Source organism: Phacochoerus africanus, chromosome 3 (assembly GCF_016906955.1).
Source record: "Phacochoerus africanus isolate WHEZ1 chromosome 3, ROS_Pafr_v1, whole genome shotgun sequence".
Taxonomy (NCBI): domain Eukaryota; kingdom Metazoa; phylum Chordata; class Mammalia; order Artiodactyla; family Suidae; genus Phacochoerus; species Phacochoerus africanus.
In genome coordinates this window covers 103,494,122-103,911,038 of record NC_062546.1, presented here as the reverse complement: position 1 = coordinate 103,911,038, position 416,917 = coordinate 103,494,122, and the positions used below count along the sequence as shown (strand labels likewise).

Sequence of the window (416,917 nt, the reverse complement as noted above, 5' to 3'; positions counted from 1 at the left end):
AACTTATAATTTTAAAAGTTATTAAAAACAAAGTAATAAATATAACTCATCACTTACTATTTTTAGTATTTTATTTGTATCTATGCTCTTGAGGTTATTTATGTCTATTAGGTCTATTTATGTCAAGTCTCCATTATTGAAATACTATATAGTATCGTATATTTCTTCCCAACTTGTCATTCTATGCTATGATGTTGGAGGCTTGACATTGCCCAAAGTGGGTGTATTTACAACCACCAAATCAGCAAACGCTGCAAATCAGGGCATGATTCATGATTTTCTTAACTGTCTAGACCTATTCTGTGTAACAAAGTAGCTACTAGCAAAATGTGTTTTTGTTTTTAATTAAAATAAAAAAGAATGAAAAGTTTAGTTCCTTAGTTACAATAGCCACATTTCAATTGCTCAGTAGTCAGTGTGGTTAAGTGGCTTCTGTATTAAACAGCACAGATAAAGAATAGCTTTATTTTCATTTTCATTGTCACAGAAAGTTCTATTGGTAAGTGCTGGTTTATTTATGGAGTTTCAAAACTGTTCTTGGAAAAAGCCAGGTAGTAAATATTTTAGGCTTTGCAAGCCATGCAGCCTTCATCTCACTACTTAATTCTACTGTTATAGTTTGAAAGCAGTTATTAGACAAAGCATGAAAGGAGAGGTGTGGCTGTGTCCCAAAAAAACTTTATTTACAAAAATAAAGGGGGCCAACTGAATTTGACCTATATAGGTTATTTGCCAATCCTTGTTGTAAACTTAAGAAAATGATAGAGAAAATGTTTTTTTTTTACTTTTTTTATTACTCAAATGAATTTATCACATCTGTAGTCGTATAATGATCATAACAATCTGATTTCACAGGATTTCCATCCCACAGCCCAAGCACATCCCCCCACCCCCCAAACTGCCTCCTCCAGAGACCATAAGTTTTTCAATGTCTATGAGTCAGCATCTGTTATGCAAAGAAGTTCAGTCTGTCCTTTTCTCAGATTCCACATGTCAGTGAGAGCATTGGATGCTGGTGTCTCATTGTATGGCTGACTTCACTTAGCATGATAGTTTCTAGGTCCATCCATGTTGCTAAGAATGCCGGTATTTCATTCCTTTTAATGGCTGAGTAATATTCCATTGTGTATATGTACCACTTCTTCTTGATCCACTCCTCTGTTGATGGACATTTAGGTTGTTTCCATGTCTTGGCTATTGCATATAGCGCTGTAATGAACATCGGAGTACATGTGTCTTTGCAAGTCGTGGTTTTCTCTGGATAGATGCCCAGGAGTGGGATTGCTGGATCAAATGGTAGTTGAGAAAATGTTAATAATGCAATTCAACTGTAAAGTGGGTTGTGTCTATAGCATTACAATATAAATAGCACAAAAATTGAGGAACTCTGCTTCTAGTATTCAAAAACTATTTTCCAATGCTGCAAAGTAGTTTGTGAGATCAATGATGAAAAGGCCTTCATTGTTTTGCTTTTGACTCATTAACATAAATGAAAATATCAATCTGCATTAAAGCACTATGTTCATTTGTCTATTTCAATCATAAGTTGGTAAAAGTTATAAAAGAATTCGGTGAAAATCAATTAGCTGCATGGAATATAAGATATTATATTATTATATGTAAATTACATACAACAGAACCTTTATCTCAGCAAAATCCAGAATAGACGTGTGTGCATATGTATATGTACACATTGTTTTATTCAGAGTGTTGGTTGTTAAACATTCATTAGTTTACCACTAAAAGGTACTCAAATGTGTCTAAAAAGGTGATACTGGGTGCATTGCGATTCTTGGTGTTTCTAAAGCCATCAATCTATGTATCCATTGATTTTTCTTTCTTTCTATTTATCTATTACAGCCTTGAAAATGTGCCACTCATCTCCAGCTGTCAGAAGCATCAAAGACAGATGACCGTAGGTGCCATGCCCAGAATCCACCATCTCTGTGTCTTGCCAAAGCCATACCTCACGGTATGTCGATTTTCTCTCCGCAATTATTGTTTGACCTCAGCAAATAATTGTCTCCAGTTCATACTGAAATGTCCCAGTAGTATACAACTGGCCCATCAGATTGAAAGAAAAGTTTGTGACTATATTTTTTATTTTAAATGGAAGATGCTATTTGAACATATATTTGCATTGAATATTGGGAGGTAATAGAAACATAAGCAAAATTATTCTTATTTACTTTGACAGCCATGTGAGCTGCTACCTTAAGTTTATAATAGTTCCTCTTAAATAATGATAATGTTTTCAGTATTTATGTATTTGTTATCCATATCTGTCTTTGTATTTAAGTAAGATTTATCAAAGCTTTATAAAGAGCATCAAAGAAATATATATAATAGATTGACATAGTGCAACAGACTAAGCAGAGGCAAAACAAAGCAAGGTTCAGACTTCTGGTTCTGGAAAATATGCCTTAGACCATTTTGCTGTGAAAATAAGACAAGATGTTGTTGCTATGAATGGGAGTCTCGCATGAAGCAATTTGCTGAAAATATCTCAGAAGACTTTGGGCCATAAGACAAAGCTTTTTGTTCCAGGGATCACTGCCACATCTCATCTTTTAGCCACAATTTTAATCTTTTAGTGGGTCTGGGTTGAAGAGCACTTATTCATTTTCCGCATATTTTTAAAATGCTTAAGATCATAAACAAGTTCAAATCTAGCATTTATAAAATCTTGTTCAGTGCATGGCCAAATTTCCCTTCACTATGCTTGTAAAATTAAACCTTAGAGGATTTCTTCTGTTACAGTATTTCTATTCACTGCCATCTTGCCAAATGGAAAAAGAGAAAGAAAAGTCTCTGAATATATATTTATGAAACAATAAAACAATATATGTCACATTGTGCATTTCCAGATAACAAACTTATAAATTGCTTGATTTTATGGCCTAACATATTTTTCTAAGAAGCACAACAGTTTAAATTGGTAAAAAGTATGTCTTATTCTTTTGAATGTTGTTTTTCCATACTCCTACACTCCCTTGTCCCTATGCCATCCTCCAGACACCACAACTTTATTATAGTTTGGAGGATTTTTAGGGATGAAAGAGGAACAAGAAATCAGTGGATTCAAATTCTCTTTCTGGAGAAGTTAATATTGATGTTTTTGTTTTTGTTTTTTTCTCAAAAGAAGAGTGTGGGCAAATTAAGTCAGTTTGTTTTTGTTTTTGTTTTTACTTTTTTGGCTGCCCTGTGGCATATGGAGTTCCTGGGCCAGGAATCAGATCTGAGCTGCAGTTGCAACCTACACTGTAGCTGCAGCAATGCCAGCACTGCCGTTTTAACCCACTGTGCCGGGCAGAGGATCAAACCTGTGTCCTGGCACTGCAGTGGTGCCAGCAATCCCGTTTCACCACAATGGGAACTCCAATAAGTCATTCTTGAATGTCTCTTTAAGCAGGTCAGTGAATGCCTAATATTTGCTAATTTATTGCGTATCATTAAAAGTTTGAAAAATTCTCTGCTGACTCTCTGCTCCTCAGGTCTGTATCCCCAGTCTGTGCTGGTTCACTCTGCGCATCTTCCTTTCCTCTTTTCTCTCCCTCTCTCCACCCCTATCCTGAGAATCTTAGTGTTGCATAAGGAAAGATTAAATAGATTGGTATTCTTGACCTTCTGGAGTTTGTTTTCTCTCAGAGGAGACAGTGGTATGAATAAAAATGCCAGCTCTTTGGAAAGTCTCTGCCCTCCATTTGTATGGCTGTCTAGCTTCTGTACATCAGTCTCCCTCTCCATCCCCTGATTTGTTGAAGATTTTAGGTCCCAGTACAAAGTCTTCCCCTCTGATCCTGCTTCAGCAGGACTGGGCTAGAGGATGCCTGCATAGCTAGTAAAACATTATTTCTGTGTGTCTGTGAAGATAGTCCTGGAAAAAATGAGCATCTCATTCAGAAAACTAAATAAAGAAGATCCTCTCTCCCCAGTGTGGGTGGACATTTGTCTAATCCCTTGAGGGTCATCATACAGTAAAAGGCAGAGGAAGGGCAAATTTACTGTCCCTCCTTGAGCTGGGATGTCCATCTCTCCTGCCCTTGGATATTAGCATCCTGGTCCTCAAGACTTTGGACTCTGGGATGGACACCGTTGGTTCCCTCTTACTCTCAGGCCTTTGGGTTTGGACAGAAACCACCAGGTTTCCTGGACCTCCAGCTTACAAACAGCAGATCGTGGGGCTGATCAGCCTCCTTCGTCATGTGAGCTAATTCCTCATAAGACATCTTTTTCTATTAAGAAGACCCTACCTGAGAGCTCCCTCACCTCTTCCACCCCATGTGGACACGACAAGAAGATGGCCATGTAGGACCCCAGAAGCGTGCTGTCACTAGACACAGAATCTGCTGGCATCCTGATCGTGGACTCCCCAGCCTCCAGAACTGTAAGAAATAAATTTCCATTGTTTATCAGCCACCCAATATATGGTATTTTGTTATAGCAGCCGAAGGTGACTTATACATATCTTTGTTTCTATCACTCTTCCTAAGAACAATTCAACCCATTCTTTGCTGTCTGCACATAAGTATCTGAATGTCATTGGGGGGAAGAAATACCACACAATTAGACTAACTGATTTTCCTTTAATTTGTGACTGTAAACCTTACATAGACTCAAATGCAGTATTCCCTCCCAAGACCGTAAGCTTCCCTGGGTTACAGATGTCTTACATCAGTAATTATAGTCATCATTTCCTAGAACTTGATGGCTCACTATCCACCAGCCAGTGAGACCACAGTTATCCCCATTACTGTTCTGTTTTAAAGGAAGTTAAAGTTTGGTTTTTCTGCTGGCTCTGTCTTTGCTTGTTGACATTTAACTCATTTTACTTCTGGCTGGTTTTGTTGTATCAATACTTTGGCTGTAAATTTAATTCTTGACTTTGGTTTTTCTGTTTCCTCTCTTTTGGATGACGTTTAACTTGATAATCTACAGCAGCAGTTCTCAAGACCTAATGGCCTTGGTCTTTATATCCTTAGGAATTACTGAGAACCCCCAAAGAATGTGTGTATATGGGTTGTTTTTTATTGATATTTATGGCATTCAAAAGTAACACTGAGAATTAAAAATTTTAAAATAATTTATTTTAAAACAAACTAATGAACCCACTGAAGATTATCATAAATAACATATTTTCTATGAAAATAATTATATTTGCCAAAACAAGAAATTTAGTGAGAAGGGTAGCAGTGTTTAACATTTTGACGTCTCTCCAATGAATGGCTTAATAGAAAATGACTGTTGGTTTGGAGTTTCTGTTGTGGCTTAATGGTAACCAACCCAACTAGTTTCCATGAGCATGCAGGTTTGATCCCTGGCCTCACTCAGTGAGTTAAGGATCCAGCGTTGTTGTGGCTATGGTGTAGGCCAGCAGCTGTAGCTTCGATTCAACCCCTAGCCTGGGAACTTCCACAGGCTTTGGGGTGCAGCCCTAAAAACAAAAACAAAACAAAATAAAAGAAAATGACTGGATTCCCATGTCTACTTTTGCATAAAACCTCTGGAAAACTGTCATAAAAGAACAAGAGAGGAAAAAGGCAATAATGCCTTGGTATTTTCATGTGAAAATTTTGGAAAGGATTTCAGGAACCACAGGGGTCCTGGGTAATACTTTGAGTACCAGTGATGGACTCTGTAGACTTTTCCCACTGCAGCTCTCAACCCAACTCTTCAGCTTGATTCTAAGTGGTCCATCCAATTCCTGACTTTCCCAAATAGATGATCTCAAAAAACCAATACTCTGTGAACAGCATAGATTAAGGAAATCCCTTCATACCAGAAGGTCACTGGGCTGATTTTCACAGAGGTTGAGGGGCAGCACAGACTGCTTCCTGGTCTTTAGCCAGGCTTGTGAGGACAACAGCCACACGGAGAATAGGAGGGTTGCACAGCAAGGAAGGAAGGAAAACCAGGTAATAGCCTATACCTCCTGAGTGCCTTTTGGCATAAAAATGGAAGGCTCATGAAGGTGGGTTTGCAAAGTGTTACTCCTTTGGCTCTTCTCTGAGACTTTGAAGAAATGTCCTCATGTGGCTGCAGAGGGTGGTTCCATAGATTTCCATCTCTAGGAGGAATAGACCCTTATACTCTATGTGGCATGTGGTGACTCACCCAGTCATATCATAACCAGGTAAGACTGAGTAAATTGCCAGGTGGAGGAGTGGGTGGAGTGGAGCTCGAATTTGTACACAAACAATAGATAAAACTCAGACTCAGAGTAGAGCAGCGAAATGGGACTTGGGGAGCAAGGAACGCTGAAATTCAGAGAGGGGAGTGCTCCCTGGTGGTCTTGTAATCAGGACTCACTGCTCTCATGGCTGCAATGGGTTCAGTTCCAGGGCTGGAAACAGAATTCACTCAGTCCCAGGCAAACCAAGATGATTAGTGGAATTTATCACCAAGAACTAGAGAAGGTAACAAAACAGCACAGTGATTGCAAAGTCTTAGCATTTCAATTTAGCTTTTGGAAAACAAAAAGTAGAGGAGAGATTTAAGTCACATTTTGTTAAAATGGTATTGGATAATCAAGACCAGTTACTTTGAAGATGGACGATCTGTTCGTGTGGTTAGGCTGCCCTCTGGTGGTGATGTGCTCTCAACTGCAATCATTTGATATCAAGTGAGTTGGATTTTTTTTTTTGAAGATTTTTAAAAATTTTCTTTTCTATTCAGAATGAAATATGCTTCACATAAAGTTTCTCCTTTGATATTAACTATATGTAGGAAGTATTCTGTAACTATTCTGTAGATATGCTTCATGCCCCCTCCCGATGTAATCAGTGTGGGCAAAATCATGCCTTTGGCCCCTGTTTTTCTTAGTTATCAGTAGGGAGAACCTGTTTGACCCTGAAATCTTTAACAAGATAGATAATTTAAAATTGAGTCTCTTAAGCACTAGCTTCACATCTGGTGTGCCCTTGGCCTTGACATACTGTTCCCCCAGATTTCTATATGTGTTTCTCCTTTCCTTCCTTCAGATCTCTGATTAAATGTTACCTTATCAGACAGTCCTTCCTAACTACATTGTATAAATGGCAACTCTTTTTGTGATACTTTCTATTATCCTTAGCCTACTTTAGTCCTCTTTAGGCCAGTCAACCACACTTGAAATCCTTTTTTCTCTCCCTTTCTCTCTCTCTCATCTATCTATACATCCATCTACCACTTGTCCCACTAGAAAAAGTCAGGGACTTTGCCTGTATTAATTACTACTGTCTCTATAGCATCTCAGCTATGATGGTCATAGGTACCAGTAGGTGCACAGTATATATTACTTAATGGCTGAGTGAATGAATGGTCAGTTTTTAATTAGCCAATACCAATTCTCTGAAAGACATTGAGGAGCCAAACACAATGCACAAGTCCTTGCAAAGGAAAGTTTTCTTTAAAAGAACTCATGCTGCAGCTTATCTTTTCGCAACTAAACAGCCATGTTACCTAATTTCACAAAGTGGAAATAGAGTGGTAATGCTAGCCTCTGTCACTCATAGGCCTCTACAAGCCTGGCAAAACACTGGCTGTGAAGAAGGTCCAGGGACCTCCGACACCAGGCTATGTCAGAGTGATTATCCCAAATAGCCTTGGGCTGAGGATAAATTAGGTTGGGCAAGGAACCAGGAGACCAGGGCTGGCAAAGCTGCCTTAAGCTTCTAGATGACTGGACTAACCAAAGAAACAAACAGGCAAAGAGGATGGAAGGTGAATGGCAGGAAGGTTAGAAAGTGCTCACGTAGAATGCCAGGCCCCCTGTGGGTGTAGACAGATTAGAAACTCTTCTCTTTGTGTTGGCAGTTGTTTAGGGACCTACTAACTATGTAAACAAGGACAAGTGAAGTCTTGCTTCATTTTTCTCATCTTGAGATCAGGTTAGACAAATGGGACAATGCATGTAAAGTCACATGTAAGTATGTGGAAAGTGTCAACTATCTTGTTGGTGCACATAGCCGTGTACACAGCGTTATAAAGTAGGTCATGACATCCAAACTTTAAACACTGACCTATCCTGTGTGTACTTCACTGCACCATCTATATAAAATCTCTGCTTTAAACATTCCAGATGTTAACTAGTTCAGTCACAATCTTCTCTGATGTCTGTAAAACCCACTGACTTTTATTCTACAGCTTACACTTGGCTAGACAAAGGCTAGCATGGCAAAGACCGGTCACTGCACAGCTTTGGTGATGCTGCAAGATTCTTAAATTCTTCCTTCACTTATTAATTGGATAAGTAGCCCATATGCTTTGAAATGTAGGGACTTTATAATTTAACAGCCTCTCACTGAACTTTTTTTAAGGTAGTGTGACCTCTTCATTCTTAATATGTTGAAAACCAAAACACCATCATAGATTTTTTTTTCCTGCTTCATAATTCATAGGAATATTTATTACCATTTGGATGAAAATTCCCCTCATAGAAGTATTCTCCATAGCCCTCATTACCAATTATGCTGATTACTTAGTATTGTACTTACAAGAAAACTGCTTTTCATTCCATCAACATTTTATCATTTCTTTCTCTGCTCTGATCACAGTAACAAAATTTATCTATGGCTAAGGCTTTAGCCAAGAATCAGAAAGTAACTTTATAAATACTTCTGTGTTATCTAAAATTACAAAACAATTTTATTTTGAATCAGAAGACTACAGACCAACATTCAGAGCGTACTAATTCTGCATTGTGGGCAATTCTAACAGTTACTTAAACTATCAAACTTTAAGCTCATTTGAAGCACTCAGAAATGAGTAAGGCAGGAAGGATCTGTAAATCGGACATCATAAGGTAATAAAAATTCCAGGAACAAAACTTTCCATATTACTGTAGAGAAAAAGAAATAATAACTGTGGTTAGCCCTAAATCTATTTTTGAATCACACAGTGCCTTTTCGAGGTATTTTAAGCAGTGGTTGTTGAAACTCATGTTGATGGACCATGTGTCAGTTACCTTGGATGTTAGCTTAATTAGAAAATCGCACTTTCCAATAAGGATATGTAAATGAGGCAACATGTATTTCTTTCAGTAATTTCACTATTAATGAATAATTTCATTCTCCTTTCATTATACAAATTTGTACTTGTTATTATGTTTCATGGACATATTTTACCTCAGTTAATTGGAAAGTTCATTAGAAGCAATGATGAAGATCCTCCCTTTTTTTAGACTGTAACCAAGTCTCTGAATTTAACTTTATCTATAAACAGGAATTTTGTTAGTTATTTTTCCTTTGTACATCAAATTACATCTTAATTTCAGGGCAGTGAAAAATTCATCTCTCATTTATTCATTGAAATTAAATCAATATTAAAACTTTTTAATAACCTAACATAGTATTAGGCATGTATATTTTGCTCTTCAAAATATGTTCACTACATAGATTACTAATGGTGTCTTTATCATAGTCTAGCTAAATTGCCACTACACATATTAAAAAACCTACATAGGCTTATACAAATGGAGGGAACCATGCTACACATTTTCAATATTGACAAGGAATAAGGACTGTTTTTCTTGTTAACAGCCTTTGATTAAATAAGACTTAGCTAAAAATTTTTTGATGCTTAACTGAAAATATATCTAAGGAGATCATAACCAGTACTGCTTAATAAAAAAGATGAAAAGTAGTGTTTTAGATTTTTTTCCACGTCAACTTTCAGACTATAGGAAAGTTGAAAGAATATTGAAAAGAATTTCTAAGCCTTTTATCCAGATTTCCTAAATGTTAACATTTGCTACCTTTGTTTTGCTCTTTCCTTCTCAAATATGTTACACACATACACCTAGAGTTTAATCTTCTCTCTTTGTATATATTTTTCTTCATTTTTTTCAAAGTAAGTAGCAGACATGATGACTTTACTCTTTTTTTTCTTTTTTAGGTTTGCACCCACGGCATATGGAGTTTCCCAGGCTAGGAGTCGAATCGGAGCTACTGCTGCCAGCCTACACCACAGCCACAGCAATGCCAGATCCTTAACCCACTGAGCGAGGCCAGGAATTAAACCCACAACCTCATGGTTCCTAGTCGGATTCTTTTCTGCTGAGCCATGATGGGAGCTCCGACTTTACTCTTAAATATCTCAGTAAATATTTTAGTATTAAATGTTTTAGTATTTATACTGAAGTATAAATAAATGTTCCTGTATTTCAGTAAATGTTTCCTAAAAAACAAAGACATTCTCTTACTAACCGAAGCACAATTATCAAAATCAAAAAAGTAAGAGTTCCTGCTGTAGCACAGTGGATTAAGAATCCAACTGCAGCCTCTCAGGTCTCTACAGAGGCAGTTTCCATTGCCGTCCCGGCAGTGCAGTGGCTTAAAAGGTCCAGCATTGCCACAGCTGTGGCATAAGTTGCCTCTGTGGCTTGGATTCAGTCCCCGGCCCAAGAACTTGTATGTGCCATGGATGTGGCCATAAAAAACCCAGAAATGTAGTTATTGAAATCTAATCCACAGACATTGTTCGAACATTGCCAACTGTCCCAATAATATCCTTTATAGCAGAAGAAAGTCCTGGTCCACACTCCCCCACAACCCCGCCGTTGGTTGTTCTCTCTTCTTGGTCTGCTTTAGTCTGAACACTGCTCAGTCTGCCTTTGTTTTCATAACCTTGGTAGTTTTGGAGAATATAAGCCAGTCATTCTGAACTGTCCTTACACTTGCTTTTATGGGGTACAGCATGTGATGGGATTCAGCATATGCATTTTTAGCAGCAATATTGCTGAAGTCTATTTTCATTTGTGCTATTCCAAGAGATATTAACTTTGATCACTTCATACATAATGTTATATTTTTTGTTGTAATAAATGAACATATTATGGGAGATATTTTTGAGTAAGGAATATAAAATTCCTATTACTCATCAGACTTACTTTTATCCACTAGTTTTAGCATCTGCTAATGATTCTTTTGAAATAAATTATTACTACAATAGTTGCCAAATGGTGATTATCTAATTCTATCTAATATACCTAATAGTGTGGCTTTAATCAGAAATAAGATATATTCTATATTTGTTTTCATCTTTTCATAGTTTAATTATTTTCTTAATGGATCTGTATGTTCTTATGTTTTCCCTCACTGCTAGTTTTATCTAAGAGATCTGTGAAAATTGACTAGGTCATTTGGTAAAAGCTACTGGTTTTATAGTTTATTTCCTTCTTATAATTAGTAATTGTTTGCATTAGACATTTTATTTTAATAATCTTAAAAGTAATGATGCCATTTTAAGAGTGCAACTTTTTTATATGTAAAGGGATTCTCTAAAGAATATTTCTTGCTATCTTGGGGTTAGATTCCTTCTCTGGAGCTTAAATTTACCAGGCATGTGTCAATTTTGGTTTTTTAAAATTTTTTAATTATCATTTCCCCAATACAATTTTTTTCCTACTGTACAGCATGGTGACCCAGTTACACATACATGTATACATTCCTTTTTCTCACATTATCATGTTCCATCATAAGTGACTAGACATAGTTCCCAGTGCTACACAGCAGGATCTCATTGCTAATCCATTCTGAAAGCAATAGTTTGCATCTAATAACCCCAAGCTCCCAATCCATCCCACTCCCTCCCCCTCCCCCTATTATTTTCTTTGAAATGGCACTTAAAAAATTTACCAACCTGAATAGCTATAGACAAGACCCTGCTCCTCCTATACTAGGGATTCTCTCTCTCTCTCTCTATATATATATATACACATATATATGTACGTATGGACACACACACATATACGTATATGCACACACACATATACATATAGAATGAGGATATGAAGGGTGAAGATAATATTTGCCAAGCTATGAACATTAATCTCTAAGTTTATATACACTTTATCTCTGGATATTAAAATGTCATAATTGCTAAATTTTAGTGACCCAGTTAAGAGGAATGGAGAAGGTCTTCATCTTTCAAAAAATATGTAAATTGGAGTTCACATTGTGGTGCAGCGGAAACAACCCAACTATTATCCATGAGGATAGGGGTTTGATCCCTGGCTTTGCTCAGTGGGTTAAGGATCCGGCATTGCCCATGAGCTGTGGTGTAGGTTGCAGATGTGGCTAGGATCCTGAATTGCTGTGACTGTGGAGCAGGTCGGCAGTTGTAGCTCTGATTCAACCCCTAGCCCAGGAACTTCCATATGCTGTGGGTGTGGCCCTGAAAAGAAAAAAAAATTGTGTGTGTGTGTGTGTGTGTGTGTGTGTGTGTGTGTATGATAATACCAAGAAGAGATGAACATTATTTTGTGATAAAATTGGAAAAATTCTAGCATGGAGCTCTGGAGGGGTGTTTATTGGTGGTTTGCTGATAATCACCTAGAACCTCCATTTTATTATCAGCATTGTCATCAAACCATGCCTGATGCAGGCTCACTTTGGGATGTATAACTTGTTATTACAATAAATGTGTCCTTGATATTCGCTTGTTGGGATAATGGTTTAAATTAATAGCACCTTTTTTCCACCCTAACCCATCTTGACCTGCTTTCCTTATAGCTTAACCAGGTGTAGTTATATGTTCAGAGATGGGTATTTATAATACATAGTTTTCACAGATTAAGTATAGTTATTGCACATAAATGGAGGTTTTATTATAAACATTAAGAACTTTTCTAAAGAAGAACTTTTTCTAAGATCAAAAAACTTAAACATATGGAAATACAAGGATTTAAAATGTTCTGTTTTTATAATTATATTTAGAAACATTAAATAATCTTAGTATTAAGGTATACTATTCGCGGTGAAATAAACATGGCATATATAAATAAATTCACTGCTATTCTTCACTCAATGCAGTTTTTATTGAGACTGCAGCCAACAGATAAATAAGACATCTCTAATTCCAATTAGATGATTCATTATACATATGGAATCTATTTTCTTATATAAAATTATATTTTAAAGATCAATGGAGCAACAGAAAAATAATGATGATGAGAGGGCTCCATAGCTTCACAAATGTCTTTTGATCATTTTTTTGTTGTTGTTGCTGTAAGTAAGATGAACTAGCTTATGATTTGACCATTTTACTGCAGTCAGTACAAAGAATTGAATTATTTGTACAATGTTTCTTACACTAGAGTGATTTTTCATTTTCTGGAATGATAGCTCTCCAGGCTGTTTTCTAGCCAGAATCTAAATTGCTCAGGCACCTTTCTGTCTAATCCGATTCATGCTTGGCAACATTACACACCTGGCTGAGTCGTAGGGAACACACCTAAGGGGGGCAGTGAATCATAAGGAGAAGAGCCATGAGTTAGGAAGGAGAAACAAGAGTGCTTCCAGGTCCTGTAGGATGATAAACAGTAAAGTTCTTTGCGGTCTCTCCTTTTTCAGGCAGGTGATGACTCTGTGCTTCTGTGTATCGCTGCAACTTTCCTGCAGTGGGTAAAGGAGATATATGAGTATATGAGTTCCCTTTTGATGTGTAACCAATCACCCCAAAGTGTATTGGCTTAAAGCTACAGTGATTGACTCTTTCTCATAATTGCTTGGCTGGTGATTCTGCTCTCCAAGTGGGGTTGGCTCACTGAGTGTCTGCATTCATCTGGTAACCTCATTGAGTAGGGAGGTCCAAGTAGGGCTCTTTCATGTGTCTGGGGCTTCAGTGCTGGCCATGAGCAGGAACACCTCATTCTCTTCCCATTTACTGTCTAATTCCACGTGCCACCCCTTTCTATCAAGACATTCTGGACTATTTACCCAGAAGCTCAAGGATCTGAGGGCAAAAGTCATAGCTTTCAGGTCTGTTAAGAGCTACTCCCCAAACTGGTAGAGTGCCACTTCTGCTACATATATTGGGCAGGTCACATTCTACTGGGAAAGCCCAGCCCAATTCAAGGGGAGGGGACACTCCATCTCTTGATAGAATGAGTATCCTGTGCACACAAGGAGAGGAGGAATTGTTGGCAGTTCATTTTTGAGATGATCTGCAAGATAGGTATATTATTTTTAATGCTGCCAAGATTAATTTCTCCCATTTTTCAGTAATCATAGCCATTTTCCCTCAAGAAACCATTCTTCCTACTCTCAATCCAAATGCTTTGGGTGAAGTCCCATCCCCAACTCAAGTGTGAGGTATGGGACCTGAGCTTAGGTCATTCAGTGCATGGTGTTACCTTCACCACAGAGGTCAGGAGTGAAAATGTGACCTAATCAAAGTCGAGTGATCACAATAAAGTCTGTTTTCCTGGCCATTTTGGGCGAGGGTCTCATCTTCTTCTCTTGTGGTCTCTCAGCTAAAGATGATGCTAACTAGGGATGATAGAGGATTGTCACAGGATAGATTCAAGCAAGAAGTAGAGCCCTAAGCCAGATGACATGACTGAGTCCAGGAATCTGGCTTGCTGAAGGCCAGAAGGCCACCTTGGTCTTCTCCAGGTTGTGATGCATTTCATTTCTCTACATGCACAATGCCTTGACCGGAAGAGTTCCAGCTAGTTGAAACAGAAAGTTAAACTTGTCTATAATACCATTCCCTTCTTGGCTTTATAGCCCATATTTTAAATGCCTTGAAGCAAAGGGAGTGAGGAGAAAGAACTCCTCTGTGAGAAATACAAGGAGAGAATGAAGGCTTTTTCCAGTATTAGAGAGGATGTTTTTGTCAGTTTGAGCTTGGGAGTGGGCAGAGAAGAGATCAGTGGGGATCCGACCTTGCTGTGTCCCAGTCCCCAAGGAGGTGGCCAGGCCCCAGAAGAGGTGACAAGGGGGTGTATGATGTGAGGCAGGACCTCAGCTCCAATGCACTCATCCTCTTCAAAGAAAACATAGCCAAGAGTAGCATGGAAGCTGCAAAGCTGGCTGGGCTGCCTGCCATCCCTGTGGAGAATGGGCCAATGAGAGCCTGAAAACCTAACATGTTAAGACACAGGGATTCTGCAGTACCCTTGTGGTGAGAGGCCTTTGCACCTTCAAGGTTGAGTGGCCTGGCAGCCCAAGGGAGTTTTGATATAAGCTGATGTTGAATGAACTTTTAGAAAACAGAACAATGACTTTTTGGGGTACATTTGAATTTGTGGACTGAGATTTATGCTTGTTAAACACTAATAAAATGTATGAATTCAAGCAAATTAAGATTTATAGGCAGCAGTGTTCTATACACAAGCTGGAGGATGGGGGATCATGAAATCAAAATATCTTGTATGTCTATACTAACTGGAGATTGTATGTGCATATGTGTAAAATTTGAATTAAATTCAGAGCCCGCGAGTTTCTGCTATGGCACAATGGGATAGGCAGCATCTTGGGAGCACTGGGATGCAAGTTTGATACCAGCTGGCACAGTGGGTTGAGGATCCAGCATTGCCACAGCTGCGGCTCAGGTTGTGACTGTTGCTCAGATCTGATCCCTGGCTAGGGAACTCCATATGCCGCAGAGTGGTGGAAAAATAAAAAAAACAAACAAATAAATAAATAAGTAAATTCATTGCCTGTAGTTTAATAAAGACACAGACAATTAGAGCTGGAACTGCAGCACAGGCAGATGAGCTCATTGATGGGAGGACAGTCTGTGTTTGAAGCATTTAGACCATGTGCCTACTCAAGTCTCTAGGTCCTGGTGAGCCACTGAATCCAAGTTGGAAGATAAAGGCAGTAGATATTTACAGAGCAAAATAGGGGAGGAGATTGGGGTTTGGGGGCAAGGATTGTTTTAAGCATATTCAAAGTTTATTTTTCTGAGTGGAGAGAAAGCATGGCGAATTCTAGAAACCTGAATGGTGCTGTGCAGGATGAAAGTGAGGATCCCTACAGGAACGACAACCCCAGGATCAGGCTGGAGAGCTGTGCAGGGTGGCGGGGTCGGGGGAGTGGGGGTAGGGGGGTGTTGCCTGAGCTATGAGTCCCATCTATGCTGTTTAAGTGCTGGTCTTTCTTGAATGGTGAGGTAAAGGATTTTAAGCCAGGGACTTACATAATAGGATTTGCATTTTTAGGATGATAAATTTGGCTGCATAAAAGAGGATAAAGTGGGGGGGGGACAATTGTATGCTGTGAATGGGCTGGTCTCTGACAGTCCACTCCTGCTCTGAAATGCTCTTGTCACTTCTAGGCGGTTATTTCCTACCCTAGAAATGTTCTTCATCCAATTTACAGAATCAGAAACTGTGAGCCTCTTTGGTGGTCTCAGGACAAATAATTTCTTTCACTGTGCGGCCTTCACTGGTGTATTTGGGTCAATGGAGCTCTGCTAAGAAGGCCACTGATCAGCCCCACACAGATCTCTGAGTCATTTCAGGATCTGAGGCTCTGTCTGCTATTTGATAACTCCTCTGACTTTGCCTCCACATGTAGAAATTAATAGCATAATTGTAAATTAATAGTAAGAATATGCTGGGCTCAGAGTTGTTAGAAGGACTGACTGCATAGGTGATGTTTATGCAAAGGACCCAACACGGAATAGTCATTGCAGTCCATGATTATTATTATTATTTTTTTGTCTTTTGTCTTTTTAGGGCTGCAGCTGCAGCATATGGAGGTTCCCAGGCTAGGGGTCCAATCAGAGCTGTAGCTGCCAGCCTACACCACAGCCACAACAATGTGGGATCCAAGCTGTGTCTTTGACCTACACCACAGCTTACAGCAACGCCAGATTCCTAATCCACTGAGCAAGCCCAGGGATCCTCATGGATGCCAGTCAGGTTCATTAACAACTGAGCCATGATGGGAATTCCCATGATTATTATTGATAGTTGATCTGACCTTTCAGGTAGTCTCAACCTCGCAAGACTAGAATAGTCTCATGCAAATGTAACTCCTTGTCCTGATTACCTGGAGTAAATACATGAAAGGAACCAAAATAACTTTAAACCATATTTAGGTCTATCAGCACAAAAGATAGTATAACTCAAGTGTTGCAGTAAAAATATAATACCAGGCATTTCTAATGAATAAAGATTCTTGAAGTGCTTATCTTCATTAAAGAAATACATGAGGTGTGACTGTAGTGATGTAGCTTCAATGGGGCTTTGAAGGCTGGCTCCACATCACACGACAGTGAGCCTCCTTATTTTATAATTCACAGCAGGAATATTACAGCAAGATAGATGGGGGATGTCTGGTTCTTCTACATTAGGTGTAGATCTGATTTGAATTGCATTTTAAACACAGTAGTGTTTCCAATGTCCTGAAATGATTTATTATACTGCAGATATGTTTAATTCATTTTTTCCTGGGAATTTTCTGGGAATTATGAAAAATTTTTTTCTGAGATTTTCAAATCTCTTTTACCCTTATGATATCTAGAGTAAACTGAACAACATTTAAAACTCCCTTATTGGTGGAAAAAAAATTACATCTCATCTTCTTCTGGTAATTAGACCATTTTTCATAATAGATTGAAAGTAGGGTGTCTTAACTTTTCCCCATATCCTTTGGGGCATATAGAATGGCATATTGTTAAGTGAGCTTATTTTATATGCATTAGTTACATTTCATCTCACACAAATCTTTCTAACTTCTGCCTTTCACACTTTACTTTTACTATCTAAAGGGCCTCCATACTTTTTTATTTTTATTTATTTATTTTTTTATTACTCAAATGAATTTATCACATCTGTAGTTGTATAATGATCATAACAATCCAATTTCACAGGATTTCCATCCCTTAACCCAAGCACATCCCCCCACCCCCCAAATTATCTGCTCCAGAGACCATAAGTTTTTCAATGTCTGTGAGTCAGTATCTGTTCTGCAAAGAAGTTCAGTCTGTCCTTTTCTCAGATTCCACATGTCAGTGAGAGCATTGGATGTTGGTATCTCATTGTATGGCTGACTTCACTTACCATGATAATTTCTGGGTCCATCCATGTTGCTAAAAATGCCGGTATTTCGTTCCTTTTAATGGCTAATATTCCATTGTGTATATGTACCACATCTTCTTGATCCACTCCTCTGTCGATGGACATTTTGGTTGTTTCCATGTCTTGGCTATTGCATATAGCGCTGTAATGAACATCGGAATACATGTGTCTTTGCGAGTCATGGTTTTCTCTAGATAGAGGGCCAGGAGTGGGATTGCTGGATCAAATGGTAGTTCTATTTGTAGTTTTCTGAGGAATCTCCATACTGTTTTCCACAGTGGTTTCACCAATGTACAATCCCACCAACAGTGCCATAGGGTTCCTTTTTCTCCATACCCTCTCCAGCACTTCTTGTTTGTAGACTTTTGGATGATGGCCATTCTGGCTAGTGTAAGGTGGTACCTCAGAGTGGTTTTGATTTGCATTTCTCTAACAATGAGTGATGTTGAACATCTGTATGTCTTCTTTGGAGAACTATATATTTAGATCTTCTGCCCATTTTTTGATGGGGTTGTTTGTTTTTTTGGTATGGAGCTGCAGAAGGTGTTTATAAATTTTGAAGATTAATCCCTTGTCCGTTGATTCATTTGCAAAGATTTTCTCCCATTCTGTGGGTTGTCTTTTTCTTTTGTTTAGGGTTTCCTTTGCTGTGCAGAAACTTTTAAGTTTGATTAGATCCCATTTGTTTATTTTTGTTTTCATTGTCAGTACTCCAAGAGGTGGATCTGAGAAGATGTTGCTGTCGTCTATGTCAGAGAGTGTTTGGCCTATGGTTTCCTCTAAGAGTTTTATAGTGTCTGGTCTTATATCTAGGTCTTTCATCCATTTTGAGTATATTTTTGTATATGGTGTTAGGGAGTGTTCTAATTTCATTCTTTTCCATGTGGCTGTCCAGTTTTCCCGTACCACTTATTGAACAAGCTGTCCTTTCACCATTGTATATTCTTGCCTCCTTTGTCATAGATAAGTTGGCTGTATGTGCGTGGGTTGAATTCTGGGCTTTCTATCCTGTTTCACTGATCTATATTTCTGACTTTGTGCAGTACCAGATGGTTTTGATGGTTGTTGCTTTGTAGTATATTCTGAAGTCTGGGCACCTGATTCCTCTAGCTCAATTTTTCTTTTTGAGGATGTCTTTGGTATTCTGGGTCTTTTGTGCTTCCAAACAAACTTTAAAATATTTTGTTTGAGTTCAGTGAAAATGTCCTTGGTAATTTGATAGGGATTGCATTGAATCTGTATATTGCCTTAGGTAGTATAGTCATTTTGATAATATTAGCTCTTCCAATCCACGAGTATGGTATATCTTTCCATCTATTTGTGTTATCTTTGATTTCTTTCATCAGTGTCTTATAGTTTCCATAGTACAGGTCTTTTGTCTCTTTAGGTAGGTTTATTCCTAAGTATTTTATTCTTTCGGATGCTGTGGTAAACGGGATTGCTTCCCTAATTTCTCTTTCTGCTCTTTCATTGTTAGTGTATAGAAATGCCATTGATTTCTGTGTATTAATTTTGTATCCTGCGACTTTGCCAAATCCATGGATGAGCTCTAACAGTTTGCTGGTGGAGTCTTTAGGATTCCCTAGGTATAGTACCGTGTCATCTACAAATAGTGATAGTTTTACTTCTTCCTTTCCAATTTGGATTCCTTTTATTTCTTTTACTTCTCTGATCGCCGTGGCTAGGACTTCCAAAACCATGTTGAAGAATAGTGGCGAGAGCCAATATCCTTGTCTTGTGCCTGATCTTAGCGGGAATTCTTTCAGCTTTTCACCATTGAGAATGACGTTAGCTGTGGGTTTGTCATATGGCCTTTATCATGTTGAGGTATGTTCCCACTATGCCCACTTTCTGAAGGGTTTTTATCAGAAAAGGGTGTTGGATTCTGTCAAAGGCTTTTTCCGCATCTATTGAGAGGATCACATGGTTTTTATTCTTCAGTTTGTTAATGTGGTGTATCACACTGATGGATTTGCAGATATTGAAGAACCCTTGCATCCCTGGAATAAATCCCACTTGATCATGATGTACAATCCTCTTAATGTATTGATGGATGTGGTTTGCTAGTATTTTGTTGAGGATTTTTGCATGGATATTCATCAGTGAAATTGGCCTGTAGTTATCTTTTTTTGTGGTATCTTTGTCTGGTTTTGTTATCAGGGTGATGGTGGCCTCATAGAATGAGTTTAGGCATGTTCCTTCCTCTACAATTTTTTGAAATAGTTTCGGAAGGAGAGATGTTAGCTCTTTAAATATTTGATAGAATTTGCCTCTGAAGCCATCTGGTCTTGTACTTTTGTTTGTTGGAAGTTTTTTAATCACAGTTTCAATTTCAGTTCTTGTGATGGGTCCATTCATCTTTTCTATTTCATCTTGGTTTAGTCTTGGAATAGTGTACTTTTCTAAGAATTTGTCCATTTCTTCTAGGTTTTCCGTTTTATTGGTGTATAGTTGCACATAGTAGTCTCTTATGATCCTTTGTATTTCTGTGATGTCAGTTGTTACTTCTCCTTTTTCATTTCTAATTTTATTGATTTGAGTCCTCTCTCTTTTTTCTTGATAAGTCTGACTAAGGGTTTATCAACTTTGTGGATCTTCTCAAAGAACCAGCTTTTCATTTCATTGATCTTTTCTATTGTTTTCTTTGTTTCTATTTCATTGATTTCTGTTCTGATCTTTATGATTTCTTCCCTTCTGCTAACTTTAGGTCTTGTCTGTTCTCTCTCGAGCTGCTTTAGATGTAAAGTTAGGTTGTTTATTTGAGCTTTTTCTTGTTTCCTGAGGTGGGCTTGTATTGCTATAAACTTTCCTCTTAGAATGGCTTTTGCTGTATCCCATAGGTTTTGGAGTGTTGTATCTTCCTTGTCATTTGCTTCTAGGTATTTTTTAATTTTCTCTTTGATTTGTTCAGTGATCCATTGGTTGTTTAGTAGCATGTTGTTCAGTCTCCACGTGTTTGTGTTTTTTGCAGATTTTTTTCTTGTTGATTTCCAGTGGTATAGCATTGTGGTCAGAAAAGATGCTTGATATGACTTTAATTTTCTTATAGTTACTGAGGTTGGATTTGTAGCCCAGGATGTGATCAATCTTAGAGAATGTTCCATGTGCACTTGAGAAGAATGTGTATTCTGTTGCTTTTGGATGGAATGTCCTATAAATATCTGTTAAGTCCATCTGGTTTGATGCATCATTCAGGGCCTGTGTTTCCTTATTGATTTTCTGTCTGGTTGATCTGTCCATTGCTGTAAGTGGGCTGTTAAAGTCCCCCATTATGATTGTGTAATTGTCAATCTGTCCTTTTAAGGTTGTTAGCAGTTGCCTTATATATTGTGGTGAAGCTATGTTGGGTGCGTAGATATTTAAAATTGTTATACTTTCTTCTTGGATTGATCCTTTGATCATTATGTAATGACCTTCTTTGTCCCTTAAAATATTCTTCAATTTAAAGTCTATTTTGTCTGATATGAGTATTGCTACTCTAGCTTTCTTTTGATCCCCGTTTGTATGAAATAGTTTCTTCCATCCTCTCACTTTCAGTTGTATGTGTCCCTAGAAGTGAAGGCAGCATATATATGGATCTTGTTTTTGTATTCATTCAGCCAGTATACATCTTTTGGTTGGGGCATTTAGTCCGTTAACATTTAAGGTAATTATTGATATGTATGTTCTTATTGCCATTTTATTAATTGCTTTGGATTTGTTTTTGTTGCTCTTTTTTCGTTCCTTCTCTTGTTCTCTCCTCTTCTGGTTTGATGACTATCTTTAGTGTTGTGTTTGAGTTGATTTTTCTTTGTTTGTGTATCAATTGTAGATTTTTGGTTTGCAGTTATTCTGAAGTTTTGATATGAGTCTATATATATATACACGAGATTGTTTTAAGTTGTTGCTCTCTTAATTGCAAGTTCATCTCCCGTGTCCTGCATTTGTATCCACCTCTTCTCATGATTTCTGATTTTGGTGGTATAATTGTGCATGGATGATTTCATATCTTCACTGTATATATACATTTACTGGTGAGCCTTGTCATTTGTGGAATTTTTGTTTCCTGTTGCTGCCTTTTCTTATCTGCCTAGAGAAGTTCCTTTAGTATTTGTTGAAAGGCTGGTTTAGTATTGCTGAATTCTCTAAACTTTTGCTTATCTGTGAAGGTTTTGCTTTCTCCTTCAAATCTGAATGAGAACCTTACTGGGTAAAGTAATCTTGGTTGGAGGTTTTTTTCCTTTCATCACATTAAGTATATCATGCCACTCCCTTCTGGCCTGCAGATTTTCTGTTGAAAAATCTGCCAATAACCTTGTCAGGGTTCCCTTGTATGTTACTTGTTTCTTTTCCCTAGCTGCTTTCAAGATTTTCTCCTTGTCTTTAATTTTGGTCAGTTTGATTAATATGTGTCTCAGTGTATTCCCCCTTGGGTTTATTTTATATGGTACTCATTGTGCTTCCTGGATATGAGTAAGTGGTTCCTTCCCCATGTTAAGGAAGTTTTTGGTTATTGTCTCTTGGAATATTTTTTCTGTCCATTTCTCTCTCTCTTCTCCTTCTGGCACCCCTATAATACAGATGTTGGTGTGTTTAATGTTGTCCCAGAGTTCTCTGAGACTCTTCATTTGTTTTCAATCTTTTTTCTCTTTTCTGTTCCGCATTTGTAATTTCTACTAATCTGTCCTTCACCTCCCTTATTCGTTCTTCTTCCTCCTGTATTCTGCTGTTAGCTGCTTCTAGTGAATTTTTTATTTCAGTTATTGTATTTTGCATCTCTTCTTAAGTTTTATATCTTGTGTCTCTTTGCTCAATGTTTCCTGTAAGTTACCCATCTTTGCCTCCAGTTTATTTCCAATGCTTTGCATCATCTTCAGCATCAGCAGTCTAAAGTCTTTTTCCTGGAGGCTGAGAATCTCCTGATCACTTAGCTGATTTTCTGGGGTTTTTCCTTTCTCCCTCATCTGAGTTATACTTCTCTGTCTTTTCACTTGTATAGGTTTTTGGTGTGGTGACCTTTTTACAGATGATAGAGTTGTAGCCTCTCTTACTTCTGGTGTCTAACCCCCTTGTGGCTGAAGTCAGTATAGGGGCTTGCTGTAGGCTTCCTGATGGGAGGGGCTGATGCCTGCCCCCTGGTAGGTGGAGCCAATTCTAATCCCTCTGGTGGGTGTGGCTTAGTCTCTGGATGGGATTAGAGGCAGCTGTGTGCCTGAGGGGTCTTTAGGTAGCCTGTTTACTGAGGAGCAGGGCTGTGATCCCACCTGGATTGTTGTTTGCTGCCCTGGGGCTTCTCAATGGGGACTGACGGGTGGTGCCAGATTTTCCTAAAATGGCCACCTCCAGAGAAAGGCATGCTGCTGAATATTCCCAAGAGCTTTGCTTCCAGTATCCTTCCCTCACAACAAGCTAAATTCACCCTGTTTTCCCAGGATGTCCTCCAAGAACTGCAGTCAGGTTTGACCCAGATTCCTATGGAGACTTTGCTTTGCCCTGGGACCCAGTGCATGTGAAAGTCCATGTGTGCCTTTTAGGAATGGGGTCTCCGTTTCCCCCAGTGCTGTGGAGCTCCTGCACACAAGCCCCACTGGCCTTCAATGCCAGATGCTCCAGGGGCTCTTTCTCCCAGTGCCAGATCCCCACATGTGAGAGTTTGATGTGGGGCTCAGAACTCTCACTCCTGTAAGTGAGTCTCTGTGAACCAGTTAGTTTCCAGTCTGTGGGGCTTCCCACCTGGGAAGTATGGGGTTGTTTATGTCATGAAATCACCCCTCCTACCTCTTGATGTGGCCTCTTCTTTTTCTTCTGGAGTAGGGTATCTTTTCTAAGGTTTCCGGTCCATTTGGGTGGAGATTGCTCAGGTTTTAGGTGTGAATTTTGTTGTTTTTAGGAGAGAAGTTGAGCTCCAGTCCTTCTATTCTGCCATCTTAATCCCATCCGCCTCCATACTTTCTTAAACATTTTTTTGTGACTTTGAAAAATTGTGCTGGTTGTGCTTATTTATATAAGACATACATGTGATAATTTACAATGCACTATGTTACCTAACACTTTCAGATAAAATTACAGGTCGTGGTCATATTTACTGATTTTTCATTTAGATTCATGTCAAACCCTCTTAAAAATATTAAAAAAAATTTTTTTCTTCTAGCTAGGGAAGAAAGACACTAAGTTTGAAAAGGTTTTTTTAATTTTTTTTTTTCTGAGAACAATCAAAATGTACTAATGTTACCTATAAACATTTATTGGTCTTTCGCAGCTCTTTTTCTAAATTATTATCAATGAGTATAGCGCACATTTTCTCAACACCTCCAGTTTTAAAGGGGAATTGTCTCTCTTATTTAATTTTGTTCTGATGGAGCTATCAAATCTAAAACTTTATGCATGATGTTTTCTCTGTCCTTGGAGTGGTAGCAGACTGATGGATGGTTGTATGTAGAGCTCTTGACAAAAGTGAGCAGCCCACCAATGGTCACATGACCTCCAGCAGAGCCAATCAGATTCCTCCATAGACTGGAGACCAGCATCTAGAGTAAAGAAGCTCCTTTGCTAAGGCTTCTATGCTGGGAAAAGGTAGTCATGAAAGTGTGGGTGCCACCTCCCTATGACATGAAGAAAACAGAGACCCTTTCTGAGGGATTTTACATCTGAGAGGCACAAAGTTAGTACTTAGGGAGGAGGGGAAGTGTAATTGGTATCGAGATGTATTAAGACAATGTTACAAGAATGAATTGTTCTATAGAGAGAAAGGGATGAATGGATAATCCAGAAGAAACATCCATGTGAAATCCTAACCTCATAGGCACCTATCATACAAGATGCCCCTTACATTGTCATCAGTAGAGAAAGGTCCTCAGATGATGGTGAAAGGCATGCCTAGTGAGAGTCAGATGTTAGTGTTAAGTAGGTTACTGGCCAGAACCACCAGGCATCAGAGCATCACTAGGTTCAGTCTTCAGGCCTGTGTCTCTTTCTAGATGCTATGGAGTTAGTCCTCCATGATTTGAACATAGAGAGAGCTATCGATAGATAGGAATACACTATGGGCAGCCTGGAGTGTCTAGAGAAGGTGTGGAGAATTTGTGGAAACTGCTAGAGAGATGTGCTCAGAACCTGCAGGTCTGCCTGGAGTAGAGGCCTTGATGAGAACCATCACATGTGTGTTACCAGTTATGAGTGTCAGCAGGCTGAGGAGCAGTGGTTAGCATCACCCTTGAGCTATTGCATTGGTGGAATGGTAGCTGGGAGGAGGGTAAGGGAGTTGAAGATTTAACCCAAGTAGTGACAGTCTCCTGAATATCTTCAAAAGAACATCCTAAGCCTGACCTTTCCCAATAAATGAGGCGGGATAGATAAAGACAATTAAAATATGGGAATTCCTGCTGTGGCACAGTGGGTTAAGAATCTGACTGCAGCAGCTCAACTGACTTCCCTGACTTGTCTGTGCATCATTCCTTCCAATTAATATTATCTCTCACTTGGCCTGGTTTACTCTTTCTTTCTCCCCATTCCCTTTTTCACAACACAAGCAAAATAATCCTTTAAAAGTATAAATTAGCTCCATTCACCATACTACTTAATATACATTAAAATTTCCCCCTTGTGGTGAGCCTGATATGCAGACTCTCTACAAAGTCTTATTAATGTCTAATGTGGTGGGAGCCCTTGCTGTCTCTCTAGCCTTCATCATGACTCTCAACTCTCCATCCCTCCTTGCCTGACATACTGGTCCATGTCAATCTCTCAACAGGGTAAACTTTTTCCCTCCTGAGGTAGGTCTGAAGTGGGACCTGAAGTCTGCATTTCTGATAGGGACCACAGGTGATATGCATGCTACACTTATAGTTGCAAGGGTGGGTCTAGATTGACAACCAAAGCTTCAACTCACCCATCTGTTTACTCTATAGTTGATATCTATTGGTCAGCCACTTAGTTTTGCTAAAAGTGCTTAGTGTATAGACTACAAGGAGGAATGTGAGTGACAAAAAGAGAACAAAGCAGCCTAGTCAGAGAGTAATGCTCTGCTTGAGGTTTAACATGCTAATAACTCCAGGGAAAATGGATCTATTCAAAAGGATATGGTAGATGCAAACCATTGCATTTGGAACTGATAAGCAATGAGATCCTGCTGTATAGCACAGGGAATTATATCTAGTCACTTGTAATGGATCACGATGGAGGATAATGTGAAAAAAAGAATGTATATAAATATATAACTGGGTCACTTTGCTATACAGCAGAAATTGACAGAACATTATAAATCAACTATAATAATTTTTTTTAAAAAAAAGGATATGGATGAATAATTGATGTGGAGATGGTGGATTAGAACAGGGAGAAAAAGTTCTCTCAAGATGTAGGTCTTTGAACAGGTGGAGGAGAAATAAATGAGAACCAGTAAATGCGAACCTTTACATCAGACATAAATTATGGAAAATGCTAGTTACAATAATAGTATTAATAAAACATAGTTGCAATAAAACATTCACTGAACCTTTATACTATGCCATATATAATTTCTAGTAAGGTAAATATTGATTTCCATAACCTGCATAAACCAAAATCTCTTTGTATATCCACTCCTGCTTTTTATAGAGAGTAACAGGTTCTTGAAACCAAAAAGTGAGAAAACCACTGTAGATTAACCCTCATCCTGAGAGGTCCAACCTATGGCTTCATGGAAATCTACCTTCTGGAATTCCAGTCCCTATCAAGTCTCTGTCAGGACCTACATTTAGATCCTTCTATCTCAGGAAGCTGGTTTTTGGGGACTGAGGGATTTGACCAAAGTTACCTTTGGCTTTTTGTCTATTTTGCTTGTTATTCCATCTCACCCCCGACTCTTTTTTTCCCGTCTCACTTTATAAAACACTTTACTCTTTTTTATTTTTTATTTTCTCATTTTATGTTTTTTTTTGCATTTCTGTATTTTTCCTTTCATTTTTCCCTTTATTTTATTTTTCTTTACTCCCTTATTTTAATTTTCTAATTTTAAAATTCTTTTTGCTTTTTTATTTTCTTTTTCCTTTTCTCACTTTTTTTTTCTTGGCTGCACCCATGACATGTGGAAATTCTGGGGCATCACTTTTTCTTTATTCTTTTTTCTGTTTGGATGAGGTGATGAGGGTGAGCCACTTTCCTGATCCCCCTCCCCCCCATTCCAATGCTCATCTTCTCCAGAACTGCTCTCACAGACACACCCAGAACTAATGTTTAATCTGGGTATCCTGGGCCAGTCAAGTGGACACATAAACTTAATCATCATGTGGACTTCGGGCCTGGTTTTCTTTGGAGGTGATTTGGACTAGGCGTCTCACCACCTTTTACAAAGCTGAGAAGTCAGCCTGACATGTATGTTGCCTGGTCTCTCAGCCACCTTGGGGTGGGGGTCCATAGTGACGGCTGCTGTCTCCTCAAGAATGTCGGCCAGGTTGGCAGCGCAGCCTGACTGGGGGAGCGGGGTTGTGAAGATCATTAACAGGGTTCAGCAGAGGTGCACCAACCTCCAGAGATTTCCTCACCAAGTCCAAGCCACAAATGCCCTGAGTCCCCCACCTTGGGGAATTGCTAAGTGACTGAGATAGGACACCTTGCCCTTGCCATGCAATGAGCTAGTGGAGAGCTGTTCCATGACCTCCTGGCCCGAGGCAGCAAGAGCGAGCATGAGGCCTGAGGCGCTGCTGTGCAGTCCTGTCACCAAGTCGCTTGTCCCCCAGGACTGCTGTGGGCTGACTGTCTGTATCCCCCCAAATCAGGTGATGCTCTAAACCCCGAGTGGCAGTATTTGGAGGTGGAGCCCTTGGGAGGTGATTAGGTTTGGATGAAGTGATGAGGGTGAGGCCACATGATTGTAAGAGGAAGAGAGAGCAGATCTTCCTGTCCCTACCTTGTGAGGACAGAGAGGCAGCCATCTGCAAGCCAGGAGGAGAGCTCTCATGAGGAACGAGATCCTCTGGCACGTTGACCTTGGAGCTCCCAGCCTCCAAACTGTGAGAAATAAATGGCTGGCATTTATACCACTGTGTCGTTCCAGTAGCTCAAACTGGTTAGAGAGAGATTTAAAGCAGAAAACCTGGTTGTGGGTGCTGCCAATGCAGATATTGGACTTGGCAATGAATTCCCTTTGCAGGAAGCTGTGACTATGTCCCTTATGCTGCCCAGAACTCTTCCAAGGCTGAAGGGACCATGGTCCTGTGGTGGATTCCTGGAGCCTGGGAGTCAGCCTCTACAGGCCAGTAGGTTCCTGCCGCTTTATGGACAGAACTTCTGGGAGTTGGGGGAGTGGGCACTGAGCAGAATAGACAATATTCATGTGTCCATGGAGTGTGAAACCCACTCAAGAGATGCCTTATCCTCAACCCGAGCAAGAGAGGCACTTTAACAGAAATCATGAGGCTCCAGGGATGAACATGGACCATGAGGAGAAACTAAAGCTTTGCATTGAGCCACTTCCTGATCACAGGGGTTCCCCCGAGATCAAGAAATGATGTTCATGGATTATAAATGGGAAGGGATCCAGGACTCACTGATGGACCAGAAGTACAACAAAGTGATGACCACTTACCAGCTCTAGAACTACAAGAGATCCAAGTTGAGGAACATGCCATCACTCCAAAGTCCCCACCTTCAGCTGGTCACACAAACACCTGCTGGTAAGGCATTCCTGCCCCATCCTGCAAGGTATTCATAGGGTGCCTGTCAACCCAAAGCAGCAGAATTTTAGACAACCTTCATTCTTACCTTTAATTCTTACTTTCAGAAGCATCAGAGTAAAAGCAACTCAGAGAATCAGGCTGAGGAGGACCAGGAGGCAGGGTGGAGACCAGCACCTCTAAAGTGCCTTCCAGTCCCCTCTCCTGCCTGGAGGGGAAGACCACTACCCCCAGCACACCCCCCAGTGTGGCCCTGGGCCTCCACTCCATCCTCAACAGCAGTAGTCAACACCCAGACAGAACCATCTTCCCCCAGGAGGATCCTCCAAAAGACCCTCACTCCCTGGTGACAGCTGGGGCGGGGGCAGAACAAGTAGAATTTGCCGGATGCTGTGAGGTGTCACCCCAGGCCCTTCTTCAGGCGACATCCAGGGCTGGCAGGGGCCCCTGGGAAATTTTTTATCTTCCTCTGCAAACACTTGAGTTTCAAGTTGGCCAGAAAAAAAAAAGACATGAAGTTGAAAGCAGGCTGAAGTAGATCAAACATCATGTGGCAGGCAGCAGAGGTATGAAAGACAGTGACAAAATCAAGAAAGAGTGTCAGGAGGTCAAGTTATGCTCTTTGCCCTTCACATGGAACTTGAAGGTCATGAATTCCATGGACCCAAACAAGACAGGGCTGGAGATTAGCCAGGTGTGGACGAGAACAGCTGTGAGGGAGTAGAGCTAATAGTACCCGCTCTGTGCATGCATCGTATGCCTGACAAGAGGATGTAGGTGTGCAAACTGGCACAGGGTCTTCTCCATGGGGCTCAAATTCAGGGGACATCCAACACCTCCACAGCCTTCAAAAGCATCGTCTCCAAGATAACTGCTAAGCTTCAAAGATGGCCAAGAGCAGGCTGGGAACCAGAGGGGAGGCCAGGGTCCTAGACTCAGGCCCTACCTATGTGAAGTTTCAGACACTGTCTCCCTGGGGGGCACTTCTCCCTCCCCTGGGGGTCGTTCCCTTTTCTCCCATGTTTGTGGAAGAGGAGGGATGGCTCTATAGAAATAAACACACACACACATATAAGTATGTCGTGTGTGTGTGTGTGTGTGTGTATACTACAGTTACTTTATTGCTACAGCTGTCACAAGACACTTATCTACAACTTCCAAGGGAAGGCCCTGACTCCTTCAAAATTCTCTTGTGACCCAACTGAAAACAAAAACAAACCCAAACCCTTCAAGATAAACCAAAGCCTGGCGAGACTATCCTAGGAAAGGGACCCATTCCAGTGAATTGGAAAAGGGACTATATTTGGGGGCTGTGGGTTGGTTTTCTTGCTGGGAGCCAAGACTCGTGAGTAAGTTCCCTTCCTTATTACACCTGCCACGACCCAAGCTGAAATGGCCATCTCTTCCCTGGGTCTTTTTTGGCTCTCCATGTATGGGGGGCAAGTCTCAAACCTCACCTAGAAATTGCTGACATATTGAACCTGCACTCTGTTTCACCTGTGACTTCATAACTGCAAAGCTCAGAAGGAACTTCTCAGCCCTCATCTTGTTGGCTCTTCTGTGAAATCTCAACCAGTTGACTCTCCTTTCTTCTGGGTACGTTCCTCATAGGACTTTGTCTGCGTTCTTTCCCTAGACTGGGGTGGTTCTTCTGTCCTCCTAGTCCCAGACTCCTTGGCCCACAGCATCAGTGTTTATGTGTTCTGATTTCCCACCCATGGTGTTCTTCCCTTGCCATTCTGCATTCTCCCTAGGTGAAACCAGACCATGGCAATGTTGGAATGACATCTGACAGAGCCAAACAAATGCTCAGACAATGGCCTCCAAACTCTTTCAGTTTGTGATAGAATTGGGGGTAAAACTTCTCCACGCATCTTAGAATTTAGCTAAAGCCTCAATTTTGAGTTCAAAGGTTGATTCGAACTTTTGTATTCCAATAAAGAAGTGCTAGTCACATCCCCATAGGACTTGTGAAGATGTAGCCCAGGCAATGAGGTTGGAGACAAGAGAAGAGTGCGGAGGCCGTTGGAGGCAGAATCGTACGGATTGGTGGACAATTAAGTGAGAAAAATGAGAAAGCAGAAATACCAGAGAATTGGCATTATGAATAGAATATACTAATTGAGATGAGTTAATAGATACGTTTATTGAATTCCCATATAAAATTATGCAATTTGTTGAAGCTCAGGTGAGATAATACCTTTTCTATATTTGAGATGCAGCACACTGATGTCCATTTATATGGTCACTGTCAGATTTGTTGGCCTAAACATCAAAACTGTGATATATTTATAATCAGCCAAAAGAGAGACAGCATCATGACATTTGACTATTAGATGGAAGTATATAATGAGATATATCTTAAATTTATATAAATTTATACTTACACAATTTGTCAACAGCAGCAGAGGCAACAGTAACGATAGCATTTTTCCTTGTGTTTGATTATTTGTGTGAATTGGTTTAGTGGTTTATTTCTTTGTGGCTCAGTTTCCTTATCTGCAGAGCAGAAATAACAGTATTTCTCTCAAAAGTTTTTCGTGAGAAATGTGTATTACCATAAAGCCCTTAGAACAGTGCTAAACAGTAAATTGCACTTCATTAATGCTATAATTATTATTTTGTATTTCTGACTATGATGCAATTCCACTGGAAAAATAAGAATAGTTCTAATATTGAATTATAGTATCTTGAAGTAGAGCCTCAGGAAATAACTGGTAAGTTGTCTGTGGTGATCCAAATATTGGGCTTATGAATTAATCTCTCAAAATCCATCATTTATCTTTCTTGGACCAGTATATAAGTACTATGATTTGCTGAGATCACAGCTCATGTTAGTCGATTTCCAGAACTGTAATGCATTTCTGAATGGTATGTTGAATACTATAACTTCCATCAGCTACTTTCTTTCCCTTCCCTCAAGAACAACTTTCTATTTCCATTGAACTGAAATGTATTTACAGCATCCCTTCCAAGAGTGTGCCTCTTCCATTACATGAGAAATAGCTGTGCAAATGTTTCTGTGCCATTTTAATGATGTGCTCAGCATTTCTTCATGTTTTTCTGCCAATGTGCTCTTAATTATTTTTCATACCGTGTCTTCTCCATTAGCTAGCAATATTCCTCAGGGTCAGTAACCATGCACTTTATTTCATTCTTCCACTTGTTCATGGCACAGATTTGTAAACTTTAGGGTGTGTTCTGCATGAAAAAAAAAAAGCAGCTTAAGACACTTTGGGGACCAACTTACTGAAATAACTTCTCCACTTGGATCCTGAAAGAACTAGGGCAGTAACCCAAAGAATTATATAATTTTTTTTTTTTTTTTTTAGTTTGAAGGGACCTTCAAGATCACTTTTTCCAGAACTGACATTTTACAAATTAGGAAAGTGAGTCCCAGTGTATTAGTGGTTGAGCCAGGATCACAACCTATGCCTCTCAACTGGCAAGTCCAGTGCTTTTTCAGCAGTGTCTACTCTTCTTGGATTGTATCATTTATTTTCCAGTGACTTCTGTGTATTATGGGGTGTGTTGGGGGTGGGGGGCTTTTAGGACTTTACAGCCTTGCCAGATTAAGAACCATAGAACAAAGAGGACAGACATAAATTCCAGGGAGAATTTTCTTATCCCGTTGTCTTTATTAGTATCGTTACTAAGGGAAAAACTGGTGTAGCGAAAAACCAGAGATCTAAGAGGATGTAAAAATCATAGGATCAAACTCTTCTGAAAGAATCTTTCCTAGTCTCCGCGTTAGAGATCATTATCCGGCCTCCCGGGTCATCCGTGGGGCGCAGAGACCATGTGTGTGTAATGTGTCCTGAACGTATTCAAGACAGAAGCGTTTGCACGTGGCTCTCCTGGAAGTGAGCGGGCGGGGTGGGGGCCCAGGGGAGGCGGGAGGCGGGAGGCGTGAACCGCAAGCGGTGGCCAGTCTCCCAGGAGACAGGTGGAAGAGGGAGGGGTCTGCGAGGTTCCGGGAACCCGGAGAGCGGGCTCCGCTGGGAGGGGCGAGGCTGTCACTCGCCGAGGCGCGCGAAGCAGGAGACGCGTCCGGAGAACTTGGCGCAGCGCAGCGCCCGGCTGCTCGCGCTCCTGAGGGGACGCAGGGAAGGGGGACGCGGCAACATGGGTGAGTGTGAGGCGCGCGGGGCGCGGGGGACCCGCCCTCAGCGGCGGGTGTTGCGGACAGAACATGGGTGTCAGTCGGCCTCGGCTTGCATCCCTTCCCTCCTCCCCTGTCGGCCTCTGGACTTTTCCCGGGAGCGAGGCGGCGGGGCTGTGTGGCACCTGGAGGCGGGGGCGGGGCAGGACCCGGGGATTCCGCGCGCGGGTGGCGCGGGGGGAATGGAGAGATTCCGGTGGGATGGTGGCTGGTCCCACTCATTCCACGTTTCAATGTGCAGCTCAGGGAGCGAGTTGAGATCGGACTGGAGGAGTGGGAACTTGGTTCAACTTCCATTGGTACAGGTTTGCGTGTAGAAAGGCTCTGGGGCGGGGCGAGGTTGGGGATACTTTATGGTCCTTGCCTCCGCGAAGTGCCACAGTGGCGCAAAAGGTTTAACGGTAAGGCTGAAGGCTGATTCTTCCTCCTGCAGAGCTGGGCCAGGGGCTAGGTGGAAAGGGCGTCCCGGCTGGCCCAGGTCCCCGGGGCTGGGGTGCGCTCGTCTCCGCTCCGATCAAGTTTCCAGGAGTGCCCAGCTTAGGAGTTTAGCGGCGGCCGCCGGAAACAGACCCAGGAATGTGGTTGGGGTGGAGGGTGGCGGGACCGGGTGTGAAACTGTCAATCCACACGGAGCCCGAGGAGGTAGCGTCCGGAGAGGGGAGTTCGGAGAAGAGCGCGGAGGGGCGCCGGGAGGACTCGCTCGCCCTGAAGACGCGCTCTGGTTGTTCCCCAGCGTTCGGGGAGCACCCGGTAGCCTGCTTCCAGGCTTACTGATGAGCGATACACGGGCAGTCCCGACTTAGTCTTCAATGCCAGTGTTCTCATTTCTTCCCGTCCAAGTCCATTACGCCCTCCCCCGGCGGCCTCTCCCTTGTCCTTTGTTGTGAGGGATTTCTTCCAGAGTAAAGGAGGCCTTTGGGATTGACACGCTCTGGTGGAAATTCTTACGTTCCCACAGGCTCAAGGGTTAGGGGATGCCTTGACTGCTAATCAGTGGAGTTTATAGACCCTGGCCAACTTGGAAGAAAGTGAAAAAAAAAAAAAGAAAACTGAGGACATTTTTGCCTATGAATGTTTAATTGTGGTCAGGACATTCATAGTCTCTTGCATGACTCTGGAAGAGTTTTAGAAAGACCCATTTTTAGCGCCTTTGAATAAAATAGTGTTGCAAATGATTTACAGAATGAACTGTCTTTAAAAGTTTTCTGAAACAGAAGGAATATTCTCAAGTTAAAAAAGGAAAGATAAAACATTTTCCCAGGCATAGCAGAATGATTTTCAGGCCTGCTCCTTCCTTCCTTTCTTTCTTTTTCTTTCTTTCTTTTGTTGTACATGGGCATATAAATTCTTGTTAGAATAGTGCATAGAGGGAAAAAGCTCTCATAAGTGGAAAACTGAAATAATTGACTTATGTAATCTATTCACTTTACCAAAAGCATTATGAATGCTATTTGGATCCAAAATAAAATCTCCAGAAAGAATGACATTGTTTACCTTGTAACCTCAAGCTTGGGTGGACTGTATATCAAAGGGTAAGGTACTCATCATTTTGAAGTTAATTATCTAGCTTACATTTCCAAACTATAATGAAAAGAGTTGATGTTGGATTTTACTTCAGCACCCTTGGATAAATTACACATGATCCCAGGTTACAGGAAAGTTTTTTTTTCCTGGGTGATGAGGTGGAGGTCTTCTGATAATCCAGAGCTTGGTCTCTAACTTCTAAGGGTTCTCTAGGGAGTTCCCTTCATGGCTCAGCAGTTAATGAAGCTGACTAAAATCAGTGAGGATGTGGGTTCAATCCCTGGCCTCGCTCAGTGGATTAAGGATCCAGAGTTGCCTTCAGCTGTTGTGTAGGTCCCAGAGGAGGCGCAGATCTAGCGCTGCTGAGGCTGTGGCCTAGGCCGACAGCTGTAGCTCCATTGGACCCCTAACCTGGAAACTTCCGTATAGCAAGGGTGTAGCCCTAAAAAGCAAAAAAAGCAAAAAAAAAAAAAAAGTTCTCTATCCTACCCATAAACTTACAGATACCCGAAACTTACCTCTTCCTCCTGCTGCCAGGGATGGACTACATTTTCCTATTGTAGTTGAGGTCACTAAAAACTCCTATAGGTGCCTGACTGCTGGTAGGAGCAGGTAGAGGAAGCAGGTGAAAACCCAGAGGACACAGAAGTGGAGAAAAGAACAAATGGGTAGCAGTGGAGTTTGAGAGCATGAAGCCAGGACTTAGGACAGTGACCCAGACACTCGGTCCAGAAATAGGAAGAGCCAAGGAGCCCATGGGGACTGATGAAAGAAAGAAGGAAGGAAATCTGTCCAGAAACTGGAGAGAAAACATTTGGTCACTTAAGGTCATCTTTCTCCTCTTTGAATTTACTTGTGAAAAACACAGAAACTTCATTACTTAGCACTTCTTTTTTTTAGTGGTAGTAGGGGGTGAGGGTTTAGCATTAGAGTCCAGATTGCTAGGATAAAGGAGAAAAGACTATGCCAGCAAGCTGAATTCATCTTTTTCTGGTGTCATGACAACTGAAATTTATCAAAAGGAAGATGGGACACTGGGGTGAAAATAGCAATCAATTCTGGCTTGATTCAGAAGAAACCCGTACACCAGCATTGTGGAAGAATGAGAGTGATTGGTTAATCAAATATTCTGAATAATTGATAGTTATGTGTATAATGCACAAGACTGGTTCTCAAAAAAAGTTATTTGCAAAGTAGGCAAATTGAGATTTTGGCATCTCTTGCTTCCTCCTTTTCTTTTCTTTCCTTACTGATGCTTTCAGCTTATCTGGGTATGCAACAAGGCTTTCCCTTTACCCCCAAGCTTTATTCTCCAGAAAGAACATGATGAAATAGTTCATACTGAAAAAGGCAGGACTAACTCCTTGCTAAAATTTGTCTGCAAGTTTAACTTTAACCTGCAAGGTCTCTAATTGTGGAATTTCAGGCTTCAGTGTGAGAATATTTTAAATTTCTTCTCTAACCACATCACTTATTGTTCTTTGATTTAAAAAGTGATGTTGAACATTACTTAGTTCCACACCCATTGTAATGGAAAGTTTCATGGAGAGAGTGGTATTGAACCTGTTGGTATTTGGAGGGTGGTGAAGGGTTTTGGATGGAGAGAGATAGAATAATGTTCTAGGTAGAATAATGGACCCCCTTCTCTAAGAAGGAAGGAAGTGAACTGCAACCAGAGAGATTTAGAATTTATGTAATAGGAAGTAGGGAGTCATGGAATGCTTTTGAGCAGGGAAGAATTGTAATGAAATTAGTGTTTAAGGAAGATAATTTTAGCATTGTTGTTTAAGGTATAGGGTAAATTGGAGAGGATAGAACCAGTTGTCAGAGTAATCCTGGAATGCTGTGGTAAATGTCTCCTTCAATCACAGTGGAATATTGGCAGTAGTGGAAATGGAGAGAAAAAGATGGACGAAAGATATTTCTAAGGAAAAAAAATCTATAAAATTAGGAAACTGAGCAATAAAGAGGAGAATGAATAAGAGAGATTTTCTGGATATTTGAAGCCTTGAGGATTGGGAATATGTAGGTCCCTTGATAGAATATTCAAAGGATAAAACAGATGGTTTATTTTCAGGATGCTTTGACAGAAGATTAATATCATTTTTGAAATGTTAATTAAAAGGCGATGGCTAGACATCTAGACACAAATGTTAGTAGGTTGGAAACTTATAATGAGAAATTAATCAGAGCACAAAACAAGAAGAAAAATAAAGATTAGAGGGTTACCAGCCTTTGGTGAGAAGTAAACCCATGAATGAACCATCTGTTTGAAGGTGAAACTACAAGGCAAGCTGGTTGAGGGAAAGAGAAAAAGGATAAACACTGTTTGCAGGAGGAGAAACATCAACCGCATAATATGTATAAGTGCCCTAAAATTGGAACAGTGAGATGTGACATCTTTAACATTCAGTGTTAGATCTAGGAGTCCATGAATTTTGACAAGAGGAAAAAGTCGGACAAATATTTTGCTCTCATTTGGTTTCAGTAAAAAGGGACACAGTTAGGGATTTATAAAATTATTGGTAAGTTTAGCCCAAGAATAATGAGTCCTGGTATTTTCTTCAATGCATAGGTTTTTTTGTTTTTTTGCTGTTGTTGTTTTTGTTTTCTGCATTGTAGGTTTGTGTCTGCTGGGCCTTCAGGCATCTGAAGACTTGGTTAGCTGGTGGTCTGAAATAGCTCCCACGTATAGCCGACAGTTGATGCTGGCTGTTGGCTGGGAGTTCATTTGGGGCTGTCTCCAGGTGGCTTGGGCTTTTCACAGAATAGTGGCTAGGCTCTAAGAGGGCATCTTCCTAGAAAAGAGTTTCAGGAAAAAACCCAGGCAGAAGGGATTCTTATAACATGGGACATCTTAGGTCCCAGAGCATCACTTATGCTGTCTTCTGGTGGTCACAGAAATCATTCAAGATGGTAAGATTCAAGGGGAAGGCATTAGACCCCTCCCCTCCACACGAGGAACAGTGTGCTTGTTCATGGAGACAAGGAATCAAAGTGGCTGACTGCTTGATCTCATTCCTTTAAAAGAGATGCCTTTACATCTGCTTTCCCAAACCTGACATTATCAGGTTTGCAACTGATAATTTGATGTAAGTTTTTTGAAACACATATGATAAAGGGTCAAATTGTTAATTAGAACTATGGAGCAGTTTAGACAGTCACACTAAAGTTTCACAGCAAAACATTTGAGTATGGAAATCTATACCTGGGTAGAAATGTGTTAGTAGAATGCTGGCATCAGAGCTACTCAGCATAATTTCAAGTAAGATCAGCTAGTATTTCTTACTTTAATTTAAATTTGAAGTTTCTAAGGCTATTGTAAATTACTGCTTATTTTACTTAAATTTGAGTTTACGTCATAAATTAGAATGTAGGTCAATTAGCATAAATCCTTTATTCAATATCCTCTTGTCACAATAAACTAGTGAACTGTTTAGAAGCTTGCTTTGTTTTTCAAGAATGTGTTAACTGTACAAAATACATAATTTGAATTGATACAGTGACAGCTAAAAATAAGTGTGGTCTTATACTTATTTTTTGAAAGATATGTTTCTAAGTTAAATATGTAAGATTGAAATTATTAAAACCTCAAATGTAAATCTCACTTGATTATTTCTAACCATAAAGGGTCAGAACTGTCATTTATGATTACAAAAATATAGGCCTTTCTTCTAGAAAATCGAAAAACAAAAATTAGGGTAAATGAGATGGGTTGAAAGTCACAGACAGAATTAGTTTCAACCTAAAAACTTAGAGACCTTAAAAAAGAATTAGGCTCTGACTGTTTCAACCTGACTGATTTGAGGTCATTCTATTTTCAACTGTTTGATGAGAGATGAGGAAATGAGGATAATAATATGGAGCCACATGGCCTGTGCTCAGTACTCATGACATGGCAAGCAGACAAAATAACAAGAAATAAAGGCCTGCCCTATATAACCAGTGTAACTGGGATAATGCCTAAGGACTGCAGAGGTAGTATGACATGGACTTAAAACAGATTCTTCTGTAGTGTGTTGTGATAACCTGTCAAAATTGTCACTCACTACTTGCTCTGCAACGTATTAGATGTCCCCAAACCATATAATACTAGCAAAATAAATCTCTCTTGCAATTTCTGTAAGACTTCTTGTTCTAGAACCTCTAATTTTATTGTCTAACTAGAATAATTTAGGTAATATGTTAAATACTGATTTTGGGGTTACCCTACCAAGGTTCACATTAAGAAGGTTTGGTCTTGCGATGTGGACCTGCAGTTCAGACACGCAGTTCAGCCAGTGTGGAGGATGAAGTCTGGGAGAGGCTTTGAGCAGTAGCTCTTCCAGGAGCCCTCTGACCTCCATGGAGCTCGCTGGAGAGCCCTTTCAGCATTTTTCCTTTACTCGTGGCTTATTAAAACTGATTACAACTCTGTATAGCTGTGCTCTCCTTCCTTACCGGTCACTTCTTAGCCTTATGACGGGGTGATGCTCTCCATAGTTTGCTGAAACTCTTCCCTGAAAATTACTAGTGATTTCCAGCTGCATGGTGTCACATGTTACCCCGCCGAACCTATGTCTCTGTTATGGACATTCAGCTGTCCCCACCAACTGCCCTTCTAATGCTTCAGCCTCCCTCTGTGCAAGATGGAATTCCTCCTTCCAGATTTAACTGGTTCCCTCCTCTCCCTTCCTTTGCCCTCTTCTTCCTCTTTCTATCTCTTGATTACTCTGGGATGTACTTGGTCTTGTGTGGAGCTAATGGTGTCACGCTGCTTAACATCACACTGTTTTATCCTGTGTAGCTGCTTTCCACCAGCCTCTCACCTCCTCTAGCCTGGACATTAATGGTTACCTCCCCTCTTCTGTCTTCTCCTAAGTCACCCCCACATGATGATCAAAACACCCATTCAAGCTCACCTCTTATCATGCCATTTATCCTTTTCAACTTTATTTCCCATGTTATCTCTCATGCATTTTATTCCTTAACCAAAAGAAACTACAAACTCATTTCATCAGCTCACTCTTTGCCTTGAAACTTGAAGGCAAGAAGGACCCAGAAACCCTCCTGGAAACAGGTGAGGTGGAGTTAGTGTGACTTCAAGTAAGTCCAAGGAGGAGAGCACTTTGAGAATTGAGGGACCTATGGTGTTTGGTGCAACAGAAAGAAGGAGAGAGGAGTGACATTTCTTTTGTATCGATGGCTTTTTCATCAATACAAGCCTGTAGAAAATAAAGTATTTTTAATAAAGGAGTGAAGATACAGGCCTCTTCTCCTGGATCTGATTTCAAGGACTGAAAAGAAGAAAGAGGAAGGAGGGAAATAGAAGAAAGAGGAAGGAGCGAGAAAGAAAATTTGGGTGGATCCAAGGTCAAATGAAGATCTTTATCAGGTAGGAAAGAACTTCAAGAATTGCTTCATATTTTAAGAAAAGGAGAATTACCTTGGGGAGAGGAAACTGCAGATGACAGAAAATGACAGGATCCCCGAGCAACGTAGTACAACATGGTTAATCACGTGAACTACTAGGTACCACTTAAACAGTGTTTTTAAAGTAAAAAAGTCCATATATTTTGTCTCTGAAAATGTCTGATGGCATTTGAGGATTTTTTTTTTAAATAAAAGACTATGCTCCTTGATTGTCTTAAATTGTTATAACATGTCCAGTAAAGATGTTGTGATTTGTCTGTTTTGACAAACATGTTGTCTTTATTTTTCTTGAATTTTGTCTGTAGAAAATATTTATACCTTTATTACTAAGGATATATAGATAAGTATATGTTCTATATTGAAACGGTTCAATGAAGCCACATGGGGAAGCATAGTATAGTTAAATGTTCCTTGGACCAGAGATCCAGAGATGATGGTCCTTGTCATGGCTCTGTGTGTATAATCTGTGTTCATTTTTCCTCAAGTGTAAATGAAGGACTTGGATTAAGTGGCCTATAGGATTCCATTCAGTTCTCAATACCCATAAACTGATAAGTAAACAAGCACAAAAATAAATACAATATATGATGAGGATCATTTCATTGCATTGTTTCTCAGATGGCAAGCAGATCTGTCCTTCTTTCATTTTTTGTGGTTTCAACCCTAGACTTTCTAACAAAGAAAACTCTAGAGGCTTTCACCAGAAGATTTTGGTATTTTTCTTTCTTCATGGCTTTAAATATATTTTTATATTTATCAAGTGAGGATAAAGAAACAACTGACCCAAATCAAAATGCCAAACATACAGTATTTCCAGGAGTTATCTAAGTCTTCATTAGGCTACATTGTTCACTTAGAATTCGCTATATATCATTATGAATGTCATTAATAAATGAGGGAACTGGGTGATATATTTTAACATGCAGGTTTATATTCCTTGTGCTGGTAGGATCTTCAACTTCTGAAGTATAGGGCTGTATGTATGTATGTGTAAGGGGGGCCAAGGGTCTTGTTTCTGCATTTTCTTTGATTTGTCTAATTTTTATGTGTATAAGTATACAATAATGTCCTGTGGGGTTGTTATAATTAAAAATGAATCATCTTGCAAGTCTTGGAAATGTTTTTTTTTAACCATCAGCAGTGTTCTTTGCTGGTGAAGAATAGCACTGTGGTTGAACTCTAGTCCATGAGTCCCAAACAAACATTTTTTAAAAATGCTAGGGCATAAAGAAGGAGATGACATATGAGAACATAAAATAAAATATAAAAGTAAAATATAACTCACTACTAGCTTATTCCTTCTGGGTATAGTATTTTTGTATTTGGTATTTTATTAGAAAAAATATGTAAAAGAAGTACTGAAACAGAATTATATTTTCAAAAAATGCTGAAGACCAAATACACATTAATATACTTATTTTTGTAGACATTTTCTATTCTTGAGATAAGTCAACTATCTACTTCAGTCTAGATTTGAAGCACAGATTATGAACATTTGCTATTAATGAAGTTTTCTACAGTCCTGTTTCAGTTTTTCCATTAAAAGAACACAAATTCATGATGAGGTGCTGGCTATAAAAGATGCATGTGACAGTTATCCATTATTGTCACTGTTTTACATATCTTTCCTTCCTAAAGAAAGATTTCTAAAAAGAATACCATTTTGTTTGTTAATTATATATGAGAAAGAAAATTCAGGGTGATGAGTCTCTGGAGAAGAGCAATCCAGAGCAATCATTAATATAAGAGCACAGTTTGTAAGGAATTGGTTCCTAAGGTAAAAATAGAGGTCACTAGAAAAATTATTGTTATCAATTTGTTTCAATCATTTCACAGTGATTACCTTAATAAAATTCCCTTTACATAACATGATAAATACATCCTGTTTAAATAAATTGGGAGGCAAAATGACATTCAGCTCAAAGGAGGTAAAAAAAAAAAATACCAGCGACAACTCACATATCTCATTGCATCTTATAAAAATCATCGTTGTGGCAGAATCATTATACCTAAAGCCACCGACACTTCCACAGTAAAATGGTACATGTATTATATACCTGAAGTTACCAAAGAGTAGATCTTAAGCATTTTCACCACTAAAAAAGGTAACTCTGTGAGGTGATGGATGTGTTAATTAACTTGTTATCATTCACAAAATATACATATATCATCATATTGTATTATGTAAATATACTCACTTTTGCCAATTATATATCATTAAAGCTGAAAAAATTAAGAAGGTTAAAAACTAAACTTAAAAAAAGAGTACTTCTAAAAAAAGCAGCTTCTTAAATTTGTTTTAATATTTATTTGACCCAACAAATATTTCAACCACATGCCCACCCTTCTGCACATAATGACAGGGGCAGGTGCATAGTAACCATAATTTCTGCTCTAAAAAGATTTGGGTGTTAACTTGGAGCTACAAAGCTCACACACAAAGGAGCAGGTGCAAAGCCATGGAGGTGGGATGTGTGCTCTGGGACCCACCTGAATCTGCTTCCCCTCAAGCTCTTTGCCATGAAGGCTACTGATTCTTCCTCTTTCTGTGGCCTCTAGAATGGGATAGTCCCCCCCCTCCCCCGCAATAGAAGTCTGCCTCTTTGATGTTCTAGCTCTTTTTCTACTTCACTTTCTAAATGACCTCTGCAGTGGACTGACTTCCTGCTCACTCCCTTTCATTTATAGAATACTTTGTCAGCTCTTTTGTTCTCTTACTCTGTCCCCCAGACCTTACAAACATTTTCAGCCCTGTGAGCAACCCTTTCAAGATTAGTCATTTCTACCTCCACTCCCCTGCCTCAACCCTGGATGTCATAACTTACTTACCCTTGGGTTTTGTCATCAAGTGGGATTTGCCAAGTATGTAAATTAAAACTACTCAGGCTCGCAGGACCAGTAACACTGCACAACATCAGAGGGCATGCTCACATCGCACTACATGTACCCTAAGGCCTTCCCATCCTGCAGAACACATGGGTGGGTATGGTGCCCTGGCAGTTTACAAAGTCGGGTCTGCTAATCACAGCGGTTTATCCTTCAGTTCCCTCTCTCTGTTACTCTGAACCTTCTGATTGTCCTCCTAGAGCCCTGAGAACCTCCTCTGCTTTCCCTCTGCTCCAGGACATCATTATTTCCTTTCTATTCAGTCAAGGCTCAAGGCCCAGCCACTCTTTTTGCAAATATCCCTTGATCTTTTGTCCAAAAGAGTATGGATTATTGCAGCATAGATGGAAGGGCAGCTTCGTAGAAGGATTGAGAAAGTAGTTCTAATTCATGATCATGCAATTGTAGCATTTCAATTGGGGAGTGATGGGGGAATTAGCAGATTTTGTTACAGATGTAGCAGAAAGGAGGTAAATATGAGAGATAATGAGAGATAATGAAAAGAAAAACTATTTTTTTGTCTCAGAGTACCAACCAGAAGAAGTTAGTATTCTGATGAAAGAGAGAAAGGAACAGTCAAGAATGAGCACAAACAAACCGAAAATATTCACAAATCAGGCAATTGCCAATTAAACTTTTCATATCAAATCCCACATTATTAAGTAGGAAGATGATCTGGTATGACTTCAATCAACCCCAGGATTCAGGATTGCTGTATGAATCTACTTGTCCAGAGGGATGTTCTGTTACATCCTGCAGTTCATGTGGTCCTCCTGGGAAACTGTGCAAGAGGACAAACTTTCTGGATGAAGGAGTGTTTTGCTAAGATTATGCAGTTGACTTCACTCCCTATCTAAATACAGACCAGCTCTTTAGATCCAATTTTGCCATTGACTGCCAGGATATAATCAGAAATTTATTAAGTATAACTCAAAGATGAAAGGACATCCATTAATTTTAAATGAAATAATTTAAATTTAGCATATTTAATTACAGATTAAAACTTAATGGGCAATTATGCTATACAAACTAAGTTAAAAAATTAAAAATTGTTTTTTTTCTTTATTTTAATAATGATTTTTATTTTTTCCATTATAGCTGGTTTACAGTATTCTGTCATTTTTCTACTGTGATCCAGCAAGGTGACCCAGTCACACATACATGTATACATTCTATAGCTAGTCACTTATGATGGAGCATGATAATATGAGAAAAAAATTAAAATCTTGTAACTTTAGATGTCAGATAATGCAATACTGTGTTTTAATGACAAGATACCAATCATTTTTAATCCCTAATTATTTAGAATTATGCAGTTTTTCCCTTTTTATATTTTTAATACTTAATATGTATGATTTGAGATGGAAGGCAAAGAAGAAAGATTGTTTTTCTTAACACCTTTAATTTTAACATTCTTACCTGTAAGCTCTCCCTAATTCTGAGGCTCTCTTCTATTTCTTTTCTTTGTTGCAGCTCTATTTTTTTTCCTTTGCTAGCTTTTCCTTGGCTTTTAAAGTTACGGATGATGAATATTTGCAGAAGGCTGTTGTCCTTGGAGTTAAAAGACTCATTCGATTCTCTCCCATCTTTTGTGTAAGGGACTGACCCAAAGCAACATCATTAAAATAAAATGTTACAGAATTAAAACAAAGCATTCTGGATAGGTGAGTTTTTAAATGCTAATTGGATATCAGTCATTGTATCTTTTTGTTTTTCACTGAAGCTTAAATTAAGATGTGGTGCTACCTGCAGGTGAATTTCTAGATGCAGATGTGTGCAGGGAATAGCTCCCTGCTCTCCATTGCTAAATAGCACCGGTAGGCATGACCCCCAATCTTCCAGTTCCTGCAATGACTGCAGAAGCGAGGTGCAAGTAGCTTTTTGCTCTCAAGTCCCTCCAGTCTTGCTGTTTCATTGGTCATTGGCTTTCTTCTTCCCTCCCAGTGGCTGTCGCTCACTGTTTATTTATTGGGTGTTTAGTATGAGAAAACATCTAGCCTTTGATCACTGACAACAAATTAGAGCAATGAGGATGCCCATCACGGTACATTGGGTATAATCTTTGGCTGTTAGGCTCTTGGCTGGTTTGCTGCACTCTACTGTCCTGAAAGTTTGAGAAATCTGACTGCTTTGTTGGTTGTTGTTTTCCTATTCTCATTAATACATGCCAAACCTTTTGTCATGCATCTTTAGAACCCTGACAGCTTCTAGGTCAAATTTCAGTTTTGATCCCCTCATCTTTAGAAGTAACGCTAAGAACTAAAATAGCCGTTTCCTCCCAGTGATCGCAATGGATGCTGTTTAAGCTGCATGCTGGTTGTTGGAGTCATAGCAACAAGTCCTACTTACTATCTTTTTGGAATCTCAATTAAGTTTCTTTAGTTTTTGAATATAGAACTACAAAAAAAGTTTAATTTCCTAGGGAGAATGAATATGTGCTTTTCTTGGGTAACAAAATCATAGAGTTAATTAAGCATTCTTTTCTAAGGTTTATTTGTGAACTAAGCTAGAAATTATTTGCACTACTTTTTCTTTTCCTTTTTTTCTTCCAGTTTTCATAATTAGGCTTTCAGTGGAGTTAATCTTTTAATTTTAAAATGATTAATTGCCAGGTTGTTGGGTACCATTGCTTGGGTTACTAAAATAAACATACCCAGCAATAACAAGGAGCACTTCATTGGAGTTATTACAATGGCAACAAATACTCAAGTTTTCTTTTCAACAAAGACTCAGGGCATTTTGTAGTCAACAGTGTTATCTTCAGGGGAACTATAATTGTTTTATTTTTCTAGAGAAATGTAGATTTGGAAAGGGAATTAATTTTTGGTATTAAATTCTACTACCATATAAAATGAGAATAGAAAATTTTTTAATGTCATAATATTTGCAGTTTCTCCCTACGTAAAGACTCTTGGAGGCAGGATTATAAAGTATAGACTTATCCCAGATGGGTTACTGGTAGAAAAAAGTTTAGTTATATCATTTTACTTTTTAAATCAACTTAAATAGAATTTTATATTCTCCAGTTCATTAATTTTTAAGTGAAACTGAACAAATCAATCTTCCCTGGAAAATTCATGGCACTGTCTTTGCATTTCTTGATTTAGAGAAGCCACTTTTCAGTTCCTAGATTCACTGGTTTGAAAAGATGAAAATTGCCTAAGCTTCAGTTGTTGTATTTTATTTGTTATTTGTAGGCCCAATAATACCATGTACTACCTGGAGTTGTTGAGAAGAATAAATAGTGGATATATTAAAATGGTGTAGTAACATATCAGACTGAGAGAAAATACTCAAAACATATAAATACACATGGCTATGAAAGTAAATTTGTCTTACCAAGTCTTTAATCTTAATTTTTCTTTTTTAGTTTATCATACAGGAACCTGTAGATTTATAAGTATAAGATAAAGTTCAATCAAACCAATGCTTATTTTTCAAAAACAATGCACAGTGTTGTCATATGTTTTCCAGGAATAAACTGGCTAGCTGTGGCTTTTAGGGGTAGAATATATTATTAGGAATAAACTAGAATTAAGAGCGAAACACTGCTCAAAAGATGTTTAGGACAGTCAGTCTTAAAAATTAGAACTTGTAAAGTCTACCTGTATAATCCATTCATGAAACCAATTTTAAACTTGTTATTTGCCAGACGGCATAATCAGTGTTAGATATTGCCAGTACAAAGATGAGCAAAATGTGATACTTGATATAGTGATAAAACAACTAGACTTGTATAACAGATGCTGCAGTGGAAGTTTGTATGGTGTGTATGGGCAGAAGAGAGTAAATTTTTTCCTAAAATGTGATGAATTCTTAGAGACAGTCTAGGGCTGAGCCATAAAACTTGAAAATGACTTGGCTGACTCATGGATCAGGGTAAAGGCATTCTAGCAGAGGAGTAGTATGAATAAAGCTTTGAAGCGACAAAAGTATGAGCTGTTCAATGAGTTTTAAGTAGATCAGCTGGCTTGGGTGTGGAGATGTGGGTGGTGTGCATTGATCAAGAGAACCAAAGAGTTAAACAAGAGGCAGATCACGGGGTCTTGAAGACATAGTGAAAGTTGACATTTAATGTAGTAAACATGGGGAGTCACTGCTGGGTATTTAGTAAGGGGATAAGATACTTATATTTTATTTTATTAGGATTATTCTAACAGCATTGGAGATACAAAATATGATAAATGGGAGATTAGAAAAAACAGGAAAGAATAAGAAAATAATTTCTCAGAATAGAAGTAAAAATTTCAAACAAAAGACTAAATGATTTAATCTAAAAATATCCTAAAAATAATTATGTCCAAGTAATATTGGAATGGAAGGATGATTAAAGATTTGAAATTTAATTTTTAATGTTTAAAGGGAAAAAGCCATATGTTTATCTCATCAATAGATATATATTTAATAAAATTTAATATGAATTTATGGTAAGAAATGTAAGTTAGGGAGAGAATAGAACATTAATAATAGATCTAGGCTAATCCTACAGAAACCCACAAATATCATTATATTTAAGGGGCAAACAATAAAAGCATTCCCAAGACAGTTAATAACAGGACAGAGATGCTTACTCTCACTATTACTATTCAGCACTGTTTTGATGTCCTAACCAATGCAATCAGAAAAGAAAAATAAATTAAAGAGGAACAGTTGGAAAGAAGGTAAATTTGTTGTCACTCAGGATGTTACACTTGTCTCTATAGATTTAAGAGATGCTACAAATAATTAGAAATATCATCAAGGACACTTGGCATAAGGTCACCATATATAATCAAAGAGTATTACTGTATGTCAGTAACACCAAAACAAAGTTAATTAAAAATCCAATTAACAGTAACAAAAAATTCTGAAAATATCTTATAAATAAACATACCACAAAATATATGGGATTATAATGATGAGAAGGAAATATGAATATATGACAATATGATATATCATAGGTTAGTAACCGTGAACTGTCATTACCAGAAATATTCCAATTCCTTTTAAATTAATTTACATAGTTGCTGTAATTCCAGTAATACTCCCAAATAATTTTTCATGGAATTGACAAAGTAGTTCTAAAACTCTTTATGGGAAATTCGTATTCTAAAAATTGTTCATAAAATTCTAAAAAAGAAAAAGGAGGTGGGGATTAGGCCTTCCAAAATACCTAATTTTATTTGTTAAACTATGATAATTGTAACTGTGGTTTGAGCACTAAATAAACAGAGTAAACACAATAAAACAATATCTTTATGGGACTCAATAACAATACCAAAAACAGATTCAAATTTCTGTGTGTCCTTGAAGTATGCTAAGACAGGGATTGCTAATCATTGTAATATTATTCAGCAGATGCTAAGACAACTGGTTTGCGTATAGAAAATGAATAAATTATTTTAATGCCTCACATTATTTAATACCTCACTCCATACATGAAAATAAATTCTGTAAGTCTCAAATAAGAGGGATCTAATAATCTAATTGTGAAAAACCATCTTAAAATTATAAAGTTCATAGCATTAAAACAAAGTAATGAATATAACAAAACAGAAACAGACTCATACAGAGAATAATAGTGATTACCAGTGGTGGAGGGAAAAGGGGAGGAGCAAGATAGGGGTAGGAGACCGAGAGGTACAAATTATGTGTAAAATAAATAAGCTACAAGGATATATTGTACAGCATAGGGAATATAGTCAATAATTTATAAAAACTTTTGAATATAATTCATAAAAATCTTGATTTACTATGTTATGTATCTTAAAGTAATATAATATAAATCAACTAAACTTAAAGTTAAAAATAAGAAATAGAATCAAGATAGTCTATAATATTTGTAAACTTATACCTCAGGAAACTATGGTTAGTTTTTACATTATTGTGGCAGTCGTTTTTTGGTGGAGACTAAATTTTTCTTCAAACACTAAGTTCTTACTAAATTAATATTTGTTTTATTAAGAAGGCTAATAGTTGCCTGAAATGGAGGGGCAAATTTATTGGCAGCATTTGTAAAATATTTAGTGGATTTTTTTCTGTTAAGGATTCCAGATTTTCAACACAAATTATTTTGCCTTAAATTGGTAGTTTTAGGCTTTACATGAGCCATGATTAAATACATAAAATACTGGATTGAGACACCACCTTTACTATAATTAAATGTAAATTTAGCTCCATGGTCATTGGTGGTTCTCATCCCTCACTGTGCTTGAGAATTACTGGAGAGCTTTTAAAAACTAGTGATATTTGGCCCACCCATAGAAATAGTTTCAATTAATTCAGATTATAGCCCAGACACTGGTATTTTTAAAGCACTCAGTACTTGAATCCAAAATGTAGTCAAGTTTGAGAACACCCTTATTGACCATTAAGGTCTTTTAATTCTCTATCATTCATTATTTCTGGATAGAGTAATTGCTGTTTAAAAACAAAACAAAACAAAACCAAAAACCCTATGTCTATCTCAGTGGCTCAAACAATAAAAATTTATTTCTCCTTATGTCACAGCTCGGTGTGAGTGTGGAGAGGTTGTGGGGATGTCAGTGGGGAGAGTACCCCCCTTTTAATCTAGTAACATCTTCATCCTCTAAAGACCTCAGAACTTTTTGCTTGGTAAATAAGGGAAGAAAGAACAAGGAGGATCAGAGGGATGTCTTCTTTTAAGCCTTGAATTAGCAGATATATCCATATTACCTTAGCCAGATTCAAGTCTTGAGGTCTCCACTTAAGTTCAGGAAAGTCTGGGATTCTAGTCTTAATTGGTGCCTTGGGGGAAAGGAAACAGGGCTTGCTGAATAGGTGGCAACCTCTGCCTCTTCTCCTAGTCAGATATTATCTAAAACAGATTTTGATGAAGACAAGCGGATAAATATCCTAGAAGACAACATTAAATGATAGCTCATCAAAAACTGCTTTATTCCTTAAATTTTTGTTTGGTGTCTTGAAAAAAATAAGATTTAGATTTTATTTTTATATTTATTTTTAATCCTAGGATTTGGATTCAAGACTTTTGAAGCTGACAGCAGTGCTGGGAGGAACATACAGTCAGTATATAGAGAATTATGTAAACACTTAAAGTGCTTTAGGAATTCAGAAAGATTGAAAGGAAATCAAAGTCACATTTTATCATCCTTTGATTATCAACAATAACCTCTTAAGTAGGACTAGAAATTCTTCTTTTTTGGTATTAATGTCAGTCAATGCATTATTCATTAGATATTCATACAGATATTCAACTTGGTTTCATACACTTTTCTTTTTATTATTATTATTTTTAAAAATTTTATTGAGGTGTAGTTGATTAACAGTGTGTTAATTTCTGCTGTACAACAAAGTGATCCAGTTATACATATATTCTTTTTCGTATTCTTTTCCATTGTGGTTTATTACAAGATATTGAATATAGTTCTCTGTGCTGTTTATCCATACTGTATATAATAGTTTGCCTCTGCTAATCCGAAACTCACAATCCTTCCCTCCTCCACCCTTGGCAACCACAAGTCTGTTCTCTATATCTGTTTCTGTTTCATAGATACGTTGAGTTTTGTCATATTTTAGTTTCCACATATAAGTGATGTCTTAAGGTATTTGTCCTTCGCTTTCTGACTTACTTCCCTTAGTATGAGAATCTCTAGGTCCATTCATGATGCTGTAAATGACATTATTTTATTCTTTTTAATGTCTGAGGAATATTCCTATATATATATACTACATCTTTATCCATTAATCTGTCGATGGACATTTAGATTGTGTCAGTGTCTTGGCTGTTGTAAACAGTGCTGCTCTGAACATAGGGGTGCCTGTGTCTTTTTGAATTATAATTTTGTCTGGGTTTATGCCTGGGAGTAGAATTGCAGAATCATATGGAAATTCTATTTTTAGTGGTTTTTTTGTCTGTTTGTTTTTGTTTTTGTTTTGAAGAACCTCCATACTGTTCTCAGTAGAGGCTGTGCCAGTTTATACTCACACCAACAGTATAAGAGGGCTCCTTTTTCTCCACATCCTCTCCAGCATTTATTACTCGTGGACTTTTTAATGATGGCCATTTTGACTGGCACACACTTCCTTTTCAAACCTTTGTTGATAAAGGTTTGAGCAGTGTCATTGTAAACCTGCTCATATGGGAAAGAGAGAATTACTGAGATTGTCTCTAACATTTTATATGGACATTGTGTTGTATAAATGTAAGTTTTGAATCACAAGACTTTTTCTGTGGGGCTTCTATTTAAAGTAAGGTTAATTTCGTGCTGTTCTCAGATATTGGAAAGAATATAGTGTTTTAATTTACCAGGAATGTCTAGGTTCTTCCAACAGATATGAAGAGTAAGGTAAATTAAACTCCACATTCCAAGATGTTATTAAAGAACAATAAGAGTTTTATTCTCCTTTATTCTAAACTCAAGACATTGTAATGAGTTTCTTATTTTAATAGTGTTTGACAGCATGCTCAAGAGAGAATACTAAATAAAAAACTGCAAACACTTGGTTTTACATGGATGTTTTAACTACTGAGGGAACATTAAAAGTATGAAAATTATTCTTCAGTTTTTTATAGGAGTTTATTAGCAAATCAAAAATCAGAATATTATTTTATAGTCATGTCTAATACTAAAGTCTAACTTTGATGAATTGTTCTGTCTCAGATGTGATTAATTTTGATTACTAATTATTCAAGCTATTCTACAGTCTATTTCTTTGGTTTGTCTATTAGTCATTTATCCAGGGAATAAACTATTTTAGTAGTTAAAACTGATTTCAGTGGGTACATTAGTATATTAGCTTGCAGAATATTTAGATTTTTAGAGAACCAGATAGTCTTCAGTAGCTTAGTTATATAAATGTAAGTGCATTTCTTATATCAACTATATTAGGTAATGTAGGACTTCATATTTGTTTTATTTTTCCTGATTTATTCAATTCTGGTATTTGTTTTGTTTAAACTTAGGCACTTCTACTTGTTGGTTTTGCAGTTTGTGTAAGGTATTTGTATTCTTGGAGTTGCAGCTTCTATATATGATTGTTCTGCATTACTTGTAGGATCATATGATCAGAAGCAGCGGGTTTTCCATGAAAGCCTTGCCCCTGACTCATGGAAGGATTCAGTCCTTGGAGCCTACTACTGGCTCACCATTCATCTATAGCTACTACACAGTAAAGCCTCTATGAGAGTTGGCCCTTTCTGTTGTAAACCTTCACTTAAAAAGTACGCGTGGTGTGTGCACATGACTTTATGGATCACAGTGTCACACTATAAAGTTTGGTTTATTTAATTGCCTACAGTGAGCATAGGGACAGTTTTAACATAAGAAATGAGTTTGGGAGAGGACATATTTTAAACCACACACAGTAAGTTAAAAACTTTGAAGTAAAAAAAAAAAAAAAAAAACTGGTGAAAATCTTAGTGTAAATATCTTGAGATGATTTATTAAAATTGGATGACAATTCTGAATTAGAAGAAAATCTAAATCACTGACTCTTCCAATGTTTTTAAATCCTAGCACAAATGAGGGCTTCAAAGCAAGTGTTACCATGGTTTTGGAAAGAAACATCTATTTCTACCTCAATGGATGGATCAGAATCCTTTTAAATTACCTCAGCACCTTTTATATAGAAATTAATTTCATACAATTTTAGGATAGTTTGTTTTCCAGATAGACAACTAATAAAGTTTTGTGATTCTAATTACATTATCTTGATTAATAAGTATTTTTGTTGAATAAAAGTAAACGGTAACTTAGGATCAAATAATAAATTAACTGAATACAAATGATTAATGTTTTAGTATCCAGTGGAAGAGTTTACATATTTCTCAAGAGCTAGGTAGAAACTAATGAGAACTGAAATGCTGCAGGCACTAATACAGTGCCAAGGAGGTTGAATCGTATTGTTGTTGTCTGTCCATTCATTTACTCCCGAAGTAAATATTGATTGAATGCCCACTATGTATCTACTGTGTGCCAGGCACTCTGCTAGGTGCTGAAAATATAATGCTAATGGAAATAAGCATGGTCAGTGATATCACAGGTATTCATAAACTAACAGGGGAGAAGCACAAGTAGATAATTGCAAGTCAGGCATTGGCATTTGCCAGGATCCAGTAAAAAATAATGCTATTACACACCCAGGTTTGGACTGAAGACAAATCCTATGGCAGATGGAGCTCAAAATGTTAGCTCTTTTACTACTGAGAGTGATCTTGGAGAACAGGATTTTGGCTAGTTTCTCCAAGGGGGCCTTTTAGTACCTCCAATCCTAATGGGACAAACTTACTCAGGCACAAGCAGCATGGGCTGATGGTCCCCATCAGAGCCTGTCCCTCTGCTACTGTGTGGTATGAGTAGGAACTGGAGAATCATAGCCATGCATGAAGGCTGGACGTGGAGTTATGGGAGATTCTGGACTTTAGGGGACTCAGTGTAGTTCAGATTGGTATATAAAGGTAGCACCATTGCAGGTTTTAAACATGGCTGACAAGGACACTTTTTTTTTTTTTAATGTCATCTAGAAAGCATTGTGCAGGATGGATCTGAAAGGGACAAAACAAAATAAAGGATCTACTCAGCAGGCTGTTTTCATGCTAGAAGGTAGAGGGAATGCAATGTGAACAGGAGTAATAAGAGTTTGAGCAGGTAGGTTAGAAGACATTGGCTGTTTCATCATCCTAGCCTCTTCTTGGCCATCTCACCGCTCATTAGCACCTCCACCAAGGAATACAGAAGAGCTGAATCATACTTTCTTAATGTTCTTTCAGAACCTCCGATCTGGGGAATGAGTAATAATTTTTTTAATTGCAATTAATAGTCACAATGTGGTTGGGATTCACCGAAAATTTCATTTATCCATCTGTCCCAAGATCTCATTAGCATGTGTGATTGAGTCAGAAATGATTTTAATTATTTACTTGACCCTTTCAATTACCTCATGTTTTCCTGTGATAGTTTGTAAGCTTTCTGCATATTTTTAATTGCCACTTCAGTAAGATGCGTCTTGCTGAAAACAACAGGAACACAAGCAGCAAAACCCTGTTCCAAAGTTCTGAGACATTCATTTTGGGCCTAGAGGAAAAGTGAAATCTTTCTTGGATCTTGCTATTTTTTAAGAGTAAACTTTCATTAGATAGATTTTGTTGACGTTGGTTTTTGGTTTGAAGACCTGGATGTCTAAGAGATCAACAATCCCACTATTACCTCATCCTTGATCTAATTTTAGAAACTACTGTATCTACAGTGTTAGGTCCTCTTAATCTTGCCCTGTCATTTCTTTAGCCATCTGGCTCCAACTTTTTGAGATTGGAATGCGTTGTTAGGCATACATTTTGTCTTCACTAGCATAGCCTAGTATTGGTATCATTCATGGTCAGAGATGATAGTCATGTGATTGTCCATTCCTCTTGCTGTCACTCAGTGTGCATCCTGCTGTGCCCAGCACTGATTACTGCCCCCTGCACCAAGAGATAAGAATATATGATGAGGATAGATGTCAGTGCTCATGGGGAGTATTAACAGAGGTGTCTGCTGTCACGGCAGAGAGAAAGGAATGACACATTTTCCCTTCATTATCAAAGAAGGAAACTTTGGATAAGGTTTTGGAGGATGGAGAGGAGTGTGTCCGACCACAAACAAACAAACAAAAAGTGAGAATGAGCCAAGTAGAGGTATTAGCATATGTTAAAAAAAAAAAAAGCCCAGAAACAAATGGAAGTTTCTTCTGTCTTTATTTCCCACTGTGATATAGATAAATAGATAGATAGATAGACAGACAGACAGACAGACAGATCGATCCTGGCGCTGTTAAAGAATGTATGTGTGTATATATATATATATATATATATATATATATATATATATATATGACTGGGTCACTATGCTATACAACAGAAGTTGACACAACACTGTAACCCAACTATACTCTAATCTCTTATCTTTGGAGATCCTATCCCCAAACAGTTATTTTATAGCTTGAAGCTTGAGGCCCAGAAAAGGAGGAGGCTTGTGCAGGTATGTGACAGATCCAAGGCAGGCAGGATCTTCCCAGGCACCAGCCACTCTAACTACACTGCCCCACATCCCCAGTGAAGGGAGAAGCCTTTTTGCTGTTACCTTGGAGCCCACATTTTCTGTCTGGTTGGTGAGTCCTCAGGAAAGGTTCTGAGGCTATAAGCTAAGATCTTATGAGAACGAGGATGCTGGCAGGGTTGATGGAGGCCACGTTGTGTTTGAAATGTTCAGCAGCATCCTTGATCAGCAGTGTTCTCTCTTACACATTTGCCACTGGAGATAATTTCACATGGTGGCTTAGATATGGAGTGTCCAGAGAAGTGTTTGTAGAAGGTGACCTGTGTGGATGAAAATATGTCATGAAGGAGACGAAATTACAATGTGAGAGAGGTTTTGAATCTGAGATTCAGGTCTCCATAGACTCCTAATAACTGAAGGAAAGCTGTGAAGAAACAATTTGCGCACGCCTCTCAGATAAGCAAAGGGAATACAAAGACATCCATTCTACTCAAAAGATTTACATTTTCATAGCTACCAGTTCAACAATTGCAGGGCACCTGGATTATATTGAGTATCTACAATGCAACAGCTGTATTTCTTAAAATATATAAACATAGACCAGTCCTACTTTTTTATATTACAGAAGGTTTAAAGGAGATATTTTTTCATTTGCTTTTATCTGCCCAGGTAATAGAGATTACAAATTTATCTTCAACAAATCTCAAGTCATTTTAAAAACGATGTCCATAAACAGTTTTCAGTTTTTAAAGAAAATTCAAAAGGGTTATTGGTCAAGTAAAACAGTTTGCAAGTGAAAATATTCCTATTTTAAAATTTTATGTTCTGGAATTTTTTTGTTGTTTCTGTGAGTCTTGCTAGAAATAATTACTGACAAGAATTTAACCATCATGAGAGATTTTGCACTTTAATGCAAATAAAATGATTTTTGAACAAAATAGCTATATGTTTTTTTAGTATTAAGTAGTAAGATGTACTGGAATATTGTATTGTTTTTGAATATATTTCCAGCAAAAGAGAACTTAAAACAAAATTTCTAGTGCTTAGTCACTGCATCTAATACAAATCTAGAACATTTTGCTCTTTGAAAATAAATTTTAGAGCTTACCTAGGGTTCTTTGAGTGAACTGATGAATAAAGTATATTCAGAGAATCATAAGGTGCAGGGAAAGGAGAATGAATATTAGCCACATGGGAGAATTTAGGTCAGTTACACTGCATGTGACTCTTCTACTGGAAATATTTTTCAAGTAGGGAACAGTGTGGTCAGCTGCATGCCCCAGCAGTGTGGCCCCACTTGTCATGCCCAGGAAATAACTCTGTTTCCACCGCCCAAAGTCAGGAGAACCCATAACTGATTTCCCCAAGATAGAATTTTTATCTCTGTTTCTCTTTCTGAAACCAAAAAGCTACACATGATGCAAATTGTAGCCATACCATATTGCTGATTTCAACATCATCACCATCCTACTTTCATTTTTTTTTCCCCTGGAAAAATACATTCAATATTCTGTTTCAAAAACTTTGAAAAGTGAATGACAGCATCAGCCAGAGACTTCAAGATCATATTTTTCCTGTACCATCTCTTTTATCACCTTGCCCATTTGCTCTTTTTGCTTGGTTTTCTTCTTAGTTCCAGCCTGTTCTGCTTTCTCTCCCAAGACAAGAATATGGAGTATAGTTGGACAAAAGTATAAAGGGGAGAGAAGACAGATTTGGGGAGATATCTTTATGAATGTGTCAGGTCCTTTTGATATGGAGGAGATGAAGTTTTAAAATATAGTCACACATTATGTAGGCATATAAGCACCTACTTTATTTCCTTGTTTATTAAAGTCCAGCTTTGAAAATAAATGTGGCTCAAGAGTATAGGCTTATCTAGGTTTTAATCAGCTGTAACCTGAAGACAAGGACAGGCTCCTTTAGAAGGGCAGAGCAGGAGTTCCCACTGTGGCTCAGTGGTTAATGAATCCGACTAGGAACGATGAGGTTGTGGGTTTTATCCCTGGCCTTGCTCAGTGGGTTAAGGATCCGGCATTGCCGTGAGCTGTGGTGTAGGTTGCAGATGCGGCTCGGATATGGCGTTGCTGTGGTTCTGGTGTAGGCCAGCGGCTACAGCTTCGATTCGACCCCTAGCCTGGGAATCTCCATGTGCCGTGGGAGCAGCCCTGGAAATGGCAAAAAGACAAAAAAAAAAAAAAAAAAGGCAGAGCAGACCTCAGCACTGCCTGGAAGGGCAGGTCTCACAGGAGTTGGTAGCAGGGGTGGGCCAGTTTTGATCCAGGTTGCTGAGATATTAGGGCTCTGGAAAATTTAAACATGTTCTGTATTATCAAATTGGGCTAAAGATAAATGCCTGAAGGGGTTTGATGCTGCATAAGAGCAGGCTTTTTCCAACCTGTGGATTCTTCCTGGGGTCTTTGTCCTTGGCTTTCCTAGCCAAGGCTGTATTGTATTGGTGACTTTTGCTGAACCCCAGGAGTGCCCTGTGCTGGTCAGTGGCAGGATGTGACTTCAGGCACTGGCTGACTCTTTTGTCCTGCAGCCTGAGCTCTCCAGTGGAAAGCAGTGGGCCGTGTGTATCTGGTGATGCTGACACAGGGGGAGCACGGTGGAACCACCATTCGAAAGATGCATTCTTCCAACATTTACTCATTGGAATCAAGGGGGGATAAAGGACATAGAATCTTATTTTTCTTACAGTTGCTATTCCTATATAATATGACCTTTTATTTCAGCACAAAGGAGTTTGTTGTGGCTTTAAAGATAAGGCTTTCTTGGACTCCTTTCTCCTTTTTCTTTTTTCACTTGTGATGGTATTAATTGCCATAACCCTGCATATGACCCTTTCAGGCTAATTTGAATAAGGAAAGAAAGAAGCTTAGAATGAATTTGCATTTTTTTCAAAGAGGGAAGGAACCTTGTCCAACTCTTTTTGTATGTATTCCTTATAGCTCCTGGTTAATAAACATTTCTCAGTGGGTATACGTGTGAAAACACACACACACACACACACACATACATCCATAAACACATAAACCAACCAAAAACAATATTGCAGAGTCTGTTTTTTTTTTAACCAGTATTTTTTTCCTTCATTTTCCCTTATTTCTTTATGTTTTTCTTTTCCATTAACTCCTTATTGTATCTCTGAAAACTGCTCAGCTTCTGGTAGCCAAGTGGCCCACGTTGTCACTGCAACTAGGATATGACCTTCAACCTTTGGTTTCCTTCTCTGTTATAAAGCACAGGTCTGGTGTGTTTTTGTAAAAGCCCCTCAAAGCAGATTTCCAATGCAAACAGGCTTGTTTATCGAGAGGTGACAAAGTGCATGGACAAAATAGTTTTATTTCCAGAGAATTTGCCAAATCTTTTCTGGTAGGAAAAGTTTTCTTTGATGAAAAAGAAAAAAAGAAAAAAAAAAGGAGAAAGGAAGGGCACAGTGGAATATTTCAGTATCATTGTGTTTTAAAGAACAATAATATATGAAAGCTATTGCCGAATTGGCCTTGAAAGTAGAAATAATTTAATAGCTTTATTTTTCATCCTAATGATTACTCATCTTCAAAAAAATCATTCTATACTGTTCTGTGGCATTTATTTTTAAAATTAATATGCTTTTTTTTTTTAGTTTTAGGATTACAGAAAAATTTAGCAGAAAATAGAGTTCATAACCTACCTCTTATCCGTATGCCATATACATACACACACACACAATTTTCTGAAATTATTAACATTTTGCATTAGTGCAGTACATTTGTTACAGTTGATGAACCAATATTGATATATTATTATTAAAGTCCATGGTTTACATTAGAGTTCGTTCTTTGTGTTGTAAAGTCATTGGGTTGTCAAATGTATAATTTACCATTATGGTATCATACAGAATAGTATGTCCAATGTGCTCCTCTACTGTGCAAGTTCACTGTACTCCTCCCATTCATATCTCTCTCCATTCTCTTAGGCCCCTGGCAACCACAAATCTTTTTATTATCTCCACATTTTTTCCTTTTCCAAAATGTCATAATCATTGAAATCATTCAGTATATAGCCTAAAAGATGGGCTTCATTAACTTAATAATATGTATTTAAGAGAAAAATTCTTCCTTTTCTTTTCATGACTTGATAACTTGTTGCTTTTCTATGGTTGTATAATATTCCATTGTATGGGTATACCACTTTGTTATTTTTTTCACCTATTGAGGATGACCTTGGTTGCTTCCAGTTTTTGTAACTGTGAATGAAGCTGCCATAAATATTTGTGTGTAGGCTTTTGTGTGGTAATATATTTTCAGTTCCTTTGGGTAAATACCAAGGATTTTGATTGCTGGGTTATATGGTCTAAGAACAGTCATCTCTTGATATTCATTGGTTTCAGGATCCCCCCAAGTATATAAAAATCCCAAGATTCTCAAGTTCTTTATACAAAATGTCATAGTGTTTGCATATAATCTGTTCCCATCCTCTCATATACTTTAATTCATCTTTAGATTACTTATGGTACTAATGAAATGTAAATGCTTTATAATTAGTTGTCTGTGAACTGCACATTCAAGTTTGCATTTAGAAACTTTTTGGAATTTTTTTTGAATATTTTTGATCCAAGGTGGTTTGAATTCACAAATGCAGAAGCCATGGGTACGGAGGGCCAACTGTATGCTAATTTTGTAAGAAACTGTTAAGTTGTCTTCCAGAGTGCCTATATCATTTTGTATTTCCACCAGCAAGGAATGTTCCTCTGGAAATTTCTTCTTAAATAAGGTCTGAGACTTGTAGCTCTTTTCAGTAATACTCCCCTGCTGCCATCCAGGAGTCCTATTAATGTGGAGGTAAGGTCAGGGAAGAGAAGCATCTATTGTCCTCTGATTAGGTATTAGTCTTTAGTGAGCCTGGGCCCTGGCACTATGCTCTTTACCAGTGCCTCTGAGTTTCCAACATCACCTCTTAGGTGAGACTGTAACTCTGGACTGGGCTAGAATCGGGTATTTATTTCCCTTCTTCCAGGTCAGTTTAGCTTTGGTAAAATTTCTCTTGAGTACAGGCCTTAAGAAGAGGAGACTGCTTGGGATGTATTTCCAAAGGGCTAAACCCCACCCCCATTCTCCCCTGGAAGCACTCATGGGATTTTTTTTTTTCTTTGATCTCTCTGAGAACCAGGGCTCAGGGAAGTAGAGTTCACAGAACTGCAGGGGCCTACCTAAGACTGGCCTCCTGGAGTTTTCAATACTCAAACTCATCCACACTGAGCTTCCAACAATCCATCAGTTACACACAGTTCAGATTTTCTTACCCCAGCACTGGTGTCAGCAGGGTCTCTGCTTCTCTAAGTAGTGGTTGTCTCTATCTGCCTAATTATCTCTCCAATTTGGGGAGCAAAAATTTGTCCTGAGACTTCAGTTCCCATGAATCTGAGAAGAGTTGCTCATCTTCAGTTTTTTCAGCTCTTGTTAGAACAGAGGGATGACTTCTGAGCTCCTTCCAGAAATGGAAGTCTATTACATGGTGTTTTGACTTTTGTTGAATGAACATTCTTACCTAAAAAATAATCTGATGGTGATTTTTGCAAGTATTTTGGAAATTTGTCTTTCACATGAGTACTATTTCTCTCTCTCTCTCTTTCTTCCTTCCTTCCTTCCTTTCCACACTCACAGCATATGGAAGTTCCCAGGCCAGGGGTCAAATTGGAGCTGCAGCTGCCTGCTACACCACAGCCATAGCAACACGGGGTCTGAGCCAAGTTTTCAACCTACACTGCAGCTCATGGCAACGCTGGATCCTTTTACCCATTGACTGAGGCCAGGGATCGAACCTGCATCCTCATGGATACTAGTTGGGTTCTTAACCCACTGAGTCACAACAGGAACTCCCACATGCATGCTATTTCTAATAAAGGAGTTTGTGTGAACATAATAAGAGGTAGCCAAGTGATAGTGTTAGAAGCTGACAGTCCATCAGCTCAAAATGTGTTTTAATAGTGTCAATTATATTTAAAGAATATTTGGGTTGACAACACTTCAGAAATTAGCACACTGATTTGCCTATGCTTTGAAAGGCAGAAGTCAGAATTATTGCTTATAAGGTGTACATTCTTGGACATTAAACATTATGTGTGTGCCAGACTACATTATAGATCTTCCTTGACTCATGATGGGTTACATCGTGATAAACCCATTTATAAGTTGAAAATATCATACAATATACCCACCTTGTGGAATATAGTAATACATTAGCCTAAAGTTGGGCAAAGTCATCTCACACAAAGTCTGTTTTATAATAAAGTGTTGAACATCTCATGTAATTTATTGAATACTGTACTGAAAGTGAAAAGCAGCATGGTTGGGTCCAAAATGGTTGTAAATGCACCTGTTGTTCCTTCTCATGATCCTGTGGCTGCTGGGAGCTGAGGCTGCTGTGACTGCCCAGCATCAGAAGAGAGGAGCAGACCACGTATCTCTAGACTGAGAAAAGCTCAAAATTCTCAATTCAAAGTACTGTTTGTGCTGAATGTGTTTTACTTTCACACCATCTTAAGGTAAAAAAATCGCTTAAGTCTAACCATCACAAGTCAGTGACCAGCTATATTTATTTTTATCTCTAATTTTCAGTAGAAAAGTAGCTAATCTTACAATTAACTGTCATTTTTTCAAAATTCAGAAAACCTTGTAGTTAAAGTAATGTGAATTTTGTACATTCTAGTGTAGCAATGTTCTGGGATTGGTCATGGCATCACAGACTTATAATTTTTTTCAATTGACTATAGCATTTTTATTTATTTATTTTTTTGTTGTTGTTATTTCCCCAAGACAATTTCTTTCTATTGTACAGCATGGTGACCCAGTTACACATACATATATACATTTTTTTTCTCCCATTATCATGCTCCGTCATAAGCAACTAGACATAGTTCTCAGTGCTACACAGCAGGATCATAATTTGAAGGGATACTTAAAATCATTTAGTTTTTTTCACATACAACTCAAACCTAGGCATCTTATCTAAGGTCAAAAGCTAGTATATGGCATGACTTATATTAAACTTTATAATGTGATTTTCAGTTTTGGTCCTAAGACAGATTTGCATCGCCTTGTTCTTATATTGATTAGGAGACTGGAGTAGAGTAGAATTTATATTGATGATCCTGAGACCCTCAAATATTTCAAAACAGTAGCTGACTCATCATAAAATGGCTTAATTCTATGCCTTGAATTCTGTTCTACTTTTTAAATGTTTGTATTTCATCGTATTCAAATTATTTGAAAACTTAACCAAAGTTTGGTAACTTGCTTAAAAAGAAATCTTTAGTTAGAACACATTGATGCAAACCTGCGTGATCTAATAGGAGCTTATTTAAGAAAGTCAGTCAGAATATTTTTGGATTCCAAACTAGACTATTTGGTAACAGTTTTGTGGTATTCAACAAAGATGCTACTTAACCTCTTGATGCCTCAGTTTTCTTCTCTCTAAAATGGGATGTGGAATAGTTTCTATGTCATAGTATTATTATAAGAATTAAACAAATTAAATGTATACATTGCTTAGAACGATGGCAGTGGTTTCCTAGGTAATGTTAGTTATTATAATTAAAGAAGACAGAGAATCAGACTCTCAGGATTTGCACGTTTGGCTTTCTTCCATGTAAAATTCTTTCTAAAACCATCCTGGATGGATGATTGGCCATTTCTATGTTATCCCTAAAATGGTTCATTTCATTCACTAATTATGTATGGATATATGGAGGGCAATGAAGCAGGAATAAGTCCAATACAGTTTGATAATTGACTCTGCTGTCACACAGGGCAGCCAAGTGTAGTCTTAAAATGCCTTGCACATGACCTTGCTACAGTAGTGACTGACCAGCCCAACCCCCAGTTCCCCAGTTCTCCTAACATTCTAATGTTCATCTTTCCTGTTACTGTCTTTCTAGATAACTTTAAGTAAACTGGTGTACTTACAGCAGTCACTGTGTGTGTTGAGGATCATTTCTAGGTGCACGAGAGGTTATTAAATGGCAATCATGCAAGGATATCAAATCATGATGTGTGATGCTGGCTATACTGTGAGCTCTTGTCATGCACAGACCACTAAACTACACATTATAAAGATGGGGACATTGCTGTTTATGAACTCTGAATAGTTCCCCAGGATTTTCAGTCCACATCTATCCAGAACTTTTGAAAGTGGTTAATGCTATATTTGTTTTTATGTTTCATTTCCACATGTTGCAGAGTAGCCCTGTTTTCTGTCCCATTTCTTGACTTGATTTTGCAGGATTGTTTGTGTTCTTCCATCCACCACTCCCACCCTGCACTGCAACCATCCCATTCCACGATAGTAGTAAAGTGGAAGCATTTTTTTGAGCTGGAATTCCAAGCAAATGTGGTATGTATTTGGATACAAATTGCTTTTCATTCTTTTCCCTCATGTGCAGGCTTGTGCTATTATTAGGCCTCAGTACAAAGACCAAAAATCCTGGTCACTACAGATGAGAAGCAAAATGGATCAAAGCAGGTGTTTGTCCAGAGTGAAAGCCATAGTGATGCAGCAGTAAGAGGGGCAGCTGATACTCTGTAGGGTGAAACCAAAGAGGGTTCCTTTAGTGGAAACCAGGCCTCGTTTGGGGAACCCTAGACCTCTGGCAAAGCAGACAACACAGTTATGGGCAGATAATGCCACAGTCCATTTTAAGATATGATCTGGACTCAGGCTTTTAACAGACTGCTAATACATACTCAAAGAACTGGAGGCAGCGTTCTCTAGAGAGCTATGGAAACTTGTCTTTCTGGTAAGGAAAAAAAAAAAAGAAAAAAAACCAACATCTCTGTTTAGAACACAGTTACAGGCATTTTTTACATGTTGTCCTATCACTTAGCAAGTGAATTTGGAAATGGGGTTTGAAAGCTGCTTTATAGTTCTCACTGGCAGTGGCTTTGAAAATACATTTCAAATATAATTGCAGTTCCTACACCTGAAACCCAGTACTGCAGAGTCAAATGGTAAACTTGCCTCTGAATAAACAAAGGTTTCCTCAACTCTGTGGCATTCATTTCTTTAAGTGGCCATTATTTGAAAAGCACTTTGAAGGTGAATGGTGCTATTCAAGTATTTTGTTTGGACCAATGCACTTTGTACAGGAAATTAAAAAATACACAGTGATCTGATATTTAGAGTAGTGATGGGCCAGGATCACAAGTTAATACTGCTGTTCTCATAGTAGGCACAAACAAAAATAGGTAGTTTGAATACTTCATTTTTTTTTCTTAATGCAGATGGGCGCAGGACAAATAAATTGCTTTGGCTTTGCACAGAATTAATACATAGATTTAATCTACTGCTTTAAGTTTTATAAATCTGGAAAATTTATTTAACACCGGGTAACAGTTTTGTTTGTGATTTTTGTTTAACACCGGGTAACAGATTTGTTTGTGATCTTGTTCTCCTGCATTTTTAAAGGGGATGCTACTTGACCTTGATTTCAGTTTTCATGTGGCATTAGGGGGAAGCACTCTGGTGTGCAGAATTTGCTTTGGATTAGTTAGAGTTACTGTAAGCACGATCTGCCTCCTGTATTTCTGGTTACCCCAAGACTTAACTCCAAAAGGGATTCTGTGCTTTTATCCAAGCTTGTTTCAATATTTTGTTCAAAATTTCTTTCTACTTCAGACTGTGCAGTAGAAACTGTATAGAGATTTCTCTTCACCTTGGTGATTTTTATTCTAGTTTGTGAAATTCCTAACCTTTTTTTTCATACAAATAATCATAGACCAGACCTGCTAAACTGCTCTCCTCTTTGATCTGGTACTTTCTGCAGTATTTGCCTCATATCTTAGTGTCCTTCTAAAGGCCTTTGAGCTTCTTGTGTACAACACACCCATGCACACACATTTTCACATGACTCTTATGATTTATTTTTAAGTTTTGATTTTTAGGGCTGCACCTGAGGCATATGGAAGTTCTCAGGCTAGGGGTGGAATTGGACCTGCAGCTGCTAGCCTACACCACAGCCATAGCAACTTGGGATCCGAAGTTGGGAATCCGAATCTGTGACCTATACCACAGCTCATGGCAATGCCAGTTCCTTAACCCATTGAACAAGGCCAGGGATTGAACCCACATCCTCATGGGTATTAGTTGGGTTTGTTACCATTGAGCCACCAGGGGGACTCCATGACTCTTGGGATTTTTGAATCCTGCAGCTCTGCAAAAGATAGCAAAAGATATCTCCATCTTCCTTGCCTCTTTCCACCCCTGGACATTTCCTGTGGGTCCTTACGTAGTCAGCATGAAACAACTCTGACCCTCATGCCTGGCCCAAAGTACGTGATTATTGAGTAGCGTTGTCATTACGAATATCAGCATGATGGGGATGGCCCTTGAATCCTTGTGCTATTTTGGTTGGTGATCTTGTCCAGTCTTCTTGTTCCCACTATGCCACACGGTCTTTAGTTTGTTGTAAAAATTATTTCATTTGCGGTTTCAACCAGGCTATATATATAGGTTGTTTATAGGCCTTTATGGGGGTTATGTATTTCTTCTGAATACTTCTGTATCTTGTAGAATGTCAGATACATTAAGTATAAAGTCAGGGCTGATCTATGGATATTTTCAAATAAAATGAAAATAAGCTAATGTGTTTCCCTGAGGACAGGTGCCTTGTTTGTCTATAATATCTACCTTAGCACTTAGCTTATTGTGAAGCACAGGGTTTTTTCTCAATATGTTGTGTAGGTAGGGCTATGGGATGGAGAAGAACTAATGGAAATGAGAAGCTAGAGGCTGTAGTGATGGGTAGAGTGCATCTATTCAGCATGTTACACCTTCATTTGTCAGCCTCCTTTAAAGCCCAGTGGTTCAATTCCAGACATTTCAAAGCTGCATGCTCTGTAAGAGGTAGTATTTTTTGCAAGCCTTTGGGTAGAGGATTTTTTTTCCCATTTCCCCTTTTTTTTCTATGTTTATATGAACTATCATTAAATATTTTGATAGACATTATTGTAGTCTGGACCACTGAGTCATTTCCATTCATTTTCCCCACTAAAATATTGTGAATAGCCCCTACAGTATGTATACTAGCATACATGATTTGCTTTATTATCATATTTATAATAGAGAATAATAAATACTATCATCACATGGTTACTTGTACCAAATGGTCCTCATTGCCTCCCATCACCTCCATTTGATATGTATCTTGCTTTCATAAACTATGATTGGGATTAGAATTGCATTGCATTGCTTAGGAATATAGTACTTAGTTGAAATTAATACATAAACATTTAAAAATTAGAGACAGGGGATGAATTGATGGACCTTCCAGCCAAGCCAAATCAGTTGAACACTTCTGTGTACATATTAACTGGGGAATAGCTTGCTATCTCATGGAATCTCTGCTTAAGGAATCAAAAAATTTTATCTGGATAAGAAATAATTTAGGATCTGACAGTTAAATTATACAGCCTAATTATTTATTTAAAACATTGTTTAAGGAGTTCCCGTTGTGGCTCAGTGGTTAACGAATTTGACTAGGAACCATGAGATTAAGGGTTCAATCCCTGGCCTCGCTCAGCGGGTTAAGGATCCAGTGTTGCCTGAGCTGTGGTGTAGGTCATAGACGTGGCTTGGATCTGGCATTGCTGTGGCTGTGGTGTAGGCCCGTAGCTGTGGCTCTGATTTGACCCCTAGCCTAGAGACCTCCATATGCTGCGGGTGCAGCCCTGAAAAGCAAAAAAATAAAAAATTAAAAAATAAAACATTATTTAGAAAGCATTAGTATCTTACAGATACATAGATCTCTATCTATCTTTCTTTCTTTCTATCTATCGTCCTAAATGTAAACACAGAAACAGAAAGATGAGATTGAAAAGTGTGGGGGGAATCAAGGCAAAGGGAATTTAACCTAGAAATGAAGCGAGGCTGGGTGAAAGTCTTAATCAGAGTATATATATAATTAAACCCTATATTTCATATCCTAGTAGCCTATAAATGGTGTCTAATTTTTCTAACATCCAACAAAAAAGGGATGCGGTTACATGAACAACATAGCCCATAGGATAAAAACAAACCAGAACATGTATCTTCCTGGCATCTAAGGGAGACATTTGGCCAGTGGGTTCTCAAAGAACAGGAATCTGAAAAACTTGATGGCCAACATCCTCCACCAGATCCTTCTGATAATTCTGGTACAGTATTAGATTTTGTATAACTCTGGTCTACACAGGTTTTTGGCGCCCAGCCCCTGTAGTTCTGAGGCCCCAGTGGTGTGTGGTCAACGTTTACCAGAAGGTTCTTTGGTGAGGATGAGGGGAAACCTTTAGTTGAAGCATTTGTACATTTTCATGGTGTATTTATGCAAATGCTGATTTCAGCATTGAGGGAGAGTTGGAAAGACATCGGTAGTTGGACCCTGGATACTGCACCAGCCAGCCTCACCACTACTAGGTGGCACCATCATGGCTCCCCTCAAACCCTGGCTTCATCCCAAACTAGCTGTAGACTTTCAGGAATGGATGCTTCAGTCATCACACTGGTGGATTTAGGCTCTATTTGTACTTTTTTTCACTTAACCAGCTGTTGTTACAGTCAAGTTTCAGTGATTTTGACTTATGCTTCTCAGTAATTGCTTAGAAGGAAGTTATCCCTTAGCACTGGTTAAGAACAGAGTCCAATAACTTAACCATCTGGTGACCCAGAGATAGGCTGGATGCCCATAAATAGAACTGAGAACCCAGAAAATGACCTCTGCCTAGGAAATTCTACTTTCCTCTATTCTTATCAAGATACAGAGTAACTGATGACACATGAGCACTAGTTTTGTGCCAGGCACAGTTTTTATTGCTTTATGCATATTAGCTGGTTTTAGCACTGTCAGAATCCTGCAAGCTGAGCACGATTCTTATTATCCTCTTTACCACAAGGTAGAGCTAGTGAGCTGTGCCTTTGGGATTTGAACTCCAGTGGCCTGGTTCCATAAGTCTACCACATTTGAATTTTTGAAAACATATTTTGTATTTGCTATTGAATATTTGTTGAATGAAGCAGAGGACCTGAAAGTGAAATAGCTCTTCCTTGCAGTGAACTTAGTAGACTGTGCTCTCCCCTCTGAGCTCCAGGGGTGGGTGTGGTAAAAGTAAAGAAGTGGTCTCACTCTTGCTGGCCTGAGAAGCAGGGATGTCAGGTGTGGGTGTTGCTTGTCATGGATTAGCCCTGTGGTGAGAGCCCAGCCTCTCTTCTTTCAGGCGTCGGACAATTGTCTCTCCTTAGGATGCCTTCTAACAAAAGTTGTGGTTTGTCTTGGATGCCTAAGTGACAGAGAATGTTTTACCTGTGAGAGAACACTGTCTCTGATCCTCTTGACCTAAATGTGTACTTGGCTCTCCCAGATCCCTGCATTGCCTTCTCTGCACTGGTGGTGATTTATTTCAGTTCCTGATTATCTCTGAGTGTTACCACTTGCCTTGCTGTTTGCCATCAGACAGCTGAGGAAAGGCATTACTCTTACCCTGGTTAAGTCAAAAATGCCTAAAGTTCAAACTGTGTTTAAGATCCAAAGAAATAGAGGGATCTGAGGCACTGTGAGTGGTGGTGACAGGGATATAGTTAGGCTATAAGGGTGGAATGACATGTACAACCATAGATCCCAAATAGACTTACTGATCAAGCTGTCCTTGCTCTCAGTATGAATTGGAGTTCCTGTCATGGTGCAGTGGTCAACGGATCCGACTAGGAACCATGAGGTTGCGGGTTTGATCCCTGGCTTTACTCAGTGGGTTAAGGATCCGGCGTTGCCATGAGCTGTGGTGTAGGTTGCAGATACGGCTTGGATCCCATGTTGCTGTGGCTCAGGTGTAGGCGGGTGGCTACAGCTCCAATTAGACCACTAGCCTGGGACTCTCCATGTGCTGTGGGAGCGGCCCTAGATAAGGGGAAAAAAAAAGTATGAATGTATCACCTTCTTTAATGACTGAAGGAAGAACAGAAATGATGACTTCTGTCTCTCTTAAGAGGTGGCCACCTGACTCATCATCTCAGATTGACTAGTTTTAAGCCTCCTAGGTTTTACTTGGCTTTTTAGGTAATTTATAAATACTTCTGGGTATTTACCTGAAGAAAACAAAAGCCCAAATTGAAAAGATATATGCACCTCCATGTTTATTGCAGCAGTATTTATAGTAGCCCAGATATGGAAGCAACCTGAGTGCCCATCAAAAAATGAATAGATAGGAGTTCCCGTCGTGGTGTGGTGGTTAACGAATCCGACTAGGAACCATGAGGTTGCGGGTTTGGTCCCTGCCCTTGCTCAGTGGGTTAACGATCCGGCGTTGCCATGAGCTGTGGTGTAGGTTGCAGACGCAGCTCGGATTCAGCGTTGCTGTGGCTCTGGCGTAGGCCAGTGGCTACAGCTCCGATTCGACCCCTAGCCTGGGAACCTCCATATGCCATGGGAGCGGCCCAAAGAAATAGCAAAAAGACAAAAAAAAATGAATAGATAAAGAAGATTACATGTATATGTACATGTATATGCAGTGAAATATTACTCAGCCACAAGAAAGAACAAAATCTTGTCATTTGGGACAACGTGGATGAATCCAGAGGGTATTGTACTAAGTGAAATAAGTCAGAGAAGGATAAATACTGTGTGATTTCACTTATATGTGGAATCTAAAAATCAAAACAAACAAACAAAATGAAAACAGACTTATAGCTACAGAGAACAGATTGATGTTTGCCAGAGGAGAGGGGATAAATATTGGGTGAAGTAGATGAAGAGTATAAGAAGTACAAACTTCCAGTTCTAAAATAAATAAGCTATAGGGATTTGATGAACAGCAGAGGGCATATGGTCAATAATATTTTAATAACTCTGTGTGGGGACAGATAGTTACTAGAGTATCATAGTGATCATTTTGTAATGTATGCAGATGATGAATCAGTATACTGTGCACAAAAACTAACATAATATTGTATGTCAGCTATATTTTCATGTAAAAAATGAAATTTAAATGTAAATACCATCTTGTTAGTGAAGCTCTAGACCACACTGCCTCTCTGGGAGAAGTCAGGGTACATATTGGTTGAGAAGAAGGGCAAAGGACAGTTAATTGTACACTTTTCCGTCACCCAGCTTTTGCTGCTGCCAGTGTTTATCATGCCCGTGAAAAAAGATGATTTTAAACCAACTGGATTAACATTACTAACTCCCTTTAACAGTCATGTGGTAGTATACACCATACATTTGCTATGTGTCCTGTAGGCTTCAATGTTGTGTAGCATGTCATAATAAAGGAAGCAATAATACTGTATTAACTAAGGATAATGGCAGTTAAGGGAAACATGAATTAAATTTCTGCCATATTCCTGCTTCATAGGTACTTGGCTGCTCCTTTGTGGTTAGAAAGTTCTTTCTGCCCAACCCTTTGCACTGTGTACCTAAAGTGGATATAAATTTAGGTTTCTGAAAATGCTATTTCCTGAGCCATTTTCACATCTAGAGCACAAATTATTATTCTCTCAGAATACTTCTCTGTGGAAAATTGCCATGATACAACAGAGGTTCCAACACAGTATATTTATAGGCTTTTCAGCTGCAAAAACTATAGCATTCTGGGAACAGTTTGATATAGTATAAAATTTCTCTGCCCTTGATATCCTTCATTATTTGATGAAATTTAGGACTGTAACTGTTTAGAACACATGCTATATTCTATGATCAAAGTAGAACCTTCCCATTATTGAACTCTCAAGGGAGGGGATTTCTGTTTTCTTTGAGCATTGCACTGCAGCAGGAATGGACTCATTAGTGGAAAAGATGGGTCATTATCCACATTGTTGTGTGATTTCGTGGGCTCTGGGAAGGCACTTACATTCAACTTTTCACAAAATAGACACTCAAAAATATTTGCTTGCTAAATATTCCTAGTTTCATGTTGTTTGAATAGAAGAATCTTAAGTTTTTCTTTGAAAAATACCAAAAGAAAGCAGACCTGTAGTATCCTCAGTTCCTTGTCATAATGGGTAATTGGGAAAATAATTGAATAATACCTAAATAACACCTGCCTTTTGGGGCACCCTTTTTGTGGTCACTGCCTTGCCAAAATCATGGGAACCCACTATGTGATTCAGAACTTTGCTCCAGTATCCCAGCATCTGCTTTGCAGTATACATACAAAGAAACGTCCCCTAAGACTCCTTGAAGAAGGAATTGACTTTGTCCTAAAAAAGTAAGGTTGGTTTTTTTGGCTTTTTTTTTTTTGTCTTTTTAGGGCTGCACTTATGGCATATAGAAGTTACCAGGCTAGGGGTCAAATTGGAGCTGTAGCTGCTGGCCTACACCACAGCCACAGCAATAGCAAATCTGCGACCCACACCACAGCTCACAGCAATACCAGATCCTTAACCCACTCAGCAAGGCCAGGGATTGAACCTGCCTCCTCATGGATAATAGATTCATTACTGCTGGGCCATGACAGGAATTCCCTTAAAAAAGTTCTAACTCTGTAACATTTCAAACCTAAAAGATAGTTCTCAGAGTAACATATTTTTGACTCTTAAAAGGCATATTTTTGTCATTTAGCATTGATGTATTTGGTTGGCTTACCAGGGCCCTTTAATGTAATTATTAGTCAAGGTTTTGCAGAGAAAGAGAATAAATAGAATGTGTATGTATACAGAAGGAAATGGATTGTAAGAATTAACTCACATGATTATGGAGGCTGGTTAGTCCAAAATCTGCAGTGTGGGCTGACAGCCAGGAAGACCCAGGGGGGCCAATGGTACAGATAAAGTCAAACGCTGTTTATTGGAGGATTCCCTCTTGCTCAGGGAGGCCAGTCTTTTTGTTCTATTTAGACCATCAACTGATTGGATGAGGCCCACCAGCATGTTGGAGGGCAATCTGCTAAGTCAAAGCTCACAGTTAATTTTAGCCAAAATACCCTCCAAATTGATGCATAAAATTAACTATTACCAGTCCACTGTATGTACAGAAAGCAAATACCTTTGTATAATACACACACACACACACACACACACACACATGTTCACATCAAAGGAAAGAGGAAATATTCTTGACAACTACAATCCTTCTTCCTATATAACTGGTCATCTTGTAATAGCTGGTATTTATAATTGCTATATTCTACTACCCATTCTGTATTTCCTTTGCCTTCAGCAAGCACCTTGTGCTCATGGTTCTTTATCTTGTGAGGTGACCCAAACCTTCATTTCTGAAGGGTCTGGGCCAGGGGTAGTGGTATTTTTCCATTGACTTTTTCTTTTCTTTTTGACTGTGGTGTATAGTGGTATGATGCAGGGTCTCAGTTCTCAGACTGGGGATTAAACCCAGGCCGCAGTGATGAATGTGCTGAGTTCTAACTACTAGACCACTAGGAAACTTCCCTCCACTGACTTTTGTCACAGGGCATGGTACTAAACGAAGACATCCCAGGGAGCCTCCAGTGTTCCAGGTGTACTCCTTCTCACCTCTGTTGTGCAATTGCAGTCCACTGTCCCCTTAATCCATGCCAGTCACCCTGGCCAGCATGGTAACTCCCTTCTTTGCCAGTCCATTTAAGGCACAGGGAGTCCAAAATGACCAGGCAGCAGTTAGAGCCTCCAGTTCAATGCAGTTATTGTGTGTCTCCTTCTGGACATATTGCTCCCATCGGAACTACAACCTGTAGGCCAACAAAGCACAAGGTCACAGGGAAAGGAGGCAACAGTGTTGCTAGTGGATCCCTAGAGGTAGTAGTGAGTGGTGTCATTCCCATCTTTATTCCATGATTCCTGACTGTGAGAGGAACACTGTCTGTTGGACCCTGATTCAGAAGCCCTTGCTCCAGCCCTGCAGGATTTACCACCTGGCCAGCACTGTTACTGAACCTTCAGAAGACCACTGCACTGTTCTCTCAAGCTGGCTGCTTCAGGATGGTGGGGAACATGGTAAGACCTGTGAATTTCATGAGCACAGGCATAGTGCTGCATTTCATTTGCTCTGAAGTGAGTTCTTTTAACAGAAGCAGTGGTGTTTGGAATGCCAGGACAGTGAATAAGGCGTTTCCTAAGTCTCTGGATGGTAGTTTTGGCAGAAGGGTTGGACCCAAGAAGGTAAATCCATATCCAGAGTAGGTATTGAAAGAAGGACAAAACCCTCTCCCTGCCTGGATGGAAATGGTTTGTTGTATGCAACCTGCCACCAGGGGGCGAGTTGGCCCATGCCCCCAGGAATCAAGTCACATTGGGCGCTCGATGTTGGTCCCTGCTGCCCGCAGTTTGGACACTTTGCAGCTCCACAGTCAAGTCAGCCTTGGTGAGTGGAAGTCCATGTTACCGAGCCCACACATCACCTCCATCCCTGCCCTGTGGCCACTTTGGGCGATGACAAGGTAAGGGGACTGGGGAGAGAGGCTGACTGGTATCCACAGAACATGTCATTCCATCAGTAGGAATTACAGTCACGAGTGTCTTTAAATCTAATCAAACTATAAAGCCAATTCCAGAAAGCCCGGAACCAACTCAGAAGTGTTCTTTAGATTCTGTCCCTCTAGAAACACTCTCGGTATCACATCTGTATTAATCACAGTTCCCTGGAGAAACAGAAACTGTGGGATATGTGTACATAATAGAAGGTGATTTATTTTAAAGAATCTGTTCTTGTGATGATGGAGGCTGGCAGGTGGGAATCTGCAGTGTGTGCTGGGAGCCTGGAGACCCAGACAGCCCGTGGCACAATTGGAATCTGAGGTCCATCTAGAGAATTCCTTCTTGAGTGGGGAGGCTAGTTTCTTTGTTCTATTCAGACCTCCACTGATTGAAAGGAGACCATCTATGTAACAGAGGGCAGTCTGTTTACTGAATATTCACTGATTTAAATGTGAATGTCATCCAGAAGCACCTCCCAAGGTGACAAAATTAGTATAAATCAGTAGAATAAATGTGAGAAGCCTCACCTTATACAAAGCTACATAATTCTGGGATGGAATCAGGAATTTTTTTCCAAAAAATTGTTGCAATTCATTCATGTTTGCAATCAGCTACTATTTATTTATGTTTGCTTTTTAGGGCTGTACCTGAGTCATATGGAAGTTCCCAGGCTAGGGGTTGAGTCGGAGCTATAGCTGCTGGCCTACATCACAGCTCACAGCAACGTGGGATCTGAGCTGCATCTGCGACCTGCACCACAGCTCATGGAAATGTCGGATCCTTAACCCATTGATTGAGGCCAGGGATCAAACCCACATCCTCATGGATGCTAGTTGGATTTCTTTCCTCTGAGCCATGACGGGAACTCCTCAGCTATTACTTATTAACTGCATATTTGATAGGTGCTTTAAATAACTACCCTCTCATTGTTTCATCAATCTTCCAGTGCAGGTGGTGTGTGTGTGTATATATGTGTATGTATTTATTCAAGGGCACTGAAGCTTCAAGAGGTGAGCTGGACAGTCAGGAGTAGAATGAGGATGCAATCCAGAAATGTCAGGTGCAGAGACCAGAGCTCCTCGTCTGTCCACGACCTGATGATATGGAAATTATCGGTATCAATACCTATTTCTGCTGTTTGGCTTCTGTCTTTCATTACTGTAGTCAAAGGGCAAAGAATTCCTAGTGTATGATTCTTCCACTCCTTTGTCCTACTGAAAATTCTGGGCAGATATAATACTTATAAGGAAAATGGCCTTTTACAAGGGTTGGTTGCACAGATAGTCATCTAAGGAAGGTATTATTTTTTTGCCCTGTTTTGAGATTAGTAGGTGGAATGAAAGATGAAGTTTTTCAATCATTTATCAACTTTTCACCTATCAGAGTAGTAATCTAGCTTGTGGAGAGGAAAATGTCTTTTCTAAGGGCTTTTGTATTGGGAGGGGGCATTCACTGCAGCAGAAGCCTGAAATAATTTTTTAAAATATTTCTAAACATTGATAGGAAAGAAGAAAATCCCTTACAAATACCATATTTTGTTTTGTTTTGTTTTTTGTCTTTTCAGGGCCGCACCTGCGGCATGTGGAGATTCCCAGGCTAGGGGTCTAATCGGAGCTACAGCTGCCGGCCTACACCAGAGCCACAGCAACATGGGATCCGAGCTGCATCTGTGACTACACCACAGCTCACAGCAACACTGGATCCTTAACCCACTGAGCGACGCCAGGGATTGAACCTGCAACCTCATGGTTCCTAGATGGATTTGTTCCTGCTGCGCCACGACGGGAACTCCACAAATACCATATTGTTTTTAATTCAGTAGTACTCGGGCCACTGGTAGATAGTTCCATTTTGAGAGTTCAACTTTCTGACATGGCTAAATATTTTTGATACTTTGGAAATGAACATAGCTGAATTTATAATTGGTCATTTTTGCTATAAAAATAGGATTCTTGCTGGTAATCAGTCATTTAAGATGAGGGGAAAAAGGCATTTTAGACTATTGTGTGCCAGTTATAATAATATTTTTTTCTTAGAATTAAAGTGAGGACTATGTCCCCTCATCTCCCCGTCTGCCACCCATGTCAACACAGCACAAATTAGTTTGGCAGGCACCACCCAATCTGTTGACTGAAGCAGATTATCTTAGGTTTTTCTGAGAGTAAAATTATATCTAAAAGCTCTTCACAAGCTATTTTTTCTCTCCTAAAGCACATAGCAATGACCAGGAATTATTTTTCAATTTCTTTCTGTGAAGTTTTTTTTAAAACTGAATAGGGAAATTTATTTTTAATAGGTTGGTAAGATTTCATTTCATTTTAAAATTTATGTATTTTTTATTTGTGTGTAGTTGACTTACAATGCTGCGCTAGTTTCAGGTGTACAGCAAAGTGAATCACTTATAGGTTATCACAGAATATTTAGTAGATTTTGTGGTTGAACCTGGGATGTTTGCATTTTGTTGAAAGTTAGGAATAACTTTCAAGTATTAACAGTCTTGTTTTCATGTTTCAAAATTACCTCCTAGTTATATAGGAAATATTGTTGTATGCATGAAATTTTTTGTCTTAGGAATCAATGGCACTTGTAATTATATTTATAAAATCATTAAATAATGTGAATAAAAAATTGCATAAATATAAGCATTCATAAATCCCACTGGGGCTCTGTTAGACCCACAGATGATAATCACTTCGTTTATTTTATTTTATTTTTTTTTTGAATGATATAATTAGGTGTCTGTATTTGGATGGATGATAGATCTCTTAAAATATCACAATACCATAGAAAGCAATTATATTAACTTTGTCAAAGTGTATTGAATCTTTTCCCCTCCCATATTCATTATAAACTGAATTATTTTTCTTAATGGGGAACTCTGTGCTTTGAAGGTTTTGTGAGGGAGTTCTGACTTTTTTTCTTTACAAAATCATTTGTCACTCAGTAGTGTTTGTATATGATCTGATTACTAATACCTTTATCTCCTTTCATATGTGGATTTTAAACATTCACTGGAAATATGCTATGTGAGGTCACAGAGCTATAAGAACTTTTCCTCATTGATTTCATGAATTATCATCCAAAAAACTTACTGCAGAAGATCAGGTAATTTTAAAATAAACTGTTTGCAAAACCACCCCTTTGAGGAATGTACTAAATGTGCAGAATGAACAGATAGGATGAAGCCTATCAGTTCAATTTTATCTTCCTTGTGCACTTCAGATCAAAATGGTGAAGAACTCTGGAGGGTCAGCCAGAGAAGACATCCTTGTTTCTTTGCTGGTTCCAAGGAATCTTTACTAAGGTCAGCTCTTGATAAGAAGCAACAAGGAGTGCTAGGTACCACTTAGTCTAAGAGCACTTGGTCATTTAGCTTCTTAGATTAAACAAACAAACAAAAAAACCAGCTTGACCTTTTTTTTTCTTTTTGAAACACAAAATATGTGCCAGAAAGAGATAAGACTATTTTAAGATCAGATATGAAGTTTGTTACTTGAATTTTTAAAAACTGTCTCCCTTATTAAATCAGTAATTTATTTTTCATAGTAAATAAATTGAAATTATAGGAAAGCCCCCCCCCCAAATTGCTATCACTTATAATCACATCACTCATTGATAAGTGCTTTTAATATTTCTGGGTATGTCTTTTGAAAATATTTGATGCTATCTGGGTTTATATGAAACTTTGGGTTAGCTGTTCATCTTAGGAGCTGTTCCTTCATTCCTTTGTTGTATGGAAGAAGCTTAACTGAGGGGAAGAGGTGGCTGAATTCCTCTTCTCACCCTATCTGCACATGCAACCAAATGCAGCCTTCTTGGTAGAAAAGGAAATGTCTGGTCTTAGGAAATTATCACTTGTTCAAGGATCTTTAGTTAATTTCAACAATTGCCCTTTACTTACTTTAATAGCAATTGATGGGTGGTAATTATTATTATTATTAGTTGTAATATCAGTATTTTTATTTTACTGGATGGGGCATAGGTCCATAGCATAACTTTGTGGCAAATGTTTCAAGATTCCTGCAAAAGGAAGGGGTGGGGTTACAGTTATAATTCTCCTTTCTTCTAGTTAATTGTACCCATTTTCCTCTGTGGTTAACACATGTGATTTAGTTCTATATTTGAGTTATAATAATGCTTATATAAGAGTTGGTGGGATAATCAGAATTTCCTAGTTTAAATTTTATAAGGTCAAACAGTGTAGAGAAGGTGGAACAAGATGAAGTGTATTAGTCAGTTTGGGCTGCCATAACAAAATACCATAAACTGGGTGGCTTAAAAAATAGATATTTGGGGAGTTTCCTGGTGGTCTAGTGCTTGGGATTTGGTGCTTTCACTGCTGTGGCCCGGATTCAATCCCTGGTCTGGGAACTGAGATCTTGCATCAAGTTGCTGCTACACTCTATGGACAATCTATCTCCCCGCCCAGAAACACCCCAGATATTTATTTCTTGCAGTTCCTCAGATTGGAGGTCCAAGGTTAGGGCACCAACATATTAGCTTTCTTGGTGAGGCCCTTCTGACAACTCACAGATGGCGATCTTCTCCTTGTATCTTCACACGGCAAAGAGAAACATGTCATCTGTCTTCTGCTTCTTCCTCTGAGGGCACTCATCCATTCCTGAAGACTCCACCCTCAAGACCTAATCACCCTCCCAATGCCCCACCTTCCAAGCCCATCTCACTGGGGGTTAGGCTTGCAGCATAGGAATTTTGGCAGGGACACGGTCCATGACATGTGGATTTCATGATACTGGAGGAAGGATTACAAAGTCCTGTTCTTCATAGGGCTTATGAAACTGCAAGTAATATCCTTAGGTATCCTTACTGTTACTAATTTGGAAACAAGATGTGGCTTCAAAGAACCTGGTATCCTGTTGCTGGGGCTATATTGGCACATACTGCTATAGAGAAAAAGAGCTGAACGTCATTTGTTCACTCATTTTTATTACATTCAGTAACTATTTAAGCATCTACTATGTTTCCAAATATCTTGCTAAAAATCTAGAGTATGAGAAAATTGACACTGTAGAGGTCTCTGTTTCCCTTAAAAAAGTAGTAGGGAGACAGTATGGGGAAAAAAATACTTAGACCTCAGTCCTAATATTGATGGCACAACTAAAATCTTGAGTGTCATTGGTTAAATCATTTGCATTTTAAAATTTTAGTTGAGTGGTCATAAGCATTCATTTGGAGAAGCAAAGGAGGTCATGGATGTGAAAGCCTTTGGAGAATATTTATTATATCACAAGTGCTGATCATTATCAAGATTCTTTTGAAAATACATATGAGGTTTGTGAGAGGCTTTTATAATCCCTCATCATGAAGGCATCATTATTTTTGAGTTCTTCAAATTTAGGAAACAAATGAAGTTTTTAAATGACTTTCTTCAGTAGAAGTTTTCCCTCTAGTGGTTGCTGTAGAAATCACATGAGGCATTTCTAATGGTACATGTCCAAATGGAAAACAATCAAATTAAAAAGAATTGGGAAAAAAAAAAACAAAACAACAACCCTGATTTACTGAAAAGATGTTAGCTATTTTTTTTAAGGCTCTCCCTTTGGATTTTTTAAATTATATGACAATCAGCTTTTGAAAATGAAGAAGAAAATTCTTTGCTCCTTTTCTGGTATCCAATTGATTGGAAAGAAGACGATGGATAAGACATCTTTGGCTTGGAAGAAGTAATGAAGAAGGCAGCCCCTCCACCCCCCATATGCGTGGAGTACTTTCAGTACAGGTTCAGATGTGATTTTGTCTGCTCTCTTCAACTGTTTCCAGCACAGCAGTCATCTCCACTCTTGGCTTCCTCACAGGAAGTTGAACAGAAGTTCTGGGTGAGTAAGCATATTTGGTTTTTCTTATGGGCACCTTTTAAGAAATTATGCCAATAGGAAATAACCTTTTAATTTGTTGTGGAGATTGACACCTTTAAAACATCCACCCCCAAACACAGTCTACCAGGTCCGGCATTCTCCCCACTGCCCACCTTGCAGCCCTGCATCATCCTGTTCTGCTCTTTGTCTCCATGCTCTGATTGTGCTGTCATCTTATGTCTCTCAGATGCTACACGTTTGGCCTCACTATTCCCTGTTCTGGGGATGCTCTTCATCACATTGCTGGCACCTGTGACCTGAAACCTCACCTAATTTGAAAAGGTCTTCCTCGACCATCCTAACAAAGGAGGCTTTTGACAGTTCATCTTTGTCACACCACCCATTTATTTACTGCGGAGCTCTTCCCACAATCTAAATCACTGTGTAACTTATTTACTTCCTAACTTCCTGTCAGCCTTCCTCCCCCAGAGTGGAAGCCATAGGAGGTAGGAAACTTGTCTCTCTTATCCCAGAACCTAGAACAGTACTTCACACATGGCAGGTGCCTAATATGGGTTGATACAATGAGTCAATGAATGCAGAGTAACATTAACTCCTTGGTATGGATTGCTTAAAGCTTTATTGAAACATTAAATAGTCCTTGGTGCTCTATCTTAGTTGACACTCATTTTTCCGCCTTTGAAACAATTTAACTTCCTAAGTCACTTCACACTGAAATAAGGTTTGTAGTTTTCTATACAGAAGCTCTGTTCCAGAATCATGAATTTTAAACATGTGGGGAGAATGTTTAGTGAGTTTTTGTTGCGCTAAACAAGAACATGATGTTTTTATTTTAATATTTTTTTTTATTAAACTCAATTTGATTCTAACAGCTTATTTAGTGATCTTTAGTTTCTTATATCGTACAGTAAGAATTTTTTTTCATAAAGTTGTTTTTCTGACGTTCACGTTACTCCATCTCACTCCATCTTCTGTAAAGAGGTAATTACCACTTGCACTCATTCTCAGCTTCCTCAGAGTCTTTTCCAGCCTCAATGAATGATTTAAAAAAAACCCTGCTTCTTCTCAAATGGCTTATTTTTTAAAACTGTCATCAGTTTTGACTGAGGTTCACTTTCAAAACTGCTTTAAATACTTTAAATATACCTCCTATCCCTTTATGGTTTGAGAGTGAAAAATGTACACTGAAGGCTGAAGATTATAGGTCTGGGAGATGGGGCATCTGTATTGCTGTCGCCCAGCGGGCTCCCATGGGTGAGCCTCTGAGATCTGGTATTGGATGTGCCGATGGTGGCTGCCTTCTAATCATGCCTGTTCCCTCCTGACATAAGTGTGTCACCTCAAGCAATTAAGAAACAGGTGGTTTTGCTGTAAATTGGTAGCAAGCAGACTGACACCCCAAACTGAATTTCATACTTGAATTTTCTGCTCTATCACTGTCTGCATGCAGCCCCATGAACATAATGGTGATGTGTATAGGTTGTGATAGTATACTACCCTGGTGATATTTGTGTTTGCGTTTAAGAAGTGATATGTTTTAATCTATTGTCAGGGAACGATAGGAAGTAGAATAAAATTAATATGCATTTTATAGATAGTTCTGCTTATTACAAAGACTCTAAAAATAAACAGATGAAAAGCAGCTTATCATTGGCTTATTCAGCCTCTCTCTTTTTGCTCTTATGCTTTCCTGCTTTCGTTACCATAGTTACTAGTTTAATCATGATGCAAAGAAGCATTCCTAATTACAGTATATGCCAGCACAAAAATTAATTCTTTTCATATCGTAGGCCACACACAGTTTGTATGTAGCTTGTTTTTTTTGGCACTTTATTACCATATAGTCTGAAAAATCCATTTGTAAATCATTTTAAATCTGTTATTTTCTATTTGTTATTAAGATGAAAATGAGTCTCAAGTGGATTGATGTTAAAATAAATGATACAGAAGGTTTTTAAGAGATGAAGATTTGTTGCAGATGAGACATCATTAGTATTATCCCCAACATATTAATTAATAGCAATTAATACATATTTAACATCCTTTTCTGATCAGAATATATCACTAAAAGGATGCTCATCATTTAGAAACCAAAATTATTAGATTGTTATGAATAAGCAGTTGAGCCAGATACCGCTATTTGAGCATTCATATTCTTTTAGAAATGGATATCAAAATTTCCCTTTTGGAATTGTTAAAGGGTCTTGCAATTATGTAGTGTAAACCATTATTTCTTAATATGTGTCCAGCTCTTGTATACCAGGGACACCGGGGGATTTCTCTCCTGGAGGACTTAAATGATGGAATTAAATCTGGTTTCTTAGCTCCCCTTCCAGTAATCCTAATTGTGTCAGTCTAGTTATAGCAGATACCAAAAAAATGCTGAGTAGCAGTTTTAAAATATCAATGAAATATTATCAACAATAGAAAATTTAGAATATGATTGTGTTTATGTACATTTTTGTTGTGAATGTGAAAATGCTATTATTGTCATTCTTTATTAAATTGCATTGCCCTTCTTTTCTACCTTAGTAAAGTGTTTGATAAACCAAAAGGGCATTATGTTTTCTCACAAAATTACGATGTATTTTTTTCCCAAACCTAGAGGTAAATGTTTTTATTAGATTGTTCAAAAGTAATTTTTTAATGGGTTGTGGTTATGCTCCCAAATGTATTTGAAGCATATTTACATTGGTTGATATATATGTTTTCTAAATCAATCAACATACAGTGCTTCTGGTTCTAAAACCTCTTATGTGCTTCATAAATGCTGGATCACAAAGAGGGTTCAATTTCACTGATAAAACTGGTCACCATCACACAAAGTATGTTTCTGTTATAAAATTATCAAGGGACTAGTTCTCCATCATTGTTCTGACCTTGTTTGGCAATTTTTGCTGCTATGTTCCTACCTTAACTGGCATGAGATCTTTAAAGCATGTGTGCATCTTCTCAGAAATAACATATGGAGCCTGGAAGTAGGAACTGTGGTTCCATTCGTGTTTACAGGAAAACCTGGGACTGCCAAACTACAAATGGTTTTCTGCCTGTTAAGACTGAAGCAGATCAGTGTAAAATAAAAACATGAAAACATTTCTGCTACAAAGAATAGATTCTTGTTCTTGCTGCTTCTAATGTCATCATCCTCTAGTCCTAGGTCAAGATATGTATCCACTCATTGGTAGTTTATTACAAAGTAAACTTTAACTTCCAAGTGAATTGGTTTTCTGACTTGTTCTGGTGGACTTAATATTAGTTAATGGACACATATAATGAGTATATTATTTTATTAACTGCAATAGCTTTAAAATTAGTGCATTATTGAATTGCCAGTTAAACTGGTGAAGAGTGGCTTCTCTTTAATTGGGGAAGACATATTTATTGGCTTTTCACTTGGTATTTTTAACTTGCCTGGCAGCAAATGTAAATCAACTGGGAAAGCATAATTCTATTAAATGTAGCTGTACTGAATTCAGAGAGACAAAAATCTCTTAATTTGGATAACAGGTTTTCCAGCAGGAAGAATACAGATTATTAAATCATTCACAGTTCTAAATACTCTGGAAATGAAACTGTAGACATGATGAAGATTACTTTACAAGCTTATCATTTTTTCAAAGGATTATTTGTTCTTCTTTTAGGCTGCAGCAGCTGAGGGCCATTAGTTGCATTTTCTGGAACCACACTGGGTCTTCTTAGAATTAATTCTGAATTCTAACCATAATCCATATGTGACAGACATAATTTAGACTTCTCTGCAGTTACTGTCAGTTGGCAATCACAAACAGGGTTGACCATTTTAGGTATAAGCATTTTCAAAACAATTTTAATAAAAATTGAGAAAAATGTGCATATTAATAAATTAATTTTTTAAAGTAAAATGGTTTGAGAGTAAGCCTGAGGTATAAAAAGATCAACTCCAGGCTGTGTTATCCATTCACTTGGGGTCACTCACATCTATATAAATAATTGGTTAACAATTTTTAAATTAAATTGGTCGATTGAGAGTCACCATGTGGACCAAACCAATTACATTGTTTGAGTTCAGCTTGTGATCTAAGTAGCACTTTTCAATTTGAGTGTAGTTGTAGTTTTTCATTGTGAAAATTGTCCTATTCATTTAGTTTTTGGCTTTGTTCTGAACTCAGTGCTTTTGAACCATTTTCTGATTGATCATTTCCTTTAATTTTTCATTGAAATTAATTTTAAATGCAACACTTCAAAAATAACTTGCTTAAAAATGAAGTATATAAAATGTGACAGTCCCCTTCAGAGTCCCCTAGAACTTCCCTTCACTGTTTTGCTCTCCATTCCAAATGTAATCGCTGTTTTCAACATGCTTTCAGGTTTCTAAGTATTTATTCAGTGACTTGTTCATTCAATTATCCAACATTTTAAGTACTGTCATGCAGAGTGTCACATCCATTTGTATGGGTCAGGCGCATTCTATGTTTTATAACATGAATTGCGTCACACTATACAAGCCATTTTATAACTTGTCTTTTATTTTTTATTTTCAGTGTGTTTTTCCAGAGAGGAACACACAGACACAACTCATTTTCATTAAAGGCCACATTGACCGGTAGTAGGTATATAAAGTAATGTATTTTATGAAGGGGATTTGAGTTTATTCTTTTTTAAAATGTATTATTTACCAAAAATGCTGTAATGAAAAGTTCTCCCTTGACTGCAAGTCAGGATTTCTGTAAATTAGGCTTCTAAGAGTAGAATTTCTAAGTCCAAGAAGATGCACATTTATCATTTTGATATTTTGATAAATCGCCTCCTACCGCATTTATTTCCTTTTTTTTTTTTTGTCTTTTTGCCATTTCTTGGGCCGCTCCCACGGCATATGGAGGTTCCCAGGCTAGGGGTCGAATCGGAGCTGTAGCTGCCAGCCTACGCCAGAGCCACAACAACGCAGGATCCGAGCCGCGACCTACACCACAGCTCACGGCAACGCAGGATCGTTAACCCACTGAGCAAGGCCAGGGACCGAACCTGCAACCTCATGGTTCCTAGTCGGATTCGTTAACCACTGCGCCACGACAGGAACTCCCTATTTCCATTTTTAATTCCACTAAAAGTAGCTGATGGTTTTGTTGTTTTGTACTCTTGGCAGAGCTGGAAATCATCAGTTTTAAGTATAAGTATCTAATAAAAGATGTCTTTTAAATTTTTTTGTGGGTGAAATTGACCATCTTTTCACATATTACTAGGGATTCATATTTATTTTCTGTGATGTGTCTGTTCATATCCTTCTCTTATTTTACTAATTACTTGCTTGTCTTTTTGTCACATTGATAGTTCTAAATATACTGCTAATATTAACTCCTTCCCTAATACAATTTTGTAAGCACTTTCTTACAAGTGATATTTTCACTTTACAAAAATTACACATTTTTATGGTTTTAAATGATTTTTTTCCTATGTTGCGTCAGGTTTATATGTTAGGTTATATGTTAACCTAACATATGTTATATGTTAGGTTACAAGTTATATGTTAGGTTATCCTTCTACTATCATTAGATTTTGAAATTTCTTACATGTTTTTCTAGCTCTTTTATATATATTCTAACATTTAGTTTTGTATTTTATTAATGCATAAAATACCCCCAAGTGCCTGCTGGCAGCTGGGATCTGTGTCCTATGCTGGGTTACAGTGTGGAGATGGCTCCACATGAGCCTAGCTCTCCATGGGCTTTAGTGTTCTAAGAATAGGAATTGGATTTAATAAATGCAATTACAAATAAACATCAGTGCAGTGAAGGAGAGACATGCATGCTACTTTTTTTTTTATTCTGTTGGGAAATAGAAATGTAGAATTTTCTTTTTCTTTTTTTTTTTTTTAACCAAACATGCAGCCAATATTTTCTATTCAATTTATTGCATAGTATTTCATGGTCTAAGTCATGGTCACCGATTTTAAAATTTGAAAACATTGCTCTACATTTTGTTTTCTGAGGTACCTCCATATGTTTTCCATAGTAGTTGTACCAACAGTGTAGGAGGGTTCCCTTTTCTCCACACTCTCTCCAGCATTTGTTATTTGTGGGCTTGTTAATAGCCAAGACATGAAAACAACCTAAATGTCCACCAACAGATGAATGGATTGAAAAGATGTGGTATATATACACAATGGAATACTACTCAGCCATAAAAAGACCAAAGTAATGCCATTTGCAGCAACAGTGGCTGGAACTAGAGACTCTTATACTAAGTGAAATAAGTCAGAAAGAGAAAGGCAAATACCATATGATATCACTTATATGTGGAATCATATACAGCACAAGTGAACCTTTCCACAGAAAAGAAAATCATAGACTTGGAAAACAGACTTGTGGTTGCCAAGGGGTAGGGGGAGGGAGTGGGGTGGACTGGGAATATGGGGTTAATAGATGCAAACTATTTCCTTTGGAATGGATAAGCAATGAGATCCTACTCTATCACCATGGGGACTATATCTAATCACTTCTGATGGAGCATGATGGAGGATAATGTGAGAAAAAGAATGTGTGTAGGTATGTGAACTGGGTCACCTTGCCGTACAGTAGAAAATTGACAGAACACTGTAAACCAGCTATAATGGAAAAAATAAAAATCATTTAAAATACAAAAAGAAAAAAAAAACATTGCTCTATTGAAGGAGCTCGTTTCTGAACTTAATTTCATTAATCAATAATATCATTGTACTTATCAATAGATTATTTGGTCAGTCAAGCACATGCACTTTCCAAGATTAATTTTGGATTTCCTTGTTATGTTTTATAAAAGTTAAACTATTATAAAATTTTTACTGGGGCTTACTGATGTGCTAGATGAGTTGGGGAAGAACTAAGATTTTTATATTAATGAGTCTTTCAATTCTGAAATATGAATTTATTCGAGTCATGTTTTATTCCACATGTTCAGTATATTTCATGTTTTATGTTTGTCTTCATAAGTTATATAAGTATGTAAATATGTATATACATATATTTCTAGTTTATTAATATTTAAATGGAGATTTTAAAAAGTCTTCGTTTCTCTCAGTGAATATTTCTCTTCTTCTGGCAGTGGTTTTAGAAATCCAAGGCTTTATGGTGACAGCAGGGGAAAGGATATACACCTGGGAAGACTTTCTGTAAGATTGGAGGGTAACTTCTTTCCTGTACCTTAGAGACAGTGACTCTCGAGAGCTGTGATGAACAGCAGAAGTCAGTGGCTGGAAGGGATCCGCCACACAAGAGATCAGCCGAGTAGAGGTGGGGATAGACTCTTATGTAGCAGTACAGGGGGTGCATTAGTGCCATACTGCTGTGAGACCTCAGGGTAAAAGCACGTTCTGTACCTTCTTTACTCTACTTGTACTCCACTGTGTCAATGCCTGGCACAGTGCTTCACATAGAGGGTATTTCAGAAATCATATCTTTGTTGTTAAACTAATCAAGAAACCCATGTGGAATTAAATAGGACTAAGAGATTATCATTCCTTTTAAAAAGCAAACAGTTCTTAATATCCGCCTTGGAATTTTATGCATTGTTGTCTGTGACCTCTGAGCATGAGATGGGGATTTGAGCAATAACTTAATTTTGTCATTATTCCTTAAAAAATATATACAGAGGGTTAGCTAGTTTAGGCGACAGTCTGAAAAATGAGACTACGCTTTATGGCTGACATAGTCTTTGTGAAGAAGTTTGTTATACAATTTGTTAAATATGCCTGGAGACATAAATGATGGCCTCAAAATTATAAATGGAAAGAAAATAAATTAACCGTGATGGTTTTATTGCCTTGCTGTTATGTGAAGGAGTAACTGAAAGCATTTATAGAAAGGTAATTTCCTTTTTAGTACTTACTTTTATTGAGCTAGTTAATTTCAAACAAAACCCCATAAATTGTGGAGCCAAAAAAAAAAAAACACTGGTATTTGCCCTCCAACAATATACATTTTAGTGTTTGAACAGTATCTTCTGAAAATTTATTCAGAGAAATACAGTTTATGTAATTTCTCCTCCATCTTCAGATTTGGGTGATATTTTTGAACCTTTCAGTGATGACAGCTTCAAACTAACAATTTAAGTAAACAACTTAGTTTTTAACAAGTCAGTTCCTTATTTATTTGATCTATAGCAAAAATTTTGCAAATCTATGGTTTCCTAAATTCATGGCTACACCCCTTTTCTTCCTAGGTGTTAACTCATGAAAGTTTGGGAAGTACTAGCTAATGAAAGAAAAATACTGTAAAATTAAAAATCAGTTTTATGGAGGAAAAAATTGCCTATATTAATGAAATGCACCCATTTCGAGTGTGGCATGACTTCTGGAGAATGTCAAACCTGTGTAACCACCTCCAGCCCTCAGAAAGATCACTGTGTCCTCTGCTAGTCATTACCTATTCCCCTGCCCCCAAGCCATCACTGATCTGCCTTTGCCACTATAGATTAGTTCTGCCTGCCCTAGAATTTAATATAAATCAATGTAGCTTTCTGTACCTGGCTTCTTTCACTCAACATAAAGCTCTTGAGATTCAAACAAGTCATTGTGTATAATAAAAGTCCATTTCTTTTACATGCTGAATAGTGTCCCAGTGCATGGATTTATAGTTTACACTAACCTGTTGATAAACCTTTGGGTTTTTTTCCAGTTTGGAGCTACTATAAAAAAATTTCTAAGATGATTATGTGCAAGTCTTTGTGTGGACACACATTTCCATTTTTCTTCATTAACTGCCTAGGAGTATAATTGCTGGGTCATATGGCATATGTGTTTAACTTTGTAAGAAACTGCCAAACTGTTTTCCAAGGTTATGCCATTTTACATTCCCACCAGCCATGCATGAGACTTAGTGTGATTCCACATTTCCTAATAGCAGATATTGTCAGCCTTTCAATTTTAATCATTTAGATGATAGTAATTAGAATTTCTCTGAAAATTGGAAACAGGGAGACTCTTTTCATGGACTTATTGATCGTTTGTATGTATTATTTTTTGAAGTTTCCTATCATTTGCCCATTTTTAATGGAGTTGTTGAGTTGCTTGTAATTCATATTTTAATGAAATATTTTTTCCAATCTTCTACTTTTAACTCTCTTTCTTTATATTCAAGGTGTATGTATGTCTTACAGAGAGCATATAGCTGAGCGTTGCTTTTATATACATTTTATTTGCAGTGTGTAAAGTTTGAATATTATTACAATTGACAGTATAAATGGGTTTAAGTCTTTGTTATTTATTTTCCATATGTTTCATCTATTCTTTGTTCATTATTTAATATTTTCCTGTCTTCTTTTGAGTAGAGTATTTTTCCTATTCCTTTATCTTGTTTATCAACTGCATCTTCATATTTAGTTTTTACTAGTTGCTCTGTATTTCACAATTTGCACTTTGACTTATTGTGATATCTTAATATAATATATATATGTTCATGTGTAATGTAATAACCTTAAACAGTGTACCATTTCCTCTTTCCTTTCTTTGTATTATTTTTGTCATATACTTTACTTCTGTATATATTATAAACCCACAATTGTTTACTGTTATTTTTGTTTTAAAACAATTATCAAGAGGTGTTTTAAAGATGGGAAAATACCCTTAAGATATACTTACATATTTATCATTTCCAGTACTCTATAGTCTTTATGTAGACCTGGCTTCCATATGGTATCATTTTATTTTTGCTGAAGACTTCCCTTTACTGTTTTACTGTACTGCTCCTACTGTAAATAAATTTTCTAAGATTTTTTTTGTTTGAAAAAGTCTTTATTTCACTTTCATTCTTGAAGTGTCTGTTTCACCTTTATTTCTAAAGTCTTTATTTCACCTTTATTCTGAACCTAGAATTTGAGATTGACAGTTTTTTTGTTTCCAGCATTTTAAAAATTAGGCTCCATTGTTTCTGGAGTGCATAGTATCTGATGAGAAGTCTGAGATCTCATTTTTGTTCCTCTGCATGAAATGTGTTTCTTCTCAGGTTGTTTTGGAGGTTTTCTTTTTATCGTCTGCTTTCAACAATCTGATTATATGCCTTGGTGTAATTTTCTTTGTATTTATACATTTTGAGATTTGTTGTGTTTTCTGATTCAGTGGATTTAAAAATTTTATTAAATTGGGGAAATATTAGCCATTATTTCTTCAAAATATTTTTACTGTCTAACCACTCTCACTCTCTTTGCTTTCTCAGATTCCATGTACATGTAAATTAAACTGTCCCAGAAGTCACTGAAATTATGATTTATTTATTTTTTTAGTCTCTCTGTACTTGAGTTTTTATGGTTTCTATAGCTATGTTTTCAGCTCTTCATTTCTTCATAATAGATTGGGCTATTACATCTATCCAAGACACATTTTTAAAATACAGTGCTCTTCATTTCTAGAAGTTCCACTTGTTCCTTTTAAATCCTTCAGCATATTGATAATAGCTGGTGTAAGTTTTTGTTTGCTAATTCCATTGGCACTTATGACTTAGGGGTCTGTACTATTGACTGATTTTCCTTCTGGTTTACATTTTTAGAAATAGCTCACTGGATGTCAGAGGGTGTGAGTATTTGGATATAATGTCTTCCACTAAGAATGCTGAAGTTTGTTTTAGCAGGAAGTTAAGTTCCTTGCAGATCAGCCTGATCCTTCTGGCTTCTTACTTATAAAATTTGTTATAGCCTATTTACAACTGTCTTTACTTTAGGGCTAGTTAAGTCCTGATGCTGTGACAGGACCCTTCCGAAATGTCTACTGATTGCCTTGAGCCTCAGCTAGGATTGTCTACCATGGCTGGTTGAAATTCAAAAACTCTCAGCATATGTCTCCCTGCTTGTTATTCTATATAAAAAATAGTGATTTTTGAGCAAGCTGATTGCCTGGGCTCCATTCCCACCACTTTTCATGAACTTTTGCCCAAAGTATGTAATCCCTCTGCCTTAGCCTGTTTAGGCTGGTGTAACAAAATATCTCCAAGAAAGGTAGTGTATAAGCAACAAAAATTTATTTCTCACAGTTCTGGAGTCTGGAAGTCTGAGATCAAGGTGCCAGAATGGTTGTGTTTTGGTGAAGGCCATTTACTGAGTTGCAGACTGCTGACTTCTCACTGTGTCCTCACATGGTGAAAGGGTCCGAGAAGCTCTGTGAGGGCTCTTTTATAAGGGCATTGATCCCATCCGTGAAGGTGCCAACCTTTGTCACCTCCTCCAGGCCCCACTTCCTAATACCATCCCCTTGGGGGTTAGGATTTCAACAAATGACTTTGGGGGTACCCAACCATTCAGACCATAGCACTTTCTATGCTTCAGTTTCTTCACCTATAAAAATATCATGGTACCTACATCACAGGTTGTTTTAGGGATTAAATACATTAAGACATGTAAAGCACTTAGAATATATATGGCATTTTGTAAGTGCTCAGTAAGATTTTAAAACTCTTATCAAATTTTTATACTCTTAAATAGAAGATATTCAAAATATTATTGTACTTGTGTGTGTGTGTGTTTATATAGTGACTTGTGTATGTATTTATTGTATGTACTTGTTATTGAAACCTCAGGCATAGAACCTGGGTTGGGATGGAAAGGGGTTATAAACTACTAATTTAGGGTTGTCAGTTTACCTAATAAACTTTGAATTTCACATAACAACAATAATTGTATAGTGTAAGAGTATCTTAGATGTTGCATGGAACATAATTATAACAGAGAATCATTTGTTATTTATCTGCAGTTAACTTACCTAGGCATCTTGTATTTGATCTGGCATCCTTGATTGTTATCCATGAGCAGTAGAAGGTTAGAAGCAATCCTAACCTTTACCCCAACCTAAACTCAGCTTCAGTAGTGGTTCCATTAGACAATATTTATTCAGTATTTCTCTCTGCCTTGATGTCCTCCTCTGTAAAACTGGTACAAGAATAGATACTATTGCATAGGATGGTTGTGTAGATTAAGATGGGAGGAACAGGTGCTTAGAACTGTGCCCGTTTCAATCTAAGTGCTTGGTAAGTATTACCTAGGTTGATGACTGTAATAATGATCATTATACCAAGACAATGTGATTACTACCATTACTGTTTGTTTTCATTGCTGTTTTTGATGTTTTTAAAATTAGGTAGGATTTTTTGTTTCAAGAATCTGATTGACAGTTTAGCTAAGAAGAGCTAAATAGCAGCACAATCATGGATAATTGATTTATAAAATTCTGTGCCATGTATTGTTGACATCTCATATTTTGCACCATGTAGTTATTTATCAGAGTATCAACTGTTTTTAATAATACATCCTAGCAAAATTCTATAATATTAACTGAAAAGAAGATCTGTGTTTGGGAAGTAGTCATGTTGCCTTGACTGGTGTGTGGGAGGAGTGGAATGCCCATTTTATCTGCAGGAAAAGTGCCAGGATTCTTGATAGAAATTTTCAAATTATTTGAATAGCTTTTATTCTGAAGAATTCAAAGCAATTAAAATGAAGTTCAGTGTTAGAGATTCAGAAGAACCTCACCAAGCCAAAAAAAAAAAAAAGATTTTTAAAATTTAATTCGGAGTTGCCTGTAACTGTCTAAATTTAGCTTGTAAAATGCCTAAAATAAGCTTTATAGTACCCAGAACGTTCCTAAGGAAGATGGCTTCATGTTGAAACTTTTTTTCAAAAATAACAGAAGAAACATATATAAGTTTTTTTTTTTAAAGTTTAGGTTTATGTTGCTCCTCAGCAAACCTTCTCTTTAAAAGGAAGACTGTTTACATGGAGGTAATCTTCATGATGAACTAAATTGCTGTGGTACTTTTTTTGAAGCTACCAATGCTGTTTTTGATCAGAGGCCAAAAAAAAAGGCCCAGTTTTCACAGGATGCTTTTATTAGCTAGCGAAGGTTGCCTTAGTGGGGAGTGACTGAGTGTTGTCTCTGTGTTTGTGATGTGGACACTGTTCATTTCTGGAGCATGCACGGCAAGTCCAAAAAAAAAATCAAACAGCTATTGAGGGTTATTTGTGTTGAACTTGGAAAGAGGAAGGAAGTTGAGATTAAATGAGTTTTAGGTTTGCCTTTATCCGAAGGGAAATGTAGGTTTCTTGGGAACAGGCATGACACAGAAGTAAAACTCTTCATTTCAAGATACTGTTTGGCTCCAATTGCCCCAGGACAGGAGAGCATGTGTCCTGCCATGACGTGACATCTCCATTATATTCCACACTCAGTATTTCTGCTTCTGGAGGCATTAATCACATGCTTTATAATTTAATGGTTTCAGTACTTCTCTCTCTTGCTAAAGTGGAAGCACAAGATGTTAGTAGCCCAATTTTGTTTGTATTTACATCTGTTGGATTAACTAATACGGTGATTTATTCATGCCCAGGGCTCTATACACATTTTTTTTTTTTTTTTGAGAATGGATGGGTCATCATAGCTGGAAAAAAAAAGCAAAAAACCCAAAAAACTCTGTTTACACCCTAAATACTTCTGTACTCCAGATGTGTGAATTTTTCCTGCAACAAGCAATTCTGGCACTAGCTGCCTGGTGCTAATATAATACCCACAGTCACACTAGCCTCCCCACCCCCACCCTCATTATACATGCCCCATCAATAAGTGTGTTCTGGGGCAATTTTTAAAATGTGGAAGAGTAGTATTTTATTGTATTTTCATAATGAATTTATCTTCTTGTAGCCCTGAGTCCTACCACTGGGGACGAGCAGTGGACCTCTTGGAACAGGCCCTCTGCCTCTAAGGGTCCCTGGCTTCTTAAAGCAGGAACTCTGTGAAGTTTCATGATGAGATTTAGCTTTCAAAATATTTTGACTGAGATAGGAGACTTCAGGACTATAAAAATGTTCCTTTTTGTTTATGAAGGTATTCTAAATACAGAAAAAAAAATCATTGGTGTTCCAAAGTCGAAGCCCACTATTGCGCTCCTTGTCATAGAGCTGTCATCTTTGATTTTCATTAAGGCTATTGCTTTAATATTTTTGTTTATTTCTTTTACTTAATCACAGGTCTGAAACTATTGAGAACTAATGTATGCTTATTTATTCCACATAAGCCTTCGACTTCCAGCCCGGGGTGGCCTTGTTCATAATTTCCTCCTAAATTGGTCACCTTAAATTAAAGGAAGGGCTCTCGGAAAATGTGTATGAAGAGATGCACAATAAAATGTATTGGAAGACAACTCCATCCACCCAGATTAACCAAGGACATAACTAATTAATAATGATTAGAGTGCTTCCCTTAGAGCCTCATTATTTTATTTTGAGAGTTTGATATGAAATAGAAATTGCTATTCTAAACGGAAGTTCTTTGGTCCAGCTGCTCTATAAAAATGAGTATATTAAACTGTGATGAATCAGAGTTAAATATGCTCATTAATATTCTACCTCTTTTGCCTGTGATAACTCAAACAAGAACAAACCCTGACATTTTCAAGGCTGCCTTTCCTGGAGAGTTTCAGTTCTCTGGGCCAGCCAGGCTCCTCAGCTCCCATTGGACTGGGCAGTAAAATATCCTCCTTCTAAAATGACTCCTAAAGACATGCCTCTTTTGTGCCAGGCTATTCTGGAGGATGTTTTAATATTCATTCTGGGGTGGAGAAAGTGGTAGTGAAGTAGGGAATAAGGTCTCAATCTTCTAAACTTGTAATACTTCACGTGGACAAAGAGCTAAAGAGAAACAGCCCGATGATTTTTCCAGGCCATGGTTTATGTCACCGGAGCAAGAGTTTTCCAATATATGCATTTTTTTTTTTAGAATAACACCTATAAAACTGTAGTATTTCATTCCATTGATTCCAACATTCTTATCCCAAGTCATCATGATGTTGATGAGGAAGTTCATATCGTTAAAAGGCTTATTGTCGACATCTTGTCTTTGCAACATCTGGGTCTTCCCAAGCCTTCAGGATTCAGAAAGAAAGAATCTGCTCACTTCAGGACACTCATTATATGAAGCAAAGGGTAAATTGATGGAACAATGGGGAACTTCCATTTTCTGAGTCTGTCTTCTTTCTAACAATGACTGTTGTTTCATGTCCTCCTTAGAAAGGAGGACAATTTCCTAAGCTGAAATAACTCTCCCTCCACAAGCTAGTTAACCAAAAGGTAACAAGTAGGTAGAAATAAAGGTCCATTGGCATGAGATTAGAAATACCTTTTTTCCTAATTAGTGCTCTCTTAAGTATGGCTCTCTGTGAACAAAACATGTGGTACAGTTAATGAAAAATCACAAGAATAAAGCCTGGGAGGTCTGGATCTGATTGCTTCACTTTGGGTGGATCCATGGGCTTCTGTTTTCACTTTCAGGGTTTCACACATCTCTTCCAGCTGAAGGCTGTTGATTGTGTTCACCAGGTAGGGGCAAACCTTAGGGGTCTGTCTGGGCTGAGAGCAGAGTTCCCACAGGCTGTAGACTCTGCATCCCTTGCCTGGATTTGAGCTGTGGTTTATGAGCAGCATGGTGCTTCCAGAAATGATCAGACATTTCTCAATAAAAAGAATCACCCCCTCAAAGCCATCTCCTTCTGTTCCAATAGGCAATTTCAGGAGAGAAGCTCTACCTTTCTTGCATTGGCCTCCAGATTTTATCTTCTTTGCACCCTGTCAGTCAAAGCATTTTCCATTATGTATGCCCGGTAGGTGTAACTTGTAGATTCTATGCATATACCATTGCATTTATAAATATGTAGATGATGAGAATATTGGAATAATTTGAGATAAAGTCAACAATATTTTAAATATTTTGTGTACAGCATTAGACAGCTATTTGTTTTTACTAAAATATTATTGTAAATGATAATATTTTTATTGTAAGCAGTATGGCTAAATGAACTCCCGTATATGTGAATATGAGCTAAGGTAGTGATTAAAAGGTCTAGTTTTAAGTACAGTTTATTTTATTTCATCTATTTTTAAGTACAGTTTATTTTGTTAAATTGTTATTAAATTTATATCAGTACTCCTTCAGTTGGCATTCTTTGTAAACCCTAATATTTTGAATTATTAGTATCCTCTCTATAAATGCTGAGGTTCTCATAAACTCAGAGGAAATTTTGCTAAATGAAAAATATTCTTAAGTATAATATTTTAATATTATAAAATAATAAACATCATAGATCAGGTAGTTTCACAAACAATCTCTCTGTGCCTCAATCCAGAGTAATTTTTTTTTCTTTTTAGGACTGCACTCGCAGCATATGAAGGTTCCCAGGCTAGGGGTCTAATTGGAGCTACAGCTGCTGGCCTACACCACAGCCACAGCAACACCAGATCCAAGCCACGTCTGTGACCTACACTGCAGCTCTTGGCAATGCCAGATTCTTAACCCACTGAGCAAGGCCAGGGATTGAACCTGCAACCTCATGGTTCTTAGTTGGATTCATTTCTGCTGTGCCACGGACAGAAACGCCAGAGTAATTTTTTTAGACAAATATATAAAATAAAATTTGTCAAATAGGTTGATTCTTTTGAAGTTTTATCAAATTTAGATACCATGTAATTGTAGGTCATGTCAATTTTATTTTGATCTCATATGGAGTATAAAATTATCCAATAAAAACTAAGAGCTTTATTTAAAGATTTTTCCCACTAGCTAAACTACTCCTAAACACAGGGAATTTAAACATTAAATCTTGAAATCCACTTGATCTCTCATTGTCCAATTTGTTCAGTTCTTTCCTTGCTCCTATTTTTTTCTGTTCAAGTTTATTCTTAGTAATTGCAATTGACCCAAAGCTTCAAAAGCCAACATTTTTGGCACTCTCTTTACTGAATACCTTGAAAAAGCATTCAAAACTTAGGGAATTTGTTTATAAATGCACACAAATATGCACACACGTAACTTTTGTCAACTACGGCTGTTATTTTGATTAGTATAATGTTGAACTAGAAAGTAGATTGGATATAGTTAAGAATTACAATTCATCTTAACCAATTTCAAGTACATTTATTAGGAATACTGTTTTTTATTTAAAAGCTGTGCTCCCACAACGTTTTATATTCACATTATTACCATAGAAGCAATTTTTTTGTTAACCATGAACAAAAAATTTTAGCTAAAGTAGTATTTACCATATCGTTAAATTTTTCCATTTCAACAGAATGAGCTTCTAAAAGCTTTGTCTCAAATATATTAAATTAGATTTTAAAATGAAAATCATTCTGGGCATTAAATTTAACTGATTTTCATTTTTGTGCTTTTATTTGAAGCATTTATGGCACAGGATAATTTAACTGTGAAGTTCATTTGCTAAATGGAGACAACGTATTAATAGCTTTTCTTATGTGCACAAGAAAAACTTAGAATAAAATAATGCACAAAATTAATCTAGAAGTCAGGCATTTGATGTAATTGCTGTCATGTGATAAATACCTCTTCTGCAGCCTCTCATCTTGAATCATTCTGTTTCAGATACTGGCTTCTTAACCTATCTGAGGCCTTTTGAAAAGTTTTTTCTTTAGCAGATTTGTGTCTTCTGATTTTTATGTGGTCAGATGTATCACCATGATTCTCAGTGGACAAACATTTTGAAAAGTTATGCAATTTTCCTCAATTTCTTTGAGAAGTGGAAATTGATAGTTAGTATTTTCCTTAAACATGACCTTTAGAGCTAACTGATGACAGAATGGTTCATTGCAAAAGGAAGAGCTTTGCCAAAATAAGTTATATGAATAATTGTAGGTTTAATGACTCCACCACTGTTGAGACTTCTCTTGGTTTGTTCTCAAGAGGAACTGCTTAGACTCTATTTCCCAGGATCTGACCTACCACCTCCCATGTTCCTCTCCAGTCCCTCTGCCTGGTGGCCTGATAGCTCTGTTCCCCTTACAGTCCTTGTCCACAATGCATCTGGCTGGTACAGCAGCACATGGCCCAGGTGGCAGTGGCATCAGCAGCCCCCACCCCTGCATCTGTCCTTAACCCCTGGTGTCAGGTATGCTCCATTTTATCTTTGGAAACACTGCATGCTGTCTTTGTAAGGAGTATTTGGTAGTATTTCATTTGGAAAGGGTCAGCAGTAGAGACAGTGTCTAAAGAAGATACTAGTCTTCTTTGGATGGAACCATGTTTTAAAATGAGGGCGCTTTTTGCTCCTTAGCATCTCACATGAAAGGAGATGTCTGCTTAACCCATTTTAGCTCATTTGAATGCAATTCCTAATAATGACACTTTATTTGAAAAGAAAAATGCCAGGGCAAAAACCAGCGTAGGAGCACTGCAGGCACACCTAGATGGCCCCAGACACACTGGGGATTATGACCCTCTGCATCACCATGCTTGTCATCCTGTGGCATCAGGATGGCTGCTGCCCTGGTGGCCATGGATCTAGTTCAGAAGCAGCAAGTTGAGCAGGGAGTAGGCAGGGAGTCAAGGAAGCACCAGAAATGCCTTCCTCAGAACCTTCCTTATCCCCAGCAGACTTCTGCTTCTGTTTCCTCTGTTTCTGTGTCAGGTGTCTGCTCCCTTCTCACTGGTTCATGTGTGTTACTTTCTCAGGCATCTCATGGCCAGAACTCGGATGCTCTGGGCAGTGTTCTTCCCATTACGAGTTCCCAGCGCTCTCTTCCTTTGGAGTAAGATATTCTTCTAAAGAAAGAACATTCTCACATTATTAATTTCCTCAGTTGTATGGTATACATCAGTTATAGTAAATGTCAGTAACTATAAAGACTGCCTTTCACAATATATGTAAGATCTGTTTTACTCGATATTGCCAGAGATTCAGCACTTTTTCTGCAGGAAAGTATTTATTAATCAATGATGATATAGATAATGACAATATCTAGGAACTGATGCTATTATTATAATATCCTAGATGAATAAGAAATATGGACTGCATTGTTATTCAACAATATTGAGATATAGATGAACTCAAAAGTGCACTGATTAAATTATAAGACAATAGTATTTTGGTGGACAATGATGTGTTCCCATTTATAATTGCTAATTCAGTGTCCCTTTCCATCAAATAAATGAATAAAATAGGGTGAATGGGAATTTCCGTGGTGGCTCAGTGGAAATCCGACTAGTGTCCATGAGGACACAGGTTCTATCCCTGGTCTTGCTCAGTGGATTAAGGATCCGGTATTGTTGTGAGCTATGGTGTAGGTGGTACATGGGGCTCGGATCTGGCGTTGCTATGACTGTGGTGTGGCTACCGCTCTGATTCAACCCCTAGCCTGGGAACCTTCATATGCCACAGGTGTGGCCCTAAAAAGACAAAAAATAAATAAATAAAAATAAAAAATAAAATAGAGTGAATGAAAATTAAAAGATACAGTCTTAATCAATGAGATTCTATGTTACGTTGATTTAAAATTGCTAACAATTAGGGATTTTGCTTAAGGGTTTATAGCAATTATATTATGTAACTATTACTACAAATTTCAAATGAACTGATCTTTATCCAAACTAAGATTGGCTTCCAATAGAAAGGAAATCAGCTAAGCTAATTGCATCTACATAGAGATGTTAAAATTGGGCTCTCTGAATTTCTTTTCATGTTGCCATAATGGAAATGTTTTTATTTCTCCAATATCACATTTCTTCTTTTTAGTGTGGACTTCAGAGCCTTTGGGACTCTTTCCAGCTTTGCTTCAATATACAAAGACAAGGTATCCCAGGCCTGTATCTCATGATATTTGGAGGCTCTGAGATTATTATGGAGCTGAACCAATATCTGGCCAGAGAATCTGAAAGAAGTTTTCAGCATAAAGATATGGGGGTGGTTAAAAAAAATCCACTGTGGTGGGCTGATATTGAGGACTCAAGAAGAACACTGTGGGGTCTCAGCACACCTGAGTGTGATCATATACAAGACATTCCCTAAATACTACTATCAACCTGGGAAGGAAGTTGCCAGTAATTGAATGTCTGCTATATATTAGAAGTTTCACTTACATGGTTTCATGCAGTCTTCATATTAACCCTGAAAGATATGTATTAGTAGCTCTATTTTAAAGTTTAACATATTTTGGAGTTGCTGCTGTGGCACAGTAGGCTAAGGATCTGACTGAGGTGGCTCAGGTTGCTGCAGAGGTGCAGGTTCAATTCCTGGCCCAATGCAGTGGGTTAAGGATCCAGCATTACTGCAGCTCTGACACAGGTCACAGCTATGGCTGTAATTCGATTCCTGGTCTGGGATTGTCCATATGCCACAGGTATGGCTGAAAAAGAATAAAAATAAGTTAAAATCTATGTATTTTATCCCCACCTTGTATGAGTCATACACATATAGGTAGGGGAGCAGGGTTTGAACTCAGCTCTCTTGGGCTTCAGTGCTTGTGTTCAGTTACTGTGCAAACTGGGTCCTCTGCTGTTCACTTGAGGAGCAGATTTCCTCCTCATTCCACTTCTGGTCCCTGGATTATTGCTGGTGAGAAGTCAAATACTTGGCCAACCTGGGTGGACTTCCTGTACCAGCTTTATCAACCTATGTAATTTGAGTTATTTCTACTTGCTGTTTTGGGAAATATAGGGTACTCCACTTAGTAAATGTAAAATCCCTCTTCAAAAACAACACAAAACAAAGAATTAAGAAACCTAGTGTAGCAAACAAGATGACAGATTGTGATCAGATTTGAATATGTTCTCTAAAATCTTTCCCTTTCTAGTCTTTGAAAAAGGCGTTAAACTCACTGCCTACACCAAATTAGGTCCACATAGAACTTTTCTTAGGAATTCCTTGATGACTTAGTTATTTCATGGTCTTTAGCAGGTTATGGAATATTTAATCTTTGTTGTACCCGTGTTTCATTGGAAACAGTGGTCCTTGACTTTTTGGTGGGGTAAGGTCTGGACTTGATTGGAGAATATGATTCAAGTATTGAAATTCTCCTATCAACATGAACAAAAATATATTTTCAACCTGAGGCAGTTTACAGGTTTTGAAAGGTGTCCATGAACCCGTGTAATGCAGCTTAAAATCCCTATTACATTGCCTGACTAGTTAACCAAATGAATTTATAATCTATTTGGTCATTCCTTTCTTCTTCTTTTTTTTTTTAAGTAAAGAAATTAGTCATGGTTGTATATTATAAGTGTTCTTTTTAAAGGATGGCTTTAATTTAACTATGTTTATGATATAAAGTTAGCATCATCTGAATGGAATCTGTGCCTGCATATCTTGGATAATTTGCAGTTTATGTTTAAGCTTAAGATTTTTTTCCCCTAATACGTGGTTTTGCTATCTTATTGCATTTTCAGAGTAATTCCTTTATCTTTTACAACTCTTGCTTCAGCAATATTGCAGAATCCTTTGACATAACCAACTAGTGTGTCTCAACTAGGAAACAGACACTTATTTCAGAATTACCAATAATTTCCAACTTATCCCTAACTTACATTACCATCTTCTCCCAGGATACTCATGTGGCCCTTAGGAAGAATCTTCCTGGGGATATTGATGGAGATTGATGATTTTTGATGTAGTAGCTATGAAAAATTTTAGGTATTTCATGATAAACCATCAGAGTTATTTTGTTATAGAAGTGTGACAGAAATAATATTGTAATGCTGTGCAGCTGAATATATATTTATATATTTTTAAGCATGAATAAGCATGAGGCACTGCAAAAGGAAAGACTGTTTGACACTAAATGCCAACTGACAAAGCATAAAATGTGCATGCTAGATTGATCCATCCTAATCTGTTTTATTCAGATAACACGCTTTGAACCTCATTATTGAAACTACTGTACCCAAGACCCTCATATTGAATAGCAGAAATCTTTCCAAGAAATTCCTTTTCTCAGCTTTTTCCAAATTTCTTTGATTCTTTGCATTTGAAACAGATGCCTTTTGTAAAACTTTGCTGCTGTGCATTTTAGCAATAACCAATGATAACAAACCTGGCCTAAGGTAATGACCCCTCCTGGAGATCCTTACTGCTTCTACTGTGATAGTAATTGAAGGTAATCTCTTTTCACTAACTAAGGAACAGGGTCAACTACCCTTACCTAATAAAAGTTTGCCTTTTGAGTGCTCCAGTGAATTTGAAAAGAAAGGCACACTGAGTGCACAGGAAGCAAAGCCACATGTTGACATCTGTACTCATATCTGGGATTTACTGATTAGGCGTGGGATATAATTTTTGAATTAGATGATTTGAAAATTAGATGTGATTTTTTTAATAGATCAAAATTGAATTTGATAAATAATTTATTGCTAAAAAATGCTAACCATTACCTGGGCCTTCAGGCTTTGAACAAGCAGGCATATCTCACCTTATTGTGCTTTGCTTTCTTGCCTTCACAGATATTTGCATTTATAATAAGACCTGTTTAAGTTGTCATGAGCTATTTATTCCCTCTCTTTTGTTGTCTGTCTCTGGTGACAAATGGAGTTGCCTGTCAGAATAAACCAGAAAGTAAACTGGCTCAAGTACCACTGGGTTCAAACACACAAAACCCAATATAAGAGAAGCAATCTCTTATTACGTGATTTATAGCTAATTTACATGGACTGTTTCAAATATGTTTCTAGTTGATATGAAACAATGTTAGAGTGATAATTCCGTATGAAAATAGCCTTTTATTTTTTGGTTGAACTATTCTTCTTTGTAGGAATGTCTAGATTCCCCTTGTTGGAACAAACTGAAGCAGCTTTCCTACACAAATCCCTATGAGTGGTACAAACCATTTTGTCTTCAAAGTTTGTCTTTAAATCCAGTATCTTTTTGAAATTTTAATTTTTTCAATTATAGTTGATTTACAATGTTCTGTCAATTTCTGTTGTACAGCAAAGTAAATCAGGTATCTTTTCTTTCAAATGGTCTTTTTTTTTTGTAACTTTGGAAGACTTGAGGATTTTTATTCCATCTTTGGTCATTTTAGTTGATGTGTTCAAACTAAAGCTAGGGGAATAATCCCAGCCTTCTGAGCTCCATGGTACCACAGAGATCATCTAATAATTCTGTCTGGGAGATGCAGATACAGAGGACACAGGGATCCAGAAAACCTGGGTGTGTTCAAGGTCAGAGGGGTAACAAGTTAGACATGGCATCATTACTTTGTTTGTGTGGGAGGAGTTGGGGAGAAAGAATTTTCTTCTGTCATTCAAAGATTCAAATACCAGTTCTTTCAGCTGGTCTAGGAATTAAATAGACACAGGACAGATTTACAGGAGAAAATAAAATTTAATTTCATATCTGCAAGAACCCCACACAGAAATGTAAGGTGAGGTTAGATGCCCTCCTGAGCTGAGGAATGGGAAAGGGCTTGGGACTTCCAAGGACAGGAGGGTCCTTCACAGGATGGGAAGGAGGAGAGAAGATGTTGGGAAATGAGAACTATGCCCTGCCATGCAAGTGGGCCACCCAGATAAATTTTATCTCTGATAATAACTCTTATTCTAGGAAAGAACTTAAATTTAAATTCCTCAAATTCTTTTAAATAGCTAAGAAAGGAACAAAAGTTTCTCTGGAATTCATGGAACCTAAGTTGCTTTCATATCAAAATAATCCTCATGGTAAAGTAGAGGACCTCATTCTGAACCCCTTCAGGGGCAAATAAGGGTGGCATATGGGCATTCTCTAGTTTGATTAAAATTAATTGCATGTTAAAAATCATCACTAAACAAATGGAGTTTCAACTTGTGGTTTCATAAATGCGAAATTTATGGCCAAATAGTTATTTTGTTTCTATAGTCTTTTTTTCTCTATATTTTTTTCTGTTCTTAAATTTGGTCTCAACACTCACTGCTTCCTACTGACGTCATAAAGCCTTTCCTAGTCAACAGTTTGGATCTTTGAGGATGTCACTGCCTAGGCTTGAATACTGTGTAGATTTAGGGTTCATAAAATCTCAGAAAACATGGGTGTAGATGCAGGTTCACTTGAACTATGTCTAGAAGGTCTGCTGCTTCAAACAGATGATGTTTTGAGATCAGGTAATTTAGCAAAAGGCAAGGAGAAGCAAGGAACAAAGGGGATTTGGTCAGAATTGAGATGAGAAAGGAGCAAAAAATGAAAGGAAAGGCTCCTTAGGGGAACGTGTAGTCCTTTCAGGCATGAGTGTGCATGTGCTTAGATCTAGTCTGTTTGTGCTGCTCTAACAAAGTACCTTATGACGAGTGGCTTAGAAACAGCAGACACGAATTCCCCAAGTTTGGGAGGCTAGTAAATTGAAAATCACGGTGCTGGAAGACTGGGTGTCAGGTGAGGGCCCCCTTCTCCACTGGCAGCCATCACTCACTGCATCCTCCTGGGATGGAAGGGGCAGGGGTGTCTCTCTGATCAGAGCACTTATCCCGTACCTGAGGGCTCTGTCTTCATGACCTACCAAAAGCCCTATCCCCTGACACCATCGAGTTGCAGGGATAGGATTTCAGCATATGAATTGTGGAAGGAGACAGAGGATCAGCCATGCCCAAGTGAAATGGAAGTGAGGAAAACAAGAGGACAGAAGCAGCAGGTGCTCTGTAAGACAGACCAGGAAGAGCTGGGAGGCAGATCACTCCTGAAGTGCCCGCCGAGCCAGTTGGCTGTAGTGACTGGGAGCAAGCTGTGCCTGTGGGGATTAAGGAGAGATGCTGGTGCTTTAACCGAGATGGTTGCAGGTCACTTGTCCTTGCGGTGGATGATGGTTCTGCTCTGATTCTAAAAGTAATTTTTCAGATGGACAGAATATGGAGGACTATATTTACTGTTGACGATGTCATATATGCCCTTCCCTTGGATCTGTTGCAGTGGCTGAAAATGTTCCTAACATCTGTAGCTGAGATTTCCCAACTTAATTTGCTTCTCATCAGAGTAAATTTCCATCCAAGCCAGTGGCAGCATCTGTGCCTACAGCTCTGAGAAGGAAAAGATGTGTTTGATAGTCTCTCCACTCATTAAAATGACAAGGAATTGTGATAAGGCAAGCTAAGACTGGCTTTCAAAGAGTCTGAGTTGGGCTGCTGTCACGGAGGAGGAGGTGATAAGCAGATCTGCAAGCTCAGAAGCCATGCAAGGAAGAGAGCTGTGTTTTCGAATAGCACCATGGTTACGGTCTACAAAAATAATAAGAGAAGAGACACAGGAGAGCACAGGAGTTTGAAGATTTTTTTTTCTAAGATTGGTTTTTATCTACTTGTCTGATGAAATGAAAAGAGGCTGTGGTTTGCGTGTTCTTGACTAAATAAAACACCAAAAGCAAATTATAAATGTCTTTTAACTGCTCATTGCTAAACATTCAAGAATGTCTATGCTCTCTCTCCTGCCTCTAGACATCACGAATCTTCTGTCTAACAAATCATTGTGAACTATCAAGTCTTCCTCTGCTCTGACTGCTGATCTACAGTCAAAACGCAGTGACGACTTTGTATCTTTCACCCACTGCTTCTCAGACTTATTACCACTGATACAGGGACCGACTTGCTTGAATTCCAGTGCTTCCTGCATCCAGCTGTGGCCATTGATTCACTCATTGAATTTGATGGTGTTAGGCACAATAAGAGAGATGACTTAATGGGTCTTAAATGTTTACCGTTATTGAAACCTTCCTGCAATTTTCATTACCAAGAGAAGTCCCTGCTGAAATGTTTCTCTTTCTGCTTCCCAAGTGCTTCTTGTAAGCAAAGATACAAAGAAATGCAGTCCACACCAGCTGTTCCAGGCTAATTTAGAGAGAAATGAAGTGCTCATATTCAGTAAATCTCCACTAAAATGCTCTTCTTTTCTTAATGATGAAAAAATAAAAAGGACACTGCATTTTCACAATTTGATGTGAGCCTGACAGTTGACATTTTTCAAACATTAGCATTCTTATGTAATACGGAGACCAGTTTTTTTAGAAGATGTTTCCTTAATGTGAGAGGGATATATACTGAAGGGGATCAAAGCATGCTACACCCAAATAGGCCACTTTGGCATAAGGATTATTTTGAACTGAAGGCAACTAAAAAGCAACAGACAGAAAAGTTTTCCATCCTCTTCATTTGCCTAACAGCAGGGCATACATTTCCCTTTGGGCGAACCCAGACCCACTCTGCCTTTGATACCAGAGAGGGTGGAGTGAGATTAGCCCAGAGACTGCAAAGAGAGGAATCTGCATAACAGACCTTACTAAACAGCTCTTTCATTCATTTCCCCCCGGAATATTTATCTTCTCACAATACCACCCCTAAAAGCCTTGACTTTTTTTTGTCTTACCTCCACAATTTGTTTCTCTTTGTTAAAAGGATATATAAAGCCTTGGCATTAACTGCTTCTTTAGGTCTTCGATTTTTTGCTTTTGTTTTTCTATGAAGCCTCCATATCCATAACTAGTTCTCCGGTTAATCTTTTGTCAGTTTATTTTGCAGGGCCCTAGTCACAGAACACAGGGGGATAGAACAAAAGTGTTTCCTCTCCTACAGTGTCCATTTCTTTTAGTGAAATAAACTAGAAATGCCAGAATTTAATATTGATATGCCTTCTGAAGATGCTGAAAGTTTTTCTCATTATTTTTGGGTGATTAAATTCCAGCAAATATTTAATAGCACTTAATACAAAACATAAGACTAGGAAAAAAGCACCTAAGAATTAAATATTAAAATTTTTTTCATGAGTTATAGAAACTTTGCTCTCAGCAATAGGTCTTACCTTTTTCCAGTATATTCAACTTTAATGCTGAAATGTAGTCAACCACAAAGATTAAATGTTCACCATTTCAGGGTGACCAGTGTTGAGTGGCAAGGTTAGTGATCTGTGTTTGACTATTCAGGTCTTATTTCCTGCCTGAGCAGACCTTTTAAGTGGTATGAAAGCTTAAGATTTTGAAATTCATTTTCAACTACAGCTAAAAAAAATTCCTAAATTAGAAGAATGTATACTTAAATATTCTTTTTGCCTTTAGGGAAGGACAAATTTTCTCTCTACCCTTAATTAGGTTCTTTTGGCTGAACTAAGAATAAAATTGACAAGAGACAAATTAACAGGAGAAAAACAAGTTTAATTATGTACTTCTGAGGTTCCATGAGAATGTGAGGTTCCAGGACAAGTTAGGCAACTTGGAGCTTAGATGCCACAGGAGAGAAAGAGAAGGGGATTGGGGGTTGGGCTTCAAAGGGGAGGAAGACAATTCACATGGAGATGGAGATGTTTTGTGAACAAGTGTTTACTGGGCTCTGCAGAGACAGTGGGACACAGCACTCTGGTTTCCAGGACTGTCCAGTTACCCCCCTTCATCCAGCCCATATTCATTGTACATGTCTCTGGTGACTGTGCTCTTTATCTAAATTCTTTTAGGCAGTTAAGGGGGGGGGGGTGAAAAGAAAGAATTCCTGTGTCTTCTGTTTCTTAAAAATAATCAGCCCCAGGTAATCCTTATGCCAAAGAGACACATTAAGGGTGGCAAATTTTTATCCCTACATTGTTGCCTTTGAAATTTTTTCCTAAAAAGGAATATCTATCTATCTATCTGTATGTCTATTGTGTATATGTATGTCAGCGTATATGTATCCATTTGAATGTGCATATGTGTATATACATATACCTTGTTCAAAATCAAATACCTTTTATCTTATCCCAAATCTAAAAAGAGGAGTTCCCGTCATGGCTCAGTGGTTGACGAGTCCAACTAAAAACCATGGGGTTGCGGGTTCAGTCCCTGGCCTTGCTGAGTGGGTTGGGGATCCGGCGTTGCCATGAGCTGTGGTGTGGGTTGCAGACGCGGCTCGGATCCCGCATTGCTGTGGCTCTGGTGTAGGCCGGTGGCTACAGCTCCGATTCGACCCCTAGCCTGGGAACCATCATATGCCGTGGGAGCGGCCCAAGAAATGGCAAAAAGACCAAAAAATAAAAATAAAAATAAAAAGAGCTGGACCGGTGAAGCTGGATACTTTACTGAAAGCAAATATTTTAAATGAAGTTTTCTCTTTCTTTGTTTTCTTGATAATTGCTAGTGTTATCAGTAGCCTGCCATAAACTGACCGATGTGCTTTTGGGGGCAGAGTGTGTGTGTGTGTGTGTTGCCAATTAAGGACTCTGATTGTAAATAGTGTCTTTTGTGAAAAAGTAATTCAAAGAATGAATTTTTATTATGAATGATATTGAGGTAACACATAAATGTGACTATTATCTTCCCATAATTACATTTTTGAAGGTCATTGGAAAATTGAATGTCAATGGAAAACTTAGGCTAATAGTTTGTTAATCTCGAGAGTCTATGTCCCTTCCTTTATCCACTATACACAAAATAGGGAAGAAATAACTTTCTTGCTTTCTTTTATACTGTTTTATTTTGAGAAAAATATCCTCTTCCATGAATATTTCCACAGCAGAAGAGCCTTGTTTGACCTAACCCCAGTGCAATAATCAACATCTGGATTGGTGATACTGATAATATAGTATCATCTTACCCATGATCTGTATGTCCAGCTGGTCATTGTCCAAATTATGCCCTCTATAGCTAGTCTTCACCCACTCTTGGTCCTCCACTGCATTTGTTATTGTGTTTCTCTAATTTACTTTAACCTGAGTTTCTCTGCTTTTTTGTTTCTTTCAGTCTTGAGATTTTTGAAAAGTTCAAGCCAGTTATTTTATAGAATGTCCTTCAATTTGGGCTTGCCTGATGCTTCCTCAAGATTAAATTTGGGCTTTGCTCTTTCAGCTGGAATCCCACAGTTGCATCCTGTCATGTTCCCAGTGATCACATTGGGAGGCACGTGATTCGTTTGTTCTGGAACTGGTATAGTAACTTTGATCACTTGACTAAAGGTTCTCTAGTCAAGAGAATACCTTGACTGAGGTATTCTCTTTTCCCTTTGTGATTAATACATGATTTGTGGTGAGGAACTTTGAGATTATCTGTAGCTTCTGTTCCTCATGAAATTTTCACCCACTAATTTTAGTATCAATTGATGATTTTTAAACTTCGCTGTTTCTTCTATATGTATTACAGTGCTTACACTTTAAGAGAGATTATTTTTCCTATTTATCTGTTTATTCATTTATTTTATTTTATTCAGGAAGCTATAATCTATTTCCATAATCATTGATTTTGATGCTCAGATGACCTAGTCCTAGCGAGTGAGAGCCTAGGCTGGCTCCTGGGTCTTCTGGATATAATTCCATCATTATTGAAACACTTCTGTTATGTTTGATCACAAGGAGATATTCCAGTTCATTTTGTATTTTCTCTTCCTCAGCCTCAGGATCCACCATTTCTCTAAGAAGTCTTGGTTTTCTTTGGTGGAGGATGTTATTCAGCAACCAAGATCTGAATCGTAGATGTGTTTGTTGTTACTGAGGTGTTAATGCTTTTGGCTCTCTGGAAAACGTGTGCATATTTGTGTACATGTATGTCTATATCCCTCTATTGTAGTTTAGTTGTTACTTTTCTAGATCTTCACTTAAATGACATTATGATTATGGACTTTTGTGTCCAGCTTCCTTCACTCAGCAGAGAGGTTATTAGGGGCATTTAGGTTGTGCCCCGAAACCTAACATGCCAGTAATTTGCCCCTTTTTTGTTACAGAGAAGCATTCTTTCATGAACGTATTCCAGATTTTTATCCATCCTTCAGTAAATGGACATTTTATTTGCTTCTGGTTTTGGAATGCTATGAACAACAGTGCTCTATGCACACTCTTGTTCAAGTCTTTTTGTTGCCATTTATTTTCATTTCTACTGAGTAAATACCTAGAAGTAGAGCTGTTTTGTTGAGGTATATTTGATTTAAAAAAAAAAAAGCCTTTTAAGAAAATACCAAAGCTTTTTCTAAAATAGTTGCACCATATTAAGTTCCCATCTACAACTGAAAGTTCTGGAAGCTCCATATCCTAGCTAATATTTGCTTTTGTCATTCTTTTTACTCCTACCTATCCTAATAGATATAGTCCTATCTCATTTTGTATAGTTTTTATTTGCATTTCCCTGATTACTAATGATATTGAGCACTGTTTATGTATCTTTGCGAAATATCCCTTTTGCTCATTATAGAAATTGACAGTTTGTATTTATATTATCAAGTTTAGGAATATTTTATAGAGTCTTGATGCATGTTCTTTGTCTCTGGTTTTCCAGGGCTATAGAATACTCCAAGATAAAGCACATAAGTACCAAATTACATATTACACTTCTAAGTGCTTTAGGAGCCACTGAGCTATGGAGGAGAGAGGAAGAAGCAAGTAACATTTGCTGTGGGTGTTAACAAACATGTAACATATGATCATGACTGGAAGGTGATTAGGGTTTTGCCAAGTAAATAGAATGATAGTGTATATAAGGAAAGAAAGGTGTGCAACAACATAGAAAGGCAGTTCTGCAAGCACAGGGACTTGTCTGATGTTTATTATGGTCTCAAGTACCTAAGACAGTGCCTGGCAAACTAGTAGGTATTCAGTAGATATGTGTCAAAAATGAATCACTGAATCCTTGTACACTGAATCCATGCCATCTGCAGTGCTACAGCATAGAAGTACCATTATCTCATTTATTTATTTTGAAGGCTAACTTTAGTGGCATATGTTTAACTCATTACGGAAGGAAGAGATAAAAAATCAAGTCCAGAATCTTTTGGTGGCATTTAGTCATTCATTTTACACATATTTATTGAGGGCTGTTGTGTGCTTCATATAATTGGTGGGTTTAGTAGGGATGAGAAAGGCATGATCCCTGCTCTTAAGGGGCTCACAGTCTGGTTGGAGGAGGCAGAAAGAAAACCAGCCAACTATCTAATGCAATAATTACAGTGACAGATGTATCCCTGGGGGCTTGTGTTTGCAAGTCCATCTTTGGGCATTAGGAGCCTTTTGAGTTGCATTTCTGTGGGTATCAACTAGAAGAGCGAAACTGCACAGATGTTTCTATAGAGATCTCTCATGAAAACAAACAACCCCTGAGACTCAGCTTTGGGTCAACAGTAGGCAACTTGGAAATCACAGATGTATGAGGTCAAAAATAGAGGTAGAGGTGGTCAGAGAGAGCTGGGTACCAGGTCTTGGAGAACTTATAATTACACATGGAAGAGTGTGGGTTTTACCTAGTCATTATGAGGGACTACTGAAGTGATGTAGGGAGAGGAATGCTACGGGCAGATTTATAATTTAGACAGATCCCTTTTAAATGTGTGTGCAGGATGGGTTGAAAGAAGACAAGATTGATGTGATAAAAACCAATTGCATTAGCTGAAGACAGAAATGATTAAGGAAGCCAGAAGATTTCCACCGTGAAAATAAATAAAAGTGAATGATCACTTTTAAATTATCAAGATTCACTAACAAATTCAAATAAATAAATAATATCAAAGTTATCAAAATAACTTGGTATGATTCGGGTTTAAGATAGTTTTGCCTGCCTCTAATTATTCATGATTTAAAATTGAAAATAAATACTTAGAACTGTATTACTTTCCAACTTCAATAAAATATAATATTCAGTAAAATAGAATATAATATGATATTTCAGTAAAGTATAATGTCATTTGTCTAGCAAAAATAAAATGGATTCCAATTTAAGTACAGTCATTGCTCAGATTTAGTAGCTTGTCGAGAGAACCTCATTCTGCAATTCTGAAATCTGGGCTGATTTTATTCTTTAATCAAAGTAATTCATTTGACTCAATGCCTGTGTAGATAGACTTTAGAGATTCTAGATGAAAGGAAATGCAGAGTCTAATTCCTACATCTTTCTCTTGGGTCTCCAATTGCACGCCTCTCTGATCTTAAGTATCTTATATTTCAAAGAGGAGCTCCATGATATTTTTCCAGTTTAGGCAAGAAGCAGATTCATTAAAAAAAAATCCAGTGGTAGCAGGAAATGTTGCTCAGTATTTGAGCGTGGTTCTGCCCTGTGTTGTGCTGGGAATTCCTGGACCTTCCTGTCTCTGGACTCTTTACTCCAGGTTTCATCCTCACCGCTCCCAGGCTCAGTGTAGAGGAGAATCTGACCACTGTAGAAACCAGGGTGTTTATCTTCTTCTTTCTCAGCTCCAGGGACATCTCTCACAGCAGCTGCAGCATGTGCCATTTAAGTGCCTTGTGGATTTAGCTACTCCCACTGACCCTGGAAGTCAGGACCAGCACATCCTCCCTCCAGCTGAGGAACCACTTCAGCCTCCTCTTACTAACCTTGAGGGCATCTCATTATCCTCTGACTTCTCAGCTGTTCCATCCTCTAACCTGTGCTCTTTATTGATGTCTCTCAGCTAAGTCCTTACAGTGATTTTTGTTTTCCATGCTGAGCCCTGACTGATTCATGAGATAAACAAGTTCTTTAAGGGCTCGAGAACTAATCATCTTGAATTGAATATTTTCGGTAAATAGAATCATTATCACTGATACACTGTTCAGATGATGAAAGATGAAAGATGCCACTCCAGAGAAGAGGATTTCTGGGTGATACAAACACATACAAAAGAACCAAGAATCTTATCAAACTTCAACCTCCTTTCATTGACAAACAAAGACTTGGCCTTGAATAGTAAATATTGTGGCAAGTTGCTGTACTAAAGTATTTTTTTGTATTTCTCCTTGGATTCCCCTCTGCCCACACCCCCTGTCTGCTACCACCCCCAACCCAAGAAGATGGGCATGTCCTTTCGTGCTTATTACCTAACTGGGGTTTGCAAGGCAGGAAGCAGAAGTGGAGCAGTAGAAATCTTCCAAAGTCAACAGCACTTCAAATTCTGTTCACCTTCTTTAGCAGTTACGTCAGGCCATGACTGGGATAGAGCGAGGACAGGAGTGGGTGAGAAGGAGAAGCTGCAGAAGCCTTGGGGCTCAGAAGGAGCAGAGGTCTTTGGATCTCGGGGAGGTGGAGCTGGGGCTCCCATTCTGCTCCTGGTCACCCGCTCATGCAGAGTTCAGGATCTCTGAGGATTATCGTCTGGTGCATTTAGGAAGTATCAAAGGAAAACAGTATTCTAACTGTTAAAGGAAAAAATTATTCATAACACTTGTTAAATCACAGTGAGACAGACTTTATTCAAGGTGGGTTCTCTCTGGATTGGCGTGGGGACTGCAGCAGTGGGGTCTCACATTGGGAGAGACATTGGGCTCAGTTCTGAGTGGGGGTGGGGTTCATAGAAAAGGAGCAGGTGCAGGTCAGTGGATAGAAGATTCCCAAGAGAAAGCATCAGGGGTAAGGGGGAACTCTGAGTGAAGCAACCTAACAGGATTCGAGCTGTAGTTGCAACCTACACTGCAGCTGCAGCAGCACTGGATCCTTTAACCACTGTGCTGGGCTAGGGATTGAACCTGCATCCTGACACTACAGAGATACTACCAATCCACAATGCCACTGGAAGCTCTGCAAATCACATTGAATTTAATATTTTTAGTAAATAAAATCATATTTAATAGCTACCAGATGTTAATAGCAGATGTTAATAGCAAATTTGCCTAATAAGGTGGAAAAGGCCACAAATGGAGAGATTCAGGAACAAGAGAAGCCCAAACAGAATAAATAAGAATAAAATCAAATGCAAGCCAGATCAAAGACTTGGGGGTAAGAATTTATGCTAAGGTATGATTCTGAATAGTTATTTAAAAAGCTATTAAAACATGTCTTACTTTGAAGAAGTAATTGCAAAAAAAAAAAAACCCATTATACCTGTATGTGATAGATCAATGCCAATGTACTTAACAGAGTTTAGCAAATATTACAAATCCCATAAATAATAGTTTTAAAATTTTTTCTATATTATTAAGCCCCAGAAACAATTATTGAGAAAATGGCTATGTGCTACTGTTATATGAATAGGCTGGCCTGGAATTTTTAACCTATTTATAATATGTTTTTCATCAGTTTACTAGAGTAGGCAGATCTGACCTAAACTAAGGTTGAAACTGTGAAACCAGTGATGTTGGTGGTCATCTCCAACTATACTATAAGACATTTGGAAGGAATGTCATGCTCAAGAGAATGTGTTTAAAAAGAAAGAAAGTACCATGAATGTGTTGGAGAACAGGAAAAAGAACAGACCATGGTGGAAGGAAGATGTCAATGTACAGGAAGCCAGGAAGGAGGCTGATCTGAGTTGAGTCTGGAGAGACGGAGTAAGAGAGGGAAGTTTTTAAGTTTGCATATTAGGTATTGCATGTTTTTATTATCTTTTCAAATGAGTTCTTAACAGAAGCAATTTTATGTTTTAAAGACCTCTACCCAGTCACAAAAATATTGGCCATTGAATATCTGGAATTTTTTCATCTCTTTTCCTAAGGCATCTCACAAATGGTTATTTTATTTTATTCATACACCAAGTTCCTGTAGCATGAGCCATAAAATTCAATATTGTCTAGGATAAAACCCTGCCAGAGCTTAAGAACCTGAACCACAACCCACAGGTTCATTGAAATGACCAGGCAAGTGGTTAGAATCTGAGAATCAGACACCTTGAATCTTGGTCTGCCACCACTGCCCTCCAGTCCCTATCCCTGTGTCTCACTAAGTAGTGAAACAAAGCAGAATAAAAGGTCTATACCAAGGGGGATAAGGGTGGAAAAATGCATGTTGAGGCAGTGTTCCCAAGCCCTGAGAGTAGAGCACTGGTCAGGAGCAGGCTAGCCCATCCACAGTCACTAAGACTCCTAGGGCGTCCGCCGGCTGCCTGGCACGTGGAAGGGCCCAGGCTGATCACCAGAACACTCAGTTCTGCTCTGAGCCTCAGCATCAAAAACCACAGAAGGGAATCAACCACAACCTGAGTAAAACCTTTATTAAAAATGCCAGGCTGGGATGGCTTAGAAGAAAGATGGAATCTTTAATGATGTTTAATTAAAGGGCTCAGTTGATACTCACCTAGGAGCAGGAATGGTCAGCCAAAGATGGTTCTTGTGCATCCACTGTCATTGTTTAGGGAATTGCAGTTATATCTCTTACATATTTAATTTACGTAAGAGAGTATGAAGGAACCGTTGGGGTGAAGACCTGGTGCAGGAGAGGATGGGGCTGGGACACAGCTGTGGGGATTAAGACACGCTCAAGCCACTATGAAAAATTAATAGTTCTTCAGTGCCTCTTACAAAATGAGTCAAAAATATTTATTGAATAAATGAAAGAATGAAAAAAATTAATGAGAAGCAAAAATAAAGTATGACAGGATTTCTTGCCTGCAACCTGTTACTTTCTGTTACCAGCTAGGGTTCTTGGCCTCCTTATAGAAATTGATAAGAGACCAGACAAGAAAATTCAGGCAAGGCTTTATTGGGGCCTCTGCTGCAGCAAGGGGGGAAGTGAAAACAAGGAACAGTTTCCCTTACCTGCTTGCTTGCTCTCTGTGGGGAGGGTCAAGCTGGTTCTTTATATGGGGTGAGGGTAGGGGCAGGTCCACGGGTCCAGTCAGAGGGGTGGCTTAGGTGGTCTGCCTGTCCCCTTGGCGGTGTTGTGTAGAGGGGACATGCATAAGACCCTTCTTATGCTTCTGACTTTCTGCTTTTGCTCTTCAGAAGTGGCAGTTGTTCTTTTAGGTTTTTTTTTATCTTATTGTCCATATTTTGCCCCAACTGCCCATGCATACAGTTAATTTTAGTCCTTTATAGTTTTCTTGTATTTTGTTGCTGAAGGAGATATTTATCCAGATGCCAACATTGCAGACACCATAGCAAATGATCCCAGGTCCCAGCCTGTCTCACTTCCAGTAAGATTGTTCAAGAATATTTGTAAAATTGCACATGAATTATATGCTGAAAAATAGAGAGTTTGGAACATGTGAGAAGAGAGTAGAACAGAGTGAAGAGAGTATAAATGAATCTTGAGAACTGAGGAAAAATAGGGAAAGAAACAGTAGGTAGCACAATTTTTTCTAGATCTAAAAAAAAATTAAGATTGGTAAAATAAATTGAAATGAGGTAGTAAGAGAATACATTGAATTCCTATCCAAGATTTTAATTATTCAAATGCTGGATGCCTGTGCATCATCTCTCCTTGGGGAAGATTCATATTAACAAGATGCCATTTTGTTAACTTTATTCTTGTGTGGGAGGTGTAGTTTGCTTGAGTTACCAAAAGGTGGCAAAGTTACATGCTTGGTAGCTTTAAACCGTAGCAGGCTCCCCCAAGGAGTACTGGGATTCTGTTCAGTCTCAGTGGCAAAGCACACACAACGTGCAATGAAACAATGGGGGGAAAGCCACAGAGAAGCTTTCAGTCCTGCATGTTGGTCTCTGCTCTTGGCAACACCGCAGCATCACAGCTTGCAGTACTATGAATCATAGCCTTGCCTTTTCATTTTATTCTTTATTTAGTACTGTAATTATCTAAGTGAGCTTTGAAATTATGAGTCGGAGCTCCAGACTAGTCTCTGACTCTGCCATTCCCGTCTGAATATTGTTCAATACTTTATATTTATTAAAAAGAGAAAAGAGTAATTTTTAAGATGAAGTTCACTTTCTCACCACCTGCCCTTCCCCCTTATTCTCTCCCAAGGAATCACCACTGTCCTGAAATTAGAGCAATTTTCTTCTTTGTATGTATTAATTACTTACATGTGTCAGTGCCCACCACCATGACCACCAGGAACCTGCTTGTATTTGAATAAGTTGGGTATATTTCAGTGACGGAGAATCACATCATAGGGAAATGTGTGGCATCTCAGAATGTGTTAGAAAGGACTTAGAGATTTGGACTTGCATTAGGTGATTTGGGGTAGGATTTAAGGAAGAGGGGCTTTGCTCTGAGTTGTTTAATATTAGGAAACAGGAATAATTCTGTTACTGATTATCTTAATAAATCTGACCAGAAAGGAGGGAAGAATAGGATAAAACTAAAGCTGTAATTGGGAAGCCACTGTGTTAGCCAGAATAGGGAATGTTTGGTTAGTATTCCTGGTTTGTCTTTGTTCAATATGAATTCATAGTGGTCTTGCTTTTTAATTGTGATCCATAATGGTCGGGGTGTGGCCTTATCTGATGTTGATGTTCTGTGAAATTATTTATATTCAATAGAAGAATATAAAGGTCATGCGATATGAAACTCAAAGAGGTAAGTACCAGGCCAGTTCTTTGTTTATAATACCAGGTCCACTCACAGATGTCAAGGGCTGCTTTTTTCTGGTATCTATATACATATAGGTATATACATAATTTACGATATTATAATTTTGTTATTTTTTGTTTAAATCTTACACAGATGACATCATGCTGTGTGCACGATCCTTAGGAATTTGCTTCTTAAACTTCTCATTCTTGATGCATCCAGTTCCCTGCCTATAACTGGGTGTACAGTATCCCACTGTATGAAGAAGCCACATGGAATCATATTAGGTGGACAGTCAGTTTAATGATATGGGTTTGCTGTTATAATTCTTACAGTAATGCTATCAAAACATACATATAAATATCTTTTCATGCTTATGAGTTTCTCTAAGGTATTTATTCTAAAACAAGATTATCATTTCAGATGTACTAGGTATTGTCAAATTGGTCTCCGAAAATTTGTATACATTTGTATTTTGTCCTGTTGTATGAGTTTCTCTTTCCTAACATCTTTCAATAGCTCTTGTCGGCAAACTTAAAGTTTTCCCATCTTCTGGATGTGTAGTAGAATTTCATTTTAACATGCTTTTCTTTAATTATTAATGAGCCCGCATATTTTCTGTCCTTTTTCGACATTTGGTTTTCCATTTTTGTGTATGACTTATTAATATGATTTAGTCATTTTCCCATTGAATTTAGGTCTTTCATTTATTGATTTGTAATATTTTTACATATTTTGGACACTAATCATTTGTACAGTGACTTATCTATCTTTTCCCTTTTTTTTTTTTTTTTTTTGCTTTTCTAGGGTTGCCCCTCAACATACGAAAGTTCCCAGGCCAGGGGTCAAATCAGAGCTATAGCAATGTGGGATCCAAGCAGCGCAGCTCACGGCAACACCGGATCCCCCACCCACTAAGCAAGGGCAGGGATCGAACCTACATCCTCATGGATACTGGTCGGATTCTTTTCCACTGTGTTACAACGGGAACTCCCATCTTTTCCCTGTTTAATGATACTTCCATACTCAGGAGTTTTTAATTTTACTGTGATCAAAATTACTACTTTTCTCCTTTACAGTTTGTGTTATTCATTTCTTTCCTGATGGCATAAAATTAATCTCATTAATTTTCTTCTGGAAGTCTTGAAGTGTTATTTTTTATGCTAAATCCTTAGCATACCTGATGTGTGTATGGCGAGGTAGTTGGCGTAGGTGTCCATTTTCCTTTTTTAACCATTTGGTCAATCTGTTATTTAGCATTTCTTTCCCTGCTGATTGATTCCTAAGTCTAGTTTCCATATATACAAGGATCTATATTTGAACTCTATATTTTTCTTACGTTCTTAAATTTGTCAGTGGCAATGTCATCATGTTTTTGTTTTCCTTTCTTCTTCTAGTTCTTTAAAGCTACATTACCTATTTTGGGCTCTTTATGTTTCTAAATTATCTCAGATTCACCATGTTTTATTCTTGAGATGCCTTTGGGAATTACATATGAATTGCATTAGCTTATAGAATTATGGGGAAAATATCCACCTTTAAAAATTGAGATTTTTTAGGAGTTCCTGTCGTGGTTCAGCAGTTAACAAACCCAACTGTCATCCATGAGAACACGAGTTTGATCCATGGGTTAAGGATCTGGTTTGTCATGAACTGTGGTGTAGGTTGCAGATGCGGCTCAGGTCTTGCATTGCTGTGGCTGTGGCTTAGGCCGGCAGCTACAGCTGCGATTGGACCTCTGGCCTAGGAACCTCCATGTGCCACGGGTGCTGCCCTAAAAAAAAAAAAAAAAAAAAATTGAGACTTTTTTTATTACGTAACATGGTATAATACCTCTGTGTGTATTTCAGTAAGATTTTTCTCATGTTAAACCATACTTGTATTCAGATGTTAAGATATCTTTGAACTCTTCTTGGTTATTACATTATTATTTTCACATTTTCAATTAGTTTTTTTTTAATTTTTGTTCATAAATAAAATCCATCTTAAATTTTCCTTTTTGATGATGTCCTTATCTATTATTGGCATCCAGATTTATCTGGTATCATCACATTTAATTGCAAAGTTTGTTCTTTTTCTATTCTGCCAAACAATTTGTTTAAAATAGGAACTACCTTTCCATAAAGTTTTTGAGACTTTATTTAATACTGTCTGTCCCTCACACTTATTCAGTAGGTAGATTTTTTTAATTACTGATGCATTATATAAGTTATTATGATATTCAAGTTTGCTATTTCCTTTGAAACATCTAAAATGTCCATTTCATCAATATTTTTGAATATACCAATTGTTTCTAATGTTTCCTTGTTTGTTTGAAAAGGCTTATCACAGTTATATTCCATTCCATTTAAAACTGTCTCTGCCTTTTCTCTTTTGTTCTTTGTAAAACTCACCAGTGGTTTGTCAGTTGTATTAGAGTCCTCATTAAGTATGAGCTCTTCAGTGTCTGGTCTCCATCACCTAACGTCCTTGTGAGACTCTTACAGTTTGTTGTGTGTAATAGTAGTTCACTCATTCTCATTGCTGTAAAGTATTTCATTGTGTCATTTTACCACAATTTTTTCTGATATTTAATAGATATTTGTTTTTTTTTCAGGCTTTGAATACTATGAAAAGGACTACCTTGAATTTGAACACTTTTTATGTATCTGTTGCTGTGCATACACATATACATTTCTGAAAGGTGCATTCCTGAGGAGTTACATTGCTGAGTCAGATTTTAAGTATGTTCAGATTTAGTGCTTATTGTCAAAGAGTTTCTAATTTACACTGTTTCCAACACTGTATAAGACTTCCAGTTGCTCAGTATTCTCACCAGCACTTAGTTTTGCCTTTTTCATGTTACCATTTTGTCTCAAAGGATTTCCAAATTTGCAAACACATTTGAATGCAAAAGTAGATATTTTTGAGTATTGATATGTCAAAAGAATCACTTGATATGAAAAAAAAAATCTCTAACAACAAATGGTGCATCGGGTATACAGGTCAGATATCAGATTTATCGGAATTTTTAAGTGAGAGACTAACCTTTGCCATACTGTTTTTTTTTTTTCCTCCTATTTCTTGGTACATTTTGAAAATATCTGTGCTCAGTTTCCTAAAGCAGACTCTATGAAAGAATCATGGATATGGTTGTTTAAATGGTTCAAAATATATGTGTAAATAATCTGAATCATCACAAGTACATGGAATTGTTAAGAAGCAAAAGACAATGAATTCAATAATCTTGTGTTCTTTGCCAACACTTGCTGGTTGAGTCATGGAGGAAGAGCTTTACAAAATCTGCAGTTCTGTTAACTCCATTCAAGATTTCTTGAAATGAAAGCAATGCTTGCCAAATACTCAATAATCTGGGACAAAAATGGCAATGTGATTTACATTTTTCTCATCAATATCACATTGCATACACGTTAAGCTAAATTTGAGGCTCTAAAGAAGGGAGGAGCTCATTTTTAATGTAGCTAGATAGCAATGAAAATTTATTTTGAAATAGGAACTCTTCATAATACAGATCAATAATGATTTTATGCATCTTTCTAATAGGAATCAATGTGTAGAACATTTTAATTATTATCAACAGGATTATATGAATTTGCTATAAAGCCAGCAAGAAAAATTTGAGCAGTACTTTTTTGCTGTTTATAAAGTTAGAGCTGCTTTTCAATTCATACGCTATCTCTGAATTTGGTGTTAATGCTGAATTGACATGAAAGTTGCTTAATTTACTTATTTTGGACATACGTACTTTTGAAGTGTTGTTTGGAAATCGATAAGCTCTTGCTTTGCAGCCAAATCTATTATTCTAACAAAAATGAACAAGTTTTATTAATATTATTATAGAAATCAAAGGAAAATGATTTCTTGATACCCACTTCAGTTATTAGGAAACTTTTAAGTGTCTTTGGAATAACTTGGAAATGTGATTCTACTTTTCTTTTTGTAAATTCTTTGACATATAAACACAGATCAACTATATCTGGTAAAAATGTAGCATCTATATTAAGATGTGCAACAAGTATAAAAATACATAGTGGATTATGAAGACTTAGTAAAAAAATGTGAACTATCTTCTTAATGATTTTTCTATTGATTAGATTTGCATTGATAATTTTTGGATCTTTTGGATATCTGGTTGAATAAAATATATTATTAAAATTAATTGCCTCTTGGTTGTTCCCATTGTGGCTTAGTGGGTTAAGTACCCAACATAGTGGTCCATGAGGTTATGGGTTCAATCCCTGCCCTTGCTCGATAGGTTAAGGATCTGGAGGATCTGGCGTTGGTGCAACCTGTAGTATAGATCATAGATTCAGCTTGGATCCAGCATTGCTGTGACTGTGGTGTAGGTCTGCAGCTGCAGCTCCCGTTCGACCCCTAGACTGGGAACTTCCATATGCTGCAGGTGTGGCCTTAAAAAAAAAAGAAACAAAAATTAATTAACTCTCTTATTTTTATTTTTTAAAAATGTGGCTACCAGAAAATTTAAAGTTGTGTAATGGCTCACATTACATTTCTATTACACAGTGATAATCTACAGTAGTAGCTTAGAGGTGCATATTTTCAGAACATAAAATTCCAATCTAATATCCTGCAGAACAAATTGGATTATCTCCTGTTTTGATCCTGTGGGTTTCCATTGGCTTCAGGAAGTAATATAAGGTCCTTAAGATGGTACAGGTTCCATGGTTAGGCTCTGATGCCTGTTCCCAATGTGTCCTTCTCTTCCCCGCCTTGCACTTCCACATCCATTAAAAAATCAGTCTTTTAAATATCTTGGATCATGTCATGCAATTTCATGAGTTTTAAAAATTTACATAAATCGTTGACTGCTTGGTGAATTCCTACTAATTTTTCTAAGACCTTCATATTGTTTTTTTTCTTTTTGTTAAGTTCCTTGACTTCTCCATGGGGAAGGTTAATCTTCCTCTGTGTAAGTGTGTCTTCCTCATACGTTTGTCACTAACCTTTATCATAATATTTTTATTTCATACATCTGTTTCCCTACCAAGCTGTGAATTCCCTTTGGCCTTGTTCCTCACATTTTCTTATATATTTCTTATAGTGTGTCTGGCATAATACCTAGCTCATCTTATGTATATTAATATTTTTATTTTTTTTTAAATTTTTTTTAGGGTTGCACCCTTAGGATATGGGAGTTTCCAGGATAGGGGTCAAATCAGAGGTGCAGCTACCATCCTACACCACAGCCATAGCATGCTGGATCCAAGCTACATCTGTGACGTACACCACTGCTCGTGGCAACACCAGATCCTTTAACCCACTGAGCTCCAACCTGTGTCCTCATGGATACTAGTCAAGTTTGTTACCACTGAGCCACAATGGTAACTCCATATTAATATTTTTAAATTCATGGTGATGGAGGAAAACTTAAAACATCTGATTCTAAAGAGAGGATGAAATGGATAAAAGGAAAATGAAAAATTTCAAAGTTTATAAAAATGTTTTGCTGAATTTCTATGGCAATATTTTAGAATTTGTAAAAGAAAAATTTTAAATATTTGTCCAAACTCTGAGGGTAAATAATGTGAAAAAGGATGAGCTTTTCATTTCTTATTTAATGTGAATTACACAGTTATATAAATTCAATATTAATATTGAATCCTTATCATTTCTTTACTGACAGTGTTATTAACCATCCAGTAGCATAAAATAATTTCAGTGCTTGCTCATGCATTAAATTACTAGTTATGTCAGCTACCTTTAAATATTTTGATAAGTTCATAGCAGACCTCATGGAAAATATTACAAATTATGTCACTAAAAATAATAATAGGTATTATTAAAGAAGTATATTACCTTAGGCAAAATGGAAAATATGTATTCTTTTTGCCTTAACTGGAAATGGATTAAATGAGGAGGCATGGGGTTTCTCATTTTAATTGATTAAAATGATAATAAAATGATTACTAACAAATTAATGTTAAAATACTAAAAATATAATTATGCACCTGTAAGGATAAATATATATTTCTTTATAAATGTATAACAAACTATTAATCTAAAAAATTAGATACAATTTATTTAATCAACCTCTCCACTAAATATAACTCTTTTGACTCCAAATTATATGTTGATTGTTGCTTGACATAGTGGGTGTTTAGAAAAAGCTGTTTCAATATTATTAATTTTTTATCATTATTAATTTATTTTTTCAAACATTCAGTAATAAATAGCATTCCTTTTTAACCAAGAGGTATTTTTTCTTAAATAAATTTTACTGAGTACAGTTGACTGAGAAAGTTGTGTTAGTTTTAGGTGTACAGCAAAGTAAATCAGTTATACATATACAGATATCCATTCTTATTCAGATTATTTTCCCCTATAGATTATTACACAGTATTGAGTAGATTACCCTGTGCTATACAGCAGGTCCTTATTACCTATATACTTTATATATAGTAATGTGTATACATTAATCCCAACCCCCTAATTTATCCTTCCCACCCCACATTTCCCCTTTGGTAACCATGAATTCAATTTCAAAATCTTCAAGTCTGTTTCTATTTTGTAAGTTCTTTTGTATCATTTTTTGTTAGGTTCCACATATTAGTGATTGCTTATATTTTGTCTTTCTCTGTCTGACTTACTTCACTTAGTTTGATCATCTCTAGGTCCATCCATGTTGCTGCAAAAATAAAATAAATTTCTTATACATAACATTTAGCAGAAGAAAGCAAGCCATTTCCCCCACTACTTTGAAGTCCCCAAAATAACATTCCTGTCCCTTTTTCTGATAAGAGTATAGAGCACTACAGCTAGATTTCTGTCTGGCTACATCTGGAGTCACTTGTTTTGATTACCACATTTAAAAAGCTCTGATCTGTGGTCCCCGCCTCCTGTCCTGTAGCTGAAGCAGGAAGCAAACCTCTTCCGCACAGGAGAGCACGGTGACCTGTGCCTCACAGGTGCACACAGAGGAGGCTGCTGCCTTCCTCAGGGCAGATGGCACTTCCTGCTGGATGTGCTGTTTGCCATCCGCTGACTTTCATCTGCCTGATGGTGGTGAATCAACGTGTACGTCTCCTAACAGGGCTTCTAGAGCCTACAGATTTGGACCTTAAGGTATGCTCTGCTTGTGCAGAAGCCCAGCAAGACAGTGACACAGGTCCCTTTTACCTTTTATCCCTAAGCTGGAGTCTTACCATTTCAGGTCCTTCTCTTTTCTAACGATGGTTTGCAACCCCAGTGTACAGAACCAGGTGAGATTCAAACAGCAGATGAGGAGAGATGCAGGGTGGGGGAGAACTGAATTGTTCAGAGCAGCAGCAAAAGTTGTTATATGGATTGAATTCCATTCCTCTTCTCCATTCTTGGCATTTCATTTTGACTAATGCCAGAAGTGTTCCAACTTTCTTAAGAAAGTGTACCCTTTCTGGTCTGCTTAGTGTGATCTTAGGTGGCATTTGCAAATGTCTTAAATTGCGCATCCAACAGGACAGACTTAAAGGGAAGAATGTGGTTACCATGGTACTCAGAAAACAGCTTTCAGAGAGAAATATATCTCTCCCCAAACAGAAGTAAAAACTGAAAATAGATTGGCATGTTTTCTCCCCAGAAATTCAGGACTTAAAGTACAATATATGTCAGTGAAATGCAAAATGTAATTTTAGTCCTTAAAACGTCTTTGTTACTTGAAATCTAATCTCTTTAATGAATTTTCATTATGACGTTGGATATTGCATGAGTCACATTATTACTCCTGTAGCTTGTTCCGGTAAGAGAGTCAGGATCCTGGAAATCTGCTGGGAGGTACTTCATGAAACAGCTCATCTGAAACTCATGGGACCATCACCACACTCCTCCTAGGTGTCTTCCCACATAAATGCTATTTTTAGGTCTTTGTACCATATGGGAATCAAACTACATAGAGAAATCACAGCACAGATTCTGCAAGGCTTGGCTGGGTGAAAATTTTTGACAAGAACCTCAATTTACAGATGAGGAGAATAAAGAACAAAAAGAGTATAATGACTTAAATCTAGTCAAATAGGCTATTAGAAATAAAACCAGCCCTTTCTTGCATTTGCTGGTAGGTTGCTATTGCTTGTTTTATCATTACAAGACATCCAGGGTGAGTCCACTGTAGGGGAGTCATAGCTCTTAATGGCAGGATATCTGCTTTCGAGTCCACCCTTGAGAACCAATATGCTGTTTCTTTAAGGAACCTTAGGTTGATCTTGAATGATCATCCACTGCTTTTCTACAGATTGCTGAGCCTGGAACAATTCGCTGTGTTATAAATCATCTTGCTGTGTCTGGATATTTCTGCATTTTTATTTGGCAAACTAATGGTGTCTTTAGGGAACCAGTGTACAATGCTTTTACCAGTCACCAGCATCTTGTCTAACTTTTGGAGTATATCACATGATTTGTTATAAAAATTATAAAGCATAGAAAATAGTTATCATGTGGGTCATTATACTTGGCCATGATAAAACTGTAAGTTTATGTCTTTTAATTTTAACCAAGCTTCCAGTGTTACTGGTGATTCTTTTTCACCTTGAGTTGACTCTCTGTTAATTATCTCATGATCACAGTTACACATGCTTTCTTTCTTCCTTTAGTCTTCAACTCCTGTGCCAGTTACGTGTGTGTGGGTGTGTGTGTGTGTGTGTGTGTGGGTGGGTGTGTGTCAGAGGTGGGAGGGTAGTTGCAAGAAATAAAGCTGCTTGTGGATAATTTAAACCAAATGAAATTTACTGGCTGGATATCAAAAGCTCATGGAATTGCAGGAAGGCTGGAAAAACAGCTTTAGAGAGGACAAGGCCAAGGCAGCTTGGGGACTAGAAAGCAGGAGCTCTGAGAATGGTTGTTTGGCAGGAACATGTCAGGGCACAGATGCTGGGGAGTATATACTCCCACCCTTTCTCCAGTTTCGCATCAAGGTTCAAATCCCAGGAGTACATCTGGCCAAGGTTAGGACACATGTCTGCCTCTTGACTCTAGGGGGTGGTGAGAAGCAAGATCTGCCTCTTTGACCTTCTTAATTGGAAGCAGACACCTGGATTTCATGGTGCTGCACATCCACAAATGCTGGGCATGGCAGTGCCACAAAAGGAAATGGAAGTGCTATTAAGAAGCAGGAAAGAATACAGTGTAGGAAGCAACAATGGCTCAGTGATCCTGCATCTTTCTTTCTAATTCTTTGCAAGTGCCATGCTTCTGGATTAATTGAAAAGATTAATGCCCACTGAAGAAAGCCAAACAGATTTTCCTCTTCCCCCATTTCCATTTTATTTCAAAGCCAGGATCTTTGATTTTCAACCCCGTCTACCTTTTCTGGAAAATTCTGTTGTTCTTGACTTAAGGTACCATCAAATCTCTCCAATGTCTTGGGGAAAGTTTCAAATATAAGTCACCTCCAATAGCTCCTCTTTCCTTCTTCTGAAACTCTTTTCTGGAGTCACCAGAGACCTGACCCAGTGTCGCAGGTCTGTTACCCATCCTCACCCTCATTGGACACTGAACATAATTGACCACTTGTCTTTCCTTGAAAAATCTCTCCCTCTGGCTTTACCGTATTACATTCTATTTTAAAAATGTCTCTCGGAGTTCCTGTCATGGTTGAGTGGTTACCGAATCCAACCAGGAACCATGAGGTTGTGGGTTTGATCCCTGGCCTTGCTCAGTGCGTTAAGGATGTGGCCGTAAGCTGTGGTGTGGGTCGCAGACACAGCTCGGATCCCACGTTGCTGTGGCTGTGGTGTAGGACAGCAGCTACAGCTCTGATTAGACCCCTAGCCTGGGAACCTCCATGTGCCGCGGAAGTAGCCCTAGAAATGGAAAAAGACAAAAAAATAAAAATAAAAAATAAATAAATAAAAATAAGTAAAAATGTCTCTGATCTTTTGTTTTCTGTCTTTCTCCTAGAACATCTTGTTTCTCTAATAAGTTCTATGTGAGTGTTCATCAGGGGTACACCCTTAGGTTTGTCATCACTTCTATTTCTTCATTCCATAAGCTTTACTGACCAGCAGCAACAGGGAGATGCACTGCTCAGTGCAGCTACATTGTTTCTTGTATTTCACTACAGCTCTTTTCGGAAAGATGTCATTTTTTTCAGCTTTTTAGACTAGCTGTTCATGTATTTTACTCTAGTTTTCTATAGATTAACATTTTTTAGAGTTCTTGGGACTCTCATTACTTTTTATTCTACAACAGGTACTCAATAAATCCTTGCAAAATTAATGAATTACGTTAATACTATGGAAGTGAAAGTCTGTAGGAAAATGGAGTACAGTAGAGACAGATGTTAGATAAACATAAGTTAGGGCACCCTAAATTTTATAAATATAAACACAATTATTTACTGAGATTTTTAGTTTTCTTTCATTCTTTAACATTTTTTTGGTTTTTATACAAGTTTTAAAGGTTACTTTCCATTTATAGTTATTTCAAAATATTGGCTGTATTCCCTGTGTGTACATACATCCTTGAGCTTCTCTTACACCCAATAGTTTGTACCTTCCTTTCCCCCACCTCTATATTGCCCTTCCCCACTTCCCTCTCCTCACTCTACCTCTGATGTTCTCTACATCTGTTGGTCTGCTTCTTTTACGTTATATTCACTAATTCGTTGTATTTTTAGATTAGACATATGCGCAATATTGCAAAGTATTTATCTTTCTCTGTTTACTGAGCCTTTTGAATTATAAATATTTAGCTATGTTTCCATATTGAGAGTTCATCATAGAAAAGAAACTAAGGATGTCACATTTTGTTATCTCTTAAAAATTAAGGGTTCATTTTAGAAGAATTTAGGAAATAATGGAAGAATGTAAAATTTTTAACAAGAATTAAATGCTGGAGTTCCTGTCATAGTGCAGCAGAAACGAATCTGATTAGAAACCATGAGGTTGCAGGTTCGATCCCTGGCCTTGCTCAGTGGGTTAACGATCAGGCGTTGCTGTGAGCTGTGGTGTTGGTTGCAGACGTGGCTCGGATCTGGCGTTGCTGTGGCTCTGGCGTAGGCAGCTCCGATTGGACCCCTAACCTGGGAACCTCCATATGCCACAGGTGTGGCCCTAAAAAGGACAAAAAAGACAAAAAAAAAAGAATTAAATGCTTTTTTTGGGGGAAAAGTCAATAATTCATTGACAGTTATTAGTTGAGAAAAATCAGTGTTAATCTTTCAACTCTGAATTATTACAAGTAATTGCTTCATAATTTGTTCATGTTTTTATTAGAACACTTTAATTTTATTAGAATATTTTTTATTATTTTGGAAATTATAACAGAATAACAAAAAAGGTAGTGACTATATATATTTTCAACTGTAAACAGCCACTCATTATAGCAGATTGTGATTATGTTCTTAATTGTGATTTAAATAATATCTCATACAAAATGTTTATGGTGATCATTTTCTTTTTTTCTTTACTAATCAATTCGCATGCCTGTATATAAGTTTTCAATAGATATAAAATTACAAATGATAAAGCAACTTAATAAATAAAGTTTTTTCATTTTTAAAACTTTAATTGAAGTAGAGTTGATTTACCATGTGATAATATCTGTTATACAGTAAACTGATTCAGTTATGCACATACACACATCCATTCTTTTTCAGATTCTTTTTGCATATAGGTTATCACAGAATATTGGGTAGAGTTCCCTGTGCTTTACAGCAGGTCTCCGTTGGCCAGTCATTCCATATATCTCAGTGTGCATATGCCAATCCCGAACCGTCAATCCATCCCTCTCCACCACCTGTCCTCTTTGGTAACATAAGTTTGTTTTCAAAGTCTGTAAGTCTGTTTCTGTTCTGCAAATAAGTTCTTATGTGTCCTTTTTTTAAAGATTACACATATAAGTGATATCATATGATGCTCATCTTTCACTGTCTGACTTGACTTCACTTAGTATGATAATCTCTAAGTCCAACCATGTTCTTGAAAATGGCATTAAGATATGTTCTTAAGAAATATCTTAAAGTGACATTTAATTATGAGTATTAGGTAAATAGTTGTCTAGACAAAAAGACCTGCTGTTGTTAACTCACTGAGGAAGGCACAAACATTTCCCTTTCATCTGAAAAGGAGTATATTATGTGTGTGTGTGTGTGTGTGTATATAATTAAAATAGCTAAAACACAAACACATAAACATGCACGCATACACAGAACAAAAAATTTTTAAATATGCCTTCATATTATATACTTCTTCTTCCCTAAAATACCTTAAATAAGTTGATATCTATTTGTCCAGTAAACAGGCCATTTCTTTTTAGCATTTTATGAGGGTTAATTAGCATTAATTCTAAACCCAAAGGAATATAATTTAATCAATCCTAATAAGACTTGTTAGAGAGAACTCTGATGATCACATTTTGGTTTCACAGAAGTGTAAATTTTAGAATCTTATTTTCACAGGAAGGTTGGACCATCTGTCTACATGTTAATTTATTGCTTCAAATGCATTAACTTTTTTGCACCTTTTGTCACATAAATTTTGGCATTGTTTACTTATTAACCCTTGTATTCCTAAAATAGAAGTGAGGAACCTTAACTCTACATACTCAAATAATAAAGCAACTTTAAAGATAAGAATATTAACTAATACTGTGTTCACCGTGATAGAAGAAATTTACATGCTTCTTTTAATTCTCAAAGAAAGCCAAGTAGAGAGAGTTCTATTATATGAATTTTGGAAATGTTTTAGTCTTTCTCTTTGCCTCAGTTTTATATACTTTAATTTGTATGGCAATTCAGCCTACCAACTTTGTAGAAATATTTTAGTGCTTCCTGGGCAAAAACTAAGATATCTGATACCACAAAGAGAAAGAAATAAATTGAAGAAGCTATTATAACTTGCCAATAGAGATAATAAAATAGAAAGAAATAATGACCAGGGTGAAAAAGAGAAATATTCAGAGATGGGGGGAAAGGCAACCACTTCCATTAGTAAGATTAAGTTCTTTTGAAGATAAAAATTCTAACACTTTGATTAAAACTGTTTGTCCAAGGCAAAGGGAACATGATCAGGACAAATCACAAGGAAAGACTAGGGCAACACCAGAAAACTTGTTAATGAACAAACAAAGCAGAATGTATGGAGAAAAGGAAATGAATGGTTTTAAATATACTTCAAAAACAAGGTATTAACATCATTAAGATAATTAGTAATTATAATACATTTTTTGGACTTTTTTGGTCACAAATGTTTATGTCTTACATGTATTTCATCCTTAACAGCTTTTTTTCTTTAGTCTCCATTTTATAAATGAAGAAACTAGGGCTTTGAAAGACCAAGGCACTTGTTCGGAATCCAGGCTGGTATAAATTGGTTCATATCTGAGCTCTCTAACCATAGAGCTTGAGCTCATAGTCACTAGAGAAAAAAGGAGACAGAATATGCTGAAAGAGCAAGTTTTCATCATGGAAAAAAGTAATGGAAGCAAGGAGAGGTTAGGAGAGAAGAGAAATCATGTAGAGAAAACAGGACCCCTATGTATTTTTTAGAAGAGAAAATTTTCAGCATTTAGGCAGAATCATAGTCCATAAGGGGAACTGTGAGATTTATGCTGTAAAGTAAAAACTGAAGAATGTTTTAGTTGCATAAATTCATGACACATTTGTAAGCAATTAAAAAAGTTTCTCTAGGTTTATGGGACACTTTTCCTTTTCTGTTTGTTCTATACACAGAATCACATATTTTTATTGAAAAAGGAGTCTTTTGTAAGTCATTAACAGTAAGCTAGTAGGCCAATATTATATTAGGAAAAAAAGGGCAAGATATATTTTATTTCATTTATTTTTATAACAATGACTACAACTTGCAAAAATGCATAGAAAAAAGATAAGATGAAAGTACAATATGTCTTTGGCATTTATGGGTTTAAATATTGAGATTTTGACAAGTTGTAAGTGGCTCTGAAAATCTGTGAAATTTAGTCATTTGTTCTACTGTTAGGCATGGTTGTGTTTTGAAGTAAATCACTGGTGACAGAATAAGGTCTAAGGCCTGGAATTAGCATTTGGGAATGTAACAGTAAAATGTGAAACTAGAAGGATCCAGGGAATTGATGTAGACTAAGCCAAATCATCAGTAGTACAAATTATGGAGGTTGAGCTCAATTGACAGTCTTCTGAGGCCATGAATATAATGATGACAGAGGAAGATAAGAATGTCTTCCATGGGAGGTCCATCATTTATCAAAGAGGGATTTGACATTTACAAAGATTGGCACTGAATAGTAATGGGATGTACCAAGTAGACTGTGTTCTCAGCCATAAAGTAAGTCTCAGTGAATTTGAAGTGACTGAAATTATACATAGCATGTCTCTGACAACAAATTAAACTAGCAATCAACAACAAAAGATAATTGGAAAATCCTCAGAAATCTGGAAACTATTCAACCTGTTTCTGAATAACCGGTAACTTAAGGGGGGAAGTCATAGGAAAATTAGAAAATATTTGGATTTGAATGAAAAGAAAAACATATCATAGAAAAATTTGGGGATGCAGCTAAAGCCCTGCTCAGAGGGAACTTTTTAGTATTAACTGCATATATTAAGAGTGAATGAGGGAGTTCCTGTCATGGCGCAGCGGTTAACGAATCTGACTAGGAACCATAAGGTTGCGGGTTCGATCACTGCCCTTGCTCAGTGGGTTAACGATCCAGCATTGCCGTGAGCTGTGGTGTAGGTCGCAGACGCGGCTCGGATCCCGCGTTGCTGTGGCTCTGGCATAGGCTTGGCAGCTACAGCTCCGATTCGACCTCTAGCCTGGGAACCTCCATATGCCGCAGGAGCGGCCCAAGAAATGGCAAAAAGACAAAAAAAAAGTGAATGAAAAAAGATGAAATGTCCCAAATCAGTGACCTAAGTTTCACATTAAGAAATTAGGGAAAGAAGAGCAAAGTAACCCCAAAATAAATGGAAGAAAGGAAATAATAATAAGAGAAGAAATGAATAATATGGAAAACAAGAAATTAACAGACAAAAATAAATGAAACCCAAAGATGGTTGAGTAGACCCATAAAATCGATAAACCTCTAGCCAACATCTTAAGTAAAAAAAGAGAGAAGACACAAATGATCAATATCAGGAATGACAAAGTATATATCACTACAGAAACTATAGACATTGAAACAGCAATGAAGGAATACCATGAATATGAAGCCAATAAATTCAATAATTTAGATAAAAATTTTCAAATTCATTGAAAGAACTCAAGGAATTCAAAACACCAAGGTTCACCAAAGAGAAAAAAAAATGCAACTCAGTAGCCCTATTACTATAAAAGAAGTTTTTTTTTTTTTTTGGTCTTTTGTCTTTTTAGGGGGAAATTGAATTTTTAATTAAAAACCTTTCCACAAAGAAAATTCCAGGCTCAAATGACTTTACTGGTGAATTCTGCTGAACACTTATGGATGTTATAATGTCAGTTCCACACAAACTCTTTCAGAAAATAGGAGAGAAGTGCTCACAGCCTTATTTATACCATGAGACCATCAGTTTCCTGATACCAAAATCAGACAAGGACAATCCAAGAAAATAAAACTATAGACAAATATTCCTGAGGAGCATAATCAAAAATATTAACTAGATTTTAGTAAATTAAGTCTAACAATATATGAAAAGCATAATGCTTCATGACCATGTAAGTTTTATCCCAAGGAATTCATGGTTTAATATTTAAAAAATCAGATACTGTAACTTACCATGTTACAGATTTTAAAAAAAAGAACTAAAGGATCACATCAAGAGATATATAAAATGCATTGACAAAATTCCACAATCCAAGCATGACATTAACACATAGCAAACTATGATTGAAAAGGAACATTTATAAGCTCTTAGAGGGTAATTATGAAACACCTATGAGTAAGTTTAACAGTGTTGGAAGGTATAAGTTTAATGTATAATAGTTTTATTTTTTATTTTATTTCTGTATAACAAAAACAAAAGATGAAAGTAAAACAAACAAAAAATTTCCAATAATAGCAGCAGCACAAAATATGAAATATTTATGCATAAATTTGACAGAAGAAATCTAAGGGGACTAGGAGGAAGTTTTTTGCCATGGTGGCAGTCTTCTAGTTGCTATTTACATGGACGTATTCAATTTGTAAAAATTCATTGAACTTTACTTTTGCAACTGGTGTGTTTTTCTAGTATGGAATTTTTAATAAAAATTTTTAAAAGAAAATAAAGCCTCAGGCAAAAATAAATCTATTGAGATCATAAATGAGACAGGAATACAAAACTGTGCTTTGGATATGAACATTTAAAAATGTAAATATGTCATTTCTGCCTTGAATTAATCTACACACTTGTTTCAGTTACAAGTGGTGGTTTTATATTAACAGAGTTATTATAAGCGACATCTGAAAAAATAAACATGATATGTGTATCAAAACTTATGTTTTCTATTTTTGATAAAAATGCCTAATATTTGCATAAAATATATATTATTTATTGCTCTATTAAGTTATTCAGTCCATTTCTATTCTATATAAGATAACAAGGATTATCAATTTGGAAAACATACTAAAATGGTTATTATCAATAGTAAAAAAAAAAATGGAAGCATCTTTAAGTTCAACTCTACCAAATTGGACTGTGTATAAATGTTCATATAGTCACTGATCTCTGATTCAAGGGCTTTTAAAATGTTTTAGTTTGAGTTGAAATTATTGAACTCATTGTTTCTCTAAGTCATGTAAATGAGAATTAGAGGGCTAGTGGTATGGATAAATATCCATATAATTTTTATATATTTACATATGTGTATCTTTATCTTTAATTACATTCATCATTTATATGTGTATTTATCTTTTTATATTTTTCACTCTCTTTAAAAAAGTTCTAGGAGTTCCCGTCGTGGCGCAGTGGTTAATGAATCCGACTAGGAACCATGAGGTTGTGGGTTCGATCCTTGGCCTTGCTCAGTGGGTTAAGGATCTGGCGTTGCCATGAGCTGTGGTGTAGGTTGCAGACACGGCTTGGATCCAGCTTTGCTGTGGCTCTGGCGTAGGCTGGTGGCTATAGCTCTGATTAGACCCCTAGCCTGGGAACCTCCACATGCCACAGGAGTGGCCCTAGAAAAGGCAGAGACAAGAAAAAAAAAAGTTCTAATATTATATTTGTGATTTTAATTTATTCACAAAGGGTAATTTTGAAATATCCTTACATTTAAGGGAAATGCAATCACGTTAGGATATTCCATTTTATTACTGTTTAATATATGCATTTTTTTTTTTTTGGTCTTTTTGCCTTTCCTAGGGCCACTCTCGTGGCATATGGAGGTTCCCAGGATAGGGGTCGAATCGAAGCTATAGCCACCTGCCTACGCCAGAGCCATAGCAACTCGGGATCTGAGCCGCGTCTGCAACCTACACCACAGCTCACGGCAATGCCAGATCCTTAACCCACTGAGCAAGACCAGGGACCGAACCCGCAACCTCATGGTTCCTAGTCGGATTCGTTAACCACTGAGCCACAACAGGAACTCCTAATATATGCATTTTTATTATTATTATGTTTCTTTTATTTGTGCTTACATGGGTCTAAATTCAGTTAAGATTATATAAGATTAATAAATAAAATTGGTGTATTTCTCTGGATTAGAGTTTTTTGTTTCCACATAAATTAAATAAAATTTTCCTTAGAATTTCCCTCTTTCATATATAAAAAGTAACCCTGAGGTTTAATGTCCTTCTCAAATGGATTGAAATACTCATGGCCAACTAATAAGCCATCTGCTCAACATTGTTAAGTGACCATTAAAAAAAGGATATTTTCCTGACTTTCTTCCTACAGGCACTGCACAGAAGGAGTAGGTTTTGACGTGGTCATTGTTACTTAGGTTGCTCTGCTGGTTGAACATTGAAATGACTAATAGGAAATGATGAATCTATATAGATAGCACAGACTAAAATATATTTTCCCTCCAATCTCTGTGAATGGAGATTATAAAGAATTTTTTTCATGTCCCATTCTACACTCAGTAAATGAATGATTAATAGCCTTGTCTCTGTTATCTAGTATTCCAGTTTTGGAACTATTATAGCAATGTTTCCCACTTTAATATTTTCAATAGCTTTCCTTTTTAGGGACTGAGTTGTTGATATTCCAGTAGCCTAAGTAAGCATAATATCAGAATGGCCAGAGAAAACAGAGGTTGATAGTGCTTTAACTCTGGCATGGCTTGTATTGTCTCTTTCTTAAGCAACTTTCTCTCCCACAGCTGTTAAGGGATCAGGTTTGCCATGTTAATTTAAAAAATCCATTTAATATACTAATTATGAGAATTTGATATGATTAAATCAGATTCGGAAATATCAATGACTGTTAAGACATGAAAAATGTATGTGATGATCGTAATTCTTTAGGAATGATTTTCTTTTAATTTTAGAAGCATGTGCTTTGAAGGATGCCAATTCATACGAATGAGAACATTAGAATATATACTATTACTTCTCCCTCATCTCCTCAACTAAATCCTTAAGTCACAATCTTGCCATTGATTCTATGTGAGTTTGTAGACTAGCTTCATAGAGCTTCATACATATAACTTAATAAATGGAAAAGTGCATATTTGTACTTTTTAGGAAAGCTGTTATAATGTAATACAATCTCTTAGATAATAGATATCTTATGAGTAGGCTGAATTTAAGCTAATTATAAACAGAAAATTCATGATGCACTTTTTAAAATCTGAATAATGTAGTTAATTAAGGTAGTCTATATATAGCAGAAAACATTCTAGTCCCTCTTTAATATCCCTATAATTATTTAAAACATTATAAACCCTACAGAACAAGACAAACTCTTTAGTGGAATATCTTGAAATGGGACTTAGAGCGTGGAAATTAGGAAAGTAAAAATGTGGACAATGTCAAGAGTCTTTTAGATCCATTAGTAGAGTAACTTTATAGGATACATCATTGCCTCTGGTGTTTTACAACCAGCTTGGGAATAGCAGCCTTACAAAGCCATTTGGAAGAATAGGAAGCCTAGTTGGCCTATGATCAGCTAGAATAGTAAAACCAAAGGTATAGATTTCACCCAATAAAAGCTAGTCATTTTCTTAATGCTTGATGAAATTGCTTACACATAAAAAATTATACACAATTAATTGAAATTTACTTTAACATAATCAATTTCATTATTTTTGCTATAGCTCTTGTTCTCTTCTTTTTTCTTGCTTTAGACATAATTTTTCCCCTTTAGCATCTTTTTTGTCTTTTTTTTTAGGGCCGAAGCAGCGACATATGGAGGTTCCCAGCCTACACCACAGCCACAGCAATGAAGAATCTAGGCTGTGTCTGAGACCTACACCACAGCTCATGGCAATGCTAGATTCTTAACCCACTGAGTGAGACCAGGGATTGAACCTGAGTCCTCATGGATACTAGTCAGATTTGTTTCCACAGAACCATGACGAGAACTCCCCGCTTTGGTGTCTTTATGCAGAAGTATTAGGTTGTTTATTTCTTTGTTCTTTGTTAATATATGAATTTAATGCTATAAATCTCCCTCTAAATACTGCTTTCATTGTATCCTATGACTTTCCATAAATTCTAATTTCATTTGCGTCAAGATATTTTAAAATTTATCTTGAAACATCTTGACTCGTGTCTTTTAGGGGTACATTTCTTAACTTCCAAATGTTTGTGATTTTTCAACTATCTTTCTGATGTCTACTTTTTACATTAGAGCTCCTAAGATATTGCTCACGAGTTCCCGTTGTGGCTCAGCTGGTTAAGAACACGATGAGTATCCATGAGGATGTGGGTTTGATCCCTGGCCTCGCTTAGCAAGTTAAGGATCTGGCATTACCATGAGCTGTGGTGTAGGTCACAGACACGGCTCAGATCTGGAATTGCTGTGGCTGTGGTATAGACCGGCAGCTGCAGCTCCAATTTGACCCCTAGCCTGGGAAATTCCATATGCTGTGGGTGCTGCCCTAAAAAGAAAAGAAGATATTGCTCATGATTGTTTTAAATTCATGGAGACACATCATGGCTGGTTTTGTTTCTGGGCATCAAGCTCCCCGCAGTTTGGTGTTTGGTGGTAGACATAGGACATTCCACAGGAATCTGGGAGCTTGTTAGCTAGGTCTTTTCATTCTGAATCTGACAAGGAAGCGTGAGTCAAGTGGGACGGAAGTGGGGAGAAAGCTTTGTCTAAGTGCTGTTTCTCTGGATTCGTTGGGATCTTCCTCATGTAAGACACCTGGCTTTCTTCATGTGTGCTGTATAGCACACCTTGAGTTCTTTAATTTCCCTCAAATATTTGTTTGTGTTTGATTTTATTGCTCATATGTATCCCTAAAAATTTCATATTCTTTGATGTTATTTTTGAAATTGCAATTTCTGATTGTCATCTGCAGAGATACAGCTGCCTCCCCGACACCCCACACTCTAGTATATCCTTGAATAAACATGGTAAGAGCAAACATCCTTGCTATGTTCCTGATAATAGGTGGAAAGGATTCGGTGTTAGATCATTTACATATGATGTTAGATGTAGCTGTTTGGTAAATGACTTTTGTCAAGTTGAGAGAGTTTTTCTTTATTCCGAGTTTATATCCAGAATTGATGTTGCCTTCTTTCAAACCCTTTTTTTGTACATATTACAGAATTTAGACAGTTTGTGTTTAATGTGATTATTGACATAATTTGGTTTAAATCTATTATTTTACTAATTGTTTTCTGTTTATTCCTTCTGTCTTTCTTGCCCTTTCTCTTCCTTTTCTTTACACTGAATTTTTTCATGATTCTACTTTGTCTTTTCCATGCTTAATAATTTTGTTTTTATCTTGCTATATTAGTAGCTGTTTTGTGTTTATATTTTAGCTTATCATAATCTACCTTCAAGTGGCTTTTTGTACTTCTTCACATAAACTCTAATAACCTTGTAAGACTATGCTTTATTTCTCCCCTCAGTCTTTTACTGAGATGTATTGTACTGAATTGTATTATTCTTTTACATTTTACTTTTTTTACCTATATATGTCACGTTTTATATTGATATTATTTTTGTTTAACCAATCAATTATATTTTTTAAAATTTACATGCTAATTTTAGACTTACAGAAAAATCGAAAAGATATAGAATTCTCATATACTGCTTATATAACAATTTTCCTTGATTAATTTCCTTTTATATCAGTATGGCATATTTGTTAGAATTAATGAGCCACTACTGATACATTATCATTGATTAACGTCCATATATTATTCTGATTTCCTAAGTTTGTACATAGTGTCCTTTTTTTCTTTTCCAGGAAACCACATTGTTTTTGCCTATATATCAAATGTGTTTGTCTATATATTTTTGGTTCTTGAGCAATTCCTTATTTTCTAGCACTCTAAGATGCTCCAGGCTCATCCTGTATCTTTTCTGGCAGTTCTAGAATTGGCCATTTCTCCAAAGACTCTGGGTTCAATTTATTGGTGAGTAGAATCGTTATCATGTCCAGCTCTGTGTGTGATGGCCACTGCTCCTTCTCATCTTTTCAGGTGGTCTTTTCCTGACCTCTGGCAGTTTCCTCACACGTCTTTATTGACCGGTAGCCTGTTGGGTACTCAAGGAAGACCCTGAGTAGATCCCCAGAGTTCCCTGTTTGTTTAGCTCTCTCGTCTGTGAACTTCTAGGTGTCTGTGCCCTCAGCCCAGGGAGTTCAGCAGGCATTGTCTGGGCTTCCCTTCACTGCACACGAGATGAGCCCTGGACATTCTCTCAGGTGGTACCTGGGCAGTTACAGGGCTCACCTCATTTGTATCCCATCTCTCAGGGGGCTCTATCACTGCATGATGTCCTTTCCTTGAAAGCCATTGCTTCAGCTATTGTGTGCAGTCTTTTGTTGTCTCAGGTGTGAAGGGAAATCCAATCCTAGGTGTTCAATCTTGTCCTGAAGCAGTAGCCCCCGACTCATCATTCATTAGAACTTCCTCTCTCTCAGGTCCTAGGATTTCCACCTGTCTGAGCTCTTAATGGTATCAGGTTAATACAGTTCTTTATGAAAAGTAGGCTCTGATGTCATTCATCTTGAAGTACAGGAGGCATTTACCTTCTGCTAACTCATGCTGAACACATATTTCCAAAATATGTGGTTCTTATATAGTTCAAATTATGTCTTCAGAACTTTGTTTAGCATCATTTTCAGTTGACCTGGGCAAGTCAGAAATATGCTTCCTCTATGCTTTTTATCCTTTTTTCCTTTCATGGGAGTCCCTTTTTTTCCCCCAACCTTATTGGCTTAAATCCATTAACAGCTTGCTCTGAGTTTCAAGGAAACATGGGTATCTAGACTTCAAATTAACATGAACCAGTTATAAAATATATTGCAGACTCTGAGAGTGAAATAGTTAAGAGTGTTTAGGCTTACACCAATTGTTTAAAGCTAAGAAGGCTTAACATTTTTATTTTTGGTAACTGAGAGATATTAATATCATAATATCCTCACACAAAAGCACTGCTGAGAAATAAAGTTCTCAGAGAGTCATGTGAGTTCTCAAGTTGCCACAACGTACATTGGTTGGGTATTGTTTCCCTTAAAAAAAAAAAATTCCTTAGAACCTAACCCCTTACATAAAAGCATAGAATGACTCTACTGGTAATCTTATTATTTTTTGTAAAGAGCAGTGAAGATTTCCTTATTTTCTTACTTCTTGATCTCATTCTTTCTGAGGTTTTTGCAAAGCTAAAAAAAACAAACAAAAAAGGAACTTGTTTGATTTCCCAATTCTTGTCTGATTTGTGCTGCACTATTATTAAATACTTCCTTAAAATTGTGATAAGCTTCAGCTCAAGTTTTTAGTTAAGATCAGGTAAAAAGAGAAAAAGAAAAGCTTCTTTTGCTAATACTTTCTTGTAAACTTAGCTCCAGGGTTGTTGTTAGTAGTAGTAGTAGTAGTAGTATTAAATAATCCTTTTTGACAGGGTGCCCCAAAAGCCTCATTTCAGTAATATTTGAGAGTTTATTTGAAGTAATCACTATAAATATGTATTAGTTATTAAGGGTAGAAGTGGTAAATTAGTTTAAAAGCACTTTGAACAAAAGTGGTTTAAATTTTTTTCTTAAATTATAAATAATGGGGAAAACAAGCTAACTGTAGCACTCCGTACTTTTCTATAACCTGACTTTTTTAGGCTTCCTGTACCTTAGAGAAGTTGTTAGATCTGAGAAGAAATATGATGCCGACAATAACTGGATGGCCCATTTGGGTACAGTGTTAACAAAAGGAAAACAATGTTTATCAAGTTTTGATCCAGTCTCTTTGCTAGATCTTACATAATCTATCCTTTGTTTTAAACAAGGCTATATATCTTTTCTGATTTTCATCTTGCTGTAAGAATGTGAAATGTTTTATTTGATTAGTATTTCTGTGTTTTCATTAAAGCTTCAAGGTTTTTTCCTTCCTGCTTTTCTGAGAGAAAAAAAAAAAAAAAAAGACTGTCCTTTGTACATGTTAAAGGCAACAGAATATTAAACAAGTAGGAGAGAAATTTAAAGGTTATATAATTAGTGCTCTGAAATTATTTCCTACACTCCACTCTAAGTTTTACTTTTTAAAAAGCCTAAGTACATTTTCAAAGTTGGGCATAGAAACACTTATTATTAATATAAATTCTAAGAGGTTTCAGACTGGAAGGGTTTGGGATGAACATCCAGGGGATGTTTCAATTTTTCTTTGTCATCGATAATAAAAGTTCAAATTAGAGCAAGAATGAAGATGAGTCTGTTCCCTGAAAGAACACTTAAATTTTTAAAAACCGGTCTATATTTGGTCTCATTGCGTTTGCCTTTCCTACCCCTGTACTTTCCAGTGGTCCCCCTGTCTCGTCTCCATAATGATCCCTTCCTTCTTATCCATCTCTTATTACTACCTTTTAATAATATAGGTCTTCCAGCAAGTTTCTTTTGTCCATTATCTTTTCTCTCAATATTTCTCCTTCAGGTTCTTGTGCATTTCTACTTATTTATACATTCAGTCCAAACTGATTATCTTTTGTGTCCCAGGATTAATACCAAATGCTAAGAATATTGATTGTACTTCCTAGTCTCATCCCTTTATTTGACTTCTAATAAGATGACTAGAGGTCCCATTCCAATTATTATGAGAAGGTCAGCCCTCTCTCCTGGGAGCTTGCTTTGTTGTGATCCTTGTTTCTTATTTTAAATTCCTGTTGTCACTGATCTTTTAATACCCAGTCACTTCCTGAGGCTACCTTTCCCCCCCATATTGCTCCTCCCTGTGTGTGGCCACCATCCTCATTTTTTTGCTTGTTACAGCATGGCTGACACATGTCTGTTGCATGAAACATATTTTTACTGAAAGCTAAGGGATAATAGAGGAAAGATGATAGCTCAATAGAGAACATAAAATTGTTTACATTCGTTATTCAACTCTAAACCAAGCAAAACTATGGATGTGAATGAAATGTTCACAATGTGCAAACTGGACCTGCAAATTACAACTTGTTTGTGTCTTTTGCCACCTATAGGTGCAAAAAATTGTGTCATTCCTAATGGAGGGTCTCATTTCCTCCTCGTAGTTCAAGACCAGTGTATTCACGATCCCTGTTTTACACCAGATAGAGGACTGGATGCCTTTCCCTCTCCAGTGTAACCTGACTAGTATGCTGTCTTATCGCACAGAAAGAACATTTGTATATAGGTTGGAGACTGCATCCTCCAGAAAACACAAGGGCAGAGAGAAGGAGAAAATGGGCTGGAATAATACACTGCATCCTAGGAGGAATCATTCTCTTAAAAATAACTGTTGGAAGTGTAACAGGGAGAGAAAGAGCACCTATAAGTGGGGGATATTGTTTTACATATATTAAATGTAAATGTTGTTAGTATAAAAGCCAGCATTTCCAAAATCAAATTACTTCTCCCCAACTTATTTCTCCTCTTCCATTTCTAAATTTTATTTTTATTTATTTATTTTTTCTTTTTAAGGCTGCACCTTCGGCATATGGAGGTTCCCAGGCTAGGGGTCAAATTGGAGCTACAGCTGCCTGCCTACACCACAGCCACAGCAACTCAGGATCCAAGCCATGTCTGTGACCTACAACACAACTCATGGCAATGCCAGATCCTTAACTCACTGAACAAGGCCAGGGATCGAACTTGAAACCTCATGGTTCCTAGTCAAATTCGTCTCCCCTGCGCCATGACGAGAACTCCAGTTTCTAAATTTTTAGTCCTCAATCACCCACATCTGTTTCTCCTCTCTTTCTATCACCCTTATAGTCATATTTTTGCTTTTTGAACTTTTTGAATCTGTGTTCCTAAAAAAAGTTTCATCTTTTCTGAATTCCAAGTATTAGCCCCTTGCTATATAACTTAGTTTCTTTAAAAACAAATTTTTAGGAGTTCCCATTATGGCTCAGCAGGTTACAAACCTGACCAGTATCCATGAGGACTCTGGTTTGATCCCTGGCCTTGCTCAGTGGGTTAAGGATCCAGTGTTGCTGTGGCTGTGGTGTAGGCTGGCAGCTGCAAGTCTGATTGGACTCCTGGCATGGGAAATTCCATATGCCACAGGTGCAGCCCTTAAAAAAAAAAAAAGCAAAACAAATTAAATAACATAAAAATAAAAAATTTTTTATTGGAGTGTAGTTGATTTACAATATTGTTTTAGTTTTGGGTATACAGCAAAGTGAATCAGTTGTGTACTTATGTTTATTCCTTTTCATGTTCTTTTCAGTTATCACATGCTATTAAGTGGAGTTCCCTGTGCTATATAGTAGGTCCTTGTTAGTTATCTATTTTATAAATAATAATGTTTATATGTTAATCCCAAATTCCTAAGTTACCCTCCCCCCACTTTTCCCCTTTGGTGACCGTAAGTTTGATTTCAAGATCTGTGAATCTGTTTTCATTTTGTATATAAGTTCATTTGTATCACTTAAAAAGTTAGATTCCACATATGAGTGATATCATATTTTTGTCTTTCCCTGACTTCATTTAGTATGATCATCTCTAGGTCCATCCGTGTTGCTGCAAATGGCACTATTTCATTCTTTTTAATGGCTGAGTTTTATTCTTTTTAATGGCTGACTCACATAAGGATGAGTCACATTTTTTTTATCCATTCATTTGTCGATGGACATTTAGGTTGTTTCCATGCCTTGGCTATTGTAAATAGTGCTGCTATGAATATATGGTGCATGTAAATTTTTGAATTATAGTTTTTTTCCAGATATGTGCCCATGAGTGAGATTGCTAGATAGTATGGCAACTCTATATTTTAGTTTTTTGAGGAAACTCCATACCATTTTCCATAGCAGCTTCACCAAATTGCATTCCCACCAACAGTGTAGGAGGATTTCATTTTCCTCACACCCTCTCCAACATTTATTATTTGTAGTCCTTTTGATGGTAGCCATTCTGACTGGCATGAGTTGTCTTCTCTGGAGAAATGTCTATTTAGATCTTCTGCCCATTTTTTGATTGGGCTGTTTATTTTTTGACATAGAGCTACCTGTAAGGTTTGTATATTTTGGAGATTAATCTCTTGTTGGTCCCTTTGTTTGCAACCAGTGCTTTGTTTGTTTGTTTTTTCATTTTGTTTATGGTTTCCTTTACTGTGAAAAAGCTTTTAAGTTTAATTAAGTCTCATTTGTTTATTTTTTGTGTGGAAGCACAAAAGACCCCCAAATAGCCAAAGCAATCCAGAGAAAGAAAAACAGAGCTGGAAGAATCAGGACCCCTGACTTCAAACTATACTATAAAGCTACAGTATTAAAAGCCATATTGTACTGGCACAAAACCAGAACATAGTTCAGTTATACAGGATAGAAGGCCCGGAGATAAACCTATGCATCCATGGTCAAAACTAATCTATGACAAAGGAGGCAAGAAGATATAATGGAGAAAAGACAATCTCTTCAGTAAGTAGTGATGGGAAAACTGGACAGCTACATGTAAAAAAATGAAATTAGAACATCATCTAACACCATATACAAAAATAAACTCAGAATGGATTAAAGACCTACATGTAAGGCTGTATACATAACACTCTTAGAGGAAAACATACACTCCCTGACATAAATCACAGCAATATCTTTTTTGATCTACCTCCTAGAGTAGTGAAAACATAGTTTCTTGTGTCTTGTGCAGAGTACTGTAATAAACTTCTTACTGTCATGCCTCTATTCTGTCTCTTTTACAACATAAGATTCTTAAAGTAGATTGTAGACTCACACTGTTGATTAAAATCTTTCAAGCCTGTCTTTTTTCTCACTGAGTAAAGTTTTCATCTCTTGAGATCTTTGCTTCATTAGCATCTTAGATGATCTCTTGTGTTTTTGTAGAAGTAGATGAAGGAAGGTTGTAATTTTTCATTGATTTTTTTTCTCCATAATTGTCACTCCTTCCACATTCAACCAATCCCTTGTCTGAAAATGATAATATTATCAGTTGAATGACAGCAAAAAATCCAAAATTAAAATTGAGTAGCTTATTACTTTTCCTTATATGAATCTGAATTGTATATATTTATTTTCTTTGCTCCAAAATTATTGTAATAACACCTTAGTTTAAAAATAACAATAACAAAAATAACAATATTTATTGGGTTTTATATTTATTAGTTAATAGACAACAATATTTATTGTTGTGAACTAGAAACACATTGCCTAAAATTTCATATACATTATTTCCTGAAATTTTCAGAACATTCCTCTTTGGTAGGTAAATTATTCATATGCTCATTTTATATGTAAGGAAACTGAAACTAAACTAGTATATTTCCAAAAATACCACAGTTAGCACAAGGTAAGGCTAGATATGATATGATACCTGTTATGTCTGACTAATGTGTTCTCAGGAAGACTAATAAAAGCCCTTACCATAACTTATTTTGCCTCTTAATCTCCAGAATATGATATAACATATTTGATTTTAAAGGCTGTAAGACAGACAGTTTTAGAAACAAGAAGGAAGGTTTAAGAATTTCTAATTAAGAACTCATTCATCCGATTAAGGCATCAGTCTTAATTCATTGATTTTCAGAGGTAAAAATGGCAATGTATTCATGCAGGAAAAGGCTTTTCATTAAGGGCTGCTATCTTTGAAACTGGGAAGGCAAGACAACTATAAAACAAGCTGTCATCAAATATTATACATTACTGCAAATGCTCAAGAAAACACTGTTTCAGCACAAGGCTGCCTAGAATCAGTAGATTACAGCCTTGGTGTTTTGACAACTATTCAAGAAAGAGAGATAAGCACTTTCTTGCCAACAGACAACTAAAAAGAGCTAGGAATTGGGGAATAGGCAGAAGAGAAATGAAGATATGGTCTTGAGAGAGAATTAAAGAATGTATCATTTGCAGAAAACTGTTCTCAGAAAAGATACTTGATCTTCTTAAGGCAAGGAGTTTTTCTTAATGGGCTGTTATATATGTAGAAACCTTGTTTGTAGATCAAAAGAAAGGAGTGCCCTCCAGTGGGTCATTTCAAATGAAAATCTGTATTCCAGTGAAGTATCCTTGTGTTCATTTATTAGAATATATACTAGATAGAGTATTCTATTCCTTTTTCTCTATTAGGCCAACTAACTGCCTTGCACTTCTACACTGGGTTACCAGTTTGGTTTGGCACTATCTGCATTATCATATATGTGTGTGTGTGTGTGTGTGTGTGTGTGTGTATACATATACATATATATTCTAGTATGCTTTATACCAAAAAGAGAAATTCTTTGACTTCTGGCTTTTAATTACACAACTTATATTGGTAACAGAAATATTCAAAAACTGTTATTTGTTTTTGAACTCAAAATGGAGCTGTATTTTCTCACTGTCCACATGTGATGGAAGGGGTGAGGAAACTCTGGGCCTCTTTTATCAGGATGTTAATCCCAATCATTAGCACTACATCTTCATGATCTAATCACCTCCCAGAGACACCCCCCCAATACCATAACATTGGGGGTTAGGTTTCAACACATGAATTTGGGGGTGACACAACAAAATTTGATCCGTTGTGGGACTTCAATAAATATTTCATTTAGGAGTGGTGCTATGAATTTGAAGTCAGTTAGTATTTGGAAAAGTAAAGTGGAAAGAAGGCAGTCCAGGCCAAGAGAAGAACTTGAGCATGTTTGGAATGTATTTGGGAAACTGTTAATTATTTGATTTCTCCCTACTATTAAGTATAAGAAAGGGTGCAGTGCAGTATACATTTGGACAGGTAGCTTGGAGCCAGATGCATGAATTCAGTCATTTAAATGATGGAGCAAAACTAAAAGTGGTTTAGAGTAAGACTAATACAATAAAGATCCCTGTCGTGAGGATTGTCCTGACATTAGAAAGGGGAGCTTTTGAACCATAGAAATTGATTGGGGTATTATTGTAAGGAGCCAGATAAGGATTACTAAAAGTTTAAATTTTGGGAATAGAAAGGTTGAGATTATTACAGAAATGTCAAGGAAAAGAATTGGGAATTCCCGTTGTGGCACGGGGGAGACAAATCCGACTAGGAACCATGAGGTTGGGGGTTCAATCCCTGGCCTCTCTTAGTGGGTTGGGGATCTGGTGTTGCTGTGAGCTGTGGTGTAGGTTGAAGATGCAGCTTGGATCTGGCATTCCTGTGGTTGTGGTGCAGGCTGGCAGCAACAGCTCTGATTAGACCTCTAGCCTGGGAACCTTCATATGCCATGGGTGCAGCCCTAAAAAGACAAAAGACAAAAAAAAAAGAAAGAAAGAAATAAAGAAAGAAAGAAAGAAGGAAAGGAAAGAAGGAAAGAGAAAGGAAAAAGAATTACCACCGGACTGGATGAGGGAAAAGGAAAGGGTAATCTGAACTGGAACCTGCATATTTAGTTCCATGTTCTTTGATGAGAAGGGATTCAATGTAGTTTAACTCTCCCCGGGGTGAATATGTGTTCTAAGTAGAATGGTAACAATGTACATAGAGATGCTTACATTGTTACTAATCAGTGTATCATCTATTCAAGAATTTAAAATAATTTAATATTGGATTCCATTTCTGTTGGTAAAACATTGAAGTAAACTCTGGGAATGTCATTTTATTCCTGTAAGTCAAGTAATTACATTAGAAAGGAATAATGTGGTTCACTCTCTCCTCTGTAATAGGAATGTGTGTTAATTGTAATTAAAAACTCTTTGTTGGGAAGCCCTTGAAGATATAACCCTTTTTGTCATCTGCAGAGACCCACCATGAGATAAGAGCGTCATAAGGACACCCTCTTATTTTATGCATAACTAAGAAAGTGTTCTTAATTGACTTCTGTCACACACACAAATGTATGTTTCTTCCTCTCTCCCTCTCTCTCTCTCTCTTTTTTTTTGTATTGTTACTGAGTATAAAGGAATAATTCAAGATACCAGCAAGGTGATAGTTGACTTTAGACAAAGAAGAGGATTGATTGAAGATAGTACAAAGCCAGAACACTTGCAAATGTTAGATAATAAGAGGCTTTTCTCTAGCCAGACTATCTGGAAAAGATGAAAGAGTTTAAGATTATTTTAACCCATTCCTATCTTCATAAGAAATAGCAATGTGTAGAGAAAATTTTCTAAAATAAATTTAATAAAAAATAAATTTAAATAATAAAGAATAGACTCAATACTCTGAACCCAAGAGACACTAAAAAAGCTTGACAGTGATAGGAAAATCAGACATAAGTATTTAACAGAAAATTAAGAACTTAATGAATCCTTAGGGGGTTTTTTAGTGATTTAAATTTCTTCTTTTTAAAAAAATTTTTATTATAGTTGATTTACAGTGTTCTGTCAGTTTGCGCTATACAACAATCCTTAGTTAATTTAAGATAATTCAGCTCTTGCCCAAGCTATAAGACTTCCATAACCTCCATTTCCTGGTCTGAATGATCATGGGCAATCATGGCCCATGGCCACCAACATCTTCCCGAGGTCTAATAATATTGGGTTTTAAAGAATGTGAGGAAGCACAAACATGAAATTAGTTGATGGGTGAGAATGAACATCTGCAGTCTGTATAGAGAAAAGAAAATTGTTCTGTTGTTGAAAACTAAAATTGACAAATCAAGATAAGATGAAAATCAGGCTTAGAGACTGAAGGATATTTCACATTTTTGGTTTTTGAGAGGGAAAATGTTGCCATTTGAATATAAGTAATGTTGACGGAGGGTCAAGTGGGTTTGAGATTGCTCAACCTTGTGCCACAAGGAATTTGAGAGACTGCTCTGTCTTCTCTCTTCACCTTGGAGGTTCCCATGACCTCTGTGATGGAGGTGAGTCTTATTCAGAGAGAGATTTTAGATTGGTATGATCTTGTATTTGTCACATTAAAGAAAACTTATTCTGACACTTTTTCAAGTCTTTTGCAATAGGGGAGAGCAGTTGGGTTCAGCTTGGACTACAGCAAAGAGAATCTGCAGCCAAGGGGCAGAGTGAGAAGGTTGGTAGATGAAGTTACTTAAGAGGAGTGTAGAGGTAGGGGTATTCTTGCTAAAGTGGCCTAATTGAATTCTTACTAATGCGGCCCAAGGACTTATACATCAAAGGTGGGGCTGAGGAACTTGATCAGAATATCTATCTAGAAGGACGAAGCAGGACTCTTCCTAAAACAGGGCTGAGCAAGTGGGGACAGGGCCCACAGACCAAACTGGAGAGAGGGCTCAGTGGAGCCTGCTTAGAGCTTGATTGCCCTGAGATTCTTTGTTAGGCATGAATGTATTCAGTAGCCTTATTTTATGGATGAAATTGCTCTAAGCAAGGATCCCAACAAAAACTGGCTGTGTAATTTGTGGGTGCAAATTGAAAATGCAAAATGCAAATTTGTGTGACTTACTGGGTGCACCATGGAGCCGAGTAGAGGCTAGAGGGACAGATGCAGTTTGCAGAAAATCCTCCCTGAGTTTAGTCTCATAGACAATGTCAAGAAAATAGAAGAAAATAAGAAGATTAATGCAGAAAAGTCATCAAAACAAGGTGTATCTCCAGTCTCGACAACTCCTGCCTATCTGGATCAGAGAGTTGAGCCTGTCTTATCACAGGGACCTGCTGTGTTTGCAAAAGATGACCGCTAAATCCTATCGAATTTCTAGCATCATATCTTAAATAAATAAATAAATAAATAAAGGCCCAGTTTGAACACTAAAACTGACTTATTGGGAAGAACAGAAAAAAATTTGTTGGCACTATAGATTTTTATGATTAAGAGACCTCTTTAATTGGCATGAATTCCCCCTTCCCCTTTTTTTGGAAGAACATATTTCCTTCATTTTGATGTAATCACTATGCTAATTTAATGAATGCATTCTGTGCAGTTTTTTCTCATGTTTTCTTTAAATCTGTTTTTAAAATGACCTTCCAACTAAGCTACTAAGACATCAAAAATAAAAATAAGCTTCAGCTTATTCCCTTTTCTCCAGAATGCATCATGCCTGTCTGGAATTTGTACTATAAGATGTTCCCATTGGAAGAAAGTAGTTAAAGGATACACAAGAACTTTATTATTTCTGACAGCTGTATATGAATCTATGATTATCTCTTGAAACAGTAAGTTTAAATTAAAAAAAGAACAATGTCTAAACAGCAACAGTAGAGCATTAATCCAGATGCTAACTCTTCTGAGCTTGGGATCCTGTGTGACCCCACAGACTGCCTACCCATGAAGCTGACCTGGGTCCGCAACTTCTTGAGAGTAGAGTTTGCCAAAGCCCTGAACAAGTGTGTGTGTTGAAACGGAGACTGGCAGGTTTTAGTAGTTTTGTTAAAATCACTCAGCATTTCAATGATAGAATTAGGATTACAAAGGAGATAGTTCAACCCAGTAGGCCTTCCAGCTCAGCACCCTGTGCTCAGTAGGGGTCCAATTCCAGATTCACCTTTTAGCACTTTGTGTGACTGAAAACAAGAATGTGAAACTGAAAGAATGTGGAAAATTGTTAATTCTTCTCTGCTTTTAGGTGAAATAATTTTTATGCTCTGTGTTTTGTTACATGACTTTCATCTTGGAAATTCTGCATGTCATTTTTGGGCATACAGATATTTTTCCTAGAATTCATGAGTGTAGAGAGACTGACCTGTTTACTTTGAGGAGCTAGAGATTGAAAGTTTTCCAACTTAAGAATTGAGATCTGTTTACCTATTGATCCTGCAGTAATTTATCTGTACCAGCAGATCGTGTAAAGAATGGGCACATAGGTAATAATTTTGATAAACTTCTAATCAAAGACAGCAATTGTTGTTAAGTAATTAGCATTCTTATTTTAATTAAGTTAGCAAATATTGAAGATTAAGAATGTCCTCTTTTTTCTTTTTTCGCGTAAAATAGCTCACATTCTTTTTTTTTTTTTTTAAGGGTCATATCCGTGACATATGGAGGTTCCGAGGCTAGGGGGTTGAAATGGAGCTGCAGCTGCCAGCCTATGCCAGAGCCACAGCAACACCAGATCCAAGCTGCATCTGCGACCTACACCACAGCTTATGGCAATGCCAAATCCTTAAGCCACTGAGCAAGGTCAGGGATCGAACCTGCGTTCGATCAGATTGAATCTGCTAGTCAGATTGAATCAGATTCATTTCTGCTGAGCCACAATGGGAACTTCTTAACTCATACTCTTACTAAAGGATAATTAAATTGAACTGTGAAGACAGTTCTTAGTCTTTTAAAGTAAGTGTGGGATGTAACATAATAAAGAAAGAAAGCTAAGCATAGAAATATGAAGAACTATGTTATTCTTCTTATGGCCACTTAGCATGTAATACTTGTATCAAATATGTCACCAATGGAAAAAAAGTTGATAAAAGTATGTGCCATTTTTACTTTATGTTGGGTTTCTGTGTAGACCAAACTCAATCACATAATGCCTTTAAAATATATAATGTAATATATATACATATACACACATGCACACATGATTTTAAATTGTATAGTCTCTTACATAATTTATATTTATTTTTTCTTTTTATAGCTGCACCTGTGGCATTGCATATGGAAGTTCCCAGGCTAAGGGTTGAATTGGGGCTTCAGTTGATTGCCTGCACTACAGCCACAGCAATGACAGATCCAAGCTGCATCTGTGACTTAACACCACAGCTTGTGGCAACAAGGGATCCTTAACCCACTGAGCAAGGCCAGGGATTTGAACCCCATACTCATGGAGACAATGTTGGGTCCTTAACCCACTGAGCCACAATAGGAATTCCTCTCTCACATAATTTAATGCTAAATTTGCCTTTGGAGAACCTTATTAAATTTAGGAAACCTTGGAAACATTACCTTTTTCTAATATAAATTTTATTGCTGTAGAGTTGACTTATAAAGCCATGTTAGTTTCAAGTATACAGCAAAGTAAATCAATTATTCATATACATATATCCATTCCTTTATAGATTATTATACAATATTGAGTAGATTACCCTGCGCTATATAGTAGGTCATTGTAACCTATCCATTTTATATGTAGTAGTGTGCATATGTTAATCCAAACTCCCTAATTTATCCCTTCCACCCCCACATTTCCCCTTTGGTAACCATAAATTCAGTTTCAAAACCTTTAAGTCTGGGAAACATTATCTTAAAAAGGAATTCTGTACAAAATATTTTTACTACCTTAGGAGAGCAAAGCTATTTTCCAGAATTTTCTCAAGTGTTTTATATATGCAAAATCAAAAAGAACTAAACTCTATAATTTTCAGAAAAATTGAGTGGAAATGATCATGTATGACTCATAAAATATTTTTTGAATAAAAAATTATTTTATCTGTTTTATATTCATGAGCAAGCACTCTATGTTATCTAAAAGCAATATAGATTAACTGGATTTTTTAAAAAGATAAATTGTATGACAAATATGGAAACTACAAACCTTGTATTTTGTATGCAGTGTCAGTTTATATCTTGCATTTTATTTCTATATTTTCCAGAATCAGCAGACAATTCTCTGTGTATAACTATTGAGAACATTGGCTTTTTATTGCTGTTTTATAAAAAGGGCTAGCATGCTTTCATATGTTCATACATGATTATAATTTAGCACTTGTGTGAAAGATTATTCCTTTTCTTGAAAATATTTCAGGTGTTTGAATGTGTCTACAATGAAGCAGTGCAGAGGTATGCTGGCCCTTTAACACTCTGTTTCTGTTGTCATGGAAATAAGATTTTCAAGTAGGTTTATCAGCTGTGCTTTGCTTTTTATAGATTCCCTATCATTTTAAGTTGATTTTGGACAAATAAAAATAAAAACACCAATCTTTACCAACTTTCAATGTTGTCTCCAATAAGATTTCTTAAAAACCTAGGAGTGGGGGAGTGTTAGATTTTCCAGGAGTATACATTGCATATAAATGCTTAGCTCCTGGCTCTAAAAACTAAAATTTTCTTTAAAAAAAAAAAATTATGATGAAAAACAAAAAAGCAGGATCCATTTCCAATGCCAAGCTTTGAAAATGTTTATCACCTTCATGTTGTTAGTTGTAGAAGTACAATTTATATAGGAAAAATATTTGAAAGGTGAACAGAGTCCTGTAACTACTCATGTTATTGCTGTTTCTCCAAATTCCTAACCCAGGCCTCCATTCTTCTTCGTGGTCCAGCAGCCACTTACCTCTAGAATTCACCGCCATAGAGAGATTTGTTGGGGTTGAAGTTAGGTTCTTCATGAACTAGCTGTGTGATCTTGGCAATCTATCTCAGCTCTCTCTTCCTCAGTTTCTTTATCTGTAAAGTGAGAATAATAACAGATATATTATGACCAATTTTAAGAAATGTAGAATACTCACAATAATTTGGTCCTAATAAGGGCTCTATTAATGTTATACCTGCCATTACCTTGCACTATTCTCCATCATTCCTTATTCATTCTTCAAATGCATCAGTTCTTTTGCTGCCTAAAGACATTGACCTCTAGATTTATCATCAGGTTCTCCTTGACACATTGTTTTCCCCCTCACAATACCTGGTACATTACTTCCTTGCCACTTACAAAACTTGAAAACTATTTACGGATTTTATACCTAGTTTACTCTCCTTTCTTCACATTGTAAAAGGATTTGGTACATATTTATTGAAGTCATAAATCATCAAGAAAATTCATTTAAACTGCCCATATATTTTCCCACCTCCTAAATCAGGAAGTAGTATATATTTTAATGATAGAAATGATTTCTGAATTTCCTAAAGAGGCATTTTCTTATGTTTTGGATAATTTATCATGGGTCAGTTTCATTGATTATGAGAAAATCTCTTTTATACTGGAGTGAGTCATAGAAACAGCTCTTTTCTAATATCTATCACCAAATCTAACAAAATATTCTCCCTATTATACTGGAGATTATTGTTTCTTTCTTCTTGATGAATGAGCCTGAAGAACATCATTATCTTACATATATAGGAAATTTTATTGAGGTGAAATTTGCAACATCATCTATTTAAAAGTCTAGCTTTGGAAGGAGTCTATTAACTTTTGCTTTATCTTGAATAACACTAAGTGAAATAAGCTAGCAATATTAAGAGAAAAGAATTGTGCAAAATGGAGCCTCAAATAGCTGTTTCTTTTGATTTATTTATGAAGGCAGACCTAGAATCGTATAGAGCCACACCTTTCCCTTTACACACCCTTTACCTACATGAAGTTTTCCTCATGGCCAGGAGAGAATAATAGGTTGAGTGTGAATGTAATGTATTTACAAAGTTTAATTATATTTGTTTATTCTCAGTACTGTTTTCTTGGAGTAGATTACTGCTTCTGGTGCAGGGAACTAGCACTTCAGAGCAGGTGACAGAAAGAAAAGTTGCAACTTCTTTGTTTAGGGAAGTAACATTTTGTGTGAGTAAGGGTGCTTTTTATTTCTGTTTTTCCCAAGCAAATGGAAATATGAGTTTTCATTTCCAGAAATAAAAAACATCAGGAGAGGAACAGACTTCTGGGTAAGGCCTCAGATGAAGGGGAGTAGAAGCAGTGCAGTTTGGAAAGGTTGAGTGTGGGTCGCTGTGAAAAGCTGAGTGTCTGATAGACAGTTGGATCCAAGGGTTGACCTCAAAGAGGTTATATATACGACTGAAAAGGGAAACACACTTCACAAATGACAGCAACCGGAGTTCCTGTTGTGGCTCAGTGGTTAACAAATCCAACTAGGAACCATGAAGTTGTGGGTTCCATCCCTGGCCTCACTCAGTGGGTTAAGGAGCTGGTGTTGCCGTGAACTGTGGTGTAGGTCACAGATGTGGTTCAGATCCTGCATTGCTGTGGCTCTGGCTTAGGCTGGAGGCTACAGCTCCGATTGGACCCCTAGCCTGGGAACCTCCATATGTTGTGGGTGCAGCCCTAGAAAAGACAAAAAGATGAAAACAAACAAACAAATGACAGCAACCTTTGGGACAGGTTACAGATGAGTGTTTATCTGTAATTTCTGGTACTTGTCAAATCCAAACAATGAACCTTACTGGCTGAAGCTTGGATGACAAGAAGCTTCTTTCTTTTTTTTCTTTTGGCGACACACACGGCGTTTGGAAATTACTGGGCCAGGGATAGAATCTGAGGTATAGCTGCAACCTACACCACAGCTGCAGCAACTTTGGACCTCCAACCCACTGGGCCAGGACTGGAATCAAACCAGCATTGCCACAGAGACAAGCTTAATTAACCCACTGCACCATAGTAACATTCAATTGAAGTTATTCCATTTCTTTTACTTCTGTGAGAGAAATGGAATAACTTCAAATTGAATTGTAAATTCTCAAAAATATATTAGGAATTACTTTCCTGTTTTTCCATCTCAGCCCCTTTTCTTGGAAAACACAAGCAGAACTGATGACTCATGACGACAAATCATTGGAAGAGTGTGTGTGTGGATTAACCAACAGCAGCCAACAGCTCCCCTCTGCAAGGTGCTGTTCTGGGGCTTTGTGGAATCTAACAGTATGGAAATCTGGCTTTTGGTCTCTGAGGGCAGTTAATCCTCCAAGAGCAGGTTTTATTTCCAGAATTTGTCTCTGGACAAATTCTGTTCATAGGTTTAATAGCTGCTCTTTCCCTCTTGCATAATTTGGCATTTAGTGAAGTGAAGTGGAAAATGCATGGTAGAGGTTCCAAGCCTGGATAGAAAGACTGAAATAGATGCTGAAAGTGATGCCCAAGTGCTATATGTGACAGAGGAGCGGGATCACGGATTCTTACTGCCCCAAACAAGCTCCTCCTGCCCCTTTCAAGCGGTAGCAGTGCCCAGGCTGATAGCTGTGGTGTCCTCCTTAGCGCCTCTTTCTCACCACACCTTATTACCCTTGGACTGTATCTCTCCAACCCTGCCAGGCTCTGTGGGTTGCATCCACCCATCTCTCTCCTGGGTTACCTTGGTGGTTTTCTGAAAGGCCCCCAGTTCTGCTCATGCCTCCTGTGGTCTGTTCTCAAAATGGTAGCCTGGTGCATTGGTTTCCTATGGCTACTGTAGCAAATTACCACCACCTTGAAACAACACACATTGGTGATCTGAAAGTTCTTGTCAGAGGCCTGAAATGAGTTTCACTGGGCTACAGTCCTGCTGGCAGCCAAGGCAGTCCTTCTGGAGGTGTTAGGAGGGAATCTGTTCCTTTGCTTTGTCTGGTTTCTAGAGGTCCCTCGCATTTCCTGGCTCAGGGCCCCTTCCTTTGTCTTCACAGAAGTGTAATCTCTCTCTTTCTGTGTGTGTCTGTCCTCTCTCTCTTACCTCTGCCTCTGCTGCCGCATGGTCCCTGACTCTGCCCTTCCTGCCTTCCTCTTGTGGTTACTTTGGACCCACTCAGATAGTCCAGGATAATCTCTCCACCTCAGGACCCTAAGTTCATCACATCTGCAATACCCCTTTTGTTATGTGTCACACGTTCTCGAGATTATGGCAGGGCCACTCTTAGGGGAGCTAAACTATTATTCTTCTTACAGCACCTGGTGATCCTGTGGAAAGTAAATATCGTATTACTCCTCAGTTTAAAATCCTCTAAGAGCTCTAAACTCATTCTTAATAAAGGGAAAACTCTGCAGGGCCATACATGACACGCCCTGCCCCACTCTCTCTGACGTCACCTATGGTCTCCCTTTCACTCACTAGCCGAAGCCATGCTATTGTCCTTGCTGTCCATGGACATGTTCCAGCACATTCTTACTTCTCCTCTTGCCTAGAATCCTCCCAAACATGGACATGACTAGCTCTGCATGCTTTCAGGTCTTGACTTAGACTCATGTTCTCAATGCTGCCCTCTCTGGCCATCCAATCTAATAATTAAACACATTCCCCTGGAAATTTCATATTTCTTTTCTATTTTTTAAAATTTCATCTCCTTAGAACTTACTCCTATGTACTCTGCAGTCTAATTTATTTATTAATTTTTTTCTTCTTTGTCTCTTGACCTCTGTACCAAGAGGGTAGAGATTTTGTCTTTTTGGTTTACTCTTTACTTCCCATTGCCTAAAAGAATTACTGCCACATAGCAGACCTCAAAAGACAGTAGTAGAATGAAAGAATGAGCCAAAGGAATGAATTCTGAGGAGCAGAAGAAAGTGGAACCAAGCTCGATGTGTGAGGGGGCTTGATTGTGTGAGGAATGTGTTCCAGGTCAAGAGAGGGCTGTGAGTCTCCCCACAGGGGGCGTGAAGTGCTCAGGGAATATCCATGAGCCTGGTGTGACTGGAGTGTAATGTGGCAGAAACTGTTACCTCTTCACCAAAAATGATGTGCCCCCTTCAAAACATGGAGCTGTTGAGGGGAGGGGCTGCCTAGTTAGGGACTCCCTGTCTCAGTCCTGCTTACCAATGGTACACAGAGTCCAACATGGATGGAGCACTAGCCAATGGAATGTCAGCAGACCTGAGGACATCCCTTCCAGCCCAGACCCCTAAAAGTTTCCCCTGTTCTGCTCCCTTATGCTTCTCTCCCTTTCTGGCTTTTTGGGTGAGAGACAACTCCCTGCAAAAGAAAAGAAGCCCCACATTAAAGATAGCTGCACTGATGTCAACCTGAATCTCAGAATGACTGCTTGCAGGAGGATGGTTCTGCCGAACATCACAGCTAGCCAGTTCTGTAATGAAAGCAAGCAATAAGTTTCTGTTACACTGGAGTCATTTTACCTGTTTAACTTTGAGATATGTTACAATAATGAATATAATATGACATATAATACACACATAATGTAGGAATGGTAGTCTGTTGGTAAATAAATAATTTTGGAAATTTAGTAAAATTAAAAATAATTTCTTATAACAAAATCAGTAATTGTGGAAAAATTAGACAATATATATAATCAGAAGGAAGAGAAATAAATTCACAATCATACCCTATGTGTCTAGCTTCTGTTAATATCTTATATATCTAGGTATCTTTCTCTCATTGTTATGAGAATAAGATTACAACAGTAAATGGATGTCATAACATTTTCATATGTCAACACCTTTCTACTTGGTAAATGCTGGGCAATCCCTATTTTTCAGACATACCAAATATGACTTCGTAAGGTATTCAAAAGGAATTGAGTACACATACTAGGCATTAACATAGGTCCTGTGAGAGGGATTCTAGAAATAGGGAAGGGACAGCAACATACAAGACTGTACTTTTTAAATGTATTTTTCTATATCGCATTGCTCAGAAGCAACACTAAGATTTATCCCCAGATTTTTTGTTGGTATAGCATAAGTTCTGGAATCTTGTATTTTCTGAAAAGCTTCTCGGGAGATTCAGATACAAAGCCGAGTATGGAAGATAATCTCTTGTTCACCAAGACACCATATTCCTGTAGGAGGAATTAAGCTATTTCTGAGCAAGTTATACTGAAGTTAACAAAAGCAAGTCATTTCCATCATGTGATAAAATCTTTGTTTCCTAATCACTTAAATGGGTTGTTCCAGTCAAATATATTTTCATGTGTTATTATTTACATATTCACATGTTCCTTTGGAGAAACAGGACAGCAGTCATTTTCCAAGAAAAAGGGACATCAGAGACGTACTCCTAGTGTGTATTCCTGAGCTGCCAGGATTCAATAGTTTATAACAAGCACCCAAGAAAGCAAGGTATAGTTTACAGCACCATCTTCTCAGTGCCAGCACATGATGGGATCCCACAGTGAGGGCAGGTTCACTGTAGAGACAGAAAAGGGAAGGAAAAGCAGAGTGGTACATAGAAAGTGCCAGAACAGAGGAGAGAGCAGGTGCCTTGTGGGCAGTCATGGGGTTTCTGATGCCCTTTGGATGGAGCCTTCAGGTACATGAATGATGAAACTGACAAGTAATCAACCAAATGAACTTTGTGCTTCTTTATTCTTCCCCCTTGATGGAGGAAGTATATGCTGTAAAAGAGTCATGGGAATTTATCAGAAGAGGTGAGCTTTGTCTAATTACCACAGTGACGTTAATGATGATTCTTTTTTTTTTTTGTCTTTTTGCCTTTTCTAGGGCCACTCCCACGGCATATGGAGGTTCCCAGGCTAGGGGTCGAATTGGAGTTGTAACTGCCAGCCTGCGCCAGAGCCACAGCAACTAGGGATCTGAACCGCGTCTGCATTCTCCACCACAGCTCGTGGCAACGCCAGATCCTTAACCCACTGAGCGAGGCCAGGGATCAAACCCACAACCTTACGGTTCTTAGTCAGATTTTTTAACCCCTGAGCCACGACAGGAACTCCGATTCTAATATTTATTATCATTATTGCTTTTATGGTTCAGGTTCTCTCAGCTCTTGTCAGCATCAACTTATAAACAAGTTGGTTTTTCTTCCTTTTTTTAAGAAAAAAACTCTTGTTAAGGGAAAAGTGCACAGGTGAGAGAATGTGATAGTTTAATGCATTCCATTGAGCATTAGAAGTATAATGGAGACTCTGCGTACGTCCTCCAGCGTTGTGAGTTTTCACTACATTCAATACAGAACGAGTCATGACAGGAAAACAGTGTGAAGGTCAGAGATGCAGCCCTCATGGTAAAAATTCCAGCAGGCTGCCTCTTGGACCAGAAGGGACCATTTCTCCCTTCCTCAAGATTTTGTGACACTCTTCCCACCCCCCCCACCCCCAACAAACAAGCAAGCCAAGAATAAAACAAACTAAAATAAGCAGTTGAACAATTGAAGGAGATTCTGGAGCCTTTTGTCCCTTTGCTAGAGCGTGTACTCCTCTCCACCATTCTGGGCTGTGATCCAGGAGGCAGGCCTGGGGACTTTCTATGGGAGATTTCTCTTTGCTTTGTGAAACCAAGCCATCATTTTCAGATTAAAGGCCTGACAAATAAATATTGGAGAAAATGTGAACACATCTCTCTCTCAGTTGGGTGGTCAGAATCCACGTGGACAACACTCAGTGTGCACTGGCCTCTGAAGTTGCCTTGGTGTCAGCCTGTCATTTACCTCACACCATAGCTGCACAGAGCCCAGAACACTGGCTTTTTCCAAACAAGCCCACTTGGAGACTTGGCACTGCAGCATTTCTCTGGAAGGACCTGGGAGACTCCTAGCCTAGTTTCCTCACTTATCATTCAAGAAATCGTGGCCTAAATCTTAGGGGCCCAAGGAAGAGCTATTAGCAAGGCTGCTTCTCGCTGTGTTCTCACTCAGGCCTGGTAACTGTTTGTTGGTTTTCTGTACTGGGTGCTGCTGATTGGAGATGTCACTCAAAGTCATTTGTGGCTGGTGGTTAGGGAGAAAAGTTTAGATGGTCACAGTTTCTGCTGTGACTCATCAACTCTCAGAGCATGCTGCTTAAATTCTCTGTCCCTTACGTTCCTTATTTGTTAAATGGGAAAATAATATACCTTAATTTCTCTATTGGGAACAATGTGAAGCTGAATTTGACCTGACTAAAAATATTTCTCTGTTGGCATTTTCATACTTCACCTTACTCCAAAAAAAGATATCGGTTGGCGAAGAAGATTTCAGTGTTAGGGGTTGAAGATGGCTTTTATGAACTGGATTAGGGATGTGGTCAAGAGACTTAAAAATAAGACAGAACAAACAGACCAGCATTATGTTGAGTATCTGCAGTTCTCTCTCACACTGTTCTCCCAAAAGCAAACTGGAGCCAAAAGCCCAGGTTAGCAAAGATAAGCCATTGACTATGAGTAGAAGAAAAAGGGCAGCATACTGTCTAGGGCTCTGATTAAGCATGCATCCAGTTTGGGTCTTGACCTCCATGTGGATGTTACACTTGGCTTGCATGTACTCTGTTCTCATTTGCTTTGGTGTTAGATTCGCTGTTTGCTTAGTTGTCTCTGTGGTGCTGAGAACCTCCAAGTAAACTCATGTGTTGGTAGATGTTTCACTAAGTCCATTGCAGATGTTGCTTTTTCCTTGATTTTATTCTGGATGAAATGATCTACTCCATCCTCTCTCTGTCTCTGATGGTTTCTTGTTGATACCAGTCTAGCAGTGCTTGCCAACAACATGAGGCCATGTACCATGTATGTTACCCATCTTACTGATCTGGTTTGTGAGATTCTTAATCGGCTTTTTTTTTTTTTTAATGCTTTGCAGTTCCCACCATAATGCCTTGCACTGGGTATTTTCTTAGTACAGACTGCAATAATCTAACTTGGTATTGATTTCAATGCCATTCTCCAAGGGTCTGCAAGGATACACAGTCATGCTGTGGTTGGGAGTAGAGGCTGGGGGGGGTCCCCCTAGACCTGTTTTAGTTTCCATACTTTTTTTCCTACCTACTCTCAACTCTCTGCCCATATCATTGGCTCATATTCTTACTCATATGGGGTGTTTTTAGTTTTCTCCCTAGGAGTCTTTATCCATTATAATAGTTTTAATCAGAATTTCTTGCTGATGATATTTTTGCCTTTTGGTCAAAAGTCTGTCGAGACTAGACATTCACCATTGCCTGCCCAGCTCCTCTTATCTTCTAGCAACAGGATCTTTTCATGTTTTGGGGAAAATGGTTCTCCCAATAAATTTTCCCACATTTGGAATGACCCTCTCTTGTTGTTTGAAGGTATGAACTTCGAGGCTAGGTCCTGTTAACCATGTTCTTTCTGAGCCTGGGGGAAAAAACTCTGGAACAGAGATGATGGTGTCATATGACATAAATAGTAGAGGCTGGAAAACCTTTCTCATCTTTTTGGGTGCGGACAGGCATTCCTGTGACCAGACACTCCTCTGTCATGACTGGTCCACTTTGCAGATGTACACATGAAAATCCCTTTGGTTTAAGCTTGTAGGAGTTTACTCTACATCTCCTGCATCCAAAGAGCCTAGAATAATATATCAGATAAATATAAATAATTATGCTTTAATAAATAAAAGAGTTGGTATGATTTTTGAAAATGGGAAAAATAGTGATCAAGATGAAAAATCATCTTCTTTCCATCATCTAGTTAAAATCTACTAGAAAAATAAAATAACACCCAAGTTAATGTTTCCTTCCTATTGCTCCAGCTACTGTTGGTTCCTTCTGCCACGACGTAGATGTTAAGTTCTTGGAGGGCAGATACACTTAATTGCCATGTTGTTGGTCCCTTGTACAATTTCTGATGCATAATAAGAACTACATTAATAATTTTAAATTGAAGTAATATATTAATATTATTATTTATAATATGATAATATATTGTCCTGAAACAAAATGCTCAAAATAGCCAGGATATTTTTTAGATGTCCATTGCATTATGCATTATACTATTTTGTTTTATACTCCTTGTATTTATAAAGAAAAAGGCATTTCTCTTCCCTTTTAACTGTCAATTAATTCATAAAAGGGAAAAGTTACTCTCTTGTTTAGTAATTAACTTAATTATAATTTATTAATGTTTTTGGGGGGTTAGGGTTTAAAGCTCAACTTCTTGTGAGAGGATTAAAAAATATTTTTAGAGTCAGCCGGCCTCAGAATGATAGTTTTTTGTTTGTTTGCTTGCCTATTATTAAATGAATTGCTGGATTCTTTAAGAGATTAGAGGGCCCAGAATTTTAAGGAACAAACAAGAAAAGGAAACAGAATCGGCAGCCACAGGAAAGATGGGGGGCACTGAAGTGGACAATGAAGCATCAGTGAGGCACTCTCTGTGTAAGAAGTCATCTAGAACAAAGATCATAAACTGGCCCTTAAATTCCGAAATCAGCAGTGCCATCTGTAACTTTTGACAGCAATAGTAGGGCATTAAGGGAATGGAAATCAAATTGCAGGGGACCTTCTGCAGGGTAGAGAGAGGTGGGAGAAGCCTGTCCATTTGTCTAATTAAGGCTTGGATTTGCTTTGCAAAACAGAAAGATGTTATGAGCCCATCAATGGAATCTTTTCAATTTCACACTGAGGAATTTGTATTTGATTCAATGGGGCATTGGTCTATTCAAAATAAATTGTTCCCCACAGTCAGTCATAAAGTAATTTAGACTCTGGGAATGTAAGCCTTATGCTTTAAGCTTTTGTTTTTTTTTTGTTTTTTTTTTTAAAAAACCTGCCAGAGGAGGTAATGTTATAATAAATAGAGCAGCCACTCCAAAGCACCTTCAGTTTTAACTAATGATTTTTTCTTGTCCTTTCCTGGTATTCTTCAGGCTTAAATATGTAATCCATCAGATTCAGATATCACTTTGTTTCTATCTAGTGGATTTAATTTACCCAGAGTGTAGCTCTCCAGGGAGTCACAGTAATTAAATAAAGGGCATTTCTCTCAACCAGTCTGTTTTGGTAAAACTCACTCTAGCTTTAATGACTAGTTGACAATAAAAGGAAAAGTAGAAATAGATGGTATATTATTTCAAATTTAAAAATTTTTTGTGTAAGTTTTTAGGATAGATAAATAAGTGAAGCAGATGGAATCAGCATTTAGATTTCTTTAAGTTCAGCGGGTGAGTAAAGATCACCAAATTAAATATAAAGTTTTTCAGCCCACTTTTTTTCTTAGCCCAGTTAGCCAAGGACCTATATGGGGCTACAGCCAAAAATAAGTCAGAACATATAAGTCAACGAATCAGTAGAGAATACTGGAGATTGCATATGAAGCTGAAAAAAATATGATAAGGAAAATAAACACAGAACGGTGGTGTGCATCAGTTAGAAACATAATAGGAGCCCTCTGTTTTATGTTCACACTTGTTTCTTTAAAATGGATGGAAGAAGAGTTCCCGTCGTGGTGCAGCGGAAACGAATCTGACTAGGAACCATGAGGTTGCGGGTTCGATCCCTGCCCTTGCTCAGTGGGTTAAGGATCCGGCGTTGCCATGAGCTGTGATGTAGGTCTCAGACGTGGCTCGGATCTGGCGTTGCTGTGGCTCTGGCATAGGCTGTCGGCAACAGCTCTGATTAGACACCTAGCCTGCACAGGTGTGGCCCTAAAAATAAATAAATAAAAAATAAAATAAAATGGATGGAAGGGTATGGCCTCTGCAGACAGACTGCCGGCTTTGAATCTCATTCTGACACCCTGTGCCTCAGTTTTGATTTCTACAGAATGGGGATAATAGGGGTACCTACCTCATAGAGTTGTTGTGAAGAGTACATGTGAAAATACATGTCATGTTCTTAGAACAGGTCCTGGCACATCCCAAGGGCTCATCTGAGCATTAGCTCTTATTATTATTGCCATGACCATTGGCAGGCATTTTATTTGGTTTGGAAACTGTAGAACCACTCTGCAGAGAATGATTGCTGTCCTGAAACAACATAGTGACATCGTCACCTGGCTAATTTTTTCAACTTTAGGAATTTATAATGTTTTACAATGAGGCGAAAAGTGACTTATTGACTAAGCTCTGGACAGTTTATAATATGAAAAGCTCACATGTTCGCAGTTATTTCACTGTGGTTTATGAGTAGCCTATAGGTATTGTGCTTTCTACCTACCTGACAAGTTACAAGACAATTCTACCCTGTGGTCATTTGGTTCAGGCAGACCTCTGGGACAGGCAAGTACAGAATTGACTCAAGAATTGCTAACCCAGACCAATCCACCAGTCTTTCAAAGGGAATCTACTGACCCTTGAGAAAAATCAATGTACACTGTTTTAGGGAGAAAAAAAAGTCCTATGTATAGATACTCAGGATAACCTTATTTTTGTAAAGCAGATTACCTTATGACTCAAGACAATAATAGGTCATTTAAAACCTAGTACTTCATGGCCTGAGGCTTTCCTCTCATCTTTTCTAAGCAGTTTATGGGAGAGTAAATTGTTTGAACTGAGGTCACATTCGAGGTCAGGGAAAGGAGTCTAATATTTATGGAGTGCCAGCTGTGCCCATGCCAATATTTGTGCTGAATGCACTGGATCCAGAAAATCCCCGATGAATAGGCTTTCTTTTTCTTAGTTTACACATGAGAAACAGAACCGTGGAGAGGTCGAGGAGGATGCGCGGAGCTGGCTGGGCTGCCACTGGAAACTGATTGCTAAGCTGCGTCTTCCAATGCAGCCCACTAACTTCACAGAGCCCAGAGAATGGCCAAAGGGCTCCAACATGAGCAAAAATAATCCTGCCCTTTGTTCCCTAAGCCTTTGGAATAAATAACTAGTTGGTTTGCATCCACTAGAGCCTACTTCACAGGAGTAGTTCAGTTATAATGAAGGGCACAGGCTTAGGAACCAAACTACCTGGTCTCTCATCCCTTTGCCATTTATAAGCTGTTCCCTGGAGCAAGTTCTGTAAAATGGGCATAGCGATCATGTGTGCCTCAGGGGATTATTGTGAAGAGTCTTGAGTAAAAGTATGGACAAAATTCTATAAGAACTGCGCCTGGCACATCATAAACCCTAAGTGTTTTGAGTTGTTCTGAATTGTATCAGATGGACAAATGTGCTCTATCAAGTTTCTAGGGTATTGTAATATTTTTCTTCCCATTTAATTATAACGGTGGCTATATTATTTTTTAACAATGGTTATAATTATACCATTTTTGTACAGCATTTGATATCTTTGGAAGAACTTTTTTATTTGTTTTCTTCTGGAGGCTTCTTTCCCTCATCTGCTAAATGGCTTTAATTAATCACACCAATCTTATGAAGATTTTGGAGATATAAAATAAGATGATGTATATGAAACACTTAGCACAGTACCTGGTACTTGGTGCAGTCACCCTGGGAAGACTGCAGGGCAAATATTACTACATTCATTTTGTATTTGAGGAAATGGAGATAGAGCATCCTTGCCTAAAATCATAGAGCGGGTGTCGGTACATTTAGTACATAGGCGAGTGCCCGACAGAGTGCCTGTTAATAAAGAAGTAAATCACCATTACAACTCATTTTTCCCCAAAGGCTCTATATTTTATTGTATTGCCTAATGTGGCGTATTTGGACATGGAGGTTGTGAGTTCATTAATACAAATCTCAGTAAGCTTTATTTTTTGAGGCAAGAGAAACTTATTTTTGTTGACTTACAAAAGGTGTTTTAGATTTTACTGCACAAATTGGACATTTTTGCATCCTCTCCTCTCTAGACAATCCAGAGATAGCTGCTTGTTACCACTTTCTTCTATGACCCAGTTTTGTGAACTACTTCAGTTTTATGTATGTCAAGATTTACCTCTTTTTAGTGAATGTAATCAAAAGTCAACCTAATGTTGAAACTACTTCATTAACAACTCAGAAATGCTAAGTGGCCACCAGGCCATTATATTTAAAAAGCCGTGATTTATAATGGAAAGTGTGATAGCCTTGAAGTCAGGCAGAACTTGTGCCTCAGTCCTGAGTCTAACACAGGGCACAGACACACACACAGAACAAATGTATTTAAGGTAACATTTTAAGGTTTTATAAGTCTCAGTAAACAGGTTGATGGCAAATGGTTTTTGAGATTGAATGCAACAAGCCACTTTTTAAAAAACTACAGCTTTGATTTCAACCTGACCTAAAAATATTCCACTTAAAATGTTATGTTGCATCACATCCAAACACTTACAAAAGATCCAATTTATACCGAAAACATAACATTTATGACCACTGCTGATTGTTCAAGCTTTTTTATTGTTTTCCTTCCTAATAAATAATAAAATTCTATTGATGACCATTTGATACTAGAGGTTTTTATTTTTTAATTTTTAATTTTTTAAATGTTCAGCGATTTTTTTTCCATTATAGCTGGCTTACAGTGTTCTGTCAATTTCTACTGTACAGCAAAGTGACCCAGTCATGCATACATATATATATTCTTTTTCTCACATTATCTTCCATCACAAGTGACTAGATATAGTTCTCAGTGCTGTACAGCAGGATCTTATTGCTTATCCATTCCAAAGGCAATAGTTTGCATCTGTTAACCCCAGATTCCTTGTCCATCTTACTCCCTCCTTCTCCCCCTCCCCCTTGGCAACCACAAGTCTATTCTCCAAGTCCATGAGTTTCTTTTCTGTGGAAAGTTTCATTTGAGCCATACATTAGATTCTAGATATAAGTGATGTCATGTGGTATTTGTCTTTCTCTTTCTGACCTACTTCACTTAGTATGAGTATCTCTAGTTCCATCCATTTTGCTGCAAATGGCATTATTTTGTTCTTTTATTATGACTAAGTAGTATTCCATTGTGTATATATACCACATCTTCTTAATCCATTCATCTGTCAATGGACATTTGGGTTGTTTCCATGTCTTGGCTATTGTGGATAGTGCTGAAATAAACATATGGGTGTACGTGACTTTTTCAAGGAAAGTTTTTTCTGGATATATGCCCAAGAGTGGGATTGCTGGGTCATATGGTAGTTCTATATTTAGTTTCCTGAGTTACCTCCATACTGTTTTCCATAGTGGTTGCACCATACTAGAGATTTTTAGATGTGTATTTATGATTATGGCCGTGGGTAATATTCAAGAACCTCTTATATCAGCAGCATAAGCTAAGGACTTTCTCAAATACTATTTAGCATATTACACAGATTTATTTTCACCATTGCACATATCAGAACCTGAAATGATTTTTTAAATGTATTTGTGATTTAGCTTATCTTCCTTTCCTAGAGTGTAAATGCCATGAGAACAGGGGACTAGTATGTGTTTCCATTGAACTTGCCCCAGAAGTTAGATTTGAATATAGAGGAAGATACACACTCAATAGATAGTCAGTGAATTAATGAATGAAAAGACTTTCTCTGGGCAAGATTCCCTTGAGCATCCTCTGTTTTACGATAATGTCTTTTATAAATTTAAATTCATTTAAAATTTACAGTGCAAAATATCTTGACAATTATGTATGTCTACACAGCATATGCAGTGAGAGACACCCAGAAAAGTACTTAGAAATTTATGGCATTCTACTCACTTAGCTACAGATGTTAAGACTGTTAAACAAGGACAACTTTTAGGTATTTTTTATATCACTTATTTTTATGACTTGATTAGTAAATACTTCTTCACTTTTTGTTTATGGAGGCATTTATTTATTTATTTATCTAATGTATTTATTTTTCCTCTGTACAGCATGGGGACCAAGATACACTTACATGTATATATTTTTTTTCCACCCTTCGTTCTGTTACAATATAAGTATCTAGACATAGTTCTCAATGCTGCTCAGCAGAATCTCCTTGTAAATCCATTCCAAGTTTTATCTGATAACCCCAAGCTCCCGGTCCCTCCCACTCCCTCCCTCTCCCGCCAGGCGGCCACAAGTCTGTTCTCCAGGTCCATGATTTTCTTTTCTGTGGAAATGTTCATTTGTGCTGTATATTAGATTCCAGTTATAAGTGAAATCATATGGTATTTGTCTTTGTCTTTCTGACTTATTTCACTCAGTATGAGAGTCTTTAGTTCTGCCCATGTTGCTATAAATGGTATTATGTCATTCCTTTTTAATGGCTGAGTAGTATTCAGTTGTATATATATATACCACATCTTCCTAATCCAATCATCTATTGATGGACATTTAAGTTGTTTCCATATCTTGGCTATTGTGAATAGTGCCTCAATGAACATGCGGGTGCATGTGTCTGTGCAAAAGCTTTTCAGTTTGATGAGGTCCCATTGGTTTATTTTTGCTCTTATTTCTGTTGCTTTGGGAGACTGACCTGAGAAAATATTCATGAGGTTGATGTCAGAGAGTGTTTTGCCTATGTTTTCTTCTAGGAGTTTGATGGTGTCCTGTCGTATATTTAAGTCTTTCAGCCATTTGGAGTTTATTTTTGTGCATGGTGTGAGGGTGTGTTCTAATTTCATTGCTTTGCATGCAGCTGTCCAGGTTCCCCAGCAATGCTTGCTGAATAGACTTTCTTTTTCCCATTTGATGTTCTTGCCTCCCTTGTCAAAGATGAATTGACCATAGGTATCAGGGTTTATTTCCGGGTTCTCTATTCTGTTCCATTGGTCTGTCTGTCTGTTTTGATACCAGTACTGCACTGTTTTGATGACTGTGGCTTTGTAGTATTTCTTGAAGTCTGGGAGAGTTATGCCTCCTGCCTGGTTTTTGTTTCTCAGGATTGCTTTGGCGATTCTGGGTCTTTTGTGGCTCCATATAAATGTTTGGATTGTTTGTTCTAGTTCTGTGAAAAATGTCCTGGGGAATTTGATAGGGATTGCATTGAATCTGTAGATTGCTTTGGGTAGTACGGCCATTTTTCCAATATTGATTTTCCCAACCCTGGAACATGGAATATCTTTCCATTTCTTTCCATCTTCTTTGATTTCTTTGATTAAAGTTTTATAGTTCTCGGCATATAGGTCCTTTACCTCCTTGGTCAGGTGTATTCCGAGGTATTTGATTTTGTGAGGTGCAATTTTAAAAGGTATCGTATTTTTGTATTCCTTTTCTAATATTTCATTGCTGGTCTAATATTTCATTGCTGGTATATTTCAATGCAACTGACTTCTGAATATTAATCTTATAGCCTGCTACTTTGCTGAATATATTAATCAGTTCAAGTAGTTTTGGGGTTGAGTCCTTAGGGTTTTCTATGTATAGTATCATGTCATCTGCATACAGTGACAGTTTTATCTCTTCTCTTCCTATATGGATGCCTTTTATTTCTTTGGTTTGTCTAATTGCTGTGGCTAGGCCTTCCAAAACTATGTTGAAGAGCAGTGATGAGAGTGGGCATCCCTGTCTTGTTCCAGATTTGAGTGAGAAGGCTTTCAGTTTTTCCCCATTGAGTATTATATTTGCTGTGGGTTTGTCATAAATGGCTTTGATTATGTTCAGGAATGTTCCCTCTATACCCACTTTGGCGAGAGTCTTGATCATGAATGGATGTTGGACTTTGTCAAATGTTTTTTCTGCATCTATTGAGATGATCATGTGGTTTTTGACTTTTCTTTTGTTAATGTGGTGTATAACGTTGATTGATTTGTATATGTTGAACCATCCTTGTGAACCTGGGATGAACCCTACCTGGTCATGGTGTATGATTTTTTTGATATATTGTTGAATTCGGTTGGCTAAGATTTTGTTGAGAATTTTTGTGTCTATATTCATCAAAGATATTGGCTGATAGCTTTCTTTTTTGGTGGTATCTTTGTCTGGTTTTGGAATTAGGGTGATGGTGGCTTCATAGAATGTCTTTGGGAGTATTCCTTCTTCTTCAACCTTTTGAAAAAGTTTAAGGAGGATGGGCACTAGATCCTCTTAAATATTTGGTAGAATTCACCTGTGAAGCTATCTGGTCCTGAACTTTTATTTGTAGGGAGTGTTTTTATGACTTCTTCAATTTCACTTCTAGTGATTGGTCTGTTCAGTTGTTCTGTTTCTTCTTGATTCAGTTTTGGCAGGCTGTAAGATTCTAGAAAATTGTCCATTTCTTCCAGATTGTCAAATTTGTTGGCATATGGTTGTTCATAGTATTCTCTTATGCTTTTTTGTATTTCTGCAGAATCCATTGCGATTTCTCCTTTTTCATTTCTAATTTTATTTGAGTTTTTTCTCTCCTCTTCTTAGTGAGTCTAGCCAGGGGTTTGTCAATTTTGTTAACCTTTTCAAAGAACCAGCTCTTGGTTTTATTAATTTTCTCTATTGTTTCTTGAATCTCTCTTTTATTGATTTCTTCTTTGATCTTTATAATTTTGTTCCTTCTGCTGACTTTAGGACTTTTTTGTTCTTCTTTTTCTAATTCATTTAGATGGAAGGTTAAGTTGTCAATTTGAGGTCTTTCTTCTTTTTTGAGAAAGGCCTGTATTGCTATAAATTTCCCTCTGAGCACTGCTTTCGCAGCATCCCATAGATTTTGAGAGGTTGTGTCTTCATTATCATTTGTCTCGAGGTAATTTTTAATTTCTTTCTTGTTTTCCTCATTGACCCATTGGTTTTTTGGTAGCATGTTGTTTAGTCTCCATGTAGTAGGTTTGTTCTCATTTTTTCTCCTGTGGTTGATTTCTAGTTTCATGCCATTGTGGTCAGAGAAGATACTTGAAATCATTTCTATGCTTCTAAATTTGTTAAGGTTAGCTTTGTGTCCCAATATGTGGTCGATTCTTGAGAATGTTCCATGAGCATTTGAGAAGAATGTGTATTCTGCTTTTTTTGGATGTAGGGTCCTGAAGATATCAATGAAGTCTAACTTTTCTATTGTTTCCTTTAGGATCTCTGTTGCTTTATTGGTTTTCTGTCTAGAGGATCTGTCCATTGATGTGAGGGGGGTATTAAGGTCTCCTACTATGATTGTATTCCCATCAATTTCTCCCTTTATGTCTGTTAATATTTGTTGTATGTATCTGGGGGCTCCTGTATTTGGGGCATATATGTTGACGATAGTAACATCCTCTCCTTGGATGGATCCCCTAATCATTAAATAGTGTCCTTCTTTGTCTTTCTTTATGTCTTTTGTTTTAAAGTCAATTTTGTCTGATATGAGTATTGCAACTCCTGCTTTTCTGTCATGTCTATTGGCATGAAATATTTTTTCCCACCCCTTCACTTTCTTTTTTTTTTGTCTTTTGTCTTTTTTGTTGTTGTTGTTGTTGCTATTTCTTGGGCCGCTCCCACGGCATATGGAGGTTCCCAGGCTAGGGGTTGAATCGGAGCTGCAGCCACCGGCCTACGCCAGAGCCACGGCAACTCGGGATCCGAGCCGCGTCTGCAACCTACACCACAGCTCACGGCAACGCCGGATCGTTAACCCACTGAGCAAGGGCAGGGACCGAACCCGCAACCTCATGGTTCCTGGTCGGATTCGTTAACCACTGCGCCACGACGGGAACTCCACCCCTTCACTTTCAATCTATATGTGTTGTTTATGGAGTCATTTCAAGAAATGAAAACAATGAAATTATGAGAGATTTTATATTCAAATTCTGCTTATTCATAGCTATTGAACTTGTACAAGCTACCTTCTCTAAGTCTCAGTCTTAGGACCTATACATTGGGAACACCACTTATTTTCAGGATTTCCAAGATTTAGTAAGATAAAAATGTGAACAGCATACAGTGGGTGCTCACAAGTATTTGTTAAATGTTATTGAATAAGAAGGGTTAAACGTGGTACCTGGGAAGCTGGTCACTTCAAAGCAGGTCTGTCCTCAGTCTTACTTCCTGAGGTAAGAAGTTAGGTGAGGGAGGAGCTCCCACTGTGGCTCAGCAGGTTAAAAACCCACCCCTGTCTCTGTGAGGATATGGTTTTTGTCCCTGACCTGGCTTAGTGGGTTAAGGATCCAGTGTTGCCCTAAGTTGCAGCCTTGGTCACAGCTGCAGCTATGATTCGACCCCTGGCCCAGGAACTCCCATCTGCCGCAGGTGCAGCAGTAAAGAGAAAAATAAAAAGAAGGTGAGTGAGAAAAAAAAAAAACTTTTGGTTCCTATTCTCCATGACAGGCTAGGAAAATGCATATTGAAATAGCACCCATATTAAAATGTTAAATAGGAAAAAAATGTATGAAACTTGGCAAATTTGTGTTGTAGACAGATGATATTGAACCTCAGGCAATGAATGGCGGGAGGAAATAAATTAGTCTTCCCTTGATATTTGCAATGTCAGACCCAGGAGACAGCTTTGCATTCTATCTAGGACAACTGCAGTGAGGTGCTGAATGGTCAGGCCACTTAAGATGGCTATTCTCTTCCTCTCCATACATCCTCTACCTGACCAGTGCCTACCTCACTTATACCCTAGCACATGACTGATGTTCCTATGTACTTGCACCAGGCCGTGGCTATTGATAGCTTATCAAAGGGGTGGTGAGGGGCCTGCCCCTCTGCTGGTTTCCCTGGAAACTAATGAGCCAGTGTGTCATAATTCCTTCTATAACTGGCAATGTCCCTTTCTCCTGGAGAGCAAAGACTGCTGCCACGTCCTGCCCACCTCACACAATGAGGGGGGTGTTGCTCCGGGACCTTGCTTCAAATGTGTAAGGTCTCCCATCCATTAAACCATGGACATCTCTGTTGCTGACTCTGGGATCTTTCTTCACTCTTGAAGCTGCCTAGGCACAGGGCCTTGTAGAGCAGCTGGTGCTCTGGGTGACTTGAGCATTTTTCAGAAAACCATAAAGGACAGTTGCAGATGGATAGATTGTGTGACTTTTGCACAGACTGGGATCAAGGGGTGTTCTCCAGGGTTAATTTAACCTAATACTGTGCACATGGAACAATGGAACTTTTGGGATGTGATGGACTTATGTTGTTTGAGGGCTTGGCTCTGTCTGTCTTCCTGGAGCCAAGGTCTGTCATGTGAATTGTCCCTATGTCATGGCCAGTACAACTTTCTTGGGAAGGTGTTTTCTGGCTGTTTCTGGTGCTTGAAGAACTTGGGTGTATTTGTCTCTTGTTAATTAATGAAGAGTAGATCACAATCAAAGTCCTCTTGCTCAAGACTAATAATGCCCAAATATCTTCAGGTGTCCAACTCACCAAAAAGGAACAAGCCATAACACGGTACACCCCTTTTAGAATGAGGAAAGAAAGTGCCTTATATCTTAATCACTTACTGGCAGAAACCCGTGACTCATGACCTGTATCATAAGTTCCAATGCACTTGGAGAGAGCATTTTGAAAAAAAATTGTCAATCTGTGACTCGTTTCCTCTTATGACATGGAGAAGAATGTGTAGGTTCCCTGAGGTGATCTCTGGAAATGTAAGAACAGACTCTGCTATATTTTTTTCATCCATGAAAGGACTAGCAATCTAATGTACAACCACAAAGACCAGAGTGCTTATAATAAAGCTGGAGAAACAGGAATCTGATTTCCCCTCATCATTTCTCTCTGCACCACTTTGTGTAATCAGCTTTTTCAAAGGATTTTTCCCATCATCTGTGTCTGCAGGAACATTCAAAGCAAGATTTAAAATCAGTATTTCAAAACTCAGAACTTATGACAAGCTTTGCAAGTGTTATGTTTGCCTCCCTTGCTCTGTCATTCTCTCTCTGTCCCTGTCTCTCTCTATTCTTATTTATTTGTTTTTATACGCTTTCCATTTGTAACATCCAATGTGATATGTATGGTTAGGCTTAACTGAGATTTCTAAATTTTTGACCTTTAATTCAAATGAATGGAGCAAAAAAACACAAACATCCTTCCGCTAAGGTCTACCTTATGTCTTTTGTCATTAAAGTAACACTAAGCCTTTACTCAAAAATGAAGAGATGCTAACATGATGATGCCTTATGACTGTGTTCGGTGCTGAATGACTTAACTTTTTGTGGGGGGTTAGATTAGAATTAGAAAGATCAAAATTCAAATCCCAGTTCCTTCATTCACCAGCTGTGTCACCTGCAGAAAGTTGCTGAACCTTTGAAAGCCTTGATTTTGGTTTAAAATAAATACTTATAATTGATTCTTCCTATTTTGAAAGGGTAATTTGGTCTCAAGAGTGTTCTGCTTGAAGTTTCTGGTCTGCCCTTAGCATACCCAGTGCTTCTGGCAATAGCACACTCCCTTAGTAAAGGAGACAGGGGGCACGATGAGTGATTTTTCCACTTGCCTCTTTACCATCTGCTTTGTGAAATATCTCTGTTATCATTCAATCATCAACTCCTCAGCCACAGCATTCGTTATATTTGAATATGATGTGTAGCTCCTGGAATTATTGTGAATGATGTTCATACTCCAGAATACTTTGTGCAAGTTGCTAAACATAAAGCATGTTTTAAGCCTTTGGATTTTTTTCATTATTCATCATTCATGCATGCATGCATTCAACAAATATGTGGAAAGCTTACTATGGTTCATCTTGTGGGAGGTAGAGAGCCCCTGGCTTGATGGGGCTTGCAGGCTGCAGGCCGGTGGAGAAGATAGAAATAAAATGCAAATGCTGGGGAGTAGCTAGTATGACCTGCCTTGTCCATACTAAAGGTTTATTCTGTGGGTCAGGGAAGGTTTGCCAGGGAACAGTTTGTTTAAGCTGAGATCTGATAAGTGAATAGATCCAGCTTTCTAGGTGTAGAGGGGAAAGCGTCTCAGGCAGAAGGAACAGCATTTAAAAATGGACAGTTCTGAGAAATGAGAAGGGATGAGTGCATAGAGGACACTGGTTGGAGGGGAATGGGGGCGCGGTGGTCAGGCTGGAGGGGAGGTGCCTGTGTGCCTGCCATTTTCCCAACCAGTCTCAAGAGGTTGAACTTTATCCTAAGAACATTGGCAAACCCTCCACTAGTGGTAAACAGGGCCATGGCACTGACAAAATGGCAGGCTCAATGGACTCTGAAAACACATCGACAGAGTCTGGAGGGCCAGTCTGTGTGTGAAAGAGCCTGTAATTTCTGAAGGTAACTTCTTGGGGAAAACATAACAGTTTCTCATCTTCTCCTTGTTCAGACTCCAGACCTGGGGCATGGGACAGGGCTCAGGAGTCTCTGCCTCTCCAGTTAATGTAACTAAGAAAACTAAGGACCCAGACTCAGAACTGGATTTTCCAGCCCAGGGTTCCTGGACATCTTGTCTCATACACCCTCTCCCCCAGTGTGGCCAGATGCTAATCCCTTACAAGTCATCAGGGAGAATAGCTCTCCTTATAAGCACATTTTTTTTTTAACTGTGCCTACAGTGTGGGAAAGTTCCCAGGTCAAGGTTCAAAAGTCAGGGTTCAAACTCATGCTACAGCAGTAACCCAAGCCATAGCAATAACAATACCAGATTCTTAGCTGCTAGGCCACCAGGGAACTCGGCCCTTAAGAGCTTTTGAGTATTGTTTCAACCCTCTAGAAAATCTTTCCCTTCTCCCCTTTTCCACCCCCACCCTTGTTCCCAGAGTATATCACCTCCTTTGTGTATCAGCTTGGATCAACCTGACCCTCTAGAAGAGCAGGAAAACTTACCGGACTATCAAAACTAAGTAACGGGTAGGTATGCTTGTGTTAGGCTCATGTTGCAGCCTGGGTATCACTTGTCATGTAGCATTGGATTTCTGACCTGTCTTGAGCTCTTGGCTGTGAGCATCATTCAGGCAGGGAGTTGTCCTTAGTATCCGTCCTGGCTACAGCAAGTTCCTGTGTGTGTAAGAATGCTAAATAAATATTTGTACATTTAAAGAATGAAAGGAAGCAGGGGTAATGGAACTTCAGTTTAATAAGACTTGTGAAGACTGTGGTCATTCTGTGGATTGACTATGTACATTATAAAACTCCAAAGAATGTTATGCTCCTTTTATTATATACTTAAAACTTCAAGTGCTTGTGGTGGTTTTGATTTTCATTAAGAGATTTTTATGGTAGTCAGTTTCTGACTTCCAGCTTAAGCCAGCTGTTGACATTTTTTTCTGTGTCTGAATATGGGAAGAAACTAACCAAGATGTTTCATTTTTTTTTTAAATAATGATTTTTATTCATTCTTGAGATAGTGTTAGAGCTATACCTAAAGCATTTGATGGGAGAAAAAGCAGTTTCCTTTTGTTCGTCTTTTTTTTTTTTTTTTTAATTTTAGGGCCTTGCCTAAGGCATATGGAGGTTCCCAGGCTAGGGGTTGAATTGGAGCTATAGCCGCTGGCCTATGCGACAGCCACAGTAACACCAAATCCGAGCCGTGTCTATAACCTACACCATAGCTCGTGGCAACACCAGATCCTTAAACCACTGAGCAAGACCAGGGATCCAACCTGCGTCTTCATGGATACTAGTCAGATTCATTTCCGCTGAGCCACAACAGGAACTCTGAAAAAGCAGTTTCTAAACAGTGCTATGCCTGGCCTGTGTACTATACTTGGTTGGGATAGTCATATATCCACATGTCCTTTTTTCCACATGTCTGACACAAGAGCCTTGAACACCTTTCCCCATTTTTTTCAGTTGATACTATATTTGGAACCATCAGCCTCTTGTTTAATCTGTAACCCTGTTTATTTGACTATACTTTGAACATTGTATCACAAAGACGACTGACATATAATAGAGGGATATGGAGATATTTTCTTGGTTTATATAACAAGATGTTTACAAAGATCAAGTGAAGTGTTAAAGAACCAGTTAGCTCCAAATTAAGGTGAATTAAGAGAGAAGAGAAGGACTCACAGTGGGTTTAGAGTTTGACTTTTTAAATTTTTTATTGAGGTCATTGATTTATAGTATTACGTAGGTTTAATGTTGCTACCTTATATTTCTACTTCCGTATACACTACTGTGTGCTCACCACCAGAAATTTCTTTTCCATCTGTCATCAAGCAGTTGATCCCCTTTGCCCATTTTGCCCTCCCTTCCCCTTCTCCTCCTCTCTGCTTCCCCTCTGGTACCCACTGTTCCCTTCTGTGTATCCACGTGTTTGTTTTTGTGTGGTTTGGCTTGTTCTTTCATTTTCTTTTTTTATTTGTTTGTTTAGTTCTTATATTCCATATATGAGTGAAATTATACAGTGTTTATCTTTCTCCACCCAACTTATTTCATGTAGCTTAATACCCTCAAGGTCCATTAAAAAATGGCAAGATCTCATCTTTTTTTATGGCCAAGTACTAGTCCACTAAATATGTATATCACATCTTCTTCTTCTGCTCACCCATTGGTGGGCACTTAGGTTCTTCACATATCTTGGCTACTGTAAATTAAGCTATGAGGAATGTAGGGGTGGGTGTAGCTTTTTGAACTAGTGTTTTTTTGTCCTTCAGATAAATACTTAGAAATGGAATTGCTTGGATCACATGGTTTCTGGCTCTGCTGTAAAGTTTCCAGAAGGAAAGGAGTTATAGTAACTTTTCCGTTCATCTTGCCCAATGAGTACTTTTTAAATTTCCTTTTCATTTCTCCGTCACTCTTTCCCTTGGGGCACCTGGTGGGACAGAGCTGTGAACTGAGGCTGGTTTGTGGAGGTACTGACGACACTTTAATGGGGTAATGTGGTCAGGACAAGTGACCTCCAGCTTCAGAGCTTTACACGAGGACTTGCTGATGTGGGATCTAAGACTTACTTGGTTGTTTCCTGGCCCAGCCTCCCCAACATAAAATGGGAGGGAGGAAAGAACACTCCTCCTCATTGTTTTGCAAGTAGGTTCATGCATGGAACCTGTTTGTAGATTGTAAGTGCTTCAAACACTTAAAGTGGCTTTATTCCTTCTGTCGCTATTACTCCTCATGATTTGTTTCACTGATGGTTCCTGTGGTATGAAATGAATAGAGAATCTTCGTGAGAAGTAATGCTCCATGCTGACTGGACTATATGCCATGTTCTGCCAGCCTGGGGAACGGTGGCTACAGAGATGCTGCCAAGATTCAGCTCCTTGGTTTCTCTCATGTCTTCCTTCTTTCAATCCCTGCCCTGAGCAAGTGGCTCTCTCACGAACCCTTGAATACAGATTGAAATGTATCCAGAGGGATAAGTTTTTTATTTATTTGAATTATATTTACCTTTGGGTTCAGGTCGTTTGACCAGAGAAAATAAATAGCAGGTGAGTGTAGAAGGGAAAAAGCTAAACATTCTTTGATGAAAGATCAAAAGAAATAAAGTGGAATGTTGTAGGACACTTGCCTTTTCTCTCAATAGTTGCTTTTGTGATGGTTTTGAGGGTGTGGTGCTTTGGAACGTGCTGCTGACCCACTTTTTAAAAATGCATGTGGAGTATAAGTGATAATGCAGGAAACATACACTGTAGGTGGTGAGGATGTGAATTATTTTTCATTAAAGGTGAGGGATTACAGTTGTGTGTGCGTGTGCACATGAGTGTGTGTTTCTCTGTGCGCCTGCTTATTTAGAGATGGAGACAGAGACTGATCCTCCTTCCTTTATCTTCCAGGCAATGTTTATTTCCCCTCGAAAGAGCTACTGTTTATTTTCTGACTATACCTTTTGTGAAGTATTGAGGCTCTGGGATCATGTCCTATCCCTCAGCAGGCTGAAGTACAAATGCTATATTATTGCCAGACTGCAGCGTTGTGATTTGCATTCCAAATCAGACTGCAGAATCCCATATTAAATCCCTTATCCTCTTGTTTCTTATCTCGAATTTGTTCCTCCTCCTGCCCCAATAAAGACCCTTGAGACAATTCTCTTTCAAGAGATTCCCATTTAAAGTCAGCAGTTGCCCTGGGTAAAGATCCTGACACTGTCTTAGAAAGACAGCCAAAAATTTCAGGGTTTTTCCTCCCTTTCCTTTAAGAGCCTCGTGGCACTGAAGTAAAATTATGACTTAAAACATATCTTTCAGGCTTCAAGGTTGGTACTCATTTTGTCTTTGAAAACCACAATTCTCTATCTTTTTAAATCTGAGAGATGTGAGCTTCCAAATCCTCAATCTGTGATAACCTTTTACAGATAAACCCTGAAACTGCATAATTGCCTTCCTTCTCAGCACTTTTAAATCAAATTAACCAGCTACTTGGGCAGGAGAGCAAAGGAAAACGCAGTTTTGCAAGGATCAGGCTGCAGCATCAAGAATCTGGGCTTTCCCACTCTGGTGGCAGAGAGGGGGACTTGGGGGCTGGTGGTCTGCTTCCTGTCTCGAGGACACCCCTCCATCTGTTCCCAGCTCAGCCCGGTTCCAATTTAAAGCCCAGATTTCAATACAACCCTCAATTTCTTTTCCCCATTTGAAATGCAAAGCAAGCCTTGTGACTCTTAGAGCCTCCGCCGCTGGGATTCGGACCAAATTTCCCCCCAAAAGTCTTGGGCTCTGTGCTTGAATACCTGCTTACAGTGGTACACAATGAGCAGCTTTGAGGAGAAAAATTGATAATCTTCACGGAAGAGTAATTTGAATGAAATTGCACTTGACAGCCCGTCTCCAAGCAAACAAGAGGCGCGAGGGAGCCTGAACTAAGCTCCCAGGACTTACCCACGCCACTGCTGGGGGAGCTTCCCAGGGAGGAAAACAAAACAAAACAAAACAAAAAAACCTCTCATTTTTCCTACATCTAATTGAGCTTTTGATTAATTCCGTGTACCAGCTTCTCCTGAAGAAAGGTAGCCATGGAAGAGAACATGGAAGAGGGACAGACTCAGAAAGGTACTGTGCTGGAAAGCGTTTATTGTAACCAAGTAATTATTTTGCAGTTTCCGTGTTTGCTTTAGACACTTGCCAGGAAGGGTAATGAATGTTTCTCTTAGAAGGCGTTTTTTTGTTTCCCCTTTCCTCTGTCCACCACTTGCAGTAATGTCTGGCGTGAGTGTTGTCACTATTTGCAAATCTTTCAGATATAAGTGGCCAGAGGCACAGTTGAGTATTAGTGATAAGAGCATTGTGATATTGTTGTAAGCCATTCCTTAGACCTGTCTTTGTTAATCTTCATTTATTTCATGTTTTCACACTAGTCAAGCTGGGTCAAGGGGATTACTGGTGTGAGCCACAAATGCAATACTGGGAGCTGGTTATGGTTAAAAATCTGGTGTTGTAACCATTGCCAATACCTTTGCATGGACGTTGGATAGAACAAAGACCGAGAGTATTTATTATATTTTCTGTGGTGCACCATTTTAAAAACTCCTTCTTTCTCTGCATGGATGCAGTTAGTTTTAATAGAGATGGATGGAGCAAAGGTTCATACATTTTCAAAGTGTACTGTGACGTTAAGGTTTTCATTTCTATAGAGCTGATTGTCATCCACCTCTGAGTAATAAATGTCAAGGATATTTTCTGATGTGTTTTCTAAGCCTGTTAGGTATATGTGGCTGTGTAAGTAAAGGTGGAATTGTCATTTTTTTATAGGTTGAAAATGGCCAAATATTGTCCATTTTAAATGATTCAAACACTCTAGAATTTGTGTGTGTGTCAAGTGGTAGCTCTGGAGGGAGCTGCAGCTTTCACCCCAGAATTGGCAGCGTTTTTTCTCATGTCTGTTCAAGGCTTATGTAATGTTATAGAAAATGCTCTTGTGTTCTTAGGATGGAAATAGTAACCCAGGTAATACTACTTAAAGGTAATATTTAAGAGTAGTATGGAAAAGATTCAGCCATCAAATTTGATTTCAAATGTATATAAATGCATTATTTTAGAAAACTATATTTTACATAATAAAATAGGTTGGAAGCATAGTTTTTCATTATTTTGAACCATTCAGCTTTGCTGGGTCTTTTATCACACACACACCTACACACACTCATATATACATATATATATATGAGACCAGTGACATTAAATAAATTAAGATTTTTATATAAGCAATAGAGGAAGACAATAGATAAACCAGTGCCCAAATTTTAGATAGTGGCACACTTGATAATGATACTCCATAACAGAAATACAATAATCTACATAGGTATAATATAATGGATCTTTTTTTTAATTAAAAAAGCCCCTCAACCACCTTTATTTTAGGAGCAAATAGCTAAGTGGTCATCGACGATATGAGACGGCAAATTTTCACGATAATTTTCATCCTTGAAAGGCATCTCAGTTGACTATTTTATTTTAGGAATAAAATATTTTAATATCTTTTTTTAGCACCTAAGAAGATTGATTTTTGGCCAGTCAACCTGTTTAAGGAAATATAAGCTCATCATTTTAACTAGAGAAATGATATTCATTTCACTAAATAAAAACATGAGATAAATCATGGACTGTGGTAACAGGTTGACTCTGTCTGATTATGCCTTGGTAGGTGCAGGAACCAAGAAAAATAATGTAATTAGTTGTGATTTTTTTTTTCTCCAGTAACACTGAAAATCTTTCCTTCATTGGGGTTGGGGTAGCGGTGATGTCATGATCATCTCTACCTGTTCCAGTGGGTTCTTTTTATCAGAGATGTGCATACTCTGATGATAAGGAACAGCAGTGGAAAACAATTTTTTTGAAATTAAAAGTTGTATAATGAAAGATATAGAAAGATATATAAGTAATTTACCTGTGATTAGGCCTCTTGTTTTTTTTCTTAAAGAGATTTAATTTTCTTCATTCCTGATCTATTCCTTTCAACTATGCCTATCACACCTTTTCTATGTAAGAATGTTGTTAGAAAGTTATATCTGAATGTAAATGATGCCCTCTCTAGTTGTGCAGGGGCAGGAAGCAATGTGATGGGATCTAAATTCATGGAGCTACTGGGCAAGCAGGCAAAATCATTAGAGATTTTTTCAAGAGTTTAGGTGGACGCATTTACAGATCCATCCACTTAAAGGAAGGCATACTTTGCATTAACCCTTATCCTATTTTCTTTAAATTGCATAGGATTTTCTTAAATAATAATTCCGCTATAACAGAATTCTCTCTCATTTAAAAGATGCTCTCCTGTTCCTGCTTACAACTTAAATCTATCTTTCCCTATTACAGACTTAAAGGACTTAAATTCATGTCAGTATTTACTCATGTCACCTGTCAGATTCAAGTAGCCTATAAAATGGAAGCCAGTGTTTTTATAAACATATTTGAAAAAAAGATAGTAGAGTTGATATTTAAGGACTTAAAAATCTTCTGTAAGAAATATATTTTTCTTCAAAATGAGATCTCCCCCATTTACTCTGTAAAAGGCAATTGAAAGCAGCCCTATAACATTTATGCTAATTTAACTATTTGTGTTCAGCTTGGGAGAGAGGATAGTAACAATGAGGGTGACTTCATCAGCTGTTCTGCTCAGTGAGCCTGGGCCTTGGTGTGGAACTGAAATGGGGGTTCATGTTGACCACCCTCCCAAAAGGGGGGTATCTCTTTGTGTTGAGTGGGAGTCTAGTGTTTTTAGGAAACAGGATTTTTGTAAAACATGCCCTCTCAATGAAAGTAAATCACTTTATCTTGTGTTCAACCCAATGCAGCCGTGTTCTGGTATTGGAGAAAAAAGAAAAAAAAAGAATGGAAGAAAAGAGACTGTTTTGACCTTGGTCCTTTGGTACAGCCGTGATAACCCAGCATCACTGTCATGAAAAATTGAGATACATTGTCACCAAATCCAGCAACAGGGGCTTCAGTTACTGTAGAGAGTTGAGCAAAGGGCATGAAAAGATTTTTTTTACAAAGATTTAAAAGGTATACATTTATGACTTATAGATATGTAGCTATGTCTTGAACTTTTGCCCAATCCTACGGGAAGAGATGTAAATGATTTGAGGCCATCTGATCATTAGTAAATTAGTGAATGTGTGTTCATATGGCCAGTCAAGTGGGTGGCCATGACTTTGTGGATAACCTCAATGAACACACTACTGAATTAGGAGAGATCATATTAAGAAAGGTTCTAATCACTGATGAATCAATAATCATTGATAACATTATAGAGAGATAAAAAGAAAATACCAATGAACAGGAAGAGCTAGCAAGTTGGAATCTTCATAGATTGGCTGAACTGTTCCAAATGGCAAAAAACCTGATTGATTTAACTTCTGAACAGGAACATCAATGAAACGAAGCCTCAAAATTACCCTTTAGGTACCAGAAGTGTTTGATCAACTCAAAAGATAACAGCCTCGAGGTGGTTACTTATGTGTTTTCCTCGCATAATTAATTGGCAGCATATGGATCTACGCTGTCAACTTCTCAAGGTGAACAGAGTCCACCACTGATTTCCTCTGAGAATCAATCCTTGGTGATCCTCAAGACCTGGGTCAGTGGAGGACATAGAAGATGAAATTTGGAGTGAACAGCCCAGCTTCATCATCTCAGCCCCCATCACATGGCCACTGTTTAATGTTCCTCATTCATCCTAAGGCCATCACCACTAACTTATGTGTCATGTCATCATCTCCTTCACTTATTAAAACCAGCAAGAATATCTCAGTGAAAGAACAGTACACAGATCTATTTCCCCCTGTTCAGTTGCAATGTCTTTCTCATATTGAGCAATACTGTACAATTCTGTTTGACACATCTGCTCATAATTATATACTTTACATTCCACATTTATACACATGTATCACTATAATGGATACACACATATCACAAAAGCATATATCATATTTATGAGCTGAAAAAATCGTGTCAATTTCTTTTAAATAAAAAATTTGCCTTGCAAGATAACTTTGGAGTCTATCCCTTCCTTAGGCAGACATCATCCCTGAAGAGGAGACACCGCTGTCATCAGTGAGAGAAGAGGTTGCTTTGGCTCTGGGATACTAGATGATATTGGTCAACCTAAATTACCCTGTGATTTCAGTGCCAGACAGTGGCCTAGGGACTTTACATAAATTAACTCATTGACTCTTGACGATGACCCTTGGTAGTGCTAATATTGAGAAAACTCAAAATCAAATAGGTTAATTAACTTGACCAAAGTCCTGTAGTAGTGAGTAGTATAGCCGGGGTTCAATATGGTCAGACAGAGGCCAGGGTCTGACTTTCAACTACACTCTGCACTGCATTCGAGGTCAGTGTGGCCTGCCTGCCACACCCACTTCCAGGTGACTCTGCTTCAGCCATGCACTTTGACTGCACTTGTCAGCTGGACTCCATAGAGCAGGGCTTTTTAACCAGATGTGGACAGCTTCGTCAAGGGCAACCAATTCCCTGGTGATCCTGCAATCCATGACCTGTAAATCTGGACTCTGAAAAGGTGGTGCTTTCTTGAGGTTGTGAGATGATTCTTGGTGTGTTCTAAGGGTCTCTTTACCCCTCCATGTATCTGTAGTGTTTTGCTACTCATCTCTCAGATAATCTGAGTAAGCCTCTGTTCTTTGCAATCACAAAACCTCTAAATAAAGCAAATGTTCAGATACTTTTAGGAATCTGATATAGACTAAATGTGAAGAAATTGCCCTTAAGTTTAACCTGCTAGGTGGCAACTGAACCAAACATATATTTACTGCATACTTAAATGTCAACTTGTCAACTCCTCTTTAAAACCCATCCTAGGTGATTCTGAATTTTTTTCTCACCAATATTTTACTTTTATAATTTGAATAATTAGTTTACCCTAAAACCTACTAGTAAGCATTGGTAGTAAAATATTTTGAGAATTATTGCAAGAGAAATTAAGAACCCAAATGAGTTAGCATCTGCTTTATTATTAGAATTAGAATGTGTAATACTATTCCATTTTGAAACCCATAGTCCAGTAGCTGGAGAAATAACAACAATATCCAAAACCTTCAAACAGTCCTGAAAATGAAAGAATTAATTAGCCTCCTTTTACATTTTGGATGTCAGCTTCTTATAGACCCATGAAAATGGAAATTTGTCATTTGTCTAGTTCCAATTGGATAAACTTCATCTCAACAGACATTGTCAGGTACCATCTCAGCATTTGGGCAACAAAACTAGAAGAAGCTTAGAGATTCAGATTTTTGTAAAGCACTTGGGAAAACTCCATCCTCTCATTGGACGTATGTGCCTTTACTATTGTTTGTTGCACTTTAAGAAATTAACTCCATTTTGTTATCAAATATAGAAGACACCTGTCAGTGGGGAAAATTAGGTATACTTTTCATAAAATTTAGCGATTTTCCCAGAATGTCTGCATTGCCCTGGTTATTATGACTTACGTAGTTTAGATTTAAAGTTTTAGAATACTGCCATCTTATATTTCCATTGGATCCGTTGCTAGTTATGTTTTTTATAACTGTGGTGCTGTTTGTCTCTGTGACCCAAATGCTTGATAACCTAAGTTCCACCATCTTGTTAGGATAAAGTATATTTGTCAGTTTTTTCTTTGTTTGTTTTTGTTTTTTTAGCCATATCATTGGAATGAGAATATTCACCTTTTAAAATGTAAGTTCTTGATATAGTTTCTTCATTAACTCCTTGAGCAGAAACTGAATTTTAAACATTTAAGGAAACTGAGAAGAATGGTACTGTGGACTGAGATGCTGATACAGAATGTATGCAGAGTGATAACTTCAAAATAGTTCTTAGGAAGTAATTATTCTTTAATCTCAAAGGCAATGGCACATGTGGGAATCATAGAAATCAGAGGATGAATTCTAGTTTGTTAATTTTGGCCTCCATCTTCCTCTACCCATAAGCTCTACCCCTCTGCCCCTGTGCAAAATATTTGATAATTTTCTTTTTCATACACTGAAGGCAGACTGCCTGGCTTAATTTCAAAATCCTTTGGATAACATTCATACTAACAGGTGGCACAGCTGTGGATTAGCTGACATTATACAAATAATTCACATTTTCCCATGTGATCTCTATTCAAATTGTGACCATTGTCTTAGATATCCTTAATCTGAAAGAAACTTCCTTTGCTGTTCTGTGAAAATACAAGGAAAGGAAAACAGAAGATAACTGATTGTTTCTCTCAACTTGTGAGTGGGAAATTTAATTTTGGTCACAGATGAAAGTCTATTTTATTGGGGTCTGTTTATAGAGTTTGCTGGGGAATTAAGTTACAATATGAGAAAATCCAAGATCAGAAAAAAAAGGAAGGGGGCCTGTTGGCTTTTAAGTTATGTGTGTTCTTAAAGTATTAAGTCCATCAACATGTCAGAACATTACTGCTGGGTATAACCAGAAGGATTTCCAAAAGAGAGAAATTAGTTTTGGCACACTGTTTAAATTGCTTAATGTTTTCGGACTTAAATTTCTATTATATGAGAAACAATAATCTTTTAGTACATTTACCCCTACAAAAGAAAAGGTGGAATCGATCCTAAGAATGATTTTAGGAATATAAATCGTATTGTTCACATTGCCTCATACCATGGAGCATGCGTGCTTTTACTTTATCCTCAAGTAAAGCTGAGGCAATCAAAAATTTTGTTTATTGTCATTTTCCACAATGGCAATAATAGAAATTTCAATAGAGGTTTTGGCAATTGTTTTCCTTTTTAATGCAATTTTTCTCTATTAGAAAGGTCCTTTGATGAATTAGTTACTCTTTCTTAACATAAAATGTAGAAGAAAACCTTTATAATTGTTTATATTCTTTTATTGTTATTTGATGAAAAAAAATTCTAGTAATCAAAGAAATGGTCCATGATCAAATCCCTTTTTATGAAAACTTAGCCATTTTTTTTGTATCTTTGAGACATTTCTTCACATGTCCTGTGTCAGTGGATATATATTTTCATTTGTAATAATCTGTACCACATCAGTTTTGCACTTCAGTATAATGATTGCACACCTGAAACATAGCTAGCTGCCCTACTAACATGATTCATTTTTCATGGAAAAATACTATAATAGCTAATATTCAATAATCAAGGCACTGTCCTTAGCATTTCATATTGAGTATCCAATGTCAAAAAGTATATGTTAACATTAATAATAAAACCATATAGGTTATAGTTTTCTTGTCAAATTTCAAAGGTTCTTTGATTTTATGGACACTATTTAGTCAATGACTATTTAGTTCAACTCTTGAGGAAACTGGAATAAAACCTTATACAAATATCCAGAGAATAAAGAGAATTTTAACTTAATGAAATGAGATAGTGTTCATTTCAAAGGAAAAAAATTTTCTAGTCAGAAAAATCATTTTTTTCTATAGTAACAGCATTCAAATATAAATTTTGAATTTTAGACTGGAAATTTCTTTTTCAGTGTTAGTAAAGAGTTTTATATATTTTTGTAAAATATTTCTCAGTATTTTGCAACTAGAATCAGTTATTAAAAAGATAGGATTGAGCACTGTTTGAACAATGGAACTCTTAAATATGACGTTGGATATGGTTTGTCCATTAAAACCAATCATCTTAGGCTTTGAGAAGTTCCGAAGGTCTTAAGTAGAGCTCATATATTATTAAACACAGATTCACTTAATACTTTAGAAATTTTATTATAATTTTTCAACAAGTTTAAAAAAAATCTCATCCTTTTACAGTAAAGATGACTTTGAAGGCTACTCATACAATAGCTGAACTTAAAACATTTTAAATCTCTTTACTCTACCATCCAAAATAGAAAGTTGTAATTAATTTGTAAGGTCGGAAATTCAAAAACCATATACTGGGATTCTCTCCATAAACCTTAACCATGTAGAACAGTCAGAGATTTTTGTAGTCAGCTCTCACACTGAGTGGTCAATTAACTTGTGGGTTTCCAGATCAGATAGCTTTTGCTACAACCCTGGTTCTTATCCTCTGCCATAACTCAATTTTCTGTATAACTTCATCTGTATAACTTCATCTGTACTATTCAATCTTAGCTTTCTCAAGACTTTTTTTTTTTTTGAGAATTAGTTTTCTCTACCATTATCTTTGGGTTTGGTGGGTTCGGTGTGAGTGTTAGATGAAATAGTGAATTGGTGAACATGCCTCTTGTAGAATCTGCACTCCACAGCACCCTGACACATCCTAACCATTTACGCAATAACCAAGCAACTTCTGAGATAGAAAGCCAAGATTGCAAAGTAAAGAATGCTAGAGTTTATCACTTTTTTGAATTGTTATAACAGGTATTTTCTAAATGTTGGTTTAGCATTTAACAAATAACATCTCATTATTTTTTAATATAAAGCCAATACCCTTTCTCCCTTTAAAAGTACAAATGTCTTAAGGCTACACATTTTATCTTTTGTTCTTAAACTTAATCTATAAAATCTCAGTCATGTCTTGTGATGATGATGATGATAATGATGATGATGGAGAATAGGAGGAGAGAAAGAGAAGGAGGAGGGTGAGGAGGAAAAAGGAAAAGATGTGGTCAACCATACAGGTTAAAGGAAGGAAGAAACACTTTGTAAATAAAGGTAAACCTTACAGAGCAGCTAAACCTACCTTGGGAAAATGCTGCCATGATTCCATTTTATGCCATTAGATTTGAATTTTAAAAAATTTTTTATCTTTTGACCTGAAGTAATTTAGTAGTTTGATAGCAACCTTCATGAAAATGAATATAGACTTTAGTTTTATTATGAAAGAACCCACGTATTATTCACATTCCAATTTTAGTAATTATGTGAAATATATTGAACTGTCAAGTTGAGCAGATGGTTACTGAAACTTCAGAAGTTATGTCTTAGAACACTTTATAAGATGCTGAGAAGTAAATGTAACCTAATGGTTTATACATTTGCTGACACTAGGCTCACTATGTTCTTTAGTGTTGATCCAAGAGAAAATTGCAAGAAAAAAAATAACAGTTTTGAATTATAAGAGGACAACTTAATAAGATGAGGTCTTCCTGAGGCTCTATCTAGTCAATTTTCAAGATCATAAATTCAAAAACTAGCATGTCAATAAAGAACAAAATTTCCTTTTACCTTCATTTATGCTCAGTTTTTATGGTATTATTAGTATGTGGTCTGTACCAGTTGCCCAATATTGTGGTTGTGAACAAGGTACCTTCTGAAGGCAGAGAATCTAAGCTCTAGTCAGTGGTATGTGAGGAGTATTTCCACCCAACATTTGAATCTTTATCTTTCTTCTTGCAGTTTGGTATACTAATTTTTTTTAGTATATTATATCTGATTTATACTTGGAATAAACATGATCCATTGTCTGGTGAAATCGAGAGAGAGTTCTTCCTAACGCCTCAAGTTTTGCATGTTTTACAAGCCAACTATTATAGCGAGGCCAAAAAGGAAAATCTTGGGAAAAAATACTTCTGTGTATTTATTTATATGTTCTTTCTATATAGTGATTCATTGAAACCCTAGATAAAACCTTAATCATCAGAGGTGACAAACATCTATTGCTGACATTGATGTCTACAGCACCAAGGAATGAGGGGCTCTGCTAATATATGGCATATATGATTCTTTTGTAATGATTTTTGTGATATCATCAGTATATCAAATGTGGCTACCATTTTAATATGAATACTAAAAATATTTTTACCTGTAGTTTCTGGTGAGATGGAAGGAAAATTCGCCTCACATTTGCAGTTATATCATCATTGTAGTATCTGGCCTCAACTCTAGAATTTCATTTATTCTTTCAAACTCTGCAGTGATGCAAAAGAAACTTCAATACAGCTTTATGGTTTTGAACTCTCTTCAGGGAGCTGGATTCCTCATGCCTCTGTCCCACCAAGCATTGCTCATTTTTTAAAATATTAAAAATACAAAATGTATTTTTTCATTTAATACACTCTATTAAAAAACTAAATCCACTGGCCACTCCATTCCATCTGTATCAGTTTCTTGGCACATCTCCTCCTATTTATGGACATATATTCATGTAGCTTCAGCATTTAAGTATTAAAAGAATTATTTTTAATTGTCTCCTGGATGATTTGTGACTTAGTTGACTATATTATAGATGTACTGAGGTTGAACCATGCCAAATTTTTAGGCAATTTGTTCTACAAAAATGGCACTTCAATACATCTATACTGTCAGAGTGCTGCCTTGAATGAAACATTTTAATGTATTCATCATTCCTCTGCAGAAAACCGAAAAATTATACAGCATATGATTGATTTGCATGTCATATTTACATGAGCGTATAGTAAACAAATAATTTTTATCCAAAATCTTTGTGAGCTCATTAATTGTGATATTTTACCTTTATAGCAAAAACTGGCAAAGTGTTTGGAACCTTGATTATGTGATGAACTCACATGTAATAACAAAGCTAACTTTTCTCATGTTTGATTATGACTTTGGTACTTTGGGTCTTGTTCAGCTGTAGTGTCTATAATTTACTCTGCCTGCCCCAGAGTAGATGACATGTCCTTTCTCTGGCGAGTGTTATGTCTGCTTTGTGTTTTCTTAGATACATTAACACTCCAAAGATTATTTTCCATGCTTGTGACATGACTCAACAGAACCTCATCACCCACGAGCTGAGGCCTTTCTGTCCTGGGTGGTTCTTTTTTATATCATCTACATTTACAAGGCTGTTTGTGCCCTTGAGGGACAAAGAATTATGCACCATTTCAATATTGAATGTAACTCAGATTCAGAGATAATAATTGAATTCCCATGATCTCTGGCTATTTTGAAGTTTTATTGTGCAAGAAACAGGAGATTCAATGAAAGGGTCTTACAGTCTATGTTTTAGAAACATAATAGAGCAAAAACTTATGCTTTGGGTATGCACTAATGCAGGACAGCACTGGATAACAATGGAATGCACTTTACATTATGTAGATGCAGTATTTTATCTGTTAATTTTTAAGTATGGGTGTGAGAAGAAGCGGGAATGGATGGGAAAGAATTGGATGCCTCTGATCCTACTATAGAATGAACTAAATTGTTTTAGACCACTTCTGGCCCAGAGGATGGAGAATTCTATCTCTAAGTTGGATGATTTCCAGTCAGTTCAATCAATATAAAAATCATGTTATGAAACTGGACTTACATACACGTACATAGTTGGCATACATTAAGTAAAGCAATGTATTTCTCTAACCCAGGTTTTAGTACATGTATAATTTTATTTTTGTTAGATTTTGTATATTCTTTTTAGCTAATTATGTTTCCATTTTGTAAATTCTGAAATACAATTCCTCTTCAATCTCTGTGACAGTGTTCATTCATCCACCACAAGTTATGCAATTACTGAAATCATTTAATGACTTCTTGAACACTTGGAAATCCATACAGTTGGCTTTTTTTGTTTTTTAGTTTTTTCTTTTCTTTTTTTTGTTTGATTTTTAGGGCTGCACTTGCAGCATGTAGAGATTCCCAGGCTAGGGGTCTAATTGGAGCTGCAGCTGCCAGCCTACACCACAGCCACAGTAAAGCTGGATCTGAGCTGAGTCTGCGACCTACTCTCCAGCTCATGGCAATGCCAGATCCTCAACCCACTGAACGAGGCCAGAGATTGAACCCTCAACCTCATGGTTCCTAGTGGGATTCGTTTCTGCTGCATCACAAAGGGAACTCCCATACAATTGTTTTTTTAAAAAGTTTGTACTCTCAGGATGATATTATTTGAAACAAATTTTTTTAAAATTTCTTTAAAATTTATAATAAAAAAAAATCCATCCCACTTAAGAGACCATAACATGTTGAATGAAAAAAACTGAACTTGAAAATATATTTGAATCCTATCCTTATGAAAAGGATTTTGCATTGTGCCTTTTGACTGAGACTTGTTTGTATGCTTTTGGAAATACATTCTATTTCTAGGGGACAACTAGACATTTTTTGGAGGTGTCTATTGTACCCCTGCCCATGTCCTCTCTCACTATATTATTTAAATTTTTACTTTTGTATGTAAAAATGTCTACTTATCTCTGTGCCCTATATGCTTTTACTTTGTTGCACTAGTATCAGTCTTTATTATAAGTTGAGGTTCCAAAGTTGTTTTTAATGGATTCTTAATTTGTGGAAATCCCCAGTAATTCTTAGGGTGAGAGGGGACCATTAAGGACCGTAAGCTTGATGTCTATTGCTTTGGAAGAAGTCACTGAATGCTCCTGCTTAGAGATGACAGTGGTGCAGAGTCAAAAATTAAAGGAATATGTTTGGGCCAAGACAGAAATTATTTGTGTTTCAGAAGAGAGCTGATGCCTATAAGAATCTAGAGAAAAGAGCTGACTAGAGCTTCCTAGGAGCTGAAGAAAAAGAAGTGTGAGCTGTGCCTAAGGTCCCCAGGGGCCAGCAGCAAATAGCCTGGTAGAGCTATTTAGAGGGCATGGTAGAATGTTGTTTCCCATTTTGCAAAATGAGAAAAGAAAAAGAGAGAGAGACAGAGATGTTACTACGTATCAGGCCATTGAAATCTTTGAACTCTCTGCTCATAAGTAGCCTCTGGCGATGATTTCCAATTTCCTTCATTTTCTTTTATGTGAAATACAGCTGAGGATTTGCCAGACAAAAATGGAATACCTCTTTTGGAACAGTGTAACAATTGCATTTTATATTTCCCCTGATAAAATTGCTTTCTCGAGGAAATCCACTGATTGTTAATCCACTGTGCTCCTCCAGTTTTCATTCCATAACCATAAAGCTTCTGTCTTGCTCGTTTGATGTTAACAGCACTAAAAGAAAATGTTTATCCACACTGTGCAACTAGATTATAAATGTCATAAACAGAGCTTTACTCACTTTAAAATGGTGAATTGAACATTATTAGAGAACGTTTGGTGTAAAGATAATCTCAGTATCAAGTTTGAACAACTGAGCTTCCTTAAAAGTTATTAAATGATACGCAGCAGTGTACGGGGGAGATGAGGTAATGATTTTGCCTTAAGCGATGAGAAATTAATAACTTGTAAGAAAAGAATGATGATTAACTGTACTTTGCAATGAATATGCTATTTTTGTGCCTTTGGGTTGATTTGTCTTTGTAAGTTACAGAAATGTGGCTGTACCGTATTCTGAGTAGTTATCAGTCTTTAGTTTACTTGACGTTCACCTGTTTTCAGGTGTGTTAAAACATAGGTTGATGCCCCTCCTTCCCTCCACTCAAGTTTCTGATTTAGTAAGTCTGAGGAGGGATCCCAAGCATCTGCATTTCCAGCACTTTTCCAAATGATGCTATACTTTATACTTACTAATCCTGGGCCCACTTGGAGAACCATGGGTCTAGTACATTATTGCCACTGCCTCATGGTGAATTTCCCAACTGAGATTAATTATATATATATTTACATTATATATATTTATATTTATATACACGCATATATAGTACACACACATATATATGCATACATACACACATATGTATATATCCAAATAAAGATATTATGAATTTGAATCCAAAAACCTGAGAGAAAAACATAGAAATGGCAGTCATTTAAAATAAGAACTTCTTGGAGTTCCCGTTGTGGCGCAGTGGTTAAAGAATCCGACTAGGATGCGGGTTCAATCCCTGGTCTTGCTCAGTGGGTTGAGGATCCGACATTGCCGTGAACTGTGGTGTAGGTCACAGACGCAGCTTGGATCCCGTGTTGCTGTGGCTCTGGTGTAGGCTGGTGTCTACAGCTCCAATTGGACCCCAAGCCTGGGAATCTCCATGTGCCGCGGGAGCAGCCCTAGAAAAGGCAAAAAAACAAAAAATAATAATAATAATAATAAAAATAAAATAAAATAAGAACTTCTGGGGTAATAACTCAAAATTTTTGCTTTTGAAAATCAAAAGGATTTTTGAAATCCATGATCCTGTGCATAAATTCTTGATTACTTCAAAAAGTTTTGTGAAATATGCAATGATATATACAGCCCTCTACCTGGATTATTCAGTAGCTATAGGAGAAAAGTATAATCATGGGATGATGGGGGACATTGATTGAGATGATGCACTTACTGAAAAGCTAATGTGGGAGTACCCATTGTGGCTCATTGGGTTAAGGACTTATGTTGTCTCCATGAGGATGTGAGTTCTGTCCCTGGCTAGATCAGTGGGTTCAAGATCTGGTGATGCCACAAGCTGAGTGTAGGTCACAGATGTGGCTTGGATCCAGTGTTGCTGTGGCTATGATGCAGGCTAGCAGCTGCAGTTACCCCTAGCCTGGTAACTTCCATATGCCAAAGGAGCAGCCATAAAAAGAAAAAGTACTAATTCATGTGCCAGTAAAACAGTTATCATGTATTCAGTATACAGAGGAGTTCAGTTATTTCAGGGGAGGGGGATTGATTCCATGTCATGCCTGACTGCCATGAACTGTTGCTGGTATTAATACCATTGTCGATCTCACAGCTAATTGACAAATATTATAAATAAAGACATTTTATGTCAGAAATCTTGAACGATCTAATGAAGACCAGCTCTAAACTTAGTGGAAATAGTTGGTCATCACTATTGATAAATAGCTGGTTATGACAAAGATCACAAGGCATCTTTTATTCGCAAAATAAATGGAAGGAAAAAATGTAACTGTCGAGGTCTCAGTTATTACCATGTACTCTAGAGTTATTTCTTTGGTTTTTTTGCATTCCCCTGTTAAATATAAATAATTATGTAGAAGAAAGTAAATAAATAATTGTCAGTTTTTTACACATTGCCATGAAATAACTCAATTAACTCAATTAACTGGAGAAAAGAATGCTTAAGCATCTGAGGTAATTGTTTTACTATAAGAGATGCAGACATTGGCTTAACACACATGAAAACATAGTTCAGGTCTAGAAATTCTTGAAATTATTGTTTTGGATCAGATCAACTTTCAGGGTGAATTCAGAATGCTCTGGGGAAGGAAATACCTATGGGAACTTATTACATGTTAATTAGCTTAAAATCAAAGCACCAAACAGCTTGTGTAGATGCAAGAGCTTGAAGACTGTCTTCTATCACCCCTACCCCAGGGATTATAACTCTTTTCTTCCAGAACTCACAGGTGTAAATATCATGGCTAAATTATGATCTGCTTCTGATAGACACAACATCAAAGATTTTGTTAATGCTACAGAATGGGGCAAATGGCTTATGTTCTACCTCTTATGTTTTTATAATGAAAAACCCTCAACTGCTAGAAGGAAGATGGTGGAAATAACCAAAACCATCCAGATATGTATTTGAATCCTAACTCTTCTATGTACTGGCCTTATTTGGGGTCCTTAGCTTCTGATCTAGAGGCCTAGTTTTATCATCCATAAAATAGGAAAAAATAATATCTCTATTCTGGGATTGACACATTATTAAATGAGAAAATATTTGTAAATCACCTAAATGATTGACACCTCTTGGTAAATTGTAGATGATCAAAATGGATTTTTATTACTCTTTTTCTTTTAGAACATGCTACTATTTCCATTTCATTAAGTTTTTTTATGAATTTTATTACATTTATAGTTGTACAATGATCATCACAACCCAATTTTATAGCATTTCCATCCCAAATCCCTAGCCCATCTCCCCATCCCCCATCCTGTCTCATTTGGAGACCATAAGTTTTTCAAAGTCTGTGAGTCAGTATCTGTTCTGAAAAGAAGTTCATTGTGTCCTTTTTTAGATTCCACATGTAAGTGATAGCATATGTTGTTGGTGTCTCGCTGCCTGACTGACCTCACTTAGCATGATAATTTCTAGGCCCATCCATGTTTCTGCAAATGCTGTTATTTCTTTCCTTTTAATGGCTGAGTAATATTCCATTGTGTATATGTGCCACATCTTTATCCACTTGTCTGTTGATGGACATTTAGGTTGTTTCCATGTCTTGGCTATTGTATGTAGTGCTACAGTGAACACTGGAGTACATGTATCTTTTCAATCTTGGTTTTCTCTGGATAGATACCCAGGAGTGGGATTGCTGAATCAAATGGTAGTTCTAGTTTTAGTTTTCTGAGGAATCTCCATACTGTTTTCCACAGTGGTTGCACCAACTTACATTTCCGCCAACAGTGTCATAGTGTTCCCTTTTCTCCACACCCTCTCCAGCACTTATTGTTTATAGACTTTTTCTGATTGCCACTTTGGCTGGTATGAGGTGGTACCTCATAGTGGTTTTGATTTGCATTTCTCTACTAATCAGTGACATGGAACATTTTTTCATGTGTTTTTTGGCCAACTGTATGTCTTCTTTGAAGAATTGTCTGTTTAGATCTTCTGCCCATTTTTTGATGGGGTTGTTTGTTTTTTTGGTATTGAGCTGCAGGAAGTGTTTATAAATTTTGGAGATTAGGAGTTCCCATTGTTGCAGCGGAAACAAATCTGACTAGGAACCATGAGGTTGTGGGTTCCATCCCTGGCCTCACTCAGTGGGTTAAGGATCCGGCATCGCTGTGAGCTGTGTTGTAAGTTGTAGACGCAGCTCAGATCTGGCATTGCTGTGGATTTGGCATAGGCCGGCAGCTGTAGCTCCGATTAGACCCCTAGCCTGGGAACCTCCGTATGCCGTGGGTGCTTCCCTAAAAAGACAAAACAAAACAAAACCGTGGGTGCTGCCCTAAAAAGACAAAACAAAACAAAACCATGGGTGCTGCCCTAAAAAGACAAAACAAAACAAAACCAAACCGAAAAATAAATAAATAAATTTTGGAGATTACTCCTTGTCAGTCGCTTCATTTGCAAATATTTTCTCCCATTCTGTGGGTTGTCTTTTTCTTTTGTTTAGGGTTTACTTTGCTGTGCAGAAACCTTTAAGTTTAGTTAAGTCCCATTTGTTTATTTTTGTTTTTATTGTCATTACCCTAGGAGGTGGAACTGAGAAGGTATTGCTGTGGTTTATGTCAGCGAGTGTCTGGCCTATGTTTTCCCCTAAGAGTTTTAGAGTTTCTAGTCTTATATTTAGGTCTTTAATCCACTTTAAGTTTATTTTTGTGTATGGTGTTAGGAAGTATTCTAATTTCATTCTTTTACATATAGCTGTCCAGTTTTCCCAGCATCACTAATTGAAGGGGCTGTCTTTTCTCCATTGTATATTCTTGCCTCCTTTGTCATAGATTAGTTGGCTGTAGGTATGTGGGTTTAATTCTGGGCTTTCTATCCTATTCCACTGATCTATATTTCTGTCGTTCCAGTACCATATGGTTTTGATGACTGTAGTTTTGTAGTATAGTCTGAAATCAGGGAGCCTGATTCTTCCAGCTCCATTTTTCTTTCTCAGGATGGTTTTGGCTATTCTGGGTCTTTTGTGCTTCCAAACAAACTTTAAAATATTTTTTTCTAGTTCTGTGAAAAATGTCCTTGGTAATTTGATAGGGATTGCATTGAATCTGTAGATTGCTTTGGGTAGTATAGTCATTTTGATAATACTGATTCTTCCAATCCAAGAACATGGTATATCTTTCCATCTATTTGTGCCATCTTTGATTTCTTTCATCAGTGTCTTATAGTTTTCAGAGTACAGGTCTTTTGTCTCTTTAGGTAGATTTATTCCTAAGTATTTTATTCTTTTTGATACAATGGTAAATGGGATTTCCCTAATTTCTCTTTCTGATCTTTCATTATTAGCATAAAGAGATGTGGTCAATTTCTGTGTATTTATTTTGTATCCTGCAACTTTACCAAATTCATTGATGAGCTCTAACAGTTTTTTGGTAGCATCTTTAGGATTTTCTAGGTATAGTATCATATCATCTGCAAATAGTGATGGTTTTACTTCTTCCTTTCCAATGTGGATTCCTTTTATTTCTTTTTCTTCTCAATTGCCGTGGCTAGGACTTCCAAAACTATGTTGAATCATAGTGGCGAGAGTGAACATCCTTGTCTTATTCCTATCTCAGTGGGAATTCTTTCAGCTTTTTATCATTGATAATGATATTAGCTCTGGCTTTGTCATATATGACCTTTATTATGTTGAGATAGGTTCCCTCTATGTCCACTTTCTGAAGGGTTTTTTATCAGAAATGGGTGTTGGATTTTGTCAAAGGCCTTTTCTGCATCTATTGAGAGGATCGCACGGTTTTTATTCTTCAGTTAATGTGGCATATCACACTGATTGATTTGCAGATATTAAAGAATCCTTGCATCCCTGGGATAAATCCCACTTGATCATGATGTACAATCCTTTTAATGTATTGTTGGATGCGGTTTGCTAGTGTTTTGTTGAGGATTTTTGCATCTATGTTCATCAGTGAAATTGACCTGTAATTTTCTTTTTGTTATATTGCATTATGTTATATGGCCTCCTTGTCCATGCTAAAAAAAAAAATCTCAAATATGCAAATTTTTTGATTCTATATAGATAATTATTTTAGAATGAGTATGTGCCAACCACTCTCTTAAATGTCACTTAACAAGGCAGACTAGATTATGGAGCTTTTGATGTGGACGTCAAGACAGATTATCTAAAACAACATCCATACATAAATAACATAAGGGGAGTGCTTATGAGAAAAACAGAGTGATACATTAGAAAGTGACAGGATTGTAATCATGCTGTTGGCCCTGGCTGCAGTTTCATGTGGAGGCTCAACTGCAAATGGAAGCACATTTGCTCAGTAGCTCACATGCCCTCTTGCTGTCAGGCTTCTTTCTGACCACAAGGTTGCCTCATGACGTGATAGCTGGCTTCTTCTGAACAAAGAATATAAAATAGATGGTAAGAGAGCAGGGAAGATGAGCACTACGGTGTTTTATAATGTAACCTTGGAAACAGTATTCCATCACTTTTGCTGTATTCATTAGCAGCAAGTCAATAAATGTAGCCAGTAAATGAAGGAATGAATGGATGAGTGAATATAGCCCTTACTCAAGTGGAGGAGATTCAGAAAGGCATAAATGTTATGAGGCAGGGATCATCGAGCACCATCTAAGAGGCTGCCTCCATAGGTGCTGCCTCAAATGCAACAAGTCCAAAATGAAATGGGTCAATTCACTTCTAAATCTACTCTGCATCCTCTGTTATCATCTATCACTTCTGTCACCACTCATATGTGGTATGTTCAAAACCTGAAAGCCGAGGGGTCATCAGTAATGCCTTCCACATTTTCATCTATGTCTAATTGGTCACCATATGCTTCTAGCTCTCATCTTCATTTCAGCTGTAGCCTTGAGATTCTTAATTAGTTCTTCCTTAAGCTATTGCAGTTGTCTTCATGATGCTTCTCTTCATCTAATCTGTACCTGCTGTAGTTATTTTTCTCAAACTAAATATATTCATGACTTCTTCAGCTTAAAGCCTTCAATTATGTTCACTCTCTGCAAGATTAAATTCATTACCCTTATTTTGGCATATCAGACCCTTTACAATATGGGCAAGGTGAATTATCTGGCTCTATTTTGTGATTTCATCCTTCACACAATGTAGAAATTCCTATTCTTAGCATGGCATGCCCTCTTATGATGTGTCCTGGCCTATCCTGATTTCCTTCTTTACCCTCTTTCTCACCTGCTAATTTCATTCACCATTCAAACCATAGATCAACCAGCTCTGATCATAGCTTTCCCAGACTCCTACATTTATCATAAGCCATGTAGTTCTTTAAGGTCCAGTAAATTTCTGTAATGTCACTCAGCTCATTGAGTTATGCTTCCCACACTTCCCTTTTAAAGTCAAAGAATACATCAACATAGATAAGTTTCTAAAATATAATTTTAAATGAAAACCATATTTAAAACCAGCAAATATATTGTTTATATGCACATACATGTAACACATGAACACATACATTTTGTATTTGGAATGTCCCATAATTAAGAAAATTAAAAAGTAAAGACATCAATACAGTAACAAGTAACATGTACAAGTACTGCATGTGCTTTTGTCATTGATTCTGATTTTTCCCTTGAAATAGGCATATTTTAAAAATATTTGTATTAAGTATAAATTTTTAATGATAGTGTTTTCAAAAGAAAACTCAATAATTGCAAGTTAAATTCCAAGGCAGTCTTCTATTGTATTTTAAAACAAAAATGAATGAAGCAGAATGGAATTTAATACCCTCAATTTTATTAATATTCATCAATTATCATTATTAACTACTGTATTCTAAGTAAACTTGTTGCTATTTTTAAAAGATAATGCCATCTCCAACTTTATAGTCTATTTTTATAAGAAAAGATGTATTTCTCAAGTGCATTAAAACTAAATGTATTATATGAGCAGTAAAAAGGCTATATAATAAGATCGCCTCTAATTTTTGGTAATTTTCTTGCTTTGATTATTTCTTAGTCTGATTTTTTTATTTTTAAGTGTGCATTTAAGAGTGGTTACCAAATATCCCATGTAAAATTCAGGAATAAGGAAAAAATTGGTACAATCTCTCTGAGCTTAATGCTTCCCCACAAGTTTGACTGGGCTTTTTATTGGCAATTATAACCCAGTACAGACCCAGAAGAAATAAATGCTGTATGATACCACCACTAAACACAGGGATTTAAAGTGCACACATGAGCTTTGAAATCTTAAATGTAACTTGAAGACTAAAATGGATTTTTACAATAAGATTAAATTATTCACCCAGGGTCAAGGTTATACTGTAAGGAAAACAAATACAATCATTTATTTGTAGCATTGTTGCCTCCCTTAATAAATTCTTTTGTCTCTATGCTAACCTACTGAAGACTTCTTAGGTTGTGCAAAAGACTCCTTGGATTATATAATTAATAACTAAATATGATCAGAGGCTCTGGTCTCAAGGCATTCATTTGATTAAAATATATGCTTCCCATAAAGATGTTTATTAATATATTAAAATGTTTTCAAAGGTGCAGAGGGACAAAAATATGGTAATTTTCAGAAAGATAATAAAAATCTCAAACTTTTGGAAAATAATTTTTTCTTATGGAAGTATGTGTATGTGAGTGTGTGAGTACAATACAAATGTAAATATTTCTTCTGTGTGTTTTAGACTAGTCCTTCCATTGTAATATAATCATTCTCTAAGTCGTCTCTTTTCAGTAGGAGATAATTGATGCCCTTCTCTTTTCCACAGATCAAGATGCTTGCAATCAATTCCTGAATTCAGTTTTACACAAGTTAGTCTTTTATAAATTAGTTTTTCTTTACATATCAGAGCATTTATAACAGCACATCCAAGAACTTCACACATTCACATGGAGTGGTAAAGTGAGCTCCAAATTCTGTGGCTGTCACTAGTTGAATGGGTGGCACATGGCAAACCATTTAACCTCTGTGACCTTAATTTTCCTATCTGCAGTTTTAAGGAAATGCGCTAGAATTCCATATCTGTGCTTCTATGAGTTTTAGACATGCTCTTTACCTAGTATTTTCAAAGGTAATATAAGAACATTGTTACATTTTTGTCACCTTACTAGAGCTAGAATATGTTTCCTACTCACACACTTTATCTTCTTATAAAATAAGCTCATTTGTCTTCTGATGTTACATATAGAATAAACTCATCTGAGTGTTAATATTCTGTTAGCTCACTATTAGATCCAATGCATAGAATAATTATATTAAAGTCTAATTTCTCATCCAAAACACACAGAAGTGTTTGACAGAAAATAGGAACATTCGTATTTTAATAATTTATTCTCTATCTTCCTTTTTCTTTCTCTCTCAGATACAGATAGACACATAAGTATATAACGAAAGCAAATTATCGTAAATATAAAGAAATAGTCAATTGAAGGGAAAAGATATTTCATATGTTAAATATCTAAAGGATCAGTCTAAACATTTCTTTTAAACCACGGCTAGCATTTGTGCTGGCTCTCTTTTCTTCTGCAAGAAGGAACAACATATCTTTTTTTATTTTGTAATTAATAAGTGAATTCATGTTGCAAAGTCCTCCAGTTATTAGCATTTGTTATTCTTGCCTTTGAAGTGAAGATTTCCTTAAACAATAGTTAACAGGACTATAGAACTTAACCCATGCCTTCATAAATTTTCATTTTGTGGAACAGAATTGAGATATTTTTGCTATTTGGTGATTTCCTATTTGGAGAATATGGTATCTTTGCACTGTAAATACCAAAAGGCCTTTGTTTTTGTAGTAAAAGAGAAGCCGAATATTAACTTCAGGCATTTTTTGAATAGAAAATAAACTCATAAAGGCAATAGCCAAGGTAAAAGATGAAAAGTAATATACTTGTAATACTTAATAGCATTCTGATTATTTAAAAAAATGATGACAGTCTTATTGCAAACATCTCCATAGTTCAGACTCAGGAAATAAATCTTATTACTGTGTTAGTCCCTTTATTTTGCTGGTGAATTTGTTGACAGATAGTAATTAGGTCACTCTATTGAAATGCCTCATGCAAGCTCAGAATTCTCTGTGTTGGTTGGCATGACAACCATAGTGGTCGATTAAACATGCTCAGAAATTGAGAAACTGTGCTCCTCAGATGTTAACTAGTCAGGGAAGAGAGCACTATCCAGAGGGTGCCAAAATGGACAGAGACATCTAAGAATTGCCTTGGGTGTGCTACACCACCACATTTGTTTATATGGTGTTGTTAAGATAAACTTACAATAGGTACGAAAAGCTAGGTGTTTAAAAATTCACTTAGATGATTACCAAATATATTTTAAATTTTGCATGGATTTTAAAAAGAAAAGGCTTAAATCGCCTTAAAATATCAAGTTCTCTTTTTAGAGGACATGCTTATTATTCTTCAAAAAAAATATAATTGCTATAAATGATCATTTCTACCTAGCTCTTTCCCTTTTATGCCACTCCGTGAAGCACATGGCAGATGACATATACAGATGGCATAGGTTGGCACTGCCTTTGCTGGCCAGTATTGCCATAGCCAAATTTAGGGACCAGGGAGATGGTGAAAGGATAAATCATTAACAAGACAGAGCATTAGACAAAGATGGATGGTGTGGCCCAGTATCTTTTTTTTTTTTTTTCCTGTTTTTCCACTCCACCCTCTTTGGCTTATACATAACTACTAACCTGAGACATTTGGAGGTAGTCAATGAAAGGAAGTTGTTATGCTCATAGGACACTTCATATTTTTTGCTCTATTTTTTTTACTTCTAATACCTCAGACAGCATTTGGGGAGGAAGAGAAGGGATCGCCTATGTAGCAAGGTTTTTAAAAAATTAGTTTGCTCTTATCTGGCTAATAAAATCATAAAAACAAGATAAAATGGACATCACACATTTAAATGTCTCTGTAACTCAGTTTAGACAGTCAATATGTGAGTAAAGGAGATGGCATATTTTACTTGGATTCTTTTTTTTTAATTAGTATGCCAGTATTAAAATTGAAGTATAGATGTTTTGATTAATCAATAAAAAAATTAAAATATCAACTCAAAAAAGAAATAATTCTAAATAGGCCAAGATCATTCCAAAACTCTATGGTTGAAATAAATTTTTAAAAATTGAGTATCCATTAAAACATTTTTGAGAGGATGAGATATTATAGATCATCTTCATTCTCCAAGAGGAAATTAACTGTATAGGATTAGGGAACTAATTAGTGGTAGAACTAGGCCTAAAACCTTGCTGACCTCATTCAGATGCAGCCTCTTTTTATAGCAACTGTGATGCCCGCTAATCTGCCACCATCCATCCTGTGGCCAAACGTGCTAACTTCCTGGTTGCATGAGATGTCCATTTGGTGCAAGTGAAACCAACACTGTTTTATTTTAAAATTCCTAATTTTCTTTCTCTGTCATTATTCCTTTTCTGGAGCTGTGGGCTCTAATTTATTATTTCACATGTCAGTTTTTGCTTCTTTTGCATTTTGAGAGAGCCATATTAATATTTTCACTATATTTCCATGTCTGAATTAGTCAAAAAGAATTATTGAAGGATTGACAGGGTTAAATATTTACCTGTCATTTACTGGTATTTAAATATTAACTCTGAAAAATAAAAATCAACTTTTGAAATTACCCTGATAGATACAACACTTGTGTTAAATTTTCTTTTTCTGTCATGAAAGTGATTAATAATAAAATCTATCTTCAGTTTGTCTTAGAGCTGGCTCTCTCATTAAATTTTCTAGTTTGGAAGTTAAATGTTTTGTTTTTCTTGTATTATCGTCATGATATTTGATTAAAGCTTTTGAAGTATTGGGACTCAAAATGTTACGTTTTTTTAAAAAAACCAGTGATCTCTATGTTTCTGTTATAGTTCTGTTATTTTTTGTAAACAAATATGAACTGAATATATTTTAACCAATTTAAAGATATTTCTTTGAGGAAAAAAAATGGCTACTTTCCTTGATTTCAGGATTGAAAATACATGTCTCTTGCCTTTCCTTTTGTTTTCTCGGACATATCAGTTAAAAATCTTTGTTTATATTCTCCTTTGTTCTTTTCAGTCTGTGCTCAGACCTTCTCATTTTCCTTCCTTTTTAAAGTCTCTCCTGTCTTGTTCTTCCCTTTCACATCAGTACCCCTCCCCCTTCTAGTTGCTTTGACTAGATCAGCACACATTAATGAGCATCTTTTAAAAGAACAAAAAGAGTGGGTAGAAGAGGAGGGTGAAATGGAAAAGTGATGGACAGGAAAGTAGAAGCTGAAATGAAAGATGAAAAGAGCATGAATAGAAAAAAATGACAGGGAAAAGGATAGCACAGAGGTCAGGATTGTTACTTTGGCGGGTTAAAACTTCATAACTTATATTTCTATTTTTTTCATCCTTTATTGGATGGATTATTCATTAATTGGTCACTTAGTAAACATGTAATGAATACCTATGTTTTGCCTGCTCTAATTGAATTGCTCGGGGTGTAGCAGTTAAAACATACACACACAAAGACACAAAGTCCTAGTCTTCCTGGAGCCTGTATCTAGTGGATACATACTCAGTTTAAAAAATAGAGCTTAAATAGTGCTTGTTTAAAAATATCTGTCTTCAGAAGTAAGAGCAAAAGGAAAGGGTTTTTTGCAGAAAATTGTGTCTTGCACAGATTAAATTTGTTTGAATGTGAAGAATGATGTCCAGTAAGCTGTTTGAGGCATGTGTTCAGGATTTGGGAGACAAATCTGCATTGAAATTCTGTGCTTCTCAGTTATCAAGTATGTAATCATTGATGGCAGCAGTACTGATTAAATCAACCTACAGATGTTTGTACACCTAGAAGGCACCCAGAATGAAGATTTAAAAAAAACATTGTAGAAAGAAGCTGAGAATAGGAAAGGGAATGTTAAGTTGCCAGAACAGATGCATTGTGTCTTTGAAGGAAGGCAAAGCGAGGTCACCAAGGAAGAAGTAGTCAGAGGGATCAGATGACCTGTGAGATAAATTCAAGGGTAACTTGGTGAGTACAGTGTAGGTCAAGCCTTTGAGTAAACCTTTTCTACCGTATTTCTCTATAGCCCATACCACATTCAGTGTACTATTAAAGTTTTAAAATATATTTTAATACCCGTATAGCACATCCTCTGAGAAGGATGTTATCATTTTTTTTTTTGTTCATGTGCTATTTGATCTTTGATGTGGTAGAGATGTGAATAAGCATTTATGTGAAGAGCAAAGAATCCAAATAATTGGAGAACTAGAAAAGAAAAGAAAAAAGGAGGGAGGGCAGTTGTGAGAGGTGCTGAAATCCAGAGTGTAGCTGGAAAGGTTAGTAAACACTTTGAAAGATGACCACAGATTTTTCCCTTCATCCCTTTAAATAATAAAGTTGAGTTTTATTTCTTGAATACAAAGCAGGAAGAAGTATCTGTCTCATATTTCGCATGTTTGGTCTTACACATTCCAGTTGTGAAATTCCTTTGAAGCAGTGGTGAAGTGAGCCTGGAATTGGCGTGGGATGGATGGGAGGATAGGGGATTCCAGCTTCAGGAGACAGAGGCCACACCAGGATAAGGCCTGTCCGTTAAAAGGATTCAATTGAGGAGTTCCTGTCGTAGCTCAGTGGTTAACGAATCCGACTAGGAACCGTGAGGTTTCGGGTTTGATCCCTGGCCTTGCTCAGTGGGTTAAGGATCTGGCATTGCAGTGAGCTGTGGTGTAGGTCACAGATATGCCTAGGATTGGGCATTGCTATGGCTGTGGTGTAGGCTGGCGGCTGCAGCTCCGATTAGATCCCTAGCCTGGGAACCTCCATATGCTGTGGGAGCAGCCCCAGAAAAGGAAAAAAAAAAAAACCAAAACAGAAAAGGATTCAACTGAGTCATGGGAATGATGTGAGGGAAAACTGATAAGAGACGTGGTGCCTCTTGGCCAAAGAAATACCTAGCATGTTTATCTGTTAAATAGCTAGCTTGATAATAATAGTCCAGGAGTTCCCTTTGTGGCTAAGCAGAAATGAATCTGACTAGAAACCACGAGGCTGTGGGTTCGATCCCTGGCCTCACTCAGTGGGTTAAAGATCTGGCATTGCCATGAGCTGTGGTGTAGGCACAGACTCGGCTCGGATCCTACGTTGCTGTGGCTGTGGTGTGGGCTGGTAGCTGTAGCTCTGATTAGACCCCAGATCACTGTATTTTCATTTGAAAATTTAAAACATCCATTGGTATCCTGTGAGTTTGCTCAGCACTGTGAGGGGCCTTGGATCACAGGTAGGGAACCTTATGTTGATGCTGTGCTTTCTCTCATCTTTCTTCTTTCTGTGTCAGAACATATATTCCACCCTATCAGAATTGCTTGTGTGATTTTACTCTCCTTCTTGCTGGACTGAGTCTGCAAATTACATGAGGAGAGGACCGTGTCCACCATGTTGATCTAGTTCCTAGTTGTATCCTTTCCAGCCAGCATGAGTTTGTGGCAGGTCTTCCATAACTAGCTCTTAAATTAGTCCAAATTATCAGTGGGATAATAATATACAGTGCTAATATTATCTGCATTATTTTCAAACTCTAAGTTAATTTCTGACATATATCTTTTAGTGGAGTCATCCTAAAGTTCTAGTGAAATCTGTTGATGATATCTGAGCAGAATAAATCCAAGTGTTAAAAAAAAGAAATCACTTTTTTTTTTCTTAGTTCTGAATAAGAGAAGATGAATTGATGAATAGCCAGCTGGGGTATACTTTTAAGGGAATTATATTAAATAGGAGAATAGTAACTATAACAATAGTTAAAATTCACATAAGGCCCCCTGACACATTCAACTCTCTAAATGGCTGTAGGAAGCACAATGCATAACAAACCATCCACCAAGTTAGTGGTTTAAGACAATATTAATTTTTTTCTCTCTCACAGTCATATGGGGGGTCTGATTTGTAGTATTAATTTTTTTCTCTCTCACAGTCATGTGGGGGGTCTGATTTGTAGTATTGGCTGCAACATACTCTTGGACCTCTGCAGTCCTGTGGGAGTCTCGACTGGGCTGGAGTGCCCAAGAGGGCTCAGTTGATGTTGACTGTTGGTCTTGAGTTTAACTGAGCCTCTGCACCAATATGTCTATGTGTGGCCTCTACATGTGGCTTGGACGTTTCAGGATATGGCAGCTGGATTCTGAAAGGGAGCTTCCCAAAGGCAAGTGCTCTTAGAGATCCAGGCAACAATGACAAGGATTCTGATGATCTAGTCTCAGAAATCCAAGAATTTTTTCCTCTGCTACATCATATTTGTAAAGACAAGTCACCAAAGCTCACCCAGATTCAAGGGGAAGGAATTGAGATTCCACTTTTCAAGGTCAGAGGCAGCATGCACAAAAAGAAAGGGAATGAATCAACCATCGTTGACTATCTACCACATGTAGGTGCAATTATCTTTTGTATTTTAGAAGTAAGGAGATCAGTCTCTTGGAGAGGTTGGTTAACTTAGATTCATAGCTGATAAATGCAACAGTCCTTAGATTCATAGCTGATAAATGCAACAGTCAGGACTCCAACTCAGGAATTTGCTCTCAGAGTCTCTGCTCTTAGTTATAACCTTGTTACTGCTCCACCTCTAGCAGCGCTGTTCATTCTCATATGTGATTACAGACACACAGAGTACACATTCAGTATATTTACAGGTCATGATGGTAATGATGATAATGGCTATAGTCATATAATACTTTGTTTTTGCGTAGTTTATTAAAATTCACATTGATTATTATTTTTATGCAGGGAATGCGTTTTCTTCAGTAGTTTAATTTTGATGTAATTTTAAATTTACAAAAGTGTTACAAAGATAGTGAAGAAAGTTCCAGTATGACTTCACTCAGCTTCCCTGATGCATTTATCCATTTAACCATGACACATTTATCAAAACTTAGAAATTAACATTGATACAATACAATCTAACTACCAGCAAACTTTATTTGGATTTTTGAATGTTATTCGCAGTGGTCATTTAGTGTTCCTGGATCCAAGCCATCATCCTAAGTTGCATTTAGTGCTGTCTCCTTAGTTTCTTCCAATGGGTGAATGTTTCTGTCTTTCCTTGTTTTACGTGACCTTGATGTTTTTGAACAGTACTGGTCAAGTATTTGGAAAATGTCTCTCCTGTTGTGTTTGCCTGATGTTTTCTTATGATTGGCCTGGTGATGGATTTTGAGGAAGAAAACCATAGAGTTGGCATTATTGGTGTACAAAGTGGTGCTATTGGTCACTTGGCTATGGTCCTATACTGTCTACCACTTCCCTTTCTATGCTGTTTGGTTAGAAATGAGTCCTTAAGTCCATCACATCCTTAAGGAGCTCACTCCACTTAGGCTCCCCCTCCTGGGAAAAATGCTGTCCAAAAATGTGTGAACGTGTTAAAACCATCTGACAAACATTAAGAAATATTTCAGGGAGTTCCCATCGTGGCACAGTGGAAACGAATCTGACTAGTATCCATGAGGTTGTGGGTTCTATCTCTGGCTCACTCAGTGGGTTAAGGATCTGGTGTTGCCGTGAGCTGTGGTGTAGGTCACAGACACAGCTCGGATCTGGCGTTGCTGTGGCATAGGCTGGCAGCTACAACTCCAATTCAACCTCTAGCCTGGGAACCTCCATATGCTGCGGGTGTGGCCCTAAAAAGACAAAAAGACAAAAAAAGAAAAAGAAAATTTCAGGGAGATCCTATGAAGCTATGCAGATTGCATTCCACTCATGGAATAAATGTATGCCTCTCTAGAATAATCCTGGTTTTTCTCCTCAGATTTGAACTTTGAGTCACAAACTGAATTCTTATAATGATTTAACATTTTTGTCTCTCAGTGCTATGATATAATGTGATAAACTGGAGGACCATAATATAGTAAACATAATTCTTATCAACCTATATAATTCCTAATATAATCTGCTTACCAGTTAAAATATATTTAAGTGTATAATTCACAAAATTTATCCATACCATGTGTTTCATTTACTAGCTCTACCTTAATGATCAAAATACGCCTTCATCTTATGTAATTATAGCAAAGCGTAATTTGGCACAAAAAATATTTGGCTTTTATATTGTGTTTTAATACGTTGTTCATTGTTTTATGCATTAATTAAGTCTTCTTCCTGTGTTATTAAATTTATTTTTTGTAAACATCAAATTTCTGAATTTATGTAATATTGAAGTCAATGAAATTTTAAAATTTTGATGAAAATATAGAAATATACAACACCAATAATAATTCACAATTGTTCAATTTCCTTATTAATTCCTCAAAAAAATTTTACTGATGAAATTGATATGACCTACTCTAAACCAAATTCTACTTTGAGTAAGGTTTCTTTCTCTTTTTTTTTGAAATTTTATTGCAGTGTAGTTGGTTTACAATGTTGTGTCAATTTCTGCTGTACAACAAAGTGACCCAGTGATACATATATATTATTTTTCATTATAGTTTATTATAGGATATTGAATATCATTCTCTGTGCTATATAGTAGACCTCATTGTTTATCCATTCTGTATATATTAGTTTGCATCTGGGAAGGATCAAGAGTTTGGGATTAGCAGAGTAAGGTTTCTTATGCAGATAAAAGTGGGGTTGTCAAAGTAGTACCTGGTTATTTAATAATTTTTGTTTATGTTTTCCATTTGTTTTACATTACCATTACAGCAGAGGAAGGAAACGAAAACATTACTGTGAGGAGACAAAGTTAATTCAAAGCAGTTCTCATTTAATAAGTAAAAAAGGGCACAAGCAAATTTAGTAAATTATTTTTAAATTAGGAAAGTTTTGAAAATAATTTAGAATTAGTATTACCTTTTTGAGTTTTGTTTCACTGTTGATTGTAATTTAGGACAGGATATTTTTTCAACGCTATTATAGATATTGGCACTACCAGTTATGCACCAATTCTACCCAATGTATTCAGAACAAAATAATTGTATATTTTAGAATGATAATCATTGAACCTTCCTTTCTGAATATACCTAGTATTTTAGTAGTTCAAAGGATAAGACCATATCCTAAAAGAAGACAGAAGAATAATAATTATTTTCACTACCTACTTTTGAAAATTATTTATTAATCAACTCTATCCCTTATAGTATATGCAAATAATGTAATTATACTGTTGATGAGATATAAGCTATTACATTGTATAATATAATTTTTACAACTTACCTATGATTTCCATAATTGCAAAATTTGGGGATAATAAAGTACTATTTCTTGTTTGGCTTGTTCTTCAGCTGGTTAATCAAAGTTAATGAATTTATGTAGTCTGGAGAGTATAACTGCACTTGAGTTGTATTATTTGCTAAGTTGTTTAGCAAAGGATCATCAAGAACACAACTATAAACAACACAACGATAAAGCATTATTTCCATCTCCAAAGAACATGTGCTTTAGTAGGGGAGAGGGCATAAACGTGAACTTGTACTTCATAAGGAGATGATTTCCCTGATGTCCTTTTATTTGGGATTTCACGGAGTTTCCATGTCAAGGTTATGTTTTTTTGTGATCCTTTAAAGATGGTTAAGATTTTGAGAGGTGAAAATGATTGAGATGATATTCCATAAAGAGAAGTAGTCTTAACAAAAGCTCAGGGTGGATAAGGAAAATGAATTTTGAGAAACTCAAAATATCTTCTTTGTTGTTCCAAGGTATATAGAAGAATGGTCTGTGAAACAAAATTGAGGCTAGATGATGGGGCAATTTTAGCCTCTAAATGGTGGTATTTGGTAATAAAAATGATGATGTTTATTATACCTGGCATTTCTTGAGCCTTCCTGTTTTCCAGGCCTTGCAACAATCCACGGAGATAAATGCCACCATTATTACTGTTTTAGAGTTGAGGTTTCAATGTGTCATTACTTGTCCCTTTGCTCAAGTTCATTGCAGGGCACAACCTTTGAATCTTCATAAAGGTGGGAGTCATATTGTAAAGCCATGATTTTCAAAAGAAGGACCAGAAGTGTATGTGGAGAGGAGACCAGAGGTCAGCGAGGAAGCGGTCACAGCTATCTACATATCTGTTTTAGAATCAAAAGGTTAACATTAGTGGAATGGTATGGATGTGATGACATGGACAAACACTGGCTAACAGCACTGGCGGAACTTGGCTGACCAATTTGACGTAGAGAGAATCAGAAAAAGGACCAAATCATGAGATGGTTTTGATCTTTAGGAACCAAGATGATTACAGGCTTATCAGTGTCATTTGAAAAGTGAGCTTAATTTTAGGCAGGGAATTGCAGAGGACCTGTATGTTCCCCACCTTCCATCCCTCCCTTCCTCTTCTTGGGGCATTTAAAACTAACTGCTTCTGTTTTTTGCTGCCACTTGAATTTCTAATAGAACAGAGTATGTGTTTTTATGATCTTATTTTCCACTATGGGTGTTGAGTAGTGTCATTAAAACTAAACAAATTAATGTGAGGGTTGTCATTTTTATTCATTTTTTTTTGTTACTGTGCCAGAGGCTCTTTGCTTCCTTTAGAGACTGTTTTTGTACAACTCTGATTGATTTGGTGTTGCTGGTGATGCACTGTGTTTGTCATTTCCTGTGCCTCTGACCACCTGACCCTTCCAGTTGATTGACCATATACATATTAAGGTCCCTAAATTCCTCCTCCCCAGGCTGGTCTTTTGTGCATGTGTTATCACTTAATCTGACTAGTCTGAGTAGTTAGAACTGAAGCTGTGGCTTAGTCCTACTGTAGAAAGGTAGTCATCAATAAATGGCCTATCATAAATGGTGACTACAAATTCACTTATTTTGGAAGTGGGGAACACATTGGGGATTGATTGGGAAATGGTTTTCTCTTCTCTAAAGCTTTGTAGAGTCCATGTTTTCAGTATTATTCTGAAAACATTAGCTAATTTGCATTGAAGAAAGATTATCATAAACTTAAAGACCATTTTCAAAGTAAATTTTATTCTTATTGAGAAATACTAATTTATGAAGCAAAAACCAGAACAAATAAGTAAATAAGCATAGGTTTGAATATGCATGGATTGAATGTGACACTTTTATGTAGACTTTGTTATTTAATCCTCACTGTACATGCATGACAGCTGTTCACTCATTCAGCACATGTTTGTTGAATGCCTGAGCCAGACCCCTGGGGTGGGCAAGAGTGACAGAAAGCTGTGCTCTTGCACTTGTCCTTCCTTTCACAGAGTAAGAACCTGAAGCTCCTGCAGGTAATCTGTCAAAAATTAAAGCAGGGATTAAAATACGGTTTTTTCCCTGACGTCATATGTTCTTTCCACTGAACATAGTGTTACTCTAAGTTGTTGTATGTGATTACAGTTTTGTTTTTCAAAATGAATGCAAATGTATTGTCTTATTTGAAAGAAGTCATTCTTTTCATAATTTTTTTTTTTGCTATTTCTTGGGCCGCTCCCACAGCATATGGAGGTTCCCAGGCTAGGGGTCGAATCGGAACTGTAGCCACCAGCCAACGCCAGAGCCACAGCAACACAGGATCCGAGCTGTGTCTGCAACCTACACCACAGCTCACGGCAACGCCGGATCCTTAACCCACTGAGCAAGGGCAGGGACCGAACCCTTAACCTCATGGTTCCTAGTCGGATTCGTTAACCACTGCGCCACGACAGGAACTCCCTTTTCATAATTTTGAACCTACGTAGTTTTCCTCTTTTTTCCTCTTAATGATTTGACTCTCATATTTCCTTACTAAGAATATATGTAGTACAGCTTTCTAGGTCATATAATCACATCACTGCCAGACTGGAGTATTTGTTGCCAAATTGGGGGATGGTGGGGGGAGGAACTACAGGTTATCCATTTTTATTCTATGCAATAGAAAAGTCTTTTAAATGTGTTAATAAGTATTTAGTGTTTGTGTCTAGAGATGTGTGGAATGGATTGTCCCCGATTTAGCCTGTGATGGTGGTTTATCTTCTTGAGGGCCAGGAAAGCTGAGGAGCTGTGTGGAAACAGTACTTCAGGGCCAAGGCACATTCATATTGCTCCATGTAAAACCCACACAGAACCACACTGGGAACCACTGGAATGCTATCCAATATCCAAAGCTCCACTGTGGAATATACTGGGTTTTTGGAAAGAATGATATAGATGTGTATGGAGAGCCTTGGAAGAATGCTCAGTTTACATTCCAAAACCCAAACAAAATAGAAATCGTTCATCATAGGCATGACAGCTCTAAAATATGTTTATGGTAAGGGAATATTTTCAGAGACGTACAGATCCAATAGTCAGCAGTGATTTTGTCAAGCTTGGTAAGATTAAACCAGCAACATCATGATAAACAACGCTGTTCCCAGGGATAAAAACCAGAGTGGGTTTTGGTGTGAAATTGCCCTCCCATCATTTTCACCAGCATTTATGAGAATTTGATACCTTACTCATAACTTCCTTTTGTTGGAATATCATTTTTAAGACAGATTTTACCCAATTACTAACTAATATTATATACCAAATTTTTAAATAAAGAATTAGTGAATTTTATTCCAATCCTATAATTAATGTAATAATATTTACGCTAAAATGATATGCATAATTATATAGTAATATGTACCATTAATATATAGCAATTATATTATTGATCATTTATATATTATAATTATATTAATGTCTTTATTATATATAATTACACCATATTTCATATATATAGGGATATATATTAATCATGCAGAAGAATAATTAAGTAATAATGTCATGTTAAATGGAAAAATAAACTGAGGACTCTTTAATAAGGAAATCCCTGTGGTGCTTGATTTTCACCTACTCTACAGAGTTTTCTTTGTTAACATCTTAAAATATTCCACTGGAAGCTCAGTAGATAGAGAATATTGGATAAATGTCAATGACAGATCCAAAACTTGAATTTTAAGTATTACCCCAAGGCCCTTATGATCAATGTAATATTTGTAGCCTAGATGAAATGCTTCACCATTATTTTAGGATAATTTCCCCAGGAAACAGTGATCCCATAAGAAAAGAGAACACTGGTGGGCCTGCCCTACCAATCCTCTGATTATGCTCTGACATTTATGAACAAGGGTTAGAGTTGGGGTTGGGAAGCATTGAAAAGCGAGCAGGTAAGATGCAAATCTTTGCTCCATTCTTCCCCATTCAGTGAAGTAAATCAGATAAATAAATAAATGCTGAAGAAAGTCATTTACATGACTGCTGCTCTATAAATACAGAATGGATTAACTCAAGATATTCTTTTAAATGTCATACTGTCCCTTTGTGGGTAGTTCCAGTTGATATGTAAAATGTGTAAAGCAAAGATAATTGTTATGGTGTAATATGAAGAACTTAAAAAATAAATTTTTTTGTTACTTATTCTTTAATTTCCCTACATCAGAATAAGATCTGTTTTTCTCTAAGAAAATTCCTATGGACTTCATCATCTATAGGTAATATATTGGACACATTATTGAATTTTAGTATCACTGAAGCAAAGACTTAAGATAACAGTTTAATGCATTTATTTATGCTAATTTAATGTACTGCTAGAAAATTATGTTTAAGATTTGCAATATTTTGATGTTTTCTGATTAAAAATGGACTTTGTTACTATTTATAAAATATATAGTCTAACCCTGTAACTTATAAGTGGATATAACACACTTACTTATAGTCTTATAGAGAAAATTTATAACTTTTTGTACCAAGTTAATAAGAAAGAGAATGTCACCTCTCATAATTACATGCTACTTAGAGAAATAACTTCTTCATGTGTGGGTAAGTGGATTAAAAATATATTCTTTGTGTTATTTATTGAATTCCAACTATATGATAGGGACTAAGATATGTAATTTTATTAATTATATATTCAGTGTTAGATAAAATTGCACTTATTCGCAAAGACTCTGAAAGCCTGGCTGCTGTTTTTCTTAAAGACCAAAAAAAACTATGATCTTCATCACCTCTAGCAAATGTATTAGACCAGTTTTTAATATGGTCTCAGAGTTAGCAATTGCTACAAGTGTAATTCAAACCCAAGTCTGTTTACCTCCAAAGACTATTTTTCCATAACAGCAGCTGGCCTCATAGCTTGCATTCACTTATCCTCTGCCCTGTCAGGATCCTCTCTCACCCATACATCCATAAATGTTTGGAAACTCTACAATTAAATTGGGAATTTATAAGTGTGTTATTAAATACATACATAGTCTTTGTTTCTGTGTTTGGGGGAAGAGTAGAATTTCTCTGTAGGGCTTGCTGTTAGAATTTTGAGCTGGGTGCATAGGCTTGGGAAACATGGGGTTTGGAGACTTAATCACTATTTGAGTCATTGTCCCAATGCACACACTCTTATTTTCCCTTGGTTCCCAGGACTTCCACTTGTTTTACATTCCTGTTCATATATGAGGTTTCAAAAACTGTGGTGGGGGAGTTCCCGTCGTGTCGCAGTGGTTAACAAATCTGACTAGGAACCATGAGGTTGCGGGTTCGATCTCTGCCCTTGCTCAGTGGGTTAACAATCCGGCGTTGCCGTGAGCTGTTATGTAGGTTGCAGACTCGGCTCGGATCCTGCGTTGCTGTGGCTCTGGCGTTGGCCAGATTCGACCCCTAGCCTGGGAACCTCCATATGCCTCAGGAGCGGCCCTCAAAAGGCAAAAAGACAAAAAAAAAAAAGTGGTGGGGATGCACACATAATATGTAAGGGTAGCATTAAAAACTCACCTTTAATAGAGAAAATAAAAATTTTGTTAGAAATGAATGTACAATGAAACAAAATATTATTTAGGTAGAGATTTCTTACTCCACCTATTCATGAAATTGATTTCCCAGGGCAACTTCTTAGTCTCGCTAAACCAAGACATAAGTCTTCTTGCTTAGTCTTATTGTCATGCTTCCAAGATCAATGTTTGAATATATTAGAGACTAAATTAAAAGATGCTCAGAGATCCCTTACACACCTGACTTTTTTGGCAGCAGCTCAAGTTTTGACATCATGAATCAGCACAGTTTGCTCTTTCAGAGCCTAGGTTTCTGTTGCTCCTTTCAGATTCACATCATAGCTGGCTAGGTCTTTGTTTGGAAGCCAAGTAGAAAGATACATTTGCTCTTACTGTCAGTTACATGAAAAAGGCACATTACCCTAATTCTCCATAGAATTTACATATAAATTGACTTAACACAGGGGGTCAGTCAGTTCAAAAAGGGACACTTTTAGGATAGACACTTAGTATACTGGTTAGTATAATATTGAATTGAAATTTTCATCTAAGGAAGTTTTATCAAGGTTCTTGCCATAGATCTCCTTTTGAAAAAGCCTTTTTCATTAATGTTATTGCTTTTATTATCCCTTTAAAAAATCTCCTGTTTCAACTTCTTGCCATTTTTATGATAATTCTCACATCACAAGTTTATAGTGATGCTAGGCATATTGTGTCCCTGGTTTTTCATAATCTGAAAATTTCTTCAAATTTAGCATCAAAAGATTAGTGTCTCTTGATATTTTTACTTTTTTCACAAGCTTTCTTCTTTCACATTTTAGTCCAATATCAGTGTACACAGAATAAAATATAATCCTTTCTGTGCTTTCATCCCAAAGGGTCAACTTACAGATTTAGAACCTAGACTTTCACATTGTGATCCAAGATGGTAGGAAAAAAGAGCTCTATTTTCATGAAGCTTTAATTGGCTTTTCTGAAGATTGTAGGTTATGCTTGGGAATGTATTTCACACGTGACTTGCTTTATCATAATTTGTATACTTTTTTAATCATCAAAAATGTTCCTGATTTCTTTTAACTTAATTGTTTCGCATTTCACCGACAGTCCTTTCCATGTCCTTTGAAAGGCAATGAACGCATTTGGGAGGCAAGCAGTCATATTTGTCCTCTGCTCTGTCTTAAGTTTTTCCACTTTGAAAATACAAGTTTGAAATACAAAGTAGTTGGTAGTAGATAGTAGAGGATAGAAAATTACTAGCAGGCTAAAATAACATTTGGGTTAATGGAAAAATCTAGAGATTTGAATAAATTTTGAATAAAATTCTAAACATCAGATATCCTGATGTTCTTTTTTGCAGCCATGACTTTGGAGAAATGCCATTATAGGAATATTCTTTGTTTTGCACTGATTGAGCAGGAATCTTAGAAACAGAGAAAACACTGTCTTTTCTCATTTCTATGTTTTAGTGCCTACAAAATATTTGGGATCCTCTTCAGTTGTGTGCTTTATTCATGATTGGGTCTAAATTCCTCAACTTTTTGAAATGTTGTGAGTATGTATAATGTTATATTTGACATAGAGCTGTTTCTCTCAAGTGCAAATATTTTGGTGATACTAATTTTATATGTCCTTGCAGAGTTCTAGACCAACTGTAAATACCTTGAAAGGTTTTAGCCTAATATCTAAACTGATATGAGTGTGAGTCTTCTCAGCCATAGTAGATTTTACACACTCACATGCAAGACAGACAAGAAAAATGTTAGCACTACATAAATCTGCTCACTTTGTATCCTGATTTTATTTTACATCCACTTTGAAATATGGCTTGTTCACAGTTTGGGGATCATCAGGTTAACTTAGAAATAAAAACTATTTTATGACTTTCTTAATTAAAACAATGAATAAAAGTCAACCGGTAATTAAATGTTTGAAAATATCACTTTAAATATATCACCGGTTTTATAAATTCAGAAATAGAAAATAACTGTATTTTATATATCTTTTTTTGGTGATTTGTCAGTTATTTCCTCTTAAAATGCCCTTTATGACACTGTCACTATTATAACTTGAGATTTTTTTTATTTATTATAGTTTGATGATCCATTGTTGAAATAGACAATTATTCTTTGCTCTGTTGTTCAGTTGCTACAAGGATCTTATCATTTATGATACTCTTCATTGTATAAAATATTTGTGAAGTTCACTTATGTCTTGAATTATTGCATCTAAAAAACTCAATGCCTGATTGCTTTCACTTTCTCTTTGGAACTTACATATCGTTGATTCATGCCAAAATACAAAATTTTAGTTTTTTAAAGTTAATTAGACTTCATTATTGACTTTATTATTTGACTCTTTTAATATTCCCAGTTCATAAACATTTATTTCAAACACTTGAGTATTAGTTTTATAGATTTGGTGGGGAGGGGAAAGTAATGATATATTGTTTGAAACATTTAGGCTTTATATGCAAAAATGAATATTTATTAATACTTTTAATTATGACCAGGGTGAATTATACTAGATTCTGTGTTATTAACACAATGGTTAATTGAGGACCTTCTCAGGGATTATTGGTACAGTAGAGGAGAGAAACAAAAGATAGCCTCAAATACAAATTTCTTCCTCACTTATCTTCATGCCCACTAATGGGGTCATACTTTTGCTAAAAAAAAAATAAATTAAAAACAGTAGTACTGACAGAACCAGGTCCACAAAACTTGATTGTCCTTAACGGACATTATACAACTGAGATTTTCGGTTTTGCTGATGAACTTCAAGCCATGTTGGGAACAAATGTGATAGAAGTGGGTTTCATTACTTTGATATGTGGATTAAAGAAAAAAAAAGGGAATTTTGTTTACTCCTTTTCAGTTAATTTATGTTAAAGGATTTATTTTCAAATGTATTTATGAAATGGTATATCATTTTGGTTTTAACATTTAGAATGTTAAATTTTTACCTTTCTATTTTTAAAGATAAAGCCTTTTCTTAAGATTTCAATGCACTGAAATGAAAGCACAGGCAAGCCTTTTGTCTGGAGATAACCACTGCTTTTACAGTAGCCATTGCTGTGTTTCTATGGAAACTGCAGGACTCTGAGGTATAGAGGTTTTCATCCAACAATGCACAGTGATAACCAATCAGAGTTTCTTTCCCTGTTCAATTCATTAACAGATAATTGTGGTTTCAGTTGTTTTATATGGAATCCAAAAACCATTCCATTAATTTTTTTCCCCAAGTGTCATCACCTGCATATGGCATTTTGTATCAAATTAGTATAATTTAGGATTAATGTTACTATGATTTAAAAAGATAATTGGATAAATACTAAATCAATTTTTGCCTTGAGAGTTGACCTTTTTGTTTCAGATAAAAATAGTGTTTTAACTCTGAATGTTAAGATTTTGTTTCTTTTCTAATTTGCAACCAGTCAATGCCAAACAGGTTCCCTATTTTCTGTATTTATTGTGAGGATGCAATATTGAATCTGGTAATAACTTCAGGACAGGGCATTTGTTCTCTGTAAGGCTTTGAGTATATGAGAATAGAGGTTTTTTTCAATGACCCTGAATGGCAAATGCTAATCTTATCCTTTGACATGGTGCCATTATGGTAGTGATTCATAAGCCTTGAATGTAGAAAATTGATCTCTCGAAATCCCATTCAACTGTTTTTCAATATGTAAGACTGCTGGTAAACATTGGTTTATGTGAGCTGATGGAGACTGTCCATGAGGATGTGTGGAATCTCCCCAGAAGGATGAGGACCTTTGAATGAAGATGTACAAACATAAGGGTATTGGTTGATTAAATAATCATACAAAGGGTTTTAGTATGCTGATTTATTCCAGTGACCTGGTCAAGACCTACGGTGAATTATTGACCAAGAGAGTTCAGAGGAAATTCAAGATGCATCTATCTATAAGCACATTACTTTATAGTAATTGGGCTTTCCCTGGTTCCTGAATGCTAGATAATTATGTTTTCTCCTCTGTAGTGAATATTTTTCTTTATCTTGCTCTTTCTTCCCTTTTCAGTATCTAGCAGTAGGAAAGGAAGATGGATGCTAATCCCAAGATAACGTGAGAAATGAGATTGGAGTCTGTTCTGTGTGATTTCTCCTCCATTTATCTCTAACTTTTGTTTTCCATCTTCCCTCTTTTGCTCAGAGGGAGTGGATAGAAGCCAGTTAGGAGGACCTGAGGCTCAAAACTCAGCACAATAGTAGGAAGGCAAGTTGGCCAGTCTAAACAGGGGTGATTTGGTTTGGAATAGGCTGAAGTTTCCTCTTCTGCAGTCTCCTGGTGGCATTTCTGGATGAAAGGCTGGTGACAGGATGCAAAGGAACATTTGCCAATGATACACCGTTGTAAGCACACAACAGTCTTCTCTCACGTTGCTTTTCATTCTTCCTACCCCCAGGGCTTTAGCCTTTCCTCAAGCTTTTATTTCAACCAAAGCCTCTTTTAAAGTGGCTTTTGCTCAGCATTCATCCCTCTCTTCCCAATTAAAACCTGGCATTTACCATGGTAAGTACAGGAGCAGAGTCCTACTTGAAGCTGCAGATAATAAGTTGTGATTGACAGATATGCTGACCCCATGCGAAGGGGGCTGCATCTGCAGCCCCAGGAAGGTGCATGGAAATGTTCATGAGTAAGATAGGCTTTCCCTTCCTCTTGGGATTGACCCGGGAAGATCAACAAACAAAACATGTACAGAACAGAAAAAATAATACAAGAGGAGATTCCTAGTGATTCACAGGAGGACAAGAGAATCTGAAATCAGTCTGGTGCCCTCGCAGTAAAAACAAATGCTGATGAGTGGTAATAAACAAAACGAACTTAAAATTTTAAAGCAAAAATGTAAAGTTTTCACTGACGTTTTGGGTCAGTGGACTTGATTACTTGTAGAAAGGGAACACCATTCCATTTATTCAGAAGAGTAAGGGCAGGGATCTTGTTTGTCTTGTGCACTGTTATACATCCCTTTCCCGGCTCCATGACCAGTACGCAATAGCAGTAAAAAACATTTTTCATTTAATGGGTAAACATGATTTACCTATTTGTAGTCACAGTATCATCACAGTCATTGTGTTTTATTTATTTGTGTTTATAATTTGCTTTTTCCATCCTTTCGTTCTCCTCTATGTTTTATAAATATCAGCTACTGTCTTTATGAAAATTCATAAAACCAAAAGGGAAAGCATTTAAGGCACTGAAAGACCTTAAGGAATGAGAGTGACAAAAATAAATTTGAACTTATGGAAGATGATATATATATTGTTGTGGGGTTGAGAATGAACAGGAATGAGAAGCAGACTTTTGGAGACTGTAGCCATAATCAGGTGAAAAAGGTTAGAATAGATAAAACGGTTCTTAAAATACGCACATATACAAACACACACACACCTGAGAACAAATAAATATACATTACATATTCATGAAAGGTAACCTCCAGTTATATATCTAGATAAAATCTATGTATTTTCACATTTTTGACTTTTCGTTTTTCAGAAGTGAAGGTGGCATTTCTCAAGAGGAATGACTGAGGGATGTGCTATGGATGAAGTCACTTTGGGAGAAATCAGGTTATTATGGATGATAATTTTGGGGAAAGATCTGTAGAAATTAAAAATGGTGCACATAACTGTGTGAATGCTATGACCTAGGAACCAGCGGAAAGCAAGGCTTAAAGCTGCAGCACCAGAGACTTCAGCATGAGCTCGTGGAGGAGGTGGGAAGGAGCAGGACTTGGCAGGGATGGCAAAACCCAGTCTTGAGAGACAGGACCCACACTGGAAAATCTAAGAGAGGAAGGTTTTCCCAGCAGCAATATAGCCCATGTAAAATCCGAAGAAAGAGAGTTAAAAGTCATTCAATATGACGAGAGTATTGAGGGTAAAGAAGAAAGTTTGAGAGATGAGGCTGGATAGCTAAGCCAGTGCCCAATGAGAGTGGAATGGAAAGCCATTCTAAGAAGCTTGAAATTCATGCTGAGGCCCGAAAAGACTCTTAGCAAATTTTTCATAGCATAAGTGATATGTTAAAGTTAGCATTTTGAAAATGTCACTCTGGAAAAGAGAGATGAGATTAAAGAGCTAGGAGATTAAAGGCCAGCAAGACTGGCAGCCATAGGGCTGTTACAAGGATCTGGTTCACAATACCTAAAAGTCAAGATAATAGGCCAAAGGTGCTAAAGTATTATAGTGTTTACCATTCTAGTCTTCTTCTTGATATTCTAGCGGAATTCACTTAGAAATAAAATTCAGCCATTTGCTGAGACTGCTAATCTATTGAAACTATGTGAGATTTTTCTTAACTTTTAATATATGAATTTAATATTTTCTGGATATTAACTTTACTACTGGGAAAGAAGCTAAAGATATAAAATATCACAGAATGAACTAATTAGCAGGCAAGTTTAGCACTGTGGTCCATGGCTGGGCCCTCTCTGGATCCAGTGACAAGGTGTGAAATAGGATAAGGGAATATATAAATTATTTAGCACATGGTGGACCCTCAAGTGCTGTCTTGGCCCCTCTTATATCTAAAAGTTGACCCACATGCAGCCCGGGGCTTCCCAGACCTGACTGAGGACACATTCTGGGCTGTTTGAGTGACCAACCATAAACCTTCAGGAGGTAGACAGAGAGAAGCACTTGGGAAGAAACAGCCATTCATTTGTAACCATGAACTTATCTTTGTCTTTATATGTCTGTTGGTGTCTTATTTGCTGGCCTGTGTCATCATTCTCTGTCAGCTTCAAAGTCAGATTGGCCTTTATGTTTAACTCAAATAAATACCCCAGGAAGTGTTTTTGTGCATTATCCCATTTAACTCTATAAAATAAGGAGAATTATACCCATCTTTGAGATGAGGCTTGGAAAGATTATGTGGTTTATCCAGGTTCATATCTCTACTCATGTGAATACTTTCATTGGAAAGTCCAAGTTTAAACCTAAGATTTTAGAAAATAAGATAATACACAATCCCAGTTAGCAAACTACCTTTCAGTTAACATTCTATTATTTCTGAATATAATGAATATTTCTAAAAACTACCCTTCGAATAGTACCTTCCTTTTTTCTTCTGCATTTGTACATCCCTGTCTGTATTTACCTCTAAATATTTATGTCCAAAAAGAGAAAAGATGACCACACATTTAAACTGAACTTTTGTAATAAATGTATAGTATACTGTATAATAAAAATTAAAAATCCACAAACTACCTTTATTGCATCACAAATCAGGTTTGTAGGCAATGGATCATTTTTTTCCTTTTCTTTTTTAAACCTTCACTCTATCTTCTTCCTCTTCTTTGAGTTTGGTCAATGTATAGAACTAAATTTTTTTTGTTTCTTTTTTTTTCCTATTTGCTCTGGAAACTCCTAAATCCCCAAGAAATGTAATAATAGCCACTTGGCTGTCCCAACAGGCTGCCTTTTTTTCCTATATTTGCAATATATGATCTAAGGCATCTATAGAATTTATATATCCTTCCAAGAGACAAAATCTGGAAAACACAATCTGTTTAATCTGCGACACAAAACTGATATGATACTTCCTTTCTAGAATACTTTGTATCCTTTTATAAAACATTCACAGTCTAAAAATAGAGTCATTTTTAAAAACACTTTTAAAGCATTTCATGTCATTTCTTAATCAGGTAGAAGCTTTTTATTAGAATTATGCTTGTCAAATTGAGCACCATCATGTTGTAATCAAGCAGTAATTCAAAATCAGATGATAATTAAAATAGAAATTCTTTCACTTTCTAGATAAACATGAAGCATACTGTTGTTTTTAGTGGAAGTTTCTACTTAGCTTTTTTTTTTTCTTACCTTGGTTGAAGGGTTGAATATAAAAATACTGCTCCTTTTGGAAAATGCCAAACCAAATGCTGTAACCCTTAAGCTCCTGACAAATGTGATATCCACTTGAATCTCCCAAGCAGACTCCCCATTTTGTCCATGTCTGTAGTCTGTGGCATCTTAGACATTGCCTATAGGTTGCTATTTCCTCCCAGTGGTAGAAACCTAGAGCCTTTGAATGTTCTAGTGTGAACCATTCACTCTATTATCAGTAATACACCTCTGAATTTGTGGGTCCAAGTCTGATAAATATACCTCAGCAAACTAACTTTGTAGCTAGTCCATGTAAAGCACAAGATAGAAAATCACAAAACTCCTCAAGTGTGTTACTCAATGGCTGAAGCCATTACTACGGCCCCATGTTTGACTTGATGGTGCACAGTATGAAAAATCTCCTATAAGGAAAGAAATGAACAAATATAAAAAATAGTTTCTTGGAGAAAATACATTTTCTAAAATGAGCTAGTTTTCTAGTTTGTGAGACCAGACAGTGAATGGGTAAAGGGTCTTTTGAGCTTTTAACGGTGAAGCAGCCCAGTCAGGGGTTTCTGGTTTGGGCAAAGGCCTGCTGTACGTGGCACACACACATTTTCTCTGGCCAGATTCCAAGTAGTTTTCGAGTACAGAGGAGTCCTCTTCCTGTCCCCCACAGGAGAGTCACTTCAACACAACATATGTAGCTCCCTGCTGCCAACCAGGGGGCAGGTTTTGAATCTTGGCTTTCAAAAAGCTGTTCCATCTGTAGCTCTGGATCATGTCTATAAATTCTCTAACTTCTTTTAAAAGAGTGGTTATGTATCTTCAGGAGAACTGATGTGCCTGCTGAATATTTAAACAGTTCGGAGAGATTTTATTTCAAGAAGCTGTGTTAAGCTCATTCATTATCGAAAGGAAAAAAAAGGAAGGGCCATATTTACCTTTGACAGCCTGTCCCCTTCATGCCCTGAAAGAGGATGGCAGAAAGCCACTGGTTTGGTCCATTATCTATGGAAAAAGCTTGTGATGAGAGGGGCACATTCAGGTGAAAAGAGTGAGTGGACACACTGCTATTTTATTTTATTTTTTTTTGTCTTTTTTGCTATTTCTTGGGCTGCTCCCGCGGCATATGGAGGTTCCCAGGCTAGGGGTTTAATCGGAGCTGTAGCCACCAGCCTATGCCAGAGCCACAGCAACGCAGGATCCGAGCCGCATCTGCAACCTACACCACAGCTCACGGCAACACCAGATCGTTAACCCACTGAGCAAGGGCAGGGACCGAACCCTTAACCTCATGGTTCCTAGTCGGATTCGTTAACCACTGCGCCACGACGGGAACTCCCACGCTGCTATTTTAATGCACCACTGGAAATCTTAATGGGAGGTGAGGACTGTATCATTGATAGTGTATTAGATGAATTTGAGCATATTAAACTTATGAATTAACATCTTAAAGAAGATCCAGTACAACTGAGTGGAAAAAAAAGAAAGAAAAGAAAAAATGATAAATGAAGCTAGTGACCAAAATTCAATGGATTAGTGTAGATTGAAATGGCTGTAATTAAAATCACTTATGTAGGAGTTCCCGTCGTGGCGCAGTGGTTAACGAATCTGACTAGCAACCATGAGGTTGCGGGTTCTATCCCTGGCCTTGCTCAGTGGGTTAACGATCTGGCATTGTCATGAGCTGTGGTGTAGGTCACAGACGAGGCTTGGATCCCGCATTGCTGTGGCTCTGGAGTAGGCTGGTGGCTACAGCTCCAATTAGACCCCTAGCCTGGGAACCTCCATATGCCGAGGGAGCGGCCCAAGAAATAGCAAAAAGACAAAATAAATAAATAAATAAAATCACTCATGTAATTTGAATCAACATCCCTTCAGATTTTTTTCTCCTGGCAGAGGCTTATTTTACCAAACACTGTTTTTCTAACAAAATTTGACCTGCTACTCTTCAGAATCATTATCTTGGCAAGGATTTTATTTTCTTCATCTATAAATCGATTAAAAGGAGTAAAACCAAGTTAATGAAAACATTATCCCTCATTTCTAACACTTCTTGAAACATCTAAATTCAGTGACCTATTTTAGAGACCAAAGAATAACATGTACTTAACAAATTTATGATTATTTTACTTAAAAAAAGGGATATTTTTCTTCTCACTGTAAAAAGCCTCAACAAGTTTACAGTCTACCGTGGGAATGGGAAATTAAACAAATAAACAGCCAAATTAAATGTATAATAATAAACCACATTAAGTGCTAAGAAAAAAAAATAAGTTCATTTCAAAGGAAAAGCATTGTGACAGTCTAATTTTGATTGGGGGAGCTGAAAGATGGTTTGGAGAATATGATGGATGAGTACAGACTAAAAGATGATTAGGAAGTTTTTAGATGAAGAGTGAGTTGGTGACAGCAAAGGAATTAAATCAGCATTTGGGAAGGTTCTAGAACAGTGTGGTGCAGGGAAGACCCTGACAAAAGCCTGGAGCTGATAGGGCATAACAACGAAGGAGGATCATGCTGTTAGATGAACTTGTGGAGCAAGTTAGAGTCCAGAGAATGGAGACTTACAGGTTGTATTGAGAGTTGGGATTTATTTTAGGGGTAACAGAACATTTCCAAAGGGTTTAAAGCAAGGGGGTGATGTACTTTGTTTAAATTCTAAAGAGAGTCCCTCCAGTCTCGTTGGTGAAGAATAAATTTGAGATGGTCAAGGCAACAGAGAATAGCCCAGATAAAAGGTGATGGTAACTCCATCTAGTTAATGGCAGTGGAAATAAAGAAAAAGGGAAGAGTTCAAGCCATTTTTCTTATGGACTATACTGGTTTTGGAGGTGGAATTTACATTGATAATGAGAGATAAGAGTGTGCTACCAGGCCTTGGACTTGAGTCAGTAGGTAAATAGAGTTGCCACTTCACAGAAATGGAGAAGATCAAAGACAATTCTGTGTGGAGATGGAGATAATTCAGATATACTAAGTTGGAAATCTATACAAGATAATCAGATGATAAATCAAGTAGGTTCTTGGCTATTAATCCTGCCATTTTATTATATCCTTGAAAATGAACACGTTCCATTCTTAATGAAGGTATGTATGTTATCTTTGGTATGTGAAGGATGAGTGCTTTAATTTAAAAAAAAGAAGTTTCCTTTTTAAAGAAAAAAAATTTTCCTGAAATCCTATATCTTGTTTTCTTAGTATTTGAAAAAGAAACATTTTGCATGATATTTTTATATTCTATAAAAGCAAACAAAGCTATCTGCTAAAATAATAGCCAAAGGGTGAAAACAACCCAAATGTCCTTGGCCTCTTAAATGAACAAACAAAATGTGATATATTCGTACAATGAAATAATATGCAGCCATAAAAAAGGAATCTAGAACTGACACATTATGCCATGGATGAATCTTGAAAAATGATGCTAAGTGAAAGAAGCCAGACACAAAAGGAGACATATTGTTTGGTTTTACTTATGTGAAATAAATGGCAAATCCACAGAGAGAGAAAGCAGATGAGTCATTGCCAGATCCTGGGGGTAAAAAGGAATGAGCTATTGCTTAATGGGTATGCGGGTCCTTTAGGGATTGTGAAAATTTTCTGGAACTCTATACGGTGATGGTTGCAAAACATGTATATACTAAATACATAGAATGCTGTACTTTAAAATATTTTAAATGGTAACTTTTATGTTTATGCATTTTACCGCAGTCATAAAGGGATTGAATAAAATAGTTATTGACTAAAACAGCATTTCCCAAATCATGCTCCACAAGACTGCATCAAAAATATTTACTGGAGAATAATTCTAATACTAACTATAGAACTTCACGTGGATATTGATTATATTTTATTAAAATCAGTAGTAGCATAAGATTTTTAATTTTTTAATTTATTTTTTATTTTTAGGGCCACACCCTCACTCTCAGCATATTAGAACTACAGCTGCTGACCTATACCACAGCCACAGCAATGCCAGATCCTAAACCCACTGACCAAATCCAGGGGATACTGAGAGAGGATCCTAAGCCCAGTGAGCAAGGCCTCATGGATACTAGTCAGGTTCTTAATCCACTGAGCCACTATGGGAACACCATGAGACTTTTTAAATTAAAAAATTTCTATTGGAGAAGAAACAAGCAAAGGAAGCTGTTTCATTTGAGATATAGAAGACTGTTTAGGAAAAAGACTACCTGTTTTCTGAGATCAATTTCTATAAGAAATCCATGTTATTAAAGTTTATCACTGAGACATGTAGAATGTTCTGTTTCACACTGTGAAGTAGTTTATAATTAAGTAGTCTAGGGTTATTCAACATCATTACATTTTATTCCCTAGATAAAGTACATTTAATGAGGCCACACTGCAAATGTTAAAAATTTGACACACCATTAGGTACAAAGCAAAATTAAGTTTCATTGGTCATTGAGTAAGTCATGCTATATATAAAACCTAAAAATTTTAGTAATATTAGTCAAAATAACATGATTATTAAAAATAGCATCTTTAAAAGAAAAAATACTCAGTGGCAATCACAAGAAGGAAACTGATTTCATATGAGTCAATTGATGATCATCCAGAGGGAAAGATTCCTTTAAAAAAATACATTTTTGGAAGTAGAGACAGCTCTAAAATTTCAAAAATATTGCAAAATATATTGTAAGGCATTGGATTGTTTATGAAAGCAATTGTAGCACCTCCCAGAATCTAAATGCCCTTTTCTTAGAGTTTCTCTGCTTCCAACATTGATTCCTATTCATGTCAATATTTTATATTGTGTCATAGAAAACAACCATCAAAATGGATTTTTTTCATGTTTTCCATACTCTTGACATTTTCCCCATCATTTTTTAACAGATTTATTGAGATATAATTCACATATATTGCATTCTCCCATTTAAATTTACATTTCATTGGGTTTTAGTATATAGGCAGAGTTTTGAAAGCATCACCACAATCTAATTTTAGAAGCTTTGCATTACCCAAGAAAGGATCTTCCTACTCATTAGCAGTTCCTACCCACCTCCCCTCCCACTCTCCCTGCCTTAGGGAACCACTAGTCAATCTTCTTTCTATCTCTGTAGATGGGCAGCTCTGCTTGAGAGTGGAAATCCATTCTGTTTTTACTTCTGGTGTTCTTAGTATTTGAAATAAGGTCTTACCCTGGAGGTTGTGGGGGAGGAAGAAGCAATCATCTGCACCTGTCCTTGAGACCCTCCTACTTATTTCTGGCCACTTGCAGGGATGTTCATATGTTCTCTTTTTGTTTTCCCAGCTCGAGTTCTTTCCCCACAATCCTTTTGTTTTGTTTTTTCAATCTAGCAGTTTTTTATTATATGCATGAATAACGTTTTATCTACCCAGAAATGTGTGCCTAGATTTAGACATTGAAATCCTTTATTACATTATAGTCTTACTAATGTACTGTATTGATTTCAATCAGAGTTTTAAGTATATTCTATAATAGAATAATCAATAAAAGAGTAGCAAATTGGCACAAAAAATAGTGACCTTTACTCCCATGCCTTCAACACTTGATATACAGGGAATGTTAGCACTGCTGTAAATGTTTTTGAGTGAGCGAATGAAAGATGAATGAGTGAGTAAATAAAAATATGGCAAACTGATGGTAAATGGGCAAAATAGCATATATTATTAACACCAGCTCTAGCTGCTCCTGGCTGTATTTCTTTTCCAGTGTTTCTAATATTAAAGCGGTATCTAGGCGCTCAATTGAGAACTCAGCAAATAAAGTGCAGTGGGTGTCAGGTGAACCTAGGGCGTGTGAGGGAATTCAGAGCACACTGAGGGGACACTTAGACGTGAGGAGCCTATGATCTCTTTCAATGTCTTTAAATGATCTTTGAATGACATTTAAAGCTTATTATTTGACAGCTAAGAAATTATTGATGTTTTTCACCACAATGATAGATGACAAATGTTAATTTAGATTTCATAATTTTATCTTTAATTTTCTGCTAGGAGAGGGAACATATTATTCTGCTGAGTTATACTCATTTAAAAATTATCATATATTATTAAGAGTTAAATTATAAATTTACAAATGATTTAATCCAGAGTTTGAAATCAGTTCCCTATTTAACTATCCAAAGTAGATATAAAGGTTGAATAAAAGTGCATAATTTTTTGCGGGTCAGTGTCTATCTGAAATACTGGTAGAAGGATCTTGAATTTTAATACAAATACAACATTGAATTATAACACCAATCATCATTTCTTTCATTCAGCATATGTTTATGGAGATCATATTGTCTGCAGCAGCATAGTGGTTGAAATCATGGGCTCTAAAGTCAGCTCCATGATTTTAGTTTCTAAGGAAATTCAGTGTGGTTCTTACCTGCTGACTTTTAGAATACGTCTGCACTTCTTTACATGAGAGTCTGTCAGCAAATTCAGAATGACAATTACACCTTCCTCATAAGTTTTTATGACGATCAAAGGAAGAAAAAGGCCTTATATGGGACTCTAGTATAAAATAAGCTTTTCATATCTTTAACTCTTATTCTTATGTCTTTGATCTTCCATCACTGCTGTTTACATTTCAGGCCTATCCAGATGAGCATTTCCTATTTTAAAAGTACTGTTTTTCTATTTTTTATTCCCAAAGCAAGTCCTTGATAGTTATCTCTGTCACTATCTGATTATCTAGCTATCTATCTATCTACATTTGTTCAATGACTGAATAATTCACTACTTCTGGAGCAGTAGTTTTATAAAAATTTCCTAAGTATTCAATATATGTATACAAAGAATATATATTCTTTTCCTATCATTTTCCTTTAATATATAATCTGCATTTAAATCTTGATTTTAATCTTAAAGCTTTTAATATATTCATCATCCTCAGAGTCTTTTGAATATATTTTTGTAAAATACCTTAGAATTCTAAAATGTGAAAAGGTGTAAGAGATAATCTCCTAAGGAATGGTTGGCTGTTTGTGATTTTCTCAGATGCCTTCTTATAAGTCTGTCCATTTTGAGTATCATCAGCCTACTTCCCAATAACCATTTCTTGGGAATTACTTCGGAACTGTCAAAAGTTAAAAAAAATGTATATACACATGCGTCAATTTGATTTGAGCAGAAAGTGTTTTAGATTTAGGTGAAAAAAGGAAATTCTTATATTCTTTGTGGTAATATTACAAAGAATAAAATTCCTTACTTCTGAAAGAGAAAACTGTTTTCTTCCTTCATCAGAATAAAATTCCTCATTTTTTAAAGATACTAAATTTTGTATAACAAAGTAATGCACAATCATGGCCGACATCAAAGGATTTTGGAACATACAAGACAAAAAGCCCATTTTAGCCCTTCCCAAAACCCAAGACTTATTTCAGGATAGCAATTATTAATAGATTCATGCATGTCTATAAATTTTTAATTCAAATACAAGGTATCAGTTTATACTCATAATCTGTCAGTAAGTAAACTGAATTGTTCTTTCAAGTTGCATTGGTAGACTGCCAGGAAAGTTTTAAAGTCCTTTTCAAGAAAGAGGAAGAGAGCCTCAAAATTCACAACAGAAAGTATTTAGCCAGCCATCTTCAAAGGGGAGAAATCAGGCATAGAAAGCGAGCATTTTACACTTTTTATTTTTAAAAGTTAGTTTAATCATCTTCATCGTTTATCTTTAAGGCTCAGTTGTCTTGAAGGATTCTCTTTGTGTAAATAAGATCATTATCTTGTCTTTTCATCTTGCATTCCTTTAACTTCTGTTTTGTTTGGTTCCATGTATCAGTCACAAAAATCACTTCCTTTTCTGAAGGAAATCATCAACATAAAGCAGATAACGCCTTACAGAAAATCCATATAGCCACAGCCATCAAATGACTGCACATTTTCTTCAGACACTAACAGGGAGACCCATGAGCCCTGAAAGGCCTTCAGAATCATTCACACCCTGAATGTACTGGAATGTGTTGGGTGCTTAATAGTTGTGACTGAACATAGGCACTAAAGATCGAATTTTGCACCTTGTTTTTATCGTATAATAGTTTATTGTGTGTCATACGTTAATAACAAAACCCAGTCCTTACTGTCAAGGAGTGTAGAGTTCTGTGATTTTTGTGACTTTGATTTGATTATAAATGGAAGAGATGGACTGTCTTATATAAATTCACATGGGTTTGGAAATAAAGCGTGATGTCCCAGTAGCTTTTAAAGAACCTCATAGAAAGCCAACTGCCTCTTGCACACTGGAGGTGAAGGGAACATTCTGTGTGTGGAGCTTTTGCATTTCCTGCCATGCCCCAGTAGAGGACTGAGCAATGTGCTCATTATCTTGCATTTACTTTTATATTCCAGGACTGTCACACTGTGACAACCCCAGGAGCAGTCACCAAGAAACATTCCTTGTTTCTGTAAATCTAAAGATGTTTTCTCTGTGTTCCTTTTAGCATCTACAGAAATGGTCATCTCTAGATTTAACTTCCTATTTACTCCCCAGTGGCTCAACAAATGGCCTCTGCCAGCTTCTCCAAAGTAACAGTCCACATTTGTGCAGTGGTATACAGTTAGAGAGATAGTTCACATATGTAATCATGAGCTTAGAATTAAACTGGTGAGGCCAGCAGATTTGACTGATTTTAGCCACACTGAAGACTTTTTTTTTCATACAATTGGTTAGTCTGTACTGATTTCTCAAAAATTGTTATTCATTGTGAGAAAAATGTTATTGAAGAGAAAGTAAAGTGTCTCTTTTTTCCTATGTCTTTTCCTGATGTTTCCAGGTTTTAAAAAGGGAATGAGGTGAATAAATGAGGCAAAGAAGAGAAAATAATATTTGTTTTTATGTCTCAGGCTCATGCTGGGTGTTTTATTTTATTTTATTTTTTATAATTTTTTTATTTTCCCACTGTACAGCAAGGGGGTCAGGTTATCCTTACATGTATACATTACAATTACATTTTTTCCCCCACCCTTTGTTCTGTTGCAACATGAGTATCTAGACAAAGTTCTCAATGCTACTCAGCAGGATCTCCTTGTAAATCTATTCTAAGTTGTGTCTGATAAGCCCAAGCTCCCCATCCCTCCCACTCCCTCCCATCAGGCAGCCACAAGTCTCTTCTCCAAGTCCATGATTTTCTTTTCTGAGGAGATGTTCATTTGTGCTGGATATTAGATTCCAGTTATAAGTGATATCATATGGTATTTGCCTTTGTCTTTCTGGCTCATTTCACTCAGGATGAGATTCTCTAGCTCCATCCATGTTGCTGCAAATGGCATTATGTCCTTCTTTTTTATGGCTGAGTAGTATTCCATTGTGTATATATACCACCTCTTCTGAATCCAATCATCTGTCGATGGCCATTTGGGTTGTTTCCATGTCCTGGCTATTGTGAATAGTGCTGCAATGAACATGCGGGTGCACGTGTCTCTTTTAAGTAGAGTTTTGTCCGGATAGATGGCCAAGAGTGGGATTGTGGGGTCATATGGAAGTTCTATGGATAGATTTCTAAGGTATCTCCAAACTGTTCTCCATAGTGGCTGTACCAGTTTCCATTCCCACCAACAGTGTAGGAGGGTTCCCTTTTCTCCACACCCCCTCCAGCACTTGTTATTTGTGGATTTATTAATGATGGCCATTCTGACTGGTGTGAGGTGGTATCTCATGGTAGTTTTGATTTGCATTTCTCTTATAACCAGCGATGTTGAGCATTTTTTCATGTGCTTGTTGGCCATCTGTATATCTTCTTTGGAGAAATGTCTATTCAGGTCTTTTGCCCATTTTTCCATTGCTTGATTGGCTTTTTTGCTGTTGGGTTGTGTAAGTTGTTTATATATTCTAGAGATTAAGCCCTTGTCGGTTGCATCATTTGAAACTATTTTCTCCCATTCTGTAAGTTATTTTTTGATCTCAGACGGTCTTTCTGAGTAGGGCTGCCCTGGGTGTTTTAAAATAAGCAATGTGGGGAGTTCACCTCATGGCTCAGGGGTGATGGATCTGACCAATATCCATGAGGTTGTGGGTTCGATCCCTGGCCTCGCTCAGTGGGTTAAGGATACGGTGTTGTGGTGTAGATCGCAGATGCAGCTTGAATCCAGTGTCACTGTTGCCGTAGTGTAGTAGCTGGGAACTTCCATATGCTTCGGGTGCAGCCCTAAAAAGCTGAAAAATAAAAATAAAATAAGTGATATGTATTATAAGCTCACAGGGGGTAGCTCTTGGATATCATCCTGGTCTGACAGTTTGCAAAGATTAGTGTGTTGCCTCAGGTCCCTGCATGCCCAGAAGTGAGGGTAGCCACCATTAGGCAGGCCTTCCCCCCTCCTCCCACATAGACCACACTGTCCGTTTTCCCCATGCTTTTGCTCTTGTTCGAAATGGAAGATTTTATCATGTATTTGCAACTGTATAATTGAAATTATATTATTGTAATTAGCTTATAACAATATTGTGCCTTTAATCCACTTATCATTCTATTCCTTGATAATCTGTTCCAACCTCCATAACCTGTAGATTTTTATTTTTATTTTTGTTTTGTGAGTGCTGTTTTTTTTTTTTTTGTTAAGACAATCAGATTCTCTTCCTTCCTTTTGGAACAGGGCAGCGCCTTCTTATTGTTCTGTGGTAATGTTTTCCTACAAGCTTACATGGTTTCTCTTAGATAATTATCTTAGTACACATCTTTTCATAAATTTGAAATGTAGGTATATAAGCCAATTTGTCCGGTCTCTGATTGTGTACATGATAGACTGTTACCTTCCTTACTAAGAAATACTGTTTTTGTTGAGGAATTAGTATATAATTCATTTTGGACCTTATACTTGTTAGAAGGACAGGAAAAAACTATGTATATTTTCTACTTCTGTAATTGATCTGCAGAGCCTACCCTACATGAGTTATTTATTGATGAATAACAAAGCTTAGCAGCATTTAAAAAAATAAATAAATAAAATAGACATTGTTTCATATCCTGCTGTTCCTGTGGGCCAGGAGTTTGGGAGTAGCTTGGTGGGACGGTTCTGAATCAGGCTCTTTCAATAGAGGGAATCAAATGTCAGTGGAGTCTGTAGTCATATGAAGGTCGGATGGACTGGAGGATCCACTTCTTAGGTGATTCACTCACTGCTACTGCCAAGTGGGTGCTGGCTGTTGGCAGGGAGCCTCAGTTCTTTTCCGTTTGTGCTTTTCAAAAGGATTGCTTATGCATCTTCAGGGCTTGACAGCTTCTCTCAGAGTGATTGAAGCTTCAATGCCCTTTAAAAACTGGCCACAGAAGTGACACAGTGTCACTTCTGTCTTACCCTTTGGTTACACAGATAAGACCTAACACAATGTGGAAAGAATTCCTTAAAGGCATTAATACCCAAAGTATCTCAGAGGTTGGCTAGTACACACCCTAGAAATAAGCCTCCATTATATTTCCTTAAACCTACTGATTGTCCCATATTTGCCTTCATTATTTTGCTATTGTTTCTTTGTAAAATAAATAATCTTCAAAGTTGCTGTCTGTACTTACTGCAGTTTACTTTGGGAGGCCAGTGTCTTATCAAAGGAGCAGTTTATTTTATTTGCTCTTTTAGTCCTTATCAAGCAGGGTGTCTTTCAAGACCAACTCAACAGTGCATAACTATAATAATGGCATTATTATTTAGGATAGTTCTTCCACTGTAAACAGATGTTCCATAAATTCATTTATCTAGCTCTGAGCCTTTTTTGCCTCTTAGATATCTGTGCTTTTGTATCCCGGAGACAACTTAAATATATGTTTGGCTATGTTTTTCTTTCTACTGGCTCCACATTTTATCCCATCAGATTCCCATATTCCAGTTGCACAAGCCAAACATTTTCAGTTATTTGAAATTCTTTTCTTTAAAATCAAGATGCAGCCAGTCACAGTGTTTTAAGGAACCTACTTTCTCAATATCTTTTAAGATTGCCCTGTGTTCCCCATCCTCATTATTATAACTCAAATCCTGTCATCTCTTGACTGGACTATGTCATTAATCTCCTAAATATTCACAAATCCATCCATCAGAATTCTTGCCAAGCATCTTTCAATGACTCCTCATTACTTTATAACATACACTCTGTTCTTTAACTCTTATTTCTCCCTTCATCATCACATCTAAGTTTTATACCTTCTAGATCATAGGAGACCCTAATCACCTGAATAACCTGAACTTCTTCAGACATCAGTCCCTAGCTTCTGTAGTGACTTAGCTCCTGAAGCCTCTTCTCCTGTTACTGCCTCCCACCTAAAGAACACCAGCTCATCTTTCAAGGCTTAGCACAAAGAATACCCCTTCTAGGAAGGTTTTCCTTAGTCTCACCTTATTACTGACTCTTCCCTGTCTTTAGTTTTCTCTCTTGATAGCCTGGAAACTGATTGATGTCAAGGATTATGACTAATTCTTTCCAACTCTCCTGAGCTCATTGTAGTGACTGATAACAGAAAAGTCATCACGTAAAATGCTAACGAATGAACACAGAACTTCATTCATATGACCTGGTAGATGGATTTCTAGACTCCTTGACTCATTCAGGAGTGCCACAGAATCACCTACCATAAAATTGGTTGTTTGTGTTGATGGTGTTTTCAAGAAATTGTTTGTTTGTTTGCTTTCTTCATAGGGCCGCATGTGCAGCATATGAAAATTCCCAGGCTAGGGGCTGAATTAGAACTGCAACTGCCAACCTACTCCATAGCCAGAGAAATGCAGGATCTGAGCTGAGTCTGAAACCTGCATCACAGCTCACAAAAACAATGGATCCTTAATCCCCTGAGTAAGGCCAGGGATTGAACGCATATCCTCATGGATACTAGTCAGATTCGTTACTGCTGAGCCACAAGGGGAACTCCAAAAAATTGTGTATTGGTCTTGCAGAGAAGTACTGCTAACATTTGATTGGAAAATACCTATATGTATAATTTTATGTAGAAGCAATTCAGAGTTTTTTTATTGCCAGATTGAACCTAAGAAAAATATGACCATTTAGGAGGTTGTTAATTTAGACATGAGGGTGCAAAAAGTTTGCTAGAAGATAATGAAAAATTAGAATTTAAATGCCAAAGAGAAGAATATCTTATTTGGTGAAGGGAATAGGAAAATTGGGACCTTGCGTAAGATAGTTTATAAAGGTAAAAACAAACTGTTTCAGGGTTTATTAATTCAGTTAAAATTGTTCCTTAGTGAGATTTCCTTTTAAAATGACATTCCTATTTTTATCTCTGAAACATAATTACCTCCGGTCTATTTCACTTTGATATTTTTCATTTGAAACCTGAGGTAAAAATTTTCTCTGTTCATATGTGAATTTTAGAAACTCAACTGTGCTGGTTTGTTCATAATTGCCCTTTAATCATTTTAACGTCTTTTCCTAATAAAAATAAAACATCACTGGATATTATTTTAAGCATATGTAGAAATGGATTATATGTTAAAATTGATCTCTCTTTTATGTTAAGAATAGCTGAAGGATCCTGACATAAAATATCAAATGTTAATGATGTTGGAAATATCTGGGATGGTTTCATGTAGCATGACAGAGGGATAAGGTTGTAGATCTAACTCTGAAAGTGAGTTGATGTCTGTGGGTTTTAACTTTGTGTCCCATAAGGAAAATGTAGATGCCACATTTCAGTCCATAGGAACACTGGGGGAATTGATTAAATGATACTTTCCCAAACTGGAGAACATTCTGTCTTTAGCACATTGCCAATCATGAAGCTTGCTTTTCTAACCATTGGACTGGCGGGCAGCATTCACTCCATACAGATGGAACCTTAACACAGCCTCGTGGAGTAAGCTGTTTCCTTGCCTCACAGTCTAGGTGAGGTACCCAGATCCCTTTTAAACAAATATATATTAGGAAGGGAGATGCTGCAGAATACAGGTTATGAAACAGGAAGAGATCTTAGTACCTTATTTTCATGTAAGACAGATATAAGCAATAGAAGGAGATAGAAACAATGGCTTTCTTTCTTAATTATAGTGGGTCAAAAGTGGATTTTCCTAGCAGTTGAGGGCTGGAAACTAACCTTCCAGCTCTTGGGACACATGTCTTCTTCCTGGATGCCTTTGGCCCAATCCTTCCTTCTTAGAGCCAACTTTGTTAGAGCCTTGGGAAGGATCACCCTGTTATCCTTGAGGACAGGAGGGCCAAGTGTGATTATGTTTGGAAAACAAGTTAGATATTAGTCAGGCAAACAAGGGAGATTCCAAATGGTGAGGACATGGGATTGTAAATCAGCTTATCTGAATCGGGACTGTTCAGTATCCTGTTCACTGAAGGGTTTAGATTCTGAGAAGGCCAAAAACACCAAGGAGCTTCACAAAGGGCAGGGGTTTGATAACATTTGCATTTTAAGCCATCATCCTATATTGGTTAGAAAGGAGCAATCTATCAAGAAATGGGGAGGAAGAAAGTGGTGTTCCTGAGCAAGGCATGATATACATTGGCTGACAGTGCTGGCAGAGAGGCAGAGCAAATGAAAAAGCATCACTAGGTAGAACAGACTGAATGTGGTATGTGGGAGCATTTGAAGAAAGGGAATTGTAAAGATCCAGCAACTCTGAGGCATAACATTTAAGGTTTTCAAAAGATACTCTTAATTACCATCTAATCTTGGAAACGTTTTATGTTTTAGACCAAATATTATCTGGCATAGGTTTAGGAATATAAAAATAAAGTCACTGGAAAAAAAAATGAATATATAAAGGGCCTATGCTCCAAGTTGTAGCATGTTTCTGCTATGTCTGTTTTGAGCATCAGAAGCTTGATTCTAATTATAGCGAGTTTCATATTTCAGAAACTTACCTGTAAGAATATACATTACATATTTGCCTTAGATTTTGATTTTAACTCTTGTCTTTCAAGAAACCACATGAAGTTGATTGAGAACAATTGAGTTTATAGTATTGTCTGACTTATATAGGTTACTGCTTAAGAAGATGTACATAAGAAATTAACAAAATTGGAGGTCCCGTCTTGGCACAGAGGAAACAAATCCAACTAGGAACCTTAAGGTTGCGGGTTCGATCCCTGGCTTCTCTCAATGGGTTAAGGATCCGGCATTGCTATGAGCTATGGTGTAGGTCTCAGACTTGGGTCGGATCTGGCATTGCTGTGGCTCTGGCATGGCTGGCAGTAACAGCTCTGATTGGGCCCCTAGCCTTGGAACCTCCATGGGCCATGGGTGAGCCCTAAAAAGACAAAAGACAAAAAAAAAAGAAATTAACAAAATAACTTCTAATATTTTCTCAGTAAAGAATTAATAAAATCCCTAGTCAAAGATGGTTGCAGAAAGTGTTTCTGTGATGGTCCTGTTTAGATCCTCTTCCTTATTTTTCATAGTGGTTCCCCCATCAGATTCTAATTTCCTCTCTTTTTTTTTTTTCAATCTCTATCTTATACCTGAATGAATGCTTTTGGAAGGGAAGCTGATGTTGATGTTTACATTAATTACATGGAAATTTCAGCCTGTCTCTCTGGAACAGCTCAAAATGTACACTTTTGGCTCAGCAGATGATGAATCCATTCCCCTTTCTTTAGTCCTCCTTCTGTTTCTGCTGTCCTAACAAGACCCCTAGTCACCTCTCATTTGGGCTATTAAAACTGACACCTGATTTCTTTGCCTCAGGTCTTGTCCCATCTTAAATCCACCATCCACAAGGTAATCAGTGCAGCCTCTCTCAAGTGTAAAATCTGACTATGTCACTCTCTGAATAAATAAAACTCACACTGGTTAGCATGAAGAAGCCCTTCCTGCCCTGCCCCACCCCGCCCCACCCCCACCCCCAGGACTCACATCTTCTCCAGCTTCAGATTACATCTTTCCTTACTTTGCATCCAGTGCACACCTTGATTATATGGACAGTAATGGAATTTGTTTCCATGTACCATGATGTTTCTTATATAATTTGTGTAGTTGGTCATACATTGCTCTCTGGCAGGCAGCATCTCATCTTCCTTTCCTTGAATAACTCTCATGTGTCATAGAATAACAATAATGCAGGCACCCCTACTTTAAGAGGACTTTGGGGACTACACAATCACACCACTTGGAGGGAAGATTCTGCAGTCTCCCTACCAAGTACCCTAGGTCCTCTGAGGCAGGAACTCCTCTTATTCATCGTAGTACTTCTAGTACCTAGTTCAGTGCTTGGCACATAATAGGCAACAAATGTCTGTTGAACTGAATCATATTGAGCTCATGTTTTGCTCTTGGTCATTCCCTAATTTGCACATTAAACATGCCCAGTACAATGACAGCTGCAGGTGACTCACAGTATAGAGGAATTGACCCAAGGAAACACTTTTCATATGCCTAATTTTTCAATGAAAATCATTACCTGACTAATGAATAATTGTCCTGGGTCCCTAAGATAAAATCTCAAGTGATGCTCTTTCAGAGGTAGACACAAGGTATGCCAGGATAACATATTCAGCACATGAAGATTTTGTGTATGTGGTAAAGAATCTGGTGTTTTGTGCCTTTTTGATTTTTTCATCAAAATACTCTCATGGGTGATTAATTTCTTATCCTCGACCTTGTAGTGTGAGCAGTAGATCAGACAGAAAGAAAAAGCTCTTTTGGCTTTACTTTAGAGAAAAGGAATAGTGAAAGAGAAACTGAGGTTCTGGCAAAATTTCTTATTTTTCTGTTTTTTCTTTTCATTATGCTGAACAGTTTAGATTTCTCAGTAGTAAAATTATACAATCGTGGATTTGTGGTCTTACTTGAAAACTTATGTGATTGTGACCATACATTCTCTGTAGCAGAGATTTAGTGCATACCAAAGGTTTTGAGATATGCCCTCTTTTCATTATTATTTATTTCAAAATTCACTCTAATTTTTAAAATGTCTCCTTCGATCCATGGGTTATTTGGAAATATATTGCTTAAATTTGACATTTTTGGAAACTTTCCCTAGTTTTTATTTGTAATATTTCCACATTGGTGGGAGAATACAATATGTATCAGACTTTTTGACATTTGATGAAACTTACTTTATTGCTTACTCTGTGGCCTATTTTGGTAAGTGTTCTTTTGCATATGATAAGAATGTGTATATCTTACAGCTAGTAGTTGTGCTATTTAAATATGTATCAGTTTGGTTAGTTTGTTAATCATTTTGTTTATCTCTTGTGTACTAGTCTTGGCTTTTTACTCTATTGTTCATTCAGTTACTAACTGCCTGCCGAACTCTTCAATTATGATTTTGTACTTGTTTATTTCTCCTTTTAATTCTGTTAATTACTACCTTCAGGGTTTGATGCTGTTTAATTAGGTATCTAGAAATTTAGAATTATTTTGCATTCCCTTTGAATTAAATCTTTAATATGTGAAATGTCCCTCCTTATCTTCAGTAATAACTATCGCCTTAACATGTATTTTGTCTGATTATCAGGAATGTCATTTGACTTTTTTTGTTTAGTATTTGCATGTTATACCTTTTTTTCTGCCCTTTCATTTTTCATCTTTCTATGTCCTTGTATTTAAAAGTTTTTTAAAATTGTAAGCAACATATTTTCTTTTCTGACCTTTGTCTTCTTTAGTTCATTTACATTTATTTGAATTAATAATGTATTTATGACCAGATCTACCATTTTACTTTTTTCTTCTGTTTGTTTTTACTTCTATTTGTTCATTCTTTTCTCCTTTTACAATATATTAATCATATTTTAAAATTTCTTATTAGTGTGTTAATATTAATTGCTTCTTAAAATTCTCTTATTGGTTCCCCTAGAAATTACAACTTGTATTCTTAAATTGAGTTAACCTTAAATAAAGCATAGACAGATTTTCAGACTTTTTACTCCATTTTGTTTCTACTTACCTTATCCCTTTTATTGACATTCCACTTAAAAGTACTTGTATTTGGAGTCACATACTTCTTTTAAAAGTGAGTTAGTATTTGTTTAGATTGACCCCAAAATTTAGCCTTTCTGATACTCTTCCTTTCCCTCTGTCTGTCTTGCATCATTTTCCTTCTATATTTTTATGTCTCTAAAAAGAAAAAAAAGGCTCTAGTTTGTTTTCCTTTTTTCTACTTTTGTTTCTGAAAAATATTTTCCTTTTCCACTTTAACTCTTTAGATCATGTCTTTGGCATCCATCATTCATGTTGTGAAATTAGCAAATTTTGTCTTTTCTTGACTCACTTTTCTCCAGGATCTTGGCCCCACACAGCATAGCTGCTTTGATTACTTTTGGAGGCTTTCACACACCTGCTTTTGTGTTAATTTGTTTTTAATTATTTTTTTAATAGTTATTTCCCCAATACAATTTTTTTTCTACTGTACAGTGTGGTGACCCAGTTACACATACATGTAAATATTCTATTTTCGCACATTATCCTGCTCCATCATAAGTGACTAGACATAGTTCCCAGTGCTACACAGCAGGATCTCTTAGCTAATCCATCCCAAAGGCAATGGTTTGTATCTGTTAACCCAAGCTCCTCACCCACCCCACTCCTTCCCCTTTCCCCTTGGCAGCCACAAGTCTATTCTCCAAGTCCATGATTTTCTTTTCTGTGGAAAGGTTCATTTGTGCCTTATATTAGGTTCCAGATATAAGTGATATATGGTATTTGCCCTTCTCTTTCTGACTTACTTCACTTACAATGAGAGTCTCTAGTTCCATCCATGTTGCTGCAAATGGCATTATGTCATTCTTTTTTATGGCTGAGTAGTATTCCATTGTGTATATATACCACCTCTTCCGAATCCAATCATCTGTCTATGGATGTTTGGGTTGTTTCCAGCTCTTAGCTATTGTGAATAGAGCTGCAATGAACATGCGGGTGCATGTGTCTTTTTCAAGAAAACTTTTGTCCAGATATATGCCCAAGAGTAGGATTGCTGGGTCATTTGGTAGTTCTGTGTATAGATTTCTAAGATATCTCCATACTGATCTCCATAGTGGTTGTACCAGCATACATTCCCACCAACAGTGCAGGAGGGTTCCCTTTTCTCCACACCCCCTCCAGCATTTGTTATTTGTGGACTTACTAATGATGGCCATTCTGACTGGTGTGAGGAGGTATCTCATGGTAGTTTTGATTTGCATTTCTCTCATAATCAGTGATGTTGAGCATTTTTTCATGTGCTTGTTGGCCATCTGTATATCTTCCTTGGAGAACAGTCTATTCAGGTCTTTTGCCCATTTTTCCATTGGGCGATTGGCTTTTTTGCTGTTGAGTTGTATACATTGCTTGTATATTCTAGAGATTAAGCCCTTGTCCATTGCATCATTTGAAACTATTTTCTCCCATTCTGTAAGTTGTCTTTTTGTTTTCTTTTTGGTTTCCTTTGCTGTGCAAAAGCTTGTCAGTTTGATTAGGGCCCATGGGTTTATTTTTGCTTTTATTATTAATTTTTATATTTATCCAGCTTTCCTATTGTTTTATCTTCTTGGAAGATTATTCTCAGAAACAGATTTTGTAGCTGGAAGTGAATATCCAATAGTTCAGTCTTAAATGAACATTATTTTAAATGTCTATGTGTGTATTCATTCCTGAATAATGAATTTGTGAACATAACTATTCAATACAAAGAGGATCAGATAATGTAGAGAAAAGTAGACAGCATAATCCAGTTTTGGGAAATGAATATTTAAAAAGTCACTGATAAACCAGTGTATTATTGATGTATTCTGTATATCTGTATATGTTTCATAAATGCTTCTAGGTATTTAATTTACATTTTAAGCAAGGGAGATATTGTGGAAATCCATAATACAATAGAACGTTTAAAACCACATTGAAACAGACCAACTCACCCTGAAGGAGTAGAGGGAATTATTTTGTATTGTGTATGTACAAGGTTCAGACATCAGAACACACATCCTGCCTCATTTCATGAAAAGAGTAAAGCACAGGCCAAGGATATTTTGAGATTTTTTTGTACTTATTTGAGTAACTACTCTCTCAATTTAGCCTTAGTTCAGGGGAAACGTTTGTGCATGTTTTTCATGCACATATTTTATGTTCAAAAACTATTCAGAATATATTTCTTAATAAAATAATGACTATAAAGACTATGTTATGAGCTGGTTCCATGGAGCGCATGTGGCTTTAGTGAGGATGTTTACTTCTTGCCTCTAACTCTCTCTGATTCTTACTTTTCCTTCTGTAAATACCATATCCTGATTCTCAGTTACTGTTGATTGTCAAGACCCATCATTAACTTACAGCTTTTTAGGGAGAAAAAATGAAGGAGTTTTGCTTTGAATCATACAGTAATTGTAATAATCATACAAAAAATGAAGGAGTTTTGCTTTGAATCATACAATACAGAACATTAAACATTAAAATGTAAGATAGACTCATGAATTTTAGTAGTTATGGAATATATTTGTGCCAACTAAATGCTGGTTACCATTCTAAGCAGTGAAGAGAGGCAGATGAAGGAGACATTTTAGGTTGAAAGAGTCCGAAACCTAGGTTAGGCACTAGCAGTGCACCCTGTGATTATAACAATCTGGTAAGTCCATTACTTGGTATGTCTGAGTGTCACAGGGGAGCCTGGTAGAAGATGAGGCTAGTCATATCCTGATAATGAAGGGTCCTGCATTTCATGTGGAGAAAGTTAGGGATGGCTTTAATTAGCAATTGTATGCACAGATGCATACTTCAAAAGCTAAGAATGATGGCCCTGGGGAAAACAGATTGGGAGAAAACCAGAAGTTTCCTGTTTTAAAGTAATGCAGAAAATTCTTAAGAGTCTGAACTAAGATGGTAATGATGAAGAAGGAAACTAGAACTAGTTTACAGATTGAATAGGAAATTCAAATAGACAGAAGCCCAGTGACTGACCATGGGGAGAGGAGATGCAAAGAGACAAAGGGAAATTTCTCATGTTTCTAATGTGTGCTTTTTTGTTTCTAAATTGAGTGGTGTTGAGCCCTATCTGATTTTACAAGGCAATGCAAAGACAATTTATCTCTGATCACGCTGAGTTTAAGATGCCTGCGGATATGTTGGAGAAGCAATTAGTTCTGATTCTTAGGAGACCATTTAAACTACAGAGAGAAATTTGATTCTCATGAAGAGGTAATTTCCAAAATTGTGATAGCAGACTTGATCACGGAGGAAAAGGATGTAGCATGGAAAGATAACAGACTCCTGGAAACCAGCAACATTTATAACATGGGACAGAAAAGAGATTCAGGAAAGGTGGAAGCAGGGAACTGGAGAGAATGGAGAACTGGGAAGGAAGGGTGTTAACGAAGACAGGTAAAGAGAGATCTTCAAGAGAGCAAAGCTAGTGATTCCAGACACTGTTGAAATCTTCAAGTGAGAGAACCGAAAAGTTTTACTTAAATCTGGAATGTAAGTCACTGGTTGTGGCCTCTTGAGAGCCATTTCAATAGAAAGATCAGGTGACCTCAAACTGCAGAGTCAGAATTATAAAGTCGAATTTGAGGACTGGAGAAGAAGGGTAGTAGAGTAATGAGTGATATTTCAATAGTGTTGGAGAATGGCTCAGATTGTCAGTGTCAGAAAGTGAGACACATGAACATGGGGAGCTCTCAACAAGGCTCTTTACTTCTGCAGATGAGTGTGGGGACTCAAAAAGCACGCTTGAAGAAGAAAAGAACCTCTCTATTTATCCCTAACGCAGGTGGTATACCTATTCCCTTCCCATTGGTCAGGTCAGGGCGCACACTCTTCTTGGTTGGCTAATTGAAACAAACTGTTGCTGGGAGAAGAGGGAAAGAGGAGGGGGTCACAGGAGGATGTCTCAGCCGAAACCAGAACAAAATGGAGTAACCAAGATTTCCTTTGATACTATTCTCACAATAGTATTTATGAAGCCGTTGCACTCCCGAACATTATAACTGAGATAAACTTATAGCTTATAAGTCTCTACACATATATCTGCCCATACTTTCATTCCCTTCATACTTTCCTATTTGCTGGTGACATTTAGAGGCCCGCTTCTAAAATGCCTTCCATCAGTTTCTGTCGTGCTACTTAAAATGCCACCTTTCAGCTTATTTTGGGAGCCCTTTACATGTGACAGTTTTTGAAAGAAACGTGAACGTGAAATAAACTCTTCTCAAATCTAAAATAATAAAATCAATTATAATAAAATAAAAATGAGACATGTTTTTCTAATCTAACAGCTGCTTATCCCTCTGCATAGATATGTACATGAAGCAAAATTCATCCACCTTCAAAATGTATCCAGAGCTCAAATGAAGTCACTACTGAAGTGTATTAATTTCCTTTTTTTCTATCTAGAGGTTCATAGGGAAATTTTTCAAGAAAACAAAATTAGAGATTTTTTGCTGCAATAACACTTGCTGGTCGTTGACACTAGTTTCCACAAATGGATTCATTTTAATGGCCTTAACTGAAATTTCTACATTATTTAAATTCTATCCATAATTTGCATGTAATGCTGATTCTTGACAAATATAAATAAAAGTGTCCTCCAAAAAGTGTGTAGTGGCAAAGTGTCTTAAGATTCATCTCCCCATGTACATTATTTTTATTGGACTAGTGAGTTAAGTGGAATTTCTACCTTAAATTAAATGTATTACCCAACAGAATATGGCTCCAGCAGCCATTTTGCAGTTTTTGAGTGTTTGTTTAGATTGAGTGAATCATAGTGTTTGATATGGTAACGTAAGTTTATTAACCTGTTCCTTCCTAACTCCCTAAAATTTAACTAAATTAACCAAAAAGCAAAATAAACCCTGTTGTTTATAGAGACAACGTTTTCTGTATATTTATCTTAGCAAGCTATTGATTAAATATTTACTACTTTTGAGGTTTTTTTTATGTACTTCATTTTATATATTCTATTTTCTGTAATTTTTTATATAATTCTCAGATTGGTTTGAGGAATAAAATGATGAGTAACAAAACCCTTTTTTACAGAAAAAATATGAATAGTTCAATAATTTCTAAAAATTCACTTCTTCATACTTAAAGCTGGATTAGCATGTTAAAAGGAACGTCTTAAGAAATTATGGTCTGACACACTGGGAGAAGCCTAGTGACTCAGGCTTCTGATGATTCATCAAAGTATTTTTAAATTGGTTTTCTACCAGACAATTTAATATTATAGGATCATTTAATATTAATGATCATTAATTAATATTAATATGTTATAGGATTATTTACTTATAAAAATGTGACTCATAATGATATTCATTAAGAAAAAAAGTCTCTATGTTTTCAGAACAGCATAGCCATTCTACCAATCTTCGCATTTCATACAGGGTTTCCCCTATGCATATAGTTAGTACCTTTCCATAACACTTGGTTCTTAATTATTATTGGTTCTCACATTGGGAATTGCCAGAATTAAACTACAGGTATTGGTGATATGGAAGCTTAGAGAAAATATTTGTTTTTAGGAATAGACGATATTTGTGTCTGTGTGTATAGAAAGTAAGAACAGATTATTGTTCCTGAGACTTTTTGAAAGAAATTGCTGTTCATTGAAATTTAAAATATTTAATATTTTGTTAATGATATTTAATAAAATATTTATTATCCTATTTATTATTATTAATAATTGAGTTAGAATTTCCTTGGCGAAAATATGTATGCCAGTTGACTAATGACATGACATGAAATTTTGGGAGAAGAATGAGGTAAACAGGAGACATACCAGTTTTGAGGTTCAGGCAAAGAGCTTAGAATAATTAGGAACTTATACTGTCAAATGAAAACTAAAATAAAATATCTTCTATTCAACACCTTGTCAGCCACAGCTGTAGTTTTCTTTAATGCTTGCTTTAGTCTTATACCAGATGCTCTTTAGTTTCTTAGAGCAAGATATGACCACCTCCACAAATTATGTCAGTTTTGTAGTTAATTTTTTTTTTATGAAAGCAAAGGCTACTAGGCTTCATAAATAAGCCATGAGTTTTTAAAATTAAGGTTTTAAAAATCAATCTGATACCCATCCTACCTATAACTTTGTATATCTAAAACAAATAGCAGATGGTGTGTGGGGAGGGTAGGGGTGTAGAATACATCTGAAATGAAAATTCACGAAATTTCTTTGACTTAATAAGTTATCCACATAATAAATTATTTACAGTATGAAGACACTGCTCCGTTTTCAATTCAGAATTGTGCTTAAAACTCATCTCTGCATTTTATTTATCAAAGTATTTATGCAGTACTTGTCTAGGGTAGAAAAAAATTTAAAAATTTCTCAGATACACTGAACCCTCTGTCTTCTCATTTCTTTTGGCCCAAGTCTGCCATTTTCACTCTCTCCTGGTAAACATCTTTGGAGACACTGCAGAGTACAGGAGAGCTGAGGCTTGTGCTTGCTGATTCAGTGCCTGAATTTCGCTTGTCTGGGCATGGTTTAAAGAAAAGATAGATTTTCTCAAGTCGGTGATGCCAGCAAAAGCAAGATGGTAGACCTGGCCAGAAGACATTGACGTTTGCAGGAGTTGTCAGTGGTTGAAGGTGGTGACCAACAGGTGATTTGGGATGTGAGAGCATCAGAGCCATGAGCACCTCCAGCTCACACCAGGTTCCTCAAATGATGGTTGCCCACAGGAGCTACAAGTCATGTTACTCACTTAGAGTCCGTCAAAATTCAAGGTGGTTTCAGAGGTCTGGACTTGTGGCCTCTCTTCTTCTAAATAGGAACAGAAATACTAGCCTTCACCCCTGTTACACCAGCAACATTGAATCACATATTTGTGCCATTATTCAGATTCTTTCATTATATTTTAATTGGCTTTAAAATTCCTTTAACTTTTTAAACGCCTTGCCTTAAACATGTCCTCTTCTTTGAATTTCCTGTGGGTTGACTTCATAAACATATTTGAAAGTGATTTTTTCTGTTATATAGCAGAATTTTCACAAAACAAGAAACCTGGCAGTAAAGAAACAAAACATGTTCACTGTGCTGAAGATTTTAAAACAAAAGATCGAAAGCTTGTTGTTAAAGTAATTGGAATAGTAACTGAACTCTGAATAAAGAATAATATTCCCAATAAAATATTCAGCAATCACTTTGTAGAACTCGTTATTAAGAAACATAGAAATTAGGAGTTCCCGTCGTGGCGCAGTGGTTAACGAATCCGACTAGGAACCATGAGGTTGCAGGTTCGGTCCCTGGCCTTGCTCAGTGGGTTAACGATCCGGCGTTGCCGTGAGCTGTGGTGTAGGTTGCAGACACGGTTCGGATCCCGCGTTGCTGTGGCTCTGGCGTAGGCCGGTGGCTACAGCTCCGATTCGACCCCAGCCTGGGAACCTCCATATGCCGCAGGAGCGGCCCAAAGAAATAGCAAAAAGACCAAAAAAAAAAAAAAAAAAAAAACATAGAAATTAATGACACCTATTTTTAGCATTCTTGTAGATGCAGCATCACTTCAAACTTAGATGCTAGAGGTGAATTTATTTAGTCTTTTCCAGTGCCTCTCCCCACCCTAGAACAAAAACAATGGAAGCAGCGTTTGGACTTATTTCCTAAATAATGTAATACCTGGAATTTAGATTTCTGTGTTCACTCTTCCATAGATAAATTCTGCTTTCTGACATGCATTAAATTTGCATAATGGTTGAATAAAAGGCTACTTTGTATTATTTTTCACTTGATTGTGAATGTCGTGTACCTTCTCAAAGAGGTACAATACAGATTCAGTTTAAAATAAAAAATGCGGAATGATACTTGAGCTTAAATACTGAGAATTTGCTCAGATTAAATGTTCATTCATTCATTCACTTAATAAAAAGTTTCAGACAAACATATAAATATTAAAGATATTCAAGAAGGACTGATGTTTGCCTTCAAGTAGTTTAGGTTCCCTGAGCATGACAGACCAGCATGGGTATGGGTTCCAGCCCTTGCTCTGAGGGCTCTGAGACTGTGGACAAGCTACTTAAGGTTCTTATGGCCATTTTAAATTTGCTTCCTAAAAAAAAAGTGGATGGTAGGTGAAATAGGAGTTAAATTTGACAATCCGTGACAATCTCGCTAACATTTAATGCTCAGTTTTTTTCATGAGCACCATTTTTGATGAGCCTTCCTAAATATCTTTAGAATGGTAATGAATGGGTATGTATAAGTGGGTAGGTGATGTGTTTATGTAACTCCGTGTCTGTGCACACAAACCACTTTAAGTATCAAGTATCTGTTAGGTACCACAATTGAATTCTCCTAAAGAGTTGAAAATAGCTTTCATGTGTTTTCTGTAGGACAGTTCTTGTCTTGTCTTTTGTATGCAAAGTAGTTATTTTGAGCAGCCATTTTACAGTTGTGAGGGGATAGATAAGTACAATAATAATCATTCTTGTTTGCATTTGGCCTTACACAAATTTCAAGGTAATGTCTATTTATAATACAGGTATGCAAATTTGGGGATTAATATTAATGCAGAAGGAGGATAAATTAGTTATTTTTTTCTTTTTTATGTATTATTTTTATTTTTTCCATTATAGTTGATTTACATTGTTCTATAAATTTCTACTGTACAACAAAGTGACCCAGTCATACATAGATGTATATTCTTTTTCTTACATTATTCTCCATCATGTTCCATCACAAGTGACTAGATATAATTCCCTGTGCTATACAGCAGGATGTCCTTGCTTATCCACTCCAAATGCAATAGTTTATATCTATTAACCCCAAACTCCCAGTCCATCCCACTCTCTCCCCCTCCCTCTTGGGAACCACAAGTCCCTTCTCCAAGTCTGTGAGTTTCCTTTTTGTGGAAAGGTTTATTTGTGCTGTATATTAGATGACAGATATGTGATATCATGTGGTATTTATGTTTCTCTTTCTGACTTACTTCACTTAGTATGAGAGTCTCTAGTTCCAACCATGTTGCTGCAAATGGCATGATGTCATTCTTTTTTATGGCTGAGTAGTATTCCATTGTGTATATACACCACATCTTCTTAATCCATTCATCTGTCAGTGGACATTTAGGTTGTTCCCATGTCTTGGCTATTGTGAATAGTGCTGCAATGAACTTTCAGATGCATGTATCTTTAGTTATTTTTTCATTGAGTGACAGTTGTCAATTTATTCTGGCTGATATACCTTGTGAAAGGCTAATTGCCTGTTTTGTTTGGTTGTAATGTTTTATTTTTATGACATATGACATTTCCTTTTATATTGGGATGGCAAGTGCTAGTATAATATATTCATCATAAGTTAATAATCTTCTTATAAATACAGAGTTTACAGTGTACATTAACATACAGAAATGCCAATAGAAATAAGACAACACTAAGGTGACAGCTAAAGGTGGTATAATTTATTCACTTGATTGCTAATATATAGAAGTTAAAGAGTTAATTACTTTGTAGTATAATAGAAATTCAGTATAATTTTAAAAACTGTACTATACATATTTCAATATCACAGATTTGAGTATATTAAAAATTAAAAATTTAGTTATCTATTAGAAATCAAGATTTGGGCTTAAAATTTTATATTTTATTCCTCTTATTGTTACATTTTTTAGAGGCTAATTATTCAGTAGCTAATCATTAAAGGGATCAGCTAATCCCATCAATAAATAATGACGCTTTCTTTGTATACCTTACTTTTGGATGAAATGATACTGGTAAACACAAAGTACTAAAAATACATGTAAAACTGAACTTCGAAATCCATATTAAATATGAAATGGAAAGTTCTTATAAAAGAGCTTCATTTAAATTTTATATACTTTTCAAGCATCAGTCATCCATGGAGTAATTTAAAGCGGTCCCAACAGCTATTAATTTCTACAAGCCTCCCTTGAATGCTACCAAACATATATAATCACATTTATTCAATGTTTCCTGTATGCTATGGCAAGTTCAGTGCTAAAGACTTTCATTTATCAAGTTAGTCCCTCATGTAGCAACTTTTAAATTAAGTAGGCTTTCACTATATGTGGAGGGGATAAACAACAAAGCCCTACTGAGTAGCATAGAGAAATATATTCAATGTCCTATGATAAACCATGATGGAAAAGGATATTAAAAAGTGTATACATATTATAATAAATCAATTTGCTGTATAATAGAAATTAACACAGCATTGTAAATCAACTATATCTCAATAAAAAAGAAAAGGGGGATAAAAGATAAGTAGAATTACCAACAAGAGTAATTTTGTTACAAAGACCTATAAGTGCTCTTCCAAATATCAATATAATCACTCAAATGATAAGACAATAGGAAAGAAATATCTCAAAAGAACTCATATCTCAAGTTTAATTTTCATTTTGCATGTTTTGAACAGTAGACCTGTCCCTTCCGTTTACTTGTTTTGTGACATTGGACAAACAGCTTTTTTTTTCTTTTAAATAAAATAAGAACTTAATCAAACCAAAAAGATTAAGTAAGCTTTCTTCCTACGCCCAGTATCGCAAAGGCCTGGTGACCTGGCCTGGGTCCAAAACCAATCAGGCCCTTTCTTGTAGGTTATACCCTTCCTCCTTCTTCTCCTCCTAGAGGGCAGAGAAAAATCTTTCCATTTAAACTTATCCAGACTAGAATGTCATCATTGACTTAAAAGTGACAAACTTCCAAGTTGTTTTCAAATCCTACAAAATAAGGTGTTTCTCCAAATAAAATTTTGGATTTGTATTTTATAGGGAAAAAATGCCGCTTTCCTGATCATCCGTGATTACCTATTTCTAGCTGGCCTCATCAACTATTGCAGAGGTTAACACCAGTTACCAATGGCAGAGGCCATAAACGGATTAGTTTGGAAAGACTGGCATAGCTGAGAATATGATGTGAAAACACTGCCTTTTTACCAGGTAGTCAGGTTCCTGAAGATGGAAGCAAGTCTGATGTTTGTATTCCCAACACCTCATATCCTCCCAGACTCATTCTCTCCCAAACTCTAGACTCATCTATGTAATGGCCCACTTGACGTCTCCACATGGATATCTCATAGAAACACAAATTCAAAGGTGTCTGAAGTGTAACTCAGTATTTTCTGAAGCCTGTCCCACCATTGATCATAGATTTTTCCATCTCAGCTGATGGCAAATGCACCCTTATCTTTGCTCAAAGTCAAATCCTTGAGGGTCATCTCGAAATCTCCTATTTCCCTTGCATCCTTTCAGCCATTCCATAAAGAAATATTATACACTTTCCAAATGCATCCAGATCTGACCTCTCCATGCCACTACCACCTGTTTCAAGTCACCTTCATCTCAACAAAGTAGCCAGAGCAATCCTTTGAAAAGGACAGATTATGTATCATTTTCTTTAGATTCCACATATCATATGATGTTTGTCCTTCTCTTTCTGACTTACTTCACTTAGTATAATAATCTCTAGATCCACCCATGTTGCTGCAAATGGCATTACTTCATTCTTTTTATGACTGAGTAATATTCTACTGAAACAGACTCATAGACTTTGAAAACAGAGGGGACAGGTGAGGGCAGGGGGACAGATGGACCAGGGTTTGGGATTGGCACATGCACACTGAGGTATATGGAATGATTGGACAACGGGGACCTGCTGTTTAGCACAGGGAACTGTACTCAATATTTTTTGATAACCTATATAGAAAGGAATCTGAGAGAGAATGTGTATGTATACACGTATAACAATCAGTTCACTATACAGCAGAAATTATCACAATATTGTAAATCAATTATACTTCATCAATACTTAAAAGTATTTTAAAAAGTAAAATAAAAGATTATGTGAATACCTTCCATTCTGTCCCCATTTCATGCAAAGTGAGTACAAGTCTTCTAGTAATGGCTTCAAGGTCACTGACCACCTGCCCTGTCACTCCTCTGGCCTCATGTCCTACAACTCTTCCTTCATACTCGTAGGTCCAGCGACAGTGGCCATCTTGCTCTTCCTTAAACTACTTAAGGCATTGCTGGAGCTGCCTCCTCTGCTGTGGACCTTCTTCCCCAAATACACACACAACTAACTCTCCCACTCTCATCATGCCTGCTCCACCCCTTCTTTGTGCCATTGCTCTTGTCACATTTTAACCTATGTCATGGTTTTTTAATCATGTTTTCTTGGTTACTGTTTATTATCTCCTTGCCACACTCCAGGCTATATGGTCCATGGGGATAGTCCCCCCGATGTAATCCAAATGATTAGGAAAATGCCACTTCATCAGTATTTGTTAAATAAGTCAAAGACTATTAGGTGATTTTCATTTGGGGCATTTGCAGCATCATCCCAGTTAGACCTTTCAGAGAGCAATGTCAGTGATAACTTGAGGATATTTAGTGGATGTGGTTAAAAATAGTCAACAGAAGACTTTTCTAGTTTGCTCTAGGCATTCTCAGGTGTAGGAAAGTAGGTTGAATTCTACATAGTTTCCTCCCTGGAAAACATTATCTCAGGCTACCTGCCAGGATGGGTTTCCTCAGAGGCTCAGTTAAAATGTCAGCTTCTCTAAAAACCCTCCTTTGCCTTCCATCATCTGTTAGATTTAACTGTTCCTTTTTGTGAAGCAAGTACTGCTAGGGGAGAGCAGTGAACAAAGGAGATAAAGATCCCTGCTTCACTCGACTTACATGTGGTGGAAGGAAACAGACAAGAGACGAAGAAGTAGACAATTAAAAATAAATTCCAGAAAGTTAAAAAATGATTAAGAATGGAAGGAGAGGAGTTCCTGTCGTGGCCCAGCGGAAACGAATCGGACTAGGAACCATGAGGTTGCAGGTTCCATCTCTGGCCTCACTCAGTGGGTTAAGGATCCAGCGTTGCCGTGAGCTGTGGTGTGGGTCACAGATGCAGCTGGGATCTGGCGTTGCTGTGACTCTGGCTTAGGCCAGCAGCTACAGCTCTGATTAGACCCCTGGCCTAGGAATCTCCATATGCCGCTGGTGCAGCCCTAAAAAGACAAAAAGGCACACGTGCGCGCGCGCGCGCGCGCGCGCGCGCACGCACACACACACACACACACACACACACACACACACGACTGGAAGGAGGATAAGCTGTTCCGAGAGTCAGGAATTTGATGATTTTAGTTGGGAGGAGGTGTCAGGGACAGTCCCACTGAGCAGATCACGTTTGAATAATAGCCTGAGGAATGTAAGGAATAAGCAGGTAGAAATTGGGGATTGCATTGTGGAATTTGGGCTACAGAGGAACACCAGGTGAAAAGGCATGGCGGGGGTGGGATCTGATGCCTTGTGGGCCAGGTGGGCTGAAGCTACATGAGTGGCAGGATGCGGACAGAGAGACTATAGGGGAAGTGATCAGGTCTGTTGTTTCTATGTTAGTCTTGCTGAATTAGAAACATCTTGAAAATAGGATAAAGTCTTAGACAAAACTAAGTAGTCAGCACACACCAGATGCCCAGTAAATGCCGTTTGATATTGACTAAAACTTTTCTCCATGCTTTACTGCTCTTGTCTGAAAATTTAAAAATCAAGAAAGCATTTGCAATAAATATGCTTTTAACAGGCACATATTTCATCAGCTATTAAAATATTCTTTTATTTAAAATATGGTGCAAATGAACTGATCTACAAAACAGAAACAGACTCACAGACATAGAGAACAGACTTCTAGTTGCCAAGGGGGAGTGGGATGGACTGGGAGTTTGAGGTTGGTAAATGCAAATTATTACATTTAGAATGGATAAGCAATGAGGTCCTACTATATAGCACAGGGAACTATATCCAGTATCTTGGGATAGACCGTGATGGAAAAATAATATAAGAAAGGGAATGTATATATACTTTTACAACAGAAATTGGTACAACATTGTAAATCAAGTATAGTCTAATAATTTTTTGTTTAAATTCTTTTAAAATTGTACTTTCTCTGTTCATATTTATAGAAAAAAATGCAAAAGGAACTAATATGCCTTCAGCCAAATATAAATAGTAGTAAAGCTTTTTAATTTCCTGAAGTCAGTTTCTGGAGTGTCATTTTAATTAATATTTCTTGTAACTATTTTTTCATATAGAGCTAAGTATTTGGTAATAGTTTTAAGGAAAAGACACTTTTATTTTAGGGAAAGTCTTTTGACCCTAAAATCCATGAATGTCAGAACTGTCTCTTAACAAAAACAGCATGCAAATGTATCTTATGATTGTAGTAATTTGCATATTTTTGCTTGTTTTTATTTTTATTTCTGCTAGTCTACAACTGTCTTTTAAAAAGTGGTTTTAAACAAGTATGCTGGTAAGCATACTTGCTAAAATAAATCTGAAGGCTATGTTTTGCTAGAATTTTTCAGCTGGTAAATTTAGCTGTTTGGGAATATTATTTAAGAGTTTATTTTATTTTATCTTGGTCTCTTTTTGTCCTTTTTTAGGGCCGTGCTCGGAGTATATGGAGGTTCCCAGGCTAGGGGTCAAATCAGAGCTACAGCTGCTGGCCTACTCCAGAGCGACAGCAATGCCAGATCCGAGCTGTGTCTGTGACCTATACCACAGCTCTCGGCAACACCAGATCCTTAACCCACTGAGCAAGGCCAGGGATCGTACCCGCAACCTCATGGTTCCTGGTTGCATTTGTTTCCGCTGCACCACGACAGGAACTCCTAAGATTTTATTTTTATTTCAACAACCTAAATCCACTTCTTTAGAGAAAAAATTATCTTCTTTATTAGAGCATTTTAACTATTTTTAAAGAGAAATTAAAAAAAAAAAACAAACCTTGGTATTGTTTTTGCTATTTGGTGCACCAGGAGACAATCATTTAGTAGCAAGTGGGTCATACTATGAAAAGAAGCAGGGTGGAGCCCAGGTTTCAACAACCCTAAGTTGGTTTATCCACATTTGATAAGATGCCTTCTTCTAAGAGTCCTTTCTATAAGAAAGCATTCTTTAAGTCTCAGGGACCTCTTGGGTGAAATCTGCCAGATTGAGTTGAAAAAGAAAATGTGATTGCTTTTACAGTTTTATGCAGATCTGTGTTTTTAATTTTTTTAATTACAGTTGATTTAGTGTTCTGTCAATTTTCACTATACAGCAAAGTGACCTAATTATACTTTTATATACATTCTTTTTTTTCACACTGTCCTCCATCATGTTCCATCACAAGTGATTAGATACAGTTCTCCGTGCTATACAGCAGGATCTCATTGCTTATCCATTCCAAATCCACATATCTACTTTTAAATGAGCCTATTTATTTTCCAGACCCATTTGTGCTCTCAGATTCATAAATAGTTCTGATGGTTATTTGTAATTTTAGCCCATGATGTGAATTCTTTGGGTTTACAATTTTTATATATGAAAGACTTACAGTGGTATCATATGTGCATTCATTACCTTTACAGGTTGATGAATGCATTTGTCCAAGAAGGACAAATTTGACTAAGAATGAGCCACATAGTAACAGTACTTAGGAATAACAACTTCTTGTTTCCCAAATCAGACATAATTAAGGACCAAATCTGAATATAACTAGAGTCAATTTTCTCTTTATCTGACCTTGAAAATCTTAAGCTTCTAAAATCTAGGCCCAATTGGTTTTGGTTTTCCTGTTTAACCCCTACATTCACTCTTCACACTGTAAGTTTTTGGAAAATTTTTCCAGAAAGAATAAATGTAGCTATTAATTCTAGGTTTTAGAAATTCAAAATATGCTGAAACCATGGAAAAATCCAAAAGGATGTATTTTGAAAACAATTTACTATGGGTCGGGCTAAGTGACCTATATAAAATATAGGATAAAAAGCATTGTTCTGAACAAAAGTAAATACTGTTTCATGGCATTTTTAAAGTAAGTATCCAGTAATTGCTTTTTGGCTTATTGGAAAGCATATGTAGTATGAAAAATTCTTATAAATAAGTCATTCTCAAAGGTGTAATCTAGCTCCAGAAAGAAACATTTTGGCTGTCAAGAAGTTGAGCTTCCAAATACAGACACAGAATAAGAAATAATTTACCTAATGTAAATATTGAAACATTATTTTAGAATAAGGAACTGACTATATTTGAAATAATTTAATGTAAGTTGAGGAACGTTGAATACTAGCAAAGAAGATTGACAATGATGTATAAAACAGAAGACAATGGCACATTTTTGAATAGGGAAATCCACCAATTGAAAGTGATGAAGCATATTAATTGATGACTGTCTGGATGTATATTAGAAAGAAAAAAAAAAAAACAACTAGAGGCAAGGGAACAGAACCGACTTCTGAACCATAAATCTAGGTACAGATTGAAGAATTACAAATTACAATAACAGCATTGGAAACTTCAAGGAAATGTTGAATTAAAGAAAAATATATTTGGTATAAAGATAACATAGGCAGGAGTTCCTTGTGGCACAGTGGGTGAAGAATCTGGAATTGTCACTGCAGCAGCTCAGTCCCTACTGAGGCAGGGTTCAATCCCTGGCCTGGGAACTTCCACATGCTGCGGGTGTGGCCCCCAAAAAAACCAAAACAAGGAGTTCTGGTTGTGGCTCAGTGGGTAAAGAACCCAACGTAGTGTCCATGAGGATGCGGGTTTGGTCCCTGGCCTCGCTCAGTGGGCTAAGGATCTGATGTTGCTGTGAGCCATGGCACAAGCAGGTCACAGGTGTGGCTTGAATTCTGCATTGTGTGGTGGTGGTGTAGGCTGGCAGCTGCAGCTCCAATGGCACAGGGCATAGCCAAAAAGAATATAATAATAATAATAATAACAACAACAACACAGGCAACCAAAGAGAGGAAAAAAAAATATTTTTTTGTACTGGCTGTTGCACCAGCCTCTAACACTTTTCCCTCAAATATCCACCTGGCTTTTTCCTCTACTTCCTCTTCTCTGTTCAAGTGTTATTTTTACAGGGCAGTCAATCTGTTTTATCTAAAACTCTGATGGTCCCCATTCTTTGGTCTTTTTTTCCCTATAGTAATCATTGCCTTTATATTTCTAGTGTACTATTTAAATATGATATTTGTATGCTCCTAGAAAGTAAGTACCATAAGTTCTTTCCTTCTTGGTTCATCTCCACCACCTAGGACAGTACCTGTACTTGCACACTACATTTTTTTTTGGGGGGGGGCACTCCCACAGCATATAGAGGTTCCCAGGCTAGGGGTTTAATCAGAGCTACAGCTGCCAGCCTATGGCTTACGCCAGAGCCACAGCAACGCGGGATCCAAGCCATGTCTGCGACCTACACCACAGCTCATGGCAACGCCAGATTCTTAACCCACTGAGCAAGGCCAGGGATAGAACCCACGACCTCATGGTTACTAGTGGGATTCGTTAACCACTGAGCCATGACGGGAACTCCCATATTTTTTGATCAAATAAAAAGTCATGAACATCAGATTAATCTCATAGCTATTAAAGTGAAACTAGGAGTCTTAACCAATAAATGCCATGTAGATGAAATATAAATTCTTAGAAACATAATTGCATGAATTTTTACTGTCATTGTAAGCTTGTCATTATAATATATTTAATAAAAGCAAATGTTTATTTGCCCTTCATAATAATGAGAAATGACAGAACACAGAGAAAAGGAACTGAGCCTTTGTCTATAAGTGGCACAGATTTGCATATGAACATAAGAAAATACAGGCATGAAACTTCATGGGCACATTTGCAAGACCAACAAAATACATGGAAACCCCAAGCAGAATGAGCAGGCTGCAAGCAGAAAAGCTGAACTTTTATATTTAACTTGGCACTCTTCCATAATCTTTGCAAATCACAAACCATGCACCTCAAATTGTCTTAGCTATATTTTCATATATAATAAAAGATCAGGCTAAATATATGTGAAGAGGGACAAGGCATCAGAAATAATAAAGCAGAACGTGGTGGAAACTAATAGACTGGGCTTAAAATTCTAAGCCAGCCACTTACTAGGGGTGTGGGTTTACACCAGTTCCTTGACCATTCCGAAACAGAGCACTTGTCTTTTCTTATATAAAACACCCACCTCTGAGGCTGTTTTTATAAACATGAGATGTAAGTGACAATAAAATTTATCTTCCACTTCAGGATACTTTTGAGAATAAAAGAGGCAAGAGAGCTCTTGATAATTAAGCCTGGACAACAAGCAATAATTGGGATCAGTCTGAATAAACTGAGTCTGACCAGAGAAACTAGGATACAGGGTCGTCCCGATTAAATGAGACTATGCAGCTGGAAAAATCTGGCATCAATCAAGTTCAAAAAGTATTTGTTTTAAAAAACACTCAAATTACATGTTACAATTAGTATATATTGATTGCCTAATTTTCAGTAGGCCACTTAATTTTCAAATGCTATATGTGTGTGTGTGAGTGTATATATATATATATATATATATATATATATACACACATATTATATATATACACATACACATATACAAATATATTATATACATACATACTATATACATATATATTTTTATATGTATATATACTTTTTTTTTCTTAAGCTGATCCATCTAATTTGAAGTAGTGAGGGATTTTGGAAGATTTACATTAGTTTCAGTAAATGACCTATTTATGTTAAGGCAGATAAGAAACATTCCATCCTGTATTTTAAAAATCTGTAGAAATAAAGAATCCTTTGACATGAAACTATTACCTTTATGTAACTAACTCAAGACTTAATGCTCCCATATAAGGTTGCTTTGTAGTAGCTGATACCAGGAGAGCTTACTGTTGTCTCTGTATAATACTCCTCAACATAACTGGAGGCTCTCATTAGCTTGTCAAAATATTATGAAATATATTTTTCTTGAAATATTATGAAATAATACTGGGATTTACATTTATATAGGAAATTGAATTTTGAAGAGATTTCCCATCTATTAAGCCAACGGTTACCAAGAATTTCTATGTTATTATCTGTATTTTATAACCTGAGAAACTCAGCCATGAGATATGAATTGAATTACCCCAGGCTTCAAACTGCAGGAGCAGAGCTAAGTTATAAGCCAGATTTACTAAGTGTCAGATCCATGTTAGATTCAGGAACTGTAATGATGAGTAAAACTGACATGCTACTTCCCTCTTAAAGCTCTTCCCCAGACATATAAAGATGTAGAAAGAAGTATAACATCACCTCTTTATGAAAAATATGCTGCTTGTGAAAAACACAAAAACATGGAGAAATCAAGCTATCTAAATAGTTCAAGCTATTTTTAAAATAAATTCAATTATCCTTCGTCTTCACGGTTGTTTTACCTATGTGGGGAGAAATCTCTCTTAATTGGAGATTTAACCATCTTAACAGCTTTCCTCCATGCAGCAAATCAGCATATGCTTCTTGGTTTGCTCACCTGATATCTGATATTTAAACTCATTCATTCTATCTCTGAGAGACCAGGAGAAGACTAGGATACAAAGATCAGGATACAAAGGCCCAGGTTAAAGACTAAATCTTACATCTGCATTGTTTCTTAGCCTGACTGCATGTTTAAGAGCAGTGGGTACATAGGACACAATTTTGCTTAAAAAGTAACTTTAAAATATCTCTAAAATGCTAGTTTAATTCCAATTTGAGAAGTAATTTAATTTAGATTAAAATGTTGTCACTCTTTATAATAGTATTAATGGCATTCTTATTTAACCTTTCATCTAAATTCCTATACCATGCGCCAAGTTGGATGTCATTTTTTTTTTGTCTTTTTGCTATTTCTTTGGGCCGCTCCTTCGGCATATGGAGGTTCCCAGGCTAGGGGTCGAATCGGAGCTGTAGCCACTGGCCTACGCCAGAGCCACAGCAACACGGGATCCGAGCCGCGTCTGTGACCTACACCACAGCTCACGGCAACGCCGGATCGTTAACCCACTGAGCAAGGGCAGGGACTGAACCCACAACCTCATGGTTCCTAGTCGGATTCATTATCCACTGCGCCACGACGGGAACTCCTGGATGTCAAAATTTTTTAAATTGATCTTGATTTATCATCTGCTTTAAATTGACTTCCTTTATTCCAAGCTAGAAAAATTAGCATATTTTGACAGAGTGAGCATCACATCAGTCAAAGATAAGGTCCAAGAGGTAACAGGTATTGAAATTATGAAGGCTTTCAACCCTCATTAGCACTTTGACTGTTACTCTGAGTCTACGGGAAGCCATCCAAGGGATTTAAGAAGAGGGATCCTGCTTTTTTCCCCTTTCTTTGCACTTTTTATTGTAGAGCTCTTCCAGATTTATGGTCCTAATTTTGGCATCCAATTTCAGAGCACTTTTTTTTTTTTCCTGAACCAACTTTTTAGCAGAATCATTCAGGCTGCTCTCTTGAGAACAAAAATAAGTTATCGTAACTAATATTAATGCTTTACAGAGTGCTTTTTAGACTCTCTAATTATTCACTCGGCAGGTATTTGAGCCTCTGGTCTGTGCCAGGCTTTGTGCCGGTCACTGAATACACAACATAGAGCAAAAATCTGTTGTCCTTTACCCTTGTGCAGAGCGACAGTACTTTAAGAGTCGATCATGGAGTTCCTGTCATGGCTCAGAGGTTAACAAATCCAACTAGGAACCATGAGGTTTCGGGTTCAATCTCTGGCCTTGCTCAATAGGTTAAGGATCCGGTGTTGCCGTGAGCTGTGGTGTAGGTCACAGATGTGGCTCGGATCCTTTGTTGCTGTGACTCTGGCATAGGCCGGTGGCTACAGCTCCAATTGGACCCCTAGCCTGGGAACCTGCATATGCCACAGGTTCGGCCCTAGAAAAAGACAAATAGATAAAAAAAAGATAGAGAGAGTCAATCATGTGCTTGAGGCCACATTCTTAAGTGAAATGGCTTTGTCAAGAAGATCGAGGAAAGTTGTCTCATGAAGTAAGCATCAAGTGGAGAGATCATATGAGGTATAGAAGTTAAGTAGGTGAAAATGAAGGTGCAGTGTGTGTATATGTGTGTGTGTGTGTGAGAGAGAGAGAGAGAGAGAGAGAGAGAGAGAATTCCAGACCTTGGGGCAGTATATGTATGTTCAGGTCCTATGGCATAGAACCTATGTTCAGGAATCCAATATTGGCTGCAGTAAGAGATAAAGATCCCACTAGGCAGGGGCAGAGAATGAAGAGTTTTGAAAGCCAGAGTTTGTTCTTGTTCAAAGATCAGGAACATTATAAGTTTCTCTAGGATATAAACCATTCATGTATTATGAAGCAGAGAAAGGACATAAAATTTATATTCAGACAAAGTATTATGATTGAGATGAGTAATGGAGATACAGCAAGACCCATTAAGAGCACTTTCATAAGAAAGGAGATAGCAGGAAGGACTGTCAGGATTTAGAAGAGAAAGGAAGAAGTAGGAGGAGGAGATGCTAGAGAGGCGGGAAGAAAACAAGAACCCAGACAACTGTGGGTCACGTAGCCCAAGTAAAAGCAGTGTTGAGAAAGAGGGAGAGGTGGTCAAGTTGGGTGATAAGGGAGTCCTATACATTGCTGAACAGAGGAGACAGAGGGACATTGTTTCAGTGTAGCGATGGATCAGGAGGCCACATTGGAGGGGTGGTTTGTAGAGTGATATAGAAATGACATGAAGAGGCAAATCTGTAAGAGGCAATCAGAAGCCATTTCTCTATGAAAGGGAAAAGGAAACTAGGACAGCAGCCACATGCTAACTGCCAGGATATGTGAAAATAAGGGAGAGCTTTTTAACGTTTTATTTTCAAACTGAAAAAAAAAAATTTAAGACTCTTTGGAAGCCAGTGGGAAAATCCTGGGGAAGAAAAGTTGAATATGCATGAAAAAATTAATTGATCATATAAGAATCCATAGATATCAGAGGGAGAGGACTGGTACAGAGCTCTTCTCACTTGTCACTAGTGAGGGGTTTTCTCTTCTGAAATAGGAGGAAATTAGAGCAGAGTACAGTGAAGGCCTAGGCAGATCTGCATGATTGCCATCAGGGAGAAGAGAGCATTTTTATCGATAGTATTCCCTAGAGGTGTGTCATCCAAACTAGGACACTTTGAGGAATGAATGTATGCAGTATTGATAATTAAACTGGGATTGTTTTGGCAACTGGAATTTATGGTCACTATCTTAGGTCGAGCTCCCCTAGAAACTGCCCCCAGTACAGAGATTTGAAGTTTATTATTATATTTCAAATGTGAAGGAAATAGCACTAGAAGAGTGGAAAACTGAGGCAGCTAATAAGGTGAGAAAAGAAGGAGACTGATAAAGCAGATGTTATCAAGACAGGTGTCACCTCAAACAGGTGGGACCTCATCCAGCTGGGGAAACATTAGGAGCCGAAACTCTCTTTCCTAGGGTGCAGTATCTCTAGGATTAGCTCACCCTAGGAGAGAGACTGGGATTGTATACTCAGCTCCTGTCCATCGTTGGATGAAGTTTGTTCTTAGGTTGCCATTTCCCTATGCTTGCCCAACTGGCAGACAAAGCATTTGTGGGACTGATGACTCCTTTGGGGAGAGAAATGCAGATTCTCTAGATGGGAAGTTGCACTATCATGCAGCTAAGTGGAGACGCTACATGGAAAGTTATCAACAGCTCTCGCAGTTTTAAGTTAAGCACAAGTCCAAGGGAGCTCTTGAGGCTTAGGAGATGGATGGGAGTTGGAAGGAGCATAGAGAAAATATGAACAATGATGCCCCAAAAAACACAGTTATTACTACTGTGGGTCCTGAAGGTCTCTACTTCACGATGAGAAAAGTTCTAGCGGTGGTTGAGATGGCAGTGATGGTGGTCTTAATTTCATCTTTATCCACATTGGGCAGATAGAACTGATACTATGACAAAGTAAATATGTAGTAAGTCACAAGAGCCACAAATAAAAACCCTGGAAAACAGAATCAGGCACTCTGGCTTCACATGCTCTCTCTTCTTTTCAAAATAGTACCTGCCAAGATCAGTGAGGTTTTTCAATGTGTTTGATTTCATTTGATTGGTGATAGATCATTTTTGGTTTGTGTTTTTAATGAAAAACATTGTTCTCTTAGATTTTCACAGAAAAATGACTGTAATCCATTTGCATGGGCTCACATATTTTATGTTTAACTCTATCCGATGGTCTTTCTAAATACTTACCTACAATTTAGTATTATAATATTCCTCTGGTGATTAATAACAATAAATCAATGAAATGAGTGTGCAGTTGCTCCATTGTTATGAGAAGTATGTAAGAAATGAGATCTTTTAAAATTTTTTTAAATATTTTTGAGACATTTTCTATTAGGAGGTTTTTGTAATTGTGTAATGATGTTAATGGAAGAAATGAGTGGCTAGCTGGAGACAAGAAGGCAGTATATCATGGGGGGATGGTTCTCTAATCAACTATTAGACACAGATCCATAGGAAACCAGGCTACATTTGCTGGCATTTTTCCCCATAGACCTTAATGGTACTCTGGCAATTGAGTTATTCAATGAAAAAGACCAGAAATTGCCCTATTTCTTATCTTTCTCATAGATTTGTAACCAAAAGTTTATGATATCAATTAACTACAGGCAAGATAACTTTGTTCTTCCCTGTCTTTCTTTCTCCATTAACTTTAATGAGTTTTTTCCCTTTTTCACTTACAACTTTAGAAGATTATTGGCTCTTCCTCATCTCTTAGGTTGTAGATTTTCCAATATGAGGAAACTAACTGCCTTGGTAGCAGTTTGTTTTTATGTCCGCTAGATTTCTTTATGGAAGTCTAGTACTGCTTCTGGTTTTGTAAATAAATAATTCTCTAAGAGTATATGTCCCAGATTTCAAACAAATTATTTGTCAGTGATACTGATGGAATAATGCCATTCTGTACTATTTTCATTTCCTTCAGTAAAATGTAGTATAGAATTTCTGCAATGTATCCATTTTCTATTTAAGCTTTTTTTCTTTTGAGTACTAAAACTTGAAAGTTAATGGGAAGATTTTTTTTCGTACAGAAAATTAAAGTAACATTTTTGCATTCTTATTCTTGTTCTTTCTTACTCTTCTGCATTTTATTTTGTAATAATACTTTGGAATTTCATTCCATATTGGCTGCATAGGATGAAATGTGAGAATTTGCACAGAACATATCATTGCATCAGAGAACCACATAAGCCATTAAATGTGAACATATTCACTGAGTGTGATTAGATTCAAAAATTCACATTACAGGAGTTCCCGTTGTGGCACAGCCGAAATGAATCCGACTACGAACCGTGAGGTTGTGGGTTCGGTCCCTGGCCTCACTCAGTGGGTTAAGGATCCAGCATTGCCGTGAGCTGTGGTGTAGGTCACAGATGCAGCTCAGATCTGCTGTGGCTCTGGTATAGGCCAGCAGCAACAGCTCTGATTAGACCCCTAGCCTGGGCACCTCCATATGCTGTAGGTGTGACCCTAAAAAGACCAAAAAAAAAAAAAATACACATTACAGACAAATATCACTGCCATGTGTAGAGTGATTATTATTGGGTGGAATTATCAGGGGAATAAGTTTTATTGTTTTGAATTTTTTTCATTCCGGTCAAATTCAGAAATTAAGGAAAAAGACAGGCCTCCACAGAAAAGGAAGAGAGTGGTTGATAAACTTGCCAACCGAGAGGGTGGTACTCAGAAGCTCAGACTTACCAAGTGTGTCATGGTTTTCAACCTCATTTTTGCTTTAAAAGAAGTTTCCCTATTTTAAAGTAATTACTAAAAATCTAATGAAACCAAGATTTAACTATTTGAATGAAAGTCTTTAATAAGTATTAAGAAAAAACAATTACTTCAGGGTTTTGCTAATACATTAGGATTTCTTGGTCAGTAACCATTCATTGTATTATATGTAAAAATGGACATTCATTGTATTATCAATATTCATTATTACAGTGTGAGTGGATCTTGCAAAGTGGCAGAACAGGTACAATTATAAAGCTTAAGTATTCAGCATTTTAAATATATATGTTAGAGTTTACCCTCCATTATAAAACAAAGTTTCATTTTATAGTACTTTTAAAGTAAAGTAACATACTATATTATTTCTTGTATTTTTTAAAAGGACTATCAAATGTTTATAAAGTAAGAGAATTTACTACAGTAACACAGTTCCAGACTTACTCTTTTTTTTGGCCATGTCTGCAGCATATGGAAGTTTCTAGGCCAGGGGTTGACTGAACCTGCACCACAGCAGAGAGCCAAGCCGCTGCAGTGACAAAGCCAGATTCTTAACCCACTAAGCCCAGGGAACTCCCCAAACTCTACTCTTTCAAAACCTCTAAAGTTCAAAACGTTATACTTCATTATAATATTACATACTTCCTATATAGAATCTGGTAGGTGAACCAGTGGCAAAAATGGACCATGGTTGCCTCATCATCACCCCTCATCCTCCTGAAAGCCTCCTTGAGAAAGGGAGATGCAAGGAAACACTGGTACTTCTTGAAGAGCAGTCATGGACAGAAGTGAAGGGCAAGCCATAGTCTGTCCTCTAGAGGCATTTTCTCCCCATGCTCCCCGAGTGTGGCGATGGGCCTGCGAAACCCCTTCTTGTCACTTGATATTCAGTCATAACCGGTTAAAGCTTAAAAAAAAGCCTCTCTTTCTCCCTGAGTCCAGAATACATTGCTTATGATCTCCTGGGCATTGGAGGAAGAAAACCCAGGCCTCTGAATTTTTAAAAAGATTGTTAAAGCAGAAAGGGACCACAGAGACCATTCAGTCACTGGATCATTTAACAATGAAGTAAGGTTAAGAGTCCTGCCCTGTGACATCATAAAAGCTGCTCGTAGTAGAAACACTTAGCAGCCAGGTCACTGGCTCGTTGCTCAAGGCTCTTTGCCATTGAATCTTAAATAGCACTTGTCTGGACTACCATATAATAATTTGGAACATATGTTTAAAATTCATTGTCCTAGATAGTAAATATGTCTGTACCGTTTTCTAGGTAAACCATGCAGTATTTATGGCTACAATACAAGCAGACTTCTTATTTTGATGTGTTTCTTTTTTAAGCTGTTAGGAGAAATATCCCAGAAAGTGAGATGAATGATAGCTAAGCCTCAGGCTTCTATTTCTTGAATTATCTGCCATATTAATTAGGTTGCTGGCTGCAGCCATTGGAAAATGATGTCTTTATGCATGGACTCTATTGCTAAATTTAAGTCTCCAGCTAATGTTAGTTTTACTTTCTGGGAGTTTGTAAGAACTTCTGTGATATTGAAGAAAACCGGGATCCAGTCACATGACTGCACATTCTTTTCTTTCTGTTTATGTAATATAATACGTAGTACAGCTTTTAATATGGGGTTATCATTTATCTTTATGGCTAAGGATTTGATTTTTTTTAATTTTTTTTTATTTCCCCAATATTATTATTATTTTTTCTACTGTACAGCATGGCAACCCAGTTACACATACATGTATACATTCTTTTTTCTCACATTATCATGCTCCATCACAAGTGACCAGACATAGTTCCCAGTGCTACACAGAAGGATTTCATTGCTGATCCATTGCAAAGGCAATAGTCTGCATCTGTTAACCCCAAGTTCCCAATCCATCCCACGCCCTCCTCCTCCCCCTCAGCAACCACAAGTCTCTTCTCCAAGACCATGAGTTTCTTTTCTGTGGAAAGGTTCACTTGTGCCATATATTAGATTCCAGACATAAGCGATATCATGTATTTATCTTTCTCTTTCTGACTTACTTCACTCAGTAAATTTTAATTTGTATTTTGACTAGGAATGTATTTTAAACATAGTTTTGTTTTGGGTTTTTTTTTTGTCTTTTTGCTATTTCTTTGGGCCGCTCCCACGGCATATGGAGGTTCCCAGGCTAGGGGTCGAATCGGAGCTGTAGCCACTGGCCTACGCCAGAGCCACAGCAACGCAGGATCTGAGCCGCGTCTGCAACCTACACCACAGCTCACGGCAACGCCGGATCGTTAACCCACTGAGCAAGGGCAGGGACCGAACCCGCAACCTCATGGTTCCTGGTCGGATTTGTTAACCACTGCGCCACGACGGGAACTCCTAAACATAGTTTTTATTGTGGAATAGAAGTATGTTATTTCCAAATACATGTGCACATAGGATATTGGATATAAACTCTATTTTTTAAACAACTTCTCTTTGTTATTTCCCTGTTGACTGTACATTCTTGGTTTTACTTGGCAGTCATAAGCCTAAGCTTTCATGTGTATAAAAGAGAATATTCCCTCAACAAATGTTATTTAAGGACCAACTGTGTATGAGTTTACATGCCAGTGGAGATAAGTAGTAGGCAATACAGCTAAGGATGCTGTGTCATGGTGGAAGGTTATGTGGAGATAAGAAAAAGCAGGAGCAGGGTCACAGGAATCTTCAGTGTATATCTGTGATGAATGTGGGGAAAGCAGGATACAGTCTCTAAATATGTATACACACATCCATTCTCTTTCAGATTCTTTGATATAGGTTATCACAGAATATTGAGTGGAGTCCCCTGTGCTATATAGCAGGTCCCCAATGATCATCCATTCCATATAAAACAGTGTGCTCATGCCAATCCCAGACTCCCAACATGAATGTTGTCATATGTGTTGGATAAATATAATCCTTTCATTCATCTAAATTTGATCATATATACCTGTTGAAAACTGCCTGAAGTGTCAACAGTTTTTAATCACGAATGCAGAATACTGTCCTCCATATTTTAATGCCAAGCAATGTATTTATTTAGTAAGCAGAGACTAATGATTATCCAACTTAGACTTTCCAATAATTTGAGAAAAACATTAGGCTAATGAGTTTATATAGCAGCTTTAAGGGAAATAAAGCCAATTCTATGCCACATACAATCCACCAATGGAGTGGGTTTTTTTACATTACATTTTGCTTTTTTAAAAATAGAAAAAGCCAAACAATAGATAAGTTTAAGTGACTACTACATATTGAAAAAAAAGCAGAACTATAACATTTCTGCTGCAACTTTCTTCAGGGTCTTTCCATCATACCTCAGTAGTGACCAATCCTGGCCAAACACAGAAATTACTGCTTTTCTTTACACTGTGAAATATGCTTCTATGATTTCCTTGAGTTAAGCTTCATCTTTTGTTTCTATTGCTGTGACTCTCATTTATTTTTCCAATATGATTTGAGTGGACAACAACAATATATTGAAGGTAAAGTTGATTTATCCTTCCTGTACATAGGTAACTAAAACAAGGAAAAAAAAAAACAGAGATAAAAAATAAGTCCTAGGAATTACTTATTCTATGTTTGCTGTGTTCATGGTAAAAATTGTATGAAATCCTGGATGTGTAAAGATATATAAATTCTAGTTCCTAATCTCAGAAGCTGATTGTCAGCTCACATGCCAACTGCAGATATACCCAAGTGTAGAGAAGTGTAGAGTATGTACTAGAGATTATAAAAATTTGTTTTACTTAATCTGTCTGCCTTTCCAGTTTTTCATGGAGATGCTTCTGTTACTATTGCAGCAATTCTTAGTTTAACTTCACAGCCACTCGAGGTGACTGGCAGGAACTGAAAATGAGCTTTGTGTGTATTCATAAAATTCTGGGGATTAGTAACATGAAATAAAAAGGTTTATGTGAAGTGCATGTTTTCATACATACGCTGAGCTCTGTTAAAGATGTGCCCTGTGGTGAGCAGAATACAAAAACAGCTGAAAGGCATCTTCTGCTATAACATGTTCACAGACTGCTTTGTAGTCCTCTTATCTCTCTCAAAACCTTTATTTTTTAACTGTCCCTATGGAGGAGTCATATGGGATGTCATCAAAGAAGCAAAGGACATGAAATAAATGCAGTATGGAACAAATTAGTCGCAAGTGAAAATCGCTTAATTGAGAGAGTGCATCTATATTTTCTATCACACTGCTGATTCAGATTATAATAGAAGCAGTGAAATGGCAGCTCCTGCTTGGATCAAACAAAATCAACATTTCCTCTCCAACATTTAAAAAGATTTACTAGAGATTTTGAACTTAGACTTCCCTGGCCTTTAGGGGTCAGAGCAAATAGCATTAACTCCTCTGATGAGAGAGTGAGGTGGACAGAGAGAAAAGAAAAGAAAAATATTGTTTTGTTGATTTAAAAAATATGTTTTAGCTTTTTAACATCTCTGGTACTTGAGAAAAGATAGTGCTTGCAGACATGACATTTCTACTTTGAAATGCTGCCATTTTGCCTATTTCCAAATATACATTAAACAATTCAGATGCTTTTAACAGTAATTCAAGACTATAGAAGAGATTTTTTTTCCTCCTAGCAAATTATAACTGTTTGTGGCTAATTGTGAAAAAAAAAAAAACAAAACTGATTGTGAGACCAATTGTGAGAAAATATACTCGTTTTGAAAAGTCTGCTAGTATTCGTGGTATAACATCTTAATGTGATTATGAGGAGATGATTTGCTTTGTTCTCTATTCCATATGTACTTTGATGTAAGAAACTGTATTTTAGAATATTCCTATCACTTTGATGTTTCAGGTTATGACTTTACATTTTGCTTAATACCAAATTTTTGTGTACTGTAGGAACTATAAAATAGAAAATTTTAACATCTACCTTTCTGAAAAAAAGTATTTTAAAATTTAGAATAAATGTATAAATTATAAAATATGAGATTGCACTAAAAACATATTATTATATTTTGGAGTTCCTACTGTGGCCCAGTGGGATAAGGATCAGACATTGCTGAAGCTGCAGTGTAGATCACATCTGTGGCTTGGATTCAATCTGTGGCCCTAGGAACTTCCATATGCCATGGGTGTGACCAAAAAAATATCATATAATTTAAAGGTGGAGCAATGCATTTTTTATTTTTTAACCAATTTAAACGAAATTGTGTAAATGTTATTCTTTTCTCAAGATTAGGTTTAAAAATTCCCTTATTCTTTTGTTATTTTTAAAGTAATAGTATAATGAAGCATAGATCAAGGTAATATTTGTTACTGAACTAAATTATGTGTAAAGTAATAATTCAGATGCTTCCCTTGAAAGCCTGATAAATCCATTGTAAGAATGAACTTTTATTGCATGTAATCACCAATTTAATTTAAAAAAATCCACAGAATATCTGGCATAATAGCAATAAGCAAGCTATTGCTGTTATCGCTGTTATTATTTTGATTCTAAAAATATTTCTCAGTGACCATAGAGATAAAAAGCATCTTAAGGTACTTGATCCTAAATCCAAACTGCTATACCTAATTAGCGTATGATACTGTATAATGAGTATCTTAATCCCAGCTTTTTCTTCTACAAAATTAAAATAATATATTATAGGAAGGCTTGTTAATTAACTCCCCAGCAAACCTGCATAAACTCTTTACCAGTTACTTCAAAAGAAAAATAAGCTGATTTTTTTAAAAAAGGTATGGTCCAAAAAAAAAAAGAACAGGAAAAATAATGTTGTAACCAAATATTCAAATATTTGTTCCCCAAGTTTCTCTTTCTTGGTTCCAAAGTAGGAAATTTTAATGATTCTGACAATTGTCTGTAGGATAGACATGGTGAAAAGTTTGAGGCTAATAACCTCTTTTTGACCTGCCCCAGTTGGTTGTTGGGACAAATGTTCCAATTAATTCATTTGTTCAACAAGTATGAATTGAGTATCTCCCCTGTGCCAGATACTGTTTAGGAATTAGGCATACAAAATGAACAAAACACAGAAATTTTTGACCTTATAGTTTTTTCATTTTGGAGAAGAGAGTCAATGAACAAAGTCAATGAGTTAGATAAAAATATATCAGATGTTTATGAGTGTCTTGGAGAAAAACAAAGCTATCCTTGGGATAGAATTTTCAGTTTTAAACTGGATGACCTTGTGGCAGATTGAAGACAGGCTGCAAATTCTTTACCACCCTGCCTGTCCAGGCTTGGAGTCAATTTCCCAACACCCAGGAATCTGGGCTGCCTGTGCTGACTTTGACAGCAGGATGTAGACCCTTTCTGGACTCAGCAATTAAGAAGACTGGAAATGCTTACTTACTTGCTCTTGGAGTGCCTGCTTTGATCAAAGCCATCCACTACAGCTCACCGTGCTGTGCGACAACTTAAATAGCCACTGGGAGAAGCCACTGGGAGTGAATATTCCTTGGAAGCCTTTCGCTGTTGCAGGCATGCCAGCTGAGATGCTTCACCACACCTGCAAGTGGAGGAACCTTCTTGGACAACCAGCCCAACCAAGCTTTCAGATGACTCCAGACCCCATTCATCTTTTGGCTGAAATAGAATGACTGCAAGTGAAAACTGTTCATGGAAATATGAGAAATTATATATTTTTTTCTTTTTACAGCCACACTGGCAGCATATGAAAGTTCCTGGGCTAGGGGATCAAATCAGAGCTGCAGCTGCTAGCCTAAGCCACAGCCACAGTAAAGCCAGATCCAAGCCAAGTCTGTGACCTACACTGCAGCTTATGGCAATGCCAGATCCAATGCCAGAGGGAGGCCAGGGATCAAACCTGCTTCCTTGTGGATACTGTGTCGGGTTCTTAACCAGCTGAGCCACATGGGAACTCCAATTTTTGTTTTAAGCTTATACATCTTTGGGATGGCTTATTAGGCAGCAACAGATAATCCAACAAAGGAACAAATGGCATTCTGAACATAGGCCTAAATGTTGTGAGGATGCAGCCATACTGATATTGATGTTCATTTGTTCATTCATTACAGAAGATGAGGGTTTTCACTGGATCTCTGAACATCATCTGAGCAAGCCAGATGTGTTCTGCAAGAACCTCACAAGTGTCTGGCACTCAGAGCAGTTTTGAGGCTCCACTTTTTTTCTTCCAGGGATTGTTCTTACTGCAGTTCAGAAACCTGTCTCTGCCTGACTGTTCCCTCACTATCAGGGCTTATTTATCACAGTCAGAAGAGTGTTGTTCTAATCATTACCGAAACAATTAACTTTCTGACTTTGGGAAATTAGTTTAATTAATCAAAACATTCTGGCTAAGTCAAGTTGACCAGTACAGAATGTTCTGTAATTAGTGAAATATATATATATTTTTAAACTCTGAGTTGTAAATATTAATATAACATTTTCCATAGTAAAAACACATTTAAAAAAAAAATGTCATTATTCTTCTGGAAAATTCACAATACACAGACTTTCCCATACTTTTCAATACCAGCCCTCAATAATCATCTGAGAAATCGCATATCTGTTATTATAGCCTCATCATAGGGTTACTGTGGAAACCACACCCATCTATACATGAAATGTCTTGGCACTGTTTCTGATGCATTGAAACTGTTCAACAAATTCTTATTGGTGTCATTTAGTTATAAACTGCATCCTCTGTTCAATTTTGTTCAGAATTCTTAGAGTAAATCCTTTTTAATTCCTGGATTACATAAATATCTGGTTTATCAACTAATTTTAAACTGTTAGACATTTAATATGATTTTATATAATACTGCATGGTTTCCATATGCCGTTACATCTGTACATCAGAATCAGCTGACGTACTTGATCAAAACCACAAAGTTTTCAACAGAGAGGATCCTAGGATCTATTTTTGACCAAAACCCTGGTGATTTTAGTACCCAACCACAAACTTAGGAGGGTATAAAAATAATATCTCCAAACTCTTGCATATTCTTTTCCTTTTCCAAGATGTTCTTTTTAAAATTAGGAACTGATTGTTTAAGCACAGGATTGTAGTAATAACTAAAATATTTAGCATTAAAAGCCTGTTATTTGAGTTTTTCTTGACAATGCTACTTTGTCCCTAACTATTCAGATGTTTGCCTTAACTCTGTATTTTGTTCCCTAGACATGTTTTTAAATAAAATGTTAATAAAATGTCGCTAGTATTGGTGATCATTTGAGCTACATTCTAGGATGTTTTAAAACTGTAGATGGGCATGTCATTAATCAAAGGGTTAGTATTAGAAATTATGTTTGCTATAAACTGTACAGTGTAAAGAGTTATTTAAAAGCACAGTTTTGAACTATTATCTTACTGCTCATTTTTCTATCATGCTATATTTTACACCAAGGGCATTTTTCTCCCATTCTTTGAATAATTTTGAAATTTAAGTGCACAGCCACTCTTTCTGGTTTGTTGATGTATACGGTGATGCTTGCTGTCCTGACATCACAACATCACAACAATACTGTATATTCAGATAGAGTATTTTTGGAAAAATTTTTGAGCAAGTGCTGGAAATTTCTAATTTTATTTTCCACCAGTATGTAGGCTTATTTCTCACTACTGTGAGGTAGAGATCATATTTTTTGTCCCTCCTGTAGACTCAGCATGTAGAACTAGTAGGTGCTTAAAAAAAATTCATTGTATATTGATTTAGTGATTCCATGCATGTGCTGCTAGCCAAGGCATCAAACAAAGGAAGGAGCATGTGAAATAAACTTTGTACCATCAAGTCTTAATTTAATGGTGACCATTTCTATCCAAAGGAACTGATTCATTGTATAATAGGATAAGAGAACACAGACTGACTTCATGCCACTAACATTTCCACAGACACTTATGATTCTAAGGCCAAATTGAATTGTTACAAGTTTTCAGGAAGGCCCTCTGCAAAATCATCTGCTTGCATTTTAGCAGATAATGTCCCATTTCCTTTGTCTGAGGATGGCTTTGTTGAAGACATTATCTAGGACCCCAGTCACTTTAACTGGAAGAACCACACACCCAACCCCAGGCCTCTAGTCTTGGCCTGGGCAAGGCTGGAGAGAGCAGTAGGTATGGGGGTGGGGGGTGGGGTACAAGGACTGCAGAAAAGAAACCAGTCCATAAAGAAAAATCCTATCCATCTGGACATGCATGCTTGTGGATTCTAGGGGATAGTTTTATAGAACTTGATAATTTGCTAATCTTCATTTTCTCTGCTTTCTTGATGGACATCATTATATTTGGATGTGGAAGTTAGACTTCCTCATCTGATTTTCTAAATTGCTTATCTCTTCTCTCCAAGTCCATCTTCATCCTTTTGTTCTACTTTAACATAGATTTTGTAGATTTCCTGTTCTTTGTCTTTTAGCCCTTCCTTTAAATTTTAAACTTCTGCTATCATATTTTTATTGAATGAGACCTTTTAACTCTTTTTTGCTGTTACCTATTTTTAGCACCTACTCTTATTTCAAGAATACAATGTGTTTTATTCTATTATGGAGGAATATAGGAATATATATGGGGGAAGAGAGGGCACCCATTTGAACTCTCATCATCTGCCTGCTTTCTCTCATTTCTGGAGCTCTTTTTGTGTTTATTTATTTTTATTTCCCTCTTTCAAGTTGGAAGTGTTCCTCAAATACCTGGTGATCTTTTGTTGTCCCTTTGTAATTAAGAGTGAACTCCCAGCAGTTTGGTAGACTAAATAACATGCAAAACTTTACTTTTGTAAAACAAAATGTGGAATTAACATATGTGTGTCTCAAATACACACATTTAAAATGTAGATATAATTAAAATATATTTACTTACATATGCATACATTGAGAGAGCAAGCAGAATCCTCAGAAGCCAAGAGTAGAGTAAATGAGAAGTTCAGAAGATAAGCAAGGTAGCTTTGGAGCTAAAAACAGGCTGTAGGATCACTTGGATGTTCCAAGTCCCCTTGGCTTTACATGTGGTGTCCTGGGAGCAGAGATTAGGAAACAGACAGAATCAACTTGATACACACAGTACAAAACCCAAGGCTCTGAAAGGGAAGCTGAACCAGGAAAATAAAATGAAATAATAATTAAAAAAAAAACCCATAGAATAGCAATAATGATAAGATTTCTGTCTATAACAGAAAAAAAATTACCTGTTCTTTACCTTGGATGGGTTGACTGGGGAAACTGTCTCCTCAGAATCTTATAACCTCAAACCATCTCTCCTTTGAGTTTGTGACTTTAATTTCTGCTAGAGTCTCAAAAACTCATCTAAATTTTAATGTAAAATAAATTACCATAAATTCCAAAAGATTGCTATCTTATAGACCATTTTTTCTAACAGCAATGCAGTTGATAAAAACACAAAACACATCGAAAAATAGAAAAACCTCATAAATTTGGAAATTAAAAAAAACCAAAGAAAACAGGTATATAAATAATGTTTCAGAAGCAAATCACAATAGGTGTTAGAGACTTTTTACAACTGAACAATACAGAAAAAATTACAAATTAAAACTTGTGAAATTCGCTCAACCAAAATTAGAAGGGAAATTGATCTCCTTAAATGTTTATATTAGAAAAGAAGAAAGAATGAAACTTAATGAACTCAGCGTTCATTTCAAGACAAATGGGTAGCAAAAGCATCCATTTGCTATCCATTATATATAGCAAAATACACCAACAGAAAGTTAAAGCAAAATAAATAATTTAAGAACAGAAACTAAGAAAACATAATGTAAACATGCAAAATAAGTTCTTCTACAAGAATAATAATATTGAAAAGCCATTGCCATTACTATTACCACTGCCATTAGGGCTATTGGCTAAGTGTTTATGTTCCCTCTCTTTCACAAACATGGTAAAATTGCGCTTTCTGTCTGTGTGATTGAGGGGGAAGCATGTGACTTTCTGGCCAATAGACAGGAAATAGAAATAGCACATATCACTGCAGCATGAGTTTTTATCAGAGTGAGACTTTGCTGATATTTTTAATCCTAACATGATGACTGGCAGTGTTTAAAACAGTGTTCTCTTCATCAGCCTGAGTTTCAGAATGGCCAGAGAGCCCCACTACTAACCTAGGCTGGAAATATTATCGCCTGATTAAAAAATAAAATGTGATGTTTTAAGTCATTGATTTTTTTTTGTAGCAAATATAGAGCATAAAACATGTTATTCTGACTTGTACACTTTAAGAAGAGAGAAACAGAGAAAGAAGAAGAGACAGAGGGGTGGGGGGCAGAGAGGAAGAGAGGGAAGAAAATGAAATCATCAAGGACAAGGAAAGGAAATACATGCAGATGGTGAATAAGTTAAAAATAATAAAAAAGTTAAACTTCATCCTAAGTTTTAAATCTTGCACTAAGTTTTCAGATGCCTACAAAAGTGAACTTAGCAAAAGACTTCAGAAGAAATAGAAAACTTGATTCGTTCTACAGTCATTGGCAAATTAGATCAGGAGTTAAACTTCTTCCCACAAAGTACACAGCTGGTCTGGGTGATTTTACAGGCTGGTTCTACCAAATGTTTATTGTGCTGCTAAACATAATATGAACAACCCCAAGGTGTCAAAAAAGGAGGCTACCTTACACGTCTAATGTAAACTTGATTCCAAAACAAGAAAGCAAAAGCGAGATGTCAGTCACATTCATTAATGTGGACATCCCTGTCTTTACAGGACATTTTTAATCTCATCATCTCATCTTTTGTTCTTTTGTTTCAACCTCAGTCTATTTACCACCACTGACTTCGTAGGTTTTCCTTGGATACTCTAGATATACACCTGCCTCAGGACATTAGCATGTCCTTTTCCTCTTTGTGAACCCTCTGCTCCCAGCTAGCCTCATGCATGGCCCCTTTACCTCCTTCGTCTCAATTATTCTTTTTAAAAAATGTCATTCCCTGAATTATTCCCATTTCCCTCCCCTCTTCCATGTTTTGCTTTTCTTTGCACTTTTCACATTCTCACATATACTACTTCTGTATCTTGTTTATTGTCTGTTTCTCATCTCTAGAATAAGAATAGAGATTTTTGTTTATTTGACTTACTTCCACAGCTCCAGCAATTAGCTATGTGCCTGGCACCTGGTGAGAGCCCAGTAAGTATTTGTGAATTCATACATACAAAAGTATTGAACAAAATGTTAGCATGACAAATTCAGCAATGTATTAAAAAATACAGGATGACTCAGTTGGATTTTTCTCAGGAATGCAAGTTTAGTTTAAAATTGAAAAAACTATTGAAATAGCAGATTAAAAAAATGAAATTATTTCAACAGATGGGGAAAAGCCTATTACAAAATTCAAAATTGAAGAGACCTTCTTTAACCAATAAACCAACAGGGAGCATCACACTTAATGGTAAAACAACAGAGTAAAGTCAAGAAAAAGATCAGTAAAAAGGTATACATAATGAATAGAAAGAGATAAAGCTCAAATTTTTCACAGATGGGATGATTATCAACACAAACTCAAAATAGTTCACAGAATCAAAAGAGTTTAGAGAGTCGAAAAAATAATTTTGCAAAATTTCTAGATATAAAATCAATGTAAAAATACCAATTAGAATCCTAATAAGGTAAATTGTGGAATCAGACAAGCTATTTTTAAAATGTACATGTTAATGTAATAGGGCAGTGAAAAGCATGAAACAGGTAAGGAAGCTGAGCAAGTTGGGGGAATTTTCTTCACCACCAAGGCAAACTCCATGGCCTGGGAATAGAACAACAGACAACATACCGATGGACAGAATAGATGGCCCACAAACAGACTCAGACCTCTGTGGATACTTAGGACAGAAGTGATACTGTGAGTCGATAGAAGAAGAATCAGCTCCTTGATCAGTGGTACTGGGGAAAATTTATCAGTGAATAAATTGTCTGTCTCTTGTCAATCTCTTTTCCAGGATCCATCCTTGTGTTGGCCTCTCTTCTCAGTTGTCTGTCTCTCTTGCTCTTTTTCTTGATGAATTAGGGTCTTTTCCCTTTATTTATTTTGGTTCACTTTGTGGAGTGAGCAAAGGCAAAAGCTTGTGTTTACTTCACAACATTTAAATGAAACCACATTAATCATATATCTCATTTTAAAAAAAAAAGATTTAGGCTATCTTGAGCTTCCATTTTCTTTGAAAATTTTGGACAAGTGCTACTATTTCATAGTGTGTTGATTCCTTTTGTTTTCATGGGAAAGTAAAAGCATAGTGTTCATTCATTTGAGAGCATGCAAGTGGGAACTAGATATGAGAAATGCTTTTTTGCAGGTCTGTAGAATATAAATTTGGGGTTTGATATTTCAACCATCAGCTCTCTTTGAGAATCAAAAGCCTTACTCTCATCATATCTAATATTGAAAATGTTTCCTGTGTGAAGGAATCTTTATTGTTTTTAATAGAGTTTTCTCAAGAAAGGTATTTTCTCCATTGTCATCCTTCCACTGACTTACGCTTTCACTGATATTCATTTAATATCCGGATTTCTCATTTGAGGTGAAGAAAAAACCTGGTGATGGGTGGCAGCAGAATCCTCAGCCTTAAAAGATGATTGTTGGGAGCGTATTCTGGGCCCAGGAGCATGGTTACTATGGTGACTGTGCGGCTCTGCCAAGGCTGTTTCTCACTGTGGGAGGAAAGAAGGTCCCCTGCCAGCAGCTACGTGGGATTCTGGCAGCTGGAGAAAATTCTGCAACGGCACACTGCTTCCCCAGATGGGAGCTCTGAGAGGCGTCTTTAAAATCCAGTAGGCAATTCAGTGCAAGAGTGGGGGCAATTAGGATCCAGCCATTACCAGGGCAAAGTGGGCTTGATGAGATACTACAAGTTTCTTGTTTTGAGTAAAAGTCCTACAGAGGCTCAGGACAGAAATGGAAAGATTCTAGGCTGACCTGGCCGTCATGGAGGTGTAGAGGAATTTGTACTTATCCATAGGGGTGCTATAATTCTGAGAGATTTCAGTGACAGCATTTAAATAGAAAGTTAAAGAAACATTTCTATTTAACTTAGAGATCTTAAACTCATTCGGAAATGCCTTATACTCAAATATTTCAGTTTGGGTTTACGCCGAATTGAAATTTATCTCATTTTTTTTTTCTAAATTTAAAAGTCAATCCTCTGGAGTTCCCGTCGTGGCTCAGTGGTTAACGAATCCGACTAGGAACCATGAGGTTGTGGGTTCAATCCCTGGCCTCACTCAGTGGGTTAAGGATCCGGCGTTGCCCTGAGCTATGGTGTAGATTGCAGACGCGGCTCAGATCCCGAGTTGCTGTGGCTCTGGTGTAGGCCGGCGGCTACAGCTCTGATTCGACCCCTAGCCTGGGAAACTCCATATGCCTCAGGAGCGGCCCAAGAAATGGCAAAAAGACCAAAAAAAAAAAAAGTCAATCCTCAGTTAAAGCTTTATTTAGTGTGACAGACTATGACACGAATAGCATCCCCTCCCATGCGAATATATAGTCTAGGTAACTAGGCTTGCTTACCTGGAGGCTAGATTGGTCCATCTAAATCATAATGGAGAATATGTGAAATAAATAGAGACTGACTTGAATTAGTAACAGAATTAATTGGAAGTCTTCTATGGCAGTTTGGTGACCATCAGTGGGCTTACCACTTCATTTGCTTCTAAGCCATTCTCATTCTGATGTTGTCTCTACTCTATTAAAAGCTTTAGGTGTAGGATCCAGCAAAAGTAATTCCTATCTATGAATTTGGTGTTTGGACTCTTTTCTGTATATTTGGCTTCCACTCCTATGGGGTTTCATTGAAATACTGTAATCTGGTTTTGACACCTCAAGGTCTGCAGTAGAAATCCCATACACTTAGATGCTTCAAGAATAATGATATCACTTATGTGTGGAACCTAAAATATGGCAAAATGATCCTATCTACAAAACAAAAACAAGTCATGGACATGGAGAGCAGACTTGTGTTTGCCAGGGGAGAGGGGGAGAGGGGGAGAAGGAAGGAATGCGATGGACTGGGAGTTTGGGGTTGGTGGATGCAAACTATCACATTTAGAATGGATGGATAAGCAAGATGTGTGTATAACACAGGGAACTATATCCAATCTCTTGGGATAGAACATGATGGAAGTTAATATGAGAAAAAGAATGTGTATATATGTATGACTGGGTCACTTTTCTGTACAGCAGAAATTGAAGGAACATTGTAAATCCGCTATACTTTAATTTTAAAAAAATTTAAAGAAAAAAATAATAGGAAGAGAAATCAAAAGGAATGGAATCTGGGATAATGCGCTATTTGGGTCGCTTGTCAGAATTAGGTCTAACTCTTCTTGGATTGATACCAAATTTTATTTTTTTTATTTGCAAATGATCTGTAAGATGCAAATTTTACAACATGAGACAGAGACCAGTCCAAAGATTTTTCTGTTACCTTGTTCATCTCTACTCAAAACTCTGTTCAATGACATTCAGATACTATACACACTGGTCTCGTCCATCTGCCAGTGAAATTTCTTCCTATCACATGACGTGTCAAGCTGTTCTAACCTTTTCTCCTTCCCCACATTGTGTGTGTGTGTGTGTGATATTGTGTGTGTGTGTGTGTGTGTATTGGGGGAGGAGTGTTCAGAGAATGATTCTATCTGTAAAATCAAGAGCTATGCAGTGGGGAGGTGTTCAGGCTTCTTTTTTTAACCTCTCCTGGGACAGGCGAGATGATCCTTAATTCTCTTAGTAAAGCTAGTTCAGTGATCAGTATTAGAGCAGCAGACTAGCCCACCCTCTGCATATAAAGGTACTTCATGCAGCAACTTGGCAATCACCACATGTTTCAGATGTTGCTGTAAACATCTACGCATCATAAATAAAATGAACACACATCTTCTTATGATTTAATTGGGTGCAATAAATAACAGTCCATTTTCCAATATCATTTGTTATGTGTTGAAGAAAGGAAAAGTCAATTATGTGGAGAGTTTTTTAGAAGGTTCAGTATTACAAAAGGGAATCCGATCAAGAATTTTCAAAGGGGAGGAGTTCCCGTCATGGTGCAGTGGTTAACGAATCTGACTAGGAACCATGAGGTTGCAGGTTTGATCCCTGCCCTTGCTCAGTAGGTTGACGATCTGGCGTTGCCGTGAGCTGTGGTGTAGGTTGCAGATGCGGCTCAGATCCTGCGTTGCTGTGGCTCTGGTGTAGGCTGGCAATACAGCTCCGATTCGACCCCTAGCCTGGGAACCTCCGTATGCCACAGGAGCGGCCCCAAAAATGGCAAAAAGATTAAAAAAAAAAAAGAATTTTCAAAGGGGAAAAAGTAGGAGCAAATCTATGGGATAGACTATGTATGGGAAAGCAGCAGTGAGAGATGAAGGTGGATGAGGTGACTCGATTACGTTAGGGGTCCCTTTCGGCTTGTCAGCCCTCTAACCTAAAAGTTCCTTTCTCATCAGTGGCTGGCAAATAGTGTGTCATCATTATTTCTTATTGCAAAACATATAAACCTAAGCATTTCTAGTTAACCCCTTAGTAGAAGATATCTAACAGTTGGCTAGGAAATTCTAATACTTAACTTATTTTGAATATTAACAACCAGGGTTATCTGATGTCTCAGACTACTTTAAAGCCATCTTTTGAAAATAAAGTGATGAAATTTTCAAAAGCAAAAGTAATGATGGTGGTCCAACAATTTTTGGAAACCATATATATACAATATAGTTAATACTAGTAATAGTTAAAATTATATCCAATAATGGTAGACATAACATTTACTGTGTAGTTACTCTATGTTATGCACCATTTTCTGTGTCAACTCATATAATTCTCACAAGAACCATTTGAGGGAAATTTTTACTGTCACCCTTTTTCAAATGATGAATTCTAAAGAAAAAACTTGCCAGAAAACACACCATGGTGGAGTCAGGATTCTAACCAGTCCAGGTCTCTCTTTTCTATGTTGCCAATGTCTTTTTCATTTTTTATTTACCATGCACCACAACAAGAGATAGATTGCACATTATGGGTCACTACGAAAATAACAAGCATTAAATAAACATCTGCACTAAATAAACATCTGATTCTAGAACAATTTGCCTTCCTACCTGCGCACAAATATTCTCTTTCACTTTTAAAAATTTCTGGTCAATGTTCACTGAGCTGGGTTCACACACAACTAACAGTTCTTGACTCACTGTTTAAAAGATATAGGCATGGGGAGTTCAAAAGAATACATGTCATGGAAATAAAAACTTAAAAACTTGGGAAATTTGAGAGCAGAAGCTTCAAGATAAAATGAAATTCATCTATATATAGAGAGAAGATTAGTTATTATAGGAAAGCTATGTGGAGAAGAAAGGGCTTCTGCTGGTTTGGGGGTAAAAAAGGCAGCCATCAGCAGAAACAAGTGTTCTCTTGTCTGTGGAGAATGGGGTTACAATTAAACAACTTGATTTTTTATACCTTACAGGACACCCAGGACTTGTACATTGTTGACCTGATACCCTCTATAAATGCAGCTATACTTTCTATAATGCATAAGTTTGGAAAAAAGATTGCCAAAAATATTCATGTCTAACTTTCTTTCTGTTGGTCTTTTGCAGGGTGTTTTGAGTGCTGTATTAAATGCCTGGGAGGCATCCCCTACGCCTCTCTGATTGCCACCATCCTGCTCTATGCTGGCGTTGCCCTGTTCTGCGGCTGTGGTCATGAAGCACTTTCTGGGACTGTCACCATCCTGCAAACCTATTTCGAAATGGCCAGAACTGCTGGAGATACGCTGGACGTTTTTACCATGTAGGTCATTCTGGTATTGCTTCTTCTTTTGAGAATGTATATGCACAATGCCATGTGTTGAATAAATAGGGAGGTAGAGTTAAGCGAGACAGTGTTATGCAGAAGACAAAAGTATTTTTAGGTTATATGCATGAGTCAAAAGAACATTGACCTTTGCCATGAGGACAAGAAGATATCTAGCAGGAGATCAGAGGTCGACTTAATCTGGATTTAACTTGTATTTTAATTTGACAGTAAAGTTTTATCCAAAATTCAGTTACCATTATGTAGAATACTTGCATTTCTCTTGCTCTTCTACTTTGAGCAGAGGCTGTTCTACTAGAATAGAACAAAATATGGAAACAGAGCCACATGTAAGTATATACACTCGGCTGTTGATTTTAGAAAAACCACCCAAACACTATGGCTGCTCCCAACTTTTCGAACATTTCAACTTAGCCATGGATGTGTTATCATCCTTCTTTCCCTGCCTCCTAGAAATGACGTGAAACCAAGTGAACATTCTGGAAGGTTCTTATTCACTTCTGTAAAAGGATAAAACATAAATATTGAGCACCCTTTTACAAGCACTAGTTATGCTTAAAATATACATTTTACCTATAAAATGAGGTAAAATGAGATCACTAAATTATGGTGATGTGAATATTTTTAAAAACCATAACTCAAAGATAGTCTGAGGTAGCAAAGAGTTTGCATTCAAGTTTCAATCCCTTATTGCCTAATTTTTCAGGGGGCAAAAGTTTAAGGTTGAATTACAGAAGATTTTTTTCCAAATAAATTCCCAATTCAGGTTAAGGATGCAGTGGGTTTTTTTGCCCATGAAAAGAAAATAAATTATTTATTCACTTTACTTTATAATCCCAGCTGATTGTAAGCTTTCCATGGCTTTAACCCCTACAACTTCTTACGTTTCTTTCATGCTTCTTGATATTATGTGATTATAATATTTTTCACATTGCATTACTTTGTCATTCTCAGTGAATTCAAACCTTCTGAATATATCTGTATTCTTTCTGGAATAAGAGGCTTTTAGAGTTACAAATCATAGTGGTTATATAGCTAGTTAGGAGGACTAGGATGACTTTGCTCTCTACTCCTACCACTCCACCGAAAAGAGGTTAATCACATTTCTTATTTCACACAGGGCAGTTCCTTCTGACCTGATGTAATCATAACCTAAGACCCTAATCTAAGACAACATTTGGTCAGCCTCGGCAGTGTTCTAGGTAGAAGCCAGCTTTCTCCAACTCCAGTATCAGAAGATAGAGCGTATTGCCAAATTTTTTAAATAATCCATCAGCTAGGGGCAGATTCTCTTGAACACAGTATTGCTCATAAATTATATTTGCTATGTCATTCATTAATGTTGCTGAGTTCCATGGAAAAGAAGAGTGAAGAGAGGCAAACATTTGTATCAAATGACAGAGCAAGAATTTCCCACTTGAGGGGTGGGGGGATCATGTCCCCTTGGACATAGTGATGACAAAACTTTTAGGAAAGGGAAGGTTGAAATAATTCACATTTATCTAAAATATGTTGGCACTTGAAATTTGAGAGATTGGTCATAAAATAAGAAATATAACAAAGTTGAAGTTCCCATCATGGCTCAGTGGTTAGCGAACCTGACTAGCATCCATGAGGATGTGGGTTTGAACCCTGACCTCGCTCAGAGGGTTAAGGATCTGATGTCGCCGTGAGCTGTGGTGTAGGTCACGGACACAGCTTAGATCCCGCCTTGCCGTGGCTGTGGCATTGGCTGGCAGCTGTAGCTCTGATTCAACCCCTAGCTTGGGAACCTCCATATGCCATTGGTGTGGCCCTGAAAGACAGAAAAAAAAAAAAAGAAATATAGCAAAGTGAGTGTGTGATCATGGGCCCCCACCCCCCACCTGCCACACACACATAGTGAGAAAGAGGAGGTGAGAGTTAATTTTCCACTCAGATAAGAAGTTATATTCTTTAAACATAGTCCATAACTCTGAAACATCAATTTAGAGTTTCATCAGTGTCACTGACAAAAGGAAATGAATAATTAATAGCATATTTTAAAAGTCATGGGACCCTCTCACCTTGAGGAGGTGGGTCTGAGGCTTGATCTCTGGTCACATTGCTTAGCTGCCTTGTGAAAGTTTAAAAGCCAGGCAAACAAAGACACAAAAGAATTACATCACTTCTATTTCCCAAAGTAACTTTTACAAAGTAGTTGTGAAAATGTAACAGTATCCATTAAATTGAAATTTTTTAAATCTATAATAGACAGTTTACATTAAACCAGGTATATAGCATGAATTGATCTTTGAGAGTTTATAATTGATATCCATCATTTGGAAAATAATTAAACTATCTGAAACTGCTTTGGATTATTCCGGGTTAGTTTGCAAAGAGTCTGAAGTAAATGATGGCATGGATATATTTTAATGTGATAATACTGACATTTTCTTTTTAGTTTTATCTCTGCCTACACTGGACAAAATATGTTTTCACTGTGCATTATTTTAAGCTACCACAGATGTCCTTAAAATCTACAGATCTACTATATTTAGTCTACATCCAAATTGCTAACTTTAGTTTTCATAGAATATAAGTTTGTAAGAAATCATAAGCCTAATAACTGGCATAAGATAATTATATAAATATATCAGATATGGATTGTCAAGATGTTTATTTGACATTTAGACAACAATTTTTAATTATCATAGCCCTCGCCTAAAGCTCTGAAAGGTAGTGTGTGTGGCGTTTCAGCAGAGAACTCAGAGATCCTGTGCTTCATTTGGTACTTTTACCTTTGGTCTCTAATACTGGACGTCATGTGAAATCAACAATGCATATTTGGAATGGGAGAATACCATTTCAATTGGAGTAAAAGCAAGTGCTCAAATTATCTCTCTTTTCACATTTCAGATAACTAAAAATTCCTTATACTAAACCCTGTGGAGCTTCCAGATGAATTAAGACTCTCTCCATGTTGGCAAACAGTTTACAGAAACACAGAGATAACATGAGTACCAAAAACTTCTGGGTATGATTAGTACCAGCCGGTACAAAGTCACCCAGAGGGTGAGAGGAGGTAGAGTTTGCTCTGTGTGATGCTGCCTTACAGGGACATTGGAGGACTAGCTATGGTGAGAGGCAAACAGAAGAAGTAAAATAAGGCCTCATGACACAGAAATGAGTGAGAAATGTGTTTGCAGACAATACTGCTTGAATTCCCTAGGTAATGAGTTCTTTGATATTTAACACACACATAAAATGAGTCCCTGTTTGCCTAAAACAAAACCAGACAGTAAGCTCATATAAAATAGATATATTGAGGAATTCCCTCGTGGTTCAGTGAGTTAAGGATCCAGCATTGCCACTGCTGTGGCTCTAGTTAGAGCTGTGTCTCAGCTTCAGTCTCTGGCTCGGGAACTTCCACATGCCACAAGTGCAGCCAAAAAAAAAAAAAAAAGAGAGAGAGAGAGAGATTGGTTTCCTCTTGACTAACTTCATGGGTGTGTAAATCTCCAAATCATCTTGTAGTTCATGTTTATACCTTGGAACCTTGGAAGTTAATAAGACTTTTATCAGCATTTTAGTGGATGGGTGTGAGAAGGGAAAAGAAAGCAGGAATTCATGGCAAGATGAAACCAGTTCCTTAAGTTGACAGGAATCATAGCGGAGTGCAAACTCTCTGTTCTGACCTAGGAGCTTCACAGGCAAACCAGAGTGCTGAAGTCTTCTACTTATAAAAGCTTATAGATGAGACAAATTAGTATTGACATGAGATTATTAATTAGTCTCGGAGAGTCAAAAATAGGTTCAGGCCTGGCTACAATTTGGTTAGAAAGCCATACAGAATTTCTAACTACAGATATAATAAGCAGTCAGCATCTTCTTAGGCAATATTTCAGTGAGGCTAGTAGTCCTCAATGGATGTTGTTTTAAAACCCACTAATATGAAACAACAACAACAAAACCAAATACAGAACCATGAAGAATAGTGTGGTGGTTAAGAGCATTGTTTCCTGGGCCAAATGCCCCGGTTTGCTTCATGTGGTCTCTGCCTCCTCCTGCCCATCTAACCCTGGGCAAGGTAAGGAGTCTGTCTGCCTCAGTGCCTCATCAGTAACAGGGAGTTACTAACGTTGCCTACTTCTGAAAGTTGTTATTGGGTAAGATGAGTTGCTGTTTTAAAACAGTTACAGCAGGGTTTTTATCTTGTAAACATTATAGGACTGTGTTGAACGTGGTGATGATAATGGTGGTGATGATGGTTATGATTTTAGCGATGGTACCTTCCCTGAAGCTGTATCACAATTTTAATGCCCATTCTCATGCTTTCTAAAAGTCTGTCTGTCCCTGGACACACCTTACTTACCATAATATTTTTACTGACCTATGTTTGACTAGAGTAGATATTTCAACCAAGGTAAACACTGAGTACATTTCAGATGAGATTAGAATTCAAATAGCTAATTTCTATTCTCTTTTCTAAAACCCAGGAATACAGTGACTCTAAAAAAATATTTACAAATAAGAATATGATGATTTCATTTAAATAATATTTGAAAGGTTATCAGGGGAAAGGCAATTTGCTTTGTTCTTTGTGGTTGTGATTCAAAGAGAGAGATTTGAGCCAATGGGTTTTTCAATTCATAGGGAAATCATTTTTTGGCTTAGAATAAAGAACTTTTCAGTAAGTCAGTTTTCTGAAGAGCACCTGGGTTGCCTTAGAATATAGTGATTTGACTGTAAATGAAAGTTTTTACACTAGGCTGGTAATGAACCTCCAGTTTTGAGATGCTTACAATCTATAATTCACTTGCTAAACCTTAGTTTTAATTCAAGAACAGCTACTTTAGAATTAGCATTATTTGGGTTATTGTAAATATCAGGTTTGGAAATATATTTAAACTCTTGAATTTATTGCAGTTCTACAATGTTCTTGTTTTCAAATATTCAGGTTTCTTTTTCAGGTCCATCCTTTTTTTCTTCTTTTCTTTTTAAGGCTGCACTTGCAGTGTATGGAATTTCCGAAGTTAGGGGTTAAACTGAAGCTGCAGATGTGGCCTACACCACAGCCACAGCCACACCAGATCCTTAACCCACTGAGGGAGGCCAAGGATCAAACCTGCATACTCGTGGATACTAGTCAGGTTGTAACCCTTTGAGCGGAGCTCCCTTAGGTCAATCTTTGTCTGGTTTGTCTTTTAATAAATTCATTTATTCAGCAAAAAATACAGGGTTATATTGTGTGCCAGTCACTGTGCAAATCTTTAGGGATACAAGGTAGAACAAGACACATTATTTTTCTTCTAGAATTGACATAAGGAAATATGTTAGCAAAGTGCTGTCCACATAAGACTCAACACTTACAAATTGAATGATACTTATAACACTTATAAATTAATGATAGTTAGTACTTCACCTAATTTCTAGAATGCATCAGGTTTATGAAGTACCAAGAGCAGAGAAAGTACAATAATTTGTACTACATGATGGAGTTTCTGTTGTGGCTCAGTGGTTAACGAATCCGACTACGAACCATGACGTTGCAGGTTTGATCCCTGGCCTTGCTCAGTGGGTTAAGGATCCAGCGTTGCCGTGAGCTGTAATGTAGGTTGCAGATGCGGCTTGGATCTCGCGTTGCTGTGGCTCTGTAGGCTGGCAGCTACAGCTCCAATTAGACCCCTAGCCTGGGAACCTCCATATGTCGTGGGATGGGCCCTAAAAAAGGCAAAAAGACAAAAAAAAAATTTATACTACATGGTATTAGCACAGACATATATACAAGTACTTGTAATTATACATAAAATTATGGTCCTACTCCCATTTTCACAAAAAAATTTTTCTGATGAATTTTAAGTTAAAATTTAAGATTAAACTCATTTGTAAAATCTAGAAGAAAATATAGATTTAAGATTTCATGTATTATGGGGCAAAAAGTATGTTAGCATAAAAGAAATTACAAAGGTAAAATATATAGGTTTTATATATTATAAATTAAATTTTACTCATTAAAGTATTATTTTAAAAAACATTAAAAGGTGTGAAAAACCTGAAGAAAATATTTACTTCTTAGATTAGAGTTCCTAATTTTAATAAACACAGAATTGACTCAACAGTATATATATTCCGTAGAAAAACTGGCTAACTATGAAAATGTATTTCATTAAAGACTACAGATGATTAATAGCTTATATGTTCATCCATACTACTAAACTAAGACAATTGATTAAAATAATAAAACTATTGCTTTTTAAATATCAATTTATTTAGAAAAATTAAATGGTAATGCTCAGTATTGGGAAACAGAGAATAAGTCCTCCTACTCGTTATCAGTGTATCTTTATTTTAGCACAAACTTTCTGGACACCCTTTTCACAATACATACCTTAAAAGTGTTTAGGAATTTATCCAAGGAAACAGCCAACACTGCCCAGAGATTTATTTGAAATGATCACCATCACTATGCTGTTTGAATAGTGATGCATTAGTTTCCTATTGCTACCGTAACAAGTTACAACACATTTAGTGGATTAGAAAAACACACATTTACAGTTCTGGAGGTCAGAAGCCTGAAATGAGTCTTACTGAAATGAGGCTAATTGAATTGGGGTGAAATCAAGGTATTGGCAGGATTGCACTCCATCTGGAGGCTCTCAGGGAGAGTCCATATTTTCACTTGATCCAGCTTCCAGAGCCACCTGCAGTCCTGAGCTTGTGGTCCCTTCCATCTTCAAAGCCACTGGTGTAGCATCTTCAGATCTCTCTCTGGATTTGATCCCAACTTTCCTGCATCTCTCTTTACCATTTATTAGGACCCTAATGATTATATAACACGAGATAATCTCTGAAGCTCAAAATCATTCCTCTAACCACATTTGCCAAGTCCCATTCCCCAAGGTAACATATTCACAGGTTCTAGAGATTAGATGGGGATATCTTTGGGAGGCATTCGTCTTCTTATTCCTGAACAGAAGTGGAGAATTGGTAAAATGTCATGATAACTTCAAGTAATAGAATGTGCCATAATTTTTATAAAGATATCTTGATAAAATTATGTAATAGTGTAATGGAGTTATTTGTAATTCATATTTAAAAACTGGGAGAATAAAGAATAAACAGTCTGTGTTTCTCTGGTTTATTTTCATTTTTTTTCTACAGTGAGCATAGATTGCTTTTAAAATGAGTCCTTTACCGAGACACTGTCAAATTTGAATGTATGTATTTAGAAAGGAGGTTGAATACTTTCATTATTTCCTTTTGAAGAAAGGTAATATGGATTATTACTTTGCAAAGTGAAAGTAGTGCAGTGAGGGTAAGACTTCTTATGATTCTCTGCTGTTTGATCCTATAGTGGACACATAATCATGACCAGAGGGTTCTTGGTGCATTTTGTTGACATATCATTGACAGGAAACTCATCTTTATAGATAATGAGTTTAATTTTCCTCATATTATATTTGAAGTTCTTTGTTTTGCTAAATTCATATACTGCATGTCCATTAAAAAAAAAAAGTACTTTTGTGGTAAAACAGAGGGATTCAAACCAATAAGATAAGGTCAAGTGTATTATAATTTAAATTTGGCAGTGATTTAATTTTGAGATGCATTCAGAAATGTAACATTAAACAATGTCCATCCTCAGATTGTTTAAGGAAAAACTTTATCTAAGAATTTCTGAATGTCAAGAAATTAACATTCAGCTTCAACAGAACATAGCTTGTAGCAGGCTGAATAACGACTCCCAAAGATATCTAGAACCCAGTCCCTGGAAACCTGAGATTTATTTTATATGCAAGAGATTTTGAAGTGGTGATTAAGAATCTTGAAGTGTGGCCGTCCGCCGAGACCAGCTCAGCAGGATGGGGCTGAACATCGGGTGCTGTGTAACTTAAGGAAAAAAGTTAACATAAAACAAGACACAGACATTTCTCTTAAGTAAAGGTGGGAACTGGGGGACTCAAGGTCTCAGGGACCAAGAGCACCGCCTTAAGAAACGACACTGCTTTTATTGTGTTTTTTAGGATTATGTCAAGTGAGAAAGGGGTTGTAGGTGCAGGATATAGGTTTTTTAAAGTTATTTTAAAAGTCACATAGCTGGTTGCTGATTAAGCTTTTACTCTGATCTTTAGGCATTTAACAATCATTAGCATTTGAGGAAGCTTGTCGTCAGCTATCTATGCATATCATTCTAGAGAATCACCATTGTGCTTCTGCAGATGGCATGCCTATCTGCAGCAACCCTGTGTGCCTAGGTGTGCACCTCGGTTCTCCTTGCTAATGCATATCCAGCTAACGACCCCTCATAAACCCCTTGGGGCCATGAGGCTCCTCTTTTATTCTTAAGAGGACATATCATGGTGTGCAAATGACATGCCAATCTGCACAGGTCCAGAGTGCCTAGACCAATGCATTAAGTCCTCATTCAGCGGACCCTATGAATAACTTATGCCTTTAGGTCTTTGTTCTTAAGCTTAAGTCATTTACCAGCACTGCAGCTGATTTTTAAGCAGGAAGATGGGCTAAAGTAAAGCAGGACAAGATGGAGTTTTCAGCAAAGAGGCTAAGAAAATATTGTAGAAACATGTCTCGCGACGGCCATCCTTCTAGATTATCCAGCTGAGCCTTAAATCCAAACCTAAGTATCCCTATATGAAGGCAGTGGAGAGAAATTTGTCCAGAGAAGGCATTGTGACTTCACAAATAGGGTGCTGCTTAGTGGCTTTGAAGATGGAGAAGGAATCACTAGCCAAGGAACACAGAGAATGCAGCTCTAGATGCTGGGAAGTGTAAGGAAACTCTGCCCTTGAGTCTCTGGTGGAAGCAAGGCTCTGCCAACACATTAATTTCAGTCTGGGGAAACTGCTTTCAAACTGCTGACTTCCAGAACTGTAAGAAAATAACTGTGTGTTAAGCCAAGTTTGTGGTAATCTGTTGGAGTTACCATAAGAAATTAATAGCTACACCCCTTAACTCCTGTCCTTACTATCAGGTTTTCTGACATAGTGTTTGAGCTAAGTTTCAGAAAGATAAAACCAAGGTGTTTATTATTGCCATGGAATTATCATCAATAATTTGAAATCATACTTCTAGTGTAAATAGCCAGACCTAATATGCACATGAATTTTAATTAAATTAAACATGAATTTGGAAGGAGTGATGTCAGCACGGTGGTAGGCTAAAAGTCCCAATGCTTGTTCCCACAGAGAAACACCAACTTATCCAATTATATATAGACCAAAATGCCTTTGTTTCCAGTTAAGAAGTTGCAGTAGCCCAGCAAGTGCAAAGCCCTGTTTAAATGGGTAAGAAGGCAAATTTCACTGTACTACATCAGTCTCTAACCTCAAGCTAGGGCCAGGTGAGAAGGTCCTGGATCATGACTTCTTGTTTGGGGGGACATAGAAGAATGGAACATTCTTCCAGTGTTCTGGTTTTCTGAGCGCTGCCCAAGGGACTGATTTCTGTTTTGCCTCACTCGAAGCCCTGACAGAGCTGTGTCTTTGGATGTCTGAGGTCACTGAGAAGAAAGAAGGGTGGAGAGTGGCAAGAGGCACAGCTTGCTGTGATGGAGAGAAAGGGCACAATTTGTGGCTTCTCCCTTTGGGGGGAGGGAGAGCAGTGGTGTTGTGTCCAGTGCTTCAGTATACCAACCACTGTTGTCTGCCTGTCTAACTCAGGGCATTGACAGGGAGCTGGTATACTTCAGATGCCAATTGGCCACTGAAAACAAGAAGGATCAGGGCAGCTTGCTACTGTAGAACCAGAACTTGTAGTGTTTCAGACAGTCACAAAAGAAACAAGACGATGAGAGACTGAGAAAGAAACAAGTACACCTCTCTAATTGAGAAACTGCATTTATAGGCTTTTAGAAGTTACAATCCCCTTAAGGTTTTCAGAGGCCCTCAGAATGTCTAACTAAGCTGAATAGTGAGGATCTTCTGTATAAAGCCAGTTTCTCAAAGACTGGGAGAAGTAGATGCTTTTTCAAATGCATGGACCTGAACAATAAGTACAAGACACATGAGAAAACAGAGGCACATGACCAAAGGAGCACAATCTCTAGAAACCAATTGTAAGGAAATGGAGCTATATGAATTACCTGACAAAAAAATCAAAAAATTATCATAAAGATGTTCTATGACAAAATGAGAACATTAGCAAAAAGATAGAAAATATATAAAAAGAACCAAACTTAAATTTGGAGGTTGAATAAATGAACTGAAAAATTCACTAGAGGGGTTCAAAAGCAGATTGACAAAGCAAAAGAAAGAATTAGCGAATTCAAAGACAGGTCATTTGAAATCATCCAGTCAGAGGAACAAAAGGAAAAAAGAATGAAAAAGAGTGAAGAAATCTAAAAGGACTTTGGGACACCATCAAGTGGAGCAGTATATACATTACAGGAGTCCCATAAGATAAGAGAGAAAAAGCAGAAAACTTATTTAAAGTAATAATGACAGAAAACTTCCCAAATCTGGGTAAGGAAATGAACATTTAGGTTTAAGAATCTTAGTGGACTATATATAACACATGTAAATTGAAACAAATCCACACCGAGACATATAATCAAATTTTCAAATGTGAAAGAATTTTGAAAGCAACAAGAGAAAAGCAACTTGTCACTTACAAGAGAAACTCCCTAAGACTATCAACAGATTTCTTGGCAGAAACCTTGCAGGTCAGAGAGAGTGAGATGAAGTATTCAAATTGCTGAAGAAAAGAAATTGCCAACCAGAATATTCTGTCTGCCAAAACCATCCTTCGAATATGAAAGCAAAAAATAGAACTTCTCAGATAAAAACAGGCTGAAGGAGTTTATCACCACCAGAGTTGCCTAACAAAAAAATGCCAAAGGGAGCCCTTCAAGTTGAGATGAAAGGACGCTATATACTAAAACAGAAGCCTGTGAAAGTAGAAATCTCACTCATAAGGTAAATATACAAACAAATACAGAATACTCTGATACTGTAGTAGTGATACATAAATCACTTTTAATTCTGGCATAGAAGTTAAAAGACAGGGAGTTCCTGTCATGGCGCAGTGGAAACGAATCCAACTAGGAACCATGAGGTTGAGGGTTTGATCCCTGGCCTTGCTCAGTGGGTTAAGGATCCGGCATTGCCATGAGCTGTGGAGTAGGTTGCAGACATGGCTCAGCTCTGGCATTGCTGTGGATCTGGCATAGGCCGGCAGCTATAGCTCTGATTAGACCCCTAGCCTGGGAACCTCCATATGCCACGGGTGCGGCCCTAAAATGACACAAGACAAAAAAAAAAAAAAAAATTAAAAGACAAAGGTATTGAGAAACTACAACTATAAGATATGTTAATGGGTTCATAATATAAAAAGATATGATTTGTGATATCAATATCAATAATGAAATGTGGAGGGAGAGAAGTGACAGTTTAAAGTATCTGTATGTAATTGAATTCAGGTTGTTAATTCAATAGATGTCAGTTGAATGGAATAAAGTATATGGATAATTATGTCTCATGTAAGCCCAATGGTAACCATAAAGAAAATGTCTATAGAAGATGTGCAAAAGAAAAAAAGAAATAAAAGCATGTCACTACAAAAATCAATGACATAGTCTAATTTTGTGCGTTTCAGGGATGTTTATATGTTTCTTTCATGTAAGTCTTGAGCAGTTGTTAAGTTTATTGTTTAACATTTGCAGCCATTATAAGTCAAATTTTCCACTACCAATATGTCTTCTAGTGGTTATTATTTGACTATACAAATGTTATTGACTTTTGCATGTAAATTTTATATCCTACTGCATTGCTGAATTCCCTTATTATTTAAATTAGCTTTATTACTGGTCCTCAGAGATTCTTCCAAGTACACTATCATGTGGTCTGCAGACAGAGTTCTTGGGTCCCTGACTTTTCCCTAATCTAATTGAATTAGCTAATACATCTAGAACAATGTGAAATAGAAGCAGAGGAGTTCCCATCGTGGCTCAGTAGTTAACAAACCTGACTAGCATCCATTAGGGCTAGGGTTCAAATCCTGACCTCCCTCAGTGGGTTAAGGACCTGGCATTGCCATGAGCTGTGGTGTAGGTCACAGATACAGCTTGGATTCTGTGTTGCTGTGGCTATGGTATGGGCAGGCAGCTACAGCTCCAATTCAACCCCTAGCCTGGGAACCTCCATATGCCATGGGTGTAGCCCCAAAAAGATAAAAAAAGAATAGAAGGAAGGAAGGAAAGAGAGAGAGAGAAAGAGAAAAGAAAGGAAGGAAGGAAGGAAGGAAGGAAGGAAGGAAGGAAGGAAGGAAGGAAGGAAAGAAAAAAAGAAAGAAAGAAAGAAAGAAAGAAAGAAAGAAAGAAAGAAAGAAAGAAAGAAGAAAGAAAGAAAAGAAAGAAAGAAAGAAAAGAAAGAAAGAAAGAAAAGAAAAAGAGAGAGAGGGAGGGAGGAAGGAAGGAAGGAAGGAAAAAAGTAGGGAAGGAAAGAAAAGAAAGAAAAGCAGAGATTATTGATTTCCTTGTTCCTGAATGGGAATGCCTCAATGAGTAGTATTCTGGGTTTAGGGTTGTGACGTTTATCCATATGTGAAAATATCCACCTAGTTCTACTTCTCAACACTTTATTAGGAAACAGCAGCTTTACTGACATAACTAAGATTGTGTGTGTGTGTGCATTTTTTTTTAGGTTTTATAGAAATGGGTCCTATTCTCTTCTTTGAACCTAAGAAGATGCTCTTATTTTTGCCTGATATATTCTGATATTCCAAGTTGCTGCTTTGTTCACCTGAAATCTCACATTAAAAAAAAAAAAAAAAAAGAGGGGAGAGTGTTGTGGCTCAGTGGGTTACAATCCTGAGGATGCATGTTCGATCCCTGGCATCGCTCAGTAGGTTAAGGATCCAGACTTGCCATGAGCTGTGATGTAGTTTGCAGATGTGGCTTGGATCCTGTGTTGCTATGGCTATGGCATAGGCCGGCAGCTGTAGCTCTGAATCGACCCCTAGCCTGGGAACTTCCATATGTCACAGGTGTGGGCCCCTCTCCCCACTCCAAAAAAAAAAGAGGAGATCCAAAGTCCCTCCAGAAAGATTTGTACAGGCATGCTGACTTTGCTCATATATCTCTAAAAGCTAATTTTTTTTGTCTTTTTGCTATTTCTTGGGCCGCTCCTGTGGCATATGGAGGTTCCCAGGCTAGGGGTCGAATCGGAGCTGTAGCCACCAGCCTATGCCAGAGCCACAGCAACGCAGGATCCGAGCTGCGTCTGCAACCTACACCACAGCTCACGGCAATGCCGGATCGTTAACCCACTGAGCAAGGGCAGGGATTGAACCCGCAACCTTATGGTTCTTAGTCGGATTCGTTAACCACTGCGCCATGACGGGAACTCCAAGCTAATATTTTTATACTTAGGAAATGTTTTTATAAGCAACAATTTTTGCAAGAGAAAAAAAAAAAAAAACCTTGGTTATTGTGATAGGTTTTAAAAATGCTTCTTTCCAAATATATTCACTTCCTAATCCCTACAACCTATAAATATTACCTTATATGGCAAAAACGTAATTATGCCTTATATGGTGTAAATTGTGTTTCAGTTAAAGATATTGAGAGGAGAAGATTACCCTGGAATATTCAGGTGAGCCCTAAATTTAATCCCATGTATCCTTATAAGAGATAGATGGAGGCAGTTTTAAGGAAGACAAACTCAGAAACCAGTACAGAAATCAGATGTCATCTTAACTAGGTAATTGAAATTAGCATCACTGCTGAGGGGCAGATGGACAGAATCTCAGCCATCAAGTATTCTAGCCAAGAATAAGTAATCCAGATCTAATCATGAGGAAACATCAGGTAAACCCAAATGACAAACAGCCTATTTGATAAGGAGGGAGTGAATTGTGTTCCTCAACAATGTTAATGTCGCAAAGAATAGACAGTGACTGTTTTCTGAATTAAAGGATGCAGAGAGAAACATGGCAAATGAATGCAATACTTAACCTAGACTGGATCCTGTGTTTGTCACTGGATCAGTGCAACTGATAAAATTGGAATACAAATCATACATTTGATACAAGTATTATATCAGTGCTATATTTCTTGAGGTCAACAACAGTACTGTGGTGAATTTCCCTGTGCTCAAATAGAATTATCCAGGGAGAGAGAAGAAAACAATAAAGTAAATCAAGTAAAATATCATAAATAGGTATAGGGTATACAGTTTTTCTTTGTACTGTTCATTTTCTGCATTTTTCCTTGTAAAACTGTTTCCAAATAAAAATTAAAATATATTTTAAAAGATGTCATTTTAACCTAAAAATTGTGTGGAAAAGCCATGTAAACCAAACTCTTCAATGTGTTTATGATGTCAAATTAGATCTATACATTGACACCCTCAAATTCTTTCACATGCATGATGGGCTTATGCACTTCACATCATCTGCCTCATTGCCCTTGACAAATAGAATTGTGTAATATTTAGATTTTTCAGACAGTGGAAATCAGTCACTAAACAGTTGGTACAGTGAATGTTAGCAAACTCTTCTTGCTCATTTCTTTATGCAACACATTCCCTTATGGTATTACATGTATTATTTTAAAACATAGCATCCGATTTCTGAATCTCCCATCAGCATGAGCCAGCTTCCTCTTCCCTCATTTCCCCCCTTATATAAAGTCACCAGGATCTCTCCATCATTTCTTGCCACCCTATCTATTCCACTCACTCTAATTAAAGAGAAGAGAGAGTAAAAATCAAATGTGATGGTATGAAATAAAGAGCAGTTTTCTTACAAAAGTATACCAAGATGGCAAAAACAGAACTATAGCTAATACCTGTACCTCTCCATATGGCATGGATACACAACTAGTTTTGTTTCTAGAAGCAGCAAAACTGATTAATTTACGCTTTTTTTTCCTTTTCATAGGGCTTTGAGGTTCCCATACAATATCTAGAATTACAGAAAAATCCATCTGCAATTTATAGACAATGCATGTGTCTCTCTAGAACCCTTAAATACATGGGCACTCAACTGTGAGAAAAGAAAGAATATCTTTTCTTTTCTCTATGTAATTATTCTATAACTTTTCTCAGGCCCAATTAATTTCCATTTTATCATATCCATTAGTGATTCTGCCTAAAAGGCTTACTTGTCAAAATTATAACTTATCTGTAAAAACCATAGTTTTTTCATTATTGACATTTATCAGCAGCAGAAACTATTAGTGATGGTTTATAGTAAGTGAGAAATAAAAAATAATTACAACTGATCATTTATAATAAAAACGAGGTTGTCATTTTATTAAAAATGAATGCATCATTAGCCATCAAGCTTTCTTTCTCTTGTAATATGTTTAAAAAACTCAGTGTTATATACATAAACCTTTATATTTGCTATTTTGTCATAATTAGAGAAATGATATGATGATTATCCTACTTAAATCATTTCAGCAACATCCTTTAGAAATATGATCTGCTGTTCATCCAAGGCTGCCTTGGTGTGAACCAGGAAACAGGGGGTGGTACAGGGCAAGAGGAAGAAACCTATAAACATGAAAAGTCCTGTCAACAACTACTGGAAGTGGCAGCACAAAATGTACAAACGTTAGTCATGCCAAGCAAGAATGCTTTACAATCCAGCCTCCATTATGAACATAAATATTCCATAGCTTTCCTTCCAAAGGACCTCTGAGTGTGTGGGAGTCAGTTGCTCAGATCAGCCCCAAAGAGTTACTGAGCTAAATCCCTTGGTCTTTTCCCTCCTAGGATTGACATCTTCAAGTATGTGATCTACGGCATTGCAGCTGCGTTCTTTGTGTATGGCATCTTGCTGATGGTGGAAGGTTTCTTCACGACTGGTGCCATCAAAGACCTCTACGGGGATTTCAAAATCACCACTTGCGGCAGATGTGTGAGCGCCTGGGTATGTTATCTGTCTCTGCTCAGGGCTTAATGTGGGTTCTGCTCAGGGCTTAATGTGGGTTCATTTCAGCAGCACACAGGTGTTGGTATTCATCTGCCAAAAATTGAAGTATTTTTTCAACACAGTAACCTTCCCTCTTATGAAGGCTCTTTTAAGTTGTAATTACATTATTTCTAAATTAAGATTATTCCATGTGAACATTCTTTAAATTCTCAAATCACAGGCAACACAGCTCATTTGCTCCTTGCAGCAAACTGTTGATTGACTTATGATTCCCCCCCACCCCCCCGCCACTGGCTCTGGGCTTCCCATATGATGTTTAGAATAAGAGAAAAATCCATCTGCAATTTATAGATAACACATGCTTCTCCTTAAATACATGTTTTTCTATTTTGCTATGAATTTGGAGAGAACTATATCATATAATTTCTGTTTAATATTTACATAAGAATTACCATATTTTGCTAGTTTAATTTCTAAATCCTTATTGATATGAGATTTAATGAAACAGTCATATTCTAGAGCTAATGCAATGCGGAAAATGTATGTATATCTATTAAAGCACAAGGCTGGTGACAACTAAGAGTAATGTGGTTAAAAGTACTTTCCCAAATCCCAGAATAATTTTCCTAAAATGAACATTGGCGCTTCCATTGTTGACTAACATGTTTTTCTTTCTTATTTCCCAGTGTTATATAAGGACATCTATTTAATTACAGCATATATTTCCTATTAAGATGTCTCTGATAAGGAATGACGTAATTTATTTCAGTCTTATAAAGATTTTCAAAAATATCAGTTAATCATTAATCATTAATCAGTTAACCATTTTTTTCCACCAGCCTGTAACAAGTGCTGTTATTCTCTCAATAATACTAACAATCTGATAAAATAGTGTGCCTGTGTTATGGGTATTTGTAGTTATCTCTGGAATATATTCCCGTAAGACTCATTTCTTTGGGGGGACAATGTTTACTGTAATACCTAAGTTTTTAGGATCAGTAATATCAAATTACAGACCCAGAGGAAGTTTAAAGATCTTGGATTAATTTAAAAAGTAAAATATGAATATTCAGTGGACCAATTTTCAGTGATACTCAAGGGATTTCTCTATTAAGAAGGCACATTCTGACTTTAGATTCATTTATACTCTGCCAATGGAGCATGGTGATTTCAATTAATGATAGGCTTTTCCTTATAATTCAGTCAGTGTCATTATAAGACTACTTGGATGTCTTAGTCTCAACCCTTTCAGATCACAGTTTACTCTTTTACATAATGAAGACCTTAGATCATCTCTAAAGCTCATTCCACCTCAAAGAGTCCATGATTCTAAAGCATTCGTGAAATGATAGAGAATGATAGTGATCTCTAAGCATGTTTTCCACTGGGGAGTGAAGTGACCTTTCGCCAGGAAACGTGCAGTTGATTTTGTTGTTTCATTGATAATTGTTAAATTTCTCCATAGGATTGTATGCCAATGTAAAAAGTCACACAAGAAAATGCCTGTTTGTATGCAGTTGATAATTATCCCTTTGCCATTCAAACATTTCAAAGCTATCTCAAGTAAGAATTTTCAAAGGGGAGGAGTTCTTCTCATGGCGCGGTGGTTAATGAATCCGACTAGGAACCATGAGGCTGTAGGTTCAATCCCTGCCCTCGCTCAGTGGGTCAACGATCCGGCCTTGCCGTGAGCTGTGGTGTAGGTCGCAGATGCGGCTCGGATCCTGCGTTGCTGTGGCTCTTGCGTAGGCTGGCAGCTACAGCTCCGATTTGACCCCTAGCCTAGGAACCTCCATATGCCACGGGAACGGCCCAAGAAATGGAAAAAAGAATTTTTAAAGCAAAAAATGAGCCACATTGTTTTCCGTAATAGTAACAGTCCCACTGGACAGCCCAGAGGCATGGCAGCAGGAAGTCAGCCCCCTAAGACGCCCCACCCACTCCTTTAGCACTCCCTCTGAACCCAGGGATAAGCAGAACCAAAGCAGAGTCACATGCTGCAGAGCTGGTCAGGCCAGGGCTGTTCCCCACATGGCCTCCATTGAGGGGACCAGACCCACTTCTGAGTGGGGAAGCTGCAGCCCTCTCTCCCCACCACACACATAGCTCCTTTATCCTGTGAGCCTTAGGGCTACATGGGATCAGTGGGGAGAAAATAATGTTTCATCTGTCACCCTTGCCTACCACTATCTTCCTTGGCTCCCTATTTCCATTCTGCTTTTTTTCCCTTCAATTTGTAGGTAAGTGGTATCTTACAATCTAGTTTAAGTTCTATAAGCTTACCTGTTAGCCTGTTTAATTAGTCTTTTATGAATTTGAAAAAGTCCATATTAATGAATTTCTGTTTGGAATACTGACCAATACTAACAGATGGAATAAAATTTTTGAAATAACCATGTCATAATATTAATATGAAAAGCTTCCAGGATTAGTACTGAAAGAAAATCATTATTCTATCCCGGTTTTTCATGCTATATAAAAAATAAAGTTGTTACTGGTAACCAGTTCTACTCACGAGATGCACTTGGGCGCAATGTACAAATGCAGTTCATTCTGAAGCAGCATTATATCACTGAATAGAAGATGCTAACCAATATTCTCTTTTCTTCGTGAATGCTCTGGAAAGTATAACTTGATCTGCACAGTGCATTTCCTCTCATGCAGTATCAAGACCACTTCAAGTTTATTTCAAAATTTTAATGTTATCATTTGAAATCCTAAATGTGATGTGCATAAAACACCAGCACAGTAACTTTTGAGGCTTGAGAACCATTATTAATTAGTTTATTAAGATCATGTGAAAAGTTGTTAAAATATTTTGTCACGAGATTTATTTAAATTAGTCAATGGTACCAAGTTGAGTACAAGTCAAACGTGTTATTTAATACATTAAACATGAACTTAAATTTAATGAATATGGAAATATTAATTTCCTTCAAATCTCTTTCCTATTGGCTTTTTAAACCTATATATATATACAGGGAGAGAGAAACTAAAAAAATACACCACCTGAAAATTGAGAGTTAAGTTTTATTTGGGGTGAAATTTGGACTTAAGCCCAAGAGACAGCATCTCAGGTAGTCCTGAGAAACCACTCAGAGGTGGTGAGGGAGGAGCAAAGATATATAGGCGTTTTTCCAACAAAGGACAGGTAGCAGAAACAAAAGAGGCCTGGGCTCACTGAAATCATTTCTTTGATAATGCACCTCCACCCAGTATCCTGAGTTTTCCCAGCCTGCAGGACTCACAAGCTCTCACCCTTGGAGGTGACTGCGTTTACAGATGACTGTGACATTCTTTATCCTTAACTACAGACCAGGCTGAAACACCACCCAAGGAGGAAAAGGGGGAATATCAGGATATGATAAAGGTGACGGGAGTTGCACACAGCACACACACATTTTATTAAAGTTTGTTGCTGATCTCCTGAAGGTTACTACCAGTCACAAGGATCAAACATCACCATGAAGAATTTTAGTGTTTTTCTAGATATGAAGAGATGCAAGAATTGGGCACATAAAATCTCCTAAAAATATCTGACTCTCTGAATGAAGGCCTGTTCTTCCAGTTTTCCTAGAGCACAGAGTGCCTCAGTCTTGGTTCCACGCTGAGCTCCACTCAGGTGGTGCTACAGATTTGTAGATGCAGTGGCTCATGTTTTACTCCTTGTAGAGGTTGATGGCATGTGCCAAACTTCAGTTCACATATATATATTCAGTTTTAACTCAGGAGGTGTGCAGTGCTCATATTTTGAAATTTGGGATCGTCCTTACACCCATTAAGTTCTTAATTCTAAAATTTCCCATAACCATTATGGCAGCAGTATGGATCTCAAAATTTACCTATACTTGTTCTGACACTTTAAATTTTTAAGCCCAACTGGTTTGAAGTAACACGAGTGCCTAAATATGCTACTCTCTCTGGAAAATTGATCCATTTGTTTTCCATAAATCTACCTGCTCTAAGTAGTATACAAAACAATGAAACTTTTAAAAGTCTATGTATTCATTTGCTGGGGCTGCCAGAACAAAGGGCCACAAACTGAGTGGCTTAAACAACAGGAACTTGCTGTCTCACTTTTCTGGAGGCTTGAAGTCCAAGATCAAGCTGTCCGAAGACTGTGAGGGAGATCTGTTTCTCTCACCTCTGGTGGGTTGTTGGTAATCTCTGGGGATCCAAACTCATACAAATATCACCCCCATCATTGCCCTCATCTTCACCTGGCATTCTCCCTGTGTACCTGTCTGTCCTCAAATTTTCCTAAACCCCACATAGGATTAGGGCTCTTGTTTTTAATTTCTGTACTTCTGTAAAAGCCCTGTCTCCAAATAAAGCTACATTCTCTGAGATATGGGCAGGGGTGGGGGTGGTGGGGGGAGGTTAGGAATTCATCACATGAATTTTAGAGAAGCACAAATCTGTAACAGTGTGCCTTTTAACTGTAGCAATATGCCACAATGTTTAAAGCAACAAAAATAAGCAATTTACTTAAACGTTTAGTTACTTTTGTTACCCCCATTTTATAGATGAGGAAACACATTCTATTTACTGTCCTCTCTCAGTGTCAGAGGGACTTGGTCCCAGGACCCATGTAAATACCAAAATCCACAAATCTTCAAGTCCTTTACATAAAGTGGTGTCGTATTTGCATACAATATAACACATCCTCCTGTATACTTTAAATCATCTCTAGATTACTATAATACTTCACACAATGTAAACTCTAGGTAAATAGTTGTAAATGCTATGACATTGTTGCTGATGGGCAGCAAATTCAAGTTTTGCTGCTTTGGAACTTTCTGGAGTTTAAAAAAATTTTCCATTCATAGTTGCTTAAATCCAAGGATGTCAAAATGGAAGTTCAACTGTATTTATTTTTCAATCTTTCCCATTAGCTTCAGATGTTTACAGGTTTTGACTGTAAACATCTGGATACTAGTCTAATACGCTAGACTAGTATCCAGAAGAAGTACTCTATAGAATTACATTCACATCTATTCAGTATGTGGTCACTCATGGCTCATTATCACAGCTTAAAGTTGTTTTAATAATAAATCCAAAATTAATAACAGGAAATGTTTGCTAGGTGCATATATATATATTCCAGTAGCTATGCATCAGACTTTATGAACTACTAAGGCATTTAATCTTCCAAACTATGTGGAATAGATTCCAGTATTAATTACCTTCATTTCTCAGATGAGGAATCTGCCATCAAGACACATGCCCACACATACATGGTGGGTGGTAGAGTTAGACTTGGATTTGAGCATCCAACACAGAGCCCTTGTCATAACCTCATGATCAAAATTTGCCTTGCCATTTCATTTTATGTGGGCTAATTTCATAGGATAATATTCTGGTTGTGAGAGTTTTTAGTAATCCACCAGCCACTTTTTACATTTTGGTGAGATCATTCATTGATAATTGGAAAGTTCCTTCATTGCCAAGATGTCTTCCTTTTAAACTTTGCTTTTATTCACAATTATGAATTATCTCTTTTTACAAGACAAGGGTGCTCTGTGGGACATGAAAAATCTCAGGAGTCAAAGGTACTTTTCTATTTTGATGACTGCCTACAAAGAGTTCTAAGGTAACTCCTAAGTCAAGTTGTCCTCAAGGAACCCAGCACTCGAGAGTGTCTCTAAAATTCAGCTTCTTTGAAAGTAAATGAAAAAATAATAACACTTTTGATCCAAGACTGCCGAGTTCCTAGAATAAGGCTTAGTCTAGGGGAAATTCCACCTCTAACCTGAAGCAGGACTCATATTTTTTTTCAGAATCTAACATTGCACTTTAACACTTTCTCAGTACTGAGGAAAAAAGGAGAGAGAAGGGGGAAGATAAACTTCTTCAAGCACAGTGGTAATAATTAGAAATAATGTTTCAAAAAGCATTGCATTGTGGAAGAAGGAACCAGGAATTTATTTGCCAAGTACCTGAATTAGATCTCACAAACGCACTTGTGGTTTCAGAACTGAACTTTAAATGCTAGAACAGTGGACCAATCTCACTGTGACCATTCAGGTATTTACTGTGCTGCTATATAAATTACAGCAAAAAAGAAAAAAGAAAACATGGGTCTCATTCTTTTCAAATTTTGAGCATAAAATTTGACAAAAAATTTCAGTTAGCCGTGTCAGATGACATTTACAAAAAATGGGGAAATCTGTCTCGAAAAGTAATCTTATAGTGTTAGATTTTTTTTTTGTCTTTTGTCTTTTTGTTGTTGTTGTTGTTGCTATTTCTTGGGCCGCTCCCGCGGCATATGGAGGTTCCCAGGCTAGGGGTTGAATCGGAGCTGTAGCCACCGGCCTACGCCAGAGCCACAGCAACTCGGGATCCGAGCCGCGTCTGCAACCTACACCACAGCTCACAGCAACGCCGGATCATTAACCCACTGAGCAAGGGCAGGGACCGAACCCGCAACCTCATGGTTCCTAGTCGGATTCGTTAACCACTGCGCCACGACGGGAACTCCTAGTGTTAGATTTTTTTAATAATGATTTTTATTTTTTCCATTATAGCTGGTTTACAGTGTTCTGTCGATTTTCTACTGCACAGCAAGGTGACCCGGTCACACGTACATGTATATATTCTTTTTTCTCACATTATCATGCTCCATCACAAGTGACCAGACATAGTTCCCAGTGCTCTACAGCAGGATCCCATTGCTTATCCATTCCAAAGGCGATAGGTTACTTTACCCCAAATCTCCAGTCCATCCCACTCCCTCCCCCTCCCCCTTTGGCAACAAGTCTGTTCTCCAAATCCATGATTTTCATTTCTGTGGAAAGGTTCATTTGTGCCATATATTAGATTCCAGATATAAGTGATATCATATGGTATTTGTCTTGCTATTTCTGACTTACTTCACTTAGTATGAGAGTCTCTAGTTCCATCCATGCTGCTGCAAGTGGCATTATTTTGTTCTTTTTATGGCTAAGTAGTATTCCATTGTGTATATATACCCCATCTTCTTAACCCATTCACCTGTCATGGACATTTATGTTTTTTCCATGTCTTGGCTATTGTCAATTAATCTTTGACAAAGGAGGCAAGAATATAAAATGGGAAAAAGAGTCTTCAGCAAGTGGTGCTGGGAAAACTGGACAGCTGAATGTGAATCAATGAAACTGGAACACACCTTCACACATCCACAAAAATAAACTCAAAATGGCTGAAAGACTTAAATATAAGACAAGACACCATCAAACTCCTAGAAGAGAACATAGGCAAAACATTCTCTGATATCAACCTTACAAATGTCTTCTCAGGTCAGTCTCCCAAAGCAACAGAAATAAAAGCAAAAATAAACCCATGGGACCTAATCAAACTGACAATCTTTTGCACAGCAAAGAAAGCCATTTAAAAAAAAAAAAAAGACAACTTACAGAATGGGAGAACATAGTTTCAAATGATGCAACTGATAAGGGATTAATCTCTAAAATATAGAAACAACCTATACAGCTCAACAGCAAAAAAACAAACAACCCAATTGAAAAATGGGGAAAAGACCTAAGTAGACATTTCTCCAAAGAAGATATACAGATGGCTAACAAGCACATGAAAAAATGCTCAACATCCCTGATTATTAGAGAATTGCAAGTCAAAACTACTAGGAGGTACCACCTCACACCTGTCAGAATGGCCATCATTAATAAGTCCACAAATAACAAATGCTGGAGAGAGTGTGGAGAAAAGGGAACCCTCTTGCACTGTTGGTGGGAATGTAAATTGGTACAACTACTATGGAAAACAGGATGGAGGTACCTTAGAAAACTATTCATAGAACTAGCATATGACCCAGCAATCCCACTCTTGGGTATATATCTAGTATTAGATTTTTTTTTTGTCTTTTGTCTTTTGTTGTTGTTGTTGCTATTTCTTGGGCCGCTCCCGTGGCATATGGAGGTTCCCAGGCTAGGGGTTGAATCGGAGCTGTAGCCACCAGCCTACGCCAGAGCCACAGCAACGCAGGATCCGAGCCGCGTCTGCAACCTACACCACAGCTCACGGCAACGCCGGATCATTAACCCACTGAGCAAGGGCAGGGACCGAACCCGCAACCTCATGGTTCCTAGTCGGATTCGTTAACCACTGTGCCACGACGGGAACTCCCTAGTATTAGATTTTTTTAATTCAAGAGACTAAAAGCTGCTGGAGGTTTTTAAAAAATAGAAAAAAAGTTTAAATCCTGCCGATTCTTCTCAGATCACCATAAGCCATGATTGGAACTCAAGCCAAAGTAAAAATAACTTCTCAAAATATTGAGCTAAGTTTTTATTTTGTTTTGTGTTCATTTTTGTTCTTTTGATTATTTAAGTCATGAAATACAGTCTTCTGCTAAAACTTTCTTTTTTTAATTTGTATTTTCAGTGGCATTAATTCCCACAAGACTTCTCTATACATTATATCATCCTAGTATATAATTTCATAACATTTATAACTCCTTATATTTTTAAAATCCTAATGTATTTTTTTCAAAAATAAACTTTTAATTTTACAGTATTTTATATCTACAGAAAGGTTAAGATGTTACAGAGAGTTTCCATATATATAAACTGTTTTCCTTATTATTAACATCTTATATTAGCATGGTACATTTGTCACAATTAATGAACCAATACAGAAACATATTACTAAGTAAAGCCAATCCTTTATTCAGATTTCCTTAGTTTTTGCCAAATCAAGTGTTCTTTTTCTGTTCCAGTATCTCACTCAGGGGCTACCTATACTGTGTTACAATTTTGTCATTTTTCCTTAGGCTACTCTAATCTGTAACATTTTCTAAGACTTTTCTTATTTTATGATGACCTTGAAAGTTTTAAGGAGAAGGAGTTAGGCATTTTGTAGAATGTACTTCAATTGAAATTTGTCTGATATTTTTTTCATGATTAGAGTGGGGTTTGGAACTTTGGGGGGAAGACTACAGAGATAAAGTACCTTTCCCATCACATCATATCACATATATCTAAAGTACTAATATTGGAAAAGAAAGCTGAAGACATGAAGAAACACATTCTCTTATCCATGTTTTCCTAAACAAAATAGTTCTATTAGAAGTAATCACATTAATAGCTCCCTGGTAGCCTAGAAGTTAAGGATTTGGCATTGTCACTGCTGTGGCTTTGGTCCCTGCTGTGGCATGGGTTTGACCCCTGCCCCAGAAACTTCTGCATGCTAAAGTCTCAGCCAAAAAAAAAAAAAAAACATGTTAAAATACTTTTTATTGTAAGTAAACTGTGCATAGCAGGATAATACTCTATAGACCTCTGTTTATTCTTACTACAGAATACTCAAAACTCTCAGTTTCTGATTTAATATTAAATTAAACCTTAAAATTTGATGCCTACTGAAAATTTCTAAGGAAATATCTCCATAACTATCGAATTTTCAATTTATACTTATCAAAATACTCTAGTTTAAGTGAAATCATTTGCAGGTATAGATTTTTCGATCAAGTGGTATAATAAAGAAATTCATCCTAAGGATAGATAATGTCCTCAAATTCATAGATTTTATGAATCCCATTGTAACATCTTAAATACATTCCCTTGCAGTAACTGATACTACTGGGAGTCACCTGGAGTTTATGTGTTCAGGTGATGCTGTGAATAGAAATACAATTTTTTTAATTTGTTCAGCTAACTTTAATGTGCAAAATATTCCATATGTTTAATAGTTATAATTTAAATAGACTGCTAGATAACAACCATGGATTACAAACAGTCCTTAAAAATATTGGTTGGTTAATAGATCCCTCTTTTTTCCAATGATGAGCTTTATGCCCGCTATACTGGGAATAATCTCAACTCAAAAGATACTTATTTTCATATTTTCTCTTAGAAAAAAAAAGAACAAGAGCTATGTATTTTCTGACTTTGTCTTTAAATCAGTAACATTTTACAAAACATAACAAGCTTCACCACATTTTTGAGACTCAACTTCTTTGCCTCTTTTTCTCATTTTGAAATTAACTACTATAATTTATGTTTTTAAATTACTTTATGGAGAAACTAAGTATAATAAGGATATAAAAATTAAAAGTTCACTGAGGAATGACTAGGCCTAGTATTATTATATTAGGATCCTTGGTCAAAAGGACACTTCTCAGAAATTTACAATGTAATTTATAGTAAAATAGCATTCACTAAGAGGAAGTTTCCTCTACAGTAATAGTTGCTGGAAAAGATGCCCGTAATACTTTTATCTTTAATATAACTTGATTTTTTTTAAAATTCTGCTTTAACTTGAAAAAGTAAGATCTATGTAAACACAGACATGCTGAGTATATCAATGAACATGGGTAACTTACAGTGTTTTCAGAGCAGGATTAACATCTGTGATAGGGCTATTGACTGGTATATACCCAAGGCCTTGTACAGTACACATTGCCGACACATAGGAAATTTAGATTATTAATGAATTAATGAGCAAGAGACTCTTGACCTGGAACTTGGAGGATAGAAAGAAGTTCTATTTGCATCCAGGGTGCAAATTAGAATGAAATACTTGGAGCACTTCAGCATCCAGGTGTTAGGTAAGGCAGCTGCAAACTCGTGATGGATCCTGTGTTATATTCTGAATTATCTTCATTTGATTTGTTGAGTGAATGAGACTGATACAAGGTAATGAAGAAAGCATAACGAGTGTATATATATAGTCTTTTTGCCATTTTTTGGGCCGCTCCTGTGGCATATGGAGGTTCCCAGGCTGGGGGTCGAATTGGAGCTGTAGCTGCCAGCCTACGCCAGAGCCACAGCAACGCAGGATCCGAGCCGCGTCTGCAACCTACACCACAGCTCACGGCAACCCCGGATCCTTAACCCACCGAGCAAGGGCAGGGATCGAACCTGCAACCTCATGGTTCCTAGTCGGATTCGTTAACCACTGCGCCACGACGGGAACTCCATGAGTATATTTTTAAATAGATTTTATTTTTAAAGCAATTTTAGGTTCACAGGAAAACTGAGCAGAAAGTATAGAAATTTCTTCTATCCTTGGCCTCAACATATATACAGCTTCCCTCACTGTCACAATCCTGCACCAGATGGTACATTTGCTACAATTAATGAACCTACTTTGAAACATGATAATCACGCAAAGTATGTGGTTAACCGTCACTTTCCCTCTTGGTGTTGCACATTCTATTGGTTTGGGCACATGTATAATGATGTGTATATGCCATTATAACTCATATAGAATAGTTTTACTGCCCTAAAAATCCTCTGTGTTCCACCTATTCATCCTTCCTTCTCCTGCAACCCCTGGAAACCACTGATCCTTTTACTGTCTCCATAGTTTTGCCTTTCCAGAATTTCATGTAGTTAGAGTCATACATTACAGTCTTTTCAGACTGGATTCTTTCTCTTAGGAATATGCATTTAAGTTTCCTCCAGGTTTTTCCATGGTTTAATTGCTTGCTTATTTTAGTGCTGAATAATATCCCATTGTCTGGATATAGGATAGTTATCTCTCCATTCCCCCACTGAAGGATATCTTAGTTGCTTCTGAGTCTCAGCAATTATGGATAAAACAGCTATAAACATAGCAAACAGTTTTTTAAAGAAAGTTTCTGATCACTACTTGTGCTAGGGTAGTTTGGGGCCATAATGTTGACAATGATGATGATTGCATGTTTTCAAGTAATTTGCATAATAACATAAGTAATTTTTTCTGCAGTAAACTGTATACTTCTCAGAGCCTGCTGAGTTCAGTATCGTTAATGCTCTTTCATTTCACATTCTTAGTGATGGTATATTCAGGTGTGTGCATTTGCCTTTCTTTGACTTGGTATTTTCTCGTCTTAAGAGCTATGGTTCTAAACCAAGGGTTGTTTCCCCACACCCCACCCCCAGGGGTGAGAAATTTGGAGCACTCATCCAGTATCTGTTGGGTAGAGACCAGTGATATTGTGGTGCACAAGGCACTACCCATAACAAAGAATGTTCTCACCCCAAATTTCAATAGTGCCGAATTTGGGAAACCTTGATCTAGAAATTTGGCTCATGTCCAGGGCCTCACTCATCTGTGCATTTGGCTGTGGTGTTGACACTGGCATGGATTTCTGGCAGATAATCCCAATTTTACTTTTTTTTTTTCCATGTCAGGTATGGTACCCTGAAGAGCCTAAGGATAAATATCAAAGAAGTTTTCACACCAGATGTACTCGTGAGAGCTTTATTGATTCCAGTAGAGAAGTAGTTTTTCACACTGGATGCCCTGGAATCGCCCACAGAGATATTGTAAATATGGATGGAATGGGCAAGGGCAAGGCCTGAGCATCTCTTTCTCAGATTTGCCGGATGATTCTTAGGTGTGAGTGGGGGCAAACCACTATCAGAGGCTGTGTCCCCTCAGCTCATGTCCACCCCCTGGGACTTCTCAAGGACAGAATCTCTAAGCCATTTCAGCCTTTGATGAAACCTAAAGCTGGTTCCTTTTGCTGTTCAAGCAGGGACATGATTCAACAGATAGATACTCTTCAATTCATTTCAAATAAGGAAATAACATTTAAAACATATTATTGTGAAATGAGAGGGCTCTCAGTTAAGATTTAGCTAAGTGTTTTTATATCCTGTGCCTTAAAACAATGAATAAGAAAGGAACCTTAGAGTCAGTGACCTAAATGGAACCCAACAGTATATATTTGGTTACAGAGAAATTTTGTATCTATCAGTACATCTGTTTTGCTCATTGCAGTAAAGTTTGGGTCTGCCTTATGCCTAACTTTGTTCATTATATCATAACATTCCATTCAATATGTGGCTGTTTTTTCAGTGTTTAGGTAATCTGTAGACTCAGAGACTCTTTGGAGTCAGAATCAACTGTCCCTTTTTCATCACTGCTGCTAACTTCTAAGATATTTTTACCTAGACTGGTGCACATCTGCTAATGTGGCCCCAGGAAGTCTATAGCTCAACAGAGTGTGATTTTGTTAGACATCAAGTCAAAGTTCAGGGGCGTTCAGATGAAAAACCAATTACTAGAATCCCTGACTCAGCAGTTAACTAACCCAACTAGGGTCCATGAGCATGCAGGTTCAACCCCTGGCCTTGCTTAAGGACCCTGCATTGCTGTGGCTGTGGTGTAGGCCAGCGGCTGTAGCTCTGACTTGACCCCTAGCCTAGGAACTTCCATATGCCTTGGGTGCGGCCCTAAAAAGACAAAAGACAAAAAAAAAAGAAAAGAAAAACCAATTACTTTTTACAAGTTATTCCCCAGTTAATCACAAACGGTAATCTCAAAGCTACATCAAGGAGCAATCATCCATTTTTGCCTCTTCCAGAGATGGTAAAAACCTTGTTCCTTGGAGTTCTAGATTTCAGCCTCCCTACTCAGTTTCTAACAATGAATAGCATATCTGGGTTGAGATCAAAATAATAATTACGTTTTTTTTTCTTATAAGCCACTAAGAAATCATTCACAGCAATTTTGTTGAATTAAAACACGTATTCACCCTCAACAAATGTATTTCGAGCAAAAAACCTAAACAAAACAAGAGATATTATAACAAGAAGTTGTTCATCGTGAAAGTCATTTGCATGTTCTGATGAAAGGGTACTCAAATAATGATGTGATAATGAGATTGTTGGGTATTAATTATGAACCTGGCACCCAGTCCCTATCATTTAAAAGCAGTTTCTACCATATGAGATCAAAAAGTTAACTAATCTAAATGAAACCTAAGAAATTTTACTTCCACAAGACCCATCCTCCCTTCTTCCTACAAATAGGGCCATGGCCACTAGAAATTAAAGTCCATTGTTGTTCAAGGCAATAAACACAAAATGCAACATAAACTGGTCACTTCTGTCCATACCTAACCTTTAGAAATGGAAAATAATTACCTTTTTCCTGAATCAAACAACTTCCTCTCTTAGGGTTTTTTATTTATTTGTTTATTTATTTTTGTCTTTTTAGGGCCGCACCTGCGGCATATGGAGGTTCCCAGGCTAGGGGTCTAATCCGGGCTGTAGCTGCAGGCCTACGCCAGAGCCATAGCAACGTGGGATCCAAGCCACATCTGAAACCTACACCACAGCTCATGGCAATGCCAGATCCTTAACCCAGGGATCGAACCTGCAACCTCATTGTTCCTAGTCAGATTCATTAACCACTGAGCCACGATGGGAACTCCAGGTTTATTCTAAAGGTTTTGTTGTGGACCTTGTTTACTGTTCATTGATTTCATATATGAGCCCTGTCGGGGGAGGGGGGGGTCTGCTAACTTCCAGCTCATGTATGAGGAAGTGACTCTGAGCCTTCAGTGAGATGCCCAGCTCACTCACCCAGTCCTCTGACTTCAAGTTCAGGGTTATTGTATTCTTCCAGTTTGGGCTTGTTTGTTTTCACAAACAGATACTGCAGAGTTAAGTTTCAGAAAGTGTTTCATCTGAATAGACGTTAAGAAAGACAAGAAAAAAGACTTTAAAAGCAGAAGAATTTTTCAAATTCTCAGAGATGGTTCTAATAAGAATAAGAGTATCTTAGGATACAGAGAAGAGATTGGTGGTGGCCACAGGCAGGTGGTAGGGGTAGGGAATGGAATGGATGGAGAGGGTCAAAAGCTACAAACTTCCAGTTGTAAAATAAATACATCCTGGATGTCATGTACAGGGTGGTGGTATAATTAATAAATACTGCGTTGTATATTTGAAAGTTGCTAAGAAAGTAGATCTTAAAAATTCTCATCATCAGAAAAAAAAAAAAAACATTGGTGTTCCCACTGCAGCCCAGCAGGTTAGGGATCTGGCATTGTTGCTATGGTGTAGCAGCTCAGCTTCAATCCCTGACCTGGGAACTTTCATGTGCCGAGGGTGTAGCCAAAAAACAAACAATAGAAAAAAGAAAAATAAAAGAAAAAATATTTTTTTCAACTATGTATGGCGACAGATGTTAACTAGGCTTATTGTGGTGACCATTTTGCAGTATATACAAATATTAAATCTTATGTTCTGCACCTGAAACTAATATAATGTCATCTATCAATTATACCCCAACTTAAAAATAAAGGATAGCTTATTCATTTATTTAATGCTCAGACAACAAAATACATATCTATCACATTACTAGGAGTGGAAAGCTAGAAATACACTTAGGATAATTATAAGGTGTTTTATTACACGTGGAGAATTTTTTTCTTTTCTTTCTATGGCCACACCAGTAGAGAATTTTTACCTAGTCACACTTGATCAATTTAAATAATTCTTCAATTTTAATAACAATCCAATTTTAAATGAAAACATGAAATAGGAAGAGAGAGTTTTAGCATGTTTAATTTGTATATTTTAGAGACTATGAACTGCTTCTCTCTGAAATGTAACTTGTTTGCAGTCCAATTCCAAAAGTCGAGTCTTGTAATCTTTAAACAAAACTTAGGCACTAGTAGTCATGAAAATATCTTCTCGCAGACAAGATTTAATCTATATTACTCAGCTTAATTACTGTTCTATAGGATTATAGCAAATAGGAGTCAGAAATGTGGTTTTGCCCCTTTTATTGACTTGTCAAGTAGCAACCCCAACATGGTTCAAAAGGTCCCTCGCCACTTTGGGTCTAAATCCATTGGATTGTTAGTCTACCGTGAGCAACACCTTCGAAGGAAGATATTGAAAAATCCCCTGGGATGGAAAGAACAACAAGATAAGATGTAGCCAGAATCATGCTGATCACTCCCGCATGGATTCCTCATCCTGCAGGCCTCCAGCTGGGCCTGGAGTTGCCCAATCATGTTCATGTTCTCGGGTCTGCGAGTTAGCCTTGATATCTACACATCCAAATGGGGAAAAGGTTAATAAACAGGTCTTTTTCTTCCAAGGAGTTCCATTAACAAAATTTCTTCACTTCAAGGGTGGTTTCCAAACTTTCTAGAGCTTTTCTCCTTGAGGGGGAGAGTTACCCTCTCTGAACAACTTTCCCAGGCTCAGGTACTGCTCATTCTTTTTATTTTCTCCAAATGTGAAATGAAACCTAATACCCTTATCCTGTATAGTCCTATCATTCAGGAAAAACATCCATGTAAGTGGTAGCTGTCATAACCACAATAATACCATCTAGAATAAAAAAAGAGCTGTTATTTTTCCCTGTGTTTTTATGTGCCAGGTTCAAGGCTGAATGCTTTTCATCTCATTCCAGCCTCTCTGTGATCATACAGTGATTGTGTAGATTACAATTTTCTCTTACAGAGACAAGCATAAAGGCATAAAGAGCATCCTAGACTCAATCCAGCACAGAATTCTGTGCCTTTAATCGGTGTGCCATAAGGCCCCCTTTGTTGCTAAAGAAAAGTGACATTTAGGTTGGGGACACAGTAAGTGAAGGACATGACATGTCAGTGCTTGGTCAATCAATCGGTCACTCAAAAGTAAATTAACATGCCTGAAAGAAGACTTAAAGTTTACAGAAATCATTACAAAGGAGTAGAAATACATACTACTGTCATTATATATTAAAATGACTGGCAAACCATCATATTTAGAATGTTAAATGTAAACATGATTAAGCAGCTTAAATATTTATGATGAGAGAGCAATTGTGCCCATTTAGTTGTAATATAAATGTATTGGCAAAGTTTTAACTCACTTTGCAGAATCCCCTTTAAATTTATGAGGTAATGTTTCATCAAGTTTAAAACTGCGTGGTGAGATTTTTAAGGTAGATACATGAATGAAACAGGCATTAAGATGGAGACGGGTTGGAGTTCCCGTTGTGGCTCAGTGGTAACAACCCCGACTAGAATCCATGAGGATGCAGGTTTGATCCCTGGCCTTGCTCAGTAGTTTAAGGATCTGGCCTTGCCTCGAGCTGTAGTGTAGATCGCAGATGCAGCTCAGGTCCCACGTTGCTGTGGCTGTGGTGAAGGCCAGCAGCTGTAACTCCAATTTGATCCCTAGCCTGGGAACTTCTATATGCTGCAGGTGCAGTCCTAAAAAGACTTAAAAAAAAAAAAATGCAGATGGGTGATCTCTTCCCTTATACATCATCAGAACCTCTGTGATGTGATTTTCCAGCAGATTTATTCACGTGATCCATCTTTCAGCTTCCCAGGCTGCACAGTGCCTACTGAGGTTGGAATAATTAAAACCTTCTGTATTGAGCTCCTTCCCAGGAGATTATGTGTTTTCTGTCTGGACTTTCTCTCTGTTGCAGTTTATTATGCTGACCTACCTTTTCATGCTGGCCTGGCTGGGAGTCACCGCTTTCACCTCACTGCCTGTTTACATGTACTTCAACCTGTGGACCATCTGCCGAAATACTACCTTGGTGGAGGGAGCGAATCTTTGCCTGGACCTTCGACAGTTTGGTAGGTGGACCTCCAGCTGTAAAACAGCATCTCCTGCTGTTTCACCTAAATAACAGCCTCTAAAATATTGTTGTCACTTTGAAACCATCATCACTTCTTCTACCAGAAGAACAGATGTATCAGAGTATACACAGTTAAGCCAATCTTTTCAAACTGAAATAAGGAAGAATTTAAATGATTGGAAGTTGATCCCATGATGTCAACACACAAATGTGTAGATGTGAACAGGCTGTCAGGCTGTGTTTCCTGTTGTTGGCAAGTTACAGATATGATTTCTCTGTCCTGATTACTTTGCATTTTTCCCTGACTCAATGTGATATTTGTATCCTATTTTAATTCTCCCATGATGAACTATATAATTTGTGAGGTCTGGTATGAAGATTGCCCTAAGAAATATGCATTTCATTGTCTTCTGAAATAGGACCAAAAAATTTATCATTTCATACTAACAAAATCAAAAAATGTTAAATAAACTGATAGTTCTCTTTGGCTATTTTTATTAAGGGCTAAAACCTCATGTAATAATAATAGTTTCCTATGTATATAGGCGCTTACAGTGTATAGATCCTATTCTAAATGGTTTATATAAGTTAACTTGTTTAATTGTCACAATAATCCTATATGCTGTGGACACTGTTATTACTTCTTTATAAATGTCAAAACCGAGGCACCAGGAAGTTCAGTTACCTGCCCAAGATTATGCAGCTGGTAGATTGAGCCAAGACTCAACCCCATTTAGCTCCCAGAATCTGTTCTTAGTTAGAAGTTAGCTGTCTCTCCTTTAAAACAAATATTGAGCTACAAATGTGGAAAGTTGAATCCAATCTCATGTAATCTGTCTGGAATTCTAGCCCATCATTTCTAAAACACATGGGGGCTACAGAATATATAAAAATATGCAAATTTCACCTGTTCAAATGGATTTTTTTTTCCACAGTGCAGCTATTAAAATCTTGTAGAATGTTGTAAATGTTTTTCTCTAATGGGGGTTCCCTCATGTTTTGGGAAAGTGAGAAACATTTCTGAAGATTGTATCTGCCAGCCAGTGTCTCTAATGTTATACTCTAGTTAGATTGTAAGGTACTGATGTAACTAGTCCATCACCAACTAGCTGTGTGTTCCAAATCTGTGGCCCACACACCCCCTAGCAGAAGAAGTCCCCAGCCTTCTTGTCTGACGCAAATGATCTGCTCTGTGCATGAGGTTTTTGGCAGGAAGGCAGTGAAGGGAATGTGGACAGCTTTCCCCTTGGGGAGGTTTCAACCTTGGAATCATGTCCCATGTAAGGAAAAGGAAGCCTTATGACCTGCTGCAGGAGGTCTCTGGAAAGTAGTTGCTTGGAAAGCCATGGCCCTGACTCCATAGCACTCACCCTCCATGATGTCTTCCTTTAATTCTGCAGATCTGAAAAATTAAAGTTGGAAAAGATGTGACTAGTCTCCCACAGAATGTTGCCAGGCACCCAGTTAAGTTTGAATTTCAGATAAACGCGCAGTAGGTTTAGTCCAGTATGTCCCCAGATCTCATATGGAGTATATGTATGGTAAGTGTAAAGCATGACTCTGATTAAAGCTGCTCTTTGAACCTCAGCACTGTTTACAAGATAGTTATCAGGATTTATTCAAGTGTAGCTTATCTCTGTGACATGGAAGAGGAGGTACTTTTCAGATGTCATATAACCCTTTACATCAGCTCTAAAGGCTTTCTGTGTGCTCTTCACACAGAATCTAGCCATTCTTTTGCCCTCCAGATGATAAGTCCTTAAGAAGAATCCTGAAATGCACATATTCAATCAAGTTATAAGCAGAGGGCATCAGAATAGAAAAGAACCATTCCCCAAAATGTGGATTATGATGGGTACAGACATTTACTCATTTAATCTGAAAAGTAGTTGAATATGTAAGAACAGACTACAAAGAAAGTTCCCCTCTTTTGCAAAGGTGTCCCTTTACCATCTAGATGGTGTCTTTTCTCTTAGAAGACCAAGATCTTTAAACTGTATAGTGGGAACTCTCACCTTGTAATGGGTATTATGCCTTCTTTGTATTGTACCTCTCACTGTTCATTCCAAGGCATGGAATAAACATTTCAGACAGATCTAATGGAAGGCAGAGGCTGTATCCCTTCATACAGTGGAGGAATATAAAGATGATTTATCACATTAGGGTTTGCTATATTTGAAAATGAGTCATGAAATAATTTTACTTAAGTTTTAACTTAATGTTTTATAATTAACTGCTGCCCTTCAGTTATTTTGTGCAGTTGTTTAATGACATTGAATGTATTAGGTATTTATCTTAGTAAATTTGTTTCATAAAATATTAAAACTGGTCCCCACAATATCATATATATCCAGAATTTGAAACTGTGCTCCATTAAACCTTGGAAATTTGACAAAATTATCTCAGGGCCAACCATAGGGAGAAAGTGGATGGAACTTCTTTAAGCCTTTTGGCCCAACTCTGCCTCATGTCCAGCACATCCACACATTTTAGAAGGAGCAGCTGGCTTTTTTTTTTTTTTTTTTTTTGCCATTTCTTGGGCTGCTCCCACGGCATATGGAGATTCCCAGGCTAGGGGTCCAATCGGAGCTGTAGCCACCGGCCTACGCCAGAGCCACAGCAACGCAGGATCTGAGCTGCATCTGCAACCTACACCACAGCTCATGGCAACGCCGGATCGTTAACCCACTGAGCAAGGGCAGGGACCGAACCCGCAACCTCATGGTTTCTATTCGGATTCGTTAACCACTGTGCCACGACGGGAACTCCGCAGCTGGCTTTTATCTGATTCCCATAGCTTTTCCCAGTAAACTTTCATTTCACTTATTCACAATTTTCCCAATTAATACTTATTGAGCTTCAATTATATTAAGCATTGTTTAATTTTTAAAGAAAAAAAATCCCCATAAAAAAAAAGTAAAATAAAGAGTTCCCACTGTGGTACAGTTGGATAAGTATCTCGTGTCTCTGAGGTGGTTTGGGTTTGATCCCCAGCCCAGGGCAGAGGTTTAAGGATCCAGCCTTGCTACAGCTGTGGTGTAGGTCACAGCTGTGCCTCAGGTTCGATCCCTGGCCTGGAAACTTCCATTTGTTGTGGGTGTGGCCAAAAACGGTTAAAAAAAAAAGTAAAATAAAACAAAGTTTGACAGACACCTAGATCATCGACCTGACCCATCATGCTTTTTCTAGAGAAGGCAACATTGCCCCAGGAATATTGCATTATTTGCACAGGACAGAACAGAGGACAGATTTGAAACTAAATAAACAGCATTATAACTTTAATCCATTCTGTTCAAAAGGACACTTTGTGTTAGTGTAGAAACTAGATACATGCACTATTAGTAGGACATCTTGTGTGTTTAGCTATGTGTTGCTGCCAATTACTGAACTGTATTCTTTTCTTCTAAGTATTTCAAGAATTCATTTTGTAAAATCTTGGCTACAGTTTTCTCAACTCAGCCATGCCTCTGTGTATATATATATATATATATATATATATATATATACAGGTGAGGTTATATGTCAAAGGGGAATTAGGTTACAGATGGAATTAAGGACACAAATAAACTGATCAAAAATTGTCCTGGATGATCCAAGTGGGCCCAATATAATCACATGGGTCCATAAAAGGGGAAGAGGCAGAGCCAAGACATGGAAGCAACTAAATGTCCATTGACTGAGGAATGGATAAAGAAGATGTGGTATGTATATACAATGGAATATTACTCAGCCATAAAAAGAATGAAATAATACTATTTTTAGCAATATGGATGGACTAGAGATTATCATACTAAGTGAAGTCAGAGAAAGACAAATATCATATGAGAGATATTGCTTACACGTGAAGTCTAATTTAAAAATGATACAAATGAATACTTTGGAGTATTCTTAGCAGAAGGTAGATCCAGTGCAGAATTACTGCTGCAATACCCTGCCTTGATCTTCACCCAACAATAGAGAGGCCAGATGGCTGAAGCAGAATAAACAAGTCCGGAGAAGAGATGGAGATGACATCTGAGAGTCCCTGGAACCTGTAGGCACAATGAGTGCATCACAGGACATGGCTGATTTAGAGGCATTTATTCTGAAAGAAGTAGAGAATACTTCCTGGTTTGGGCAGAAGGGAAGCAAGATTTGACTCCCATTATAGAAAAATGGCTCTGGCCGCCATATGGGGAACAGACTATAGTGAGAGGAGAAGCAGGGCTGGCAGTGAGTGCTCTTACAGTCAGTCATCTGTGGGTGATGGGGGAACTCAGACTGGGGTAGAAGCAAGGAAAGTGGGGAGAAGTACTCTGACTCTGGATGTACTTTGAAGACAGAGGCAACAGGATTTTCTGATAGATTAGATATGGGCTGGGGAGAAAGAGGATTCAGGAAGGAATTCAGTTTTTGATTCAACTGGGAAAATGGATTAGCTATTGAAAGACACAGGAAAGCCAACCATAAGTGCTTGCTCAGGAGTGAGGCAGGCAGGAGAAGATCACAAGTCCAGTTTTGGCCACGTTGATTTGCAGGTGCTTATTGGAAATCTCAATAGAGTTGTCAAGTAGGAAACTGGATGTCTGGCTCTTGATTCTAGGAGAGAGGGAGGGGTTTGGCTCTGTGGATCTAGGAGCCGCAATAATACTTAAAGGTGAAAGCTCTAAGACTTGATGAGAGCAGCAAAGCAGACAGATAACCATGGCCTGAACCCCTGGCAGCACCAGGGAAGGAGGTCCCAGTGAAGAGGAGGAACCTGACAGAAATAGTGGGAAGGAGGAGCTGGGGAGAGTGTGAAAGCAAGAACAGGAGTCGGTGGATTTTGGAACCCAAATGAAGACAGCATGAAGGAAGCAGGAATCACTAGCTGGCAAATGGATCACTGAGAAGTCATCTTCCATTTTTAACAATGTAGAGGGCACAGGTGATCTTTACAAGAACAATTCCCATGGAGGATTGGGGTGAAACTTGACTAGTAAGGGTTTAAGTAGAAATGGAAGAAGGGAAGGACAGGCTGAGCATAGGCAGCGCTTTCTAGAAGTTTTGCTGCCACCGTGAATATAGAAGTGGGCCGGAAAATGCGTGTACAGCCAAGGTATTCCATGTGAATGAGTGAAGGCTGTAATAGGTCAGCATGGGGGAAAATGGCCTTTACTAAGAAGCTTTCTCACTAACAATGGTTTATTAGATGAATTTTATGGAGGTTCTTTTTTTTTTAACCTCTCAGAGCTCTCCTAGCAAAAAAAAAAAGGAAAGGACACAGAGAAGGATTTCTGCATTCGATGTATTGCAAGTAGATTTTTCTAACTAAAATAATTGCACAAACTGTTGGCAGAGCAAGATAGTAGTGGCTCCATAGAGATGGAGAGTTGATGGCACACCTCAGCTAAGAATATGTGAAGATATGCACATCTTAAAACTCAACAAAGAGCAGCAAGTGCAGAAAGCTTAAGTATTAGTTTGCCCAGAACTTGTAAATTTTTCCTCTTGTGTATGCAAGTGTTTAACACTCCAGTACTTCTCCAGAAAAATCAGAGACCCACTTTAGGATGAACTGGATCACTTCTCTTCTTTAAAATGAGGTTTGCTGCAGTGTATCACCTAGGGCTTGTTAAAAATGCGATTCTCCTGGAAGACTTTCCCAGATTCTGATTTAACAGCCCTAGCTTGGGGTGATAATTCCCCAGGAGATTCTGATGTAGATGGTCCATAAACCAACTGGTGCAAGGGTAAATATGAGTGGAATTATAACTTTTTAGTTCCCCTTACTAATAGCACTGTTTTCAGCATTAGCCTATTGTTCCTTTGGGCAATATGCTTTTATAGACAGAGGCTTTGTACTAGCAGAATATTTTTAGATCCTGACTTCATCCTAGTCTGGGGCACAGTTATCAAAATAACTCCGATGCCTAAACCATTACATTAATGGACCAAACCGATGAATGAGCCCCAACTGAATCTGAAGATTCTGGTGGTTAGAGTCCATTGAATTCAGACTGAAAATGTTTTAAATGGCTCGAGGCCTAAATAGTCTTGATCTTCCATTCATTGTTCTCTTCGTAATTATGATCAAGCAATAAAAGCAGAGAAAGAATTTTTCCATTTCAGCATAGTTTTCATAAAATGAAACTTGCTTAGATATTATCAGCTAGAGTTTCTTTTTCTCTCTCTGGGATCTTGAGGTCATTTATAATGTTAAACTGTAATCTTCACCATTTTGCAGGGATCGTGACAATTGGAGAGGAAAAGAAAATTTGCACTGTGTCTGAGAATTTCCTGAGGATGTGTGAATCCACTGAGGTGAGTGTTTTTACAGCCTTTAATTTTGTCAGGGTCTTAGCTTCATTCCACTATTTGAATATAGAATCAAATCTGCACTGAATTTCCCCTTTTGCTTTCAGAGGCATGCTCACTGCAATGATGTTATGCAGGGTGACTAGAAAATAAAAATGAAGGATATGCTATGCCTATTTCAATAAAAATTATGATAATTTTTCTAGAAACTAGCACTTTACCAAAAGTTGAAAAATTATAAAGTTATATTTAAAAAGATACAACATAGGCTTCTGTAGTTATAACATTACTGGAAACCATCATTATTAATCATGATCTCATCTTTACAATGAAATTATATTAAAATGGTGCAGTTGCAAAGCTTTAAACAACTTGCAGGAGAAAAGATATTGCAATAATGTTTTTGGTTAAGTGATTTATCATAGGCACACTTCTGTTAAAGATGAAGACAGTTCTTATAAGCAGGCAGGCGACCTTATCTCTCTTCTATTGTAACCCTGATCCATGTTTTGATTCTGTGGTTTCCTTTGCAGCTGAACATGACCTTCCACTTGTTCATCGTGGCACTTGCAGGAGCTGGGGCAGCAGTCATTGCTATGGTAAGATCTCAGGCTCTGAGGCTTTGTTTTTCAACTTGCCCATAGAGATGTTGATTTACCTCTCATGTCTAATGTCTATACAAATCGTACTTATTTTAATATCAGTAAAAATGGGGGGAAGGAGAAGACTGGGCAAATAAATAAGTGAAAAACAAAGTTTAACCTAAAGAAAGATCATCATTACAATAGAGCAAATATTTGATAACCAGTTGAGAGTTTCAAACACTCCATAATATTGGTAACACTAACAAAAATAAGTAGGCTCACTGGCATTTTTAGATACTAGACTACTCTTAACATAAAAAAATCACTTCTTTAGCATATACACACATGTATTGGTGGGATATTCAAGCTATAGAATCAATTCCTTGATGTACATTATCCTTTTATCGTCCTTAAGTAAGAACATAAAAAAGCCGTACCGAGTCACTTATTTTATTTATTTATTTATTTTATTTTTTGTCTTTTTGCCATTTCTTGGGCCACTTCCGTGGCATATGGAGGTTCCCAGACTAGGGGTCTAATCGGAGCCATAGCCACCAGCCTACGCCAGAGCCACAGCAACGGGGGATCCAAGCCGCGTCTGCGACGTACACCACAGCTCACGGCAATGCCAGATGGTTAACCCACTGAGCAAGAGCAAGGACAGAACCGGAAACCTCATGGTTCCTAGACGGATTCGTTAACCACTGCGCCACGGCGGGAACTCCCCGAGTCACTTATTTTAAAGAATTAATTTATTTTTCGCCACATAAACCTCTGCAGTCTTATGTCATGTTTTCTGTGTCTACCTTTTTTAAAAAATGTTAAGTTAGGCTTTTACTGAATTTTGAGGACCTTGTCTCTTCTTTGTAACTCACTGTGAACTCCAGTTTGTTCACTGAAATGCCAAATGGCAGCAATGAACACGTACTCTGAGCGTCAGAAAGAGCTTTTGCAGCCAAGGTCTTCAGTCCTTGTTTTTGTGTGCTACAATACAAGTAGTTTGGAATTCTAGAAGGCGCTCAGTAACCTCATCAATGGTACCAGCCTATTCTATATACAAAAAATGATTTATTAATTTGGATTTACTTCATTCCTTTACTTATGGTGCCAATACATGGGCCAATGTGTTGGTGAAAGGAATACATTTTTAAAAAATGAGTGCTTTTCTTTTGTCAAAGACTTAAAATAGGAATGCCGAGACAATGCTGATGTGCTGGTGAGCCATTTCAGACCGGTTGTTTTTAGTGACTCCATAAGCACTTTTGTATTAAGACTTGATGTTGCTTCGTTAAAAATGATTTTCAAAAATATCTAATAAAAGTGACTATGTCGGGGCCAAAGAGGATTTTCAGATGTTTTGTTAATTTAATATCGTGCTAATTGCTCAACATTTTAGATTCCGTGTATAAATCTCTGTGTAGGAATTTCACTTCAGGATATGAAATGCTTCATTAAATCATGCTGCCTGATTAATTGGGGGGGATACAATAAAATATAAACAAAGGCCTTATATTCTTAACATAAAATCAGTGCTAGAATATGCTCTAGGGAATCATCCAGATGTTCTGGGAAGCGATGTTCCAAACCTCATGATCCCAAGCAGCACCCAGCCTAGCCTGGCTATGAAATAAAAGGAAACATCTATACATTTATGTCCACATAAACATTCCTGTGTGATGGATAAGTTTCAGGGACATGTATGTTCAGGCAACGTATACCTGTGTATAAGAGGCCCATCGAAATATTTTCTGAAAAGAGGCACATAATAAAGCATTTGTTTGCATTTGCAACATATATGTGTGTGTAAAATTCTGTGTAAAAACACATGCTTTCAGGAACATTAGTGAAAAATACCTGCCTAAACAAATAGTGTTTCAGTGACTCTAAAAATGCTTACTCTGAAAAGATTACCTTATCAAAAGATTTTAGGATAATAGAAAGTTAGATGCTAGAATGTGTACATGTATGTGTAATTGGGTCGCCATGCTATACAGTAGAAAAAAAATTGTATAGGGGAAATAACTATTAAAAAATAATAAAATGTACGCATTTAACAATAAATTTTTGAAGCCTTGAAAAAAAAAAAGATACTTCAACTGACAAATTCCCAATAATGAAGTTTCACTTTAATACCATATACTATGTGAAAACAATGTTTCTGGCAAAAGTCTTAAAAATGCCTGTGCCTTTTGAGTTATATATGCTTACAGGCTTTAAGAATAGATATGACGATGCCAAGATTGGCTGGCTCTATCTAGAGGCTTTGTGAAAGTGTTTAAATTTCATCGTTTACTATTTGTTTGCATGTTTCTGATTTTTAAGTATCAAACATGCATTACTTTTATGAAATAAACGTTTTTTAAAATAAAAAAAGAAAGATGTTCTTAAGAAACTTAGCATAGGTTTAGCAATTGTTGTAAATAAATTTTATTTCAAACAGCAAGCATTTAGATGATTATTTGAAGTATTAAGCATCCTTTTAGATATCTAAAGCATAAATTCCTTAAGAAATAAGTAATATCTAAGTACTGATTAATATCCCAAGTTTAGTTCTTAGGAGACAGGGACAATATAAGTACTGCTACTGTTTCCAGTATTAATACAACTATCATAGTATTGACATAAGCTTATATTTCTTTATAACATACTTTGTTGAAAGCACCATCAAATATTTTACATACATGAATCCATTCAATAGTCATAAGTAGCACCTATCATTAACCTCATCATGATCTCATTCAACACTCACACTATGACTACCATCATTATTTCCATATTGGAGACCAAAAAATTGAGATGAATTCTACTCCACCAAAATATTTCAACCATCATCTATAATTTAAGGCAAGGATTATAAGTGTTGGGACTAAAGTTAACATGTACTCTACTCCATTACTTTTATTATGTTAGGAAGTTCTATCTGCTGCCAAAACAATCAACTTGACATCACCAAATTCCAATGGTCAAGATTTACCTGCTGATTTACCTGACAGCTTGTGTTAACCTAAGGCCAGGTGAAATGTCTGAAGACCTATTGGGATGCACCAATCTCTGAACTAGAGTAATATTGAAATTCTTTTCAGTATCTTATTCATAGAAACTTAATAATTTAGGGGTCATCTTTTCTTAGGCTTCATATAAAAATAAATTCATTCCAGCAGCAAATACTTTAAGTACCTACCACTTGATAAACACTCTGCACAGGAAACAACAAAATGTATTACAAGAATTTTGTTATGCCTTATTTGATCCACATATGTACGGTGATTAAGCTTTCATTACAAAAATGCTGTGGATACAAGAATATAACTCATAGCTCTTGCTTCCTTGTGGCTTACAATTTTTAAGCTAAACAAAATGCAAAATTTCAGAGAAAACGAATCATTCCTAAAAATTCTTATTTGTATACTTATCAATATGTCTCTCTTTCCTATATCATTGTGTCAAAATTGTTTTGTTAATTTCTTTCTGCTGTCTGTTGACCTCCTTCACATGCTACAGTAGTCACCATTTAGAATTGACCTTGCATTCTATATGTCCATTAGCACTTTTCTAGAACCAGCCTACCTCCTGTCTTGACCAATCAAAATTTTAGTGTTCTTCAAAAACTAAAAATAGAACTACCATATCATCTGGCAACTCCACTCCTTGGTATATACCTGGAAAACAACAACAACAACAAAACAATAGCATCCCAGTTTTCACAGCAGCATTATTACAATTGCCAAGACATGAAAGCAACCTAAGTGTCTAACAGATGAATGGGTAAAGATGTGGTGTGTGTATATATAAATATACAGTGGAATACTACTCAGTCATAAAAGAGAAGGAAATTTTACCATTTGCAACAACATGGATGGAGTTGGGGGGCATTGTGCTAAGTGAAATAAGTCAGACAGAAAAAGATAAATACTGTGTGATATCACTTACATGTGGAATCTAAAAAATAAAAAAAAACTAGTGAATATAACAAAAAAGAAACAGACTCAGGTATAGAAAAAAAAAGCAGTGGTTACCAGTGGGAAGGGAGGAGGGGCAACATAGGGGTGGGGGATTAAGAAATACAAACTATTAGGTATAAAATAAGCTACAAGGATATATTATATAACAGAGAATATAGCCAATATTTTGTAGTAAGTATAAATGGGATATAACCTTTAACAATTTTGGACCACTATACTGTATACCTGTAACTTATATAATATTGTACATCAACTATACTTCAACAAAAAATTTTGTGTTCTAATTTACTAAATTGTGGATAAAAAATATTGTCTACCCTTTAAATGCAGAGAAAATACATACCTGACAACTTAGTTTGTCTTTCCTATTCATCTATCAAAATGCACCATTTGGAAAACTGCTTTCTCTCTCATATGGACTATGAAGGACAGAAAGAAAGAAAAACAAATAACTGAGCTCATTGCTGAGTTAATTCAGGTGAAATCAAGAGCTTCATTCATTGAGTTATATTGTTACTCAAGGCAAGTCAGGAGCTTCCTTCTTGAACAGGGCACTATTCTAGCTATTACGAATGAATATAATACACAAAATCCATATGACACAGTGCTTGCTTTCTTGTAGTTTGCAATATAGAGGAAAGTGCAAAGTTCATTGTGTAGAAAATTAACTTGATAATTAAATCCACAGGTTATTGGGGGTTTCCGTGATCCCTCTTTCTCTTGCACAGTGAGCAATACATCAGCTCATTAATTCAAGTTGACTGGCCTCCAACCATATGTGAAGCTGTTTCCCATAATGGATTAGAAAACATAAATATATAATGTATAGTCTACAGTTTGGGTAAATGAGGGCAGAAGGGCAGGAAACATCACATAAAGATTAAAAATATTGGACTAAGACTCTTGGATACATCAGAGTTGAAAGAGAAGAAAGAGATGCTGAAAAAAGTGAGCTGAGATGATGTCATAGCAGAAGGAGTGAGGAAGGAATGTATTTTATTTATATTCTTCATATTACAACAGAAATCATTACATTTTATTAATGAACATTTCTATAGAAGTATATGATTTGAATGTTTCTTTCCTGATAGGAAGGTGTAATGAAGACACAGAACAAAGCCCCAGTATAAATTATCTTTGTCTTTGATTAGGTCCACTACCTTATGGTTCTGTCTGCCAACTGGGCTTATGTGAAAGATGCCTGCCGGATGCAGAAGTATGAGGACATCAAGTCAAAGGAGGAGCAAGAGCTTCATGACATCCACTCTACTCGCTCCAAAGAGCGGCTCAATGCATACACATAAACACCTGCCCGTCCTTTCCACCATTCAGATGAATTGATGTTTAACTAAAGGCCATCCAACCATCCAACCTTTTGAAAAAGAAAATGAAAGTGCTCCTCATCAATGATATGGAGGGTGACTTATGAATCACCTGACTACAAATCTTTGCTGTTTAGCACTTAATTTCCTAATTTGTTAAATTGGTGTAATCAGATCTCTTCTACAAGCTCCTATCCAGCCTTTTTTCTTTTTTAAATTTCTCAAACTCATTTAATAATTCTGTAAGATCAAAGAGACTAACAGTGTCAGATGCAGAGATTTCTTTGATTTTTAACCATTCCATGTTATACATTACACCTTTTGCATTATTTCTTACGTTTTGAAAAGAAAAATAGCTTTTTATACTTTTTAATTTTGATTTCGGTAACTAGTTTAACTACAGGTAACCTTCAAAGGGATCATTGTACATTATGAATAGAACAGAAATGATATCATGATGACTCGAAATATGAAAAACTTGTCTGAAGATCAGTGGCCACATTGCTATAGGCCCTGATTAATGTTTTCATCAATCTAAGGTGCAATTTCTAAATTTGTAAGAGTAGGTTAAAAAAAAGTGCTTCTTATCTTTGTTAACATTGTATTTTTTCTTGATGTACTTAAAAGGTATTTCTCTCTGATTACTCATGTTTATGTTTGAGCATGTAGAAACAGTGATGCTAATGCATGGCTAGTTACCTTTTTAAGATTGTGACACCAGGCTTACCTTTTAAAGTTTAGTATAGAGACAATTTTAAAGGAGATAACTACTGTGGACTACTGGTGAATGATCTCTTTGTGATATAAGCAGTGGCTGGATTGGAACTTTTGCTATGCTAATGTCGAATTACCTTTATGAAGGTGGTATATTAAAAATAAGCACACTAACCCTTCAGACATTGTTTTACCTACCTTAAAAATTTTTAATGGATTGCACCTCTGTAAACTATCCCTCAAATGTGTATGATATATTTGAAAAGGCTTCCATTAATATAATAGCTTTGCTTGCAGCCTTCCAATCTATGTTGGTTGACCTGTAGCATTTTTTAAAGAGTGGTCAGAGGCCACCATACAATGTGTCCTTTCAAAGCGTAGTGATATATTTGTGTTTTTATTTCAAGTAAGTCATTTTAACCAAATGTTCATTCGTATTCATTTATAAGACATACCTGTGTCAAAGGAATAAAAAAAAAAAGCAATCAGTATTATTGGACCAAATTTGGTGTTTGTTTTAACTTTAACTCTTCTTTCGGTTACTTCTAATGCTACAAGAATGCTGTAAAGTGTCTTTTAAAACAATGTAGCCTGACAAGACATTTTTGTCAGTGTATAAAAACTAGGTAGTGTTGTGCACTGATTTGACCATTGTGAAATCTTTTCTCAGTGTAAATGCATTTCTAATAAAATTTATTGAGTGAAACAATCTTTGTACAACGACTAGTCATGCATCACCCATAATTTTACAAGTTCTTGTAGTAGGTGGGGGGGTATTACTAGGGTTATCTGTGGCATGATTATGCATTCTGTAGTATTATTTAATTAATTTGAGGTTTTGCTTCATTTTTTTACACTTAGATTATCTTACTGGTTCAACATTCTCCTGATATATGCAGTATTACAGATATTCAGCAAAAGTATTAATGGGCTTCTTTAAATTCTATATTATAGTGTTTCGGTTCTGTGTCTTAACAGTTTGTGATGATTTTTAAAACTGTCTTTTAAACTTATGTAATGATGTTGATGTTTTTGGCTTTTTTTTTCTGGTATTAGAGTTTGTATTTTCACAAAGAGTGCTTTGTAGCAGGCATTACAATTAATCTGTTTTGTACATAAATGTGCCAACAGCTTGATGGTGGCGTTTTTGAAATGTAGAACAAAGTGCTTGCAAAATGTAATAAATACACTTGTGTACTTTGTGTACTTATTATTAGTTTCTGCAGTGTTTTTTTGTTTTTTTTTTCTTTCCTGTTTTGTTTATCCCTCCTTCCTCTGTGTGTGCATTCTTTCCAATGCAGTAGATGCTATTTCTTTAGGATGCTTATTGCCTCAGTTGAGCTGACCTAACACTTCAATAGTCCATGAAAATTCTGTGCACGGTCTGCAGTCTGGAAAGGCTGGGGGATGGGGAGACGGTGGAGTGGAGTTTGTGGACATCATTTCATTTAGCAAATGATAACGACTCCCAATTTATGCTATTTCCTTGCCTAATGTTTATTGTTCTGTGTTTTCTTTAGCACTTCATAAACTAACAGAGAAACAAAAAAAGACTAATGCAATTCAGAAAGAAAAAGTGATTTCTTGGTCCGCTACAAAATATCAAGGTGAGAGCAACGAAATGAAAAAATATTTATTTTCCAGACTTTTTGTTTGTTTTGGATATAATTTCTTCAAGTCAAACCAGAAATAATGGCAGATAGTAAAACATAAAAAAGATATTTTAAAAAATCTTAATTTTCATAAGGGCTAAGGAATTGTATCAGTCGTCAGTTATTTATGTATTACAGTAAATGACAACTTGGAAATTCTGTAGCCTTAGATTACTAATATCTACAATAATTAATTATAAGTAGATCTGAGGAAAATGTCTTATGTTTTATAAAGCCACTTTTAAGACAATAAGAAAATTATCCTCTATCCAAATCTTATGAAATTATAATTCCTGTTCTTTCTGGTGTTTATGAAATGCTTAGCATAGCAACAATGTAATAAAGAACTATATGTTCAAGAATGCCAACAAAAACAAAAATTTCACACATGCTTTTCAAAAAACTGATCATTATAAAATAATTATAATCTTTAAAAACGTAAAAGTCCATTTGACTTCATAAAAATATACATTTATCTTTAAAATGAGTAATTTCCTTTTGGGAATTCTTTTCCCCTTAACTTTATTGGGTTATAATTGACATATAATCCTTTGGGGAATTGTAAAGCTAATGTTGAGACTAAGGAAATTACTCACTTTGAGATTAAATGTGTGTTGGCCATCTGTGACTTCGGTGTAGTCATTTTAGTTCTTCATGTTAAAATTTAGGCATAGCACAGTCTAATTTTGTCACTCAGAGATCAAGTGACAAAATTACCTTTTGTCTTATTAGTCTTATTTTTGCTTTTTAGACAAAACAAATAGTCATTTTAAAGTAAATTTTATCTAAGTTACCTGATAACTAAAATACACTGAACATGATAAAATTTGAACTGAACTATCATACCTTGAAGAAACCCTCTACTGCATTTTCTGCAAGGTTTTTATTTTAATTTTTAATTTTTAAAAAATTTTTGTTTTTTCTATTATAGTTGATTTACAATGTTCTGTCAATTTCTGTTGTACAGCAAAGTGACCCAGTCATATATATATATATATATATATATATATTCTTTGTCATATTATCCTCCATCATGTTCCATCACAAGTGACTAGATATAGTTCCCTGTGCTATACAGCAGGACCTCATTGCTTATCCATTCTAAATGCAATAGTTTGCATTTACTAACCCCAAATTCCTAGTCCATCCCACTCCTTCCTCTCCCCCTCCCCCTTGGAAACCACAAGTCTGTTCTCCAGGTCCATGAATTTGTTTCTTTTCTGTAGCTTTGTTCATTTGTGATGTATATTAGATCCCAGATATAAGTGATATCATATGATATTTGTCTTTCTCTTTTTGACTTACTTCATTTAGTATGAATCTCTAGTTCCATCCTTGTTGATGCAGATGGCATTATTTTGTTCTTTTTTATGGATGAGTAATATTCCATCAAGGTTTTTAGATAACAGGTCATTTGAAGTTAGTGCAGACACGTGTGACATGCTGCTGGCTCAAATGTAAACATATTTCTGTTCGATTAAATGAGCCTGGGACTTTCAGTTTCTTCTCTCAAAAGTGAATTTCACCTGTTTGATCATTTCAGATTCTTTTGCCCTTTTCCATAAAAATCCATCATATTTGGAAACTGAAAACAACTTAGAAAATAAGTTGTGTTATTTAATTCATTAATAAGTGAATTAGTGAAATAAATAAAATATTAAATGAAATAATATTAAAATGAAACAATTTTTTTCTGGACTATTTCTAACTTGCGGAAACTCATAAGAGAAAATATCAAACAAAATAAAACAAATAAGCAGACAATGGTGGAATGAAAAATAGGAAAGAGAAGAGATTCAAGCAATTCTGCTGTTATTCTTAGAAAGGAGCACTATTATTGGAAGAAATATATTGCATAGGGCATAATTTTAAAAAGAAAGTCAAAAGTACAAAAATTAGGCCAAGAGGAGGTCCTGTTGTGGCTCAGCAGTAACGAACCTGACTAGTATTCATGAAGACATGGATTTGATCCCTGGCCTTGCTCAGTGGGTTAAGGATCTGGCACTGCCATTAGCTGTGGTGTATGTTGCAGCTTAGGCTGACAGCTGTAGCTCTGATTCAACCCCTAGGCAGGGAACTTCCATATGACATGGGTGTGGCCCTAAAAAGACCAAAAAAAAAAAAAAATAGAGCAAGAAATAACAGCCTAGAAAGTGGAGGAAATGGTGCAAAAACAATTGAGACCATAAGTTTTATTTTTATTTATTTTATTTATGGCTGTACCCATGGCACATGGAAGTTCTCAGTCCAGGGACTGAATCTGAGCTGCAGCTGTGACCTATGCCATAGCTGCGGTAATGCCAGATTCTTTAACCCACAGCACCAGGTGGGCTGGGCATTGAACCCATGCCTCTACAGTGACCTGAGCCACTGCAGTTGGATTCTTAATCCATTGTGCTACAGTGGGAACTCCCACCAGATTTTCTTTTCCCCAGCATTTTTTGCCTTCTACTCAAGGTACTTTAGCAAACACTCAACTTCCAGTTCCTACAGAATAGAACACTTTTCTATCCCCTAAAAGTGGGGACAGGGCAGTAGAGGAGCCGGCCCCACTAAGTTGCCCAGCATTGATGCCATTTTTAACTTTTAGAGAGACATTGCAATAGATCTGCTTTTTTTATTTGTCTCAGTAGCTATTTTTGTCTCTTGGGGCCACCTTGATAGGAATGTGGTTTCCCACCACAGATCCAACCCCCTGAGAGTCAGCCCCTCTGAACCATATCATGTAGATGGAAAAGAGCAACAATTAAAGGGATGCATGAAGAATGGGGCAGGGGTGCTGCTGTGTGGTATTTAGGGTCCTGAATAAGTGTATGTAAACACTAGATTGGTTTTATTAATTTTGGGGGTAAGTCCAGAAAATACTGATACTTTTTTTCTTAAAAGGATTTATACAAGTTGTCACAAATCAATTAATATTCTCATTTTGAGTGATTCCTTTGTTAGTGGACATGCCAGTGGAGTTTTGCCCCTGTGCTCTGATAAAAAATACACGTGACCTAGTTTTGTACTTTCTAGTAAATGGACTGTTAGAATTGGCAAATTTCTTCTTTGGGGGATCTCTTTTTTATTTTTTATCTCCAGCATCAATTAACCTCTCTGTGAAATCTATTCATCTGCACTTGAAATCTTATACAGTGTATATAGTACAATCTAATCACTATATTGTGAAAGATATGGTGCCAATCTAGCCCTGTGTATGAAGGGAGAGGATTTCCAGAAATAAGCAATGAACTTTAAGGATATTGAAGGGAAACTTGAATAGCTCAGCAGATTAGCAGAAGTTAGAAGTATCACTCCCTTCTCAGCTTCCCATTCACCTCCACCCTGAGTGACCCAACAATACAACACAAAGTTCTCCAGCCTCTGAGGTTATAAACTACACTTGCTTTTCTCTTTGTATGAGACATTCACAATGATTACCGCATTCACCATCTTTCTTACTAGTTTATTTCTGAGCAGGACAAGGTCAGGTCTTAGAAAACAATATCCAAAATGAGAATTGAGTGTTCTTGGCATGTGAGTGATACTTACAAGACAATGATTTTCCAGAATGACGCCTTCATGGTTTTAAAATAATTGTATTTTCCAAGCCACCTAGATTTTACCTAGGCATTAGTACACATAGTAGATTAGTAATAACAATGTAATAAATATGAATGATATAAAAATCACATTTTTGAATGTACGGTGATGGTATTTATAAAAGTTGACACAATTTTAAGATTTTTTTCTCATTGGTTTCCTAATTTCCACTACTAATATCCAAGAATCATCAAGTACTTTCTATGTTTCTACAAACAGGATAGCTCTTGATTTATACAATAAGTATAAATACTTGAAATAACAATAAAAAGAGGTTTCAGCTAAGCCAGGTGGAAACTTAAGATGTTAATGTAAACACACTGTTGCTAAATTAGTTACAGAGGGTAGTACCTATTTCTCTCCTCCAATGGTTTGTCCCCAGCCCCACTCCAACCTCTCAATCTCTAATTGAAACTCATAATTTCCAAATTGTATGCATTCAATCTTCGGCTCCCATTTGCTAGCTTTCTACCTTACTTACTCCCCTGGGACCAGACATCTGTTCATCTCCTCTATTCTACAGCCCTTCTTTCTCATGTCCTCAGCTCCTTCAGGTACTAGCTTATATTGTATGGTCCATCATTGTACCCACCCCCTTGGCAAGTGCTCACACTTTTGACTTTGTCTCTTCCTTAAACCCAAAAGGGAAAATGCCAGCCCTGGTTTAATTCATCTTCTGTCCATGTCTGAACCAATATAAATAAACATGGCTAGAGAAAACATATGCCCAGCCTGACCGACCTTACCTAAATCTAGGTGAGCCCTAAGGGCTATCTACAAATTAACTCCATTTTCTCTAGAACAGGGGTGACAGCTTTTTCTGTGAAAGACCATATAGTGGATATTTTAGGTTTTATGGGCCATGAGCTCTCTATGGCACCTTCTTAATTGGCATTGTATTGCACGAGCAAAAGGTGAAATATGTCAGTAAATGGGCATAGGGAATTTCCATCGTGTTTCAGTGGTAACTAACCTGACTAGAATCCATGAGGATGCAGGTTCAATCCCTGGCCTCGCTCAGTGGGTTAAGGATCTGGTGTTGCTGTGGCTGTGGTGTAGGCCAGCAGCTGCAGCTCTGATTGGACCCCTAGCCTGGGAACTTCTATATGCTTCAGGTGCAACCCTAAAAAGCAAATAAATAAATAAATAAATAAATAAATAAATAAATAAATAAAAATAAATACATAAATGGGCATAGCTGTGTTCCTATAAAACTTTGTTCACAAATAAATGGTGGCCTAGATTTAGCCCAAAGGCCAGAGTTTGCTGACCCCTGCTCTAGAGCATTCATCATTTTACATCCTCTGGATGGTTAATATATCACAGTTTTCTCTTATCAAACTTCCAATGCTTTCTTTCCATTCATAGTTAGAAATTGCTTCCTATTTCAGGGAGAATGAGAAACAATCAAAAGAACATCTCCTTGATTTCCTATCACTAATCTATTAATCTATCTGTATCATTATCTGTTTTTTCTTTTTCCAACATGAATGAATTGCTCACATTTCTCAGGCCAAACATACTTAATAGAATCTAAATCCCATCTTCTCTCACCTACTCAAGGGTAGATATCACTTCAGCAAATTTTCCCTCTGTCCAATCTCTCCTGAATCATCGAATTTTCACTCTCTGATAGTTTATTCCAATCTTAAAGCAATCAAGCAACAATAACAACAAAAACAAATACATTCCCTGTCTCGATTCCTCATCTGTCTACATCCAGCCTATTCCTTTGCTCTCCTTAATAGCTTATCCCTTTGAAAGAGATGTATAATCACCTCCACTTAACCTCCTATTGTTTTATCTTAAATCCCTTATCGTAAGTCCCTTGGACTCAACATTCCTTGGAAATTAGTCTTTTCAGGGTAACAAATGTCCTCCAGATTGCTAAATCCAATGCTTAGTTTTTAAATATTTATTCATTTTTTATGGAATATTTATTGAGACTCCACTAGAGTCTTTTAAGGCACTAGGATATAGCAGTGAATAAAATGTGAAAAAATCTTTGCCCTTTTGTACCTTAAATTCCCATGCAGAGAGTCAGATAGTAATAAAATAAATGAATAGGATATAAAGTATTTTTGAGATGAGAAATGCTACCGAGAATTATAAATCATGTAAGCTACTCAGGGAATGTTGCAGGGTTGGGCTAGGGTTAAGAATCTTCAGAAATCTTACTGAGAAGTTAGCATTTGCGTAACAAATCAAACTCTGCTGATTTATCTATTATCCATCAGCAGACCTCTGCTTGGGCCAAACCATAAATTACAGCCTCTAAACCATGCTCGGAATAGTCAGATTCCTTCAGAGAAAAAGCATTTGCAGATTTTCAGCTCAACTTTGGGATCTTCTTCCCTCTCTAGAATTTTAGACCTCTTAGTTCTCACTGCTTCTGTAGAACCCTAATGCCAATTTTTAAATGATTACTTTAATTGTATTATTGTTAGAGATAATTTCAGCATGAACATTGATCTACTATAAACTATTTCAGTTTCACTTGAAGCAAAATTCTTTTGGAAAAGTTACACATGTAGGTAAATTTTTTTAAATGATTTGTTTTTCTGTTCTTAAATTCTTTAAAATTAAATTGATTCTTCAATATTTAATAAAATATGTATAATAAGATATAAGACAGGGAGTTCCCATTGTGGCACAGTGGAAATGAATCCGACTAGGAACCATGAGGTTGTGAGTTTGATCCCTGGCCTCACCCAATGGGTTAAGGATCTGGTGTTGTGTGAGCTGTGGTGTAGGTCTCAGACATGGCTCAGATGCTGCATTGCTGGGGCTGTGGTGTAGGCTGGCTCCTATAGCTCCGATTTGATCCCTATGGGAACCTCCATATGCTGTGAGTGCAGCCCTAAAAAAGACAGAAAGAAAAAAAAAGATATAAGACAACAGTAGTACTAAGGACAGGAAGATAAGTAAATGGTATAATACTGTCATAAGATTTGTAAGGTGCTTACAATACATATATGATGTGCCGAGATCAGCTCAGCAGGATGGGGCTGAAGAACGGGTGCTGTGAAACTTAAAGAAAAAAGTTAACATAAATCAAGACACAGAGGAGTTCCCGTCGTGGCGCAGTGGTTAACGAATCCGACTAGGAACCATGAGGTTGCGGGTTCGGTCCCTGCCCTTGCTCAGTGGGTTAACAATCCATTGCCGTGAGCTGTGGTGTAGGTTGCAGATGCGGCTCGGATCCCACGTTGCTGTGGCTCTGGTGTAGGCCAGTGGCTACAGCTCCGATTTGACCCCCAGCCTGGGAACCTCCATATGCCGCGGGAGCGGCCCAAAGAAATAGCAAAAAAAGACACAGAGACATTTCTCTTAAGTAAAGGTGGGAACTGGTGGACTCAAGGTCTCAGGGACCAAGAGCACCACCTCAAGAAACCACACTGCTTTTATTGTGCTCTTGAGGATTATGTCAAGTGAGGAGGGGGTTGTAGATGCAGGATAGAGGTTTTTTTATTATTTTAAAAGTCACATAGCAGGTTGCTGATTAAGCTTTTACTCTGGCCTTTAGGCATTTAACAATCATTAGCATTTGAGGAAGCTTGTCGTCAGCTATCTATGCTTATCATTCTAGATCACCATTGTGCTCCTGCAGACTGCTTGCCTATCTGCATCAACCTGGTGTGCCTAGGTGTGCGCCTCGGTTCTCCTTGCTAATGCATATCCAGCTAACGACCCCTCATAAACCCCTTGGGGCCATGAGGCTCCTCTTTCTCTTATTCTCGAGAGGACGTATCGTGGTGTGCAAATGGCATGCCAATCTGCACAGGTCCAGAGTGCCTAGACCAATGCATTATGTCCTCATTCAGCTGACCCTATGAATAACTTATGCCTTTAGGTCTTTGTTCTTAAGCTTAAGTCATTTATCAGCACTGCAGCAGTCTTTCAAGCAGGAAGATGGGCTAAAGTAAAGCAGGACAAGATGGAGTTTTCAGCATAGAAAATAGAAGCAAAGAGGCTAAGAAAATATTGTAGAAACATGTCTCACAACAATGATGTAGTATAACAGTCACTCAAGATGGAATGTAATAGGGAGTTCCTGTTGCAGCTCAGAGGATTACAGCCTCAACTAGTATCCATAAGGATATGGGTTTGATCCCTTGCCTTCCTCAGTAGGTTAGAGATTGGGTGTTGCCAGGAGCTGTGGTGTAGGTCACAGACACAGCTCAGATCCGAGTTGCTGTGGCTGTGGCATAGGCCTGCAGCTGCAGCTCAGATTCAAATTTGACCCCTAGCCTGGGAACTTCCATATGCCATAAGTGCGGCCCTAAAAAGCAAAAAAAAATTTTAAAAAAGATGGAATGTAATACATTAATTTTGCATACTGTTGACAGAGCAACTTAAAAAGTACAAAGAAATAGCTAAAAAAAACTGTATAAATACTGAATTATTAAAAATATTAAACTTAAATAGAAAGAAAGAAGGAGTATAAGACCAGAGGAATTAAAAGATGAATAGGAACCACATTTTAAGGTGGTTGACTTAAACCCAAGCAGATAAGCAGATTGATAATTACATTAAAAATAAATGGATTTTCAACTCCGATAAAGCCAAGATTGTTAGACTGATGAACAGGAAGCTCAATTTTATCTTCTTTACAAGAGATACACATTAATATAAAGAAAAATGCAGGTGAAATGGGGAAAGATACACAATGCAAGCACAAATCATAAGAGAGCTGATCCTACTACTTCAATAGTAGAAAAACAGACTTAAAATCAAGAAACATTACCAGAAACATAGAGAAATATTTCATGATGATTAATGTCATGTTTTAAGAATATAAAAGCCTTAATGTGCATGCTTCTAATAAAAGACCTTCATACACATGAAGCAAAATTTATAGAACTGAAGAGAATAACAGATTAATTCATAAACAGATAACAGTCCATTTAAAGCAGTTAATAAAGTAGAAAAGAAATCCTTGGACCTATGGAAGATTACAGAATTATCAACCAAATTGACTTAAATGACATTTTAAAAACATGACCCTAAACTATCACATGGTATGTATTCTTTTCAAATGTTTGTGGAACATTTTCATTGGTAAATTATATGGTGGAAACAAGGAGCTATTCTCTTACTAATTCTATTCAACATTGCACTTGACAGAGTTCTAGTCCATTTCAATATTTCAAGAAAAAAAAAGACACAGATCAAAAGAGAAGAAATAAAACATTTTTATTCCTACATGACCTGGTATTATGCAGAAAATCACTAGAAATCTACAAAATATCTCAACTACAACGAACAAGTGAGTTTATCAAGGTTGTAGGATACAAGGCTAATATTAAATTTTCAATTATATTTCTATATACTTTCTACAAACATTGGAAATGAAATTTAAATAATACCATAACATCATAAACTCTAAAATACTTAGGAATACATTTAATAAAAAATGTATACTTCTATAATAAAAGCCATAAAGCATTATAGAAAAAAATTTAAGACTGAAATAAATGATAAGGATATACCATGTTTGGGGCAAGAAGACTCGGTGTTGAAATTCTTGTCACATTTTTGAACAGAAATTTAAAACCAATTCTAAAATTAATATGAAATGCAATAGAAAAAAATAATCGTCAAAACACTGAAAACAGAAAATGAAGTTGGAACATTTATACCACTTCAAGATTTGAAGGCTCTCATAATAAAGATGTAATTTTATTTATTTTATTTTATTTTATTTTTTTGCTATTTCTTGGGCCGCTCCGTGGCATATGGAGGCTCCCAGGCTAGGGGTCGAATCGGAGCTGTAGCCACAGGCCTACGCCAGAGCCACAGCAACGCGGGATCCGAGTTGCGTCTGCGACCTACACCACAGCTCACGGCAACACCAGATCATTAACCCAACCTCTTGGTTCCTAGTTGGATTCGTTAACCACTGCGCCACGACAGGAACTCCAATAAAGATGTAATTTTAGAGTTACAATGGACAAATATTCCAATGGAATGGGATTTGGGATCACAGTAAATTTATATAATACAAATTTATTGGAGTTTATATATATGACATAGTATATATATAGAGAGAGAGTGTGCGTGTGTGTGTGTGTCTGTGTGTGTGTGTGTCAAGGGTTTGTTGACAGGTGCCAAGGTGCCCCAATAGGAAAAATCATGCATGAAAATTAATCTGAAGTGGATCACAGACCTAATCATAGCTACAAGTATATAACTTCAAGAATAAAATAGAGAAGAAAATCTTCCTTACATTTGGATAGACCAAAATTTTTAGCCAGATTCTCAAAGCCCGAAATATAAAAGGAAACATTAATGGGTTAGATGCTACAAAATTAAAATCTTCAACTTGTCCAATGACAAGGAAATGAAAACAAAAGATACAAACTATGTACTCATTATGCATGAGTCAAAGGAATTATATTCAGAATGTGTAAAGAACTTCTACAAATCAAAAAGGAAAGGTAAATCAATAAAACTGGGCAAAGACTTTAGCAGAAACTTGATAAAGATGTCGATGGCCAACAGGCACCTGAAAAGACGCTCAAGATCATTAATCACCAGGGGAATTCAAATTATATCCAAAATAAGATATTATTTTATACTCATTAGATAGCTGAAACTAAAAAATTTTCAACACTGTTTTGAAAATGTAGAGCATCTGTAGTTCTTATAGATTACTGATAAGAATATAGTTGGAAATTCCTTATGAGCTTATACATCTGTCTAGACTATGAATGTTCCACTTGTCTAGATCTTACTCAAGAGAATGAACTCATGGGTCCATAAAAAGACTTGTACAAGAATATCTGGAGCATATTTATGGATTGAGAAGGAGAGAAAAAAACTCTGACTGCTGCCATCTGGGAGGTAGCTGGTCTGGCTGTTAGAGGTTTTCTCCAAATGAACAGAATTTTAAGGAATAGCAAGTCAGAAACAGTCAATCTATGCCCATGAAGGAGCAGGACCATTCCAGAATTTGGGGGGGCAAATCCAAAACAAAAACTATTCAAACCAATCTCACAAAAACTCTGCTTCTCCTTCTCATTGCCAACTTAAATGAGTGCTGCTTCTCTGCCACCTGACCTCTAATATCTGCTAATTCTTCCAGCCTTTTAGACACAATTTATTCAGATCCTCAATCACAGGATTGTCCTCACTTTCTGACAGCATCCAATCCAGAGGATGCATCTTTGAACATTGCACTGAATCTCCCAAGCTAAGGGCAAATCCTACTACAAGCCTGTGGTCACTGTGCAGTTATCTATTGCTGCCTGAAAAATTATTCCAAATGTGGTGGCTTAAAACAACCTTTATTATGTTTCTGTGGGTCAGAAATCCAGGCCAAGAATATCTAGACCACCTTGATTATCTGGCTCTGGATCCTCTTAGAAGTCTGCATTCATCTTCTTTGCTTGCCTGGCAAAGATCTCCTTCATAAGCATCCTCAGTCTTTCACAACCTTGTCGGCAGGATTTGTTCCTCGTGGGCTAGGCTCTTGACATGTCACTTCCTCACAAGCTGTTGAAGAAGCTTTGAGAGGTGATGGAAGTTCCCAGATCTTTACTGGAATGGTGGTTGTGGGTGCAAATGTTGTCAAATGTAATGAACCTACACACTTAAATCTATGACCTTCACTTTGTGTACATTAGAGGTAATGATTTGCCACCCCTAAAAATTAATTTAAGCCAAATGAAAGGTAAAAGAAGGAAAAGGCAGATTTTTGGGTCTCTGGATTCCTATCTTGTTCCTGCTATGATAATCTTGGAGAAGGTAATAATCCCTTTTTGTGTTAGTGTCCCTATCTGTGAAACTGAAATTGGAATAAAATAGCACCAACTTTGAAAAGTTTGGCAGAGTAATTTCTGTGAAGTAGCTGAGAGATGATGAAATCTTCTCTTGTTTATGTTAATTATGTCACTATAATGATTTGAATTGGAAGTTGAAAAGGACTGTAGAGATCATTTTTAAATTTCTCATTTATAAACAAATAAACTCAGAGACATTAAGTAAATTGCCTAAGAATTTGCAATAATGTATTAAACAACGGTGTATTATATCTCAGGTTTTCTTTCATTATGATTCACATAAGTTGAGGGGTGACTGAAGTGGGTAACATCATATGATCTTTTCTTTGCTTCTGTGACTTCTAAGAACTCTGGGCTGTTTCACTGTGGATATGTAGCCCTCCGTAAAAACAATTAAAGGCACAATATACCTAAATATATTGAAATGGTGACAGCTTGTTTCTTATTACAACTATTACAACTATTTCTGCCCAAACAATAATTTCAGCTTGTTTCTTATTACAACTATTACAACTATTTCTGCCCAAACAATAATTTTAGCAATTTACCATTTTCCCATCCTGTTCATGAACTGAAGGGGAATTTATGTGTTTACAATTTATAATATTATGCTAAGAAGCAAAACAGTTGGCCTTCATTGCAGTCTTTTTTTGTAAAGTGGTGTTTAATAATTAGGGAATTGTATCTAGTCACTTGTGATAGAACATTATAATGTGAGAAAAAGAATATAAATATGTATGACTGGGTCACTTTGCTGTACAGTAGAAATTGATAGGACGCTGTAAATCAACTATAACAGAAAAAATAAAATAAAAAAAACCAAAAATTAGTTTATTTCAAATGGCAATTATTTTACATAAAAAATAGAATGTCTATTTTTGAAGGAAAGAATTCCTTCCTCATGTGGTCAGCAATAATGTTCTATGAAGGAGTTTACCAACCATTACCATCAATTGTGGTTGATCGGTCTATACGTGACCACATATATCAAAGAGTATCCCTTTCTTTTTGTTTTGTATAAAAAATATCTTGTATTTTAGCCCTTAGTTTCAAAAACATTACAAAGGCATTGGGAAAGTCCCATGTCTTGGATTGAAAACCCTTTGATTTCTTCATATTTTTCATGATAACTTCATTTTTCATGAATAACTTCAAATAACTTCAGATTTTTCATGACAAAGAGATTAAACCACCAAACAAAGACTTCCAGTGATGAGTGAATTCAAATATCAAGAGTTAGCATGTAATCTGATGTCAATGTAAGCTAATTTTCAATGTAAGCCTACTTTTTAAACCTTTTTTTATTCTTCATACTTCAAGATGAACTGTAGAACCATGGTCAGAACCCAGTGACAGAGTAGACCTGCAACCACCTGTACTTGGAAAAAAACTTATGCTCACTCCTGATCCTTTTATTACAGTGGCTCAACCTCTGTGATCAATAACATATGTGTGTCTATACTGCCATCATATCTAATACTTTCAGAACCCTTTTCAGTTGAAAGATACTTGGACATTTTTTATCACTTTCCTGTGGGGTAATTATTTTATAGAATTTATATCCTAGGAAACTGACACCAGTAGTGTTAAATGAACAGCCTTTAGATAGATCTGTAACTGATTGGGAAATGCAGACCTGAGGTACCAAGTTAACATACCATTTTATTACATTTCTATTTTTGCCTCATTATTTGCAATTAAAATTGTGCCTGAGAAGATGTTAACTGTGGTTTGTTAATTTTCTTTAGTGTACTTTATAGCCCTTGAAGAATGAGAACCACCTCCCGGAATGTTATGCTGTCAGGGTAAGCTCATCCTCTGCTATAAAGTACTGATCTCTGGGACAGTACATCAATCAGCTAAAAGTGATTAGGTCTCTGATTCATGATAACAGAGATAATTTGAATGTGCCTGCTATTTGGTAGAGCTTTGTGTTGGCCAAAAACAATATGCTCTGAAGCAGTATTTATCTGCTAGTTTTCTCAAAGTGTATTGGCTTAGCCATGTTAACAGTTTGCTTATTTACTAAGAGATAGGGTCTATAAAAACTGTTGTTGGGTTTGTGTACATCTTGATTTTTGTTTTATAACTTTAGAGAAACATTTCTAACTAGAAGTATTCAGTGACAACTTTCTGCTCTCGTTTTGTTGATGACAATCTTTGTGAAGAGGAGAGGGTCCTTTGGTGTTGGCATAGAGATAGTAAAAAGATCAATGGTGGCCAGGGGTTGGTGGGGGAGGGACGAATAGGTGGAAAGGATTTTAAGGGAAGTAAAACTCCTCCATATGATACTAAAATGGCAGATACGTATCATTGTAAATGTATCCAAATCCACAGAATGTACAACACTGAACTGAGTCCTAATGTGAACTATGGGGTGGTGATGTGTCACTGGAGTTTCAGCAGTTGTAACAAATGTACCATCTGGTGTGGATGATGATAATGGGGGAGACTGTGTGTGTGCTGGGGTGTAGGTTTATGAGAAACCTCTGCTCTCAAGCCAGAACTGCTCTGAAAAATAAAGTCTATATTTTAAAAAAGTAAGTAGTAATAGGCAGACTAGGGGAGTAACCAGAATTTAAGTACTCCTAAATTAGAGGTGATTTTACCTAAACGTTTTTTTTTCCATTCATTATCCTTGCCTTGGCTCAATGTGACTCCATATTTGGAAATGGCATCAGCATGGATTGAGAGAAAGCTCCAGGGAGCCCTCCAGCTCTGGTTGGAGAAGCATGAAAGGTTTCTCCTAACACCAGAGAGAGTGAGGGAAATACCCTACTCATTTTCATTTTCTCTGCTTTCTCATGCCCTCACTCCCTAGCAAGCCAAGGGTGGCAACAGTGGCAGCCTTGACACTGGTGCCCCTCTTGCAAAATAAAGGAATTGTTGTCTCAAGAGGATGGCGTGATCGGCTGTTGCACTTTTAACGATTTCCTGTCCTCACTGCTTGACTTCGGATGCGAATGCAATGACAAAGAAATGCTGAACAGAATGAGGCAAAGAAGTCCTCAGCTTTCTGGCTGAAGACCAGGAAGGAAAGTCCCAAGGAAATGTATGAACACTGTGTAGAGAAAGAGAAGGGGAATCTGGGGAAAGTGACCCATGAAGTCATCATGAGCTTCTAGGCTCAGCCCGAGGTGTGCACATGTGGGTCTCACCCCAGAGAGATGTATGATGGGAATGACTAGCCAATGGGGCCCTGCAGTACAGCACAGGGAGGTCTACCCAAAATTTTGTGATGGTCTATGTGGGAAAAGAATCTGAAAGAGAATCAATGTGCATACATGAATCACTTTGTTGTACAGCAGAAATTATCACAACATTGCAAATCAACTATACTTCAACAAAATTTTTTAAAATGAATTGAAAAAAAAGAGATTTATGATAAATCCCCATATCGATTCCAAAACCCACAATGGGATAGACTTAGGTCTCAGCCGGCCCCAGTTCTGAGTAGGTGGTTTGGAATTCTGCTTCCTCCCATTAAAACCATAAAAATCTTGAAACAGTATATAAATATACATTCACCCAAAAATCCATTTTACATTTTTACAGGATGTTGTCTTTATTTTAGAACTACATTTAGTGATATTAATTTGAAAGGCTGTTGAAATGCTATGAACAAAAAAATTAACTCAAGAAATTGGATTATACAAGGATTAAATAGGCACAAAATATTTAACAACAGATTGAATGTTCAAGCCTTTTTAAAAAGATGAAAACCGTGGTTTTGGCTCTGGGTGGGATATGAGCAGAGGCTAAATGCTCCATGTCCATGCAAGAATCTTGGCTTGTTTTCTTATCTTAAATAATATGACTTCAAAACTACTATAGAGTTTCATTTTGAGATGATGAAATCTCCTTTAATAAATGGAAAACAACAATGGTGAATACTTTGGGCCTTATCAAAGTATGTAATACGAAAATGTTTATCCTCTAGCTATAAGCAGGAGCTAATATGAAGCCAATTATATTTTAAGAAGATGAACTAGGGAAGAAAATCAAACTGATGGTAAAATTCATTAATGGTGAACAAAAATTGTCACACACTCAGACGATAGATTGATCAGCTCATGAAATTGGTGATAAAACATAAAAATGAGGTACATATTAAATTGAGCCCTAAATGAGCTGTGAGGACATTAGTGTTCATTCTCTTCCTTACAGCTAATTTTAATATCATCAGAGAAGCAATACAGAATATGTACTAAGTGTTGATATGGGGACCGGTTATGGGAGTATTGATTTTTTTTTAATGATTATCATTATTGCCCAAACCGTAACTCCATATATTGATGCTTACCATTATGAGGCACTGCTGAGAGTTTATTTTTGTTATGATATCCATTTTGTATATGAGAAAACAGAGATAATAACTTGTTTTAGGTCCTATTAAATGATGGTGCTGCGTTCAGAACTACAACTGCCTGATTCCAAATTCCCAATAAGAACTCTGAAGGAAATCAAGGGAGGACTAAAGGGTGAAGTATATATAGCCTGAGAGAAAGAAGATACTATGCTCTAGCCCCTGTATCAATCTCTCTAAACTGTATTTTCCCTTCTGTAAAATGGAAAAATTAATAAGCATTCTTTCAAAAACAAGGCATAACTATGATCAATGCAAAAACAAAAGATTGCAAATAGATTGAGTGCCATAATAGGGCACATGGGACTGGAGTTTCTGTCCTACCATTAACAACTAGAAAACTGGACAAAACATGAAACAATCATTTTCCAACATTGGACCCAGGCAGCAGAGTGCTGTGATCTCTGACATAGAGGAAGCAGATGAAATCAGCTCTGTATTTGCCTCAGCTAACTGTTTGGAAGTCATGGCACAGGTTCAGGAAAATCAAGCAGTAGCGATCAATCAAGGAGATAGAGACTGGCGTTTGAGTCAACCAAGGTGACTTCACTTTGTGAGGGAGGTTATCTGAGAGGAGTGAGCTTCACAAACAAAAGGCTCTATGGTTCAGCAGAGAAATATATGGAAGCATTCAACTATTGATCTGCAAATGCATAAGAGGGGAACACCTGAAGAAGGGGGAACCCCAGACAACAAGGGACAAACTTTTCCTGAGTCACATGCAGTGCAACTTAGGATCATTTGTGTTTTCACCTGCCCAAATTGAAAGACTTTATAATAAACAAACACTAGGTGTAGTCCTCAGAAAAACATCAACTCCACAATGGGCATCAACTAGCCCTGGACCAAAGTTTGCTTTGAATCAACACTAAACAAAGCTTAAGAGCAAGCCTGGGAGTTCCCATCATTGCTCAGTGGATTAAGAACCCAACTAGTATCCATGAGGCCAGGGATCAAACCTTGCTCAGTGGGTTAATGATCCAATGTTGCCATGAGCTGTGGTAGAGGTCACAGATGCAGCTTGGATCTGGCTTTTCTGTGGCTGTGGTGTAGGCCAGCAGCTACAGCTCCAATACCACCCATAGCCTGAGAACTTCCATATGCTGCAGGTGCATCCCTAAAAAGGAGAAGAAGAAGAAAAAAAAAAAAAAAACCAAGCCTGATTCAACAAAGGAATATGCTAATCTTATCAAGATCATGCAGGTCATTCACAAGGATAAACTATATTCTGGGCCATAAAACACATTGTCATACATTTAAAAGCAGTGAAATCAATCAGAACGTGATTGGTGACCACAACAAATTGACCTAAGAGTCAATAATAGAAAGATATCTAATAGTCTTTCCAAATTTGGAAATAAAATAGCATGCTACTATATAACTTACAGGTAAAAAAAACCAAAAAACAAATTTTGAACATATTTTGAACTGAATGCAAATGAAAATACAGCTCATTAAAACTTCTGGGATTCAGGTGAAATAGAGCTTATAGCATTAAATCTTCATGTTAGGAGATATGAAAGGTCTTAAAGATTTAATCTTCTGTGTTGAGGACCTAGGAAGAGAAGAACAACTCAAACATTAAGTAAGCAAAAATAGTAACAGCAGAAATCAATAAACTCAAAAGTTGGTTCTTACATATTTACATCTATGACCGATTCATTTTGCTATATATCTGAAACTAACACAACATTGTAAATCAACTATACTCCAATAGAATTAAAATTTAAAAATCTAAATTAAAAAAAGTTGGTCCTTTGAGTAGATCAATTAAATTGATAAATATTTATCCAGGAAAAAAAAAAGTGTATAAATTACCACAATCAGGAAAGAAAATACAGGCAATGTGATAGATTCTATAAGAAAGATGATAAAAGGATAATATTTTAAAAAATTACATGTCAATAAATATGATAACTAGAATGAAATGTGCAAATTCCTAGAAAGCTACTAAGCTACTAAGAAGCTATTGAGAAACTGCTTAAGAAGAAATAGGTAAACTAAATAGCCCTATGTAAATTGAGGCAATTAAATACGTGGTTAAAAACCATCCCACGGAGAAAACTGAAGGCTGCAATTGTTTAAAAAAAAATAAGTAATGCTAATTTTGCACACATTTTTCCATTAATAGAAGAGGAGGGCAGCAGTGGTCTGATACCACAATCAATTACAAGCAAAACAGGACAAAACAAAACAAAGACAAACATCTCTCATGAAATACAGATGAAAAAATGCTTCACAATTTTAGCAAATTGAATCCTGCAAAATATAAAAAGGAATAAAACATTATGACCAAGTCTGATGTATCCCAGGAATGCAAGGTTTGTTTCACATTCAAAAAATCAAACATTTCCATTCACCACATTAACACACACAAAAAGAAGAAACATGCAATTTTTTCTTTTTTCCTTTTTTTTCTTTTTAATTTTTTTTTCTTCTTTTTTCTTTTTTCATGTTAAAGCTACACCTGTGGAAAATGGAAGTTCCCAGGTTAGGGGTTGAATCAGTGCTGCATTCACACCACAGCCACAGCAACGCAGGATCCGAGCTGAGTCTGCAACCTACACTATAGCTCAGGGCAACACCGGATCCTTAACTTGAGGGAGGCCAGGGATTGAATCCGTATCCTCATGGATACTGGTTGGGTTTGTTTCCACTGAGCCACAATGGGAACTCCAATATAGATTTATTTTAATTGATACAGGGCACCGAATAAAATGCAACACTCATTTGTGATCAAAACACTAAGAAAACTGAGAATAAAAGGAAGCTGTAAAGTTGATAAAGAAGACTTAAGAAAAACCTATAGCAATGATCACACTTAATAGTGAAAAGTAAATGTTTTGTGTGAAGATCAGGAAAAGGCAAAAATGTCCCTTATTACCATATCGTTTCAACATTTTAGTAGAAGTCATACCTGGTGTATCTAATTTTATTTTTAGGGCAATTTTAAGTTCATAGCAAAATTGAGAGGCAGGGACAAAGATTCGGAGGGCTAATTCCTTGTAACTGTCGTGCCTTGGTTCTGTGGGCACCTTCTAGGAGCTATAAGACTAGATGTTCATGAGTTAGCTAAAATGGTGTGTGAAATGTTTTTTTGCTTTCAGTGGATCACCAACTTAAAAACAATATTATCCGTATTATCCAATCAAAGCATTTTTTCTGTAAATAAAAGTTATCAGTTCTTCTAAGTATCTTTTCCTTCAAGATAATATTTCCTTCAAGAGAATATTTGAAGCACATAGAGAAAATGAATAGTGTCACAAGGCTTGGCCATCTTCAAATGAATCCCTTGCTCAATATGGTTGGTTATCTGGGCTCAGTAACTAATGGGTTAGTTATTTATAGCTGGCTATTTTTCCAAATATTTCCTTTTGCTTATTTTCACCAGTCTTTCATCTGTTTTATTAAATAATGGATACACACACACAAACACACACACACTTGTCATTTTACTAGCACTAATGAGTCTTATCCAACACTTTGTCAATATCATGTTCAAAAATATTCACAAAGAATAAAATGCAAGCTACAAGCCTGCCTAAGGCTTTCACATACATACAATCTGTGGATTTTTTTTTCTCATAGTGCACACGAAGAGTTATTATCTGATCAGAACAAAATTTGTGAGGTAATGCAATTTAGCCTTCCGCTAAAGAAACTAGACATTTTTCACAAAATCCTAAACACAGTGTGAAGGCAGATTGAAAACAAAATGGATGTGAAATCTGTTCTCTGCTGCTCCTCAGAGCTGTGTGTGGAAATGGGCTCACCCCATCTGCTCTCTGTCTGAGTGACAGGTCTGCTCGGGCCAAGCCTCCATTCACCAGCAAGAGGGAGAAAATGTTTCCGGGTGCACACAGACACCCCTGATTTCTTTTTGCGCCACCCCTTAATGTACTTCCTAAAAAATGAATACATTAAGCGAAGAAACCGCTCACAGTGGGGAAATCCTTTAGTTCCATAGATTTGAAGTAAAAGGAGAGAGAAACCCTGCATATTCTTCTTAGATAAATGGAAATAAATTCTCTTCCAGCAAGTGTTTGGTGCCCAGGAGTCAGACGACAGCATTATTATATTAGCCATGATCCTGAGTATAGACGTACCCAAGAATTCACATCTTCTCTTGGACCTATTGCTTCCCAAATTGTTTTCAATCAAGATTTTATAAGAGTTAAAACAGACTCCCAGCTGCCTACCAGTGAGAATGGTTATATAACTTCAGCTCACTCCGTAGCCTGGAGCAGGCCATTTTCTTCTAAAGATGGCAATTACTTTATCTACAAAAAAGTCAGCTGGTAAGATTTGATGTCTCTGTATATTCAATGTACAAATGGGAATGTTTTTTGTGAGATGATTCAGTGTCCTCTGCCTCGTTGTGCTATATGTTCCAAGTTTTAATAAATTGTGGAACATTAAGACCATCCTACACTGTAGTTTGGTTAGATGATAACATTTTAAGCTTCTGGGGACAGGCCCCGTTTGGAGTACATCTCTGTTACCATCCCCCCCAACCCCCCGGGGAACCTAGCACAGTGCTTCACAGAGACTCAGGGTGAACAGACATTTGCTACATGAATAGATTTTACAACCTCAGTCTGGAGCTATGTTTTCTCAGAGAAAAAGAACAGACCTTGTTTTAGAATTTGGATTAATGAATGATCTCACCCAGGGAATCAGAGAATAAATACACCCAGACTGTAGCCAGGTCACAGCAGGAAACCATCGCCTAACTAATCTTTAGGACCTTTGTGAGTGTTGAGATTCCCTGGTTCCATTGGTGCCCTTCTTTTCCCCACACTGCCTCATGTATAGACACAGACTTTGTGTGATATTCCTTTGTTATCTGGAAGCAGAGGCCTGTGGCGGGGTGGGGGGTGGGGGGGTCTCACTTGATTGTATCTTTTGCAGTGGAGAAAGGCAGAAACTACCTCTCTCTGCCTCTCTGCAGTCCAAAGTTAGGTGTTGAGAGAAAAGGCTATACAGGCAAAAGTAAACTGCAATTCCTTAACTGTTATCTAGAAATTCATAATATCTGTAGACCAAGGTCATTTAATGCTAGGTATTCCCCCACTCGCCTTCTTCAGAACGTATCGTCTAGCTTAAGAGACACAACCTGCTCTTGAAGTTCTCTCCCCAAGATGAATTTATTCGTTCATACACTGAGTCATTGACAAAAGCACTGATTTTACCTGGCACGTGTGATGGGCAAGAGACCTCTCTAGCCCTCAAGGTGGTTATAGTTCTGCAGAAGTGTTGAGAGAGCCAAAAACATCCACCCCAAATGTAGAAAATTTATAATAGAGTGAAAATAGGAGGGACATCATCAGATGTCTTTGTTTTTCCCAAGATGCAGCAGGTGGGTAGCACTCGTTGAGAACTTGAGGAGGTGAGAACACGTTTGAAGCAGTTCTTTCATATACCATGGTGATGTGTGTTATACACACACACACACACACAAAGTATTTTTTATCAATATCTTTGCTTAATACATACAACTTGTGATTGGAAGAGTGGTCACATCCAGTGAATTGCTGACCTTCTTACATTTTTATAGCTATTAACTTCAATGGCATATAATTTCTCATTCACTCTTTCTCTGGATGGAGAAAATGGCTGAACAGAAAGTCTGTCGCAGAGAAAAATAAAAGAAGCGGCAGGAGCCTTTTTTGGAGCATTATTGGATGCTGACATCTAGTGGTGCTCAGAACTGTCGCTGTAAAACATGTTTAACCATACATTATTTTTCCATTGACGTACCTTGTGCCTCCAAGTTCAAATGCACACCCGTGACACCTGGATATATCTAATCTCTGTGGCCTATTTTGGTTGTTTATATATGTAAGACTTCTGCTGATATTTAGACAGAATGAAAAATTGAAGGTAAATGGACATTTTGTGATCAATTTTGCTCCATGTTCTGCTAAAGCAGAAGTAAGCTCCCCCTTTGCCTTTATTCCATGATTTGTTGTGTGAGAGAACATCTTTAAAAATGGCCTTCCTACTCCCTGTGTATAGACCTTTTGTAATAAAAAAATAAGCCTCTCGTGAGTTAAATTCTTCTGACATTTTGGAGCACTTCCCTAAATTTCCCATCTCTGCCTGCTTTATCACAAGTTGATGTTATACATGCAAAAGAATGGCCCCATAACTGTTCTCGTTACCTTTTTCTTTCAGTATTTGACAACTTCATATGTTAGAGAGTTTGTATTTCTCAGGATATTTATTATGTATGTAGCTATTTTGTCAAATGCATTTTTACTTAAGTTCCTTCCTTTTTTTCCTCCCTCCTCTCCTTCCTTTCCTCTTTGCTTCTCTGTACTTTATAATTTTAGTTCAATAGTTATTGCTAGTCCATTTATCCAAGCCTTATGTATTTTTTCCATTGATCCATATGCATAGTAAGAGTATTATTCAGGAAAGCAGATTACATTGGATACTTTCTAGATTTTTTTTCCAGTCACTGCTTCTCTTCTTGATCCCTCTCCAAAAGCCATCAATTTAATGAGCTTGCAAAGAGCTTCCCAAGCATGGGCTTGCTCCTTTGTGGAATTTACATGCATTTCTTCCAAGAGACTGCACACGCAACATTTCTGTGAGAGTAAAATGTAAAGTCATCAGCTTGGTGCTCTTATTCCTGGAATCTGCCAAGTTAAGATGTCAGAAGCCCAGAGCTTGGGGGGTGGGGGAAGAAGTCAGAAAAGGAGTACAAAGATAGACGGTGGCATCCATGTATTACCAAGAGTTTGGTATCCACAAAGCCACTCTACCTCCTCAGCCACCCAACCACCACAACTAGCACACACCCTTAATGATGTGGGTGTGTGGCTATGGCCAAAAGAGAAGGTGTGGATTCCTGAACTGGAGCTCAGAGATTAGTGAGTGAACTGGGATTAGGTTTACTAGAACCCTCTAAAGGCAAATTTTTCCCGACGAAAATTATCAAAGCGTTTTAGGAGACTGTGTCCACTGAATCGTTACTTAGAGCTTCCATAGGCCGGAGGTCCTGTTTATCTGTTTCACAATATCTTTATTATATTTTAGCTACTTTTAAAAGAAAATTGCTTCTATCGCATTTCTATTCTTTTTTTAAACCAATGAAACTGTTTTGCTTTTATAGACTTTATATAGAATCCAGGGGCAATCAACAGACAGATTTCTCTGAATGCTTGTTATTCAGAGTTCAGCCCCAAAGCTTGGAATCTAGCTTTCGTGGGGAAGAGGTCATGGTCCCTTCTTAGCAATGAATTCAGGTGCTTCTGAAAAGCTAAAAATGTCAAGTACCAATCCAGGCAGCCACGTTTCTCTCTCTCAATTGAGGATGTCTGGATAGGTAGCAAAGCCTCAAAGGCGGTGGCTTCTCCAGGGCCACCCCCGGGCATGGGGAAATGCATAGGAATGGTGGGCAGTGGTACAGCTGGGCGGTAGGTGGCCCAGGGCTGTTAAGGCTCATATGTTGCTTTTCCTACTCCACCACTCACTCAGTCTTCACTTAGAATCCAGGGATCTGGTGCTTCTGGGCCCCAAAATGGGCCTCACCTGTGCTCTGCCCACCCTGCAGGAAAGATGCCCCTGCAATGGTGTGTCACCATCTGTCCTGCACATTCCTTAATTAGTTTGATGACAACTACTTAGTGTCATCCGGAAGTGAGCTTATTTAAATGTTTAGATGTATTACTTTAATTGTGTGTATATTATGTTTATATTTATGTGCATTAACATAGAGAGAACATTATAACTATATTAAATACACACATCCTCATCATCCAGGTTTGTCTAAGCACAATATACCATTTCTATCACCTTTAAAAAAATAAAATAGTCACAGGGAACTATGTCTAGTCACTTATGATGGAACATGATGGAGGATAATGTGAAAAAAATAATATGTGTGTGTGTGTGTGTGTGTGTGTGAGACTGGGTCACTTTGCTGTATAGTAGAAACTGACAGAACACTAAACTAACTATAATGGAAAAAATAAAAATCATTTAAAAATAATAAAAAATATTTTTAAGTTTCTTAAAGAAAAAATAAATAAAATAAAATAGTAATTGAGGCTATCTCCAGGCACTGCCCTTATCAAAATTAACCTCTTTTCTCTTTCTCTCCTTAGAATTAACAGCTACCATAAAGAGAACGGCACCATTCCCATATATTGTCATATTTTAATAGGCAGTCAATACATATTCATGTATTTCTAAGAGTACCTAAGTTTATATAGTTTGCTTTTTTCTATCAATAGTGTTTTAAATACAGAGCCATGTTAATCTATAGATTTAACGATACATATTTTCTTTCTTTTTTTTTTTTGTCTTTTTTGCCTTTTCTAGGGGCGCTCCCGTGGCATATGGAGGTTTCCAGGCTAAGGGTCTAATGGGAGCTGTTGCTACTGGCCTATGCCAGAGCCACAGCAACCCCAGATCCAAGCAGCGTCTGTGACCTACACCACAGCTCATGGCAACACCAGATCCTTAACCCACTGAGCAAGACCAGGGATTGAACCTGCAACCTCATGGTTCCTAGTTGGATTCTTTTCTGCTGAGCCACAATGGGAACTCCCAAATTTTCTTTTTTTTTTAACTTTTTTTTGGCTACACCAGTGGCTTGTGAAGTTCCCAGACCAGGAATGGAACCCATACCACAGCAGTGACCTGAGCCACTGCAGTGCCAATACCAGATCCTTAACTGCCAGGCCCCTGGAGAACCCCTAACCATGAATATTTTTAACCAGGTTGTTATAGAGCTTTTGTTCATCCTATCAAGTAGTACATAATCTACTTTCAACTGGTAATCTTTGTGGGAAACAAGCTGCCACAGACAAACAAGTGCTTATTAAATTTCCAAATGGATTTCATCTTTAGGTGGGAAGGAACTGCAACTTGTTAAGAACTAGTGGGAAGAACATAATATATAACTCTTAAAGTAAGGATGAGCTGGCATGCATCTGGAGTTAAAAGAATCATGATTTTTTTTTTTTTCTTTAAATCACACAGACGTGTTTGCATTCACTTCAAACACATTTCCCAAGGGACATTCCCATGGCACTGTACCCTGTGTCCTCTATAAAACATGCTTAAGTCACTCAGCTGAAATTCCCTCTCAGTGACCAGTATGTATTTTAATCCAAGAATGCGGTCTAAGGCTATTTACCCTTTTTTTTTTCTTTGCTTTTTAGGGCCACACCCGACACATATGGAAGTTCCCAGGCTAGGGATCAAATCAGAGCTATAGCCACCAGCCTACATCACAGCCACAACAACTCAGGATCCGAGCTGCATCTGCTACCTATACCACAGCTCATAGCAACACCCGATCCCTGACCTACTGAGTGAGGCCAGGGATCAAACCTGTGTCCTCATGGATACTAGTTGGGCTCGTTACCCCTGAGCCACAAGGGGAACTCCCTAAGGTTACTCTTTAATTAAAGTTTCTGGAAGTTCCTCTTGTGGCTCAGGGGTAACGAGCCCGACTAGTATCCATGAGGATGTGGGTTTGATCCCTGGCTTCGCTCAGTGGGTTAAGGATCCAGCATTGCCATGAGCTGTGGTGTAGGTCACAGACGTGGCTCGGATCCAGTGTGGCTATGGCTGGGGTGTAGACTGGTGGCTGCAGCTCCAATTAGACTCCTGGCTTGGGAACTTCCATATGCTGCACGTGTGGCCCTAAAAAGCAAAAAAATAAAAAAAAAATTAAAAAGATTTCTCTAGTCACTCAATTTGTACAAGTCAAATTCTAGATATAAGTCCAAGCCTGGACTCCCAAAAGCACATTGTTATCATTGCATCATGTCACAGGACAGGGATGTTGCATGGTGACATCTATGTCCCCTCGGTGAAGGTACCAGATGGGGCTTCTCCCCCTTTTGTGGGGGCCCTTGTGATCTCCTTGCTGGGCCATGCTCTCCCCTTGGTGCAGTATAGTCTGAGGCACTGGTGGTTAAAGAGGCCATAGCCTCTTGGGGCACTGAAGGTCATCCAGACCTGATCAGATGAGTCACTGCTCTAACAGCCACCAAGCCAAGGACCATCCCTGCCAGTAGGGGAGTATTCCTGCCCTAATTTGCTTTTTTACATCTTTGATAACAGACATGGAGAGACTTTCTTTCTCTTTCTTTTCTTTTTTTTTTTTTAATGGTGGTTTTGATCATTATTATTAATTTCTCCCAGAATCTCTCCATGCTTGTGTCACAATAGAAGATGAGGCAGGGTGTTATTGGAGTTAGATGTGATAGAAAGTGTGGGACCTCCTCCTAACCCATGTGATATTTGGAGAAGCTGAGGAAGCCTGCTGCTCCAAAAATACTTCCCAGTCTATCTGCTGACGCCTGAGGTTGCACTGCTAATGTCCTACGCCTCTGTCTGATCTACTTTAATCCTATTGCCAAGAATATTCTATTTACTTCCTATAAAGAATGCTCCAGGGCATTCTTTGGGTCTTTGTTTTGCTACAGCCACCAGTCGCTGCGGGAACTTAAGAAAATTTCTCAACTCCTAATTCCCAGTTTCTTCATTAAAGTGAGGGCATTGGATTGTACATGAAACAAAACACCTTCCTGCCATACAAATCTTAATATCCACATCAGCCATTTTCAAACCCTGGTCTAGGGACCCTTGAAGGATTGATGAGGAGATCCTTGCAGGGGTCTATAAGGTCAAAACAATCTCTATAATAATACCAAGTCATTATTTACCTTTCAAAATTCCCCTTCTCTCGTAGGAGACTTCCAGAGGTAACAAGGCACAAAAACACAAGAGAGTGAATGTAGATGCAGATCTAAAAGTGCCCCTTCTTCTATTCAGCCAGACGTGAAAGAGATTGGCTGAAACTGTACAATGGTGTCACGTTTGTCACCTTTTTTTTTCTATCCTTGGCAAATAAAGTTATTTTCCATAAAAGTGTTTTCTCTTAATACGCAATCATTTACTATTACTGTTTTCAATTAACTACTAAATATATCCTTTAAACAAATCTCTCAGCTTTATTTTTTTTCCTAATTTTTTTTTTTTTGTCTTTTTCCTTTTCTAGGGCCGTTCACATGGTATACGGAGGTTCCCAGGCTACGGGTCCAATCAGAGCTGTAGCTGCCAGCCTACACCAGAGCCACGGCAATGCCAGATCTGAGCCGCATCTGCAACCCACACCGAAGCTCGCGGCAACACCGGATCCTCAAACCACTGAGCAAGGCCAGGGATCGAACCAGCAACTCCTAGCCGGATTCGTTAACCACTGAGCCACAACGGGAACTCCAAATCTCTCAGCTTTAATTTTTAAGGTAGTAAGTAGCAAGATGTTGACCCCCACAAAAACAAAAGCTCTTTGGGGTTGCTTATAATTTTTAGGATTGCAGTGAGTTTCCAAGACCAAAACGTGTGAGAACTGCTTATTTCTACTATGGTGGCAGAGAGTTGATGACTTTTCTAAATATGGGCTTTTTTAAAGAAGAGAAGGCATAGAGATTCTGAGGGCATGTTGCTTGATGAAAACAGGGCTGGGAAGGGAGATGTGATAGCAATGGGGATTCTGGAGCATTAAGTAATGAATTCCCTAGAGAGGTGCAGATGTTGGTGGCTTCCCTTACAGAGTTCCAAACATAAGAGGAAAACTGTCCCTGCCCTGAAGTTGGGCTTGTGTGTCGGGAGCCATAAGGCTGCTCCAGTAAAGAAAGCAAAGCCACAGTTGGCACCTGCGTGAGGCTTGTCTGGTTAGCAGAGCTACAGACAAGCTGAAGAAAGAAGAAGGATTGCAGAGCAATCCCTTGAAAGACATCGGCTCCAGGAAAATAAAAATGATATCCCCTAAAAAATATGTTAATCTATTTTTCTGTGTTTATCCTTCTTTTTCTATCTCCTATTCACAGCTTTCTTACTGCTAAAGATTTGCCCTGGGTACATAAAACACTTGAACCAAAACAGAGTGAAGTTATTTAAACAATGTAATGGAAAAAGCCTTTGTTTTGGAGTAACAATTTATGGCACCTATTTTGTGAGAGTATACAGGGGTAACGTGATTTCAGTCCCTTTACTTAAAAAGAAGTTTGGGGCTGGGAAAATGTTGTTTGGCCTATAAATTGCTATTTTCTATAATAGATATATTTTTTTATCAAATAACAGTGTCACCTGTAACTTTTATCCCTTATGGGGGCATTTGCTAATTTTTGGGTATAACACTTCTTTCTATTGAAATTGGTGGTTTGGAACTTACGTAAATCAGCACAATAGGTTATATGCTTAGCTTGCTGGCGCCAAATAAATTGTGGTTTTAAGAATGCCATGAGCCCAAGGCTTTCATGCGTTTTGTTAACTACATACAACTTTAGTTAAAGAATGTTAGGTATCATAGTTTATTACTTATTAAAGCTTTGTTCTTAATATAGAATAGAATAGCTACTGTTGTTGACCTTTTAAGAAAAATACGGTATGAAACTTTAAGTTTGTAATCTTGAAGGAAAATCTGAAGTTGAAAGGAACATGTTTTAACTAACCTTCTTTTTTGTATCTCGGGTGGAGGGAACAAAAGGGCTTTAAATCAAATGTTAATGTCAAATCTTACATGAAACCTGATTGTGATAGGGTATAAAAACTGATGCTTTTCATTTAATAAATTGGGTCATCTGCAGCATGCAGCTGAGGAGTTGGCTCCAATTCTTTCCGCGCCGTTTGTAGCCCATCCTCTCCTTCAGCACTCCCTGGCTGCTGGGGCTGGACCTTGGTACTTGTGGAAAGAAGGAAAAACAAAACAAAACAAAACAAAAAACACCTAGAAAAATAGCAATTTCACAATTATAAAGTCCATGGCAGTATACGCTACTATTATGGCCTCCTGGCCCATTAATATGCATGTAACATTAGATTTAACAAAATTAGAAAGTAAGACATCTACTTTGTAGCTGTCTACAAAGGAATTCTGCAGCAATTCCCTTGCATATCCTTCCCAACAGCAGTCTTAAGTGTTGGATTGAAATTTTGAAAACACATGGTCCTTTCCAATAGTACTTCTCCATTTACAGAAATATCTTCTAATTTATGCAGTGTTGTACGAGATCATGCTGTATGAGAGGGGTCACTCATTGTAAATAGGGATAGAAATTGGTAGCAGCTATTTGCTTCTTTCTAAAATATTGCAGTGTGTAGGAACATGGAGGATAGTCACACAATGCCTAATTTGGTGTCATTGTAGTGACCGCAGGAAAGAAGAGAGAAAATAGGACAGAAACTATACTGAAAAGATAGGTGGCCTGAATTTCCCCCAAATGATAAGAGATGCAACACAGAGATTGAAGGACTTTAGCACACAGTTGGTGGGATAAAAACAAACAAACAAAAAACCATATCTATGCCTACAGCCAAACTATTGAAAACTGAAAATAAAGAGAAAACTTTAAAACCAATGAGGGTTGGGTGAAGAGGCATGATAATGTCAAAGGACCAACAATAAGATGTCCAGCTGCCTTTGCACTAAGACAATGGGAACTAGAGATACTAGCTTCTAGTAATAGTAAACTAGTAATACTTTACTAGTCTTAGAACACTGGTCAACCTAGCATTTTAACAGAAAAATATCTTTCAAGAATGAGAGCAAAATGAAGATGATTTTTTTAGATAGCCACAATCTAAGAGAATGTGTTTCCATTAGAATTGCACTGTATGAAACACTAAATTATTTAGGATAACTTAAATTATTCCAAGTAGAAATACAAAACTGCAAGCAGAAATAAAGAAACCTGGAAAGGGAAAATATGTGGGAAACTACAAAAAAGAGTAACCACTTGAAGGAAGAAACAATAATTGCTATGTTTAAAACTATGCTTGTAGCTCTGTAAGATGCAGAGTTAACTACGCGAGAACAATAAAAGGCCAGAGAATAAATGTAGTTAAACTGTGATAAGATATTGTATTTTATGGAAAGGGATAAAGTTTTAAGTCATAGATGCTTAATCACTAAAATAATAATATAAAATTATAATAAAGGATCTAAAAGAGCATATTAAATGGAATAGCAAAGAACTTGACTAGTTCAAAAGAAAGCAAGAAAATGAATAAAAGAACTAAGTATAGATGAAACAAATAGAGAACAAAGAAGTTTGGTTAAATCCAATCATATCAGTAATTAAACTGAATATACGTAAAGGTAGAGACTAAATAAAAGAACACATTTGCAGGCCAGATTAAAAAAATAAAAGAATAGCAAGACCAAATTATATGCTAGTTTTGAAGACATTCCTACACAGCCACAGATACATCAAAAGCAAAATGATCAAACAAGACATGCCACTGAAAACTAAACAAAAGAAAGCCCCTGTGACTACGTAAACATCAGACAAAGTAGATTTTAATGTAAACAGTTTTACTCAGGAAAAACAAAGATGTTTTATAATAGTAAAATGATCAATTCTGTAGGAAGACCCAGCAACATGAAATGTTCATGCACCTAATAACAGCTTCCGTTCTCAGATTTAAAATGCTCAGAACAGTTACTCTGCTGGCAGTGATAGATGTGGCTGTATTCAATGCAATACCAGTAAATATTGCTTGGAAAGTGTGCCTGATTTTTGTCCACAGAAGCCAGAGAGGTACTTATAGTCTTACTTATTTTGCTTTTTAAATGCATGACCGACTTGGAGAGCTAGAGCTCAAGGTGACATCACTAAGAGTGACAGCATTTCCTATTTAGATGCTTAATTTCTGTCAGAACTAATAAGTTATCATTTGTGTTAAGATAAAAATAGATACTTATGTAATTAAATGTGTGCTCCTCAAACACGTCAGGCAAGCAAGTGTATTATTTGGTAAATAGTTTATTTCCTTGTCAAAAACCTGTCAGATATGAATATTACAGAATTCTCCTAAAGAATTCATAAGAATCCATCCCTAAGTAATAATTTTTATAGTAAATTTAAGCTTCTTTCTGTAGAGTTGTTTGCCAGATTATGCACACATCTATTTAGAAGCACAAAGTTTACATAAAAATGGTGGAACTTCTTAGATATGCTTTTGATTTTTGATATCTAGAGTTTTCACTCTTAGATCTGGGTACAAAGATAGCCCAGATGATTTAATTGCACTCAGGCACAGAAATCAAAAGGAGCATCTTTTCCAGAACAGTTTTACCAGCGTGGTGAAGGCAAAAGCCAGATTTCCAGGGAGGAGGAAGCAGATGGAGGGTGGCACTGGGAAGGCACACTTAGTTCAAGACTCATCTGGACTACTACTGTGACAGTGCCTTAAACAGCCCTGTGGATATTCCTGGAGTCAGGGACCAGTCAATCATTCTCTTTCTTGCATTTACTTACTAGAAAATGTCTTGAAATGCCAGCTCAAACTTTTTTAACATCTTGAAATCTGCCTTCAGATTCTCCCTGAACTCCTCAATCCTAAAGGTCACCCATTGCTTCCTAGTTTTCAAATGCAGTGGCAAGCCTGTCATCCTTGTCTCCAAGAACCTGCTTCTTTTCTCCAACTCACGGTCACCAGTTCTTCCTTCATCCACTGTGATCACCAAATTGCTGAGTGTTATGATTTCTCTGGCATTTTCCTTCTTCCTCTCAGTGCTAAACACTGGCAGTTCACAGTACTGTTCTTTGGTATTGTTATGGGCTGAAAGTTTGTGTGCCCCCAAATTCATATGTTAAAATTGATGGTATTTGGAAGTAGGGCTTTGGGGAGGTAATTCCTTCATGAGAGTGGAGCCTTGTAAGAATGCGCCAGAGAGCCAGCTCTCTCCACCAGTTGAGGCTACAGGGAGAAGATGACATCTACAAATCAATAAATGGGCTCTCACCAGACACCGAATCTGCCCCCACCTTGATCTTAGACAGTCCCAGCCTGCAGAACTGTGAGAAATAAATATGTTGTATTGTTTTATGCCACCTAGTCTTCTGTTTTTTCCATACTTTCTCTCCCTCTTTCTCTCTCTCTGACAAGCGATGTCTTTGCTACAGTTATCACTGGGATGGACAGGGCAAAGGGGTAGGAGTAGGGTGTAGGCTCTGGCCAGAGTCCTGGGAAACAACTTTTGCTGAAGGTGCAGTCCCAAGAATGACCGCAAGGTGGCGCCGCTCCAGGGCCGCCCTGGGATGTGCAGTCCCAGTTGGGAGTAGCCGGGTTGCTGGTTCCGGGATTGCCGGCCCAGCCCTCTGCTGGCGCGGTGGCCCCGGGGAAGCTCCTTCCTCGGCCTCCGAGAGGTTTTCCTCTATCCAGGCAGCCCAAACCGTCTGTTTGAGGAACAGTGTAGCTGCCGAGGCATGGGACTGGTCCAACACAGCCAGCCCTGCCCAGGGTCTGCCAAAGGGCAGCGCCCAGCTCCTCCCACGCTGCTGGGTCCCTGAGGGCCTCCAGAGAACCGATGGCGGGGACATAGCTGTGGAGCCGGCTCAGCTCTCCAGGTAGGCCCTTGCCGTCCCCTGGCCTGGGGGTGGGTCACGGCTCCAACCGGGCCCCCAGTCTCTGCACTGGCACTTGTTCTCACACAGGTCGGCCTTGCAGGCCCCGAGGACGAGGGGCACCCTCTGCAGTGGTGACTCACCTCCAGGGACCCGCTTAGAGTGTCCCCAGAGCTGTTCTGGCTTGTGAAGAGGAAGCAGAGGGCAGGGCGGGCATCAGGTGGGGGGGGGGGGGCTGGTCTGCATCCAGCATGAGGTGTCCCCAGTGTGTGGCATGCAGGGGTGGGCCAGCCTGCGGGGGAACAGGTGAGCCCTGAGCCCCAGGCACTGGGCCTACAAACCTGGGAGGCCGGGATGGGGGGCGGAAAGATCCCCAGCAGCCTTTGACCAACCTCCCTCAGGGCACTCCTCTCTGCCCCCATGGTCCAGGCATGCATTCTGCAGAAGAGCGGAGGAAGCCAAAGAAAGCTGATTCACAGAATTTTACATGCCTTTACCAGTGCAGCTTCCCTTTTCTCTAAAAATGTAATGCTTACCAAAACTTAATGGGTATACTTGCCAAATTGCCATGGCTTTTCGTATGGATCTGTGCAAAACACTGAGATCAGTACCTCAGTATACATCTTCCCATTTATGCTAAAGCTGGGACAGGAGTCTGTAATTGATCCATCAAATGTGATTGGCCTCTGTCTATATTATATTCCATACCTGGAACTGATCATCTGGGAGCTTTCAGTAGATGAACATTAAAAACGTTTATTTTTTGTTGTTTTTTGTTTTTGTTTTTGTCTTTTTTGCCGTTTCTTGGGTGGGCCGCTTCTGCAGCATGTGGAGGTTCCCAGGCTAGGGGTCTAATCAGAGCTGTAGCCGCTGGCCTACAACGCCGGATCCTTAACCCACTGAGCAAGGCCAGGGATTGAACCCACAACCTCATGGTTCTTGGCGGATTTGTTAACCACTGAGCCACGATGGGAATTCCTAAAAACATTTTTTAAATACAGATAATACAAAGATATCTTGAGTTATGACCAGAAGTAATGGCCATTCGTAGAAAAACTAGATATATCATCTTGAAGGGAGGAAAAAACTGACAATGTAGTAGGGACTCCATGGTCTTGCTGAGGAGAATTGGAGATTCTGAGGTCTGTCTGGGTTTTGGACTTGATTCTTAATCTGGAATTTGTAAGATGTTTTTGCCTATATGTTACATTGTGTCCTCTTTATGAAGAACCCAAGCAGGAATTCATGCCTAGTGTTTGTACCCATAGTATCTGTGCTTCTCCTTAGTAAGTGGTTCAGTGGAGTCTTAAAAATCCAAGTGGCAACATTTCACTTTTTTATTTGGCTCTTGCTAAAGTTGTGGGCCACTTCACACAAGATGTTTCTCTTTATGACATTGCAGTATTTACCCTCATTTCTTGACCTTTTATGATTCTGCTCTTGCTGTACAATATACATTGTTTCTATTTTCATTTTGTATTTTATCATCCGCCTTAAATCCTTAACCTTATCATCCACCATAAATCCTTAGGCAGGATTTTATATTCTTAAGATCTTTGTTTCTTCGCCTATAAAATGACATGTAGAGGGTTCTGTGTTTGCAAGATATTTCTATTTTACAATACTACCAAACTGCCATGATTTACCTTAGTATTGTTCAAAAGAAAAAGATAATAAGGATTATAATTATACTGCATATGGTATTTCTTACATAAGAAATATGGTGAAAAATTATACTTGTTTTGAATGAAAATTTTGTCTAGTATGGTTTAGACTATCTCCCAAAACTAAAAAAGCAACAACACTGATTTCATTCAAAACTTCATTGAGCAGAAATGGGCATTATTCATGTTTGGAGGCCTATATTTAAAAAAAATAACTTCATTACAAATGACAGGGTTACCTGAAGAATCTATATTAAATATTGTATATCATTAAAAGAAAACACACTTCTGGAATAAATCCCAAGTATATTAATGGAAAAATGTAAATCTTAACATAAATTTACAATAATATCCCTAAGTCTTGTCTAGAATTAACATCCTACCTCCCTCACTATATCCTGATGAAGGAGAAACAAATTATTTCTGCAAATTTTTCTATAAATTATCTATTTATAATAAGTGGGCATGTAACATTATACTTTCTGACTCCAAAACAGACATTCTTTGCTCCCCCATTCCTTGGCAATATAAGAATCCACTGAAAGGAACTGTGTGATATCTTTGGAAAATATTATAGTTATGCATGAGTCCTGATTTTCATAAGTGAAAGTTCACAGTTAGAGGAAAGTGCTGTGGAAGAAGGCACGCTAATTTGTTCCAATTTAATGGCATTACCCCACAGTCTACTGAGCAGTTCAGCAAACCAGTATCAACGGCTGCTGTGGGAGTGAGAATATTTAAAACAAGCAGAGGGGGCACATTGATGCCCAGGGTCAGAGCCTGAATATTGCCCTCTCAGTAGTACTTGGCTAGTCATCATGTATGTTGGCAGAGGAGAAATAAAAATTGGGTGAGGCAAAAGGAGGAGAATGCATATGAGGTCCCAGATGATCATAGGACTGTCACATTTAGCAAAATAGCACTGACCTTGATTTGAAATTCATGAAAATAATATCATGACTAGAGATGGAAACTAGGTAACCCTATTAGCATAGACAAAGGCAGACTGTGCATGATAAATTATACCCAAAATACAGGGAGAGAATCGTTAAGTAATGGGTTTCAGCATGCTTGGCAGGGAGCAGTTCTGTTGAGCATCCCTGCATGCGTGGATTAAAAGTAGTTCTGCCGGATTTAACAAACAAAAATACAGGACACTCAGTTAAATTTGAATTTTAGATATAATGAAACATTTATTTCAAGTATGTGCCAAATATTGCACATTTTCCTACTAAAAAAGATTCATTGGTTATCTGAAATGTATATTCACCCCAGCTAGGATGAATATTCACTGAAAGGCTTGGATAAACTAGATGGAATCTCCCCAACTCTAGCATTCACCTCAGTGTATCAGAGCCTCTCAGTTACTATTTGTGTTGGTTTTCTATTACTACCATCACAAATGACCACAAATTCAGTGGCTTAAGAGCAACACACTTTTTTTTTTTTTAGGGCCACACCCATGGCATATAGAAGTTCCCAGCCTAGGAGTCCAATCATAGCTGCAGCTGCCAGCCTGCACCACAGCCACAGCAACTCAGCATCTGAGTCACATCTGTGACCTATGCCACAGCTCAGGGCAATGCTGGATTCTTAACCCACTGAGTGAGGCCAGGGATCGAATCCACATCCTCATGGATACTATGTTGGGTTCTTAACCCACTGAGCCACAGTGGGAACTCCTGCCTGTCACAATATTTAAAGCATATTTGTGTAGAATTGGGCAACAATTTTATTTATTTTATTTTATTTTTTTTTTATATTCCCACTGTACAGCAAGGGGGTCAGGTTATCCTTACATGTATACATTACAATTACATTTTTCCCCCAGCCTTTCTTCTGTTGCAACATGAGTATCTAGACAAAGTTCTCAATGCTATTCAGCAGGATCTCCTTGTAAATCTATTCTAAGTTGTGTCTGATAAGCCCAAGCTCCCGATCCCTCCCACTCCCTCCCCCTCCCATCAGGCAGCCACAAGTCTTTTCTCCAAGTCCATGATTTTCTTTTCTGAGGAGATGTTCATTTGTGCTGGATATTAGATTCCAGTTATAAGTGATATCATATGGTATTTGCCTTTGTCTTTCTGGCTCATTTCACTCAGGATGAGATTCTCTAGCTCCATCCATGTTGCTGCAAATGGCATTATGTCCTTCTTTTTTTATGGCTGAGTAGTATTCCATTGTGTATATATACCACCTCTTCCGAATCCAATCATCTGTCGATGGCCATTTGGGTTGTTTCCATGTCCTGGCTATTGTGAATAGTGCTGCAATGAACATGCGGGTGCACGTGTCTCTTTTAAGTAGAGTTTTGTCCGGATAGATGGCCAAGAGTGGGATTGTGGGGTCATATGGAAGTTCTATGGATAGATTTCTAAGGTATCTCCAAACTGTTCTCCATAGTGGCTGTACCAGTTTCCATTCCCACCAACAGTGTGGGAGGGTTCCCTTTTCTCCACACCCCCTCCAGCACTTGTTATTTGTGGATTTATTAATGATGGCCATTCTGACTGGTGTGAGGTGGTATCTCATGGTAGTTTTGATTTGCATTTCTCTTATAACCAGCGATGTTGAGCATTTTTTCATGTGCTTGTTGGCCATCTGTATATCTTCTTTGGAGAAATGTCTATTCAGGTCTTTTGCCCATTTTTCCATTGCTTGATTGGCTTTTTTGCTGTTGGGTTGTGTAAGTTGTTTATATATTCTAGAGATTAAGCCCTTGTCGGTTGCATCATTTGAAACTATTTTCTCCCATTCTGTAAGTTGTCTTTTTGGTTTCTTTTGGGTTTCCTTTGCTGTGCAAAAGCTTGTCAGTTTGATTAGGGCCCATGGGTTTATTTTTGCTCTAATTTCGATTGCTTTGGGAGACTGACCTGAGAAAATATTCATGATGTGGATGTCAGAGAGTGTTTTGCCTATGTTTTCTTCTAGGAGTTTGATGGTGTCCTGTCGTATATTTAAGTCTTTCAGCCATTTGGAGTTTATTTTTGTGCATGGTGTGAGGGTGTGTTCTAGTTTCATTGCTTTGCATGCAGCTGTCCAGGTTTCCCAGCAATGCTTGCTGAATAGACTTTCTTTTTCCCATTTGATGTTCTTGCCTCCCTTGTCAAAGATGAATTGACCATAGGCGTCAGGGTTTATTTCCAGGTTCTCTATTCTGTTCCATTGGTCTGTCTGTCTGTTTTGATACCAGTACCGCACTGTTTTGGTGACTGTGGCTTTGTAGTATTTCTTGAAGTCTGGGAGAGTTATGCCTCCTGATTGGTTTTTGTTTCTCAGGATTGCTTTGGTGATTCTGGGTCTTTTGTGGCTCCATATAAATGTTTGGATTGTTTGTTCTAGTTCTGTGAAAAATGTCCTGGGGAATTTGATAGGGATTGCATTGAATCTGTAGATTGCTTTGGGTAGTACGGCCATTTTTACAATATTGATTTTCCCAACCCTGGAACATGGAATATCTTCCCATTTCTTTCCATCTTCTTTGATTTCTTTGATTAAAGTTTTATAGTTCTCGGCATATAGGTCCTTTACCTCCTTGGTCAGGTGTATTCCGAGGTATTTGATTTTGTGAGGTGCAATTTTAAAAGGTATTGTATTTTTGTATTCCTTTTCTAATATTTCATTGCTGGTATACAGAAATGCAACTGACTTCTGAATGTTAATCTTATATCCTGCTACTTTGCTGAATTTATTAATCAGTTCAAGGAGTTTTGGGGTTGAGTCCTTAGGGTTTTCTATGGATAGTATCATGTCATCTGCATACAGTGACAGTTTGATCTCTTCTCTTCCTATTTGGATGCCTTTTATTTCTTTTGTTTGCCTAATTGCTGTGGCTAGGACTTCCAAAACTATGTTGAAGAGCAGTGGTGAGAGTGGGCATCCCTGTCTTGTTCCAGAGTTGAGTGAGAAGGCTTTCAGTTTTTCCCCATTGAGTATTATATTTGCTGTGGGTTTATCATAAGTGGCTTTGATTATATTCAGGAATGTTCCCTCTATACCCACTTTGGCGAGGGTCTTGATCATGAATGGATGTCAAATGCATTTGTCAAATGCTTTTTCCGCATCTATTGAGATGATCATAGGATTTTTGACTTATTTTTGTTAATGTGGTGTATGATGCTGATTGATTTGCGTATGTTGAACCATCCTTGTGCACCTGGGATGAATCCAGCCTGGTCATGGTGTATAATTTTTTTGGTATGTTGTTGGATTCGGTTGGCTAAGATGTTGTGGAGAATTTTTGCATCTATATTCATCAATGATATTGGGCGATAGTTTCCTTCTTTGGTGGTATCTCTGTCTGGTTTTGGAATGAGGGTGATGGTGGCTTCATAGAATGTCTTTGGGAGTATTCCTTCTTCTTCAACCTTTTGAAAGAGTTTAAGGAGGATGGGCACCAGTTCCTCTTTATATGTTTGATAAAATTCACCTGTGAAGCCATCTGGTCCTGGACTTTTATTTGTAGGGAGTGATTTTATGACCTCTTCAATTTCATTTCTAGTGATCGGTCTGTTGAGTTGGTCTGTTTCTACTTGATTCAGTTTTGGCAGGCTGTAAGATTCTAGAAAATTGTCCATTTCTTCCAGATTGTCAAACTTGTTGCCGTATAGTTGTTCATAGTATTCTCTTATGGTTTTTTGTATTTCTGCTGTATCCGTTGTGATTTCTCCTTTTTCATTTATAACTTTGGTTATTTGGGTTCTTTCTCTCCTCTTTTTAGTGAGTCTGGCCAGGGGTTTGTCAATTTTGTTCACCTTTTCAAAGAACCAGCTCTTGGTTTTATTAATTTTCTCTATTGTTTTTTGAGTCTCTATTTTATTGATTTCTTCTTTGATCTTTATCATTTCCTTCCTTCTGCTGACTTTAGGCCTTTTTGTTCTTCTTTTTCTAATTCATTAGGTGGAGGGTTAAGTTGTCCATTTGGGATCTTTCTTCTTTTTGGAGAAAGGCCTGTATTGCTATAAATTTCCCTCTGAGCACTGCTTTCGCAGCATCCCATAGATTTTGAGAGGTTGTGTCTTCATTATCATTTGTTTCAAGGTAGTTTTTAATTTCCTTCTTGATTTCCTCATTGACCCATTGGTTTTTTAGTAGCATGTTGTTTAGTCTCCATGTAGTAGGTTTTTTCTCTTTCCTTTTCCCATGGTTGATTTCTAATTTCATGGCATTGTGGTGAGAGAAGATACTTGAGATAATTTCTATGCTCCCAAATTTATTGAGGTTAGCTTTGTGTCCCAATATGTGGTCGATTCTTGAGAATGTTCCATGAGCATTTGAGAAGAATGTGTATTCTGCTTTTTTTGGATGTAGGGTCCTGAAGATATCAATGAAGTCTAACTTTTCTATTGTTCCCTTTAGGATCTCTGTTGCTTTATTGGTTTTCTGTCTAGAGGATGTGAGGGGGGTATTAAGGTCTCCTACTATGATTGTATTCTCATCAATATCTCCCTTTATGTCTGCTAATATTTGTTGTATGTATCGGGGTGCTCCTGTATTTGGGGCATATATGTTGACGATAGTAACATCCTCTCCTTGGATGGATCCCTTAATCATTAAGTAGTGTCCTTCTTTGTCTTTCTTTATGTCTTTTGTTTTAAAGTCTATTTTGTCTGATATGAGCGTTGCGACTCCTGCTTTTCTGTCATGTCTATTGGCGTGAAATATTTTTCCCCACCCTTTCACTTTCAATCTATATGTATCTTTTGTCCTAAGGTGAGTTTCTTGTAGGCAGCATATTGAAGGTTTTTGCCTTTTTATCCACTCAGCCACTCTGTGTCTTTTGATTGGGGCGTTCAGTCCATTGACATTTAAGGTGATAATTGACAGATGATTATTTAATGCCATTTGAACCTCGTGTTCCAGTTGATTCTATGGTTCTCCATTCTTCCTTTCTTTTTTTGGTTGGATGGTCTCCTGTTATTATCTGTTTGAGTGTTTTGTTTTGTCTTTTCATTTTTGCAATTGCAATATTTGGTTTTGGCTTGTGGTTGCCCTGTTTTTTCAGTATGCTAACCCCTTCCCGTAATTGTGTGTTTTAGCCTGATGGTCCTGTAAGTTCAAACACTTCATTACTATATTAAAATTAAGAAGAGAAACATACAAACAAACAAAAAGGGTTATTTATTTCGTAACATCCCTTGCCCACATTTTATGCTTTTGATGACTCTTTTTGATTTTTTTCTTTTTAATTTTATTTTGTTTGAGGCCTGTTCATGATTAAATCTGTATGCTGGCTTATTTGAGTGACTGCTCTCTGATTGCGGTTTCCTCAGTCCTAGTTCTTCCTCTTCTTCTTCTTCTTTTTTTTTCCTTTCTTTTTTCTTCCCTTTCCTTCCTTTCTTTCTGGTTTAGAGAAGCCCTTTCAGTATTTCTTTCAATCTGGGTTTTGTGTTGCTGTATTCTTTTAGTTTTTGTTTGTTGGAAAAAATTTTTATTTCCCCTTCTATTTTAAATGATATTCTTGCTGGGTAGAGTATTCTAGGTTGCATATTTTTTCCCTTGAGCACTTTAAATATCTCTTGCCATTCCCTCCTGGCCTGTAGTGTTTCTGTAGAGAAGTCAGCTGATATTCTTATGGGGGTTCCCTTGTAGGTAACATTCTGCTTTTCTCTTGCTGCCTTTAGGATCCTCTCTTTATCACTAACTTTTGCCATTTTTATGATGATGTGTCTTGCTGTGGGTCTGTTTGGGTTCAGTTTGTTTGGGGCCCTCTGTGCTTCCCATATCTTGAACCCAGCATCCTTTAGATTTGGGAAGTTTCCAGCGATAATTTCTTCAAATATATTTTCCATTCCCTTATCTTTTTCTACTCCTTCTGGAATTCCTATTATGCGTAGATTGGCCCGCTTTATACTATCCCATAGGTCTCTTATATTGCTTTCCAGTTTTTTGATTTGGTTTTCTGTCTGTTGACCGGATTGGGTGATTTCCATTATTCTATCTTCCATATCACTGATTCGTTCTTCTGCATTATTCATTCTGGTTTTTACTGCCCTTAGTTCAGTTTGCATCTCTGCAAATGAATGTTCTAGTTTTTCTTGGCTCCTCCTTATATTTTCTAGTTCCTTTCTGAGGGTATCTGCATTCCTGTTCATATCTTCTCTTAACTCCTTCAGCATTTTCACTGTTTCTCTTTTGAACTCCAGGTCTGTCAGACTGCAGAGATCTGTTTCCTTGTTGACTGTTTTAGGTGAGTTCTCCTGTCGGTTTGACTGGGGGTGGTTTCTCAGCTTCTTCATCTTGCTTGTTGTTTTCTTTCTCCTGAGGGAGTTGTACTCTCCGTGATCGGGCAGTGTTTGCCTTGTCACTGCCGTGGAATATTTCCTGAGAGCTGGTGTTGTTGGTCAATCTTTTTTGAGGCAGTGTGGCTTTTCTGGAGTGTTGATGGGGCTAACAGTGTTTGTTTGAAGCAAAGGAGGACTTCCTGAGGGCAGACAGGACTGGGAGGTCCACACCACGATGGTAGCAGATTTCACTCAGTCAGGCAGAGCTTGCTCTGGTGTTTTTAGGCTGTGGGGTTCTTGCAGGGGGTTGGTGGTGTTGGGCAGCTGTTCCTCAGGAGTGCAGCACCCCCTGGGGGCTGGAGCAGCTATCTGGGTCACTGAGAACCTAAGAGGCTCTTCCCTAGGGCAGCCCAACTCAGAAGGCTGGCCTGAGAATGTAGGCAGATCTTTTCACAGTCTGGCCAAGCTTGTTGCAGCTTTTCTGGGCTGCAGGGGCTCCTTCAGGGGGCTGGTGGTGCTGAGCAGCTATTCTGCGGCAGTGGGGCACCCCCTGAGGGCTTGGGTGGCTAGCAGGGCCACTGAAAACCCAAGAGGCTCCTCCCCAGGGCAGCCCGACTCAGAAAGACCGTCTGAGATCTTCTCCCGGCTTGGCCAGGCTTGTTGCAGCTTTTCTGGGCTGCAGGGGGTCCTGCCTGGAGCTGGCAGTCCTATGCAGCTGATCCGCTATAGCTCGGCACCCTCTGGGGGCTTGGGCGGGTAGCAGGGCCGTTGGAAATCGAAGAGGCTCCTCCCTGGGGCAGCCCAACTCAGAAAGACCGTCTGAGATCTTTTCACGGCTCGGCCAGGCTTGTTGCAGCTTTTCTGGGCTGCAGGGGGTCCTGCCTGGAGCTGGCAGTCCTATGCAGCTGATCTGCTATAGCTCGGCACCCCCTGGGGGCTTGGGCGGCTAGCAGGGCCTCTGAAAACCCAAGAGGCTCCCCGGGGCAGCCCAACTCAGAAAGACCGTCCGAGAATTAGGCTGATCTTTTTATGGCCTGGTTAGGCTTGTTCTAGCTTTTCTGGGCTGCAGGACTTTTCTCGGGGGCTGGTGGTGTTTGGTGCTGCTCTGCAGAAGTGTAGCCCCTCCAAAGGGCAAGCAGGCCTGTGCAGGGACAGCCCCTGTGGTGGTAGGCTTCAGGCAATTGTTGAGGCCAGCCCTCCCGGATGGCAGGCAGCCCCAGGTTCGGCGAGAGTGTAGGGGGTGGTGGGGGTGGGGGGAGGGGATGCACTGGGAAACACAGCTTTCTGCTAGCTAGCGGGCCTGTAAGCTTGCTGTGGCGGTGGGAGTATTCTATGGGGATCCACCCGTTCTCCTCTCCCCTCCCCAGCACGGGCACAGACCAGGCTCTTCTCCCAGGTTCCCTCTGATGCGGCTTTCCACTTCCCCGCCCCTAGAGTATTGCTCCCTTCCTCTGCGACGGCTTTGTTTTCTAGTCTCCCAGGCAGTCTCTGCCCTGTCAAACTTGACAGACCAGTTTCTAGACCTCCCAAGCAGTCTCTGCTCTGCCCCGCCCCCCCAGCCCTTTCTCGGGGACTAACCTCTGGAGCCTAGGTCTCGGTGCCCAGCCCCACCCAAGCGTCCCAGGCCCTTTCTCGAGACTAACCTTTGGAGGCGAGGTCTCGGTGCCCAGCCCCCACCAGGCGTCCCCGGCCCTTTCTCGGGGACCACCTTTGGAGGCGAGGTCTCGGTGCCCAGCCCCAACCCAGGCATCCCCCGGCCCTTTCCCGGGGACTAATCTCTGGAGCCAAGGACTTGGTGCCCAGCCCCCACCCAGGCGTCTCAATTTGTGGTGACTGTGCCCGTAGTTCAGATGGTCCGTTCGGTTCTTGATCGGCTTTTCTGTACTCCAACTTACTGATCACTTTCTCTGCATCTGGAGATTCCTCCGGTTCGTTTGATCTTTCCCCCAAGTAGGTGACTTTCCAGGGTGCGGATCCCTTTCTCCTCCGCAGTTCCCTTTCGGGAGCGCCCATCCTGCTGGGATTCACCTTCTCTCACTCTCCTCTTTTCTCTTGTTTTGCCTAGTAATGTCACGAACTTCTTGCCATTATTGGAGTTTAGGTTCTCCTGCCAGCGATTGGTTGCTGTTCTGTGCGAGTTACTTGTTCTGTAGATGTGCTTTTTTTGTTGTGTTTGTGGGAGAGGGTGAGCGTGTCCCCCTACCTCCGCCATCTTGTCCTCTCTCTGGGCAACAATTTTAAAGCTGTCTTATCCCAAGGGAGCTGCCATTCTACTTTTTAAATTGGCTAGTTAGCTTCATTTTCTAATAGGATGTGAAGAAAGCAGATTGTAATTGTCTGAGAAATCAAACATTTCTACCCAGTGTGTTTAGAAGAAAGCAGAGCAACACAATAAAAAAATATCAGTGGGGAAAAGCACCAGCTACCAACACTGAGCAATTTCATTCTGTCTCATAATGTCATTTTTTTAACCATATACTCTGGATACCTTGCATTGTATAATTTCATGAGGATGGGCATATAAAATGTAATCAAAAATTTTACAGATGGAAGAAAGAATTAGAGCAAAGTGACAGTGGGGACAAAATCCTAATTTTCTGTTGATTTATTACTCATTACAACACACAGACATATATACACTCTCTGGGGTCAAATGTGCATTTACAAGTTTGGGAAATTACTTGGAGAAATTCATTGTCAGAACTCTATTATATTAATATGATTTACCACCTAAGGCCATTCTGTGTATGTCAGGATGTACTCCATCAGCATCTGAAAGATATACTTCTGGTTGATAAAATCATTTTTATCATTTTCTTTTGTAGAAGTTCCCTTTTTTTTATTTCCCCAATACATTATTTTTTTCCTACTATACAGCATAGTGACCCAGTTACACATACATGTATACATTCTTTTTTCTTACATTATCATGCTCCATCATAAGTGACTAGACACAGTTCCCAGTGCTACACAGCAGGATCTCACTGCTAATCTTTATTCCTAGAGCTTTTAATGGAATTGGTATAAATATTAGGCAATTAAATTTTCAGCTAGTTTCTCTTAAGATAAGTGAACTTAAGCTAATCAAGCACTTTAAAAATGAATCATTCCTTTCTTATACTTTCTTTTTATGCTGCAAGTTCAGTGGCAAGTTTCTGTGGTATTTAATCTTCATTAAATTTCAATGTCTAATGATAATAACTACTTTCATGATTGGACACTTTCTAGGAGCCACATTATGCTATAAGTACTCTTTATATTCTTCATGCAGAACTGATTGTAATTGGTATTATTCACATTTTATTGAAGAGGAAAATAAGATTTTTATAAGTCCTTGATTTTATAACTCCTTGATTCCAAAGTCTTAGTCAGGATTTGAAACCAGCTTTATCTGAGGCCTAAACACATTGCTCTTAATAATGACATAATCATGACTGCAAAATATATTATTGTGCTTTATTTATATAGTCATAATTCTCTAGTTTGCTCTTTTACTCTACTATTACAGTAGTAATTGTTATATTTTATTCTCTCCTGCTGGGTTGCCAAAGTAAGGATTTGAGAAGTGTTCTGGTTTGCCTTTGAAGTCCTTGGCTCATATACTGACTTCATACTTCATGAACACATAGCTTGTAGGTCCTCTGAGATCAGCGACTGTGACTGGTCAAGTGCTTTATATTCTGACAGCGCCTACCATAATAGGTAGGAGGATGTTCATTAATGAGTTAATGAATGATTAAAGGCCTTTATGGTAACTACGTGTGTGACAAGAGTGTGCAACCATGCTGGGCTTCCTTTTCCTCTGCTGAATGTAATAAATTTTAAAAAAGGGTGTAAATCAAAGTTCTCATAGTAGGCAGAGCACTGGCCCCTTAAAATAAGTCCATGTTCTAATCTCTGGAACCTGTGGCTATGTTAGGTTACATGGAAGGAGGAAATTTTGCCAATGAAATTAAGATTACGGATTGTGGACAAGATGGCGGAAGAGTAGGGGGACACGCTCACCCTCTCCCACAAACACAACAAAAAAAGCACATCTACAGAACAAGTAACTCGCACAGAACAGCAACCAATCGCTGGCAGGAGAACCTAAACTCCAATAATGGCAAGAAGTTCGTGACATTACTAGGCAAAACAAGAGAAAAGAGGAGAGTGAGAGAAGGTGAATCCCAGCAGGATGGGCGCTCCCGAAAGGGAACTGCGGAGGAGAAAGGGATCCCGCACCCTGGAAAGTCACCTACTTGGGGGAAAGATCAAACGAACCGGAGGAATCTCCAGATGCAGAGAAGAGTGTAGCAGTAAGTTGGAGTACAGAAAAGCCGATCAAGAACCGAACGGACCATCTGAACTACGGGCACAGTCACCACAAATTGAGACGCCTGGGTGGGGGCTGGGCACCAAGTCCTTGGCTCCAGAGATTAGTCCCCGGGAAAGGGCCGGGGGATGCCTGGGTGGGGGCTGGGCACCGAGACCTCGCCTCCAAAGGTTGGTCCCCGAGAAAGGGCCGGGGACGCCTGGGTGGGGGCTGGCAAACCAGACCTCGCCTCCAAAGGTTGGTCCCCGAGAAAGGGCCGGGGACGCCTGGGTGGGGCTTGGGCACCGAGACCTAGGGATCCCAGAGGTAGTCCAAGGAAAGGGCTGGGGGGGGCGGGGCAGAGCAGAGACTGCTTGGGAGGTCTAGAAACTGGTCTGTCAAGTTTGACAGGGCAGAGACTGCCTGGGAGACTAGAAAACAAAGCCGTCGCAGAGGAAGGGAGCAATACTCTAGGGGCGGGGAAGTGGAAAGCCGCATCAGAGGGAACCTGGGAGAAGAGCCTGGTCTGTGCCCGTGCTGGGGAGGGGGAGGAGAACGGGTGGATCCCCATAGAATACTCCCACCGCCACAGCAAGCTTACAGGCCCGCCTGCAGCTAGCAGAAAAGCTGTGTTTCCCAGTGCATCCCCTCCCCCCCACCCCCCACCACCCCTACACTCTCGCCGAACCTGGGGCTGCCTGCCATCCGGGAGGGCTGGCCTCAACAATTGCCTGAAGCCTACCACCACAGGGGCTGTCCCTGCACAGGCCTGCTTGCCCTTTGGAGGGGCTACACTTCTGCAGAGCAGCACCAAACACCACCAGCCCCCGAGAAAAGTCCTGCAGCCCAGAAAAGCTAGAACAAGCCTAACCAGGCCATAAAAAGATCAGCCTAATTCTCGGACGGTCTTTCTGAGTTGGGCTGCCCCAGGGAGCCTCTTGGGTTTTCAGAGGCCCTGCTAGCCGCCCAAGCCCCCAGGGGGTGCCGAGCTATAGCAGATCAGCTGCATAGGACTGCCAGCTCCAGGCAGGACCCCCTGCAGCCCAGAAAAGCTGCAACAAGCCTGGCCGAGCCGTGAAAAGATCTCAGACGGTCTTTCTGAGTTGGGCTGCCCCAGGGAGGAGCCTCTTCGATTTCCAACGGCCCTGCTACCCGCCCAAGCCCCCAGAGGGTGCCGAGCTATAGCGGATCAGCTGCATAGGACTGCCAGCTCCAGGCAGGACCCCCTGCAGCCCAGAAAAGCTGCAACAAGCCTGGCCAAGCCAGGAGAAGATCTCAGACGGTCTTTCTGAGTCGGGCTGCCCTGGGGAGGAGCCTCTTGGGTTTTCAGTGGCCCTGCTAGCCACCCAAGCCCTCAGGGGGTGCCCCACTGCCGCAGAATAGCTGCTCAGCACCACCAGCCCCCTGAAGGAGCCCCTGCAGCCCAGAAAAGCTGCAACAAGCTTGGCCAGACTGTGAAAAGATCTGCCTACATTCTCAGGCCAGCCTTCTGAGTTGGGCTGCCCTAGGGAAGAGCCTCTTAGGTTCCAAGTGACCCAGATAGCTGCTCCAGCCCCCAGGGGGTGCTGCACTCCTGAGGAACAGCTGCCCAACACCACCAACCCCCTGCAAGAACCCCACAGCCTAAAAACACCAGAGCAAGCTCTGCCTGACTGAGTGAAATCTGCTACCATCGTGGTGTGGACCTCCCAGTCCTGTCTGCCCTCAGGAAGTCCTCCTTTGCTTCAAACAAACACTGTTAGCCCCATCAACACTCCAGAAAAGCCACACTGCCTCAAAAAAGATTGACCAACAACACCAGCTCTCAGGAAATATTCCACGGCAGTGACAAGGCAAACACTGCCCGATCACGGAGAGTACAACTCCCTCAGGAGAAAGAAAACAACAAGCAAGATGAAGAAGCTGAGAAACCACCCCCAGTCAAACCGACAGGAGAACTCACCTAAAACAGTCAACAAGGAAACAGATCTCTGCAGTCTGACAGACCTGGAGTTCAAAAGAGAAACAGCGAAAATGCTGAAGGAGTTAAGAGAAGATATGAACAGGAATGCAGATACCCTCAGAAAGGAACTAGAAAATATAAGGAGGAGCCAAGAAAAACTAGAACATTCATTTGCAGAGATGCAAACTGAACTAAGGGCAGTAAAAACCAGAATGAATAATGCAGAAGAACGAATCAGTGATATGGAAGATAGAATAATGGAAATCACCCAATCCGGTCAACAGACAGAAAACCAAATCAAAAAACTGGAAAGCAATATAAGAGACCTATGGGATAGTATAAAGCGGGCCAATCTACGCATAATAGGAATTCCAGAAGGAGTAGAAAAAGATAAGGGAATGGAAAATATATTTGAAGAAATTATCGCTGGAAACTTCCCAAATCTAAAGGATGCTGGGTTCAAGATATGGGAAGCACAGAGGGCCCCAAACAAACTGAACCCAAACAGACCCACAGCAAGACACATCATCATAAAAATGGCAAAAGTTAGTGATAAAGAGAGGATCCTAAAGGCAGCAAGAGAAAAGCAGAATGTTACCTACAAGGGAACCCCCATAAGAATATCAGCTGACTTCTCTACAGAAACACTACAGGCCAGGAGGGAATGGCAAGAGATATTTAAAGTGCTCAAGGGAAAAAATATGCAACCTAGAATACTCTACCCAGCAAGAATATCATTTAAAATAGAAGGGGAAATAAAAATTTTTTCCAACAAACAAAAACTAAAAGAATACAGCAACACAAAACCCAGATTGAAAGAAATACTGAAAGGGCTTCTCTAAACCAGAAAGAAAGGAAGGAAAGGGAAGAAAAAAGAAAGGAAAAAAAGAAGAAGAAGAAGAAGAGGAAGAACTAGGACTGAGGAAACCGCAATCAGAGAGCAGTCACTCAAATAAGCCAGCATACAGATTTAATCATGAACAGGCCTCAAACAAAATAAAATTAAAAAGAAAAAAATCAAAAAGAGTCATCAAAAGCATAAAATGTGGGCAAGGGATGTTACGAAATAAATAACCCTTTTTGTTTGTTTGTATGTTTCTCTTCTTAATTTTAATATAGTAATGAAGTGTTTGAACTTACAGGACCATCAGGCTAAAACACACAATTACGGGAAGGGGTTAGCATACTGAAAAAACAGGGCAACCACAAGCCAAAACCAAATATTGCAATTGCAAAAAATGAAAAGACAAAACAAAACACTCAAACAGATAATAACAGGAGACCATCCAACCAAAAAAAGAAAGGAAGAATGGAGAACCATAGAATCAACTGGAACACGAGGTTCAAATGGCATTAAATAATCATCTGTCAATTATCACCTTAAATGTCAATGGACTGAACGCCCCAATCAAAAGACACAGAGTGGCTGAGTGGATAAAAAGGCAAAAACCTTCAATATGCTGCCTACAAGAAACTCACCTTAGGACAAAAGATACATATAGATTGAAAGTGAAAGGGTGGGGAAAAATATTTCACGCCAATAGACATGACAGAAAAGCAGGAGTCGCAACGCTCATATCAGACAAAATAGACTTTAAAACAAAAGACATAAAGAAAGACAAAGAAGGACACTACTTAATGATTAAGGGATCCATCCAAGGAGAGGATGTTACTATCGTCAACATATATGCCCCAAATACAGGAGCACCCCGATACATACAACAAATATTAGCAGACATAAAGGGAGATATTGATGAGAATACAATCATAGTAGGAGACCTTAATACCCCCCTCACATCCTCTAGACAGAAAACCAATAAAGCAACAGAGATCCTAAAGGGAACAATAGAAAAGTTAGACTTCATTGATATCTTCAGGACCCTACATCCAAAAAAAGCAGAATACACATTCTTCTCAAATGCTCATGGAACATTCTCAAGAATCGACCACATATTGGGACACAAAGCTAACCTCAATAAATTTGGGAGCATAGAAATTATCTCAAGTATCTTCTCTCACCACAATGCCATGAAATTAGAAATCAACCATGGGAAAAGGAAAGAGAAAAAACCTACTACATGGAGACTAAACAACATGCTACTAAAAAACCAATGGGTCAATGAGGAAATCAAGAAGGAAATTAAAAACTACCTTGAAACAAATGATAATGAAGACACAACCTCTCAAAATCTATGGGATGCTGCGAAAGCAGTGCTCAGAGGGAAATTTATAGCAATACAGGCCTTTCTCCAAAAAGAAGAAAGATCCCAAATGGACAACTTAACCCTCCACCTAAATGAATTAGAAAAAGAAGAACAAAAAAGGCCTAAAGTCAGCAGAAGGAAGGAAATGATAAAGATCAAAGAAGAAATCAATAAAATAGAGACTCAAAAAACAATAGAGAAAATTAATAAAACCAAGAGCTGGTTCTTTGAAAAGGTGAACAAAATTGACAAACCCCTGGCCAGACTCACTAAAAAGAGGAGAGAAAGAACCCAAATAACCAAAGTTATAAATGAAAAAGGAGAAATCACAACGGATACAGCAGAAATACAAAAAACCATAAGAGAATACTATGAACAACTATACGGCAACAAGTTTGACAATCTGGAAGAAATGGACAATTTTCTAGAATCTTACAGCCTGCCAAAACTGAATCAAGTAGAAACAGACCAACTCAACAGACCGATCACTAGAAATGAAATTGAAGAGGTCATAAAATCACTCCCTACAAATAAAAGTCCAGGACCAGATGGCTTCACAGGTGAATTTTATCAAACATATAAAGAGGAACTGGTGCCCATCCTCCTTAAACTCTTTCAAAAGGTTGAAGAAGAAGGAATACTCCCAAAGACATTCTATGAAGCCACCATCACCCTCATTCCAAAACCAGACAGAGATACCACCAAAGAAGGAAACTATCGCCCAATATCATTGATGAATATAGATGCAAAAATTCTCCACAACATCTTAGCCAACCGAATCCAACAACATACCAAAAAAATTATACACCATGACCAGGCTGGATTCATCCCAGGTGCACAAGGATGGTTCAACATACGCAAATCAATCAGCATCATACACCACATTAACAAAAATAAGTCAAAAATCCTATGATCATCTCAATAGATGCGGAAAAAGCATTTGACAAATGCATTTGACATCCATTCATGATCAAGACCCTCGCCAAAGTGGGTATAGAGGGAACATTCCTGAATATAATCAAAGCCACTTATGATAAACCCACAGCAAATATAATACTCAATGGGGAAAAACAGAAAGCCTTCTCACTCAACTCTGGAACAAGACAGGGATGCCCACTCTCACCACTGCTCTTCAACATAGTTTTGGAAGTCCTAGCCACAGCAATTAGGCAAACAAAAGAAATAAAAGGCATCCAAATAGGAAGAGAAGAGATCAAACTGTCACTGTATGCAGATGACATGATACTATCCATAGAAAACCCTAAGGACTCAACCCCAAAACTCCTTGAACTGATTAATAAATTCAGCAAAGTAGCAGGATATAAGATTAACATTCAGAAGTCAGTTGCATTTCTGTATACCAGCAATGAAATATTAGAAAAGGAATACAAAAATACAATACCTTTTAAAATTGCACCTCACAAAATCAAATACCTCGGAATACACCTGACCAAGGAGGTAAAGGACCTATATGCCGAGAACTATAAAACTTTAATCAAAGAAATCAAAGAAGATGGAAAGAAATGGGAAGATATTCCATGTTCCAGGGTTGGGAAAATCAATATTGTAAAAATGGCCGTACTACCCAAAGCAATCTACAGATTCAATGCAATCCCTATCAAATTCCCCAGGACATTTTTCACAGAACTAGAACAAACAATCCAAACATTTATATGGAGCCACAAAAGACCCAGAATCACCAAAGCAATCCTGAGAAACAAAAACCAATCAGGAGGCATAACTCTCCCAGACTTCAAGAAATACTACAAAGCCACAGTCACCAAAACAGTGCGGTACTGGTATCAAAACAGACAGACAGACCAATGGAACAGAATAGAGAACCTGGAAATAAACCCTGACGCCTATGGTCAATTCATCTTTGACAAGGGAGGCAAGAACATCAAATGGGAAAAAGAAAGTCTATTCAGCAAGCATTGCTGGGAAACCTGGACAGCTGCATGCAAAGCAATGAAACTAGAACACACCCTCACACCATGCACAAAAATAAACTCCAAATGGCTGAAAGACTTAAATATACGACAGGACACCATCAAACTCCTAGAAGAAAACATAGGCAAAACACTCTCTGACATCCACATCATGAATATTTTCTCAGGTCAGTCTCCCAAAGCAATCGAAATTAGAGCAAAAATAAACCCATGGGCCCTAATCAAACTGACAAGCTTTTGCACAGCAAAGGAAACCCAAAAGAAACCAAAAAGACAACTTACAGAATGGGAGAAAATAGTTTCAAATGATGCAACCGACAAGGGCTTAATCTCTAGAATATATAAACAACTTACACAACCCAACAGCAAAAAAGCCAATCAAGCAATGGAAAAATGGGCAAAAGACCTGAATAGACATTTCTCCAAAGAAGATATACAGATGGCCAACAAGCACATGAAAAAATGCTCAACATCGCTGGTTATAAGAGAAATGCAAATCAAAACTACCATGAGATACCACCTCACACCAGTCAGAATGGCCATCATTAATAAATCCACAAATAACAAGTGCTGGAGGGGGTGTGGAGAAAAGGGAACCCTCCCACACTGTTGGTGGGAATGGAAACTGGTACAGCCACTATGGAGAACAGTTTGGAGATACCTTAGAAATCTATCCATAGAACTTCCATATGACCCCACAATCCCACTCTTGGCCATCTATCCGGACAAAACTCTACTTAAAAGAGACACGTGCACCCGCATGTTCATTGCAGCACTATTCACAATAGCCAGGACATGGAAACAACCCAAATGGCCATCGACAGATGATTGGATTCGGAAGAGGTGGTATATATACACAATGGAATACTACTCAGCCATAAAAAAAGAAGGACATAATGCCATTTGCAGCAACATGGATGGAGCTAGAGAATCTCATCCTGAGTGAAATGAGCCAGAAAGACAAAGGCAAATACCATATGATATCACTTATAACTGGAATCTAATATCCAGCACAAATGAACATCTCCTCAGAAAAGAAAATCATGGACTTGGAGAAGGGACTTGTGGCTGCCTGATGGGAGGGGGAGGGAGTGGGAGGGATCGGGAGCTTGGGCTTATCAGACACAACTTAGAATAGATTTACAAGGAGATCCTGCTGAATAGCATTGAGAACTTTGTCTAGATACTCATGTTGCAACAGAAGAAAGGCTGGGGGAAAAATGTAATTGTATGTATACATGTAAGGATAACCTGACCCCCCTGCTGTACAGTGGGAAAATAAAAAAATTTAAATAAAAAAAAGTAAGAAAATGAAAAGAAATTAAGATTACTAATCAGGTGAATTTAAAATGGAGAGATTATTTTGGATTATCCCGATGGGCCCAGTGTAATGGCCAGGGTATTGTTAAGTGAAACATGTGGTGGAAGCAGAAGGAGAGAGCCAGAGGAGCTGTAGATGTGATGGAATGGGGAAAGGAAGGCAGGTGGCATCTAGGAAAAGGGACAGACTTTCCCTGTGATTCTCCAGTAGGAACATGACCTTGGCAATACCTTGATTTTAGGCCAGTGTGACCCATGTTGGGTTTCAAACCAACAGAACTCTAAGATAGTACATCTTGCTAATTTAAGCCACCACCTTGGTGTTGACTTGGTGCAGAACCACTACAAAGCTAAAGTAGTTCCTAAATGATATTACTCAAAACCTTAAATTACAAGTATAGTTATGTTTTATGGTAACTGAGTTGCAAATGCCTCTCACATGTTCTAAATGGAGCCTGGTGGGAATTGAACAAATGTGAGTTTACTATAACACTAAATAAATAATTTGAAAAAGACAGGTGATTTTTTTGTTGTTGTTGATAAGTATGGTACTCCATCTTCACTTAGAAAGAAGGGTGCATTCTGAGTTTTATATGCCATGAAATTTTGTAATTAAACAGTTTCACTGACTTGTAGCTCCAGCACCAAGAGCTGACAAAACAGGGGCAGTAGTTTTGTGTGTTTGGGGAATTGAAGAGCACTGAGAGACACCCCTTCTTGCCAGATAAAACACAAGATGCACAGTTAAATTTGAATTTCTGATGAACAATGAATAATTCTTAGTATAACTATGTCCTAAATTCTGCATGGGGCATAAGTATGCATGAGACAGTCTTACACCAAAATAAATAAATAAATAAATAAATAATAATAATTGCTTCTTGTTTATCTAATATCCATTCTAACTGGGTCCTCCTGTGTTTGTATTTGCCAAGATCTAGCAGTCTTATCCTTACCTGGCTCTGAAAGCCCACCCTAGCCTCCAGCACCAAGGGCACCACTGTGCATTACTGGCATGTGAAACATTCAGAATGCAGAGAAGTTGCAGTGGGAGGCAACTACTAAATTCCCTGGAACATGAACTTAGATTAAGGAAAATTATGGGACCTGGAATTCTGCAGGCCTAGGGGGAGTGTGGTCCAGGCTCTCAGGTTTTTCTTAGAGTGACTTGAGAAAATTTGGAAAAAGAAGAACAAGGTCTAGAGTGAGGTATGTGTTGAGGGGGGAGGGGTTTACCAAGGGCAACACTGAGGACTTTTGGGCCAAAATGGATAAAGAGTGACAGCCAAAGAGGAAGGGCTTGACTTGCTTCACAATATAGCTTCCTTCTGGCCCTGACAACTTCTTAGAACATTTATCTGTTCACTGTTAGGCAGTTTGCCCATTTAAATTATGAATTAAATCCAATTCCCCTGGTCACACTTGACTGTTTCAAGTGTTGGTGATTTTTATTGCACTTGACCTCTGCCCAGTCTTTGAAAATTATTGCTCCCCATTCTGATTACTGTAAACAAAATCCACTTTATGTCGTTGCTCTGGACATAGAGATGAGTTCATGTAACTTTTCTACCACTAAGTAAAATGAAATCAGAAATGTCTGCTTTGCTGTGAAAAATTCCAGTTTGCCCATTTCCAGGCTACTTCCTAAGCCACTTAATCCCATTAGTTACAGTACTAAACCCTGTATTCTTAGGCTCAAGAATTTTGGAAAACATGTTAAACCTTTCTATTTTTAGTTTAACAGTCACCCTTCCTCCACACCACCTCCCCACCTGAAGACTACAAAGTGCTCAGTTCATTCTAAACTCTCAGACTCCGTAAAGGAAGTATACTCATTTATGGGATCTGTAACTCCTTCAAAGATTATATTTGTTTTTAGAAAATCAAGCGATTTAAATGAAAGTTCCTTAGGGGATATTTTGGCCATTGAGTGACATGCCTTGGAACATAAAAGACATCCTGGAATGCTAAAACAAACAAACAAAAAACCACCTTAAGATGTAGTTTTCTATTGGATCTTTTCCTGAGGTCATAGTTTATTTGTTAAATGGCGATGATGTTTAGGGAAAACAAAACCATCAAATATGTTTGTTCCCTAAGAGCTTCCAGTTTTCAAGTGAACTATTGGGACTGATGTAATTAAATTATTCTTCATCTCACCAAATATTTTACTAGCAATTGAGTGGTGATTTTTAAGCAAGTGCTTTAAGAGAAAGAGCTTATTGAATCCCTAGGATACTTGGGAAGATGCGCACTCAATGGCATAGGAAGCCTGTAGAGACTAGAGGGACTGAGAGCTGGTCTGCATTTTTTCCTTGAGCCATGACTGGCATGCATCTCTGAACTGTCCTCAGGTTGGGAAACTAGTGGTATTTCCTTCTACTCTTGAGTCAGGCTAGCCGTCTTTAGAAAACTGCCTGGATTGAAGCCTAGCACAGCCACGTAGAAGCTCTGCAACCCTGGAGAAGATACTTATCCTGTACCTGTGAAATAAGGGTGTGAGAGGAAAATCAGAATGGAGTCAGAGTTGCTGATGGAGCCGAGAGACTACTGAGGAAGGGTGATGTCTCGGCCAGGAAGGATCCCACCTCTGACCACCTTGTCTTCATGTGGGCACCTAGGACTCATCTGCCCAGCATCTCAGAAACTCAAGATACTTAGTGGACCCTTACCCTAAAATTATCCATGTCAGCCTATCCCTTAAGGACAAATATCTCCTTTCTTGCATCAGACTCAGTCATAATTCTTATCCAACAACTTTAATAAACTTGTGGCTTTTGCCTTTATAAGCCCCTGACTCTTTCTCTTCCTCGGAATGCTTGTTCTGCTTTACCTGAATCTGTCTTTCAAAGTACAGTTCCTAAGACCCCAAATAAACTCTTGGTTCTTTGCAGCCTTAATAACTAATTATTGCTCTGCAAGGGTGATAGCTGCCACATACAGTCTTTTGAAGGAAAAACAGAGTTAAGTCATTTACAACACTTAGAACACTGCCTTCATGCAGTATGTTTTCTACAAGAATTAGCTATAATTATGCATATAACTCTGTGTTCATTATTTTTTCCCCTAACCTGTTTTCTCCACCAGTGGTTTGAGGTGGTTTTCAATAAGTTCACAGATATGATGGACTAAGACAAAATTCAAATAGAACAGGGTTGAGGGGCCGTGTTTTAAATTCACTGGTCCTAGAAGGACTTTGTATGGTCTTAACTTAAACCATCCTCAGAAAACTAAACTTGGAGCTGAGTAAACATGGGAAAAGGACATGATTCTCACTGATTCCTCAATTTATACTACTTATAAAATAAAATATTTTTTGGAACTTCTTTTTATTCTTCCTGTAAAAAATGATGGTCTTTAATAGTTCTCCTAAATAATGACAGGATATAAAGATCCTTTAATCTAGGCTGAGAAACTCATGACATCATGGGGCAAATGTAAACCTATTTATTCTGAGTAAATGTGATGGGCTCATATGCATTTATTACTGAAGGACGAAGCTGTTCTAATAAAGTTAACAATTGCAATTTTTCTTCTTTAATTGTGTTGAATCTTATAGAACTATGGCTTAGAAATGATTTTTTTTTTGGCTGCTTCACAAATGGGTGCTGGGCTAATGATTTCTATTAACAGAGACATGAAGCTGTAGGAGGTGCTTGGGGCTGTCAATTTACCATATTTATATATGCATTACTAGAATTCAAAATACCCATTTTCAAATTATTTTCATTCTTTTTCTTTAGGTGGTCAGTTTTGAATCACATTAAATGTTAGTTTTATAGGGAAAGAAAACCAGGAAATCAGTTTTGTTTTGAAATCTCTCAGTTCCATTAGTTATGCAGGGTAAACCTGTATTTTCAATTTTATTGTATATTTGCAAATCTTTTCTGTAAAACTGTGTACTCTGCTAGAAAAGCTACAACTTCTTAGCTGTTTTAGAAACTGAAAATGGTCAAAATGTAAGAAGGAGTTTAGCCACAAGATGTCATTGTTTGTCTTTCTTGAGCAGATTAAAAATGCCCAACTTGAGTTCTGTGGAGACTCATTAGATTAGAAAGCAGATTCTGCAGCCAGAGTCTCTGCTCCTTCAGTCTTCTCTCATTTTCTTCTGTATCTGATAGTTTCCCACGTTGTACACCAATTCTGGGTTTAATGAGCATATGAGTCTAATATAATATCCTCTGTAACACACTGTCATATTTTAAAGTTCTTTTTTTCTCATTTTTAGGTTTTTAAAGTTTTAATAAAATGACAAAGTATGCATTACATGTAACCGAAAAAGAACCTGTTAGTTTGAATTCTTCAAATCTAATAGGGACTTCATTAACCAAATTCACTCCTTATTGAATCCTTATTTTTGGAGAGTGAATTAGACCTGTAAAGGAAAGAGGGTAGATTGTAGTAAACTAGAGAGAAATGAAGGCTTTATTTCAAAATGCCAAATTACAGATTTGTGAAAAAAACACCAATTTGTCTTTTCAACCTTTGACATTTGTCTCTAGTCTTCCCAGAACATAACTAGTATTCAGCATTACAATTATGAAGCTCTTCAGTGACAAAGGATACCTTAACAATTATGGATAATCAAAATTTTATCAAAATATCTATACTCATAAGAAAAAATCGAGAATGTTCTAGGTAACTTATTATTAAAATATCTGTATCTGCTGGTTTTGTTATGGCAGGAAATTACACTGTAACTGAATTAAACCAAACTGGATGTAAACTACAGCTGAACAAGACTGAGTGTTAAAATGCCGGAAGTCAATTTGTTGGTTTCCTTAGTTAACTAAGAAAATAGAACATTCATATCTAAATATCTTATATTTATAAAGTTATATATACATTATAAATCCTGGCACACCTTTTTTAATCCTGAATTTGCCAAGTGTTGACTTTATGAAATATGTCCAAACCAGCTGTTCCCAAATAGTATTTCATGCAAAATCAGTGTTCTGGATTGAATAGCATCTCTACAAATGTCACACGTTGATGTTTTAACCTCCGATTCTTCACAACGTGACTTTATTTGGAAAGAGGGTAATTGCAGATGTGATTGGCTGAAAGAGATCGTGCTGGAGTAGGGTTGCCCATGTTCATCTATGACTGGCCTAGGTTCAGACACAGAGTATATACATGGGATTTGAATCTTCCTGAATTTGCCAAGACTTGTTGTGTGGTCTAACATATCATCTATGATAGAAAATGCTCCATGTGCACCTACAAAGAATGTGGATTCTGTCGTTGTCAGGTAGAATGTTCTCTTTATGTCTGTTAGGTTCATATGTTTATGATGTTGTTCAAAACACTATTTCCATATTGATTCTCTGTCTGAATGAACTATCCATTGTTGAGAGTAGGATATTAAAGCCCAAATCTATTATTCTATTACTATGTATTTCTCCTTTTAGTTCTGTTAGTTTATGTGTTATATATTTAGGTGCTCTGATGTTGGGTTCTTAAGTATTTACACTTTTTATATATTTTTGATGAATTGATCTTCTTATCCTTCCATAATGACTTTCTTTGTCTCTTTGTATTATTTTTTTAGTTTAAAGTTTGTTTTTGTCTAATGTAAGTATAGCTACCCTTGCTTTTTTGGGGTTACCTTTTCCTTGAAATATCTTTTTCTAGTCTTTATGACAAAGTCATTGTGTCTTTAAAGCTAAAGTTACTTTCTTATAGGCAACATATCTTTTTTTTATTCATTCAGTTATTCTATGTTTTTTTATTGTAGAACTTAATTTATTTACATTGAAATTAATTATTGATAGGTAAAGACTTACTATTTCGATGTTGAATTTGAGTGTCTTATAGATCCATTGTTCTTTGATTCTTATCTTGCTGTCTTTTTTGATGATTTGATGTTTCTTGGTATCAGTATGCTTTGACATCTTTATCATGTTCGTTCATGTTATTACAATGGGTTTTTCCATTGTGGTAACCAAAAAGCTACATTAAAAATATTAAAGGTCTCTCACTCTATTTTAAACTTAAGTTGTATTTAATACAACTTAACTTCAGTAGCATTCCTAACCATTACCCTTTACTTTTCCCTTGTCACATTTTGGATTATTGATGTTACAGTTTATGTATTTGTATATTGTGTATTCAATAACAGATTATTATAGTTAATTTTAATATGTTTGTCTTAACTTTTAAGCTAGTGTTGTAAGTGAATTCCACACCATTACCATATTACAGAATCTAACTTGGCCTCTGCCTGGATTTCAAAAGATGCCTGGCAGAACCATGGGTCCCAGACAGAAAACTCTTGCCAAGACAAGTCACCACTGACAGCCCCCCCTTTCTTAGGGCAAAGCCTAGTGGAGCCACGGGAGCAGGGTCTTCCAAAACTCTAGGCCAGTGGAGCCCCTGGAGTGCAGCCGTATCTCAGGAGAACTGCAGGTGTACCTCTAGTCTAAGAAACTGTACGGGATGGGGCTGCTTGGAGCCAGGGATGGGGGGTGGAGGGGGTGGGGGAAACCCTCTTCAAGTGTGTCTGGAATGTGCAGCTTCTTTCAAGTATGTTTGGAATGTGGGACCCATGCCCTGATTCCTTGACTGTACTCCAGACTCTCATAAAGTTCTTTAAATTCATGTGTAGTTGTTAAATCAACCTTTGTATGAGAAGAGGAAGTCTGGAACCTCCTATTCTTAAATTTTGCTTTCTAGAATATTTATTATGATCCTATTCAGATATACTTATTCTAATATTTAAAGTCTGAACAAAAGAATTGGAACCATGGGCGTACCCATTGTGGCTTAGCAGGTCAAGAACCTGACTAGTGTCCATGAGGATGCAAGTTCAATCCCTGGCCTCCCTCAGTGGGTTAAGGATCTGGCCTTACCACAAGCTGTGGTATAGGTCACAGATACAGCTTGGGTCCTGTGTGGCTGTGGCTGTGGCTGTAGTGCAGACCAGTAGCTACAACTCTGATTTAACCCTTAACCCTGGAACTTCTGTATGCTGCAGATATAGAAAAGAAAAAAAAAAAAGAATTGGAACCATGAAACACACACACACACACACATACAGCAGAATCTCTCCCATGGAAGTTTGTCAACATGTTGAATTATTAAAGCGAGTGTAGCAATGTCCAATCATCAGTAGGTAAATCCTCCTACAGAATGTTAAGGCCTAGTATAAATTAAGTAGCAGAAGGATATTTTGATTAAAAAGGATGAAAAATGCCAAGATATAAGCCTTTATTACTGTACATGACTAACTAAAAGATAATGGTAAGGAGACAGACACAGATAAGATTTTTCTATAATTGTCAATAGAAAGAAAGTAAAAAAACTATGAAGAATACATCAGTGTTTCCAGAATTTTCTGGAACTCACCGTGAGGTTACTTCTGAGGACTAGACAGTCTGCTCATCCCGTTTTGATGGCACTTGTGGCCAAAAATCTCTTATCCTTTTAAAGTTTTAAAATCCTTCTTATGTATCTGTAAGGGTTTTTGCCTTTCTCTTGTAATCCTCCCCCTACCCTAGAACTATGATTCCATCTCATTTGGATAGCAATCTTTAGCTTATTTCCTTAGTTACTTTTTGAATTTTTATTGAAATATATTTGATTTACAACATTGTGTTAGTTTCAAGTTGTACAGTAAAGTGATTCAGTTGTGTGTGTGTGTGTGTGTGTGTGTGTGTGTGTGTGTGTGTAGCAGTAAAACATCAAAATCTGTTTTGTATTCATTGACATTTTCCCAGTCAGGGTACTTAATTCTGTTGGTCTTCATCCTTTTATTCTCTCCTTTTTGTTTTCATCTCTTTCCAATTATCTACCATGCAGTTACCATCTTTACATGTCACCCCAAATTTATTTCCTCTTGCCTGATTCCCATTTTCTCTGCTTTCCCTATTTACTCCCCCTCCCCTTCCTGGTATTGTTCAGATTTCCTCTGTATTTGGGCTTTGCATTTCCTTTATGGTCTCTGTATGTCTATTTAATTATGGTATGTATAATTATATCTTCATCCTTGCAACTTGGTAAATTTTTTTATCTAACTGTGATAAATGTTTACAAATTTGTTAAATAAATAGGCTCTCTAACTTTTAAAGCAATGGTTTGGATATGAAAGTGAGTCACAAAGAAGCAGCACCTGGGTAGATTTGACATCACTGTTTATTTATTTTTTCTAACAAGGGATAATAGAAGTTGATCATAAAGCTGACAGTGTTTGGATTTTTTGTTTTTGTTTTTGTTTTTCCTTTTTAGCTGCATCCATGGCATGTGGAAGTTCTGGGCTAGGGCACAGGGCTCTAACCCTCACCACAGCAGCGACTTGAGCCACAGGAGGGACAGCGCGGAGCCACAAAGGAACTCCAAGCTGGCAGTGTATAATATCTATATTCTAAAGATTTTAGATACAAAGAAATTTCCTTTTGATGCTTTTCCTAGTTTCATTTCACTTTGTGCTTAATGGGTTCTTGATAATCCGAATAGATAATAGGTGTTGGGACAGGCAAAAGAATCCACCATGCCCGACAGCATTTCCACCTTCTTTTGCAGGCACCAAGTGTATCCTCTATCATTTTGCAGGTGTCTCTTCTGCAAATGCCATTCACATTTATACAGTGATTTTCAGCAGAAGCCAAACCACTTCTTACTGCAGAAAAAAAGTCAGTAATATCATTAGTCCATGAATGAAATGGTAAACTCAAGTATGAGGATAGAAGAATTCTAGGATGAGCATTTCCACATGGAGAAAAGAACCTGGACAAAGGGCCTGTTCAACTGCTCCAAATTCCTGCAATTGCTTATTGAACATATATACATTTGGCCAGATGCTATGTCACTGGATCAGAGATGGAAGCCACTGCCTGCTAGCATGAAGCACATTTTCTTCCAAATAAAAATTCATTTTCTTGCCAATAAACTTAATGTTCAAAATATTGATTTGGCGTTACTCCAGCATATGGTCACACATAGGCAGTGAAAATGGCAAATGCACTAAAGTCTCCATAGAGATGCAAATGTATATCCATGGAAACATACAACCTTCCTGTTTCCTCCCCCCCGCCACAGCTCTTGATCACCACCAGTCTACTCAACATTTTTATGAGTATAACTATTTCAGAGCCCACATATAAGTGAAATCGTGAACTATTTACCTTTGACTTATTTCACTTAGCATAATGTCTCCACATTCATCCATGTTGTGGCAACATGCATGTACACCCTTCATATACACAAACTGTATTTGTCATCCACACCTCAGTAGAGCTGGGGAAAACTTGAGAGAAACACACGAAACCTTACAACTTTATCCTAGTTACAACATGATGGTGTTGAAAATGGACCTCATTTTGTTTGTGTCAGAAATTCAAAAACAAAGAAACATAAAGTGAAACATTCTCCTTCCTGTGCTTCCCCTCTTGGTAAGAGCCCTTTAACTGTATTCAGGAGCCCAGGGCATTCATTTATGCATTACATGGAGTCAGTTATAGCTCTTCCATATTCCTTCCAGGGTCACCATCTCTTCACCCAGAATAGCGGTCCCTCCACCCAGTTGCACTATCACACAGGCGCATTCTGGTGATCATTCCCTCCCAGGCTGCCCCTCCTGTCCATGTTCTTTGTTGCCTATTTCTAAATTCAAATAAGAGTGTCCATTCCATTATGAGAATCTGCTGCTGCATATGACACCCCTACCTTAGCACCTTAGGACCTTCCACGGGCTGCCTGTGACTCTCATCACCAGGCCACAGGCATGATCACTTCACCTAAGAACACTGTGTGCTGAACTTGTAATTGACCACAATACATAGACCACGATCGTCACACCTTCATCTTTACTCCCTTTGTTTCATTTGTCCGAAGTTCCCTCCACTGTCCTCTCTAGTCCTCAGATTCACTTGGCAAATCATTTGTCATTTATGGATGTATGTATTCATGATTCCTTTTGCCACATCTGTGTTATGGTGTTGGTTTTTGTTTATCCTTTGAATAATCTCAAACGACGACAACAACAAATAGTTCTCTTTGTTCAAAACCTCATAGTTGTGCTTTCCAAATAGCTCTGCTTTAAATTTTCAGTTATTTTCAAATAATCATTTTCCTGTGTTTGTCTCTTCCCATAAAACTTTATGATTCTTGGGAGTCCTCATGTGGCTTACTTGTGTTTTAGACCTAAAGCTCAAAAAAGTACCGGGATGATAGCATATGTCGGATACAAGATGACTGAGCAATAACTGTATTGAAAACTGAATAAACAGAGATTTCCAAATGATCGTTTAGGGGTGAGAAGTTAGAGGCAAAACCGCAAATTGGCACCCTCTTCCACAGAAGGCTCAGGAGGATGGATCAAAGTGAAAGATGAAGCCATAGATGCAAAGAAAGGAGTCAGTGGGTCATGAGTGGGAGCACAGAGGAGAAGGAGGAAGAAGGTAGGGTCTGGACTACCTGAGTCTCAGAGCTGCTCTCTGGTCAGGGTATGTGTAGATGGACATATGCCTGCATAGGTCTGACTTGTTAATGACCACTTCCATCAAGAAGACATGAATCCAGGAAGCTCCCTTGTGGTGCAGTAGGTTAAGGATCCAGCAGTGCCACAGCTGCATTAGGGGGTTCTATCCCTGGCCTCAGGAATGTCCACATGCCCTGGGTGCAGCCAAAGAAAAAAAAAAAGAGGGAGTAAATTGAGTATTCAGGATAAAAAAAAAGTAGCAAGATGTGAACACATAGAAGATTAAATTGGAAACACCACTAATGCAGGAAATTTTTTTCTATTTTAGTCATAGTCTTAGATAGTCAATGTTGACATCATCCCACATAATATGGAGGTTAGAACAGAGCCTGTCAGTGTATTCTAAAGCAGTTCCTCTTTAATGAAAAAAGGAAAGGCTTCCAAGTGCAAACATCAAGATTATTTTGTCTAATATGTGTCTTCTTAATAGATTAGATCCCACTGCTACCGGGGCTAGGCTTGCATGACCCACAGGCTGTTTAAGCTCTTTCTCCATAAGTGCCTGTCAGTCTCTGCACCCCTGACACCCGGTTTCCAGATGTAGGTAGGAAGCCTTAAATTAGAGAGTGTGAAGTTCTTCGGTGGACCTCATCATCTTATCTAAAAAAGATGAGTTTGAACCTGGTAACTTTTCTTTGGCAACCTTAGCACTAAGGATTTATGGTCACAGAGTATCACCGTTGGGGTTGCTGTCCCCATGTCCCAGCCCAATCATTTTCTTCCTGCATGTGTCCTGTGTTGGTATTCCCAAATGTGTTTTCTTCCTAATCCCCCTCATTTTGCAGGACTAGGCTCCATGTCCGGGGATCTATTCTGTGTGACTGCTCCTTAAGCTGAGCTCCCCTTCCTAGAATGTGGACCAGCACTTGGTCTTCTCAGCAACCCCTCCTTGGGGACTGTAATGCTCTTTCTGAAACCCTCTTCTGGGTCTGCGCCATTTACATGGACTGACCCAGTGGCCAGTTTGGATGAGACAGTCCTGGTTTATGCCTTAGTTCTGATACAGTTATAAGACTGCTTCCTTCACTTTCCACAGTGTCTAGTTTGGATTAAAAAATGCTCACCCAGCTTTTACTGTCAGGAACATACCTCTCCCACAGTGAGAGTTGTGCCGATTTCCAGTCCCTTCGGGAGACAAACACCTGGATAACGGGGTCCTCAAGACACACCCTTCCCACTAACTCCTGTTGACAGGATTCTGTCCATCTCTTTTGCTGGGCTCCTGAACAGATATCCTGACAGATGATGTTGTAACACAATCTTCTCGGTTCTGTCTCCCTGCTAGTAAATTGCTGTGCCTTACCTGGGTGTCCCAAGATACAAAGGGAGGATAAAGCAGAGTGTGACCTCATCAGGCAGTCTGGCTGTTGGCAAAGGAATGGTCTCTTTCCTATTGCCCCCCCCCCCCCTTTATAATGCCCATGATGGGCTGTTGCTTTTAGGATTATGAATCTGTAAGGCTGATTCAGGGTCCTGTCTGCCCTGCTCAGTAGCCTTCTAAACTGCAGACCCATGTCGTCAGCCACCACCTTACCTGGGCTGAAGAGAGTCAGAAGGAGCAGAATGGAGAGAAGCCCATGCAGCGTCATGGGTGAAGGACAGATGAAGGGCAGAGGTGTCAACATGGTTGAAGCCTGGGGTCTCTGAGCATGGCAGGTCCGTGGCCTTTTATTCCACTCCCCGGGCCTGTGGTTTGTTCATGGTTAGTGGAGCCTGACAGAAAAAGCATAGCTCAGTCTTCCAGGGGAAGTCTCCAGAGGCGAAAGTACACGATGAGGGAGTAATTCAATGGATGAGAAAGCAGAAGTGAGTGCTCTGCATTTCCCATGGATTCAGGATATCCACATTGTCGGCTGTGTTCCCTTCTGGAAAGCCCCAGGTGGCAGGGGGTCAGTGACTTTAGCAAGTAGCCAGTGAGGACCTGGAGCCTGACATCAACTGCACCAGTGAGTGGGTGATCTTGGAAGCAGGTCTCCTCCAACCCCCTCCCCTTCCCCACCCTCCACAGCCAGAAGCCCAGCCTTCAAGTGCACCTCTGGTCAGGCCAGAGGCTTGACGGCACGAAAATAAGGGCTCTCAAGCCAAAGACTCTTCCCTAAGTCTCACCACGTCATAGCTTGTTTAGTTAGCAAATGTTTACTGTGTTAAAGCTACTAACTTGCGGTAAAAGGTCACACGCAACAGATAGCTATATGAAGCAAGGATGCATCTGTCTTCCAGCAAAAATGCTCCACTGGAGCAAATTCAGGGGGGAGGATGATGAAGGCCTTACAGTTGTATTTCAGGTCTTCTCCAGACACATGTTTTAGAGACACGTGTATAAAATTATTGAAAATAACCATGCAAATGGCACTCTCTACCTTGCACACAAATATGTGTCTGAGCTTGTGTGTGAGAGAGAGAGGTGGGATGGGATGGGAGATTGTGGGGTTGGGTGGGAGACAATGAGAGAGAGAATAAAGAAACAGGAAGCAATCATTGGTTCAAGAGTATTTCCTGTGATAAACAAACACTTGATGTTTCCCTTTCAACTTTATGCTCCTTGTTGGAAGAAGGATAAACAATGATTACTCCATGAGAAATGTCCCTGCATCTGTCTATCTCTCTGTCTGTCTGTCTGTCTATCTATCATCTATCTATCTATCTATCATCTATCTATCTATCTATCTATCTATCTATCTATCTATCTATCTATCTATCTATATCTATCTATCTATCTATCTCTTCCTGTTGGTAAGAAACATGATGATCAGTTGAGCAGAACCAATGACTCGGTTCAGTTACAAATCCTCCCTTCTTTTCATCAGGACTTATGCAATCAAAATGGAAGGGAGCAATCAAAAATCCATTTGGGTAGTTCTTGTTGTGGTGTAGCAGGTTAAGGATCCAGCATTGTCTCTGCAGTGGCTCTGATCTTCGCTAAGGTATGGGCTTAATCCCTGGCCCACCACAGTGGGTTATACGTTTGGCTTAACTGCAGCTGTGGTGTAGGTTTTGCTGGCTTTTGGGTTCAGTCCCTGGCCAGAGAAATTCCATATGCTGGTTGTGCGGCTGAAAATCCAAGAAGCAAATCCATTCAGAGGTTTAGCTTTATTCGTTTCATCTCATCACTTCTTCCAAAGCTTCAGATCCTGGTTTATGACCATCTGATTCTGCGATGTGAGTGCCTGAAAGAGAAGCCTACCCACCATTTCTCTGGCTGTGAACATAGGTGAACTTTGTGCATTTTCTGATTCCTGCACAAGTATGAAGGCTCTCTTTTGGTTAATTCTTCCCTCCCCCAGCCTAAGTGGACCCTGCCTCATCACCCAGCTTGCACCATCCAACTTCACCCAGGCAATAGTACTACTGGCAATTGGAAGGAAGCAAGCCACCAAAGGGCAGATGACACCACAGGGCAAGGACAGAGGAGGCAGGACTTGTGGGAACATTATCAGAAGCTGCCACCCTGTGGGTTGTATTTGTGTTCAATGGATTGTTTCCCTTGTTAAAATATATCTGTGGTCAAATACTGAGAAGTTATTCTTGTTGTAAATTAGACTAATTTGGAGGGCTAGAATTTCCAGAACAATTTTAAATCACAGTAGCTATTAGGAAATACTTATTTTAAAATAAGCCTCTTGTATTTCATCATTATGCACAGTGTTGATAGTTGTTTTAAAGCCTATTTTCAGTAAGGCGAACGCACACACACTAGTTATTCATATGCATAAAGAAAACATATCTTATATCTCAGTCTTTTTTTGTAAAACAGTCTCTTTTAGATTTCAGTCTTTTTTAGATCAGTGTTCAATCTTTAAGAGTTTCTTCCCTGCCCCTGATTTTCCCTAAAATTGTAACTTTATGTTGGTGACTGGAGAGTGCTGGTGATGATCTTTTGTTAGTGGAGAAGAAGGAAACGTGGAAATTCCATTTTAGTGGATCCACTGTAGAACACAATCTTTATCAGAATTATCATTTAATTTAGTTGAATAAATTTTGACATTTTACATTATCTTAATAATAATTCCACATGTTATATAGAAGTTATGTTAGCTTATCTGATCAGTAAATCAGTATAAGGAGTATCTTCTCATTTCCTTCCTAGTTATAAAAATGTTTTTGAATTATTTTATGCTTTATTATTTTAATTTTCATTTATTAAATTCCAGGTATATGCATTATGATGATATATACTTGTCTGTGCCATTTCCATTAAAATTTTAATGGATTTTGTAGAGCTCTTATGTGTTCAGTTCTTCTTTATGTTATTTAGAAAATAGAAATTGAGTTATATTTCACATTTATGGTATTTAGAATTGAAAGTGTAGATTTTACCTTAACTTTACTCTTTTCTATGCTCTATAGTCTTAATGTATCTTTCACGGACTTGCTCTATCAGTTTTGAGTGAGGAAATGAAGTCTGTATTACTCTGTCCACTTGTTGTGAGGTAACTAGACCTGTGTATTTTATAGACTTTCAGCATGATGTAGTGGTAGTAACAGCAGCAGCAGCAGGATGAACAATGCTGGTAGCATTTCTATCATCCAGCATCTAGTCCATTAAAATATACTTGTGTTTTGGACAAAAAAGATTCATATCAGGATTTGTTATACAGGTGTAGGGCTCAAAGAAGATGCCAAGGGACCCCAGAAAAAACTTCAGGCAGTATATACCACCCCTTAAGGGGGCAATAGAAGGGAAGGAACCCAGAACTGGGGGAGGCCTCCTATGGTCCCCAGGCCTTGGGGAAAGGGACAAACTGCCCAGCTGTGGTTGGTACCTCTGGAACTCTGAGGTAAGACCTTTCTGAGTCAGTCCTCAGATCTATGAACTAAAGGATGTCAACTCACTGTTGTTGGTATCTGAAGGCATGGTGAGACTGGTGCTGGAGTTATGAGAAAGTGGGCTGACCATTGTCCTGAATGCAGAGTGTCCCTGCTGTGGCAACAGAGATAGGAACCAAAATGCGGAAGGAAGTGCCCTGCTTTCCCACACTCAAGACCCCCACCCCCGTAGTGTCTGTCATTGCAAGCCAGTCAGCAAAGGAGTCTGGGAAACAAGATTTACACAGTTGTAGCTCCCGCATCACCAAGGAGCATGGCATTGAAGCAGGAAATTGGAATTCATTGATGTCGATAAAAATGATGCCATAGTGAATGCCATGTTTTTAGGGCTCAATAGTCAAAAAAATTGACATGCAGATGTTTCAACTTATGTTGTAAATGCATTTGTAATTTATTTGACAGATTTTAAGTCATCAAGGGAGGTTAAGGGGAAAATACAAAGAGAAGTATGGACCTGGGGATGAACTAAGTCAGATTTGTTCCAGTGTTGAGGTCCAAAGCTAACCAGGCCAGAAGTTGGCTTCTCCATCTGAAAAAGATGGAGAAACAAAAACAGTAGAGAAACAATATATAAGAATGAAAAATGTTACCAGTTAGGTTGGAGTGAGTCTCTAAGAATTACTTTCATGGGCTGCATTTTCATGCATTAAAGGCACATCATTCTAAGGATAGTGATGGGGGCATGTGAATAGCTCACACCTACTTAGGGCTTTCCTACAACATGTTCTGGAGGCAAGACATTTATTGATCCTCTTCTGATTCTTCTGCTTCTTTTCTTTTTTAAAAAGCCTGGATCCAAGTTTTTCAGCCTTAGCACCTTTGACATTTGGAGCCAGATATTCATTTGTCTTGAAGATATTTCTCTCGGTCGTAGGATGTTTAGCACTATCCTTGACCTTTCCCCACTAGATGCCACTAATACCTTTCTGGTGGCCAGATCCAAAAGTGTCTCTAGACATTGCCAGTTATGTGCTGGGAGCAAAAGCATCTCCAGCTGAGAATTCTGGTTTACAGCATCTACATCCTTGTAGAGGCTTGTCTTTCTTCTAGCCATTTGGACCACTCCTCAGGGCTGAGGTTTGGCTATAGGGTTATCAGGTGGCAGCTGACATTGAATGAACTCAGGAAAAAGTATGGTTATATGACCCGTATCAGGAGCAGAGCCAGACAGGATTCTTTCCCTTGCTCAGTATCAGTGCTCATTGTTTTATATTTTGGACTATAAGAGAGGATGATATATATTTTTCTGCATGACTGGACCCTCTTCAGATTTTTATCTGTCCCTGTAGTGTCGCCAGACCTCAAAGGTACAGGAAAGTTATGGGGGTGGAAGTCGTGGTTACTCTGGAAGGCCTTGTCCTGGGTGGAAAAGTATAGCAAGTTCTTGTGAGTGAATTCTATCATGATGTTCAAGCTTGATGAAAAGAAGACACAAGTTAATTAGAAGTCGGTAAGGGAAGCAGTCAAACAGAAGACAGAATAGAGCTGATATTTGTTTTGTCTTATTTTAAGCCAGATTTATGGACATGCATCTTACACTGTAGAATTTTATTCATTAAAATTTAGTGTACGTTTCTATGAGTTTTGAAAAATGCATATAGTTATTTTAGCAATTCCACAATCAATCCATGGAACAGTTCTCTGTCCTCCGAAGTCCCCTTCACATCTTTTTTTGTAGTCAGTGGCACCTGTTCCCAGCCCCTGGCCACCACTTATCTTTCTGTCCCTGTGGTTTGGCTTTCTTCTTTCTCATGTATGTCTTCTTAAGTAGGTTTTAGTAATTTGTTTCTTTCAAAGAAATTGCCCATTTTCATGGATCTTTTTGAATTTATGGACACAAACTTATGCCTAAGAATGCCTGGTTGTACAGAAAACAAAATCATGGACTTGGAAAATAGACTTGTGACTGCCTGATGAGAGAAGGAGGGAGTGGGAGGGATCGGGAGCTTGGGTTTATCAGACACAACTTGGAATAGATTTACAAGGAGATCCTGCTGAGTAGCATTGAGAACTATGTCTAGATACTCATATTGCAACAGAACAAAGGGTGGGGGAAAAATGTATACATGTAAGGATAACTTGATCCCCCTGCTGTACAGTGGGAAAAAAAATAAATTATAAAAAAAAAGACGGAGTTCCCGTCGTGGCGCAGTGGTTAACGAATCCGACTAGGAACCATGAGCTTGCGGGTTCCGTCTCTGCCCTTGCTCAGTGGGTTAACGATCCGGCGTTGCCATGAGCTGTGGTGTAGGTTGCCGACGCGGATCGGATCCTGCGTTGCTGTGGCTCTGGCGCAGGCTGGCAGCTACAGTTCTGATTAGACCCCTAGCCTGGGAACCTCCATATGCCTCAGGAGCAGCCCAAGAAATGGCAAAAAGACAAAAAAAAAAAAAAAGACATATTGATATTGAATCATACTGGCACTGTGTACTAAAACAGTATCCTTTCCACATTAAATCACCTTGGTACATTTGGAAAATATTAATTGAACTTGTATATATTGATCAATTTTGAAATTATTCATTCTGTTCCATTGATCTATTCTCTTATCCTCATGCAGTTTTTGTTATTTTTATTGATAACTTTATAAAAAGTTTCAAAATTAAAAAAAAAAAAGAATGCCTGGTTGTTCATCTTCTATCTGCAGGATCTGATGTCCTTTCCTTCACTCTGACGTTAGTGATCTCTGTCTTCTCTGTCTCTAACTCTCTCCCTCTCAGATCACAATGATAACAGTTTATGATTTCTCTCATCTTTTCAAAGAACCAGCTTTGGGTTTCATTTTTGTTCTCTATTGTTTTCTCCTTAACTGCTTTTGTTATTTATATTCATCTCCTTTTCTTGTTTTAGATTTAATATGCTCTTCTTTGATGATATGAACATTTAGATACTATAAATTTCTTTCAAAATGCTACTGTAGCTTCATTCTACACATTTTATGTTGTGTTTCATTCTAACTCAGTTCAAATGCTCAGTTCAGATGTGTTGTTTAATTTCCAAATATATGGTAATTTTCCAGGTACTGAGTATTGATTTCTGGTTTAATTCTCTTAAGATCACAGAGCACACTTTCTGTGGTTTGAATAATTTTACGTTTATCAAGATGTGTTTAACGGGCCTGAATATGGTTTGCATTGGTAAGTGCACACCTAAAAGAATGTCTTTTCTGTTGTTGTTGTGTGGAGCTTTTAAATAATGTGAATTATTAGATTAAGTTGGTTGTTACTATTGTTCAGGTCTTTTACATGCTTCCTAAATTTTGCCCTCTTTTTATTGATTACTGAAAAAGAATTGATTTTTTTGTTATGATATTATTAACATATAACAGTATATTACTTTCACGTGTACAACATAATGATTCAATATATGTATATATTATGAAGTGATTAGCACAGTATGATTAATAGCCATCATGGTACAAGGTTTCAATTTTTTCCCTTATGATGATAATTTGTGAGGTTTACTCTTTTAGCAACTTGCAAGTACGCAATACAGCCAAACAAATTATTAACTATAGTAATGAGATCCTGCTGTGTAGCACTGGGAACTATGTCTAGTCACTTATGATGGAGCATGATAGTGTGAGAAAAAAGAATGTATACATGTAGGTGTAACTGGGTCACCATGCTGTACAGTAGAAAAAAAATAATGTATTGTGGAAATTAAAAAAAGAAATTATTAACTATAATCACCATGCTGTACATTATATTTCCAGGACTTAATTTGTTTTATAACTGGAAGGTTGTACCTTTTTACAATTTTACCCACCCCCAACTCCCTGACTTCAACAGAAAACAAGCTGTTTTCTGTATCTTTGAGTTTTTTGTATTTTTGGTTTGTTTTTGCATTCCACATTACATGACAGCATATGGTATTTAACTTATTTCATGTATAATAATCCATCGAGTTCTATCCATTTTGTCACAAGTAGCAGGATTTCCTTCTTTTTTATGGCTTAATATATATACATATAAGGATATATATAAATGTATATATATATATACACACATATATGCATATATGTAAATATATGAATACACAAGTGGGATATATATACATATATATCTATCTTTTTTAAAAATTTTATTTTATTTTTTATTTTTTTCTATTATTTTTTTCTCTACTGTACAGCATAGTGACCCAGTTACACATACATGTATACATTCTTGTTTTATATTTTGGACTATAAGAGAGGACGATGTAGACTTTTCTGCATGACTGGACCCTCTTCAGATTTTTATCTTTTTTCTCACATATCCATCTTTATTCATTCATCTATCCATGGACACTTGGGGTTTTTTCCATGTCTTAACTATTGTGAAGTTAAGAGACCAAGATTTAGTAGAATAATGCCCCGTGTTTTTATTACCTATACCTAGAAACTGCTATCTTGCCTAAATAAATCCAGCTTTAGTGATGGAGCAAAGAGGATTGTAAGCACTTGAAATGCCCTTGACTTCATGTCATCTGACTGAGAGCTCCCGTAGAGAATTACTGAATTATTGAGCTCCAGCCTTCACTTCCTTCTAGGCACCACTCAAGGTCAGCTCCTCAGAAACTTCTTCCTCGACATGGTGAATAAATTAACTCCCCTCTACTCTTGTGTCTTCAAAGCCTTTTGAAAAATAACACATAAATATTTTTCAGTGTTTCAGTAATAATAAAAGCCTAAAGGAAACCTCTGAAAATTTTATATAATCTCAGGGCTGAAAGAATAGGGAAGAATGGAGATTTTGGAAGAAATTTTTTCTCAGTGATGCTCACTATCCATCATACCATTAATAAAATAGCACTGGGAGTTTGGGGTTAATAGATGCAAACTATTCATTTGAAGTGGATAAGCAGTGAGATCCTGCTGTATAGCATAGGGAACTATATCCAGTCACTTGTGATGGAACATTATGGAAGAAAATGTGAGAAAAAGAATGTAACTATATATATATGTGTGTGTGTTTATATATGTATGACTGGGTCACTTTGCTCTACTGCAGAAATTGACAGAACATTGTAAATCAACTATAACAAAAAATAAAAATAAAAAAAATAAAAAATTAAAAAATAAAATAACAATTTCAACTCCATCATCTGAAAAAAAGTCCTTCTCTTGATGTTGCTTTTTTTTTGTTAGGGTTGCTCCCTCAGCACGTGGAGGTTCTCAGGCTAGGGGTCTAATCAGAGCTATAGCTGCTGGCCTACACCACAGCCACAGCAATGCAGGATCCCAGCATGTCTGTGACCTACACCACAGCTCACAGCAATGCCAGATCCTTAACCCGCTGAGCAAGGGATCGAACCTGCATCCTCACGGATGCATGCTAGTCAGATTTGCTTCCGCTGAGCCACGATGGGAACTCCTATTGTTACTTATTTTAATTTATTCTGTCCTTAGAAAGGATTGTCTAATGCTAATGAAATGTCAGTATTTAAGCTTCATTATCAATCCTGATGGAAATGTTTTTTAAAACTTTTCCTAACTTGCTTATTTAATTTCAGTTTCATAGGAGATCGTGAGACATATTTATTGAACAAATAAAGCTTCAGGTATCAGAAAACAATGGTATTTGCAATTTTAAAAATATGAATTTTTAGCATACTTTGTTGTGGTTTCTTCTGAAATATCAAGACATTGTTTTTTCTATATATTCTTTCAATATAAAATCTATGTTGTACCATTTTATTTATTTTAAACTAGTAATATTTGCATCATGTAATAAGACTAAGTACAATGATTTATTTCCTTAAGGCATTTTAGCAATGAGAGAACAGCAATGTTAGTGGCCGACTTTTCTGGGTTTTGCCATTTATGCTTCAGGTGCCTTGTGTACACTCATTTAATCCTTACAACAAGCCCAGTATTTAGATTTCTTATTTCATGCATTTGTTGGAGAAAAATTTTAAGGCAATTCAAGGTAAATAAAGAGTTCAAAGTCATATGACCAGTAAACAAAGCAACCACAGTTTCAACTATATAGTGATGTATGGAGAACTACACTGTGTGTTGTGAAATTCCGTGGTGTCCTAGACGTGCAGATATGAATAAAGGCAGGTCTTGTACTTGAGAAATTTATATAGTCTTGTGGGCAATTGAAATGCACATAAATCCTAGAAACAAAAATCCTAAGAATATTTGGAGGTGGATTAAACTTATTCTGGTTTATTGACCATAGATAGGCTTTGTGGTTGAGGAAATGAAAAGCCTCGAATTTTGTTTGCGGGGTAATTTGGCTGCATTCAAAAGAGTTTTTCCATCCTCGTAAAACTCATGTCTTGTAACATTCTTTACCTCTTTTTTTTCATTTTAATTTAATTTGTATTTTATATTGGAGTATAGTTGACTTAAAATGTTGCGTTAGTTTCAGGTGCACAACAAAGTGATCCAGTTACACACACACACACACACACACACACACGTCTATCCATTCTTTTTCAGATTCTTTTCTCATGTGGGTTATTACAGAATATTGAGTTCCCTGTGCTATACAGTAGGTACTCATTGATTATCTATTTTATGTATAGTAGTGTATATATGTTCATCCCAAACTCCTAATTTCTCTCCCCCGACCTTTCTGCTTTGATAACCATAAGATCATTTTCTGAGTCTGTGAGTCTGTTTCCCTTTTGTAAACAAGTTCATTGGTATCACATATAAGTGATATCATATGATATTTGTTTTTTCTGTCTGACTTACTTCACCTACTATAATAATCTTCAGATCTTGACCTCTTTTTTGCCCTTTCATGTTCTTAGCCATCAAGTAGATATTATCTAGAATTATTATTCTGGTGGAAATTCTCCCAGCCAGAAAGTGGAATAATCTCATGGTAAATTTGGAAAGAACTCTGGGGCACACTGAGTTCTCAGCTCCCTGCAGGAAGCAGCTCTTGCATTTCCCTCCTCCAGGGCCTGGTGAAGAGAAGGGAGTCAGCCCGGGCTGGGAATGGTAGGACTGCGTGGGGAGTGAGTCTAGTGCTCAAGTGCAATGTTAGCAGGACCACATGATGAACAGACCTTAATCCATGTCACCCAAGTAGGTGTCTCATATAATGAAAATGAATTTCATTCAGAGTCAGAGGAGGAAGAAGGTTGATACACCCCTTTACATAATCAAACACTACCTACTGCTATTTTATTCCCTTATTATTTTTTTCACGTGAACATTTTACCTTTATCTTTTTAGAGAAAGTCATGTAATTTTTATTAAATACCTTTAGAGTATGAGAGTCTGTTGTTATTTAGTTTAGTCATGTGCTTCTTAAAGAGGCATGCATGTGCATCAAGAAGACATCCACCAGGGATAAATACATGCAGAATTAGTGCATTTATTTCCAGTCAAGGGAGAAAAACAAGTTTAAAAGGAGTCTGCATCATCTGTCCTGGATTTTGGATTCTGGGTCAGACAGGAGTCTATGCAATCCATCCATGTGTTCTTGAGTTCCAGTGGCTTACAGTTTGCTCTCATCAGGGAGATTTTGACTTGGGAACAGGTGTTGGATAGGGATTTAATATCCACCACTTCCTACAACATTTTTTTTCTTCATTACATATACCAATGGTGTCCTCTGTGCCGATGCATGCATGGTCCTTACACACCCCTTTCAAAAGAATACATTGTTTTTGTCCCGGAATAAGGCCAGTCCTTGCTGAACAGAAAGAGATTTGACATTGTTAATTCACCCTCAAATCACTGGTAATGAACATAAGACAATAAATGGACAGAAGAATGGCCTTGAGGTAGGATAAATGATATTCCCTATGGGAAAGGAACATTTAGGCAAAAGAAATGACTTTTGGGAAACGCATAAGAGTGTGGGACTGTGCACATCTTAGAGAGGGCAGGCTATTTCTAGATGCTTGTAGAGAGTTGTCCTTATATCAGGGGGCAGTACATGTTGAAATGCGTGGGGCGATCTCTTTTCCCCATGACTGGGGAGATATCCTTGGAATTAGTGGATTAAATTTCCCACCTTGTGAATTGTCCTGGCCTAAATGCCAATAACACCTCAACTAAGAAAGGCTATTTCAAAGAAAGTATCCATCCTTTTACCTCCTCACCTGTGCTCACCTCCCCATCTGTGTTTACAGCATCCTTATCCTTAGAGCATCTGCACTCCTCTTCGTCTCCTTTTCTGCAAAGTCTATCCATCCTTCAGATTCCATTTTACCTAATTCCCCCATCTCAAGACTACGCAGGAAGCACATTTTATATGTTGTTCAATGACCCTTATATGCAGATACCTGGAGAGGATCTCTCTCAGAGTGGAAAAGCATTTTTCCTTAAATATACTCATATGTTTTCTTAATTCATTTGGTTGCTGAATATCGCATAATGAATATGTGTCTCCATACAGTTCCCTTGAGACTCAGTAAACTTTCTCTGACTTTTCCAGCACAACCAAGTGTCTTTTTTTTCCCCTGGGGATCATGGTGGATATTACACAACAGGGACATTAATAGGAGTTAGTTCCTGAACCATCCTATTAACTCACTTGTATATCTGTTTGTCTTTATTATCCAGTAATATTCTAACCCCGACTAACTAGACCTGATAGTTTAGACTGATAGTTTGACCACTTTGGGGCTCTGAATCTTTTTTTTTTTTTTTTTTGGTACATAAACTGGGCTCTCATTATTGTCTCTCTATTCTGTTGAAAACAAGCCATGGCTATACAAACCTGTGAAGCCTCCTGTACCTGAATTTTCAGAACCTGAAATTTCAAGTACAAGAGACTGTGTTCTCCGCTTGCTGGAAGGTCTAGCCTGGTACACCCTGGTGGTACACACTGCTCTCAGGCCAAGCATCCAGAGACTCAAGGTCTCTGTGCACCCAGAGAATGGCAGCATGGAAAGTTTAGAATGCATCTTGTGCTACCTCTGCTTTGCCACTTCTGGAAGATGAAGTGTCTGTCTTTCAGGGACAGAGCTGATGGCCTCAGGAGACAGCTCCATGAGGATCTAGCTCAACTGCCTGATCTTCACCTAGTGCAGGTGTCATGCCCAGTGGTGCAGCAGTCCTATTGCCAACTCTTAGTCTCTTGCCCATTGCCTCATCCATGCACTTAGTGTAACAGTTGGTGAGATTTTCTGGTTTTCCAGTGAAGCTTGAATCAAGGGTTTTTAGGCTTGGGCAAGACGTAGGGCGAGGCAGAATGTGGTCTCAACGAGGTCTCTGGACATGAACTTAGACATATCCCACGCAATGCAAGTTGGAGTGTGTGGAGCCACAGCCAAAGCCAAGAGACTTAACCTGTCCCTGGCAGGCAACCTTGTCACCCACTGTGCTGAAAGTTCAGTTTTCTGATACAGTATCTGGACTAAGATAGCAGCATTCTCTGTACTTGAAAGATGCCTCTTGCTTGAATCAAAAGGACCACAACCATTTACTCTACAAGTGAGGCACTCTCTGCTAAATATGAGGCTGAAGTTAAGGAGGTATTATCTGAGTAGGAAGCCGAAGAGTTATCTTCTCCCTTCCAACCATGACTGTAACATATCTTCATGCCCAAGCACTAGTTCAAGTAAAAAAATAATAATAATATTAAAAAATAATAATATTAAAGTTACCTTGTTCACCAGGAAGAAACATTTCTTCCTAAATATGGGAATTTATTTTTTAGACTTACTGACATAATAAAGAGCTATTTGGAGTTCCCATCGTGGCTTAGTGGTTAATGAATCTGACTAGGAACCATGAGGTTGCTGGTTCAATCCCTGGCCTCGCACCATGGGATAAGGATCTGGCGTTGTTGTGAGCTGTGGTGTAGGTTGCAGATGTGGCTCGGATTCCACATGACTGTGGCTCTGGCGTAGGCTGGTGGCTACAGCTCTGATTCGACCCCTAGCCTTGCAACCTCCATATGCCGCGGGAAGCAGCCCTAGAAATGTCAAAAAGACAAAAAAAAAAGTTATCAAAGAAATGACTCTGTAATAGACTTCAGACTCTTATAGGATAGGCACATGTTATAATGGTTGTATCACATGCAGTGAGAGAAAGCATACATGTTTAATAATTGCTGTTGGGAAAATAAACAAAATTTAGATGCGCCCTTGAGATTGTATCACAACATGAATGTTTACAGCTAAAAGGAGGAAAATCTAGCATCACAGTAAAATAGAAGACCGTATAGTGGAACATTCATCTAATCTTGAAAAGAATGTGATTTTCTCAGCATTAGGACTTACTGAGTTTTTAGCTTTTCTGACTGTTTTGGTGGTGATAGACAGGGTTTGGATGGGTAGGCTCTTCTTGGGACTTTGTCAACCGAGAAACAGCAACACCAGATCTGAGCCATGTCTGCGAACTACACCATAGATTTTTAACCCACTGAATGAGGCCAGGGATCAAACCCTTGTCCTCATAGGTACTAGTTGGGTTTGTTACCATTGAACCACAATGGGAACTCCCAGAGTGACAGTTCTGTTTTCCCGAGGTGATGTAGAGCTCAAGCTTTCTTCTGCTTCTGTTTAAGGTGGTCTGCTTGAACATGATGTTATTCCCCAAAGTAAGAATAAGACGAATACAATAATTTCCTTAATTCTCAGGGGGCTAATGAATAAATTTAAGAGTATGTCATTCTAACCTCTTTATCCCCATACGCTCAAGCATATCTATCTATCTATCTATCTATCTATCTATCTATCTATCTATCTATCTATCTAACTAACTAACTTTTTCAGTCTATTCAAGGATACTATGCATCTTTTCTTTCTCAGAGACGTATAAAGACAGGTCTTGAAAATATATATATTCAAGGAGTGATCATTAACATTCATTAGACTGCAGGTTGATAAACCAGATTTTCTTCTTTGGATCATGTCATTTCTTTGGATAAATTTCCTTCATAAAAACAATGATTTTTTTTAAATCTGATTTTTTTGGTAAATGTCTTTAATAAAATTCATAACCCACCCACTCAATTCTCCCTCAAAAGAAATTTTGTGAAAGAAAAGTTATTTAGTATTTACAAAATTTCTAAGGTTATCAGATTGATTCCAGATATCTGGTAGATTCTCAATTCCAAGGTAACAACAGGGACCAAAATCAGGATTTTGAGGAATGTGATAATTATTATAGATTAAATTGCTCAAACAACATGTCAGTTAACCATCAGGTCCTAAGGGGCCCATCCAGCCTGACCAACACAGAAATTCCTTTTCTTTGACTGAAGAGTGTTCGAGGTCTCATTTAATTATGCATCCATGAACATCTCAATATGCAAAAGTAAGGTGTAATGACCTTCCATGTGACTTCAGTATCCTCTCCTCACAAAATATGTGGCCATTGAAAGTTATTCCCTCCCATGCAGAATTATAGGATATTTGTTTAATCCATCCTCTTGGTAGAACTGATTTGAGAGAAACAAAGGAGGGCTGATCTGGAGAAAGAAGTTGTCATCTCGTGAAAGGCATGCCTCTGAAGGGTTCTCATTGTATTTGGGGGCCTTGGAATGGCACTAATTCTGCTACCAACCCCAAATAACCTTCTGCTCTTCACCTATGCTCTTCTTTTTTATTGTGGTGAGAACACTAAACATGAGATCTTCCCTCTGAAATGTCTAAGTTCACAATGCACTACTGTTATCCAGAAGGCTGAGGCTGCACAGCAGAGTTCTAGAATTATTCATCTTGTATAAGGTGAAACTTTAAGGCCATTGAACAACTCCCTATTTGTCCCTTCTCCCAGCCCCTGGAAAGCGCTCTTCTACTCTATGTGTCTATGAGTTTGACTGTTTTAGAGACCTCAGGTAAGTGGGATCATGCCATCTTCATCTTATTTGACTGGCTTATTTTGTTAACATGGTGTACCCCAGATTCATCCTCCAGATCAGTATTAAAGTAGAGTTTGTTGTGCATCCTGTCTACCTTCCCCACATCTATCATCGTGGACTTTGGTGGTTTCTGCCTGTGAATCACAAGTCCTTCATACCTTCAAAGATGCACTTTTCTCACCCTCTTTGCTGTTTTGGTCTTACACTTTGGTTTCTGACTTTCATGGAGTCTGAATCATGGTGCCTAAAATGGGAACTTCTTTGGGGATACTGTAGAAGGGGCCTCATCCAGAAGATGAGAGAGATTTGGGATAGTACACATTTTTCAAATCTAAACATGATTTTGGCTTACTAGAATACATATAGAGCTAGATTAGACTTATTTATCTTTGGATCACAGAAATTACCTGATTGAAAAGTTAGGAATTTTGAACTCCTAATTCCTCATTCTTGGTATTGATACCCTTGATCTCTTTGGAAACAGTTACTGGTGGTTTCTCAGGCTTCATTACATGTGTTTACTTCAAAAGATGATTATCTCCAGCTTAGGGCTGTGTCTTCCAGCAGAATTGAGAGCCAAAAGAGAATGACATGAACTCCTTCAAAAAGAGACAGCTAGGAGTTCCGTTGTGGCTCAGTGGTAATGAACCTGACTAGGATCCATGAGGACTAGGGTTTGATCCCTGGCCTCACTCAGTGGGTTAAGGATCTGGCATTGCTACAAGCTAAGGTGTAGGTTGTGGACTAGACTCACATCTGGTGTTGCTGATGCTGGCAGCTGCAGCTCTGATTCCACCCCTAGCCTGGGAACTTTCATATGCTGCAGGTGTGGCCCTCAAAAAAAAAAAGAAAAGAAAAGAAAAGAAGGCATAGCTATACATCAGGGAGATCCCATGATATCCCATAGATTAGGCCAAGATCAAGTGAGTGAGTAACTTGAATTGTATTCCTTATAGATGAATCAAGGAAGGGTAGAGTTACCTAGACTTAAGCTAGTCCCATGAGAACAGATGCTGTTAAGAGGGATGTGAACCACCTATCATTAACAGCAAACACAGTCTTCTCAGTTTTTACAGGGAACTGAATTAACCTGCCTTAAAATGACCACATTCCCTTTTTCCTTTGAGTTGACACTTTAACATTCAAATTTCTCAATCATGCGTGCTAAGGATGTAACTCAGATGGTTAGCATGCTTCCTTCGTATTTTACTTTATGCTTAAAATTTTGCCTTTGAAGCACCATTCCACTGTTTACAGTTTTTCCAAATTCCCATGTTCCCTACTGGTTTTTAATAACTTAGAACACACAGTTATTTTTTTGTTGAGCTCTGTTTTATGCACCTGACATCTACCCCTAAGAAATATTCCTCACCAGTAGACTCCACATCACATCTACTCACTAACCAAATCTGACTCAGCAGCTGCCATTTTCACTCTCATTTTGGAGACTGGGGTTCTAGAGGGGGGGGGTTCTTCTTGATTTGTATGCTTATTTAGCTTTAAGTCATATGTCAAAACTTCTCTATTTCTACCTCTATTTGGGCCCCCTTTTCTAATCATGGAGATTCTGGAACTAATTTTACATTGATGGAAATCCTTGTCCTGCTTCTCAAGTTCGGCCTCATCATTTGTAAGGGAGGTGACCGTGTTGGACTTCTGCATCCCTGAGACTGTGGTTAAGATGGCCACAGTATAATTGAGCATCCCAGTGGATCTCCTAAAAAACCTACCTCTACAGTTACTCACCATCTTACCTTTTGGTATTATAGTCAAAGAGAGGAGGAGAAGAGAAATCAGTGAGTGGAGTCTCATGGTTGAATGCCCGGTAGAGAAGTGAGTGGTCAGGATAGTAGAACCCAGGTCCTTTTATTTACTTCTGGGGATTGGCATTCCTTTTGGTCAATGAAGCTTAACAAGTGAGAAAATAAAACAGCTTCCCCTGGAATATTTCCAAACCTTGCAGCCTCTAAATTTGGTGACAAATTAACCTAATTATTGGAGACCAGATGGCTTATCCTTTACTTTTTTCTGTGGGCTCTCAAATTTCTCAGAAGTCAGTAACTATAGCCAGTCATATTTAAAAGGAGCCAAAAAGTCAGGTCATTGAGTGTAAAGTCCCTGTTACCAAAGTCCTCTGAATTGCAAAGGAACCCTTCCACAGCATACTGTTTTCCCCAAAAGGGATAAAATGATTGGCTAAGGACCATTTCTTTAGCAGAAGAAAGATGAAGGAGAAGAAGAAAAAGAAGGAGGAGAAGGTAAAGAAGAAGAAGAAAAGAAGAGGAGAAAGAGAAGAAGAAGAATAAAAAAGGAGGAGGAGAAGAATGGGAGGAGGCAGGGAGGAGGGGGGGAAAGGAGGAGATGGAGGAGGAAGAAGCTGTACTTTTAACTTATCTCTTTAAAAGAGAGGATAGTATCACATATATACTATGTTCTTAATAACATCTGAAGGGTAAATACACTTAGCTCACACTGAAAATTAAAATTTTCTCATCTGTTATTAATCCTTTGTATAGCTGTCCCATATGACATGGTTGGTGAGATCAGGAGAATTAAATAAAAGCACACTGTTTCCTCAATAGCCATGTATTATCAAAAGATGATAAGCCAAAACCTTAAAAGGAGCCCTAACCTCTTTCCCTACCCTACAGAACAAAGTATAGAAAACCTAAGACTGTGCCTTTGGCCAAGAGTCACTTGACCTAAAACCAGTTTATCTAAAGTTAATTTACCTACTGATCAATGCCTTAATGACACTTTTCTCTAAATTGACTTATTTTTTTCATTTATAAACTTTGAGAAGAAAGTTTTATATCTTTGTCTTCTACTTTTGATCATTTTCATGTTTGCGATTTTTATCTATTTTTAAGTATTTTTTTAAATTAAGATACAGTTGACATATAGTGTAACTTTTAAGGCATATGATGTGTTGATTTTGGTACATTTATGAATTTCAATATGATTGCCACCACAGTGTTACCCAACACCTCTATCAGGTCACATAATTATCCTTTCTTTTTTATGGTGAGAACAATTAACATCTAGTTTCTTATGGCTTTGCAATTTACAATATGGTGTTTTTGAGTTGTAAGGGTACTGGTTGTACCCTTCAGCAGCATCTCCCCAGTTCCCCGACTCCTAGCCCCTGGTAACCACCATTCTGTTCTGTTCTTATGAGTTTGGCTTTTTTACATTCCACATAAAAGTGATATCACTCAACATTTGTCTTTCTCTGTTGGACCTGTCTCACTTGGCATAAGGCCCTCAAGGTGTCTCTGTGTTGTTGCATTTTTTTCTCATGGCTGAGTAGAATTTCATGTTATGTATACCGAATCTCCTTTATCCATTCATCCACTGATAAGCATTGGGTTGTCACATCTTGGCTATTGTGAATAAAGCTAGAATGAACACAGGAGTGCAGATAACTTTTCATTCAAGATCCTCACTTCATTTCCTTTGTGTATAGACCCCAAAGTGGGATTGCTATATCACATGGTAACTTAATTTTTACTTTTTTGAAGAACTTCCACACTGTTTTCTATAGTGGCTAAATCATTTTATATTTCACCAACAGTGCACAAAGCTTTCCTTTTCTCCACATCCTCACCAATTCTTGTTTCTTGTCTTCTTGATGATAGCCATTCTAATAGATGTGAGGTGATATCTCATTGTGGTATTGATTTGCATTTCCTATGATTAGTGAAGTTCAGAATCTTTTCATGTACCTGTTGGTCATTTGTATGTCTTCGTTGGAAAAATCTGTTTGGTCCTCCATTCATTTTTTTAAAAAATGGATTGTTTGGTTTGTGTTATTGAGTTCTTATATATTTTTATATATTAATCCTTTTCTGATATATTTTTTGCAAATATTTTCTCCCATTCCTTAGATTGCCTTTTCATTTTTGCAGATTGTTTCTTTTGCTGTACAGAGTTTTTTAGTTTGATGTCATCCTACTTGTTAATTTCTGCTTTTGTTGCTTGTGCTTTTGGTGTCATATCCAAAAAATTGTTGCCAAGACAAATGTCAGGTAGGTTTTTCCTTGTTTTCTTTAGGAGTTTTACAGTCTCATGTCTTACGTTTAAGTCTTTCATTCATTTCAAGTCCATTTTTTGTGAGGGGTGCAGTTTCAGTGGTTATCCAGTGCATGTGGTTATCCAGTTTACCCAACACCATTCACTGAAGAGTCTATCTTTTCCCCATGGGTATTCTTGGCTCTTTTATCAAATATTAGTTGACTGTATATGCAGGGGTTGATTTTTGGACCCTCTATTCTCTTCCTTTGGTCTCTATGTCTGTTTTTATGCCAAAAGCAAGCATTTTGTTGTTTTAATTTCCGATGCTATTTTATTTATTGTAATTAATTAATTAATTAATTAATCTATGCTTTTTAGGGCTGCACCCACAGCATTTGGAGGTTCCCAGGCTAGGGGTCAAATCGGAGCTACAGCTGCTGGCCTATGCCACAGCCACAGCAACTCAGGATCTGAGCTGCATCTGCGACCTACACCACAACTCACAGCAATGCTGGATCTTTAACCTACTGAGTGAGGCCAAGGATTGAACCTGTGTCCTTGTGGATGCTAGTCAGGTTCATTAACCACCAAGCCATGACAGGAACTCCTCTGATGCTATTTTAAATATAATTATTTTTGTATTTTATTTTCAGATAATTCTTTGTTAGCATATGAAAACAGTCTGATTTTGGTATGTTTATTTTTACATGCTGCAACTTTACTGAATTCATTGATTAGATCTAACAATTTTTTGTAGAGTCTTTAGGACTTCTACATAAAATGTCATCTGAAAAGAGACAGTTTTACATATTCCTTTCCAAATGAGCAATCCTTGTAATGTACTGCTTTACTCCATTTATTAGTATTTTATTCAGAATTTTTGTCTCTATCTTTAGGTATATTGGTCTGTAACTTTTTTTCTCGTAGTGTCCTTTTCTGGCTTTGGTATCAGTGTAATGCTGACCTCATAAGAGTTTGTTTGAGAATGTTTCCACCTCTTCAGTTTATGTGTGAGAAGGATTGGCCTTAATTCTTTCTCAAATGTTTGATAAAATTTACCATCTGGTTATGGGTTTTCTTTGTTGGGAGATTGTTGATTACTGAATGAATATTCTCACTAGTAATTGGTCTGTTAAGATTTTCTATTTTTTCTTGATTCAGTCTTGGTAGGTCATATCTATATCTATCTATCTATCTATATATCTATATTTTAAGGATAGATAGAATATATATATATATATATTCATTTTATATATATATAAATTTATCCATTTCTTCTAGGTTGTCCAGCTTCTTGGCATAGAGATATCATAGTAGCATCTTACAATCCTTTGCATTTTGGTGTTCTGAGGTATAATATATCCTTTTTCATAATTTTGTTGATATGGACCCTTTCTCCTTTTTCCTTTAGTCTAACTAAAGGTTTACCTATTTTATCTTTTCAAAGAACCAACTCTAAGTTTCATTAATTTTTTTCTATTGTGTTCCTGTTCTCTATTTAATTTATTTCTGCCCTAATCTTTATTATTACCTTCCTTCTGCTAACTTCGGGCTTGGTTTATTCTTTTTCTAGTTCCTTGAAGCATGGAGTTGCATTGTTTATTTGATTGTTTCTTATTCCTATTATAATATAGGCATTTATTGCTATGAACTTCCCACTTAGATCTGCTTTTGCTGCATCCCATAAGTTTTGGTATATTGTGTTTCCATTTTGTCTCTCTCAAGATTTATATGCTTTTATTTTTTTAATTTTTAATTTTTTGTCTTTTTGTCCTTTTAGGGCCACACCTGTGGCATATAGGGGTTCCCAGGCTAGGGGTCTAATGAGAGCTGTAGCTGCCGGCCTACACCACAGCCACAGCAATGCCCCATCTGAACTGTGTCTGTGACCTACACCGCAGCTTATGGCAACACTGGATCCTTAACCCACTGCGTGAGGCCAGGGATCAAACCTGCAACCTTATGGTTCCTAGTCAGATTAGTTTCTGCTGTGTCACAATGGGAACTCCTATATGTTTTAAAATGTCCCTTTTAATTTCTTCTTTGATCTATTAGTGGTTCAGGAGAGTATTGTTTCATTTCAATGTATTCATGAATTTTATGGTTTTCCTCCTGTTACTGATTTCTATTTTCATACCATGTGGTCAGAGACTATATGAGAGATTTCAATCTTCTTGATTTGCCAAGACTTTTTGTGTGGCCTGAATATGTCATCTATGCTAGAAAATGCTCCATGTGTACCTACGAAGAATGTAGATTCTGTTGTTGTCAGGTAGAATGTTCTCTTTATGTCTATTAGGTTCATACATTTATAATGTTGTTTAAAACCATTGTTTCCATATTGGTTCTCTGTCTGGGTGGTCTATCCATTCTTGAGAGTATGATATTAAAGCCCAAACTGTTATTCTATTGCTACATATTTCTCCTTTTAGTTCTATTAATTTTTGTGCTATTTAGGTGATCTGATGTTGAGTGCTTAAATATTAACAATTTTTATATATTTTTGATGGATCAACTCCTTTATCATTCCATAATGACTTTCTTTGTATCATTTTTAAGTTTAAAGTTTATTTTTGTCTAATATAAGTATAGCTACCCTTGTTACCTTTTCCTTGAAATATCTTTTTTTATTCTTTATGACAAAGTCATTGTGTCTTTAAAGCTAAAGTTAGTTTCTTATAGGCATCATAATTTTTTTATTCACTCAGCTACTCTAGGTCTTTTTTTTTAAAGGGCTGCACCCACAGCATTTGGAGGTTCCCAGGCTAGGGGTCTAATCAGAGCTACAGCTGCTGACCTATGCCACAACCACAGCAACACCAGATTCTAGACGTGTCTGCAATGTACACCACAGCTCACAGCAACGCTGGATCTTTAACCCACTGAGCAAAGCCAGGGATCAAAGCAACAACCTCATGGTTCCTGGTTGGATTCATTTCTCTTGCACCACAGCAGGAGCTCATCTTCTATGTCTTATTTTTTCTTCCTTTTTAAATTTTATTTTATTTATTTTTTCACTCTACAGCATAGGAACCAAGTTACAATTAACATGTATACATTTTTTTCCTCCCTTTCTTCTGTTGAAGTATAAGTATCTAGACATAGTTCTCAATGCTACACAGCAAGATCTCATTGTAAATCCATTCCAAGAGCAATCGTTTGCATCTGATAACTCCACACTCCCAATCCCTCCCACTCCCTCCCTCTCCCTTCGGGCAGCCACAAGTCTATTATCCAAGTCCATGATTTTCTTTTCTGTGGAAAGGTTCATTTGTGCTGTGTATTAGATACCCGTTATAAGTGATACCATATGGTATTTGTCTTTGTCTTTCTGACTTACTTCACTCAGTATGAGAGTCTCTAGTTCCATCCATGTTGCTGCAAATGGCATTATGTCCTTCTTTTTTATGGCTGAGTAGTATTCCATTGTGTACCACATTCCATACCACACCTTCCAAATCCAATCATCTGTCAATGGACATTTGGGTTGTTTCCACGTCTTGGCTATTGTGAATAGTGCTGCAAAGAACATGCGGGTGCATGTGTCTTTTTCAAGAAAACTTTTGTCCAGATATATGCCCAAGAGTGGGATTGTGGGGTCATATGGTAGTTCTATGGATAGATTTCTAAGGTATCTCCAAACTGTTCTCCACAGTGGTTGTACCAGCTTACATTCCCACCAACAGTGCAGGAGGGTTCCCTTTTCTCCACACCCCCTCCAGCATTTGTTATTTGTGGATTTATTAATGATGGCCATTCTGACTGGTGTGAGGAGGTATCTCATGGTAGTTTGGATTTGCGTTTCTCTTATAATCAGGGATGCTGAGCATTTTTTCATGTGCTTGTTGGCCATCTGTATATCTTCCTTGGAGAACAGTC

The 416,917-nt window shown here is 37.6% G+C and overlaps 5 protein-coding genes across 6 annotated transcripts in view; 3 read left to right on the top strand and 2 right to left on the bottom strand.

Annotated features, from left to right (window-relative positions):
* The first annotated feature begins 32,380 nt into the window (after window positions 1–32,380).
* GPM6A (glycoprotein M6A) lies at window positions 32,381–328,810 on the top strand. 2 transcript variants are annotated; one of them, XM_047772275.1, is made up of 7 exons: window positions 32,381–32,554; window positions 281,351–281,543; window positions 297,266–297,422; window positions 314,580–314,733; window positions 320,941–321,017; window positions 321,545–321,610; window positions 326,709–328,810. In XM_047772275.1, exons 1-7 carry the CDS (start codon window positions 32,551–32,553, stop codon window positions 326,859–326,861), a joined length of 804 nt encoding a protein of 267 aa, XP_047628231.1. In that variant the 5' UTR covers window positions 32,381–32,550; the 3' UTR covers window positions 326,862–328,810. The 2 variants fall into 2 exon arrangements, with proteins under 2 accessions (XP_047628231.1, XP_047628229.1); XM_047772273.1 differs by lacking the exon at window positions 32,381–32,554 and adding an exon at window positions 176,527–177,650.
* On the top strand, window positions 32,788–35,021 carry LOC125123083 (uncharacterized). The gene has a single exon (XM_047772276.1). The coding sequence runs from the start codon at window positions 32,941–32,943 to the stop codon at window positions 33,388–33,390; it is 450 nt and encodes a 149-aa protein (XP_047628232.1). The 5' UTR covers window positions 32,788–32,940; the 3' UTR covers window positions 33,391–35,021.
* A 32,282-nt stretch (window positions 328,811–361,092) lies between the features above and the next one.
* Window positions 361,093–416,917, top strand: part of LOC125122176 (beta-defensin 109-like) — a 74,048-nt gene continuing 18,223 nt past the window's right edge. The window contains exon 1 of the mRNA XM_047770412.1: window positions 361,093–361,362. The gene's annotated coding sequence lies outside the window, so the exon portion shown is untranslated. The remainder of the gene's footprint in view (window positions 361,363–416,917) is intronic.
* Window positions 390,332–394,180, bottom strand: LOC125122174 (beta-defensin 109-like). The gene is made up of 2 exons (XM_047770411.1): window positions 393,967–394,180; window positions 390,332–390,572 (listed from the first exon to the last, which is right to left on the bottom strand). The coding sequence occupies exons 1-2, from the start codon at window positions 394,055–394,057 to the stop codon at window positions 390,367–390,369; spliced, it is 297 nt and encodes a 98-aa protein (XP_047626367.1). The 5' UTR covers window positions 394,058–394,180; the 3' UTR covers window positions 390,332–390,366.
* Window positions 404,718–410,836, bottom strand: LOC125122173 (beta-defensin 130B-like). Its single transcript, XM_047770410.1, has 2 exons — window positions 410,779–410,836; window positions 404,718–404,899 (listed from the first exon to the last, which is right to left on the bottom strand). Exons 1-2 carry the CDS (start codon window positions 410,834–410,836, stop codon window positions 404,718–404,720), a joined length of 240 nt encoding a protein of 79 aa, XP_047626366.1.

What these genes read in the sequence shown, in the direction of transcription:
- LOC125123083 (XM_047772276.1), top strand. Translation starts at nt 32,941, where the DNA reads ATGGTCCTTGCCTCCGCGAAGTGCCACAGTGGCGCAAAAGGTTTAACG.
- GPM6A (XM_047772273.1), top strand. Translation starts at nt 177,614, where the DNA reads ATGGAAGAGAACATGGAAGAGGGACAGACTCAGAAAG. An exon ending in ACGCTGGACGTTTTTACCAT is followed by an intron (nt 281,544 to 297,265) that starts GTAGGTCATTCT and finishes TTTCCCTCCTAG; the next exon opens with GATTGACATCTTCAAGTATG. An exon ending in CCTGGACCTTCGACAGTTTG is followed by an intron (nt 314,734 to 320,940) that starts GTAGGTGGACCT and finishes ACCATTTTGCAG; the next exon opens with GGATCGTGACAATTGGAGAG.
- LOC125122174 (XM_047770411.1), bottom strand. Translation starts at nt 394,057, where the DNA reads ATGTTGACACCTCTGCCCTTCATCTGTCCTTCACCCATGACGCTGCAT. An exon ending in TCTGACTCTCTTCAGCCCAG is followed by an intron (nt 390,573 to 393,966) that starts GTAAGGTGGTGG and finishes TTTTTTCTGCAG; the next exon opens with TAAGAAGTGGTTTGGCTTCT.
- LOC125122173 (XM_047770410.1), bottom strand. Translation starts at nt 410,836, where the DNA reads ATGAGACTCCACTCACTGATTTCTCTTCTCCTCCTCTCTTTGACTATA. An exon ending in TTTGACTATAATACCAAAAG is followed by an intron (nt 404,900 to 410,778) that starts GTAAGATGGTGA and finishes CTTTCTGTTCAG; the next exon opens with CAAGGACTGGCCTTATTCCG.